The following is a 487,587-nucleotide window of genomic DNA, read 5'->3' on the forward strand; positions in this document are numbered from 1 at the left end:
AGATCAGGGCAGTTTTTGTCTACGGTTCTTGCAAGTCGACACCGATATTAGCAGACGCCTTGATCGAAGTGTACCGAGAGTGGTACGACGCATGACTCGAATGAGAGAGCTTGTGTACGTTGCGATTATGGACATTGTAATTTCGAATAGTTTCAACTTCGATTTGGGTTGTTCGACTCCGCGTATGCACACAATGGCCAATTTGACGGAAGTAGGGGACAGACGAATTTTGATAGTTAAGGGGAGATAGTCTCGAGTGATGATGCGGAGCTAAGTCTGGAATTGTCATATCGTGTCTTTTCAATATAACCTACGTTACAGTGGTACTCGTGGCATTCGACCCCGAAATTTTGTTGGAATCGACAACTTCAAAGGAAGGGGAAGGAGGACACCTGATACCCAGGATAAGAAGATACCTACTGTTAAACTGTTCTTTTAATGTTCTGTTAATGTTATTCTGCTTGGTAGGCCGCTAATTTCCCCAGGTTTTTAAACCGTGGTTTTCCCTGGGGCAAGAAGGGCTTCCTTCTGACGTCCTTTTTGGGCAAATGCCAAATTAGTCGTGGTGCTGACGGGTCCACGGTTTTCGTTTCTTTGTGTTTATTCCCGCGGTACCATTGGCCTTGTTGATAGAGAGAGTTTTCTCCATTATTGTATTCACCTGTTGTCGAGGAGGAGGGGGGAAGTGTTACGAGTATCGATATGCTTCGATATCGAGACATTGCGCCGAATGGTCTTCGTTGCCGCGTCGTCTTAGTGACGACGATACAACGGAGACATGACTGAGTCGGTTGAGGAACGTCCCTGGGGGAAGTCGCAAAGCTAAGTACCCCTCCTCTATTTAATAAAGGTCTCTTTGGTATTTCACTCGTTTTATTCTTTAAAGATGCCCCGAACCTGTAACAATATGTATCAATATACCATTCCTTTTCTTGAGACTGTCTCTACTTTCTCAATCCTACATGTATTGCAATTTTTTAATAAATATTTTAAATGCATAAAATGGTACTGTTATGCCGTGAAGAAAGAAGGATGGGATTCTCTCAAGAAATAGTCCTTGTCTTCTTGATAACCTGAGGTTTTTATTGAGTAGGCCACACACACGCCAACAGATTGCTTACAAGAAACTCGCGGTTACAGAAATTATGCATCCGTGCAATAGAAGTGTTAACTCGGAGGTGGAGGTCGTTCGATGAGAAAGCTCCTTGTATGGCCCATTTTCCAAAGACCTTTGGAACCCTAATATGTGTCACCGGACACGTGACTCCGCCGTTCCTAGTCCAGTCAAATAGGTGAATCCGCCGGGCAAAAAGGGCGAAGATAAGGTTGGAGGATGATGCGGCATAACACCTCCTCCCTTATAAATAAGAAAATTCTTAATCAGTTTAAGGTTAAGAATTTTCGTCTAAACTATCGGTTTAAGTAAACGAAATACATCATGAGGACTCCTGTGAGAAATCTAGAACAGAATACATGTTAGCGTTACATTTATTAGATATTATACATTTTAACCTATTTAAATGTATTTTATAATCCTTATTTCTAATGTTTATTGTTGCGTTTACCATGGCATTGTTAACCCGGCTAGTCTATCGCGTCCCTGGTTCTTTACCCATACCCAATCACCAGGTTCTAATGACAAAGGTTTTAAGTGTTTATCATAGGAAATTTTTTCATGTTCCTTTATCTTAATTAGGTTTTCTTCTGCATGTTTCCAAAGTTTATTTAAATGAACTTCTATCGTCGTTACTAAATCACAATAATTAGTCTCAGGTGTCTCATTATGCTGAAGTTGATCTAGACTGGGTGGCTTTTGTCCATATACTAATTCCTATGGTTTAAAATTAATGCTAGTATGTTTCGTAGTATTATAGGTGAATATTGCGGCTTGTAAATAATATCATCCCAAGTTTCACAAGTTTCATCTAATAAAACATAGGTTTTTAAAAAGTCTTTAATTACGGCATGCGCTCTTTCTAAGGATCCATTTGGTTCCGGTCTGAATGCAGTGGTATGTACTAACTCTATTTTGAAAAGTTTAGTTAATTCTTGCAATATTCTACTGGTAAAGTTAGCTCCTCTATGGGTTAAAATTGTTTTTGGAAAACCGTATCTTAACAACCAAGTATTAGTGAGTACTGTTGCGCTTGATTCTGCTCTTTGGTCTACCAATGGTATTGCTTGTATGTATTTACTCAGTTGGTCTTGAATTGTTAAAATATACTTGTTACCTCTTAGACTTTCAGCTATAATGGACCTACTATGTCTAAAGCTATCTTATCATTAAACCGTTTAGGAGTGTCCGTTATGGTTAATGGCATTCGTGTAGGATGTCGAACTATTTTTGCTCTTTGACAATTCTCACAAGAATTAATGAAGTTAGTTACATCTAAATATATACCTTTCCATACATAATTCTCTAATATCTTGTGTTGAGCGATGCCGCGACTTTCGTTTCGCGTTGCTCTTGTTCGTTTTCGAATTAACGAAAAACTGAACTCTTTGAAATAAATGGAAGCGTTGTTGATTTTACCCGTTTTATTCTTCGCGTTTACAAACGGATACGGCGTTACAAACGGTATTACTGGTCGTACAGCGACAGCCCCGGTGTTAGAGTTATGATACGATGTTCGATACGATTTCAGTTGGTGTTCGCGATTTCTGGTGTTCTGATCTGCTCTATGTTAGTGCTTGGCTATACTTATACCTACGCTCGCTGCGATTCCCTCCCTTCGTCATTTTTGGGAGGAGTTTTCAAAGCGGCCTAGGGGCTGTAATTGGCGGAATTGAATTCGGAGGATGACCGTAGCAGACAATAAACCAAGGAAGCGCTTCGGACCTGGCAAGACATATTGAAGTTAAAAACGCGATGAATAGGATAGCGCGAGCTGGCAAACAGATGGCCCGGAAACGAAATCTGTAGTTAAAAATCGGACGCTAAATAGTTATGTCCCATGGCTTCGAGGATTTATTGTAGCTATGTCATAAATGGTAATTTATTGAGATTTGCAAGGGTTGTAAACGGACCCGTCTCGGTAGTGGCGTTAAAGACGTTTTTTCGGTAGGCACGTGGCGGACAGACGGCTCGCCTAGGCCATTGTTAAGGAAGGTGAGGGCGCAGGTAGCCCAAGGACAGTCCGAAAACCGTTGAGTGATTTGTTGGTCGGTACGCGTCGCAACATGCCGCCCCCCTTGAACGATATGTTCAACGTTGATACAATGCGAAATGACTACGATAAGATTATGAGGTGGTTGATACAGATGAATGGTAAGATACGGTGTGATACAAGGGATGATGAAGATTTACATTTGTGAATGAAATGGGAGTGATGAAAGTTTAATCCACTGGCAGTGGCGCGAAGCGCTTCACGGAGCGTTTGTATTCACCGCGTGATGTCCGTACGGTTACTACACGAATGACGCCGTCTTCGCCAGGATGGATTGCGGTGACTCGTCCCAAAGGCCACTGCATGGGTGGTGTATTGTCCTCCTGGACCAGAACCATTGTCCCAATCGGAAGGTCGGCTGCTTCGTTGGTGTGCCATTTTTTGCGGACTGTCAGCTCCTGTAAATACTCGTTTCTCCATCGTTTCCAGAAGTGGGCCTTAATTTTCTGTATATGTTGCCACGACGAGAGTCTACCATCGGGCAGGCTCGTATAATCATGATCAGGCACGCTGGTCAGTGATTCGCCAATTAGGAAATGACTGGGTGTGATGGCGGTTAGATCGTTTGGATCAGAGGATACTGAGGTTAAGGGACGCGTGTTTAGAATTGCTTCTACTTGCGCTGTAAGGGTTAGGAGACCTTCGAAGGATAGTAATGTGTCACCCATTACGCGTGTTAAGTGGTGTTTTGTTGACTTGACGGCGGCTTCCCACAAGCCGCCAAAATGTGGTGATCGAGGGGGAATGAAATGCCAGTTGATTTGTTGATTTGATAGCCGTTCAATGATGTTTCGTTTTGTTTTCGGATCTTCAAGGAATTCGTAAAGTTCCTTGAGTTCGCGATTTGCGCCTATGAAATTGGTGGCGTTATCTGAATACAGATCGCTCGCTTTTCCTCGGCGAGAGAAAAATCTGCGCAACGCTGCTAAAAAGGCTTCGGTCGACAAATCGGACACGACTTCGATATGGACTGCTCTGGTTGCGAAGCACGTGAAGATGGCTAGATAGACCTTGACCTTTCCACGATTACGATGGGTTTTTTCCTTTATGAAAAAGGGTCCGCAGTAGTCGATCCCGCTCCGCGAAAATGGACGCGAATGGGTGATCCGGCTTGCCGGAAGATCGCCCATAGGGTAATTAACCATTGCGGGTTTGGCGCGTCGGCAGGTGACACAGTCGTGTATCACTTGGCGAATCAAGCTTTTGCCGTGAGGTATCCAGTACGCTTTACGGGTTGCATTTAACGTTAATTGTATGCCGGCGTGCATATTTTTTACATGCTCCTCTCGGACGATGAGCTTGGTCAGATGGTGACATTTGGGTAATAGTATGGGATGTTTTTCTCCGTACGATAGCTGTGATTTAGATAATCGTCCGCCTACTCTCAACATTCCGTCGGCGTCCAGAAACGGAGATAACGATGATAAGTTAGAGCTAGAGGGCCGATTCGTCGATTTGATTGCGCTTATTTCTCTTCGATACGCTTGCTGTTGGACGAGCATTACTACGCGTTGTTGGCTCTTACGGAGCTCGATTGTCGTTAATGGTCCGGATAGCGAAGCCCGTTTTGAGCTATTTTGCTTGAACCGGAGCATGTAGGCGACGACGCGCTTGAGACGATGGAAGGATGAAAAACGTTCGATAAACCCGAGATCATGGAGTTGTAGTGATAATGAAATGACCGGTCTGAGCTCTGGAATTTCGACGATAGCGAGTTTAGAGGTAGGCCAGTCCTGTTCCTCACGCGACAGCCATGTTGGCCCGCGGTGCCAGAGATCGCTAACGATGAATTGTTCCGTGTGCATGCCACGCGATATCAAATCCGCCGGATTGTCAATGGACGAGACATGCCGCCACTCGTCGTGAGCGGTCGAGGCTTGAATCTCACTGACTCGATGTGATACAAAGGTTTTTAATGTGCGCGGGGCGGTGTTAATCCAATGAAGGGTTATCGTAGAGTCGGACCAGAGTATCGTTTTATCAAATGTGATATTCCGTAAAGCCCTCTTTGTTGAATGGCACAATTTTGTAAGGAGTTGGGCGGCACAGAGCTCTAAGCGCGGTAACGTTATGGATTTCAAGGGAGCCACGCGGGACTTTGAGGCGATCAAACGTGTAACGATATTGCCCTGATTGTTGATGCTGCGTAAGTACAGACAAGCTCCGTAGGCGCGTTCACTCGCATCACAAAATCCGTGAAGTTGTATTGACGTGCAGTTTGGTTGTAGAATGTGTCGATCGAATTTGAAATTATGGATTAGCTGGAGTTCTTGCCAGAAGATGGTCCACTCCGTGTGAATGTCAGTGGGCACCGATTCGTCCCAATCTAATTGCAGCCTCCACAAGGATTGCATAAGCAGTTTTGCTCGTACTATGACTGGCCCCAAGATTCCGAGGGGATCGAAGAGTGTCGCTATTTTTGATAGAATATTGCGTTTCGTTGGCCGATTCGTTGCACCGACCTCCTTTACTACATACGACAGAGTGTCCTTTCTCGCGTCCCAGTGCACGCCCAGTGTTTTGATAGTTTTGTCTAGGTCTAAGGTCATGTGGGTGGCGTCTATTCGGTCGTCCAATGTGGTAATTAAAGACTGATCGTTACTGGCCCACTTTCTGAGTTGAAGCCCTCCCCTTGCACAAAGGGCTTGAATTTCGTCACGGATCGCGGCGGCCTCATTGTAGTTGTCGGCGCCGGTCAACATATCGTCGACGTAGAAATCCTCCCGTAATACCCGTGATGCTCGGGAAAACTGTTCGCCTTCGTTCGCAGCTAACTGACTCAACGTGCGAGTGGCTAGAAAGGGTGCCGCGGATGTGCCGTATGTCACGGTGTTCAAGGTGTATGTTTCAATGGGCTGATCGAAGTTTTCGCGCCATAGGATCTTTTGGTAGATTCTGTCTTGTGAGTGGATTTCTACTTGACGATACATCTTCTCGATGTCGGCCGTGAGTACGTAACGGTGTGCGCGGAAACGAATTAGAAGTGAGTATAGTTCGTCTTGAATGGTAGGGCCTACTAGTAGCATGTCGTTTAGCGATTTCCCGTTTGACGATTTTGCTGATGCATCGAAGACTACCCGTAGTTTCGTTGTCAGACTGTCGAGTTTTGATATCGCGTGATGTGGCAAATAATAACCTTCCTGCGGTCGGGGGGATTCAGCCTTGGTCATATGACCTAGATCGCGATAATCATTTAAAAATTTCGTGTATTCGAATTTCAGTGATGGGTCCCTTGTGAATTTTCGTTCTAAGGCATGCAGTCGGCGAAGCGCCGCGTTATACGATTCGCCTAATGCTGGGGGAGAAGATTTGAAAGGAAGCTTGACTATGTATTTCCCGGTGGCAAGGTCGCGAGTTGTGTTTTGCGTGTAATGAGCCTCACACGCACGTTCTTCGTGAGACCAAATAGTTTCTTGCGGTACTTCTTCGATCTCCCAGAATTTTGAGACCCGATCGTCTAATGAATTGCGCGCTACATGACAACGCGTTGTGCCACGGGATTTCGTGTCAGGTAAGGTTCCTGCGAGCACCCAACCTAATTTCGTCTTCTGTGCCGTTATGGAACTGTTTGCGATGGTGATCTGGCCGACGCAAAGGAGCTTGAAGAAGATTTCTGCGCCGATCAATGCGTCAATTTCGGCAGGAGTGTTAAAGTTGGGATCTGCGAGAGGGATGTTGGATGGAATCTGGAGTAGGGTTTTAGGAATTGCATGCGATGGTAGGATTTCCGTTATGTTGGGTAAGATTAGGAACGTAAGATCGGCGGAGAAATTACACTGTCCAACACCAAAAAAATTTTGCAATACCTGTTGGCTGATTCTTATACACTTTGTCATCCTAAAACCGAATCTGAAAGTAGAATTGCTCCATCACGCAACGTTTTCGAAAAATTTTGGTTTTTGTAAAAATGCCCGATTTTGATACGAAACGACGTGTTACGCAAAAACTAAACACGCGAGAAAGTTTAAATTTGAGTCAAGAGATAGAGGGGACTCTCCTCTACATATTCATATGGTCAATTATATTTTTATGTACTTCCTAATAGTTGTAAATGGTTGTTAAAGTTTGAAAATGTGCCGACGCGGGTACTTTGTACGCTCTATTTTTGTATTTATGTGAAAAATCCTTTATCTAGCAGGAATTTACTATACAGGAATGCATTCTACAGACATTTCTGGTAAAGAAACCATTCACGAAAAGTATTTGGTTTCCTTAATGTACGAGAAGGATCAGAAAATGTTAATTGATAGCGTGTGCCCGACGCGTTCGCGCCAGACGGCCATTGCAGCCTTTTCGCGACTCGCCAGGGCCGTCGCTATGCGTAGTCGACTTTGGTACCACTCATGTATGTCTTTGCTTACTATGCTTAATTAAATACATTTTTTTGTCTTTTTGGGTGCCAATCATTACAAAAGATTATAAAAATACGAGTTATATTCACATTTCATTGTGGAAATGCTTAATAAAGAAAATTGACCGCAGCAATGCGGTGACTGGAAAATTTTATTTTCAGTAATTGTTGTCTTATCTTTATAATTGTAATACCAATGGACATTCAAGATTCTTCCGATTAAAATAAGTCCAAACACTATGTAAATGGGACTATTTTTATCGATTTTATTGATCGAAGTACATAATTCAGACATAGATCGCTCTATATTAAATTGATAAAATCTCGCGGAAGTGTATAAATCAGCCGGACTGTTTTTGTTATATTCATGACGAAATTATTTTAAAATCAAAACAAGGAATACAATTCCAGCATTAATCTTTCATCAAGATATTTCAACAATGGAAAAACGTTACAAAGGAAAAGACTTATGTGCGGATGCTTGCTGATTACTGCTGGACACTTATTATTGAAAATCGGGATACCAGGAACAAACGTCAAGCAAGGCGAAAACATTTTAAATTTGTTTACATCAAAAATAGGTAAGTTTTTGTATTCAATTTTCTTTCTTAAGCATTTCCACAATGAAATGTGAATATAACTCGTATTTTTATAATCTTTTGTAATGATTGGCACCCAAAAAGACAAAAAAAAATGTATGTAAATAGTAAGCAAAGACATACATGAGTGGTACCAACGTCGACTACGCATAGCGACGGCCCTGGCGAGTCGCGAAAAGGCTGCAATGGCCGTCTGGCGCGAACGCGTCGCGCACACGCTGTCAATTAACATTTTCTGATCCTTCTCGTACATTAAGGAAACCAAATACTTTTCGTGAATGGTTTCTTTACCAGAAATGTCTGTAGAATGCATTCCTGTATAGTAAATTCCTGCTAGATAAAGGATTTTTCACATAAATACAAAAATAGAGCGTACAAAGTACCCGCGTCGGCACATTTTCAAACTTTAACAACCATTTACAACTATTAGGAAGTACATAAAAATATAATTGACTATATGAATATGTAGAGGAGAGTCCCCTCTATCTCTTGACTCAAATTTAAACTTTCTCGCGTGTTTAGTTTTTGCGTAACACGTCGTTTCGTATCAAAATCGGGCATTTTTACAAAAACCAAAATTTTTCGAAAACGTTGCGTGATGGAGCAATTCTACTTTCAGATTCGGTTTTAGGATGACAAAGTGTATAAGAATCACCCAACAGGTATTGCAAAACTCGAAAAAAGTTTAATTTTGTTGGACAGTGTTATTGATGCGTGATCGGATAGTTGCCCGCGTGGTGTTCATTGTTTGCGTAATGCTGTGATTAATTCCCACGACCGGAATGTTGCCTTTACATTGTGGTAACGCTATTTTCGTAGCAAAACGCTTTGTCATGAAGTGAGACTGTGAACCCGAATCCAGTAGGACGCGGCACGGATGTAGCAGCCCCTTCCTATCCTGCACGTGCACGATTGCGGTTGAGAGTAGCGTTTCGTTACCGATATTTGCGTTTAGGGACGATACAGCCGATTGTACCGGCGACGATTCCTTGTGCAGCAAGGTGTGATGTCTTCCATCGCATCGTTTACAAGATCCCGCGGTGCATGCATTGATGTCGTGGTTTGACCGTAAACAATTAAAGCATAAACCCGCGTTCCGAACCATCTCTGCTCGTTGGTCGATACTCGCGTTTGTTAGGTTCTCGCAATACTGGGTAAAATGATTTCCCTTGCACATAAAGCAACGAGCTTGTTGTGAAGGGTGAGCGAGTGCGCGAATGTTAGAATTGGATGTTTGGCGATTAAACATGTTCGTATTCGTTTGGGAACGGGTTACTGATCTGGTCGGTTCGATTTTTGATGTTTCCAGAACTCTGCATCGGTTATGTAGGAAATCTAACAATTGTTCCATGGTCGGAGGACTGGAACCTTGTGTCTTTTCCTTCCACCGCAGCCGCGTTTGTTCATCTAGTTTGCTCGTTATCGCGTAAATCGGGAATGCCTCTAAAAATGGCTTGTTGAGAGCCTTTAACGCGTTATAGTGTTTCATCGCTTCGTCGGTCAGTTCGCAAAGCGCTGAGGAGTTGAGTCGCGAGCATGTCGGTAGCTCGAAAAAGGCCTGAATGCGATTATTGATAACGATGCTTGGATCGTTGTAATGCCTTTCTAAAATATTCCAGGCTACAGAATAGTTTACTGAAGTGGTCTCTAATGATTCCAGATAGAATGATAGATAGGCCTTCTCCGCGGCCTTTCCGGTTAAGCAAGATTTTAAGTAAATTAGTTTCTGGACGTCGCGGAAGTTGGGATTATCATGAATCGCAGCTCTAAATGTATCAGAAAAACTCGGCCAAGCTTCGTAGGAGCCGCTGAATCTCGGCAGATGCATGTTTGGTAATTTCACTTGAAGTTCGGATGCAATGGTGAACGGAGATTGTAGTGCAAAAGGCCTATCGTTCGAAACCGAAGGGTGTGGACCGTAAGGAAATTGATTGTCTGTAAAAGTCGATGGATCTACCTGACCTCTTGCTTTGTCATGCTCGCGTTCAATACGTTTCGCGGTAGCTAGCAATTCATAATAATTGGATTCAAATGTTTCTCGTTCGCTTAGTCGTGCTTCGAAACTGTTATCGTCTGCGTTTAATTCTAGAGCTTCTTGGATCGAGTTAAATGTTGTGAAGTCGTGTTCGATTTGCGCGATGCGTAACTTTAGCTGATCCATTGGGATCTCTTCCGACTCGTGGATTGCCGATACGAATTTTTTGAAGGTCGATAACTTCGTTTTTATCGTGGCGCGTTTACGAATAAGATCGCGATCTACACTTAGAAAGAAAGGAAAATTAGCGAATGTGACGAATGCTTGACTCACGAATTAAGATGATGGTGTCTCGAAGGAGCGGTGGACCCCACCGGTGGACTCGTTCTCGTGTCGTTGCCGAATCCTTTGATGATGAACCAGTGGACGTTGACTCGCTCCTGGTTGACGATTTGGATGTTATCTAGAATGCTGGAGCTCTCGATGGATCTCGAACTCGTTGGGTTGGTGGTTCAAGGTGGAAATCCCTGCTGCAACGTTGTTCGATGCCGTCTGCCGATTTCCCCTTGATCGTCTATCCTTGGTTGGGCTGTGCCGCGCTGAGTTGATGGTGGGAGTTAGCAGCAGTACTTGTATGCTGCCTTCCGATGATGGATACAGTGAATCAGCTGATTACACGTTGTCACACTGTCACTGGTATCCGGTTCGAAGGACCAAAATGTTGCGCGATGCCGCGACTTTCGTTTCGCGTTGCTCTTGTTCGTTTTCGAATTAACGAAAAACTGAACTCTTTGAAATAAATGGAAGCGTTGTTGATTTTACCCGTTTTATTCTTCGCGTTTACAAACGGATACGGCGTTACAAACGGTATTACTGGTCGTACAGCGACAGCCCCGGTGTTAGAGTTATGATACGATGTTCGATACGATTTCAGTTGGTGTTCGCGATTTCTGGTGTTCTGATCTGCTCTATGTTAGTGCTTGGCTATACTTATACCTACGCTCGCTGCGATTCCCTCCCTTCGTCATTTTTGGGAGGAGTTTTCAAAGCGGCCTAGGGGCTGTAATTGGCGGAATTGAATTCGGAGGATGACCGTAGCAGACAATAAACCAAGGAAGCGCTTCGGACCTGGCAAGACATATTGAAGTTAAAAACGCGATGAATAGGATAGCGCGGGCTGGCAAACAGATGGCCCGGAAACGAAATCTGTAGTTAAAAATCGGACGCTAAATAGTTATGTCCCATGGCTTCGAGGATTTATTGTAGCTATGTCATAAACGGTAATTTATTGAGATTTGCAAGGGTTGTAAACGGACCCGTCTCGGTAGTGGCGTTAAAAACGTTTTTTCGGTAGGCACGTGGCGGACAGACGGCTCGCCTAGGCCATTGTTAAGGAAGGTGAGGGCGCAGGTAGCCCAAGGACAGTCCGAAAACCGTTGAGTGATTTGTTGGTCGGTACGCGTCGCAACATCTTGTCTACTGTGGCTTTTATACCAATGTGACCAGATGATAATGAACCGTGAGAATTAGATATTATTTGTCGTTTTTCACTTTCAGTCGCTGGTGTCTTTAATGGCTTAGATATTAAAATAATAGTCTGATCTGTCTCTCTAAAAGTGTTTATTAACAGTGATTTTAATTCTTTTTGTGATAACCTAGATATACTTATTAAATTATCAAAGTCAAAGGAAAAGTTATCCTGTATATTTTCTGCAATCATGTAGTCACAAAGTCGCTCGAAATGTTTAGTTAGTTCTAAATTAGTAAAGGCTGCATCTTGTATTTCTATGATTTTGTTTTCTAACATAAAGGGCCTAGCCGATTAAGATTGTCAAAACTGCCCTTAGAGGGTTTTTCAATGATTAATGAACCATTCGAAAGCTGACCCAGAAAAACCCCTCTGAGCAAAATTTCAACCCCCTATCTTGCCCGTGAGGGTAGTTACAGGGTAAATTAGATTTCGCGCTTTTCCGCGCATTTCCCACACTCTGATGCTTCCTAAAATTCTGAAAAAAATGTGGCATATTTTGGATTCTAAGACAGATTTTTGAGAATTTTTTCAGATTTTTTTCTTGCAAACTGTGGGCGTAAAAAATGAAAAATCTCAAAAAAATGTACATTTCTCAAAAATATGAAAACATGCTATTTTGCTGTTTAGTGCCCCGATAAAGTACCATAACAGGCAGTGTCGTCAATTTTTGTTAGATTTTTTCTTGTGGGAAGTCCTTGTCAAAAACAAGACAAACCGAATTTTTTCACCGTTTCTGCTATTAGGAGGGAAGTTACACTTGTTGGTTTTACCGCAGGTATATATTAAGTCATTTTAAACATTATTACATTGAAACAAGTAAGTGTTTGACCTAAGAAATGTTTTAAGAGAAAAAATTAATTGTATTTTGTGCGTTATATACCAGAATGTTCGTAACGTTTACAACATGGCCGGTTGGCACATCGGTCACCACTCGCCCTCGAACCCTCGAAGAGGTAAGACGTGCCCTTGTGCAGCCTTCCGACTCAGGCACCCGCGCGGTAACGAGTTTCCAAAAGCGTCCATAGTGACATCGCAGTGTGCAAATCCTGTGCCCATATAGTGCAGTGCTTTCACAAAAGTGAGTGACCCCCAGGGGGGTAAAGTCCAAGTGAATCATAGGATCACACCCAAATTACAGTGCAACGCGTCAGTGAGTGCTAAAACATCATACAAGCCTCACAATAGAGCGTGAGTGCCAGGACAACGTGAGGGCAGGAGCCCCTTCAAATGTGGAGGGCACCGAGCCTGTGATTGCGGACCCAAGCACGTCATCAAATGCGAGCAGCACACAGGAATCGAACAAGATTGTTCACCAGGACTCGACACAATCACTATTAACGAAATGCAGCTTCCCAGCGAGCATTCTGGAAGATCCGCAGGCATCCGGACTCTTAAGACACTTAATCAAGAATAATAAAATAACAAGGAGGCTCAACCCCACGCCCAACTTCACGAAAAGGAAAACAATTCATCCCAACTCAACATTAGCAAACCAAGAGATGGGCAAAATAAAAAAGCCGCCCACCCCCACACTGCCGTCGAACACCGAAGAGAAGGAAACGAACACCAGCAACAAGTTGGATGACTTGCTAAAGCTCATTGCAAACTTAAACGCAACTATTGAAAACCTCTCCAAACAATTGGAAATAGAACGTAGTAAAAACAAAGCAGGAAGCCAGAGTAGGTTTGCTAATACAAATTTTCATGTATTGTATATTTTTTTTTCTAGTGTTAAAATATTCCTATAAGTCGAGTATTGTATTCGATGTAATACTTTTTTTAAATTGTTCCATTTCAATATTCAAATTGTAACGTAAAGGATTGCAGTGGTTGCGGAATGACAGGAGTCGGAATATCTGTAGACATAGGATATATTTTCCAAAATGTTAGTACAAAGGATGGGAGATAGGTTTATTTATAAAAAATAGATTCTTTCAAGAGAGTGAGAGAAAGCTAGCAATTTAAGAAAGGGTTTTATATAATATACGCGATACCACCATCGGGCGTCCGGTTTATTTCAACCGTACTCTCCCTCTGGGGATACAACGACGATGCGGTTTCGCCGGTTTTCTCATGTCCGATCGGCGGCCGGCCTTCATGGCCGTCCTCTCCGAAACGTACAGAGGAACCAGGCGTCCCTACTCTCATGCGGCCAGGAAGCTACGCTGTTCTTTCCTCTCGGCGGGCGGCCGGCCTTCATATGGCCGTCCTCTCCCATGTATCCAGAAAGGCGTCCAGGTGCAACCCCTGTCCTCTCCTGGGCTGCTGGGCGTCCGATAGCATTGCTTCGTACTCTCCTATCCTGTGGGTGGCCGTGGTCTTACCTCGTCCTCTCCCACAGGTGCAGCAAGAGTGCTCGCTCCGCGGTAATCTACCGATATTTATATGGATTCGTTGCTATCTGTATCAATAACGCGTTACTAGGGGTCTAGAAGGTTCCAGACCCCGCGGTTCTCCTTGAACCGCCGGCCACGCTGCCTTGGCGCAATTCTTCTGTTACAGCGGGGGGGGGGGGGTGACGAGGGGTCTTGACGCTTTATTGTTCCTGGTCGCGTTACAAAATAAATATTTTAAATTGCTGCAAATATCTGTACTGTAGATAGATTAGCCTTTTTGAACATTGCATATGATGTCGATGCATGCATATTGTATGGCCAGCACGAATTTCAGTTTAGGAGTGCGGTTCACTGTAGACGATGACATTTTTAAGAATCTTTCTAATGGCTCTTTGACGAATTTATTGGTTTACATGTTTAGTATTCCCAGAATGTATCAGCTGACTTGTTTGGGAAAGTTAGCCTAGCTGTAACGCTCTCAATCTCAATGGCACTTGACTTGACGTAGCATAGGCCCACACATAGCGCTAAAGGCCCGATAATTTATTGATCCCTCCAAAAAAAAAAAATACAAGGGAGTCAGTGTCATCCCCAGATTTTACGTATTTTGTTTGTGGGCGTTGCGTCATTTTAAAAACCGCCCTAAAATGTAATTATTGGCTAAAACCTCACCATTCTACATTTTGGTGGAGGAAATGTTCACCCCCGCGAGGTTTAGTTTTTCTTGTGACTTCGTTGGAAGATCAGTTGGAAATCAAAGTTCGAGCAATCAGTATTACTTCAGAATCTAGTCCAGAATCTAGACAATCTAGTCGATCCAAAAGTGATGTCTGGCAGCATTTTTTAAAAATTGGTCATGGAGAAGCACAATGGAATATTTGTGATAAGACATTTAAATTAAAATACGGCAATACAAGCTCACTACTGCGCCATTTGAAAGCTGTGCATGGTAGTGTAATTCATTTGCCCACGACCACGCAAATCGAAGCTGAATCTGTTAAAGATAAAAATATTGCATACTTCGACAAAAATTCAAGTAGATCGAAGCAACTTACAGAAGGAATTGCACAAATTATTGCATTGGATTTGCAACCGTACTCCATAGTGGACGACATTGGATTTCGGTCTTTTATTAATATCGTAGAACCGAGGTATGAAATTCCTTCACGGACCACGTTTTCACGGAGGATCATACCCAAAATGTATGAAGATTTACAATCAAAAATAAAAAACGAAATATCGATAGGTATATATTACATTTAATTTTTTAATATTTTTTCGTGATTGTCGTTCAAATTTGAATATGTTGTAGTCTTCAGTAAATGAATGAACGAATCTCATAAGATTTTTCGACATTTTAAAAATTGTTGACTTTACAGACGAGGAAAAAGCCCTTTTTTTATTAGATAATAACACGGCAACGAAATTGAAGTTTTAGAAGCTCATAGAGAACACATAAGAGTATCTACTAAAATGTTGTCATTTGAAAAAATGTTTTATAATTGACGAAATTAAAATTATTTGAAGTGAACACTGCACCGCAATATACAGCCTCGGCCGGCCGCACACAATGGGATGGACCGAGAAAGGTTGATAGGTCACTAAAGATTACAATATATTCAAATTTCAACAATATCCGAAACAGTACTTCAGAAAGTGTCCGATTTTTCGTGGTTGGACCCACGTTTTTATTTTTCAATACTATATTTTGTTAAATTTATATTAGCAATGACAGGCAACACGGTGTTTGCATTCACTACGGACGGCTGGACATCGCGGGGAGTGGAAAGTTTTTTATCATTAACAATTCACTATATAACTCCAGATTTTCAATTTAAACATTATATGCTGAACCTGCATCATGTGCCTGAAAAGCATACGTACAAATATATTCAAAACAGCATTTTAAAATGTATGCAAATATGGAGTATAGATATAGACAAACCGGCCTTTTTTACCACCGATAATGGGCGAAATATTGCAAAAGCAATAAATAGTTATAAGAATTGGACCAGGATACCATGCTTTGGACACTGTCTTCAGTTAGTCATAAAATCTGGAATGAAACACTTTCAAGAATACGAAGAAGTTAGAAAAAAATGTAGAGCAATTGTAACTTATTTTTCAAAATCGACAACAGCAAGAGAAAAATTTACGCAAATCCAAAAATCACTAGATCCCATCTCAACATCACTCCAATTAATACAGGAAATAGACATAAGATGGAATTCTACATATGGAATGTTTAAGAGGTTAATCTTATTTCGTACACCGCTGAACATGATACTCTCCGAGGAACATATGCTCCATAATTTAAATATAAGAACATAGGGAGCAGAACAAAAATTTGATTTTTGGGCTGAAACTGATATAGGAGGTAGGGAAGGATTAGAGTAGAGTAGAATAAAACAAGTAGGGAAATATTTAAGTGGAGTTTCCGAACAAAAAATCGGAAATTTAGGATTTAAGTAAAATTAGAGATAGGGAACCGAACAAGAAGGTAGGGAAGGGTTCGAGGAAGGTATAACAAAACAAGTAGGGAAATATGTAAGCGGAATATCGGAACAAAAAGGCTGAAATTTAGTATCTAAAGTAAATTCGAGATAGGGGACCGAGCTAGGAGGTAGTAAGGAAAGGTTTAAGCTGCGGAAAAGTGTAGGCTGAGAATAGAATAAAGAGAATAAACTGCGTGGAGTGGGGGGTAAACGAAGCGGATTGGGATAGGATAGATAGAAATAAGGTAGATTAAGTAAAATTATGTATAGATGCGAGCGGTAGATATAAGTGAATTTGTGCGTAGAGTAAAATAAAAAGCGAAATAATTACTGCGGAGCGAAATATAAAATTGCGATTCGAAAGTGTGAAATAAACGAAGGAAAATTACAGTTAAAAAAAAAAGGAAGGGTCGGGGCGTGCCGAATCGCGCCTCCGACGGCCCTTCCTTCCGGTGGCGGCGTCTTCTTGCCTCGGCCCGGGCTGGTTCCTTCGGGACACCAGCCCTGAGCGGGGCACGAAGACTCCGGGAGCTGTGGGTGGACCGAGCTGGGGCTCGGGAAGCCCAATCCGAAGGCTCCAGGGATGGGGACACCGGGCGGGTCCCTCCGCCCGGGGTCTTATAGCGTAGGCAATGGGGGAGGCTAACCCCTCCCCCGGGGTGTGATGATAGCTGGGAGGTGTCCTGTTGTGTACTCGCGTGATCCAGGCACCTCCCCTTTAGCTTAGGTGCGCCTCGGTTTTTAGTGGGTAGCCTCTGGGGATTTTCCCCAAGGGTAGTCCTACATAACCCCGGCTCCCCCCAGGGGGCCGGGGTATGCGTAAAGACATTTTCCCACAAAAAAAAAAGGGTTCGCCAAGGCCACACATCCTTGGCGACCGAACCCTGGGTTTTTCCAGACATCTGCAAACCATTCGAGCTGTAGTCTCAAGCACCCGAACGCGTTGAGTCTAAGACACGAACGAATTTTAGTGTTTTATGACACGGAACTGCATCGAAGGGACCCAGGCACGGACGGCAACACTATTAAACCAAGTGGCGATGATAGGCCATCGCCGTAGCCAAACTACGAAAAGTCACGTACTGGGACTGCTGCAGAACATCAAGATCCCTGCCATAAAACATCGCCCAACGTGAGCCCCTACAAAATCAAATACAATATTTGACTTACAGGAACGTATGGAACCCATTATAGAAAATGATTCTATACAGGGTGAATTCGATAAAGCAGGACACCTAAATATCTCCGTTACTTTTCGTTGTACAAAAAAACTTCGTAGGACAAAGTTACACTGTTTGAAGGGCCACATATAACGGTGTAAGGGAAAAAAAATTCAAGGTAATTTTTATGAGATTTCAAGGTTATCGATGTTTTTTTAAATGGAATGATATATTTTCGTTAACGTAATGTTGTAGCTGACAAAATAACGAATTCATGCATGTAACACAATATGACCTCCAAATGACGTTCAACCCAGAAAAATGGTATAAATAAAATTCAACGTGTAAGACTCATTTGATGTATTTCTGTTACGCCAAATGTTCAAAAATACATCCCTTGAGCTGCTATACATTCAAATGTATCGCAATACATAACATAATAACAGATTCGGTATTGACAGGAGGACAATTATGATATACCTTCACCTATACGTTCGTACAGAATCGTGTTTATCCACTACTAATTACTCAGAAGACCTTCTTGCTATCAGATTTCCACAGTTTCTAAGATTTCTCGATCAGTTTATCGATGAACGTTTCACAATGCGTTACTCGAAGGAAGATAAGATTGATATGATTTTCATTTATGGAGAAAGTCGACAGTGTTTAAGAGAAGCCGTGCAGTTGTACAAGAACCGATTTTCTAATCGTAATTGTCCATCAGTTTCCGTTTACTCCGATTTGATAAATAAATTCGAAAATAAAAAACGTACAAAGGTGAGGACTGTAAGGAATGAAGCAAACACAATTAATGTTCTGGCAGCAGTGAATACAAACCCTCATGCTAGTACAAGGCAAATGGCACGAGGAAGTGGCATTAGTCAAAAATGTGTAGTGCAAATACTCCAGGAACACAAATTTCACCCCTTTCACCTATCAATTCATCAAGAACTTCATGGTAGAGACTTTGTAAATCGTGTAAACTTTTGCCAGTGGGGATTGAGACAATTGATAAACGATAGAGCATTTTTTAATCAAGTATTATTTACCGATGAAGCTTCGTTTACAAATCACGGGCAAATAAATTTAAAAAACCTGCATTATTGGTCATCTGAAAATCCGCGGTGGTTACGGACAGTCGACAAACAAGAAACATGGTCCGTCAATGTTTGGTGCGGAATTTTAGATAACCAAATAATTGGGCCTCACTTTATTACCGGAAGATTAAATGCAGAAAAATACATTGCATTTTTACGAGAATCGTTACCAATTCTCCTGGAAAATACACCCTTGAACATTCGTGAAAATATGTGGTATCAACATGACGGATGTCCGGAACAGAACCGGGCCACCGACGAGATATACAGGGTGGCCCACATAACTCTGAACAGCTCAATATCTCGAAAACTATGCCATCGATTTTAAAGTTCTTAGTCTTAAATTGCATGGAACTGAAGGGCCTTTCTGACTACATAAACGTGAAGTGGCCCCCCTTCCCCTTTAACGGGGGAGGGGAGGTACCTTTGTAATTTTAAATAGAACCCCCTATAAAATGTTACATATTTAGATTCTACCGGAAAAAACAAGTCAATTTTGTCTGAAACATTTTTTTGTCAGATACTTCCATGATGAGATATAACAGTTTGAAGTTTCGAGTTGCAGGTACTTGAAGCGCTCGGAAATAGCGTTATGGAATTATACGCGCTTGAGTCCTTTGCTTATTCATGAAGAACCCAAACAATAATATTTACAATTCTTGAGTTTGACTCACTTATCTATGAAAACGTTTTCAGTTTAGAGCTGTTATTCAAGCAGTAACATTGTGATTATGGCTACTTTTGACACAGAAGTGAATATGTTGAAGGAACAGGATTATGTAAGGCGGGTGCCTTACAATAAATGCTCAAAATCAGGCGTACGTGACTGAGTCGTTTATTTACCAATTGAATGATGTCGCGAGAGCGTCCGAGGTGGTTCAATTAAAACCGGCGATTCGCTTCGACTCGCGGTTGAACTGATATTGCAACTTAGCAACGACCGGACTAGACTCTAAGTAACTCGGCGGAGAATCGGCTGTGACTTTTTCGTGAATCTCTCCTCGTCGGTAGTCTCTGCCTTATATTCTCGAAAATGCTTGTCGGCTGATTGGTGGAAGTCCTTGCGAGGAACTTCCACCAATCCGTGCATTTTGCATAACACGCCCACGTTCCACGCCTCTCGTGCGTGAGAAGGGTGTGCGTGTCGTGCTGTTAAAAATCTAATTTTGGTGATGCAGCGGGGTGTCTTCCGGGCCCCGTGCTAAGTGCGGTACGTGACTGCTGGCTTACGTCAACGGGCCCAGCTTTCCCGGGTGATAGAAACCAGGCACGCGTCGCTGGGACACTCTAGGCTGGAGACCCTTAGACTACCCAAAATTTATGGCGTCCACTTGCGCTATTGAGTTCGTCGCTAGGAACTACAAGGACACATCTGTCCGCTAAGTGGCCAAAAACGTTAAAGACGTTTTCTCACAAATAGCGTCTTATGCTGTGCAAACCATAAATCTTTCTTGGTGCTGGTGCGCTGAAGATTTCTCTTCCGGCGCCCCGCTAGCCGCTACAATGTTATTAACGTTAGGTGAATGCCAAAAAAATTATCGGCGTGCAGCAGTGATGTTTTTTGAACGTTATGGGATCAAAAAATGTCATGCAACATTTAATAATTTAGAAAAGCGGCTTAGTAAAGCTGTCACTAATGAAAATAATAGTGCCAGTATTCTTGCTGCAATTACATTAAATCCTCATATTAGTCAACGTACACTTGCACAAACATCACATATTAGTCGTTCATCAATTCAACGAATTTTGAAACGGCAAAAGTATCATCCATATCACATGGTTTTATCACAAGAGCTTTCGATAGCAGATTACGATCACCGCGTAAGATTTTGTGAGTGGCTGCAGGGTGTTGTGGAAAACGACTTTTTGTGCAAAATACTTTTTTCCGATGAGGCCACAAAGGACAAAGTTATGTTTGAACCACCGACGACAAAAGAGGATATGAAACAAAGAATACGTAACGCTTGCGCTTCAGTGACTCCCGAAATGTTAAAGAATGTTAGAACAACTTTGATGTTTCGAGTAAATAAATGTTTACAAGCCCGTGGTGGACATTTTGAACATTTAATTTAAAGTACATTTTATTTCTTCACGAATAAGCAAAGGACTCAAGCGCGTATAATTCCATAACGCTATTTCCGAGCGCTTCAAGTACCTGCAACTCGAAACTTCAAACTGTTATATCTCATCATGGAAGTATCTGACAAAAAAATGTTTCAGACAAAATTGACTTGTTTTTTCCGGTAGAATCTAAATATGTAACATTTTATAGGGGGTTCTATTTAAAATTACAAAGGTACCTCCCCTCCCCCGTTAAAGGGGAAGGGGGGCCACTTCACGTTTATGTAGTCAGAAAGGCCCTTCAGTTCCATGCAATTTAAGACTAAGAACTTTAAAATCGATGGCATAGTTTTCGAGATATTGAGCTGTTCAGAGTTATGTGGGCCACCCTGTATATAAAGACTGCCGCCGTGCGGGAGAATGTGTCGCTCGAAAAATGCGGTGTAGGTTTACGGTCCGAGGAATTTCCAGACTGCGGCCTACTACCGCCGGGAAACCGGAAACTGGATGGAAGGCACTGTTGCGTGTTGTAGTACGGAGAACTTTTATTATGTCTTTTCTCGACGATGGTTGTTACACGAGAGAGCTTACGAATCTCGACGGCGGCAAATCCGCCTTGGGTCGTTGGACACGCAGAGTCGAGAGCGGCGACTCGCTCTTGCCGCTTGCACGCGGCTGATGCCGGCGACGCTAGCGCTGCGGCAAGGTGCGGCAACATACGTAGCCCCTACAGCGGTGTAGGTTTACGGTCTGGGGAATTTCCAGACTGCGGCCTACTACCGCCGGGAAACCGGAAACTGGATGGAAGGCACTGTTGCGTGTTGTAGTACAGACAGAGAGGAATGAGAGTGCTCACGCCCGGGTTTTCGGCGTTCCCGATATAGTGCTGACATCTGCTCAGCCTTAGCATGGCACAGAACCGGTCAGTCTTTCCTGGAACAGAACCGGTCAGTCTTTTAGCATGGCACAGAACCGGTCAGTCTTTTAGCATAAAACCGAACGCACATTATTTTTTTAACCAGGATTAGAACGTACAGCTTAATTGTTTTATATGAAATATCTAACTAACATGTAAATCTTGTGTACAAAATCTCTAATTAATATAAATTAAGAATAATATTAATTGTAATGATACGTATTTTATTTTTTTTCCAAGTTTGTAGTTGCAAACTTTAGTTGTAAAAAATGGAAAATACGGAAAAATTCGAACAAATACAGATCTCATATCGAAGTTTAAAAGCGACCAACCTGAATATTAATCTAATAATGAGCTATTGTCATCAACACTATCTTAAATTTTTTCATATATTTAGCTACTGTTATTATTAATTAAAAAAAATTTTCTTTCATGAATAAATATTTTTTCCACCTCAGCACCATAAGATTTTTACTAGATGACTTTAAAAACACATTAGAACTATTTTTAAATAATTTTACTCGAAAACATTCTAGTTTACTCTTTATTTCACCGTTCTACTAATTTTTTATGGGCTCCATTGCAGCTCTGTTTAACACCCCTTTACAACCCAATACCATGGTACCATCCATATTCAAGGAAGAACAATTTTTTGCGACGATCATTGAAAAAATAAAAGTGTTTCCTTCATTTCAGTCCTTTAGTGCGTTGGTGACGTAGCGCCCAGCACACCTACCTGTGTTCTGTGTCACATCTGGAGTTTTATGGTACGCTTGAGTCGCAAGCCAGACCATACAAACGAATGCATCCACAACATCCAGAGACCTGCCTCCAAAACTAATTAAAGGAAGGCTAGACATGCAGTGTGTACTAAACTCCTCAAAAGAGGTGGATTCCAGTCGCTCGTGTCATAAACCGCATTCGATACTTCATCGACAGGGTGATCTTACATATTTCTGTAACAGTTCCTGAACACATTATCATTCATCTGAAACTGCTTTGTACGACATTACACACGCCACATAATTTTTATTTTCTAATTTTGTCAAAGTAGTATATATAACAGAATCATACAAGTTTCTACAATTACTTGAAATCCAAAATACAGAGCGTTTCTTCCTCTGCGACTGTAAAAAAAGGACTTTAAAAGAATGTTTAGATAACAGGTGGGCTGTCCTTCCAAAAGGCACCTGTGGCCAGAGTTGGGCATTATTTAGATAGAAAATTATTTAAATAACGATCCGAATAAAAGATACTTTATCTCTATTCGTTATTCCAAGGTTCGAATAAAAAAAGTATCTTTATTTGACGAGTATCAGATAAATAATTTTCTTCGACGAGAATTTATCCGACGAATAAAGATAATTTTTTTTATTCGAAGCGGATTTATTCGAACTTTGTATAATTTTTTCCTCTTTTATCTGTATCTTTTATTCGAAGGCTTTGAATAAATCTTCGAATAACTTTTGCCGAGCGCCGAGCATCAAAGACTCAGCGACGACAGAAGACATACAATGTAAGCGGATGGAGAATCGCGCACGAATGAAAGTTTAAGCTTTTAGATTTTTCAACATATCCTCATAAAATTGTGACGAGCGAATGGAGGGGATTTTCCTGATGAAAATGAGGTCAAATTCGAGTGTAATCGAACAAGTTTCACTGATACCTAATTTTACGATAAAAATTACAGTCTCATTAAAGACAGTCCAAATGATGTCGTGTTTGGACTCATTTCGATCGGAACAAGCTCTACAACTCGTTCGTCTTAACAATATTGTTCTGATTAAAAACATACAAGCATACATTGCCAATAATGCACGATTCTCCGTCTGCTTACATTGTGTGCCGTTTGGCAGTCGCTGGGTCTTCGACATTCGGCGCTCGTCGGTCCTCGTCGGCCGTCGTCGCCGTTTATTCGTCGAGCTGGCAAAAGTTATAGCAAAAATTATCGAAGCCTTCGAATAAATCTACGGATAAAAATGCTAAATACAGTCCAATTTGTACCGTGTTTAGTGTCATTTTAATCAGAAGAATGCCACGAATTAGTTGACGCAAGTCCCATAAAAAAATCATGAAAAATAATGAAGTTTTGCAATTGGATTGGTAGTTGTTTCACACCGATATCTCGCGACTCTGCGAGCTCGGAACTTCAAAGACCAGCGACCGACCAACAGCCTACAATGTAAGCAGATGGGGAATCGAGCATTACTGCCAATTTATGCTTGTATGTTTTTAATCAGAACAATATTGTTAAGACGAATGAGTTGTAGAGCTTGTTCCGATCGAAATGAGTCCAAACACGACATCATTTGGACTGTCTTTAATGAGATTGTAATTTTTATCGTAACATTACGTATCAGTGAAACTTGTTCGATTACACTCGAATTTGACCTCATTTTCATCAGGAAAATCACCTCCATTCGCTCGTCACAATTTCATGAGGATATATTGAAAAATCTAAAAGTTTAAACTTTCATACGTGCGCGATTCTCCATTCGCTTACATTGTATGTCGTCCGTCGTTGCTGGGTCTTTGAAGCCCGGCGCTCGGCAAAAGTTATTCCAAGATTTATTCGAAGCCTTCGAATAAAAGATACAGATAAAAGATGAAAAAATTATTCGAAGTTCGAATAAATCCGCTTCGAATAGAAAAAATTATCTTTATTCGTCGGATAAATTCTCGACGAATAAAATTATTTATCCGATACTCGTCCAATAAAGATGCCTTTTTTTATTCGAACCTTCAAATAACAAATAAAGATAAAGTATCTTTTATTCAAATTTTCATTTAAATAATTTTTTATCCCAAATAATGCCCATCTCTGCGAGGGCCGTTAGCACCGTGAAAGATTTACTTAATATTTAATTGAATTTAATAATTACAAAGAGGGTATCATGAACAAAGTGCATGCACTTGGAACTGTTACAGAAATATGTAAGATCACCCTTTCGATGAAGTATCGAATGAGGTTTATAACACGAGCGACTGGAATCCGCCTCTTTTGAGGAGTATAGTACACACTGCATGTCTAGCCTTCCTTTAATTAGTTTTGGAGGCAGGTCTCTGGAAGTTGTGGATGCATTCGCTTGTACGGTCTGGCTTGCGAGTCAATAGCAATTGTTAGCGTACCATAAAACTCCAGATGTTACACAGAACACAGGTAGGTGTGCTGGGCGCTACGTCACCAACGCACTAAAGGACTGAAATGAAGGAAACACTTTTGTTTTTTCAATGGTCGTCGCAAAAAATTGTTCTTCCTTGAATATGGATGGTACCATGGTATTGAGTTGTAAAGGGGTGTTAAACAGAGCTGCAATGCAGCCCATAAATAATTAGTAGAACGGTGAAATAAAGAGTAAACTAGAATGTTTTCGAGTAAAATTATTTAAAAATAGTTCTAATGTGTTTTTAAAGTCATCTAGTAAAAATCTTATGGTGCTGAGGTGGAAAAAATATTTATTCATGAAAGAAAAATTTTTTTAATTAATAATAACAGTAGCTAAATATATGAAAAAATTTAAGATAGTGTTGATGACAATAGCTCATTATTAAATTAATATTCAGGTTGGTCGCTTTTAAACTTCGATATGAGATCTTTATTTGTTCGAATTTTTCCGGATTTTCCATTTTTTACAACTAAAGTTTGCAACTACAAACTTGGAAAAAAAATAAAATACGTATCATTACAATTAATATTAGAGATTTTGTACACAAGATTTACATGTTAGTTACATATTTCATATAAAACAATTAAGCTGTACGTTCTAATCCTGGTTAAAAAAATAATGTGCGTTCAGTTTTATGCTAAAAGACTGACCGGTTCTGTGCCATGCTAAAAGACTGACCGGTTCTGTTCCAGGAAAGACTGACCGGTTCTGTGCCATGCTGAAGCGGCGATGTCACGAAAGTGGGAACGCCGAAACCCCGGGCGTGAGCACTCTCATTCCTCTCTGGTACAGAGAACTTTATTATGTCTTATCTCGACGAAGGTTGTTACACGAGAGAGCGATGGTGTAATCTCGGCGGCGGCAAATCCGCCTTGGGTCGTCGGACACGTAGAGTCGAGAACGGCGACTCGCTCTTGCCGCTTGCACGCGGCTGATGCCGGCGATGCTAGCGCTGCGGCAAGGTACGGCAGCATACGTAGCCCCTACACACTCCCCCCCAAGGAAAAGCGGCAGCGAACAACAGATACTTTGCTTAAAGGCTACATAGAATTACAAACGACTCTTATAAACTACGACTTACATGCTACGCGTATATTTACAAAACCTTAACCTAATGTACGGAGTCCGCAAAAGTGACTCTTTTACGCGAGTAGGTGCGCACAGGCACGCTCGGCAGCGACGGGGCACCGCTCGATACTGGGACTGCAAGTCCCTCACAAACGCTATGCGCGGGTTTCAACAGCTCTACGGAGACGTTGCGCGGTAAACCGTTGACCTCGATTGAATACACTTGTTCGGAAATACGCTGGAGCACCCGATGGGGTCCCGTGTAAGGCCGTTCCAACGGTCTACGCACGGATTTAACAGGCATAAATACATGCGAACATGATCCGAGATCTTTGTGTACAAAGGCTTTAACGCTACGCTTGTGCGCTACGGGCACATGCTTGACGGCACGCATATACTGTCGGAATTCCTCGAGGAATGGCTGCGGATCAGGGCTAAAATTATCTAATAGGAAAAATTCGCCCGGCAGACGCAACGAGGTTCCGTAAACGTAATCGGCAGGAGAAGCGTTAGTATCGAGACGGATATGAGTACGCAACCCTAACAGTACAATAGGTAAGACGCGCGACCATTGCTGATTGGCGTGACACATAATTGCTGCCTTCAAGACGCGGTGCCAGCGCTCAACCATGCCGTTAGACGCGGGGTGATACGCGGTGGTTCTTTTCCTCCGGCAGCCAACGAGAGCCAGGAGGGCTGAGAAAAGCTGTGACTCGAATTGCGGACCTTGATCACTCGTCAAAAATGCAGGAGCGGCGAAACGTGACACCCAATGCTCAAAAAAGGCGCGGCCGACCGTCTGAGCGGACGTCTCCTTCAGGGGAACGGCCTCAGCCCAGCGAGAGAATCTGTCGATCATGGTAAGGCAGTATTGAAAGCCTTCGCTGACCGGCAGCGGACCGACAAGGTCGATGTGTACGTGAGTAAAACGTCCGTCGGGCGCGACGAACTGGGACGGAGTCAGCTTGACGTGTCGAGAAATTTTGGATTGCTGGCAATCAACACACGACTTACACTGGCGAGCTATGTCGCGGTGCATGTCGGGCCAGACATATCGCTGTCGTATGAGTCGGTCAGTGACTTTCGCGCTCGGATGTGCGGGAGAATGAAAGAGCTTGAACAACCGCTCGCGCATGTGGAGGCGGGGATATACGGACGGATGCACTCCTCAGATACGCTGCAATACACAGAAGAGTGATCTGTGCCCCACGTGAGCCTCTTAAGGGCGAGAGAGTGGTCTGGCGATGCGAGAATTTCTCTGAGCTCGGGGTCGTTTTCCTGCTCGCGAGAGAGCTCATTCAAATCGAATTGCGTCGGCAGACGGATTGCCTCGGTACGCGAGAGCGAATCGGCAACGACGTTTTCATTTCCGGGCAAGAAGAGAATCTTCGATGTAAATTGCGCTATATAGCACAACTGCCGAGTCTGCCGAGGAGACGCACGCTCAGAGTTCTGCGCAAAGGCGTAGATGAGCGGTTTGTGGTCGGTGTAGATATTGAATTCGCGACCTTCTACGAAGTGGCGAAAGTGGCGCACAGCTTCGTAAGCTGCGGTAAGCTCACGGTCGTATGTGCTGTATTTGCACTGAGCCGGGGAAAACTTTCGCGAGAAAAAGGCGAGCGGTCTCCAACTATCGCCACACAGCTGCTCGAGAACTGCACCCATGGCCACGTCGGGAGCGTCTGAGACAAGGCGCACGGTGGCCGATTCGCAGGGGTGCGTTATAAGGGCAGCGTTCGCAAGATCATCCTTGCATTTAACGAAAGCCGCTTCGGCTTCGGGCGTCCATACGATGGGTCGCTTATCACGTTTACGCGCGTCCTGCATGTACGCGTTCAACGGAGCTTGAGTGGCGGCAGCGTGAGGAATACAGCGCCGGTACAAATTTACCATTCCTAGAAAACGACGCAGGTCGTCGATCGTACGCGGTTTGGGGAAACGACTAATAGCCTCGACCTTCTCTGGAGTGGGTTTAAACCCCTCAGAGTTAACTAGGTGTCCCAAAAAAACTAACTCGGATACGCCGAAACGGCATTTATCCAGGTTCACGCGCAGATGAAAGTCACGTAAACGCTCTAGGACGATCGCCAGATGGGTGTCATGCTCTTCCGGAGAGGAAGAGGCGATGAGGATGTCATCGAGAAACGTGAAAACGAAATCGAGATCGCCGAGAGCACGGTTTATATATCTCTGAAAAGTTTGCCCCGCGTTGCGGAGGCCAAAGGTCATTGCACAGTATTCAAAAAGGCCGAAAGGAGTGATGACGGCAGTTTTTTGAATATCTTCGGCAGCTACGGGTATCTGATGATACGCTTTGTACAGGTCTAGCGCCGTGAAAATGGTCTTGCCGTGAAGGTTAGCCGGGAAGTCGTGCAGGTGAGGCACGGGGTAACGATCGGGTATCGTCACGCTATTCAAACGGCGGTAATCTCCGCATACCCGCCATTCACCGGACTTCTTTTTGACTAAGTGGATCGGACTAGCCCAAGGGCTGCTAGAAGGCCTGCAAATTCCTGCCTCGATCAGGTGTTTAAACTCGGCCTTCGCGGCCTTGAGTTTTTCAGGCGATAGACGCCGAGCACGCTCCGCGACGGGGGGACCGGTGGTGGAAATGTGATGATACACACCGCGCGACTCGAGAGGAGTCGGTTGCTCGAGTCCGATGACTTGCGGAAAACGAGCTAATATACTAGAGTACTTGAACGACGGTCCAAGGACGTTCACGCATGAAGAGGGAGAGCTCGCGATACCGGCCAAAACAAACAAACCGGTAGCAGAATCTATCAGGCGACGCCTCTTCAAATCTACCGTGAGACCATGATGCGTAAGCAGGTCGGCTCCTATGATGGGATACGGGACTGCTGCTACGCAAAAATTCCACTCGATCGGGCGACGCAATCCGAAATCGAGGGCAACGCGAATATCGCCATACGTATCGATACGGGTGTCGTTCGCGGCAAACAATTTAAACGCGCTGGGACGCGCACGCGACGCAGCTGAAACCGGCAGCAAAGACAAATCCGAACCTGTGTCTACGAGAAAGGTACGGCCTGACTTACGGTCGCGTATGTGGAGACGTTTCGAGGACGCATAACACTCTCCAACAGTCTCCGAGGAGGAGGGTGGCCTCAGTTTTCCGACGCTCTAGGAGGACTGGGCCACGCGCACGGCTTAATGCAACGAAACGCGCGTTCGCCGAACTTCGCATGCAGACGGCAGAGACCGGAAGGGTCACGACTCTGGGACCTATTCCGCGTTCTCGAAGCGACATTTCTCCCGGGGCTACGCTGGCGTGTCCGCGAGACACGCTCGATCGCGGTATTCAATCTAGCTACCTCACGGAAGAGTTTGTCCAACTGCTCTTACATGGAGCCCGGCCGTGATACGTCGGCAGCTGCTGCGAGGACAGAAGCGCTCGCTGGCTGTATCGTCTCGACGATCTTATCGGCCAGAAGGGCCATCTCCTGCAGGTCGTCATGCTTGGACGCGACTAGGATTGCGCGGCACTGCTCGGGCAGCAGGTCGAAAAAAATCGATTTAAGCACATTATCTGCGCAAGCACCATTGTTTAAATTACGCATAAGTGACAAGATATGCGAAGGTTTGCCATGTGACGCTACCTGCCCCTTGAGGAGCTGCCGGAGTTTCGTTTCGGCCGAAGTGGAGAGAGTGGAAATAATGCGCTCTTTGATTCGATTATACGGCGCGACGGGATCCGGCGACAATATGAGATCGGATATAACCGACGCGGTATCCGCATCCAGGCCGGCAATTACGGTGTCGGCCATTGTAGTCTGGCTCGTAATTCGTGCGTTTCGAAACGACGCCTCGACCTGTCCGCACCATAGCGCAGGGTCGTTCTTGAAAAATGCGGGGAGTTTCGGCGCACGATAACTATCTACGCGGTTCGCGAACGCGTCGGCATCCGATGCAGAACGGGCGTTTAAAAGTTCACGCGCGGCCTCGAGCTCCGCCTCTAACCGTGCGATTCTATCTTCCGGCGTGGGTTGCGACATTTTTCACACGCGAGACTAGAATTAAAACGGAACAAAAACGACTTAAAAAAATACGCTCACTTCACCACGATGGCAGCTTTTCACGGCTTCGGCAGCGGCGTCAGCAACGGTACCCACGTGGCGGCAGCAACGGCAGCGATAATGGTACCCTCGTAGCGGCAGCAATGGCGGCGACGGTGGTACCCACGTGGCGTCGATGGCTTCACGCTCGGCGGCTGCAGCGTGCAGCGAGCGGCCTGCTCGCCGCCTGGAAACAGGAACGGCGGATTGCAGCGAGCGGATTGCTCGCCGCCAGGAAACCTCTTCTTCGTCGGATCTCCGAACAACGTGCACGGTTTCCGAGCACATGCAGCCAGGCTTTTCGGTACGAAAAGCACGTCGGCGGAGGTACAACGGCAACAACAGGCAATGTCCGTTCCACGAGGCGTCCAATGCCTCGTCACAGTTTCGAAAATTTTCCGAAAACACGACTATCAGTCGGCAGCGATCACGTCGGGGTCACCAGATGTAGGTTTACGGTCTGGGGAATTTCCAGACTGCGGCCTACTACCGCCGGGAAACCGGAAACTGGATGGAAGGCACTGTTGCGTGTTGTAGTACAGAGAACTTTATTATGTCTTATCTCGACGAAGGTTGTTACACAAGAGAGCGATGGTGTAATCTCGGCGGCGGCAAATCCGCCTTGGGTCGTCGGACAAGTACAGTCGAGAACGGCGACTCGCTCTTGCCGCTTGCACGCGGCTGATGCCGGCGATGCTAGCGCTGCGGCAAGGTACGGCAGCATACGTAGCCCCTACAGCGGTGGTCTTCTACCGCCCTCTAGGATAGATTTTGGCTGGAGTAAGAAACAGAAGGCCAACGACGGTATTTCGTCGGTGCAGAAGACCACTAAGGAAATTCTCGTCGGTGAGAAGGTGAATCATCACGGACCCATATCGATTATCAAATGTTACATTCTCCGACCAGAGTTGGGCAAAATATTTATCTAAATAAAAATTTCGAATAACGAATAAAAGATAAAAAAAATTTTATTTCCTTATTCGAAGGTTCGAATAAAAAAAGTATCTTTATTCGAAGGTTCGAATAAAAAAAGTATCTTTATTCGACGAGTATCGAATAAATAATTTTATTCGACGAGAATTTATCCGACGAAAAAAGATAATTTTTTTTATTCGAAGCGGATTTATTCGAACTTCGAATAATTTTTTCATCTTTTATCAGCCAAAATCTATCCTAGAGGGCAGTAGAAAACACCGTATTTTTCGAGCGACACATTCTCCCGTAAGGCTGGCAGTCTTTATATATATCTCGTCGGTGCTATCACTGATCTCAAATACCAACACAGAGAGGATAGGAGAGTGCTCACGCCCGGGGTTTCGGCGTTCCCACTTTCGTGACATCGCCGCTTTAGCATGGCACAGAACCGTGTCGTCTTTCCTGGAACAGAACCGTGTCGTCTTTTAGCATGACACAGAACCGTGTCGTCTTTCCTGGAACAGAACCGTGTCGTCTTTTAGCATAAAACCGGACGCACATTATTTTTTTAACCAGGATTAGAACGTACAGCTTAATTGTTGTATATGAAATATGTAACTAACATGTAAATCTTGGGTACAAAATCTCTAATTAATATAAATTAAGAATAATATTAATTGTAATGATACGTATTTTATTTCTTTCCAATTTTGTAGTTGCAAACTCTAGTTGTAAAAAATGGAAAACCCGGAAAAAATCGAACAAATACAGATTTCATATCGAAGTTTAAAAGCGACCACCCTGAAAATTAATTTAATAATGAGCTATTGTCATCAACACTATCTTAAATTTTTTCATATATTTAGCTACTGTTATTATTAATTGAAAAAAAATTTTTTTCATGAATAAATATTTTTCCCACCTCAGCACCATAAGATTTTTACTAGATTACTTTAAAAACATATTAGAACTATTTTTAAATAATTTTAGTCGAAAACATTCTAGTTTACTCTTTATTTCACCGTTCTACTAATTTTTTATGGGCTGCATTGCAGCTCTGTTTAACACTCATTTACAACTCGATACCATAGTACCATCCATATTCAAGGAAGAACAATTTTTTGCGACGATCATTGAAAAAACAAAATAGTTTCCACAATTGCAGTACTTTAGTGCGTTTGTGACTTAGCGCCCAGAACACCTACCTGTGTTCTGTGTCCCATCTGGAGTTTTATGGTACGCTAACAATCGCTATTGAGTCGCAAGCCAGACCGTACAAGCGAATGCATCCACAACTTCCAGAGACCTGCCTCCAAACCTAATTAAAGGAAGGTTAAACATGCAGTGTGCACGAAACTCCTCAAAAGAGGTGGATTCCAGTCGCTCGTGTCATAAACTGCATTCGATACTTCATCGATAGGGTGATCTTACATATTGCCGTAACAGTTCCTGAACACATTATCATTCATCTGAAACTGCTTTGTACGGTATTACACACGCCACATAATTTTTATTTTCTAATTTTGTCAAAGTAGTATATATAACAGAATCATACAAGTGTCTACAATTACTTGAATTCCAAAATACAGAGCGTTTCTTCCTCTGCGACTGTGAAAAAGGACTTTAAAAGAATGTTTAGATAACAGGTGGGCTGTCCTTCCAAAAGGCACCTGTGGCCGATCGAGATGAAACTTGGTGAGTATGTAAAACTCAACATTCTGAATAATTTTTTCCTATACATGTAACCGCGGCTCAGCCATAGTTTCGGAGATATTCGCGGAAAACTGCAGCTACTACTACATTGAATTTTGCCTATACGTGTACGTCCGAGACGTGCGTATTGTGTTTCCCCGGTGCTTTTCGGAAGTACAGCCGGAGGTATAATTCAAGTTTGTTGGGGTTAGGCCGTTGAGGGGACGGAATCGACACAATGATCTGTTTATGTTTTTTCCGCTAGAAATGTGATACGCACGCCTCGGACGTGCACGTATAGGAATATCTCCGAAACTATGGCCGAGCCGCGGTTACATGTATAGGAAAAAGTTGTTCAGAATGTTGAGTTTTACATACCCACCAAGTTTCATCTCGATCGGCCATCGGTGCCTTTCGGAATAATATCCAAAAATTGTTTAATACAAAGCGGGATATAATCCGGTGTAAGTTAAGAAGTAATATCATTGATCTTCTAATAAGTAATATCACTGAATAAGTTAAGAAATAATATCATTGATGGAAAAGCAAAAAATCATTTATTACATAGGAATGCAGATATCGATAGAAATACAGATACAGTAAATATGTTCCAGTGTTCAAATCCTGACGACTAACGCATTTTTTAAAAATTTTATTATGTTTTATCATTGTATATTTATATTATCAATTTAAATCGATTAAATTTCAATATAATGATAAGTACCGATTTCATTTTGATAAAACATAGCAGGCCGCCGAAAATGATCGGAAAGTAGTAAAATATATCACCTAGCAAAATTCCATTTAAATTATATAATCAACATGGATCAGACAGGACGTCAGTATCAATCAACGTTCGAAATTACGATAACATAAAAGGGGGAAAAGACCGCACTGGTTCAAGTAAAGGTAGATGAACTTATGTCACATCACACAAACGTAACAGTAACTTGTTCGGAAACCGAAAAATGAACACAGGATATTTATAAAGACTTCTTAAAATTTAATATATATATTTGATATATAAATAATAATATATAATAATAGTAAATAATTCTGTTGTTAGTAAATAAATACATGTTATTTATAATTCAAAATGCAATTTTATGCGTGAAATTTAATCGATTGAAATTAATAATATAAGTAGCAATGATAAAACATAATAAAAAAACTGCATTAGTCGGCAAGATTTGAACCCTGGTCGTTCGGCTGAAAACTTGGTACGCTACCGTCTTGCCACACCGATTCCTGCAATCTAGGAAAAATACGGCATTATATAAGAAATAATGAAACTTTAATCGTCAATATCTCGAAAACTATTGAGTATCTGCCCCTATAATGGTATATATTCGTGAACAGGAGAACGAGATCTATAAGTGTGCAAAATTTCAACAGCATCGGTGACCCGAAGGTCGTGGCCTCTCCTTTTAGCCTTGAAATCAGGCCTCTGGAAGTTGCGAATGCGTTTGCTTGTACGGTCTGATTTGCAACTCAATGTCGATTGTTAGCATGCCATAAAACTCCAGATGTGACACAGTAGGGATGTGCGGGCCGGCTCGTGAATCGGGCACTCGAATCGGGACACGTCGAGCGGTCCGAGCCTTTCGGACGGCCCATGACCCGACTTCATCGAGCGCGTTCGAAAAGAATCGGGCAAGTTCGGGCGAGCGAGTTATCGCAATATCCAAGATTCAACTCTGCGTTCTTTTTGAAATAGATAATGGTGATAATAGTATTTCTTTTGTAACTTATAACGTGATTTTTAATATATTTGATTTTTTTAATAACTACATTAGGTATATTCGGCAAGTATGTGCGTAACCTTCATTTGTATTAATATTTGAAATAATGCACGTTTCACGTGAAAAACTTAAAAGACAATATTTCCGGCATTTTGACGAATTTGTTTCGAATGAACTTACTTATATAAATATGGTAAATTATAAAAATTTTTTGGAGAGTGATGTTATTATTAACTTCTATATGGCTTGCTTAATATCGTGTTATTTAACTTACTGAACTATCATTAACCTTACGTAAATTGTGCAACGCCTACTGACTCCGTGAATTCATTTTCTCACGTAAGCCTCGCAGGATACTGCACAAAGATCCCTTGTTCAAGGATCTTTCCCCGAAATTTGTATCGCCTTTCTCCTGAGTGTCTGCCTGCAATGTGTGAATTGTCATTGAGTGGAGTACGGCTGGTCTGTCTTCCCGCTTCTAGACCCGTACCCAAGCCCGTAACGAATTCTTAGGGCCAAGCATGCCAATAAATAACTAAAAAATGACAGTGTCTCACTCGATCGTAAAACAGATCCAGACATGATGTCTGAGCATGGGCAATCACGATGTCTAGACAATTCTAGAAAAATATAATATTAAATTCCCTACATTTCAATTTAAATAAGATAAGCTAATTTTTAAAGTAAGTGAAATTACAATCAAAGTAAATACTTTTGTCTACACGTATAACTCCACACAATCAAATTGTACAAAAATTTTAACAGCTTATAGCTGGCAAAGATTATTCGAAGAAAATTATTGGAATCGTTTGAATAGCAATACAGATCAAATTATATCGTGTTTAGTGTCATTTTAATCAGAAAAACTCCACAAATAGGTTGATGGAAGTGCTATAAAAAAATAATGAAAAATAAAGAAGTTTTGTAATTTGATTAGTAGTAGTTTCACACCGATATACCTGCTCTCGCCTCGGATCGCGCGGCTGCCGTTTATTGCACCGCTGGGCGACCGTGGTGGCACGAGCTTCTGGGCCTGGGCCGACGGGGCTCGAAGCCGCTTATTCAAGCTGACGAAAATTATTCGAAATTCGGAAGAATTAGTCGTAGCCTCCGAATAACAGTACAGATAAAAAATGAAAATTTAATTTGAAGCATCGAATATAAAAAAGTATTTTTATTCGTCGGATAAATTCTCATCTAATAAAATTATTTATTCGACACTCGTCCAATAAAGATGCTTTTTTTATTCGAACCTTCAAATAACAAATAAAGATAAAGTATCTTTTATTCGAATTTTTATTTAAATAATTTTTTATCCCAAATAATGCCCATCTCTGCGAGGGCCGTTAGCACCGTGAAAGATTTACTTAATATTTAATTGAATTTAATAATTACAAAGAGTGTATCATGAACAAAGTGCATGCACTTGGAACTGTTACAGAAATATGTAAGATCACCCTTTCGATGAAGTATCGAATGAGGTTTATAACACGAGCGACTGGAATCCGCCCCTTTTGAGGAGTTTAGTACACACACTGCATGTCTAGCCTTCCTTTAATTAGTTTTGGAGGCAGGTCTCTGGAAGTTGTGGATGCATTCGCTTGTATGGTCTGGCTTGCGAGTTAGCGTACCATAAAACTCCAGATGTGACACAGAACACAAGTAGGTGTGCTGAGCGCTACGTCACCAACGCACTAAAGGACTGAAATGAAGGAAACACTTTTGTTTTTTCAATGATCGTCGCAAAAAATTGTTCTTCCTTGAATATGGATGGTACCATGGTATTGAGATGTAAAAGAGTGCAATGGAGCCCATAAAAAATTAGTAGAACGGTGAAATAAAGAGCAAACTAGAATGTTTTCGAGTAAAATTATTTAAAAATAGTTCTAATGTGTTTTTAAAGTCATCTAGTAAAAATCTTACGGTGCTGAGGAGGAAAAAATATTTATTCATGAAAGAAAATTTTTTTTAATTAATAATAACAGTAGCTAAATATATGAACAAATTTAAGATAGTGTTGATGACAATAGCTCATTATTAGATTAATATTCAGGTTGGTCGCTTTTAAACTTCGATATGAGATCTGTATTTGTTCGAATTTTTCCGGGTTTTCCATTTTTTACAACTAGGGTTTGCAACTACAAAATTGGAAAGAAATAAAATACGTATCATTACAATTAATATTATTCTTAATTTATATTAATCAAGATTTACATGTTAGTTACATATTTCATATACAACAATTAAGCTGTACGTTCTAATCCTGGTTAAAAAAATAATGTGCGTTCGGTTTTATGCTAAAAGACGACACGATTCTCTCCCAGGAAAGACGACACGGTTCTGTTCCAGGAAAGACGACACGGTTCTGTTCCAGGAAAGACGACACGGTTCTGTGTCATGCTAAAAGACGACACGGTTCTGTTCTAGGAAAGACGACACGGTTCTGTGCCATGCTAAGGCTGAGCAGATGTCAGCACTATATCGGGAACGCCGAAAACCCGGGCGTGAGCACTCTCCTATCCTCTCTGACCAACATCGCTAAACATGCCGCGCTCGCTACCTAACTAGAACTGTTGCGTCGCAGTGTGGTGAAATAAGGATTTTGGTAGTGGGTTCGAGTGCCCGTGGAGCGCTGAAGCGCTCTGCTCGTGGAAATTAAGGAATAAACCTTGTACACAGAGTTAAAGGCGAAAAACTGTTGTAGATTTATTTAGAAGTTCTTGGAGATGTAACTCCCTCAGTTCAACAATGAGTTCTGTCTCATCCTGAAGCTTCAAATCCTTTCCCAGCTTCTTCCTTCTCGTCTCGCTTCCTTAGCCAATAGGAAAATTAGAATCTTCTGGCTAGGCGTTGATTCATCGGATGACTCGTCTTCCGGTTGCTGCTTGATGGCGATTGGTAGTGGATGGATCTTAATCCTTAACGGGAGTGGGGTACGCATGAGGGTGAAGCCCCGCCAAAACGAGGGACGTGGGGCCATGTAGGACCGAACAAGAGAGAGGTCCGAGGGAGTTCCAAGAGGTCCTTGACTGAGAATTTATGACCTCTTGTCCTTAACTGATTCCGGACTTCGACTATCCCTAATTTGTGTAGAATTGGAGAAGCTACTCTAAGAGGCTGCGTGACTTTCTCTAAATTCCGCAATTAGTCTCGCCGACTCCAATTTCGTCAAGGATCTCTATGGAACTCTCCCGGTCTTTCTTTACTTACTCTAAACTATCGCGCTCAAATAAAATACGTATGTATGAAATACGCGATTACATCTTATATTTAAATTTGCCTCTCCGCGCCATTAATCGATACTATATATATCTAGCTATGTTCGCGTGGTCAACTGGCCACGATACACCGTCGTTGGCCTTCTGTTTCTTACTCCAGCCAAAATCTATCCTAGAGGGCGGTAGATAACACCGCATTTTTCGAGCGACACATTCTCCCGTAAGGCTGGCAGTCTTTATAAATATCTCTTCGGTGGCCTACTTTTATTCCCTGTGTCTGTCGTTTTACATAACTTTCAGACTTTCATGTAACAAAAGAAGGAACAAGTAATACCATCATTGCAAAGTAATTTATATACTACACTATGGGTTTAATCCGGTTAGTACGCGAACTAAAATTTAAGGATGCTGAGCGTTTACGGTACTTTATGATCCTTTTTACACACAACAAAACAGAAACTTAATTTAAAATGATGTCTTCAGGTTCACGGTAAAAGCTACCATTGTCGGTGGTGTTATGTACTACACTTGTCAAGAAGGATTATGGTCAAAATCGGAAGAAACAGCTAAATTATACGGAAAATTATATAACAATATTGCTCCATATGTGAAACACAATATTTCACAGGAAATAATTTATGAGGTAATGTACTACTTATTTCATGATTGTATGTCATATTTATAAAACTACTTTTGATTACATACTTTCTGTGATGAATTTCGGATATAATGTATATCATACATAATTTTATTTAGTAAATATTTCTTATTTAGGTCAATCGTCTACCAAGTGTTGACTGCATGGTAAATTGTACAAAATCATATTGGAACAGAGGTGTTATGACTTCAATGAGATTCATTTCTAACCTACCTAATCATGTATGTGATGGAGCAACCAATCTTTCCAAAACTATACAAAAATATTTGAAAGAACAAAGTCAATAGATTAAAAATTAAATTTTTCCTGATAGTCAGCTTTTATTTAAATTGTATAGTGAGTTTTTTTGTATATACCAATACTTTTACAATATTTAGATTAATTTCTCTGTATACATGTTTAGCTGCTCCAACATAAAATGCTCTGAATAAGAGTAGATGTGCTCATATGTTACTTATGAAGGTATTTGAAGAAGATTAAACTTTCATGCATTTATTTATAGATCTATATACCGTGATCACAAGCAACACAAGGAAATTAATTTAAGAGTATTATGGTTTAAAGTAAAAGGACATACTGTACTAGACCTTAACTATTATAATAGTTGTGTATACATTTTTTTACTATTCTTTGTTCAACTTTCACAAGAGCAAGTGAAAATCCCACTAGTTCACGATTCGTTTTCATTGGCTTTGACAGTTCGACCAATGGCAAAATTATGTGTGCCTAACAACCAATCAGGCCCGCATCCCTTCCAGGTGACTTTTATTCTCTTTGAGTATAATCATAGATGAGGTATAGGATAGACCTATCATCCAATGTATTTTTGTCGCTCCCTTTTTTGGGATAACGTAATCCAGTGAGGGCAATCTCCTATGTATAATCACAGACTAGGTATAGGCAGAGAGGATAGGAGAGTGCTCACGCCCGGGTTTTCGGCGTTCCCGATATAGTGCTGACATCTGCTCAGCCTTAGCATGGCACAGAACCGGGCCGTCTTTTAGCATAAAACCACAGACGAGGTATAGGAGTAGACCAATCACCCAATGTATTTTTCTGTCTCACGCTCGGGGGGCTCTAAAGCCCCCGTCACCGACGAGATATATATAAAGACTGCCAGCCCCCGTGTTAAACTGCGAGTCTCAAAGTGGGTCCCAGGTGGGTACTGGGAGCGGTCGGTAACGGACCCAATGTCGAGATACTCTCGTCGGTTGTGGAACTAAGAACGTGGAACTATCACTGATCTCAAATACCAACATCGCTAAACATGCCGCGCTCGCTACCTAAATAGAACATTTGCTCGTGAATTACGGAAGAAACGTCAGTGACATAGGCAATAAATAAACGGATAATGCGTAGAATGAAAATAATTATTTTTTATTGTATAATTTCATTACACTGTTATTGCCTTCTTATTTTCCATATTATTCACCATTGTAATCATTATTTTATAATCGATAGTTTATAGGTGTAATTAATTAATTTGGAACTTATTGCGATATTTATAAAATAATGATTATTCAACAAAATATATTCTGTAATAGTTATAGAATAAAAAAAAAAGAATAAATACAATATTCAAGTAATGACAAAATGCAATCGTTCTTATTGTGATCCGTAGTAAAAAACAGAAAATTAATTTTTTTACTTATTTAACCGATAATACCACTTCTAATGCTGGACTGCAATTATTCAAGTAAAGGTAGTAACGAAATAAAAGTGTTATGTAATGAAACTAACTTTCGACGGCTCTTATCCATATAAAGCTATTTGGTGGCAGTATTATTGCTATTTGTACAAACACACAGATACACAGATTCTTATATCTTGCAATGCACGTTGTTTTTTTCTCCGTCAACCGATTTCGATGAAATTTTCAGGTTGTGTATCACTAACATAGAGGTAGAGATAAAAGTTTTGAAAAGTGTCTGTCATTTTAAGTTTTAATTATAATTCTATTGTTTGCTATTTTTTATACCTTATAGAATTGTTTCTTTACATTTAATATTCTTTATATTTTATAAGCAATAAACTTTATGTATAATCATTAATTGTATTGTTAAATTTAACTTTCTGTGAGTAATTGTCAATACATATATATTAGTAACCACATCTATTTGTCCGCGGCGAAAACCAAGCTGTCGAACTCGAGACGGGAGGGACTCGCCGCGTCTCTTTCTTTTCATATGCTGTCCTTCTTTGCGTCCGAAACTTTCGTCGTTCATTACACAAGTAAATATCATCGGAATTTTGTCATATTTGGTACCGTTTTCCTTAGAAAAATGCCACGAGTATGTTGGTGAAAGTCCAATAGAAAAATAATTAATAATGAAAAAGTTTATTTTTTTATTTAAAGGCCTGAGCTCACGCCAGTCTTTCATCTTTTCCGAACGCTTCGACTCTCCGCGGCTCTTTCTTTCCCATACGCTGTCCTTCTTCGCGTCCGAAACATCAATCTTTCATTACACAAGTAATTATCATCGGAATTATATCATATTTGGTTTCATTTTAATCAGAAAAATGTCACGAATATGTTGGTAAAAGTTAAAAAAAAATAACGAAAAATAAAGAAGTTTTGTGATTGGATTAGTAGTGGTCTTCTGGTCTCACACCGATATAGGTGTGCGGCCCACTCCTCGGGGACGACGGTTCTCTAGTTTCGCTGTCCGCTTCTCCGTGCAACATTATATCGTAGACGGATATTCTCTCCTTTTGAATGCCAGTCATTTTGGTGTGCCCAGAGTTGGGCATTATTAGATAAAAATTATTTAAATAACGATTCGAATAAAAGATACTTCATCCTTATTCGTTATTCGAAGGTTCGAATAAAAAAGGTATCTTTATTCGACGAGTATCGAATAAATAATTTTATTCGACGAGAATTTATCCGACGAATAAAGATACTTTTTTTTATTCGAAGCGGATTTATTCAAACTACGAGAAATTTTTTCATCTTTCATCTGTATCTTTTATTCGAAGGCTTCAAATAAATGCTCGAATAACTTTTGCCGAGTGCGGAGCTTCAAAGACCCAGCGACGACAGACGACATACAATGTAAGCGGATGGAGAATCGCGCACGTATGAAAGTTTAAACTTTTAGATTTTTCAATATATCCTCATAAAATTGTGACGAGTGAATGGAGGGGATTTTAATGATGAAAATGAGGTGAAATTCGAGTATAATCGTACAAGTTTCACTGATACGTAATGTTACGATAAAAATTACAATCTCATTAAAGACAGTCCAAATGATGTCGTGTTTGGGCTCATTTTAATCGGGATAAGCTCTACAACTCATTCGTATTAACAATATTGTTCTGATGAAAACCAAAAAAAAACATAAATTGCCAATAATTCTCGATTCTCCATCTGCTTATATTGTAGGCTGTTGGTCGGTCGCTGGTCTTTGAAGTTCGGAGCTCGTAGAGTCGCGAGATATCGGTGTGAAACAACTACCAATGCAAAACTTAATTGTTTCTCTTTATTTTTTTATGGGACTTGCGCCAACTAATTCGTGGCATTCTTCTGATTAAAATGACACTAAACACGGTACAAATTGGACTGTATTTAGCAGTTTTATCCGTAGATTTATTCGAAGGTTTCGAATAAATCTTCGGATAACTTTTGCCAGCACGACGAATAAACGGCGACGACGCCCGACGAGGACCGACGAGCGCCGAACGTCGAAGACCCAGCGACTGCCAAACGGCATACAATGTAAACGGACGGAGAATCGAACATTATTGGCAATTTATGCTTTTATGTTTTTAATCGGCACAATATTGTTAATACGAATGAGTTGTAGAGCTTATCCCGATCAAAATGAGTCCAAACACGACATCATTTGGACTGTCTTTAATGAGATTGTAATTTTTATCGTAACATTACGTATCAGTGAAACTTGTTCGATTACACACGAATTTGACCTCATTTTCATCAGGAAAATCCCCTCCATTCGCTCGTCACAATTTGATGAGGATATATTGAAAAATCTAAAAGTTTAAACTTTCATTCGTGCGCGATTCTCCATCCGCTTACATTGTATGTCGTCTGTCGTCGCTGGGTCTTTGATGCTCGGCGCTCGGCAAAAGTTATTCGAAGCCTTCGAATAAAAGATACAGATAAAAGATGAAAAAATTATTCGAAGTTCGAATAAATCCGCTTCGAACAAAAAAAATTATCTTTATTCGTCGGATAAATTCTCGACGATAAAATTATTTATCCGATCCTCGTCGAATAAAGATACTTTCTTTATTCGAACCTTCTAATAACGAATAAAAATTTTTTTATCTTTTATTCGTTATTCGAAATTTTTATTTAGATAAATATTTTGCCCAACTCTGCTCGAAGCCGCTTATTCGAGCTCACGAAAATTATTCGAAATTCGGAAGAATTACTCGTAGCCTCCGAATAACAGTACAGATAAAAAAATGAAAATTTAATTTGAAGCTTCGAATATAAAAAAGTATTTTTATTCGTCGGATAAATTCTCATCTAATAAAATTATTTATTCGACACTCGTCCAACAAAGATGCTTTTTTTTATTCGAACCTTCAAATAACAAATAAAGATAAAGTATCTTTTATTCAAATTTTTATTTAAATAATTTTTTATCCCAAATAATGCCCATCTCTGCGAGGGCCGTTAGCACCGTGAAAGATTTACTTAATATTTAATTGAATTTAATAATTACAAAGAGTGTATCATGAACAAAGTGCATGCACTTGGAACTGTTACAGAAATATGTAAGATCACCCTTTCGATGAAGTATCGAATGAGGTTTATAACACGAGCGACTGGAATCCGCCTCTTTCGAGGAGTTTAGTACACACTGCGTGTCTAGCCTTCCTTTAATTAGTTTTGGAGGCAGGTCTCTGGAAGTTGTGGATGCATTCGCTTGTATGGTCTGGCTTGCGAGTTAGCGTACCATAAAACTCCAGATGTGACACAGAACACAAGTAGGTGTGCTGGGCGCTACGTCACCAACGCACTAAAGGACTGAAATGAAGGAAACACTTTTGTTTTTTCAATGATCGTCGCAAAAAATTGTTCTTCCTTGAATATGGATGGTACCATGGTATTGGCTTGTAAAGGGGTGTTAAACAGAGCTGCAATGCAGCCCATAAAAAATTAGTAGAACGGTGAAATAAAGAGTAAACTAGAATGTTTTCGAGTAAAATTATTTAAAAATAGTTCTAATGTGTTTTTAAAGTCATGTAGTAAAAATCTTATGGTGCTGAGGTGGAAAAAATATTTATTCATGAAAGAAAATTTTTTTTAATTAACAATAACAGTAGCTAAATATATGAAAAAATTTAAGATAGTGTTGATGACAATAGCTCATTATTACATTAATATTCAGGTTGGTCGCTTTTAAACTTCGATATGAGATCTGTATTTGTTCGAATTTTTCCGGGTTTTCCATTTTTTACAACTAGGGTTTGCAACTACAAAATTGGAAAAAAATAAAATACGTATCATTACAATTAATATTATTCTTAATTTATATTAATTAGAGATTTTGTACACAAGATTTACATGTTAGTTACATATTTCATATAAAACAATTAAGCTGTACGTTCTAATCCTGGTTAAAAAAATAATGTGCGTTCAGTTTTATGCTAAAAGACTGACCGGTTCTGTGCCATTCTAAAAGACTGACCGGTTCTGTTCCAGGAAAGACTGACCGGTTCTGTGCCATGCTAAAGCGGCGATGTTACGAAAGTGGGAACGCCGAAAACCCGGGCGTGAGCACTCTCGTTCCTCTCTGGTCTAGGCCCCTATGGCGTCTATGGTTGTGATTTGTGATGCGTTCATTGAGTTTTGCGTGCATGATCAGTTATGAAAAACAGAGAAAATTATTGTGAAAATTAAGCAAATGAAAGATTACTAACATGCCTGCCCAAGAAGTTGCAGTGGTGCAGTTACCGGTGACCGAGGTTGAAGAAAACAATGCACCTTCATCACAACCGATCGTGGGGATTATTTACCCTCCACCGGAGGTTAGGAGTATCCTTTGACAAACTGTTACATGGATATTAACATTAATACAATTTTTATTTTCAGATAACTTATTAGTAACACTTATAATGTTAGAGTAGTTTTCACCGACAAATACATACTTAAATTCTTATAATTATCAACTGTGTATAAAACATGTTTTTAGACTTTTATCAAATCATTTTTAAGACTAGAATAAATGTGAAATTTTTGTAAAGAAAAATAAATCGTGTGTAATATAATATCTTTGCATAAAAGAGTTTTAAATGAAATAATACTTACAAGGACACTTTACCATAAGATACCAACTGATTTTATTCATTTTCATGTACATTGTAGTTCCAGATGTCCAATGTAAAATATCTTCTTTTAATCATGGGCCTGCATGCTGGTATTCATATTGTTTTCCTTATATAAAAATTTAGATATTGTTGACAAGACAGCAAGTTTTGTGGCCAGAAATGGACCAGAATTTGAGTCGAGGATCAGACAAAATGAACTTGGAAATCCAAAGTTTAACTTCTTGAATTTTGGTGATCCATATCACGCATATTATCAGCACAAAGTAAAAGAGTTTAAAGAAGGAAAGGGTCAAGAACCAGCTATAGGACAAGGACTTGGGAAAGCTGTTAATCTTGCAGCTCATCAGAAGCAGCAAGAAATTTTAAAACAAGTGGAACAACCGTTTGTTCCAAAAGATCCTCCTACTGAATTTGAATTTATTGCTGATCCTCCTTCCATCTCTGCATTAGATTTGTAAGTTACTAGATTATATATTCACTATGTTATTAATTAATTTATTTAAAGTTACATCAGCTTTTATGCTATTAGGGACCACTGATGTACTACATTGTGTCACATATATGTATTAGGTCATGACAAATGTTACTTAGACTTAGTAGTGCTTAACTCTAAAGGTAGAACAATGTAATATAGAACTAATTACTTATTTCCTAATACCAACAGTGTTGTAACTGTTTTAAGGCAAACATTTTTTAGAATTTTCTTAATCTATTATAATTACAAATTACTATTTTATATTTCTTTTATTATACCAAGTTGTTCAAGATAGAAGATTACATTATTCTATGTAAGGGGGGATTTTCACTTTTTTTCTTAATTCTTTGAATATCGGACAGTCTATTATGTTTTATCAATAGTTTAGTATCACAGTTGGTACAGGACGTTTGATCCGTTTTTGTTATTAACCCTTTGCACGCCAGAATTTTGTAAACACCTGTTAAATTTCTCCGTAGTGGAGCCACCGGAGTGCTAAGGGTTAAGTATTGATGAGAATATATAGTACATCCAATTTACAACCTCGTTATAATATTGACTTTTCTTGGTTCAGAAAGAGCAGGATTGAGAAAGTAGATATTTTACCATATTTTGTGGAGCTTTGTACATGTAATAGTAGTCTAATCACGATTTCATTTGTCTAAGATTTTTTTATTTTCAAATTTCTTTATATCTTTAAATGAAATTTCTAGATTCTATGTCATTGCATTCAATTTTATTATTATCGCTTGGATTATGCTATTAAGTAGTACTGTATTTTGTATATAGTAGTACTGTATTTTGTATATAGTAGTACTATATTTTGCATCATTATTTCAGAGATATTGTAAAACTGACAGCACAATTTGTAGCCCGTAACGGTCGTCAATTTTTAACGAATTTGATGAATAGAGAACAAAGGAACTTTCAATTTGACTTCTTACGACCACAACATTCATTGTTCCAATATTTTACTAAACTCTTGGAACAATATACAAAGGTAAAATGAGAATTCTTTTAAGTAATCTGTACATACTCTTCTAGTATCTCTTTAAACAAATCTTAATTTGTAGGTATTAATTCCACCTAAAGATCTATTACCTCGCCTTCGTAATGAAGCAGCAAATATGGATAAAATATTGGAACAAGTTAAATATCGTGCTGAATGGTTAAAGTACCAAGAAGCTCAGAGACGTAAGGAAGAAGAGGAGTTAGAACGCGAAAGAGTTGCTTATGCTCAAATCGATTGGCACGACTTTGTTGTAGTGGAAACTGTTGATTATCAACAGTTTGAAGTTGGCAATTTTCCGGCACCTACAACACCGGACGAAGTTGGTGCTCGAGTACTCATGCAGGTAATAAAGTGTGACTACATTTTAGTAAAGTGGAACCCCGTTTATCCAACTCAAACGAAAATCTGGAAAATTTCGTTAACATAAATAACACAAATACATTTTATGCATTTTATTTATTGCACATTTTATATGTATATTTTACAACAATATTGTTAGTATGAAGCAAAAGACATATACACATACTCTATAAGTTTAATTTAATTGGGATGTTGTCAAGAAGTCCCTGAGTTTCTTTTGTATTAGATTTGAGTGACATTTACGTGCTGCACAACCTCGTAGACGCTTTGCCATCATGATCTCAGTCGGTTTTGAGTCAAGTTCCTCTAAGTATATTAACACATTTTCGAACATCGTTGTCGCTTCATTGTGACTAAAACTAGGGTTTAGCAGTACTAGCTGCCTCATCATGAGAATGATCATGAATCTCCACATTGTCATTAGTTGAACAAATCGCAATTATGTCATCGTCTGTCAATTGAAAGTCCCCATCAATGTTAAATCGCAAACATGATTTGACTTCATCGATCTCTACATCTGCACACCCTACTATAGTTCTGAACATGCCAACAAAATCTAAAAGGCTAACATCATTGTCAGTATCAAGTAGTTCCTCGGACAATTGTTCAGTTTCAGGCCAGATATTTTTCTATGACTTTATAATTGCCAATTCAATCACTTGATCCCAGGATAAAGCAGCCATATAAATTACGTCCTTGATGTTTATTGATTTCAAAATGGAGACTACATATCTTTCTTCATTTTCTTCAGCTTGCTGTTCAATAAGTTTTTTGAGCAACTGATTTCTGTAACGTTTCTTTAAAGTTTCAAGAACTCCCTGATTCATGGGTTACATTAAGCAGAAAAAATTTAACTTTGATATCCCCACTAACTAGTTTTTCTTTCAAAATCTTTCCTCCGTTTCCGTCTTTGTATGACTTTGAAGATCATTATGTCGTATACGAATGAATTTGTCTTGACACGCGCTTTCGTATGATATAAAAAAAATGTACATAATATATGTAACATTCCATTTAAAAAATTGAAAAAGCATTACATTGCTTGCAAAAAATAGTATTACTTTTTTCTCTTACAGTTTTTTCTAATATTTATTATTTGCAAGAAAAACGCAGGCTAGTAATAGCGTGAACACTCTGTATAGTACTTGTGTAATTTGATCTTTTGTTATATCATTGTTTTCTTAAATTTTTAGGAAAGAATAGAAGAAGGTGAAGATGTAGAAATGCAGATCGACAGTGAAGGAGATGATGAAATGCAAAACCGTACGGAAGGTGAAAAGGACCGCGCGAAAGATAATAATCAAGTAAATATACTGGTTTGCTTTGTCTGCCGTCAAAAACAAATAAGAATCAATGATCGTTACTATTTTAATTTTAAGGTACAAGATATGGAAGAAGATTCTAGCGATGAAGATGATGTATCACCTCCAGGCGATACTCATAAATCTAAAGAATCGAAACCACGCGACAGTAATAATATGCAGCCTCCGCCGCTGCCTCCTACTCCAGGCAATGTTGTCGTGAAGAAAGGCTATGATCCTAAACAGCATGGTAAGTAATAGATAACATATATCATGGTTAGACAGCAGATTTTATGCATTTAAGACGAAAATGAGTAGGTGTAATTTTTAAATTACAGTAAAAACATTACAAGAATTTAGAAATACTGTTATATTATTTTCGACCTATTAAACATATTAAGAAAAAAAATAAATATCTATTTTTTTCCAGTTTGTTGCAATTCAGGTAGAACATTCTTATTTTGCATAAAGACCCGCTTTCTAATTATGATATACACGTATTATAATTTACATTGTATAATAAACATGTCAATTTCCGTAGCAACTAAAACTGCGCGTCCTGTTGCTCCTGATGAATACTTGATATCTCCAATTACTGGAGAACGTATACCAGCAAGTAAAGTTCAAGAACATATGCGTATTGGATTATTGGATCCACGATGGGTGGAACAACGAGATAAACATATCGATAAGTTGGCACAAGAAACAGTATTCGCTCCTGGTACTGCAATCGAAGCCAGTTTGAAACAACTAGCCGAAAGACGTACCGATATTTTTGGTGTCGGTGACGAAGAAACTGCTATCGGTAAGAAAATTGGAGAAGAAGACAAAAAGAAGGATGACAAAGTTACATGGGATGGACACACGTCGAGTGTGGAAGCAGCAACCAGAGCTGCCAGAGCAAATATTACTCTGGAGGATCAGATTCATCAAATACATAAAGTTAAAGGGCTTCTTCCGGACGAAGAAAAAGAGAAAATCGGACCGAAACCAGCTAACCGCGCAGCAGAATTATCACATATGGCAGCAGCTGCTTCGAAACCTCAGGCTACGTTGAAGGCACCCCCTAAACCACCAGCACCGAAACCAGTACCGGTTCCAACGCAACCACCTCCACCGCCAACAATGAGTATGCCTACTATGGGTATTCCTCAGCCGATGATGGCGCAAGCACCGATGATGATGATGGCCCCAATGCCGCCTATACGGCCACCGCCACTTATGAGTAAGTAAAATTTCGAATAATAAATGCACGTTTATTTTTGTTTCTATACGACGTCTGCTTGTACGTTTTAAGATTTTGAAGGTTACATGAAATTTATTAATAAAATAATAAGGGCTCAACATGGAACATATTCAGAATGTTATGCTCAAACAGTAAAAAATATTTCATTCTATGTTATATTTCTCACTTCTCTTTTATTCGTTCCTAGCACCTGCAATGTCACCATTTATGCCAACTCCACCACCTATGCAACCACCAATGGCATCCGCTGTAAGTATATGTATTGTAAAATACTATTTAGTGGAGGTATGCGAGAACTCGAATGTGCTCGGGAATCCCGATATTTCCGAAAACCCGTTCCGATCCTGAATAAAATTCCCGACACGACATTTTCGGATTCTTGCACCCCTCTTCTACTTAGCTATTGCATGGAAATTATCATATTTTGTCATCTTTCAGATGGGATTAAAACATCCTGCTGAACCTATGGAGGAAGAGCCTCAAACAAAGAAATTGAGAACAGAAGATTCTTTGATACCTGAACAGCAATTCTTAGCTAGGAATAAGGTATTTTATTGCCCATTAAATAACAACAGGTATTAGAATTTTTCTACAAATTTTCTCTAAAATTATATATTTCAATATTACAGGGCCCTGTTCAGTTGAACATAGCTGTACCAATGATGACAGAGAAAGCAGAATGGAAGTTGAACGGACAGACATTAAACATTACTTTGCAAGTGAGCGATACTGTGGCAACAATGAAAGCTCTTATACATGAGCAAACAGGCATGCCTCCTGGTAAACAAAAGTTGCAATATGAGGTAAGATGAGTTACATTATATATTTTTTGGATTTCTGCTTATCTTACTGTATTCAATAATAATTATCTCATTTTTTAGGGAATGTTTTTCAAAGACAACAATAGCCTTGCATATTATAACTTAACATCTGGTAATGTAATTAATCTTTTACCAAAGGAAAGAGGTGGTAGGAAGAAGTAAAACCAAACAGTGTGAATTTCATTCTCTACTATTTTATGTTACTGCTGGGTATGAAAATTAATTTAGCCTGTACTACACCTATTAAAACGGTATATTGTAGCCTTGTATTAGGCACTATATTCATTCAAGATACATAAATAAACACACCATTAATTCAATTAATTCCACTTTTTATTATATTTTTCATCGTATTTTATAATTGTAATAAATTACAATTTAATAAATTAATAAAATACAATAATATCCATAAATATATATAAAAGTAATTTTTCATAAGCTCAGCTCAGTTTTTCATTGAAAAAATTGCAGTTATAGTTTAATCTTGTACTTTTATTTATAAGGCATTAGCGATTTAGAATTAATTAGATAATGCAGTGAGACATGAAAAGTGCATTTGCAAAATATAGTCTGTACATTTCTATCGCAATTATTTCTAGTAACTTTTTTAAGACACCCTTTTGTATTCGAAGTATTTGTTATATAATACTTCCAACAACTTGACGTATAAATATTTCTAATATATTAAGATATTAGCTTATTACAACTGATTGAAACATCAGCACTTTTAATTGTAAAAGCCAGCTTCTAAAAATCGTTTAAAAAATGTCGTAAAAAGACTCGTATGTCAGTTAAAACATATATTAAATGCATAATTAATTTCTTATCTTCTACTAAGTATTATGCAAGATGACGGCCCCTTAAAACAATTGCTTTCTATGTAGTGTATGTACAAGTGTATACATACACTAATTTGTACTTGATTTCTTTATGATTTGTTCCACTATCTTTCGATAACGGGCAACCATAGATCTGTATATCTAAGAAGAAACATACAACCAAAGGTAAGTAGTTCGATACTATACTGAATGTATTAATTGAATTGTGAGTGTAATCTTTAGAGGTTTGTAGGTTTTACAAACAACAACGGAAATCTTCATCATTTGGAAACTAATTCACACAAAGAATGCTCAAGTTATTAACCCTTAACTGGTATACTGGAGTCACTCATGACCCCAACCAAATTTCTGTATACTAACTGCTGTATTGTACGATAATTGCAAATATCAAGTTTCTTTAACTTCTTTAGAACTGTTAGAGTTATATACTTAAATATATACCTAAAGATTCTATTATCTTTTTAACCCCTAAAGAATAGCGCTTCAATTTTTCTTAGCTTCTGTTACTTACTGAATCTGCATCGTCATAAGGACGACATACACATGTGGGCTCAGGCAGGCAGCGTGTTATTTCATCAAAATTACTTTCGTTTTGTAATAGAGCATACTTTGCCAGGTAAGCTGCACCCATCATAGCTGAATTAGCTACGTCCTATACATTTCAATTACAATTTAAGAATACAAAAAGGTAAAATAAAGGTTTGTTTTGATAATAGTGTGTAATATAAAATTAAAAAAGCTATTACCAATATGTACACTGGCGAATTGAAAACGTCAGAAAGTACTTGCAAAATAGTTTTGTTTGCCGAGGCACCTCCTGTTGCAATAATTCGTGTGTTTGGACCTAGAAATCATTGGTAACATGTGATACTTAAAAGTTTCAAAAAGAATTACAATTCGTTGTGTCTTTCCGGAAAGAGCTTGAATTCGAATTAAGTTGGCTGGACAAAGATATCTTTACAAGATACGACTCAAACTAACATCACTTTAATCCCGAATTAAAATTAGAATTATTTCATTCAAATCCTCATGATTTAAGGGGATATTTTAGTCTAAAACGGGTTGTTACAATTTTTTTCAATGTTGGACTTTTGTATACACTGTTATTTATATTTCATCAAAATGCACAAATTTTTAGAAACAAACCCAAACTTCCCATAATTGATCAACTGCATTAGTGGAAAAGTAGACATTTGGCTGCCATGATATCAACATTTTTGTTTATTTGATACAAAAATTATTGACTGTAGTCGGTATAATCGAATAAAAATTATTCTATAATTGAACAAAAATTAGATTATACATTTATAAGCAATAAAATTAGGGAATAAGCAATAAAGCAATAGCAATTATTTATTAAGCAATAAATTATTTTTTTCTTTTTTTTTTTATTATTATTATATTATAGTCATTCGACTATAATATATTTTTAAAAAATGGATTCTTTCGAATTTCTAGTTTGAAATATCCCTTTAAGTCACAGTTTGGAACTATATGAAAAGTATCGAATCTAATGTCTAAACAAACTTTACGACGCTGCGTAATAATTAACATAATTTTCCAGAACAACGCAGTTCACTGAAGTAAAAGATCTTCTTTGAGAAACTAAAAATTTGTATTGTATCGTTCTTACCAATAACGAAACCAAAATCCTCCGCATGCGCTCTTTTCGCAACAAATTGACCCTCGATCAAAGCTCTTACTTCGACCTCTTTCGAGCTGTATCGTGATATCTCGTCATTGGCTTTATTGAATCTATGGTCACCGATGATGAAAGGCAAAATTTCTTGTGCGTCAAAATATACACCTAAATTTCCAAAATTACCGCGGGGAGTACTCTCCAGTAACTCGTTAAAAATTTTCCAAGAACCTTGTGCCGCACTATCGCGTATTCTTTCACGCGTCAGAGATCCATTTTTAAAACTAAAAATTTCCAATTACATTATCTTTGAACCAGGATTGGGCATTATCGAAATAAATGATTTGAAAAATAATCGTCAAAACAATATATTATCTTGAGATTTGAGACTTTCACGGCCCGGCATCATACAGTTGTGTCTGTTGAGGCTTTCGGGTGTAAGCCGTGTCCTAAAGGAAGAGATTTCCCAACGTTTCGCCAGCATTGCAGCTAGCTTCATCAGGGGGTCAGAAGACACACCGATACAGTATCAGTGTGTCTTCTGACCCCCTGATGAAGCTAGTTGCAATGCTGGCGAAACGTTGGGAAATCTCTTCCTTTAGGACACGGCTTACACTCGAAAGCCTCAACAGACACAACTGTAATATATTATCTTATTTGGCTACATGTCATTTGAAATAATCATGAGTTGGTTTATTTGAACAGCCAAATAATGTTTTCAAAATTATTTCATTGTTTGAATTTCAAATGAAATTCAAATCATGTTTCATTTCATCTTTCATTCGATCAAATACATTGTACTCTCCAAAATTCTATTTATTTCGTGTCAACATCGTCAACTGCGTTAACAATTTTAAAAGCGAATGCAGCTAAACCTTAATCACTAAACTACCAAAATTAGTGTATGTAAATTTAATAACTAATTTAATTGCATCAATAACCTCTTCTTGAAGCGAAACTATTTATTATTTTATACGAACAATGTAATTGAAGTAAAAAATTATTCTAGATTTATTATTATTACTAGATTTATTTATTATTATTATAGATTTAAACGCCAAATGAAAATCAATATTTTGTCATTTGTAAAATAAGAATAATAAAGTATTTCAAATAATTAATTATTTCAAATGATTATTTGTTATCTTATTTCAAATAAAATCTGCCCAACCCTGCTTTGAAAATCATTTACGCATTCGTCGTATCTATTTAGTTTTTTATTTGTCTTTTCTTTTTCTTAAATAAAATTCTATTTCATACTTATTTATTTATACCATATTGATTTCTTCGGTACAATTAATCGTTCATTTGATGTCCATTTATCCGATAACTCGATAAATGATCTTTTGAATATAAATAGTTATAGGAAACATTTATGTCGATCCTTTCTATTGTTACATTACAAAACATAAAGAAATAAAGAAGTATGAAATTCGACTTACCACAGCAGCGCCATAAAAGCATTGTCATCAATGGGATTACAAAATACATGGCCCTCCAACACGGTTTTCGGTTTGTTCAACCACAAAAACAAAGTATCGCTTGTACCTAAGCTACAGGCGATATCTCCTTCATTTAGTCTCATCCCTATAAGTTATTAAATAAGCGTAGTACTTGTTGAACTCCATAAAAACTCGTTAATAAGTAAAGAATATAAGCCAATGCTGCATAATTAAGTAAATGTAACAATATCATATACTAACTGAAATGAAAGCAGTGCAAATCCTGTATAACGAGTTCAATAAAGATTTAATTAGTCAAGGATGTATATGAACAGAAAAGGTAATATTTAATTCGTGCTCAAAGTTGTAAACCATTTTCTACATATGTTATTAAAATCTCTTATAAAACAAATGTACTGACTCGTAAGTAGCATGAAACCTTACTGGCAGTAAATTATATGTAGTAAAATGAAAATTCTCATTAATCATTTTACATGAAAGCGAAAGTTCTGCAATTGGATACGTATCTCGATGTTGGCGTGAATATTCATGAGCGACTAAACACATGGACTCGAAGCTTGTCGCCAGATGTAGAAGTAATACATATAAATTAATGCTGTCAGTTGGACAAAATAGGAGAGTATTCATGCGAAAACTGTGGAATTACCTCTCTGTTGAGCGTGTGCTTACCAATTAGAGAACTAGAATTGTCCCCCGTGAAAGCAATTATCCTGCATGCCTCATCGAAGCCGAATCTCTCTACGAAATAATTTGAAATCGGACCAATGTTGCTACTCGAGGGAACAGGTTTTCCGAGTTTCTCTCTTATGTTTGAACCGCAAGTCTGAAAAAATAACAATTTACTTTCAATAAATCGCCAACTCTTGAGAGTGACACGATTGCTTATACAGATTGAAAAATTAATTTTTCTTGCAATAGATTTCAACAACCCGATTTTCAATTGGATTTATACGATGCAAAAAAAGTCAAAGGAACAATAACTATGATAAACTTTAATTTTCCAGTTTCAATTTCATTTATTGCAATTGTTTCACTTTATCGATAGTGATACTTTTTAGAATAAATTTCCTTACCAACTTTTACTTCAGATCATGAACCTCATTTTTTTAAAATTTGTTCGATGTAAGAGTATTAATAGTTGAAAGAAAATGAACGCACTTTCTGAATAATATGGTGCGGTGGAACGTATTTATTTCTAATTTGAAATTAATATCTTTATATACGGTTACTGAATATTTCGTTCCCCATTTTTAATAGTTGAAAACTCTCATTTGACAGCGCGTAAGAAAATAAGACATCGATAATTTACCTCTAACAGTACATCATCCCAGTCTTTCGTGTGAATGTTCAATAAGTTCATTCCAGATCCATCAGACCAATCGATAGGTGCGAAATCGCCCAAAAACAAGGACGCAAGAAAACTACTAATTAATGAGATTCTCTGAAAGTTATAGGAAAAACGGTTAGATATAGAGCATATTAAACGCATACTTAATGGTAAAGGATGCAGATTAGTAATAAAATCCGGTACGATTATATAGACACGTGTAATATTGTTGTAAAGATGTTTTCATAAATAGAAATTAGAACTGTGTCTAAGAAATTGTTTTTGCTGCAACGCAGCTGTTATTAAAAAAAATTGAATTAGTATCTAATAAAGTAATTAACATTAGTTATGTTCCTATTATGCGTTATTATTCCGTATCGTTAATTAGTTTCAGTGACACAACTCCAAGCAGTATGAAATTACTAATGCAATGTATCCATGCAGACTTGTGTTCCTCTGAAAGTAAATTTCTATGGATTATACTCGCGATAATCATAACAGGAGTTTATTTGAAAATAACATTCGGGAGTCATTTTTTTCCTATGATATGAAATAGTAAGTGTTTAAATCATTCCATAAGTCGTGTCGATAAGTTATCACATTTCATGTATTATACATGAAACGCCCATATTTCCTTTCGGCAATATTTTTTTGAGAAATTTCTCCTAATAATTTTTGAAAAGTATCCTGCTTACTATACTATACCATACCATACCATACCATACCATACCATACCATACCATACCATACCATACCATACCATACCATACCATACCATACCATAAATAAGAAAATGTGAAATTGAACACTTTTATTCGTACTGTAATTAAAGGTTCAACAAATTAATTAAATACAAAGAAGTTTGGTAATGTGGAAATTATTTTTGATTATGGTATGATAATTTTTAGTGACTCGCCCGAGTTGCCACTCGAATTCTGGAGATTAAAAAAAGTCACTGAACGAGTATTCCCGAAATTCAAAATAATAAGTTTAAAAAGTATAATGCGGATAAATACGCCGTTAAAAATATTTGCAACGCACATAGAAGACATGTTTTGAGTGCAGAGTGGCAGAGATAATTTTCCAAATTTTCAAATGAAACTTCTTAAGTTACTGATGTATCCAAATCGGGTTGACCAATAACATTGTATACCGAAGAATTAAAAGCTTGAATTTAATTTAAAGCCCTAAAAATTTGTTGAAAACGGAATGAAAAGGACGATTGATAGAAGGACACGATTGAGAGCTATGAGCAATATGCCGATGTGATTAAAAGTAAATCTAAAAAATTGTTTATATGTAGCATCAAAAAACGACACGATTTATAGGATGACCTAATAAAAGCTGTTGGAGAGTTCATTTTAAATCAATGATCAGTAATGACTAGAACTAAATAAAAATTTATTTTTTTCACTAATAGTTTTAATGTAGTGAAAATAATATATTAATACTCTTAAAGTGTTTTAAATTGCACCTACTCGCTTTTGTTATAAATGCATAAAATCCGGAGTCTACTTAATGTCTTTTACTCTCGAGAATAATATAGAACTCTCCAATAGACACGAGATACAATGGCACATTTAAGAGAAAGGCTCGATTACTCGTGTTAATGTAGCAATTGTCGGAAGCCACGTAAAATTCATACAAATCTGAACCAACATATCCACACATATCTCGAATACCTCGATCGATTGTCGTTCTCATTTTTTCAATGAAGCCAGGAGTGTTTTAGTAGATATACCTCAGTGTTACTGTAGGCTTCGGGCCTCCTGCGTGCTATTTTTGCTATTTGAGGTCCTGAGAATCTCTCGTACGCCCGAGATCCCGTTATCTCCGCTAATTTCTGCAACCACGTTCGGCGATACCGTAATCAGAATAATTGATTACCCCATTAATTAATTATGAATCTGTTTCACTAATTCCTGCCGTTTGTATGTGTCACACGTCACGCTAAATTACAATGTACATGATTCCGTGTGATTTTACCTAAATACTCTCTAGCCGAAAGATTTTATTGGAACTGAACAAACTGTATAAATATCTGACGAAAGAACTGTATAAATATCTGACGAGATGTGATGACTATAAATATCGATCATTGAAATTCGATTAATTCTCTATTTATTCTGGCAAAAAGTATTTCACCGTGAATCGACTAAATTACACCATAAATTGTTTATACAAAAACTAACAATGCTGATAGCTAATGTTATTACACGTATGTGTGAAAAAAATAAAATATGGAACATTAGTATATTTGACTAAACGTTTAGAGAAATGAATAGTTTTTTCTTACACAAAATATTAAGAATTTATATTCATTTACTTTTATGAAGTAAAGAAATGTCAAGATATGCAGTCGCATTACAGAACTTACAACGTATTAATGCAATATTATTGAATTAGTTCATTTAATATTTTGATTGTAGTCCATTATAGATATAATGATTATGATTTATAGAAAAGTTAACCCGGTTATAAGTGTATTTTTAGATTTATGAATGTATACGTACAACTATCAAAAATTAGTTTAATAGCTTTGTAAATATCTGATATATAAATATAAAAGGACCAATTGTAGCTGTGACAATGCAATATGCATAAATAATTTATTTCTGTAAAATACGTTGATGTAGTGTTTACGACAAAAAGTTATTAACACTAAAAGAATTAAGCAACCAAAGTAACCAAATTGGGTTTTAATATTATATAAATTATAAAAATGCATTTATTGAGATTTCAATTCATTTTTTTTTCGCTATGCGCATAAATGAATCAGTGAAGCACTTTCATGTCTTTAATAATTGTGAAACTAAAAATCTGAAATGTGGTATTTTGACTCCTCTGGTAGCTGTACTGCTCAACATTAACCCTCAGACGACGGACAGTTCTTGTAACTAAACTGCGGATTTTTATGCAAAATAAAAATTGTCTGGATTTGGAATATTTCCACTGTTTTGAATTTCGTCTACTCATTTTTGTCATAAATGCATAAAATCCACAGTCTACTTATAACTATATAATTGATGATGTTTAGGAACGTTCACTGCTTTATTTATAAATTTTTTAAAACATATATTTGGAGGTACTTGTAGACATCATTCATTTAATTAATTCGCCAGAAATTGGAGTAGTTGAATGACGATTTTGATACTTCGGGTCGAAATAGACCCGGACTTCAGCGTCGCATCAGAGAGTTAAGGTTTCATTTTAGATTTGGCGTAAGCAAACGCTTTTTGCCAAAATGTACCAGAAGGGTCGAAAACGAAAGTTGCATTTTAATAATTTAATTACTTTTAATGGCGAGACGATAATGTGATGTTCATTTGGAAAAACGGCCCAGCTGAACTTTACAATCCCCCCCCCCCCCCAAGAAGCTTTTGATAGCTATTATACGTCAATCTGTTCGTTTCGATGTGCTGAACATGAATATAAATTTTGTTTTCGATGGAAACTACTAGCTCCCGAGATGTTTGTAGAAATTTTCTTACTAACACATCGAATTCTGCCCATAAGTGTGCGTCTACCACAGTGGTCTATTTCAAGCAGATAGGTGAAATTAATTCGATAATTTTCATGTCATGCAATGCTTTAATATTAATAAATAAAGTCGATGCACTCTGTGAAACGGAAATCAACCGGACTCTGTTACACGAGGGGTGAAAATATCGGTGTAGTCGCGCTCTGATTGGTCCGCGTTTTTCATTGATAACTTTTTAACAAAGCCACGGAGAACATTTTCGCACAGGAAAATGTCACTTCAAATGACCTCAAGAATCACCCCCTTCAAGGAAGCAGAATATTTTTGGGACACTCTGTATGTATACATCCTGAAAATTTCATCGAAATTGATTACAGTAAATTATCGTTGTATGTCAGTACCACCGTTCTTTTTACTGACACTCATACGAAATCGGTGGTTCTCGCCGAGCGTCCCATTTGCAATACACAGGGCACGCTGGAAACCTAAGAGTCATCCCGCGTGAAAGTCATGACATACAAACATGACTGACGTTCAAACGGAAAGAATATCCGTCTCCTATATAATGTTGCACGGAGAAGCGGACAGCGAAACTCGAGAGCCGTCGTCGCCGAGGAGTGGGCCACACATTGTCGCAGAGTTGGGCATTATTTAGATAAAAAATTATTTAAATAACGATTCGAATAAAAGATACTTTATCTTTATTCGTTATTCGAAGGTTCGAATAAAAAAAGTATCTTTAAGCGACGAGTATCGAATAAATAGTTTTATTCGACGAGAATTTATCCGACGTATAAAGATAATTTTTTTTTATTCGAAGCGGATTTATTCGAACTTCGAATAATTTTTCATCTTTTATCTGTATCTTTTATTCGAAGGCTTCGAATAAATCTTCGAATAACTTTCGCCGAGCGCCGAGCTTCAAAGACCCAGCGACGACAGACGACATACAATGTAAGCGGATGGAGAATCGCGCACGAATGAAAGTTTAAACTTTTAGATTTTTCAATATATCCTCATAAAATTGTGACGAGCGAATGGAGGGGATTTTCCTGATGAAAATGAGGTCAAATTCGAGTGTAATCGAACAAGTTTCACTGATACGTAATGTTACGATAAAAATTACAATCTCATTAAAGACAGTCCAAATGATGCGTGTTTGGACTCATTTTGATCGGGATAAGCTCTACAACTCATTCGTATTAACAATATTGTTCTGATTAAAAACATAAAAGCATAAATTGCCAATAATGCGCGATTCTCCATCTGATTCTATAAAATTATTTATTCGATACTCGTCGAATAAAGATACTTTTTTTATTCGAACCTTCGAATAACGAATAAAAATTTTTTTATCTATTCTTCGTTATTCGAAATTTTAAACCAAATAACAAAACTCCTTTGTTTTTTTATAAAACTTTTACCAACATATTGGTGGCATTCTTCTGATTAAAATGAAACCAAATATGATATAATTCTGATAATATTTACTTGTGTAACAAGCGATAAAAGGTTCGAACACAGAGAAAGACAGCGTATGGGAAGGAAAGACCCGCGAAGAGTCGCGGCCGCCGGCACATATCAAAGCCCGCGTGAGCGCAGGCCTTTAAATGAAAAATTTAACTTCTTTATTATTAATTATTTTTTTATGAGACTTTCAACAATATATTTGTGGCAATATTTTGATTAAAATGTTATCAAACGCGATATAATTCGGATCACATTTACACTAATTTTCCGTTAATGTAATTGTAATGGGAAGTAACTTTCATCGTTCATTGCACACGCAAATATCATCGGAATTATATCGTATTTGGTTTCATTTTAATCAGAAAAATGCCAGGAATATGTTGGTAAAAGTTTCATAAAAAATAACGAAAAATAAAGAAGTTTTGTAATTCGATTAGTAGTGATCTTCTGGTCTCACACCGATATAGCCGACAATGTTGTGGCCGCGACGGCTCTCGAGATTCGGCCTCTCACCGCGGTGGTGTAAGGTGTTCCACTGACTTGGAAAGGTGAGGTTGACACTGACGTACAACGATAATTTACTGTAATTCGTTTATGAGTTACAAACGATTATTAAAATGGTGAAAAAGAAAAGTTTTTCACTATTTTTAGTCGTTTATAACTTATTAACCAATTGGCCAATTTCGTTGAAATTTTCAGAATGTATATAACTTATATGGATCTATAAGACTTTAGTATTTTCGTTACAAGTCCAAATGAAAAAACTGTAAAAAACAACTTTTACCATTTTATTAAGTAAAATCTAAACTTTTACTACATTTTATCAATTTTTTTACATGTCAAGTGAACTAATCAATCTAGCTTGACAGAAAAACTGAAGTCGTTACGTCCACTTATAAATAATTTATTCTAGTTTAAAATTACAATAATAAAGAAACATCTGTACGGAAGATTACGCGTTGTATCCGTTTTTAAGAAATATTATGAAGAGAGGTGTAAACATTGCAGTCCTCAAGTGGGACAAAATTATTGGACACGCTATTTCTGCTAAACAAATTGCCGAAGACACTGGTGTTAAAACACGTGTAAAAAATCTATGACGAGTTTTACGAAAGTGTAAGTACTTAAACCGAAGAAAATTGCGGAGGAGACCCGTATTGACGGAATGGCACAGAAGTGTTGGATTGCTATTTTCAGAGAAACATATTCAACTTAAGAGAAAGTGACGGTAAATAATATTAACAGATGAAAAAAAATGCAATACCGACGGGCCGGACGGTTTTAACTATTATTACCATGATTTATGGAAAGAAACTCAATTATTAAGTTGCCATCGAATGGGTGGTGGCGGAGTTATGATTTGGGGCGGTATAGGGTAAGGGACCCACTTACAAAAAAGACATGTATAACATATGTATATATATATCAATTGCTTTAATGAACAAATTTAATATCTCTTTTTTAATATTCATTATGCTTTAAAAATAAGAATAATTAATATAAGAACAGTAATTGGGTCCCTTACCTTAGGCTTAGTGGCAAAATGAATAATCAGAAATATTTAGATATTATTAAGGAGCGAAAAAACAAACATCCCTCAAGGATTGCTGGTACTAATTTCATATTTCAACATAAAAATTAGGTTTTGTGGGAAAGGGCTGCAGGTGCCCGACCGACCGTATGCCTATGACCGTATCATAGATGAACACTTATAGACAGAATTCAATGCGCTAGTGAGAATCTGTTTGCAACTGTCTCGGTAACTTGTAATTACAAAACGAATAAAATGATGCATAACAAGTGCCAAAAACTTGGGGGGGGGGGCAATTAGAAAGTCTTACCAAATAAAATACTCACCTGAGGACCACCCACGATCTCTTCCAAGATTTTGCATTCCTGAGTGGTGCTGGAATCTATCCATACAGGTGACGGCGTCACCGAAAATGACGTGACGAGCTGCTCGTGTAAGAATTTCGCGGGATCCAGTTGCCGCAAGTGATTTCGACTGCCCTTGCCCCAGTAAACTGTGCCATGTTGCTGTGCAATTACGAGCGAAGATAACATTATCGTCGAGTCTTTTAAACTTTGGCTAAATCTTTTTTTATAGAGGTTGAGAATTGCGAAATTTCCGTCGATACTGACCCGAACGATGCAGTCAGCATCAACAAAAACTTATGTCTCGTAATATTTCAATAACGATTAATGACTCGACAAATTAACGTGAAGTGATATTAAAATTGCGAGTAAGTTCTTGACATAGCATGAAAACTGTTATGATAATGATTTTGGTTCTTGAAACAGTTATGAATAGACTGCGGATTTTATGCATTTATTTTCTTTTATTTAAGTTATTTACAACTTAATAAAATTATTAAGAGGAGAGATGAATTTCCGTTTAACTACTGTGTCTTGCAATTGATATGGACAAGTTTTATTTTGCATAAACATTCGCAGTCTAGTTTCGCAGAGTAATTCGAATATGATAATTGTTATAATACTTTATAGTAACAAAAGTATAAGAATACCTCCCCTGGCAGAAAATAATTGATCGAAATCGTGAATATGATTGTTGAACGAATTGTTTGGAGGTGTATTAAATATGAATAATAGTATGGTAGATAATATATTAGACAAATATGGTTTAATAGATTTAATATATTTTTAAAAAATATTAATAAGATGGTACATTCTTTTGCGTTTTGCCAAATATAAAATGATAAACTCTATATATCTATGAGATAATTATTGTAGAACACTTTTTAATATTTGTCACGCTGACGATGACAAAAGACATTGTCACAAAAATGTTCTAAATGCTTGGTTATGATTAAACATTCCCTTAACAAACCTTCATTTTTATATTAATATTTTCATTATAAATGATAGGTTTTATCATTGCATTTAATTTGATCGTTAATGGAAATATTTTCCACATTAAAAGTATGAATAATTACAACAATAGACTCTTGATTTGTTTGATCGAATAATTCTTGGCCAGGGGTAGTATAAGTCTAAAAAGGGGGAAAAACAATGATTGATTAGTGACATTCATTTTTTAGAGTGTTTTACCTGTGCGCATCCGGAAATAGCGGCCACTTTGCTGAAATCAACGCCGCAGACACGTAATTTATCAAGGATCATGTCCAAAGCCTTAACCCACATCAAAGTAGGAACGACCACCACGTGTGGCTCTTCTTTTTTTTGAATAACCCCTCCATATGTTCTAAAAATGATGGAACTTACTTGAGAAAAGTTATATATACAGAACACGCCTTTTGTTTATTCTTGACAATTAACAATAGGCGACCACAGAAACGCCTTTGGCTTAGAACATGCCATTTTTATTACGACATGAATTAATGATTACACTACTAAACTTACAATACTTAACGATTAGACTAGACAAATCCTTATGCAATATAAAAAGTTTCTATCTCAACTGCAAGAGACCGAACTTAACTCTTAAGTAAACTATGTATTGGGACCGATGCGACTGCATTCGATGCTAATAGTACAACTACTTGTGGACTTAGATGAATTAAATTTGACCACCTCACTACGTTTCTATTTACCATTTCCATGGAGATGGCTATTAAATATAATTTAATTGAGTCATTGCATGCTTAAGGGCCCGGGATAGTCACGTGACTTTTTTAATTAATAATTTCCATTCATAGCCTTCAGACACAGACTTAAGATCCGTCTTGGTCTTGATCCGTGACTAAACTTGTCACATTGTTTGCTCTGTATTATCGATATTAAGAATTCTAACGCCAGAAACGCGCTTCAAGTTTTTGGCTTTATTTCGCAGAGAATCAACACAAAATATACCTCAATTCATGGCTGGAGATATTTTCTAATGTGCGCTGCTCTCGATTTCATCCAGAAAACTCATCCAATGGCATAAAAATGCTTGGATTCCACGGCATGCACATCGTCAATTTTTGGCCTACTTCCAACGGTTATATGTATTACCAAATATCTGCATAATCTCGGCAGCTCCTGACCAGCGAGCACTAGATTGAATCTTCCTCTTTCGAATGAGCCCTTTACCAGCGACAAAATAAGGACGAAAACTTGAGCCACGTAAAACCATTTTTTGACGGTAATGTAGTCACTCTACAAAGACCGGGCCCTTAAAGTACATTTTGAAGGTCCATTTAAGGATTAAATCGAAATTCATTACTTCTTTTAAAAATTTTGATAAATCCATCGAAATCTGACAGATTTCTTAAACTAATTTTTGTTATAAAGCATAAAATCTCTAGTTGAATAATAATTCTTTCAGGCATGTGTTGATTGTTAAATAAATGGTCCATGCATTTTTAAACATTTCATTTCAGAGTTTTAAAATACTATAAACTTGAAATTGTATTGATGTATCAATGAAATTGTTGATTTACAACAGCTAATTTAATATAAAAAAAAAATCGTTAAGCTCTTCCTTATAAGCGAAATAAAAGAGGTAAATGCAATTTTCTAACAATTAGTGTAACCGGCGAAACGATCATATTTTATACGTTTAACCCTTAACCGGTATACTGGGGTCTCGACCCCAGCAAAATTTCTGTACACTAACTTTCGCTACTGTATTGTACGGTAATTGCAAATATCAAGTTTCTTTATCACTAAACCTACCGACACTTCTTGTATACCTATTCCTATCGTGCGCGGTCAAAATGACCGGTCCTTAAAAAAAGTTATTGCTAATATATTTAAAAATAGATAATAGTCAATTTGTTGCTGAATGAATTAGTAGATGAACAACTTTCATAAAATGACGATACAAATTTATTTTTATATAATTTCAATTACATAAAAAATACTGCGATGCTCTCTCCTCGATTTACAAAATTGTACTGTGTCGGCCATCTTTGCGGTTTGGATGTACTTGCCATGAAACAATATTATCAACCAGGCACGTGCGTAACTTGATATCGTCTCATTCAATAAGGCACTCATTTCTTTTTTTTTAACTCAAAAGTTGGCCATCCCACATTGAGAATAGCCTGTCTGTTATACTGATTGTTTAGGTTTAGAAGAGTAAATATCATATTATCTCGTGCGATCAAATTGACCGGCTGCGGTAGGTAGGACAGGCTATATACAGGGTGAGTCACCAAACGTTAGCACCTCAAATATCTTTGTTGTTTCTAAAGATACGTAAAATATGGTAAGGACAAAGTTGAATGGTACAATGGGGCTGACACGATGCAAAAAAAAAATTTTGTTTTTATGTCATTTTTTTGGAGATATCAAGGTCACCTTGACTTTTTTAAATGGAACCACCCTTTTTTAAACACCTACAATGATAGTCCCTTTCATTAGGAATTCAGTGACTATAATTAGTCCAAGGTCATTCAAGGTCAAGGACAGAAAAAACGTATAAAACTAAAATATGGAAGCAGAATACCTGTATTTTATAAATGTTCTAAATGATGGCCGTCTGCGTCGATACATTGTTGTAAACGAGCTCTGAAGGAATGTTGAACTCTGATAAGTGTATCCGACGTGATATTCGTACATGCTGTGATGATACGCTGACGCATATCTTCAACTGTTGTTGGAGCATCCGTGTACACGGTCTCTTTTAGCAGACCCCATAAAAAGAAATCCAGTGGATTTAAATCAGGCGAACGTGCTGGCCATGAAACTGTTCCGCCTCGTCCAATCCATCGGTTTGGATAACGAGAATCCAACGTTTCTCTTGCTACTCGTGCATAATGAGCAGGAGAACCGTCATGTTGGTACCACATATCGTAGCGATTTTGTAAAGGGACATCTTCTAACAAAATTGGCAGATCTTCTTGCAAAAATTGAGCGTATTTCTGTCCCGTCATCATTCCGTTAACGAAATATGGTCCAATTACTTTGTCGTTCAAAATACCACACCACACGTTTACGATCCATTGTCTTTGATGATCAGTTTCTCGCAGCCAGTGCGGATTATCCACAGACCAATAATGGGCGTTCCGTAGATTAATTGAGCCATGATTAGTAAATGTTGCTTCGTCCGTAAACAAGACATTAGAAAAAAATGAACGATTTTGAAACAATCCCCATTGACAAAAGTTAATTCTATTTTGAAAATCATTCCCGTGCAATTCTTGATGGAGCGATATGTGGAGCGGATGAAATTTATGTCGGGCCAGAATTCGTATTACGCTACTTTGACTTATGCCTGCTTCCCGGGCAATTTTTCTCGTACTCGCGTGAGGATCGACAGCTATAGCTGCTAAAATATTAATTTCATTGTCTTCATCAGTCGTGGGATTCTTCCGTTTGTACTGTCTTGCATGTACACTTCCAGTACTTCGAAACAACCTGTACATATTAGTGAAAGTATGTCTAGAAGGAGTGTTTCGCGAGGGGTACCTTTCTTCATAAAGTAGTCGGGCCTGCACTGCATTTTGTCTACATTCACAGTAAATCGTGATCATATCACACTTTTCAGTCATCGAATATAACATAGCGGAATCGCGTTTGGAAACATACTGATAGTAAATAAGAATGCTGAATAACATTGAAGGACCTTAGTATGTTTACTTTAACTACGACCATAGTATGTTTACTACAATATTTCCTACAAGTCTCAACCGTGATAAACGTATTCTGCTTCCATATTTTAGTTTTATACGTTTTTTCTGTCCTCGACCTTGAATGACCTTGGACTAATTATAGTCACTGAATTCCTAATGAAAGGGACTATCATTGTAAGTGTTTAAAAAAGGGTGGTTCCATTTAAAAAAGTCAAGGTGACCTTGATATCTCCAAAAAATGACATAAAAACAAAATTTTTTTTTGCATCGTGTCAGCCCCATTGTACCATTCAACTTTGTCCTTACCATATTTTACGTATCTTTAGAAACAACAAAGATATTTGAGGTGCTAACGTTTGGTGACTCACCCTGTATATTTCTTGAAAAAAAAAAAACGAGAAATAAATACTGGAAAATACATTGTATACATACTTTAAGAAAAGTTTGAAAAGGTCAATTTGACCGGCCGTAGTAGGTTTAGTGTTAACTTCTTTAGAACATTTGATACAGATATTTCGGAAGGTCCTAGTATGTTACTTCGTAATATGAGTAGACATTGTATCACTAAAAGGTTTACATACAAAAACGTATTGGGAGATATTAGGTTTTTGCATATGAAATGTCCGATTTTAGAATGCAAATGTTATAAAATGTTTTAATAAAGAAATACTATTACGGTGTACAGCAATGCTGGGCACGGTTGAGGCCCCTTAAACGCTTGCTTCCCTCAACAACTTTTCTTCCGTGTAGCGTGCACCTTCGTCGCGTTCGCTGGTATCTCGTGTCTTCGTTGCTCCACCGTACGTACCTTCGTAACAATACATACGAGACGGGCGAAACGCGTCCTTTCTCGATGGTAACAGCGCTTACTGAAAAGGAACAGTGGGCGCTACGGTGGGGACGGTTTTGCCTTAATTCAGGCAAATATGTCCAGCACTGGTGTACAGTTTTATTGCATATCATTTTGAGGTACAAACCTGATCCTTAAGGTCCAACGCTCAATTTTAATTTAGATACATTATTTTATTTTTAAATAAATTTTATTTGAACGTCAATCAATGCAGTTGCCGTGCATTCTTTTTATACGATTGGAAAAACAACATTTGACGATAGCATCAACATTTGACTATTCGTTGACAGTAAAAAAGAACTACAAAATGAAGATGACAATCTTGTAAATAAACCAATTGAATGGCCAAAAAATTCAATTTCTACCGTAATGCAATCAAGAAACTTGTAATTAATTGACAGTATACATTGATTACAATGATGCTTACTGTGGATCAATAGGTTTATTTCGAGAAAAGTTGTGGTTGTTCAACGTTACTGATAAAATCGTACGTTTCATATGCAACAATCCAGTAATAGTAAACGTACCTAAATTCCGGCAGATCATTGTCGAATTGTACGCTGGTTTGACAGAGAATGGTGAGATCGTTATTGACGACTACTGCTTTCAACTACAACGATTAAAAATATCTGTTAATCCCTGTTTGCGTCATTATGTTCGTTCAACAGGATATCTTTGATTTATTAGCCTCCGGTCAAATAAATTACATGCAACGAAGGCGGCTCGACGAGAAAAAACAAATCTGCCTATGATGGTCGATCGAACCGGCTACCTGTACAACATTCTAAATTTAATACAAAATTTGAAATTCGGAACGTTGCTTTCGAGACCACAGAATGAATATGCAAACAAGACCGTAATTCTGAGCATGCAGTTCCTCACACGCCGCTACATATGCAATCGTTTATATTTAATCAAATAAGAAACATGAAATATGCCGATGTTCGTAATCTTCGACGTTATGGTAAACCATTGATACTTTTTAATCGACGAGTTATGCTCGCCTCAACAGAATTTTAATGGTTAAACGAAAACCGTGTCCTACGGGAATCGATTATTTCCTAGTTTAATTATTCGAGCACCTCTCACCTCATAGATATGCACTAATAGTTTTTCGTTTTGGCTTTCGAATGGCATATGAACGGTCCACTTGTAAACGCGACTGTGTTTTGGTATTGAACTTTTCAAGGATTCTTTTACTCTTTTTCATCTTTATACAATTTATGCTGCGTAGAACCAGAGTTGGGCAAAATATTTATCTAAATAAAAATTTCGAATAACGAATAAAAGATAAAAAAATTTTTATTCGTTATTAGAAGGTTCGAATAAAGAAAGTATCTTTATTCGACGAGGATAGGATAAATAATTTTATTCGTCGAGAATTTATCCGACGAATAAAGATAATTTTTTTTATTAGAAGCGGATTTATTCGAACTTCGAATAATTTTTTCATCTTTTATCTGTATCTTTTATTCGAAGGCTTCGAATAAATCTTCAAATAACTTTTGCCGAGCGCCGAGCTTCAAAGACCCAGCGATGACAGACGACATACAATGTAAGCGAATGGAGAATCGCGCACGTATGAAAGTTTAAACTTTTAGATTTTTCAATATATCCTCATGAAATTGCGACGAGCGAATGGAGGTGATTTTCCTGATGAAAATGAGGTCAAATTCGAGTGTAATTGAACAAGTTTCACTGATACGTAATGTTACGATAAAAATTACAATCTCATTAAAGACAGTCCAAATGATGTCGCGTTTGGACTCATTTTGATCGGAACAAGCTCTACAACTCATTCGTCTTAACAATATTGTTCTGATTAAAAACATACAAGCATAAATTGCCAATAATGCTCGATTCTCCATCTGCTTACATTGTAGGCTGTTGGTCGGTCGCTGGTCTTTGAAGTTCCGAGCTCGCAGAGTCGCGAGATATCGGTGTGAAACAACTACCAATCCAATTGCAAAACTTCATTATTTTTCATGATTTTTTTATGGGACTTGCGCCAACTAATTCGTGGCATTGTTCTGATTAAAATGACACTAAACACGGTACAAATTGGACTGTATTTAGCATTTTTATCCGTAGATTTATTCGAAGGTTTCGAATAAATCTTCGGATAACTTTTGCCAGCTCGACGAATAAACGGCGACGACGGCTGACGAGGACCGACGAGCGCTAAACGTCGAAGACCCAGCGACTGCCAAACGGTATACAATGTAAGCGGATGGAGAATCGCGCATTATTGGCAATTTATGTTTGTATGTTTTTAATCAGAACAATATTGTTAAGACGAATGAGTTGTAGAGCTTGTTCCGATCGAAATGAGTCCAAACACGACATCATTTGGACTGTCTTTAATGAGATTGTAATTTTTATCGTACCATTACGTATCAGTGAAACTTGTTCGATTACACTCGAATTGGACCTCATTTTCATCAGGAAAATCTCCTCCATTCGCTCGTCACAATTTGATGAGGATATATTGAAAAATCTAAAAGTTTAAACTTTCATTCGTGCGCGATTCTCCATCCGCTTACATTGTATGTCGTCTGTCGTCGCTGGGTCTTTGATGCTCGGCGCTCGGCAAAAGTTATTCGAAGATTTATTCGAAGCCTTCGAATAAAAGATACAGATAAAAGATGAAAAAATTATTCGAAGTTCGAATAAATCCGCTCCGAATAAAAAAAATTATCTTTATTCGTCGGATAAAAGTATTTATCCAATACTCGTCGGATAAAGATACTTTTTTTATTCGAACCTTCGAATAACGAATAAAGATAAAGTATCTTTTATTCGAATCGTTATTTAAATAATTTTTTATCTAAGTAATGCCCAACTCTGGAAGAAGTTGATGTCAGGAAACGTTTATATTAATCGTCAGCGATATGTTTCCGTTTATCGAAGATATATAGGATCACACGTTACAATCAATATTTTGAAATTAATTTCAGGAACAGTAATCCTTCAGCGTCTTCCTTAAATTTCAAGTGTAATACTCATTTAACATACTGAAGTCAATCAAGGATATTATTAAGAAAATAATTACATGCAAATCAGTTTGTCCAATTATTTCAAGTTCAATTAAAATTGTGATTATGCATAGCTAAAAAAGTACATTTTTAAAAATACATGCAAAAGCAGGGGACTAGACAATAAATTAAGCTCGGTGCACGCAATAAAGTTAAAGCAAACCATTGTTACTGTTTTCTAATATACATAAGACAGCACGTTCCGTAGCACACATTTGAACTTCACGAAGATAAACTAATTTGAAAAGCTGATTTCCCTATTTTCGGGAAATCAATGTTCATAAACGTGTTATCACTCGACTGCAGATTTTCATGCAGTAAATAAAAATTGTTCATACGAATTTACGAGTTTAATTGCAAGAAATAGGAGCTACGTAGACATCTATTTCTTTTTTTTTAACCATATTATTCAGTTGAAGATAATACAATAGGATTTTTGAATTCTTTAAACGTATTTACTGTTTCACATTTGATCTACTCATTTTTGTTACGAATGCATAAAAGCTACACAAAGTTGTCACACAAATTCGAATGAAAGTCCCGCTGAATTCGGGATGCCTCGATTATCATGTTCTCCGTCGCAAAAGGATTCTCTGCGAAAAGAAATTTTGTGGTTTAAAAGGAACGCGCGTTAAGCGGCGCACATGCGTGATGGCCGATGCGTGGTGGCCGATGTGCGGCCCAACCAGTGACTGAACGTTGTTGAACGCTAAAGGATAAACTACTGCCTGGAAAAACGAATGTCAACTTCCTTCGCGTTGCTGCTGTAGAACCCCGCGAACTATTTCCTGGCAATAAGTAAAGCTGGGCGAAGCGGATGATACAGAGTCAGAAATAGAAATAAATAGTGGGAGAAGAAGGAGGAACAAGGGAAATGAGGCTTGACTGGCTGAGATTGTCATCCATGACACACGTCAACCATAAAGCTTTTTTGTTCGATAAGAAATCGTGTCGTAGACTATGTTCCTTCGAAAAAAAAGCGTTGGATAGACACGATGAAATGCAGGCCGACGACGATGCGATTTGTTTTCAGAGAGATTTACCTGCTGCGTGCTCAGATCGAGCCCCAAGTATGTCGCGTTCGAAGCTGCGCCCATATTTCAGTCGTCGACCGACACACAATGCGACGAAATCGAGAAACGAGTAGGCTGCCTGGCGAAGATGCAACGGCACCGACAGGTTTGAATAACATGTACACTTCACCGCGTGACCGTGGGCCGGTTCGATAGTCGGGAAACTAACTAGCCCGTGTGTAGCCTACGTTCATCCTCACCGCGATCCGAGACATCGTTACGCGCTGTTTCGCCTACGTTACGGCACAACCAGACTAAGCGGGAGTAATCTTATCGTTATTATTAATATGTAACGCGGCACATTGCGTAAAGCAGATTGATCCGCGGAGTCAAAGTTACTGTCGGGTTTACATGGTAAGCCCGATATAAGTTACGATAAGTTCACGATATTTCCATGATATTTCTGTACGATGGAATCGCGCTTGCCTCGCGACATAGAGGTTAAGTTCCCGTCGATACTAATTTTTACAGGCTGTTCTTGGGTTTCTTTACCGGCCGATACCGCGGCATTCTTGTTCCTCGAGGACACGTTAGCTTACGTTGCACCTGATTCGCGTTTTGGTCACCGGATATTTACTATACTACACTCCGCGACAACAGTAGACAACTGAGACGCTATTTATAAAACCATACAAAATTCTATGTTACAAAAGGAAATTTCTTTTTATTGTGTACTATCTGTTATTTATTACTATTTATTTATTATCGCCTTGCCTCTTGGCTATGGCGAGGGCTCCGCTCTTCGCTCTTATACAATTTTATATATCACAATACAGTATAATACGCAATCTTACATAATATACGTGCTATGTGTTATGATTTAGTAAAGTAGACTTTCCTCTTAATGACGTCTGTTTTACGCCCATTTTAGGTCTGAAAGTCTTACGAAAAGTGCGATTTTTAGTCGAAAATCGTGAAAAATGGCAATTTTCCCACTTTTAATCTTTATAACTCGTAAACGAAGTAACCAATACCCACGAAATTTTCAGCATGAATATAATTTATTCGAGTCAATAGAACACATTTTTTATATTTTCAATACAGGCTCAGGTAAAAAATCTGAAAAAACCAACTTTTACTATTTCTTTTGCGATTCCGACCAATTCAAATTTTTTTCAAAAATTTTTTACACCTCGTCTAATAAACTAATCCTTCTAACTTCTCAAAAACACTAAAATTATTTGGACTAATTTGAAAAAAGTTATGCTGTTTCAAATAGTGTGTAATCAGTTTTTGCTCCTTACTGTATATATTGACTCCTGCTTCGAAGGTGAGGGGTCTTTTCTATGGCCTATATGTAGCTAACTAAGATTGTGCCTCTCTCAAAAGAATAAGGACCACATGTTCTTAAGGGACCTGGTCACAGAGTGGGGGAAGATTTCTCGTCAGTTACCCTAGAACCGTTCAGGGCCGTGTTTCGTTTAACTTTCGAGCGATTTCGTTAGGTCTAGTTCAGACACAGCGGAAACTGTGCGGACCAACCTAGCGGTGTTTATTTACATTAATGTGTTCATATTCGTTCAAATGCGCTGTTTCCGCCGTGTCTGAACTATCCCTTATTGTGGTGAGTGGCCCAGTTCACTGGGGACTTTGGATAGCGTTATTCCACATCGTTATTGCACGTCGTTACTTACATATTATTTAGACAAGTAAGTATTTTCAGTGCTATTATGTATCTTATGTACCGTTGTTGTTTTTGCTTATACCATTCTGCTATATTTATTTCAGTGTTGTTTTATAACTTTTCTTAATTTTCGTTCATTTTTTTTAGGTTACAATTTGTCTGATTGCTACTCGAAGTGTTGCTGTAAGCTAAAGTGCCTAAAGTGCACAAGAGGCGGAAACGATTGAAAGCCAAAAGGACACCTAGGCAGCTATATAGATGTGGCTGAAGAGGGCGGCCGATTGTATTAATTATTAATTATTAATTGTTAACAACATATTTTAGAATTATTAACAATATTGTATTAACACATCTTGCCGGGAAGCGACTAAAGTCGTTTTGTGCGGATTTCACATCTTGAGCGGGAAGCGACTAAAGTCGTTTTTCACGAATTATTGATGGATTATTGTTATCGATGGGTTTTTGTGATCGATGTGTTTTTACAATAAAATCGGATAGACATGCGTTGCAAAAATACATAACGTGCGTTACAAGAATGAATGCAACACGGTAAGACTTTGGCGGCAAAGTGCCCGCGCAAGATGTGTTAATATTTAGGTACCCATAGTTACGATAATTTTAATTGTAATGTTTAATGTTTAATTTTAATGTTAATGGTTAATGTTTAATTTTTATTTTAAGGCATACTTTGAATATTATAATAAAGAGTAACAATAACAATAAAATATTGCTTTATCCATTCAAATTTATTTATTAATTTATTTATTAATTAAAATTTATGAACGTCTCTAAGACATCTTAAAGTCGTCTTTAAGACGTCTCTGTGCTATCTGGGAGGCCAAATACAATCAGTGTCATAATTGATGCCCCAAGTTAGGTTAGTTTACTAGATACTAGTCGGAATTACGAAAAAAATAATAAAAGTTACTTCTTACGACTTTTTCTTTTGGGCGTGTTACGAAAATTTAAGAATGGTGTTTTGTAGGTTCATATAAGTTATACATATATGTACATTTCATCGAAACTGATTGATTCGTTTATGAGCTACAAGCGATTAAAAATGGTGGAAATTGCAGTTTTTTTATAATGATTTTCAGCCTGTTTTTGCCGTTTTACTCAATTATTCGGGAATTGTCACCATTTTTAATCGTTTATAACTCGTAAACCAATTGAACAATTTCGCAGAAATTTTCGGGATGTGTCTAACTTATACGAATTTACACAGACATTCTTTATATTTTCGTTGTAAGCCCAAATAAAAGAGTTGTCGAAAGTAAGTTTTACTATTTTTTTCGTAATTGAGGCTAAGCACAATTCTTCCAAAATTTTCATTGCATGTCGTTTAATAAAGGAATCTATTTAACTTGGTAGATAAACCGAAGTCGTTTGGTCCAATCGTATATTAGTTATTCTGAGTTAAAGTATATTTATTTAACGGTTCATTTTAGAGGGTTTTTCGAAACGTAGTGCTCTTTATAAGACCTTTACCCTTGATAAAGTTAAACCTGCAAATTTTTTAGACTTCTAATAAAGGAAATATATGCAATTTCCTGCAAAATAATGTGCAATTAAAAAAGTTTCGCATGTTCAGAAAAAATTCACATGTTTCGTTAATGTTTATATAAAACACACTTTAATTTTCAGATTTTGGAAAAATTATTTTGATTTTGTTTCGATATTTTTCTCAATTTTTTCGAAAACCGTTTTGTTTTATGAAAAAAATTAATAGGACATAAAAGACGCAGCCTGTTCAGATTTACAAGTTTTGTTAAACATATTTTTCGATACAGTCAATAATTTAGAAGATATTCGAGAAAAACTATTTTATGATCATTTAATTATTTTAATGTTTAAGGGCCAAAGGACACGTTTCCCCGTTAACCAAGGGTGCTAGAACTTTGCACAGATTTTTATTTAATAATTGGAACAATCCTGGGGGTGCCGTTAAGAAATGTCGAAAAAAATGTCTTCAAGAGTAAATAAGAGAATGTACGCTAATTACATACATATGTATGTAATGTATATGTATGTAGTGTGCATACATATATTTTGAGTAATATATATCACATATCTAATTACAGCAGTATTACTCTTACATTTAATAAGTAATTTTATAACTATTCGATTATCCAAACAATTCGATTTTCTGAACCACCTCGGTCCCAATTAGTTCGGATAATTGTTACTCGAAAATGTCTTATACCCAGTGGTCGTAACGAGCCAGGAGGCATCGGATTGAGACGAGTCCGGCTTAAATATATCGAGATCCCTGAGAATTTTTGGGATTTTCGAAAATAATCTTGAAAATTGTCAAGAATACCGATTCATTCACGAACTCGAATGTGCTCGGGAATCCCGAAAATTCTCGGAAATTCTCCTTTATTCGAAAATTCCGAAATTTTCGACAATCCGTCCGGATCTTTCGGGTTCTCGCATACCCCTTGAAAGTACCTTTTCATTTAGCTTTAGTTTCTTACAATTGACTTGGACAATTTTTATTTTGCATAATGATCCGCAGTCTATCGATAACACTTCCTATTAACTACAACAAAACTCACAACCTCTATTAAGACAACCTCTATTAAGTAGACAAACTGGACGGTATCAGAAGAGAATGTTAATTGAAGGAGTTAATGGTATCGTGTTTAGTATTTTGTTTCTACAAAATTCTGCAAGAAAAAAAGTTAAAGTAAACCGAAGTGAACGGGATATACAAGATGTCCTGCGTACCGTGGACAATCGATTGGGAAGTGAGTTGAAAGGAAAGAATAAAATTTTTCATTTGACGCTTCGTTTTAGACAGGAAACGACTGATGTGCGCCTGATCATGACCTACCTATTCAAGAAGCCACCTATTTAAGACCTATAAGAACCTATTTAAGAAGTATCTTACATTTACTAAACCACGCGAACCCGACGGATCTTTAAACTGGTTTTTCTAAAAAACGAGGTGTCAAACAAAAAAAAAATGTTGTTCTTTATCTTTGACTCGCTTTTACGTGCAGAATGACCTCCCAATCGGTTGTCCATGGTACGCGGAACACCCGGTATATATTTTGAAGGGCAAATTTCATTCTTAGAGAAAAGTTTCCAAAATATTAGGCGGAAATCGTTATGTTCTGTTGAATTAATTAAAAAGATACCTCGCAGTTCGTTTAAAAAATGGGAGTGGTCGTCTAAAAACACTAATTATATGGAGAACACGAGCCATCTTAATGCACGCATTGAGTTTTCTGTTGATAGCGTGATAGATAACAGTAGAAATCGGTGTACAAACAGATCGCAGAACAGTTTAGAGAACAATAAATTAATTATTCATGCTTTGAAAGATCGTAAACTGTTTTAACAAACCAGCAGTAATCAGTCGTTACAAGGAAGCGCGATTTGGCTTAAATTGTACTTAAAAGCATGGATCCAAGCTCCAATTGCTACAGAAGCTCCAAGACAAGACCATGAGTTTTTAAAAAAATCTAAGCGCGTATAGTGCCATCAATGACGATGTAAGTTGCGTAGCACTACGAAAATTTTGGTGATCATTTGTGGTATCTAACACCCGAAACTGTAGCGGTAGCCTTTTTTCCCCCAATATTCCGCATCACATAAAACAACAAATGGTCATAGCTTTAAATACCGTTAGCGACAATGATATAAAAAGATTGGTAGTTAATTCAAATGATGTAAATGAGTACGTTGGTAGCAATATTGCAGCCTTTATTTCTGAAAGAACTTTAAATTTTTTCAAAAGATTTTCAATTTCCCTAGATTTTATAAATAAGGAACGCTCAGAATGGGAAAGGGATCCCAGTTATAACGTAGGCTTAAATATAGTAAACACTTTAGCTGTAGTTAATGATTCGGCAGAACGAGGAGTCAAACTTATGCAAGAATTTAACAATGTACTATCGCGAAATGAAGAAGAAAAACAATTTATAATGCAAACTGAATCAGACTACAGAAAGCGTCTTCCTGACGAAAAAAGACTACATTAATAAATTCGTATAAGAATACAACTAAAAGAATTCGTACTTTCAATAAAATATGTAAAATGTAACATATATATATTTACAAAAATATGATAATTAGTTAATTCTTATGTTGAAAATATTACATTTTGGTACTATTATTGTATAATCAATATTTTTATACAAGAAGAACGTTTAGTCATAATCGAAGGTCTTTCCTTCAAATATTCCCATTCCTATAAAATTTCATGTTTTTCGCAACTTCAACGTCAATGTGTCACGTCTTCCCTTTTTCCGATCAACTTCATCTTTTACAGGAATTATTTTCTTACCCAATGTCACAATTTTAGGAGGAGGCGTGAAAAAAATCCCGCAAAAAATTTCACCATGTATAGCTAAGATCCACCATGGTGTACATCATGATATAGACGGTAATAGGTACCATTTTAAAACAATTACAAAATTTATTGGTATGAATTGAATAATAGAAAAGGCAACTGGTAAAATATGAACATAATACAGTTACATCAAAGTTTATTTTCCCGGACGATCTCAGCTTCACATTTATAAAATAAAGATAGTAAAGCTCCTTTTAAATAAAAAACATAGGTATTTTAGCATGTCCCGTAATATCCGCCGACCTAAATGTTATACATGAAAATCTATTGCGAGATGCCAGCTAAAAAATTATACTCTATGCAGGAAAGAAGTCTCAATATACAAAAAAATTAATTTGTGTTAAAGAGAAGTGGAAGCGCTTAAATCAGAAAACGATTAAAAACCAGTATTAATATTTATCAAAAAGACTGTTGGAGATTATATAAAATAAAGGTGGCTGTACATGCTATTAATGAAAAATCAAAATAAAGTATTCGTATTCAATTTTGACAAAAAACATTATATACTTAAAGTTTTGTCACGGATAAAATTAGATGTGTTTAGTTTTATTAATTTTATTGTTATAGTTTTTACAGGCATAGGTTATAATTTACCGAAAAATATTTCTCAGGAAATAAACAATAACAGTATCTACAGTGAAATCTCGTTGTATGTCAGTGCCAACCTCTCGTTTCCAAGTCAGTGGAACACCTCACACCACCGCGGTGAGTGGCCGAATCCCGAGAGCCGTCGCGGCCACAACATTGTCGGCTATATCGGTGTGAGACCAGAAGATCACTACTAATCCAATTACAAAACTTCTTTATTTTTCGTTATTTTTTTATGAAACTTTTACCAACATATTCGTGGCATTTTCCTGATTACAATGAAACCAAATATGATCGAACTCCGATGATATTTGCGTGTGCAATGAACGATGAAAGTTACTTCCCATTACAATTACATTAAAGGAAAATTAGTGTAAATGTGATCCGAATTATATCGCGTTTGATAACATTTTAATCAAAATATTGCCACAAATATATTGTTGAAAGTCTCATAAAAAAATAATTAATAATAAAGAAGTTAAATTTTTCATTTAAAGGCCTGCGCTCACGCGGGCTTTGATATGTGCCGGCGGCCGCGACTCTTCGCGGGTCTTTCCTTCCCATACGCTGTCTTTCTCTGTGTTCGAACCTTTTATCGCTTGTTACACAAGTAAATATTATCAGAATTATATCATATTTGGTTTCATTTTAATCAGAAGAATGCCACCAATATGTTGGTAAAAGTTTTATAAAAAAACAAAGGAGTTTTGTAATTGGATTAAAAATTTCGAATAACGAAGAAAAGATAAAAAAATTTTTATTCGTTATTCGAAGGTTCGAATAAAAAAAGTATCTTTATTCGACGAGTATCGAATAAATAATTTTATTCGACGAGAATTTATTCGACGAAAAAAGAATTTTTTTTATTCGAAGCGGATTTATTCGAACTTCGAATAATTTTTTCATCTTTTATCTGTATCTTTTATTCGAAGGCTTCGAATAAATCTTCGAATAACTTTTGCCGAGCGCCGAGCTTCAAAGTTTCAGTTCTTCTGGTCTCACACCGATATAGCTGACAATGTGTGGCCCACTCCTCGGCGACGATGGCTCTCGAGCTTCGTTGTCCGCTTCTCCGTGCAACATTATATCGGAGACGGATATTCCTTCCGTTTGAACGTCAGTCACGTTTGTATGTCATAGGTTTTTTATGACTTTCCCGCAGGATGACTCTTAGGTTTCCAGCTTGCCCTGTGTATTTCAAATGGGACGCTCGGCGAGAACCACCGATTTCGTATGAGTGTCAGTAAAAAGAACGGCGGTACTGACATACAACGAGATTTCACTGTATATGGGAGGAATAAATTATTTTTCATAACACAGATTTGTATGGTTTTGTATAGTGTCTTATAGCAGGGTGTTCTAACTTGTTCCCCTCCGAGAACGGCAAGCTCCCCACCATTAGTCAAACCTCTTCCCACTGTTACGTACAGCCGTAGAATTGGCAGCGGCGGCACGGGAACAAGGACCAAATTCTACGCACTACTACTATGAAGTCTAATAGTGGGGGAAGTACCTAAGCGGGGAAGGTACCGTGCGTGGTCTTATCAGAGTTGCCAGATCAAGACTTGTTCCCCCACTGTAATTTCCCCTCGTACCGCGCTATTCCCCCATGCTTTCGCCACGGCCCCGTCATGTGTCGCGTTTCGTCCCTGTCGTGCATGCTCTATTGGCAGAGAGAAGGTAATATTTTCCCCTCTCTATTTTTTCCCCTATCGTCGCGGAGTGTACTCAACGCTTCGCTACGAACATATTAGGTTGTCCCAAAAGTTCGCTTCGTTTTTTGAGAGATCGAATTAAGAGATCAAATAAGCGCACAACGTGTAAATTACATGTTAACTTTTTTTTTGTTTATTGAAATACGTTGCAATATACCATATCCATGATAACATAACGGCAATTATGTTTAAGGGCGCATTTCCATTTCTTTAAAAATTTTAATATGACTCTTCATATTAATAATATATATTATAAATATGTTACAATATACAATATTAAATTAATTATATTATATTATAAATTATTTAACTATACTATATGTAATTTCATTAAAAATTAAAAAATTAAGTTGAATTAAATTAAATGGAATCTAATTAAATTACAATTAAATTAAACAAGAAAAGGTAAAATTGAGGACATTTACTCGTACAACACTTAAATTTTTAGAAATTTACAGACAATTTTAGTAATGTGGAAATTGTTCCTCATTATGCTATATGAACTTTTAATGGCTCAAAGGGTAGGATCGTTTTAAAAATTGTACGTCCCGGTTACACTTGTGTATCCGATTTTTAGCAAGGTCCCCTCTATACCTCTATAAACCATATGCAGAAAGTACGTGTCAAAAGCGGCATGAAGCAACAGCGATCCAGAGACCGAAAGCGTCGTTGAAATAAAACGTTCGAGCAACCGGTCAATTGTACGGTCCAGACTAAATTCGAGCCGAAAAACAATTATCGAAAACTTCTACAAAACTATAATAATTTATAAGAAATATCGTTTCTATAATGTATGTTGCCGTTTTCTGCGAAAGACAAAAACGAAGATCCCGAAGGTAGGCGTATAGTGATGCGGTCCGTTGGTAGCTAGTAGCCTGGTACATCATGATGCACAATCGGTCGTATGGCAACGGAAGATTTTTAAGATTCTTAGTATTTTATATGTATAGGGTGTCCCACCTGACTCTGCCACCCCTAATAACTTGTGTGGGTGAAGGTAATCTCAAGGTCATATTTTCCGAGATTTTACGAAGAGAATATCAATATAAACCTACTACCTGGAAGCTACGTAGGAGGTGCTCGAACTGATGTCCCTCAACTTGAATATGGTAAGTACATATGTATGAAAAATTATTTCGATAATATCTCGTTTCACTAAGCTGTGTTTTCTGATTAGAAGAACTCCACTCGTATGATATCCTCAACAGGTATCAATCCCATCACTAATGTTCATTGAGTTATTGGTCCCCCTTGTATATCGAGGCATTACCGTACTTCGAATTTCTGTCTGAAACTTTCGGGATGTAATCTCTATGCGTGCTACTATTGGTGGAAGTAAGAAAAGGAATGGATTTTTTGAAGTTGGTAAACCGGATTCCCCCTCGAGTGAAGTTAGTCGGTGCATGGATTTGTTTGCGTAGTCGATGACGACGCTCGTCGTGTCTGGACGAAAGATGAAGCCAGAAAGAGGGAAAGGAGGTTGCGAAGAGGGTGCCAGGGGGTCTGGCCCAAGCCTGTTTGTCGGTCCCGTTGCTCTGTAATCGTGGTATACGGATAATGGTCTGAGTTAAACGACGCCAGGATGGACCGACGCTGGCGTGCCCGCGTCGGGAAGATGAGGAAAGCGATCAGAGGGAACCACGCACAGGAGCTGCCAGCAACGGCGTCGAGACGGAGCAGTTTCGGACGCCCCCGGCTCTCTTCTTCGACGAAAAGGACCGGCCCGACACAACCAATCGAGCGGAACTTTCGCTGGCTCGACTCCGCCGTTTGGCAAAGCTTTTCTTTCAATCTCTCTTTCGTGACCCTATCCCACCGAACCGCACAATGATTTCTGACTCCGCAGAGCCTGAAATATAATTACCTAAAAAGCCGGCCGACTAAAACGTCCCCGCGCAGCGGATAACTCCGGGATCGAGGGGTTGAAAAGTAACGATGTTGTTGTTTGTCGACTATCCCTGTTAACGTTCCCAAGAGGAAATTTAATATCCGCCCTTTTTCCCGGTATAATATTTTAATATAAACAAATGGAGTCAGCTTGTGACACCCCCCCCCCCCGTTCGTCCGTCCGTCCGTTCAAGAGAACCACTTGCCAAGAGAGGATTCTCCTTTAGGTTATAGGTGCCAAAGAAAGCTTTTGGTTGTCCTCTCGTTGGGCGGGTTACTTTTTTTAACGTGACAGATCTCGAAATTCTTTGCTCGTTGTGTGGATTTGAATTAGATCCATCTAGAAAACAGCGTCTGTAGAGGCTTGGTTTAGGGAAGCTTCCGTTTGATAAAAAAAGCAATGAAGAATGAAGCACATTTCGCTTTTAATTGCATCAACGACCCTACTATCAGCAGATTATTGAACAATCGAAATATTAGAATAACGAACGCAGCTTGTTAGACACATCCACAAAATTATACTAAATTCGTGGTGGTCACGGTTTAGGTAGGATAATAAAATGCTAGTGCCCCGGGGCCAAATTCGGAGAGCGCGAGCGTAGGGTTAATATATTCAGTAGGAAAAATTCATGGAATGTTCCAGTAACATCGAACTACCGTCATAAGATGTGGCAGAAAACTGTGAACTCAACAATGACTCACTGTGGTTGGACAACCGGTGTGTACATGTCGACGACTCAATTTTATGGGCACGGAAAAAAGACGAGAAACGTCTTTCTATTAGAAGATAATTTGAAAACGTAGGTACTGTTTCAAGTGTGACGCGGGAACCTTTACAAGTATGGTACTTGTTCCAATTACTGTACCATTAAGTTAACTTGTGAATTCATGAATGAATTAATGAATTATCTGCTTTTGATTTGACCTGTTCAAAAATATTGATTCTCAAACTCCTTCTTCCTATTAGAATATTGTTTTCAAGTTAAAAATATTAATATTTCCAAATAATGTAATTAAAATAAAAAGAACTGTTTTTGCCCCAAGTGTGCTTTTAAACATACTTTGAACACATTAGTGCTCCCCCACTTAATGTGCTTGTCCATTTTTAGATAAAAACTGTTATGTTCATGTTCATTTTGTTCTCATTTGTACAAAACTCATGTTTTCTCTAAAATCCCCATGCTACACGATAGGTATTTTATCAGTGAACAATAAAATTATAGACTTTCTAATTTTACATAATCTTGGGCTTCACAATTTGTTACATCGTTTCTGGGCGTATCGTTGGAGGAGCATCGCGCAACAACTGACAATACGGCTATTTTTTAATATTTTTGTAGTCACATCTATATAATATATTCCTCGATGTATTGTACCCTAAACATAAATATCAAGGAAACAACTGTTCTTTCCACAGTTTCATAAAAAGAAATTCCGTAAAGTTTGACGTTATTCGAGCGTCTGAAAGTGGCGTAAAGGTGCGTGTCCATTTGAGAGTAAAACTGTCGCGAGCTACTCTCGAGAGTGAAATTCGTCAGTGTAGACGCAATAGCTCTCTTAACAAAGAATGCTATCGGAGAGTGCTATTTCTTTCGTGCAAAATGAAACACTGACGAATTTGACTCTCGAGAGTAACTCGCGACAGTTTTACTCTCAAATGGACACGCACCTTTACAGAATCAAGTCTCATAACTGAACTCCGGATCTCATAACTAAACTCCGGCAATAGAGGGAGACAATAGTAAACGTGTCGATGAATCAACGGCCGATTTGCATTTACGGAGTCAAGAGAGCGGTATCATCGTTTACCTGTGACAGTGAGTTGAACGCGTGTTTAACGGGCGGCGGCGGTGTTACATGTCAATGGCCAATGTTTTCAACATCGACAAACAAGGGGGTGGAGAGATCGCCGAGCGACAGTCGGATTGGAAATTTTTTGGGGCGAATGGAGTTTCATTATCTAAACACATCGTCGTAAAATATATCGATATGGCGGTGGCGACGGCGGCGGCGACGGCAAGAGGGAAAAAAAAGAGCGAGGAAGGGTGGCAGTGGTGCAGGAGCGACGGATGGCGTCGGCGACAGGGAGCAGAGCCATGTCGTCGCCGTCGAACGGACGACGTAACGACGGCCGCTCTCCCGTGCAGACGGACGACGGAACGTGGAGTGAGATGGAAAGGGAAAAAGAGACAGCCGGGCGCCGATTCTAGCGACCGGCCGGCGCTAACCTCGACGCCAACCGTGGAGCGTCGCCGACACCGTCGCCGCCACTGGCGACCGACGACACGGTGAAGACGACGACGCCGACGATGCCGACGACGACGACGACGACCACGACCACGACGTCGGACCAATGCAAGAATACTTCTTCTGTTGGCATCGTGGCACCGTCACGGCGGGGGTGGGACATTGCTCATCGGTCGCCAAGCCGGAGGGCGCCCCGCCCTAGCCTCACTCATCCTTCTTACACCAACACACGTTCGCCTTGGTACTGCCAGTTGAAATTCGCGATCTAGGATACATCGATAGCATCGTGTTTTGTCCACAAATAATTATTAATCCAAGCTGACTACAGTTTGCTGCCACTCTGACTTACCACAACCTTCCAAAACCGATGCACTTCTGATTGGTCCCGAGAAGTTTCCTGGGAAAAACGCGTCTCTTTTTTTGAGGGGGGGGGGGGGTGAGGTTCTGGCTAAAAGAGGATTTGAAAAATGATTATTTCTTTAACTGTGTTATGATGATTGAGTTAAATTGATTGATATTGCAGGGCTCGGGTGCCGATCGGTGTAATAACCTGAGCACGAAAACTGAGATAATTAAGTATCTTAAAACTTGGTTGTAAAAAATACCAGTGCATATAAAGGATTCTAAGAAACTTTAAGGTCACTTGACTTCCCCACATTTGAATATTTTGCTTTAAATTTTTTTTTTCATGCACAAATTGGCATCTCTGTCTCTCGCTATTTTTTAATTGTTATTTGAGCTTATGTCTCACATAGCTTCATCGTGATTTTATTTGTAGTGTCTGAGATTTCAAAAGTTACATGAAATATTGTTTATCTTATTTGCATCTCCATTACATCTTTTTAAAAAATGCTACAATAATTTAAGTAAGAGGCAAATAAAAATGTATAAATGTAAATTTATATGTATAATACATAAAAATATTAGGAGTACCCATAAGTAATCAATTATTTGCAAAGAATTTGTTTTGCCTTTAGTTCTGTACCGATCGTTGAAGAGGAAACATGTATCCTTTTGCAATTTTCGGTAAAGCAGCCTGTGTTCAAAATATTCTAAAAAGTATAATTTTTTTTACAACCCTGTAATAAAATGGCGGCGTCCGTACCTTCCGAGGATCGTATTCGTCATTGCATACTTTTTCATTTTCATGCGGCATTTAATGCAACGGTAACAACAATGAAAATTTGCGATGTTTATGGAGATGTATTGAAGGTCAACAAGTGTGAACGTTGGTTCAGAAAGTTTGCTGCTGGTGATTATGATCTCTCTGACAGGCCTCGAAGTGGACGACCAGTTGAATTTGACAATGACACCCAAAAATCTCTAGTCGAAGCTGATCCAAAATTAAGTATACAAGAATTCTCGAGAAGCCTTGGGTCCACATGGTCAACTATACAAAGGCACCTACCCGAAATGGGAAAGGCATATAGGCAAGGAATATGTGTACCGCATCAATTGTCTGAGATCAACAAGAATATTCGTCGATCAATTTGCACTTCATTGCTATCCAGATTTCGTAGAGATCCATTTCTTATCAGAATCATTACCGGAGATGAAAAAATGGCTTCTTTATGATAACATAAAGCGTTCCAAGCAATGGCTTTCTGCAAATCAAACCGCAATATCAACCCCTAAACCTAGCTTATCACTTAGAAAGGTGTTACTGTGCATTTGGTGGGACTGTTGTGACATAATTCACTTTGAGTTGTTGAAACCTTGAGAAACAGTTACTGCTGAGTTGTATTGTCAGCAATTACAACGGCTGTATTCAGAACTATTGAAAAAGAGGGCATCTTTAGTCCACGGAAAAGGTGTAGTACTGCAAATTGACAATGCCCGGCCCCATACAGCGAAACTCACTCAGGAAAAAATCAAAGAATTGCAATCGGAAGTTTTACCGCACCCCCCGTATTCACCGAATATTACTCCCTCTGACTATCATCTTTTCAGATCTCTGGAGCATTATTTAAGAAATAAAACGTTCACTTCTGTAGACGATGTAAGGAGGCACCTTGAGTCATATTTTGCTTCACGAACCCTGGATTTCTATAAGAAGGGGATTGAAAATTTGCAGGAAGATGGCAAACTGTCCTTGATAATGATGAAGATTATATAATAAATTAAGAAATAAAAACCTGAATTTACTACAAAGTTTGTTTTAGATTTCAAAATAATTGATTACTTATGGGTCCCCCTAATACATGTGCGTTAAGTTACACCTAAATGAAAATTTGTTTTTACAATTCCGACATGAAATGGTTTTCTGAATAGCTTCATGAGTAGGTATTACAACTAAATTGTGTTATGATATGTAAAAACTTGGGTCACGAGAGACCCTGCATCCGCTGGTGGAGGCTTAAGAAAGTTCTTGCATCGGTGACAATGAGTTAATGAAAAAGTTCTTCAATGCAAAATATTATACATTAGGCGTACAAATTAATTCGAAAACTTTTTTTATAAATTTGGAAATAATGTCCACCATTTTCTGTTTATTTGCTTCATTTTATAGGTAACTAAAGAACTCCTTTTAAAAAAATGGCGATTTTGATACAATGTGTCAATGCATTTTTTTACCTTTCGGGCGTTTTAAAGTATGTATTGACAATGTCCAGTATGGCAGATAAAAAATTTGAACCCAAATCAGTACTTGTTACAGTTGATTGAGTCTGAGCACTTCAAATTAATTTGTATACATAATAGCACGTCAAAACAGTAACAAAATAGATTCGTATAATTTTGAAGAAGACGGTATAATGGTCTTAATTGGACTAAAATGTATACTTAATAAAATATGTTTGCTTTTGTGTACCGTGAACAAGAAGACATGAACGAAGGATTGTATTTGTGTGGACAATTTCGAAGAACAAGGCAAATATGAAGAATAATATATTGCTTGAAATTAATTAAATACCCCTCGTCCGGTGCCACCGTGTCTGTAGCTCGTCCCCCCTTCATTACAAAACCAGTACGCTCTCGATTGATCAGAAGACGTTTGTTCTGGAGAATGGTGCTTGGTTTTATGGTTCTATAAGACTGCTATAATATCACTTCAATCGAGAAATGTTTTTCAAATCAATTCATGAACTTCGAAACAACTTCGCAGAGGATGCTTGAAGAGTAATCACAGATCGGTGAGCTTTTACGATTGGATACAATATCGCGACTATCGCAACTTGTTGTGCAATACATTTATACTTCTTTTTATTTCGTAATATCTGAAGATAGCAGTTGCAATGAAACAATTTACTTCAAAATGTCACAAGTAAATTAGGGGGAAGTTCTTTTCTAGAGACAACTTGGCAAAGAAGTCAATTGGCATTTGCTTTAACATGTAACATAATGTGTGCTTTGAAGAAGGTATTATGAAAACACTACAGTTGAATTTTTTGTTATTACTTATCTGAAAAGAAGGCATTGTTCTTATTTATTAACTAATTACAAAACAGTTGACATAAGATCTTTATTTAAGCATGTTCTAAATATATATATAGACATGTTAGCCCAATGCAGTGCGATGAAGAATTATTATTTTTATGGATTAACATACAGTTTTTGCTGGTTTAGTAACGTGCGTTTTATAGTGAACGATGTAGATAACAAATGAAGTATGTCGATTTGACAGTAATACATGTAGAGGCAGAGTAAGAATAATAATCGCAAAGTGTACATATACGTACGTGAGCGTGATTATAATATTTAAGAGAAGAAGCAGAATTGACTTTGACAGTAATTGATTACAATAAATTCATTTTTCATATAAACCCTGCAAATGTATTAAATGTTCCTCCAAACTACCTTACTTCAACGTATACAATGTTCAATGGCCGTAAACGAATACATTTTACAAGTTGTTATTCACGCGTCTTCGTGAACATCGCGCGTTCACCATGAGCGAATTGATTGAGCGTTGAAAAAATTCCGGCGTTGTCTTGACGGCGATTTGGATCATGGCGTCGCCGAGCCTTCAGATTCCCAACGATAACTCATTTTTTGGCGGCTAGAAACGACGGTTGTGTGTGTATGTGCGCGCGCGCGTGTGTGTATAGACATCCTCCCTCTCGGTATCCACGTTTTAACCCATGCCAGCGCCTACCCTCGCATATCCACGAAAAGTAGAAGCGACCATTGGGGCGGAAGATGACTACGACGGCTCCAGCGTGGGGCGCCAAGTGTTTTGATGCTTGTTATGCGAAGGGGAACTTGATAAACAATGGGTTGGAGAACGAAGCCGGACTTGGATCGTCACAATCACCTCTCACCCACACTTAAAACCGACATCCGACCGACTGACTACGATTGTGTCATTACATGAGAATTGATATCCCGATGCTATAACATCCCTTTTTCTTTCGCTTGGTGTACCGTCGCATTGGCTCAAGAGCGCTCATAAAATAGAATCGCTAACTCATATTGATTGCCCGACGACAAATTGAAACCAACGGCACCGTTGCGAACGCAATAACCTGAAAAATCGGAAAACACGCACCGCATATTGCCGAGGATATGCTGTCGTTAAAATTTTAAGAAGTGTTTACCAGTCATGAATCACTCGCGCATTGTAACTTTGAACAAATCCTGTTCGATTCAATTATATGTTCTCTCAGTTTAATAATATGCGATGGAGAGTTGAAATATGACAAATGAATAGTAACGTTCGCCGTGCCGGTACTAACAAATGATGGAGTCTGGCCGTCATTTTACATCAAGAAAGCAAATAATATTAAAGATCCCCTCGTATTTCGGATGATTAAGACTCGTTGGATAATTTATAATGTTGCATACCGCTGAGACGGAATTAGGTACACTAATGATCCTTCTCATCCCGTTTCAGCCCATCACTATCATTATCCGCGCTCCGTTCTTGCGGACCGCCAAAAGGACGACATTTAAATGCATGTGTCCGACAGAAATAGTGTTCAACTTTTAACGAAACGAGCCAAACATACGTCCAATATTTATCCACGTGTTTACCGAGAGCACGAAGGCAAACGAAATTAGATCGCGTCGACTGTGATTAGAAAAAATCAGAGTTTGAAAGACATTGGACTGCAAATGACTCGGTATCTTTAGTTTCTTGTCATCGTCCCCGTAAATTAAATAAATAATATAAGAAATGCTCAATATGCACTTAGGCAAAATTATAAGATATCGTGGGTGAAAATAGTGTTCAGACAATACACATGACAGAATTATTGATAACGTTTAATACTATTAAGGGGTAAAAGTTTTTTTATTTCGTACTTACTCTTCAAATGTATCGGATGGAAAATGTATAAAAAAGACGTCATATCTCTTTTTTATGATAAACAAATTTTGTAAAATTGTTTATTGCGACCGTTGCTTTCACGATTACCACTAAATTACTCGTTTTCGTTTAACAAAAATATTACTGAAAATATAGATAGAGTACGCATATATGTTCGCTGGACGTTTCAGGGCCATTGCAAGATCAAATAAATGAGATTTCGATCATTTTATATTGGCATCTTACAATTTTTGCCTGAAACATATTTTTGAAGATACTTTTATTTCTATCCATATTTTTAATAATATCTTTGTTACAACAACACCAGTAATTTTATGAAATTTTTTGGAATAACAGAATAGCGTTTTTTCAACAGTTTCCATCCAGAAAAAAATTGTTTCGTTGATGAAAATTTTGTAACATTCGAGTATATTGTACGTTACAAGCAAAATAGTACGTTTTTGCTTGGAAATTAAATTTATTAATATGCATTTGTTAGTACAATCGTAAAAAGTATACCTACGTAAAATTAATTTGAATTTTATCCTTTTGATTCTACTGATTCTTCCGATGATAAACAAGATAGACAAATTATAATATTTACTGAGTGCTTTCTACATATATGACGGCAAAAGTATAAATGCGCCACTATATGAATTCTTCTTGTGACACTGGTGTCCGTAGGGGTGAGTGTATGAGTATATCACCGAGCACCAGTGAGTGACGGCTGTTTGTTACATATAAATCGATCACATCTACAACATGTTAAGGTAGTACTGATATTTTTACATAATTTACATCTACCTCGCTTGTGATTAGTTATTATTAGGTTGCGGATCTTTATGCATTTCTAGCCAAATTGAGTAGATGAAATTCAAAATGGTTGAAAAATTAAAAAAATTGGAGATCAATTTATGATCTCTCCTGTATTAAAATCAATTTAGTTTCTATTTCTTGCGATCGACAATGTGTAATGGCGTGGCGGCGCGGCGCGCCGCGGCGTAGTATCGGCGTCGGTCTGGTTTGTCAGCCATTTTCAAATTATCTTAAGAATTATCTTGTGACGTCACAAATTCAGAGATCTTTGCATCACTGTATTCTCGGCTTTCCTATACACATACTATACCTATGCTAGGTCTAAAATATCAGTGGTAGCAGTCATTTTGTTGTACGTTTGATGAACTAGTCTGTGCTGACCTGTTGAAAGGTATTGACGTGTCGTTAGGGTTAGGATTAGGATTACAAATTATATAATTTGTTACAGACTTATCTACTAACGATACGTCAATATCTCTCAACGGGTCAGCACAGATTAACTTCTAATTGAAAGTAGAAGTAAAATGATATACGAGAAAGAAGTTGCAAGATAAGTCTAAGAATTGTTATTTATTTAATTATACCAGAAGACAACAAGATATAAACAATCGTAGCATGATCTTACTCTTAACTGGTTACTTACTGGTACATTCACTCCAGTCAATGAAGACAATTTCTATTTTGCATACAGATCCGCAGTCTAGCGATGAACGTGTTAATAATAATCAACAAAATTTGTCTTTCGCCCTAAGATCGTAAAGAATTCGTTTCTCTCTCCAATACTCAGTGCACATTGTGTTCGAAGTCCGTTGATTCGAACTCGAACGTCGAAGAACCGTAACGGGTATCTCGGTCGATATGCGAATTCGTAATCGGTCCGATACCGTCCGAATTTCCCGTCGATGGCGAACGGCATAAACAGTTCGGTGAAGGAAATTCCGGCGTGTTTACGGCAATGACGACCGTCGATTATACCGTGCTTTACATCGACTGGGAAAGGATCGGCGGGGGATTCGGCGTGGATGGAGCCGCATAGCATAAATGGAATTGTTTATCCCCGGGTTGGGAGCAAGAAAAGTTCCCGGTATACGGTTAGTCGTTCGGCTTGACTCGGTCAAGCACCTTGGTGTGTACCATTCCGGGCGTATTCTCCTCGTGGCCATGCATGAGCATACACATACGTCTCCTCACCATTTTCGTTCTTTCTCTTACGGCCGGTGCCGCGCCGGCACCCTTTCTGGTGCACCGGCGGCACCGGCACACGAGCCAGTGGCGCGCACGCACACGCGCATCCACGGCTAGAGCCACACAGGCACACGAACAGGACACGCGACACATGGAAACGGGGGCCGAGCCAAGGGGGTAGCCACACGTACACACGGGGGACATGCACACAGGCTCCGCGGAATGGCGTCAAGATCCGCGTCGCCACGTTACTGGCGCGCCGCTGCCGTGTCGCCGCGAATTCGCGCCGGACGAGGCCGCCCTTAGGCAACAGCCAACCACAGGGGTGAGCAGACAGGCTCCAGTCGTCCTCTCTATACGACAGTACATATTGCGTGATTGTCGGGCTCGCGGCCAGTCGACGCTCGACGATCGACGCAGTCGGTCTACGATTGTTTATTCCAATTCCTCCTTGCCTTTTGGCTCGAACGATCCCCTCGAACCGTTACACCACCACCGCTTCCACTTTCGACCCCGAAATCCGACGGTCGTCAACACGCACTGATCGATCTCGCAGATTCGCACGACTCGTTTAAATTTCCCGCGCAACTTCACAACACCGGAGCATTGGACAGTGGTTTGATCACTCTTGGCGCTAGCTGGACGAAATTATTTTTTCACCGTTCTGAGCTCTTTGAAGTTTTAACTGTTGGAACACAAGTCGGCTACATATTACAGTTTATAATTTCACTAAAAATGTTAACAAAGAACCGGGATATTTGAAATCTGTTTTTGCAGATCCATTCTTTATAAAAAATTGCACTTTGTCCTGCAAACTAATCCTCTAGCTATAGTCTTCAAGATATTCGATAAAATATGTCTTTCGAATGTCGTTTTTCAAACATTAATTTCGGTGTAATTTTTAACGTTATGCAGGTTTAGACTGCGACTAAACGAAAGTAGAAAGTCTTAATTTTTCAGCTCTCATCACGTGGAGCGACGCGGAAGATGTAATTTTTTATTGACAAACTTTTATTAAAATCTAACTAATTAACTGTTCGACTGATTTACAAATATACAAAAAGGTTATTGATAATTTTGGGGTATTCAAATTTAAACCTGTACAGGGTGAGTCACCTCAAATATCTTTGTTGTTTTTAAAAATACGTCAAATGTCTTAAGAACAAGGTGAATGGTTCAGTAAAGCTCGCACGATGCCGTAAAAATATTGGTTTTTGTTATTCTTGCTTAGAAATCTTGAGGTCACCTTCATTTTTATAGACAGGACCATGCATTTTTGAACATTTATGAGGATAGTCCCTTTCGTTAGGAATTCAGTGACTAAATTTAGGAAAATTACTTTTGCTAAAAGATAGTGTACAAATGAGTGCTCCAACAACAATTGAAGATATGCATCAGCGTATCAGCACGGCATGTACGCATACCATCTCAGATGTATTTGTCAACGTTCTACATTCCTTCAGAGCCCGTTTATATATAAATTTTTATAAAAATATATCGGTGTAAACGGCCAACATTTCAAACATTTATTATATTAACTATCCTAGTGGCTCCCCAATTCCGCATTGGGTTCGCCCGCGCTGTTATACAACCTCCTGGCAGCTTCCCGGTTTCGCACTGGGTTCGTCTGTCCGTCTTTCCCAGTGACTCACCCAAGGTATTTCGCATTGGGTTCGCTCACAAAGTTTCACCCTCCTAGCAGCTCCCCGGTTTCGCACCAGGTTTGTCTGCGTTTGACTCCATTCCTAGGGGCTCCCTGATTTCGCATCAGGTTCGTCCTCGACGTCTATAATCCTAGAGGCTCCCATCAGGTTCGACCGCGTACCTAACTAAAAAATTGAAACCATATTCCTGGGGTGATAACCCTTCGCCGGTCTCTCGCGCTGCTCGCAGCCCTGGCTCCGTAACATCGAACAATTTATCGCACTTTTGTGGGTATAATTTCGTCTTTGATCGAATGATATTCTTCCTTTTATTCAATTCATTGTCCGAGACTGGTTTATTTGGAAAGTATAGAGCCATTGATACACCTTGAAATAATTTATTAGGGTACATTGACATTAACTTTTTCAGGGATACTGAAACATAGTATGTACGTTTATTTTCGTTTTAGTTTAAAACTATTCTAGGGATGGAAGCACTGATAATATTTTACTCAAACAAGGAATTATTCTACCTCTCCTTTTTACGTTAAAAAATTCGTCCCTGACGGGGTTAAATCTACCACCGCCGGACCAATTACTGGATTCCGATTTTGTATTCTATAAAGATACTTTCGTGAGGAATGGTTCTTTATTCGAGCACATAAAGGGTGTCTCACCTAACTCGAGCATCTAGAATATCTCCCTTCTTTTTCATGATAGAAAAAAATTTCAGAGGAAAACATTAGTTGGTTCAGAGGGATATACCACAAATATTACGATAGCCAAAAAAATTGGTTACAGGTTACATTTTTGGGACTTCAAGATCATCGAAGTTTCTTTAAATCGAAAGATATATTTTCAATGTCGCTATATGATAGCTGAGGTCAAGACGAATCCAACGACCTGTAATATAATGACCTTCACGTGACCTTGAGTATGAAAAATTCATAAGAGTAGGACACTTGATGTAAACAGTGAAATAACGATGACATGATTCCCCTAGGGTTTCAAGAAATGTTCTTAAACCTTGGCTAATGACTGTAAACACTGATATAAAGTCTTCTCCTTTCGGTAACTCTAATCAGTACGTTTAAGAAATTGATCGGAATATATTCGATTGTGAAAGATAACGTTACTGTTACGGGCAATGTGTATAATGTGGGCATTCTGCAGAATGACCGGGCATTGTATAGAATGCCTGCTCGACAAGGCACTATAAAGAATGCCCGTAACAAGTTTTGGTCAATCTATAAAATGTCCAGTCATTATACAGAATGTCTAGAGGATGCTGGTCAATGTATTGAATCGCTCTGACAAGGAAATTAAAAGATGTGTTTTTAATTGAGACAATAAATTCCTTAATCAAAATCAACATACAGTCATTATAATCATAGTTAATCATAAGAATCAAAAAATCCGTCAGGTTCGCGTGCTGTAGTGTACGGAGGAAGTAAAATTGGTTGATCCTGCATTGCCGTACGCGTGGTAGGGCCGGTCTAACGGCCGAACCTCTCCGCCTCCACCACGACCTAACACCAATTCACTCTCACTTTTTTGACCTAACACCAACCAATTTTACCTCCTGCGTACACTATACACGCGAACCCGAGGAATCCTTAAACTCGATTTTCTTGTAGTGTACGCAAGAAGTAAAACTGATTGGTGTTAGGTCAAAAAAGTGAGAGTGAGTTGGTGTTACGTCGTGGTGGGGGCGGAGAGGGCCCCAGAGCCACTACCTGGGGTACCGAGGGTAGCGATTCCAGAAATTAAAAACCTTTATTTCCGCACAAGATTTAACAGTGCAATTAACTCAAAAGGCCTATAGATTTGGTTCCGCATAGGAAAGTTCAATAATTAAAAGATTAGGCCTAGTGCCAAATTTGCAAAATATAAAGGAATTATTTTAGACTACATCTGCTGGCCTTATGAGGATATCAAGTTTAGGTCGCAACTATGAATTTGTTACGTACGGAGACTTTGTTTACGTGAGTCTCTTACTCCCTTCTTGAAACCACATGTTTTTCCCTGCAGGAGGTCTGGGCCATATGCCACGATTAAACAATTACGCCATTGGGGGAAAGTACACGCATATGGAAAAGTTTGGGGGGATGCCTTCCAGATTTTTCCATATCTCCACTGGCTTCTTTTTAAACAAAATTGGACTATATAAAAGGTCCAAGTTTGCTCATGAACGGGTTAGTCTGAAACTGAAAACCGAGCGATACGCGTCGTGAGATCAGGTTCATAGTCCCTTTCGAATCAATTCTATAACCGCTACCTCCGTTGTTCAAGGTAGGTTAGTTAACATAACCCCCGCATTTCTCAGTGCGTCAAAACCGAGAGTAACGAAACTTAGTATCCGCGATAATACTTCACACTACACAATTGAAGACCCCTATTACTTTTACATTATATTATTGTCGAACATACGAGTCTTCAATTCATTTCTACATCCTTTTGATTTCCAGCAACTAGTATTTCCCACATAGATACACCTTTACCGCTCGAGGTGTATCAATAATATTTAAACGTTACGAGGGCCGACTTTCCATACCTTCCGCTTACCTATCCTATAGTAGTGAGCAAATCGGTGATGAAACAGGCATCGACTAGTTCACTACTCCTATTTTAGTGGGCAAATAGGTGATGAAACAGGCAACGACTAGTCCACGACAACCTATCCCTGTATAAGCTACAAACCTAGGTCTACGCGTTAACTGTCCTGGCCCTCGGCTCGCAACAAATTCAACACACTGCCCAACGAACCGTAGGCATTACATAAAAGGTCCGGGCCATTTGCGAAATACTTTCCCATTATATACATTGCCCCAAAAATTGGGCATTCTACAAAATGCCTGGTCATTTTACAGAATGCCCACGTTATACACATTGCCCGTAACATTACTTTTCTGAAACGATGGTGTACAGTGATGCAGAAAAGATAGAATTGATTTTAGATTATGTTGAGGCGAAATATAATTCACTACAAGTATCTCAACTGTAAGCAGAAAGATACCCTGAGAGAAATCATCCTTCTCGAAAAAGTTTTGACCGCATAGTTCAATTGTTTTGTAGAACAGAGAGTATTAAATCACTGAAAAGAAAACGATCAAAGCCAGCTACTGGAGAAGATGCCAAAGCTTTTGTATTGGCTACAGTCAATATTGATCCTACTACAAGTTATCGAAAAATTGGACGTTCTTTACGCATTCCTAAAGCAAGTGCGTGCCGAACATTGCAACGTCATAATATTTCCGTACATCAGGAGCTTCATGGCAACGACTTTGAGATGGCTTCGACAAATTGTACACCAGTGTCCATGGAGTGTGAATGTATGGTGTGGATTCATTGGAGATAACATATGAATTTTTCGTACTCAAGGTCACGTGAAGGTGATAATATGACAGATCGTTGGATTCGACTTGACCTCGGCTATCATATAGCGATATTAAAAATATATCATTCCATTTAAAAAAACTTCGATGATCTTGAAGTCTCAAAAAATATAACCTTTAACTAATTTTCTTTGGCTATTGTAATATTTTCCCCTCTGATCTAACTAATGTTTTCCTCTGAAGTTTTCTTCTATCATAAAAAACAAGCGATATACAGGGTGGCCCACATAACTCTGAACAGCTCAATATCTCGAAAACTATGCCATCGATTTTAATGTTCTTAGTCTTAAATTGCATGGAACTGAAGGGCCTTTCTGACTACTTAAACGTGGAGTGGCCTCCTTTCCCTTTTAACGGGGGAGGTGAGGTACCTTTATAATTTTAAATGGAACCCCCTATAAAATGTTACATATTTAGATTTTACAGGAAAAAGCAAGTCAATTTTGTCTGAAACATTTTTTTGTCAGATACTTCCATGATGAGATATAACAGTTTGAAGTTTCGAGTTGTAGGTACTTGAAGCGCTCGGAAATAGCGTTATGGAATTATACGCGCTTGAGTCCTTTGCTTATTCATGAAGAAACACAAACAATAATATTTACAATTCTTGAGTTTGACTCACTTATCTATGAAAACGTTTTCAGTTTAGAGCTGTTATTCAAGCAGTAACATTGTGATTATGGCTACTTTTGACACAGAAGTGAATATGTTATTAACGTTAGGTGAATGCCAAAAAAATTATCGGCGTGCAGCAGTGATGTTTTTTGAACGTTATGGGATCAAAAAATGTCATGCAACATTTCATAATTTAGAAAAGCGACTTCGCGAGCACGGTAAATTGTGTAAAAAAACTCGCAATAAACCTAAAGCTGTCACTAATGAAAATAATAGTGCCAGTATTCTTGCTGCAATTACATTAAATCCTGATATTAGTCAACGTACACTTGCACAAACAAATTCAACGAATTTTGAAACGGCAAAAGTATCATCCATATCACATGGTTTTATCACAAGAGCTTTCGATAGCAGATTACGATCACCGCGTAAGATTTTGTGAGTGGCTGCAGGGAGTTGTGGAAAATGACTTTTTGTGCAAAATACTTTTTTCCGATGAGGCCACTTTTATGAATTCAGGGCATGTAAATAGACATAATCTGCATTATTGGGCCGTGAAAAAACCCAAATTGGATGCGATGTGTTCCCTTTCAACATCGATGGTCTTTAAATGTTTGGTGTGGCCTAATAGGAGATTTTGTGATTGGACCTTATTTTTTTCAAGAAACTGTAACATCTGCAAGTTATTGTGATTTCTTAAAAAATCATTTGCCTGCGCTTTTGGAAGATGTGCCACTGCACGTTAGAAAAGAAATGTGGTTCCAACAAGACGGCGCTCCTCCACATTTTGCAATCATCACCAGGCAATTTTTGAACGAAAAATTTGGGAACAAATGGATAAGTCGTGGGGGACCTCGTCAATGGCCTCCTCGATCCCTCGATCTAACACCATTAGATTTTTTCTTATGGGGATATGTAAAGGACAAAATTATGTTTGAACCACCGACGACAAAAGAGGATATGAAACAAAGAATACGTGACGCTTGCGCTTCAGTGACTCCCGAAATGTTAAAAAATGTTAGAACTTTGATGTTTCGAATAAATAAATGTTTACAAGCCCGTGGTGGACATTTTGAACATTTAATTTAAAGTACATTTTATTTCTTCACGAATAAGCAAAGGACTCAAGCGCGTATAATTCCATAACGCTATTTCCGAGCGCTTCAAGTACCTACAACTCGAAACTTCAAACTGTTATATCTCATCATGGAAGTATCTGACAAAAAAATGTTTCAGACAAAATTGACTTGCTTTTTCCTGTAGAATCTAAATATGTAACATTTTATAGGGGGTTCCATTTAAAATTATAAAGGTACCTCCCCTCCCCCGTTAAAAGGGAAAGGAGGCCACTTCACGTTTATGTAGTCAGAAAGGCCCTTCAGTTCCATGCAATTTAAGACTAAGAACATTAAAATCGATGGCATAGTTTTCGAGATATTGAGCTGTTCAGAGTTATGTGGGCCACCCTGTATTTTAGATGGTCCAGTTAGGTGAGACATTGTATAATAAAAACTATCCCAAATCTAAAGAAATCCAATATTGTCAATTTTAATGTTTGGTAGATATAGTATTAATTGTAAAGTATGGCATTTTGTGATTACATTAAAATCGTTAATGTGCCCAAGTCTTTAATTTGATTTTACCGTAAAACTGAGTTAAGCTTATTATTGACTTTGTGACAATAAAAGATATAAAATATGTGACTCATGCTAGTAAACGTTATGTTTCTTAAATATTATATGTACGTATATTATGTATATGTATACAACACATCATATGCTATAATGTATAATGTATAATACATATAATAATGCGTATACATCATGTATACACATTATACGCATTATTTTGCAGTTAATAGAAAAACAGCTTGTGGAGGAGATTATGTCAACTTGCTCGTTAATCTGTAAATTATTTCTAAAAGTTCTCTCAAGCTCCATTATAGAATTCAATATGAAATTTAATTAGCATTGCTATAATTATAAAACTATATTAAATGGAGTTTGTGTTCTTCGTAGAAACAAAAATACTGTATTGTCTACAATCTACAAATTCAAATCAGAATGATAATAATCTATACTATAAAAGACGATAACTTTTTAAATATTGGACCATACGACTTGCATTTTTTGGAGAAGTTAGAACAATTAGTTTACTACATGACGTAAAAAAAAGTTTTGAGAAAATTGCAACTGACCGAAATTACAGAGAAAATTGCTATTTTCATGATTTTCGGCCTGTAACTGTAATAGACCTAAGGATTCTTACATCTTTCAATGCTCGTCCTTTTTTCCAGCATCAACAGATACTTCTGAAATTTTCAAAACATGTATAATTGATACAAATCTACAAAATATATTTTTTAAATTTTCGATATAGGTTCTATAAAAAAATTGTAAACAACAACGTTTAGTATTTTCTCTGTAATTCCGACCAATTACAAATTTTTCAAAAACTTTTTTTGTATGGTCCAATATTGAACATGTTTTCGTCGTTTTAAGAGTGTCCGAATATTAATAAGAGTCACTGTATATATTTCTGTGTTTTCATTTATCACATTTCGTCACGTTCTGCATTTGATGTATTTGACTATAGATTGCGGAGAACATTGTATTCTACCTCATGCTCGGATACAGCGCATGTGCGACAATTGACCAATAACAGAATGTCGGCGCTGCAACAGGTAAGAAATGATGAGAGTTAAGTGATATCATGCAAATAGCAAATCACGTGGACAAAAGGCAGACGTGTGAAGTATCGTTGCGGGCCTGCGGAGCTGGATTGGAAAATTAAATAAGTCGAGTAAAATTTTTTTCAATCCAAAATTAATTATTTTCGTATCGATATTTGTTTACTCTATCGTTTTTCCATCCAAAAAAACATTAAACAATTTCGTCCCATTTCGCGGTTCGTAAAACTCTGTTTGCAAAGGTTAGTTCAAAAAGGTTAACAAAATAATAAAAATTCGTTTCTTTTTACTGGAAAAATGATATAACACGACGAAATTTGAAAGTGATAATTACAGCGACAAACGTTGGATTATTGGGAGAATTTTAAAATACCATCATGCTATCTCGTTTAAGTGACCTTAATTGTCTCTTTAGTTAGAGTGACTCACGATGGGCACACGGTGGGTGGTTTGTATAAAATAGGTAGAATTAAATAAAAATTTTCATGTTATGAAATAGGTTAAAATTAAATCTTTTCGTAAGCTAGTACTTGACTGAGATAGACTGAACAGGGCACAGACTTATATCTGATCTTATTTGTTAAATAAATAATAGTCACATTCAAGTCTCTTGAAGCAATGTATCAATCGGAGTTTTCTTCACGTCTCGAGCAGTGTCACCAGATCAAGACTTGTTGTCCCACTCTAATTTCCCCTTCTACCGCGCTATTCCCCCATGCTTCCGCCACTGCCTGGTCACGTGACGCGTTTCGTCTCTGTCGTGCATACTCCGGTACTGGCAGACAGAGAGGGTAACTTTTTCCCCTCAATTCTTGCTTCCTCCCTCATCTGGCGACACTGGTCTCGAGTGTTAATGTCACGATCGGTTTCGAAGCGAATATCTTTTTGCCAATTAAAAATTCCTTAAATTCTTTTGCCAATTAAAGATTTCCTTTGGGAAACACTACTGTCGAGACTTCAAAAATTAGTTGCAGCAACTTGCAGCTGTAACCATGAGACAATTTTTATTTTAGGAAATAATTTCGTGATAAATGGAAGAGAATTGTTGAACAAGTTGAGAGAAGGTGCCATGCAACTAATAATAATTTAATAACAATTTATGATATCTTTTGATAGCTTTTTCAGATATTTAATTTAAATTACATTACAACTAGACACAGCCTAGAAGGAGTGCCAGCGATAATGCCAGCGATACGTCAAGTGATCGCGAGATGTGAAGACTTTCATGCTTTGTAAGTAACTCGAAACGCTCAAATACTTCATTATGTTTCTTTTGATTGTGTTCCATATATAGGAATACAATATAGTTTCAAACGATTTCATTAGTTTTTTTCGTATAAATCGATTTTTTCTAAAATCCTGAGAAGGTAGAAAAATTTTGCAACCGGATTTGAAATCAGCGCGATAAAATCTACGGGAAATGATGTATAGCATGCCAAGAAAAAATTCTAACCGTGCATAGTATTGGATGAATCACAATTTTGTTGAAATATTCCAAGTTTAACACAGGTTTTCAAAGTTAAAAAACGCTCGTACCATAATCTCTCTATTTTTCCCTCATTCTGCAATATTTCAACTTTAATTTAAAAAAAAAATCATCAATATATATATCATCGATATATATATATCTCATTTCTATCAAAAGTTCTTCGATTTTGCCACAAACTTCGTCACTTTCTTCCACTGTGCGGCATCCCGCCTCTCCTCAACTAGCCAGTGTGTATGAATAAAAATGATGCTGGTTTTGTTGGCAACATCATGCGATCGTTCGAGAAGCAGCAGTGAACACGCATAAGAACGTACGCATGGGCGAAATACTGTGATAGCAAGTGAATGTTGGTATGTACTTGAATATGACAATAATATACTAAAGCTTATTTAAAAAATTAATAAAAAAACATCCGCATGACGATGGAAATTCTATTTCCACAGCCCTAGATAATGAAACGTGCAAACCAGACTTGGGCAGTAATTGATTATTTTCCGATTGCTTTTGTAGCTGATTACGAAAAGTGGTCATGGTAATCGTAATTGTTGCGGAGTACTTCGCGACCGTTTCGCGATGACTTTCGCTGCGTATAGGACGTGATGTGCGCCGAGTTTCTTCTCGAAGGACCACCCACACCGATGTGGGGAAAAATGGTGTTGTTGGTTGGTGACCACAGAGTTTATTCGAACTAACTGTACAAAGGTGTTTCCTAGCACGTCCCTTGAGCCCGTGAGACCCCGTTGGTCTTGCGCTTGTCGAAATGAACGAGAAAGCTCCCAAAGCTGTTCTGCCTCGCAAACCGATTCCAAGTCACAGAAGGCCCGATTCTTCCTCCCTTGCACCCTTATCTGCGTGAAGGGTGGGAGTAAGGAAAGTCTTCCCCTTCGCAGGAAGTGGACAGCAAATTCGACAGCCGTGCCGAGTGACGCCATGTCAGAGGTTCGTCGGTACCCGTAAAAAAACCATTACCTTCACCCTGGCCATCACCGGTCGAGGCTACAATTTATGGCACGTCGAAATTACCGGAAAACCCCTTGAAATTGCTGCAGGATTCCCAGACATCTGCAAATCAACTGTCGACTGGTTCGACAAACCCAAAAAGTAAATCCGCGCCCGTGTCATAAATTGCTCTTTACTGCTAGCCTCAACAGTAATCATTAATTAATTAACCGTTACTAGAATAAATCAGAAATCATGATTACATTTGGTAATCCCTAATCATTAATCAGTAATCTGTAATCGCGAAGTGAATGACTAACTTATCTTTTACTAAAATCAACGTTGCGAGTAATTTAAACCTCTTCAGGTTATTGTGATGCAAAAAATATTTGTTACGTAATGTGCATGGTGGCAATGGACCAAACATCTGGCAAGAATATTTTTTTCGGAGTTATCGAGGTCATCGGTGTTTTTTTTTAATGCATAACTACATTTTTTTTATTGCATCGTGTAACTGATCGAAAAATAAATCCATATATGTATAATAACATGACCTTGAAATGACCTTGATCTTCCGAAATTAAAGTTTTACCTAGATCTGATGTCTATCGAGATCGGCTTTGACCAAGAGCGTGAATGTAAATAAGCATGTTTACTGTCGCAATACTGACGATACCTAACGGTTTGAAATCCCGATCAGTTTCAATTTATCTATCAGTGTATCGACGTACTGTTTGAAATGAATTATTCAATGCAAGAGGGAGTTGATATGGTATTCATGTACGGTAAAGCTGATCATTATTTAAGGGAAGCGGTTCGAATGTACAAAGATAAATTTCCAGACCGTAATTGTTCATCTCGTTGTACTTATGCAAAGGTGATCAACAATTTCCGTGAAACTGGTAGTGTAGTGAGAAAAAGTGTAAGAACCAGATCTGGTAGGAACGAAAGAAGCAAAATAACGATTGTAGATAAAGTTAACGAATATCCACATTTAAGTTTAACACAACTTGAGCGTGAAACTGACGTTTTTGAAACAAGCATAATACGGATACTTCAAGAAGAAAAATTTCATCCCTATCATTTATCGTTACATCGAGACCTTCATGGATCAGATTTTGTAAATCGTATGAATTTTTCTCTGTGGGGTTTGCAGCAATACGAAAATGACGAATTATTTTTTAAAAGAGAAGTATTTACTGATGCATTATTGGTCAACTGACAATCCACAGTGGCTGAGATCAGTGGATAAACAAAGACCGTCGAGTGTAAAAATCTGGTGTGGCATTTTAAATAATCAAATAATTGGTCCTTATTACATAAGTGGTACTTTAAATGGAAAAAAGTGTGCAACATTCTTGCAAAATGAGCTACAAATGCTTATACATGATGCACCACTAGATATCCGTTTAAGAATGTGGTATCAGCATGATGGTTGTCCGGTTCATTCTACGTCTTGTCAATTTTGGATTTAAAATTTCCAAATCGATGATTTGGTCGTACTGGAGTTGCAGGATGGCCACCGCGTTCACCAGACCTCACACCAGTGGACTTTTTTTGTGGGGAAAATTAAAACAAACAGTTTATAATGTACAACCAACTACGCCAGAGGACATGAAGAACCGAATAGTTAGAGCTTGTGCTGATATTAATTCCGAAACAATTGAAAGATCTGTACAGGCGGTCATTGCACGTTTCAGGAAATGTATTACCGTAGAAGGACACCATTTTCAACATCTCTGATGATAACTTAAGAGAGAGTGGGTGTTGTTTTAACAGTTAACACCCACACACCCACACACACACACACACACACACACACACACACCTGCTGATCGATATTTTTAGTGTGATAAAAAATATTTTCTTCGCATTCACAGGTTCAGGAGTCGTGGCCGAAAATATTCGACATCAGTTCTAGGTAAAACTAATTTTCGAAGATCGAGGTTATTTCAAGCTCATGTTATTATACATATCTGGATGTATTTTTCGATTAGTTACACGATGCAATAAAAAAAAATGTAGTTGTGTATCAAAAAACACCGATGACCTTGATAACTCCGAAAAAAATGACCTTCGGGAAAAATATTCTTGCCAGATATATGGTCCATTGACACCATGCACATTACATAACAAATATTTTTGCATCACAATAACCTGAAGAGATATTTAGGTGGCCTTACTTAAAAGAACCATCCTGTATATAGTATTGAATTAGAATTACTGTAAAAACCATAATATCAAATTATTCAGTTAACCATAATAAAAAAAGTAATCATTTCATGATTAATGATTATTGAGTTAATCATGATCAATGATTAAATTTGCTTTGATTACTTATGTTATTCATAAATCATGATCATTGGATTACTTAGAAATCGTAATCATTAATCGTGAACAGGATTTTGCGTTAGTTATAGTTGTTAATCATTAATCAGATTACTTTTTTCCCAACTCTGACGTATACTACTCACTATATCTAGCCTGTTTTGTGCAAGAAAATTTCCGATATATACTAACAATCATAATTAGACAGCGCATTTTATACATTTATGATAAAAAAGAGTAGATGTAATTTAAAACAGTAAAAGCATTAGAAGAATTAATAAATACTGTTATACTGTGATAAATATATTAAGAAAGAAAATAAATTTTCATTTCACTCCAGTTCGTTGCAATTCAGGTAGAAAATTTTTCTTTTGCATAAAGGTCCACTGTCTAATCATAATATTCATCCACCCTATAATCTTGCTACTTGCTTTACGTTCAAATAATTGGAGTAGAGGGAATTGTTATTATGGTGATCGATTATGGGGTGGTTCAGATTTCTTGTGGGAGTGGCAATTACTGTGCCTGTATTCATTATACTTATTTTTAAAGCATAATGAATATTAAAAAAGAGATATTAATTTTTTTCAACAAATTCAGGTAATATGTATGTTATATATCTCTTTTTTTAATATTGCTTACGTTTTAAAAATAAGTATAATTATTATAAGCAGAGTAATTGGTACCCCTACAGTAATTGGGTCCCTTACTCTAGGTAGTTGAATACTACATTTCAGATCTTCATATAAAAGTACCGTCATCTTTACACGACTGAACTTGTGTCACATTTTTGTCTCGAAAAAAAAACGGCCAAAACCATTGTACATCAAGTTTTAGATGGTCATCGTAAAAAAGATATTTTAATGTTCAAATCTATGGTAGGTTCAGTTACAGAAATAATTGTTCACTGTTCTTAGAGTCGTTTCAACAAAATCGAACAAGTGATATACAGGACGTTCACGCTATTACTAGCCAGCGTTTTTCTTGTAAATAGTAAATATTAGAAAAAAAACTAAAGAGGAAAAAGTAGTACTGTTTTATATACGCAACACAATGGCGTATGTAATTTTTTTATGTTTATACTATTTTGTTAGATATGAAGGTGACCTTCAATTTTTTAAATGGAATGCTGTATATTTTTTTATACCACATGAAAGCGTGTGTCTAGACGAATTCATCCATATACTGCTCAGTGACCTTCAAAATCATGCAAGGTCAGAAATGGAAGAAACATTTTTAATATTTCATACCAATGTGTTTACAAGTAGGGGGAGTTCCCCTAGTACCGGACACTTAAGGTTTTTCTTAAATAAATAAAAGAATAAAATATTTCGTGTCTTCTATACCATGTTATTTATAACTTAACAGCATTATCAATCAGTAGAAACCAAGAAAAGAAATAATTTTATTCTAACAATTAATTAAAACTTTGATTGAAGTTTGGTATAGAATTTGCACAGTTCGTAAAGTGTCCCCTACCCAGATAGAACACAGACGTCTTAAAGACGTCCGTCGGTGGACATTCGGACGTCTTTAAGACGACTTAGAGATGTTCATAAATGTTAATTAAAATAAAATAAATTTAAATGAATAAAGCAATATTTTATTGTTATTGTTAATATTTATTATAACATTCAAAGTATACATTAAAATTAAAATTAAACATTACAATTAAAACTAAACATTTAACTTAGACATTAAACATTACAATTAAAACTAAACATTCAAATTAGACATTAAACATTAAACATTAAACATTAAAATTAAAATTAGACATTAAACATTAAAATTAAACATTAAACATTAAAATTAGACATTAAACATTAAAATTAAAATTAGACATTAAACTTTAAAATTAAACTTTGAACATTAAAATTAGACATTAAGCATTACAATTAAACATTAAACATTAAACATTAAAATTAGACATTAAACATTCAAATTAAACATTAAATATTCAAATTAGACATTAAATATTAAACATTAAGCATTAAAATTAAATATTAACTATTAACATTGAAATTAAACATTAGAATTAGAATTAAACAATACAATTAAAATTTGTGATTCTTTTAACACAAGCAGCACAATACCATCGATATTGCTTTTGATAAACAAAAAATGTTCCATGTGTATTTGTTATGTGTATGTTGTTAACAAATAATAATTAATAATTAATAATAACTAATACAATCGGCCGCCCTCTTCAGCTACATCTGTTGGTTGCCTAGGTGTCCTTTTGGCTTCCAAGCATATATTCGCCTCTTGTGAACTTTAGGCACTTTATACTGCAACACTCCGAGTAGCAATTAGACAAACTGTATCCTAAACAAAATGAACGAAAATTAATAAAATTTATAACACAACACTGAAATAAATATAGCAGAAGGGCACAAGCAAAAATAACAACGGTACAAATAATAGCAATGAAAATACTTACTTGTCTAAATAATATGTAAATAACGACGTGCAATAACGATGTGGAATAACGCTGTCCAAAGTCCCCAGTTCACAACGTTCGAAGAATCACAACACTAAAGGATAGTTCAGACACGGCGGAAACAGCGCAGTTGAACGTGTCCCGTCCGATACGGAACACCGTACTTGGGGGTTCCCTGTGAGGGTGCATGGGGCACCGTACAGAGGTTTACTGCTTCCGCATGTCCGAGGGGTACCGCAATAAACCGCCGCTACGGGCCGAATTGGGGTAATTGTAAGTTATAGTTAAGGCCTGCAAAATCATATTTCGAATCGTCCCTTTTTTTTTTTTTATTTTTTTTTTTTATCGTGAGGAAATGTTTTATACATACCCCGACTCCCTGGGGGAAGCCGGGGTTATGTGGGATTCTCTCCGGGGGCGGAGCCCCCGGAGACTACCCACTAAAACCTCACGCCCACCTAAGCTACATGGGAGGTGCCTGGATCACGCGAGTACTCAACAGGACACCTCCCAGCTATCATCATGCCCCGGGGGAGGGGTTAACCTCCCCCACTGCCTACGCTATAAGACCCCGGGCGGAGGGACCCGCCCGGTGTCCCCATCCCTGGAGCCTTCGGATTGGGCTTCCCGAGCCCCAGCTCGGTCCACCCACAGCCCCCGGAGTCTTCGTGTCCCGCTCGGGGCCGGTGTCCCGAAGGAACCAGCCCGGCCGAGACAAGAAGACGCCGCCACCGGAAGGAAGGGCCGTCGGAGGCGTGATCCGGCACGCCCCGACCCTTCCTCACCCAATACCCCCCACGGATCCCCCTCCCCAATCGGGGAGGGACGGACCGACACCCCCCTACACCGGGAAACTAACCCGGGGGGTGTCGGCCTATCACGGGGGGAGCTATGCTCCCCCCCGGGGGCCCGGGTCAGCTCACACCCCGGGCCCCCGAGTTCACCGCCCCCAGTTGTGGGGGCGTAACAGGGCGCGGGGAGACTCCCCGCGCCAGCCCCACTCCGCCCCCCACAACCGGGGGCACACGTTGGCGCGGGGGAGACCCCCGCGCCCTCCCTACCCTCTCCGCCCCCCTCCGGGGGGGCACACGTCGGCGCGGGGGTCGTCCCCGCGCCCACACCCTCCTCGCGGAGCCCGGGTCCCGTTCCCGGGCCCGCTCGGCGGCCTCCTTCTGGGTCATTACTACCTCACAGAAGGAGGCCACCGCATTCCACGACCCCACGCTGTCGACCATGTGGTCGACCACGGTCGACAGCGCGAGGTCCCACCCGCCCACTGCGGCTCGCAGGACACGACGCGGCCCGGCCCAAGCAGGGCACTCCTCCAGAGTGTGCCGCGCCGTGTCGACATCTTCGCCGCAGTGGTGGCACTGCGCCGTCGGCTCCCGCCCCATTCTGTGCAGGTACTCTCCAAAACAGCCATGGCCGGAGAGCACCTGCGTGAGGCGGAAGGTCAACCTTCCCCGCCTCCCGCACCATATATAAAATATGGGCAGGAGGGCCCGGACAATCGGACGTGTGGAGGGCGTTAGCAGCGCCCTCCACTCCGATAAACTTTCCGTCCGGGCCTGGCGATTCTGGCCCTCGAGCTCCTCCTCCTCCTCGCGCGTGAGTTCCACCCCCGGCGGGCGGCGGAAGGAGCGGGCGATGTGGCATAGCTTCGCCCGCTCCGCCGCCACCACAGTGAAGGGTGGAATCACGGCGAGGAGTCCCGCCGCCTCGGTGGAGATGGTGCGGTACCCCCGTATGACCCGCAAGGCCAGCCGCCGCCGCACTCTTTCTAAGAGTTTGCGGCTGGGCGTGCTGGCCTCGAGCGAGCGGTGCCATACGGGGTTTCGAACCGTCCCTAGAACTCTCCCAAGGCCAACATGTGCAAACCATATTTCCTTTACCTGCTGACTGCCCCTATACACCCCGCTTCTCCTTTCCAACCCTATATATTTGTCTCCACTTTCCTTAAAGACGAGAGAAACACACTAACCGTGACGCTGAAAACAACGAAACTGTATCTCGCTGCTTCTGTAAAAATACATCAATCAAACCTCCATCGACTCGTTCCATTCAAGTTCTTACAGTCCACTTAACATACAATTCGATAGGATTTCTACCGTAGAAATTCCTCCGCGTCGTTTGATCGTCGCTAAATTAATTGTCGACGCCGCGACGTACATACAGAACGAATGTGAAGATGTTAATGTAAATAAGCACCGTGCGTTTGATCCGCGCAGTTTCCGCCGTATCTGAACTAGACGTAACGAAATCGCTCGAAAGTTAAACGAAACGCGGCCCTGAACGGTTCTAGGGTAACTGACGAGAAGTCTTCCCCCACTCTCTGACCAGGTCCCTTAAGAACATGTGGTCCTTATTCTTCTGAGAGCGGCACAACCTTAGGTATAGGCCATAAAAAAGATCCCTAACCTTCGAAGCAGGAGTCAACGAATGCTTGAAAAAGACGTCTTTAAGACGTCTTAAAGACGTGTCTGAAAGAAGACGTCGATTTTACGTCTGAAATGGGACGTCTTAAAGACGTCTTTTTCAGACGTAAGACTTTCAGACGTAAGACTTTCAGACGTAAAATGGACGTAAAACGGACGTCTTTAAGACGTCGCGTGCTATCTGGGTAGTACCGGATATCACATACATTGAGAATGTAGCTTAAAAATAGTTTCAAAATAAAATGTACAGCGATCACAAACATAGTGATCTGCACATTCCGGGATATCGGCACAAGCTTCAGGTGCCCATTTTTTGCATCTAAAACACTGAATCCAGTCTTCTTCATTGTTTTCTAAACAAACCACGCAAATGGTTTTCAAGTTTGACTCTCGTAGTTTTAATGTTCTGGTTGTCTTACGCTTATTTCCCGAATTTTTTATTTGTTCTGTCATCCTCTTTTTGTTTTCTTTCTCCTCGGTCATTTATTTATTATTTTTATTTTTCTTTTATTTCTTTTTTTAAGTGATTTTTAACCACTGAAAACAAAATAATAATAATTACTTCCCGAATAATCATTATTAATACGTATATGAATAAGTAAAATTCAGATTTGTATTGTCCGGTGATAGGGGACAATGATCTGTCCGGAACCAGGGGACACCGAAGCCATAAAAAAAATTATTTTTTGTATCAACCAGTGCACTGTACATACAAAATACAGAGGTAATTAAAAAAACTACTTACCAAAAGACATAATAATGCCACTCATAAGTTTTTCTACTAATCAAAATTGATAGATGTAACACTTTATAATTTGTATGATACACTAGCTTGTACTTAAACGCAACAATGGACTGATATTCCCAGCTATGCACATGCGACTGGAACGTGTCGAAACCTGATTGTGCTTGGATCTATCCCCACTACTGCTCACGTGAAATGACGATCGCATTGCGTTTCAAATCTTAAAGATATCGCTACTGTCCGGTTCTAGGTGCCGTCCGGTTTTAGGGGAACTCCCCCTATTCCTTATTCATACGAATCAGATGATGTTGTCATACACTATCGGAGTGTTTACTTCTAGTTTCTACTATGATGAGACAATAGTGTTACGTCCGAAACCGAGGTTGTCGGATTTTCTTCAAAATGTAAGAGGACTTCCAACTTTTTATTTTCAAAAAGAAGAAATTTTCAATTGTGACATTTACTTTGCAAAGACCACGTTTCCTTCAAACGCTTGGCAATCAAAACAAACTGATTTTCATATCGTTGCATTCTGTCCAGATATTCTTCTAGGTATTTCAATTTACTTCCTTCTTTATTTCCATTGTACTGGTAATAAATACGTACCATATCCGCCTTCTTGTTCACCGAATAACGATACATAACTATGCGATATTACTAATCAGTTTCGGAAGTAATATTGAAATTGTTTCGTCATAGTCGAAACTAGAAATAGACACTCTGAATGGGAATGACAACATCATCTGATTCGTATGAATAAGGAATACTAGTAAACACATTGGTATGAAATATTCAAAGTGTTTCTTCCATTTCTGACCTTGCATGATTTTGAAGGTCACTGAGCAGTATATGGATGAATTCGTCTAGACACACGCTTTCACGTGGTATAAAAAAATATACAGCATTCCATTTCAAAAATTGAAGGTCACCTTCATATCTAACAAAATAGTATAAACACAAAAAAATTACATACGCCATTGTGGGTGCGTATAAAAAACAGTACTACCTTTTCCTATTTAATTTTTTTCTGATATTTTCTATTTACAAGAAGAAAGCTGGCTAGTAATAGCGTGAACACCCTGTATATAAAACAGTAGAAGGACTAAAAGAAATTAAGAGTTCCAATGTACTGTGGCCAATTTATGAAGATTATTGAAAAAACAAATTTTGATTTGGTTCCACTATCTTTCAACCGATGCGAAAAATTCGAATTCTGGTTGCAGAAAACAATCTTTCGAGCAGAAATATAAAACATTCGCATTAACTGGTGCCTAGACTAATTCATCTAACATTTAAAAAAAAAAGCTTAAGGCATCTAAATCCAATTAAAAAAAGTTCTACTGTATTTCGAAGGGTGTACAAAGACTTCTCTGATTGACTGCAGACGTAAACCTATGTCCAGAGAGAAAGGGGGAAGAGAGAGAAGGAGAGAGAGAGGGAAAGGGGGAAGGGAGAGAAGGAGAGAGAGAGAGAGAGAGAGAGAGAGAGAGAGAGAGAGAGAGAGAGAGAGAGAGAAGAACGCTGACGAGCAAATCGCATAATGCAGCAAACATGACCAATGAGAAATGATGGGCGCGTGAGAGAGAGAGAGAGAGAGAGAGAGAGAGAGAGAGAGAGAGAGAGAGGGAGTGAGAGAGAGAGAGAGAGGGAGTGAGAAAGAGGAAAAGAAACGAAGAGAGGGTGCACGAGTGATGAGGCGGGAGAGGGGAACGGGACGGACAGGCGCCTACGGCGTGGATCCGAGTGGCGCCACCGCTAACGTAAGCGTCAGCGTTAGCGCCGGTCGTGCGTCCGGACCGGCCGATATTATCCAGGAAGTTACGAGCCGCACCTGTCCCATCATACCTCTCCCACCCATCGGGCCACGTCGTCCTCGTCGCTGCTTTTACACAGGGCCGTCGCAACGAGTGGCTGCAGGTGCTCGAAGCAGACACGCCACGCCGATTATCAGCAACGTTCTCGCGCCATCCCGAAGTAGAGTCTTCCGGTCGTCGCGATCTCACGTCCAGCCCGTAAAAAATCCCGGATACAAGGTCGAGAGAAAATTATGATATGGAGACTGCGAATCTTAATACATCTATGGCAAAAGTCAGTAGATGCAACTTAAAATAGTAGAAGATGTGTACAATAACTGAAGAATATCGACACACTATTTTTAACTTGTTGAAACGATTAGCGGAAAAATGAAATGTCCATGTGGCTTCCGTTTCTTGCAATTTATACAAATTATCTTTATTTTGCATAAAGATTACAAAAACCATGAGATACTCGAGTAAACGACAATTATCCGAGTACCCATGGTATGTCATGAGATAGTCAGCTACTCGAGTACCCAGATATCTCATAAGATAGTTACTTGTGGGATGGCGTAATAATTGTTTGAAACGAGAGTAGAAAAGAATAATTGGTCTAGCGAAAGTGTAAAACTCTGAGTTTTCTTCGATTTAGGTGCGAATCATAGTCATTGCATGGTTATCGTTCGACCGGGTTTCGTCGTGGACACGCGGAAGATCGAAAGTAGGTGCAGGTTTGCGGTTCCATTCGGGGATGTAAAAGTTTCTAAAAGCGGTCCCAACCGGAAAAATAAATGTCCCACCTTGTTTTACGACAAAGAATTAAGTAGGGATAGGCGCCAGCGATGTAGACGATTACGCACGGTCCGGTGGGCATGGCTAACGTGTCTACCACAGGGGACAACCGGGTTTTCCATTCGCAAACGGATGTCGTCAAGACTTTCGAATTTCTATAAATGTGTGAAAAGGCGGCGACACGACAGGTGACTAGGACTCGTATAAGAAACTAGACACGGAAAACGAATCGATATATTAATTATGCTTTTGAATTATTCAGCCTGGCCCAGATTGCCCATTGTCATTCGATACCGGGGATTCAAAACTTCCTTCGTTGACTTTAGATTCGTACTTGTATCAGGTTGGTAAGTTTAGATAACATACATATAGGACAGACAACACGATCATCTGTTGGTTAATAATTTATTTTCCTAAGCTTCCTCTTACATAGCACCGCGTTTGTTTTCTTAAAAAATTACTCTGAAGAGGGTATATAATACTGTAAGCCTAATAAAATGGAATAAATCTAACATTTTTTTCGCATATGAAGATACTGTGAAAAGAAAAGATTTTCTGGGAAACATTAAGCAACGGTTTAGCTTTATTTTAACATTATTTTTATCGTATAAAATTACAATATCGTGGAGTTGTATAACACTATCTAACTCCATGTCCAGCAAAACTTTGGTAGTCTGCATCCAGCGGTAAAAGTGACGGGAATATAAAAAATAACAAATTGTTGTATCAACTTAAACAAAAATGGATTATCTTCAATGTAGTTTACAATTTCTTTGATATCTTAATTTGCTGTATTTTTATCAATATTTGAAGTTGACTTGTTTCAGCGACAAAGATACATATTTTTGTTTTTAACAGTCGCCATTTTTTCATTTTAATGCGTCTTGATACTTGACGCCGAGATTGAATGTATTTTGAAAGAAGAATACGAAAAGTTGGAAAAATTCTACGGTTGAAGTTGCTTAGTTGAATTTATATTGTTGAAGAAAACATTATAAATCGAACATCGAATATACATTTTAGATTCAAACGTTCAAGAAATATGCAAAGAATCGAATGAGCTTCGTCTGAAGTTGATTCAGTTGTTGCTTCACTAGTTTTTTTAGTAATCGTGCATACCAGTTTAAAAGACATGGCTTCGAGAAACATGCGTATACAGGGTGAGTCACCTAACGTTTGCACCTCAAATATCTTTGTTGTTTCTAAAGATACGTAAAATATGGCAAAGACAAAGTTGAATGGTACAATGGGGCTGACACGATTCCATAAAAAAATGTTGTTTTTATGTCATTTTTTTTAGAGATATCAAGGTCACCTTGATTTTTTTAAATGGAACCACCCCTTTTTAAACACCTACAATGATAGTCCCTTTCATTAGGAATGCAGTGACTATATTATTCCAAGGTCATTCAAGGTCAAGGACAGAAAAAACGTATGAAACTAAAATATGGAGGCAGAATACCTGTATTTTATAAATGTATAATTGGGCCATGATTAGTGAATGTTGCTTCGTCCGTAAACAAGACATTAGAAAAAAATGAACGATTTTGAAACAATCCCCATTGACAAAAGTTAATTCTATTTTGAAAATCATTCCCGTGCAATTCTTGATGGAGCGATATGTGGAACGGATGAAATTTATGTCGGGCCAGAATTCGTATTACGCTACTTTGACTTATGCCTGCTTTCCGGGAAATTTTTCTCGTACTCACGTGAGGATCGACAGCTATAGCTGCTAAAATATTAATTTCATTGTCTTCATTAGTCGTGGGATTCTTTCGTTTGTGCTGTCTTGCATGTACACTTCCAGTACTTCGAAACAACCTGTACGTATTAATGAAAGTCTGTCTACAAGGAGTGTTTCGCTCGGGGTACCTTTCTTCATAAAGTAATAGGACCTGCACTGCATTTTGTCTACATTCACAGTAAATCGTGATCATATCACACTTTTCAGTCATTGAATAAGACGGAATCGCATTTGGAAACATACTGATAGTAAATAAGAATGCTGAATAACATTGAAGGACCTTAGTATGTGTGCTTTAACTACGACCATAGTATGTTTACTATTTACTACAAGTCTCAACCGTGATAAACGTATTCTGCTTTCATATTCTAAATCTTATACGTTTTCTCTGTCTGTGACCTTGAATAACCTTGGAATAATTATTGTCACTGAATTCCTAATGAAAGGGACTATCATTGTAGGTGTTTAAAAAGGGGTGGTTCCATTTAAAAAAGTGAAGGTCAACTTGATATCTCTAAAAAAATGACATAAAAACAAAATTTTTTTTGCATCGTGTCAGCCCCATTGTACCATTCAACTTTGTCCTTACCATATTTTACGTATCTTTAGAAACAACAAAGATATTTAGGGTGCAAACGTTAGGTGACTCACCCTGTATATTATACTATATTATTATACTCATAATATGAAGAATTGAATTAAAAAAAAAATACTTGTACTGCAAGATTATCTGTTTATACTCTAAAAAGGCCCATCTATCCAATAGTAATTTCAAAAAAATCTTAAAAATCACTTGTTTTCGCTGCCGTTACACGAGAAGCAATCTTCAACTAGACGAACGTCTGTTTTCACAGTCACAAACGGACTTACACTACTTAAAAAATAAGTGATTATGCAATTCCATTTATCATCAAATTTCATTCGGTTAAACCGAACGAATCCTCTAATATTTAATCTATAATGTTCATAAATAAAAGGTTCGCATGAAAGTATACATAAATGTTTCATCTTCTGAATGTGTTAAAAAAACGGAGTTAGACCAGCTTCAAGTCGAGCGGTCCACTTGAATGTACTCAAAGCGCGTAAAGATTCGCAGTCGTGTTATAATAGTTGCAGCCTCGGGTATGAACCAGTTCCTATAACATTCTAGCGGACGTGCAGAAATTTCGATGATCGGTCGTTGCGACTGGCATTTCAAAGCCAACGTCCTGGTTCATCGGCTGGTCCATCGGTAGACGGTCACCGCTGGACCAAGAATAGTATGAAATGCCTGCGGACTTCGCGGAAGATGAATTATAGCGGAATCGCGTGAGTAGCCGCTTCGAAGAACGACGGTGATCGCTCTCGTCGTCGTGGTTGGAATTTGGAGCGTTGACAGCGGCGCCGTCGGAGATTCGAGCGTTGTTCAAAGAAGAGTATCGCGTCTTTACATTGCACGATATGATAAACAAGAAAAAGAGGAGAAGGAGGAGGAAGAAGAAGAAGAAGAAGAAGAAGAAGAAGAAGAAGAAGGAGAAGAAGACCGGCAAGCATTCCGCTTCGGACGCGTCTATTGCGAATACCTCGACTATTCGCGTTCGTCTCTTTACGCATTGTCTCTGTGACACATCGATCCCCGGTGTCGCGAATGTTGTAATAATCGAATGTTGGATAATGAGCATTGTACAATAAGCGGGGAAGCGTGGAATGAATTGTTCCGAATGTTTCTCGTGTAACGTTCACGGTCCGATCCGGTGACTACCGGTGCCATTAGCACGATATGTTAAGACTGGCGCCATGCTCCGGCACCGTAGCGCATGGAACGCGAATAATTTTCGTGTTTGAAAATAGAACAAAGCAAAAGCGCGATGCGTGTCCGCACCGACCTGTCCTGGTCCCTATGCTCTCATGCAAGCCGTTACGGAATGGGCATTCGCCACGGGCTCATAATATTGAGAATTTCCTCCGAAGAACCCGTATAATCTGCGAAGCGCCGAACGAAGGCCCGGGCACCTCGGATTCCCGCCGGCGCGTTTCTGTTTGTTTAGGTATGTTAATTATATCGTAAAACGCGGCGAGCATCCACGTGCACCGTACTACACCGACACTTACAGCGAGCAACGCCTATGTTTCTGCATTTACACATATTCTTCGGACCCCTTTATATGGCGGGAGAACACGTGTAAACTGCCAGCTTGATATTTCTATGGGACATTAAATTCGATGAAAGTAATTGCCATTTAATGCTGCTTTTTTAAGATCACGATTTTCCGACGGCTTCGACGGATTAATGGTTGTGAGTGGACGGCGGATGTTTATGCAAATTCATATTTTTATGGGAAGCGGATGAAGCAATCAAGCCTGGCTAGAAATATGCTTTATGATTTCAGGATTCCAAGAATATATTTTTTACGCGCTGCGTATACAGCAGATCCAAAACGCGTTAATACACTACATTTCCGGTTATCGAATAATTGTCGATATTTAAATTGTGATAAGTTTGTAAAATTAAAATATTACAACCATAAGCCTGGACTCATTTTAGAGCTTGAAGTTTTTACTTTCGCACAACATTATTCACTTTCCTCTAAGATATTTTTACGTAATGTAGCAGATGAGTAACTGAAGACACATTTTTCCTTAAAAATGCTATAAATTGAAACCTCTGTAAAACCATTACAAGTTTTTTTTTCAAATAAATCTTCCACAGAATTAAAAATTGAAGCCCCCCCTCCCCCCCTTGCAACAGTGCTTGTAAATGTATGTTCGATTTTTTGTCACTCTTTTATGAATCAAAAACGATCACCAAGTTCAGTGGTTTATGGTTTACCTTATGTCGGCTGTAATGTTGGCTGTACACCTTTTGCTCAAGAGACGCTTCGTTAGTAAAAGTACAAGCTTTAAGCTTTAAACTGAGACTAAGTTTATTGTTGCGCTATTTATTTTAACGAAATCATTATTTGGATCCACTCTGTACAAGGTTTGTCCGGAAATTATCCTGTTTTGGATACATTTGTGTGCCTGTGTATACTAGTGTAAAAAATGGGTATTCATCATTTAGGGGGAACCTTTACGAGTGACTGATCTTCAGTCAACAAGATACGCATTGGTTTTAACAGTCCAAACTCTTGAGAATCACCTGTCCGTTCATCGCAAGTTATCCAGCGATTCGTGGTGAAACACGGCATAGTGTAACTTTGTCAGCCTCTGTACAGTCCTGCCGCGGCTCCCTGTGATTTGTGGCTGTTCCCGAAATTTAAAAATCCTCTGAAAGGACAAAGATTTGAGGACGTAGAAGATATTAAACGAAACACGACGAGACAATTGTTGGCAATTCCCAAAGATGAATTTTAGAAGTGCTTCCGGTAGTAGGAATGTCGCTGAAAGAAGATTGTGGCTTCCCAAGGGGAGCTGATAGAAGAGAACATCGTCGTTATTGATCAAGATTAGCCATTAGCTCTCTCTTGCTATAACACAAAAAAGAATAGTTTCTGGACAGACCTCGTATGCATATACATACGCATTTTGTTTTTTTTTTTTTTTTCTTAAGCGTGATATTTAAAAATCGTGCAGAAAACACAGTGTAAAAAAGAGTTGGGTGTATACCAACCGCCGTATACCTTTGGCCGCTACTGTGAGTGGCCTGTCGGTCCCGAAGTTTTCACATGTATCGAGGCATTGCTGTATTTACTACAGGCAAGAAAAGGGAAGAGCGCAAGGTAGACTTGTTTGAAGTCGAGGAGATTGACGGCAACGCCTTTGAGTAGCGCCAGGCCAGCGACAGTCACCGGCAAGTACTCCACTCGGAGGGTCAACATTCCAAAATGAATTTCAGTCGTGATAACTCCGGCAAGAGAAGTGCTCAACTTCCGTGTCGTTATCGGTGGACCCTGGTGTATAGGATTTAAAAAATCAATTTTTTTTGCTTCAACCAGCAATAGTACATCTGTAGGGATCTTTGGTGCATAGGGATCAAAGACGAAAATCAAAGCAACAACATTTAATGATACAGAATATACAGGGTGGCCCACATAACTCTGAACAGCTCAATATCTCGAAAACTATGCCATCGATTTTAAAGTTCTTAGTCTTAAATTGCATGGAACTGAAGGGCCTTCCTGACTACATAAACGTGAAGTGGCCTCCCTTCCCTTTTAACGGGGGAGGGGAGGTACCTTTATAATTTTAAATGGAACCCCCTATAAAATGTTACATATTTAGATTCTACAGGAAAAAACAAGTCAATTTTGTCGGAAACATTTTTTTGTCAGATACTTCCATGATGAGATATAACAGTTTGAAGTTTCGAGTTGTAGGTACTTGAAGCGCTCGGAAATAGCGTTATTTTTGTTTTTCATAACCATATATATATATATATATATATATATATATATGGTTATGAAAAACAAAAATTAAACAACATGAACTCGCTCGATCGCTTTCTCACTCTAAAACTCGCTCTCTCTCTAAACTCGCTTCTCGACCTCTCGCACGACTCTTCACGCCTTCATTCATACCGATAACATAGACATGCACTCCGATCTACAATTCGTAGGACCCACGAGTCAAGGATCCCACACTCGGCCATCCTGCACGATATCTGTCCCCAGATATGTTTATTTATTCTTCGGCTGATGAGATGTCGCTAGCCTCATCAATCCAGGGCTTCATATATTCTGCCGAAGTTGACGTCTGCTGCGGACCCTCGTGCTCGCCTACTTTATGTACAACGAAACGATCGTTCCTTAGAACTTTTGTCACACGATACGGACCTAAATATTTGGGCGCAAACTTCAAGCCCGGGCCGTATTGGGTTCTCTTTATGGCCACCAATTCGCCTTCTTTGTATTGCCGAGCCTTCTTCCTATGTTTATCGTAGCCACGACGATTCTCACGCTGAACTTTTAAAATACATTCCTTAGCTTGATTCCGCTGCTCTTCTCTGTTGCTTTGGAACATATCAATTCATTCCCTCTCTATCAATTCACGAATATCTGTGTTATTCTTCATTCTTGGTTGTGTCCCAAACAATAATCTAAATGGCGTTGTACCGATGCTTCTATGAGCTGTTGCATTTAAAAATTTCTGAGTAATATCCAAATAGCGATACCACTCATCCGGTTTGGGCGCAGACAACTTTGTTACTATTGGTATAAGTGTCCTATTCACACGCTCTACCTGTCCATTAGCTCTTGGCATTCCTGTCGTTATCAGACTGTGTTCTATTGCTTCTGATTTGCAATATTCCCGAAAATCATTTGAAGTAAAAGCAGTGCAACGATCAGAGATAATTTTCCGAGGATTTCCAAAAATCGCTGATTGTTTCTTTAAACGTTCTACTACTTTGGAGGTAGCTGTAGTTTTTGTGGCATACAACCACACAAACTTCGAAAATGCATCCACGACCACGAAAATATGCTTGTAACTCTTTCGTGTGGATGGCAGTGGCCCGAGATGGTCAATGTGATACACATCTAATGGAATATTCCCTTTGTCAATAGAATGTAAAAATCCTTCCTGTCTCCCATGTTTCTTTTCAGCTAGAATGCACGGAACACAATTGCGCACCACTTTCTCAACTTTTGATTTTAAGTCTGTGAACCAATAATCTTTTCTAACTAGAGTCTCTGTTTTTGAACTCCCGAAATGACCGTTCTCGTGTACGCGTCGAATAATTTGCGATTGCATAGTACGCGGCACTATTAGTTTCACGTCACCCTCAATTTCCTTAAACAACAGTCTATTCCGCATTACGAACCCACTTAATCGTTTTTCATTCACTGCTTCGAAAATCGGTTTCAAAGTCTCATCCTCACACTGCGCTTTACGAATTCTCGCAATTATGCTATCCTCGCATTCGTTCATTAACATACACTCCGGTAACGGATTTCGGCTTAACGCATCTACGTGTCTTAAACTATTTCCCGCACGATGTTCTATTTTATAATTAAATTCCTCTAATATAAGAGCCCACCTCGCAACTCGAACACATAAATCTCTCTTACGCATCGTTAATGTAAACGCTTGACAATCTGTGATTATCTTAAATGGTATACCCAACAAGTATATTCTAAATTTTCGTAGGGCTTTAACTACTGCCAAAACTTACAGCTCGTAACTAATATATTTCGATTCTGCTGGTGTCGTTTTTCCACTTGCAAAGTATACCGGATAAAACTTATTATCAATATTATTACGCTGCAAAAGAATTGCACCATAGCCATGCATCGAAGCATCCGTATGTAGTTCAGTCTCCGCTTCTACATAATCTATATAATTTTAAAACTGGACTATTGCTCAATATAGTTTTTAACTTCGCAAATGCAAATTTTTCTTCCTCCCCAAAGTGAAAATTGACGTTCGATTTCAATAAGTTTGTTAACGGTCGTGCGATCACAGAATAGTTTGCGATAAACTTTCGAAAGTAACCAGCCAAACCTAAAAATTTTGTGGTTGTGGAAATTTCATAACCGTTTTTCCTTTCTGATGGATGAACACTTCCGTCTTCAATTATGTGCCCTAGAAACTCTACTTTAGTCTGCAAAAAGCTGCATTTCTTCCAATTGATCTTTAGACCAAATCCCTCCGCAACACGCAATACCATCTTTAGATTTTCTATACCAGTTTCAAAATCCGTTGAGGGAACAATTAGGTTGTCCATATAAGTCAAAACCTTTTTCTCGTTAATCAAATCTTTGAAAACAGCATTTATAAATTTCTGGAATACTGCGGGTGAATTACATAAACCAAATGGAACATGAGAAAATTCATACTGGCCATCCGGTACTATAAAAGCAGTATACATCCTACTAACTTTATCTATAGGCACGTGAAAGAATCCATTCTTCAAATCTAATGTAGTAAAAATTCGTGAACCTTGCAAAGCGTCCAATTGGTCATCGATCAACGGCAACGGGTATCGATCTTTAATTATTTTCGTATTCAGTTTTCTATAATCTACACAAAGCCTGGTTGTACCATCTTTCTTTTTAACGAGTACCACTGGGCTAGCGTAATCAGAAAGAGAAGGCTGCACGACATCGTCGGAAAGCCACTGCTGTATATGTTCATCTACTTCTCCTTTCTCAAAAGGGGACAAACGTCTAGCCTTCTGATAAACTGGTTCGTCATCCTTAAGTATTATGGACATTTTCACACCCGTTTCCCGTGTTTTAAGTGGTTTATAATCTCTAACCAGATCGTTAATGATGCTTCTATGCTTGGTATTCGAAATTTCTGATAAATCAATCTTGTTTGCTTCGTCTATACAATCAATTTTGTAAATTTCGGGTATATTACCTTGAGACTGGTGTTCTTTTTCAACGCTACGGATAGAAATTACGCCCCCCTTGATATTTATCTCCACAGTGTTCAAAAAATCTGTGCCAATTATTAAATCATGCTGCATTAATGTATCAGATATTACCCAGATATTGATTGGATATTCACTAGCATCGATCTCTATTCGTGCGTTGAACTGTCCTATCGTCTTATTAGCTTGGGATCCAATTCCGCAAAATTTAATTTCTCGTCGTACTAATGCTGGCGACCCTATTCTCACGTACTGTTATGCACGCATTACCGACAAATCGCTACCGGTATCAACTAATGCCGCTAAACTCTCTCCATTCATCCTTACATTCTTGTAGTATTTTTCGCGCGTATACTCTGAAATATTACAAATGGCATTCACATCATCTTTCTTCGGACAATTTGCTGCCACGTGGCCAAACATCTGACATTTAAAACACTTCGCGCCGCGATTTTTTAAAGGACAGTTCGTGCTGTAATGATTTTCCATACCGCAATTAAAGCAACGATTGACATTTCTGGGTACTTCCCTTCTCTCGCCTCTCGGTGACGTAAACCTCTCGTTCTCCCTCGGTGGTCGCAACGGTCTCTCTTCCACTCGCATCGGTCCATACGCTCTGTCATCGAATCTGGGTTGACGGTACATCCTTTCTTCTTCCCTCGGTGGTTGAAGCGTCTTCTCCTCCGTCCTCCATGGTCGGAATGTCTTCTCCTCTGCTCTCCGTGGTTGAAACGAATTTTCCTTGGCCCTCGCATATGATGCATACGTCGTCGGCAAGAACTTCCCATACAACGACACCCCCTCGAACGCCTCCAACAATGATGTCTTCGTCTCCAGTTTTTGAGCGCGGGCAATGTTTCTTAATGTGAAATCTGGGATTCCCTCGATAACGTACTCCACAACGTCTCTGTCACTCATGTTAAGACGATTTGCCATAATCACTTTCTCATGCATATATTGGCTAAATGCTTCCTCTCGTCTCCAAATACGCCGTTCAAACTCCTGCCGCAACCGGATCCTGTTTGGTTCGCGTGTTCCTGTTTGTTATCTCGTCTTGTATTGTCGGACGAAATGTATTAGCTGCCGGCCCATCGCCGCCGATTCTTAGCTGTTGCATATTTTTCAGAAATTCGATCTCTCTGCGTGCCAGGTTAAGTTCGTCTTCCTTCAATCTCTTCTCTCTTCGACAAAGTTCAATTTCTCACTGCATGTCAGCCCACTCCATCTCACTCACACGATGGGTACCTGCCTCTCCTAACTGCCGATCTTCCTCGCGGCCTGACGATTCGGTTTCACTGTCCTTCGCCCAGTTACCCGATGGATCAGCTTCCATTAGTCGGTGTATTAATTCGGCTTTTACACCCGTTGTACCCAGTCCCATAGCCCGCAGCTTTTCTTTCAACTCTGATACGGAAAAGTCACTGGCAGATCTCATCGGTAAACTCATTGCGCAAACAAAAATAACCCACAATAAATCGCACTAATTAATTATACCAGTCACAAACTCTTATCGTCACAATTACGACTGTCACTCTTGCTTTCAATCCCCATTGAGCACTTTGATCCCTAATAATTGTCACTTTTCACACGAACGAATATCCCAACTCACGGATTTTCGTAGACACGGACGAGCCCCCAAGATTGTAGGGATCTTTGGTGCATAGGGATCAAAGACGAAAATCAAAGCAACAACATTTAATGATACAGAATATATATATATGGTTATGAAAAACAAAAATTAAACAACATGAACTCGCTCGATCGCTTTCTCACTCTAAAACTCGCTCTCTCTCTAAACTCGCTTCTCGACCTCTCACACGACTCTTCACGCCTTCATTCATACCGATAACATAGACATGCACTCCGATCTACAATTCGTAGGACCCACGAGTCAAGGATCCCACACATCTATAGAATATATTCCCAAAGTTACAATTCGAAATTCGACATTTTAACGGAAATAGCTGTAAGTACCCAAAAACTATCTTTATCTCCACATTTCTAAACAAAAAACTTTAAACGTGTTTTTCTGGAAACTACTTTTTTAGAGTTAGCGGGCAGGAAAACTCAAAAACTATTGGACCAATCGAGCTGAAGTTTTACACACATATAGTTTAAACTATATGAGACAACAAAGTAACTAGCTTATTCACCAAAACAGCTTCTTTTTTATAGATAAAGGTAAATTTTTTTGTTGAAAATCGCATTTTTTTTCAAAATCGTCAATTTATAACTTTTTTCCATTTTTGGAGGTTTATCGACGAACGGCATTCATAAAGAATAACAATATTTTTTAGTTTATCGTTTCAGACCAATACGAACGGAGATAGAGCGCCCGCCGATGAACGCTTTTGATGCCTAGGTACCATCCGCATACTAAACTTTATTGTACTATTTGTTTGTACTAAAAAAAATATGTGTAAACTGTTTAATCAGCCAATAAATGTCGGTTAACGCGCAGCCATGGAATATTAATTCTAAACATTTCCACAAAATCAACGTAATTTAATATAGGCGAGGACCAATAAAGTTGTGGCGGCCTTGGCGACGCCTGTACGCCTTATGCCGCGGAAATCCCCGAAAGCTTTCCAAACTCTCTCTGTCCCTTTCCCATTGTTTTGTATTTCCGCTCTGTGCGGGTCTAGGCAGTCCTCATCCACATCTGACGACCAGACCCACGCGGGCCTAACCGTACGACTTTATGATCCCTGGGTCTCGCTGGGGTCTCTGTTCAAGATCTAAGAGCAGACCCTGGCGAACCTTCCCGTTTTCTCCTTATTTATGACTGCCTTCTCCTATTGCCTTTTTCCGCACGTGCGGACTTTCCTCTCCTTAATTTCCTCTCCTTAACTTCCTCCCCCACGAAGTTTCCACTACCATTCCGCCTAGGTTTTGGGCAGTCTGACGAAGTCTGTCAACGGGAAAGGACACAGAGGGAGAGAGCGAGTCGCGAACGTTTGAGAGACAACAAGTCTCCCGCACGAGGACACGTATAAATATATTTACGTGAGGAAACCACCACGGAGTCATTCCTTTCACCTTTCTTCCGTTACCCACAAAGTATTTCTGTGATACTTACGAAACACTTGATATTCGTACATTATAATCAGACTGGTGATTCGATGCACTTACCTATAAGCAAATAAGTAAATCAAATGCAAAACAGTAAAATCATTTCACACATTTACAAATACTCTTATATTGTCTCCAAGCCATTCAAATTATTCAGAAAAGAAATAACTAACGCAGACAACCTTTATTTTACGTAAAAATCCTCAGTCTAATTATGATTTTTACATAATTTTCTGTACGAATACAATACAAGTACAGGAGCTATAGAAAAATAAAATAACATGTTATTGGAAATAATATTTTAAATAATGTAACTTCAAAAGTGCCCAGACCTGTAATGAATGATACTTTAACTTTCCTGCATTCTAAAAGTCTTAATAAAATTTAGTTTATTCGAATATATTACAACAGAAATAAATTTCAAAACCTGGTCAAACAGTATTGTCATTGGTATGCGCTCAACGCACAGTAGGCCAGATCGACGCGCTAGCTGTTTATGGGCTCAAAAATCAAACTCCTCATATCGATTTTTAACGAATGTATAATGTTTCTTAAATGTCCATTACATTCGGAAACGATACTATTAATAAAAGTTATTAAAAACTCTCGTTAACATAAGCGTCCGAAAACCTATTGAACATTATGTGTCCAATTTTTTTTATGAATAATATATATCTATGTTGAGAACGCACCCGAAATAAAAAATTATTGTCCATAATTTATTATTAAAAAAAATATTCAGTGAACTAAAGAAAATCGTCAATGTTTTCACCTTTGACGAAGGATAAGTTTAGAAGTGCGTGAAAGTGCGTGCTCATCTCAACATCTCCTCTAAAAGCTACTGCAAAGATCACGTCCTCCATCGTCCTACCCCGGAAGTTCTGATGGTTGAAAGCGTCGCGTGACACGCAATTCCGCGGCGAGTCGCGTCGCACGAGACACGTTGACGACCACCCAGCGGATCTTGACATTGCATAGGCTTATGTTACAAATTGTTTAAATTATATAATCATTCATAAGCATTTGAATTTTCTAGTAGCTCTTACACGGGAAAAATCCAGGTGAAAAAAGAGTTCCTCAAAAGTAAGGGTAGAAAACAATTTCCACGAATATCTTGGAAACTATTAAAGATAGATGAATGGTATACATGGCAAAGTTGTGTGTCTTTTTATAGAGAATACACTTACAAAGACAAATGTAAAATGTCACCATTTGTTTAAATGATATATTAAAAAATATCATTTTTTTTCGCTTTTCTACTTATAATATTAATGTATTCTCTTGAACATTTGTATGCTGGTAATGTATACCCAAATATGAAATACGAACAAGCTGAAATTCAGTTTCTTACGTTCCAAAATTATTGTAATTTAAATTTTTCGGGCATTTTCTCTTAATAAGAATTATTCATTCTAATTACTTATAACTAGAATTATACGCCACAAATCCGCATGGTTGATTGATTGTAGTCAGTAACTTTCTAAAATATAATACTTATCTTTGTTTGAATATTTTTAATTTTTTAAATAAGACGGTAATAACACATTTCTGTTATTTTATCATATGTAATAAACTTCATTGATTGAAAAATTATGAATTTCTGTTCTTGTTTGAAAGCCTGAACAGCCACTTTTAAATTATTATTCATTACTCACACGATTTTTGAGACATTTCCGATGGTATGACAAAAAAATGTTTCTTACGAAAATTAATCGGTACACTTCCAAAAATTTCAATATAAACAATTTGATCAATTTTTTTTTATAAAAAATTGAGGTCACTTTGATTATGTATTTATCACTGTATATTTTTATTCGATAAAGTTATAGCTGACACCAAGACGAGTACAACGACGTATATATGTAATGTGGTATTTAAGTCTTGAAGTAATGCTAAAATAGGTATGAACCCACTGTGCAACGTGGTAGCTAACGTGTTAAACTCGAAAGGAGCTTTGTCAGCACTGAATTTTCCTTCCCCGTTCTTGTTAGCTTGAGCTTGTCTTTCCGATTCGTAAACGTTTTTCAGTTTTCACCAAAGAAAGAATGTCCATCTAGATTACCGACACGCGTCTCTGCCTCAACACTAACTTTCTTAAGGTCTCGGTTATTCTTCTTCTTCCTCGAAAAAATGTGCTTGAAATATTGGTGAAATATTGTTTAGTCTTGCTTCTAAAAATGAAATAAATACAGGTAATAAATTGGCACGATCGAGGCGTGAGCACATAAAATGTGTGACTTTTATCTGTTTCTTGCGAAAGAAAAATCAACATGCATTTGAATCGAACCACACACCTTCGAAAAGGAGGTATAAATAGCAAAGGTATTCGAAAGACTAGAAGGAATCTGGAATAGCACAGTGCAACATAAATTCTATATATATAATCTCATATAAGAGATTCAATAGTGAGTCTCTTCCCCCACGAATCAAAATTCTTCGTATATTTTTCTTTGATCAGATATCGCCGCTTTCGCTGCAAATTAATGGTCAAAATCTTACGTAGTAAAGCAAATGAAAAGGAAAAATATGTACCTCCGCTTTGAGAAGGAGATTTCATTGGTACGAACCTATTTGTACATTCTTTATTTGTTTCTGTATAGATAAGACGATTGGAATCGATATCATGCTCTGGAAGCTCGTATACATGTATAAATCAGTATCTCGACGCATTAAAGCACGCTTTTTTCTGTCGGCGTCGCGTTCGTTTTCTTTTGCAACGTCTAGACACGTTATTTCACCGTCAGAACCCTCTCCGAAATGATATAGAATTTAGGAAGTTATTTAGTTATGTATGTCTGGCGTCCTGAGCTGGCTAGTAATCAGGCGCTTGGCCTCCGCAAACTGTCCGTTGTTCTCTCTCTATCTATCTATCTATCTATCTCTCTCTCTCTCTCTCTCTCTCTCTCTTCCTCGCCCTTTCTCTATCCTTCTCTTCGCGGCGCCTCCTTTCTCTCTTTCTCTCCTTTTCGCTTACTCTGATTTCGTCTCGTTCCATCGTTCGTTCATTCGGTAAAGCCCGATAAATTCTTCAGGGCCGTCCACGTCCTCGGTGCCTCGCTGTCTTGGTCCAATTAAGTATTCATCAGGATGCCCTTCGCTCAACTTATATATTTCAATTTATAGGGTGTCCCACAAGAAATACAGCGAAGATTAGGGGGAGTTCCACTAGTGCCGGACGCTAAAGGTTTCTCTTAAATAAATTGAAAGATTGTATAGGTACTTTATTTTGTGTAAAATGTACATTATACTTCAGTCATACTATTTTAAAACATTATGAAGTGTCCCGTACAACCAGACACTAAATATGACTAATAATAATTTTCAACGATCGCAAATATAATGGTCAAAACATTCTGGAATATCGATTTTTGGCAGCCTGAACATTAAATCCAATCTCATTCACTATTTTCTAAATAAACTAACAAATTAAAAATTTTCGTTACAAGCCTAAATAAAAAGGTTTCAAAAGCGACTTTTACCATTTTTTTTTCCTAATTCAAACTAAACACAATTTTTCCATAATTTTCATTGCGTATCATCTAGTGCACTAATCCGTCTAGCCTGACAGAAAAATTTAAGTCGTATGATCTATTTATAAAAAAGTTGTTCCGATTTAAAGTGTGTGCCGCGACTTATGAGACTGACTGTATAATATTAAGATAACATTGGTTATTTTTTTACTTTGGTTTGATTTTGATGGTTCTGAACATCTAATTAATGCAGAATAGGAGAAAATAAACTAGCATGTTTCGTATGTCAGAGCTCAGTTTCGGTTTGAAATTTGTCGAAGTCAGTCGTGTTAAGCATTTTAAATCTGCATTTCTACGCGATAAAACATCATAAAAAACTTTATAGTTTTATAGCATTTTAGTGTTTGTGCATATAATATATGTATTTTAGTAGTGTACTTTAGTAGTGTATTTTAATAGTGTAGCGTGCGTGTGTGTATTTTATATATATATATTTATTTATTTATTTATTTACAAAGGAAAAGACTTATGTGTGATGCTTGCTGATTACTGTTGGACACTTATTATTGAAAATCGGGATGCCAGGAACAAGCGTCAACAAGGCGGAAATATTTTTAAATTTGTTTACATCAGAAATAGGTAAGTTTTTCTATTCAATTTTCTTTATTAAGCATTTCCACAATGAAATATGAATATAACTTGTATTTTTATAAATTTTTGTCATGATTGGCACCCAAAAAGACAAAAAAAATGTATGTAATTAAGCATAGTAAGCAAAGACATACTTGAGTGGTACCAACGTCGACTACGTATAGCGACGGCCCTGGCGAGTCGAGAAAAGGCTGCAATGGCCGTCTGGCGCGAACGCGTCGCGCACATGCTGTCAATGAATATTTTCTGAACCTTCCCGTATATTAAGGGAACCAAATACTTTTCGTGAATGGTTTCTTTACCAGAAATGTCTGTAGAATGCATTCCTGTATAGTAAATTCCTGCTAGATAAAGGATTTTTTGCATAAATACAAAGATAGAGCGTACAAAGTACCCGCGTCGGCACATTTTCAAACTTTAACAACCATTTACAACTATAAGGAAGTACATAAAAATATAATTGGCTATATGGATGTGTAGTGGAGAGCCCCCTCTATCTCTTGACTCAAACTTGAACTTTCTGGCGTGTTTAGTTTTTGCGTAACACGTCATTTTTCATCAAAATCATGCAGTTTTACAAAAACCAATATTTTGCGAAAACGTTGCGTGATAAAGCAATTCTGCTTTCGGATTTGGTTTTAGAATGACAAAGTGTATAAGAATCACCCAACAGGTATTACAAAATAATTTCGGTGTTGGACAGTGTTATCGGCCGTGGTATTCAGTGCACAAAGAAGTAGAATCGGTAGGTCATGATCAGACGCATCAGCCGATTCCTATCTAACAGCACGCGCATTCACAGAATTTTGAAACTCGATTGATACTCGAAAACGAGCGTCAAAAGAAAAAATTTGATTATTTCTTTTTCGGATGATCTTTTCCGTGTAACATTACTTTTCAACTGCTTGTCTAAGATACGCCGGACACACTTTATATGCGTGCTGTTCTCTTTTTTCCGGAGTCCAGTTCTGGAAAATCTAACCGTGAAAATGCGGGAAAGATTCCTATGGTTGAGGACGCTGAATGGAAAAGTTTTCCACGTTTCTAGGTGTTGCAACGAATCAAGTCAATTACTCCGACTCGAGTGTACATTTCTGATAGTATTATATTCTGGTTGACAAGTTTTAAAACATCGATTCTTTTGTAAGGTCTTGCAGAATAGAGTCCCGAAAATAAGTTCTTATAGCCACAGTATGCATACAGTGTCATTGTTTACTGCATGAGAAGTATTTTTCGGTAAATTATAATTTATAGCTATAAAAATTATAACTATAAAACTAAAAACATCTATTTTTACCCGCGACAAAACTCTAAGCATCTAATGCTTTTTGTAAAAACAGCATACAAATACTTTAATTTTATTGCTTATTGACAACATATACAGCCACTTTTATTTTTTGTAACCTCCAACAGTCTTTTTGATATATATTTATGCTGTTTTTTAATTGTCTTCTGATTTAAACACTTCCACTTTTCTTCTACACAAATTTTTAATTTTTTTGTATATTAGGACTTCTTTCCTGTGTAGATTATAGTTTTTTAGCTAGCATCTCGCAATAGTTTTGTATGTAGAACATTTAGGACGGCGGATATTAGCTATATTTACGGCGGTATAATACCTATACCTTAGACTTAAAAGGAGCATTACAATCTTTACTTTATGTGAAGTTGAGTTATCGTCTTGAAAAATAAACTGTGATATGACTGTACTATGTTCACATTTTACTAGCTCCTTGTTGGCGATGTCTATGTCTATTGTTATTCAATTTATAGGAATAAATATAATTGTTTTTATATGGTACCCTATTACCGTCCATATCACGATACCATTGCCACCTATTTACAAATTCGAATTGTGACTTTCTCTCTCTTTAAATATGCAAACAAAAAAATATCATGTTTTTTTTTAATATCATTTTTTGTAATATTGCATTTTCGCTATTAACTATTTCAATAAAAATTCTCCTCTATACCGTCCAATTTGCTTATTTAATAAAGGTTGTCTTATTGTTTTATCGTGATTAATAGAAAAAGTTTTCAGCTATTCTTATCTAGCTGCATAACTCTTAGAAATATTAATTATAATATCGTGTTGAAGGCAACCTTCTCAAGTAAATTATAACACATAGTACGTAAGAAAAAGAAATTCCTTTTTGTAACACAGATTTGTATGGCTTTATGTCGTGTATTATAGTAATGTCGCAGAGTGTAGGTGTGCAAAATAATTTGTTTGAATTCGTAAAATTAACGTAGTTATAGGCGTTTGAAGAATGTAACTCGAATATATTATCGAGAAGTTCGATCAAGAATTTCTGGATCAAGTCATATAACTGTTATTAATATTGGGACACTCTTCAAAAAATGTTAACTTTTTTAATATTGGACTACACCACTTGGATTTTATGAAAAGTTAGAAGAATTAATTTACTATATGACGTGGACGAAATTTTGAAAAAATACAATAGTAAGCGGTCGGAATTGCAAGAAAAATACTAAAAGTTGCCTTTTATAACTTTGTGATGGGGGCCTATATTAAAAATTTAAACAATACGTTTTGTAGATTTGTGTCAATTATACATATTTTAAATCGATCAACGTTGCAATGAGCTATATACAAACGTTTAAAAATGGTGAAAATTGCTGTATTTAACCATTTTCGACCTATACTTATATCTTTCAATGTGATAAAATTTTCAGAAAATGTGTGTAATTGACACAGATCAACAAAACATATTTTTAAAAATTTCAATATAAGCCCTCATAACAAAGTTGTAAAAAGCAACTTTTAGTGTTTCCTATGCAATTCCGACGGCTTGCTATTTTTTCAAAATTCGTTTCATGTTATGTAGTAATTAATATAATTGTTCTAACTTCTCAAAAAAAGTCCAAGTCGTATGGTTCAATATTTAAAAAGTTATCGTCTCTTTAGAAGTGTGCGAATATTAATAAGAGTCGGTGTACCTGCATCAAAGGCGATCCGAACAAACTCGGGAGTCATGGTCTCGCTATGTCGCTATTCAACAAACGACGAATAAGGAATGAACGAATGAATTATTTGACACGAATGAACAAATAAGAAATAAAAGTTTTTTTCGTTATTCGAATAAACTTTTATTCGAATAATGTCCAACTCTGCGCTGCGGATTGTCGGCGAGCGGCGCGGCGCGGCGCGACGCACAGTGCGGACAAATCGCCTGTTTTCGGCACTTCTCGTAGTTCGGTTATTAATGCATATATAGAGGAAATTTTTTACAGACAATTATATTTACCAATATAGTTTATAATTTTAACAAAAAAAAAAAAATTTTTAGAAAAAAAAATTTTTTATTAAAAATTAACAAATTTATTTTTAAAAACTAACAAGTTTAGAACAAAATTAATAATAAATGAACCATATGTAAAATTAACAATAATACACTTAAACAAATTATAATACTAGTGAATAAAATGAATAAACTCAACAAAATGCTATCCGAGCATGCTGCTGCTGCTTCGCTATCCGAGTCATTCTCAGTACTTTGATTGCGACTCAAAACCATTGACTCTCGTGATCTTGCACATTTCGATCTATCCTTACATTCTTATTACTTTTTCAATAGTTATAAAACATATATTAAAAACAAATTAAAAATACATAAAAATGATTGATATAATATAATTATTGCAAAATTGTATTATACATAAAAATGGTTATTATATGATTATTATTAACAATTTCCATCCTAATACGCATGTTTTGCAAAAGAAATGTATTTCATATCGTGATATACACGAATATTGAACTTTCCCAGTAAATTCCCCACTGTAACTGTGGCGAACAAATGGCAAAATTTTTTACAACCAAATTTGTTTAGAAATGTATACTTATTGTTAATTATTCACAGAAAATGAAATTTAACAATATAACTAATATATTTAAAAAGAAAATAACAAATTTTCCACGATAGATCCTAAAGGAAAGGTATGGACACTTCTTAAAAAGTTTATAAAATTGAGAGTCGCAAAAAGTGGCAGCTAAAACTATAAAATTCTTAAAGTATAATAAGTAATGTATCCGAATATGCATAAATCTCAGGACATCTTTTGTCGTTCTTGTTTTATGTTAATTTTAAGTTTTATACGCAATTATCAAATAACACTACCGTTGAAAATTTGTACAAAAAATAAATCTACTTTATTAAATGTATAACGAATGCATATTTCTTGGTAAGAACTTTCCATTCCACAGAATTATTATTGCACACTCATTTATAGTTAACATAACATTTTTCGATTTTTGGCACTTTAGAGAGTGCCTCCATGGCTAAATTTTTTCACAAAAATCTAAATTTGGTTACTAATGCATATGCAATGGTAATTAGTCACAAGAAATTAAATTTAACAATAAAATTAACAAGTTGAAAAAAAAATTATTTTTATGCATAACAAAAATTGTTAAATGATGTTTAAATGAATAATAATATGCATTTCCCGCTAATAAAGAGTTCTGCCAAAGAAAATTTTCGTGCATCGTCAAATAAAAATGTAGTGAGATGTGCCGACTTGTCCGCACTGTGCGGCGCGGCGCCAGCGGATCCGATGGCGCCTCTCGCGGCGATCACAGAAGACAACGGGTTGGCGGCGACGGCCATGTTTAACAATCTCCCTTGTGTGTTTAGTATGCTGCGGTCGGTGTATCGGCGCGCCGAGACGAGACGGACGGGACGAGACGAGCGACGGCGGCGGCGGAACGAGGAGGTGGAAGAAGAGGCGGTGGAAATCGGTGTGTGCGCTCATGACGGAGACCTCGTGCGTACCAGTCGCGTCGTCAAGCGGAGCCAAGCCGAGTCGAGTCGTGTTACGGCCGTAATCGCAGTTGTTCTTCGCAACAGTTTGCCCCGTGACGACGTCAGTATATCTGCGCGCGCGTGGAGACGAGTACGAGACCAGTATACGAGCAGAGGAGAGAGTTCATCAAAACAGTCGAAAAGATCGGAGCGAACGGGACCGATCGCCCGGCCACGCGCCACGAACTTTTTCATCCGTTGTCGGAGAATTTATTAAACAAACCGAAGGCGCTACGCTTGTTCGACCTCTCTCGCCCTCCGCGAGTTATATATCCGTGCGCGCCGCTCCTCTCCTACTCTCTTCTTCTGCTTCTTCTTTTTTTCCCCTCTTGTCGTGTGTATTTTGCTGCTTCTCTCGCACGCCAATTCGCAAGGCCTCTCTCGCACCCATACACGCGCACACTCTATCTCTCTCTTTATCTTTTGTCTATCTATCTGTCTGTTGGTTTCGCGTTTTATCCCTCCTACCCGTTAGTGTCTCCTACGCGTTCTCGCTCGCTCTCCGGGCAGCGATTTCAAGAATGTGACAGTGCGCGTCCTCGCGGTCGCCTCGCGCGAATAAGCCCGCAGGCCGGCGACGGCGACGGCGATGGGTGGCGAGCGACAAGTGTGTTACGGTGTATAGTGAGAAAACAGTGAGCCAGAAAGAAAGAAAGAAAGAGAGAGAGAGAGAGAGAGAGAGAGAAAGAAAGAAAGAGAATAAGACAGACGATGCAAGCGGAAAATGTCACTCGGTGATACGCGCATACGGATGACGGGGAGTGATCGACGCGACAATCTCGGATTTGAGGTTAAAGTGTCGTCGTCGTCTTCGTCGTCGTTGTTATTGTTGTTACTGTTGTTGTTATGCGGTGCCGGCGCGCCGGCATTGGCCACCGCTCGGGCAAAGGAGTACCAAGAACGAGACCGGCACCATCCTCGTGTCCTGCGGGGCCTAGACGTGCGAGATTCGAAAGACACTGATCAAGCCGTGTGGTACACCGTGGCCGACAGAGTAATCTCTTAAGGAAAGATACACATACGCGCACTCCCACCGACGAGACAGTGCTACTTTGATTCCCGAAACCACTCAGGGATCGTGTGTATTCTCTGTGGTAATATAAAAGCGCGCGACCGCGTGTGTGCGCGCGCGCGTGCGTTTGTAAGCTTGTTTGCGTGTGGCGGGTCGCGAGGTTAAGGCGCCGCCTGTCGATACAGAACGTCGGAGAAAAGTCAAGAACCGGTGTTGTGTGAGCGCCACCGATCCGTGCTGCTGGTACATCCGGAGCGGATAAGTGTATCGTGATACCATTAGTGCGCGAGTTTGGAACCTTGCGGTTCGTCCGTTCACATCTATGGACGAGATCGAAGCCTTCGTGCCTTTTCACTGGGGTTCTTTTATGCGTTCTACTTGAACGTAGTCGTGGAGCATATTTTCTGCCGGTGCTTTGACGACTGCCTCGTTCGACGAATGGTGTTCATCGATTCGAAAAACGGTTCTCTCGGTTGTCACGGTGGTGCCGTGTGCACGCGCGAGGTTCGAAAAACCTTCTCGACACGGAACAATATCTACATTCGAGGATCATCTCGTGATAAAAGCGAGTGGATTCAACGAGACATCGGACGCGGTCGGTGACTGAATCCCGTACGGTTTGTTCTACGCGGACCAACGCGCGCACGCTACCGACGTCGACCAATCGACTGGCCAGTTTCTGTGTACGGCGGCACGTAGGTAAATAAGAGTTCAAGGTTACGAGACGGAACCGACCTAGCCTCGTTTACGCGTTTGAAAAAGATATCGGCGCGAACTACGCCACGAGGGTAGAAGTTATCCCGTTAGTCCACATTAATCCGGTGTCTCTTGCCAAGCGGCTCGTAATTTCGGATTATTCTCGTTTCCGAGAGAGGAGGAGGAGGAGAAGGAGGAAAAAGGGAACGACGAGAAAACACGACGGTGTTCCACTACTGGTGATCGTTCGAAAAGACTTGCAGCGTGAAGCCGGAGACCGTCCGCGATAGGGAACTGTCACACTATTTCGAGACCGTGATCCAAAGTGCGCGAGCTACACGGAGCGTGCAAATAAATATACGGCGCTGGCCCCGTCAGAAGCTTGCGGGGAGACCGTCTTGTGGTTCGGTCTGTGATTTGGATCGGTTCGGTTCGGTTCGGTTCGGTCGTCGTATGTGTGTTTGTTTCCTCGTTGACAGTGTATACAAGACGACGGTGTATGTAAAACATTTTTCTCGCGGTAAACGCCACCCTCTCGGGGTTGGCGAAACGGTTACGGGGGAGGAAAACTTAGGGAACCAAAGGCGGAGGGGGAGGTAGATCAGCGGTGTTCGCGGTCTTGTGTCGCGGCGGTGCACGTTTGCAACCACACTGATTCCTCCGATTATTTTTGATTATTTTTCGCGCGGCTACGTTAAAAAGTACTGGCCCCCAAATGCACGTACCGCAAATCCTGTTTCATGTTCATGTTCTGGAGCAAACGGACGGCGCTCACTAGACGTCTCCTAAAGGCCAAGGTCCGTGGAGAGCATGAAACCGAGTGTGAAGCTCAAGAGGATTCGTCACGTATTCATCGCGCAAGCAACACGAGCAGCACCGACAACGACACGAGCAACGTGACGGCAACGACGGGCCAAACAACCAGAGGAGCGCGTGGAGCGTCGTCAAGAGGTGCAGTCGGCGACGGTGGTGGAGGAAGGGGCGGTGGAGGCGGCGGAGGAGGAGGAGGAGGTGGTGGTCGTATCTCGACGAGTAGACTGCACCAAGGTTGTTGCGGCGGAGATCAGAGTCAGGACGATGACGAGGATCCCGTACGTTTATTAAGGTGCAAGGAGCTCCTCAAATCGCTCAAGGAAAATCAGCTAGAGATGTTGCTCACGGCCGTCGAGAGCTGCGGCGCCGATCTTGGCTCGTGCGTTCTCGTGCCCCGCCAGCATCCGGAGGATGCCTACGATCATCCGGACCAACAGCAACAATACTATCGTTCCCATCGGTTCAATTACAGCCATCGTCACCACCATTATCATCACGCCAATCATCACCACCACTACCATTCGCGGCATCATCGTAGACATCATCGTTCGTCCTCGTTGGAGAACGACCACGACGACGATGAAGACGACGACGACGATCAGAACTCGGGCTCGGAGGACTCGAGCACCTCGCCGATCAGGCCGGAAAGGTGCAGGATGCCCGTTCGAGGCTCGCTCGATAACGCACCGATCGATCCTCACCTGCTCTGCTGCCAGATTTGGCGGTGGCCAGATCTCACACACTCGTCCGAGCTCAAGAGACTTCCTGTCTGTCATTCCGCTAAAGACCCTGTATACATATGCTGCAATCCTTACCATTGGGGCAGGCTCTGCAAACCCGGTGAGTACTCTTTCTCATACCAATCCCTTGTAAATGATCTCGCGTGCCTTTACACGTAGCAAGCGGATGCCTTCAACGCGACGTTCCCACAATGGGCCGAATGCCCGATCAAGGTGGGAAAAAGTCATGTCAGAAAATAGATTTACCACCCATTTATGCCTTTTCCGGAATGTTTGCTGAGACCGATGATATCCATAATAATTTATTTATTACGATGCAAGTATAGAAATCAATACATAGGTGGAAATTGCGAACCGTAATACGTGGAAATCATACATTTCTTTTTGTTATAAAGAATATTTTATTTTTGTTATCAAAACGATTAATTCTTTAAGCTTTTATGCACCAATCAATTAACATAATTAAATGTTTACATTCATGTTCGCGAAGTTGCCTTTTACAATACTTGAAGATTCTTTTTAAGTGCCATTTTCTAGTTGACTTTAACAATGCAGAACTAGAAAGTCCCAAAGATTTGAGATCTTCAAATTTTTATTGTATTAAGTTCAAACTGTATAGAATGGATTCTGAAAAAAAAATCAACTGCTGATACCTGATAGGCTGCCTCTCGCAACACCGCCGCGGATGCGCGAGAACACATCGAAACTCGTTCTCATTATGCGTAGAAAGAGAAAAGTGTTCCGTTTCTCAGAAAGGGTTTCGTTGTCCATATCCGTGTCATCGAAACGATTTCTGAATTCGCCGCATAAAACTGATCGATTCGTAACAACCATCCGCATCCGTGCAGTGTAAGCGAGGCAATCGGGTTCTGTAGACGACCCCATCTGTCTTGGTCATTCACAAATTATGATTTAATGGCAATACTATTAATTGCTTCCGATCCTATTATAAATAATTATAGAGGGTACCAAGAAAAAGATACAAATTCTTTGCTAAGAGAGTGCTAGTTTTAATTAATCAACCAGAACTTTCATGCAATCCTATGAATAACGAAACTTCGTCGTCTGAATTGTTTGATAACCATGCTAGTGGTTATACATTATACTACAGTGAATATTCGCTGTAATTCCCTACAAGCCTCACATTTTCCGTTCCCTGGAACTACCCACACCACTGCGGGTTATACCCCGTGAGGGGCCACGAAGCTCGAGAGCCGCCGCCGCCGCCGAGGAGTGTAACATAACACGGCCGGGTATATCGGTGTGAGACCACAAGACCACTACAAATTCAATAACAAAACAAACTTTATTTTTCATTATTTCTTTATGAGATGATACCAAATTTGATATAATTCCCATGATATTTACTTGTGTAATGAGCGATGAAAGTTTCGGACGCAAAGAAGGACAGCGTATGGGAAAGAAAGAGACGCGGAGAGTCGAAGCGTTCGGGAAAGATGAAAGACTGGCGTGAGCTCAGGCCTTTAAATCAAAACTTGAACTTTTTTATTATGAATTAATTCTTTACCAGACTTTCACTAACATATTTGTGGAATTTTTCTGATTAAAATGATACCAAACACAATATCATTCGGATCATATGTACACTAATTTTTCGTTACTATAATTGTAATGGAAAGTAACATTCCTCGCTCATTACACAAGTAAATATCATCGGAGTTCGATCATATTTGGTTTCATTGTAATCAGACAAATGCCACGAATATGTTGGTGAAAGTCTCATTAAAAAAAAAAAACAAAATAATGAAAAATAAAGAAGTTTTGTAATTGGATTAGTAGTTACCGATATACCCAATCGTGTTATGTTACACTCCTCGGAGGCGACGGCTCTCGAGCTTCGCTGTCCGTTTCTACATGCATCATTGTATCAGAGAAAGACATTTTCTCAGCCTTCTTGTCCCTATCCGATTGTGTGTCCCTGGTTTTGGCCATACAGACGTGAGGATCACTTACATTTCCACCGCGCATTGTGTACATATTTCAAAGGCAACGATCGGCGAGAACCACAGATTTCATTTGAATGTCCCTCACCAGAACCGCGCAATGGAATTACAGCGGATATTTACTGTATTAGATAGTTATATGTAGTTTTATTATTTTTTGCTTTATATATTGTTTTGTTATTTGTTCTGTATATATTTTAGAAATAGATGTATTACGCATATATAAATTAAATATAACATCATTTGTTCAATTTGTTTGTATTGCGTTTTACCTCGTAAACTCTATAATAACATGTAAAACTATTAAAACGGTCCTATATTTGTAAAAACCCCGTCACAAGCCTTAAAGTGATATTCCATTCATCTGTGAAACTCTGAGGTAGTATGTAATGATTTTGCTTCGTATCATTACTTCATTATTTTTATAAATCTTAGTAATATCTAATCATTAAAGAGCCTCCCTCGTACTGTTACTCATGTGTTTCTCTTATATCAGAGAACATACTACATATTTGATAGTGTCGATATAACGTACGGATAAAGCAAGATTGACAAATATTTGAAGGAGAAAACAATAGGATATAATGCATGATTGATAAATGCATCTCGGGCTACAGAAGTTGCCATAATTCGATCTTCTAGTATCTAATTAATAACGCGAAATATGATGAAGCGGAACGAAACATGATTTTCTTTCACTAGTTGATTTGGTGCTACCGATAATATGTCGAATTCAGTGACGGAATGTTAGACAGAGCTAACATGTAGCAGCGATAGCAGCAGATAAATTTTAATTCGATTGCGTGAAAGTTTCAACTGTTCCGGTTATGTTACTCTATTTTCATTCTACATTATTCGTAAACTAACATTTCGAATCTCGTTTTAGTAACTTTGTCAATGAAAACATACATATGCCAAAACTATCAACCCTTATTTATTGCTTACCGAGAACGTAAATTAATTTAAGCTTTTTACTCTCCTAGAAACAAGGGTAGTGCAACATGTTTGAATACTAACTAATATAATTTAGCACTAGAACTATCAATCACTAAACGTGACAAGAGTTATTCGGCTATTAGACGATTATTATTACAATGAGGTTGTAGATGGTTAGGAAAATTTGTATTTCCATTGGTCACTTTATAAAAATTAAAATGAAACAACCAGTTTTCTTATATTTTACAAATTTATGGATATCATAATTGCAACCTTCAAAGCGTACTTTAAAAATGCAATCAAATTAGTAGAATCAATTAAATTATAATTATATTTAATATTCGTCCCTGTCCAAGTGGTACAGCATTGTTCGCTTAAGTGTCGCGTATTTTTGTATTTTGAATAGTGTCGTCTATTTTTTTCCCGCTTGAAATTCGCCGAATGATAGAATAAAAAGACAAAAGTAGGTTAAAAATCACGAAATCAAAGTTTTTCACCATTTTTAATAATCTATAACTTGCAAACCAATTGACCAATTTCAATGAAATCTTTAGCATGTATATAACGAATCTACAAAACACATGTTTTAAATTTTCGTTACAAGCCCAAATAAAACAATTGCACAAAGCAACTTCCACTATTTTTTTCGTAATTCAGACTAAACGCAATTTTTTGACATTTTCATTATATATAATCTAGTAAACTAATATATCTGATCGTGAGTTGATAATAAAATAAAAAAGCGCCAACAGCATGTTGTATTCCTAGGTGGTCATCCATTCAAGTACTGACCACGCTCAACGCTGTTTAACTTCGATGATCGGACGAGAATCGGATCTTTGCAACGTGATGTGGCCGTTGGCATTAAACTAATATACCTAGCTTGGCAAAACAACTGAAGTCGTTTGGTCCATTTATAGAAAAAAGTTATTGTGATATAAAGTGTGTTCCATTAATTATGAGACCTACTATCTAGTACCTATCCGGATAAGTGTCGCAACACGGACCCGAACCTGTGACACTTAACCTGTGATAATACCGTACCTGTCACCAGCAGGGCCACCATTTGAGATGACAGTGCATCAGGTGTCGCCTTTGTAAATTCCGGGGACAACCGATCCACAATGTCGCGTAAATTACCTGGCGAACGCACCGTAAATATCGAATTCCAATAAAGCAAACCTCAGGTTCATAAAACAATAATAGGTTATTGTCAGCGGCGGGGGTATTGTTCGAGATTACATCGTAAATTGCCACCAGGCACAGTGCACTGAAAAACCCCTTTTCCGGACAAAATTTCGTTACTCGTAAAATGTACATGATATGAAATAATGTATCAGAAGAAATTTGTGGGATATAGAAGAGATTACACGATAATTGTACTTGTTTGACATTGCAGTAATCTTGAAATGCTCTACAGAAATTACAATTGAAATTTTTGGTGGAAACCTGTATTTTTGATTACGTATCCTCGGAGGTGACACCAAGACGTTTTCAAAATACTAGAATACTTTTGTTCTTGCATAATCAAAGCTGTTCAATTGGACTTTGCACGGCACTATTCTCCTGTGTGCCTTGTAACTTTCAAGTAAGCATCATTGTAACCGTTATATTCTGTCATAAAATTACAAGTTTTTCGATTAAGTTATTTTCATGATTTTTGTCGATTGTCAACGCACTGTGCCAGATAGCAAGTCAAATTCCTCGCTATCAGGCAGACCGAAACCGTACGCGGATTCGGAGAAACACGTGGGACAAACTGTACACAGTGTTGTCCCGGGTGAGAGAGGAGAGGGTCCGGTTAAATCACAGCGGTCGTTTACTCCTCGAGGTGTCGAACCTTCGGCGTCGATCCGGTGGCGAGGGAATAATTTAGCGACGTGAAAGGCCGGGATATTGTAACGGCAGCGTGCCGGCGACCAAATGCTAATCGTCACCTGCACACACCTCGCTAACGAGCCCAAACGCTTGGGTCACTGTAGAACCGTAATTTATTACCGATAGGCTAGGAGGATTAGCTGTGGTGTCCAGCTGGTCAGGCTCCTACGTAAATGGGCAGTACACAGGCCCGTAGACTGAATAATGTCGGCGCGGATGGCGTTTCCAATGCGGCCCGCATACTCTTTCCGCGCGAAACGCACGCTTTTGTTTTCTGCAACAAATGGAACAAGAGCGGAATAGTGAATGGTATCGGTACGTGTGAACGTTCCTGATTACTTTCGGTAGCAGTACACCGAATGTGCCTGCTGTGATCAATTTGGCCGAATCCTGACGTTTCACAGTGCTGCGAATATTTAGAAACTCGAGCACATTTTTTGTATCATTTTTGGGACATGTTCAACAAAACCACTGATCATGCCTGTTAGCGTGCAAAAGTTCTCTTCTATTTGGTCCTCATCACCGATTTCGATGACCTTGAAATAAGTTGTCAAGGTCATTCTGAACAACTTTTCCATATACATGTTACCGCCGCTCGGCCTTAGTGTTTTAATGTTCGCAAAAAACTACGGACACCCACTACAGCAAATTCCTAATTGACTAATTGATTGAACATGTGTTTTAGGGCGGAGGTTACTTCTTGGTGTGGCGGTGCAGAGGGAGGGGTGCCTCCTCCGCCCTAGAGGATGGACTTAGTTATTAGGAAAGGCGGAGTTTGTTATAGTCAAACAGTTTTTGAGTATGCTTGTTGTCATTTACAAAATGTAAATTTCTAGTATAATGTAAATGGCCTGAGACTTTTATACGTTTACTTCTTCTTAATGTTCTTAAATAACGTTCCTTAAGACTTTAGAAACTATGTAATACCTAAGCTACATGTAACAATATTTTGCTAAATAAACCATTCGGTTTAAGCATTAATAAAAATATAAATATTCAATGGAAACGTAACAAAATTAATATCGAGTTTTTAATTCATAGCTGAAAGCATAATTTCGATAGAAAATTGAATGTTTTTCAAAGTTCAAAAGAAAAAGCTTTTCGTTTGTTGCATCTTCAGTTGAGTTTTACATTATAGTATGAAATTGTATAAACGATTTCGCCGATTTTCGTTTAACTATTCTGAAAAATCTAAGAATAGGATCCAGTTTATAATTATTGGCCGCACTGTACTGTGCCCAGGGAATTGAGACAGATCTCCGTGGTCACGGTGCGGCTCCAGAATCGTGTCCAACGATGAAATCGTAAATTTCCTTTGCTTAGGGAAACGGGAGTTCAAATGATTCGGGAAAATTCTATTATTAGTTAATACAGTAATGTATTGATACGTGTACCTCACTATTAACTCTAGCACTCCGAAGGGAGGTGGGGGGCTTCCCGAGCTCACAGGTTGGAAAACGTTAAATTAGGACTATTTTTCTTAGGTGAAAAATTCTCAAAAAATTATTTATTGTCGTTTGTACATTTAAGTTTAGTGTTCCGAAGTCCCGTTGTTCTAGGGAAAAAATGACAGTGTATAGAAAGGAAAAATCAGACTATACGCATCGCGGCGTCAGTCCAGGGGCAATAACGCGAAGCGGACCCCAACCCTCCTTTTATCTCCGAACAATAATAAATAATCCCACAACTAAGAATCGAATCACCGAACCGATTGGGAAGGAACGATGCAGCATTTTCAGTTACAGTCGGGCATTCAATGCAGTCAGAAGTGAATATTTATTCTGAGAGAAGAGACTTGTATGTATATCTACTTTCTATTTGTTCGGTATCAAGCAGACCGAACGTGAGATGTAAACACGGTCGACTGCAACAGCTCGAGATACTAGACGCGACGCGACGGTCTCAAAATGATTGGGTGTCATCGGATATCACTTCGAGACCTCCGTCAGTGAACCCATTGACAGGAAGATCTTATACAAAGACTTAGAGAGAGTTTTCCATATCGTTCTCTTTTATCTTTCGCACCCAATTCATCTTATAGCCTAAACATAGTTTTACCAAAGCGCATCCCTACTCCGACGTCCAAAATGCACCACCCACTCACCAATTAGGAATCTTTTAGTCACCCCATACAGTTTAAAGATAGACAATAGGAAAAGACCAGAGCTGACATAATACACAACACGACACCGAAAATCAGATCTCGAAAATCACTCGCACCGAACACAACTAGCTAACCATGTGGAACCGAAACCTTGTACGTTGTTAAGTTTGTTGAAGATATATATTGAAATGTGTTTTAAATTCGAAATGTCAAGCTTCATTTTAACTAGGCGTTGTTGCATACTTCGTAACCTCGTAAAAGCCTCGAGTATCGTCGCGAGCAAGCGAAACGGGACCTACGACCCCGCGAAATTCAGACGCTCACTATTTTACAAATATACATCTAAATACAATGTAAAATGTTCATAAAGTATCGCACGCTTAAATACTATAAAACTTCATTTAAGAAACAATTTTTTTAGGAGAAATGAGTAAAGAAGAGTATAGGGCTCGGGAAGCCGTCCCTGGGGACTCCGCGTGACGGCTCGAGGATTGGGAGTGCTAGGTTTAACTGACGGTTTTACTACGCGGCTAACAAGGTTTGAAGCAAATTTGCGAGGAAATTGTGAACTAACAATAGAGTTGTCAAATTAGAATTTAAATATATCAGACAGAATATACCTCTATTTACCTTTTGAAATGGAGTCGAGGGTTAACAGGTAAACTATCTATCGTTCTATCATGACAGTGACACCTTTTACAGCTTCGGATGGTCTTCCATAGAAACCCGTAGCAGGTACTATGTATTATCTTTCAAATCGAAGATATCTTCCATCGTTCCGATTTCTTTCCAGGAGATATAGTATCTCATTCAGGGAAATGTTCTTGTTTCGTTTCGACCTTTTCAGAATATTGTACAACACAGATTTAGACGTCTAACTTTGAGCAAGCATTTCTGATCGATTTTCGTGAGCTGAAAACAAACCTGAAAATTTCTTTAGTTTTCGAAAAAATCGGTTTCCAAAGGTTACACACCTTGACAGTAACAATGAAATAGTTCTATCTTGCATGAAACTTTTCTATAGACTCTCCCGAACAAGGTGACACAGTTTAAACTTACTTTACGAATACGGAAATACGTTCAAGCAACAGTTAAAGTACAAAAGGATATTTTAAAATTTATTTTAAGAATTCTACATGTAAGCAAAAATCTAATTAGACGATAGTTTGCGATAGAGCAAACCTTCAACATACGAAAGACGTCGGCAAAGTTACAAATCATGTTTCGTTTTCGAAACGCAAACGAAATAGTTTCGCAAGTCGCGTCGCGCTGGCAGTGGTACTCAACGTTGGCGTGACGATCGTCTCTAGTGTTAATCTTAATTCATTATTTTACTATCAAATAGTTTACAAATGAAAAATATGATACTATAAATTAATATTTTCTGTTTCACTTTTCGCAGTGAATCTTTCACGATTGTTTTACAAACACAGTTGCACTAATATTCCCACCGAATAAATTCATCAAGGCTTCTCAAATTACTCCACAAGTCGTTAATCATTCCATAAAATTTTTCAAAATTACTGAAATGTAGTTACGACTATTTTTAACAAATATTTCGTTTTCGAGTAATTGTTATTCATTGATGACAATAATTTAGCAGTACGTTGCAATGTCATACAACCGGTACTGAATAAAGCTTTCTTATCGAGTCAATTATAAGAAGGGAATCGTACGTAGATTTAGATTAGACTCCTATACGAATTCAATTTACAAACATCTGAATAATTATTAATAACTAGTCGGAGTTGCACTGAGCGACCCCGGTCCTCGCACTCTCTTACAATCAGCCAGTTCATTTGGCGACATGCATTCCACCACAAAAAAAACTATCGCGTCCTAACGACTGCGGGAGAGAAAGAGAGACCGAATGAGAGACGCCAGCAAAATGCGTCTTTACGTAACCCCGACGATCATTTAACAATTTAACCCAATGCTGCCCAACGTGAGTGGAGTACAGGTCGTGCAAAAAACGAGGCGAAGTTAACGTTCATGAATCATCGCGGCGCCGAAGTAACGAGCATGAATTTTAATCGCCGACAAGCCTGATTTATTTCACGGGAAACCAATCGATTCGGTTTTGAGAATGTTACGGGCACGCTACGTAGAGGAAGTACCCTTACTCCAGGACACTTGAGGTTTTTCTTAAACAAACAAAAAAATGTAATACTTTATTTTGTTTATTTTGCGTCATTTATACATTGATAATATTAGTAACCAAAATAAATATTGTAACATAACCATATATTGTATAGTTTCTAATGTATATGCTATATAAACCTTATATGGTTTAATTCAAGAAATAATAATAATAATAATAAAGTGAGAAATAATCAACATTTCCGTAATAATTAATTCAAATCAACATTGTACTTTAAGTATATAATTTTAAGAAATCTACTGTACCATTGTAATTGTAAACATTGCAAATAGAATTTGCAACGATCGCAAATATAATGGTCAAAAACAATCAATTCATTGAAGGACCACTAATGTCAATTCATCTTTGAAATATCTGACAAAACATTAATTTTCTTGACATAGTGTTCGAACACTTTTCCGTTCAGAATGGCACGAGGAGTCAATTAATATAAAAGGATGTGTAGGGCTACATTCAAAAAGTCAGTGCAATTGCACTTTGCAATTGTTAAAACTTGCACAACTCCACAATCTTTTTCTGCGAAAGGGCTAAAGTTATAATGCAGCCTAGTTACCAGTTCCACCCTGTACGTAGGTATTGTATAGCATCAAAAATTGATATCCAATAAATAAAAATTCCGGACAAACGTGATCGAATTCGACGTTGTCGTTCCCGGAAAAGGGAAGCGAAACCGGCAGGAGCTTGCGTGTCGCGTTACCATACTCATGCGTACGTTGCTGGCATAATACGAGAAATCTGTTTGTCTCTTATCGGATATAAATCGACGTAGGTTGATATATGCAGTGGCATACCCGACCGGATAAAAAGAAGAGGGGAAAAAATAGGAGAGAACGCTCTGAAAAAGATTGTCGTGACATTTAGGCGTGAAGCAATAGAAAAGATATTGACGCAGCGGAGGCGATAAATCGAGTTCACGAGATTGGACAAATATGATCGTGAAAGCATTACTCTAATCGGTTTTATGGGCACCGGTTGGCGCGGACGCGGTGTTGTGCCCGCGAGGAAACTCTCGATATCTCGGAATACCGTTCAGCAAAATTTTACGCGGCGCCCAATCTCCCGGCGACGGGGATTCGTCACAGGCCGACGCGCCGCAATGATCGATAATCTCGATCGTCGGCAATCTCGTGGGACGTAAACATCGGTGCGCGATTCAGATTCTTGGAAAACTTTGTATAAGGTTCAAGAAATTTCGCATACAGTCGGCGTCAAAAAGATAGAACATCCTATTGATTCATTAATCTTTATTTATTAGGTTGTTGCATGAAAAATGCCCGATTCTAGAATGCAAATGTTATAAAGCGTTTCGATCAAGAAATATTATCACAGTCTTACAGGTTTATCACTCTGAGGTGTGAAGCTGATTTTTCGGGTTCTATCTGCAATTTTAATTTAGATACATAATTTCATTTTTAAATAAATTTAATTTTAACGTCAATCGATGCGATTATCGTGTATTCTTTTTATACGAGTGGAAAAACAACATATTGTCGATAACGTTATCGGGTATTTGGTGAAAATGTGGTGAACAATCAACGCAATATTCATTGATAGTAAAAATTACTACAAAATGGAGATGTAAATCTTATAAATGAAGCACGTGTATGACCAAAAATTCTACCAAATGACCTAATTGTACCATAATACAATCTAGAAAATTGTAATCTTTCGATAGTACACGTTCATTACAAGGCTGCTTTCTTCGGACACTAAGCTTATTTAGAACAAATGTTGCGACGATTAATGTTACTGTTAAAAATCGGACATTTCATATGCAACCACTTAATACAGGTTACAGGTTTGTTATACCCTCATCATTTTAAGGTAGAAACTTGATTTTCAGAATCTTACCTTCAATTTTTATTTCGACTGCTAACTTTTAAGCAGACCTTCAAATTGTTCGGACCTTCAATTATACTTAATATCTATCGAAATGGTAAATAGCAACATAGTGGGATAATAAATTTTCATCTAAATCTATAAATAATCTATAATCTATATTATTAACCCTTGAACTGTGACGGGGGGTCATTCGTGTCCGGACTATTTCGAACAGTTTCTAAAATTCACGTATTTTGCTTCATGTTATTTACAATATAAAATATTTCAACAAATTATCTGTTAAAATCATTGTGATAATCTCAATTTAGGATGTTCGAAGGTATAATATGAATATTACTAGATTTTCTTGATAACTATTCACCCTTTGCACTCGGATGTCCCCTCTGAGGGAACATTATGAGTCTAGAATCGATGGCTAAAATTAAAAACTGCATCAGAAATTGAAGACGTACCTTCACCGTTTGAGGGTACCGTAAAAACGTTTACAGTCTGCGGGTGAATAGTTATTAGTATTTAAAAAGAAATCATTGTCCTAGACCCTCTAGTTCCCGAGATATTAGTGAAAATAGGGTTTTCACCCCCAACTTTGAGGACAATTTCACCCCCTAGATATAGATCATTGCAGGTAAAAAAAACGTGTCAAATATTTGTCAACAAACTATTTCCCGTATAAATTTCATTAAAATCGGCGTGTTACACGTGGACAATGTCCCTTGTAAGAAGGGGAAATGGGAGTGTGTGTCTTATCATTTTGTCCCTCTTGATAACGTTTACGACATTCTACATAGCATTTCTTAGAACCGAATTGTACGCCTAATCTCCCATAAAGATATTTGTGTGCATAATATAATTGATTTGTTCAAAATGTAAATTTTCTTCCGGTATCATATCGAAAAAGAAAGAAACGTAGGGCGTTCTTTCTTTTTTATCTGTAAATGCATGTACACTGTTGTACACCGACCGTGCAGGGCAAGATTGACAGTGCGTGCCAACTAATTATGATATACCTGGTGACTTATCAGAATAAATGAGACAAGTTTAGAACGCACGACTCTAAAAATATTTTTTCTCCGTTCGAAAATAAGCACTATTGTGGCGCTAATCCGAGCGCGTCTCTCGGAACAGCTATAACCATCATTCTAAATAAAACTTACGAGAACTCGAAAACAAATGATATATTTATACATTTCAACGCTCCCACCGACTTATGTAAAGTTATACTCGAATTGATGCGTCGTTATCGGTTCGTGTGGGTGCGAATAACTCGGTTAATTGCGTGTTTCGTTGCCTTGTAAAATATCCCCTAAATTGACACGCGGCCATGCCAAATTAGGGAATGTACCCGAACCCGATATGTTTATTTAACCCTTTGCACTCCAGAATTTTGTAAACACCTGTTAAATGTCGTCTCAGCCTCGACATAGGAGTGCCTGAGTGTGGGTGCTGGGTTAAGTGTTTCGACAAAATGATTCAAGGATATATAGAAACGTCTGGTGATACGACAGAAATTTTATATAAGAACATTCCTAAACTGCCACGAAAGCAATATACAGCAAAAGCGAGTTCAAATAATTCACAAACGAATGTGAATAGATTTATGCGTGCAGTTACATGGTGCAAACATTTTTTGAAAGGTTACTTAGCAGGGCGACGTGGACGAAAATATGTAGTGCACAAAATAACGCGGTTTGAAAAGAATGTACAAAAAATTGAATTTCCACATACTACTTCCGAAGGAGATAGAACTCGATTTCTTTTTATTTCCATCGTACAGGGTGACCCAGAAGTCACTAGACCATTTAAAATTTGAATTTGTTTCTAGAAGAATAATTGTGAATTTTTGGAAAATGGACTTGCACTTCCAAAAATCATTGCACTTTAAAGTGATCTAGTCACTTTTGGGCCACCCTGTACGTATATATGAAAATGTCAATTTACATCAAATTCCGCTGTCCAATGGTCTTGTTTACTACTTGAATATCTACGTTCAAGTTTGGAGTGGCCAGTGTCATTTTATTAATTTGAAATGTTATCGAAAGGAGGGTGATTTCTTACTTAACCTTTGTGCCAATAGCCGACTAGCTATTTTCAATTTATCTTTAACCTAATGTGTACGTTTATTTTCGTTTTAAATTACAATCAAGTAAAGCAAATTTTGTTTTTAGGTAAAACAAAATCAGAATTTATTGGCGATCACTACAGAATCTCTCCACGATAAAAACAAAAAATTCGAATAAGAAATTATTAATCTCTTCTTCCTACTTTAGAAAATTCGTCTCAGAAGAGGTTAAAATTTGTTGCGTATTCTTCTAGATAAGTATATAAATTCTTGGATAATTATAAATTAAATTTACGTGTGTAGTATAAAACTATGCGCCGAAACTACGAGGTCTAACGAGTACAATGTTATTGAGTGTCGTAGAAAATGTGGGTGTTTGACAGAAGGGATAAAAAATCATCACTAACCTGCAGCTTTTTAAGCAAAATAAAAATTGTCCGTGTCAATTGCAAGATACAAAGGCTAGACAGACATTTATATCTTATCTTAATAATTTGATACAGTTAACAACAATGCAACAGTATTTTCAAATTGTTCAAATGTTTTTTCTGTTTTACATTTGATCTACTCATTTTCTGTGATAAATCACGGACTGTGAGTAGGATCGCAGACGCGTCGGTTACCAACATTTTTCTCCGATTCGTGGAACGAGATGCAATCGGGCACATACAATTAGAAAACCCCAGTCACCTTGTGACCGGAGGAAGTTTAAATTACCCCCTTGAAACTATCCAAGGTCGGGTGAGCCGCGTGACACGATCGGCACCTAGATCAGGACGCCAGATTCACGGATGGAATTCAACTGGCCAAAAAATCTCCATATAGGAAAATCATGAGCTCCTTCGAATTCCACGCTGAGGTTTCCATGTCTAATAATAGCGTGGGGCTGGTCGTGCCAGCCCGCCGATGCATCCGCGCAGAGGTGGCCGGAGACACATTTGGGGAAACAGAATGAGAAATAACGCGAGAAGAATGTCGTCTGTGGAACGAATGAATAGACGACGCGTTAAGAAAGAGAATCAACAGAACGAGAGCGGTGCACGGTCGTCAGTGGAGCCGCCGTCGCCGTCGCCGTCTCCGTCTCTCCGTCTCTCCGTCTCTCCGTCTCCCCGGTCTCCATCCCTGTCGCCGTCGTTGCCGTCGACGCGACGTCGGGGATCCGTGCGAGCGAGAAAGAAAGAAAGAAAGAAAGAGACTGCGAGAGAAGTATGCATACATAGGAGAAAAGAACGACAAAAGTGGATCGAAAAGCAGAAAGAATCGTCGACACGCGGGGTGGTTGTTCGATCCGACGGGGGAAGGAAAATGCCGGTCGTCGGCGGCATTTACCAATAGTGGCGCGATCAAAGTTATGGTCAGAAGGAAATGAACCTAAAAATAAAGCGTATATTGGGCGAGACGCGGCCTGCCAAGGAGAAGGAAAGAGAGCAAGAGACGATGGAGACCGAAGAGGCGAAATAGAAGAGAAAGAGGCGCACCAGCAGAAATCGGCGAGCGAGAGAGGGAGAGAGAGAGAGAGAGAGAGACCGAGCCGAATATTACGGGTAGGGAAACGGCAGCGGGGTGGGGGAGGGACACGGTCTGAGGACGGGGCGCCGTGAAACATGTGCGGTTCGGCTGGGTCGAGGGGCAAGAGGAGCCAACGGTGCGCATTGGCGCGGGAGAGACCGGACTGACGAGCGTCGATGGCGGGATAGGATGCCAAGGGGTAGGGTGGAGACCGGCGAGCTGACAGGGAGACGGGGGAACGGCCCGGCGCCGCTGCATGTCATTGCTGGCGCCAGCTAATTGTCGAGGCCAGTCGGCATTAGCCGACGAGCTGACCGAACCGAGTCGACCCGAGGCGAGTCGAACTGAACACGCAAAGGCACCAGCTTTCCTGCCCGCGTCGAGTGTCCGCCAAGCAGCGCACCGCACAGTGCGTTGAAAGGTCCGTTTTTTGGACAAAATTCCGTTACTCGAAATTTATAGGTGATGCAAAACAATGTTTCAGACGAAAGTTGTAGGATACAGATGGGAGTATATGATTATTGTATTTGTTTCACATTGCAGTAGCCTTGAAAATCTTTGTAGAGACTACAATTGACATGTTGCGTGGAAACCTATAGTTTTGATTACGTATTCTTGAACGTGACACCAAAACATTTTCGAAACACTAGAATATTTTTGTTTTCGTATAATCTATTATCGAGATATAAGCGTTCGAACTATTCTCCCGGATGCCTTGAAACTTTCTTTTGTAAACAGTTAACGAAATTTCTCTAAATAATAGTTGTTGATTAAAGTAAGCATCATTGTAATTCGTTATATTTTGTAAAAAAAACTGACGTTTTTCGATGTTGAAGAGAACTTTATTTAAAAGTAAAATTGGAGTGTGGTTAGTCAATAATTTGTGCTCGAATTATAGATGATATATTTATTAGAAAAGTATAGGTAATCAATCACTTGATAGAAATAATATAGAACAATTTGGAATCTCTATGCAGCATGTGCTCACTCTCTCGACAATGGTATATGTATCTCGCAATTTCTCACTCTCTCATACGTTGGTAATCTCTCGTGGTCTGTAACGGACTCACTCGTATTCCCCACTCTCGCGTTCACCTCAATCAGTTATTGAATATTATGATTCTTAGAATGTCTTCTAATAGTCGAAATAAACATACCGACGATCACGCCATCATCCATACCATAGCATATACCTGAAACCAATATACCACAGATGGGCCTTGAAAGATTAACTTTGTGCCTTTAAATGTTATACAATAATAAACCTGTGATTATAATCGTACTTCTTGGTTAAAACAATACAATAAAATTCACAGACTGAAATATGCAACAACCTAATACAAGATTTGAAAGAATTTTCGAGTTTTTCGTTTTTGAACATCATATATCGATTTATCCGTAATATGTCGTCCCTGGCATAAAAAAGTGGTTAAAAATTAACCGGCAGATAGGGGATAATTTTTTGCAGCATGTATCTAGACATATTTCTGCGAAAAACCACAAAGGAGTTTTGAGAAGTATTTTTTAAAAGGTTAAATAAAGTTTAAAATTTACGTTACTCATTTGATCTCAAGAACGATATGGAAAAGTAACAAGTACATACCTCCAGTAACACACTCTGTGTGGAGATAATGAAAAATTCTCACTTTTATAAAACGAACAGGCTAGCACTATTGGTAAATCGATTTGAAGTAGAATCTTTTCACTTGCCGGCGAAGTATCCATGCATAGTTGATACTTGTTTGTTGGTTTTAATATCATTAGATTACTTATCTTTGTAATAGATATCTAGAAACACTATGAAGGTTTTAAATGCCAACGTTGACTTTTTGATTTTTGGCCACGCACTGCGAGCCGTTACCAGTGCTGCGTCCACGATCACGCGCTCTGAATCAACGCCGTTGCGTTTTAAGTTTCTCCTTCGTTACGACGTTTTCCTCCCCGGAATTTTGGGTCCCGAGAATAGAGCATGTTTCTTAGAAATGACGGGGATCTGGCCGAACCCGTCGCATCCACAGGTAGTTTTCAGGAAGCGACTCGGCGGTATTTTCGTCGGTTCTATTGTCTACCCGACTGCCTCGAAATCAAGATAACCAGCCTCCCGGCATTTTTCGCCGAAACGCCGTGGAATGCGTCTTGGAAAAGGGTTCCTAGACTCTTTTTCAGGAATCCAGTGATGTGAATATGCTGTGATTCACAGTACCTAATTTCTGCAATGTTTAAAAAAAGCCGGCTACACCCAAAAATTGATATTTGAAAACCGTACGAAAAAAGTAATGAAAACTTAACTGTACAAGTTCTGAGATATGCACAATGGATCCAAAAAGTATTTGAACATAATTGCCGATTTTCCAAAAATTTACGATATTTAACGTGCTGTAATTTCGTAAAAGAACAATCGTATAGCAATAAACTTGGATTCATTCTAAAGCTTGGAGATTTTACACTGGCATGCAAAATTAGAAGATCATTAAATATCCGTTAACAGATTGCTCATGTTCAAAGTGTTGTGACTTCGTTAAAAAAACGTTGTAGAATATTTGTTTCTCTATTGTTAGTTTTTCACAACAAAGTATTTTCACATTATGCAACGGGTAAAGAAAGTGCATATAGTTTTTTGTTTCAAAAAAATTTGCAAACTCAACCGCAAGTATAGACGTTAGAAAAATGTTCTCTGTACCATTTTTTTTCGCCAAGTTATTGAATCCAGTAGATGTGTGTCAGACATATGAACCATTCACAAGGCAAATCAATTAACCAATCTCTAGAGTTCTCTAATTAAATAGATTTTTTCATTTAAAATAAGTTTCCTTAATAATTATACAATATTATTGAACGACTGAATTTGAGGTAACTTTTAAAAACCGATATACACTATTGTATTGATTTTCTACATCCTTTGTAATGTGGAGTTAATTGATTTGGGAAGCAAGCAGCTCATATAAAAAATTTCGCATTTTATAAAAAATTCAAATTTTTCAAAATGTAAGCTAATGATTCTAACGGTTCCGCTTTTGAAAAAGTTATTCCGTCTTACATAGTGTCTGTATATTGCTGTGAGTCACTGTATGTTTCGCCTGGCAACATAATCGTTTGTACAGTAGCTTAAATTCTTATAATTCCGTAAAAAAGAATCATATAACGATAAACCAGGACGCATTTTAAAGCTCGAAGCATCTACTTTCGCGATTTATGTATTTACTATTTCCTCCAATTTATTAAAACCGTTAAGAGAAGAAATAAGTTCTTGTAACAGGTGCAGAACAGTTTTACATTACGTAAAGGTTACAGCGAATGCCATCGTGGTACAAATACTTTTGCTTTTCACCGTGTATCCGCGAGTATGGAAGGTAATACAAAATTAATGCTAAATGAATGGCGAAATTGATTTGGATAGGATTTGAAACGATCTGTCTCCGGCGCCAGCAAGTTTTTACACCTTCTCAGAGGTTTATGAGCGTGATTGAAGCAGTCGAATGCGATTTTCTATCGGGAACTTTATCACCGGGCATTGTACAACCGCAGAAAACGCGGCTGTGTGGCATTCGTCGGCATTTATCGAAGGTGAATCGCATATTCGCGGTGGCGCCTTGTTTTCGCAACGCGACACAGACGCGTGTTGTCTTTATCTGTTTTCGTGTTTGTCAGTATTCGGATATTGCGAAGCTGTTAATATTTTGCGCCGATAAGTCGATTACCATCGGACAGACAATATCGTTATGCAAATTTACCTGCTCGCATTACGTTTTTCGCCGTGGTCAGTTCATCTGTAGTTATTACAATTTTTGATACAGCTTTATCAACTTTTGATAAAGTTGTATGATTTTCATAGTAGCATACCGTGTAATAATTAATTTTTTCTGTTTTGCTCCTTGTATCGAAATAGGAAGGTCACCTTGACTTTTTTAATTGTAAAATGTAAATTTTTAATTTTGTGGTTGAAGAGAGAATGAAGTCTTCAATAAAAAAAAACTATACGGGTACACTAGGTCAAAAACTAATAGGTAATCGGATATTCCTTATATGATTTTTAGTGCAAGTAATGCTGAAAGTTTTCCCCATTGCAATTAATACATTTAATCGATCGATAAGTGCGTGGTACACATATTGAAATATTTTTCGAGTTACAGTATTACTTGCATTCAACATCATGTACAGAATATTTCAGTGCCTATTTTTACAATAAAAGAAACTCTAGGTGACCTTCGTATCGCGATAAAAAAGCAGAACAGAAAAAAATTAATTGTTACACAGTATTTTTGAAACCATACAACTGCCGTTTGAATCATTTTTCCATATACCAAATGGTTTGCAAAGTAATTTAGGTGGCATACTTAGCTGAAACACCTTGTATATCAGTTTCCTTAATATCGCAAAAATCCGGTCGAGCATGGCTCTGCCGGTTTATTTTCCTTTTTCAATCCTCGCAAACTGACCGGCCATAGGGTACACACAACGACATGGTTGAAAACTTGATCTTAAAATAGATATGACGCTCCCACCCCTAAAAATAATTTACGAATTTATTATCGAAAATGGCAATGTTATTTTCGACAAGAAAGTCCGTTTAAATGTGATATACATTGTGTGTGTATATATATATCGCACAGTTCCTATTAATACCTGAAAGGACTACGACGCCTTGGCACACTGGTAATTCTTCATGCCGATGTGAAAATTCAATGGAGGTGGGACTTTATTTCTGAGCCTATATTAATTATACATGTTTTTGAAGCATAATGAATATTTAAAAAGAGATATATTATAACATATATATTAACTGATTTTAATGAAAAAAATTTAATATCTTTTTTTTTAATATCCACTATGCTTCAAAAATAAGTATAATTAACATAGTAATAGCACAGTAATTGGGACCCTTACCCTATTTGTATTTTGTCGCCGTATGTATAAGTTTCGTTTAATTTTGATGGAGAAATGAATGGACTATGTATTTTGTGTACTATTTCATTCGTAATCAATCACGTCTAAGAATTATTATATAAAATAGATTTTATTAATTCAGAACTGTATTGGCATGTATCGAATATCGAATAACGAATTCAATTCACTGTTATTTTTTCCACAAAATAGCAGTAACATTTCTCGACGTTTCGCTGAATCGTTTATGGTTGCATGCGTGCAGTAGTCACGAATCTTTGTAGGTCTCTGCACTTCATATCTGTTTTGCAAACACAAATAAAACTTGAAGTTTCACTTCAAACACACTGGGGACTGTGAAGTTCAAACCTGAAAGCGAAGATGCAGAAATATGTAAATTATCTTTAGCGGGTTCTACAAATGATGGACCATGACTAATAGTATTATCTTTGCAGTTATTTTGAAGCATCGGTAAACAAATACTTAGAGCCATTTCTAACCGTTAACAAATACGCAATTTTTCTCTTGAATTTTGTTTTCTTTCGGACGATTGCTTAATTGTTTTAAAGAATGAATATGTCCTTTTTTTGATCACAAAATAATTCAATAAATTTGAGTAGGTAACTGTCTGAGTCGAGCAGTCTGGCAAAGGTAAAAAGTATTAAAAGTTTCTTCCAAAAAATTCAAGAGTTATTGCATTTGTTGGTCAAGATTTAATGGGAAATACAATCGTTTTGACTGTGAAAAGTAAATTTCAAATTCAGTAATGTTTGTTTTACCATTTCAAATGTGGCACCTGTGGATTATTGAGATTCTCCCGATTAAAACGAGTCCAAACATGACACAAATCCGTCTACTTTTACAAAATTCATATATAGTAATCAAACAATCATCCTCAATTTCGTTGTTTACATTAAGTCTGACTTACGTTGTGTTTGGACTCATTTTAATCAGAAGAATCTCAACCATCCACTGGTACTATTGTAGAAAAAATAAGAGAAATATTGAATCTTAAATTTTTTTTACTGCACGATTACCTTTTATGTTCGCGGCACCTCTTTGAAGTATGTAAGTCTGCCTCCTTCCCTCTAGTCGTTTTGTTCTCTTTCTTCGTCTACTGAGATAAGGCTCTGCTGAGCTCGCAGAACTAAGTGGTAGGAGAAGAGTAGGGATGGGTCGTGTAAATTTAAGTGTAACAGATTTTCGAAATTTAAGTGGGTACTCTGGTTTTCGAGGCCGTGTTTGTTCAAATATTTAGGAATTTTTTCAGAAGAACTGTCGAACCTTTTGCATGGGGATTTTGCACATATACTTATTGTTATTTGAAGTACATGCGTGAGTTTTTTTATTAATCAGTATGAATGTACAGTGAATCCTGGATATACGTCGCCAAGGCTACTGAGTTAGTCGTCGCGAAATTATACCTACCGCGAGTTATACTCCGCCAAGGGCCAAGAAGCTCGAGAGCCGCTGCCGCCGCCGCCGCCGCCGCCGCCGCCGCCGCCGAGGAGTGTGAACATAATACGGGCCCGGTATATCGGTGTGAGTCCAAGAGACCACTACTAATCCAATAAGAAAACTTCTTTATTTTTCATTATTTTTTTATGAGACTATTACCAACATATTCGTGGCATATTTCTAATGAAAACGATACCAGATATGATATAATTCCGATGATATTTATTTGTGTAATTAACGACTAAAGTTATTTTCCATTACAATTATATTAACGGAAAATTAGTGTAAACATGATCCGAACTGCATCGTGTTTGATATCATTTTAATCAGAAAAATTCAACAAATATATTGGTCAAAGTGTCGTAAAAAAATAGTGCATAATAAAAAAGTGTCAAATTTGATTTAAAGGCCTGAGCTCACGCCAGTCTTTCATCTTTCCCGAACACTTCGACTCTCCGCATCTTTCTTTGCGTCCGAAACTTTAATCGTTCATTACACGAGTAAATGTCATCGGAATCATATCATATCTGGTTTTACTTTAATCAGAAAAATGCCACGAATATGTTGATGAAAGTCCCATAAAAAAATAATGAAAAACGAAGAAGTTCTCCAGCTTCGCTGTCCTTTTCTACATTCGGCACTGCATGAAAGAATAGGTACGGTCTCTTCGGCAGCATTTCCCCGCTCTTGACTTTGACAGATAACGTATAGAACACACTAATTACGACGTGTTTACAGACCGCGGCGAATTGTAATCGGCGGTGATTATCGCTGTCCTAACTACGTTCGACACTGCATCAGAGAATAGTGTCCCGTCGACGACAAGATACGGGCTGCTGCCATAAAACGCGGATACGCTGTAGTTTTGGCCGGAATAAAAATAAAATTGAAAAGGCTCCGCTGATCTGAAGGCACTAATAAGTGACAGAGGACGGGTCGTGGAAATTTAAGTGTAACAGATTCAGAAAATTTAAATGAACGCTACGGTATTTCAGAAATTAGCAAATGCCATAAATGCGTAAAGATATCCGCAGTTTAGCGATGTCCCTCGTTAGACCACCATTCATACCTCCCGCGACTGTGCAACCTGCGGCGATGGTGGACAAGGTCACCATGTTTTGACAAATTGGAGGAGCGCCGGCGCGCACGGTGCAGAATTTCAAACGGACTGTGAGTCAGAAACTTAATTTTAATTGATACGTCGCCGCGACGCGACGTTGTCGCGTACAAACGGTGGCTAAAGCTCTTTTGCTACGTAATATTATACGTTGCTAGAGCCGGCGACGAGTTTCAGTGAAACGCAAACGCAAACTTTCTCGCGAGTATAAATAAATATATTAAAAGCACTATTTCGAGGATTGTCCTCGTTCTTACGTAATTTACTTGGGCACGCGACACGTATTTCCTCGCGTTTCACCTCTTTTTTTCTCATGGTGAAACGTTATTTCGAATAGAATTTTAAGTTACCTTATGGGCGTACTCTCATTCAGAAATCTTAAACAATCTGTGAGATAAGAAAAGGGTAAATGGCCAAGTGTTCTAAAATTTCGTATACATGTTTGGCTGTATTTGAAGATAACAACGTTTAATTTTTAGGCAGTTACCTTTATTATTACTTAAATTATTGTATGATTCCTGCAGCGTGCCACTTCTCATGGCTGCCGTGGTATCTTATTAATGAATTGATCAATCTTCTTCAAATTGTTCAAATTAATGTAGTGTCAAATGAGTTAGAAAAAGAATTAGATCTCTTCAGCGAGATATCTGTGAATTCACAATACAATTACTGTATAAATTTCAACATGAAAAAGGCGTCATAAATATTATCTTTTCGTTTAATACGAATTATGTTCATTCACTGGACCTTGCCACACACTGTCTTGCAATTGGTGCGAACAGTTTTTATTTTGCATACAAAATCGCAGTCTACGGTTTTCTTTCGATATAAAACGATGGTTCGGAACTGCTTTCGACGTATTGCCTATTCGGCTTGATATTTGACAGAGTTTATGGATTCCATAAAGTTGTCCGGCAGACCGTAAAGCGGCTGGCTGTGCAACAACATCTTTCTTTGAAAAAGGATAGAATATGACATACGAGGTTAAGAGACCTATGAGGTGTTACATTATTTGTAATGTGTCGAACGCAGAGAAGGATAGCGATTGAAAAAGAAAGAGGGATTGAGGTTCGACGATGCGACTCTGCTTCTCTTTCTTTTCCGTTCGCCGACTTCTTTCACGTCTGAAAGTTGAATCACTTATTACATGTAATTATCACAGTAATTGTAATCGTAATTATATCGAGTTTGCAGTCATTTTAATTAGGAAAACTAGAGGAGTACGATGGTAGAGCTTTCATGAAAAAAAAACCAAAAAAAAAAAAACAAAACAAAAAAAAGTTAGAGAAGTTGCAGTCTTTTAATGCAAGCGAAGCAGTGCGAGTCTCATCGATACTCGACCCTCGCTAGTTCGGTCGTCGAGCGTATTTACCGCTTGACTGGTTCCAAGGGGGATCTCCCCCAGTGGTGGGTATAAAATGTTGACAGTTAAGGTAGACACATTTACGACAGTCACGGAGATAATACTGTATTTGCGAGTCGCGGAAGATCTACACCGTGACTACAATAGGTTCTCGTGTTCCTAAGCGCCGCATCGTGTTACCTTGACGTCCGCGATATTCACGCCACAATTTGTCGCCTATGGTTTCAGTGCGACACGTAAAAGGACGTAAAACGACATACCGGTTTCGCGGGGCGCGCCAATAATAGAATCCTCCGCTTTTGGATTAGGGCTCCTAACGGGGCACCGTTCGTCGTCTACATATGTTTCGTTGCCCGCCTCGATTCCCATTAATGCCGCTTAATCGAAAACAGAGCCTTGAGTCGGAATTCTCGTTCGTTCTCGGACCGTCACCGAGTCCGTTTCGGATTAAATTGGAATCGGAACGCGAGGCAGAACGGCTATCCCCGCTAAAATAGATTTATCGTGCCCTCGCTGGCGCCGTTAATGAATGTCTTCGTCTCGTTTTAATGTTGCGTTTACTGTCGCCTTGAGGTCGGCCGGGAGTGCGTGCATATCCGCTCGTGGATCGACCGTACAGGTATTAATGGCTTTGCTAAGTGTAAAATGGTGTAAGAGTCGCTTCTTCGAAGTCCGATTTTGACGCTCGATACACAACCGGGGATTTCGCGTGAACGACGAACCACTTCGGACACTGACGTATGAATTCACGCAGAAAATACTTGTTCGCCGGATTATTTACCATACACTCGGGGACAAAATTAAGTGGATATCCTTTAAAAACTAATAACTTTTTTTAAATTGGACCAAACGACGAGTTTTTTTTCTTAGATGTCAGAAGGATTAGTAGTATAATACAAAAAATTAATGAATAATTACTATTGGTCGAATTTGCTATGAAAAAAGTAATGATTGCACGATTTTTAACTTTTTTATCTCTGTCTATAATAAAAATTTAATATACGCCTTTTGTTGATTTAAGTAATTTATATGTGTACATGTATAAAGTTGTATCAAAATCGATGAAGGTTGCTATGAGCAATAGGTAATTAAACGTGGCAAAGATTGTGAGAAACTGCGATTTAGATCAATCGTAAGCTCAAAATTCAAAAATTCTTACATCTTTTATTGATTATCGCATTTTATGAACACGGATAATTTCTTACTGTTTAGTAATTTATTATCAAAATAAAAATGCTTCTAATTTTGGCGCATATATTTATAATTCTTTGTAGTCGATTAGGTCGTGTTGGGATATAAATATTAATTAGAATACGTTCGTTTTTGGGGTCTTGAAATTTAACATTATATAGGTTAAGTGGAGTAATAATATTTTTTATATTAATTTCCATAATTACTAAGAGAGCTCAAACACCTTTTACTGCTTGATTACCTCACGGTTGATTATGTGTCTTTTTCACTTTACCTAGTAAACTAATAACATGTCAAGCAACATGACAAGTTGACATTTCTAACATGTCAAAAGATCTGAATTCATTTGGTTCAAGTTTAAGAAAATTATGCGATTTTTAAATGTGATCGAATCATTTTTACCAGGGATTATATATTGAAATTGTTACAAGTTTAAGAAATTTTATGTAGTTTTCGGCAGTAGCGGTCGAAGATGATTAAAAAATAAAATTGATATCATGTTCATTGGAAATAAATGAATCTCAACTGGAATAGCATTGCTGATTTATTTTTCTTTATCTTGTTTCAGAGTCGCCGCCACCCCCATACTGCCTTATTGCCGACAGACTGAGACCCGAAGGTTAGTACATTTTGTTGTCTATCTGTTTACACTGTTACACTATCGAGTAGTATAGCCTCTCTCCGAAGGTTCGCTGGTGTGTTTGTGAGCGAAACTCTCGAAATATTTTAGTCTCATAAAGTCTTCTTAATTGAATATAACTTTGCGCTTTTTTATATCGTTTGCGAAGCATTAAGATTTATTAGAAAATTCATCTGCAAAATATAAAACGAAAGAATTTGGACATTGTGATGGAATGGATCACAGATTTGGACATTCTTTGCCTTAAGTGACAAAAATGTTTTCACAATCCCGAAAATGCAAATTTTTCAGGACTAGATAAATGAATTTTTCGGATTCATGCTGAGCAGATTATGTTTTTCGGCATTCACGATCAACTCGTTTTCCATGTATCATCTTAGTTAGAACTACAACGGACATGTTGTAAGTCGATCTTACTGATTGCGACGAGAGCCATATGGAGATAGGTTTCAGGGTATCGCCGTTTCCGTGGTTAACGTCGACCCGCTGACAAACATTGCTCCGCTTTGATGGAAGTCGATCGCTCTTATTGTGCATCGTGAGAATGCCAAGACTGTGCTGTAATTCACGCGTGTCGATCTAATAAATAGTTGTAGAGTTTAAATAGTTTCCAGAAATGCACATGTTGTTCATTCATAAGAAAAGTGACACAACTCAATGATTTTAAAAATTATTTTTATCGGTTCACAGCTTTGAAATCACTAACTTTTCACAGTAAAAAAGTCACAACTTTAATTCAACTTTTCAACCTTTTCCGCTTATTTGCACGAAAAACGACATAACTCAAAATATATTTATAAAAGGAATTATAATAATAAATATATAAATTTTGGGGTACTTTATAACTAATGTATATAACAATTCACCCAGTAATTATAAATTATGTAGGGTTATGAATGAGACACTGTATTAGAATGATTGTTTAGAGTGACTGTGGACGCGACATCGTGGCGCCAACGTGTTTGGGTATGACGTGAAAGGGAGTCTGTTTGGGCCGAAGTGTGAAAGAAGAGTGTTTGGGTCTCGGTGACAAGAGTAAAGTGTTTAGGGGCGCCAAGCGCTGGGCGTACGTGACTGTTTGGGTTTTCCGAATGGATATGAAACTGATAGAGAGAGAATGAGAGTGCAAGAGAGGAAGAATGAAAGTGGGACTTGGATAAAAGGGACGAATGCGAGGGATGTTGTGTCAGTCAGTAGAGAGAGAGTGTCAGTCGGTAGAGAGTCAGTCGGTAGAGAGTTAGTCAGTAGAGAGTTAGTCAGTAGAGAGAGAGAGAGTGTGTGTCAGTCGGTAGAGAGTCAGTCAGTAGAGCGAGAGTCGCGTGCGAGTGAGTTGATGAGATATTGAATATTGAATTGTCGTTTGAGAGTCAATTTGTTGAAGTAGAATAAAGTACTTTAGCGAAATCGGTGTGAGATCGCTCCACCCGGTACGTCACATCTAAGACGTAGGAGTTTCCTTTAAAATATTCCTACAATTATTTTATATTTTTAAATTGGAAATTTTAGGTAATTTTCAAATGGTTATCCTGTAAAATTCCCTTTTTTGACTTACAGTGACTCAAACAAGTGATCAAATGTTTAATTTTGTTTCAATTTTTATTTAATTGAACACATGTTAATAAGATATGTAACAAAATATTTTATTATAATACATACATAGTTTTCGTAGTTCGTATAATACAGAATCAACTTAAATATGTTACATTTTTTAAACAAAATTAAATGAAATTAAAAAATTATGTAATGATCAAATTTTTGAGTTTGAAAAAATGAAATATTAGTTGTACTTCGTATACCCTCCTTTCGCTTTCAGTACGGCTTCTATGCGTCTTGGCATACTATCTACTAAACTTTTACACTGTTCAGCCTTAATATTTTCCCAAGCGGTTTTAAGTTTTGACCATAATTCAATAACACTTCTTGAATTGTGATCGAAGTTGGCAACTGTTCTTTTTAGTAAACCTCATAGGTGTTCTATTGGGTTCAGATCGGGAGTCTGTGGGGGCCAGTCTAAAACAGTAAAACCATGAGCTGTTAACCATTCTTTGGTGATATTTGCCTTATGTTTAGGGTCGTTATCGTGCTGAAAAATGACTTTTTCTGCGTTCTTATTCCATTTTGCTAAACTTCCAATTAAACTTTTCTGCAGGATGGATGTGTACGATGTTGCTGTCATTCGACCTTCAATTTTTTCAACGCATCCGATGCCCTCACTGGTCATACAACCCCAAACCATGATATGGCCTCCTCCAAATTTCAGTGTTGGATGAACGTGATGCGACCGTACTTATTCTTTATTTCCTCGCCATGTCCATTCGCGTCCATCGCACCCAAAACGATTAATTTTCGTCTCGTCTGACCATATTACTCGTGCCCAATCGAAATCTGTATAATTTTTATATTTTTCGGCAAACTGCAGTCGAAGCTTCTTGTGCCGCTTTGTAAGAAGAGGTTTCTTTATTTTTGCACGTCCTCTTAAATTCACTTCTCGCAGCGCATTACGCACTGTTTCAGCGCTTACGTTAATATTATGGTGTCTGACTAAATTTTGTTGCATCTGTACAGCATTATCACCGCTACCATTACGGATTGATCGTATGATTAATCGCTTTGTGGTAGTGGATAACTTTGATTTTCGTCCTGCTTTATTTTTTAGTATGTTTTCTTTTAAAGTTTTACGTACTGAAGACACAGTACCAACAGAGCACAGTACCTTCTTAGAAATCTGAGATGAGAAAGCCTAGATATTAATAGTTTTTTAATTTCTGATATTTTACTTGCTTTTATTGGTCTCATTATGAAATATGACTAAAAATATTTTTTGTATTCATTATTTTATCACAAATGTATTCTCGAATGTTTAAATATAACGTTATGAGTCACCAGTATATTTGTGGTAAGGAATGCCAAAAATATAAGAATTTTTCACAATTGAACTTAACACAAATAATTGATCAAATAATGCACAGAATATACAAATTCGTAATACACGTCCGCTTTGTACGATTACAGGGCTTAAACTGTCGTGAAGTACCGACGCAATGTTTACATTTTTCGTATATATATCAACAGTCTTAAGCAAGATTCTGAGAAAGGTGTACTGTGACTTGTTTTCGTTTTGTTCGAACATTTGATCAATTGTTTGAGTCACTGTATGTCACTTTTCTTATGAATGCACATTTATCAAAGAAAATAATTTTGTGCAATAAGAATACTTGACATGAAAGTTCAATAGTCTTTTCGATTTACTGTTATTACTATTATTAATTTAATGTTATTATATTTTACTATTATTCTTTATTTTTGTTGGTGTGCAACGAATGCCACTTCCATGACCTTAGGTTTAAGGGGCGGTTTACAGCCCTTAGGTATAAGCGACCCTTGCAGTAAAGGAAAAGCGAGGACTACAGTCGGTCACTAACAGTCAGTCGCTAACAGTAAACCAAACCTGCGCGTCGTCAACCCACATTGTAACACCAAGTTTTTTAGTCATACAGTTATATGTACACAACCGTTAACATCTTCGACACTGTACACGCGATATAGGAACATTCCATTGCTTTAATAAACGCTAACAATTTTGACTATTTACTATTATTTACTATTATTAATTTTTCTAATGTTTTGGTAGCTAGGAAAAGCTATCGTACAATTTTCTTACAAATTGTATATATGTATATATGTAGAATATGTATTCTACCTTATTTCCTGTTGGGTCACCGAAAGGAATTGAGGTTGCAGTTTCTGATATTTTAATGGATCCTTCTCAAGGCTCAGTTTCCTCTGGCTGATTTTGACTGACTACTCCCAATCCCATTCTTTTCTCTTTTTATGACTCATTCTAAACTGGTTCTCGGCATTAAGAGCTCAGCTGGAGATCCTTCGGTTATCGATAGATCCATCGTGTGTTCACCGTGCACCAATGACTCGTGCCGTTTGGATCGTATGTATTTTAAGCTGCGAGAGCGGTAAAAATGATTCGAGCAAGAACATGACTGTATTCATTCGTAGACAAGTTTGATGTTTCATGCGCCGGTTGTATAATAATTGCGAATGTAGTCAAGTAAGTGATCTCCATCGTGTTTGCTGCAGATCATCGGTAACTTAGCTCCGCTGATCCTTTTTTTTTTTTATTAAATCCCACAAATGGTGCTGACAAAATTTAAAAAAGCTTCTATTCCACTGCATCCACCGAAATTCGTTTAAACGCACGTACAAGTTTTCGAATTTTCCTGTGTATTAGTCACCATTATATATTTTGTGTACTCGACTTCCACTGCCAACGTACCCTCACTGCAGTCGTTGGCATTGGGTCGAACAAGGTAAGGGAAGAATCCAAAGTACTACAACTCTGTACACAAGTGAGAAATTCATTTAATCGCAGTGCTCTTCTTTCTTTGATATTTAAAGATACCATAAGAGTAAATGATCTGTATCGTTTTATATTGTTGTCTCTGCTTTAAAATTGAATAATATATTTGTAATTTCGGCTTTAACCTGTTAAGCACGGCGCGTTCGTCTGCAACTCTGTCTCCCAGGGACAGCGAGCCTGGCCGCGGATGGCATAAAAGCCGATATAGTGGCGTACCGTTCAAACTGATGCTTTCCACAGAAGCCGCTATTGTGCCGTACAATGCTTAAGAGATTAAAGACCAGAGGGATGTCTGACAGGAAAATTCCTAAGAAATTCATCGCTAATAACATGAACTCAGAAAAGTATACCGATATGCTTGATGGGGCATTAACTCCATTTTTCGAAGATGGAATTGGTGAAAGGGATTTTTTATTCCAGCAAGATAATGCAGCGTATAACCCTATAATGGAATGGCCTGCACACAGCCCTGGTATAAACCCCATAGAAAACCTATGGAGTATAATCGCCAGAAATATATATGTCAAAGGCCACCAATATCCAAATATTAATGGCCTGAAGGAAGAAATTAGAAGACGCTGGGGGGAAATACTGAATAGTTTAATAAACAACCTTATAGAGTCAATGACTAATCGAATTTTTGCTTTAATACAAAATAATGGTGGCCATACTTTGCTGATGAGTGGTTTCCTCCTCGCAACTCTGCTGGTATATTCTCCCCGATGTAGTACTCTTCGTACTGTTTTCGGTTGAACTTCTTGTGCATATATTCTTGAAGGTGTGTCACGATTTCCGATGCACTGGTATCTGGTTTTTTTTTTAATAATTCGGACGATTTTACGCTCCTCTCTCACAGTTAGCTTCCGGAGTCTGCCGGCTCTTTCTTTATTCTGCAATGTTCTCTCTTTTTATATTTACTTATTATATTCTGTACAGTTTATCGACTTCTTTTTAGTATTTCTGATATATTTCTATATGATTTGCCCTCTTCGTATAACTGTATAATAATTTTTCGTTCTTCCAACGCAGTTTCATTGCGTTTTTTCCCCATATTGCAAATATTCACTAATAACGTGTACTCGCCACGACTAGAATAGCTGCTGTGTTTATCAACAGAAATGGTGGTGTACGAATACTTTTATCCTGGCAATTTCTTACGGTAGTGTGAATTTTTAATTCATTTCAAGTTACTAAGTGATGTTATTGCCTTTGTTTTTTGCTCATTTGTTGTTAGAAGTGTAATGTATAATATACAGATACGTATATTTGAATATACTTAATAATATAGAAAACATTGTTGCTTTTATTTCTATATTCCAAGTGTACGAATACTTTTGTCCCCCACTGTATATACGTCTTTGTTTGAATGTAGAACATTTTTCACCCAAAGCCCTTAATTTTTTAAGCGCGTTTAAACGAATTTCGGTGACTGTACTACAGTGAACAGCAATTTTTCATTATTTGAATAAAAATATAAAGAACACAGAAATATATATTAATTGATTTCTAAATTCCTTTAAATTGAAACTAGGCCAAGGACAGATTCTTTTTTACTTCAGTCGAACAACAAAGTGAAACTCTTTTACACTGGCTTTCAAGTTTACAATGAAGTTGTGCCATTGTCTGAAAAAGACCGTCTCATGTTTCGCGCGTCTATCGAATTTTTGCCAACTCGGATCGCCTACATGCACAGCGGGTGATCAAATTATGTTCCTGCCTTTGTGAATATCATTGTGTTATAATAGTATAAAATATTATAGTATATTTCTGAATACTTTATACTCTGTATAGTAATCACTAAAATAAATTATATTTTATTTTAAATCTTTTTACCGGATGATTTGCTTCTACTTTGGTACAAACGTAGATTCGAGCAGCTCAAATATTTAAATTGCATTAATTGGAGCAGCAAAGAAGGTATAGGTCTTGTATGCAATGTAAAAATTTATCAACATAAACTCATAGCACGTAACTACTATTGCAGAGTTTCAAATACAACTACTATAAAAAATAATACTTCTGTAGTTTCGCGTATGACAAAAAATAATGAAATAAGAAAGCACCCAATTCACAGTTTCTCACGTAATTCGCCATGTCGGAATAACATTTTTAAGTTTGAACACTTTAAAATTATAGTTTTCACAATTTCCGACCTTTAATTGCGATTCTGAAAACATATTTTTTAAATTTTCATTACAAACGCGATTTTGACCAAATGCAATTTCTTAAAAATTTTCATTACGGGTCATTTATTAGACTAATCTTTCTAGCTTCGTAGAAAATGTGAAGTCGTTTGGTCACTTTTAAGAAAGTTGTTTCAATTTAAAGAGCATTTGAATGATTACGTGAGTCACTGTGAGAACGGTCGGTAAACAATTTCTGAATATAATTTAACATTATTTGAACACTTTTATTCGTCATTCCAACCATAAGCTGTATTTCGTCACGATAGTGACCCAATATCGTAGTACAAGAAAAATAAACTATGCGGTGTGGACTGCGGACTTTATGCATTTGTGACAAAAATGAGTAGATGAATCAAGAAACAGTAGAAATTCAAGTTAAAAAATATTAAATATTCTCAAAAAATTGTCAATACTTGGACTATGGTAATTTCGTAAAAAAACATAGTTAATAATTGACTCAGTTTATTACTCGAAGCCTCTACTTTCGCAGACCACCGTTCATTTTCTTCTAGGATATTTTTATACAATATAGCAAGTGAAAAACTGTGGACACGTATTTGGTCGAAAATGCCACCAAATTGAATCGTCTGTAAAAGCATCATTTTTTTCTGGATGAGTCCATTATAGATTTGAGGATTTCCTCTGTGCAAACACTGTTTTGAAATTGGTCTACGATTTTTTGGCTGTTTTACGGAACAAGTTCGGTCTTGTACTATAAAGCCTTCGCGGTGTACACTTTATATTGTTTCAAATTTGGGAGCATACCTTTTATTGAAACATCTTTTAGACCAAGTTTTATGCATTCGTTGTAAAGGGGAATATTCGTTGTCAATATTTTTACATACGTTTTAGAGGTTTCAAGCTGTAAAGTGAGTCCAAGTTTATTGTAATCAAATATTAATGAAGGAAATCAATATTTATTTGATTTCAATACTAATATGGTTCCAAATCTAATGGTCTAATGATAACACTAAATTGTTAGGCGGTGTCCGCATTTCATGCAAAACGCTGCGAAATATTTGGGGGGAGGTGAGTCCTGGAAGGAAGAAATTCATTACGAGAGTTCGTCTCTCAGGATCCAGCAGACGCAGCCGCAGCCGCAGCCGCGTAGATTTATGTTTGATGAAGGAAACTGGGCCACCGCGATGGAGCAGAATAGATAAAATACTGTGCATCGCCACTTGTTGCATTCACCCGGGAAATAGGAGAGATTTTTTCATTCATGAAACCTGAACCAGCACTTTGTGAACCGGCGGACTTGTGAACCGATGATGAGCAATTAACAAGGCGAATAGCCGACGCGTTCAGAAAATGGAGAATGAAAATTCTTGTAGGAGCTTCGCAATCTTTCCCCTAGACCGTTGCCTATTCATTTGCGAATTAATGTTTTGAGCATTACCAAATGTAGGACACATATTTTTATTAGCGGTCTCCGACGTTTAGTGTTCGCACCTACGAATTCTTTCGAGTTTATCACTTTCCTTCAGTTACTCATCTTCCAACATGTATTCATCGTTAATTACACAACTGTATAAATGGTCAAGTGTCCGTTCGTATTTTTTCGTTAGAGAAGCAAAGATCATTCCTCACTCGAGCGGTAATTAAATATTGACGTTAGAATCTATCCGGATGAAGATTGTTTAAAGTAACTCCATTTACGAAAATTAATCCGATGACCCGATGTTGAATGTTAACTTCGCGCAGGTTTTTTTTTATAAATCAATGAACAAGATATCTGAAAATCTCGTTAAAAATGAATTCGTTTGAAATTTCTCCGCTGATTATATCTAAAATTTTTAAATAACATGATAATATTTTCAGTCTACTTACACATCTCTAGAGAACACTACAGCTCTGCCAATTTAACATACTCTTTTTGAAATGTATAATTCTAGCACAAACTATCTACCTTCTAAAAACTCGTCCACTTCTTTCATTCAGTTAATTGTGACAGGTGTTACTCTGTCCGCCAGCAACAGCTGCATTGCCAGAAGGGTCGACGAATGTGTGCATTGCTTCGTAAACACAACGAAAATAAAATACGAGATTGTTGCATTGCAATTTAGAAAGATCTTTTCGGAGCCAAAAATAATATAGACGATCTACGAAGCGAGAGGTGCGCTCCCTTGTTAATATTTACCAATACTGATAAACACACACAATAGCTGATAAAATTCTTATTCGCGTGACGAAAAATATTACCTGCAGTATTGCTGAATGTATATTCGGAATTTGCAAGGATTGATGCTCCATAAATGGATAAATATCAACTAATAAATTAATTCTTCTAACATTTGTAGAAAACTTAAACGGTTTGGTCCAATTTTAAAAAAGTTATTCGTTTTTAAAGGGTGTACGAATACTTTCTACACCAGTGATAGGCACGGTAGGGGCCCCTCAAACGCCTGCTTCTCCCACCAACCTCTCTTTCATGTAGCGCGCCCCTTCGTCACGTTCGCTGGTGTCTCTCGTCTTCGTTGCCCCACGGTGCCCCACGGTAACAGCGCCTAGGAAGGGGACAGTGGGCGCTATGGTGGGGACGGTCTTGTCTCAATTCCTGTTCTACACCGACTGTATATTCTCACTGAGAAATTAAAGGTAGCACACAGGTGTTATCCTTCTGTCTGAGAATATAAGTAGCTCTAACGATTCTATCAGTCAGTACTTTTTCCAAGAGTAGTTCATACGAATGAATGAGTTTTTCGAGCTGTTGTGCGAGAATCTCCTGTTGCGGGTTCATTCGCCATTGCAAAGCACTTGGGCTTGGTGTTGGCTGCGCTTGTGTCTACAAACAGTTTCGCAAAAAAAGGAAAGGGACAAGAGACGAAGCAAACGAAGAATTTCTGCGGCGATACGATTTATTTCCGCACGTGCTGTGTGCACACTGCCCGCGACAGAGCTCGACCGGCGATTGCGCAAATTTCAACGAATACGACGAAGGACATGGCACAACACTCTGCGCGCAGTCCCTTTCGAACGCACGAGGACAAATCTTGTTCGTATTGCGTTACGCCGGCTGCGTTTTTAAGCTTCCCGCTCTCGATTCAACCCGTCCTGAATCACCGCATTACATATTCCGACTAAGGAACGTCACGACGATGACATTTTGTTGTTTCTTGGGTTCGAATTCAATCATTTCCTCAGCGCCGCGTTCCCTAAAATTCGTAGTATATTTAGCGCTCAGGGGATGTTCTCGTTTTTCACGTTCAAAAGATCGATTGTTTCTTCTTTTGTATGTTCCTTAAGTGTAAAAATGATATCAAACGGGATATAATTCGGATCACATTTACACTAATTTTCCATTAGTGTAATTGTTATGGGAAGACTTTCATCGTTCGTTACACACGAAAATATCATTGGAATTATATCATATTGGTTTCACTTTCATGTCATGTTGGTAAAAGTTTCATAAAAAAATAACGAAAAATAAAGAAGTTTTGTAATTGGATTAGTAGTGGTCTTCTGGTTTCACACCGATATAGCCGACAATGTTGTGGCGCGACGGCTCTTGAGCTTCGGCCACTCACCGCGGTGATGTGAGTTTTTCCACTGACTTGGAAACGTAAAGTTGGCACTGTCATACAACGAGAATTCACTGTATATAGCGGCAAAAATGAAATTTAAATAATCTCGTTATTCTATTGCTCTGAATATATATTAATACATTTTCACTAAAATATAAATATTTTCCTTTCTATACTTGATATAAAAATGTTGAGTCCACAGTTTCTCTTCGTATGAAAGATAGCTTGGACCTGGTGGGAAGTAATCTTGAAATACTTCCGGATCGTTAAGGGTGAATATATATGTTATATATCTCTTTTTAAATATTGATTATGCTTTAAAAATACGTATAATTAATATAGACAAAATAATTGGTAGCCCACAGTAATTGGGTCCCTTACCCTACGCAAAGGTATTGTTTACTTCATGAGAAGTAATTTTCGGTAAACTATAATCTATACCGACAAAAATTATAACAATAAAATAAATAATATAATGTTCTTTGTAAAAATTCAGCACGAATACTTTATTTTTATTGTTCATTGATAGTATGTATAGCCATCTTTATTTTTTGCAATCTCCAACAGTCGTTTTGGTATAGATTTCCTAACACTTTCCTTGGATGCTTAATTTCTCTATATTGAGAATACTTTCCTATAAAGTAGAGGAGAGGGTAGACTATGAGATACCTATTTTATTTTTTTATCTAGAAATTCTCAGAATAGATATAAATGGAAAAATCCAATGTAGAAATTTAAGGAATTTAATATGGAATGTGCTGCATAAAATTGTGAATCTTATAGAGCTTTTGATTTTCTTACTGTTTTATACGAAGACAAATCCGACCTAGTAGAAAATCGGGTGGAAATATGAGACGGTGTTACTTTTCAGAGAAATAGAGTTATAAAACTAAGTTGAAGCATTAATAGTGATGTGTAAGCACAACAGAACGTCAAGTACACTAAGAACGTCAACTACAAACTACAACTAGAAGGAAAATTAATTTTATTTTGCAATAACCGTAAATAGTGCTTCTTGGACGACCCGCACAATCGCGATAAGCCATGTATCCACAATTGAAGAGCACAGGGCAACAAACGGTCACAGCTCGATTTCGACGTGACTGCCCACTTAGAGTTTTTAATCGTTCGGGACAACAAACAGTCACAAACGTCTCATGATATGACCGTTTGTTGCATCGAACTATCGAAAAAATTTGTTCTTTTACAATCACGTCGAAATCGAGCTAAACGTTTGTTGCCCTGAGCTTTTCAATTCACCTTCGGAATCTCCAGAAAATTTCATATAGCAAAATATGGGTATTGTACCATTCAATTCTGCTTGTTAATTCGAGTGTCTCGTATTGCTACCAATTTAGGATACCCGCTATTCTTCTTTATTGTATATCATAATTAAGATACAAACACATCAAATATTCTTTAATATTCTTCGCCGAGCATTGTTCGAGTCCATTCCGCGAAGAGAAACGCTAATCTGTAACACAAGAATTTAACTGTCGGATTCCAAACTTTGCTAATTTATCTAATTTGCTAATTTGTTCTTGTTTCGACGGGTTTATTATCGCGATGCTGGTTGGGGTGACTGAAGCTTGCATAGTGTGCAAAATGTTGCCAATGCATGTTTCGCAGATATATGTACTATGTACTATGTCTAGTCTCCACTTCGGTGCATTTTATCGTGTAGCCAGGCATATTCCACTGTATTGCCAGACACATTCCTGATCTTAAGATGCGTTAGCATATAGGTGTTGAAACTAACCTATCGTACTAAAAGTATCATACTTTTTGAACCGTCAAAGTGACGGGTTCTAAATTTTTCAATTTACTATTATTGGAATTGTAAAGTTTTATTTATAGGCAATTTATTCGACACATTTATTCCTTGAAACATATATTATGGTAAAAACCGTTGAAAGTCTGACTAAATATATTCTTGTTATTTTTATAAAATAATCCAAAATGGTCACTTTTAGTTATCCGTAAGTGTTAAAGTTGAAGGTCTGCACTTTAAAACGTACTTTAATTGTACACCTAATAACATTGATTTGATTCCATAAATTGGAAACATTTGCCGACATTTGACATTTTTGCCAATGTTGTCCAGGTTTTCGGACAAGAATTAAGCACTGCGCGAAGTTGCTTGCGGAGCACGGTGTAGCGTGTCGAGGAGCCAAAGCGTGTTCCAGGTCACGTGTCAGCGACCGAAACGTGTGCGCAACCTTGAAAGAAGGGAAGAGTCGTATAGTGTAGAAACAACGCGTCAGAAGTTGAGACGCGGTTAAGGGCAAGTACGCACAGGGCGCCAAGCGCCAGCCGAAGGGAGGGGCCCCCGGTACTAGTAATACGAGGTTCCGGCATACAAGCGAACGTGGTAGGCGCCTGTCGCCTCGGTTGTATGCTTCTCTGCTCGTTTCACCGTCCTTGATATGCTTCTTTCCCTCTCTCCCACTCCTCTCTCTCTCTCTCTCTCTCTCTCTCTCTCTCTCTCTCTCTCTTCCTCTCCTTCTTCCCTTCTCCCTTCTCTTTTTCTTGCTCGCTCCCTTCCTATCTCTCGCCCTGCTCTTTGCCTGTTTCTTTATTCATTCTTAAACTCACTCTTTCGTCCGCTTTCCCCTCCCCTCCACTCCCCCTTTCGCAGAGTCAAGTACTCTCTTCCTTCCTTGCTCTCGGCGTTTCCTCTTTCTCCTTCGCATATTCTAACTTTCCGCCTCTTATGCTCGCGTACAATATCCTTTTTGCATCTCGAATCTGCCGGTTGGAACTTGTTTATGAATTGTACGTAGATCATCTTACGAGGAAGAGTCGAAAAATACCGCTCGTATTTAAAAAAAAAAATGCCGTGTGTATTCAGTATTTCAAGTTATGTTTCTTTGTTTATCGAGACATTTCTCATATCGCGGTAAGTACCAGCTTTTTTGCTGCTACCAACAACCATTTTTGCGTCGCATTTTGGTGTTCTTTAAGACAACCAATTTGTCTGCGATATCGTCTACTGTGACTCACCTGTTCGCATTAACACTTTAATAATAAATGCAGTCTTGTAATTATTGTAAAACAACGTATACCCCCCAGTCACATTTTGGGCTCGGTACGGTTAGAGTTAACCCTTGGCACTCGAGTGGTGACTCTGAAGCACCACTAGAAATTGTTGTGGAATTATTTCAAAGAAATTTCGAAAAATATTACAAAATATTTGTTGCATTACAAAATTTCTATTGAATAGATTACTAAACATTTAAACATTATATATGGAAATCGGATCAGCTTCGTATGAATAAAATGAAAATATTCCAAGACGGAAGAAAAATTGAGTTTTAGAATGAAAATAGCGCCGAGTGCAAAGGGTTAATAAATGTCCAAGGTTTGAAATGGCCCACTAGGGGAATGGGAGAACGGCAACATAAAAGGGGTAAGGTAGAATGGGAGCCAGGTTTTATTCTGGCGACACTGCATAGTAGTTGCAACCAGGCATGTCAGAGTACAGTCCGTACGCTTCCCCCTCCACCAATAGATTCCCCTTTTGGGACTCTCTGCACGAAAGAGAGGACGTCACGCATCCCATCGTGCAGAGAGTCGTCAGAGGAGAATTGAGCCACATTTAGTGGTAGAGGGAGAAGCAGTTTGAGGGGAATAAAAGCCCGTCTGACAAGCCTGGTTGTATGTACCTATTCAGCGAATAGCGAGAATTCGTGTGACTCAACTGTATCAGTGTGTGTGCCTAATTCGCATTCCTTCCGAGTCTCTTCTCGTGAGACATGGACTATACATGAGAAAGAATTTATAACAATCTCTGGTATTATTGGGCGCTAAAAAGAAGTAACTAGGAAGGAATGCGGGAAGGGCACGCCCCAAGCCACACGTATTTTCGGCTCTAGTGAAGTACATATTGGCAAATTGGTCACACATACTACGTATGGGGTGAGATCCCCCTTCCCTCTGTGTTGTCGCAAGTGACTACTTTTCAGCTCCACATAATACCAGGACGAAAAATGTGGTCAGGCGCGTAACATAGTAGACCATATTTTCCCTAACGTATTCTATCGTTCCCTCTCCAAGTTCCTGCTCGTACTCCGCCTTCTCCCTCTTCGTTTTTCGCGTACTCTGCTCAGCCTCTCCTTTCCCTGCTCGTCGACGAACGTCTCACCTGGTTCGGCCAAATGAACGAACTCGAAAACACGCACTCTTGCACTGTCTCTGTCTCGCAGCCGTTTTCTTTCTTTCACGATACGTCCATCTCGGTCGTTCCTGTTCACCGGCTCACTCACTCCTCCTTCGGTCTCTCTGTTCGCGCCACTCGACCAACCCGAGGCTCGCCGATAGGCGGGAGTGGCTGTGCCTCGCATTCCGCTGCCTCCTTCACCGGCTCGATTGCGCTGCGACCATACCGAAAATTCCTACACGGTTTCCGGATTAACAGAAACCGATGTGCTGAGCCTGGTCCCGAAGCCAAACGACCCGACACCAAGCAGAATCCTCAGATTCTCCGTCGCAATCGACCGATTCTCGGCTGCCTCCTCTTCTTCGAACGAAAGTCGAGAGTCTTCTTCGCAATACTCGATTAAGGGGGCTAGGATAAATTCAAATAATGAAATATGTTTGAAAATATTATTCCGCTGTCAAAATAAACTAACATATGATTATTTCAAAGGATATGTAACCAAATAAGATAATATTGTATCTTAACGATTATTTCTCAAATAATTAATTTCGATATTGTCCAATCCGGTTATGTAGTAATAATATTGCCAAGTATTTATGTGCATGTGTGTGAGAGTGGAAAGAATTAGAAGTGTATAACTTATATGAATCTACAAAACACATTTGTTAAATTTTTGTTACTGGTCTCAATAGAAAAATGGTAAAAAGCAACTTTTATTGTTTTCTTTTTTTTTTTCGTAATTCCAACAAAACGTAAATTTTTCCAAAATTTTCATTACACGTCGTCCAGTAAACTAATCCTTCTAGCTTGGCAGAAAAGCTGTAGCCGGATGGCCCAGTTATAAAGAAGTTATTCTGAGTTAAAGTACGTGCCTACAATTATGTGACTGATGGTAGCTACAAATATATGTACGGAAGATAATGCGTGGTATCCGTTTCTAAGAAATGTTATAAAGAGAGACGTAAACATTGCAGTCCTGAAGTGAAACAGAATGAAACGCGACGTATTTTCCCCTCTCGGTTGTACATCTGCACAGGAAGCGTTAACATTACATGTCGTGAGCAGTGTCGCCAGATGAGGGGAGAGAGCTCGAATTGTGGAGGGGAAAAAGTTACCCTCTCTCTGCACGACAAAGACGAAACGCGTCACGTGATCGGGCCATGGCGGAAGCATGGGGGAATAGCGCACGGTAGAAGGGGAAATTAGAGTGGGAGCACTAGTCTTGATCTGACGATTCTGGTCGTGAGAAGTCTCCAGCACATAGTATTTAATATAAATAGTTCAGTTTGTTCGGTTCAAAGAATGGATCGTCCATTTCAGAATTGGCCAGACTTCGCGTAATGCAGAAAAGGTTTATTCAACCTCTAAAGTAGGAAAAGCAAAAGTATTTCATGAAAATAAGAAGACAAAGGGGAAGCATGGGGTAAAATGTCGTTCCTCGAATCATTTCGATATGAAATTTTGTGCATGCCAAAACGTAACTGGATCGAACATTTCGTAAATACCTGAAGAAACGTGTTTAATCGTGACCAACGGCGGTAATGGGTTGCCAAGTTTATGTGTCAATTTGGTCCTTATCGATGCACATTTCCTTTCACGCCATCATCATTTTTCTTAAGTTTTTTTTTTAGAAATAAAACGTGCCTCCTATTTTATTCTCCTTTATAACTCACGAATGAAGGACAGCTGTAACTACACTGTGGATTTTATGCATTTATGACAAAAATGAATGCACGTATTACGACACTATGTGGACATTACTGGAATTGAAGAATGCCGTTGTACTATGATCTACTTATTAAAATGATTAATAGAAGGAATAGGTTAAGGGACCCAATTACTGCGGGGGTACCAATATTAATATACAGTATAGTCTATATTAATTTTACGTATTTTGAAAACATTAATGCTTATTAAACAAGAGATATATAGCATATGTATTAACTAATTTTAATGAAAAAAATGTAATAATCTTTTGTAATATTCATTATGCTTTGAAAATAAGTATAATTCATATAGGTACAGCAATTGAAACCCCCACGGTAATTGGGTTCCTTATTCTACATTGTTAACAACATCAATTTAGAAAATTTTGATTTTGCATAGAGACCCGCACAGTCTACTTATTATAATCTGTCGTGATACAGTTTCGTGATTCATTTTGAAGATCAGCTTAAGTAAACAAAGCAAACAAATTGTATCTTCGCTGATTCTTAAGATTATAAAAATAGAGTACCTCGGTCATTAGATTTGTTTGTCACATGGTACATCGAAGCTGCAAGTTTTCTGATTGCTCTTTAAAAACAAAGTGTATTACACAAATATGCCGGTGATTGTGAAAGTCAATTAATTCGTGCCTTCTTTTTTCGATGTATTTAGTCTTTTGCATTTGACTTGATAAAAAAATATTTTCATGTTTTCACTTTACTATATATATATCTCAATTTTTTCAAAAATATCACTCAACATGTTTATCCACTAAGCTCTTCATTTGTACCTAAGTCAAAATTCCAAGCAAACACATCTTTTTGCTTATATATATAAAATTAAGATTTCCGGGTGGAAGAACATGGTTATGGTATGCTTTAAACACAGAACGTAAGATGAAACAAATGTTACACATTATCTACCGGCGATTATTTTATAATTTTTGGAAGTCTATGGTGCATGGCTGAAGATTTTTTAATGGATCCTTCAAAAGCAACAGAAATTTCGATCGTGAACCACAAGAACTAACCCTCAACAACGTAATCTAATACTTTCATTTGGTATTATTGTTTAGAAGAGGATTTTTAAGCTTGCATTTGGTATAGCACAATTATTGAAAAAGCCTATTAATAGGCTTCCGGTAGGTGAAGTGTTAACATGTTCATCCACTAAGCTCTTCAAATGTTCTTATACCGAAGAGTGGCCATAATATTGTACGAATATTTAAGAATCGCAGTGCTCTCTCAATTTTCCCGTTGTACATTTCGCCTGTCAGCACTTGGGAACAGAAATTTCGCGAAGTTACAGGACAACAAAAAATGTTTAAAAAATCAAAAAAGAAGGTTCGCCTGGAATTCATCGTGAAAGGATTAGCCATACGTCTATTTCGTGGTTCTGGCGCGCATTGGGACTGCGGACACTTCCATGAAATCCCTCCTAAAAATACTTGACGAGAGCGTCGGATCTCATGGCAGCGTTTCTCCTTTTGCTACTGTTGCCCGCCTTTTAGCGGTGTTCGGTTTAGCAGCAGGAAATGCTCCTCTCCCATTGGAACGAGCCGCTGGAATTCAGAAAGAATGCGACCCCCGTTTCGTCCGACTTGTTGTCCTCTGACGTCATCTTCTCTTTTAGTCAATGAATCCCGCCTTCCATGCTTGACGAGCCCTAAAACGATTATTCCACCGGCAATTCTTGAGACAGGAATCGGCCCAGAAAACCGGCCTCCTGGTCGAAATCGCTGCTCGTCGATGCCTTAGCCGCTGCTAACCGACCACCAGACTTCGTTTCTCACTCCCTCCATCCCCCCACCTTTCTCTCTCTCTCTCTCTCTCTCTCTCTCTCTCTCTCTATCTCTATCTCTAGCTCGCTTGCTCGCTTGCTCGCGTTGCTTTCGTTTTCCAACCGAGAGCAAAAACTAGTCGCGTGATCTGGTTCATTCCGCCGATATAGAATTATGCGGTATTAAAACCCGTTCCCGATAATGTTATAACGATGTTTCGGTGCCGTCGACCGGTACACGACGAGTAGAAAATTCGCCGGTATCGTTGTCGCGCGAATCCACGTGTGCGATCCAATTCTTTTTTACGATCCGCCATTATCGACTAAAAAAGATGAAATTAGGGGCGCGGCGCCGCGCTGCACAGCATGCAGTAATGCCCAAAAGCTGGCCAAGCATTAAAAATACTAGAAGAACATTAAAAACCTTTCTAAAAATACCGTGTAAACCGTTAACATTTTAATTAACCGTTCGTGAAGAAAAAATGAAATCTTTTTAAAAAAAGTTGTTTTATATATTCATACAAGAAGGTAAATGTTTTTCTATCTATGAACATTTGTTTAAACATAAAATTGAACAAATTAATAAAATAATAAATACTTGTTTTAATTATTTAAATTATTTCTAGTATGTTTCATCCTGAGAATCAGAATCAATACATTGATTTTCTACTGATGCATCCGTTAGTAGTTGTAAAACTAAAACTAAAACTTCAGGTGGTATTTTTTTCTTAGATATTTTATGTTAAATACAGTGAATCCGCGTTAGACAGTGTATCCCACGAACTCTGTTCACTTGAATATCTTGGTTATTTCAAATAAGACGAGAAAATGTTGCGTACAGAAGTTGTAGCGTTTAAGAAACTACATAATATGGTATAAACGATATTCTTGGAAGCGGAGGCGTAGAGAAGGTATAGAGGTCGTCTTTGTTTTTTTATATGGAATGTCCAATTTTTATGCTCGATTTCGATAGATTGGTGTATTCTGGGTATAAAAGTACTAAAGTGTATTTGTCCTAAAACTTACCGTTGCTGAGATATTTGACTGTTTTCATTACAGAACGTATTCAGGGATATGCTCACTACGTCAAGTGTAAACATTGGTAGGCTTTTCATGAAGAACATTCTTCATTTTTTATTTATTTTGATTCGGACCCTACTTGCATTCATACTGATTAAGAGGTTTTCTCGTTTTTTTTTTGTTTTTTCAGTGTTTTTAAAAACATGTTATACGAAAGAATGTTATATGTGTGCTATATGTATAACTCACGTAATTTTTATTGTTCCAACTTTAAAAACATAATGCATATACTTCAAATACCCATGTATATGTGTGCAAAATGCTGATGCAACATGCCTAATAGTACTTCTGAAAAAATTTCCAAAAATTAGTAAAAAAATCTATTTTAAACGCCTTCGGCGAATCATTATTTTAGACGATTCTGTCACCTCATTTGTGGTCCTTGTACAAGGCGGGTGTGCCTTCCAGAAGAACTATGATTCACCTGGCCACTAATTGAAATGCTTCTTTGCCGTTTCCGCCTATTGAAAATCATTAATCGTTCCGGCGTGTCGTATTCTCGATCGTCGAATTCTTGGAAATTGTCTGGTAGTGCCTCGGCATCCATATCGCGTTGCGGTTAATAAAGTCGTTTTTCGTAATACATAATCGACCCTGTTTTTTCGCTCCCCAATGACTGTGTTTTTCGAATGGTCTTTTCAAAGACCCTGTTTTTCGAGTTGTCCCACCTCCTGAACGCTTTTTCGCTCGGATCATCGGCAACACTTTCGTCGGTGAAACTGCAGAACAACTATTTGTCCTCCGATTTCGATGATTTTTGGATATGTTGTACAAATCGATATTTCGAATAACTTTTTCCTTTGCACATTAGCTGCGGTCTCGCTTAGTTTCCGAGATATTCGCGAAAAACGATCGGTACAATATTATTTCCGTAACTGTCGCAAAGGTCTCTATCGTAATCGTCAAAATTTAATCCCCTCCACTTGAGGGTTCCCCTGGAACCAGTCAAGCGGTAAACACGCTCGACGTACGAGCCAGCGAAGGGTGCAGTATCGGTGAGCTCGCACCAATGAAAGCGAAGCAAAATATTGTAACTTTTCTAATTTTTTATTCTCTCTCTTTTTTATGAAACTTTTACAATCGCGTTCGTGTCGTTTTTCTAATTAAAATCACACCAAACACAATATAACTACGATTATAATTACTTGTTGTACCTTTAACGCATATCTCAAGTCTATTATTACACAAGTAACCATGATTGTAACTATACCGTGTTCGGTATAATTTTAATCAGAAAAACTGGACGAATACGATAGTAAAAGTTCCATTGACGAAAATCCAAAAAAATAAGAAATTCTGATTTATGATTTTAAAAGGCTGAGCTGGCTCGAGTCCTTTGTTGTTTGCCGAATACCCGAACCTCAGTCCCTCTTTACTCTTTCAATCGCTATCCTTCTCTACGTTCGGCGCGCTACAAAGAATGTAGCACCTCTACGAGAACTGTCGCTCGACAGACCCGACGATACGACAGCTACGGAGTGTATTACTTTACTATGGAACGTTGTATCTTGTCTGCCGTGGGTTACCGGGATCCACGAACTATTACTGGGCAAGCTAATGTAGTACTTTCACCGTTCAAACGCGCAGTGTCAAGAATCATTAACTATTAGATAATTATCGTACCGAGTGGACGCCAACATAGTTAGTCACACAGTGACCCACAAAAAAATGTTGTTTTGTTCGTACTTCTTGATGTCTGTAAAAAATATGGGAATAAATTATTTTGTTATTAAAAGACATCTTCTTATGTCATACTAAAAATGTGTCTTCATTTTCATTTTTGCATTGCTTATTGAACGATGCACCATAGTTTATCGACCTTTCGTGCGAAGCATCTTCTTCCTCGGAAAAGTATGAGAAATTGAAAAGGTTCTATTGCTGTGGTGAAAAGCGAATATGTGTTAACGGATACATTGATTTTATAGGAATGAATGAACATTTTTAGATAATCTTTGGTAAAACTTGTGAGAAATTGAATACATTTTTCACCTCTATCTTGATATTTTCGTTGCTAAAGGATACAATAGAATTGTGTAACAACTGATGCGCTAGATTCATCCACAAGAAATCATGCTTTTGCATAATTCAAACAATAAGAATACTGGCAGTTTCCTTGTAAACGTGTTCCTTGAGGGGATTAATTACACAGTTCTCCAGTTCAACTTGAAGAGTCGTAGGTCTGGCTCATGCGAGGAATAAGTAAAATCGTAATTAAGGCTTTCGATGATGCAGTCATGCGTATGATTCTTTATAAACAGAAACGAAGTATGAATCCAATTTTATCTAAAGAAAATATTCAGCGATTAGTTTGGTTCTACGATTTATCCATTGGTTAACGATAAATAAGATTAAGAGGAAACTGATGTATAGTTTCTTGATCTACTATTGAGCTGCGCATAAAAATTTAAAAAGATTTTCCGTGTGGAAAAAATAATAGTAGCACAGAGTCTAATAAAATTCATCAGAGTCTAAAACAGATAAAGAAAACAAGCGGTAAAACAAATGCAGGTTTTAACACGTTGACTGTCACGGTACCTTTCAGGATTCCGTTGTAAAAATCCAATTTAATTTAATCATCATCGCAAAAGACTGTTCTTCTTAAATAATTTATCATTTTACACGCAAATATAATTTCTTAATGCAAAAATCTTATTAATCGTATTATGGCAAGTAAACAAACTACGAGATAACTCGTAGTTGGCGTCCTAGGCAATAACACAGACTACGAGTTATCTCGTAATTGACAGTCAACGTGTTGAAAGCTATTAAAAACTAAACCATCCCACGGGATGCTGCCGCTATTGAAACTACATACGTAATTCAATTACAAGATGATGGTAAATGTTCATCATTTGTTCCAAAATCTAGCGGGACAAAACGATAACACTCCTGTACAGAAATTTAAAATATTAACAAACGTGTGAGTGATATTTTGAATATAGTGGTGGGCTTTCTTTACATTGAACAAGAGCAGTGGTTCTGTTGGGCGAAGGTTTATATCATTTTTTAATACTAAGTCCATTTTTTTTAACGTGATTAATCAATACAACATTTGTTGGAATGTTCTAAAATTATACACCCATTACTTACGATTAATAAAAAATATTAACCTAATATTGTAAAAAAAGAACCTAACTGTATGCCCTAGTAATTATATTACTTAGTATAATATATGTGATATAATGACTTCAAATCTATGCAAATATAAATGTTTTCCATTCTTGTATGGCTTTTAAATGTTAATTTAATTTTTTTCTTACCGGGTATAAACTAGAGGTTTCCATTTGACGTGTTCGTAAATCAACGTGTAGTGAAGAAATCCGGAACAATCCGTTTCCACGAATGTTCTTTTTTTTTTTAAGAACAAAAACCGCAATTATTTCTGCACCAACGTGACATAATTTTGTCGCACGGTGTAACTGGAATAACAAAAAAAGAAAACGCAAAGCAATCGAATAGCAAAGAGTTTCACTCTCGCTAGGACTCGGTTAAGCCGAGACCAGGCTAACAGATCCTGGGGATTCATGGAGAAAAATGTGGCGTGGATTTTCTCCCGAAGCGAGCACGGGAAGAAGGGTTATCCGGGCACAGGGAGAAATAAACGAAAACGAGGAAAGGAGAGAGGAGGCGCATTTCACGAGGGAAATTTCTAAAGGGGTTGCCGTTTATTTTCAGATCGCGCGCCCAGCGAAGGGGATCAACGTCGGTGCAAAAACAGCACACCCCTGCCACTTCCCGGCTCCCTTACCACCAACGGAGAAGGTAACTATGTGTTCAAGGTTATACATACTCGTTCTCGCTTCTATCATCGTCGTCCGAGAACGTGAAACGACGCGCGAACGAAAACGCGGGCTGCATAGAAAAGGAACCTGACAAACGTCACACTTCGTATCCAACCCGTTGGCCGCAGTCCTCTGCGTCTCTGAGTCCTTTAGTCCGGGTCGTGTTCCACTCGATAGATGTCCCTCTGCCATGATTTCGCGACAATTATCGCCCTAATTACCGATAACCTTCTCCTTGGACGTTCTTAACACATTATGGTCCGGGATTCATTACAGATTGAGTTGTTGCGAATGACAATGTTCATTAATCGGCCATTTAGTCCATTTTTCAGTCCACCCGGGAAATTACATAACAATTTGCGAATACTAATTTTAACAGACATGCAGCTTAAGTGTTCTATTCACAGGTCACCCTATATGTCTCTAGCATTTCATGAGCAACCGACAGAAACATATTTTTATTTTAAAAACCCGCCGAACGTTGGAAAAGTGAATTCATTCAGGTTTATTCAGATTTTGTATGGTTCTTATCGTAACACACGCTTGAATAATGAAACTTATTTAATCGTTTCCTTTGATATTGTCTTTCTAATATCAATAATGATAAAGTAAAAAATACCAGTCGTTTCACCGTGGTAAGTTTAGCGTTAAACGAGGATCCAGCGTTCTTTCTGGTGTCGAGTCAAACTCGCGAAGCTTGGATCGCACGAACGATAGAATCGATCAGTGATTGATAGCGTCACTCGGTGTAAAGGGATTAGTTACGGTGAAAGCCAAATTCGGTAATGAGGAGAGCAGCTTTTAAAGGACCAACGAGCCAGGACGTTTCGCGCGGGGGAACATTTATAGATCGCGATGAGGGAGTTGATATTTTGGGGCCTCAGGTTTTGTTAGGCTCGTTTTTGTTACGGTAGCAGAAGGCAAGTCCAACTAAGTTAGCAAATCCAATTTTCGCTCGTGCTTTCGTCCTTTGGTTATAATTTTATTCCCGATTATCGTTGTGTTTCAGACTTGATCACCGCACTAGGTACATTTTAGCCGTTCGGATAACGTCTATTTTTTAAATTAAATTCCATCGATTCTTGTTCTAGCTACTTGAGATTAGATAATACATTTTATAGTGGAAGAGGCGTGTACTGATTGTTAGTACTAGAAAATACATATATAATGATATCAAATAACTTTGGCAGAAAGAATTGTATACATCTACTGCGCGGATTTTATGTGGACAAAATCGGTAGATCTAAATCATGGTTTATTTTATTAACATCATTAAGAGAACAAGTTTATTCTCATCCAAACCGAGGGATTTAATATCGGTATTATTCTGATACCGATATTGTGCCAGTAAACCTATACCAAAACCGATAACAGTATTGCACCGATACCGGTATTTCACCGATGCCGGCATTGTACCCATACCGGTATTACACAGACACTGGTATTATACCGAAAACCGAAATAAATACCGGTATTTAAGCTTCGTGGCCATAAACGAGATATTCCGCAACTCGTAATGCTAGAACCAAAAAATACCGGTATAATATCGGTATTTCGTATACCGGTATGAGTCCGTGCGTGTAACTGGCGAAGATCATTTTTATTTCGTATGAGGATTTGCAGTTTCTTCGGAAGAAAATGTTGGTCGGCGACAATTCTTCAAATAAAAGATGACGATAAGGACATTGAAAACAGCGTTCGCCGACGACTTCTATTTTAAATGGCTGGAAAAAAATGGCAAAGACAAAAACTTCAATGCCATTAAACGCATCGTCCCGAAAAAAGACGTTTCCCATGTATTTACACGTCATTATTGATCGCCGATAAGAAACGGTCCCTGTTCGTCGGCACTGTTAATGATTACAAAAGATCACGATTAGCGTCAATCACTCGGTGATTTTATGGATCGTTTCTCCCAACACGTTTTACCGTTTCGAATATGCAAACAGCCGGTTAATGCGATCGCGGACGATTCAACGTTTAAACAGAGACCGGACGACCCGCTAATAGTTGACCGACGCGAAAGCAAAAAAAGATAAGAAAAAAAAAAGAAAAAAAAAGAAAAAAAAAAGAAAAAAGGAGGAAGACAGAAACAAGAGAAGAGAAAAAGAAAAAAAGGAATCTGTACACCGTGTAAATTCCGTTCATTAGGCTTAACGGTTGTTCCCCGTGTAGATCGATCCTCCGGCTACGCCATTGGTCAGTGCCTACGCCTATATCCACGTGGTTAACCTTGAACGATGCTACGAGCGATTTCTTCTCTTCGTCTTTCGCCGCGTTTTTCACTTCCGTGTCCAAGAGAACAGAGACCATCGGAAAGGTTCCCGGCTGAACTGGTTTGCAGGTCCGTCAGGACTTTCCGAGAGATCTTTAAAGAATTATTGACCGGGACACCGCAAAAATTTATCCCTGGACGGTCCTCGGATACTCGGGTCCTCGGTTTAACCAAGACCCGTTCACCAGTCCGAAAGACGGTCGTCCCAGTGGTTCTAATGTTGCTGCAGAACGAGGATATTCGGATTTTTGCTCTTGTTCTTCCACGATCGCATTCGCAATGTCAGATGAGAGAGTGTCTCCGTTAACGGGGTATACAACCCTGTGAGCCTAATAAAGTGGAGTAACTCGAACATTTTTTTTTCGCATATAAAGATACTGTAAAAAAAAAGATTTTTTTATAGTGAACATTAAGCAATATTTTAGCTTTATTTTTATTTTATTTTTTTTATATGTCCAGCAAAACCTTAGTGGCTTGAACCCAGCGGTAAAAGTGACTGAAATATAAAAATCAAAGGGAAAAAAAGCAAAGGGTTAACTTAAACGAAAATATCTTTAATGTAGCGTACGACTTTTTTTGATATCTTAATTTGCCGAATTTTATAAATATTTAGTTGATTTTGTAGTTTTTTTGCTATCGTCAAATAATGTGTTGATCAATTACCATATTTTGAACAAATATCACATAATACTATCGTCAATGTGTTGTATTTTCATTCATATAAGAAGAATGCACGATACCCGCATTGATTGACGTTGAAATAAAATTGATGTAATAGTAAAATGAGATATCCTAATAAAAACTGAAGATAGTACCATAAAGATCAGCTTCATGCCTAAAAATAATGTACATTATACTTGACGATTGTAATAGTATATTTCTGCAACTGTACGCTATTGCATATAGTTTTATTTTCAAACTCCAAATTCGTGTAAAAGATCGTAAAGACTAAATTTAGTAAATTGTCTTTAATGGCTTTAAAATTAATTGGTTTTAAAATTGAATGGGAACCTCGAATAAGAGTCTCCGTTATACGCATAATACATGCAATGGGACGGGTGTTTTAGTGGTCCTTTGATCAATTTTTTCAAGAAAGGCTTATCGTAGAAATAAGTATTGTTTTTTTTTAATTTTTAAAGTTGCATCAACCTCACAAGGGTCTTTAGCAACTGTAAGTTTGTACATGAGTGGTTGCTTTGTAGATTAGATTAATTAATTTCGTGTGTTTCAATAAATTGATTAGCAGGACTTCTGGGAGTCTGGTAAGAATAAGTATGTATATCTATTAAAGTTTTGAAAGATATTGTTTTTTCAATTCGTACTAGGATTCGTACAATGTTTCGTGTGTACATCACCTGCCATTTACCATTCTGCTGGTATCGAATTTGGAGGATACTTTCCAACGTAGCGCTGAAAGCTTTCTAAAATGAAAACGAAATTTTCCCAAAATCATGTTGCCGTTTCAATGCTGCGGCCACAAGAGCGAAGAACAATTTAATGTTTGAAAGGGGACGCGTGTTTAAGCGGTGTACAACGCAACGCAGTGCTACGATCGCGAAGAGCGTCGTCATCTTCCAATTTCTCTGCTCCTCCCGGCATCAGCGACGTCGCGGATCTCGCGCAGCGATGCAGAATCTTGATTACGCCGAACGAAGGAGAGCAAGGTCAAAGATCGAGATTCTTGGTGAAGAATTAATGCCCGCAGCGGCTGCATAATTCCAAGCAATATCACCGTTCTAAAAATACGGTCTATCTCGCTTAGAAAGCCTCGTCGGACAAGGTGGATGCGCGGCGTTAAATACGAGGCACGAACACGGACGAAAGTGTTCCTTCGAAGACGAAGAAATTTCCTCGGTCACGCGCGTTCCAGCGGGCTGACGTGCACGCAGGTTTTCACGCATGACGCAGTCGCGCGATTCGCGAACTCTTCGTTTTTCGTCACTTTGTTTCTCTCTCTCTCCCTCTCTTTTTCTCTTTCTCTCTCTCTCTCTCTCTCTCTCTCTCTCTTTCTCTCTCCCTACCTCTACCGCAATTTCCTTTTCCCTCTCCCTCCCTCACTCGCGGTCTTCATCTTTCTCTGTCGCTCCCTTGCGTCGCGTTCTTCGTCTCTCTATCTTTCTTCCTTCTTGCTTGTTGGTTCGTGGAATGCCAGAAACACTTTTGGCCGCGACTAGAACGAGGAAAGCAGTGCACTCGCCCGCCGCGACAGCTCCATTCCGCTTCCACGCATTGCAACCGCCCTTAAAATCGGTTCTCGATTTTACACTCCGCGGCAAAAAGATAGCACTTCTTACATTTTTCAAAGTTCTCTGGCAAATCCAGTAAAAATATAGTTTTCATGTCGCAACTATTTTTGGGTCGCGTATAATAGTCAAGAGTTAAGATTCTCCAAGAAAGATAGATATACAAATAGTATGAACCATTTTAATATACACTCTGAGCCAAAAAGATAGCACACATTATATTTTTCAGTTTCCTAGTAAAAAAACTGGTAGAAGTACATTTTTCATGTCGTTACTAGTTTTGGGCACGCCTGTATGTACAACATGCTCATTATTGTTCACAATATTCACTTGGACGAAATTCTACGACTGTAAACGTGTAGTACGCAAACGGGACAAATGATAGCACGAAGAACGAAATCTACGCTTCTCAGTTGTACATGAGCTACTGATTGTGAGTAACAAGTATCGAACGTGAAACATAGTTAATAAGAGTTTAACATAGTTTTTGTGATTTACATTTGCAAAAAAATAGACAATAGATTAATCAAAATGGGCCGTGGAAAGTAATGAAGTGCTCGTGATATGTGTACCACATCGACACTAAAAATTGAACAATATCCGATGGCACAAATATCAAAAGTCACAAACAGAATTCGTAAGGTTACAATTAGACAACGGGTCTTTATGCACAATAAACATTTTCTATCTGAATTGCTACAAACTGGAGTAAAATAGAAAATTATTTTCCTTCTTAATATGTTTAATAGGCTGAAAGTAATATAACGGTATTATTAAATTCGTCTAATGTTTTTACTGTTTTAAGTTACGCCTACTTATGTCATAGTCGCATAAAATCTACTGTTTAGTTATAACGGAGTTACTGAAAGATCCAGAAAATTATGGGCACGAGAGTTCTGGACGTCCGCAGAGCCTATCTGCTTGCTAACGATGGGCGGCGATGAAAACGTCATTAAATTCGAAGGTGACTGCGAGACAAATTGCACACAATATTGATGCAGACACTACATGAAGAACGTGAGACGCATTTTAAAAAGTGTAAACACTTAGCAAGCAGAAAATTCCAGAAGAATTCGTATTTGAATGAGCAACATAAAGTCAAACGTCTGCCATTTTCAGAGAAGGATATAACTGTGAAGGAAAAAATACTGAAGAGTCATATTTACGAACGAGAAGAGATTCGATTTACAACTTGGCAGATAAACCTGATAGTCACAATTATTATTATCACGATTTGAAACACGAGCAACAAATTTTGCACCATCGTCAAGTGGAAGGTAGTGGCGCAATAATTTGTTCCAGTACAGTGAATTCCTGACATAAATCCCTTGCGCTGTTCTGGCGAGGGACATGTAGACGAAATCTGTGGTTCTCGCCGAACGTTTTGGTATCGTTGATCGTGTTGCTATGATCGTGTATGGTATCCCATTGGTCGTGTTTGGCATCATTTTAATCAGAAAATTCAACAAATATATTGGTGAAAGTCTTGTCAAAAAATAATTCGTAATAAAAAAGTTTAAGTTTTGATTTATAGGCCTGAGCTCACGTCAGTCTTTCATCTTTCCAGAACGCTTCGACTCTCCGCGTCTCTTTCTTTCCCATACGCTGTCCTTCTTTGCGTCGGAAACTTTAATCGTTCATTACACAAGTAAATATCATCGGAATTATATCAAATTTAGTATCCTTTTCGTTAGACAAATCCCACGAATATGTTAGTGAAAGTCTCATAAAAAATAATGAAATATAAAGAAGTTTTGTAATTGGATTAGTAGTGGTCTTCTGGTCTCACATCGATATACGCGACCCTATTATGTTACACTCCTCGGCGGTGACGGCTCTCGAGCTTCGGCCCCACCTTCGGACCTTTAAACACGAGGCTTGTAGTGACTTATATCGGGAATTCACTGTATTGACTAGTATGGGAAAATTGGCATCACATTTATTGCTGGAAAAATGAATAGCACAAAGTATTTAGAAATTATTGGTGAACAAATAAACGCGCATGCTACAAGTATTGCTGAAAAGAAATTAATTTTCGAACACGGAAATGCTGTGGTTCGTACTGCAAAGGTTGTGAAGGAATACCTCTCGCTCAGAAAAATTCAAATTTTAGATTCTCCAATAAGATCTCCCGATCTCAAAATTATTAAAAATAGATGAGGGATCTTGTCACAGTAGTGTACAAACTAGCAGGCAATTTGAAACTGTTGAATGATTTTAAACAAAGAGAAGTGGGAAAAATTGAAAAGTATGAAGAAATGATTGTTAAGGAATCCACCCGTTACAAATCTCCGATGAGCGAGCGCGAGTCCGTCGATTAGTAATAGCGAGCGCGAAACACACGGACGCGGCGCTAAGCGAACATACATTCGCAAACACGGATCGGCTACGCACTGATCTACGCATCGATCACGCACATCGATCAGTAGCAGCGCCCCGCTGATCCGTTATAATTACAAAATGATCCTGTTGTCGGACCTCGATCTTCGAATTTGTTAACCTACGGATTCGGTAATCATCGCTCCCGTGCTTCTCCCGGGATTCTCGTGTACGACGTGCACATAATTCGTGAGCGGCATTCGTCGAAACGTACGTTACTTGACCAGTGAGCCTGCACCTTTTCACTAAAACTATCACTGTATATCCTCGTCAGGATAGTTCCACCTATCCACCTTCATCATCGCCACGCGCAAACAATGATATAAATCTTCATCCAACAGAATCACTGCTCTTATTCAATGTAAAGAAGGTGCACCGAAATATAATTTTCAAATTTGTTGATATCTTGAGTTTCTATACACATGTGCTAATATTTTGTCCCGTTAGATTTTGGTGCTATGTAGCTATTATGTTATTTTTATTAAATGAAACTAAATACATACAAAATATCAGTATGATTGCTTCCTCCAGCCTTTTTGCAAAAGAAACGTGAATTCACATAAACATCTGTAAGCCACCGAGCGTTTTGAACTTCATACTCGCACATTTTGCATAAAATAGCTTTGCTCACGCCTTCCGTTCGCGCGATAAAAGTTTCACCCTGAAAAGAAAATTGTTCGTCGGTAATCTTCGAATCAGACTCGACAAATTGGCGAGTCGACTCAAAAAGATTACGCGGGGAGGCGAGTCATAAATTAATAGCTACGTCAGAGGCGTACGCATGCATCTGCATCGCAAAACAATGCTGTTTGCGACGCGCGGACGCACGCTAAGAGGGGGGGGGGGGGAGGGAGAGAGAAACGAGAAGTACGTGTAATACCAACAACGCGCGATGCGATTGTAAATTGCTCAATACTCGAGACGCTCGGTGAGATAATTTTTAACCGCCTCCTTCGATTGCACTTATCCGACGATGTCGCATACATTATATTTATCGCCGCGTGAGAAGACAAGCACAAATTTTTTACGTGTCATTCGAATCGTGTGTATTTTCCTCGGCCGGTGCAACGTGCACTGTACACGATCGAGTCAACCGCTCGGCGTTCGCGAACAAATTTCGGAAACTCGACACGGGCCATGTCACGGGTCCGCGACGATGAGCAATCGAAATTTCTCGAAGATGTGAGTTTTCCTCGTTCGTCGAAGACCTTTACATTTGCTATCTGCCTTTGCCAATGCAAAGGCCACTGAGTAGTGGCGACGTCAGAAGTCCCCAAGCCAGCTTCAAGTTGCGTTCGCGACGAATGCACTCTTTAATGATCTGTGGAACACAGCGGCGAGAACGAGATTGAAATTCTGCCGTTTTATTTGTCACCCCTTTTCGAAATTATTCTTCACCGGTGACAGTTCTCTGATCCAGACCGTGGCATTAACCCTTGCTGACACCCTATGTCTCGACGGTCTCGACGTTGGCCTTTGCATATATAATTATTTATTTCACTGATTTACATTTTTTCATGCCACAATCACATGATATATGAGAACAATTGCTAATAATAATAATTCTGCAATAAAAGATAACAACACTTCGAACCGTAGAAGGTTAGTCCTTAAATGGCACTGTGCTTCTAAAAGTCTGCATAAATGTTCTCAGATATCTTTGAGTATGTAATTTAAAACTATATGATCCAAATGTATTAAATAAGTTAAAGAAACTTGATATTTGCAATTATCGTGCAATGAAGTAACGTTAGTTACTGTACAGAAATTTTGTTGGGGTCATGAGAAACCCCAGTATACCAATTAAGTGTTAACAAACGTCGACACAAAATTAGAAAATGTTTGCCTTTAATTCGTAAAGAGTATTCAAATAAGAATTGCGAACATTATAGAGAACCGATTGTAGTTCAACAAAAAATTGCATATTAAATCAATTGACGCAAAAAATATGCATCCATGGTATACTACTCCGAAGCTGAAGAGGACACGTGGAGCGCAAACTCCTTTAGAACATATTAACGCAATTTGATATTTTTAGTGTTGCCATTAATACTACCGTGTGTGGTTTGTAAATCGAATTGGCAGATACTTGTTAGGAAGTAACAATGCGACCGCTCGTGTACCCGTACACGCAGAGTCAACAATATTATTCTTGAAGCAAAAACAAAAAATAAATTCCGCGGTTGTAGACTAGAACATAAACGTATCTGCATGTGTCACCGTTAAACTAGAATACTTTCGTTACTCGATATTTTCTATCATACAATTTCCAAAACGGCAAATGATAAGCTTCTCATCAAATTCTCGAATCGGAAGCCACACCTGTGGTTTCATCGACGACGTTCACCCGATCCCGAAAAACCATTCCGCTCCTTCACGCTCGCAGATTACACGACGTTGCGTAAGACAAAAGGAGTTTTCGATCCTAAAGAATCGATATATCGGAGACCACAGCCACAATCACCAATCTCCCGAGGCACTCGTTGAGGCCTTTGGCAATCTTTCAAACAACATTCCATAAACAAAAGATCACATGACTAACATACCGACGAAGCCCGACCGCGCCCGCGCATACCGGCCCATCCGCGTCTGCCCGAAAATCCGTTTTCCCCAGGAAACACGCGGACTGGTTCGCCACCGGCTAAAAACCTCGGATGCGAGCCATCTGTCGATGCATTAGAAAGATAGAAAACGGTCCGATGAAGCCGGGAAGACCGGCGTGGATCGCCGATGTAAAACAAAGAACATTAATAATAAATAATGACGTCAAATCTCTGTCATAAGTGGAGGAGAAAAAGAGGAGCAAGACGATGAAGAAGTAGAAGAAGTAGAAGAGGAGGACGAAAAAGAAGAAAAGGAAGAAGAGGTTCGCCACGGCACGGCACGGCACGGCACGGCGCAGCACGGAGCGGCGTCCTGAATCAGGACGAACAGGTCGCGCGAGCAGGAAAGAGAGGGAAAGCCAGCCAAGCTCCCGGGATGCAGGTTTCAGAATGGCACAATAGGTCGGCTAAGGTGGGTGGCATTCGGCGCGACTGTTTGAGGGAACAGGGGGACCCTGGCGCCAGACAGCTGCCGCGTGTCTCGACCTCGCTCGCTCGCTCGCTAGCTAGCTCGCTCACTCGCTCGTCCGTTTCTCGTCTCGTTTCGTCTTGTCTCGTCTTGTCCCGTCTCGTCTCGTCTCGTTTCCGCCCCTCTCACCCCCGATCTATGCTCGGCCCTCTTCGCTGCCCGCAGCCCCCGCCCCATCGCCGTCGCTGCTCGGTCTTCTCGGCCCACCATAGCCCGTATATTCGCGCTATGTATATGTGTCTTCGCTACGCCAGCGTACAGCGCGTATCATAACCTGCGTCCTCGTCGACGCAACGACGCACAGTGGGCTAGAATCGTAAAAATTCGGACTAAATTTTAAACTACCAAAATGTATGAAATTTTGGTTACAGTTTCTTAAATGTATATATTATGTTATAGTATGAGTCGCAGCAAATTTGCTAAGAACACTTTGAAATCGAAAAAGACGCTCTAGAACAATCATCACATTTCCTTTTGATGCGCGATATTTAACTACAGACGAGGGTTATCTCAAATCTAATTAACTTAGTCTTGAATAATACCCTTTCGATTATATGTACATGTAAAAGAAATAAAGTTGTTCAAGCACCCATAAAACTACCCTTTCGTAAATATCAATTTGCGCGAAACTATTTGTTAGTACCTACTTGAAATACGTGTATACAATTTTCTTCCTAAGTTTGCCTAAACAGAAGTTATAGTAATATATCTGTAACAATGCAGGGTCATTTCATTTCCTTTAACCAGCTCAGTGCATCTTTCCAGCCTGTATTGTTAAAATTTTTTTTCATGAAATCAAGACCGAAAAAGTTATTTTCAAAATGACTACTAAAGAAAATAAAAAAATAAAAAATTAAATAGAAAAAATCATTTAAATAATAATTTTGAATTGAATTATTTACACTGTTTTTCCATTGGTTAGAATCTGAAATATCTGAATTGATAAAATCTGAAATTGAACTGTCATCATCTGATACTGATACTGGTATTACGGTAATGTAATACCATTAATGACGTCTTTTTATTTAGTAATAATTTTATTAATTTTTGTGTTAATCTTTTCTCCGGAAGACAAAACAAGGTTTTTGTAATTTCAAGAAATCCCTTAGTCATTTGGAATTCGTTTAGAACGAGCAGATATATCAAACTAGGCGAAAATCTTAACTTCTGTTTATAATAAATTGTTAAATATTGAATTTTGAGGCCAAGTTTATACGACATTAATTGCTTAAAATTACATTCTAAACCAACTAGCAAAGCCTTGTTTCGATTGCATGAAACATCCCTTGTAAGGGTAGTTTTTTTAAGGGTAGTTTCTTGCCCCAATGAAAAAATAATGCTAGAAATGTAATCTGCGATCCCAAAATCCCTTAGAACTGTCCTGTTTATAAATAAAGGTGTATCGTTAAGGGATTTATGAATTTATTCCGGGTTTTTACGATTCCGGTCCACTGTGCGACGACCAACTTTTTCTCGCCCCACGTTACTCCATCTTCGAAAGCATTTTCATCGATATGAAATATTGATTTTCAAATAGTAAGACATCTATCTCGAACGTTGCTGGATTAGCCTAACAATGATTCCTCGAACTCCTCCCCGGATGGGAAAAATTTTATAAGACCATTTATCGCCCCTTATGCCCTAGAGCACTTCGAAATTACTGATTTTGGTTCAAAAGGTCATTACAAGGACAAATAAGTTATTCGAGCGTTTCGAGGCAAACCGGGCACACCGTACATACTTCTTTTATCCATAATTTTAATAATATAGCAATCTGAAAGGTATAAGCGGCAATAAATAATTTGATGACATTTTTTAAATATGAGAAATAATAGGTTCAAAGAACATTCTTCACTCCCAATCATTCACGTAACGGCCTTGGGGCTCACGAGTTTTAGAGTCATGGGAGCATTCCTACTCGGAGCATCCGATTGTCGATGATTTATGAGATGAAGAACTTTTAGATTATTATAGATCAAGATTTTGAAGTTTTATATGAAATTGGGAACAGCAATTCTAGCGGACAGATTTTAATCGTTGTTATATACCTATCTGGTTCTTAATGAATTTGAGGACCCGGCATTTTCAAAAACAGTCGTCAGTGAACTTTGTATCATTACGTATCATTCGCTACACGACGACGATTTGAAATTCTCCCGACTTTTCAAAGATTGTCAAAGTAGTGTATCCAGCCAATAGGCCATAAAAATTCAGTTTCTTCTTATCAATAAAGAGCCCTTAACAGCAGGCTTCCTTATAGAGAAAGTTTGAAATTAACTTCACACGAGATCCAATGGGGCATGCTGATTTCTTGCAATTGACTGGGAAATAAATTTAGAATTATGCTAGTAGAATGATCGAAAAAATTTTTGTATTTCACGAAAATATTTTCAAACTGATACCACAACTTTAGGTTGTTCAATATGACTTCAAGACTACAACAAATCTATTGTAAAAAATGTGTAGGATTAGCTCAATAAAACTATCAGTAAAATATTAATATTAATTACGAGAAATATTCAATTTGATATTTCCAGATAAATTTGGTCGATAGTGTAAAAATTTAGTTTATCGAATAACTGAGGTAGTACCAAATAAAAGAAAGTTTAGCCATTGCTTGTATCAAACATTTTTAATATTTTTGTTTAATTACATCATGTTGATGAAAAGTGTTAGGATACTGTATTGAACAAATTAATTTTCCGTGACATATTTCAAATTTTATTCAACGTTAATGTATCTTTTGAATAAAATTGGAAATAACTCACGAAATATTAATTTTTTAAACATAGTGTCCTAACACTTTTTTCTTTAGAATGGAACGAGAAATTAATTAATGTAACAAAATTTGTAGGGTTCCATTTAGAGAACAGGTAGTACAGTTGCACTTTATAACTGCACCGATGTACTCCTGTAAAAACTCACAGTACTTGATGACAGAGCTTGTTAAACAATGCAAAATTATCCTCTACAATTTTGTTTCTATCTGCAAAAGGAACAAAGTTATATAGTTCAATTACTAGATCCACCCCGTATGTACACTGTACTATTATTCATATTTAATACACGGCCACATAATTCAACGATCATATTCATGATTTTGATCGAATATTTTCTGCCGGGGGGAGTATTATGGTGTAACTTAGTTTCGAGAGACGAAATTATTGAAATTGTAAGGCATCGCATCGGTGTATTTATGATACGCACTGTACGTGTACGTGCATACATACGCGACATGCTTGTATGGTATGTACATATGTACATAGCACATACATATTCGCAGCCGACTCGACTCAACTCGCTATTTTATTGATTTATTTTGGTGCTAGGCCTTTGTCGCGCTCACACGCGTGCTCTCGGTCGGCGCACAGTATTAAGAATCGCCAATCTAGCTAGACAAAATTCAAAATGGCCAATTTTACAAATGAAAATAATAATCACATTTTCATAGACGTTCCTTTATTTTTGTCCCTACAATTGACTCGGAATGTTTTTATTTTGCAAAAAGGCCTGTCAACTTTGGGAGTTTATTTTTCGGCCTACGATAAAATTACGTTCGGATAATGTTTCGAAAACTCCTCGATGTCAGCAATAATAATATATAATAAAAAAAATATAGGTTACAATTTAACAATATAACGTTGATCTTTAAAGGCCTCTTCAAGGTCCTCTCAAGGTCGAAGAAATATCAGTTTAACGTGTGTGTGTGTGTGTGTGTGTGTCCCCGAAACCATACAACTTTTATCTGAAATATTTTTTTATATAATTTATATATTTTGGAGATATTTGCCCTAGGAATTTCAAATTGATCACCCTGTATACTACAGTGGTGAATTCGAAAATTATTTTGTCTTCCTGTATTTGTGGCAAAATTGGACAGTAATTACTTTTGTAATCGAGTACGAAAAGTAATCGTGGTAATCATAATCATTAATCCAGTAATGCGTACTAGAATAAATTAGTAATCATGATTTTATTTGGCGATCTATAATCATGAATCAGTAATCGGTAATCGGTAATCGGTAATAGCGGAATGAATGATTAATTTACCTTTTTTTTTGTAATTAACGTTACATGTAATTATTTATTTTGTGATTAGACTGCGGATTTTTTAATTTATGACAAAAATGGGTGGGTGCAATTTAAAATAGTGAAAATATTAAGAGAATTTAGAAACATCAACATACTATTCTCAACTCATTAAAATTATCATACAGAGGAAAAACTTTTTGGCACCTGCTTCTCATCATTGATGTCCAAAATTTTTATTTTGACCCGCAGTCGGTGTCAGCATTATGAATTGAATATTGAGTACATAATTGAATTGAAATTATTATTATAGGCATAATATCGAATTTGTTAGTTAATCATAAAAAAAGTAATTATTTCATGATTAATGATTGCTAAGTTAATTATGTCCAATACTTACATTTCGTTTCATCGCTTAAAAGTCTCAAGTTATTCATGAATCGTGATCACTGGATTACTTAGTAATCGTAATCGTGATCATTAATCACGAACACGATTTCACGTTAGTTATAATCGTTAACAGGACTACATAGTAGGTTTACAGGACCCGTCAAAATGACGTTAATTATTAATCAGATTACTCTTTGCCCAACTCTGATTTGTGGCATTCGTAAAAATCGACTGGTGTGGGAGTCCGCAGAAAATCAATAACTAATCCGCTTTCGACCTAAGACTTCTAATACTTTTTTAAATATGACAAGGAGGTGCATCGATTGATGGAGAAAAAAAAATAGAATTTTGTTAAAAAAAAATTAAAGTTATCTTTATGTGTTATTAAATACAAAACTTTTTGATAACTTCTTTATTGCTATTTATTATCGTATAATTACTGGTGAAACTTTCGTTTGAAAATTTTATTTGTCAGATTATCGGAAATGAGTGAAAAATCGAAATGAAAATATAAGAAAACGGATCTCTCCGATTCGGGCAAAGGCGGGCGAATAAAATCGAATACTATTTAGAGTACGATGTATCCAGAAGTGGTGTGTAATAAATCAGAGAGGTACTTCTTTATGCTTTTTTTAAAACTCGAATCAAAGCTGATAAACACTTAACGAGAAAAATTAGGAGAAATTGTTAACATTTGAAAAAAAATTGTGTGTGGTGTGGAAGGGCTTATAACACTAAACACAAGTTATAAACATCAAATTAATCGAGTAAAAATTCAGCAAATAGCACGCGTTTCAGGAAACGTATCAAGTTGTATATTCAGGTTTCGCAATAAATTCATATAATATTTAAAAATTGTGAGCACTATTACGAATTACATTATATTACTAATACTTCGAAAATTGGACATTTCAGCATTGTCTTGGACACTGCGCGACGACTCGATCGATCGAAACATGGCCGTTCCGCTCGCAACGGACAAGGCAAAGGAATCGCGTTTGAGTCAACTACGCGAGAAAAGGGTCGATTCATGGGCTCTCACTCGCGGACGTGTCGTCACCGTGAAAGAAACGCTCGACGAGATTACCGGCTCGCGATGGGAAAATTGTGATACTGAGCGGTCCAGTCCGGGAGTAGAAGCGATCCGATGGGAAATTCAGCCTCGACGGTCTCTCGGCACACGGAAAGCATTCTTCGGTTTCACGGAAATCGTGGGAGCCCGACGAGAGACCCCGGCGCTCTCAGACCGGGTCGAGAGATTGTCCGCTTTTTATACGGTAATCAGGGATTTCCGCGAATTCGTAGGCGTTCGACGGTCGGTTTTTGTTTTCGATGAAATTTGATCATCCGGGCTTGCAAAAGTTCTGTGGAAATGATCGGAGACAGTATATAATACAATTACACTTTATTTGTCCAACTATAAAACGTGTGAAACGGAGGTATAAGCCTTTACAATAGATCGCGTGAATGTCCCGATAATCTTGCGAATGCTCGGTAATCTGTGTCGCGTTGACAGTTGCGTGGTATTATATTTTCGCTTGCGGTGTAGCGGGGAGAGACGTGGGACCTTTGTCTACGCGGCTTGGGTTCGATAACCTGTCGACTTTTATCCGCATTGCGTTTATGTTTTGGGCTAGCAGCTGACCCGGTGACAAGGAGAAAGACGCGGTGTGTTCTCCTTCTTGCCCGCTGCTGAGGAAAAAACGCTGGCTTTTTTTCCGCCGCTGTTTAGCTGCTACAGTTCTTTCGTTGTCGCTGAGAACGTGACGGAGCAACCGAATCGACTCGACGTTGGTCCGCAGAAAGATATGAATCAGTGTTGCGCATCGTACGAATAAATCAGAGATCGAAAGAGTTCTAGAAATGTTCGCTTTGTTTCTCTATTTAAAACATGAACCATCGAACATTTTTTGAAAAAATGTTCTAACATTAAAAGTGTTAATGAAAACAGATAAAGACTCGAAAGTAAAAGTTTTATTATAAATTTTAAATATCAAAATAAACACTTTTCTACAATATTTATTCGTTTAATCAATATTAAAAGAATTCTCAATCATTCCTCAAATACTGAACACTATTTAATGAACAGCACTGCAATAATCATAAATAATCATTACAATTAAATTGATATTCTAAATACGTTATTTCTTTCTAATATTTATGATAAATAATTTAGAGCTCAAAGATTGTTTGTGGTTATCTTATCGAAGATCTTTTGGGAAATATTCTAAATAAATTGTTTCCGTGAAATTTTTATTATACAGATTCTAAAATATCGGAAATTCCCAGAACTAGGAAATTTCCAGTTAGAACAGAATTTTTTGGAAACAAAAGATTGTTTTGATCTCTAAAATAATATATTATTTAAATAAGACTGAGTAATAAATAATTACTCGTTACTAGTTTGGAAAAGCACTTATTCGTTATTTTTTATTCATCAGTTCTCATTTGCGGTTACATCTGGATTAACGTGGTCTGTATTAAGTAGACTGAATCTGGATCTTTATGCAAAATATAAATTTTCTGCATCAGGAACCCGATGCATATTTAATCGCGTTATAACACGTTGAGAATAGTATATCTTTATTCTTCAATTATCCTTTATTCTTCAATTAAAAGAAAGTAGTATCGAAAGTAAGCTCAAAGGAATCAACTTAATTAATTATCTTACATACATTCTAATAATACATTTTATGCTTTATCCGTATTACATTGATATTACATCTCTTTAGTCTTTTATTTCGTGTTTCTATTTACTTCAATTGTATGATAATGTGATAACGAAATTATAAGTTACGTTGCAAACAATATAAATAACAATGTTAGATGTTCCTATAAATACACTTAGGATATACACAGTTAAAATAAAATTTTAAATAACGAATAATTGAATTTATTATTTATTATAATACGGAGATAACAGTGCAATTTTCAATTTCTCTATGATTGGGTTGTAGTTCGATGTATGTATTTGTTTAATTCAATCACGGATCTTTTGTGCAACTATTTTGAGGAACGTATGGGGATCAAAGAATAGTAATTAGACTCCGGATTTTAGTATAAAGATTAAGACTAAAATATTATTATTATTGTTGTTGTTGTTGTTGTTGTTATTATTATTATTATTTATTGCTTTAAACCATATAAGGTTCATATAGCAAGACTTTAAAGTACTAATACATTATTTTCACTACATTAAAATTATTAGTGAAGAATATAAATTTATACCTAGTTCCTGTATCTTGCTATTAATGCACAAACTTTTTATTTGACATAAAGATCCGGGGTCTAGTAATGATGGCGGAGTTTATGCATTTATGACAAACTTCACTTGATGAAATTTAAAATAGTGAACAAAAAGAGGTCGTCAACGTATTATTTTCAGCCTATTAAAATTATTAAGGAAAGAACAAACTTCCTATTCAGTTCCTATTTCTTGTAATTGATGTAGAATTTATTTGGTAAATTTTTTATTTGACGCAATTTATGATGTAGAGCTGGGACGGACATTTTTGTCTGAATTGAGACAAGACCGTCTCCACCGTAGCGCCCATCGTCCCCTTCCAGTAAGCGTCGTTACCGTGGGACACCGTGGGACACCGTGGGACACCGTGGGACAACGAAGACGCGTCACACCAGCGAACGCGACGAAGGTGCGCGTCTGTATCCGGATCATAAACAATATTTTGGTCGACGAAATAAACTTTTCCGTTATTTTGGTTTCTGCAAAACAGTCTAGTCGATCAATAAGGGTTATCCATCAATTTCTCTTTTTATAAATTAGTCCTCGAAAATTGATATCTAAAAATCTGCGTTTTTATAACAAATATAATAAAAGTATTATTGGTTTAAGAAATCTTTTGAAATTTTCAAGATAATACTTAAAACTAGTTTACAGGGTGATCTATTATTGTTTTTTTTTTTTTAATCGGAGCATCGTTTATCTTTTTATTATTAGCTTACTTAAAAGGCAAAGTGATTCTAAGAATTTAAATTGTTATACCTACTTAGTAAAATTGTCTACAGAAATAGATGAGTAAGAATCGAAGTTTATTTTTTATCGTAGGTGCATATTAGCAAAATAGAATTTCCAATATTTACCATCGATGATAGAAAGTGAATTGTCGTAAGAACCCATAGAGGGCGTCTAACGAAGACTGATCTATCACCGTTCTACGCTAACCCCGATTTCTCTGGTCAGAGAAGAAAAAATGCCGAGCTCTGTTGAGAATTTCTATCGAGATAAAACCGATCAAAGGTGTCCTCTTTGTGATTCCGAGCGGCGTAACGGCGTTACCTTGAAAATCATGATTAAAGCCGATCAAAAGGCCCATCACGTTTGAGAATCTCGCTTGCATTCGTCTCTTTTGGCGATCTCGGCTAACGCGGTGTCTACGAAAATAGCTGCATTTATTTTCTCACCGGATCGTGGGATATGAATCGAACGTTCTTGCGAGTGGCGCCTGTGGCCGATCTTCTTCTCGCTATGCCCGATGCTTTTCAGCGGAGATGGAGTGTCCGGCAAAAATAGAATCGCGTTGCATACAAATTATATTCTCGTTCGTTCGATCGCACTCGTTTTACAAACGCCTCGCTCGATCGACAACCCGGATGTCTAAAATTTTCGAACGATTGTTAGAACAATCGAGATTCCATTCTATACAGCACAAGTGCATCTTTTATTCATTTTCACCGCGGAAAGGTACGAAAATCGTGCGCCTACCTCTTGCGTAGCTCATCTTGAGTAGATTCAAATACATTCTACACTCCAGGACATAGCAACATCTTACATTTCTTAAAGTTCTGTAATAGAAATTAGTAAAAATACATTTTTCATGTCGTTACTAGTTTTGGGCATGCCTGTATGTACACATCTCAATATTCCCCACAATATGCACTTGGACAAAATTCTACAATGCAAATGTAAATTTTGTGGGACACAAACGGGACAAATGACAGCACGAAGCACGAAGCGTGAAATCTACGCTTCTCAGTTGCACATGAGCCACTGAATAACAAGTATCAAACGTGAAATATAGTTAATAAAATATGTGATAACTTTTTATGATTTACATTGGTTAGGAAAGACAACAGATTAATCAAAATGGGCCGTGGAAAGTAATGAAGTGCTCATGATATGTGTACCTAATCGACACTAAAAAATGAACAATATCCGATGACACAAATATCAAAAGTCACAAACAGAATTCGTAAGGTTACAATTAGACAGCGGGTCTTTATGCAAAATAAACCTTTTCTACCTGAATTGCTACAAACTGGAGTAAAATAGAAAATTATTTTCCTTCTTGATATGTTTAATAGGCTGAAAATAATATAACGGTATTATTAAATTCGTCTAATGTTTTTACTGTTTTAAATTACGCCTACTTATGTCATAGTCGCATAAAGTCTACTGTTTAGTTATAACGGAGTTACTGAAAGATCCAGAAAATTATGGGCACGAGAGTTCTGGACGTCCGCAGAGCCTATCTGCTTGCTAACGATGGGCGGCGATGAAAACGTCATTAAATTCGAAGGTGACTGCGAGACAAATTGCACACAATATTGGTGCAGACACTACATGAAGAACGTGAGACGCATTTTAAAAAGTGTAAACACTTAGCAAGCAGAAAATTCCAGAAGAATTCGTATTTGAATGAGCAACATAAAGTCAAACGTCTGCCATTTTCAGAGAAGGATATAACTGTGAAGGAAAAAATACTGAAGAGTCATATTTACGAACGAGAAGAGATTCGATTTACAACTTGGCAGATGAACCTGATAGTCACAATTATTATTATCACGATTTGAAACACGAGCAACAAATTTTGCACCATCGTCAAGTGGAAGGTAGTGGCGCAATAATTTGTTCCAGTACAGTGAATTCCTGACATAAATCCATTGCGCTGTTCTGGCGAGGGACATATAGACGAAATCTGTGGTTCTCGCCGAACGTTTTGTTATCAATGGTCGTGTTGGTATGATCGTGTATGGTATCATCATATCATGGTATCCATTTTAATCAGAAAAATTCAACAAATATATTGGTGAAAGTCTAGTCAAAAAATGATTCCGAACAAAAAAGTTTAAGTTTTGATTTAAAAATTTGATTTAATTAATAGAAATTATTGATGAACAAATAAACGCGCATGCTACAAGTATTGCTGAAAATAAATTAATTTTTCAACACGGAAATGCTGTGGTTCGTACTGAAAAGATAGTGAAGTAATACTCCTCCATATTTTAAATTTTGTGTATACTAGTGTTATCAATTTGTCCCGCAAAAATGTTATTCTTGTCAAATATAACTAAATAGGTTGGTAAAACCAAGGTGATTTTACTTACAGTGAATCCAAAATGTATTTGATCACTAAAGTTCCCATTCTCGAGTAATTGTCGATATTTAAAATTCCGTAGAAAAAGACTTAATGATGGTTTGTGCAAGTAGAGGCTTTGAGCTTTAAAATCAGTCCAAATATAAATTTATGAACATAAATATAAATTATTATTGTACTACCTTTTTTAACGAAATTACCATAATTCAAATATTGACAATTTCTCGAGCATCGAAAATTCAGTGTTCAAATAATTTTATTACTAGACTGCGGATTTTTATGCAATATAAAAATGTTCCACATTGGTTCGAATAAGTAGGAATTGTATATAATCGTATTTCTGTGTTTAATAGTTTCAAATAGTACAACAGTTTTTTATCGTTTCGTATTTCACCTAACTCATTTTTCTCATAAATGCATAAAATCTACAGCCTAGTTGTTGCACGTATCCTGAAATGGCGTATAGTAACAAATTTCAGTTGCAATATTAAAATGGATTGAAATCATGTAAATCTTAATCAGTGCTATCTTTTTCCCCGGAGTGTATGCTCGGACCGTGGACTCAATTTTTCTCTAAAAAAAAACTGTTTAATTCGAAAATACAAGAACGCATATTCGAGTGCGATTTCAAACCCTCGTTGCGTAATTGGGAAGTCATGAATCACTCTCCACCGAGCGACCCACTAGGATCTCGTTAAACGACACCGCGAGACGCGATCGACGATAAATCGAGGAACGGCGATCCTCCCAGCCGTTTGTTATCCAAGGATCATTTACTAAAAGAACTGCGACATCCCGCTTAGCAATTAAGCATATTTACAACGCTGTTTACGTCACAGCTCGCGCGGAATTCTGGCCTCCGCCAAATATCTTGCTAGCCGAGATCGTTTCTCTTCGGGTCTTTGCGCGCGTACACACATTCCCCTCGGAAACGATATAGCACGATTGTAAATTAGACGCTATTACTGGCAATTGCCGGTGCCTTTTGCTGGTCGAACTGTACGATTTAATCACAAGGAACCATTAATTCGAAAAATTTCAGTCTATCATTTCGAATCATTTCAAATAATGCGATTTTCCCATACTTTCAGAAGGCAACACAGAGAAACTGAATCGCAAGCGTTAACGTTCCACTTATGTATATATTTTCTTCGGTTGACTGCAACGCATGGAATTAAGTGAGGAACAGAATTGAAGCAACGAAACCATTCTTAAAACAGCATCACAAAAATCGGAAGGGTTTTTATTCAAATACGTTTGACGATACAGTGAAAGCGATACGTTTTATGTCAGATAGTCACCGCCATCTACAGTCTGTCGCGGTCTGCAAACACGCCGTAATTCGTGTGTCTTACACGTTATCTGTCAAAGTTACAGCGGGGAAACGCTGCCGACGAAATCCGACTATTCTTTGATGAAGTGCCGAACGTAGAAAAGGACAGCGAAGCTTGAGAACCTTTATTTTTCATTATTTTTTTATGGAACTTTCACCAACATATTCGTGGCATTTGTCTAACGAAAATGATACTAAATTTGATATAATTCCGATGATATTTACTTGTGTAATGAACGATTAAAGTTTCGGTCGCAAAGAAGGACAGCGTATGGGAATGAAAGCGACGCGGAGAGTCGAAGCGTTCGAGAAAGATGAAAGACTAGCGTGCGCTCAGGCCTAAATCAAAACTTAAACTTTTTTATTATGAATTATTTTTTAACGAGACTTTTACCAATACATTTGTTGAATTTTTCTGTTTAAAATGATACCAAACACGATACAATTCGGATCATATTTATATTAGGTTTCCGTTAATATGATTGTAATGCGAAGTAACGTTCATCGTTCATTACACAAGTAAATATCATCGGAAGTATATCATATTTGATATCATTTTCATTAGAAAAATGCCACGAATATGTTGGTGAAAGTTCCATAGAAAAATAATGAAAAATAAAAAAGTTTTGTAATTCGATTAGGAATGGTCTCTCCTGGTCTCACACCGATATACCCGACCCGTGTTGTGTTCATACTCCTCGGCGGCGGAGATGCTTTCGTCCTTCTTGGCCCTTCGCGGGGTATACCCCGCGGTGGTAGGGATATTTCAACGTCGGCTAACTTAGAAGTCTGGGCGCCTTATAGCCCGGTTTCACTGCATTTCCAAAATAATGAAACACGATTGTGCTCGAATATGACGTGAAATGATTAAAATTAAAAAATTCAAATGCGGCACCGGTTCGTGCTACTACTTTCAAATTTAGCACGCATTTTCTAACCAAGCGTCAGAATTCAAAGTCCAGAAAAATTTTAAAAACCATTTCTAAGCCCTGTAGCTAAAGACCACCCTAACGGACACCTATTACGCGAACGATTACAGAAACTGCATGTCCATCGACGCGACTGGTTCGTACAAATGGCGTTCCTGAGTGGTTCAGTCTCCGGATGATTTTACGGTTATATTTATATTTTACTATGAAATGGTCCGGGCAGATCGCGTGCGATGCGATGGAACTCCCGCGTCCTGCCAGGACGATAAATCTCAGGGATTATCTGATGTAAGTCGCGGCATAATATTTCGCAGAAATTCTTCTAAACGGAAGTAGAATCGCGGCCGCTGGTCGGAGGGAGGGATCGCAACGTGTTGCACAGCGTGAAACCACTGAATGGAGACAGATATCCCGACATTGTAGCGCAACAGGTTGCTCGTGTCAGCTCTTTTCTTCCGCGCGAGATCCCCGATCCGGGACACCCTCATCCCTTCGTTAGGAAAATCGTCACTCGACTGATCGGCCTCTCCCTGGTTTTCACGAGCCAGCGATTCAGCCTCTATCGTCTTCTCTTTCGCTCCCGTGATCCCCCTTTTTTTCCACATGGTTTCCTTCTGTCGGCCCTCTCCGGCTCCCTCTCTTTCTCTCTCCCCCCCCCCCCTATCTATCTATCTATCTATCTATCTATCTCTCTATCTCTCTTTTCAATCGCTGCAAATCGCTCCACTCAGTCCCACCCTTGTCCCGCCTTTCCCTCTGGCTTCTGTTCAATTTACTTTGTCAGGTACCATGATAATAAGGCGTGATTCACATTCACCACAACCGACCGGAGAAAATGTAATTGTTAAATGAACGATGCTTCAGCGAGTTGTGGCTAATTGCAGGGGTGGCAAACAGTTCTTCGTTGCGTTAGGTCACAACTCTGCGGCTGGGGGAATGTTGTTCCGGTCAGAGGAAGGGTTTCATTAACCCTCATACATTCCGGACCAAAATGATAGCAAAAATTGTTTACACGTGTGTCATTCATGTTCACATTATATACTGAAATTTGTTTCTAGACACCATTTCAGGATACGTTTAACCTACTGCGTAGCTCGTTTTGTTGTGCGGAGTGCGTTCCTCAGTGGCGAGTTTTTTTTTCGCCGCTAGCGTATACAGTAAGGAGTAAAACAGATTACACACTATCTGAAACAGTATAACTTTCTTAAAATTAGACTAAATGACTTGAGTGTTTTTGAGAAGTTACAAGTTTAATTTATTAGACGAGGTGTACAAAATTTTTTAAGAAAATTTGAATTGGTAAAAGTTGTTTTCTCAACTTTTTTTATCTGAGCCTGTATTGAAAATTTAAAAAAAGGCGTTGATTCACTCGAATAAATTATATTCATGCTAAAAATTTGACTGATTAGGTTAATTCGTTTACGCGTTATAAACGATTAAAACTATACGTATTCGATGCTATTTGAAAAAACGTTCTATTTGAAAAACGTGTGGCCCTCCCGAAACCAGTCACTTCACTTCCTGTCTGAACTATTTTTTAAATGTAATACATAGTGTACAACTAATTTGCATTTATACATAGATTAAAACCGGTCTGTATACTTCTCTGCAAATTGCTGGCGTTTAATTTTATGTTGCCCATTCAGATTACGAATTCTTCTGCAATTTCGTGCATTATTAAGTGCTTACACTTTTTTAAAATGCATCTCAACTTTGTTTCATGTTCGATACACTGTATGCACATACGCCTTAAGAATTATAGAAATATTTATGCCTCACCGACAGGTTATCGAAATGAAAATAGCAGTAAAAGATAAAAAGGATGTCATTAAAGACGCTAAGGACCGATAGATGATTGTATAATTGGTATATATTAGTCGATAAGTATTAGATAATTGGTAGTAATAAACAATTGCGAAACACAGACAGACTTTATCGAGTCTTCTCCGATACCTATCGCCGCGCTGATCTTGATTCCGATTTCGTTTCGGAGCTTTCTCGGTGCAATATCTTCGCAAGAGGGTCAAAAACACTGCAATGTACCTCGATCGAAGTCTTTAACCCCTTGCACTACTATTTATTTTGTGATTATAATGATTAGAAATTCTTCATCGTTCAGAATTTCATAGAAAAAAAAGATAGTTTATATTTATTGTAGGGGGAGTTCCCCTAAAACCGGACGGCACCTAGAACCGGACAATAGCGATATCTTTAAGATTTGAAACGCAATGCGATCGTCATTTCACGTGAGCAGTAGTGGGGATAGATCCAAGCACAATCAGGTTTCGACACGTTCCAGTCGCATGTGCATAGCTGGGAATATCAGTCCATTGTTGCGTTTAAGTACAAGCTAGTGTATCATACAAATTATAAAGTGTTACATCTATCAATTTTGATTAGTAGAAAAACTTATGAGTGGCATTATTATGTCTTTTGGTAAGTAGTTTTTTTAATTACCTCTGTATTTTGTATGTACAGTGCACTGGTTGATACAAAAAATAATTTTTTTTATGGCTTCGGTGTCCCCTGGTTCCGGACAGATCATTGTCCCCTATCACCGGACAATACAAATCTGAATTTTACTTATTCATATACGCATTAATAATAATTATTCGGGAAGTAATTATTATTATTTTGTTTTCAGTGGTTAAAAATCACTAAAAAAAATTTTTAAAAATAAATAAACAAATGACCGAGGAGGAAGAAACCAAAAAGAGGATGACAGAACAAATAAAAAATTCGGGAAATAAGCGTAAGACAACCAGAACATTAAAACTACGAGAGTCAAACTTGAAAACCAGTTGCGTGGTTTGTTTAGAAAACAATGAAGAAGACTGGATTCAGTGTTTTAGCTGCAAAAAATGGGCACATGGAGCTTGTGCCGATATCCCGGAATGTGCAGACAACTATGTTTGTGATCGCTGTACATTATTTTGAAACTATTTTTAAGCTACATTCTCAATGTATGTAATGTCCGGTACTAGGGGACACTTTACGAACCGTGCAAATTCTATACCAAACTTCAATCAAAGTTTTAATTAATTGTTAGAATAAAATTATTTCTTTTTTGGTTTCTACTGATTGATAATGCTGTTAAGTTATAAATAAAATGGTATAGAAGACATGAAATATTTTATTCTTTTATTTATTTAAGAAAAACCTTAAGTGTCCGGTACTAGGGGAACTCCCCCTATGCCTATGTTTTCTCCGAAGGATATATACCAACTACGACAAAATAGAATTTTATTTCGGTTTAAAGGAAATTAATAACATACATATTTATTAGACTCTGTTCAGAATCTTCATCACGAGTCTGACTCGAGATCATAGGGCAAGGGGTTAAAGGGGAAAGATATACGCAATATACGTATATGAACTTGCAAGGGTCAAAATCTTGACAAATTGACGCTTCAATATTGCAATGAGCAGTTTAAAAATGGTCACTTGTGTTTTCTAAAAGTCCAATCTACGTCCGTCCAGAGCCCAAATTGCAAATTTCTACCTCATCGTGGAGTAATTTGTAATATTCGGCAGAAAACTCGCTTTCTGAAGCAAGTATGACGTCACAAGATCGCTACCGCAGAGAGATTCTCTTAATTTCGAGAGATTTAGTGTTCGTATCGAAAAAAAAGGCTCTGGACAGACGTAGCAAAAACATGTACAAACACGGTGGTATGCATTTTTAATTGATTACTTACTTATTTAAGACGTAATATGTCTAGAAAAAAAGGCACAGCGTAACATAGCGTGACAGTCAAGGCCAAATGCCTGCCGGCCCCCTTAATTCTGTGTCTACCGGATCATCAAAAGAGATTTTTTCTTAAATAAATTTGATCAACGGAGTCCTAATCACCGCAATAATCATTTGAAACAAGCTTAAACATTCTCTTCGTGCACACAATTCTTTAACAGATCCTCTGTCGGCTCTCATAAATAGACAGCGGATTTTATGCATTTAGGAAAAAAATGAGTAGGTGTCATTTGAAACAGTAAAAACATTAGAAGAATTTAAAAATGCAATTTTTAATGAAAATGGAATTTACAGTTTATCAAATATATTAAGAAAGCAAATAAATTTTTATTTCACTTCAGTTTGTTGGAATTCAGGTAGAAAATCTTTATTTTGCATAAAGATCCGATGTATACTCATAAGGAAGTATTCTGGTTTTCGAAGCCATTTTTCAATGAATTTATTGGAATTTTTCAGAGAAACTACTGAAACTTTTGCATTGGGAGCTTGCACACATATTCATTGCTATTTAAAATACATGTGTGATTTTTGTTAAGTAACAGTATTCAAAATTACATGACTTAATTGTTGTGGAGTATGTTCTGAAACACTTGGGACGACGTTTGTCATGATACCGGTTTTTTCTGAAAATTCTGAAAAATTGAGTTCATTTTACTCGTGCACTGGAGGGTTACAGAAACTGAAGAAATATCAATTTTTTTGAGAATGAGGAACCAGAATGCCCTCTTGAGAAGTTAACCCTTAGAGCTCCGCTGCGGAGACATCTAACGTTCGTTTAAAAAATAGCCGGAAAGTTAATCAACAAATTTTAGTTGGTTAAACAAATGTTAGATGTTTTGGTTATATTTGACTTTTTCACGCGCCTTGAATCAATTTCTCTGGAGCAAGTAGATGTTTCTTCCGTTTCTGTAATTAGTTGCTACAAAGCGTCGAATTCGAACAATCCAGCCATTTCAAGGAAAAAACGTGTTTCGCAAAGCATGCCAAGCGATACCGTGCATCGTCACGCTAATAATTCTATTCGAAACTCGAGTGCCAAGTTTCGACGAACGAATTGTCCCTAGAGAGCAATGCAAAAGAAGTTTTCTTAATTACGAAATGAAAGTATTGGTTGCGTCTTCGGTCTGCCTCTGTTTTCCTCGATCGGTGCGCCGCGCCGTTGCGAAACACGCGAACAATTCCTTTCCAGGTCGGCAGAAAAAAAAATGAGCAGATCGTTAAACGTAGAAACAACTGGAAGTTAAAGCGGCTGCAATTAGTCCCCGCGGATCTCTCGCACGGTTTATCATTTCTGGCGTCTGCCGTTCCCGTGATTCATCTAATTCCACAAATCGTCGAGTCGGCCGTTTGTTATTTCGATAATTATAGATTTCCTATGAAAATTCGCGTCTAATGGCTGTCAGCTGCTCCCACTTTCACCGATGACCTTCTCAATTAATGTGCTAACAAGCTAAACACAAGCCCAACAAAATCGTGTAATGAGACGCTACAGTAATGTCTTTGGTGTACGTGAAAGTCCGTGATATGAAAAATTGGTCCCACTATCGCGACTACATCACCCATTCGAGAGACCCAGTATCTCGGTCGCTGAGAAGACAGATTAAAACAATTTAAAAATATAAACGTTATAGTACCAATTTATCAAAATCAATAACAGAAAAGAGAAATTAACAGTTAGCTCTTTTTTCTTGAAATTAATACAATCTTCATTTAGCATAAAGATCCGCAGTCTATTAATTAGAAATAGAACGGTTTTGGGGTCGTAGAATGTAATTCTGGTATTACTTATTTGCTCGAATGAGAAACTGTATTTATAAAACTACCCTTATAAGGGGTGTTGCAATCTGCAAATTTGAAACTTTGCTAGTTGATTTCGAATGTCATTTTAAGCAATTAATATATTTATAATGTAATACGTTTATTAATACATTTATAGACGTACTCTCGGAAGTAAACAGTTAGAGTTAATGTTCACGAATATTTCGATTTTTTACTGATCGTGAGTTTTACACGTCTAAACGAATTTTAAATGAACAGAAACTTAAGAACTTAAAATTACAAAGAGAAAAGTGTTTTGAACAAAAGATGGCATTGGCATTATTATGAGTTGCATCACACCTGCCTCACGGTTGCAGCTCTGCAAGTCGCTACAGCTAAATTTTGAATTCATCTCAGCAGTAGCGTTTCCGAATCGTAATAATGGAAGAATTTTGATATTCCTAACCATACCAAAAAAGATGTAACATTCCTATCCTAGCCCAACATCGAATATTATTTTTAGTGTAAAATTGTGAAGTACGACTTTAATAGAAAGTAAACATATAAAAGTTTTTTTCTAGTAGAAACAGATAAATGCCCGTACTATAAAAATCCATTCTTAATTGGCAAGAAAGGATTCGCTTAGAAGAAAAAAGTGACATTAACACGAATGTTAATCTCGAAAGACGCGAAGAAAACTGACTGATACATGACTTGGAAGGACTTGAACTGGACTATTATTTATTTAACAAGTGTGATAAGATATAGCGTGAGAGACCCAATTACTGTGGAGGTACCAATTACTGTGCCTATATTAATTATACTTATTTTTAAAGCATAATTTAACTAAATTAATATTTAAATATTTAATATTTAATATTAATATTTACATCAATATTAACTGATTTTAATGAAAGAAATGTAATATCTCTTTTTTAATATTCGTTGTGCTTTAAAAACAAATATAATTAATATAGGCACAGTAATTGGTACCCCCACAGTAATCGGGTCTCTTACCCTAGGTCTTAATAGATATAGTTTCATAATCAGATATAGTTTAACACGTTGACTGCCGAGCGTGTTTTATTGGTTTTCCCTCCAGTGCCGGAGAAAATGGGAAATTGCCCACGTTATAATCTCATCATATATTTATATATTTCAATTTATAATACTAAAGATAAAAATATTGATACGTTTACGTGTACGCTTATTATTTTAAAGCACTATTTTAGTAATAATTGTATTTACAAAATAATAAACGTTGCTGCTTGCGACTTTTACGCATTTTTGTCAAAGTTGGAAAGTTCTGTGGCCGGTCAGCAGAGTTGGGCATTATTTAGATAAAAAATTATTTAAATAACGATTCGAATACAAGATACTTTATCTTTATTCGTTATTCGAAGGTTCGAATAAAGAAAGTATCTTTATTCGACGAGTATCGGATAAATAATTTTATTCGACGAGAATTTATCCGACGAATAAAGATAATTTTTTTATTCGAAGCGGATTTATTCAAACTTCGAATAATTTTTCATCTTTTATTCGAAGGCTTCGAATAAATCTTCGAATAACTTTTGCCGAGCGCCGAGCTTCAAAGACCCAGCGACGACAGACGACATACAATGTAAGCGGATGGAGAATCGCGCACGAATGAAAGTTTAAACTTTTAGATTTTTCAATATATCCTCATAAAATTGAGACGAGCGAATGGAGAGGATTTTCCTGACGAAAATGAGGTCAAATTCGAGTGTAATCGAACAAGTTTCACTGATACGTAATGTTACGATAAAAATTACAATCTCATTAAAGACAGTCCAAATGATGTCGTGTTTGGACTCATTTTGATCGGGATAAGCTCTACAACTCATTCGTATTAACAATAATTGTTCTGGTTAAAAACATAAAAGCATAAATTGCCAATAATGCACGATTCCGCTTCCATCCGCTTACATTGTATGCCGTTTGGCAGTCACTGGGTCTTCGACGTTCGGCGCTCGTCGGTGCTCGTCGGCCGTCGTCGCCGTTTATCGTCGAGCTGGCAAAAGTTATCCGAAGATTTATTCGAAGCCTTCGAATAAAAGATACAGATAAAAGATGAAAAAATTATTCGAAGTTCGAATAAATCCGCTTCGAATAAAAAAAATTATCTTTATTCGTCGGATAAATTCTCGTCGAATAAAATTATTTATCCGATACTCGTCGAATAAAGATACTTTTTTTATTCGAACCTTCGAATAACGAATAAAAATTTTTTTATCTTTTATTCGTTATTCGAAATTTTTATTTAGATAAATATTTGGCCCAACTCTGCCGGTCAGTAGTAATCACTCGCAACAGTCAACGTGTTAACCTATCTCATGGCATGAAAATTTAGGAATTAATTCCACCTATTTCACAGAAACGGCCCACTGTGCGGCGAGAAAAATCGATTTCGTTTCGATAGGCCGGGGAATGCGACGACCAACTGTGCCCGAGCTGCTCGTCAATGGAAAAGAGCAGAGGCACGCAAAGAGGGGGCGCCATGAAATCGAATTGGATCAGCCCACTTCAGCCGGAATGAAATCGCGGCGCCAATAAGCTTCTTAATAAAATGAAGGATTGATTACTCGTCGCTGGTCGTAGCGACGTCGCGCGTCGTCGTTGTGTCCCCGTTGCTTCCAACGCCGTTCGACTCCGATCGATGAGAATATTGATCGAACATGGCTGAAGTCGATTCTCATTTTACAAACATCTTCTTCACGGTCTCGAATCGACTCTATACACCCAAATAAATGATAGACATCTCCCCTTATCGTCCCATCGAATGTTTTCGTTGCTCTTTTTCTCATTCTTCCGCATCGATTTTCTTCAAGCCTTCCCTTTCATCTTTCATCCTTCCTTACTTCTCTTCCTTCACGCTTCTTTCTACCCTCTTCTCCTTCTCTGAATCTTTCGTCTCGTGATTTTTCATCATCTTCTTCTTCTTCTTCTCTCTCTCTCTCTCTCTCTCTCTCTCTCTCTCGTGCTTCCTCCCTCGTTATCTCTTTCGTTTTGGTGTCTCTCTTCGTCTCGAGAGGAATGGTTTCTCTTCGTTGGAACAAACTCTAGGCGAGTTTGTTCCAACAGCTACCGACTTTCTCTCTCGCTCTCCTCGCTTCGAGAGATCCGTTTAGGTCGACGGCCTCAATCTTTCGATCGAGCGAAAATAGATCCACAAGTGCTCTTCGTCAACTGTATATCGCCACGAGATCGGTACTCGCTCCTTCGCCACGGATAAACGCGAAAAAGTTGCAGCCGGTTGCGAGCCACGTCGCATTTCCGACCTCTCCGTTGCGATCCAGAGCGATCGATTCCGTAAATCTTTCATTTTGCGAAATACCGTTTACGTCCTGTTTCCTGGAGACGCGTGGACAATTGATAGTTCCGATTAATGTTCAAACGATCTATTTCCACTTAATCGAGAAGAGAATTTTTTCCGTTTATAGTAACTACGACGGACACGAATAAAACGAAATAGAAGTTAAACTTTCATACTAATTTTATTTTCAAAAACTATTGCAAAAAGAAATAATCCTCCAGTAAATTCTTTTTTGGCATGGATTGCTTTACGATATATTAGCTTCTTACACAATAAAAGTTGTATTAAATCTCAACGAAAACACTTTCGTCATTTTTATAAAAAATTAAAAATAACACGATATGTGTCCGTGTATATTGGTAATACACATATGTACACATTATTTTTAATTATGTTAATATTTCATCTACCGGAGCCTATTACCTAATAGGATTTTCAATATAGGATCCTCCTAGAAATAAGGATCAAATTTTAACAGTTACGGTAAAGATCTTTTTCACAGTTACGGAAAGAATCCAGGAATAGGATTTTCAATAATTATGTTGTACCAAATGGAAGCATAAAAGTCATATTTTATATAATAATCCTAAACAAAATTATTAGATTACAGTTACTGAGTATGACTTACTTATTCACGATTCAAACTGCTATTGCTGTTAAAGGATCTACTAAAAAATCCTTAACCACAGACCATAGACTTTTAAAAATTGCTTTTCAAGTTTTCTGAAATTTTCTGATCGCGTTTAAACTGAATTTCCTGAATGGCTTAATATCATTGAATGACGAACATCGAAAGAACGTTTGAAAATGAATATATATTATTTCATCGATTTTCTCTACTTTTCAACTTTCGAGGGCGATCATTAATGTGGAGTTGAAGCACTATTTTCGAGATATCTAAATTTCGTCGGCAAAGCGCGCGTTTATTTTTCCCCGATCCTTTCGGTTTAATCGAGCAAAATGAGCGATCGGATAACGTTAGCGAAGTTGCAACAAATCGTTCATTCCTGGAAGCATCAGAAGCGAGAGATACACGAGGCCATCTGTCAAAGTTTGTACGCTCTTCCGAGAAGTTCACTCTCACGCCTCCTCCGTATCGAACGGCTCTCTCGAGTGTTTCAATCGGCGCCCGATAGAACGCGGCGCCAATCGGCTCTGCATAATTGCCGTAAAACTCGGTGATCGTTCCACTTGGATTCAGCGCGATAAACCCGCGCGGCGTTGCGCGTAAACGGCTGCGACTCGTTGGAAAATTTTTTAATTATGGGCCCGTGCGCGCGACTCGCTTGATCGATCCGACTCGCTAATATCAGATTCTCCTTTCGTCGACAAATTCCTCGCTGCCCTCGGTAATTCATAATCTCATTTTCCACACCGTGGAAGCTTCAGAGCCACCCCGACAAGCATCGCGACGAGAAATCTGACGAAATAACAACGGTGGCATTGTAACCGCGACGAACGCGTACAGTAGTGCTTACAAAACACATTATCTATCGGTGATTATTTTCCAATTTTTAAAAGTCTATGGTATGTACATGCCTCAGGATTTTTTAATAGCTCCTTCAACAGCTACAGCTATTTGAATCGTGAATGAACCTCGAGTACCATCCTCACTAACTTAACTAAAAACTAAAAATTTAGTCATTTTCTTTAAGATTATTATATAAAATATTATTGTTAAGCTTCCTTTTGGTACAGCAGAGTTATTGAAAATCCTATTATTGTATTCTCTCCGTAACTGTGAAAAAGATCTCTACCGTAACTGTTAAAATTGTATTCTACTAGGGGGATCCTCCTTGGAACCAATTACCGAACCAGGTGTCGAGAATCGGCGAGGCTCACACTACTGCATGCGAAGCAAAAGATTGCAACTTTTCTAATTTTTTTTTTATGAAACTATTCGTCTCGTTTTTCCGATCAGAATGGCATCCAACACCACATCATTACGATTATAATTTCTTGTGTCACAAGCGATTGAAGTTTCGGACTTCACATTTATGGCAGACACAAGTTCTGTAAATGTGAAGTCCGAAACATTAATCACTTGTTAGATAAATCATTATGATTGCAATTATATCGTGTTTGGTGTGATTTTAATCAGAAGAACAAGACGAATACGACGGTAAAAGTTTTATTGACGAAAAACAAAAAATTAGGAATTTTGATTTTTGAATTTAAAAGGTTGAGCTTGCATGGATCCTTTAATGTTTGCCGCACGTTTAGAACCTCAGTCCCGCTTTCTTTTTCAATTCGTATTCTTCTTTAAGTTCGGAACACTACAAAGAATGTAGTACCTCTTCTATAACTGTGACTGTGAAGAAAATATCAAATTCAGTAATGTTTGTCTTAATCTTCTCAGATGTGGTACCAGTGGATTGTTGAGATTCTTCTGGTTAAAATGAGCACAAACATGACATAAATCGGTCTAAGTTTGTAGACTTTATATATTGCAATCATATGTATGTCCTTAATTTGGCATTTACATTAAGTCGATAAACCTAGTCCGAGTTACGTCGTGTCTGGGCTCTCTCTCTCTCTCTCTCTCTCTCTCTCTCCTTGTCTACTGAGATGAGCCTTCGCCGAGCTCGATTGGGCGTGCAAATTCAAGTGTAACAGATTTTACTAATTTATGGGGGTATTCTGGTTTTCGCGACTGTTTTTACACGAATTTTTAGATAAACTATTAAACCGTTTGCATTGAGATTTTGTCTATATATATTTATTAGTATTTGAAGTACATGTGATTTTTTTAAAGCAAAAATAATCAAAATTACAATGAATTATATATTTTTTTATATAGTATGTTTTTGAAAAAACATGGGTCGATGGTCACCATCGTTCCGGTCTTCCTATTGATCGGAAACAAAAAGCTGAAGTTGTTTATCAACCAGTATGAACGTAATTATGGTCTGAACAAAAAGAAATTAAAAATTGAGATCACGTACGAAATGGCGACACTTTGAAGCAAAATTACCGATTTTCAAAATATTTTTCGGCCTTCAGCACGATAAGAAAATAAGAAAAAATTAACGGATTTGAAAAGTTTTTTATTCGTGCGAGAACAGAGGGGTATAGGTAAAATAGGGGAGAGACAGGATGTTAAGATTTATTTTTCTAGACAGGGCTACCTATAGATAAAATTGTATATGGATAAAATATAGGCGAAAAAGATTGTTTAGATTTATTTTTCTATTTCCGTCCTAGAAAGTATATTCGAGTTTAAAATATTCCGATTGTTTTCCTTCGCGCTGATGTGAAACGCATGTAATTGAATTTCCAAGAGCGGTTTACGCTCATAGAACTCAGTTCGCTAGAAATTACTCGATCTGATAAGTGCAATGTAAGTTCGTCGGAAATGCAACGGAATCGATGACAAAATTGGATTGTGACGAGTACAGTTAATTGATCCGTGGAAACTCGGTACGATCGTTTTGAAATATCTAATCGAGTAGCATGAAATTGTTGATAAGAATATAGAAGCAAAATAAAACGTCGTCTACACACTCTCATCGTAATGAATAAATTTACATTTTACAGGAAAAATTAATTCGCTCGATATACATCATTTGCATTTCTAATGAAAACAGTCAGTACGAAAGATAGTAAATAAATATTGTCCTGATAGATGCAAAAATATAAAATATTTCCAAAAACACTTGTATTTTGTAATCGTACGTATTCCTTACAGATTTATCTTCGCTTTGACGGATAACCGAAACTTTAGAAGTAGTTAGAATATTCTTGTCTTTTCCTGTTTAAATCTTATTTATTGTGATTCGCGAACGACTAGTAGTTTATACAAAATGAGGTGGTCTCGCATTACAACGAATATTTGCGTAAACCTGATTAAGAACCACTAGAAACGGGCACAAAATTGAAAAGTCGTATTGTTAATCGAACAAAAACTGGCTTCCCTGATTTCTCCAAGTTACCTAGCCGAAACGAAACGAAAGCTAAAGACCGTTTCAGTAAATATATTATGTATTACAAATCCACGAACTTTTCTCAGATAAACATCGTCCTCCATCTACTTGTCAACTCGCACCGGATTGCAAAGGGTTGAGAAATTCCTGTACGAAATTTTCTTCTTCTTTAGTTTTCTTCTTTAGCCGAAGTATGCGGCACGAGCAGCCGGCGTGTGAGCGCGCGATCGTGGAAAATGTGGAATGCACGGTAAAATTGCCGCGGCAATTAGCACGCATAAGCATATATGAGGTTGTCGTTACGTGTGCGCGGCTTAATTCTCCAAGTCTTTTTACCTACAGCCTCTATCTAATCTTCCCCTCGGCTCCCCTTCCGCTCCTGTCCCCGTATCCCCACCCCTGAGACACGCGTTCACTACTGTTGTCTGTTTTACAGTCGTTCTGTCAAATACTCCCACTTGTTCTCCCTATCTCTGCATGCTTCTGCCCCACACACTGGCCGAGCATAAACACGATACGTAATGTCTGCCTACCAGAGTCCAAATACGCGGCGCAGGCTCCCACGCGATTCCCGTCGCTATAGGCATCTTATTTAAAGGAAGCGAGCCATCCCGTTTCTACTGTGTTCATTCGGGGTGCCCGTGCGTTTCCTTCGTTCGATGGTGCACCCACAGTCACGATATTCAGTCTGCTTCAACTTCGCGCGATCCGCCCGTGGCCCTGGAAATCGCACGCGACGATGCGATGGCGCCTCGTTCCATCTACAGTGACTCGATTGATCGGGCACCCTTTAAGGGGACAAGCCCCCGTAAACGGTTTCTCTTTTCTATCAATGCTTAGGAATTTGTTACGAACTGATCAAATCCTTAAATCCTTTCGGTTCTTTAAGGGTAGATTATAGAAACTAAAAATATTTCTGATAATAAAATTATGGTGAACACAAAAGAAATAAATCACTGTCGCGTATAAGTTATTTTCGAGGTGTAGCGTCCTTTTCAGTTATTTAAAACAGACCAATACAATTTGTTTTCAATTTATTTGACAAGCGTAAGAATATGAACCTAAAATGGTGTAAAAAATTGCATATTTTGAAAATGCTTTATAGCGACGCTTCAAACAATTCAGTGTGATTCTCGCAAGATGTTTACGATTTATTTGTTTTAAAAGTGGTTAAAATTAACAACTTAGTTAAACGAGTATTATCGTCTTCTGAGGAATATTATGAAATAGTTTGAAATCGATCGGTCAAGTAATTTTTTAGTTATCCCCGGCGCCAATTTCGCCAACAGCGAATTGACATTCTGAATACGTTATTTATTTGCAATATTTACATAAATAATTGAGAGCTCAAAGATTTTTTGTGTTTCCCTTACGGAAGCTCTTTCAATAAACGTTCGGAATAAATCTCATGGATAAATATGTAAATATTTCATGGAAAACTTCCATTTTATGTCTATAAAATTTATTCATTGTTCGTATATTTTATTTGAGTTCCTTTTATTATACAGATTCTAAAATACAGATACTGTTCCACGAGAACGGTGTTTAGAAGAATTCGTGAGGGTGGCACTTCTTTCCATAAGAATTCCGCAGGAACAGATGTTTTTCTAAACGAGGCATACAAGTTCGAGCAGTATTTTTTCGAAACAAACGATAACTGTTTGCTTTGATCTCTGGTTGAAATCACTGCGGGACGAGAATACTGTGCGAACGTTAACGTGCACGTTGGTTACCACGTGTGTTCGATTATTGTCGGGACAACGAGTTCGAGCGAATCTGCGAGGCGCCACGCGAAACGCGAAACTTCGACGGACCCGTGTGCGTGGGCAGCGTCGATCGCCAAACGCGCATGCCAATATACAGCGAACCAGTGCAGATCGGTCGTTCGGACGGATTAATTCGCGATAACAATCTAAGTGTCCGGTCGTGTATAATAAAATAATGAAAGTTCACGGGTCAATAAGGAGCAGGAATAATACTAGCAGATCGAGATAACGATCGGGGCATAATTTACACAGGCACACCATCGTATGAAGCTTTTATGACTTATCATACCGCGATAATATCTCGCTACCATCCGACGCGGCGCCTATTTTTATTGCGACAATTAATACGGCTCCTTTTTCTTTCAATACGGACATGCATCGTGAGATCGTGAGCCTCGGTTAACAGTGGCGCGCGGCGCGGCGCTGCGCGGCGATAAGCCATGGGAGACTGGAATAAAAAGTGTAACGTACGCGACGTGTTAAATTGCAAATTGTATTTATATTACGGTAATCGTAACCGATTTTGGGATCTACCTGATGGAGTTGTTGGTAGATCCTCTTTTTGCACAAAGCATCTCTAAGTCTTCGGAGAAGTTAATTAGCCATACTTTGAAATCTAAAATAGTTTACCTAGAAGGTTTTTAATTCTGGAGTTAGCATAAGGAAAAAGATTTGTTGAAAAAAATATGACACGACGTCCACATGTCATTTAAGTGTCAAGATTTTTGAATCTACAAAACGCATTTGTGAATTTTTCGTTACGAGACCAAATGAAAAAGTTGTGAAAGCAACTGTTAATTTCTTTTTCGTAATTTAGAAATTGTTTGGTTATTTCGCAATTTCTTGGTTAGCGATTTTTCCGCACGAGGTGATCCGATTATTGTCGCCCTTCGCTGGTATTCTCGGTACGTGGCCGACATTTTCCCAATTGTTCACTGATTGGTGGCTTGTATAGTGAGTTACCTAGTCAACAATTGCTTTATTTATACAGGGTGTCCCAAAAATGTTATACTTCCTTGAGTGGGGTGATTTTCGAGGTTATTTGAAGTAACTTTTTTCTTTGCGAAAAGGTTCCCCGCGACTTTGTTAAGGAGTTATTAACGAAAAACACGGACCAATCGGAGCGTGGCTAGGCTGATTCCCGTTGAACGTAGCGCTGGCAGAGCCGGAATCCGTTGTCCGCTATAGCCTCGCTCTGATTGGTCCGTGTTTTATCGTTGATAACTCCCTAACAAAGCCATCGAGAACGGTTTCGCAAAGGAAAAAGTTACTTCGAATCACCTCAAGGATCACCTCTATCAAGGAAGCACATTTTTCGGACATCCTATTTGCCATACCTACATTTGTGGAACTACCGGAAACAAATTCCCGATATATCTTGACGGCCCTGTACAAATTGTCCCACCGCATAGATGGCGAGGCGTACATGCGACAAGTTAGAACGGTGTTCGCCCTGGCCTCCGTACATTGTATCATAAACGACGCGCGGTTAGAAAGCAAGGTTCAGAATTCGCAATCACATCGACGTGATACGGTTCTTTTTTCGCTCGACGAAAATAGACGAGAGAATTCCTATCGACCTCGCGGCGATACGCGATGCACGATCATAACGCGCATACCGTGCACTACGCGATACGCGTGTTGCACGCGAATAACGCGCGAAAAGAATAAAAAATATGAAGGTCGTACGCTGGAATTCCAACGGTGCAATGACACTCCCGCGAGAGACCGAGGCGAGGATCAATAGCTTTGTTTTCAAAACTGCTGGCTCGCCGCGTGCTGCGACTAAACTGCAACCCGCTGACAATCTTCGACTTCAGCCAGCTTGTTAACCCGAGTTTATGTTCCGTGCGGAACAATACACCCTTCCAGGTTCCGTCCCGAAAAAATGACTTTTCGCCGTAGCGGCGAAGCTTTACACAGGCGACACCACACTGGTCCATGTTCAGAAAAAACCTAATTGGACATTTAATTTATTAATTCGCATTTTTAACCCACCGCGGACAGCCTGGATCGTATATGTCCGGAGCAAAAATCTTGAATTTCTTTTTTTCCAATATTTATTTTTTCCCATTAATGCTTTCAACATTTAACGTTCCAACATTTATAAATCAACATAGCAACTTCAATGCGTATTGTAGGATTTTTAAAAAATTTTTGAAAGCCTGGAGTTTTAATTTAAAATCGCTTAATTTAAAGAACTTTGGTTCCAACCCAATACTATACTGAAACACATATGTATTCCTTGCAAACATGAGTTTACAAAATTTTAGAGCTTCGGCCAGGTTTTTTCCTTACTATGTGGGCCATTATAGCACGTCGCCATCATGCGCAGCCTTCGACTTGAATGCAGCAAATTGAAGCTCTAGACTGTAAACGCTCGATGTCGAATACTAGTTCTATGTATATGAATGTTTTACTCGTCTAGGCTCGCACATGTTGGGCTTCCACAATTACTTTTGATCAAAAGAGAAAACCCGACAGGTTTCAACTTGTTAGATTCAATTATTCATGGTTGAAGCACTTTGAAGTTTACGATAACGGTAATTACAATTTGAATTTCATTTGTTTTATCTAATGTTAGCTATTATGTTTATATTACTATTGCTAGAAGACTGAATAGCACAAAGTGTTTAGAAATTACTGATGGACAAGTCGGACACACATGCTATAAGCGTTGCTGAAGATAAATTCACTTTCCAACACGAACACGCTGCAATTCATACTGCAAAGGTAGCGGTTTTTTAGGAATACTTTTCCTATAAATACAAGTGATACAAAAAAATTTACTAAAAATACGTATCTATAAGACTTAAATTTTCATTACGGGCTCAAATAACAAAGTTTCAAAAAGTGATTTTTTTTCACGTAATTCCTGCCAATTTTTTTCTTAGATCTTTTCGGCACATAATTTCGTAAATAAATGGTTGTAATTTCTAAAAATAAAAGTCGTGTCGTCTGGTCGAATTTTGAAAAAGTTATCCTGATTTAAAGGGCGTTCGAATACTTTCGTGATTAATAAACGTGTCCTGGAATAGCGTATCAAAACAACAGTTGTGACCCGAGAGAAAATTAAAATCATGTAAATCTTGATGTGTGCTGCTATCTTTGTGTCCTGGAGTGTAGGAAATTCTGAAGAGAGACGCGGGTAATTACCGCTAAAAGCTCGAGCCGAAAGTTTCGGAGAAATTGAATCGGCAAAGAAGTGTGACGACGAATTAATTTAATCGGCCGGTTCTAAATCACCGGGGCCAGAAACTCGGGATACGTTCGCTTCTTCCGAAGTGGACTGTCGCTGCCTCGAAAGTCGTTATGAGTTAACATTCCTTTTCTGATAAGTCTGCGCCCAGTCCGGCGTCAATGGTACGCTATACCGTAAAGTGCACCTTGCGAGAGAACGAACTTGTTATATATTCTAACGTAATACCCATGCGGTAGGTTGCAGAAACCGGCGAAATTAGCCGGTTAAATTTATACCCCATAATTCATTCGGAAATAACGAAACGCATTTTCCGTGGCAACGATTTTTGAAACCGGTGCCGGTCCCTCGAAAGTCGATAAATACCGGGCAATATTAATTACCGACTTTTTTCGTTCCGTTACACATTTATTGATTGCCACCATTAGTCACATACCTCGCAGCTATTTATACACGAAAATTAGACTCGATTAAAAAGAAAAATATTTTTATACAATTCCAGCTAACTCGTTATCCGTTCACTCGATCAGTTCGAGTTTTAGTTTAACATTGTTACTATAAAACGTAAAACTTCAAACTTACACAATACATATTGTAAACAAATTTTGATTATTAATATAATCGTCAATTAACAACGCGAATTGTAGATTTGAAAATGACAGAGCCAATCGACATTCATTTTGATCAAACTAGCAAGTGTTCATCAAAAATAGATCTTGATTTACTTTTTATTCGCAAACCTACAATTCTACGAGAAGCTCGTGCAATGTCTGGGGAATTTTTAGTCATGAAATAATATGCACATATTTGTAAACGTGCCATTCAGAGACTCATAAACCTCTTTTTTAACACACCTAATACAGACAATCGTGAACGACCGAAAATTAAGAAATTGGATGAAGCTTATAACTAAACTGTGGATCTTTATGCAAAATCAGAATTTTTTTCATCACTTAGAAGACACAGGAACCATACAAAAATTTCGTTCCATCTTTAAAAATTTCTCTAAATCGAAAATAACATACATTGACGTACTTAAATTGTCTTAAAGTTTTTACTGTTTTAAATTACATCCACACATTTTTGTCATAAACGCATAAAATCCACAGACCTATTTAAAAAACGCAAGATTGATTATTTCAATACACAAATAAAACATAACCAGTAATCTTGCGTGTTTAAAATATTTCCGTTCGGACTTGCACGTTATGTTTTTAGAAAATGTCTGTCTCTATGGAGTTCTTATAGAAAGGAACGTTATCCTTAAAATCTTTTTTAGAATGTGTTCTCGTGGATTACATATTTTCGAATCGGCAAAAATTTCAATCCTCGAATAAAACCTTTAAAATGACGGTGTGGTTGGGAACAGAATTGAAAAAAAGATTCGAAGCGCACAAGTGCCGGAGAAGCGTCGTCAGCGACGAGGAAGACCCACTGAGCGCGCCACCCTAATCGGAAACATCAGACGATCGGATCTGTGCCGGGACACGAACGGACCTGGACCTTGTTTCACCCGGTGGCAAAGGGCAAACAGTCGCAGTCCTGGGGTTTCGAGTGCGCAAGCAACTGCGTGTGCTCTCGAACAGGGGTTCAGGGAGGGATTGGAAGCCGGTTAGGGAAGCCAAGCGGATACACACACGGCGGTCGTAGAAGATAGAGCATAAAATAAAGCGGGGAAGAGTGGAAAGGTAGCTTTAGGTGGGAGTCGTTCGAGTAGCTGTGAGGAGAAACAGAGCTAGAGCGAGATAGCAGAGATAGATAGACAGATAGAGACCGAGGGTGAGAGAGAGAGAGGGAGAGAGAGAGAGAGAGAGAGAGAGAGAGAGAGAGAGAGAAGAGAGAGAAGGAGGATGCAGACTGCCGTGGCAGCCGACTGAACAAGGAAAGGGAGACGGATAGAGCGGAGCATGACGAGGCGAGAGAGACAGAGGGTAAAGAGAGGTTAGGCGGCGCCTGGTATGTGGCGCCTTCACTGGCGTCGGGCCATCTTTTATTCTACCATTACAAAGCGTCAACACGTATTTTATATAGGCAAGACACGATTGGAGAACCTCAGAAACATTCGTGTGCGCCGGCGAACGCTCGCGCGCGCGCCTCCCTATCTGCGTGTGCGTTTCACGCACGCCTCCGCACACGCGCTATCTCTCGCCGTTCCATGGGCGTCCGCGACGTGCGTGTCAATCCGTTGCACACAATACATACCTGTGTGCCCATTGTCGTCCTGGAGCGCACACGCACACCTTCCCCATTCCTCGTTTCCTGAAGATGCTGACAGCGGGGCTGATTGCAGTTAAGCACATTCGCGTGTTCCCCGATCGTTCGGACGTTTTCACCCCCGTTTCCGTAGGCGAGTTTGTACGAATCCAACGTCCCACCGTAGGGACGTATCTGACCTCGTAACTGGCCAAAATGATTCTATTCGTTTTTATCGGGCCTAATATACTTGGGAATCCGATACGGTTTTCTTTCGGTATAAGACGACGATTCTTTGTCTCGCAACAAGAAAATCTCTATTCCCTCTTCTTCTTTTAAAGTTGTTCGCTCCACACCGCATAGTGCTAGAAGGAGAGGGTATGTCATATTCTATCCTTTTCCAATAAAAGATGTCGCTGCACGGCCGGCCATTTTATGGTCTGCCGGACAAATCTATGGGACCCATAAATCCTCGGCATATTATTAACTCTTTGCTCTCGAATAGCAAAACCATTTTCACCCTGTTAAATCTGGTTATATTTAATAAATTTCGAAATATTTAAGCGGGGCATTTCGCTCTTTTTTATTTATATTCTATATTCTGGATTGAATGATATTTCTATGTTTTATGAAATTTAGTTTTCTACAAAGAGTGATTAGATTATTATGAATGCTTCGAAACTTAATAGCACGATAACGACGATAATTTTATATTATTTGCGAGTGAAAAAACTGCTGTATTGGAGACAGCTCCATTTTCAGATAATTTAAGTGAATCAACAAAACGTTATTACATATTGAATCCTGTTTCAAACGCGCTGTGAATTTATGGTCAATTAATATTCGTTTTAATACATTTTCACATTGGTTGTGAAAGTTACATCTTCTTTACTGTTCCCATTCATGTTATTTAAATATTGGAACTGCTTTTATGCCCAAGTAGCAAAAATAGTAATCACTAGGCTGCGGATTTTTATGCGAAATAAAAATTGTTTGCATCAATTACAATGAACGCTAGTCAAACAGAAATTTCTGACTTTATATGTATAATAATTTTGATAAGCTTAGACTAATACATTGAAGCTTTCAAATTTGTTTACCCTACTTGTTGCATTAAAAATTACACCTACTCATTTTCACCGTAAATGCATAAAATCCACAGTCTGCTCATTAAAAAGATTTAAAAGATTATATATATTTTCTTTTAATCATTACTATAAAGAGTAATGTATTTCGAAATGTACTATAATATTTTACACTATTATTGTACAATAATATTCATAAAGGCAGGAGTTACCTTTGTGCCATTTTTCCATCAGTTCATAATAACTTGATTACCCACTGTAAATTAATTTAGCCCATTACTCTCAACGATTTCTTTTTGTTGCTGCTTTTTCCAAAGGAATTCTTGTAATTCCTTGTACGGGGTCTGATCGTCTATGATTCTTCTGATTGTCTTTCGATCTTGCGACAGAGAACGTTTCTTCTGATTCCGATTCACTTCCTCAAATCTAAGATTATCCTTCTACCCTCGATTCGCGCGTAGTCCATTCTCCGAAGTGAACCTCTTGCGAGCACCTGTTGCGAATTCATCTCGAACACATTAAACTCAACCCAAGCGAATTAACAGCCATTTCCGTCGTGCATCTCATCTTAGCGACGCTCGTTTCCCAGGAAACTCTGGCCGATGATTGTACATTTCACCGGACACCGGCTATATATGGATCACTTCGAGCAGTTTTGTAACATCGCGTAGGTGTTTCTAATTCAAACACAATCGAGGGGAGGATCTTTAATTCTCGAAGCGACTCGCCGGCTCCCCCCATTACTTTCTTTTCAGCCACCGCTTCATCTATTTCTTACGTTTGACGTACTACGTTATTATTGTCATTATTATTACTTCTACTTTATTAGAGTGTGATGGCTAAAAAGAAGTTTTGCATAGAATATTCATTTTGATCAACATAATCGACAAGCTCTCTGAAGTTTTCTAAACAGTGCAAAATGTCATACAGATACAATCACAGTCATTAATTAGTCTTCTGTATATTATATTATAGATGTTCTACCCTACAGTAAAAAATTCGAGAAAATGTATGGAATAAACTTCACTTCAGGAAACCAGAAATTTTTAACTTTCTTTTATGTAATGCTGTAGATTTTGTCGGGAAAATGTCGAAAGTCCAAGTTTTAATCCTAGGAGATCAGTAGTTCAAAAGTTATTCGTGTAAAGATGTACGATTTTCAGCGTTTTTGACAGGCGAGGGTGCCGCTATATTGGTCTGTATTCAGATCTCGTCCATTGAGCAGAGCCGCGAGAATGTTGACCGTGGTTAGGTTTGTGGAGGGCGGAGTGGGAGGCCGGCTCGACTACGCTTGCAAATCTACGGTATCGACATCACCGCGTGCTTGTGCTGCCACCTAGCAACTCCGCTCATTAGACGACCTGCGACGCTGAGTATATACATACCAACATGGCGGCGCCCTTACATGTCAAAAATGTTTAAAATGGCTCAACTTTGAACACGCATAACTTTTGAACCAGTGAATTCCTCGCGTTAAATCTTAGATTTTCGGTACTATCTTGCCAAAAGCTACTTAAATACATAAAAAAAGATAAAAATTTCTGGTTTCCTCAGATGAAGTTTAATCAATGTATAGATCACTGATGGTAATAATTATGTTTATTTTATTTTTTAAAACTATTACGTTTATCATAAAGTCTGGATTTTTCTCATCAGTCGGAGTCCAGAAGGAACAGAAACTCGCGAAAAAATTCGTCGTTAAGTTGACGAAGGCAAGTTGCGTTACGCAACATACAAACGAGACCACTTCCTCTTCCGCGTTTATTTCAATACTAATCATATTAAGCACGATGGCTCCACGAATGCAGCGAATGACCATCATTGAACGGTTTGCACTGCTGAAGTCGTCCACATAGACACGTGATCATTATTTTTCTCATCCTTAAGGTGGGTCTTCCTAAGCGCGTCTGGACGCAGCATTTTGCAATCCAAACTCCGTTCGTCGTATCTTCCTGCTGTGCATCTGGACGCACAAATTTGCGCGTTCGTACGATGCGATTTGATACGTCTTTCCTTCTTTTTCGCTTGAGAAGGAAGAGGCATGGTACCCCAGAAGCAGACGCACGCGTTTGCGGCCCACTGCTTCAGAATACTTTTCGGACTACTGTTTCGGATTTTGTTTGAATTTGGATAATCGTTTGGATATGTTGTAATTTTACAGACGTGTAAAATAAAGTGTCAACATTTTTTCCATTAAATTATATTGGCTGAACTAACATAAAAATGAGTTTTTACGATAACTACCTTTACAAAACAATTTATATCACTGTTATCATTAAGAAGAGAAACATTTTTGTTATTTGAATCGTCATCGAGAATGACTGTTCTTTTTGAATAATTTATTAATTATCATGCAAATTAGCATTTTTATAGAAATATTTTGACTTTTGGAAAAATGTCACCACACTCTACAATTGTTTCTTTGTGTAAAAATTTTTGGTCAGCTACGGCCACAATTGGCCGCAATTTAAGTTTAAATATCAACTTTCAGAATTTCCAAGACGTTACGGTTATTTGATGTTTTAGGTGAAATTTTTAAAGGATATATCATAAATGATAAAGAAAAATGTGAAATGCATATGATTTATTAATTATTTAAATAAAAAAATGTAATAACAAGTTCTTTTAGGTTGCTTAAATTATTTTAATAGCGCTCATTGAACCACTGTCAGAAAAATGCCTGTTGTGTTTTTATAACAGTGGTTCAGTGAACGAAAACTTTCTTTATTTAACATAAAAAAATGATTATGAAATATTTTTTTATACATATTAATTTCACATTTTTCTTTAAGATATATCTCCCAAGATATATTTAAGATGTATCGTTTTGGCGTTACAGCACGCGAACCCGACGAATCTTTAAATTCGATTTTCTTTTAGTGTACGCAGGAAGTCAAATTGGTTGGTCTTAGGTCAAAGAAGTGAGAGTGAGTTGGTGGTGCTAGTTCGTGGTGGGGGCAGAGAGCATACCGGGATACACATACAAGGATACGAGACCAACCAATTATACTTCCTGCGTATATTACAGCACGCGACTTGACCTCGGCTATCATATAGTGATAATAAAAATATATCATTCCATTTAAAAAGACTTTGATGACCTTGAAATCTCAAAAAATATAACCTTGAACAAATTTTTTTGCCTATCATAATATTTGCACCCCTGAACCAACTAATGTTTTCCTCTGACATTTTTTCTATTATAAAAAACAAGCGAGATATTTTAGATGCTCGAGTTAGGTGAAACACCCTGCTTAAAAGGTACGGGCCATTTTTGAAATACCTGCCCATTATATACATTGCCCAAAAAATTACTTTATACACATTGCCCGTAACATATACATACAATACCATTAAATTCTGTTAAAAGCTTAGGAAAACGAGTTCTGTCACAAGCAAATAAAACTATATTGTTTTTAATGTATTTACGAACAGATGCTTTGATTTCATAGGCACTCAAGTAACATGAAAATAAAACACAATTGAAGCGTTTTTCTCTCCCCATTCAGAAGATGCAACAAATGTGGCGTCTCTTCTACGTTTACCCTATTAATTGCACCAGAAAGACACTAGGGTAAGGGACCCATTTACTCTGGGAGAGCCAATTACTGTACCTATATTAATTATAGTTATTTTTAAAGCATGAAGAATATTAAAAAAGAGATATTAAATTTTTTTGTTTAAAATCGATTAATATAATATCTGCTTTTTAATATTGATTATGCTTTAAAAGTAAATATAATTAACATAGGCACAGTAATTGATACCCCCATACTATTTGGGTCCCTTACCCTATTCTTTTTGAAGTCCTAGCTCCACTGTCGAGCGGGAGTGTATCTCTCGCGTCTTGGGGGAGGGGTCCTGATGTATTTCTGGAGCTTCAATGTTCAAGGGTTGGACAGTTCGGCTGCTCTAATCGAATTCCTGTGAAAGTCGTAGCATGAACGGCTATCCTTTCCCGCGATTCGCGTTTAAGGCGTTCGTCCTCGACTCGGCGACTCGTCGACGCGGTCACCTGTCGCCTGTGACGCGTGTCCACGCGATTGCCTCGCGATCTACACAAACTTTTTTGCCTGCACAGCTGTACCCATCGATTTGTACAAGCTTTTTTTTATCGATCTCCGCGTCGTCACCGTCGTCGCCATCGTCTCCGTGAGACAGCGGCTGGGAAACACAATGCACCGCAGGCATTTTCACGGACCGTGAATCATTGCGCACCGTGACTCGCGTGGTATCGGCTCGGAACCGGCACGTGAGAAACCATTTTTGTCACGTCGATCGATAATTTAATTCAACTAGGAGCAAAATTCCATCATGGCCGCCCGGTCGCTCTCGGAGGAAAAGGAACGCGAGATCACGGCTCTTGGGAAACGACTAACCAATAATATTGCAGGTGGCAGACAAAAGAAAGTGTAAAATTGGTATTTCTGTATATACGAATATTAATAACTTTAGCGCTAGATGGTTTACCAAATGTTGATACCATTTTGCTAATTGACTTTACTCTGAACGACATCATACTGCTTTTGTTAATTTCTCTGTGTTCACACAATGCGTTGATAATCTACTTCGTTCAATACGTGCAGCGAACAAAAGAAAGTTTAAAGTCTTTTATATTGTAATAATACAACATAGTACACATTTGTCGACATTTCCCCTTCACTTTTATGAACACATTGAGTTTAACTAACATTTGCATCGTTAATTACACAGACGAATAAGGATAATATATTCGGGTCTTTCATCTTTCAGCAAGATATCGACGACGAGTACACTTCAAAGATGACATCCAATATTTTTTTTAGGAAAAAAGAATTTAGAAATTCGAGTGACCAACACAACCTCCAAATCTCAATCCTATTGGAAATCTGTGGGCAATTTTAGACGAGTCCCTTAAGTGCTCGTGTTAACAAATAAAGTAGGGTAAGGGACCTAATTACTGCAGGGGTACCAATTACTGTGCCTATATTAATTTAACTTATTTTTAAAGCATAATGAATATTGTTCAGTGTTAAATAGACTATTAATTTTCTATCCCTTTTTGTAGTTTCGTCACATTCATTATTTTATACGATGTACATATTTCTAAAAAATTCATTGCTGCTTTGAAGTAAAATATCTGTTTGTCAAAATTTCGGTAGTTATCGTGTACATTACTATTTAAACTTTCTTTTGTCCGACACTGTAGACTGCAGACCTTCTGTATACATATACAAAATAGATGCAAGAATCCGTTCATGGCAAATATTACATAGTGTCGTTTGTAATTGATTTTTCTTTTTAATTTTTTCTGCTGAAAAATTAATAGATTCTAAATTGCAAAAAAAAAAATGCAAAATAATAAGGGACCTAATTACATACAAATTATCTAATTACATACATACTGCTAACATACATACTGTTTGTTGTTATCTCAAGTCTGATATTAACAAATTGTATGCCGGCTATTTCTGACTAGTTGACTGCTATGCAAAGGGATTTTTAAAAATCGTTCTAAATATTAATAAACGTGTCCCCGTATAAATAGTCCTGTATTAAAAACAAATTATGTTTACTGCTGTTCAGTGAAAAATACTGAACTGAATGCTGTATATTAGGAAGTAATTTGATTTGAAGCATAAGCACATCAATTTCCCGATCGAAAGGGTTGGAAATGATTAAGAAGTATAACTTCACAAAACGAGCCATGATAAACGATCGCTATATAAATTGTTTTCTGCTAAAAAAATTATATAGACCATAATAACTTCATTAAAGTTACATATCCCAGACGAATTTCCAGAATTTTGGCTTCTCCCGCCAATAAATTGAAATACTGGATTGTAACATACATATGTTTTAATTTTAACGATTTATTTGTCACACCGTTTGAAATGCAGATAACTGCGATTAAATGAAAAACTATTTATTGTCAACGATTCTAATTTCCTACTTTGTTAACAAACGAAAAGGACATGTCGAAGGTAATCGAACGAATTTATGTTACGATCCAGCATTTTCATTTTGTAAATGTCATTTGACAACAAGTAACTGCGAATACCTGCAAAAAGGTAATGTTTCCAAGCGTTGCGCACAAGCTATTCGAACTTTCTAACGACAGAAAGAAATTGTGTATTACTGATAAATCGGCGGGAGATGCGGCGATGACCAAAATGACCTTTTAGTGGAAATTCCAAGAGTCTCATACGTAAGATGATACATTAAGAATAGACGGTCTGTTGCAAATATACCGGCGAAATGATGAAAAATTGCCCGAACTATCGTATTTCGGCTCTCTAAAATAACTGCAGTGATTGCGAGCGGACATTAAAAATATCCGATATTCATCTAGTTGAAAACGTAGAAAATTTGATTATGTAACTGTCAAATAGATAACGCGAAACTTGAATAGATTTTGCTGAAAGCGATACAAGATTTCGAAGCAGTCGAGGTGTTTTTAATTTCTTCTGATCGGTGTATAGTGTCACGTCCCGCGGTGTAGTCACCAATGATAATTAATCGCTAAATGAATTTTTCCGAGAATGTTACGCGGGAAATATGAACGAATAAAATGTTAACCAATATTTTAAGAAAATTGTAATTTTAAACTATAATTATTATATAAGCCACGGGACGTGACAATAGTATGTTTAACGCAGTTTTTGTGTATTTAATAACGTCCCATGCAACTCGACGGGCAATTTGGATGTTATGATATCAATTCTCTGAAGCTGAGACAAGTATTTTTCTGATAACACGTTATTACCAATCAATAACATTCGCGATCAATATTGTATAAGGTAATTGAAGTGTACTTTCACATGAAAATGATAAATTATTCGAAAATCTGATCCAGTTTACGTCTGGTGATCTTGATAACAGAATTCAAACCTTCAGGAATGCGTCCTGGAAAATAACATTAATGCAAAGTAAAATCATTCATGGTCAGAGATCTTGGTCCCTTGAGGACTAGCCTCAAGGTAAGCTACTAGTTTCATGTTTTACTCTACACCGTCATCTAGTTTCGCCAAGTTTCCGATTACACGTAAGATCACGTTGAAAATGATGCTTGGTTTACCTGCAGGCCGATGTAGCAGAGACTGATTGATGTGTGAATTGAAAACAAGAATGTCACTTGCTCTTTTGTCATCGCCATTATCAACTGTACGAAGCGTTTTATAATTTTGTTCGAAATTGGCTCTAGTAAATTGATAATATTTTACAGTAGAAATTTAATGTGCTGACGGAAACATCGATGTGGTAGCGAACCAAGGTAATTAACAATAAAATTCACTTTGACAATTAGGACAATGGCTAATTTTCTTTTCTGATTTCGGAATATTTTTAATTGACAGTGTAGAATTGTACGCGTTAGAAGTTAATTGCGCAAACTTACGCTTTTTTACAAAAAGGGTCAGTATCAATCGACGAACTCTCATCAAAACTTTCTCGGAATGCAGAAGAATCCGACGATTCGAATTTTGTCGTATTCTGGTTATCCGACTGCAGAAAGAAGCAATTTAACAATCACGTTGGATACACGCCCCGCTTCCAGCGTTGGCTCGATCGAAGAGCTATACACGGAAGGTGATACCTATACATTTTATGCAATCCGATCGCATCATTCCGCTGGTTATGAATCATTTAGGAATCTCAATTATGTTATTATTCCATGCATGTTGTTCGTTAAACTGGTCCATTAAGATCGATTTTATGTTTATAACGATGTATTAAACTGTGGGATGATTGCAATCTTCGAGGATGAAGGTGTTTTCAAATCGTTTTATTAATGTCATAAAACGCATTAAAGACGATATTAGAAGCTGTTTCGAAATGGGAGAAAATATTCTATTTGAATTTTCGCTTAATGGTTATTCGAAAATTGTTATTGCTACTTTCAATTGTTTAAAAATTTCTCTATGACAGTCATTACAATTTTGTTGCACGAAGCTCTTTCAAAATGAAATTTTTTCCACTTGAGCTTTTTACTTTTAGCGTGTTGTTAATTTGTATTCCACTGACTTTTACGGCAGTATTGTTGCTCGAGTAATTATGATCGCAATTACATCGGGTTTGTTGTCATTCTAATCAGGAAAACGAGCCGAATACCATGGTAAAAGTTTCATCGGCGAAAAACCAAAAATAAGGAATTTTGAATTTAAAAAAATAAGCTTGCACTCGGCTTGCTTTCGGGCGTGTAAGAGGATAGGGCGGCGAAGGGGAGAGAAAGAGAAGCAGAGAGTCGAAGCGTTGAACCTCAGTCCCTCTTTCTTTTTCAATCGCTATCCTTCTCTACGTTCGGCACACTACAAAGTATGTAGCGTCTCTGCTAGAACAGTTGCTCCGCGGACCCGACGATACGACAGTTACGAAGAGACTACTGTAAACTTTCTACCGAGAGTTCCATGTTCGCGCGAACCCGTCGCAGTCTGTCTTTTATTATTTTCGATTTCGAATGGATACCGAGAATCTTGGTCCGGGATAGACTTCGTGGGGATGTTCGATGTTCGACGAAATCATTGCTCCCGGTGCGGCGTTCGCAGAAGCGTATTCCGCTCGATCCCGAAACTCTACTCGGAAACAAGTCGCATATATCCGCTGCTGTTTCTGCTGTAAGATTCCTGCCGGATAGTATATTACCGCAGTGTTCTTATTTCCCCTGGCTATCTTACATCGGCAACGACAGACAGGATCGGTCGAACGAACGTGGTGCGCGCTGCACTCTCGGCTCTCTCGGCTACGCTCTCTCAGCTCTCGTAATTGTACGCAGCAACAACGTCCCGCGAGAATGTTAATTTTAGAAACCCGCGGCCAAACAAACCAGGAATGGTGTTGCATGGCAGCGTGCCCTCTTTGATCCGTCATTGGCTGCAACATAGGCGCCACTGGCCGCATACATCTCCGTTATCGCGGTCGAACGCCGCTCGGCTAAACCTCTCCTCGTGGTTCCTATCGCTCGGCCTCGACTTGGCTGTTCAATTAAATGTATCTACACATGGGAATGGCTCGTACGTGTGCAGCCTTCGACGTGGAAACGGATCGGCTCGGGAACGAGCTTGCAACACGGCCTCTCCCGTTTTCTTTTTCGGCCAGGGTGTTTGCACGAAAATTCCATCGGTCACTACGGCGCACAGTGGTCCAAAATCGTAATCACCCGGACCAGAGTCAAAGGGTCTAGCTGAATTAAGGTAGTCAAAAATACCCTTCAGCCAATTTTTACCGGAAATAGCTTACCAAGAAAGAATCCTTTCTACCAAGATTCAGCCCTATACCTCGTCCTTAAGGGGTAGTTACGGGGAGAAAAGGAAAATCCAGTTTTTGCCCTATTTTCCCTACTTAATCGCATCTAAAAATTCTAAAAAAATATCGACATATTTAGCATATCAAACCATATACTGCAGAAGTAAGTTTCTGGTTGTAAAGAAATGAAAGCCCTGGAAAAATACAGATTTCATATTGAAGCTTAAAAGCGGCCACCCTGGAAATTAGTTTAATAATAAGGTATTGTCATATCAACAGTATCTCCAATTTTTTCATATTTTTGTCTAGGGTGCGTTATAATTAAAAGAGATAGAAACCAATTTTTCTGACGTTTTTCCTATGAGAACCTAAGTTACACCTGATTTTGATGTTAGTAACAGTGATGTGAATACCAATTTTATGCCGTTCTCTTTGCTTTAGTTATGATTACAAAAAGGAATTCACTCGGAGTTACAATGAATTTCGTTTGTCTTCTCATTATGTTAATTTGTTACCATCGTGCGAATTTGACACTATAAGGGATAATTGAGTTGAGTCGATTGGAGGAGGATGAGAGTTGAGTTCAGTCTTTTAGCATTGAACATGAGCATTTCATTTAAATTTAATACTTTCGCTTAATGGTCGCGATAAAGTCATTCACAAGGTCTCCTAATTGCTTTGAGCAGCGTAGTACCGTAGACGTAGACCATTGTGCCTGTCTGTTATAAGTAGAAACAGTGAACAGTGCGCAGACATAGCCAGTGATTCGAGTTTACAAATTCCATTAGGAAGAAATTTTGTTTATTTAGACACATTAACGGACGTACGGTGGCAACAGTGGACTAAAGAAAAGTTCTTTGGTTCTCAGTACCATTAACGCGATGGACACGATCTGTCATGCAATGAAATTCTAGATACTTATTGCATTTTCTGTGTCTGCCGTTTACATATAATTGTTAAACATTTCTGAAATAATTAAGTTGTTATTGCATAGTTGCATTCGTGGCATTAGTGTCCACTAGCGTATAGATTAAACCTAATTTACAACTCGTAGTCAATTAATCAATTAATATTCCTGTTCTTCAAGACACATAATTAAATGAAACTCGAAACAAAATTCATGGTAGATTAGTACCACGAACGACACCAGAAGAAATTATCTTGCCCATGATACATGGTGATTCAACATAGAAGTTAATGCAAATTAAGCTACCCTCATAACTGACATGAGTCTATAAAAATATTTTAAAAAATTTAATTAGAGGCACGGATTTTCTCCACAATTTTTTCAAAATGTTCGTTTCCAACTTCACAGAGAAACTGAAGTCATTTGGTCCACTTCTGAACAAATAATTCTGATCTAAAGGGTGTTTGAAGGGTGATTATTAGGTTGGTGCAAAAGTAATTGCCATTTTTATCCTTCAATTGTAAACCTTAGTTAATATTTCGATTACACAACTAGCATCATGGGGTCATTTACGATCCACTCATGTTTTGTATGTATACTGACGAGTAGTCTACGGATCTTTATGCAAAATAAAAATTGTCTATGTTAATTGTAAGGAACGCAAGCTAATAATATAACGCAAGTCGATAATAATATAACAGCATTCTTAAAATCGTGCAGTGTCTGTACAATTTCGTATCGCACGCAGTCACTTTATCATACAATGTCGTTTCGGGAAAATCTCTGAACTGACGAGCACCTCGATTTTTTTTTTGCATCAATCTAAGGCATGCACCGACTAACATGAAGAGATCCAACAAACTCGAGGCATGCAAGAGATAAAGGAACACGACAGTAACGAGAGTTTTCCGGCGGCAACTCGTGGAAACGGTGAAATCGAGTGGCTTTTAACGTGGTCTGTACAAGCACGGAGTTACCGAGCAAACACGTACATACATACATACACCGAAACGCAAACAATCAGAAGTTTATCGGCGATGGCCGGCTTTCTCGTGCGGGCTACGCATGTCGTTAGGTATGCGACACGTATGGTATACCTACACACGGAGCCGTACGGTCGTAGAAAGGCCGTTTGAAGGACAAGGGTCATGTCTGACGCCGGTATATACAGGGTGACTTGAAATCACAGGACCATTTGGTTCATGCGTACTCTTTGGTTAAGATGCAGAGTGGATCTTAGGTTTAACCTTCTCAGCATCTTATTTGTACGTTTCATAAATCTAATAATGAATGTCTGCCGATTCCATGATTCTTACGCTCAATAGACGGACAACAACTTGCATTTCGCAGAGGGCACGATTTTTTAATGCTTTCCGTGCACGTGGATCGCCATTAAACTTTCTATTTAGGCCAGAGCTGCTCAACGTGCTTATTAGCGGGCAAGGGCGCCCGCTGATGGCCGTGGGCACAGCCAGTGTCGCCAGATCAAGACTTGTTCCCCAACTCTAAGTTCCCCTTCTACCGCGTTATTTCCCACGCTTCCGTCGCGGCCCGGTCACGTGACGCGTTCCGTCTCTATCGTTCATTTTTCCCCTCAATTCGTGCTCCCTCTCCTTATCTGACGATACTGGGCACAACGACGGGCAACGCTACGGGCAAGTGACTCAGCGAAGTGGGGGTAGGCCGTAGCATAGACGTAACTGGCTACGTAACTGTGACAACGCGTGTGACAAATCCATGCGGCCTTGTCCGGAGGGGTGTGGTTTCGTACCCGGAGGGTCGTGACTTCGTGCTCGCATGGACGTGGCTTCGTGCCCGCCGTTCTGTATTAGGCCCAGGGCAAGAAAATTACTGCCCGTACGGCAGACGATGAACATCTCTGATTTAGGTCATGTGTGCTATACGTGACACACGCTGGTATATTTACTCACATACATTTAGAACGTACATATATTTTATAACTAGTTTGAGACTAAGACATGATGTGGAAAATACTATGTACAAGCTAATTATTTTAGGTGTACAAATTAATTCGTGGCCCTCGCAATTATTATTTGTAACTATGTGTTATATCCAAATTTTTTGCTGGGAACTCTATGGAAACTGATGGGGATTATTTTCAAGACGTGAATATGTATTGGTTGTTTGTAAATGAACACTGAATATATGATGGAAATGGAAATTTTAAATGGAAACACCTACCTTTTGTATCACGAATCGATATAGTATCAAGTTCTGCGCAAAAGTGTATTATTCATGTTTCCCAGATCCGATGTTTAACGAGATATTATCGAAATAAGCCAAACCTATATGTACGATACGAACCACTTCGTGGCATTTACCACTGAACCGAAAAATATCGGTATTTATTTCGGTTTCAGTATTCGGACAATTCGGTAATATATCGGTTTTAGTATAGCTTCGCTGGTATAATACCGGTTTGAAATCTCTGGTTTCACTTATTGTTAGTCCGATTGCCGAGTTGGTTAATGATCCGGCCTAGCAGAACCAGCCAATGATGGGTTCCGCGGTCTGAGACGCTTCCGAAGTGAGGTTGTCTCGCGGCGAGAATAAATTAAAATGTTATAAAAAGCACTGTTCGCGCGTGGAGTCGCAGAAACCCTCGTCGGTAAATCATTCCTGTATGAGCGGACGATTCTTGGGGAGTAAATAACGGCTGCTAATAAATTCTTCGACGGTGAAGAAAGGAGCGAGAGGGGGACCGAGAAGAAACATGTGGAGGGATTGGAATTAGTCCGATCTCCCAGAAATCGTTGCCAGGACCGTCGAAAGCCGCCTAATAAATCGAATGCGTTTACTTACCGATGCGGAGGACCATCTCCGATTCCTCCATTTTCAACGGAAAATTCGATAACTAACATCGGGCAGCGTTCCAATCACGGCTTATTACCGGTAATAGTTCTTTCAATATTTCAAGCTCAAGCTTGACGATAATGCTCAACCAGCTCGGAGACGGTCGAATTATATTACAGCCACTTGTATAAATTAACTATTGAAACTACTACCTTCCAATAAATTTTTTAATGAAAATCTGGCTGCACTGAACACTTATTATTAAATTGCCTTGTGTACAATAAAAACTGTCTAAGTTGATTGTACGGGACAGTAGCTGAAGTGTATTTCTTCTCTAGATGAAGACTAAGTCCAGGCTTATGGTTGTACTATTTTTTAACGAAATTATCGTAGTTGAGATATTGACAATTTTTCCCAGAATCGGAAATGTAGTGATTAAATGCTTTTTGGATCCACTGTAAATTATACAATATTGTTACCAGTATTGGTCGAAAGTATCGATATCGAAAGATATCGATACAGCGAGTGATCCCAGTTTCAGCATCGTTTTGGAAACGACGATATTTTATAACAAAGCCCTTTTTATAGTAGTGCCTAAAGCACGAGGTCGCCCATGTAACAATATATGTTTAATATTAAAACGACTGTTTTCTGAACACGTTTCTTGATAAGCTATCGATCATTTTTTACAGAAATTGTTATTTTATATGAATTCGTAGTCACAGAGAACGAGATTGACGAGCAAATAATACTGCACACAACAGTCTGTGTGTACTGCAAGTAGGAGCAGCAATTATTACTATTGCTCGCTGACTGTAGAGATACACAGGGTGCCCCAAAAATATTGTACTTCCTTGAAACGAGTGATTCCTGAGGTCATTTGAAGTCATTTTTTTTCTTTGCGAAAATGTTCTCCGTGGCTTTGGTAAGGAGTTATTAACGAAAAACACGGAACAATCAGGGCGCGGATACAGCAGACGGATTCCAGCTCGGCGACAGGTTCCGCTGAGCGTGGCGTTGGAATTGGTCGAGCCGGAATCCCTCCGCTGTATCCGCGCTCTGATTGGTCCGTGTTTTTCATTAATAACTCCTTAACAAAGCCGCGGACAACATTTTCGCAAATAAAAAGTTACTTCAAATGACATCAGGAATCACCTTTTTCTAGGAAATAGGACATTTGTGGGACACTCTGTAGTTAGACCTGCGAATTTGCAAGTTCGATAAGGATGATCAACGAGACTCGACGGTAGATAACGTTTCAGCTGTCATAGCCGGAACTCCTAGAAAACGTCTCGACCGCGGTACATTAGGAAACAATCGGCGAATTAAGCAGAAGTTTTTAGCGAACAAGTTTTCTGCGATTGTTTAACGGTTATCTGTTTGTATAGGCCGGCATCCTTCTGATTGAGAGATCACAGATTTCCAGATGATGCTTTTAGACGATAAGACCGACTCGCTGCTGCCAAAGATAGTGCATCACCGTGTTATCAATGGAATATTTTCATATTCACACGACCTACAGGAACAGTCGATGATTTAATCGACAATTAAATTCACAATTTAATCGTGTTAACGTCCGCACGGAATGATTTTCCCAATTCTTCCGAAACAATTTTCGGAAGGAAGGTAACACGGGGTGTTACATCGGAAGCTATCCTTTTTATTCTCATCCGATAGTTCACAGTTCTAAGTCTAATATTTTATTAGTCTGAATTGCAAACTCTCGCTATTTCATTGTCAAATAATTCAATCAACGAAAAAATAAAAATTTTCAATTGCTTGTTTTCTCAAAATGATATTTTCGAGACTGGTAGAGTAGATATCTTTTACAAGTTTTATCCGAATGATTTCAAATTTTGACATGATCTTCCTCTTTGCATAATCTAGCAAAATCTGTACAAGTTTTGCGAAATATTTAAAGCTTGTTTGCTAGACACACTTTTATCAATTTTACATGAAAATTGAAACTCTTTATTCAACAGTGTACAATTGCCACAAAAATCTACATTTGTTTTCAAACACTTACTGTTTTACTAGTAAATGTTATGCAGATTGTATAAATATGTTTGGTCTTTTTTTTAAGCTTGAGATTGTAATCACCTCCATTTTGTAGTTCCTTTTTACTGTCAACGAATAGAGCGTTGTCAAATGTTAATGCTATCATCAAATGTTGTTTTTCCATTCATACAAAAAGAATGCACGATAATCACATTGATTGACGTTTGAAAAAAAATGTATTTAAAAGTAAAATTACATATTTGAATTAAAACAGAAGACAGAACCTTAAGAATCAGATTTGTACCTGAAAGTGATCTATAAGAAACGTGTAATAATTACACTGACTGCGGATTTTTATGCGCGTATTGCACGAACGAGTTAGCGTGATTTAAAACAGTAGAAACATTGGTATAATTTTAGGATGTCTGGCTACTGCTTCTGGCAATTGATGCAGACAATTTTTATTTTCATATGCGACACCTAATAAGTGCTACTAGCGAACGTCACAGTTCCACGTATCAGAGTGCGTGCTTTTTATGTATTCAACGGAACCGTTGTATATCATTAATGATGTCTAGACTGATTGACGAGCGGCGAAAGTTCAAAAGAAATTATAAAAAAATTAAAAATAACCGATCTGGAAACCGGGAAGAATAAGGACCGTGACCGAAACGGGCAATAATTGTAAACTTCGGTGGTTCGGAGCAGTTGTTCGACATAAAGGTAGTTCATAACTGTTCGAATCGGAACCTTTATACAGATAACGGTTTTAAACAGTTATTTTCCGGAACCGTTTCAAGCCCTGTCCGCGAGCCTGTATTAGATGCAGTGCATTCTATCAGCGGGAGGAGAGCGACTGTGGTTAACTTTCGGAAGTACCATTGTTTCTCGTCTGAAAATACCTAGTGTATCTACAGTTCCCTCACGGTCTAAGCAAAAAAAAAAAAAAAAGAAAAGAAAGAAACCGCGTGTGAACGGAGCTTTATGCGAATCGGTCGAGCAAACGTGACGACGCAAAGTGCCGAGAGTGCCAATGTCTTTTCCCAGTTGGGTCAAACACCCTGAGGCTTAGATAAGATTCCCAACCTTGGCACGGTCGAGTCGGCTAACTATAATACGTAACGTAGGTGCACTTACAGTACACAGACACGCACCGCGGACGCTGCGCGTGTAATCAAAACGCGCTCGGCGTGTGCACGCGTTCCTATCGGGATCGAAACAATTCCATGAATGCCCAGAAAATACTAGCTCTCCGGATATGTGGTGGTCTGTCGCTAATGGTAACGTATTTGTTTCGCACGATAATGGAACAAGCAGTGAAATACATTCGTTCCTTTTTCCCGATTCGGTTTTCATCTTACAGTGCCGTACAAAATGATAGGACGTTTGATATATTTGTCTTTTTCATATGACATAACTGAATATGTACACATTTTATTCACCCTGCATATTATATGTGTCCTACAAAGTATGCATATAGAATTGCAAGTTAGTATCTCGTACATGAAAGAAATTAAAGAATTGTATTGATTTTAGTCGGACAAAATGATACAACATTATCAAAAAAATACAATTATTTGAACAGAAATATTTTTTTGAATTTCAAATTAATATTTAACAATATTCGGTCCATTTCAATTTGATCTTATTGTTTTCCTCAACCCATTTTAACATTAATGGCACAAATGTTCTAGATAAATGAAAAATTTACACGTCTACTTCTAGTCACTGCTGATAGAGTACTGCCAGAATACATAATAATAGAAAATATTAAGTAAGGTCAGCTCATGTTTACATTTCTTTCTTCAACTTCTTTTGTGTATAAAATGCAAACTTGCAGTTCTATATGAATACTTTGGAGGATGTATCTGATATATAGGGTGCGTAAAATGTAGATATATTTTATTATGTTATATGAAATATACAAATACATCGATCGTCTTATCATTTTGTCCGGCACTGTAATTGTATTTTCTCCGTGCTTAACCCTTCGGCATGCATGGAACATTTGAAAAAATGGGACCATAGTCGCCAGATCAAGATTCGTTCCCCCACTCTAATTTCCCCCACTACCGCCCTATTTCCCCGCGCTACCACTACGGCACGGTCACGTGACGCATTCCGTCTCTGTCCTGTCTGTGTTACAATGTCATTTGATTAACCCGGTACTGGCAGAGAAAGAGGGTAACTTTTTTCCCCTCAATGTGTGCTCCCTCGCCTCATCTGGCGACACTGGGCATGGGTGACAGTAATAGCGTAAGGCTAGCGAAATGTTTATGTTAATTGCTATCACCCAAATATTAAATTAAAATACTTAACGAATCGTTAAATTACGATCGATATTGTTTTCTATAATCTCTATGTCATCCAAAACATAACCATTATATGTAACCATTACGTGACCGGGCCGCGACGGGAGCGTGTGGAATAGCGCGGTAGAAGGGGAAGTTAGAGTGGGGATACAAGTCTTGATCTAGCGACACTACCCATACCGTCTGCAGTTACGAGTAACATAGCCTATTTTATCTTACGCGACGGTCTCCATAAGTAGGTGGACAACAGTTACAATGAGTACAACAAGGAAAAGATTCCAATATTCTAAAGAGGACGTACAAAATGCTGTAACGTGTATCAAATACGAAATAAATAAGATGTACAGAATTCAAATACAGAGTAACAGAACGAAAATATTAGTCGTCTCTTAATACTAGGTTTATAGAGTACTAACAAAAACTATTTTGTATATGCCCAAAGAAATAAATTTGTTGAATATTTCTTCATGCATACATCTTTACAATCTCAATATTCGTAAATTAAAAATGTTAGAACGTGTCATTTTGACGGGTAATTGATTGTTTCAATAGACAAACGAATAACAATGACTTTCTGGGAAAATGGTTTCAGCGGTTCATTTTTGTTCCTCGCTGTACAGGCTACGCATCTCTGAATATTCGGTGGAAAGAAATTGGCACTGCGTGGAGAAGGATCTGGACCTCCGAGTAAAATCGCTAGACATATAATCAGCTGTGGAAACGTAAAATAATACACCGCGGGTACGTAAACGAGGACGGTTAACTGACGAGCTGTGGCTAATTCCACAATTGCTTCTTTATCATGATGCTCGCAGTACCGACGGAATTGCTTTATTACAGGGTTCAATTTGCTTTCAATTTTCCAGAGTCGCTCGCTCGCGGGGGCAGATACTCGTGCGTTGATTCACAGCGAGATTGTTGTTCCACGAATATTTATTCATTTTTCTTCGTTTGTTACTATCGCTGGCTGAAAATATTCTATCAACCCTTAAACGCTCCTTAAAAATAGTGCCATGAAAGAGCCTAAAATTATAGCTCTTCTGTTTTCGTTTTACACTTTAAATCGACAAATTATGTTTCATTCGTGACGTCACACTTCAAAGAAATACAGTGTGTCTCACGAACTCTGTCCACCTGAAATATATTTGTCATTTTAAAGAATACGCGAAAATATTTCAAATGAAAGTTATAGGATTTAAAGCAACTAATAATGTAGTAATTATTATTATTTATGTATTGCGTTAAACCATACTAGGTTTATATGGCATATACAATACAAACTACATATACAATATATGGTTATGTTACCATATGGCTTACAAGGGAACATATTCAAGTGCGAATTTCCGATTTTGATGAAACTTATGTGACATATAGTTCTTTGAAAAATATTTGACACGTATTTTTTTTTATCGGCAACCATCCACTTTGAAGGGGTGAAAACAGCCCTCAAAGTTGGGGGTCAAAACCATATTTTTTGAAATACCTCGGAAACCAGAGGTCGAAAAAATTTGAATTTTTTTTTAAATTGTGTGTTTTTCAATGAGAAATGTAGTCGCGCAAGAAAAATTTAACAAAAGTCTTTTGTTTAAACAATATATTGAAAATTTGATTTTTTTTGCAGTTTCTCTTATTTATTGTTAGTTCATTTTAATGTAAACTTGGGTGTGTGATCTTTGATCAAAATTAGGGTTTACATGTTTCAGGATTTTTTTTTTTTTTGCCATTTAACAATAATTATGCATTATGGAAGATAGTCTTGCATCTGCCGTGCGTAGGAAGGAATTGTGGCTTGTTTTATCGAAATATAAGTATTTACTATAAACGTGTATAGTATTTTAAACAATACCACTGGGTTATGTGTCGTTTATTGTTTTATTAGTAGCTAAAGAAGGTGGCGCAGGTAGCAGCGTGACGCGGTGCTAATTACCGCGGCGGAGTAAGGGTACCGACTTTTATAGCCAATTCGCCTGTGAATTTCTGCAATCGTTGGGCCTTCGGTCAAAATATCCCTGCAGCCTTTTTAAACTGTGAATCCTCGAACCTGGAGTTTCCCTCGTCATTTATAGTAGCTCTAAAAAGAGCTGATTTTGAAAGAAGTGCTGTCCACAAAGATTATTCTACATAATTCTGGCAATATTGATGTCCTGTGATTGTTGGGCCTTCGGTCAAAATATCCCTGCAGCCTTTTTAAACTATGAATCCTCGAACCTGGAGTTTCCCTCGTCATTTATGGTAGCTCTGAAAAGAGCTGATTTTGAAAGAAGTGGTGTCCACAAAGATTATTCTACATAATTCTGGCAATAATGATACTCGATGATAAAATGAGAAAAACATAAATGTTCTTTGCACCAAGAACATTTCAGTACGACTACATTTGAACAATGGAAACACGTTAAACCATCTAATTTTGTAAAGCAGAACTCTACGGGATTTTCAAATTCTCCTGGCCGTTCTTCTATATATCCACTGCGGAACCAAGCATATTGAAACAGCCGTTTATAACGCGCAGCTGATAATTGGTTGTGGATTAATGACTGTAATTTAATAATATTATTTCTTGCGTGTAGATTAAAATCAATATTTAACAATATTGCAAGATCGGAAAGTTTTCTTGCAAAATTCTTCCAAATGCGGAATCCATACACGTCAAGTGGTTGGATTAATGGCGTCGTATTTTTTGGTATCGTCAATACCTCTAATTGTTTGTCTTCTGGCAGGGCGTTACGTATGATCTCGTCGTTGTATCCATTCCACGAGTCAAGAAGTAAAACAGAATTTTCTGGAGCAGATGGGAGAAATACTTCAATCAACCACGTTCTAAATAACTCCTTCGTTAGTTTTCCCGATGTGGAAGCTTCAATATGTACATTAGGTGCCGTGAACACACTTCTTCGTACACGAGGTCCTAACTGCCCTTTGACTTCTTTCAAAACAATATATAATGGCGATAGCAACTGTCCGTCAGCTGAAATTGTGGGCTGGATAGTGTAGCTGTGCGTTGTTGAAGATATCGATTGGACAAGAGCACCCGTTTCTTTTTCACCTTTGTGTGAAAGTGTTCGACCAGAGTGCAATTCCAACTGGAACCCACTTTGATCACTGTTGAAAATATTGCTTGCGCCATAATTTTCAAAATACCCTTTCACATGATGCACAAAATCTTCTGCTGCTGCGGTCAAATCTGTTAAATGGTTAGTATGATGGCGGGTAACGAGTTTCGTCGTTTTTCTCGATACTATATTATAGTTTTCTTTAAACTTCCACAACCAAAAGGACGATGCCTGGAATCCTTCTAAATTTATTGATAAATTTTCGTGCATTGCCCACCGTCTCAAATCTACGTCGTGTACCAAAATTTTATTATTTCTCGCTACAATAAATTTTTCAAGTGTAGCATGTGCAATTGCTGTAAGTTTATCGTAACGAGATCCGCCTGTATTAATTTGCTCTTCCCATCTGTATAAATCTGATTTTCTCTTCAATTTCTTGTATTTGTTCTTCACAGTTTCGAAGTTTAGTGGTCTTTTTCTTCCACTCTTCCAAAAATCTACAGCTTTCTTCTTATAATCTAAATCAATGCCTCCAAATTCTATTTCTTCTGGACTCTCGTCTGGAGAACTTGAAGACGACGGTTTAGATGTTGACGCTGATTCCAAATCTTCTTCATCTTCGGGAACATTAAATGAAGTCGGTTCGTCTGTTAGGTCATCGAATATTAATTCCTGTTGCGTTTCGAAATTCATGTACCCTGCTTCTCTGTAGCTATTAATCAGGTCTATAATTATGTTTGCCAGTTCAATTTCCTTTCCATTCGTGGGTGTTCCCTCGTTATTGTTACTGCTATATGTTGCCATCAAAATATTTATAACGTTCACCGGATTGACCTTCATGTTTGTAAAAACGAATCTAACAATACAAATAAACAATAAGCAAAAGCAAAATTAATATAATGTTCGAACTTTATTATTGCCAGAAATTATTTGATATATGTGGCACCGTTTTAAAAATCCGAAAGAAGTAGCCTTAACTTCTTGATATGTACGTTGCTTTACAAACCGTAATGCAGAAAGACTAATAGCACATACAGCAAAGTGCCCATATTTATACATTCTGAAGACTGTTTTACGTTTCCCCCTCTCTCACTCTAACAACCAATGGAATTGTTTGAAAATATTTGGGTCCTTCTTAAATGCTGTATATAACCGAGGTAAAACTGATGTGCGGCATTGGCACCAGCTCTTTTCAGAGCTACCATAAATGACGAGGGAAACTCCAGGTTCGAGGATTCATAGTTTAAAAAGGCTGCAGGGATATTTTGACCGAAGGCCCAACAATCACAGGACATCAATATTGCCAGAATTATGTAGAATAATCTTTGTGGACAGCACTTCTTTCAAAATCAGCTCTTTTTAGAGCTACCATAAATGACGAGGGAAACTCCAGGTTCGAGGATTCACAGTTTAAAAAGGCTGCAGGGATATTTTGACCGAAGGCCCAACGATTGCAGAAATTCACAGGCGAATTGGCTATAAAAGTCGGTACCCTTACTCCGCCGCGGTAATTAGCACCGCGTCACGCTGCTACCTGCGCCACCTTCTTTAGCTACTAATAAAACAATAAACGACACATAACCCAGTGGTATTGTTTAAAATACTATACACGTTTATAGTAAATACTTATATTTCGATAAAACAAGCCACAATTCCTTCCTACGCACGGCAGATGCAAGACTATCTTCCATAATGCATAATTATTGTTAAATGGCAAAAAAAAAAAAAATCCTGAAACATGTAAACCCTAATTTTGATCAAAGATCACACACCCAAGTTTACATTAAAATGAACTAACAATAAATAAGAGAAACTGCAAAAAAAAATCAAATTTTCAATATATTGTTTAAACAAAAGACTTTTGTTAAATTTTTCTTGCGCGACTACATTTCTCATTGAAAAACACACAATTTAAAAAAAAATTCAAATTTTTTCGACCTCTGGTTTCCGAGGTATTTCAAAAAATATGGTTTTGACCCCCAACTTTGAGGGCTGTTTTCACCCCTTCAAAGTGGATGGTTGCCGATAAAAAAAAATACGTGTCAAATATTTTTCAAAGAACTATATGTCACATAAGTTTCATCAAAATCGGAAATTCGCACTTGAATATGTTCCCTTGTTAGTGTGTAACTTACAATTAGTTTACAGTCAGGTTACAGTTACCTCATTGAAATCAAATTTGAATTGAGCATAGCTTAATGAAATCAAAAATAATTTTCAGACCTTTGATATCTGGGCCGCATAGGAATAATAATGTAGTAATAGAAATTTTTTGAGAAGTGGACCCGCAAAGCGGATACGAAGGCCAATTTCGTTTTTTAAAATGGAATGATTTGTTTTTTATGCTCGATCTCGATAGAATGGTAAATTTGGAATAAAAGAGTACTAAGGTACATTTGTACTAAAACTTACCGTTCCTGAAACAATTTAAATAAAATTTTAAACAGCGGGAAGATTAAATTTAAGAATGTCGATACATTAAAATTAATGAAGGAAGAACGAACTTTTTAAATTTTGCAATTGATGATCTTGCATGAAGATCCACAGTCTAGTCATAATACTCACTTATTCACATTGTCGCACCTCGTGGGGCCTAATCAGAGTTGCTTCATTCGCTAGATTGTAGTAAAAATTGATTTTCAAGTTTGATAAAGAAATTGTGTGGGTCATGTATGATCGACGAAGTGTTAATGGGACCAGAGAGGAACTGTCGTTCAGTGTCGCTGGAAGCTGGGTTGTTGACAAAGTGTCTTTGCGGGCTGGCAGGATTAAGTGTCGTGCCATTACCTAGAGGGATACAGCTTTATAGCGAATGCATCAAAACAGTTCGAAGGGGTCGCAGTGGTTTACTGGTGGGTTATCGTGCAACTGGATCAACGCGTAGCTGGAACCATTGTGATTATTACGATCCCGTGGCCATTATTTATGGCCAATGGCCCCCGATAGAGTGATACCGAATCAATCGACTTTCCCGTTTCACAGGCGTACTTCTGCGTACGGATCTTTTCTTTTCGCTAAAACCTATGCTTCATTGACGAGCAATAAAACCATGGATAAGCTTATAATTGCGAACTGCTTTGAAATCTTTATTACCGAGCTATTCTGTCACTTAATTCCGCGACGAGAAAAAAATCTCTACTGTCTTACGGAGCCAGTGAATATTGTCCGGCTAAAGAGATTCGGAAGATTAAAAGCGACCGTTTCTTAATTCAGTCATTCTGTCGTTGATCTGTGTAAAAATCCAGCCGAACGGCATGCAATATCGTACGCACACCTTATCTTGTTCAAAAGTAATTTATAAGCAATGGAAATATTTCACGTCAGTGAAATTGGATATTTATATAACGTTCGGAGTCTGGTTCTTGACCTTTAATTAATGGTTCTACCAAAGAGAGTTCATGTGTTTCGATTCTGTGTAAGCGTGTCGTGGTGTATATAAGCGTCAAACGAAAATTAAATATCAAACTGATCGCAGCTAATTAACAGTTACGGTGAATTTTTACGATGTTACCTTCAGAAACCATTTATCATCTATACACGTCTACAGTATAACTGGTAACTGGTTGATATTTATAGATATATATATTTTCCTAGTTGATATCATGGTTAGACGTGGCAACTCACTTTCTCAAAAATTGATAAGAATAGGATTTTTTATTGTTCCACTTCATTGTATTTTAAAAACTCTTGCGAGCCATAAACTCGTTCAACTCACCACAGACTTTAACCATTCAAAATCTCGAACCGTTTGTCACATTCTGAAAATCGACTATTTTCGAAAATCGTAAATGCAGTGTTCAAATATTTCTTGGAGCCACTGAACATAAATTGTAATTATGCACTAACTGTATATAATAACTAGACCCGGATTTTGTGCACTTATGACAAGAACGAGTAGTTCAAATGCAAAACAGTACAAATAAAGAAATTAATAATAGTGTTGTATTACCATCAACTCACTGACATTATTGAGAAAAGAAATAAATGTCTATGTAGCTCATGTGCCTTGCAATTAACGCGGACAATTTATATTCTTAATCATTCCAAGTTCACTTTTAGAAACTAAAACCGTTTATTGTTATAATTATATTTACGCATGAGTTATAGTAACATTGAGATGTACAGCAGTTTTAAGAAACATGGTATTTTAAAGTTCATTCGGTTGCAGTCTTGTTCACAGCAGCTACCACTATGTAACATGCATTCCTCAACACCATTTCTAAATTTTTCGTTAATAAATATCCATAAATATGCTACTCTTTGCAGCAGCGTTTGAAATAAACTACTGCTCGTGGCAAAATGTGAATTGTGCTGGTTATCGTGGCATATTCGAAACGTGTTTGTCATCGGCAGGAATGTCGAAACGTGCTACGTCTCGCGATATATTGAAACATGCTATTCCTCGAGAGACACACAAAATGTGCTATTTTTCGTAACGCACTATGGTCTCTGCAGCGCACAGTGCGTCAGAATCCCAAAATGCTGAACAAAATTCACATTTCTATTAACACGTTCCTTACCAGCGTCACACATATGTGACGATCACGATTTTATATTTTACATAAAGAAAATGAAATGAATTGTATATACATATGTTGTTATTTAAAATTGTAATGCGTGCATGATATTTGGAAAATTTAACTTGCCTGTGACAATTTTTATGTTTATATTCTATAAGAGAACATAACGGTTTTAGGCATGTTTAGGCTCGCGAAATTTAATTCTGGTATTACTTATTTGCTAGAATGAGAAACTGTCTTTATAAAACTACCCTTATAGGGGATGCTTCAACTTAAGAAATTGAAACTTTGCTAGTTGGTTTCGAATGTGACATTCTCTCTAAAGTAAATAGTTTAAAAGTTAGACTTTGTATAGACTACCGGTCCGCTCAGTATATCGATTTTACCATCGAATGACGCTAAATTGAAATAGTTAACTGAAGCAATGACTAGAGATTGCGAACCGATGAAATATTGATTTACAGAACACTCGTGATAACGATATAAAAAAGGTACGCATGTGCTGGGCGCGAACACCGACCAAAAAGTATGCAACATCTCCATAGTTGAGGACCTAACGCGGTCCGCCAAACGATCTGTTGTAAACTAACTGTCTAATACACAAATGTAAATACTTTAATTTCACATTAGTTTTTCGCGGGATAAACGTCGAAAAAAGCGGTTTTTACATTTTTTTTTACCACGGCACACCTCACCATAAAAATCTGAAAAAATTCATGAACAATAGTTATACTTATACACTGATACTGTAAAGATATAAATGATCTTGCTCTTAAACTTCTATTGCGAAATCTGCATTTGCAATTTTTTTTTAGGTTTTTCATTTTTTATAACCAGGGTTTTTTTACTTAAAAATCTGAAATAATTACAGTATATAGATCTAAATATTTGACGTCTGTTAGATTTTTTTCAGAATTTTCGCATGTAACTAAATAGGGAAAATAGGCCAGAAACTAATTTTTTCCATTTTCCATCTTCTCCATAACTTCCTTCCCGATCGAGATGTAGGGTAAAAATCTTTCACGACATGGTTTTGCTTGATGCCCTATCGAATGGTCCATTAGCCTTTTAATTTGGTCCAAAGGCATTTTTGTCTTGTAGATTCATATAAGTTATGTACATGTTGCAAATTTCAACGAAATTGATCAGTTGATTTTCAGCCTATTTTTGCAGTTTCATTCTATTACTCGGCTATCCTCACCATTTTTAATTATTCATTACTCGTAATGCGTATATAACATATGTGAATCTACAAAATACATTTCTTAAATTTTCGTTACGGACTCAAATAAAAAAGCCGTAAAAACAACTTTCACTATTTCTTTCGTAATTCGGAATAAACGTAATTTTTCCAAAATTTTCATTCCGTATGAATCTAGCAAACTAATTCATTTAGCTTGACAGAAAAATTGAAGTCGTTTGGCCAATTTAGAAAAAAGTTATACTGATTTGAAGTGTGTACCATCAATTATGAGACTGACAGTATATCACAGTTGTTTTTAATGTCAGTTTTTGTTGTTAGGTTCTATTATGATTTATGATCGAGGTATTTCATTACTGTTATATGTTAAAATGACGTTTCCATAGTAAACGAATTATTGCCACGTTTTGCCGATTTTGCACCGTTGTGGCGGCGGAACGCAGAGATTTGTCAAAGGCGGCTGTCGGGCCGGCTGCGTATGGTCATAGATAGACACGAAAATTCGTGGTGACGAACGGGCACGACGCGACGCGACGGGCACGACGGCGGCGACGGCGGCGACGGCGGCGACGGCGGCGGCCGACGCGACAAGCGTCCTTGCTCCAACCACTCGCGCTACTACCGATGACGTAATCGTCGCGATACCCCGCAATCTTGGCGCCTCGGTAAACTCGTAATATCTATTTTTATCTGGTGGAAGCAGGGGTTCCGCCCCGGCCCGCCCCGTCCCTGCTCGCACACAACCAAGTCACGGCGTCGTACACTTCGACACACCCGTGTTGTGTTCCACCGTCTCTCCGTTCTCTTCTTCTTCCTCTACCTCTGTCCCTCCACCTTCTCTTTCTTCTTCTTCTTCGTCTTCTTCCTGATTCTTAATCTCTAAATTCAGCCTCCGCTCGAAATGACCAATCTTGAACCAGGCAGAGTTTTTCACGCGGCGCTTTTCGTTCAGCTTACAAGGTACTCTTATCCCAATTACTGTGCCATTAAGCTAACTTGTTAATTCACGAATGATTTTAATTTGATCTGTTCAAAATATATATTGATTTCACACTCTTTCTTTTTATTAGAATATTAATTTCAAGTTACAAAATGAAATAGTAATACCTCATAATACCAGTGGTCTCTCCGTAACTGTCGTTATCGTCCGGTCTGCCGAGCAACAGTTGCAGTAGAGGTGCTACATTCTTTGAAAGAAAGATGGACTGAGGTGCGACGCTTCGACTCCCTGCCTCACTTTCTTTTCCGTTCGTTGCCCGCTTTCACGCCTGAAACTTTAATTGCTTATTACACGAGTAATTATAATCTTAATTATATCGTGTTTGGTGTCATTTTAATTAGATAAACAAGACGAGTGCGATGGTAAAAATTTCATTAAAAAAAAAATCAAAACTGGCTAAGTTGCAATCTTTTTACTTTGCTTGGTGGCGATAAAATCTTGACATTTACGGTGGAGACCTTTGCGACAGTTACGGAAAGAATACTGTAATGTTATTGAAATAAAAAGAACCGGTTTTGTCCCAATCGATGTGCCTTTAAAAATGCTTTGAACACAATAGTGTGCCTCACTAATACATAGTGGTTCACAGTTAGTGATAGGCAGCGTCGTAAAATACTGAATACTTCTATTGAATACTTGTATTGAATCACTAGACTGTGATTATTTATGCAAAATAAAAATTGTGTACACCAATTGCAACGAACTGATAACTAGCATAAATTACTTTCCTTTTTTCAAAAGTGTGGAAACAATACATCGAAGCTTTTAAATTCTTTCAATCTTTGCACTCGTCCGAGTTGCACCTATTTGTGGATGTTGTAACAAAGAAATTAATTATTGGACTTGAAAAAAGTTTATAATCCAACTGAAAACACGAATCACTTTAAATAAACGATATTTTAAACTAATCATTTATGCTGTCTTTCTCAGTTCCAAATTTGTATCATCCATACCTCAATTATCCTATGATCAGATTAATCGTACGATATACATACATCCATTCACACAACTCAAATATCGTACATACGGGATGTCCGTTTTAAGTGTCTACACGTGATTATTTCTATAAGTATCAGAGATATAGAAACATATTTCTGATGAAAGTAGTGGGTATCTTCTTAGAGGACATATCGTGATGATAATTGTTTGACCTTGAAATAGTGTTAGGGCGTTCTCTGAAGGTCTTATTTAAATTTTTAAAGTGAACCTTATATTTTTTATTGCAGTTTCTTGTAGCTAGTATTGAGACGTTTTCAAAACGTTATTTAAACATGTATTTTGCATAAATCATTGTCGAGTTATTAACCTTCAAAGTTTACGGCGCCGGCATTAGCGTTACCTAATATACACTGCGAAGATGTTGCTCGGTCGGACATTGTACATCATGGTGGCTCTAAAAAGAACCGATTCTGTATGTTATGTGTGCGTTTTAGTACTTAGTGTAATCTAAGGTGACTACCCTTCAATATATCCTCCTCCATCGTTCAGAATACATTTCTGTGATCTCTATTGGAACTGCTTTTCTACATTTATTAGCATTTCAGGTACTACTTTTGCACATGCACTACTTATTCGTTGACGTGATTCCAATACACTTTGAATTGATGTCCGATAGAATATTGTTTCAGCTAAACACACACACACACGCACGCACACACACACACGAAATAGCGATACTACAACGCCTAATGTCAGTGGCACGAAAAGTCTTAAAGTTAGTGACTCGACAACGACTTGTGCAAAATACATGTTTAGATAGTGTTTTGAAAACATCTCAATATTAGCTACAAGAATGTGCAATGCAAAATACAGTGCTCCTTCACAGGACGCGCCAACATTATCTCAAGGTCAAACAATTATCATTACGATATGTCCCCCTCGATACCATACAACTTTCATCTGAAACATTTTTCTATATCTCTCATTCATAATATTAGACACTAAATATTGTAAAAATATCTACCAAATCCACTTAATTTCTTAAGGATTATATTCTGTAAGATTTCTCGAGAATTTATCGTAACTAATAAGGTAATTTATCGTAACTAATACAATTTTTCCAAGTTTTAGAGCAATTTTTCTACGCTATTAAAGTCTAATTAAATGAGCCGTAATTTTTGAAAGTGATACAAGTCCACTTTTTCATACATCGAGATATTTAAGGGTTTGCGTTTGAATTAATTTAAAAATATTGGCAAACGTTAGTCAATTCGGGTGATGTTTTTAACACTATAAACCTGTTAAATTTTATTATGCAATAATAATTATTAAAACTTAATTATTAAAAATAAATAAAAACAAAGGGGAAATGAAGTCCATGTAATAAAGACATTGGCTTTACTGAAAAGGATTTTTTAATGTAAAAAATAATAATTAAAATGAAGACACGTAAATACACGAATAATCAAGTTTATTAAAAATTAATTTCAGTTATATTAAAAAAGAAGATATAAATAAACAAGTGTAAAATGTAATTACTTCGTTAAGATTACTAAAAATAAAAAGAAATTTATATTTTAAACTTATTTCCCGTTTACAGTTAGCATAGTGAAGTATTCATGGTAAATAGGTCATATCGTTGTATTTCTCTCTTGTTATAGGTCCTGGCGTTTTTACAGTGGCAACATAGTAGTTTTGCTCAGATGTTCGGGTCTTCCTTGTTTTCCAAATAAAAAATTACTTTAAATGGAGCATTTCCTTCCATACTAGTTTTGTAAAAAATTTTGAGTGGTTCATCCCTTTTAAACCACATCCAGCATATTTTACACTGAAGTCGCAATAATCAATAATAATTGTAATTAGAAAGTTGTTTTAACTATGATCATTAGAAATAGACTTATTCCACTTTCAAAAAAAAATATTTTTGCGACAACATTTTATTGCTAAAATTCTTTTGATTAATTTATTAAGAAATCGTGCTCCATTGAATGTATGATTATAAATATATAAAAAGAGGTTATCTATATCTTACTAAAATTACCATTGACTCATTTTTTCCCAAAAGTGGACTTATACCACTTTAAAAAGAAACAGCTCAAATATTTTTTTAGTCAGACCATGAGCGCCACATTATGAATAAACATGTAAACATATCTAACGATACTTTTATTAAATTTTTTTTGGTAACTCTCCTGATTACTGGGTCTCACAATGTAATTTTAAATCGTGAATAATAGAAATAATAATAGTGATGCTGCCATAAATATGACTAAAGAACAGTAGTGTTTGGCTTCAGATTGAGAAAATTTCAATAATTCAGAGGCTATAGTTTCGTGAAGATGTATAACGATATACAAAGACTACGATAAGTTGTTTGGCTCTTTTTTGAAGTCCCGAGATCCATCCAATGAAGCTGTCGCTAGTATTTCATCTCGCTTGCTCTCGATGCGTCTAATTTTCTATCTTTGTCGAATGGCGAGCGCATGACTATGTCTGAGCCAACAATAAAAAGAGGTAATTACCTGCCCGGAAACGATCCACAGCTAAATTGATGCTTTATAAGACTTTCACAAAAGTGTGAAAGATAATAAATAGAATTCCAAGTCGTCGTCCAAACGAAATGTATATAACTACAGTGGTCGGTATTAATATTCGGGCATTCTTTGCAATAGAACAACTTCTCCAAAATTGAATCGAACGACTTGAGTGTTTTTTAAAAAGTCAGAAGTATCAGTTAGTAAACATCTAGTAAGATGACATGTAAGTAAACTAATCTTACTAACTCTTTCAAAAAACAAAGGTTATTTTAATGAAACGAATGCTTAGATACTACATGTACAGCAGGCTTGGCCAACTGGTAGCTCGCGAGCTACATGCGAGTCCTGTTCCCACTCCTGAGACCCCCCACTATGCTCCTGTGGAGTGCGGGAAAAGGGGGGTGGGGGGCTAGGAACCTATACAGGGTGTCCCAAAAATGTTGTACTTCCTGGAAAGGGATAATCCTTGAGATCATTCGAAGAAACTTTATTAAGGAGTTATTAATGAGAAACGCGGACCAATCGGAGCGCGGCTATATCAGAGAAATCCCGGCTCGGCGACAGCGCCCGCTGAGCGTGGCGTTGGCATTGGCTGACTGAGTCAGAATGCGCCTGCTGTATCCGCGCTCTGATTGGTCTGTGTTGTTCGTTAATAATTCCTTGACGAAGCCGCGGAGAACATTTTTCGCAAAGGAAAAAGTTACTACAAATGGCGTCAGAAAGCACACCATCCAAGGAAATACAATATTTTCGGGACACCCTGTATAGGAGGTTGTTGCCAGGAGAGATAAAAGCACGGTAATGTGAAGTGGCCAGTGTTGAGAGAACCTGTACACTGGAAGTGAGGGTCGTGAAGCGACAGCGGAGAAGAAGTTACTCAGGCCTGATATACAGGGTGACAAGGTCAGGAAGGTCGTGGCAGCTACTGGATGTTACATCGAGTAATTCCATCCTTTGTAGCATTACTATATCGACCTTCTCCTGGAATTTGAACTGCTTTTCTTTGTCCGATTACAAAGAAAATCTTTTTCGGATCTACCTCGACGACCCTGCAGACGAGGCACTAAATTCTTTTCGTTGCATAGTTTACGGTCAATGCTTCCATCTCCGTCTGGTCTCTTGTCTACTCTCGAATCTGGCGCCGTCATTGTCTCCACGACAGTTGGCGAGACGCGTGGGACTTCTCGGCGACGAGCCGAGTCCTTTATGATACCGCAAGTACGTCCGCAGCCTCTCACCGAGCGCTTTCGACAGGATTGAAAGACCTCTCGTTAATGACGTATCTCATCTTATTTCGAGCCATGCTCGTATCGTGCTTCGTGGTTCTCCGGAGAAATAAAAGACTACAGCGGCTCTGAGAACTATCGACGCACTAAATTCAACCTATCATGCACTGAATCAGGCTGACACGTTTCACCTTATGAAACTATCAAAACTGAATTCATTTAAATTTCGTGCGATCTTCATTACGATATGTGCTCGAATAAATAAATTTATCGAATGATTTCCCATGGAAGCATTTTCGTAATTACGATAATTGTGGAGGGGTGGTTAACAAGTGGAGCTAACAAGGAGAGGCCACGTCCTTCGGGTCACCGATTCGGTTGAAACTTTGCACACTTATAGATCTCGTTCTCCTCTTTACGAATATATACCATTATAGGGGCAGATACCCAATACTTTTCGAGATATTGATGATTGAAGTTTCATTATTTCCCATGTAATTCCGTATTTTTTCTAGCCTACACCAAGAGTCGATGTGGCGCAACGGTAGCGTGCCATGTTTTCAGCCGGACGACCAGGGTTCAAATTCTGCCGACTAACGCATTTTTTTATTAATTTCATTATGTTTTATCATTGCATATTTATATTATTAATTTCAAACGATTAAATTTGACGCATAAGGGAGTAAAGACCGCACTTGTTTAAAAAAAGGTAGATGAACTTATGTCACATCACACAAACGTAATAGTAACTTGTTCGAAATCCGGAAAGTTAACACAAGATATTTATAAAAAGTTCTTAAAATTTAATATATATATTTAATATATAAATTACTATTACTATTTAATTACTATTAATTATTATTTAATATATAACAATAATAAATAATCCTGTTGTTAGTAAATAAATACATGTTATTTGTAATTCAAAATGCAATTTTATGGGTGAAATTTATTCGTTTGAAATTAATAATATAAATGTGCAATGATAAAACATAATGAAATTTAAAAAAAATGCGTTAGTCGGCAGGATTTGAACGCTGGTCGTCCGGCTGAAAACATGGCTCTTGGTGTAAGCTAGAAAAAATACGGAATTACAGGGGAAATAATGAAACATCAATCATCAATATCTCGAAAAGTATTGGGTATCTGCCCCTATAATGGTATATATTCGTAAAGAGGAGAACGAGATCTATAAGTGTGCAAAGTTTCAACCGAATCGGTGACCCGAAGGACGTGGCCTCTCCTTGTAAGTACCGATGAGACAATAGTAATCCTGTGACGAAACGATTTTCTTTGAAATTGTATATTTAAAAAACTTTTGTCCAGGTATTCGTGACATTTTTCCTATTAACACGACACCAAACGCAATCTGGATTGCGTTTACATGTTTGTAATTATTCGAATTCTTCACCGATGACCTTAATAACATATTTCAAGGTCATTGAAATCGGCGAAGTATCCCCTATTCCGAATAATTGTTTAATTCACAATATTATAGAGCCTCGATTATACTTACTAATCAGTAGAATATAGGTGTTCGAATAATAGAACAGTTACCTAGATACAGTGCTAGATTAAATTGTTACTGATCCGCGTGCACATTGAATCGTCTATATGGATCGTTTTAAACTTTATTTTGAAACACGCAGGTGCATGGATAATAGAAAATTCAGATATCAGTTCGGAGAATCGAGGTTCTACTGAATTGTCAATTGAACAAACAAATATGTTGCGAATTATGTCATGTTTGATCTCATTTTAATAAGAGAAATGTCACAAATATATTCGTAAAAGTTTTATGAAAAACTTATTAAAACCGATCATCGGTGGGACGCGAGTAGAATAAATCATATTTTATATGAATAGCCTTAGATTGAACGGTTTACATGTGGAACATGTCGTTCATTAATAAAAAGAGTGACACAACTCAAAAAATTTTTTAAATTATTTTTATTCGTTCATTAGCTTTGAAGTCACAGTCTGAGTCACAACTTTTCACAGTATAAACGTTACAACTCTAATCGAACCTTTCAACAGTTATTTGCAGAAAAAACAACACATAACTCAAAATATATTTATAAAAAAAATTATTATAATAAATATATAAATTGTGGTGTACTTTATAACTAATGTACATGACAATTAATCCAGTATCTAAATAACAACAAATTATTTTACATTTCTAAGGTGGTTCTATACAATAAAAAAAATTGGCAATTTTATTAGTAGGCAACGTTCAAATGGCTCGCCTGTAAAATTTCTGTTTTTTGACTTATGTCAATTATCTTATGAATGAACGATGTATTCGTATAATTGAGAATTCAAGTAGGATGACTTGTCCAGTGAATGAACACTTAAGCAACATGCCTGTTGAAATGAGTATTCGTAAATCGTATTCGTTAAAAGGTTAATTGTTGTTCGAACCGCAGAACCGTAATCTAATCAGATTAAATTAGTTTTTACGCGGTATCGCACAAATAATGCAAGTTATGCAACACAGCTATGTGGAAGTCAGAATAAGTAATTTTTTTTCTTTATTACAGGTGAGACTGGACAGAAGGAATGGTGTACATTAGCATATTGGGAACTAGGTGGTCGAGTGGGTCGTCTTTACCCTGTGGAGCCTTCGACGGTGAATGTGTTCGATTCCCTCCACGATGGTGATGGCCTTTGCTTAGCGAAGCTAGCTGAGAACCATATTGCACCACCTGCGGTCCAAAAAACAAGGAGCAAAATTGGTCTTGGTAAGAATTCCTTTTATCTTTTGTACATTTCTCTTGGAGCGTTGCTTAAGAGTGAATCCGGTTCAGAACGCTGAAAACTAAATACTAATAAAAATCATAATTTACGTCGTATTCGAGAAATATGAGCGTACAAATTTTTTCTTAAAAAAAAAAAAGATAAAAAAGATATAAATCTATAGAGTTTCATTATTGAAAGCGCAAACCTACGGGAATTGCGAAGCCCTTCATTTTTCCTATATGAAACATGAGAACTAAATTATATTCTTATATCCTTAAATTCTTATATTCGTAACAATAATCCCGTACGGCTGCATTATTTTTGAAAATAGCAAAACAGCATTCATTGAAAATACCAGCAGCAATTGTATGAATATCAATGGTTTCTACATAGTTTTTGAAATTTTAAGAATATATTCTATGGCGTGTGCTGCTCTTGATTTAAAAAAAAAACTAAAGTGATCGATATGCTGAAGTTAAAAAACCGGGTTTTGTCAATGGAAACAGTTCTTTATTTGTAATGATTATTTACTTAAAATTCATAGTTCGAAGCTTGTTTGTGTTTCTTTCATAGAAACTCTTTTTAGTAAACGTTCTACGATACGTTGTTTCCATTATTATACAGATTCTATTCGTCATTTTCGTTCTTTTCCTCGTCGCGAGACGAAGCTAAGAACGATAAATATTTATTATTCTTAAGAAAATATTTAGCGAAGTTAATTATTTATCGTTTCGTTTCATTTGATGTTTCACTATTGTGTTAATTTGACACACGAGGGACATGTTAAGGGATGGATCCTGGTGTAAACTACTAAAATTCATGCAAACTTTAGAAATTTTTTATTAAAAAAGCATTCAATATTCACTTTGGAAACTTCAGGACTATTTTATTGGTTCATTAAACGAAAACATTTTTGTAATAGAAAAAAAAATAGTATAATAAAGTTATGAGAGTATGCGGATGAGATCTCGGGACCAAAAGCGTTTATCGGCGGGCGCTCTAGCTCCTTTTGTATTGGCCTGAAACGATAAACAAAAAAACATAAAATGCGATTTTCAAAACATATAGCTTCTATCTATACAAAAGAAGCTTTTTTGTTAATTAATATAGTTATTTTGTTAGTTCGTCGACTGGAGAATATAAGAAACTATAGATGCGTAAAAATTACAGCTCGATTGGTCCAATAGTTTTGAAGTTATCCTGCCTGCCGACTCTAAAAAAGTATTTTCGAGAAAAACGCGTTTAAAGTTTTTGTTTAGAAAGACAGAGATGAAGGTACTTTTTGGGTACTTACAGCTAATATATACTGTATAGATATGCTGTTGTTAATCAAAGCAGAACAATATTCCTACACCCAGAATCTCCCCTTAAGTTGCAAAAATTGGGAACGGATGAGGGTTAATGGAACAAATTGAAAGTTTGAGAAGACTAATTGCATTGTGTTTGCAGGTGTAATGCTTAGTCAAGAAGCAGACGGTGTGTGGGCATACAACAGATCTGAGAGCCCGATTTTCGTGAACTCGCCTACTCTGGATGATCCGGAGTCTAGAACGCTGCTCGTCTATCGTGTGCCTCCAGGGTTCTGTCTGAACATCTTCGACCGAACCAAAATACTACAGCTTCCATATGGCAGTGGTACCGTAAGGACGACCAGTCAGGCTGCAGGTTTCGCCTCTGGTCCTGTCGATATCAACTCCGTCCGTATCAGCTTCGCCAAAGGCTGGGGACCGAAGTACGCGAGACAGGAAGTCACGTCTTGTCCATGTTGGCTCGAAGTTCTCCTAGCGCCATGCAGGTGATCCCTACGACTCGTCGCGAAGGTATTCAGTCTCATCCATTTGCGCATCTTCCTCCTCCTCGTCGTCCTCGAGGAGGACCAATCTGTGAAAACCGACGCAGCAGCAAACGACGATGCTCCGTCCCCCGAAAGGCTGCCAACGGATACTCGAACGACGTGGATCGCCGCCAGCAGTCTTACCAAAGTACGCCGCCATACATCCGAGAACAGCGTTGTTTTGTTAACAGAGAAAAACCGAGAGATCGCTCGACTAAGAGTGTTTTTATATTTTATATCCTTGTGCCTACGAACGGTGGACGCACAGTCTCGCGTGGTACTCGATTATTCGTAGCATCGGAACTCGTTCAATTTCGTTTTGTCGATAAAAATATCCTTTTCGATCGGTCGATAAACACTGTTGCACTTTCTTGATAATGTTAAATGAGATTTCACGAAGAAAACTGTAATAATAAAAAGAGAAAAAAAAAGAAGAAAAAAGAGCAAAGCGGAATGTCATCCGTCAGGGTCTAGTCAGTGGGGTGGTTATTTAACGTTTGTAAGCGTGACGTTTTTCTTTTTGTATGTCTCGCGCTAGGACTAACAGAAAACGAGATCAACGCTGTCTGAAATCACGGGAAGTGCGAGAATACGATTGACATGACCGATACACCGGGATCATTCTCTTCGCGGTATCGACTACATTGTCTAGCCATGTCCTCGTTTACGATTAATCATTGCACTGCGAGGAAGCAGGAATTATGGGCTTCCGATGAGGTCTAGTCAATGGCGTTTCAGAGCACCGCGACTTGTGTTGCTCGCATGGATTCGGAATCTATTTAAATTATCAAGAAATGAGAACACCGCCAACAGAATCGAGGGAAGTGCTTAGGCATTCTACGCGATCCCTTATTCGGAAATACTTTTCGATCGTTGACGCGAACGATATATAGTTCGTAGTAAAAATTTCCATGGAACATTGTCGAGTTCAATGTAATCTACTAGACTTAACGAAATATCATCGTCGACTAATCGAACGATCCGATCGGACCGATCCGGCGTCGGTGGATGGTCGTCACGAATTCTACTCGTAGCGTTCGCGGTTCGACGTGGGATCAGCGTGCTCGATCGTAAACTATGTTGAGTTTACGTTTGAAATTATCGTGTACCACTAGTGCTGCAATTGTCCCCGGATCGTCGTTCGGTGCTGTACGCACAATAACGTGTACATACACTGTGCCTTCCCAGCTTCCTCCGTGGTGCAATGCGTGCGAAAGAAAAAGCAATGTGCGTGCGGAGTGAGTGTATGCGTGTGTCCAAGAGAACGCGAGAGTGAGTGATCGAGAACTTCGTGTGCCAGCTAACGGTTCGCACCAAAACGCCCGAGAGCTTCGTACCTACAGTAATGTGATACTGTGATAAAAGTTCAACCCAGGTCTCTTCTTCTTTCTCCTCCTCCTCCTCCTTTTCCTCCCCAGTCCCTTCCCTGTCAAGTTTTACGGACGCGTTTGAACGATGCATCGACAAAGAAATCAATCGACCTTTAAACGTGTAACATTGTACGCAAAGAAAACGAAAACGAACTTGACGCTTGAATAAAACGAAACAGGCGAAAAGCGCAAAAAAGAAAAACCAAATCTAAAGAGAACGATCCGTAGGTAGACGTTGACATTTATAAGAATTGTACTGTTTTTTCTCGGACTAATTTTGCTATGAATTTTGAACAACGCGAAAGATTAGCGCGTGCGAGTGATACGTTTTACAACATTTTAATGCGCGCGTGCGAGAGAGAGAGAGAGAGAGAGAGAGAGAGAGAGAGAGAGAGAGAGAGAGAGAGAGAGAGAGAGAGAGAGAGAGAGACGGAATTCGTCATCACGGGTCAGCGATTTCTGAATACCGGAAATGACACATGACTGCAAGGAAAGCGAGGGTGTACAGAGGAGCTCGGAACGGTGATGTTGAACAGCAAACGTAGATACGGTGTGACATGTACCACCACCAGTCATACGTATTCATTCATACGCGAAACAACACAAATACACAGACGCATGCGCACACACAGTCACATACACGTACACATGAGGCATGTATAGAACGCAATCGACTGATCGAATAGTTTTCTTTTCTCGTTCGAGCCGGTTAGTTACTTTTCGTACAACCGCTTTTGTCGGTATCCAAAACGGACGTCTGATTACGTATGGATTATACGGTGTCCGTTTGCGGGACACGATTTAGCGTATGACACGCCGAACGATATATTGTGATGCATATATTGTCGCTTAAATGTTATGTATTGATTATGTATACGTACGTATACAGAAATGTTCATAGGTAGCTAGCTATATCTACTGAAACGGTTGTGGGTCCCGGAGGCCCGTACGCGAGGCTCCCGAAAGCACGGTTCGGAAAGCAACGGCGTTCAGTTGCGCCTAACGGCGATGTCAGGTCAATTCTACGGATTACTGGAGAGCAATGTCGCCAGATGAGGGGAGGGAGCAGGAATTGAGGGGAAAAGTTACTCTCTCTCTCTCTGCCAGTACCGGTGTACATGACAGTAGTAGGGGAAATTAGACTGGGGGAACGAGTCTTGATCTGGCGACACTGCTGGAGAGAAAGCAGAAAGAAATTAAGAAAAGCGACGCTTTGGGCTTGCGAATCGCCTCGCGTACAGACCTACGAGGAACCGTCGACGAGAAAGAATTATTCTGTCGGAGACAGTCGTCCAGCCCGTGGACAGCTACGTTGCTTTTTATAGTCCTATTTTCACGGCTCTAACCTGCTACTATAGTCGAGGTTGGCTCACCATTGAAATCGAACCAAAACTGCGTGCGATCGTTTTCGAAGAAGCGAGCTCTCCTCGCGAAAGAGAGAAAGAAAGAGATAGATAGATAGATAGATAGATAGATAAATAGAGAGAGAAAGAGAGAGAGAGAGAGAGAGAGAGAGAGAGAGAGAGAGAGAGAGAGAGAGAGAGAGAAAGAAAGAGAGGGAGATATGATCATTCTTGGAGTGAACGCGGAGCGCAACACCCGACGACCCATATAATTTGTACAAAATATTTTATTTTCTTTCGTAAAGATTCGATTAAAAATAAGTTTACTTATTCTGTGAATTATATCACCCCTATTCGCAGTCGGACGCAACAGGTCGAGGCGGTTCCTACGCGGGTCACTGAAGTTATCCTCGACCGTAGAGCAATTTACAACACGCAGAAGCTATTCAGCATTACGCCGAACCGGATGTACAGTCCACGGTGTACTTAACAATATTTTATAATTTAACGTGCACGAAACGAAATTCCTCTATACCCCGACCACCGTATTCGTAGTCTCGTTTCAAGATTAGACTGCAATTATTCAAGATATATATACAGGGTGTTCCAAAATTGTTGTCATTCCTTGAAAGGACTGATATTTGAGGTCATTCGAAGAAACTTTTTCCTTTGCGAAAATGTTTTCCGTGGCTTCTTGAAGGAATTATTAACGAAAAACATGGATCAATCAGAGCGCGGCTACAACTGCGCGCGGCGTTGCCATTGGTCGAGCCGGAATCCGTCCCTTCTAGCCGCGCTCCGACTGGTCCCTGTTTTTCGTTAATAACTCGAAAACAAAGCGTTTTGGCGCGAATTAGCAACAGAAAAAGATGCTCAGAATAATCTCAGGGATCATCCCTTGCATGGAAGTGCAACATTTTTCGGACCCTCCGTATATATCGAAATGGACGAAAAATATTTATTCGTATTCTTTATTGCAGAATAAAAATGACTAGTTTGTATAGAAAAAGAACCCTGCATTGAAAAGAAGATCTCATTCGATCTTATTAGTGTCGATATATTATAACGTATTGTTAAGATGATTTACTGTAAAATACTCTCTGAAAGAAGTTTAAACAACGTCAGAACTTCCATTGCCGTTTCTATTATTTTTATACAGTAATTTCTCGACGGAAATGTTAAAAGGTTTCCCTAGTTTGACAGTTTGCGAAAATCACTCTTTTGTCTCCATTTTCTTGCAGTTTAATATCTCGGGAACATATTCTCGAATCATTGTAGCTGAATTTTATAAACGAATGGTAAAGTCTGTCCATTACATCAAAATGTGCATCGAGCATAGTGTGTATTACCATTCGTGGTTCTGGAATAGCCGATTAATCGCAATTATTTATTATTGAACTGCGGATCTTCATGGAAAATAAAAATTTTCTATATTAATTACAAAAAAAAACAGGTTTCAAATATAAATTTATTTTGTCTCCTATTAGTTTAAATAAATTGAAAATAATACTGTGACACTCGTAAACTCTTCTGATGTATTTACAGTTGTATATTTCACTAGACACCTTCGTTACACTTTACTTGCGCTTTTCTTAAAATACCTTTTTCAAATTTGGCAAACGTGCTATCGCAAAAATCAATCAATCTAACAACTCGACTGAATCAATAAATTGTATGAACTAGAATAAAGTTAATATTTGCAAAATTCGAATTTTATAACACAGAAAACCAACAAATTGTTGATCGAAAAATGAAAATTTATTTTCAAAACGATGCCATTTCTTTGTCTTGCAATATTCGTAATTTATTCTAGTTTGTGGAGGAAATGTTATTTTTTGTGTCAGATAACTGACAATTAGAGAAAACTACTTTTACCACTACTGCTGTAACATTGAACAAAACTATTGTTATAGCTTAGAAAATTTCGAATACTTGAATGGTGCCAAGCTTTGAACCATTGCATTGCAGTCGAAACGTCGAACTAGGGAGATTCCTTAACTTTCGAATAACGATGTTCTTCGAGTGAGACTGCACACCTTATATCTCACGCATAGACGGATCCCATAAGTTCAATGGCGATGTACCAAAAGAGACAGAAGTGATCTGTCGAAGTTATTTATTAATTCATTCAGAAGGAACCATGGAATTCTTGGCCATATTAACAGGGGAGGGGTGAATGACGTAGGTCTGATTGTCCTAAAATACCCTGCCATTACCGTAACGGCCTTTCAAGGTGCAACGACAATTTGAAAATGGCTCCGCAAGTGAGAATTTTTCTTTTTAAATACACTACCTCGTTGTTTCTCGTTCACTATGTTGTGTTTTATATTTAAAGGAGTTATCCTTCCGTGTACCCTCTTGCCGAATAAAAACGGAAACATGAAACGGAACCGTGTAGTAGCACACGAGATTTTTCGTTCACCAGTAGACTATTAATGCAGCAATAATGTTGCAAGTTGTGTTCGGTCTGTATCACCATCCGGTTCTATCGAACGAGCTGCGTTCATTCACTTCGTAAGTATCATTATGAGATTTTTCATTGCGCACAAGCGGAAACTGGAAAACTTTACACCTCTAGATACCTTTTTGACGGTATGCATATACGAAGCAATTTGAGTTTGCTCTTTTCGTTATAGTCGGATAAAAATGAAAATACTCGATGTTTACAACTTGTTGTTTTTAAATATAATCTTCTGCTGTGCACGTCCGTTTCATTTATGCGTACAACAGAAATTTGTAAATTATTACTTTGTTCCTCCTTCTTGACTACAAGTTTGAATTCCTTGGATCCGTGAGCCTTAAATTGTTTAATTGAAGCGGTTCAACGTTAGCAATAACGATCCAATGATAAATATTTTAAATAACGTTGTAAACTTTAAGTGTTTGAGAGCAACCTAGATGATTGATCGTTAATACAACTTAGTATTTGGAAGTTATTTGATCGGTTAATATTACAAGATACGTACAGTGTTTACTCGATAATCAGGGACAATTATCGGCTAGAAGATACTATTCTTTGATCCACTGCCGGACATAGAAAATGACAGCGAAGCTCGAGAGGCCTCGGTCGCTGAGAAGTGTAAACATAATACGGATCGGGTGTATCGGTGTGAGACCACTATACTAATCCAATAACAAAACTTCGTTATTTTTCATTATTTTTTTATGGGACTTTCACCAATACATTTGTAGATTTTTTCTTATTAAAATGATACCAAACACGGTATAATTCGGATCATATTTACACTCATTTTCCGTTAATATAATTGTAATGGGAAGTAACTTTCATCGTTCATTATACAAGTAAATAATATCAGAATTATATTATGTTTGGGATCATTAGTAGTGGTCTCCTGGTCTCACACTGGTATACCCGCCCCCTATATGTTTACACTCCTCTGCGACCGAGGCCTCTCGAGCTTCGTGACTCCTCACGGGGTATATACCACGGTAGTGAGGGTAGTCCTGGGACAATTATAGGCTAGATATTTGGGACATTTATCGAGTAGCGACTGTATTTGGCCACGTATAACGATGCATACACAGTCAGTGACTTCTCAAAGGAAAAAGGAAGTACATAGTGAACATATATGTGTAAAAATTGTTTAAAAGCTGTCAACATCTAAATAAAAATCAGATATGTATATTGTAGATTGATAGTCAACATATAGCAATATATGGTTTTAAATATAATACGATTTCTATACGTACCGAAGTTTCGCTAGTTCGAAAATACTTTACCGATATTGAAGCAACAGTCTCAAATATCGATGTCAATCTTTTCGAAATACGTTCGCAGTCATCGAGCGTCGAGAAGTTGAACTATTCCGATGACTTTGTCTTTCGTTTTGATAAAAGCATGCTTTCTTCAATACATATTTACTTAAGCTTCTTGAGCGTAAGTAGCAAAGTGCCTAAGATTGTTGCATCATTAGAAGGAGTACGATCTGTTCTCATAAAAATAAGATCGTTCTTTCTTCCTTAAAAATACACTTTTGGAAAGAGAAACTCTGAAAGACGAAGTAAATTTGTATAAGAGATTAGAAAGATGGTACTTAGAAGATTAGAAGTTGGTACTTTCATATATGTATATAAAGACGAAATGACAGAAGAAACTGCACGTTATAAGTCAAACATTTTCTTACAAAACGTTGCTTGAGTTATTACTAGTCTGCGGATCTTTATGCGAAGCAAAATGTTTATACATCATTTACAAGAAAAAGGAGCCAATTAGATGTTTATTTCTTTGTTTTATTGCTTTAAGTTTTATTCGTTCATTTCTGCCATAAATGTGTAAAATCCGCTGTCTAATTATTACCTATGGTCAATATTTTTAATGCATTAGATAAATCTTGTAAAAAACAGAATCATATTTTCCCTAATTGTGCCACGATTTTCGAACGGCTTTTCTGATAGAAAGGAATGAAGCAAATTTTTCTACAGGAATTCAATGCCTGTGAAACATAGTGCCTTTATAGCTATTTAGAACGAAATGTAGTTAATAGACTACCACATCTAGCCCAATGATCATTCTGTACAAATATCTTTTGCCTTGTTGACGTTATTGTAGCACTGTTTTCTTTTAATTGAGAATCAGACACGAGTTCTGTAATAGTGGAAACGATTTTAATTATTAACACGAACCTCGTAAAAGAGTTTTCTAATATTTTATTCGTTACTCGATGTTGTTTATTCGAATAAGAATGTTTGCCTCGTTTACTGTATAAAACGTACATCGATTCACTATATCGATAGAAGGTGAAGCTCTGATTATAATCGAAATTTTGATATTATTAGGTTGATGCATATGAAATGTCTGATTTTTGAAGTAACATTTAAAAAACATGACTTTTTCCTAAATAAATATTGTTCGCCACGCAAGCACCATTGTCAACGAACTACAACTTTTTTTATTGAATTCGTTGACCACACACCTACCTCATTCGCAAAATTATCATTTCCATTCTCTATCATCAACGAACAGATAAATTAGTTTTTCGATTTTATTATAGTTCATTCACTACCATATTTTGATCAAACACAATGCAGTCGTCAATATATTTATTTTTCCACTCATATAAAAAGCATACAGGACAACCACATCGATTGAAATAAATATTATTTAAAAGTAAATTATATGTTGGAATTAAAATTGAAGGCTTTAAGGATCAGCTTCGTACCTAAAAATGGTAGCTAATAAACCTGCTATAGGCTATGAATAATATTTCTTGAGTAAAACGCTTCGTAACATATGCACTCTAAAATCGGGCATTTCATATGCAGCAACCTAATAGAATATAAATGTCACAAGCCTTATGTAACTTCTGCATTTTTCCTGAAGTATACAGAGATGGTAAATATTGTTCAAACAAATAACATTTCTAGTCAAGCACAGTCGATCGAGAACGACACGCCGATCGATGATCGATGCGGGCCAACGCAGCGCGACTTGAATTTAATCGAACGAATTTATTACCTGCATGATTTCTACGGAACATTTGTACATAAGTGTATGGTGTGGAGAATGTAAAGTGCTTCGTAAATTTGCATTTAATCCTAGAGTCTATTCAATAATCGTAAAGATGGGTAAATATTCTGTGGTCTCGTACCTAAGCGTCGCCTTCTTTTCTCAAGTTGAAACGAATTAACCCTGAAGTGGTATACTGTCTCTTCAGTAGCACACTGGGATTTTCATAAAAATTTAGTTAAAATTTACGAAAATACTCGCAGGCATACGGTTTAAGATTACAAAATCCAAACGTTCAAGTGAACTTAATGTGTACCATTGTCTTGCAATACGAAAATCAGTGTACAGTAAATTTTACTGGGGTCATCGGCTTACCATTACAGGGTTAAGAATTCGAAGTTTTTTAAGAACTTTTCCATGATTGATATTATAGGCTGGTTGTTGTTAAAAATCTAATCGATTAGGAGCAGTCGTTGAAAATTAGATTACTCTCAGAGAACAGTGGTCTATTTGTAAAGACAGTAAATATATTGATCGTTATAATTCTAACGAAAGATTTCAGATGGAAATTTGAATTTAATAGTGTCGTTACGTTTAATGTAATTCGGTGTGTTGTGTAAGCGTATAAGATCCATAGTCTAATAAGAACAGACCTGAAAACATATTTTTAGCAATTAATAATGTTTCTACTCGTATACAATGTGTATTGGTACTATCGGTCCGAGATAGTTTTCTGAGACATTTTCAATTCCGCATTAATAGCCGTTAGATTAGTCATTAAAAAGTACGATGACTCTGATAAAATCGAGAAGTTAACAATAGTTAGGAATCTTTGACTGCCAGTGCATTACGGAAATTTTTTTAACGATTTTCTAAATATGTACGAAGCATGATGGAATTATATAAGCAAGTTTAAGTAATTCGTATAAGTGGATACTTGAACAGTGTCCAATTTCTAAAACAATTGACATTAACCAGTGTTCACCGAATCTGTGCTATTCGAGACAGTAGATTAGACATTTTAAGATCGATTGTGTCTTATGTAACGATACTATGTGAAGGTATAGTGTATATATTTGTTATTTATATAAAAGATATTTAAATGAAATCCACTCGGGACACTAGATTGGAAAACCCGTGTACATTTACGAAATTATTAGTTGTGCCAATGATTAATCTATTAGTGGTATTATAATATTTTCTAATAGTGCGTGTAATACCGTTCTTGCGATTAAAAAAAATCGTGTAAGACGTTTGATGACAAGGGTTATTCAGAAAAAGTTCTTTGTTTAAATTTGGTGAACAAAATACGAGATTACTCTCTGGCACATCTAATATTTAATTAATTCACTTCTCGAAGACAACACTGCACGAACCGAAGAGATATACTTGTGGACATGTGTCGAAACTTTCAGGTTTACTAGTCCTATTTTTAATAGGAATTTACCCATCTTTTATTACTCATAATTTTTCGTTCAAATAACCAGAGTTTACGTGTAAATGGCTATATTCGAACTACTAATCGTTATTTTGCTTACTAAAATCTGTGTAACAAAAACTAGCGTAACGTCGTTTGACGATCGTTTAACTCTTTGGGGCTAGGTGGGTTAAAAACTATCCCACTCTTTGCTTAGCCTTTTATGCATGGTGGGATATGTTTTAACCCACCTCGAAAAGTTGAAGTTACTCATGGTCATACAGTTTAATATTTTATTTAAAGTTTTTCATTCAGTTGGCAATGCTATGCACCAATGGTGAATGCGTAAATAAGTGAAAAAAATGTATGCAAATCAAAACGCATCAGTAAGTTATGTGTGCTGCTGTGATTGACGCATTGTATGACGCAGTCGATTCGCAAAATTCTGTGCAACTGTTTTTATTTTCTTTAAAAGCGTGTGCCTCAAAGAGTTAAATGGTACGGACTCAGCAAAAGTTCGTCGAATCAGACATTGCGTGAAACTTCGTTCCGACAAATACAGTTCTGCTATAAGTCGTAATAATATAGGGTAAGGAACCCAATTACTGTGTGTGTATCAGTCACTGTGCCTATATTAATTATATGTACTTATTTTTAAAGTATAATAAATATTAAAAATATAACATATATTAACTGATTTTAATGAAAAAAATTCAATATCTCTTTTTTTAATATTCATTATCCGTTAAAAATAAGCATAATTAATATAGGCACAGTAATTAGCACGCCACAGTAATTGGGTCCCTTAGTCTAGTGAAAAGTGTACGCAATAAATGTTCAGGGTGTACATAGTGTATATAAAGTGAATGGTGAGGATGATACCAGCAATGTTAATATTACGAATATTTAATATGCTAGTAAACAAACGATAGCAACGATAATACAAGTAAACAAACGATAGCAACGGCGACAGTTGTTATTAGAATAATGTATAGTAATGAATATTAAACGGCGTATCGTTTAAACAGCGATAGTGTAATGAGATTACGATATTATTATTATTAGATACCTCCTCGAGTACTCGTATTATTATTTTCAATATAATTGTACTCAATAATATACAAGTACCTAAAGGACGATTATGTATCGAACTGCAAGGAACTCTTGTCCTTTCATTTTTACGAAAGAAAGAAATATATGAAGCTGGAAATTTGTACGAGATTTTGTTGTTCACCTTTCACCCCAACTACCAGATAATCATTTCATAGTAAACATCAATTAATCCTGTACACTTCACCTAACAGCAAACATCTGCTTTTACAGATGGTGATCCAATTATTATGACCATCTTGGAACTACTACTTATTTGAAGTTTGGCAACAAATGGAATTAATATTGTACTTATAATAATATACACTGGAGAGCAAGACTGAGTCCACACTATTTGAAACAACATAACTTTTTTAAAATTAGATCAAATGACGAATGTTATTGAGAAGTTAGAAGGATTAGTTTATTAGATGAGGCGAAAACAATTTTTGAAAAAAAATTTGAATTAGTCGGAATCGCGAAAGAAATAGTAAAAATTGATTTTTCCAACTTTTTTATCTAAGCCTGTATTGAAAATTTAAAAAATGTGTTTTATTCGTTCGAATAAATTATATCCATGCTAAAAATTTCACAAATTTTGGATAATTTGTTTACGAGTTATAAACGATTAAAAGTGCGATTATAAGTCGAAAATCGAAAAAATGGCAATTTTTCTCACTTTTAATCGTTTATAACTCGTAAACGAATTAACCAATATCGGTGAAATTTTCAGCATGGGTGTAATTTATCCGAGTGAATAAAACACATTTTTAAAATTTTTAATACTGGCTCAGATAAAGAGGTGTAAAAAAGAACTTTTACTGTTTCTCCCGCGATTCCGACCAATTCAAATTTTTTTTAATTTTTTACACCTCGTCTAATTAACTAATCCTTTTAACTTCTCAAAAACACTGAAGTCATGTGATCAAATTTTAAAAAAGTTATGCTGATTCAAATAGTGTGGATTCAGTTTTACTCTTCACTGTACTTTTATTAACAGAACTTATTATTATTTTTCCATAGGATATGCCGATGATTTTACATTGAGAGTGAAAAAAACTCCTGCAATAAAGAGGCAGGTCCATTTTCGGGTAATTTGAGGAAACCAACAAAAAATAAGTATAAATTTTAGTTCTGTTTCAAATGTGCTATGAATTTATGGTCAATTGACATTCGTGTTAATACATTTTTCCATTCTATATAAAAGTTACAGCTTTTCAAACACACATAATTTTTGAACCAGTGAATTTCTCGCATTGAACAGGAATACAGGACAATATTTAAAAAAGTTAAACAATTCCAGAAAGTGAAGTTTAGCCAAAATATGTATACTTTACTTTAAATATAAAGTATGTACACTTTACTTTAATCATTTCTGTAATGTATTTAGAAATACACTATAATATTTTATGCTATTATAATGTGCAATAATATTCATAAAGGCAGGAGCTATTTTGTGCATTATTTCATCTGTTCATAATAATTTGAATTCCCACTATAGTTGTAATTTTTCTTGAAGAAATACATAGATTAATTTGACATCAGTACACATTGCACACGAGTTAAGAACTAATAGACAATTTCCAGAATTGAATGTCAACTGTGATAAAAAAATTCTTCATATAGGGGAAGAAATTGAATTTAGAATTTGAAAGGACGAAAACACTTATTCTAGCAAAAATCAACTACTTATTGCTTAAACAAATTGCGACCGAGATGCATTAAAAACGCAAAAAAGTAGAACGTTTGTTTGAAAAATTTATTTTCTATAACATTCGTGCAACGCGCGTTTATTCGTTTACACACTTGCACAATAATAGTATCATTAGCATGGTTCATTTTTATAGATACAGAATATCGTATTCGCATACATGTAAAAGTAACATCCCACACTCGAATCGCTAGACAGGCACATATTTAAATACGTAGTATGAGGCTATTGTCTAATAATGCATAAATTCAAATACTAGTTCTCCAAATCTAAAAGTTTTTACTGGTAATGATGACTGTTGTTCAATAAATAACGAATTTGAAGTTCGGGGAAAGCCTCTGTAGATTAAAAGATCTTACACTGTAAAGGAAATGATGCAAATATTAAAGAAATATGAGATCGATTTGCGAGGTTTATCACTTATATAAAAAAAATCGAGGTTTTCGTGGAAGCTTAAAATACTAGAAATTTCGTAAGATACTGAATAGACGATTAAAATCTAAATACAGAAAAGAAAAATATAATGTAAACGCAAGTTTTCGTAGGAAGACAAAATTTAGTGGCAATGCTTGTGTTTCTCTGTTCGTTCATTTCATAGAGACGCTCTTATAGTGATAGAGAACTATGTACCACCATTTGTCAAAGTAACACTTCAAAGAAGTGACTCGAAACAAACGATTCGAAAAAGTTTCTTGAATATTCAGAAACCACCTCAAATTATCGTTATGTGGATAAACTATACTTTATATGTAAAAAAATATAGCTATAGATATTATTTACATAAAATTGTATAAAGAACGATATAAATTGTTTTCGTCGTAGTAAAGGTTATCGTTCTATCGAATGATTTATAAAGTGAAAGATATCGGTGATATGTATGAAAATGACATGGAATGGTCGATCATTAAATTGTGATGACACATTGCAATTAGCACAGTAACTTTTCTCTATTCCTTTGACGTCGTTCAGCTATTTTTCCTTGGTAACATGAGTGCTAGCAGACCTCCAACTGAAAGTAATTAAATAAATACGTAATTAATAATCTAAAACTACTAAATAATAGTAGTATATATAATTAATAATCAAAAACTGGTTCCTTAACGGTAATGAGATAGTAAAATATCATCTAAATGCACAAATAGTTATATTAGTAATAGTTACACATGAAATAATTATTAGCATAAATTTGAGTTGGGCCGCATCGGCCCTAATAGTTCACTTAAGGGTTAACGACTTTAAAAGCGCAAATTTTGTAAATATCAACAGCCTAGTAATATCAGTCGCTTGATGAAACATAATTATATAGCAGAAAAATCCTAGAATACAAGTGAAATATAATTGAAGCCACACTTACGAATCACTAGACTGCCGACCAAGAAAATTGGTATTTCGCAGCTAATGTCGAGCAACATTCCGAAAGCCAAATTGCTGGCGATCGCCCCGATTCTGCCGAAGAAGGTCATCATACAGATGGCAACGGCGCCCACGTGCGTCGGAAATATGTCAACCACGATACTCCCGATGACGAAATTCGCGGTGACTATTGTCAATGAGAACACGCAGGTCACCATAAGTATCTGCAGGGAGGACTGGACGAAGTAGATCGCGAAGCCGAATATGCCTGCCAGTAACATGGTTGTCACTGAAAAATAAAATATTAGGTTGTTACACATGGCATGACCGACTTTTAATAGTAACGTTAAAGAAACACAACTTTTTTTCTAAATAAAACTTATTGATCGAGGTAAGCACCGTTACAATAAACATAGTCTGTCAACGAATTACAAGTTTCTTAATTGTTTATGATGGAAATCAAATTTTTTGGTCGTTCATAAATCTGTCACCTTCATTTTTGAGTTTTCTAGCATCGACGTGCGTTTCTTTGTCATCACAATTAAACTAAAAATCATATAATACTATGGTCGATATGTTTACTTCTTTGCTTATATAAAAATAATAGATTACAATCACATCGATTAACATTGAAGAAAATTATATTTAAAATTAAAATTAAATGTCTAAATAAAACCTGGGGATAGGGTGTTAAAGATCAGCTGTGTAATAATAGTACTTCTAGATCAAAAAGCTTCATTAGATTTGCATTCTAAAAATTCATATATACCAACCTAATAGAATCAGCATTTACAAATCCTTCAATGAGATACTGAACATCTCAGATGATTTTTTTATCAAATCAAGTCGAATAGATCATTAACACTAAAACTACGTCAAAATGACGGGTTCGAAATTTTGTAATTTACTATGCGTTTTTAGGCAATTTATTCAATAAAATTGCTTTCGACAGACAGGGTGATTTAGTTGTGTGCCAGCTAAATTATTTGGTATATGAAAGAATGGTTGAAACGAAAGTTGTATGGTTTTAATAGCAGCATATCATGTAATAATTAATTTTTTTCTGTTTTGCTTTTCTATCGAGATGTAAAGGTCACCTTGAGACTTTCTTGATTGTAAAGGGTAAAATTTAATTTTGCGGCTGAAGGGAGAATTGAACCCTGGGTTAAGAACTATAGGGATACGTGGGGTAAAAAAGTAATAGTATACAAATATTTGTTTGTTGGCATTATTGGTTAAGTGCCATTATTGAATTTAGCATCATAACTTTAATCAAGTTATCACGCATAAGTTTGATCAGTATTTATGTTAACAAATAATACGTTTATTCTAATTATTTCACATCAATATGATACTTACGATCGTTAATATAAATTAATGCAAAGAAGAACACTAAAAAAACACGTATACTAGTAGATATTTTTGAAAAGTTTTATATGTTCGATAGCAGAACTTTTCCCACATCCAAAAAAAAAAACCATACCAAAATGTAACGAACTTTCTGTCTATCCCTATATTATTGTAATTAGTCCATAAAAATTGATCTATAAGGTGTACTTTGCATATTTGTTCGCATACCTGGAATTGTTCGTCGACCAACACGATTGGCCAGATAACCAGACGCGACATTGCCAAGCAAGCAAAACGCATTGATAGTCAGTGAATTAATAAAAACCATTTCATCCATGTGAGGCTTGCATTCGTTCGTGGTAGCCGGCAAATCGACTATGATATTTTCTAAGGCAACTTTCGAGTCGTTTTCGTCGATCAATCTACACACGCTCACTGTCTGGTTTGGATGAAGAGTTTGGTAGTTCTCGAAACGATTGAAGAGCTCTGGCAACCATAGACCGAAACCATAATATCTAAAATGTAATTCGAGAACAAAAATTGAAGTATTACACTGAAAGATCGAGATTGGAAATGTCAGGATATCAATTTACACGATGAGTTCTATAGAACAATTTTTTACAAATGAGAGGATATCTTTATGCGTGAATGGATATTTATGTAAAATAAAAATTATTTACATCGAATCAGAAATTTCTTCAGGGATTAATACATCGAAGCTCTTAATTTTTTTAATCTATCTGTTGCGCTAAATTGCAGCTCATTTTTACTATAAATGCATGAAATCCGCAGCCTAATTATATACATTATAAATTTTAAATGACAAGAAAAGGAACATCTGTTTGTGAAAAAACTTACCCAAACATATTCGTGAAATAAATGGTCCAAATGAGAAGCGCGTAATTCAAAAGCGGCGGTGATGCGAGGCAACGCAGTTGTTGCCAAATTGTTTTCAGTAACTCCGTTAACACTCCAGATTTCGAGTAATTGGACATGTTACTATTAATATTTACCGTCTCGTCGGGTAATAAAATTTTTACCTACATAAGAAATGTGTAAATATTTAATTTTTTTTTTACTTACTTCATAAGCCTAATGTTTTGTTGTGCTTCATATTCGTGAACCTTAATTACTTGTTATTCCGACAAAATTTTAACATACAAGGTGGACCAGTAACTAGGACATGTGGAGGTGAATAAATTTTGATGTAAAATTTGATACTCTGACGATTCGCGATACAAATGGTAAGTCGTTCCATTTAAAAAAATCGCCTTCATCCATACTAAAATATTTGCTGTATTTCCCTGTGTATACCATAGAAGTTTTGTATATATCATTTTTTTCAAATTATTACAGATAGCGGAAACATTCGATGCGATCAAAGTTATTGGTCCACCCTGTAGTGTTTGTTGCCTTATAACTTTGTTAGGTTGCTGTTCTAAAAATCGCAAATAATACTTACAGAGTAATCGTTCTCGTTATTTCCCGTATTTATCGCGTAAATTTTTCTCAAAATCGTTAAGGCCTCTTCGGTTCTACCTTGGGAGACCAAGAATTTTGGACTTTCCGGGTACCGTGTAGCTATCAGAGTTACCATTAACGTTGGAACTCCAACAATGGCTAAGAAAAGCCTCCAGGAATTGTACACGATTCCGTGGAATTGAAAAGATATCGGCAACGGTATGATTAGCCAAGCTAAACCTATATAGAAGACAAGAACAATTATTTCTACGCTCACCGATGTTGTAAAAAGACGTATCTCACACTCCGACGCTAATAGCTTACGTAAATACATAACTGTTACCGAGTTTTAGCAAACCTGTATTTTAGAATTGCAACGTTTTTATCACGAAAAACTTTATTTGATGATAATTATGATTAAAATTATTTTGTGTTCTGTGTGTCCACTCTTCAGCGTAAATAGATCATTAACTCTTCAAATATGTACCTAAGATAGTTAAATACTTGTTCCCTTCAATATTCTTATGATTTTATAAATCATCACATTTTGTCGTTAATTGTGTAAAATCTGCGACCTACTTTTCAATATAATGAGTCAGCCTGCACGTTTCCTACTTTTTAAAAAAGTTTAAAGACAACCATATTGAGTTGAGTAGAAGTTTTTTGTTTTAGTTTAAATTAAAATCGGAAATTTACAATCGATAGAAGAGAAAACGTTCGTGCTAATTTGTTCTGCAATGTACATACAATGAAACAAGTCTGGAGCTACTTTAATCAAATTCGCTTAATTACTACTCTTGAAAAATGGAACCATTATCTCGTGATATGAGATGGACCGAGATTTCCACTCAAATCTTGATTTCCGTGTCATGCGTACATGCGTGACGCATTATAAATACTAATTTTTATGAATATGAAAGAATGTAGAGGAATATTGGATCAAATAAATTTAAATGAGAGCCATTAGGAGAAAAAAACACTGGGTTATATAGGGATGGAGCGAAAGTTCTTAGCGTTTTTAGATTAAAATTCATAGATAAAATTAGGATATTTAATCACAGGTTTATTCAATACCATAATACCTCAAAAATAGCAAAAAGTAATGGAACAGAATGGAAAATATGAATATCTTAATTTTATCTTTGAAATTTAATTTAAAAAAGCTACGAACTTTCGTTCCAGTCCAATAGAATTTTTATTTTATAAAAAACAACCACAACTACTTGTACCTAGTAACAATACTTGAAGAGATAATCGGATATTTACATATTTAATTGTGAACACACTGTACGTGTTATATGTACTATTTTACTAACGTTTTTTATGTTACAAAAAATGATAGGGTCTTCACAAATTCAAATTGGAAATGTCACGTATTAAGGTCTGCAAACTAATTACTGCACGAATGCAAAACTATGTAACCCGCGTGCTTGAACGTCAGATTTAATTAAAAAAGAAATTATTCAAGTTACCTGGCAGTATTAACCACGATAGTGTCCAAAAGAAGCCGACGTAACAGATGGCTTTCACCCTTTGTTTCTCTGCGTGGAATTCGCCGAGATACGAATAAACTAATGAACCAGGAGCTCCAATGCTGAAAAATAAACAACGAAATTATGTATAAAAATATGTAGTTTCTTTTCTAGTTCGAAATCGGAAGACAGTGGTCCAACGTTTCGATTGTACTGTGGTCCATCGATAGTTCTTATTAAAAAACTAAAATTTCGAAGGATTCTTTTTTTTTTGGTTTCATACCCGTTTCAGAAAGAGACGATTAATGACCCTTTTGAGGTTGATGCAATTTTCAAAATAAAAAAAAATTAATAGTTTGAAGCTTTGTCCACAGTGAAGCAACAATGAGCAACTTTCGGTTGACGTTGCATGTGTCTCGAAAGAATCGCCGCTTTTACCAAATAAAGGAAGAAGAAAGGCGGCAGAGAGTTGCTCGACGTTGCTGCATTGTAGACACAGCTTTAGATTTTAACGTGACAACTCGGATCACTTACAAAAATCCACTGAGAGCTCTAAAAATCAACAGCACTTCGAAGCTTTGAGACAGGCTTCCTCCGATCGCCAAGATGCTGTCACACATCATTGTTAAGAGAAGAATATATCTCCTGCCATAAGCGTCGGCGAATACTCCCCAGAAAAGAGCACTGAAAACTCCGCCTAACGGAAAAGAATTTCTAATGAGAATTCCTTAAACATCTCTTCGATTAATATCAAGCACGATAAAATGAATATTTATTGATTTATTTTTATTACTCTTATAGTAAGGCTGTCGCCTAGCATAGTCTTTGTGATACGTAATATAATGTACCTTACGCTTATACCTTAATTTATATTAGAACTTATCCTAATGTAATCTAATGGATTAAATTATTCCTTTTAAATAAAATACTTAATCGTGATTACTAACTATTAAATATTCGAAAACATCACAACGTTTAGTTACCAAATGTTTTATTACTGATGCTTATAATCGATAAGATGTATATAATAATAATAATAAAATCTGGTTGATTACAATTTTTAATCAGATGTAAATATACTTTTTAATTAGATTTTTGAAGAACAATTCAATAGTATTATTTAATGCAAACCTATAATGTTTCATTGGGGGCGGGGGGGTCATTTGGGTTGAGTGAGAACTATATTTAAACAAATGTAATTAGTCTCATTTTGTTAAATATCATTAGATGACTCAATCTATTGTACATTACAGAAAAAGTCCGAACAAATATTTTTGTCTATCGTTCATTAGATATTTATTCAAACAGAAGAACCTTCTGCTCAAACCAATATTTTATGCAATAAGTGGAATTTATGGAAATTGTATTTGATTGAAGAGGGATATGATTTAGCAACACGAACACAATCCCCCCCCCCTCACACACACACACACGCGCGCGCGCGCGCGCAAGCACGCACGCACACTCTCTCTCTCTCCTCTCTCTCCTCTCTCTCTCTCTCTCTCTCTCTCTCTCTCTCTCTCTCTCTCTCTCTCTCTCTCTCACTCGCTCACGAATTATGGCGCCTATCTCTCCTAGACAATAATCTTAGCCACAATATTAATCGACTGTAATAGCGCGAACAGCGAGTGGGATGTTATATAAAAACTGTTCTTCAATTTTGCTAATGAAATAAGTGCTATCGAATGGGTGTAGTACGCTGCAATTAATGCGTACCGATCGAAGGAACTCGTTTTCCTATGATCCTATGAAACTGACCTGACCATACTCGAAATTTATTTTCTATGATATTTTTAGATACGGTTTATTTGTAAATTAGCATCGTTCATGAATGACTTTGTTGAAATAAAGAGAACGATCACGTAAAACTGAGAGAACGCGAATACACAAAAGGGTAAATACTATAATATAAAATTGAACCAGTTTATCATTCTCTTAGGTGTGGTGCAAAAGTAATCGCGGTTCTCATCAGTTTAAATTTCAGCGATTTTTCTAAATCGACATTTTGTCTCACTACTAGACTGCGGATTTTTATTCATTTATGAAAAAAAGTGGGTACGTAAAATCAAAATAAATAAAAATTCAAGAGAATTTGGAGGCATCGATGTATTATTTTCTACTCCCTAAAATTAGTGAAGAAATAAAGAACCTTTTACTTGTCTCTTATTTCTTATAATGGATGTACAACATTTTTATTTTGCATAAAGAGCCGCTAGTGTTGAGCCAAGGGCTATTATAGAAGCAGATCATCGAACAACGTCACGAGTGGTTGCAGAAGAACTAAAAGTCGATTGTACAACAGTCATTCGACTTTTAGCTCAAACTGACAAATAAAGCAAAATAGGGTAAAGGACCTAATTACTGTGTGGGGACCAATTATACTTATTTTTAAAGCATAATGAATATTAAAAAAGTGATATATAACATATGTATTAACTGATTTTAATGAAAAAAATGTAATATCTCTTTTTTAATATTTATTATGCTTTAAAACTAAGTGTAATTAATATAGGCACAGTATTTCGTACCCCCATAGTAATTGGGTTCCTTACCCTATATAGGATTCAAATTCAAGATCAATAACCAGAATTATTTTTGCACGAACCTAATACTACACATAGGGCCGGCGCGAGGCGTGTTCACCGGCCCGACCCCGCGCTTTATATAGCCTTACGTTACAACTTATATTGAATTTTGATGACGTAATTGAAGACTTTGCAACGAAACAGGCCAGAAAAATGATATAATACTCTACCATCCTATATAATATGTAATCAATTATTACATATTATTATTATTATTACTAATAATGTGTTTATAATAAATAATTTATTTAACAATGTTTTTTTTTGGCCCGCACAATTTCTGAACTCGGCCCCGCAAAAATGTACGTCGGCCCTGATTACGTAATGCGTTCTTATTCCGACTTGGCAAAAATGATCAAGGAGAGCAGTGCACCCGGAAATTTTGTGACGTCTGATGACACTCGCAGCAAAAGCCAAATTTTACCGGTTTGCCCGCGTTATTGAATTTATATTAGATCGCAAACATTGTCTTACCCACGAGGAACGCCACGTTCAGAAGACCTTTCTGTTCGGACGATAGTTTCAAGTCGCACTCGGCGGAAGGAAGAATATACGCGTTAATGCCGTTTTGACATCCAACGCAGAGAAACATGGCGCCGCAAAGTAGCAGAAAACCATAGTGAAACCTTCCATACCCTGAAATTGTAAATTAAATTCAGTATTATCTTCACGCCATTGTGAAGTAATTTTATCGTAAATTAATCAAAGGTACTCTAGTATAATACATTTTTTTCCCTAATGTCAAACATTTGTACCATGTCCTTCCACAAACATCATTTATCTACAATATCTATAATATTTATCTATAATTATCATCGTTTATCTATACATCGTTCCTTTAAGCCTAATTTATAAAGTCAAAATAAATCAAAATAAATAAACTACTATAAAATAATCTTTAATATAAAAATACAATAAAATACTTCTTAATCATAACTACTATATTTGAATTGTAAGCAAAACTAAACCTAAGTATTGCACTTTGTATGCATTTGTACATTTAATCGGCCAAAGATACTCTGGTATTTATGTAGTTAATTGTTGATTAAACTTCCCATACCCTGAAAATTGTAAACAAAATTAAATTGATATACAATATCACTATTAATATATAATATCAACAAACCTACTGTAGTGTTTATAAAATTAATTCTAATTTATTGTAATACGTATGAAAAAGAATTATAGAAATTTTAAGTTTTTAATAAGATTATTAAATTTTAATTTATCACTGTCCATTAAAGAAAATCGATTTAATTAAATATGCAGATTCCTTACCGCAAAGTTTAATAGCTTTTTCAAAGTCCGCAGTTCCTTCTTTGTGTCCCCGGTTATTTTCTGAAAATAAAAATCGATTTTACAGTAAATTATATTTATTTCGTTGATAATTCGTTTTCCTAATTTTATTCTTTTCGAATATAATTTATCGGTGACTTTTCGTAAATAAATCGATGCAACGAAATACATGTATGAAAAATGTCGATATTGTTTAGAAATTTTCCACACACTGAGTGGAACATTATGATTTAGGATTCTTAGTGCTCGATCGAGTCGTTTTTAATCATTATTAGCACAATGAAGATAGTGACGCGAGCAATTGATGGTAAATGCACGATGCGTTGAAGTCGATTTTGTCTTTACGAAAATCGAGATAATATCAATTTGAAACCCATTTTTTTTTAGAAAGAATGGTTTAACCAGCTGCAACAACGTGAAAGATGTTAGGAGTCTACAGATATGAACAGCCGTCATGGAAAATAAGATAACGGGTCTCCTCCTAGCACACGTGGGTCTATTACTAAAATTTCAGAACTTTCATTTATAGTCCTAAATTAATCAATGTCCGAGCTTTTATTGATATGTTCATATAAACACCTAAATGCCTACAACAGCCTAAAAATAACAGAGCTACAAATAATATTTATATTCAAACAAACACCAATGTTTTTAGGTTTATGTTCTCCGCATTGTGGGTTCAATTATGTTGTGTGAGACCAAATTTCATGCTAACCATACCACGACCAGTCAAATGGCCGATTTCGGCCATGAAAAAAGGAAAGAAAGAAATGTCTTCCTTCATGATTATTGAAATTGCAAAGATGCTTCCATTAGGAATTGTTAAATAAATTATTTTGTTCAAGCTCATGTTGCTATAAAAATTACGAGAAATCTAAGTAAATTCAGACTTGTTTTTACTATACATACCGACACTTATGCAATAGCTCATTCCACGTAACAACACATATGTATGTATAATCTGCAGTCTAATAAATAGACTGTCTATTTTTATGCAAAATAAAAATTTTCCATCTGAATTGCAACGAACTGAAGTGAACTAAAAATTCATTTTCCTTCTTAATATGTTTAATAGATCGATAATAGTGTAATAGTATGTTTTAATTATTCTAATGTTTTTACTGTTTTAAATTACAGCTACTTATTTTGTATATAAGCATAAAATCCGCAGTCTACTGATATAGTTAGAACGTCCACAATTAAAGGTTTTGGTTTTTTTTATGAATGTCGGAAAAATGCTAGGGTAAGGGGCCCAATTACTGTAGGGGTACCAATTCCTGTGCCTATATTAATTATACTTATTTTTAGAACGTAAGGAGTATTAAGAAAGAGATACTAAATTTCTCTCATTAAAATTAGTTAATGTATATGTTATATATCTCTCTTTTAATATTCATTATGCTTTAAAAATAAGTATAACTAATATAGGCACAGGAATTGATATCACCACAGTAATTGAGTCCCTTACCCTACTGTGGAAATTTCTTCGCTGGATTGTTTTATTTATACTAGCCTGCTACAGTAAAACGACAATTGAAAATAAAATATTCAACATGCTATGAATTTATGGCCAATTAATGTTCGTGTTTTTTACCGTTATAATTAATGCAATTTAAATATTGGAGTTGCTTGGAGCTAGTTTTGTACCACAGTAGAAAAAACAGTAAATGTGTGTATTATCCATTTAAAAAATTTAAAAGAGATATAAGGAAGAGAATAAATACTTTATTTTAATTATTAATAGAAAGAGTAATGAATTTAGAAATATACTATTTTTAATATTTTACAATAAAATAAATAAAAATAATAAAATGATGATCGGTCAGTAGTTCTGGTGATAAGAGATAAGAGAGGTAAAAATCCACGAGAGAGGAAAGTTTGAGACAGTAAAATGGCTGATCGAATTTTCAGAGGCCAAGCTTTGGGCGTGTCAGGCGACAATATCGCGTGCTTTTCCATTCTTCTGAATTGAAAACAGCGTACCGCCTAAACAATCGGTCGCAACGATGAATAGTGCAACCGCGTTTACACATTACGGAACTTCGTTGATCCCTTAATCACACAATTTGATAACCATAGTTCAGTCACGTTGCAAAAGCCACTCTCGTGCGTAATACACGCGCATACTGTACTCCCCCCCCCCCCCAGCAGAAATTACGAGAGAGTGTGTCTTAAACGTCTTAAATCTGTTTGGAAAGGTATTAAAGGGCAAACAAACGTTTCGGGGGTACAGCTCAATAGCTTCGCATAATTTCAACTGAATTTTCGGGGTGTCTAACTTAAATTAATGTTATATTTGGGTATACAGTACTGTACAGAAATTGTGGGACACATTTTGTGGCTTGTTCGTGCTACAAACAAAATGTAATTTATACAAATATTGTGGTTATTAGTAATAAATTGTTACTAAACTGCTGATCTTTATACAGAAGAAAAATTTTCTAAGTCCATCGTAAGGAACACAGGCTAAATGTATTTCTTCGTTTAATAATTATAGTATAATGATGAAAAGAAAAGTTACCAAAGCAAAAAGGGGCCATACAATGGATTAAGACTTTTTCTTGAATGCATAATTCCCTTTTATAATTTGTAACGATGAACGGTATACCAATATAGTTAAAATTAAATAAACTTATTTTGAATCAAAATTTCATAACTTTGATTTTTGAATATGTATTAGACGAAGACTTAATTTAAAAATGTCTATACTTAAAAAATTTGCTGAAAAAATTTGATGAAATATAACTTTGTTTCCATTGTTGTAAGATAGAAAATAATTTTGTCTTATTTTGGATTGTCTAATTAAAAAATTATTAACTATTACTTGTAAAAATTGCAAAATGTAGAAAAGCTTTCTCCTCGAAATGATAATTTATATCTTTCTTCCACAGTTCCACACCGTTATTTGTTTGTTGTAATAAGTGCTTAACCTATCCAAAAAAGTAAATCAAAATATTGTTAGAAGATTTAACGCCAAGCTTTCTACTAACAATTGCGTCATTTTTATGAGTGGTGCAACCGTCAAGATGTTATTGGAGTCATAACTAATTTGTCGGGAAGTAGTGAAGTAGTGGGGTGATTAAAAGAACACTTGCATTTTGACATTTTAACAGGTTCCATTGTGTATTTGCATATGCATTCAGATGCGCACACCTGCAGATCGGTTTGCACATTCTTCTTTCAGCGAGCAAACAAGGATCAAAGCGACAAACGAAAACTGTCACGATCATAATAGAAGGAAGTAATTATGGCGAGTTCGGTAATAATTATCTCGATGATGTTTCGCTTGATCTTTGATCTACAAAGGCGTGCAGCAACCGTCACCGAGTTCCGTGAGAGAAAGAATGAATTTCTTTCGATTCGGGAACAGCGTCCGCTAATATTTTAGTTGTCGTTATATGTAATCGAATGTAATTGCTTGAATTCGCTGGAGTTTAATACGTAACTGAACGTGAACAACGCATCCGAATATCGTTGAATATTATCAGTTGGTACGAAGTCAGAAAAGCACATTCGAATTTCGTCGAACTGCAGGTAACAACGTAGAAAGATGTACATACATAGGTATATATGTTTCAATCGGTCGAAATTAAAACGCAAATGAACACGTTTGGTGTTCATCATTGACGTACAGTATCTGGTATCGCCCATTTCTGCACACCGATAATGCAACAATCCAAATACGATTAATACGTGTTTGTTTGAATAACGTACGCAATTGCCATCAATGACACAATAACAAGTCTGGCGAAGCACGTTTTCGTTTATCTTTCCTTATTGTTACTAAATACTTTAGCATAACATTTCCCGTTTTCCTTTGTACAAAATTTGGAACACTCAAGGCCACTTTCATGAATTGGTCAATCGTTAAGACAACTAATTATGCAACAAAGAATTTTTAATGAATGTATGCAAATACTATATAACTTGTTAAGTAATACTGTCCAACAAATTTTAACTTTTCTTGTGCTTTGAGAACGCAAACCTAAACACCGTTACCAACATTACAAAATTTGTTATGGTTTAACTATAAAGACTGTATAAATGATCCTATAAGCTCTGCCAAATGCAATAATATGTATTTTTATTACATTGTGATCGTTGAAACATGTGTAAATCACATTTTATTTATATGTAAAATGTCACTATTATTATACAAATATTAATAACATTCCCTACTAATGGTTGCCATTTAAAAAATAGTAATAATAACAATCATCGTCATCTCCATTTCGTTCATTTTTTATCATTAATCTATGAAACTTTCGACTGTGTATAGAACTCTAGTATAATAGTTAATAACAAAAATTTATAACTCTTCAATTTTAATTAATTATTCGTGATTATGGTACTGAATAAAAGTAGCTTTGTCCTAAATGTCCTAATCCTATAGTGAACATTTTACACCTGTGTAAAGTTGACAAATTATACAATACATCTGTATGCAATACTTTAAACCTACTCTCCACAGTAGTAACCGAAAGATTAAAATAAATTAAAGATACTCATTAGCAATTTCGGAATTTATTCTTAAATTCTATATTTAGTAACAATGAATTTAACATAGTGAATGTTTCTGCTGTTCCTTTTAGCAAACTCAAGTAGATTTATAATCCTAATGGTATTAAATATTTGAAAAATCCAATAAAGACACAGAAATGAGGTATTCGCTAATTAATGCCGAAGTAATTAGAGAACCACCTGCTCAAGTGTTCCTATACCTTAACTTAAAAGTGTCTTCGATAATTCAAAAATTTCATTGTGCTATATAATTTAAGGTAGTAGTATTAAGTCCAAAAAACATTTCCACGACAATAATAACCACATCGATTTATCATTTAGTCCATTTAGTTTTATTAACAAAGGTGCCCCTATTCGCCCTTTAAAAGTTAGTGAATAATGTGAATTAAATATTTATTTAAAATTATAATACCTAAAAAATAATATAAATACTAAAAAATAAAATAATATAATATGTATAAATTTATAATTTAATTAAAAAAGCATCTTCGTAACTTAATTTACTGATTAAGCAATATTTTACCATTACATTTATAATCGTACTTCTCCTTAGTATTGTGAAAGATTTTCTAAATTTTTTTTGCAAACAACTAAAATTGTGCAATGTTATCGCAACATTGAACGTTCAACATTAATTTATTATACTTTTAAATGCTTAACTGAATTCAATTATCTGTAAGCTAGCACAACCATTCTTGTTATATTAGTATTAAAAACCATGAACATTATAAGTACAATAAAAATATCATAATGATAAATTAAAACGAAACCGTGAAACTCCAATGAAAAGTTCCATTGTCAAGTATACTCTATTACGATTTTCAGATGATCTCTTATCATCATTTTGCAACAAAACTTAATTTCGGCGTGATGAAAAAGCAGAAACACGAAAAAGAAAGTACCCGAAGGGTATCGGCAAGCTGTGTAGCACATTCCGAAGAGATTGAATAAATAAATGAAGGTACTAACCGACCGAAAACGAAAGAGAGGCGATTCGATTCACCATTGTAGTTCGAGCATTCACCGATGTCTTCTGTCTGTCGAAGCCTGAGTGAAGACTGTTGGAAAGCGGGCAGAATCCACCGTTTCCTTCACGTGTGGCGATCAAGATGAAAAACGTCTACGCGATCCACGGCTGCGTCGCTTTAAATATTGTCACGCGCTTGCACGATCAGCCAGCTACGGGTGGGAACACGATTCGCGGGGCCGAAAACCCTCTCTACCAAATTCTTCCTTTGAAATCCACGTGCTAAATAATTCGGTACTCAAAGATTGTTTGTGTGTTCTCTTAAGGAAGCTTATCAAACAAACATTCCAAATGAATTGTTTTACTATACAGACTTTAAAATATCTGTTCTATCAGGTTTAAAGAAAACTTTGAGGGTTTCTTTTCATAAAAATTCCACAGGAACAGATATTTTCCTAAGCAAAGCATATATGTTTGAACAGAATTTTTTTAGAAATAAAAGATAACTATTTGTTGTGCAAGTTCTAAAAAAATGGATTTTTTTTTCTTTTTTTAAATGAACTTTAGAAGTGTTAATGAGAACAGGTAAAGACACAGTGCTTGGAAGTAAAAGTTTTAATTTGAATAGAACCTGGTCAATATCAAAATAAACACTTTTCTACAATAGGAACACCTATTTTGTTCGTCAATATTAAAAGAGTTCGCAATCATTCTTACAAATACTGAATGCTATTTAATGAACTGTGCTCCAATAATATTAAATAATTATTAGAGTTAAATTGATATCCTGAGTACGTTATTTATTTATAATATTTATGTAAACAATTCAGAGCTCAAAGACTGTTTGTGTTTCCCTTTTAGTAAACGTTCTAAATAAATTGTTTTCATGGAACTTTTATTATACAGATTCTAAAATATCTGTTCCATAAGAACACATTTCAACCCTTAAGTGGGCTTTATAAATGTACTTTAAAAATGCAATGTTCAATTAAATTATATTTGATATTATATTCATAGTTAATATTCAACTCCATCAGAATGGTATATGGAAACGTAGTGAAACAATCAAATTTCATCTAAATCGACAAGTTGTTATATTATTAATAGTTACAGGTTAAATAATTATTACCATTTGAGTAGATCTGCGTCGTCCCTGATAACTTAAGTTCCTAGAAGTAGCATTTCTTTTCATAAAAATTCCACAGGAACAGATGTTTTCCTAAACGAGGCACATTAGTTCGAACAGCATTTTTTTAGTAACAAAAGATAACTGTTTGCTTCGATCTCAGTGTTAAACTGAGTTTTCGTACGCATTACCCTAGCACCGCCGCACAGTGGGAACGTTTCTATAAAAGAGGTAGCACTAATTACAAAATTTTCATGTGATGAAACAGTATGATAGACTGAACAGGACACAGACTTATGTCTGTCACCTGATAAATAAATAAATGTGAAGTTCATGTCTCTCGAAGTCACGTATCCAGTCAGTTAATGGCACATTTTGTTAGCTACAGCAACTTGTAACTGTAACCGTGAAACAATTTTCTATTTTAGGGAGTAATTTCATAATAAATAGAAAAGAGTTGTTTAACAAGTTTACAGAAGAGAGCGCGATGCAACTGATAATGATTTAATAGCAATTTCAATACTAACTTGTGTTCAAATTAAGTGTTTTTTTTTAAATTTTAAGTCTCTATTTATTTAAAATTCGTTTAGAAGTGTCAAACTCGCAATCAATAAAAATCATAACTTTCCTTAACATTAACTCTTTAACTATTTACTTTAACTATTTACTCACTTTCTCCTTCAAATTTGACAAACGATACTTTTTAGCTGTCCTATGGAAAACTAAATGAGGTACAGGTTCGATCGTATAAAGCTCTCGTAATATGCCTCGTACTATTATAAAGTTGACAGGATATCTATTATTTAAAACTCAATAAAACCAATAGGAAAATCATACATCAACCTTTAGGTAGAGGAAAAATTTAATTTTCAAACTTACGGTAGATTTAGTCATGGACAAATTTTCCAATTTTTTGAGAAGAAAATTATGCACGATCGATTATAAAAGTAGAAGCTGTAAAATTCAAAATAAGCCGAGATTTATTATAAGTTTAATTTACTAAATATGTACATTTTTCAAAAATTGAAATTATCAATGTTCAAATACTTTTTGGAGCCATAACTTTTGAACCAGTGAATTTCTAACATTGAAGTTTCGATTTTTGGCATTTTCTCGTCAAAATTTACAGGATTATATAAAGAAAGTTTAAAGGAAAGTTTTAAAGGAAATTTCTGGGTTTCCAAGGTGAAGTTTAACCAAAACAATGATTAATTGGATAATTAAGTATCGCTCTTAGCCGCTATGTTATGACAAAGAGTAGACTTGGTCAAGAATAACAATCACTTTACAAAATAATCATTTCACAAAAAAAAACCGACCGACTACGAAGCAAGAAACGAGATATGAATAGTAAACTAATAACGCAACATGTACACATAAAGGATGCAGGTTAAAATGGCTGAAGTGCATTTTTATCATCCCAATGTTTTCAATAGCGAGAACTATAATAGTCAATGCACTGAATAGAAAATAAAAGAGACTTTATGCACTCTTTTGTTTCATTATTTGCTTTATTGGATTTCACAATATGCTTAATCGCATCGAATGCGTATTATTCAAAATCAAAATTTTCTGCATCATTTTCACGGTACTGAAACCAAATATAAATTTATTTCTGCCTTTAATCATTTTAGTAAGTAGATAATAATATATCGATACTTTTAAATTCCGTTTATCCTTTTATTTTTTCCTTTCTTAACTTTTATATGTCGCTTGGTGTCATTTTGGTAAATACGAAACAACTTTGAACAAAGAGAAAACAATTTTAAAGAACAATTTTATGTCTGAGAGATAGACAAAGCTTTCTTTGTAGACTGAATATGCATATCCTTACATCTTTTTTCAATTATAAATAGTATATAGTACGACGGTGGCGAACTTGCAGGCAGTGATAGAAGTCTATTTTAGCATCACTGTGCCGTTGTACTAATTTGAAAAGCAAATCAGCTTTTCCTCAAGAGTCGAAGACTTTGTGTTAAAATTTTGATAGCATTCACATAAAAATTGATTAGATACAGTAAAACCCAAAAGCGAGAAAAGCAAAACGGTATAATACAAAGATAATCATGATATTACTTAGTACCCAATCGAAAAAAAATCGAAATACAACGAAAGAATTCTACACAGATTACTTCTACCAGCGCTCGCAAGTTCACCAGTTGAATGCTCAAATATAAAATTAATTATTAGACTGCGAATTGTTAGACTGCGAAAAATGAGTAGATCAAATGCAAAACAGTAAAAGCTATTAAAGAATTAAAAAATACTGTTCTATTGTTTTCAATTCTATAAATGTTTTATTTAAACTCTATTATCAAGAACAAAAATAAATGCAGATGTAGATCCTGTACCTTCCAATTAATACAGACAATTTTTATTTTGCATAAAAGTCCGCAGTCTATTGATTATACTTCCAATCAAAGTTAACCTAACGAAATTGTATTTTATATTATCTTCTACAAAAGGTTTTCTTGTGCTTTACGTTTTATAATATTTATGGCGTGCAATATTCTTTTTTATGCAAAACTCGAACAATTCTGATTGCATTATAGTGCATGAACATTATTTTCACCCTATTAAACATATTAAGAAAGAAAATAAACTTCCATTTCACTACAGTTTGTTGCAATTCAGGTAGAAAATTTTTATTTTAAATAAGGATTCGCTGTCTAATCATAAGTATTAACATGATTATTAAAAACGGTGAAAAGAACATTCATTCGGTTCTTGTTACTGGAATAGTTGAAGGTGTGACAGCTGAACAGAGCATCGATACCATTCCTAATTCTTCAGGTCAACGAGCCTAATTACAAAGGACCGCGCCTAGGACAAATACTATTATCGATACTCTCATTTTCGCCAAACACGCGCTAGTATGAATGGTAAAATTCTGAAATTTATAATACGAATAGAATAGTTGTTTTTCCGCTTACTTGTCAACTTTATTTTTTTTCTGTTTATTGTATAGGCCCAATTTCTGTCAATACTTCTTGTTGTTAATTTCAACTTTTGACATTGTTGATTGATAAACAAGTTTGTTTTAATAAAGTAATACGCAGAGATTATAAGCATATTAGCATTAATACATATTTTATATCTTGGAGTTAATTGTAATAGTTATTTTACATAAAAAATATAGACATGTACTGTTTTCGAAACTTAAATAGTGATTATGTAAAAATTATCGATTATCCTTTATGCGTTTATATTACATCCTTATTTACGTCATAGTTATGTATGACGCATAAGTCTTGGATAACATGATATTTGCTATGTAAATGTGTATTTAATTTAAACGAAAGGGGCTCGTTGTGTACTAATATTTATCATAATGTTTTTCTTTTTCTTAACTGCAAAATATTCCGAGAGTACGAATTAGAATTATGTATAAATGTCTCAAGAGAGTCGATAAATACATTTTGAATTACATTATAATGTAAATTTGTTGTTTACGTCAGAGAGGAATGAGAGTGCTCACGCCCGGGGTTTCGGCGTTCCCACTTTCGTGACATCGCCGCTTTAGCATGGCACAGAACCGGTCAGTCTTTCCTGGAACAGAACCGGTCAGTCTTTTAGCATGGCACAGAACCGGTCAGTCTTTTAGCATAAAACTGAACGCACATTATTTTTTTAACCAGGATTAGAACGTACAGCTTAATTGTTTTATATGAAATATGTAACTAACATGTAAATCTTGTGTACAAAATCTCTAATATTAATTGTAATGATACGTATTTTATTTTTTTTTCCAAGTTTGTAGTTGCAAACTTTAGTTGTAAAAAATGGAAAATCCGGAAAAATTCGAACAAATAAAGATCTCATATCGAAGTTTAAAAGCGACCAACCTGAATATTAATTTAATAATGAGCTATTGTCATCAACACTATCTTAAATTTTTTCATATATTTAGCTACTGTTATTATTAATTTAAAAAATTTTTCTTTCATGAATAAATATTTTTCCACCTCAGCACCATAAGATTTTTACTAGATGACTTTAAAAACACATTAGAACTATTTTTAAATAATTTTACTCGAAAACATTCTAGTTTACTCTTTATTTCACCGTTCTACTAATTTTTTATGGGCTGCATTGCAGCTCTGTTTAACACTCCTTTACAACTCAATACCATGGTACCATCCATATTCAAGGAAGAACAATTTTTTGCGACGACCATTGAAAAAACAAAAGTGTTTCCTTCATTTCAGTCCTTTAGTGCGTTGGTGACGTAGCGCCCAGCACACCTACCTGTGTTCTGTGTAACATCTGGAGTTTTATGGTACGCTAACAATTGCTATTGACTCGCAAGCCAGACCGTACAAGCGAATGCATCCACAACTTCCAGAGACCTGCCTCCAAAACTAATTAAAGGAAGGCTAGACATGCAGTGTGTACTAAACTCCTCAAAAGAGGCGGATTCCAGTCGCTCGTGTTATAAACCTCATTCGATACTTCATCGAAAGGGTGATCTTACATATATCTGTAACAGTTCCAAGTGCATGCACTTTGTTCATGATACACTCTTTGTAATTATTAAATTCAATTAAATATTAAGTAAATCTTTCACGGTGCTAACGGCCCTCGCAGAGATGGGCATTATTTGGGATAAAAAATTATTTAAATGAAAATTTGAATAAAAGATACTTTATCTTTATTTGTTATTTGAAGGTTCGAATAAAAAAAAGCATCTTTATTGGACGAGTATCGGATAAATAATTTTATTCGTCGAGAATTTATCCGACGAATAAAGATAATTTTTTCTATTCGAAGCGGATTTATTCGAACTTCGAATAATTTTTTCATCTTTTATCTGTATCTTTTATTCGAAGGCTTCGAATAAATCTTGGAATAACTTTTGCCGAGCGCCGAGTTTCAAAGACCCAGCAACGACGGACGACATACAATGTAAGCGAATGGAGAATCCCGCACGTATGAAAGTTTAAACTTTTAGATTTTTCAATATATCCTCATGAAATTGTGACGAGCGAATGGAGGTGATTTTCCTGATGAAAATGAGGTCAAATTCGAGTGTAATCGAACAAGTTTCACTGATATGTAATGTTACGATAAGAATTACAATCTCATTAAACACAGTCCAAATGACGTCGTGTTTGAACTCATTTCGATCGGAACAAGCTGTACAACTCATTCCTCTTAAAATATTGTTCTGATTAAAAACATACAACCATAAATTGCCAATAATGTGCGATTCTCCATCCGCTTACATTGTATACCGTTTGGCAGTCGCTGGGTCTTCGACGTTCAGCGCTCGTCGGTCCTCGTCAGCCGCCGTCGCCGTTTATTCGTCGAGCTGGCAAAAGTTATCCGTAGATTTATTCGAAGCCTTCGAATAAAAGATACAGATAAAAGATGAAAAAATTATTCGAAGTTCGAATAAATCCGCTTCGAATAAAAAAAATTATCTTTATTCGTCGGATAAATTCTCGTCGAATAAAATTATTTATCTGATACTCGTCGAATAAAGATACTTTTTTTATTCGAACCTTCGAATAACGAATAAAGATAAAGTATCTTTTATTCGAATCGTTATTTAAATAATTTTTTATCTAAATAATGCCCAACTCTGGCCACAGGTGCCTTTTGGAAGGACAGCCCACCTGTTATCTTAACATTCTTTTAAAGTCCTTTTTTTACAGTCGCAGAGGAAGAAACGCTCTGTATTTTGGATTTCAAGTAATTGTAGACACTTGTATGATTCTGTTATATATACTACTTTGACAAAATTAGAAAATAAAAATTATGTGGCGTGTGTAATGTCGTACAAAGCAGTTTCAGATGAATGATAATGTGTTCAGGAACTGTTACAGAAATATGTAAGATCACCCTGTCGATGAAGTATCGAATGCGGTTTATGACACGAGCGACTGGAATCCACCTCTTTTGAGGAGTTTAGTACACACTGCATGTCTAGCCTTCCTTTAATTAGTTTTGGAGGCAGGTCTCTGGAAGTTGTGGATGCATTCGTTTGTATGGTCTGGCTTGCAACTCAATAGGGATTGTTAGCGTACCATAAAACTCCAGATGTGACACAGAACACAGGTAGGTGTGCTGGGCGCTACGTCACCAACGCACTAAAGGACTGAAATGAAGGAAACACTTTTGTTTTTTCAATGATCGTCGCAAAAAATTGTTCTTCCTTGAATATGGAATTGTTCTTCCTTGGATTGTTCTTCCATGGTATTGGGTTGTGAAGGGGTGTTAAACAGAGCTGCAATGCAGCCCATAAAAAATTAGTAGAACGGTGAAATAAAGAGTAAACTAGAATGTTTTCGAGTAAAATTATTTAAAAATAGTTCTAATGTGTTTTTAAAGTCATCTAGTAAAAATCTTATGGTGCTGAGGTGGAAAAAATATTTATTCATGAAAGAAAATTTTTTTTAATTAATAATAACAGTAGCTATATATATGAAAATATTTAAGATATTGTTGATGACAATAGCTCATTATTAAATTAATATTCAGTTTGGTCGCTTTTAAACTTCGATATGAGATCTGTATTTGTTCGAATTTTTCCGGATTTTCCATTTTTTACAACTAAAGTTTGCAACTACAAACTTGGAAAAAAAATAAAATACGTATCATTACAATTAATATTATTCTTAATTTATATTAATTAGAGATTTTGTACACAAGATTTACATGTTAGTTACATATTTCATATACAACAATTAAGCTGTACGTTCTAATCCTGGTTAAAAAAATAATGTGCGTTCAGTTTTATGCTAAAAGACTGACCGGTTCTGTCCCAGGAAAGACTGACCGGTTCTGTGCCATGCTAAAAGACTGACCGGTTCTGTTCCAGGAAAGACTGACCGGTTCTGTGCCATGCTAAGGCTGAGCAGATGTCAGCACTATATCGGGAACGCCGAAAACCCGGGCGTGAGCACTCTCATTCCTCTCTGTTTACGTAACATAAAAGAACGTTTCCAATAGTCTCGAAATGTTCGGTAGCGTTGCTTATGTCACAAAGCAAAAAAAATTCGAAAAAATTTCATATGTAAATGTTTTGAAATAAACAGAACGCATCATGGTAATGTCTGTAATTGGAATTGTAATTAAAAAACAATTGAGAATTTAGTGATTTAGAAATAGAGAAAGAAGTGGCAACAATGTAGAATTACATAAATCGTACCGTTTGGCATTGGACGTGTTTCGAACAGTTGGAAGTCGATCTAAGTTAACTTCTATCTATGACTATAACCACGGTACATACATAACCTAACATTATCATGGATCTATTTTTGATTATTTAGGAACATTAGATAAAATAATATTTCTAACTGATTATTATTAGTTGTATAGCGAGTAAGTTTAATAATATGTGTATCATAAATGATGAAATGACAATAACATTTGACCGCATAAATGTTAATAGAAGTTGTCGATATTATCGCTATAACCACTCCTGATTGTATAAATAATGTTCTAGGTCAACAAAGATGCTACAATTTAATACAACCATTTGTACTATAAATGCAAGATTTGCACCCCGATTATGTTGGCGAATTACAGCATTGTTTACATCAAGCTCAACATCAGTTGCACAAGAACCTGGCACTGTTTTCAAGGTAAATGCTGTTTGTGATTATTAATTCTGAACTACTGATACATAAAAAGCACTACTTTGTTTCATTATTGAATAAAAGTTTATTTGTTGAAGGAAAATCATGAGCCAGCACCAAACACAATAAATGCAGAACAAAGGGAAAATTTTAGTAAACTTAAACTATCAGTATATAATTCATTAAAGGAGAATACACTGATCGCATCTAAAATTCAAAGATCTAACAACATAAATGACTTGTTGGATATGATAAAGTTACCAAATTTGTCACAAAATGAAATTATAAAAGTAATGGACTCCATTATAAAGTGGGTAAATGAGAACAATATAAATACTGTTGATAGTCAGACTGATAGTTCAAATTTTAAAAAGGAAATTAAACAAGTAGAATTAAAGGACAAATCAAACATGAAGAAAGATGACATTGTGGCTAAGTATTCTGACCTTTCTACATCTTCAATGATCCAAGTGAGTAAGCGAATGATATACTTTCTTTATCTAACTCAAAATTATATATACACGTTTCATTTATTATAGGAAGTATTAAAGTTAGCACAGACAAAAAGGAGAAACCCAAGGGAATTAAAATTTTTATTTGATAATATTAATCAGTACAATGAAAAATTGTCTGTAGGACAATGTTCAACCCTAATGTACAGTATGGCAGCTTTATCTTATATTGATGAGGTAAGTTAATGATATATTTATGCGAAACTAATCAATGTTGTTAAAGGATACATATTCAAAATAAATTGTATTGTAGGCCTTCCTTGATAGTATGAGTTCCAAACTTATAACAACTATCAATAATGTAAAATCCAGTGGAGTGAATTCTATAATAAAATCTATGTCGATACTTAAGTATAAAAATACAGAATTTTTAAGTCATATATGTCAACTACTTATTAAAACTGATGACGACATACAAAGTAATTATTTATTAAATTTCATACGATCAGTATCATTATTGGGCTTCAACACAGAAGAAGTAAATATGGTCATAGAGGTATGTACAAACATAAGATAATTTATAAAAAATAGCAAGTATGGCAAGACATTAATTGATTTTATTATGAAACAAATTGTTATTTATGTACATTAATGGGCATTTTATTAAACAAGTACAGGTGTGTTAGTGTCAACTAATATTATACTCTTTTAGAAATCAAGAAAGAGTTATATGAAATATAAATTTTTATTATCAAAACTAGCAAGTTAGCAGTAACATAGTTTAAGATAACCAAAACCATGGATAATTATTTGAGGTGCGTGAGAACCCGAAAATGTCGGGTACCCGATGGTCGGGACAGGTCGGGACGAGCCGATTCTCGAAAATCCCGATATACAGGGTGAGTCACCAAACGTTAGCACCTCAAATATCTTTGTTGTTTCTAAAGATACGTAAAATATGGTAAGGACAAAGTTGAATAGTACAATGGGGCTGACACGATGCAAAAAAAAATTTTGTTTTTATGTAATTTTTTTGGAGATATCAAGGTCACCTTGACTTTTTTAAATGGAACCACCCTTTTTTAAACACCTACAATGATAGTCCCTTTCATTAGGAATTCAGTGACTATAATTAGTCCAAGGTCATTCAAGGTCAAGGACAGAAAAAACGTATAAAACGCAAATATAGGAAAATATAGGAAAATATAGGTCAAGAATCCGTCCCGATCCCGAATAACATTCTCAACCCATCCTAACCCGACATTTTCGGGTTCTCGCACGCCTCTAATAATTATACTTCTTTTATATCAATTTATAATTATGCATATAATGTTCACTCACGTGCAATAAATGATTAAATTATTTTCAAGGTTTAAAAAGTTAAAAATACGAGGAACGTGGTTAGAAAACGTTATTACATTTAAACATGTTTTATGCAAATTTCAGATAAATCTATGAATTAGTAGTTGAGGAATAACATTTTGGATAACTATGAGAGATGAAAAACAAATGTAAATCTAGATAGTGTTAATCAAGTATTATAATTATATTTTTAATTATTTTCCTAAACTTTTAAAGATACATGTACTATGTGCTTACAACTTAAGGGAAATATATAAAAATAAAAGTGCATTTTTTTACTTTTTAATAGTTTAAATTATACATGGACTGTGATAACTGGGAATAATTCTTAGTTTCTATATATAACATTGTGTACGTGTATGTACAAACAATTTCATTAACTTTTTAAACTGTAGAAGTAATTTAATTAGATCAATATATATAAAACTTACTACAAAGGACTTTTTATTTTCTTATCAATAGAAATACAAGCCACAATTAACAATAGACTTGTTAGGAGTTGATAATTGGTTAAACTATGTTTGGTACTTAGTTTTACTAAACTATGTACCAAACTCACATGTTGAATCTGTATTAAATGAAAAATTTATCACAACAATATTTTCTGCAGGTAAGTATCCTTCATTATAGTATGTCATTATTGACATATTAGTAACAGACTAATATTTAACGTTTATTGTAGCAACTGAGAAAAATTCCACACAAGAAACAAAATTGTTAAACATCAATGGCACTGCAAAATACATCCTGAAAAATTATCATGGTAGATTAATTCGTATTATGATACATAACTTCATAAAACAAAATCAAAATAGTTTTCATATATTTATATAAAATATTACTCTAGGGCCACTACTAAAGAAGAATGTTGTAAGCTGTGAGACAAGACCACATACTGCAGACAAAATTTTATATATTGAAGCATTAAAAGAGACATTACAGTCCATATCACCTTCACCAAATTGTTTTAATATGAATGTAAATACGGAAATGGGCTTCCTTTTGGGTATGTAATATAGTTGATTGTGTAAATGATTTAAAAGGAACGTAATTATGGTTAGATAATATTTCAGATGCCGAATGTTATGTAGATTCTAAATTTAATCTTACCAATCTAAATGACGCAGCAGAACAAAAACCAAATAAGTGAGTGTTAGACGACAGTTACCAACAGCTATTGAATAATATTCTCATTTCAAAGTAATTTTATATCATGTAAAAAGTAACGTGTAGAATAATTATCCCTAATTTCAGATTAGCCATATTGATACACGACTATCACTCCTACTGTCACGGAAGTGAAGATATTCACGGAATAATGAAATTACATGAGAGATTATTAGAGCATAGTGGGTATAAAGTGGTACCGATTTCGTATAAACAGTTTGGTATAGACGATAAACTTACTAAACGTGAAAAGTTTTTAAAACATCGTATTCAGAAATTATCATGAATATGTTTTAATATTATGTAATGCGTAATAAATAAATAATTAACACAATGTAATTGTATTTTTACTTTATATTAATTTTATTTCTATTTATAGGATTTGTAAAATCTTAGTAAATTATAATTAAATAAATTATTATTTTTTGAAGGTACCTGTCTCTTTAAACAAATGTTTCTATTTTAACAGGTATAATATCGTAATAGACACAAAGCTGAGTCTAATTAGACGATAAAAATATAATAGTAATTTCAAGATTTATTTATAATAATTGTGCGTATATAAGTAATTTCTATAAATATTGTATCAGAGATATCCTCCCTATATTCTTCAACGAAAAGACCCAATTGTATGCAACGTATACTGTATATTAGCGCCATCTTCAATACTTGAAACGTCGCCAAAGTCGAAGTCGACTCACGTATTGTGATTTAGTGAAAGGTGTTGTGTTTAATTTTGTGGTTATTTTATCAAAAGAAGTTTACTTAATAATGGTAAATATTCATTGTTTATTCTCCACATGATTAGATTCATATGGTAACTTTAACGTTAACGATACATTAAAAACATGTAAATCGATTTTTATGTAAGTGAACAAATCCTTTTAGATGCGATTTATGTTATTGTTCAGTCGCCAAGGAAAGTTGCGTCTACAAAAATGGTATGTGGCATATCCTGATAAGAAAAAGAAAAAAATTACGAGGGAATTGATTACAACAATACTAGCGCGAAAGCCAAAAATGTCCAGTTTCCTAGAATGGAAAGATGTTAAAGTTGTCTATAAAAGGTACACTCTAATTATCATTTTATTTCATGATTTGCAATTCTTTTTGTAACCGAATTTTCCATTAAATGTATTACCATAATAAAAACCATGAGTGATTTTGTTTTAGATACGCAAGTTTATATTTTTGTTGTGCAATTGAACAAAACGAAAATGAATTGCTCACCTTAGAAATTATACATCGTTACGTTGAATTATTGGATAAATATTTTGGAAGTGTAAGTACAACTTCACATACATTAGACATGTTTCGGACAGGTTAGGCTGACCTTACCAACAATCGTTTCATTGACGAGTATATCACTGACACGATTTCATCACACATCGAATTTAGCATCTACTCATTGACACCAGAGATCATCAACAATGTTTTCATTAACACCAACTTTCATTGGCAGTATTTTCTCACCGACACATTTAAATCGCCGACAATTATTTCATTGACACTGAGTTTTGTCAACAATGTTATCATTCATGTGGGATGGTCGACTTCTACTGCGTATAATGAACAATATTCTTTCTATCATTGTACAAAAATTATTTGGGAACATTATCGGTGAAATGATTGTCGGCAATTTAAATATATCGGTGAGTAAGTACTGTTGATAAAAGCATTGACAGTAATCTCAAGGTATCGATGAGTTGATACTCCCAGTGAAATGATTGTTGGCGAGGTCAGGGTAACCCATTTGGGATGAAGTACATAGTTAATTTAAATTTTAGAATGGTAGTCTTCTTTAAAATTACCAGCTAGATTATAGCCTTTATACTTACATAAGAATTGTTCAGAATAGTAATATCATTTTCTGTTTTACTAGGTATGCGAGTTAGATATAATATTCAACTTTGAAAAAGCATACTTTATCTTAGATGAACTATTGCTTGGCGGTGAAATTCAAGAGACTAGCAAAAAAAATGTGTTAAAAGCCATTGCATCTCAGGATTTACTACAGGAGGTTAGTTATGGGGATGTACCCATTGAGTTGTGACTTGTTTTCTTTTTTAACGACATTATAACTCTTATTTGTTATTTTATAGTGATATACTTGAATCGTTTTAACTTTTAACACAATTATTTCTTCAACTTTCAGTTATACGAGAGTTGATACTATTTTTGTTATTCTGATAGCATTCTCATAGTTCTTATCTGTTTCTGCAAAATTGTTAAAACGGTTCGCAAAATATGTTTTACTTTTATTAGTTGGTGTGTTACGTACTTTTCAAAGTAATTTAATCAACACTGAGTAAGAGGTATACACAAAAAATACCAAAACCTCTTGTATGATTTATATATGTAGCATGTTTTTAAAGCCTGTTTATTCTGGGTAAAATAATGTGGTGTTAAGGTATAACAAAATGTCTCTTAAACATAATGATGCTGTACATGTTATACATATAACGTATATATAGGTATGTTATTACAATAAAAGTTAAAGGTACATATTATTTATGTAAAAAACGAGTATAAGTGGAACACTTACAACAGCATTTATCAAGATATTAAAAAAAAAATAGTATTTAAAGAGACATAATTGTATTACAAATATTATTATTTTGAATAATATAGCAGCCACTGCATTATTTCAATGCCTAGTAAAAATGGGTTGTCATGACACTTTGTTTATTAACAGTGTAATTATCTAAATTGCATGATGGAATGTGACCCTTTTAAGTTGAAATTTTGTAAGAGGAATGTGTTATTGTCCTTTTCAGTTTTGTGTATTATATGTACATTATTACATTTTGAAACCTCTTGTGGTTTATTATCTACTTTTGTTTTAACTTGTCCAAAATTTTTCTCAGTATTTAACATTTATACGCACAATGATTACTGTCATAATGCTTGATTTAAAAATGTTATACATATTAGAAAAACCTTGTTATGAATAATATGTATATAGTGTGATTGGTAACACCTTTTTATTACTACTAATTATAAATATGGTTTAGATTTTTTTTTAAACCAATTAGATTTTGAAAGCATTATTAATATATACTTAGATAAAATATTGTGTGGTCAGGAAAGCATGAAAAGTGACTGCTCATTCTTTCCAGTGATATTAAATGTAATGTCTACGCAAACAGTAATATGTAGATATAATTTATGTTCAAAACACTGTAAATTGTAATTTTTAATAGCTATTGCTGTGCGCATAGAATGCTTACATGCTTTTTCATTTATTGATGTAAGTGGGCTTATATGTGTTGTAAATTTTTATTCATAATGTACGCAACAGCATATCTGTAGTAACAAAGTTAAATTTATATAAATCTGTTGCCATATTACATTGACATTGAATACTGTTATGTAATACCATGTTCAATATCGTGTTTTAGTACATAAATGCAATGAGAACATGAAACTATTTTCACTTTAAAGTTCCTTCATATTTTAGGTATTTCTGATAAAGTAATTAATTATGACCACTTATTTTTCTAAAAATCCAGTTTGTGAAGTTAACTTGTAATATTCTGTACCCATTTAAGAGATAGTAATCTTTTCAAAATTTAATTACAAAACCAACATAGTATTACCGATTAAATTAACATTACATAACATCTGAAATAAAGTTATTTAAGAATTATAAACTGTTCTTTACTACAATAAATAGGACAAGTTTGAAAGTTTTTATACTATCCTTTGTGGGCACATTAAAACATTTCTATGTAGTATAAAGTACAAACTGAATAACCTATAAAATAAGTCTGTCACATTATCAATTCCTTTGACAATCCTGTGAACATTTAAAACTTTTCTATTAGTATACTTATGTCTACACTTGCCATTATATTTACTATCATTTTTATTATTGTATTCCCATAAAATAAATCTGTGTAAAGTATAAAAATTTTTTATCTTTTTATTGTATAGAAAATTTTTCAAAAATATAAATGATTTGTAAATTTCAAATATTATTAGAAATGTTATATCTACATATGCACATATGAGTATCATAATGAAGTATTTGTAATAATACTCTTAAAAACAAACAACAAATAATAATAACAATCATTTCTTACAATAGATTTTATACTATTTACAGTATTTGTACTTACACTTTTATTTACTGGATTACTAATATATTATTGGATTTAAAGATTTATTTTTGAAACTCAAATGTATAATTAGGTACTCTATTTATATTTACAGCTTGCGTAAGTAATTGTTAAGTAGCTTGGTGTGTATGTTCACTATATTTACTTTCTATATAACATAGTTGGATAGATTGATAGCAGTATTCCTGTAATGTTTACAATTAACTATCTAGTCTCTGAAGATTTTTATTTCTTTCTGTTCATGGTATCAGAGTGTAATAACATTTTTTGATACTGAAAAATATCTGAATATCTGTTTTTTAATGAAATGAGTTAAACAGGAAAGTAGATTAAATACATATTCACTTGCAGTGATATTATTACACACTATTGAAATTTATGTTAAAACTTCATTATGCTATGGAAATGCTGTTGTTCATAGCTAGTTGTTGAAATGTATGTACATATTCTCAAGTTATAATAAATATTAATCATTACCAATTGTATTGATGGTATAATTTTATATAATGTTATTAATCATGATCCATACATTAATCTTGAACAATATTTATAAGATGTTATGATTCAGAAGATCGCTTTTAAGTTTTCTTTTTCTTGCATAATTTCATAGCATGGAAGTCATCTTCTTGTAAACTATCAAAAGTTACTTGTTTTACTTCTAAGAAATTATTATATAAGAGCCTAAAGAAGCAAAAAATAGATTTAGTCATAAGTATTTTTATAGGGAATTAATTTTTTAATTATGCCATATTTTGTAAATGTATCATATTATTATATACATTTAATCATATTACAATTTTATCTAAATACCGTTTAAAGTTCTTTAGAATGGCTAGTCATATCTATGGATTTGTATTAATTATACTATATAATACATTCCTAATTAAATAATTGATTCACTTTCATTAATTAATACAAATTTTCTGATTATTGTTAACTATATACATTCATAAGGCTATATTTTATATTGAAGTTATAAAATTACCGACTTTATTTGTTTATTTATGAATGGCGACTTTAACTTTTTTTTAATCATAAGTTAGACTTGTAAACATACAGGTTTAGTTAACTGCTTGGTATTTAATGAAACACTGTATAATTACTTGTTCTTTTCTTATAGAAGTATATGTGTAAAGAAACGATTATAATTACTATTCGTTAAGGAGAAAATATGTTTTGTTTTATACGTGTAAGCACGATATCACTGTAACTGCTTTTATTGGTTTAATTTTGTTTTAACATGAGTTGACGCAGAATGACAAGGTATTTTATATAATAAATTTTTAATGGAATTGTTTAATTCACCGAAGTGTAACAATTTTTTTGCAATTGTATTCAATTCTGTAAAATTAATGATAATCTTTAGCGCAACATTATTGTTCCATAACTAAGGACGCAACCAGAAATACACTAAAGATTAGCTAGAATATTTGTTTGTTTGTGGAAGGACGAAGCTGTGGAAGGTGCCCTGCGGGAGATAGGGCTTTTGTAGGTGCTGCGTTCTTGCATGCCCTTCATGGCCAACGTGACAACCCACATGAATCAAGACTTGGAGCAGGCTCACCCGCTGCATGATGCCATCATACATCTCTACTTTTTCTATAGTTATTGAGCATCAGTTTTTTACTTAACATTGAGAACCCCTACGAACCTAGCATATAAACCCATATATTTTTATATAGGTAACAAAGAAGAGTAATATACATATATATATGTATATGTATATCAGCTCATAGAAAGTCATGTTAGTGACAAAATTGCTTCTCATTTGATTACTTAGTGGATAATAGTTCTAGTATAGTTTAGTCCCGTACTATGGCAATAAAGTTAATTGTATTTAGATGGCCATAATTTACAACACACGAGAAAAAATGTTTAAGTAGTGTTTACATAGTTTCTTAATTGTTTAAGAAGTTATTTTTGTATAGCCCTCTTTATACTTCTGTACTTGAAAAATATTTATTCTAGTATGTCGTGTATATGTACGTGTATATACATAAGCAGTGTCAATTTTTAATGTTACGATTCTAACACAGAATAAACTAATACCCGTAATAAATGTATACAATGGAATTTTGACATAATTGTACACGGAATTATATATTACCTTTCCATGTAATTAATCCAGTTTCTATATTTACATTGTATAATAATCTGTACTTTCAGGTTTTTACTAAGGTATTTTTGTTTAACTGTTTTTATTTCCAATAAAAATGCTCCTAGGATTCTTATTTATTTATTTATTGTTTGTTAGGAAGGTATTTTATTAAAATTGCTCAAGTTTATGGTATGCACACCCATTTAACCATAAGTGCAAAAAACATTCTGTGCGTAGCATGCAACACAGACATTTCTTTGATTGATGCTTAAGCATTTCAAATAAGGCGATAAATAAATATGTGCTTTGTGCAGCTTTGTGTATCCATACAAGTATATACTGTTATATGAAAAGGGTTCAGTTCACCATTTGAAGCTGCATCAAGGAGATTACTTAATTGCAAAGTAGGTATGTGTACACTTATATATTTTCATTACTGTATTTTTGCGTTATACGATAAAGTGCAGCATCAAAGAAATTGATCCCTCTTCATATACTTAGATGTATATCTTTCTGAAATAAATTTTAATTTAACGATTCTGATCATCTGTTTCAGGATGAAACTCCTCAGGGATTCTTCGAGGACCATGGTTTGGGATAATATTTCGTAGACAATTTGTCGAATTTAATGTAAGTGGATTTATAATGATGCTCCGAACATTCCAAAATTGTATTTACCATATGCTACGAATCCTAATTAATTAAAAGTCCTTTTTTCAAATTGAATTAATGCCGATAATAAAAGAGTACAGTTTTATTATGGGTAATTATAACTGATTCTTCAATACTATTTTCTTGTTAAAGTAATAGCAGTTTTTTATTGCATACATTATGTAAAGATTACATTATTTAATCCTCTGCAGTTCATCATACCAATGAATTTATTGTCATTAATTTTACTATTTATTTCTCATTCTTATTCAAATTTTTTATTCTTATATTCAAAACTTTATATGCATACATCAATAATTCATCAATATATCAATAACTTCTAACATAGAGGGTTAAATAATGAATTTCAAACATTCTGTATCTACGTACACATATTTTTTATGAGGCGCTTACAGGATATTCACTTACATGTAATTACTTTGTGAAACCAAACTATGCATAAGTATTATAAAATTTGTTGCGCCTTATTAATTTTTAATCGAAAACTATATTTTTGTGCGTTATGTAGAGAAAGTAATGAATAACTTCAACTTAAACATTTTTAATGTAGCAGCAGCTCCAACAGTCAAGTACTAAAAAACAACAGCAATTATCACTAAAAGCAACTGAAATATTACCGAATGAATTAGGACATTAGATACATAATTTTTCGCATAAGTAATTATGTTAAATTGTCAAACTATAAAAACGCAGCAAAAAGAATGTTTGCTAGAAAAGAAATTAGTTGTTAAAAGATATACAATTTCTCGTTCGATTTTATAAGCGTTTAATTAAGTATATATGACAAGCAAAAAGATTGACATTTGCAGGATTACAATTATGAGTTTATAGTTAATAAAATATTTACATAATTGTCTTAATATTATAATAATACCAATTTTCAATTAGTAAGTACTTGTATTATCTTATAATGTTTTCTATATACATATAGTAATTATATCAATCTTAGCAGGCTGTCATCGACATATTAATTATACACATTCCTAACAAGTTTCCGAAATGTTTAAAGCACTACTGCAATTAAATGTTTCAATTTTTAATGATTGACTATATTGTTTTATATTTATGTGCACAATTTAAATGTTATTGAAAGCAACATAGTTATTGTTACATACATTACTGTTTATTCTTTGACTTGATAGTAGTTCAACTAGAAAGAGGCAAGAAAATATTTTAATTCAACCGACTTATTTTAACTTTATCAATTGAATTCTCAGGATAATTTTCAGAATTCAATTACTTTAATTCAATCAAAATGTATCCATTAACTATTGATTTGTAAGTAATATTTTTTTCATAATTGCACGCAATACAGAATGATTGACATCTCGAAGAGATCATGGCAACAATACCTATTAAAGGATCTTAAAGTAGTCTCGTACAAATATTTTAGTATTCATTGTGGTTTGATTATCTTACAAATTAATGCGTCAAAAGCACTGAAATTATTAATTACATTTCCATTAGCTCTTACTACGTTATACATATAGCAATTTGCTTACCACATAGACTATAGATTTATTTAAACTTGGATATTGATATTTAAACTTTGAATGTACACCGTAACTATAGTTTGATAAAGAGACTGGTGCAAATTAATTTTTTTTGTTAAACAAGTATTCTTATTGTTTAGACTTGAGGCATTCTTATTCCCAAAGTGTCAGTAATAAAAGCATTTATCAAGCGATTGCGCGAACGTTTCATTCAATCGTTTTCTCGGTAATTGTTCAAAAAAAGATCGCCCTCTGATCTCAATAATTTCTTAATCTGTTATCAAATCCATCAGTCTGAGCAGTGTTATAAAGATTTTATTTGGCGATCGTTGTTTGTTAAAAAGTTACTAAGAACAGAATTGATAATTAGATAAGGATCTATTTCACCTATTTCAATGATTTTTGGACTTTCCGAACTCGGCTTTAGTTTCCGAGATTAAATGTCTTAAATTTGAAATAGATTTAGGATATGTTTGAGACCGCGATGTAGAACCGAGAGATGTTGATTTCAATCATTATTTAGTTGAATTTATTTTTGATGAAACATCAGATGCTTTCTCCAAAATAATGTCAGACATATACTTGGTAGCAGAAAATACAAATGAACAAGCAGAGTTGAATAAAGTTTTTCATTGCACTGCTCAGGGGCGTTGACCTCGACAACATATTAAAAAATAATCGAGATCCGAGTTGTTTATGGAAATGTCCATGTTCCTGTTAATTGTCATTACCATAGCGATGTATTTTTGCAAGTTTTGATCGCGTTGATCCTTCGTCGACGTAATAGCAAAAATAACGAGATAATTATTGAAAGAAATTGTCCCATGGAAAATAAGTTTATAAAGAATATTGTTCGTTGACTGTTTATTCGTAGCATTGGTGCAAGCGGACATGAGATTACATATCACACACACACACACACACACACACACACACACACACACACACACACACACACACACACACACACACACACACACACACACACACACACACACACACACACACACACACACACACACACACACACACACACACACACATGCACGCACACACGCACGCACGCGCGCGCGCGCACACACACGCACACACACACACACACGCGCGCGCGCGCCGTCAGTTAGTGTTAGACTGTTCTGAAAAGTATTCGCTTTCCTCAATCGATAAAACTTGCGTTTCCATACCACTGAACAACCTTAATCTGGCCTTTCAGTGCGACAAAGGTACTTTATACATAAGATCACTCTTTTAAAAAATGATTACGAGATTCAAGCGTGAATTGTCGAACCCTATAATCAACGATTAGAGTGTTCCGTTTCAATGAATTTTTAGAGTTATGGGTTTTCAAGTCTGACACAAATTTTCAGTGTTGCGTGAAATATCCAGGGACACTAAATTCCTTCGAAATTCAAATATACCTATATTTGTGAACATTCCAATATATTTAGAGGTGTACTAGACTAACAGAAAACGAATAACCAATTTTATAAGAATGTTTTGAAATTTACAATACAGTATATTGTCTGGACACGTTATGTATTTCATTTTTAACTTTAATTGTAAGGCACGAACGTTGGCATACGATTTCATCAAACGGTTTGTGTAGTTTTAGACGAAGAAAACGATGGCTATGTTAGTTAATGTGTGTCAGGTAATTTGCGTTTATACCTGTACTACTGGCGTGCGCGATACAAAACTATCGCATTAATTTCTGTACTTTAAATACTTTTGTATACGGCATAGTTTTCGGTACACATGTTAGGTATACATATACTATTCCCGTTTGTTCAGCGTACTATTGTACACGGTACCGTTGAAGTTTCTCTCGGATGATGTTACACGCAGTTCTTTCATGCAATCAAAAGTAGCGATTAAGAGCGTGAATTTGTTAGAACGTGCGGTATAGCTGGTTATTAAACAGAATTATGAACACTACCAATGTTAAGCGTATGAACGTGTAATACGATAAGTATATGAATGTTGTATTGAAAAGACGATGCTTTGTGCTCCGTCCATAATAAACCCTGTAATGCAAAAGTATATCAGCAATTCTGTTGAATTTTAATGTCTTGTTGCGGAATCGACGTAAGTACAATTTCATTTATATTCCCAGTGCTCGTTTGGGGGGAGGGGGGGGGGCTATAAGGACTGTAGCCCAGGGCGGCAAATTTTTGGAAAAATACCAAAGGCACAATAATAAAGACAAATAAATGAAAATGTTAACTAATTTGAAAATAAAAACATGTTTGAATGACGTGGAAAGGGAACTGCAGAAAGGGAATGTAAAATGCAGATACCTAACTCACCCCATATCTGAAAAATAGATTGAACAAAATTAGGGTAGTACTAATAATTTTGTGCTTTGTGCTACTGATAAACCTTTGGGGGGAAAGCATAAAGGGGGACGAGTGAGGAGGGAGTTGGCCCTTTAAGGAGAGTTTAGGTATGGAGGTAGCCCTAAGGCAGGAGAAGTATAAATCCGCCACTGCATATACCCCTACCTCTTTGTATTATAGCTGTCGATGCGCTTTCATCTCCTTCATATTAGATTGGAAATAAAACACAAGCGGTTACATTTTCAAATAACAGTTATTATATAGTAACAATCATTTTCTGTAATTGTCTTCCAACGTTTCACAAATCGGTGGATTCCTTTCTCGTAAAAGCTACGCGACTTTTCTTCAAAAGACTTGAGATCTCTGAAAATCGGATACCAACTTTTGTATTCATTCAACATAAAATTGTACATTTTTCTATTAACAATTTTATTTAGATAATGTTTAAAAACTGTCCATTTATTGTAGAACAGACTCGGGCATTGTCGAAATAAATTATTTGAAAAATAATCGTTAAGATAATATATTATCTTATTTGGCTATATGTCGTTTGAAGTATATTTCTTTGAACAACCAAACGACTTTCAACAACAACAACGAAATTCAACATCGTGTCAACATCTGCAACTGCATAAGATTTTAATAACAATTTTTAAAGCGAATGCAGCTAATCTTTAATCATTAAACTACAAAAATTAGTTTAGTAACATCAGTAATTCGTTTAGTTGCATCAATAACCTCTTCTTGAGGTGAAATTGTTTATTATTTTATCTGAACGATGTAATTGAAATGAAAAATTATTCAAATAATATATTATTTGAAAACAATTTATTTGATTTAAACGTTAAGTAGAAATGAATTCTTTCTGTTATTTGTAAGATAATAATAATACAGTCTTTCAAACGATCATTCGTTATCTTATTTCAAATGAAATGTGCCCAACTCTGTTGCAGAATATCTCTTCGATGTGAGAGAATGATGAACATAGTGCGTCACATCTGAATGTTGCTTTCTGGTGTTATTAGCTTTAGTTATTAGAAGGTCAATTTTTACTTTTTAAATGGAATCCATATCTTTTTTAATGTTTAATATTTCAATTTTAATATTTCAACTTGAATATTGCATCGCTTTCTAGTACCTTTTGTGGGGAACGACGGACTGCATCGATTAGCGCATTGGAAAATATATGATTCTATTTAAAAAGTCAAAGTGTGTATTTCACGCATCCTCCCACAAAAGAACTAATATTAGAACACGCATCTCTCGAAACCATTCAAGTTTCATTCAAACGTTCCTCGCTATGATTAGTAATGACTAGACTGCAGATTTGATGGATTTATGACAAAAATGAATATGTACGATTTGAAGCAATAGACAAATTAAAAAATTCAAGTATATTAATGTATTAGTTTTAGCCTAATGAAATCAGTGAAAGGAGAAAGAATTCTCTATTTGGCTTCGTTTCTTGTAATTGTTTCTTGTACTTGACAATTTTAAGTGAGACGCCCTGTATACGAGAAAACTTAATTCGAATGGAATATTTTCTGTAAGATTTGTTGTTTTATGAAAATCTATTTAAAAACTCCGATTAAAAATATATGCGCTGTTATTCTATTATACCCTATTGACGATGAAAGATCAAAGTTGTTTTAATAATAATCTCAAGTTTCCTTTCAGAGCTTCTTTTCACAAAGAAAGCATAGTCTCCTCGTTCACCGTGAACATCAATTTAATTCACTTATCGATAATACGATTGTCTCTCGAATAGAATAATGTAAATCTTATATTCGGGTTTTTCTACATTTATACTTTCTCTATCTTTTTTTCAGAGACATCTCGAGTTCCCTCGTATTGTGCGAATACCTGTTTTCAAAATTTTCCTTTTTGTCAGCAGCGAACTGTAAGTTTAGTAAATCGATATGAACGTTCTATATATTTAATTTTATACATCAAATTCCTGTCTGGGCGTGCATTAAACTCTTGAATGAAGAGAATAAAGTCAACACGAACACAACACACATCCGGCATTGAAGAAGATTATACACACCTGCTGCTGTCGAGATTGTCGTCATAAACGTCTGCAGAACGTATTGTGAATTACGTATTTCAAGGTTTTCCGCAATAGTAGATGAGTAACAATGGCGTCCCGTACAACAATGTTACGTTATTTAGCAAAGTACGGTCGACGAGAAAGTTAGCAGAAGTCGTTGTTGCCACCATTTGTTAGTCAAGGGGTGAACAAAGCTTTTATTTGATAAGCACCGTAACAAAGATGAATGAACGTAGGTATTTTCGGGTTTGAGCATTATGCTCTGAAATGTAAATACTAAAATAATTTATTTATATTTTTCTTTCTGCGTGCACTCTTGAGGATTAGACGAGATACCGATGGCAATGCTTATAGTTAGACTCATTTAGACAATTGTTTTTAAAGTTTTTAAAACATATTTTTAAAGGTAGATACTTTGCCTAAACTCTTCGATTTTCTTATTACACACAGTCTCCAATGATGTTTTTGAAACGTTGAGTCAAATGTAGTCGGGCACAGTCATCCAAAAGTTAATCTAAATTCGTAATGCACATGTCAAATGCAAGACAAAATGTTAATTGAATTACTGATGCTACTGAAATTTAAGTTTGGACAGTTGTGACACTATTTATAACTTTAATTGCGTTCACATAATGTTTCTATTAACCACCCATATAGCACAGAGACGCCTTAAAGACGTCCCGAAGGTCCTACGAGTGTCTTCCGAACGTCTCCTGAACGTCTTGTGTTGTCTTAAAGACGTCTTTAAGACGCCCGTTTGACGTCTTTTAGACGTCTTAGAGACGTTCATAAATTTTAATTAGTAAATAAATTAATAAATAAATTTAAATGAATAAAGCAATATTTCATTGTTATTGTTACTATTTATTATAATATTCAAAGTATAAATTAAAATTAAAATTAAAATTAAAATTAAAATTAAAATTAAAATTAAAATTAAAATTAAAATTAAAATTAAAATTAAAATTAAAATTAAAATTAAAATTAAAATTAAAATTAAAATTAAAATTAAAATTAAAATTAAAATTAAAATTAAAATTAAAATTAAAATTAAAATTAAAATTAAAATTAAAATTAAAATTAAAATTAAAATTAAAATTAAAATTAAAATTAAAATTAAAATTAAAATTAAAATTAAAATTAAAATTAAAATTAAAATTAAAATTAAAATTAAAATTAAAATTAAAATTAAAATTAAAATTAAAATTAAAATTAAAATTAAAATTAAAACTATCCTAACTATGGGTACCTAAATATTAATACAATGTTGTTAATAATTCTAAGATATGTTGTTAACAATTAATAATTAATAATTAATAATTAATACAATCGGCCGCCCTCTTCAGCCACATCTGTATAGCTGCCTATGTGTCCTTTTGGCTTCCAATCATTATCGCCTCTTGTGCACTTTAGGTACTTTAGCTTACAGCAATACTTCGAGTAGAAATCAGACAAATTGTAACCTAAAAAAAATGTACGAAAATTAAGAAAAGTTATAAAACAACACTGAAATAAATATAGCAGAATGGCATAAGTAAAAACAACAACAACACAAATAATAGTAATGAAAATACTTACTTGTCTAAATAATATTTAAGTAACGACGTGCAATAACGATGTTGAACAACGCTGTCCAAAGTCCCCAGTTCACAACACTGGACCACTCACAACAATAAGGGATAGTTCAGACATGGCGGAAACAGCGCATTTGAACGAATATGAACACATTAATGTAAATAAACACCGCTAGGTTGGTCCGCACAGTTTCCGCTGTGTCTGAACTAGACCTAACGAAATCGCTCGAAAGTTAAACGAAACACGGCCCTGAACGGTTCTAGGGTAACTGACGAGAAATCGAGGCACAATCTTAGCTACATATAGGCCACAGAAAAGACCCCTCACCTTCGAAGCAGGAGTCATTATACATATACATATACATACATTCAGCACATTTTCAGCACAAATATAATTTATACATATTATACTATATACAGGGTGAGTCACTAAACGTTAGCACCTCAAATATCTTTGTTGTTTCTAAAGATACGTAAAATATGGTAAGGACAAAGTTGAATGGTACAATGGGGCTGACACGATGCAAAAAAAATTTTGTTTTTATGTCATTTTTTTGGAGATATCAAGGTCACCTTGACTTTTTTAAATGGAACCACCCTTTTTTAAACACCTACAATGATAGTCCCTTTCATTAGGAATTCAGTGACTATAATTAGTCCAAGGTCATTCAAGGTCAAGGACAGAAAAAACGTATAAAACTAAAATATGGAAGCAGAATACCTGTATTTTATAAACGTTCGAAATGATGGCCGTCTGCGTCGATACATTGTTGTAAACGAGCTCTGAAGGAATGTTGAACTCTGATAAGTGTATCCGACGTGATATTCGTACATGATGTGATGATACGCTGACGCATATCTTCAACTGTTGTTGAAGCATCCGTGTGCACGGTCTCTTTTAGCAGACCCCATAAAAAGAAATCCAGTGGATTTAAATCAGGCGAACGTGCTGGCCATGAAACTAGAAGAGGACGTAAGACTTTCAGACCTAAAATGGACGTAAAAAAGACGTTTTTAAGACGTCACGTGCTATCTGGGCAGTTAACTGTGGAGTTTAATTTGAAAAATCACTCACGGCGCGGAATTAAAATCAAACAATGAGGAATATATACGTCGAACGCAGCCCAAATGCCGCTATTATATATTTTACGAAAACAGTAAAACAAAATGAGAAAGAATTACGTTTTTATTCGAGAAGAAATTAACAATTCATTAACGTTAACCGCACCGCAATAGAGTTTCGGATTGACGTGTATACACGTCGAACGCGCTTAACTGGTTAAGATAAAGGTGAAAAGGTTCAAAATTGTTCTATAACAAAGCAGTAGTGTGTATTATTGCATAAAATATTATTATTTAATCATTGCGAATCATAAAATTAATAATTTACATATAATATTTGAACTTATTTTCTGTTTAAAAAAAAACAGTATCCGAAAAATTCGAATAGCTTTTTAATCGTGCGCAAAACGGTAAAGCTATTGTTGCCTGGGGTCGCAAATAACTTACAGCGCAGGCACTTAAAAATTATTGAGCGAGTATGAATTAGCACTAATAATGAGAAACGTCAAATAGAGTACCAATTATTCGCCTAATTTTAATTATTAAATATTCTGCACCAACAGAACCAATGCAATTTGCAGTTTTTACAAACACTGGCAATTTGATATTTACGTGGTCTCGGTATCAACAATAAATTTGATGTAAACAACAGGTTTTGATAGTTTAAAATATCCACGATTTATAAAATAAGTTGTAAAAATGTTACAATCGATATTTTTTGACGGTCTAAAATATTCATGATTATGTTACGAAACAAAACATCTGATATCTTCAAATCCTCAATAAGAAATCAAAAATAGTAAAAATATTGTAATTGATGCATTCAGACAATGTTAAATTTTCACGATTTTAGAATCAAGTAAAATATTTGACATTTTTCAAATCCTCGAGGAGTATCCTAAAATAGTGAAAATACTATATCGTTGGTATACATTAGGTGGACAAATTAATTCGTAGCCTCTTATTTCGTAAATTCATTAATTCGTTACACACAATTAAAATACTATTCTACTCTCCAAAATAAGATTCATTATTTTCTATACGTTTACTCCACTTAGAAGCAGTTGATCAATCTCCAATACGATAGTTGGAAGATTTGTATTCAAGAGAAAGTTACAATTGACTAATTGTAAGATCCACGAATTACTTTGTACACCTAATAGATTTTTGATGTGAAACAAGAAACCAGAATTTCTCAAATGTCCCAGAAGGACGCAAAAATAGAGAAATACTATAACAACAGATCAACAGATTCTGGGAATATCAAATTTTCATGGTTTTAATATTAAGTCAAATATTTTCAATTTTTTAAATCTTCGAAGAAAATGCACCAATCACCGAGATTGACTAAAAAGCCAAAAGAATGCGGTTAGTGCGGTTGTTCTTGCATTTCTCAAATCAATATAATTGGTAACCACATGTACATGGACTTAAAATACTGTAATTAGATTGTATAATGTGGTCGCTAATGACCTAGATTTTGATGGGACCCTTATAAATAAACAGAATATTAAAAAAGTAGTGAAACGTTCTTTTGATATGAAGGAAGAAACCAGACGTTTCTCGAATTATTGAGGAGGGCCCAAAAATAGTAAAAACACTTAGACTTTAACAGTTTAAAATATCCACGAGTTGGATGTCAAGCAAGAAATTTCCCCTTTCTTCCGCAGGTGAAACCGAAGCAACTATAATAGACGAATTCCAAAAATTAAAAATTCCTCGATTTACATATAATTGATCGCACACACTTTGATTAGAATAACTTTTTGTACAAATGGATCATACGACTTCAATTTTCCTGTAAAGCTAGAAGGATTCATTTAGTAGATGACATGCAATAAAAATTTTGGAAAAGTTGCATTTTAGTACAGATTGCTTTTTACGACTTTCTTATCCGGACTTGTAATGAAAATTTGAAGCATGCGTTTTGAAAATTTCATCGAAATTGACTAATTGGTTTATACGTCAAATGTAGTGAAAATCGTAGTTGCAGGTCAAAAATCGTAAGAAATTGTTATTTCCACCACTTTTGATCGTTTCTATCTAGACTGCCAATTTTTATGCAAAATAAAAATGGTCTAGATTAATTTCAAGTTACAGAAGATACATATGGTAGACATGTATTTCTTTTCTTAATAATTATAATAAGTTGAAAATAATGCAACAGTATATTTAAATTCTTTAACCGTTTTCACTCTTCTGCATTTCATCTATTAATTTTTGTTACAAATGCATTTATAACTTACAAACCAATTATCCAATTTTGATGAAATTTTCAGATTATATAAAACTTATATGAGTCTACAAAACACATTTTCAGAAATTCATTGTAGGCTCGAATAAAAAAAGGTCGTATAAAGACCTTTAGTTTTCTCGCAATTCCGGCCAATTGCAATTCTTTCAAAATTTTCATTTTACAACCCGAAGCAACATTATTGTGGCAAGAAAGATCTTCTTACTGGCGCAGACGACGGTACTGATGTGTTATATCAAAGAAATATTTTTCGTATTACCTACTAGCTTATTATACATAGACCAGAGTTGAACATATTTTATTTGAAATAAGATAACGAACGATCATTTCAAATACTTTATTATTTTCATTTGAAAAATATTATAAAAGAAGTTTTTTATGTCGTGGTCAATTCAAATGAATTATTTGCAAATAATTTTACATTTTAAACATTTTGTCTCAAATAAAATAACAAATAATTTTACAAAAAATGTTGAACTAAATTAATTAATTACTTGACTCGTATAGTAGTAACTTTAACTGACAATGAGTTACATGCGTGAGACATTAATATAGAAATCAATATTTCGACGATGCTGATATGATAGAATTAAGGAGTATTTGAGATTTTATTTAAAATAATATTTAATCAAATAAAAAATAAAATGACAAAATAATTTCAAATAAATTTGAAATAACGAGATAATCTGAAGAAAAATGATCTGTCTCTTGACATAAGACAATACGTGATTATTTCGAATAACATGTCGCCAAATAAACAGTAATATATTATCTTAACTATTAGTTTTTAAATGATTTGTTTGGATAATACCCCAGTCTGTTGTAGACCACATTAGCCCAGATGTAACTGCAATTGAGAAAAGGTGAAAGGCAAATAAATAAAATTATTATATCATAGTAAAACATAATGTAATTGCCACATAATAAGTGAATATACAGTGACTCCCATAATTGATCAAACAAACTTTAATTCAGAATAACTATTTTATAAATGGATCAAACGACTTCAGTTTTTCTCTAAAGTTAAAGGGATTAGTTTAGTAGAAGATGTGTAATGAAATTTTTGGAAAAATTGCATTTGGTTGGAAGCGGGAAAAAATAGAAAAAATAGATTTTACATCATTTTGTTTTGTCTGTGTCTGATGATTTGCTGAAAATTTCATCGAAATTGGTTAACTGGTTTATGAGTTATAAATGATTAAAAGTAGGGAAAATTTCAGATTTTTATGATTTTCGATTTATAATTACGATTTTTACCACTTTTAATTGTTCATAATTATATAATAATAACGATAAACTAGACACAGATACATCCGTTTGTTTATATTTATTTTGTAAATTTGTTCTATATATTTTCAACCTAATGCCATAAGATTCTCTGAGTGGAACTCCGTGAAACTTTTTAGTTTTATGCTGTTAAAGTGAATTAAACGGCATAAAAAATGGCATTCAAGAAACCTCCAAAAATGGTTGTAGAAGCCATTATTAAAAAAATTTGTATATCGGTAAGTGAACATTTGTCTATGCAAATATACTCCATGATACATAGAAGTTTACAGAAAGTTTCTAATTGTTGTGACATAATTTTCTTTATAACGCTTATAAGAGTACAATTTCGTCACGTTACGGTTCAGACTTTTCATGTATTGATTTCTATGGTCATATGGTTATTAAATTAATTATTATGTTTATCATTAGTCTAAATTAACATACCTAAAGAACAATTAGTGAAAAATATATCTGTTTTTGACATTAATTTTTCCATCTAGATTAGGAATTTGCAAGAGAAAGGGTCGCGCAAGAGAAAGGGCCTGGCTGGTTAAGGGGGTCAAAAATGCCTTTCAGTCGATTTTGGCCAGAAATGGCTAGAATCTATTATATGCTCGCTCGTTCAATAGGCTTCCAAGAAAATACATTTCCTGCCAAGTTTCAGCCCTATACCTTGTCTTTAAGGGAAAATACAAAGAAAAACCAAAAACCAGTTTTTGTCTCATTTCCCGAATTGAAGCGCATTTAAGGATTCTAAAAAAATCCGGCACATTTAACATATCAATCCATATATTTGAAAATTATTTCCGGTTTTTCAGTTGCAAACTCTGGTTGTGAAAAATGAAAAACACGAAAAAACACAGATTTCACAATGAAGTTTAAAAGTGACCCTTCTGGAAATTAATTCAATAATAAGGTATTGTTACCAAAACTATCTCTGATTATTTTCATAGTTTGGTTAGGTTACTTCGTAGTTAAAAAAAAAATAGATATAATTTTTGTGACGTTTTTTCGAAGTCATACCTGTTTTTTTTTTAATTCTTGAAATATATTATGCAATCCGTTAACCGGCTAGACCCTTTGTGATTTCTGTTCTGGATTGATAGTGAAATTTCGCGAAACGTCGAGCATGCGGAAGGCTACGGTAAGGCTGGGTTGCCTGTCGAGCGATTCGTCGCGAAATGGCTGGTGCACGCATGGGACGGGAGCGCGTTGCGGAGCCGCGTCGATGCGCGCGAGTAGACGGCGTCGACGGCTGGTCGTCGCTTTGACGTCGTCGAGGCGAGTCGAGTCGAGAGCGACCTCGAAGCGGTTGCTGGTGTGTGTTCCCGAGTGCGAGTGGCTTGCACCGTCGTCGGCTTTGGGCCGACGAATCTCCGCTGGGCCGCGAGGCAGCTGGTATCGCGGGCCGGGTATTCGATATTTCGGAGCGTGTACGAAAGCGGAAACGGAGGAACCAGTGCGGCGCGGAACGGAACGGAGCTGAGCGGAGCGGAGCAGAGCAGAGGCCTCAGTGGGGTGGAGCGGCGCCGCGCCGTCGTTACGCTCGAACTGGGCGCTCCAAGACTACGGGACGTCGCGTCGCCTCGCGACGCGCACCATCCCGACGTTGCCTCCGTCAGCAACGACACCGAACTACGACGCCGCGGTGCCCTGGTCTTCTCTCTGACGTAAACGTGAAACGCGGAACGATGTAATTCAGGATCATCTCGGTGATCGAGTCGTCGCGCGTCCCGATCAGGAACATTCGGAACCATGTTATCCGGTGGGACGAGCAAACTGGAACAATCGTGCGCGCAGTCGACTGCGAAGTTTCGAGTAACTTGACCTGGAGCGAGAGACGAGTTTCGTTTCGCATGTAGAGAGACGGGTTCCGTGTGTATCACTCTGTGAGAAAAATCGAACGGTTTTCCGGGGGTGGGAGAGGATCATCCCACAAGAAAGGAGATACTACTTGAAGGAGACGGCGGATATACGGGGGGTGGGGTGTGGAGGTTAGAAGACAACGGGAAAGAGGGGGTGAAGCGGGATCCCCGGAGAGTACGGGGGCTCCCTCGTGTAAAACCCCAGCGTGGGCCACGGTTGATTCCGGCACTGGACGTCGGTGGTGACGAAGGGGCTGATGTCAGTGCGGCCACTCGGCGCCCGCTCCGTGGCTCGGATGCGCGAACGCGACATCCGCATCGCCGTCGTACCGCGAGTAAAGCTCCCGAAGGAGGCGGCAGCAGTAGCAGCGGCCGATCACGGTGATGGTCAGCCGCGACGACACAGTGGTGACTGGTGACTGGCGTACGATCAAACGCGACCACGGTGTTACGCTAGACGGTGCCGTGCCGGTCGGTCGGTCGGTCGGTCGTCGGTCGTCGGTCGTCGGTCGTCGGTCGTCGGTCCTGGGGGCGCAGTTTCGGGAATAATGCGTGTTAGGCACGTCACACGGCGACGAGGACGACGGTACGACGCGAGGGACCCGAGCAGCCAGCCGCGGGTGCAGCTGCAGCTACGCAATTATGTACGCGTACGGTTTCGAGATCACGTAGTGGCTGCCGTGTAATTATGTTGTCATCGACGCGCGGCACACCCTGTGTAGCTTCACGGTGAAATTCTGGCGTGAGCGGTGCCGCGGTGGAACGGGGAACATGGCGTCGGTCTCAGCTGAGACTCCAGCCAGCCATGGGCACAGCTTCAGCAAGAAGACGTTTCACAAGCCGACGTACTGCCATAGCTGCACCGACATGCTGTGGGGCCTCATACAGCAGGGGTACATCTGCGAAGGTAGGTACCACCCCACCCTGATTCGTAGCCCTGATGTTATAGGCCCCATGTATACTCCTCCTAGGTACGGGAAAGGGTGTCGCTATGGATCATCCGGTGGCTGAACCACGACGATTTCGAATCGCGATATATGTGGTCGTCGGGCGCCAAGATCGGGTTCACCCAAATCCTGCGCATTGATTCTTCGAATTCCATCAACGATCGAGCTAGGGGTTTTGCGATAGTTCTTGAATCGGGACTATCTTTGCGGTCGAATTACGAGAGTCCTCTTTCGTCAATCTCCTCCGAACGCAAGGCTAGATTTTCTAGGGAAAACCACAAGGCTGAGAGAGCCGATCGATATTAGCGCGTTCGGTAACGAAATCGAATACGCGACGCGTTGCCATCGGAGTACGCTCGTCCCGCCTTTTCACGGATTCCGAAACCTTGGTCGGCGTGCAAAGTTGAAACTGGCTGACCTCCAGGAATGATGAATGGCAAGTGCCCATTCACCGTATGTGTAGAGGGTGGTATGTTCATGCAGAAGCCGCTAAGTTCTAATTCCTTCTGACCCCGATAGAACGGCCGTCGGAGCTCTCATTCTGAAACGGCCCCCGACAGACCCAAACGTCTACGAAACCACCAACCTAGATATGTTCGCTGTAAATCGACAGCCGCGATAACATTCCGAGAAAAAGGGCGTTCTGTGTTGCGTGACTTGGCGCCAACTCGACTCAGCAACGTCGCCTTCGCGTTGCGTGCATTTGCAGTTTGCGTACACGCGACTGTTACTCGCATATGTTGCTTCTTTCGCGGGGTTGCTATTACAAAATTGGGTCAATCGAAATTTCCTTCTTCTCCGTTTATGTTTCGCGCGGCATCGGGGGAAGGGAGTGGAGAGTGCGAATTTGAACGATTCACGTTCCCTCGCGTCCGCCTGTCCAAATTCGAATCATTTTCTCGGCACAGCATTATTGATTATCGCTCTTCAAGCAAATATCGATCGTTAACGCTCGATACAACATCGAACCATTAACAAACATCGAATTGTCGATCGAACGATACTTCAATCAAATCTGTCATGCACACGGTGGGTGACGTTCGGCGCTCACGGAGCTCCCCTAATTATTCCACCTCGGTCCGTGAAGATTCTCGCTTGGTCCAAGTCCACCATCTTTGGAATCCGATAACGGGGCGCCACATTTCCCACCCCGCCGCGATTTGCGCACACTCCTGCTCAAGTGTTTACCCCTTGCAACACGGAGCGAAGCGAATATGAAGAAAACAATACCGGAGAAACCGTGTCCCCGTTGTCAGCTCTCTTACCTGTTGGTCGTTCTTAAGGCATCGGGGGTTGAACGGTGTCCAAAAGGGTTTCAATCGGGGGAGGGAGCGCCAGCTAGGAAATTCCGCTAGACTCAACAGTTGAGGGAAATCGAACAGATATTAGGCGGTTCGAGGCGAGGGCGCGCGCATCGGCTCTTTTCACAAGCATTGATCGTGGCGGGGGTGGAGGAGGGGGTGTAGAAGGGAGGGCTGGACGGTGTGGAGTAGTAGCTAGCAGCTATCTGTATATGTATATAGTGGATTCCGGAGAGAGAAAGAGGACGAGCACACGGCGAGAGGGTTGGCGTGAGGCGCAAGGAGGGGGTGTGTACGGGACAAGGAGCTCGTTGACGAGCGGACTTCGTAAAGGATAAGCATCCGTGGACACTTCGGAACTTTGTATCGTTTAATCGAACAATCAGCTCAATTCATGAGCTCGGTTGTTATGGGAGCGTCCAGGCGATAATACGAACTTCTAGGTCACTCTTGCGGATTTCGAATTCGGACCGAACGATTCGGGGAACGACATGATCGATCTTTGTGTCCAACGAATCCTCGTGTTGATCGATAAGATAAGGAATTGGTAGATCAAGAAATGTAACTGTCGTTCCTGGGGGCAGTCTGGTCGGGCGAGTCTCGTGATCAGCTTTCAGAATTTTTTTGTGGCCAACCAGAGCAGTTTTTCTAACGACTTAATTGTACTTTAGCAAATATTTATATATTTGTTTATCGCGAAAAATTAAATTTAAGATGTCTGTGCCGAAGGTATAAAAATTGAGCGTTCTTCCAACTGGCTACCATGATTGCGATTTTTATGAGTGTCTGAAACGATCTTCCATTGAAATTGATTTTTAACAAAATGGCGCCATGTTAAAGAGGAAAGTCCTTGTTTTTGTCTTCAATCCTGACACTAATTTGTTGATTATAGAAACAATTTCGCATATATATATTAATCATTTTTGTACAAACGAGAATCACATCTTTCAGGAATATCCACGCAAATTTTCATCGATAGCAAAAATAAAATAAAATATCAAAGCAAAATGAAAATTGTACAAGTCAATTGAAAGTCTGAAATTAAATAAAAATGTATTTTCTTCTCTTTTAATCATCTTAAAAAGTCGAAATTAATATACATACTTGAATTCGTCTAATGTATTTTCATTTTTGTATTCGATGTATTCATTTTTGACATAAATCCATAAAATACGCATTCTAGTTATGGTTGTTCACGGCAACCATTTCGAGAAACGTGGACCTGGCAAAGGAGCGTTTGAAGTTTCATTTTAAGTGTAGATACAACAACAATAATAATAATAAATACTTGGAGCACACACATAGTGATACTTACAGGTCACAAACATTCGAAAACTGCAATAAACCAAATATCAATTTTTTGACATTTCTAAACCAGAATACCTACAACGTGACATTTCTGAATAACTTTGGTGGGTTTTACAATTTTACAATATCTGTTCAACTATACAAGGTGTTCAGTAACTGATGGTACAACCGAAAAGGGGGTGATTCTACATGAAAAAATAAGTCGAAAATATAGAACAAAATTTTTTCATGTGAGGCTTTGTTTTCGAAAAAATTGACTTTGAATTTTCGCCGGGTACTCGCATGAAAAAATGTTGTTCTATACTTTTGACTTATTTTTTCATCTAGAATCATTCCCTATTCGCTTGTACCACCAGTTACTGAACACCCTGTATATTGAATTTTACCAAGTCCCCATGAACAATGCAGATTTTGTTTTTTATAGAAGGTAAAATACAAAAATATGATTGCACCGATCAGTTGCACACAATGAGTCAACTGAACCTGACATTCGTAGAATTTAGGTAAATATTACTATTTAATCATTGGTATCTTTACTCCCTCTACTTGGAGCGACGTGAAATGACGTGTGTTCGGTGTTTGAGCAGCTCGTCAAATGAAATTTTTGGGACCAGCACCGATTTCTGATTTACTATTTCAGTACAGGAGCGTACCTTTGCGCCCGACGGATTTTACGGTCGCTTCGAATTTCGAAGCTCGGCCGCCATGATGGTTTAAACCATTGCCAGGACCGAATGCGTTCGCCTGGCAATTAGCATGTGACGGCCGAGAATAAAATGAACGGGTTCGTTGAGTTTTCTTGAGGTTACAATATTCGCTGTGTTCGACGCATTCGGATACATTGTAAACGTATAAAATCGGATCGAACGATTCTCTGAGGCGTTTGGAAACCTTGAGTACCGCACAGTGGGCCAGAATCGAAGAAACATGGGCAACATTCATGTCTTGATTTTTGGGGTCGTAGCATCTAATTCTGGCATTACTTATTTGATAGGACGAAGAACCGTCTTGATAAAACTACCCTTATAGATGGTTTCTCATTAAGGGGGTATTCCCATTCAGAGCCGTCAATTTAGACAATTTGTGAGATTAAAAACTAATTGTATTATTAATGTCTTCAAATTGCGGGTACATGTTTGACTATATTTCAAAATGATGCAGTGTAACTTCTATGCAATTTTCTTGATTATTACCTCAATTCAAATTTTACACTTTAATACAGAGATCTCTTTGTCTTGTGAACTAGAATTATGCCAATATCGACGACAGTTTTGTTCTAATTGCTTGAAAAAATTTCACTTTTAATAAATTTCTGCTTCATATGACAGCCATGTTGTTAAAAATTTTGATTTGCATTATCTCAGTTCACAAGATAAAGAGATAGTATTAACGATAATTGCATAAAAATTTCACTGCGTGATTTTGAAATATCACTAAACATGTTTACAAAATTTTAAAACATTTGATTTATACCTAATCAATTTTTATCTCTCAAATTGTCTAAAATTGCTGACTCTAAATGGGAATACATACTCCCTTAACACTCGGGACGCGAAGAAAGCTGACTGATGCATTGCTTCACGAGACTTGAACTTGACTATTATTTATTTAATAAATGAGATCAGATACACAATGGATCCAAAAAGTATTTAAACACTACATTTTCAATTCTCGAAAAATTGTTGATATTTAAATTGTGAACATTTTGTAAAAACGGTAGTACAACCATAAGTCTGGACTCATTTGAAAGCTTGAAGCCTCTACTTTTGCAAAGCAGTGCAAATGTTCCTTTAAGATATTTGTATACGAAGGTTTGGAAAGACCCTTTTTTATTTTCTCATGTAATTCATAGAAATTGCTATTCTTTCAAAATTTTTTTTACGTCATTTGGTAAACCAATTCTTCTAATTGTCCAAAGAAAGTCAGGTCGTTGGCTCCGATTTCGAAAAAGTTATAATGTTTTAAAGGGTGTTCGAACGCTTTTGTGCGCCAGTGTACGTCAATCAAGTAATCGCCTACGAAAAGATCTAGTTTTAACCAGTTAGCTGTTGCGACCTCTTTGAAAAATGTGTACCTAAGTTGCGTCGCAAACATTAACCGCTGTTTGAATTATAGCTGTTTTGACAAGTATACTCGTCATGACACAAAATATTGCCATTTCTTCATGACGAGTATACTCGTCAAACACAGTTAACTGGTTAACCTGCTCGATGCATGAACATTTTTTAATGAATTCCATTTATTTTGTGGAACCAACCCTCTGTGGTGCCGGAACATTTAGGCCGCACGAAACCATATTGAAACGTTACCGTTCTGATACTGTCATACAAATGCCATCGGAGTTCTCGGTTTCCTAGAATACACACGTGTGCATCAAAAAGGCAGTGCTATGCCGCGATGAAACGAGCTATTCTGCGGGCTGATGCTGTTTTCCTGGATCTTCTCGTTTCGCCGCGGCACGCGGCATGCGGCATGCCGTGGTGCCAAGGCGGCAAAAAGGCCATTTTATACATTTTCGTGTAGCCTAATAGTGAGTGCATAATGTTCCAAAGTTTGATTTAAAAAAAATTTTTTACGGAGATATACGCATGGTAAATAACCCTTTTTTCTCTCCTGGAAATTCATCAGTTTTCAGTGCGATAGTTATGTAATTATTCCGCCTATAATTGAATACTTAGGGACCTACAAGTCATATGGGTTATTGCAAATAGCTTAAACTATTAACTGGCAAAAAAAAATTTTTCGAAAAAAGTTCTTTAACATTAAATAATATGGACTACCTGAAGCCTCTTTGCGGTACCTTAATTTTTTATTTATGGAGGAATACAAAAAATCTTTTGAAAGACTTCGATCTGGCTCTACTAATCGTTTTGGCAAGGTGTAATATTGACCTAACTTTGTGTAAATAATCTCGAGGCCCTTCGTGACCCCTTCGCCGCAATTTATGTTTAAATATCAACTTTCAGAATTTCCAAGAATGAATCGCGCGGAAGTTACGGTTATTTGATGTTTCGGGTGAAATTTTTTAAGGATATATCATAAACAATAAAGAAAAATGTGAAATAGTTAGTTAGAATTAATTCTTTAAATAAAAAAATTTTTGTGTGTAATGTGTGGTTAGTGTCGTTTGTGTGTTTTTAGTGGTGTAATCCGTTTTCATAACATTATCCGATAATAAAGTGCAACAATAGAATGTCTGGATTTTTGCATCTATCAGTTCAAGATGTTACATACCTTCAGTGGAGGTGAAAATTGATGTTTTAAGTGAAATTTTTAAGGGATATATCTTAAGTAATAAAGAAACATATAAAATTCATATGTATAAAAAATATTTAATAACAATTTTTTATGTTAAATAAACAAAGTTTTCTATCAGTGGACTACTGTCGCAAAAATGCAACAGATATTTTTTGACAGTGGTCCAATGAGCGCTATAAAAATAATTTATGTAAGATAAAAAAATTGTTATTGAATATTTTTTATACATAAAGAATTAATAAATCACATGCATATCACATTTTTCTTTATTATTTAGCAATATTCCTAAAAAAATTCACGTAAAACATCAAATAACCGTAATTTCCGTACGATTCATTCTTGGAAATTCTGAAAGTTGATATTTAAATTTAAACTGTGGTCAAGGGGTATCGAAGGGTGTCGAGATTTTTTACACAAAGTTAATTGAATATTATACCTTGCCAAAACGATCAGGCCTAAATCTGTTAAAGGATTTGTTGTATGCTTTCATAAATAAAAAATGAGCAGAAACAGATATTTCCGACTAGATCATCTTACTTAATGTTTAACAACTTTAAACAAAATTTTTTTTTTCCAAATAAGCGTTGTACATGTGGCAATTTTTCCACAAATTTTCAAACTAATTCGTTGTATAACTTCGCTTTTACACATTTTTTGCCGCATTTTGACCATTTGGCACGGCGACGCGCGGCGGGGCGACAAAAAGTTGATTGACCATGTGCTTCAAGTAAATTCGCAAATAGACACGGACGAACCCATTGGCCGTTCCGTTACGACGGGATTGCACGAATATTCGGAATATTTCTAGACTAGATATCTTAATTTTAGCATTCGCGGGATATCGAGGCGCGATCGATCTGAAGCGACGATTCCACAGATCCCAATAGATCCTCGGATCCCCGACGACGACCAAGTTGCAATCTGATCTGCCACGGTGTGTTGTTCGACTCCCGTTTCGCTGTAACATTAAGCCCAGTAATTTCCGTTTGGCACAAAAGATTTTGCCAACCCTTCTCGGTTACGCTTCTCTGAAATAGTTGCGCGAAAGATTAGATCACACTGCACCGAATTATACTTTACATTTCAAATCAGAAAGTTTGTCATTCGTAATTCCACGGTATGAAGAAATAGATGTTACAATAAATAAAAGATGGCTGAATGTCCACGGTGAGAAACGTGTGTACGATGATTCATACGAATATCATGAGTTATACCAGAAGATTTTTTGTTTAATTTATGTTTAGATATCGAATGTGCAAAAATTTCATCAGTAGATTTTATGCGTTTATGAGAAAAAATGAGCTGGTGAAACGCAAAAAAAGGGATTTATGTATTTTACCGGTACATTATTTAGAGCCTATTCAAATTATTAAGAGAAGAAATCAATATTTGTGTACCTTCCCTTTCGTGTAATTGATGCAGACTTTTTTTTATTTTACATAAAAATCCGCAGTCCGGCCATTAAATATATTAATTTTTTACACAAAATTAGTTGAGTAATTAGTAGGCTGCGGATTTTATGCAAGTCAAAATATTTTTGCATTATTTTATATTATTAAAACTATTAAGCAAAGCAATAGATTTTTACTTAACTCCTATTGTTTACAATTGATGCAGAAAATTTTTATTTTCCATGAAAATCCACAGTCCAGCGATTAGTAAACTGAGGATCTTTATGCAAAATATATAGGTGTAATTTAAATAAACGAAAGTTAAATAGAAGGAATTAAACAAAAAGAATTCATTTCTCGTGTTATCTACATATATATGTATTGTGCGAACTATATATTTTCTTGTATTTCTCATGTTTATATTTGATGCAAATGTATAAGTACAGTCTGGTGATTAGCAAGAATTATCACGACAATATTGTATAATTTGAATAGGCTGAAGTTAAATAAAAGTTGTAATAACATAACTTTCTTAAGGAAAAGCTTCCACGAAAACTGTGCCATTATTAGACAGCGGATCTTTATGCAAAATAAAAATTTTCTGCATTATTTACGAGGTACTGACATCAAATGAAAATTTCTTTATACCTTTAATAATTTTAATACGTTATAATTTTAATAGTTTATCGGTAATATATTGTATATACTCTTAAATTCCGTTCATGCTTCTACTGTTTCATGTTTCACTTATCATTTTAGTCTACTTGTTGATGATAATAGTAATTAAATGAAATCGATCCTACATTTTGCTAAACTGTACAGTATTAATTACTGTAAAATTGTAAACAATGTCATGCGGTGTTTGTATGAAAACTAAGAGAAAGTTGAAAATTGAGAGAAAGCAAATCACTCGAAAATTAAGAAGAAGAAGAACTAGAGAAATTGCTCGATGCAAAATAATTTTATTTCTGACTAATATTCAAACCGAAACAAGTTAATAACTTATAATTCTACAATTAATAAATAACTTTTAATTCAATAATCGCCATCTTAATTCTAATTTAATCTATTATTCTATTCGTTGAAAAATCCTCCTTTGGCATTCATTACAGCTTTCGTTAATGTTGGCATTCGTCGTATTAATTTTTTTATTTTTTCATAAACGATTTATTTAGATCTTAAGAAAATTAAACATTAGTGACTTATTATTTGGTAAATGAGTAGAGAGATGGCAATATACACGCATTTAATACCATGATTATTTATAAAAAAACTTTTTAACAAAGTGTCCGTAGTTCAATGAGATACATTGTTCCAAGAAAAGAAGGATTGTTGTTTGCAGGGTTAGTCATTGGAATTTTGTTTTCGATAGTCCTCCTTTCTCTTCCTATTCCTATTCTTCCTTTTAAATATATATGTTTGAACATACAGGTTGGTCCGATTAAGTAAGGCCACCTAAATATCTCTTCAGGTTATTGTGATGCAACAAATATTTGTTACACAATGTGCATGGTGTCAATGGACCAAATATCTGGTAAGAATATTTTTTTCAGAAGGTCATTGTTTCGGAAATATCAAGGTCATCGGTGTTTTTTGATTCATAACTACATTTTTTTATTGTATCGTGTAACTGAACGAAAAATATATTCAAATATGTATAATAACATGACCTTGATCTTCAGCCACGACTCCTGAACCTGTGAATGCGAAGAAAATATTTTTCATCACACTAAAAATATAGATCGGCAGATGTGTGTGTGTCTGTTAACTGTTAAAAGAACACTCACTTTCTCTTAATTTATCATCAGAGATGTTAAAAATGGTATCCTTCTACGGTGACACATTTCATGAAACGTGTAATGACCGACTGTACAGATCTTTCAATTGTTTCGGAATTAATATCAGTACAAGCTCTAACTATTAGGTTCTTTATGTGTCTGGTGAATACGGGGGCCATCTTACAACTCTAATGCGACCAATCCATCGATTTGGAAATTTTACATCCAAAATTTGTTTGACAAGATGTGTCGAATGAGCCGGACAACCGTCATGCTGATACCAAATTCTTAAACGGATGTTTAGTGGTAAATCTTGTACAAGTATTTGTGGCTCATTTTTCAAGAATGTTGCATACTTTTTTCCATTTAAAGTGCCGTTTATGAAACAAGGACCAATTATTTGATTATTTAAAATGTCACACCAGACGTTTACACTCTACATGTTTATTTACATTCACGCTCTCGATTGTAGAGTCTTGGTCAAAGCCTACGTTCTCGATGGACATCAGTTCTAGGTAAAACTTTAATTTTCGAAGATCAAGGTCATTTCAAGGTCATGTTATTATATATATCTGGATGTACTTTTCGATCAGTTACACTTTACACGACGCAATAAAAAAGAAATGTAGTTATGTATTAAAAAAGCCCGATGACCTTGATAACTCCGAAAAAAAAGACTTTCGGAAGACAATATTCTTGCCAGATATTTGGTCCACTGACCGTGCACGTTACATAACAAATATTTTTTGCATCACAATAACCTGAAGAGATATTTAGGTGGCCTTACTTAAACGGACCACCCTGTATATACGAATATTCAAAGTCGAATTTCGGGAACTTGGAGCAAGGTCGTTCAACTTATTAATAGTCGTTCTCCTCGCACCGCCAAAAAGAAATTTATGAAAAAAGCTTATGATGAAAACTGTAGAATAACAGAGCCCGCTTTCAAGGCTAACTGTATTTTTAGTAACCCGGAAATATAGGATACGAATTGGGGTCTTGTGTTTCTCTAACTGTTTCGATAATTGCTGAAATCGGTGACACGAAAAAAATCGATGGAGTTCCATTCTATCGGCGAAAGCTATGCGTTAAACGTTAATCATATAAACGTAACGATCCAGTATATTCAATGATACCGTTGCTGATAAAGCGAGGTGCTGCGAACGTATTGTCACATTTTGCATCGTTAACTTTTTAAATATATTCGAATTGCCTCGTTCTTTTTGATCAAATAATAAATACCTTTCTCTTTTTTTTACAAAAAAATGGCACATCTTTCATACGAGCTAAAACATTATAATACGCACAAAAATATTCCTTTCCACAGCATTTTAACGAATAATATTCTTTCAGTTGTGTATACAACAAACGATACTGAAATCTTTTACCCGTTTCATTTAACTTTCATTTTACTTGCAACGGAAAGTATCGGTAGCCTCCGCGTCATCGCGTTGCGTCGTCGTGTCTTATGCGTTTACAGTCTCTTCCAGTGTGTTAAACATACTAAAATGGTAACTTCGTTAAACCTCTCATAGTCGAGAAAGTTCATTAAAGCTTTTGTATTATTTTTAACTGGTTGAAATACTTAACGCAAAGTACAAATATCGATTTGACCTTGTGAATTAGTGCGTAAAAATCTGGATTTATATGCAGATTCAGTCTGCTCGCCGGTGAACTGGATTTCACGCATTTAAATCGCGTTGGGAATAAAGGACGCAATAAAGTGAAAATTTACCAAAACAGCGACCAAATGAAATTATCAGTTTTAGTTGGCTGGGTGACCGACGGGAACGAGTCCACGAGTAATAACTCGGCTCCGGTTTTTTTCTGAAATTATCTAGCGGCTTGCGTCGTTAAACAGCGCCAAAGTTTCAGTTGTCAATTATTTTCGTTCTCTCGATTTTGTCCCAAGTGTTGTATTATGAATAGTGTACGTATGGTACATTTCCCGCGTGCATTCGACGGGTCGTTATTGTCAGCGTAAGATAACAAACAGATCGTAAACTTTACAATTGAGTGCGAACTCTGAAAGCCAGGAATCGCCGTGCGAACTGATGCTGGACTTCCGTTGAAAACTTTGTGACTGACTGTCACACTACAATAGATCCCCCCTTCTCGATGCACTGAATAAATACACTGGCCACAAGTAAGTAGAAAATCCCATTCGTGGAAAGTGAACCATGTTACAATCATTTCTACGCGAACAATGAAACAGCACATTCGTTCGTACCTACTTACAGTGATATTCTCGTTTATCGTCCTGTCTTCTTACTGGACTGCAGGTTTTATGCATTTATAGCAAGTGAGTGTGATTTGAAACAGTAGAAAGATGAAAAACATTTACGAATGTCAATACATTTCTCACGACTTAATAAAACCACCGAAGAGAGAAATAAATTCATATTTGGTTCCTACGACTTGCAGTTAATGCAAACAATTTTTATTTTGCATCGAGAGCTTCTGTCCACTTATTACTAGATGACTTATTACTTGATTTTATGCATTTATAAGAAAATTACTTGGTCAAATACAAAGCTGAAAAGTCATCAGAAAAATTTAAGGATACTGTTATATTGTTTTCGAATTTTTAAGATGATTAAAAAAGAAAATACATTTTTCTTACTTTTTGATTTCTTACAATTAACGTACAATAATTTTATTTTGCATACAGATCCGCATCCAGCGGACAGAAAAAGCAAGCTTTGACCATTTTTCTCTTAAAACTGCTATTTTTGTCTCAACTGAGACTGATTAATACGTAAAAGTTAGAAGAATTTTTCTTTTAAAATTACATTTTTAAAGAGAAATAAACTCCTAGAATAACGGTAATTAGCAAAAGAATTAAAAATTAGAAATAAAATCTTAATAAAATGCTCGTGCTTACAGTAGTTATTGTGAAGAGTACTTCACAATTTGTTATATAGAAATGCTTATTAATTATGGAGTCGTCAGAAGTTTTTATTTATGACAAAAGTGAGTAGGCGTAATTTAAGATAGCAAAAACATTGGTAATTTAAAATAGCAAAAACAAAAATTCACCCATTTTCTATTTCCAGATATTGTAAAATCTTTCATATCTTTCGGTTTGTATTGTAAGACGCATTTCTTCGAAATGGTTGATTTAAAATACTGGAATCTTTCGTGCAACCATTTCTGAGGAACACGTGAAAGTTAACCCTAGAATGGCTGTTTGGGTCCATTTTGATCCAGAGTATCAAAATCGTAATTCAATTTCTCAGTTTTTGGCGAATTAATTAGCAGTAGGAACAATAGGAAGATTAACATGCCCACAAGAAGTACCTACAAATGTTTTTAAACATTGATAAATAAAGCAGCGAATGTTATTTAGTTATAAGAATGGCCGTTGTTCGAGAGTTAATTGCTGACAATTTGTTTAACCGTAGAGCACTGAAGAAAATATTACGTTGTTAAAAACGTAACAACGTGAAGAAAGAGCTTCGTTTGTTCCTGAGCAACTTTTTTAACTTTATGTATCGTGTATTTTTACGTTTTCTATAAATACATGAAACAATCAATAATTTTCAGGATTGAGCTGCAAGAATATATTGTTCTTTAGAAGATTTTACTGACTTTATGCTACTAATAGCATCGGCGACGTGTATGAATTTCTCTGCCTATATAATGTCACTGTAATTTACAGAGACGAACGGCGATGCAACAACACATTACTTCACACGACGCGAAGCGTTCTTATTATAACGTTACATTTTCCGATCAACCCCGTGTAATAGTACGTTTAATGGAATATCGATACGAACCAATATATGTTCTAAAAGATTTTGCAACTCATATCTGCTATTAATATTAGTGGAAACTAAAGGGTTCGTAAATAACACGTTAAGCGTCAATAAATCGATAATTAGGTCGGAAATAACAAGAAAGACAAGCTAATGGTAAGAGTAATTATACGAGGAATTTTTCTCCGAACAAATAACGTTCATAGACGCGCGTTCAACGCAATTGTTATAATTTCTAATACAGAATTTTTAGTAATTCACCTCTTCATTTCTTTCTATCCCCATTAAAACTCTATTATCACAAATAATTACATACAGATCATATTTCGTTCACATAATACAGTGAATCCGGAATATACGTCGCCGAGAGTTCTGAATTAGACGTCGTCGAATTATCCCCACTACCGCGAGGTATACTCCATGAAGGGCGAGAGACGCCACCGCCCAGGAGTGTGAACATAACACGGGTCGGGTATATCGGTGTGAAACCAGGAGACCACTACTCATCCAATGAGAAAACTTCTTTATTTTTCATTATTTTTTTATGGTACTTTCATCAACAGATTCGTGGCATTTTTTTTAATGAAAATGATACTAAATATGACATAATTCCGATGATATTTACTTGTGTAATGAACGATGAAAGTTACTTCCCATTACAATCATATTAACGGAAAACTAATATAAATATGATCCGAATTGTATCGTGTTTGATATCATTTTAATCAGAAAAATTCAACAAATATATTGGTGAAAATCTCGTAAATAAATAATTCATAATAAAAAAGTTTAACTTTGATTTAAAGGTCTGAAGCTCACGCTAGTCTTTCATCTTTCTCTCCGCGTCTCTTCCTTTCCCATACGCTGCCCTTCTTTGACCGAAACTTTAATCGTTCGTTACATAAGTAATTATCATCGGAATCGTATCATATTTGGTTTCATTTTAATCAAAGAAATGCCACGAACATGTTGGTGAAAGTTCCATAAAAAAATAATAAAAAAATAATAAAAAATAAAGAAGTTCTCGAGCTTCGCTGTCCTTTTCTATGTTCGGCACTGCATCAAAGAATAACAGTCTTGTCGGCAGCATTTCCCCTCTGAGACTTCGACAGATAATTCGTAGGAAATACGAATAACGACGTGTTCACCGACCGCGGCGAGCTATAAATGGCGGTAGACTATCGCTGTCCTTTTTTACGTTCGGAACTTCATCAAAGAATAGTGTTCCGACCTCGACAAGACCCGGGCTGCTGACATATAACGCGGATTCACTGTAGTTCTATCTAATTACATTCTATTAAAATGTTAATCAAATATTTGTCACGATTATGCAATTAGCTGCAGTATAGTTTAAAAGCTGCACAGGGTTTCACGCTCTGATTAAAGGGGCTTAAAATAAATGAATCAAACTTTGTTTGAGTGTACCCAAATTAGCGTTCGCTCGAATAAGTATACTATACAATTTTTTCCACGTTCTTTCATTGATTGTTTTGCAACGAATCGATATTTGACAATTTGTACGTACAGTTTAGATTCTGAATTCTTCTTGAACCGTCAATCTTATTTGTTAGTCTCCAATAATCTTCTCAACTTTATATTCATTGCAATGTCACAATTTCTGAAAATTTTTTTCTCCAGCCAAAGAATCAAGGTTGTTTCTTGGAATTTAAATGATAATTGATATACCGACCTGGATCTACTGTTATGCCGCAGGAAGGGGTAGATGAAGAGTATCCTCGAATAAACTCCAAACTCTTCCAGCACAACTTAGGTTTATTTGGGAATAGGTCGCCAAGCAAGAATACAAGCGATTTTGTACACGACGAATAACTTTATAACAAACGAGTCGACTGACGGGCTACTTGTAGCTTCTTCTCTGTCTCTGTCTCTGTCTCTGTCCGCGCCCTTTCGCAGGGCCTTATATAAGAGTACAACTATAGAAGTTTGGTGGGGATGGATGACACTAGCCCTTAGAGATAGGGAATGACGTGGAGGTCGGAGTTTTCGCAGGGTTGGACTTTAACATGAAATCTCTGTACCGGTGAGTAATTTTGCCTTAGTCTAGTAGATGAGAAAGCCCGTGAGTTCTGACTCATCTATTTGTCTGACTTATCTATAGAGAATAGATAAGTCCGGTAGTCTCGCATAACATCCCCTTCCTTATTTTAAAAGAATATACCTTGGTAAGGTATGTTCTTTTTACAAGATTGGTTTGAGTACGGTTTTACGCTTTGACGGTTTTACATAAATTGGTACGGGTTCGTCGCTAACTTCCTCGACAGTGAATGCTTGCTCATTTTGAGGTTTTGATGTGAACCTGACAGAATACTGAGGTGACGGTGTCGTTACATTTTCGTTATAAACGTGGGTACCTCCTGTATTGAAACAGTTTACATACTGATTGCAAGGTTTGAAGCATAAACTTATGAGTTTCCAGACTTTTAATTTGCATAATACATATAATAGAGCTAGTAGGATTAAACTAACGTTGATAATTTTAAGTGTGGTCCAGATGGTTTCGGTTCGCGTCGCGCTTCTTACGTGCGTGGCTATGTTATTTGCGTCTCTAGATATTTCGTCCAATGATTTGGAATAAATTTGCAAGTGCTCTGGAGAGATTATAACATCAGAGATTAAAGGTATTTGTGCAAAATCCAGAATGGTGTTGTTTAATTTAGGAATCGTCATGTCGGTTGTACCTAAAGATATGTGATGAATTAAAATATCTTCTTCTTCTTTACACGTTTAGAGTAAAGTTGTATCCAGATGGGATTTAGAATTTTGATGATGGATATTTGATATTTCCTACTTTCTGGGAATATATGAATTGCTTGCGCTATACATTGGTCTTGAAATGATGAAGTGAGAACTGGAGTCGTTCTTTCACAAATTCGGATTTTCTCGAAGATTTTACATTTGTGAATATCCATAGACTCGACAGGGCTGTAGTATTTAGTTGTGCTGTCTAGTAGTATATATCGAACAGTTATGCTAACTACATACATTAGTTTGTCCCGAATAAGGGGGATTGGTACTAGTTGATAAAGGTTATATTGTTCTGGTTCAAGAATTGGAATTTTCATTTCAAAGCAAAGTTGTGTATCATGTAAGACAAAAATATTAACTTCGATGACTCGTTGATATAGGAAGGCTGATTCTTTCGTGGCAGGAAATAGCATCCTTTCAGCTCCAAATTTGGATTCAATGCTTTTTAGAATTGTTACTAAGTCTACTGAATTTAGCAATGTGGGGTCCAATTTTCCTTGGATTCCATTGTTGATTAAACTTCTGAGTTTGTGCGTTAATTCCCCGTATTCAGTTACAAGTTCAGATAATAAAGTTGCTGTACTGAGTTGAATTTGTCGCTGTTCTATCTTATCTATAACCTGATAGATTGCTTCAGTGGTTACATTTATGAATGATTGAATTCTATCACGATAATTGGAAAAGTCTTTAACAATGCCTTTTACAATGGTTGTTTCTTTATCTAGGTGTACGGCTAAACTTTTACTATCTGTATAAAGTTTATCAAGTTCCGAATCGTAATATTCGGCGTCCTTTTGACTAAGGGTTCCGAATAATACATTGGCTAAATCTCCAATGGGATTCAACCAACCACGTTTTACATGTTTACTTCTATTAGGTAAAGTTATGCCTATACTGTATAACATACGCCATTTTTCATTAATATCGCGGTTAAAACGTTCGTGTAGGAGACGATAAGTTTGATTAATTACCGGATTTCTACTAAGTGCATCAGCGTTAGAATTCAAACATCCCTTTTTGTATTGAATCTCGTAATCATACTCTTCTAAAATGATCCTCCATCGCGTCTGCATGGCAGTTGGGTCTTTCATGTTATTTAGCCATTTCAGTGGCTGATGATCAGTAATTATAACGAACTTTCGACCATATGAGTAGGGGCGGAAGTGCTTTACACTCCAAACCATGGCAAGCATTTCGCGATCCGTGGTTGAATATTTTTGCTCAGCTTCGTTTAGGGTCCGACTTGCAAAGCTGATTGGTTTTTCTTTTCCGCTCTCATATTTTTGTGCCAGTACCGCTCCTAAAGCTTCACCGGAGGCATCAGTAGACAAAATGAATTGTCTTTTAAAATCTGGGTACATGAGTACACGATCTCCGCAAAGTTCTGTCTTCAGATGTTGAAAAGATTCCTCTTGTTGTTGCTTCCACTCGAACTTCCTGTCCTTTCTCAGGAGCGTATTCATTGGTTTAGCTAACTGCGAGAAATTTGGGATAAATCTCCGGTAATATCCTGCCAGTCCTAGGAACTGCTTGATATTCTTTTTATCCTTAGGGGTTGGAAATTCGGCCACAGCTCGAATTTTTTCAGGGTTAGGCTTGACACCATCCTTTGTAATAAGATGTCCTAAATATTGGAGTTCTGGTTTCAGATACTCACACTTATCCGGTTGCAGTTTCAATTCGCTATCTCGAAAGCGTTGGAATAACGTCCTCAGGCGTTTCTCCAATTCTTCCAGATTCTCCGCAAAGACGATAACATCATCTAGGTAGACGAAACAGATGTTTCCGATCAGACCCCTCAGTGCCCGGTCCATCATTCTCTGGAACGTTGCTGGAGCATTTTTCAAACCAAACGGCATGCGATTGTACTCGAAATGTCCAGACGGTGTAGAGAACGCTGTTTTCGCCTTATCCTGTTCTTTCATTCCAATTTGATGAAAACCGCTCGCTAAGTCAAATGCACAGAACCAGCGGGCTCGCCCAAGCTGATCCAGGATCTCCTCTATATTGGGTAGAGGGTATGCATCATGCTTAGTTTTCTCGTTAAGCGCTCTGAAATCTACTACAACACGCCATTTCTTCTTTTCACTGGCGTCTTGTTTTTTTGGAACCACCCAAAGTGGCGAGTTGTAAGGAGAAGTTGAATTACGAATGATTCCTTTGTCTAACATGTCGGTAACCTGTTCATTTATTACATCGAGATGCCCTGGGGGATAACGAAATTGTTTGGTATGCACTGGAAGCTCATCGGTAACAGGTATCGCATGTTCGGTTAAATTAGTCATGGGCAGCGCGTCGCTTGGGAGAAAAAATATATCTGCAAATTCTCTTGAGACTCGTCTCACTAAATCAATAGCCTTTGGATCGGTTAAATGCTCAACCCTTGTGTTGGAATCTAGTGCTTTGATTCTTTCCTCTGGTATTTGTAAATGTAAAACCCTGTGCATAGTACCCGTTAATTCTATTATCCTGTTTTTGGTATCAATTTTTGCTTCTTCTCGTTCTAAAAAGGGCATCCCTAGCAATCCATCTTCTTCTATCGGAAAGGAGTCAGGTACTATTGCTAAAATATGTTCACGATTTCCTACTGTAAGTTTAGCTTCTCTGGTTGAGACGACTTCTCTATCATCGATTCCATAAAAACGATTGATTCGCGCTCGTGTAGGTAAAACAACTGCTGCTGCTGCTTTTATTAAATTTATTCTCGCTCCTGTGTCTAGGAGGAATACTCGACTTGACCTGCTTTGTCCCATTCGGAGAGCGATTGTAAGGTTTCCTCGATTTGTAATTCCTCGGTCAGATCCCGTGGGTTTGTTGACTGTATAAACCTGTCTTGATTCTTTCGTTCTCCTGAGCAAAACGCGTTGTTCGTCCGTTGGCCGAAAGGAGCTGTCACTTTCATCATCTCTGATTCTAACGTTTACAGGTTCTAGTGGTACTGAAGTTTCCCCATGTCGTAGTTCGTCGATTTCTTTCCGTTGCTCTTCGCAGAGAGTCATTAATTTAAGACATTTTCTCAGTAGTTCAGCCATTTGTTGTTCAAGGCTGCTTCTAACAGGGCTCGCGGGTCGACTCATTTTCTCGAGAGTTTTATGAATAAAACTATGTAACGACTCGCTGCTATCACTTTCGGTGTGAATTTCTGATTTCGGGTTCCAATATGTGTGAAAAGGCATTCACTTACCCGAATAGAATTTTCATAATCGTCTTATATCCTTCCAGATTTCGTCTTGTCGCCTTGTTGACCTCGGTCTTCTTGCTGAATTGCGGCCTATCCCACCGCTGCCACCAAAAATTAGTCCTCTGTTATGCCGCAGGAAGGGGTAGATGAAGAGTATCCTCGAATAAACTCCAAACTCTTCCAGCACAACTTAGGTTTATTTGGGAATAGGTCGCCAAGCAAGAATACAAGCGATTTTGTACACGACGAATAACTTTATAACAAACGAGTCGACTGACGGGCTACTTGTAGCTTCTTCTCTGTCTCTGTCTCTGTCTCTGTCCGCGCCCTTTCGCAGGGCCTTATATAAGAGTACAACTATAGAAGTTTGGTGGGGATGGATGACACTAGCCCTTAGAGATAGGGAATGACGTGGAGGTCGGAGTTTTCGCAGGGTTGGACTTTAACATGAAATCTCTGTACCGGTGAGTAATTTTGCCTTAGTCTAGTAGATGAGAAAGCCCGTGAGTTCTGACTCATCTATTTGTCTGACTTATCTATAGAGAATAGATAAGTCCGGTAGTCTCGCATAACACTACGACGATCCACTGAATTACAGAGGTCCTAGTGAAATTCCTATTTTTTTCTTACAGTTTGCAACTTCGTGGTGCACGACCGCTGTCTCAAGGCCGTCGTCTCTCCCTGCTCCAGCATCGCGGCAAGCCTCATTAAGGTAAGAATACCCTCTGTTTCTGTTCTTGCCCCTTTTGTGCGACCGGAGATGAGCGAATTCTTACCAGCGACCTATATTTACGCACCGCTGAAGAATACTCTGCTGCATAGTGTCGCGGCTCCGTGGAAAATTCTCCTTACAATGCAATTAACTTCATTGCGGAGCTTATGCATCGACAATTATATTATATTTCCATACATTTTTTATCTCGGCCCTTACCTGTCGTTCTACGGCTGAACGCGAGATAACGTTAGATGGCGTAATCATTTACGGCGCAGTGTTGCGTAGATACACCTTCAAATTTAATCCTCGAACAGCGGAGTCCATTTTGCCTCAAAGCAACAAGCGTTCCATCTGAATTCGAATTTTTTTAGAACACACAGTCTGGGTTGGGTTAATTGTTATTTTAACACATTATCTACCGGTGATTATTCTATAAATTTTTGAAGTCTAGGGCTGAGGACTTTTTAATAGACTCTTCAACAGAAACTTTAACACTAAAGCTACCAAGCACACAACGTATAAAAGTGAAACGTCTTATAGAAGGGAGAAGATTGAATTATTATAATGAAAATCGTTCAAAGTTTAATTAATGTGCTTAAATAAAGAAGTCAATACAATAATTTCTTATGGAAGTAAGTTTAATGTTAATCATAAACCAACAATTCACTCTCAATAACGTAATCTAATAATGTCGTTTTGTAGATTATTGTGTAAAAGAAGATTTTTAAGCTTTCATTTGGTAAAGCACAATTATTGAAAAAAATTATTTGACTTCCGGTAGATAGTGTTAAAAGTATGTAAAAGAAAATTGGTATAGGGTCTAACAATTTGCATAGGGATATAAGAATTGAATGACCTTAGGATTCGAGTAGATTTAGCCATAGCTACTATACGTTACAAAAGTTCCATCTAAATTATAATTTTTTTAGCGTCCAGATTAAATTATGAGCTAATAATATCAGATCCAATGAGAGGGTATATGTTGATATTAAATAAATCAAATTCCAAAATGTATAAGAGACACCTGGAACGTGGAAGTTTGAATGGATCTAGTCATGGCTGCCATGAATTCACCAATAGCAAGGATTAACTAATTGGAAATATTTCCATTGTGATTAGACGACAGATGAAAATTGAAATACTTTATGACTACTTGAGGAGAGCAGAAATTGTATGGTAGCTTACTATTATTATTTAACTTAATATAATATAATTTAATGTATATGGATAATTATAATATAATACAATTTTTAATTAATATTAAAATAATAATAAAATAGAACATTAAGATTGTAAAAGTTTCTATTTTGTTAAACTCTATACAGAAACATTTATAATAAATATACAAACATGCACGTTATGATTATGGTTCAAAGATTCGATAAACTATAGTGAATTCTCGTCATAAGTCAGTTGCGCGGTTCTGGCAACTGACAATTAGACGAAATCTGAGGTTCTCGTCGAACGTTACATTTGAAATACACAGTGCACGGTGGATACCCAAGAGTCATTATCCGTCTCTAAGTCATAAACCTATGATTACTGACGAATAGTGACAAGAAGACTGAGAAAATGTCTTTCTCCGATACAATGTTGCACGTAGAAACGAATAGCGAAGCTCGAGAGCGGGGTATACCCCGAAGTGGTGTGGGTAGTTGCAATGGCTCCCAACCGCGAAGCTGGCGCTGACTTGCAACGGGAATTCACTGTATTCCGAAAATACAGAACTGAAGATATTATATTACAACCCAATCGTTAAGTTATTACGAAATAGAAAGCAGACGTAGTCTAGTATTTTCGGAGTCATACTTTTATAACAATCGCCTACCTTTCTTTTGTAAGTTTATATTTGTTGCGATATCGAATCGTTATGTATCATATAAAATTTATATTTGCCGTGCATCCAAAAAGTATTTTGAGAAATTATCAATCTCTAAACTGTGATCATTTTATTAAAAAAAAAAACAATACAACAATATATTTGGAGTCATTTTAAAACTTGAAGCTTCTGCTTTTGCAATACATCATTAACTTTTGTCTAAGATATTTTTGCATGATACAGCGACTGAAAAACCGAAGACTCTTTTTGGTTGAAAATGTTACACATTGAAATTTCTGTAAAAATATTAGAGAATTTGGTAATTATTTACAAAAGGGTAGTCCTCTTCAATTTTTATGAAATTTAAATATGTTGTACAGCTCGGCATTTTGAGAAACTTTTTCCTTTGTAAAAAATATTATGTCGGTCTTCGTTTTGTTTAGATATTCGCAAAAAACTGTTAGGATGACTTTAGCAAACTCCGACTTTTCCCAATGATCGAATTCGTCCTTTAGCACCCCCTTCCCAAGAAATCTAATCCGAAACCTAACCAAAATTCCTTTAAAAGCTCTACAAACCTAACCCTCCTTAGGGTAACAATGTAGAAAATGTGGTCCTCGCCGATTTTGATGAGCTTCAACTATGTTGTCTGGAATGTGATTCTGAACAACTTTTCCCTATACATGTTACCGTCGCTCGAACTTATTTTCCGAGATATTTGTAAAAAACTGTTAGGTCCACTACAGCGAATTCCGCCATTTTAAACAAATTTTGGTTGGGTCTGGGTTAGGTTTTGTGGAAGGGGGTTAAGTACGAGTTTGGTGATTTACAAAGGTTATTTACTACTCCCTGTAGTTAGTGACTATTCGTAATTTTTTGCAATTACAGTTTTCTTTCGATATAAGACGGTGGCACGGGTAGGTTATCGACCGTCCTTGAGTGGACCGAGGGTTTATGGGTCCCATAATGTTGCCCGGCAGACCATAAAATGGCCGGCCGTGCAGCGATATTTTTCGTTGGAAAAGAATAGAATATGACATACCCTTTCGTTGTGGTACTAAGCAGCGTCGAGCGGACAACTTCAAAGGAAGCAAAGGGGATAGAGATTTTCTTGTTGCGAAAAAACATCGTTGTCTTGTAACGAAAGAAAACTGTCTCTCGAAAACTAAGACCGATCGACGGTAACATATATAGAGAAAAGTTGTTCAGAATCATGTCCCTGACAACATATTTCAAGGTCATCAAAATCGAAGAGGGGTACCCTTTTGTAAATAATTACCAAAAATTTTTCTCATCACTGAATCCACCATTGGTTTAAAGATTGAAGCTTCCCCTTTACAACGACTTCTGAAAATTTGATGGACGATTTTGTTTAGTCGATTTATCGAGCTTTGAATAGAAAGTGTACTGTCAACTTTACAATAATATAACGTAGTGAAGACCTTACATGATGAAACTCGTCCCTCATTTTTGTTTTATATGACAGCCAAAAAAATTGTAAATCAAGTATTAAGCAGTCGTTGTAAATTCACAATTCAAAACAAAATCCTTTGATGCTTTTACGAACTCAATTTGTAGCATTTTCGATCAGAAACGTGTCCTCATTTTTTCACCTGCTGTATCATGCAGAAAAATCTTGGGAAAAAATGAATAATGATCTGCAAACTTAGAGGCTCCGAACTTTTAAATGAGTCCTTTATTATGAGACTGTGGATCTTATGCAAAATAAAAATTGTCCAAGTCAGTTATGAGAAACCGAATTTAAATGAAAATGTGTTTTCTCTTTTAATCGTTATCAAAAATCGAAAATAATATAACAATGTCCTTAGATTCGTTTAATATCTTTTCCGTATTGTATTTGACCTCGTTTTTGTCATAAATGCATAAATTCCGCAGTCCATTTATTATTGTAATATTTTTTATAACGATATTACCATAGTCCAAACATTGATAATTTCTCGAGAATCGGAAATTTAATGTACACATACTTTTTGGAAAGTATTTGATTTTAATTTAGAAAAAAGTGAGTACGCACAATTTAAAGCAGTCGACAAATTAAAAGAATTTAAAAAGATCAATGTACTAGGTTCGGCTTATTAAAATTGTAAAAAGAAGAATAAAACTTCTTCTTACTTTGCTCTTATTTATAAACTTTTTATTTTGCATAATGATCCGCAGTCTAGTAATTACCAGCTAAATAAACCGATGTGTTAAATTGGCAATACTTTATAAGCTTTCGACTTTCTTATTATTAATATCATGTCTGTGACAAGCTGTTTTCGTAAACATCGTTAGATGACTGCGTCCTTTATGGTAAAGAATAGTGATTTTTTTGTTGCAGAACCCGGTTGCACACTGTTGGTCCGAACAGGAACAGGTCCGTAGAAGAAAATTCTGCAACGTCTGTCGTAAACGGCTCGATGATAGTTTATCCATACACTGTGAGAGTAAGTATGCATCCTCGATCGCGTAACACAGCCACGTTCTCGATATACTGTTTCGTTCATTCGTATCGAATCAATGAACATTTCATTTGAACTCGTTCCATGGTTTAGGGGATTCATGAAAAATTCCATAGACCGACGAATAAACTGATTGTATTTTTCGTTTCAGTATGCGAGTACTTCGTGCACACGGAGTGTCAGGATTTTGCCGTGGCAGACTGCAAAGAAAACGCCACGTTCTTACCTGGAAATGACTTGTCGCAGGTAAAACACACTCATCTCTGGCGAGAAGGCAATCTTCCCAGCAGTTCAAAATGCGCTGTCTGCAAGAAAAACTGTTTTTCTGCCGAATGCCTTTCCGGGTTCCGTTGCGAGTGGTGCGGCATGACGGTAAAATATTTCTCTTCAAATCATCATCCCTCTGGAAATTCACACGCTTCAATTTACGGTGGATCCAAAAAGTATTTGCACACTAAGTACTCGATTCTGGAAAAAATTGCCTATATATATCTACACGAGGACGACTCAACATGCCTCTTAGCAGGCAAGGGCGCCCGCCGATGCCCGTGACCACAGCTATGGACAAAGCTACGGGCAGGTGACCTAACGGAGTGGGGGTAGGCCATAGCAGAGCCGTAGCCGGCCCTGTAGCTGACCACGTGGCTGTAACAATGCGTGTAACAAATACATGCAGCCTTGCCCACAGGGGTGTGGCATCGTGCTCGCCGTTCTGTGTATGCCCAGGGCAAGAAAATCGCTGCCCGTACGGGCGGACGCTGAACAGTTGTGACCTACACTGTGATAATTTCGTATAAAACGATCGTACGACAACGAAGGACTCATTGTAAAGCTAGAAGCCTCTAGTTTCATAATTCATCGTTGTTATACAGAGGGGACTTTAATCTTCAAATCTATCGCAGTTTCAGTTACGAGAGAAATTTTTTTAAAGTTTTTAGAGACGTTTGAATTTGCAGCATTTGTTAGGAAAAATGGGTCTGCACTTTCTCACCTACTACATTATGTAAAAATATCTTAGAGGAAAATGAATAATGGTGTGCGAAAGTAGACTCTCCAAGCTTTAAAATGAGTCCAGGTTTATGGCTGTAATATTTGTTTTTACGATTTTATCACTATTTAAATAACGACAATTTTTTGATAATCGGAAATGTTCAAATACTTTCTGGATACACTGTACTTTGAAACATATTAGGCTGGTGCAAAAGTAATTGCGGTTTTCATCAGTTTAAACTTCGGTGATTTTTCTGAAGCGATTTCCTGTTTCATTACATTCGTACAGTAATGAAAAGTGCGAAGCTTCATCTGTCGATTTTTGTTCTGTCTTTTCTCGTAACTGTTCATCATTGGGTTTGTTTGCTGCGAAAGTGAAAATTGAGAGAAATTCGTGTGATCTTACTATACAAGTTCAGATAAGGACGTCCTTTTGCAATTGATAATGACAAGCTGTTATCGAAGCGGTGCAATATCTCGAGAGGTTACAAAACCACTAAAAGTTGGTCATATAAGAGTCATTCGACGTTGAGTTGAAATTGGCAAAGAAAGAAAAATATATGGCCGTAAAACTCAGGAACGAAAACCACAAATATTTTTGCACCAACTTAATACCATTTTAGTAATTAAGCTGACTCTAATAATATTTCAGACGTTTCTTAAATGAAATCTTTTTGCCATTAACCCCTTGCCGTGTAACAAATCAGGCTTGCGACGACCACTTCAAGTAGAATCCACACAATATTAATGGTATGTCTTTCTTTTAGAAGGCAATAAAACTCTATTCTTTTGTAAGGAATGTTTGAGTATAAAGTAAATGTGGACATAAATATTTTCCTTTTTTTTGGGGAGATATTATCAAAAACAAAAAGGTTCTAATTGTTTTTTGCTGCGAAGAAAATCGTATGTCAAGGGGTTAATGCATTGTCCACCCCTAAAAAATTAATTTTTGCTCTACCATATTCGTGGGAACCTTTGGATTTGCAGAACCTAGAAATCTAGCAAAACTAAAAGATATGAAAAAGTAATTATGGTATTGAAGTCTTGACTTTTAAGTGTCGGCATCAATTAAATCATCCAGTGTTATTTGAAGTACGTTCATTTTGTGTGTCTTATATATTGTTTTAGTTATATTGTTTTAGTGAAGCTTATTAAGCAAGAGCGTACAACAGAGAATTAACACACCTTAGCTAATAAAATCTCTTTGTCAAGAGTGTGACATTAAAAATTGAAATGTATTGAGTTTATGTAATAATACATCAATTACAGTATTTTCTCCTCCTAATAATATTATCGACCTCTTTATTATAACATCATCATCACCACTAACGTGCAGTCATTGTACATGCATGCACAAAATCAATAAGGGTTGAATATTACTGAAAACATTCGCACGCAAGATGTTTCAACGCAAAACACAACGCAACAACAATAATAATAATAATATATTGCTTTATTCAGTCTTACAGCCAAGAATTGGACTCGGTTTACAATATCCTATATTTACAAAAACTATCTTCTCTCTCTCTCCCTCTCTCTCTCTCTCTCTCTCTCTCTCTCTCTTGCCTTCTCATCTTTTCCAGCCCTGCTTGGTTCGATCCGTTTCTCTTTAAGAATTCCTCCCTTTCTGTCCCGCTTTCGCTCTGCACATTACCTGAATCCTTTTCCTTTAGACATTCCTTGACTACCTCCCTCCCTATGCTATTTCTTACTCTTCAGTTTTCTTGTTTATCACGGTTCTAAGGAACAGTTTAGGGAATTCTTTTAACATTCACGATTTATTCTATCATAACAGCTGCTATCAATATTTATGCTTCGTTGATGTACAGGTTGCTCGTGAACAATATATCAGAAACAAAAACTCGAAGATTTTCATCCTTTACGCCAGGAATGGGCATTTTTGTTTCAATTGAGATAAGACCGTTCCCACCATAGCGCTCACTGTCACCTTCAGGCTCGTACAGACCTGAACATTTCGACGAACATTCCGCCGAACAGCGACCGAAACGCAAAATCGCGCCGTTCGGATCGCCGAAATGAATGTCGATTTTGCGTTTCGTTCGCTGTTCGGCGCGCCGTTCGGCGCAATGTTCGTCGAAATGTTCAGGTCTGTACGAGCCTTGAGATTTCATCGTTATGTAGTAGGGTCATCCCATGCCAAATCAATCACTTTTTGACCTCACTATCGGCGATTTTGTTCTAATTGTAATATGTCGTAGTCCATGTGAATTTGCACATTACTAAAAACGGATAATCTGTTACGTCACTTGTAACGAACCTTTTCTAAAGTTCGTAATTAGACCTGACAATTTCATGAACTATTTTCGCGTGGCAACAAACCTACTGACACTAGACGTTCGTTTTGGTTGCTTTTTAAGTTTATTTTGTTGTTATAATCCTTCTTCTGTTGACTTTGCAGTAAATAGAAGGTATGGTGGGAGTTTCTATATATTTGGGCATCCTTTTCCGAATGTTCAGTTTCCGTGACATTTTCGTATCGTACACTTCAAATTACGAAAGATTCAGTGAATTTTCGGAAATGATCGTGCGATAATGATGGCTCTGTTTTGACCATAATAGCGGAGCGCATGATTCGCCTACCTAAAACGAGGGTACACCGCGTCCTTTCCCAGCTCATTGTGACATCAATTTTCAAGTCTTCATCTTTTTGAGGGACTCATTTTGATGGGAAAAACCTCAAGGAATCTGACCATATATTGTTCAAAATTTGAAAAACCTAGGCCCCCATCGAAAAAAACGCAAACAAAGAATTCGTTTAGGTTTTTGGACATTATAAAGTTAATTATCGAGGTTGAAAAAATTAATAAATTAATTTTTAAACAAATTCTAAACCGGCAAAATGATGACTTTAAACCCCCCCCCCTTAATTTCACATGAACTACAACATATTTCAATTAGAAGAGGTAGGAGGGAAGAGGTTCTACTAATCTAGCGGTTCTCGGAGGGGAACGAGTTAGAACTCCCTGCTGTACCATCATAATTTTCAGCCGTTCGAAATCGGTAAATTCTTTCTATTATCGCAACGGGTCTCGTTTCAGTTACACTCAGACTGTTACAAAAATATCCCGCAAGAATGCACCTTTGGGAACTTGAAACGAATCTACCTACCACCGCACGCAGTCAGTATTCCACGTACGGAGATTCGTATGGAGACGATCATTGGAGTGCAAGTACGTCGAAACGAAGTCCTGGCGCGTGAGTATTCCTGCCGTAAGTGTCTATTCTACAAATAAACCTCTAAAATATCGATTAGGGTATGCGTAACACGTGACCGAATATCCGAAGTAGTGGAATGAAGTTACGTTCATGCGCGTGTACATACATACGCTGTAAATAGAAAAGGGTGGGTCACCTAGAGTCCGGAGTCGCGTACACGCGTACCACCTTCACCGATACACATGGAATATGAGTATAATAGAAAACATGGGGGAGAGAGAGAGTACCTATTTATCTCGCGGCTACGATAGAACTCAGGCGACTCACTCTACGTGCAGGGTGTTCAATAAAATACAAGAGCATAACCGCGAGCGTTATACCTACTGGCTAATCGGCAACAGGTGGAACAATAATTCAACGAATGGAGTCCTTCGCGACGTTCCGAAATGGAAATCAACGGCCAACACAAAGACGAGGCCGTGACCGCAATTTTTTATTCTTGATTTCGGAAACTTTATGTAAAGTTGGGAAAAGAGGATGAAGTATTAAATTGTTCTTGATCTCGGTGCTTACACTGCTATGAAGAAACAACTCCTACATCCTAAATAATTGTTTTTACTAACCAGTTTCGCTGATTTCGGTATCATGCTGCGACTAAGAAACATAAATAATAACCTATATAAATCATTGTTTTTACTACCCAGTTCGAGCATGTCTTGTGCGATTTTTATTCCGAAGACGTCTACAAAATGTGAGAATTGTTTCATGTTTTTACAATTCGTTCGAAATTCTTCGTTTCGTGCTCATATTTTCTGGTACACCCTGTACACGTACCTTACGGTTTACTGTTGTACAGATGAATGTCGACAGATACTGACACAAACACTTCTAGCGTCTAATTCCGTGTACAAAGAAACAAAGAAACGAAAGAAATCGAAGTTATACTGAATTCGAGCAAGACCATCCACCTTTCGATGGATTCTTGTGGGAACGGGAACGGAAGTTATTTCGAATGGATCTTTCGCTAGGTTTCTACACTTGGCCACCGCACATTGCACATCCGTGTTCGCACGATTCTTTTAACGAATCGGAATATCCGCGAAAGTGTCGCGCGCGCGCGAACATTGGGCATCCATGATATTCGCATATTACGCTCAGATAACAAATAATGGCTCCATTGTTCCGTGTTTCACAGACAGGCGGTCGAATCTGTTTGTACATGTTTACCGAATGCACATACGTATTTTGAGTTAAACCGTTTCTCAAGCTGTTTCGATGGATGTCACCAGCGTTGTCATCTCGTTAATGCATTGCCCGTGAAGAAAAGAAGCAACACCGACCATGTTATAATCACCTACCGACTGGATGCATAAAACGCCTATAGTATAATTAGATCATAGCAGTGACACGTCATGCCAAGACATATTTTAGATTTAGATAGAGCGATTTCACGTTCTACATGTTTCTCGTCTGTCCGAAATAGAAGTTCTTCCCCGATCACATGCAATATTCGATACTTTTCCTTCTGTTTTTCGGAATCGATAGATTCCCGCGCGCGCACCCACACACGCACCCGAATCAGTGTCGCCAGATCAAGACTTGTTCCCCCATTCTAATCTCCCCTTCTACCGCGTTATTCCCCATGTTTGCGACGCGTTACATCTCTGACGTGCATACTCCGGTACTGGCAGAGAGAGAGGGTATCTTTCTCCCCTCGATTCGTGCTCCCTCCCCTCATCTGGCGACGCTGACCAGAATACGAGAACAGAAACGCCACGAAGAGGGACCCGTGAATGCGCTGCACCGGGGCACGATAATGTCGATTATCTTGTATCGCGAAGATATAAAGAGGAGGGAACGGAGGCGGATAGAAGATAATTTTCATTATCTGCGCCGGCATCACCGGCTGAACGATCGGAGTATCAACGATTCTTTTCGACACGAACATTTTGCATGATCTTTGATATTCGTTCCTTTCGTGTATACAATAATGCCACTCAACTTTGTAATATACAGCGTGCTGCAAAAGTAGTGTCGCAACCGAGAAGCTAGTGATAACCGCGTGCGTGTCAAAATGAACGAGAGATGTGCCAGAATTTTTAGACAGCGTCCAGAGAAAAATGTAACTTGAAGCTTGGACGTGCTCTAGGGTGCCGATGTACTTAATGAATCTTATATCTTCGCACAAAGATATAATAATTGCAAAATAATGTTTCGATGTATGTACAACAGATGCTCGCTATAGTTGAAAACTTATTCCGTCTGGAAATCCAGAACGGAAGTGTAGTATGATACGAGTCTAGATACATTGGCGAGGCAATACTAATTCAATGACAAAAATAGTTCGTTCCTAAATCATTTCTTCTGAAACTTTTGCCAATACATTTGCGCCACTTTTTCGATTGAAATGAGACCAAACATAACACAATTCGAAGCATATTTGCTTGTTTAATTCACGATTCAATAGGACTTCGATTATCCGAACCAGCGATATTCTTCATTATCAGATTTGTAAATGTAAAACGGTTCAATCTAAATTTCTAATCTGATACAGTATCTCGGTAATTTTAGCACGGATTAGTACGGATAATCGAGGTTCTATGAAATCGTCAATTAAACGAGCAAATGTGAGCCAAATTTCGTCGTGTTTGGTGTCATTTTTAATGAGCAAAATGTCACGAATATGTTGGTAAAAATTTTATGAACAGATCGTTAAGAACAAAAAGGTGTTATCACTGGATTAGTATTATCTCACCGATAAATGACTGATTCGGTCCTGAAGTTTTCCCATACATCCAGACGTTACTGTACTAATTAGCTCCACCAATGGGTTATCCACTTTTTGTTGTCGATCTTGGTTTTTCTTCTACAAACTTGACCACATATTTTCCATAATATTTCTAAGAATGTAGAAGATTGTTCGCGTATTGACTGCGGATGTTTATGTGCTTAAAATATGTTGAAATGTGCAAATAACATATGTGAAACATGATAAAATAGTACATACAAAAATACTATGCAAAGAAATATGTGAGATATGCGATTTGTATATTAAAAATATGTAGCAATAATAGCAATCTTATTTGTTATTGAGTACGATTGTAATTTGAATTGCAGTAAATGCTTGCCTTTTGTCTGTATTAGACAGCTGATAACTTCTGACTAACTCCATTTCCATGAAACTAATGATTAACGTAAAAATATGCGTTTACATAAAGATCCGCAGTTTACTCGCGAATATACTTAACACTATTTGTTTTTCGTAATCGTTTGATATAAATCTGTACATACGAAAATATAACAAGATCGATAGAAGAAGAGCGACTGCGTTTTACTCGTGTAAGTAGAAATAGCGTGCGATAGTCGGACATACAACTAATTATTCAAACATGCGCGATCCCGTCGTAATTTTCGCATTTGTTTAATGGTGCTAATTGCAAATACCCCCTGTTCAATATTCCCCTACATATTTTTGCACGTATAATCACCTTCTTCTCGGTTGTGCCATTGTGTACATAGTACATAGATGTCTCTTCTTTCAGTGCACACGATGATTGATCTACCGAATAAAACAAGAAATCCTATTCATGTTCTCAGCTCTCGAACTTAATGCTGTCACCAATCTTTGTGTGTCCCTCATGTCACCCGAGTATTCTATCGATATACAGTGCGAAACAAAAGTATTGGCACAGTCTGGATGTTCGTGCGAGATTCTTTGTAAAATATAACTTTTCATCTTCACGTTTAAGTACCTTTACCATGAAGAGGAAAATAATAAAATACATACAAAGGTCCGTTTTGAGCGGAACAAAAGTATTGACACACTTAAAAAATTTGTTACTACGTGTATTCTATCACGAGAAAATATTTGATCACGGGAAGGTCCCCCATCCAAACTGGACGTCATTGTTTGGAGTTAGTAAGAATATTTTGCAGGGAAAAGGAAAACCTGAATACATAATGGGAAATAAATGGAACGAAACAACAGTTGCTGAAAGAAAGATTGTATTAAATTTATATGAGCATTGAAAATTTTATTCGGGAACAGGAGAGATTATAAAAAGAAATTTTACCTTGAGAAATGTGATTAAACGATTTCTTGACGAAAACGATCTAATAAATGCCGCACGAAGCGGACGCCCGCAGACTCTTACAGACCGAAAAAAAGGAAGATGGTCAATATAATAAAAAATTTGCACCTAAAACTGCATTCTCTGAAATAGCAGCAATAGTAGAAAACGAATCCAACACGGAAATACATCCCAAACCCAGTGTCGCTAGATCAAGACTTGTGCACCCGCTCTAACTTCCCCTTCTACCGTGCTATTCTCCACGCTTCTGCAGCGGTCCGGTCGCGTGACGCGTTTCGCCCCTATCGTGCATGAGTCCCAATGCCACGTGACTAATCCGGTACTGGTAGAGAGACGGTAACTTTTTCCCTCGTCTGGCGACACTGCCCACAACAGTTCAAAGGATACTCGAAACTGCTGGGCATCAAGAGTTACAGTACGAAAGCCATGCATCCAAAATTAATAAAAAAAATTGAAGTTCGCAAGTATTAAGTTGTTAAGTATTAAATCAAATGTAATAAAATATTGCAAAGTCGTAAGTGTGCCAATACTTTTGTGACGCTGAAAAAGGATCTCAGTTTATGTGCATTTTGTTATTTTCCTCTATTACAACCGTCTTTAAAATTCATGATTCGTGGTATACTTAATCTTTAGAGTTGAGAGTTATATTTTACAAAAAAATTGAATAGGGAATCGTATTTTTTACAGATTCGCAGAGAATTTTATATGAAGATCCGGCCTGTACCGATACTTTTGTTCGACACTGTATATTTTCTGTAATTTCCTCCAGACACTCTGTATTTATGTCTTTAGCGATCACTATACCTCTGTTTTGCAGTTTCTCGCGCTCTCGGCGTTATACGGTACCAAATAGAAGGTCGCGGGGTTGGAAATAAAATCGGAAACATGTATTCTTGCGGTTTTCAGGGGAGTACTCTAAGGAGCACGGTATTTGTTCTCCGTTGTCTAAAAATTTAACAAAATCTCATGATCTCCGGTGCGTTACAACCGTAATGTTTTTCGTGAGAAATGTGTAAGTTGTATGATGAAGAAATTATTATTAATCGCAGGAATTTAAAAAAAGTTCGGTTTTTAAAATTCGAAGGGAAAGCTAAAGCGTCGAATGTAAACAGCTATATCTAATACGTGTATTATTCATTATTAGACAACGGTTCACGCGCAATACAGTGAAATTTCGTTGTATGTCAGTACCGCCGTTCTTTTTACTGACACTCATACGAAATAGGTGGTTCTCGCCGAGCGTCCCATTTGAAATACACAGGGCACGCTGGAAACCTAAGAGTCATCCCGCGTGAAAGTCATAAGAAACCTATGACATACAACGTGACTGACGTTCAAACGGAAGGAATATCCGTCTCCGATATAATGTTGCACGGAGAAGCGGACAGCGAAGTTCGAGAGCCGTTGTCGCCGAGGAGTGGGCCACACATTGTCGGCTATATCGGTGTGAGACCAGAAGACCCCTATTAATCCAATTACAAAACTTGTTTATTTTTCGTTATTTTTTAATGAAACTTTCACTAACATCTTCGTGGCATTTTTTTGTGTGATATTTGTGATATTTACTTGTGTAACGAGCAATGGAAGTCTTCCCATTACAATTACATTAACGGAAAATTAGTGTAAATGTGATCCGAATTATATCACGTTTCATATCATTTTAATCAGAATAATGCCACAAATATATTGGTAAAAGTCTCATAAAAATATAATTAATAATAAAGAAGTTAAATTTTTCATTTAAAGGCCTGCGCTCACGCGGGCTTTGATCTGTGCCGGCGGCCGCGACTCTCCGCGTCTTTTTCTTTCCCATACGCTGTCCTTCTCTGCGTTCGAAACTTTCATCGCTCGTTACACAAGTAAATATCATCGGAATTATATCATATTTGGTTTCATTTTAATCAGAAAAATGCCACGAATATGTTGGTAAAAGTATCATAAAAAAATAACGAAAAATAAAGAAGTTTTGTAATTGGATTAGTAGCGGTCTTCTGGTCTCACACCGATATAGCCGACAATGTTGTAGCCGTGACGGCTCTCGAGATTCTCGGCCACTCACCGCGGTGGTGTGAGGTTTTCCACTGACTTGGAAACGTGAGGTTGGCACTGGCATACAACGAGATTTCACTGTATTATATGTAAAGAGCATATGCACAACCAATGAGTAAATATGTACTAATTTACCTGAAACATATAGTATGACGAACAATATTTATACGTATACTTAACAATATCTTCTGGAATCATTTTAGTACATTGTAATTCGTGTTACAAAAATTATAAAAAATTTTTTTTTAATTTGATATAACTTGGTGGTCGTTGTGTCTCAACATTAATTTATTACAACCAACAACGTTTTGGCTTGCTGGCATATTTATTGTGGTTCCTTGTACGCTTTCTTTAGTCAAAATGCCTAAAATTATTAATAATTCAGAAAATTCAACGTTCTGTAACAAAATAATATTTACTTCTTTTTAAAATTATTTTAACGCTGTCTTAATTTATTGAGCTCTCGACATTTTTTAAAAAATTGAAAAATTTAAGAAACAGATATTCCACATGAGATCGGCATTTAATATATATTGTTACGAGTTCGGGGCATCTTCAATAAATAAAATGTATGAAATACCAATAGACCTTTTATCAAACAGAGGAGGAGTACTCAGCTTTGTGTCTTCCCACAACAGCGTTCATCAACCGACTCAGTCATGTCTCCGTTGTATCGTCGTCACTAAGACGACGCGGCAACGAAGACCATTCGACGCAATGTCTCGATATCGAAACATATCGATACTCGTAACACTTCCCCCCTCCTCCTCGACAACAGGTGAATACAATAATGGACAAACTCTCTCTATCAACAAGGCCAATGGTACCGCGGGAATAAACACAAAGTAACGAAAACCGTGGACCCGTCAGCACCACGACTAATTTGGCATTTGCCCAAAAAGGACGTCAGAAGGAAGCCCTTCTTGCCCCATGGAAAACCACGGTTTAAAAACCTGGGGAAATTAGCGGCCCACCAAGCAGAATAACATTAACAGAACATTAAAAGAACAGTTTAATAGTAGGTATCTTCTTATCCTGGGTATCAGGTGTCCTCCTTCCCCTTCCTTTGAAGTTGTCGATTTCAACAAAATTTCGGGGTCGAATGCCACGAGTACCACTGTAACGTAGGTTATATTGAAAAGACACGATATGACAATTCCAGACTTAGCTCCGCATCATCACTCGAGACTATCTCCCCTTAACTATCAAAATTCGTCTGTCCCCTACTTCCGTCAAAGTGGCCATTGTGTGCATACGCGGAGTCGAACAACCCAAATCGAAGTTGAAACTATTCGAAATTACAATGTCCATAATCGCAACGTACACAAGCTCTCTCATTCGAGTCATGCGTCGTACCACTCTCGGTACACTTCGATCAAGGCGTCTGCTAATATCGGTGTCGACTTGCAAGAACCGTAGACAAAAACTGCCCTGATCTTCCTCCCGTCCGCCGTTCCGTCTCTGGAGCATCAATGGCCCCAGATAGGATGCGGGGAGTAAGTGTAAGTAAGTGTAAGTGTACCATTCGCCTAAATTTCCACCTAACTCTATGGTACCCCTAAACCTTGGCGTACGTATGAAGCGGGGAATCCTGACTACCTGTAATCTTTTCTAGTTAACTGTTCTTTCTCTCCACCACAATCATATCACAATCTTCCCAAAGTCCAGAGCAAACAATACAATAAAAAAAGTGATCTAAGCAACACAGTCAACCCAGAATCTAACGTAAACAGAAACATCACCTCTCGTGGTACTTAACTAAGCGATCGACATGCACCACTTTATACCTACTCTTAGGATTCTTGTGAATTCTATATACTACCTCACTTAATTTTTTGACAACAACGTAAGGACCTTCCCAACTGGGCTGCGATTTAGGACATTTAACTTTAACCCTATATGGTTGATAAAGCCAGACCGATTCCCCTTTTCGGAAAGATTTTTCCACAATTCTGGAATCATGATGTCGTTTCATTTTTTGTGAAGAGATCTCTAACTGTGCGCGGACAAATTTATGAATAGAATCCATCTTATCTTTAAGATTAGCTGAGAACTCGTCTAGACCGCAAGTCCCTTCTAAAGGACTTCCTCTAATCAAATCCAAGGGTAAGTCTCGTGTTCTGCTGATCTATATGCTAAAAGGAACAAAGGAACTAACTCATCCCAGTCTCTCTGATGATCGGAAACGAACATTGAAAGGTATTGAAGAATTGTTCTATTCAACCTTTCTACTAAGCCATCCGACTGAGGATGTAGTGGGGTCGTCCTCGTCTTTTTGATACCTAGTAATGCTAAGATTTCTTTAAAAACATTCGACTCGAAAGTACGTCCCAGGTCAGAATGGACTTCTCGAGGGACACCGTGACGACTCACAACATGTGTAATAAAGGCCTCAGTAACCGTCCTTGACTGAAAGATGGACAAACATACCACTTCTGCCCAACGTGTAAAGTAATCAGAAACAACTAACATAAAGCGGTTCCCGGCAGCAGATTTAGGAAGGGGCCACTCGTTCGAAAGGAAAACCCATATTATAAATCTGTAGTAACCCTTTACCAAGATCACGTGGACCTTACCTCGACACACAAACATCGCAACAGCGATACCATTTCTCAAGATCCCTAATACAGTTAATCCAGTAAAACCTTTTCCTGATCCTACTCAATGTCTTATTCACTCTAAAATGACCACCAGAGACTGAATCATAGGCCTCTCGAAGAATCATCTCCCGTTTATTTTCTGGAACGATTAACTGCCAAATGATCTTACGACCACCCGTAGATTCCCACATTTTGGATAACAGGCCGTTCTTAATGTGAATACAATCCCAAATAAGAAAATAAAATTTAGCTCCTGGCAAAAAAGAAGATAAGGTTTCCTTTGAAAGTCTCTGTCCACTATTCTCTTAAAATCAATTCTAAATTGGGGTCGTTGTGCTGGGAACCGAACCAATCTTGTTTATCAAACAAATTACATCCTGTACGAAAAACAGGAATCTTGTCGTTCCGTAGACTCGCCTCTTTCTTTTCCAAACCAGTACAACGCTTGCAATCCTCTTCCAAACAAGGTCTCCTAGACAATGCATCAGCATTAGAATGTATCCTTCCAATCCGATGTACGATCTCAAAATCATATTGCTGAAGACGCTCGATTCATCTCGCCATTTGACCCTCTGGATTCTTAAATGATAACAACCAAATCAACACTGCGTGATCTAAACAACACTAATCAACGCTGTGTTCGTACCCTAAATTTTCTCTCGCACAAATAATGATGGAAATGTTCCATGCCCTTAATCATTGTTAATAGTTCCCTTCTAGTTATGCAATAATTTCTTTCCTCTTTGCTCAGAGATTTATTAAAATAAGCAATCACCCTTTCGGCACCATCCTGGATCTGAGACAAAACTGCCCCTATACCTACATTAGAAGCGTCGCATATCTAACATAAACGGTTCCTGTGGTAATGGAAATGCCAGAATTGGGGCCGAAAGTAAACAACGTTTCAGTTCCACACGAATGCTTCCTCGCAATCAGATGACCAAACAAAATCCTTTTTCTCGGTCAGATCAAAGAGAGGCCTTGCAATAGTAGTAAAATTTTCCACGAACCGTGAAAAATAAGTACACAAGCCTAAAAAGCTCTTAACACCAGACTTATTCTCTAGCCTAGGCCACCCTTCGATAGAAGCAGTCTTGTCTGGATTCCTCTTAATATCGTCTCTCGAGATAATATTCCCCAAATATTTCACTTGTTCCCTAAAGAACGAACCCTTTTCGGATTAACCAACAGATTCGCTTTCTGTAACCTGCTAAATACTAACCTCAAATTTTCTAATTCTTCCTCAAAAGTTCTCTCAAATATAATGATGTCATCCAAATAAACCAGGCATTTCTTCCAAGTCAACCCTACTAAAATACTATGCATCAGTCTCCCAAATGTAGCCGGAGCATTGCATAAACCAAACGGCATGACCTTAAATTGCCATAAGCCCTCGCCGACTGAGAAAGCCGTCTTCTCACGGTCCCTCTGTTCAACCTCTATCTGCTAATAACCGCTTTGCAAATCTAAAGTTGTAAACCAAGACGACCCCGCGACAGCATACAAGGTGTCGTCAATACGAGGTAATGGATCAGAATCCTTCTTTGTGACATTATTGAGTTGACGATAATCCACACAAAATCTCGTCGACCCATCTTTTTTTTTTTTACAAGCACTACTGGAGAAGACCAAGCACTATAAGACCTTTCAATAACTCCTTGGTTCTTCATTTCCGCAATCAATTGACGAACTTCATCCTTCCGTGTTAAATTATGGATACACGCACGACGCACGATGTTACCGCAACGCGATCACGAACGCAAGAGGAAGCTCAGATCAAGCGGTCCTCACGAGAATCGTTTCGGACAAAAGCCGATCGCTCGCCAGGCTCGCACAGCACGCCGACGGAACCTCGTCGCTATCGCTCGCCAGGCTCGTAGAGTACTACGACGGAACCCCGTCTTAACATTCCGGTTAACAGGAGTCCTGCGAGGGGCCTGCTTAATCGGAGGATGGTCTCCAGTGTCAATTCTGTGTTTAACGACCTTGTAGCTCCCTACCTGAGTTTTATCTTTGGCGAACACATGTTGAAATCAAATAAAAAATTCTCTAAACTTCTACCTATTTTTTTCATTCAAATTCATTGAATTGTCCTCAAATATCGGTTTAAAGTTCTCCTTGACTAGCCGAAGTTAATCCGTCAGGTTGCGAAAACTCCCACTTCAGACTTCTCAATTATCCCTCTGTCCTCTCTGACAGAGAGGACATGAACGATACTCAATGAAGGAACTACGTATTCATTTATAACCGCAGAATCGACTACGGCTATACTCGTTTCTTTCGGTCTTCTAAAACTACAGCCCACAAAATCAACGTTCTCTCCTCCATCAAAAGAAAAACAATTCTGCTTCAAATCTAACGAACAATTATGTTTCGTCAAGAAATCCAAGCCTAAAATACAATCGTCCGTAATATCGATAACATAGAATACATGTTTAGTATTAAATTTTACGATCCTGATTTGAGCTCCTTTGACTCCGAAAACTCGGACAAATTCCCCCGTAACTGATATCAAGTTCATGTCAGATCCTTTCGTGTCACCCTGTCACGTACCTCTCACAAGCGAAACCGCCGACCCGGTATCTATCCAAAACTTCTGTGCAACTTCGTTAAAAAAACCTTCTACAAAGATACCGTTAGAATTTACCGAGAACGGGAGATTTCCTTTATGTGTTATAACAGGAGTCTCCGCAACCCCCTTTACGCAGACCCCCTTTCGTTTCCCGAAAAAGGAACTTTATCCTTTTTAAAATTTTTACTCTGCAAATTTTGAAACTGTTGGCTTCCAGAATTTGAAACTAAGTTAGCATCGGAACAATTATAAGACGGATATCCGGGTTTTCCACAGTTCCAACAAACGATTCCGTTATTTCTGCGATCCACAATCTAGTTCTGAGGTCCATTATTGTGGATATTCTGAAAATTCTGGCGCCGAGACTGAAAACCAGACTGTGCCTTAGTATAAGGCTCATCACGACGATTACTCGAACAAACAGTTTCAAACCGATTTCTATCATAAATGGAATGATACAGGGCTTCTGTTCTCAACGATACATCCACCACCGCCCCCACCGAAGTGGCATTAATCGAAGCGAGGGTAACGTCCTTCCTCAAATTATTATCTCTTATTACTTCGACAAATTTCTCTCGCGCCTGTGTATCCTGACAATCGAGAGACAAATCTGCGAAGGCCGAGCGAGGAAGGAGGCAGCTCCTGCTCCTTGTTTATAATTATGAAATGTAACGAGCATTCAGACCAGCAACTAACGCGTGAAAATCATTCCGTTTGGATTGTTCCAAGCATGTCAGTACCGAGAGAGCTTCCCCTTCAAGCGAATCCATCAAAAAGCTATTACTTTCGTTCGTTCGTTCCAATTATTGGTCTTAGCCATACTCTCAAATTGTGTGAAGTACTGTGTCCACGAACACAACCCATTGAATTTCGCGGGTTTAGCGCGATAGGGGACAGAGGAAATACTATAAACATTACCGGTCTCACAATCCCCTGCACTGTCATACACGCGAACATCACTATTTCCATTATTTTCAATTCCCCCAAAGGGGAAACATCTCCGAGCGCTCTGCCAGTCGTTCGACCTGCCGTTCCAAGGCGGCAAACCGCTCCTCCATGCAAGCCTCCGAATTCAAAATCTGTCGGCTCCGGACATCGCTGGTTCCCTCATAACTCGCCGCCAGAGAAATCCCACTTCTGACACCAGTGTGACGAGTTCGGGGCATCTTCAATAAATAAAACGTATAAAATACCAATAAACCTTTATTAAACAGAGGAGGAGTACTCAGCTTTGTGTCTTCCCACAACGGCGTTCGTCAACCGATTCTCTCATGTCTCCGTTGTATCGTCGTCACTAAGACGACGCTGCAACGAAGACCATTCGGCGCGATGTCTCGATATCGTAACATATCGATACTCGTAACAATATGTATGTATTGTATATGCAAAGCATATGCATAAATAACAATGCAAAATGAAAGATATATCTATGGAATCTTGAGATCATAAAACACATTTCTGGTCAGATACCATTGCTTCATTTGCTCTCTGTAAAAATATGCATTTGCACAAACATCCGTTGTCTATTCATTATAATAGTTTTACAGTTATTATGGACTAGCTTGCTATAGATAGCTCTCGTAGATTCCACAGTGTCGAACATTTGTATGTATGCAACTTAGTTGATTCGATCAACAAAATTATGTTACGCATTTGATTGCTCGGGAAAGAAAAGTGAACAGTATAAAATTATTTGAAGTAAGCGCAACGCGACTCAACGTCATCGCACAATCTCGTTTTACTTCACATTTCGAGCCGAACCGTTCGTTGAAACGGTTATCAAATTTCTTCACGTAATATACCTTTGTATTTTAGCAGAATAGCAATCGAAACGATTACAATAGTTTGTGTACACTTGTAAAGTTTCTAGCTTTGTGGCTGTCGCTGTTATTAATCTATATCCTCGATGTGCATTTAATAAGCGTGGTTACATTTATGGTTATTATATCGATTCGTGTTGCTTTGCAGTTACAACTACGCAAATAGCAAGAAAGAAAACCGTTCGTTGTGTCCGCGAACATTCAGTGAATATTATTCCGAAATGGAGAATAAAGATATAATTAATTATACGGTTAAATATTATCTATCAGGTCTGTCGAAGCCGAAACAAAGCACGAAACCATCGCTCGGTTTACTTTATTTATTTTCATTAGAAACAGAATAGTTTTAGCAATTACTTTGCGTACAAAATAGTCAAAAGCAATTAGTGCACACGAGTGTTCGCGATTTAATCGTTAACACGCAAGTCTACACGTTTGTCGATCACACGGCAATGAAGTCCCGCTTTTTCTGTTAATTCCTATGTACTCTGTCGTTTATCTATATAAACTATAATCTATAATCTATATCCGAATTCTTTTAAAAGACGATCTTCCAAATAGTTGCAAGTACAAAATATTTTCTTACAAATATGTTTTCATAAAGTAATGTTCATTTAAACGTGAAAGTAGAAGCACAAAAGACGATAAAACATGACACTACAATGAATCATTTTACTGCATTATGTTGTAAGCGCGTCAGATAAATAGTCTGGAAAAATATTCTCCGAAAAACAATTTAATCGAATCACAAGGAAAACATTGATTCTGGAAATACAAACAAAGTGCAAATTAGGCGAAAGTTTGAATAATAACAAAATTATACAGAGCTAGCTAGGCTTAACACATTAGTTTCTGGAAGCCTACTAGCATGATTCTCCATGACTATTTTCTATCAAAGAGGAACTTCAAAATCTTTTTTTAAAAAATAATCCCGAAAAAGATAAGTGGATCGCGTTCTTGGGGGTTTATTGTCAGTTCGTATCTAAAATTGCTGTTGAATAATAATTTAAGAAATACTCAGCTACGAATCATAAACGTTCAAAATCTATTAATTCACCAGCAAGTGATGTGCTAAGATCAAGCTTAGCCCTGAGATGGCAATGTGGGGTCTGTTGTGACCCCAGCTATATTTTCTGTATTCAATTTTTGCTATTGTATTTGAGTTTCCTTAACTTCTTTTAAAGCACTTTGTAGCCATAAACTATTTTCCCCAAAGCGTATTAATATTCTTTGACAGTATTGTTAAGCCGTGGTACTTCGTAGTCTGAGTAAACACCAAGGGTTAAGCTGCAATATTGTTGAACAATACGAAAATTCAGACCAAGAAAGAAGAGTATCGAACGGTGCCACGGTAGATATATTCCTCAGAACTGTAAATAGGCAGTGCTTTATTTACATTGTTGTATTTGCACGCTTCTTGATTGAAGTCTCCAGACTGCACTGAAGTGTTTCGTATCAGCTTTCGTTTCACGTCCGCATATAGAAGACGTCTTCTTTCTGTCTGGAGTGCGGGAATTTGACCGCGGATTTCATGCATTTATGATGAAAACGATTAGGGGAGATTTCAAACAGTAGCAAGATTAAAACAATTTAAGAACGTCTACGAACTTTCTTCAATTCGCTACGATAATTAAAGGAAGAAATATGTATATTTCCATCTGGCTCCTGTTTGTTACAATTGATGAAGGCACATTTTATGTAGCATAAAGATCCGCCGTCTGGTGAAAACCTTTGGTCAAGTAGCTTTGTCGGTTGCATAAACCAACCCATGTTTCTCTTGCCGGGTACAGTCAAGAGGACACCTAGACGGTCCTTCTAGACATAGAACAGATCAGTTTGAGTCTTCTCACGCGGAGACACCCGAATCGCGATTCGCGCCTATGAAGTACACGAAAAAAAAAATTAATCAGGCAAGAACGTTGTCGGAGTAGAAACACTCTGCTACACGTTAACTTTGTAAGCTATGTCGTTACTCGCAGATCATGTTTAGGCAATAGTTCCTAATAGTCTCTAAACTTACGATAAAAAAGAATAACAAAAAAAAAAGAACATTTCATTACCGACCGTATATTTCATGTAACGTGAACGTAGCTCGCGTATCGCGATACGTATGCGACACGTGAATCGCGACTGCTGTGTCTCCGCCCGTGAAAAGGCTCTCCATGTGTCGAGAAACGCGACGTTCACGTGTCTACGATTAAATCGCTGGCACCGACACGTTCTGTGTTAGTTAACAGCAAGCGAGAGGAACATTGTGTAGAGATCAGACTTGTCATGGTAAACCGTATAAAAAAGCTCGGTATACCGTTTGCTTCTATTTGAAGATAACATCGGAGAGCAATTCGATTTCGCTGACAATGAGAGTGAACAAATTGGGGCTGCAGGCCGCCTAGCCGAAGCTTTGAGGCGCCTTTCACTAGTTTTGCCACGTAGCTGCCGTGGAAATTGTCATGCTTCCCCTCCTTATGTTCAAGGTATCTAGAATATTACCATCATATGACATTCGTCTCTGTGTGAGCATAATCGATGTTGAGATGTTAGCGCGAGTCGAACGGTACGAACAGATCTTGCCCGTAGTGACTATTGTACATATACTCTGCACATTGCGCTTTTTTCTTCTTCTCTTACTTTTCCGTCCACCCCCACCCCCCCCCTCTCTCTCTATCACACACACACACACACACACACACACACACACACACACACACACACACACACACACACACACACACACACACACACACACACACACACACACACACACACCTCTCTCTCTCTCTCTCTCTTTCTGTCTGTATTTATTTTCCTCTTGTATCTTCTTTGTTTGCAGTTGAGAATTTTTGATAGAACAATTTTAGCTAACAATCAAAAGATGGGCGGGGGAACTGTCACTATAGAGCTCTGTCTTACCTTTTTTAAATGTAGTACCGGAGTTGAGATTCTTTCGAGTAAAACACGACGTATTAAAAATTAATGACTAGTTTTATAGACTTCATATAAATAACAATGTTGAGGATAGACGCAGGCCTGGGCAAGCCGCTACTCCCACTACCACTGTCGCCAGATTAAGACTTGTCTCCCACTCTACCTTACCCCTTTAACGATGTCACTCCCCCATTCCCCCGGCAGCGAGCATCCCCACGCCTCCGCCACGGACCGGTCGCGTAACCTGATGCGCGCACCCAATTCGCGTCGCGTCTGCGTCTGCGTCGTGACTAATCCTGTAATGACAGAGAGAGGGTATTCTCCTCAAGGGAAACTGTGTCCCCTCAATTTTCCCTGTCTAGTGACACTGCCCACTACCGCACTCCTCGCACGAGCGAAGTAATGAGGATAGCAGCCCGTTTTCCTTACTAATAAAAGTACACTCAACTCTTTTTTTACACGTTTTTAAAATATCTCTATCCATAAAAAAGATACGTACGTATACAGAATGACCCACATAATTGGGCCAAGCCCAGATTGAAATCTTCGAAATCCGTCCACTTTCAGAGAAGACAGATATATCATGTAATGCAACACCTGAAACAATTTAATTTTTCTTAAGGATTTTTTTCCTATCTTCTACCGTTTTAATGCTACGGCTTGGTGAGTCCCAGCTGCGTGGTACACCTTGTATACAGTGGAACCAACAAGTATTTGAACCCTAAATTTCCCATTCTCGAAAAATTGTCGACAATTAATCTAAGATAACTTCGTTAAAAAAGTAATACAATAATCAACTTTTGCCATTCATCGTTCATTTTCGTTTAAAATATTTTCGCATGATGCAACGACTGGGGAACTCAGAACTCTGTTTTGGTCGAAAATGTTGCAAATTTAAACAATCTTCAAACCAATGGAAGATTCATTCACGAAAAAAAAATTTCTAACGTTTTCACAGAGGTTTCAGTTTATAGCATTTTTTAGGAAAAATGGGTCTTCGGTTTCTCATCTGCGACATCGTGTAAAAATATCTTAGAGGAAAATGAATAATAGTGTGCGAAAGTAGACTCTTCAAGCTTTAAAGCGAATCCAAGTTTATTGCTATACGATGGCTTTTTACGAAATTACAATCGATTAAATATCATTGATTTCTCGAGAATCAGAAATTTTATGTTTAAATACATTTGGATCCACTGTACATATCTGAGAACTTATACAATTCTGTTTTATTACTTTCTTGCACAGTTCTTTTCGGGAATATATCTACCGTACAAGAAAAGAGTTGTATGTATTAGGGGGAGCTTCTCGTGTAACAAATCCAAAATAAATGATTTTTAAGAATTTTTTCAGATAACGGGACATATGTCTTTTTTTATTGGACATATGAGATAGGCCTTTTGGGGATATAAACCGATATTCTTGAAGTATAAGAGGCTTTTTTTTAGTTAAATTCTTCTTATTATTTATTGTATAATACGCATGTTTCTCGAAACTATGTTTTTTAAATTGATGTGCATTTTTTTAGGGATTGGACCTAAAATATGTATTTAATTTTTTATTTACAATATTGTTTTGAACAATATAAATTTAACTAATCGGCCGAAAAGAATAAACCCTTTTCCGGATCTCCGGATTTCCGAAACTTTTCCAACTTTTCATGTTCTTGTTGCGTTTTGATCACTGACAGACGCTACATTGAACGCCAACAATGCTTACACTGCTGAAGATGTTAAGAAGTCATGTATACTATATTATAATAAATAATAAGAATTTAGCTAAAACAAAAACACTTGAACTTCAAGGCTATCTGTTTTTACATCCCAAAACGTCCTAGTTCCATATATCCAATAGTTATTCTAAAATAAAACTCTTAGAAACACTTTTTTTCAATTCGTTACATAAGAAGCCTCTCCCCCCCCCCTCCTTACTAGGCTACCTCGTATTGCCCTCTCGCGTTTCGCGAGTCGGAGCGCAGCAGTGGGGGCAGCGGCTCGAGCGTCGGCAGCTCACGAGCAATCAGTTGCTCAGGCTTGCTATCGAGGAAAGTTGCCAAATCGTATCGCTTGAGAAATTTTTCATCATCGAGAAAAATTCCAAGAAAGTAATCTATTTATAATGACTTATTCTTTGAACATTACCCTACACTTCAAACCAGAAAAAAGTGCGATTCTGATCACCGGTGTCATAAATCGGACCGATTTGTTTACAAAATCGCACCTATCCTTGAAACAGTGAGATTTGGTTTAATAATAAAACATTGAGGGTAATATTAGATCTTGTTTAATCAATGCGAAGGTCTTTTCACGGTAACTGGAAAGTGTCTTTTAACTTTCGGATGACGTAACCTCGGTCCATTTTGATCCATTTCAAATCGTCGACTATTTATATTATCCCAATAAAAAGAGAGTAACATTCATCTAAAAGAAGTGGACTCAAAAATATTAAATACTCTATTTAAATAAAATCAAATTGAATCTTCTGTATTTTATATTACTTATACATTCCTTGTACAGTTCGAGGTTAAATGAAACACTCGACAAGGTGCCACGCCGTAAAGTTTGGTAAATGGTACTAGGGTTATGGACCCAATTATTGTAGGGATACCAATTACTGTACGTATATTAATTGTACTTGTTTTTAAAGCGTAATGAATATTAAAAAAGAGATATTATAACATATATGTTAACTGATTTTGATGAAAAACATTTAATATCTCTTTTATTAATATTCATTATGCTTTAATACTAACAATAAGTATAATTAATATAGGCACAGTAATTGGCACCCCGACAGTAATTGGGTCCCTAACCCTAGTACCATTTACAAAAGTTACGGCGTGGCACCTTGTCGAATGTTTCATTTAACCTCGAAATGAATATTAATGTACTATGCAAGGAATGTATAAGTAATATAAAATACAGAAGATTCAATTTGATTTTATCTAAATCGGCGACACAGGTTTGACCGACGACAGCATACTATCGACTCTAGATTTGACCGACAGTAGTTTGCGTCGATAACAGCTTTAGCCGACGATTGTATAAACTGACAATGGCCTTGACCGGCAACACTAATTCATTAGCAATAGTGTACTATGGGTCGCATTGATTTCACACATTTTCCTTGCTACAGCGTATAGTAAGATAGATTGTCGGTAGTGGGAAAAGAGTACAATTAAAAATAACTGACCGGAATGCACCGATTTTATGCATTTATAACAAAAATGAGTGATTCAAATTAAAAACAATAAAGATATTTAAAGAATTTAAAAATACTGTTACATTATGTCGACTCATTAAAACTACCAAGCAAAGAAATAAATGTACTATGTAGCCCCCGTGTCGTTGCAATTAAAGCAGACAATTTTTATTTTGCATAAAAATCCGCAGTTTACTTACTAGTATACAAATGATAGGTCTAGCATATTACTTTTAAAATAATGGGATAAAAATACATACATTAATAAAACTGTTGTCAGTTAAAGACTTTGTCTGATTCAAATAGAACTTGATTTAATTGGTCCTTTGCACTCTAAGCTATTTGACTCCAAAATTTGGACAATTCATGTGATCGAGAATATTTGCTCGTACCACGCTGGGACGTTTAGCAATTTATTAAATATAAAAAAGTAAGTAACGTAGAAATAGTTTTGCACTTTAATATGGTAATTTTTAGTGGCGTCTCAGAAGGGACAATAAAGGGCAAAGAGTTAATAAATAAGGAAATATAATTCAGACATTTATAAAAACTAATATAGCGCAATACATACAGTCGGGGACGATATTAAGTGTACACTCTTAAAAATCGCATAACTTTTATAAAATTGGTCCAAATGACTTGAATTGTTTTTAGATGTTAGACCGTCTAGTTTACTAGACAACGAGTAAACAAAAATTTCTTCTGATTACAATTGGTTGAAATCATAAAAAAATAAAAAAATGATGATTTCTCAACTTTTTTATCTAAGCCTTAAACGATAATTTAAGAAATGTGTTTAGTAGATTCCGGTAACTTACATACATACTGAAAATTTCATTGATATCGGTCAACGTTGCAATGAGCTACAAACGTTTAAAGATGATCACATAAGGGCGAAATTTCCTGGCAAAGTCGAAAATCTGCGACTTTCACCCTTAAGCTCTCATCTTGAAACGTTTGTAGCTCATTGAAAAGTTGACCGATTTCGATGAAATTTTCATTATGCATATAAGTTACCGAAATCTACAAAACGCATTTTTTAAAATATCGTTATAGGCTCAGATAAAAAAGTTGAAAAATCATCATATTTTCATTTTTTTATCATTCCAACCAATTGCAATCTAAAATTCAACTCATTTGGACCAATTTTTAAAAAGTTATGCGATTTTTAAGAATGTCCACTTAATATCGTCCCCGATTGTATATCATTACATAATTGATCAAAGTTATATCAGTTGTGCGTAACTTTAATTCGAAAACTGCAAAAGGGAACAAGAAACTGTTGATATTTATCGCTAGACACTGCACACAGTGAGTAATAATGTATGAATTAATTAATTTGAATTGTTCACGAGGTACGATTTGGCAATATTCCTCTAACCAAAATGGCTAAACTTCAATTGAGCCGTGTCGAGGGTCAAGGGAGAAAATAATTGAAACCATACAAGCGTTTCAATTTTTCGATCAGTTCTAAGAGTTATCAATTAATTAATTTTCCAATCTATTTTTAGTCTCCGATCGATAGAATTCTAAGGGAACAAACGCATACGTGGAGCTGTTTACGATGAAACAAAAATTTGTCCATTGAAAATATTCATAGCTGTTAGAGACACGAAAATGTAGCAGTGCGTTTTGAGAATCTAGCTTTAGAAGTGTTACTTTCTGCTGTCTAGCTTTCTTTGTTTGCCTCGCTGACTTTCGCTTCAACCTCTGTTTTTCTCACTTTTCTGCCGATTGAAGGAACTTCCACTTCACTGTCTTCGTGGTATGAAGGAGATCTCACGTGTATGTATGTTGTTCAACGTATTGTTGACAAAGAAATGTTCCTCCTCGTGGGGGCTGTCAGAACAGCACTTTCTATACATCTTATTTTACTTTAAGAACGGACGATAGTTGTTCGAAGAAAGAAGAAGAAAGTCGAATGCTGTAACTTTATGTTTGGTACAGAATCGTATTAAAGTTACTGAATTGTCAGCGAAATTCACGTTCACACAACCGATGCCTGTTCAAGATTAATATTTTATGGATTTTTGTGCAAGAACCGTATTAAAGTTTTATGAAATAGTAATTTTAGACACTCGCCACTCGTGTAAACGTAAATTTCACTGCGAAATCGATGAATCGTATAACTCAATCAATTGAAACGAGAGACGATCGGAAATAGGATATTATTTCTCTGCAAAGGATTAAATATCCAATTATCCGAGTCAGTAGAAAGACATGTTTGTTTCCAAAAGAAATTGTTCAATAACGGAATCTTAGATTTTTTCAATTACCTTTATCATACTTCAAATAAATTATTGGTTAGCAATAAACAATATTCTTGAACATTTTTAATTGCATGATATTAAAATTTTTTCGTGCATGCCTCGAATTGTCACGCTATATTTCGAAATTTCAAGAATGCTTCGGATATCCTAATATGTTTTTACTAAAAATGATAGTATCTCTCTTAATATTTTATATTATTACTAATTTTACAATATCCTTGCACCTTAGTGTCGTATATGCCAATATTTCTACAGAACGGGGTTCAATAGAAATTATTAGAATCAAAACTAATTTCAACTTCTACGAGAAAATTTTATAGATAGGAAGCAAGCTTTTCCTAGTCCTCTCCTTCATACGCTTTTATTTGAAACGCGTTGTGATACCTTCTGAACGAAACGATATAATTTCAATGAATATGGTGAACCAAGTGAAATTTAGTATAACATTAAATGTATTTTTATTCAGGTGATAATATAACTGAATTTCACGAGAACGGTGTTTAAGTTCATGCTTTCATTAACGAAGACTATGAAATATATATTGTCAAAGCTTTGTGCAATGTCTACAATCAGTCACAAAAATTTGTGCATGCATAATGCATTTGACATATATGCGTTTAATGGTTTTACTCGCGTTTATGTTGTATGTATAAAAATCGAGTTTAATCATCTTTTGAAATTTTCGAAATGAATTAAAATATAAGGATTGTTTAATTTTGTACATTATCAATGCTTCGCGGATTATCTATGGGTTGCAACAATAGCTGAAATAATGTTTTGTGATTGATTGTACATTTTAAATCGTTGCTTACATACTGTATCCTCAGTCATTATCAATCTTAATAATTGTTGTTCAATTTAAATGTTCCTGTTAATAATATTATTATGGCACAATCTGACACCAACAATTACAAACTAGGAGCCAATTATGGTATAGTCATTATTTCCAGCAACATTTCTTAGGAATGTATAATTTATTAAACAACCTGAGCAATGCAATAGGAAACGTTTCTTCCAATTATCATTTACATAAACCAATAATAATTATCAAAAATTCCATTAATACACTTATAAGTTTATAATTTGTAAAATTGTTATTGAGATATCATAAATATTTTACTTCTTTGAAAATAGTTATAATCCTGTCAAGAAAAATGGATCACTCATTACTACATCTAATGCCTCAATTTTGTATCCTTGAGTATCATGTTTCGTGGTAGTCAGTATACAACCATCTGACAGGACCATGTACCACAAAAACACAACAAGAACACAGTATGCAACCAGAATAAGTAAACAATAGGCAGCCTAATGTTTAAACTTACTTTGCCTGTCATCATTTGTTCAGTATAAGTAAGTGTAAACGTTTGTTTATTTAACACTTTATCTACTGTTATATCAAAAATGAGTTTAAAAATCTTTGTTTAGAGAATCATCTCAAAGGAAATTGCCAAATTATCGGTGGTAATTCGTTAGTATACAGGATGTCCCAAGAAGAGTGTTGGAAAAAGGAGTGGTTCCTGGGGTGATTCTAAGCACCTTTTTCCTTTGCCAATTCGTGCCGAAACAAAAAAGTTACTTCAAATGACCCCATGAACCTTTCCTTTTCCTATATTGTTTCTGGGACACCCTGTACAATTCAAATTGTTATTGCCATTAAAAACTCAAATTGAGAACCCCTTAACTGTAAGTCACAGATTTTCAAAAAATGTTCAAACACCGGATAAAACATTTTGGTGGGTTAAAATCGTTGCTGTAACACCGGCCTGGTTACTTATTTTTGTTTCGTGCTGTGCTTGTGGAACGTAATAATGATGGATTTTCATTTCAGCGAGCGTAGGATTAAACAAAATACTATCACGATAATCGAAACCGCACCTCGCGCACCACGGTTCTTGACTGTCTCTATGAATGTTTGTCACTTTGTTAATATTTACGTTCTAGCATGCATTTATATGTGTTGCTTCGGTGCATGTACTGTCACACTCAGCCCGCTGGATGCTATTCGAGTTCCGTGACGCTTATCACACAACTATGCAGTGCGAACGAAGCGCAAGAATACTACTGACTAAATCTCTCCCTATCATGTGTGTTCTGCAAACCCATCGTGCCCGATGGTAAGAGGTGCCATTTATTTGCCAAAGTATTCGAAGCCGAAAAAAAGATTTTTAAAAAAGGATTGCGTTGTAGCGCCGGTACATGTCACATTTGTGCTCCTCCTCGTATACTTTACCAAGCTACGTGCAGCATTGCCTCGAAAAACTTGAAAACCTTCGTTTGGTTCGGTCGAGGGTTTCGAGGGTCGTCAAAATTCGCCAGTCTAGACACGTGTCTGTTATCTGATAACGACGAAATTGTCGGAATAATGTACATCGAGGGGAAGGAAGTTCGAAGCGGAATTGAACTGTAGTGTCAGCCACAAATCTATTATCAAATTTATTTGTTCCTTATTATTGCTAAAATTTTCATGATAATTCTTGCTTTATCCACTTTATAATTGAGTTCCCTAATGTAAGACCCATTTTTTCAAAAAATCATCACTCTCGACTGAGAAATCTTTTAATAAAGTTCCATGAACGTATCAAAGGTAAGATACAGTCCTTGATAAAAAAAATTAGGATCACTCACAATTATCAAGGTTTTTCGTATTTCTAGTAAAATGTAGGGACCCCGTTTTCGTGATCCTAAAACGTGCTAACAATAATGTCTCGATAATGTGAAAATTTTGGGACCGAAATGTCAACAACCTCGCGACAACACTATAGGAAAATGAATGAAAATTATAATCTAGTAAGAATTTTCTTCTTCCTTCATTCCAATGTTATCAGAATTGGGCACATTTTATTTGAAATAAGATAGCAAATAATCATTTAAATGATGTAGAGGCATAATGAATCATTTTAAATACTTTTTATTATGCAAGTAACATCAAAAATTAATTTTTTTCATAAATGCAAGCAGAATTTAAAACAAATAAATCTTTTCAAATAATTTTTTGTTTCAATCACATTGTTCAAATATAAATAGTTTTACCGCAAGAAGCGGTTATTGATGTAGCTAAATTAATGATTAAATTTGCATATGCTAATTATTGTAGTTTAATGATTAAGGTTTAGCTGCATTCGCTTTTAAAATTGTTCACGCAGTTGCCGATGTTGACACGAAATAAACAGAATTTTGGAGAGTACGAATTATTTGAGCAAATGAAAGATAAAATGAAAAATTATTTGAATTTCATTTGAGATTTTTCTTTTAGATGAAAATATGACATTTAAAAAAAAACATAAAACACGAAACGAATAAAAGTAGCGAATCAATTTTATGTGTGTATTGTCTTGTCTAAAACCAATTATCAAATTCATTGATAAATACTACATAAACAATAGTACAAAATGATGAGAAGTAATGAAAAATAATTACTGAAATTCCAACACTTCGTTCTACAATAGACCACCCAATTTTACAGTACACCATTCTATTTCTAAAAATTTTGTAAAAAGAAAATAATTGTATCTGTGGTTTATGCACATATGTGTAATCGTGTAACCACATTGTGGATATCCGATTGGCGTGCATGGGAATTATTCCTCGAAGTAAAACGAACTTGATAATCAAGATTTTCGAAACAATGCTGTACTATTTTCGCACAGATGTCGCACTTTACGAAATGTCTGAAATGTTTGATGCATAAGACGAAGTTGCTGGTTATTAATTGAAGTAATGCATGCATACGTTGTATCAGCGTTGAAATGACGTTTTATAATGAATAAGCATATTACCCATTTATGTGAAATTAAATGTTTCGCGAACCATAGAACATACGACATTTGTTGAATCAAATTGAAATCTTCTGGTTGCAATGTCAAAGATTCATTTCTATGAAATATAGATTCATTGTTTACGATATATCATAAAAGAAAAGCCCGTAGGATAAAAAATACTGAAGACTATGTACATCGTTAACCGAGAAGATTTAGTTGAATCATCTTTGGATACTCTAGATCAGGATCTTACAACCTAGCCCATCAAGTTTCGTAAAATGTCGACATATTATTTTTCAGCTGTTTAGTACCATCAGCCCAATTATGCATTAATCTTTCAGAACATCTCACACGTAACTTCCACCAACACCGTGCTCAATTCAACCATCACGAGCTCCCTCCGTTCAATATATTAGCCCTTTAACAATATAGTGCTCACTTAAATTAGCGAAGTTTCGGGTCCGGAACCAAATTCTTACGTTACAAGACACTCCTAAAGAGACGATAATTTTTTTAATATTAGACCATACGACTTGAATTTTTTTGAGAAGTCAGAATAATTAGTTTACTACGTGATGTGAAATTTGTTCAAAAACTTTTTTTTCACGTCATGTAGTAAACCATGATGACCGTCATGTTCTAACTTCTCAAAAAAATCCAAGCCCAATAAAAAGTCATCGTATTTTTAAGACTATCCAAATATTAATAAGGGTCACTGTATGAAAGCAAGATAGACGCAATCCGTCATAGGTCGAGGGTTGAGGTTCGACATTTCAAAAGGATTCCGTGAGCGTAAAAAATGGACGAGCAATAATCAAAATTTCAAATTGAGTAATGTTTGTCTTACTTTTTCAAATATGGTAGCAGTAGATTATTGAGATTCTTCCGATTAATTTAAGATTCTTCCGGTCTACTTTTATAGACTTCACACGTAACAATCACATATACGTCCAGGCATGGACAAGTGATTGCTTACGGGCTGCCAACGCTCGAGCCGTCTACCCCCACTAACGCGCTCCAACTTGCATGAGCGCCAGAGGGCAATACGAGCTCAGCCTACTTACTAACAGAAACAGTAACTTACTAGGCGAGCTCGTGGGGGTAGCGGCTCGAGCATCGGCACCTCGTGAACAACGAGTTGCTTATGTTGTTCATTTTGTTATTTACATTATGTCCATAAAACTAGTCCGATTTACGACGTGTCTGGACCTATTTTAATCGAAAGAATCTCAACAGTCCACTGATACTATATAGAAACTATATTTAAAAAGACAAGACAAAAATGACTGAATTTGACGTTTTCGTTATTACATAACTGCCTTTACGCTCACGTCATCTTTTTGAAGTACGTCTGTCTCTTTTCCGCTGGTAGTTTTATTCTCTTTCCTTGTCTACTCTCTAAAAGTTGCGCACTCTCCCTATATGCGGTAGGAAGAGAATACGGATAGGTCGTGGAAATGTAAGTGCAACAGATTTCGCACATTTAAGCGAGCACTACTATAGTATCATAGCGTATCATCGGTCAAAGGTTCAGCCAGTATTACACTAGAATCCAGTGATCCCGTAAAGAACTTGACTGGAGAAGTGTCTCTTGGCTGTTACATAGATGCTTTCATATCGTACACCATTAATGTTATCTGAGTAATGATTGCCAAGCGTATTAATATAATTGCATCGTTTTCTTTTTTTTTTCTCATTTTTGTTTGATAACGGTAGCTGAGGAATCGATGACGATTCATTGGTACTCAAGTTGTTTCTTTTCTGATGTGTTATTCCGAGCCTAGGGTGACCCGCGATCTGGAACAGCGACGATCGTTACAAAATCCGATATTCGGTCTCTTTTTCCAGCGCGAAGCATATCAGAAGAATTCAGCAGCGGGGACACAAGGTATCGGGACAATGGTGAACCGGGGCCGAGCGGCGGGCACAGCCGCGATCCTCGTTCACCAAAGGAGAAAGAAGACAAAGATAGAGGTGACGAAGGTATTTCAATACGTTTTATGCGGTCAACCCTTTATGGTCGACCTTTTACCGAGATCCCATTAATTTCTACAGAGATGATCAAGGTCTACGACGGCAACAATTCCCTCAGCCGACGGATATTTCGCGTGATCTCAGTGCCCCGGCAATCCAACACGGAACAGGTCCTGACGGCGGCGCTACGTGCATTTTACATTACTAAAGATCCCAGTACGTACAAAATCTCTCGTTCTTCGCCCATTTCAACGTCCAGGTCAACGTTTTGCGAGTTACACCGTTCAACTTTGAACTTTTTTTCCACGTACCCATAATCCGATAATCAATAGACGGTTCTCAGAAATTTCTGATGCGCTGAACGAGAATCTGGAAACTGCTTTCAGCCTGTCAATCATCGGGGAAATTTTCAACTTTAATCTTTCAATGACATTCTGTCATTTTTCGGTATCATAAACAATGTGGGATCGTAGAGGGCCGAAACTAAAATTACAATATGAGCCGTTGGTGAGACTTACAAAGTGCCCCACCCCCCCCCCCCAACTTTTGATACTTTACGTCATTCTATTCGTTTCAACATGCTAAATACGAATATGTCTTTCGTTTTTTGGCTAAAATTACAAGTTACCGAGATAGTTGCAAAAAGCTTTCTTACTATTTACTAGTGATGGGTTATGATACTATTCAAGCGATATCAATGTTTCAAAGTATCATGCAATCATAAGTACGTATAAATACGTAGGTATCATAAGGTATCGATACCTAAATGACTCAGAAGTGTCGATCCTTTGTAAGTACATCTTTGGTGGAATTGGTATCGATACATTCACAATTCTGTATATAACAGTTATTCTGTATATTACACTTCTGTTACAGTTTCCAACATGCAGCAAAATGTTTTTGTTTTTTCTGTCCTTCTTTCGCTGTCGCTTATACATGTACATCTTTTACGTGTCGAAGCACGTTTACTTAAGAATTTCGTCTTTTTTCTGTCGTCTTGAATGTTTGTAAATAGTACTTACAAAATGTATTTACTAAATACATTCATTCTTCCAGTAGCCATCAGTTGCGATACCGTAGTTACTCTGTGAGAACTCGACTAATTCACGTACAATTTTCAAGCAAAAATTCAAAAGATAATGTCTCATAAAAGATCATGGGTTTGGAATTACTTCAAACATAACGATGAAGATTATGAAGTGGAGTGTAATGTGTGTACGAAACGATTGAAATTTAGCAAATGTACAACTAATATGATTAAACATGCAGACTCGTGGTATATCTAAAGAATTCGTTGCAAAAGATACTACAGAAGAATATACTTCTTACGCAGGTAATAGTTTGCACTCTTTCTTATCGTCTAAATACCGATAATATCACGATAGAGATACAACAGTCATTATCTGTTCATTTTTCAGAAAATGATGTTACAAAAAAAAAGATTGATGAACTAATTTTAAATTTAATAACTGTAGATCTACAACCGTTTTCAATCGTCGAAGATATAGAATTTAAAAATTTTTTAAACTTTCTCGATCTTAAATATACAGGGTGAGTCACCTAACGTTTGCACCGCAAATATCTTTGTTGTTTCTAAAGATACGTACAATATGGTAAGGACAAAGTTGAATGGTACAATGGGGCTGACACGATACCATAAAAAATTTTGTTTTTATGTCATTTTTTAGAGATATCAAGGCCACCTTGACTTCTTTAAATGGAACCATTCTTTTTTAAACACCTACAATGATAGTCCCTTTCATTAGGAGTTCAGTGACAATAATTATTCCAAGGTCATTCAAGGTCATGGACAGAAAAGAATACCTGTATTTTATAAATGTTCGAAATGATGGCCGTCTACGTCGATACATTGATGTAAACGAGCTCTGAAGGAATGTTGTTTTCTCTGAAGGAATCTTAAGTGATATTCGTACATGCTGTGATGATACGCTGACGCATATCTTCAACTGTTGTTGGAGCATCCATGGACACGGTCTCTTTTAGCAGACCCCATAAAAAGAAATCCAGTGGATTTAAATCAGGCGAACGTGCTAGCCATGAAACAGTTCTGCCTCGTCCAATCCATCGGTTTGGAAATCGAGAATCCAACGTTTCTCTTGCTACTCGTGCATAATGAGCAGGACAACCGTCATGTTGGTACCACATATCGTAGCGATTTTGTATAGGAACATCTTCTAACAAAATTGGCAGATCTTCTTGCAAAAATTGAGCGTTTTTCTGTCCCGTTATCATTCCGTTAACGAAATATGGTCCAATTACTTTGTCGTTCAAAATACCACACCACACGTTTACGCTCCATTGTCTTTGATGATCAATTTCTCGCAGCCAGTGCGGATTATCCACAGACCAATAATGGGCGTTCCGTAGATTAATTGAGCCATGATTAGTGAATGTTGCTTCGTCCGTAAACAAGACATTAGAAAAAAATGAATGATTTTGAAGCAATCCCCATTGACAAAAGTTAATTCTATTTTGAAAATCATTCCCGTGCAATTCTTGATGGAGCGATATGTGGAACGGATGAAATTTATGTCGGGCCAGAATTCGTATTACGCTACTTTGACTTATGCCTGCTTCCCGGGAAATTTTTCTCGTACTCACGTGAGGAACGACAGCTATAGCTGCTAAAATATTAATTTCATTGTCTTCATTAGTCGTGGGATTCTTCCGTTTGTGCTGTCCTGCATGTACACTTCCAGTACTTCGAAACAACCAGGACGTATTAATGAAAGTCTGTCTAGAAGGAGTTGTGGCGGCCCGCGCAAAGAGCACGCCGACCACCGACAACATACAATGTATACGCGGCGGCGACCGTCCTCGGAAAGCCGCAGCGAAACACGTGAAGATCGGCTTCGGGGACGGTCGCCATCTGCTAAACAATCGACTGACGCGAGGGAGAATCGGTCGGTCGAAGGCATGTGATCGACACTCGCTCGCGAACGTCGGTATAGGACGGTTGAAGGTCCACCGACGAATAAAGACGTATACCCGCGAACACGGCCTCAGTCATTTCACCCGACTCCCACATAATTGGTGACCCCGACGTGATCTGTCGCGCAAAGGCAGAGCGAACCGCGGTAGTGTGCAGTTCGGGTGCATAAAAAAATTAATTACGGAACGCAGCGATGACTGACCCGCTAGCGCCCGGTAACGCCAACGTCGTACCCTTGGCGGGCGTAGCACGAGTGGCCATAAAAATCCCACCGTTCTGGGAAAAGAACCCGCGAATATGGTTCCAGCAATTGGAATCCCAGTTTGTCCTGTCTGGGATCACGCAGGACGTCACAAAGTACCACTACGTCACAGCGAACTTGGAGAACAGGTACGCTGACGTAGTGGTCGACATTATCGGCAGCCCGCCGGAGGGCAATATGTACGAAACGCTCAAGACGGAGCTCATACGGCGAATCGCGGATTCCAAGGAACAGGACATCCGAAACCTGCTGGAACACGAGGAAATCGGGGACCGGAAGCCTTCCGTCTTCCTGCGACGCCTGCAGGGCCTCGCCGCCGGTGCCGTGACAGACGAGTTCCTGAAGACGCTGTGGATGGCGCGGCTGCCAACGAACGTACAAACTGTGCTGGTGACGAGACGGAAGGACCCGCTGTCCGACCTCGCGGCCCTCGCCGATGCCGTCATCGAGGTGTCGTCTCGTCCGCAGGTCAACGCCGCATCGACGAGTCGAATGGACGAGACCCAGGCGTTGATAGCGGAACTCCGCCGCGAAATCGCGGCCCTTCGCGTCGGTATGGACACCCGCCGCGCGCGGTCCAAGTCGCGCGGTCCTCGCGAAAGAAGGGCGTCGAAGTCGCGAAGCCGAAGCGACGAGGTACCACCTGGTGACGGCAGATGCTGGTACCACTGGAAGCACGGTCCCGCCGCGAGGAAGTGCCGCGACCCGTGTTCCCAGGCGACGGAAAACCGGCGGGACGGTCGTTGATGGCGGCGAACGACTCTGCGCCGGCTACAAGCCGCCTGTTCGTGACGGATCGGACAACGAAAATCACCTTCATGGTGGACACAGGATCCGACCTGTGCGTTTTCCCGCGTTCGCGTGTGAGTGGTGCACGCGAAAGGACGGCATATGAACTTTACGCCGCGAACGGTTCAACGATCACGACGTACGGCTCCGTGAGGTTCGCGTTGAACTTCGGCCTGCGTCGGGACTTTTCGTGGCGGTTTGTGATCGCGGACGTTACAACCCCGATAATCGGCGCCGATTTTTTGAGCCATTACGGACTCCTAGTCGATATGCGCGCGAAAAAACTAATAGACGGTGTCACGACGCTGTCGGCGGCTGGTCGTATAGTGACGTGTTGTGCCGATAGCGTGAAGGCGATTTCCGGTGAGTCCACCTACCACAGGATCCTCGCGGGATTCCCGGACCTCACGCGGCCGTCGGGAGGACACCGCACGGCCAAACACGCGACGAAGCACCACATCCGGACGACGCCAGGCCCGCCGGTATCGTGCAAGCCCCGTCGGCTGGCCCCGGATAAACTCCGCATCGCTAAGGCGGAATTCGAGGCGATGGTGAGGGACGGAACAGCGCGCCGATCCGAAAGCTGTTGGTCATCGGCCCTACACCTGACACCGAAGAAAAGCGGCGAGTGGCGACCGTGCGGGGATTACCGCGCATTAAACGCGAGAACAATCGCGGACAAATATCCGGTGCCGCACATCGAAGATTTCGCGCAGCGCTTGGGGGGAAAAAGCGTGTTTTCTACGATAGACTTGGTGCGCGCATACAACCAGATACCGGTGAACCCGCAGGACATCGCGAAAACCGCGATCACGACCCCGTTTGGTCTGTTTGAATTCCCCTGGATGTCTTTCGGACTTCGAAACGCAGCGCAGACATTCCAGCGGTTTATGGACGAAGTGTTACGCGGCCTCGACTGGTGCTACGTTTACATAGACGATATTCTGGTCGCATCGAGCTCAGTCGAGGAACACGAAGAGCACCTACGCGAACTTTTTTCCCGCCTAAACGAGTACGGGGTGCTCGTCAATTGTGCGAAGTGTGTGTTCGGTGCGCCGGAGGTGACGTTTCTCGGCTACGCAGTGTCCGCGCACGGTACCCGACCGCTTCCAGAGAAAGTCGAAGCGATTCGAACTTTCCCGCGCCCGGAAACGGTGAAAGAGCTGCGACAGTTTCTGGGCGTAATAAACTTTTATCGACGATTCGTGCGAACGGCCGCCGAGATGCAGGCGCCACTCAACGCGGCCCTCCAGGGTGACGTGAAGGGACGAGCACCGGTGACATGGACTCCGGAGCGAATCGAGGCCTTCGAGAGGTGCAAGGAAAGCCTGGCGCACGCAGCTCTTCTGGCCCATCCCGACACCACGCTGCCCCTTGCGATCTTCAGCGACGCATCGGATTTCACGGTAGGCGCTGCGTTGCAGCAGCGGTCACGCGACGGATGGCAGCCGTTGGCTTTCTTTACAAAGAAGTTAACGGCGGCCGAGCGCAAATACAGTCCGTATGATCGGGAACTGCTCGCGATATACAAGGCTGTACGGTATTTTCGGCATATGGTCGAGGGTCGCGAATTCACGGTTTTTACCGACCATAAGCCCATAACTTTCGCGTTCGCGCAGCGCCCCGAAAAACATACGCCGCGACAGTTCCGCTATCTGGACCTCATCGGCCAATTCACAACCGACATTCGGCATGTGGCCGGTCGAGACAACGTGGTCGCCGATGCTCTATCCCGGATAGCGGAGATCTCTACCGCGATAGATTACGCGAAACTCGCGAAATCGCAGCGAGAGGACGAGGAGCTCCGAACGCTCCTGCGATCACCCGACTCCTCTCTTAAGATCAAGAAAGTAGAATTACCGAGCGACAACACCGAGTTGTACTGCGACGTTTCGACTTCCGCGTTACGACCATTCGTAACGAGGGAGTTCCGAGAACACGTGTTCACGTCGCTACACAATCTTGCGCACCCCGGTGCCAAGGCGACCGCGAAATTGGTCGCACAAAGATTCGTTTGGCCAGGTATGCAAAAAGATTGCAAAGCCTGGGCACGAGCGTGCGTACCATGCCAACGGGCGAAAACGGGTAGACACGTGTCTGCTCCGGTCGGTACTTTTCGAATTCCTTCGGCGCGTTTCGAACACGTCCACGTGGACATAGTAGGCCCGTTGCCGATGTCGAGGGGATATCGATACTGCGTGACGTGCGTCGATCGTTACACGCGCTGGCCGGAGGCGTTCCCCGTCGAAAACATCACCGCCGAGACGGTGGCGTACGCGTTATTTTCGGGGTGGATCGCCCGATACGGTACACCCCACCGAATCACTACCGATCAAGGGCGACAATTTGAATCTGCGTTGTTCAAGCAGTTGTCGCACCTTATCGGTACGAAACACCTCCGTACGACCGCGTACCACCCGGCGGCAAACGGCATGGTGGAGCGATTCCACCGCCAGCTGAAAGCGGCAATCGTTTGCCACGCGGACAGCTGGGCCGACGCGTTGCCGATCGTCCTTCTGGGCATTCGAGCCGCCTGGAAGGAGGACATTCAAGCGACCTCCGCCGAAATGGTTTACGGCGAACCGATTCGCCTACCGGGCGAGCTTCTTTTAGACCGGCGAGACGCGAACGTTAACGACGAGGCGTTCATCGCGAGATTACGCGAACATTTCCGTGGGTTGCGTCCGACGCCTGTAACGCGCCACGGAAAAAAGAAAACATTTGTATTCAAGGACCTCAATACGACGACGCAGGTGTTCGTGAGGCACGGCGCACTGAAAAGTGCTTTGCAGCCTGCGTACGACGGTCCTTACGAGGTGATGGAGCGGCACCCGAAACACTTTAACATTCGTGTTAAAGATCGAGTGGTTCCGGTGTCGTTAGATCGCCTCAAACCCGCGTACCTGCTAAACGACGACGAGCAGGGTACACCGGACAGGCCCTCGCCGCGGGGGGTCAACAGCGATGCTCCGGTCCCCAGTACGGGCGAGCGAATCGAACGCTCGACAAGATCGGGAAGGCGCGTTCATTTTCCCGACCGCTATGCGGCGACTCCTTAGATTTAGTCATTAGTGTAAGTAGTTTGTAAGCAACAATGTATATAGTATTGTAAATAGTAAACTTGTAGCGGTAAATAAAAGCGAGCGAACCCCTAATTTCACCAAGGGGGGTGATGTGGCGGCCCGCGCAAAGAGCACGCCGACCACCGACAACATACAATGTATACGCGGCGGCGACCGTCCTCGGAAAGCCGCAGCGAAACACGTGAAGATCGGCTTCGGGGACGGTCGCCATCTGCTAAACAATCGACTGACGCGAGGGAGAATCGGTCGGTCGAAGGCATGTGATCGACACTCGCTCGCGAACGTCGGTATAGGACGGTTGAAGGTCCACCGACGAATAAAGACGTATACCCGCGAACACGGCCTCAGTCATTTCACCCGACTCCCACAGAGTGTTTCGCTCGGGGTACCTTTCTTCATAAAGTAATCGGGCCTACACTGCATTTTGTCTACATTCACAGTAAATCGTGATCATATCACACTTTTCAGTCGTTGAATAAGACGGAATCGCATTTGGAAACATACTGATAGTAAATAAGAATGCTGAATAACAATAACATTGACGGACCTTAGTATGTTTACTTTAACTACGACCATAGTATGTTTACTATTTACTACAAGTCTCCACCGAGATAAACGTATTCTGCTTTCATATTCTATATCTTATAAGTTTTCTCTGTCCTTGACCTTGAATGACCTTGGAATAATTATTGTCACTGAATTTCTAATGAAAGGGACTATCATTGTAGGTGTTTAAAAAAGGATGGTTCCATTTAAAAAAGTCAAGGTGACCTTGATATCTCTAAAAAATGACATAAAAACAAAATTTTTTGGCATCATTTCAGCCCCATTGTACCATTCAACTTTGTCCTTACCATATCTTACGTATCTTTAGAAACAACAAAGATATTTGAGGTGCAAATGTTAGGTGACTCACCCTGTATATTACCTACTAGAAAAAAAGACGTTAGTGGATGAAAGATATGTTAAAGAAAAAGTACGAGTAATAAAAGAACTTCAAAGTGTTGATAAAGTTTGCCTTACGACAGATATATGGACCAGTATCAATACTGACAGTGTTCTCACAGTTACCTGTCATTTTATAAACCACAATTTCGAATTGAAGACATATGTTATAGAAACCAAGAAATTTACAGGAAATCATACAGCTTCTACAATTGCAAATCGTTTAGATGAAATAAAATTATTAAGTGGGATGTACAGAATAAAGGAACTGCAGTGGTAACCGATAATCCTGCAAATATGAGAGCTGCTATGAAACAACTTGCGTTCCTAGTGATCATATATTTTGTTTTGCGCACACATTAAACCTGATTATTAAACATTATTTGGATAAAATTAGTCGTCGATTAGTTTCGTTTTTTAAATCAAGTTGCGTAGCAACAGATAAATTCAATGAAGTACAAATTATGTTAGGTCTACCGCAATACAAATTAAAGTCAGAAGTATCGACAAAATGGAATGCAACATATGAAATGTTTGATAGATTACTTAAATTAAAATCATCAATTGTAATAGCTCTGTCATCATTAAAAATTAATTTTGAAAAGCTAACGGATAGAGAGTGGGATGCTTTGCCAAATAGTGTACAGTTATTGCAGAAATTTTTTTTATAACAGAAGAACTAAGGTCTGAAAAATATGTTAGTATTTCCAAACTTGTATCAATTAAAAAGCAATTATATATTTTCATCGATACTTACCAAGACGAAGGCAGTATTGCAGGAACACTTTGTACGGAATTAAGATTGCAACTAAATAAGTACTCAAAAAAAGATCCGCGATTTCGAGAATTATCTTTCGAAAATGTAACATTCGCTACACAAACATGTAATGAATTAATTAGTATAGCAACTCCATTGGAAACATCGATTACGGAATCTACAGCACATCGAAAGGAATTCCAAGAAACAGTAACGGGAGAAGGCCCCTCATTTTGGTCAATATTTGATATACAAGTACTTCAAAAAAATACAATCGCATGTAAAAGTGGTATATCTGCAGAATTAAATAATTATATGAAAAAACCATATTTATCCAGACATGAAAATCCATTGATGTTTTGGAAAGTTAATACATTAAAATATCCAATACTATCAAAGCTTGCAAAGGAGTATCTTTAAGTAATGGCAACATCTGTTCCTTCCGAAAGAATATTCACAAAGACTGGCGAAATAATTAGTAAAAAAAGAAATCGATTAAAAGACGTGGATAAAATATTGTTTCTAAATATGTAAAAAATAAATCCTTTACTATGTCCATTTCGTTTATTTTTGTTCTATCTACTTTTTTTTCTTGCCGAAATGTTCCAGTATTTCCACTCGCGGCAATTCTATATTATACTAATGTCAGGTCCGAACTCACAGTCAAAAAAGCATCGAGATATTTGAAGGAATCATTTGGAAATCGATACTTATCGATACTTTTCGATACCTACAGTATTCATTATTGTTTCGATACTTGTGTGTATATCACCCATATATGACCCAATGCCCATTTTGGCACTACTCATATCAGATGTCAATACCAAGCATTTACATTTTTGATATCTATCAAACATTTCAAATAATTACATGGGAATCGAATTGCTTGAAACTTATGAGAAATATTAGTTTCACGCCCATTATTACTATTTACATAGTACACTAAATTCTGTCTATAAGTATATATGTATCTGTGACGCAGCGCATGCATAGCCGACCGCGCCGCCGTTGTCAAACAGACAAGCTGCGTCGCCTCTTCCCCTTTACCCCCTCCCTATAAAACCTAATCCAAATAGATTTATGAGACCCATCAAAATGGCGGGTTTTAATATTTTTAATTTACGATTATTGAAATTTTGAAGTTGCATCCATGAGGATGCAACATTGTAACATTTCTTTGGGTAGATATTATTTAAAAAAAGGCTAAGAATTTTGATAGATAGATTCTTGATATTTTTATAAAGTAATATAAAATAGTCGCTTTTAGTGCTCCGTAAACCTAATGTTAAGGCGATATTCGAGGCCGTTCTTGTACGATTATTTAGGAATTTTTTTCAGAAAAACTATTCAATCTTGTGCATTGAGATTTTGCACACACATTTATCGGTATTCAAAGTACATGTGCGATTTTTTAAAAGAAAATAATCAAACTTACATGAGTCATATATTTTGTTGCAGAGTATGTTTTGAAAATCATGGGTCGGCGGTTGCCACGATTCTAGACTTTGTATTGAACAGAAACAAAAAATGAAGTTATTTATTAATCAGTATAAATATTGTTATGGCCCGAACCAAAAGGAATTAAAGACCATGATTTACAAAATAGTGGTATTTTAAAGCCAAATTGTCAACCTTTTTAATATTTTTCGGCATTTAGCACGATAACAAAATATGAAAAAATTGACAAATTTTTTAAATTATGGTTTGTGTGATAACGGAGTATGTGCTGAAGATTCTCCTATAACTTCAAGTCAATTGGTCAACTAGAACTTGAGATAGCGTGGCAACCGTTTAGAAAAGATTGATTTCGAGAAAAACGAGTTTAAAGATTCAACTATTAATACCTCGCAACGCGAGTTGCATACTTTAAATGCCTATAACTGTGTTATTTTTACGAATTCAAACAATTCCTTTTGCACACATATTCTACACGTATACTTAAAGAAAACGCAAAAAAGAAAAATCGCTTTTATGAAAACGAAAAACCAGAATCAGCAACGCGTCACAGACGAACTCTTATAGGCAGAATTCAATGCACTAGTAAGTATGTATGTCTTTTGCTAATACCTCGGAAACTTGTAATTTCTGCCAAAAATGAAAATCGTATTCGTATTCATACAATAGGTACCATGAGATGTGGGGGGGGGGGGGGGGGATGTAAAAGTTTCATCCAATCCTTGTCAAAGGGAACGCAATAAAAGCTTTTAGGTTGTTTTGATATTCTGGTGTTTATCTTCACATCTGTACATAAAATTAGAATTTTTTAGGGAAACGCTGGCAGTTTCAAAATGCCGTTCTCGAACTTACCGTCCTTTAACTGTGCAAGCTGTGTAAGTGCTTTTTGCACCAAACGATTCTATAATCATTGCCAAAAAGGACAGTACATAATTTTATAATATTAACGTTTACAATAAACATTGAAATATGTTTAACAATGTTTGAAACGAACGTGGCAAAAATGCTTAAAGTTGAATGTTTAATATTTTTTCAGAATTAAATTTCTTGGGAGCTGATTTTTAATTTGATGAATGAAGAACAAATATTACAAACAAAAAATAATTAAGACTTACTAACAGGACCAGGTTCAAATAATCATAATTCCAGCAGGAATCGCCACATTTGTATCGATAACATATCGTTTAAAAATGTAGAACCTTTCACAATCAACTTTGAAAATTATAGCCGTGTTAAAATATTGTGACCTTGAGTTCTAAAAATAAATAGTAGATACATTTAAGAAATAACAACGATAGATAAATCGATAAAGAAAATTAATTATAATATCGCTCGTTCATCTTCCCGTTTAAAAGAAGCTAGTGGACATCACTTTGAGTATCTACCAAAATAAATTATTACTTTAAGAGAATCACAAATAATCACATACTCAACTTGCATGCATTTTGAATAAGTTATTTATCAGTTATAAAGAACTGCGTACTTAGATCAACAATTTTGAAGAGCTAAACCACAATTAAATTAGCCAGTACATACATTCAAAGTTGGGCACATTTCTTTTGAAATAAGATAACAAATAATCATCTGAAATAATGAACTATTTCTATTGAACTAGAGGGCGCTCGAAAATGACCGGTTTTTGATTTTTTTAACTGTGTCTCCACTTTGAAAAATTTGAAAAAATTATGTGTTAATAATCATAACAATATGCTAAAATTGTAAAAATATAAACTTAGTATTTCGTAACTTCTACAAGAAATCAGAATTTCAAAAGTTTTTGTATTTCTTAAAATTCGGTTTTGAAGCTAAAAATTCTGAAAAAATTCATAGATGTGCATTCTAATAGCTCAAATATGCTTGATTTTTCTCAGAATTTTCAATTGAATAATACAAGAGAAATTACGGAAAAACCTAATTTTCTCTGAATAAGCTATCGAATGACCTCTTGCAAATTCAATTTGGTTTCGGGGCATTTTTGACCTCCTTATCCGGTCTTTACATATGCTAATTTTTGTAGTTTAATTACTAAAGTTTAGCTTTTTTGTTTTTTGAAGTAAATAGAATTTTGGAGCGTACGAATTATTTGCTCAAATGAGAAATGGAATAATAAATTATTTGTAATTAAAAAAAAATAATTTGGTTGATCAAATAAACCAACATAAGCTTATTTTAAATGGAATGTAGCCAAACAAGATAATAGATTCTCATAACGATTATTTTTCAAATAATTAATTTCGATAATGCCCAAGCCTGCATTCATATAGATCATTAATTGGTACATGTCTGGATGACTATAACGTGTCTGACTCCCTATTATAGTTTCACTTGAATTAATAGTAAGACATATAACGTTTCAGCAACATAAAAAACTGTTGAGTTATTAAACCCAATAAAGCGTCCTTTTCAAGTCTGCTGAATTGCACTGATACAAGTTGCGCATTCTCATGATGTTTTTATTCGATACAGACAACTTTTACCTCACCGACCTGTATGCTTCGGAGGAGACTGAATTATGCGATCCCACGCCAGTCCTAAACTTGAATCGCAAAGAGGGCAAACGTCCGGCTGTTTTCTTACGATTTAAGTAAGTGCCAATGACACAAATCTCTGGGATAGTTTAAACTAGTAGTGCACGGTTAAAATTTCATGAAATCTATGCGGTGAAATTTATTTGAGTCAGCCCTACCGTTTTCTCGCTATTCATTGTTAGTATTAGGTAGCATATGTGTTACGTATGGAGAATTTTCTCTACGTTTATTACGATTAGAATTTGTCTAATCTCTTTCCTGAGAACGAAAAACGTCCCAACCGACCCCTTTGTTTATAGTAGGGATAAGTATGTTCCGGCTGGACGCAGCCGGCACGAAACATGTTTCAGTAACAGTACCATACGATTTCCTAATATGGAAATCTCGAGAACATTCCCTTCTGGAATCTGTAAAGATAATCTTGCCTTACCCTTCGTTTAGCCCTATAAACAGAGATCGAGTTGCAAACCTTCAACTTATTGAAATAGACAAATACGAGTATGCGACCCTGGTTTAAAACAGACACCCTCTCTCATTTTTAGGGTATATAAACCCGTTCATTTTCATCCTCTTTGGTCAGTAACTGTGCAATGACGTGCAGAGTCACGGCGGGTCGCGTCTGTAAGAGTCAATTCTAGTGAGATCGGGTTAAAATTCCCTTCGAATCAAGTAAGTTAACTTTACAGATTCCGCTATTTCGGTTATACTTCTATTTGGCATTCAACGATTGCTCTTAGACCTCGCATTGCCAGTGCGTCAACACTGTGCACCTTAGGTAACAATACTTTTATTGTACACTTATATTCAATCCAATTGTGACACCAACACTTGTAACATACATTCAAATCAGAATATATTCGTGTCGTTTGGTAAATCGTACAATCTATAAACCCTTAATTACTGTCCAATATCCTGATCTAATGATTGAACGTTCCTACACGATACAATTTTACCGCTCGAATTGTATCAATTTAATTATACTAGTTACGAGACCTACTAACTATCCTAGCGACTCCCTGATTTCGCATCAGGTTCTTCCTCGACGTCAATAATCCGAGCGGCTGCCTGATTTCGCATCAGGTTTGTCCGCGTACCTAACTAAAAAATTAAAACCATATTCCTGGGGTAATAGCCCTTTGCCAGCCTCTTTCTCTACTCGCAGCCCTGGCTTGTAACATATGAAATGTCCAATTTTATAAAACATTTGGTAAAAAAATATGCTATTTTAACCGCGCACCACTGTACCGTGCCTCTTAATTATCCTTTGCGCGGGAGAAACTTTAATCTTGCGATTGCAGGGATAGCGATGCTGGCGAAGTACGCGTCTATCCAGGCAAGCTGCAGGTGTCAGACTCATTCTGCATAGTACCTGTCACTGAAAACACAACGGTGGCGAACCTAATCGAAGAAGCGCTCCAGAAGTTCGGTCTAGAAAATTTCAATTCCGAAGATTACAGATGTAGCGAAATTCTTCTAGATCGCGGTGGTAAGCCTCAGTTTTAAGCAATGACTCGATTCTCTTCTACTACTCATTCACACGTTGACTGCCACAGTGGTCCCGGGGGTATTGTTGATTTGCTTAAAAACGATTGTCAAATAAATTAGTAGCATCGAATATCAATTTATTAATTCTGAAATGAACTAAATGATTGTATCAGGTGCAAACTGGATTACCCAGTAACTAATAATAATTATTAATACCTCTGATTGTTTAAACCAGAGCTGCACGACAGGCCTGTTAGCAAGGACGCCCGCCGATGCCCGTGGGTACAGCCAGTATCGTCAGATCAAGACTTGTTTCCCCACTCTAATTTCCCTTTCTACCGCGCTGTTCCCCACGCTTTCGCCGCATCCCGATCACGTGACGCATTCCGCCTCTGACTCGTTTTTCCCCTAAATTCGTGCTCCCTCTCCTCATCTGGCGACACTGGGCATAGCTACGAGCAAAGGTACGGAAGCGAAGTGGGGGTAGGCCGTAGCACAGACGTAACTGGCTACGTAGCTATGATAATGCGTGTGACAAATACATGCAGCCTTGCCCTTGCCGTGGTTTCGTGCCCGCAGTTCTGTATATGCGCAGATACGACTGTACGGGCAGACGCTGAACACTTCTGGTTTATACGAATGAAATAGACAAGGCTTGCGAGTAACACACAAAATTTACGCTACAGTCAACGCGTTAATAATACAATACGACATTAACTTAAATCACTTTCTGACTGATTGCGAAACGAAAAAGATAATCTCAAATATTTCTGTTCATTCTGACTTAAGAATAAATCAACGTTTACGCTTTCTAGACCGCGGATTATCTAAATTGCGGATCTTTATGCAAATTATTATTTTCCTGCTAACACTTTATCTACCGGAAGCCTATAAATGGGATTTTTAATAATTATGCAATGTCAAATGGAAGCTTAAAATCCTTTTTTTTTTAATATAATAACCCCAAACGAAATTGTTAGATTACGTTATCGGTGTTTTATTGGTTCGTGATTGAAATTGCTATTGCTGCTGTAAAATTTATTAAAAAATCCTTAGCCACGGACAATGGACTTTTAAAAATTATGAAATAATCGCCGGTAGATAATGTGATCATTTTATGAAAACTAAAATAAGGGAAAAATTTCTTTGACTGATTAAGAGATTTTTTGTGTCAAAAAGAAGATCAAAATGTTATTCATTTTTATAAATACACGCGTTTTCTTGCAATTCAAAAATTTGCATATGACACAAATGCATAAAAATCCGCAGACTAATCAACACTTTGTACATTTATTTAACATTAACCCTACTGATCGAGTGACCAATTTCACATTTTTTATTTTATAATTATTGGAATTAAAAAGATGCTTCCAGTAGAAATGGTCATAAAGTATGTGATATAATCTCAATGGACGTTGATAATGTTTGAATAAAAAAAAATTGGGACAAGTCTATGTGAATTCAGTCTTATAATTTTTACAAAACAACGCATGCCAGTCTTATTTTGTGCTCGCTACGGTTAGTGTTCAGTAGTGAAGTTAAATAGAATCGTTTAATAGAATCTTGTTCCTGAGTTGGAAATAATAAAAGAAAGACTTTAATAACTTCAGTTTGTAAATGTAACACCTAATAATTTTATTACTGAGACCATTAAACTTCATCGAAATTGATTCTGCATTGGATGTACATATTGGTTTATACTTCATTCATTTTAGTATCAACAATTCAATATAGATTACAAAAACAAAAATGTTGCTTTTCTTTTATATTGTTCGATGTATGGAATAATATTACATGAAGTCAACCGAGTACCCCTGGACATGTTGGACCAGTTTTGAAAACAGTACATTTTATTATTGTAATTTCTCATTAGTTTATATTTGAGGTACTAAAAATTATGAATATTTCTACTCTCCCATTCCGACTACCTAGAGAAGTTAAATTTTAACATATTCACCTTATAAGAATAAATTTCCAAAAGGACAGCTAAAAATAAGCAAGCCAAGGTGAAACAAACATTAACAATTAGTTGAATCAAGGAACAAAATGCCTGGCTTTGAAAAATATTCGAAGAGGATTGCAACAAATGTAAAAATTGGTTCTTCAATTATTGTGATAAAAAGAGAAAAACTAAATAAAACAGCAAAGAAAATTATATCCAGAGCTCCACGCTTATTTCTGGGTGATAACGGCAGAGACTGTAGTATATTATCATTTTTTATTTTTATTGATAATGAATCAGGAAATTTTGGTATTTATATTATGAAGAAATATTTTTAAGAAATACTTCTTTTTGTGTTTCATTTAAATGTCCGAGGATGCCCGCCTTTCTCCTATTATGAATAAATTCACTTTTATTGCGACTTGCAGCTGGTAATAAACATATGCTTTTTTCCAGTGACTGAGAGGGTTTTGTCTCGAGAGGAAAAGCCATGGGAGATCGTGAAACAACTGGGCAAAGATTCGATAAGACAGATGGAGCTGATGCGGTTTTATCTGCAGCTGAAGGAAGATCCCCATGGACCCAATCTGGTTTTATACGTAGGAAACCTGCCATTGAACCTGCCGGAAAGGATTTATGAAAATATACTGACTGAACTTGTAGGCAGAGGTAACTAATATTGAAAAGGGAAAACAAAGCATTTTGGGAAGGAATTGCTTACAGCAATAATTTTTTTGTGTAATTAGAAAACAAATTTTCTTCAATTGGTGCGATATACTACGAACACGGCTCGATGATCATTATCTACGAGGATGCAAATAAGGCAGTCAGGGCATTGTACACATTGAAAGATTCAAAATACGAGGATAAACACCTTTCAGGTAATATTTTATATTATAATTCATTAACTTCGCAATAACTTGAATGCCAAACCACTATCTTGAAAAATTGCATTAAATCAAAGAAATTTAGTTAATGAGTCCGAGACTGCAGAGTTCAACTTTGCTATAGTTGGTTGTTCCTATAGCCCTTTCAGATTTTGTGACTGAATTTATTGAAAATAGAATGACTTACCGAAATTCGATTTACGCAAAATACGTTATGACTAGATTGCGGATTTTTATGCATTATTGTCATTATTTTTTATTGTCTACATTATTTGCAAGATACAGGAGCGACATAGACATTTATGCCTCCCCTTAATCATTTAAGTTAGTTCAAAATAATACAACAGTAATTTTAGATTCTATAAATGTTTTCATTGTTTTGCATTTCATTTACTCACTGTTGTCATGAATGCATAAAAACTGCGGTGTTGTTCTGCACTGCAGAAAGCAAATTCTATCGCTCTTATGTTACTGAAATGGCAGGGAATGTGTTGATTATCTGAATATTTACGCGAAATTCCATTTCCATAGAAATGCGATTAATCGATTCGATGATTATAGTAATGCCACTGCCGAGTATCGAGCCAAGCATGGTCCCGTCAGGGGTGCAGCCATTGTTAGTTTTCGTGAACGTAAAATCTGGAGGTTGCCAAGGCCTCCAATTGATCTCCAGCTTTCGTAAACTTTTAAATCCTTATCAAGTGTTCGATCTGGACAATGGAGGACCACTTCTTGGGTACGTAAAACAATCTATTCTGTAACTCCCAATGGCTATGCAACTTCGTCTTATGTAAAGATTTTAACATCTTAAATAGGGTGAGTCAGTAAGATCTACTATTTAAAATAATTTCATATCAATTAGTTGTATCAAAAAACTTTTTAATGAGTTACATATGTCGCATTTTAAGGGGCGCATCGAATAGGTACAATTTGATTTCTTTATATCTCATTTTTTCGGAGATGTCAAGGCGACTTTGAGTTTCTTCAAAGTCAACACACCTTTTTTTTTTAATACCGCGTTGTTGCCGATGGAAGGACGCATTCAGCAACCCATAATATTATCACCTTAAGTTGACCTTGAAAAAACCTTTGAAGAAAATTGAAGATGATATCCTAGAAAAAATGGGATATAAAAAATCAAATTGTACTCATTCAATGCGTACCTTAAAATGCTACATAATCCATTAAAATGTTTTTTTATACGACCGATAGATACCGAGTTTTTTTCATAGTACTTCTTACTGATTCGCCCTGTACTGTGCAACTCGAAAAATTCTGATTCTGCTCAAGAAATTAATTTTAAAATATCGAACCAAACGAACAATTTAAGCATATCGAAGTGTAAACTCCTCATGGTGTATCTCTTATATTACTGTAAAGTTGATGGTACACCTTCCATTCAAAGCTCAATAAAACAGCCAAAAATATCGTAGGAAGAGTTCTCCTAGTGCCTGACGTTGGAGGTTTTTTTTAAATGAATGAAAAAATATAATACTTTGTTTTGTTTTTACTTTGAGTTATTTATAAATCAACAATATTAGAAACCAAATATAGTAAAAATAACCAAAATTTCCGTAGTAATTAACTTAAATTATCATTGTTCTTTGGTTATATGATTTTAAAAATTGTATAATGGGATAGCGTTACAAGCCTCGTGGACCCATTTTTGGCAACTCGAACGTGATGAAACGTGATTATTGTCAAAGTTCTGAATGTTAAAGGTCTCCCAATTACTGTGGGGATCCTAATTACTGTGCCTATATTAATTATACTTATTTTTAAAGCATAATGAATATTAAAAATATATATATAAACTGATTTTAATAAAAAAAACTTAATATCTTTTTTAATATACATTATGATTTAAAAATAAGTATAATTAATATAGGCACAGTGATTGGTACCCACACAGTAATTGAATACTTTACCCTAGCTATTGTCGGATGGTAGGTGTTGTCCGGCGTTAGGGGAACCCTCCTATTACATACTAAAGAATTCGAATTTGTTGAAAATTGAAATCCTGCATTCTTCATTTCAGACTCTACGTTTTTCGCCATATAAGGGACTACAAGATTTTAGTTTGTGGTGGGGACGGAACTGTAGGATGGGTGCTGCAGTGTTTGGATAATGTGGGACAGGACAGCGAGTGTTCCTCGCCTGCCTGCGCCGTTCTTCCTTTGGGAACCGGAAACGATCTTGCGCGTGTCCTTTGCTGGGGTACCGGTTATACCGGTGACGAAGATCCCTTGAATCTGCTTCAAGATGTTATCGATGCAGAGGAATCTCAGTTGGATAGGTGGACAGTAATTTTTCCCACGGAAGAAAAAGAAGACAAACAGTTACTTAACAATCCAGGAGGTTTGTCAAATTACGCATAAATATTTGTACAAAAATAAGAATGTATCTTTGAAACCAACATCTTCTTAAAATATCTTTATATTAAAGAAAATTATATTATATTTATATTTTTCTTAAAAATAATTGTTGATAGCAGCTTTTGACAACATAATTATTAACAGTAAAACTACCGGACGAGTCAAAGTGGCAAAATTCCTTATTCTTCTTTACAATTATTAAAATGTTAAAACCGTTTTTATGAGAAATTCTGTTTCAGACCATCTTTATTGAAACATGTATTGTAATAAAAATTGTACGCAATATGAATAAATACAATCTTGCCATTGTTATAATTAGACTGCGGATCTTTATGCAAATTCCAATTTTCATAGATTATTTTACACAAATCAGGAACGAGCTAAATTTATTAACTAAAAAATTTCTTACGGTAAGCATAGAGTGGAGATGTCATTGATATTTGTTGCTATACATGTTTTCTTATATTTTGAAAATACGTGAACACTACAAATACATAAAGAGCCACAGTCTCGTTATAGTCGATAATTCTAGTGTTAATATCTATCACTTGTTTTTCCTTAACACTAGATCTACCGTTAAATTGCTTTATAAAATTAAGAAGAATGTGTTTATTAAATTTTCTGAGTGAACTCCACATAATTGTATTTTAATCGGGGACAGAATAGAAGTTGTTTCTGAGAATATATATTTTGCACAATGTGCAATGTTAGCCGCTTTCTTACCAGGAAAAATTGGATTTTTTTATTGTAGAGTTTATTTAGAGTACGTTCGATTAGATTTATCTCAGTAATATTCTTACTTACTCTTTCTGAAAAACTTAGGCTATAAAATTGTACATCGTTTCGCATTCGAATGTTACAGCCGGTGCTACCAGTGAGGACAATACGAAAATATACGTGATGAACAATTACTTTGGTATTGGTGTTGACGCGGAGCTGTGCCTGGCCTTCCATAAGGCCAGAGAAGAAAATCCGGACAAGTTCAAGAGCAGATTTCGTAACAAACAGATGTATGTAGCGATGGCAATTCGACAGATAATGAAAAAAACAGCTTGTAAAGATTTGCATACGAAAATTCGGTTGGAGGTGGACGGGAAGCTCGTCGAGCTACCCCAAGTCGAGGGGATAATTATCCTGAATATTTTAAGGTATTTTATATCTTCTCACTGCATGTACTATAATTACTTACAGATATACTTCAGTAAGTTGTAATTACAAATTTTCAATAAGAACGTTTATAAGAAGCGAGACCAAAGAAAATATTATTTACCCTATTAGAGGTTTTATCATATTCCAATAAAAATACAGAACCTTTTTTTCTAATAACTTTACATTTATTGCAAAAAGATAAACGTAAGATGCCTGTGTGAAGATACGAAGATTGAGCATTCTTTCAACTGATTGCTACGATTATGACTTTTGAAGGCATCTGAAACAAACAGTTACAGGAAAATATTGTTCAGTGAGGATATAGATATGGTCTATATCACAATCTTCCATTACGACTAATTTGTTAATTATAGAAGCAACTTTGCACATATTTTAATCATTTTAGTGTGGACGAAAATGACATCTTTTCGGAATATTCATAGAAAGTGTCATTGAAATCGGATGCACGGTCACGAAAATATCGTGGCAGTTATTTCGAAAAACATGGCTCTGAGAAAAAACCGTTTGAAGTTTTACTTTAAGTTTAGATACGATAAAAAGACATTAGGTGTACTTACAACCTACAGTACCTGCAAATTTTGAAGAAGTACCCGGAAACACATTTGTAGGAAACCAAAAATCGATTTTTTGACATTTATAGACCGGAATACCCCCATTTGAAATGAGTTCAAAGTGTCGTCAAAAATAAATACTGATAGTTTGTCATATCCAATTTTACTTTAATTATACAGTTGGGGCTCTGGGGCGAATCCCTGGGGACCAGACACCAAGGTAGACCAGTTTCATACGCCAAACCATTGGGACGGCATGTTGGAGGTGATTGGGGTCACAGGAGTGATGCATCTCGGACAAATTCAGTCTGGTCTTCGAGGAGGATTGAGGATAGCCCAGGTAAGATTTGTTTACAGTGTCATCATAGTTCCTCTTATACTTATGCTTTACTATTGACTTGAGAAATGTAAAGTATAGATCGTGTTTGACTTCTACCAGTTTGTCTGCGAGTATTTGTACAGATTTCTATTTTTATAAATCAATTCACTTTTTTAAGTGTTCTTAATTGTTTAGAGTATTAAGCAGACAGATGATTGACAAGAATAATTCGACGTGCGTTACGAAAAATATCGAGTGTCTCACGAAGAGTGGCACATTTCAATGTGTCATGGGAAGTAGCGCGTTTCGAAATTTCTGCCGATTTTTATTATTATCTCCGTAACTGTCGCAAGGATCTGAACTGTAACTGTCCAAATTTTATCCCTACCACTAGGGAGACCCCCCTTGGAACCAGTTAAGTTGTAAATACGCTCGACAACCGAGTCAGCGAGGGGTCGAGTATCGGTGATACTCACACTAATGCCAGCGAAGCAAAAGACTGCTTTTCTAATTTTTTATTTTTTTTTATGAAACTTTAACCATTGTATTCTTCTCGTTTTTTTTTTTTAATTAAGTGAGATGACGGTAATACAACAGTATTATTAATTTCTTTATTTTTTCTGTGTTGCATTTGAACTACTCGTTTCTGTTATAAATGCATAAAATCCGTAGTCTAGTTAGTACACAGTGTAAAAACACAGTCACAATTGATATAAGATGTCTCCAAGAAGTATTTGAACACTAACTTTCCGATTTTCGAAAGTAGTCGATATTTATACTGTTACAAATTGTTCAAGCTTTTGAACAAAATTATTTTCTCGCCGAAAAATTAGTTTTCGTTCATTTATGTTGGATTAAGTCTAACTTATTTTAATTAACAAACGTTTATTTCACTTAAAAATACCCTCACCGTTTTTATCTTTGCAATAGAATTCTGAGCTGTCTATGAAACATGATATTTTTTGTGGCTAAAGACAAACCTCTCTATTTTTCGTAGCAATATGCCGAATATGCTACCTATCATCGCGAAAAAGCACATGTTATTCTTCTTGACCATGAATGGAATTATAATACTTTTCGAGACCAAAATCGAAACATACTGTTTTTCGTGGTCAGAAAGGGCAATGTACTATATAATCTTCGTAAGACGAATAAAACGTGATATTTTTCGTAACGCACGTCTAGTAAAACACGAAATTGTATTTTTACCGTTTTAAATTAACCCTTGAGTGAACTATAGGTGCCGATGTGGCTCCACTCTTTGTCCTAATAATTATTTAAGGTGTAACTATTAATAATATAACTATTTTAAGAGTCAGATGAAATTTTATTATCTCACTGCATTTCTCATTTTGATCGACGTGAATATTAAATGTAATTTAATTGAAGTATTGCAATTTTAAAGCACAGTCTGAAAGTCCACTTAAGGGTTAAACGAATTACCAACACGTATACGTTGTTTTATAAAAGTTACAAGGCTCAATTTATTTAGATTTCTCGCAATTGTGCTCGTATGAAGAAATTTATTTAATAATTTCTGATAGAAGCATCTTTGTAATTTCAATAACTATAAAATAAGAAACGTGAAACTGGTCATTTTACCAGGTCGTGGTACTGTTAGTGTTAATAGTCATGGTGAAGCTCAGGCACGAGTTTATTTCTAGAGTTTTCTTTCGATATAAGACGATGACTCGGGGCGGTTTTCGAAGTATTGCAGGTGAGGGCATCTATTCGACTTGACATCGTTTTTGAATGGGCCGAGGGTTTATGGGTTCCATGAAGTTGTCAGGCAGACTATAAAGTGGTCGACAGAGCAGCGACATCTTTCGTTGAAAATTAAAGAAAAGAGGATAGAGGTTTTCTTGTAGCGGAAAAAACATCGTCATCTTATATCGAAAGAAAACTGCAGTACTTCAGCAACTAACTCCGAGATACTGAATGTCAATTTTGTACCTCTCGCAGGGAGGACACATAAAGATTCATTTGCAGTCCGATATTCCGGTACAAGTCGATGGAGAGCCATGGGTCCAGATTCCAGGGCATATCGCAGTTTTAAAATCAGCGTTGACGGTAATCTTGGTACAGACATCCGTAACAACCCCATAATTCCATTGAAATAGAGAACAGAGTGGGTGTAATGCACCGTAAGAGTTAATTTTCCTATTTTTGGCTCTGAAGTTCTCTCACCTGTCTCCTTTCTATTATAGCATCTACTTTGTGTTCTCCAATTAACCCTTTGCACTGCAACTTCCCTGTATAGTATTCCATTTTCATTCTCACTTATGTTAGTATTTGACAACCGTTTCGACGACAGTGCATTTAGGTATTGAAAACACTTGACACTCGAACAACCGATTAGGAAGATCTCCCTATTATAGAATATGGTGACTCGAGTAACTGCCCAAACACTCTTTAAGGCGATACACCATCATGTAAGTTTAAATCTATTGGTAAAATAAAGTTTTTTTTTTCAATAATTGTTATATAAAATGAAAATATTTTTTGTATTATTTATTATTTTGTATTATTTAAAATTACAAGAAGCGACGTTATATAATATTATCTATCAGCATGTTTGGCGGGCCCTTCTTAGATGGCACTCAGTACCAAAAGTTACTGGAACATAGCAAGCAAAAAGATTTTATGTGAATTCAATCAAGAACAAATACTTTTCAATGTAACGTGCGATTTTACTGATATCTTAATTTATTGAATTTTTGTAAATATTTGAACTTAATTATTCTTAGGAGAAAAAAGATTACATTCTTTAAGCAGCCGCCATTGTCGTACTGTTTTCATGCATTAAATAATTATTTAAATAAGAAGAAATTTTTAATATACCACGTTTTTAAGACGGACTAAAAAGTGGAAAATAATTTCTCTCTAGGGTCAGATTATACTAGGCAGATAAGACGCTGCTGGTATAAAAACGCTAGATACAAAAACAGGGTAATCAAATTCAGCCGATAGAAGCCTTTATAGACTCTCAGCGTCTTACCTGCCTAGTATAATCTGACCCTAGAGAGAAATTATTTTCTACTTTTTAGTCCGTCTTAAAAACGTGGTATATTAAAACTTTCTTTTTATTTAAATAATTATTCTCTGCGTTTGTGTCTTGTGAGTATGTTGTCATTCAGTTCTGAGCTATGTTTAAAGTTTCAAGTTTCTAGCGCATCGGGAAGTTAGTATAAAATCAGTTTCCAAATTTATACCAAACAGACAAACAGACAGACAAGAAAGCGAGCTAATAAAAACGTGGTAAAAATCGTACTCTTCATTGAAAAGTATTTATTCTTAAATAAGTTCGCATAAAAATTGTTTTGCCTTTTATGTTTCAGTAACTTCTCATTTTAATAAAAAAAATTTCACAAGGTATGACGGTCAAAGATTATCTTTTGTAGTTATTTATTGAACAAATAACGGTAAAGAGGCAGTGAGCTCACAATTTTATCCGACAGTGTATACAGCATGTCCCATGAATGTTGCACTTCCTTGAAACGGGTGATTCCTAAGGTCATTTGGAATAATTTTTTCCGTTGCGAAAATGTTCTCCACAGTTTCGTTAAGGAATTATCGAAGAAAAATACAGACTAATCAGAGCGCGGATACAGCGGACGGATTCCGCGCTCTAATAGATCCGTTTTTTTTTTTCATTAATAACTCCTCAGCAAAGCCGCGGAGAAAATTTGAAGAGCTCAGAGCAAGAAAAGGTCAGCTCGATTTAGACATGACTGCTCACATAGATTTTCTAATCGTTCGGAGCAACAAACAGTCAGAGCGACTGAAAACATTCGGGGCAACAAACGGTCACATGTAAGGTATTTGTGCGAAAATGCCCGGAATTTGTACGTTATTCGACATTCGCGCCAAGTAAAGATAGTCATACGAGTATAGCACACAGAAGCGATCGGACTGTGAAAAATGGAACACAACATTGAATGTAATATAAAAAATTTGATGATGTAAACAACTTAGTATCAAAATACATACCATCAGTATATCATGATTCGTTATAAAATAATATAATTTTTTTTCTATAATTACGTTAAGATTTGTGACGACAACTGAATCGTGGCTGTGAAGATGATAATAATAAATATAACTTCTTGTAAAAAAATTGCTAGTTATGAAATTATGTTAAATAAAATATATAATGAAAGTTTTTTAGTTAACCGTTTGTTGCACCGAACTATCGAAAAAATTTGTTCTTTTACAGTCACGTCGAAATCGATCGTTGCCCTGAGCTCTTCATTTTCGCAAAGGAAAAAGTTACTTCAAGTGACTTTAGAAATCACCCATTTCAAGGAAGTACAATATTTTTAGGACACCCTGTATATCGGGACATTACTGGTAATATGTGAAAACTTTTTCCGAAACATGCTGAGTTTATTATTGTACAGTCTCGTTAGCTCGAAATGTGCGACGCCATGGCGAAATACTCAAATACAGTAGACGTCAAGAGGACAGACTTCAAGTGCAAAGGGTTAACAGTCGTATAATGAAATTGCTATACCCGACACCCTGGAACCTTGTCGTCGATATTCACTCATGCTGTTCGATTTCATGTAGAATGATGGGGCTACCTACATATTTGTCGCACGTTGACTCTCTGCCGGAGCATCTGTATGTACTAGCCGCCTAAATCTTATTTATCATGATGCTCTTTGACGCAGTGCTCCATATGAAAGTGCTATTATCACCCGTAACTGCTGGTGTCCGGCAGCGCATGCAATCCTCCCCTAATCGCACTCGTTGACTAATTATCTCCTTGTTCCTTTGTTCGCTCCAGGCAACCATGTTGAAGAAAAATAAGATCAAGCGTCGGAATACCGAACCGTCGATTCCACCCGCTAACGGGGAGGAGGGCAAGAGCACGGACGAGTGTACCAACAAAACCGCAGCTTGCAACTAGTCGATGATTTACACAATTCGTGATTCAAGTTTCCGACCAGTGCTCCGCCTAGACTCCCCGACTGTTGTTCTTCCCAGATTCTGCAACAATAGAGGGGAGTTTCGGCGTGGCCACGCCATGCGAAATATAGAACACGTACATGTACTCTTCCTGTATAGTTGAAACTCCATTCGATGTTTCCGTCGCATGTAGCCCTCTGTGCCACTATTGTTGATGTATCCGAGTGATCGGCGAATTAGCTGGACAGCTTCCGGTGTCCGATCGGTTAACGGCTTCGCACCAGAGATCCAAAATAACAGTTATTGGTAAATATTAGGTCGCTGCATATGAAACCACCGATTGCAGAATGCAAATTTTATGAAGTGTTTCGATCAATAAATACATACTATTGTTGTTCTGCAGGTTTATTATACAGGGTGTCCCAAAAATGTCGGAAAACCTTGAAAGGGGCAGTTCCTGAGATCATTTGAAGCAACTTTTTCCTTAACGAAAATGTCCTCCTCGGTTTTGTTAAGGAGTCATTAATGGAAAATACGGACCAATCAGAGTGGTGTTACAGCGGTCGGATTTTGGCTCGGCCAATGGCGACGCTCCACTCAGCATAATCTATCGCTGTCCGTGTTTTTCGTTAATAACTCGTTAACTAATTGTATGCCGAGGTGGAAACTTTCGCAAAGAAAAAAGTTACTTCAAATCACCTCGGGAACCACACCTTTTAAGGTTTTCCGATATTTTTGGAACACCCTGTACATCATTTGAAGGTACAAAGCTTTCAAGTCCTATTTTCTGTTTCTATTTACATATCCTTCTTTACTTTTGAATAAAGTTTATTTCAATACCAGTCGACGTAATTGTCGTGTATTCTTTTCAGATGTGTGATGTTTAATCAAAATGTAGTAGCAAATGAACGTATTATTGGTCAATAATAAAAAAAAGCTCAAAAATGTAGATCACAATCTAATAAATAAACTGTGGTTTTTATGCATTTGTGATAAAAATTTAATACATTGATACATGATTATCAACTTATTTGAATTATCAAAAGGAGAATCGAATTTCTATTTGGCTCTCGTTTTTTGCAATTGATGACGTTTCTTATTCTGCATAAAAATCCGCAGTCTCCTAATAAATGTGGAAGCTGAACGACCAAAAAATTCAATTTTTACCGTAGTATAATCGAAAAACTCGTCATTTTTTAAAGAATATGACGATTACAATGATGCATACTTTAATCAATAAGTTTCGTTTAGAGAAAAGTTTTGTTTGTTTCAAGTTACCGTTATAAATCGGACATTTCATATGCAATGATCTAATGGCTAGAAAAGGGGAATCTTCACCGATTTCAGTGACCTTGAAATATGTTGTCAAGGTCTGGGTTAGGTCTGGATTAGATTAATAAAGGCTCGGTTAATAAATTCAACATACCGGAGTTTGTCCAGAAATTCATTGATTACTCTATAATTTGAATGCTCAACGCAATTCAAGCTTGTCGTAATAGCGTTGTGAAAAATTGCAGATCCAACTAAACTTTATTTCCACATAATCATGTTACGTGTACAGAAATTTTATTTACGAAACTGGAATTTTACAAAATTGTATGTAATATATGAATATTAGATATTATATGTTTATATGTTTGTATTATATGTTTAAAAGCAGGTTTTGTATATATTGATGACTGATATTTAATAATCGTTCGTGTAATATTTTTCGACTACTACAATTTTATCAAAAATGTGGGATAATTTCTTCTTATTCCAATATAGAACAATATTAAAATTACATGAAACACTTGAAAAATCATAGTGAGTTCGTTTGAATTATAACCTGTTGTTTTTCACAACACTGTATATGATCTAGTTGTTATGCATATTTTTTCAAATAGTATTTTTCAGCTTAATCGATTACCACTTGAAGGACATTCAAATATTTCAATATACAACGATTTCACGAAATTCAAAAATACACGATCATAATCATTCAATGATCACGTTCGGAAGTTATTTTCAATTTACGTTCGTTTCGCGTTCATTATTGTAAATTAAAAATGGATTCTTTTCCAAATTTTCTCGAACAGATGCAATTAACAGATACAATTAACAGATGCAGTTTTTTAGAAGGTTCCTCTAACAACTGTGTCCGGCGACAAATATCAGTTGTTAGTTACTTTTATTAGATTTAACGTAACTCTTGTACATAACTTTTGTACTAGTAGATTGAGTGTATCAAATATTAATATAATATATCTGAACTTCTACTTTTAAATTCTATTGTGATATTACTCTGGTATATCTAAAGATTTTTAGCTTTTCAATAGAAAGTTTCATGAAAAATACGTCAATAGGGGGTGTAACATTTTTAGTTTCTTAGGTCTCATAGGATACAGATTGTCATCCACGAGACTGCTCCATAATCTATAAATATTTTACGCATAAGTAAAAATGATCATTGAACATCCCATGTGATCACGAAGAAGAGAAAGATGTCCTGCAAGAGGTGATCGATCTTGTGTTATTACTAGACTGCGGATTTTATGCATTTCTGACAAAAGTGAGCATGTGGAATACAAAATAGTGTATATACGAAGAGAAATGAAACATACCGTTACATTATTTCCAACCTTCCAAAACTATTAAAAATGGAAACAAAGGGTTAGCCAAGCAAGGTAAGCATGGGTAATCGACGCCTGTGCCATTTTCATTTTTTGGCTGCTGAGCAATGCTCTTTATCTAAAACACTATTGCGTAAAAATTCAGATCTCTATCCCCTTGTTTAAGGGTAATACGAGGGTGAAAAGACGAAACTTTACTTTTTATTTTCTCAGTTATTACTTAAGATATTTAGATGAAATAAAAGCGAAAATGAAGCTTCAAATTAGGTTTATATGGGATATTGTTCAGAATTCTGAATCAGTTATTAAGGTTTGAAAAAAATTAATTTATTTTTCAGGGGCAGTTCTCGCAAATAACCCGTTGAGAGACCGCACCTTTAAAAAATCAGGAATAATGTTGTACAACGTAACTATAATTTGTAAAAGTTTTTAGATGGTCAAATGGGTGGAACACTGTGAAATAATTTTATAAAGTTATGGTGACACTGCAGCTATCTATCTTCCGACTTTGATGATTTTTGGATATGTTATAAATCTTAACATTTTGAATAACTTTTTTTTCAACGATAGATATATACTATTTTTATATACTATTTTAGGTAATGAAAAATAGCATGGGTACCGATTATCCTGCTAGACCCTTTCTAGTTAATTGCTGTGTGTGTTACAATTTAGGTGGAGAATTGTGCATAAAAATCCGCAAGTCTTAAGTATTACTTCTTTTCATCCACGAATATAATCTTCTTGTTGGTCTGTAAAAATCCTGGCTGTTAAGGAATTGCGAGATATTGTTGTTTACTTGGTCTGAATGGCATTGACTCTTTCTCAATTGCTGGTTTATGCGCCCCCTGTGACCCTGCCCCTTCCTAGGCGACGATGCTGAAGAAGACCAAGGGTAAAATGAAACGGCGTAATACAGAGTCCAGCATGCAGCTGGCCCTTCAGGCCGCGCCATCGGGCGAACCGGAACCGGAAGTCTTCTGAGTGTCCGAACGTTCCCCGTGCAGGCGGAACGAAAAATCCGCGCGGGGACAACACGCGGAAAACCGGCCGCGCCGCGACTCTGTCACACGCAAGAAACGGGATCGGCCACGGAAATCGTCTGTCTGAGTTGCGTCAAGGATGACGATGGCCGCCGTCGCTCGCAATTCGATCCCCCGGTGAAAACAAGAAAACTCGACGACTCAAGTCTCTCACCGACAACGACAGCAACAACAACAACAACAACAACAATAACGGACAAGAACCTACGCCACCAAATAAACACGCAACAGCTGCTCCAGGAATGCCAGGACAATGAACCATGAACACGACGACAAATCACGTTTCAAACGATATGAAACGATACCGAACAATGCCACCAGGGACAAACACGCTCGTATAAGAACACTTCGTTAACGAGCTCGCGAGTATAACTTTTAATGTCCTCCTTCCGAGTTGCTCGATGAAAAATGTAGATCTCATTTTTAAATGTTAATAACCATTATGTAGCCTCGTACCGTAGCCTCGAACGATATTTTTTTAGTGAAGAAGAACGACGAAGCGAACGACGACAAAGACAAACAATGTAGAGGGTTTGAGAAACGAACAATCATGGTACGACGAGATTCGTCGACTCGCGCACACGTGACATTACCAGGGAATAAGAGCAGTATTTGAGCAAGTACGTTTTTCCTCCTGTTTATTCGCTTTGACAGCCGCGTAAAACTATTTCGCATTTATCATTTCTGTTTTTCTAGTCCGTTTCACTTGCCCATCCACGTCCCCTTCTCTAAAACCCCAAACGTCCCTTACCCACGAACCTTGGATGAACAGGAAGTGAACCGTTGTACACGACGTTTCGTATGATATTTTACTGTTCCACCATAAGTATCGTGGTACGATAAAAATCAGTTCTTATTAATACAATACATAATATTTATGATTAAATATTAATATATTTACAAGAGAGTAATGTATTAGTATTACGGTTTTAAGTTGTGATAACTGTTGTGCGTCTGACTGCTGGGCAGTCTGGAATTTATAAGAAGCAAAAAAAAAGAACAAATACCAGTGGCAGTCAGTCATTTCATAGGATACGAAAAAAGCGAAAAAAAGTATATATATATATATATATATATATATATATATATATATATATATTATTATATATATATAACGAGCGAAAGTTATTGAGAGACAAGCATGTAGATGTAATCGCCTCCAGCGAGGGTGAATCGACGGCGAAGCGCTTTGTCAACTCGTCTCGACGAAATCTCGGGGTAGGAGGGGGGAAAGCGAGAGAGAGAGAGAGAGAGAGAGAGAGAGAAAACGATTAATTCCGGTCTCGACGAAGTCGTAGAATCTGAGGCGACTTGGCAATGTTCTTTTTACCGTCCGGCCGATTCTGGCGACGTACTTCCGGTCGAAGGGAAGCTTGCGAGAGCCAACGGTAGGCAAACACATTCCACTGGAAACGTGGTCGAGCACAAATGGGACATGTACATTTCTAAACCATGCCAAAAGAACTTCTAACGTGCTGTCACTTTCACGCTGTTTGGACACCTCTCCGTGGAACAGGTTCGTTACATGATCGAGCATGATGAACGTGGATGCTGACATAGCGAGTAGATAAGAGCGAAAAAGAGGGAGAGAGAGAGAGAGAGAGAGAGAGAGAGAGAGAGAGAGGAAGAGGAAGACATAGAAAGGGGGGAATGAGAGAGAGAGAGAAAGAGAGAGATGGTTGTTCGATCGGCTTAACGAAGAGTGATTAAACGCACTGACACGGCTTTCGAGCCTCGTGGATCGTGTTCATACCATGGACCTTTCGTTGGCATCATTCGATTAAGAGACAATTTCGGTGCCAAACAGTTGTACATAATACTGTAAATGTGGGAGATAAAAAAAGCGCGAGAGTGAGAGAGAGGGAGAGAGTGAGCGAGAGAATGAGAAAAATGTTATTTGACCGGCGAGAAGCGAACGATACGGTGTTACATGCCGAACATTAAACGATTGTCCCCGACGCATAGCGAAACGATGCGCGGGGTTTAGGCGAACGGATGAGAATGCGTGTGTTTACGTGTCGCGCGTATTTCAGTTGATCGGGGTGAGAAAGGGAGAGAGGGAGAAAGACAGAGAGAGAGAGAGAGAGAGAGAGAGAGAGACGAAGAGAGAGTGACAGAAACACAGACAGAGAGAGAGAGAGAGAGAGAGAGAGAGAGAGAGAGAGAGAACGAGAAAAGAGGAAGAGAGAGAGATAGAAGAATCGATGCCTTCGAACGCGTAGAAAAAAATATTACGTGAACGAGCGAAAAGGGAACAGCGGGAGAACGTGTCGAACGGGAGTGGGATTATCGTACGCGTCTTCTTTCGTTTTGTTTTGCGTTGCAGGGAACGCGCTTGTAGAGTATATAAAAAACCTCCTCCTGTGCACCCTCTAGATAACATTCGTAGATGTCGATAACGATAGCGTCTTTTCACGGGAAACGCGAACACAGGCGGAGGAGGCACGGATCCGTCGGTGAAGGAAAACCAATTCGAAGGGAGGCCATCGGTTCCCGGATGATCGAGACCAGGCCTCCCCGATTTTCTTATCACAACCTGCCAATGATGTATGGGCTCAGTCGTTCGTCCTCGACATCCGGCGATCCGCGAGTACGAATGACGCATCGGCGGCAGATTGGCGAGTGACCGAGTGTTCGGTTGTTCTATGTTCACACTTCTCTTCGTCGAGTTTGTCTCTTTCATTTCCGTTACTTCCGTTCCGTTCAATCCGGCCGGGAAAGCCTGTGTTGCACAGCGTTCTATTCGCGCTGTCGAAATTTGCTGCGAAACGAAACAATAACGGGGATCGGGACACCGCGATAAGCTAACGGAACAATTCGCGTATTGCGAATGAATGTGCTATAAACGGAACAACAAAAAATCGATCTGTTACACGACTGAATTCGTGTCCTGACCTGTCGACGACGGCAACACACACGCACGCGCGCGTGCGCGCACACACACATGCATACATACATATGCACTCTAGCCACAATGTAAACGTATACCCAGCCACAGGTAGAACTGCGAGTTCGATCTGCTTTGTTTTTCTACGACGGGCAACACTCGACAAACACTGTTTCTCATCAGTTTTCGCGCGTTCGCATCGTACCTTTGTAAGATATAGATTTTCCCCGGACGAAAACAATCAAATACACCGTTCCGTATTATTTCCTATCGATTCAAACGAACGCGCGCACGAGACGGAGAGTGTGGGAGAGAGAGAGAGAGAGAGAGAGAGAGAGAGAGAGAGAGAAAGGGAGAAGGTATTGTAATTATAGGACCGGATGTGACACGTTCTGAAATAATTTTCTTTTCTTCGAGTATCTTAATTTTAATGTCCAGATTATATATACGTATTATAACGACTGTACGAGAATAAATTTGTTGTATTATGTTGATACACAGTGGTAACACATCGTACAAATGAACTGCTTAGCGTAATGAACTTTCGTTCCGAGTTCACCTCTTCTACTTTTGACGCGCAGCACGTTATTGTACCGTGGACGGCGAGATTTTTCGTTGGAGTCATGTCTTGGCGTGTATTATGGAAAGATTGAAATATTACAGAAATTAATGTACACATTACCTCTGCAGTTTTCATGCTTTTTGATACGTGGTTCCATTAAGTAAGTATTATCCCCACTCCCGAACAGAAAGCATTTAACACGTTGTCTGCCATACCACCTATATACAGGGTGGCCCACATAACTCTGAACAGCTCAATATCTCGAAAACTATGCCATCGATTTTAAAGTTCTTAGTCTTAAATTGCATGGGACTGAAGGGCCTTTCTGACTACATAAACGTGAAGTGGCCTCCCTTCCCCTTTAACGGGGGAGGGGAGGTACCTTTGTAATTTTAAATGGAACCCCCTATAAAATGTTACATATTTAGATTCTACCGGAAAAAACAAGTCAATTTTGTCTGAAACATTTTTTTGTCAGATACTTCCATGATGAGATATAACAGTTTGAAGTTTCGAGTTGTAGGTACTTGAAGCGCTCGGAAATAGCGTTATGGAATTATACGCGCTTGAGTCCTTTGCTTATTCATGAAGAAACACAAACAATAATATTTACAATTCTTGAGTTTGACTCACTTATCTATGAAAACGTTTTCAGTTTAGAGCTGTTATTCAAGCAGTAACATTGTGATTATGGCTTCTTTTGACACAGAAGTGAATATGTTATTAACGTTAGGTGGATGCCAAAAAAATTATCGGCGTGCAGCAGTGTTGTTTTTTGAACGTTATGGGATCAAAAAATGTCATGCAACATTTCATAATTTAGAAAAGCGGCTTCGCGAGCACGGTGAATTGTGTAAAAAAAACTCGCAATAAACCTAAAGCTGTCACTAATGAAAATAATAGTGCCAGTATTCTTGCTGCAATTACATTAAATCCTCATATTAGTCAACGTACACTTGCACAAACATCACATATTAGTCGTTCATCAATTCAACGAATTTTGAAACGGCAAAAGTATCATCCATATCACATGGTTTTATCACAAGAGCTTTTGATAGCAGATTACGATCACCGCGTAAGATTTTGTGAGTGGCTGCAGGGTGTTGTGGAAAACGACTTTTTGTGCAAAATACTTTTTTCCGATGAGGCCACTTTTATGAATTCAGGGCATGTAAATAGACATAATCTGCATTATTGGGCCGTGGAAAACCCAAATTGGATGCGATGTGTTCCCTTTCAACATCGATGGTCTTTAAATGTTTGGTGTGGCCTAATAGGAGATTTTGTGATTGGACCTTATTTTTTTCAAGAAACTGTAACATCTGCAAGTTATTGTGATTTCTTAAAAAATCATTTGCCTGCGCTTTTGGAAGATGTGCCACTGCACGTTAGAAGAGAAATGTGGTTCCAACAAGACGGCGCTCCTCCACATTTTGCAATCATCCCCAGGCAATTTTTGAACGAAAAATTTGGGAACAAATGGATAGGTCGTGGGGGACCTCGTCAATGGCCTCCTCGATCCCCCGATCTAACACCATTAGATTTTTTCTTATGGGGATATGTAAAGGACAAAGTTATGTTTGAACCACCGACGACAAAAGAGGATATGAAACAAGGAATACGTGACGCTTGCGCTTCAGTGACTCCCGAAATGTTAAAAAGTGTTAGAACAACTTTGATGTTTCGAGTAAATAAATGTTTACAAGCCCGTGGTGGACATTTTGAACATTTAATTTAAAGTACATTTTATTTCTTCACGAATAAGCAAAGGACTCAAGCGCGTATAATTCCATAACGCTATTTCCGAGCGCTTCAAGTACCTACAACTCGAAACTTCAAACTGTTATATCTCATCATGGAAGTATCTGACAAAAAAATGTTTCAAACAAAATTGACTTGTTTTTTCCGGTAGAATCTAAATATGTAACATTTTATAGGGGGTTCCATTTAAAATTATAAAGGTACCTCCCCTCCCCCGTTAAAAGGGAAGGGAGGCCACTTCACGTTTATGTAGTCAGAAAGGCCTTTCAGTTCCATACAATTTAAGACTAAGAACTTTAAAATCGATGGCATAGTTTTCGAGATATTGAGCTGTTCAGAGTTATGTGGGCCACCCTGTATAAGTGACGGAATTATTTGTCCAAATTGAAAAATTAATTTTTACATCAATATATTCATTATACCACATTTGGTTAAGATCTAAGAAATGCAGGAAGACTCAAGGACTACTTACAAGTAGTACTGTACATTTTATCACGTTTTATTAACACTAGATTGCCGGATGAAAAACAAGGTATCTGGTCACTTAGTGATTCCCTCAGACAGATTGGTGGTATTGTATGATAATGAGGGTGATGAGATACCTATCTTCATAATTCTATTAAAAAACTAACATATGTTTTAAAAAAAATCAAAGTTTTTCTATACATATAGCAATAAAATCACAAATGAGTCAAATTGATTCGCTCCGGCAATCTAGTATTAAATACATTACTTTAATTTTATGGAATTTTTGAGGTTGCAGCTTAGACAGTCGAAAATCCGAAAATGCCAGGTACCCGATGGTCGGCAAGGCATCGCACAGCGGTTGGAAACCGTGAAAACGCGAACTAAATTCATAGCGATGTTATTTATACGCTACTTTTATGAACAGAACGTATTTAGGGGTTCCTTGGGACGTAGAATCTGATTTTAGAGTAATTTTTTTACTGCGATAAATAACAACAATTATAAACGACTGTTGTACTGGGTACAATCAAAGTTTTAAAGTGCCAAACTTTGTCAGTATATTCTATAGGCCTAAATAAGAAAAAAATCAGCTTCCTGGTTTCGCATCAGGTGCGTCTGTGAGTTATCCACCTTCCTTTCAAATCGGGTTCGCCGCGTGTGTCTCCTAGTGACTCCCCGATTTCGCATTGGGTGCGTTCGCGAAGTTTCATCCTCCTAGTAGCTCCTCGGTTTCGCATCGGGTGCGTCTGCGTTTGACTCCAACCTCCCAGAGGTTCCCTGATTTCGCATCAGGTGCGTCCTCGACGTCAACTACCCTAGCGGCTCCCCGATTTCGCATTGGGTGCGTCCGCGTACCTAACTAACAAATTGAAACCATATTCCTGGGGTAACAACCCCTCGCCGGCCTCTCGCGTTGCTCGCAGCCCTGGCTCGTAACATGTAATACACCTGTAGTTAGAAAAGGCTAAAAAGGTTTATAAAAAAACAAAGGAAAGGTTTATATTTGCATTCCAAAATCAAACATTTCATATGCACCGACTTGATCAGTGATTTCTTGAAAGAATTGTAAAAAGTAATACAAGAAATATCAATCAAATTAACTTGTACACATTTTAACAGTAAAAGTGTGTAGCGAAACAAATGATGGTAGCGAACATGTTAATTAGGGTTTGTCGATTTTTAAAAACCGGTTTAATCGGAATTTGCAAAGTTCGAAAACCGATTATTAAATTTGAAAACCGATTTTAAATATTGGAATTAGTATGCATTAGTGTGCATTTTATAGTTTTTAATGGACTAAATTCTAGTTTTCGAAAAATTTAATCTTGAGAAGCCAAATTTTTAATTCAAAAACTTCTATTTTGTAATTCTGAAACTATCTAAATGGTTCTTGTAAGACGGTAGTATTCAAAACAAAATTTTACATTCTTATAACATTATAAATATTTAAACTCGTTTACTACGAGATCTACGAAGTACCAAAAATGATTAGATCACAATACTAATTGTAAGTAAAAATAACTATCGTGTATTTATTGAGAATTTTAACAATTTTTATTATAATACATGTCCAAAACAATAAATTCATAATCTCACCTAATAGAAAATTAAAAGATTTGGACCAATTTTAGGACATTTTACATTTTATTTATGAAATTAAGCGACTACAAGATAAATATTACATCATAAGATAGAGCACACAGTTCTTTACACGGATACTGTTGAAATAATCTATAACGTAGATGTTGTCTTCGATTGGAAAAATATTTTGTCTGTTAACGAACCATTATACATGTATATTAAAAAAGCAATTTAAATTATGTATCTGCTTATTGCTGTCATTATTTCTAAAGGTGAGGTTAAATAATAGATATAAATATCTATAGATAATAATAGTATTATTTATAGACACAACATTTAAAAATTTTCTGGTTCATTTACAGGCTAAGTACTTTTTTATAATTACATATTTATATCACTGAGGTATAGTGAGACACCCACGTTTTCTTATAAAGTTACAGACTAAATTATTATATAGAAATAATTACAAACTTACGTAATGTTACGTTTGCATATCTTGTGTTCACATAGAAAGAAATTTTAAGCCAAATAGAAATTACAAGTTTCTTAGTTTAATACAACTGTGACTATAATAAAGACCCCCTTTTTTATTATTATTAATATAATGTTTTAGAGTGTTATGTTTTTATTCTTGCAAATAAGGCTACGTATTACTTTAAAGAAATGTACACTTTATAAATGTGAAAAATTGATTGGTTAAAAATTAAACGATAATTAAATAATTATCTTTCACAGTCCATGATTTTGAGTTGAATTCTCAATTATGTCCGGCATTATTCTTATTTTTACTTTTTAAGCGACATACTTTCATTTTTTCTTTTATGTGACAAAGAAAAGTAAACGGAATATACATGTATAAAGCAATAATGGTGAGCAATTTATATAATATATTAGAACAAAAAAGTATCTTTATTATTTTCACAGAAGGATATAAAATAAAAATAATTAATTTCATTAGATTACAATGGATTACAATTATTAATAGATTTTTTAATATTTCAATTTTATTCGGTCAATCTTGAAAAGTTTTCCGTACCATATCAAGTTCAAAAAATCACACTTGAAACCACGTTTGAAAGCAATACCATTCAAATTATCCAAAATTTCACATTACCAAAATCGGAAGACATATACATATGCAACGACATAGTCTTCGATGCTATCATCAATAGACCAATTTTAAAATTGAAATAAACGTATTATATTATACAAGGAAGGCCATAACTATTGATAACATTTAAATAATTAATGACACTTCACAGTCTGATGTAAAAACAGAATAAATACAAGTGATAAGCGAACAAAATGTCATTAATTTTTCAATGGTAGTGCATTTTATGGCCCGCTGAGCGTATGTACGTTGATTTATTTATACACTTATTTCTGTTTGAAATAAATTATTGATACACGTATGCAGAAACACTTTAAACCATATGCAACGAAACAGAAACTGTCAAATACATAAGAACCATCGAGCTGTCAGTTTCGTAGGGAATGCAACATTATTATACCGTATATAAGTGTTTACAATATTTCATGGCACGGAACAACGACATAATGAAATGCAAATTTTTGCTATTTCTTTTGCGAGGAAATCATGGTACCTGTTCTATCACGGCTGTTCTTCGCCAATTCTAAAGGTTTAACAATCGCGTTGTTCGCCCAGATTTTGTTTTCCTCGTAAATAGAATGGGCAGCTACAGTCTGTCCCACAAAAGCGGTGGTGTGTCTAGAAATATTAATATATCTGTATAAAATTTAATACGGACAAAAAGTACATCCAAACCACTAAAGCGGCTCTAAATAATGGTTCAAATTTCCTCCATTATCGATCGCAGTTTGGTAACTAGACAGCGGATTTTATGCACACATTTATCATAGAAATATGTAAGTGTAATGTAAAACTGTAAAAACATTAAACGAATTTAAAAATACTGTAATATTATTTTCAACCTGTTAAACATATTACGAAAGAAAATGTTCTATTTCACTCCAATTTGATGCAATTCAGAACATTTTTTTTTTTTTGGTATAAAGATCCGCTGTCTATATGATAAAATTTTCGCGAGCTTTCTAATTTTTTTACGAAACAAGTAGTGACCCCTATATTTTGCGAATGTGTTCATTTGAAATTCTCAATATTACCATAAATTTTCTTTCTAAATTTCATGTTTGCACCCCTTCGCTGTATAATAGGTACCAAAAGCAATGGGGGGAGGGAGGCAATTGTAAAGATCAGCCTAAGTTTTCATTCTTTCACAAAATTCATTTGCTTCCAGTTCAATTAATCCAGCATCAAAACGTATTGGTATTTTAAATGCATTTTCGATCGATGTTGAATTTTTCCCAAATTGCGTCACATTTTTATAATCACCACTATGCTCTTGAGGGATAGACTGTACGACGATCGATGTCATCACTTTGACGGCAAGGAGCCAGACTTGTTACATAGAAAACGTTTGGGTTCGATTACAATTGTCATATTTGTATGTAATTCGATACCTAGATAAGATAGAGTGTAAAAACTTCACTAAAAAGGACAACTAAACGTGACTATGCAACTAAAAGATCATCGTCACTATCTGTTTGACAATGTGTGGGGTCAACATCCAGTAATAGTCGAGCTTCCTCCGTAGTGTTGACCTAAAATGTAGAATATATCAATTAGCGAATGTTTAATAGCTGAAGTTCAGAATAGTTATACAAAATTAAAGATACATATTTTGTTATATAGCATAGTCTTAATCGATAGAAAACAAATGTACCGATATCTATTAACTCTGTGACAAGTATGAAATTATTGTTTTATTTTAGTCCCAATAGTAGATCAGTATGTTCATTTAGCGAAAACAAATTTTCACTTTTATTGTTTTGTGATGCCCGAAATTTCATAAGTAAGCTACACGGGCCCGGCAAAGCCGTGCTCACGAACGGTTGGAGTCAGCAACCCGTGCCCATTGTCGCCAGATGAGGGGAGGGTGCACGAATTGAGGTGAAATAGTTACCCTCTCTCTGCCAGTGCCGGAGTATGCATGATAGGGACGAAACGCGTCACGTGACCGGGCCGCGGCCGTAGCGTGAGGAGTAGAGCGATAGAAGGAGAAGATAGAGTGGGGGGCACAAGTCTTGATCTGGCGACACTGCACGTGCCTGACGTGTCGGGCCCATCAAATTTCGGAATCAGCAACACGTGTCGGGAGTGGCGGTTTCCTCCAATGTGAAAGCGAAGACAGAGCGAGGAGATAAAAACCCTAGGTATCACCGGGGACGAGACAGATGGCAGACCACAGAACAGTTGAGATCATTGGCACTTATATTCGCGGCTCGAAGCTAAAATAAAGTCTGCTCACCCCCTACCCTGGTGAATTCTTATTCAATTAAGCGCTCCCGCACCCGCGAGATTCCAGCTAAAGTATTGTTGAACCTATCCATGTTATTTATACAAAGTAATAGAAATTTTCTTTAAATAAGCGATTTTTTTTTACTAATCATCGTAATCTTCATCCTGTTTATAAATACAGGGAGACCCAAAAATCACTAGACCATTTAAAATTCGAATTTATTTATAAAACGATAAATGTGAATTTTTAAAAATAAAAAGGTTATTCCACTTTAAAATGGTCTAGTGAATAGACTATATTCACTAGACCAGGGGTCGGCAACCTTTTTTGGCCGCGGGTCAAAATCAACCAAAATGTGAGTATTGAAGAGACTTTTGGGTCAGAGATATTTTCGTATTAAAACGGTCTTTTAGTAAATAATAAGATATATTTTATTAAGAAAATAATTACAAACATAGTTGATGTTTCATGTTTATGTTTCATAATTTATTTTTATATATTATACTTTATTTTCGGAACTAAAGTGGGTCACTTGAAATTATGCACTAGACCATTTTAAAGTAGATTAACCTTTAGGGGTAGTCCCCTGTGCATTTATTCCAAGAAAGAAAAGTCTAATTAGAGAATGTCAAATTTTCCACCCATTAGAAAGAAATTGTGCAAGTTGTTTTAATGCAATATAACAAAACGATAGACTCTAAATACAAGGAATACCTTCAAATGATTTTTCATTGGTAGATTGCAAATTGTATGCATTTGCTATAAAAATGAATCGATGAAATTTAGAACAGTGAAGAAATTCAAAGAATTTAGTTTTGTTCTATTTCTACTTTGAAGAAAATGTTTATTTAACATAAAGATTTGCAATGTACTCATTAATGAGAAAATTAATGAAAGTTAATTCAAAAAGAACAGTTAATTCAAGGTATGCGTGAATATAAAGTACATAATGGCCATACTCTGCAGTATTGGACGCGTCCACTGCTTCTTCTTGAAGAAAATGGATGCCAACAAGAACGTAGCCACGTTCTCCAGTCCAGATGTAGGAAATAAAACAGCACTGCTACCAGAGCGATAACACTCAGCACGATGCTAGCTATCGTGCCAGCTAAACAAACAAAAAACATAATATTTCACAAACAGATTTATATGTATGTATGTATCATTAAGCAACATTCCGGAAGCGTGACAAAGATATGATGGACCTTGAAAACATATAAGGTGTCGAAAAAAATAATATTCAGCTTACTGAACATTGTTCAAGTTGAATGTCACGTTTCTATGGATATTACTTTTTAACGCTCACCATAACTAGGGGAGAACATTTTGACGCCTTCGTCTGCATCCACTGAAGTAGGAAGATGTTGTGTGCTCGATTTGCAAGCGCAAGTAACGTTCGTGTACCATTCGAACTCGACATTGCACTGTGATTCCTGTAATCAAAAAATAAAAGATTAAAAGTAATAGTGCAACAAGCTTATACAGTGTTAGAATACTATTTACATTACGAACTCTTAGTGTTATTTTTATGCACCCTTCATACTGAAAAAAATCCCATTTTCCAGTTTACATTTTTATATGACATACAAATACTTTAATATTTTTGAAAGGTAGTTTCATATTTTAATATTATCTCTTTTACTGTAAAAACGTGTGCATACAGTCAGTCAAAAAAATCTCCGTACACCCTTCTAAAATAGGATAACTTTTTGAAATGAATTTAAACATCTTAAGTTCTTTTTTGTAAGATGTCGAAAAAATTAGGTTACCAATTAATGTTTACAACAATTTTCGAAAAGATTACATTTAGTCAGAATCGCGTAGAAACTAGTAAAAGTCGGACATTTCTTTATCAGTGACTTTAATTAAAATGGAAAATATACTTTTTGCTTTATGTCAGTTAGATATATACATGTTGAAAATCTCATCGAAATCGAATGTTTAGATTTATTACAGTTATGATGGGCCGAAAACTGTATTTTTTCACTATTTTCAACCGTTTATAACTCATGGCAATAGTATCAAATTCCTGTGAAATTTTCAGCATAAATATATACATATAATATGTATGTCACATAAATCTAGAAAACCTATTTCATAAATTTCCATTACAAATTCAGATTAGAAAATTGCAAAATCAATATACAGGGTGTCCCACATAAATGGGAACACCTAAATATCTTTCGTATTTACAGTCCTATCAGAAAACTTCAGAGACAAAGTGACACTATTGCAGGGGGCAATATAATGGTGAAGAAAAAAATTTTTTATGTCGTGTTTTTTTAATGAAATTTCAAGGTCACCGATGTTTTTTTTAATGGATTAGTATATTTTTTTACGATAGCATGATAGACAATAAAAAACTGAATTTAGTGGGTACCACCTTTTTGAACTTGAAATGACCTTGAGCGAGAATAATCATGTTGAAGCGGATGAAATGTGGAAGTTTAAAACTTACGTGCTTCAGCAAAGATTGCGCGTTGTTTACGTCGGGTTGACCTTTACATATCATAATAAATGTTCGAAATAGTTTTCATAGTAAACAGCGTATGTTTATGTTGAGGGCCCGCTCTAGCGGTTACGACGCCCCGGGCAAAAAAACAATTTGCCGCCCCTTTTTAAGCACTAAGCACCGCGCTGAACAGAATGACCTTTTTTTAGCAAAATTGTCTGGCAAGGGTAGTCAGACATTTTCTATTAACTGAATATTTAAAACATCAATATTTTTCTTACACTTACAGCCAAAGCCAAAATGGCGCCCCTAAATTTTGGCGCTCCGGGCAAATGCCCGGGTTGTCCCCCCCCCCCCTAGAGCGGGCCCTGTAATGTTAGAATATGTATCATTGAGATCGATAACAGAAGGTTAATCGGTTAGAATAAGTACGTTGTTCCTTCTGCATTATTCGAGTTCGAAACGTGAAAGTGATAACAATGCGTTATATTGTACAGGAACGAATCGATATGGTTTTCACTTATGGCGAAAGCCACCAATCTTTGAGGCAAGCAGTACGTTTGTATCGTGAAAAATTTGTGAATCGTATTTGTCCTTCGTTACACGCATTTTCCGTCGTGGTAAAACAATTTAAAAATACCGGTAGTGTAAGTTCTAAAAATCGTAATAAACAAAGAATTGTAACTCACAAAGAAAATAGAATTAATATCCTAGCTGCAGTATCTAACGATCCACATGTAAGTTTGCGACAACTCGAACAAGAGTCCGGTACCAACCCACAACGCCAGAGGATATGCGGCAAAGGATTACTGCGGCATGTGCTTCAATTACGTCTCAGGAAATCGACAATGCCTACAGATCATTTATTAAAAGATTGCAACATTGCATAAATACGGATGGTCAACATTTCGAACATTTATTATGATATGTAAAGGTCAACCCGACATAAACAACGCGCAATCTTTGCTGAAACACGTAAGTTTTAAACTTCCACATTTCATCCGCTTCAACATGAATATTCTTGCTCAAGGTCATTTCAAATTCAAAAATGTGGTATCCACTAAATTCAGTTTTTTATTGTCTATCATGCTATCGTAAAAAAATATACTATTCCATTTAAAAAAACACGACATAAAAAATTTTTTTCTTCACCATTATATTGCCCCCTGCAATAGTGTCACTTTGTCCTCTGAATTCTGATAGGACTGTAAATACGAAAGATATTTAGGTGTTCCCATTTATGTGGAACACCCTGTATATTAACTTTTTCGCAATTCTTACCAATAACAATTTCCTCGAAACTTTTTTTACCCATCATGTAGTAAAGTAATTTTTCTAAGTTCTTGAAAAAACTAAAATCTTAAAAAAAAATTATTCCGCTTTAAAGAGTGTATAGACACTTTTTTGACTGACTGTATGTCCATTTTCATAATATGTTACCGTACTTATAGTTACATGATCCTTTTTCATCCTATTGAAGAGTAAACTACTGAAGATTGACCATCTATAGTCTTTTCTCGATATACATATGTCCACAAGACGGGTCTAACCAGAAACGTATATCGGCCAGGAGATCGCCGAGGAATGTAACATAATACGGGTCGGGTATATCGATGTGCGCCGAGAACGGCGAACATTTGGGTAGGGATACATTTTTGTGAAAACATATTTCAATAATCAAAAAACTGAATTTCACTACATTAAAACAATATTATTTATTTTTTTGAACCGAATTAGTATAAATATTACGAATTTAATATTAACGTAAATAATAAAGCCAAACTGTGTCGAGCGCCTATAGGCGCTCTCAGTGTCACAAACGCAAAATTTCTAAGCGCCTATAGGCGCCCACAGTAGCCAAGGGGTTAATAATAAAAAAAGTTCAATTTTTTATTTAAACGCCTGAGCTCACGCGGGCCTCCGCGTCTCTTTCTTTCCCATACGCTGTCCTTCTATGCATTCGAAACTTTCATCGTTCATTACACATGTAAATATCATCAGAATTATATCATATTTGGTATTATTTTTATTCGAAAAATGCCAGGAATTTGTTGGTGAAAGTCCGATAAAAAAATAATGAAAAAAGAAATTTAATGCGGCTATAGTCTGATTGTGAATTATCTCAGCCAGCCACAAAGATTGTAAGATGTTGATGGCATCAGTCAAAGTATTATTAAGACAATTACGCTTTCCTATTAAATTAAATAATTTTAGAAAATGTAATAGTTCATAAAGTGCACGACATATTTCGTTTAAAATAACAAGTTACCCTCTTTGATACAAGCGTCACCAGTGCACTTGTTAACCTAAAATTCTTGGAAAAATAACTTCTTCTTCTTTACTTGAAGTTACGTCAGCTTGCTAGATATTTGCGACAAACTCTCGGATCGAATTCACGAAACAAATACGGAAAATTTTCTACGTAATGCGTAGTTTCTGGTAATCTATAATTGTGTAAACATATTCGCGTACGACCTACATATCACAGCAACACGACTATATTGTGTGCATCGTGTTTTGTATCGTAAAACTATCTTATTAACTAACAAAATGCAAGTCCACGCGTGTAATTAAAATGTATTAAAAAAGTGGCGACAGCTGTGGAATTGATTTCTTCGCAAGTCATTGTTTCTGATGAAATTTCATTTAGAAACATTACACACGAATCCACCGATAATTAGCTACCCTTATCTTATCCAAGTCTACTAAACACCGCAAACTTTAATTCTAGGTTGTTGAGGGGGAATGCGTAATGGTAAAGCAATTATGCCATACTCGGCGCATTAAACCTATGCGCAAATGACCTTATTACGTTCGTTAAAGGGTTTTTCGGACATTTGTCATTAAGATTACGGAAACGATCATCAGATAAATATGAATAACATCGGTAATGCAAACATTAACGAATACTTCGCTTGATTGTGGTTATCTGCCAGTGCTAATCTACATTCCGATCATACGTAATTATATGATACATACATGAACGACACAATTCATACATTGCATACGAGATGATAAATCCTTTTTATCAATAATCAAGACGTATTGGAAGAAGAGGCATCGATTCGTTAACAATAAAACAGATATTACCAAATTGTGAATATCGTACATATGCATTGGGTTACTGCATACATTCTGTGCAGTTTTATCTTGAAAGTTGGTTTTTTGTTACACAATGGATCCAAAAAGTATTTGAACACTAAAGGTCCCATTCTCGAGAAATTTTCGATGTTTAAACATCGGTTGCTGATAGGTTGATGATAAAAAAATGTATCAGACGAAACTTGCGTGGTTTAGATGGTGGTTGATTCTATGTAAATACATTTTTTGTAGGTGGACGGGTAGAGGACATATGAAGGTCATCCGTTTTTTAAATTAGAATGATATACTTTTCTATGTACTATCTAATAAGACGTTCTAAGAGGCGTACAGTGACCTACGACTCAAGGTCATTGAAGATCGTTGAAGGTCAACTGCGATGGATTATACATGGAACATTTTCATGGACGTCGCGTCGCTCTTGTAATCTCTTATTAGGGGCCATTGAATGTAAGCAAACCCATTACCGCTCCACATAATAACTCATTAGTCAATTAATTAATTTTGATGAAATTTTCAGCATGTACATATGTGTCCATAACTATGAAAATGGTCTAAGTCAAAATTAAAAAAGAATGAGTTTATCAGTTATTTCACACCACATTATTTTAAACTAAATTTATTCAATGTAATTTTTACGATATCTTAAAAAATGGACCATTAGATAGTGGTTGTAATTTCAACATTATATGGAATTCATTTAGTGTTAATTATGAAAGTGGTCTAAGTCAAAAATTTAAAGAAATTATATAAACATAACTTGAAAATGGCGCGTGGCCCTCTGTGACGCGTTTCTGAACTACATAATAAGCCGATAAATGACAATCAAATAATAACAGAAACGACAATTCATTCCGGCTTATCTAACGATATAATTCAGTTGGGCTCTTCGGAACTAATTATTGGCGGCAAATAATTTATATATTTTACCACTATGTCAACAGATATGTTCAGGCCAAAATCGTAACATTAAAGTAGCATTGACATGGATGAAAATTGCTCAGTCATCAAGTAATAATATTGAAACGGTAGACCACAAATTTTTGGTTTTCTGGTCATTCCTTTCTACCGAATGATCGTGATTTTGGGTTGATAGAAATGAAAACAAAAAAAGCAAATTACTTATACTACCCTGAGCATTATTATGAATTGATAGAAAAGTGTAGAAGAAGAAATACATTTTCGATAAAACGAATGTCGCGGAAATCACTAGAAGAGTCAATAACAAGAAGAGTAAAAAATACCGCGGGCGAATCTGTCTCTTGGCTGCAAATTCAATGGATGAGATTCTTGAACAATGAACCTTATAAAATGTTCTATAAAACTTCTTTAGATGATTCTAAATTCCACGTTTTGGATCTTTCACCTAAAAGAGGAAGACCAAAAATATACGGAAATATTAAATTACTTCCATTATACACCACCACTAGACCAGTAACGGAAGAAAAACAAAGATATTATGTGTTTACTACCATACATCCCTCCAGTTTTTCAGGAACATTTTAAGAATCTTAAAAACTCGAAATGATAAAAATGGATTACTTTTTAAAAATAATTAATAAATGTTCATGAATTATTTCATTAAAGTTATTGTTTCAAATAAAACTCATAGTTCTTTATTGCTTTAAGTCATTTATAGGACATTCAGTTAATTTTGAAAATGGTCTAAGTCAGTTCAAACTTTAAAAACATTTTCGTATGAAATTCACACAAAATTTCATATTCATAATAAATTTCCATTAATCAAGACTAATAAAATTATAAACTAAAATGTCGCATAATATAAAAATATTTTTTAATTTATTCAAATGCAATTCATTAAATATCTCGAAACAAGAAATATATGACTTAGACCACTTTCATAATTATGGGAACATATATACAGTCGAGTCGGAAAGTAAGTTAACAATTGGAGTATGCCAACGAAACGCAAAATCGACATTCATTTCGGCGAACCGAACGGCTCGATTTTGCGTTTCGGTCGCTGTTCGGCGCCCCGTTCGGCGCAATGTTCGTCGAAATGTTCAGATTTGTACGAGGCTTTAGAATCACACGTTTTCGCTTCGTTGCCATTATGACACTGTACACAACATCCTTGTCCAACGCTGTTCGAAGAATAGAACGTTCAGATATTAGGGTACTCGCATACGGAAGGCTCTACTGTGGAACAGTATGGAACTTCAAAATTTCACAGAACAATAGAGACGCAGTTACAGAAATACGTTGCTTTTAAATTTATGACAGTCTTAAGTTGTGGGACTAATTGTCCCACATTATATGCGGCGGAAAAGTGCCTAAATTTTGCTATTAGAGGAATTCCCAGGTAACCGAGGTCATTACGCTACGATTACCCATGTCTCGGAAATCCCATAGCCAGGTTCTCGCCGAGCGTCCCATTTGAAATACACAGGGCACGCTGGAAACCTAAAGACTCGTACAAACCTGAACATTTCGACGAACACTGCGCCGAACAGCGAACGAAACGCAAAATCGACATTCATTTCGGCGAACCGAACGGCGCGATTTTGCGTTTCGGTCGCTGTTCGGCGCAATGTTCGTCGAAATGTTCGTCGAAATGTTCAGGTTTGTACGAGGCTTTTGATGTATGTCGAAAAACCGACAAGTGATGGATCGACCGCGCGCACGAACGCAAACGAGTAAGCCTCGCACAAAACTGAACATTTATATAATATATAACAATTTCGTTTATAATAAATAATTTATTTAGAAGTGTTTTTTTTTGGCCGCAAAATTTTTGAACTCGGTCCCGACAACATTTACACCGGCCCTGGCCATAAGCCATATGGAAAAAGGAATCGTACATAAAAGATCGTAGAAGACCTGTTCTGCCAAATGTCAATGAGCGAACAATTCGGTGTGTATCTAGCCAGTTTGTCATGACCACATTGATGCATAAAATTAAAAATACTGGACATGTAGGTATTATCAATTCACGATACCTTGATTCACAATTCTTGAAATTAAAAAAGTATTTTCACATGCAAACAAATATTCATGCGCTGATTATAATGAACATCACGTGAAATTTGAAGTATAATCTTCTAATACTATTAAATATAGTTTACAAATAAACCAGAAATTGGTTGAACACGTTGAACGGACCCCGGTAACTAGTGCTATTGAAATGTTAAAAATGATCATCATAAAATTAACTGAATCGTAGCGTAAAGTGAAGATTTAATCGTTACAAGTAACTAACAATTGTTATTATTAACGCTGATTGCTCCTGTAAATGAAACAAGTAAACCTCGTATGAAATGCACAAAATTCGTGCAGCATTTAACGTGTTAACATGAATTAATTCATTAACAACGAGTAAAGATCTTGAAAAATTAATGTTGTCTATAATAGAACACGTGTACGAGAACAATAAATTATTCTGATTTTTTGAACGCGAGTGGGACCCAATTAATATTTACACGACATGTGACCAACGTCGGTTTTATTATAAAAGAAAAATAAAGCTTTGCACGCGATCAAGTGTGAATAATGTTGCAGTTCAAAGTTGTTCTTTGTGTTCGCGAAGGAGCAAAGGAAATTAAACTTTTGTACCGAGGCATGTGACAAACGCCGGTGAAAAGAACGGAAACGGAAATAGAAATACAGACCGTAGTACTCACATCTGCTTACCCTTATGAAATGATCTTACAAGATTTTTCGAGGGTCACGCCATTCTAAATGGGGATACTATCCACGACAAAGCACTGCCATGGGAAAAAAAAACCGACTGCACGGAAGTATATTATTCTAGGCCATGTGGCGGCCAGAACTTTTCAAGATGGAGACTCTCCCGTCACATCTGGATACTTGAGCGTGTACTCTCCGAATCGCTTCTTCACCGGAAGGAAAATGGGAGAAACCCCCCAGGAGCATTTTCATTGTTTTGCACCAGTCTCGGCACACATTTGAAATCAGAATAACTCTTTTATAAATGAACCAAACGACTTCAGTGTTTCTGCCAAGCTAGATTGATTAATTTACTAGCTGATAGAGTAAGGGACCCAATTACTGTGAGGATATCAATTACTGTGCCCATATTAATTATACTTATCTTTAAAGCATAATGAATATTAAAAAAGAGATATTACATTTTTTTATTAAAATTAGTCAATTTACATGTTATATGTATAAATATTCATTATCCTTTAAAAACAAGTGTGATTAATATGGGCACAGTAATTACCACCTCCACAGTATTGGGTCCTTTACCCTATGTAACGAAAATTTAGAAAATGTGTTTTGTAAATTCATATAAATACATGCTGAAAATTTCAACGAAATTGATCAATCGGTTCATGAATTATAAACGATTGCACATGGTGTTAATTGCCGAATAATGGAATAAAACGGCAAAATTAGGCAGAATATCGTGGAAAACTGTAATTTTTACAATTTTTAATCGTTTATATCTCATAATCGAATTAATTAATTTCAATGAAATTTTCTGTTTGCATACATGTAACTTATGCGGATCTACAAACACATCTTTTTAATTTCCACTACAAGCCCAAACGAAAAAGTTGTAAGAAGCAATTTTTATCATTTTTTTTCATACTCTAGACGAAATTCAATTTTATAAAAATTTTCATAAATTATTCACGTATAATAAATAAATTGAATTGATTCGTTAATTTTCGAATTAAATAGTTATTTATATATCTCATAGTTATATTGTAATAGATTTAACTGAGTAGAGATATAAAGACATGCATTATTAAAATTTATATAAAATAATTGGATAAGTTGATCTCTTCAAACTTTGAACTGACTTTCAATACTACCCTCTTTTCGAAAAGATCATCTGTATGGTACCTTGAAGCATTCATTATTGTGACAAGTGGAAAGGGTCTTCCTACTGCTATGTACACATATGTACGTATAATTTATATGTGTACTAAATATTAATGATACCTTAATTACATAGTTTGTGTCGTAAAAAAAGTAATAAAAATCGAGATAAGAGTTATTATTCCCATTACTATGGAAGCCATTCCTAATTGATCACATTTACCATTTTAGAAACCGATGCAATTACGTAAACTGAACTATTATTGCATTGCACCATATCGTCACATATACGAATATTATCAGATACAATAGTGACGATCAAATATTCTGACAGAGCTATCTATCAATCTTGATTGAAATGATAATATAGTCGACACTCTTATCATTCGTGTAAAAAATTTCTTATAAGATTCTCTTAATAAACGAGAAAGAAAGTAGCACAACTAGTGACAACGATTTACGCATACTGAAATCATTTACATTACAGAGTCAAATAATTTATATTACTTCACAAAATTTGTATTTCTTAAATGATAAATCACGAAAACAGAAATAACATTTTCCAGAATATGAGTTATTATTTTCCATAAGTATCTTGGAACCTAATTCAGATCAGATAAACAAAACTTGAAAAAGGAATATTTCTGAATTATACACAGAGCTAGGTAAAATAGTATTTTAAATAGTAAAAAATAAATAATCCTATTTATTTTAAAGTATACATAGAACTTTGAAAATAAAATATTCTATTTCATGTAATAAAATTTCAAAATAATACTTGAAAATAGTATTTTAGTTGAAAAATATTGAAGATATTTGGATTTCGTCGTAATATATTTTATTTATTTTAATTTATTTTTTTTATTTTAAATATTTTTGCTGACATAGTGGTTCGTATTCAATACACTTGTAAGTATAAATTATTTCCAAACGGTAAGATACATATATATGTGTGTGTGTGTGTGTGTGTGTGTGTGTATTATTGTATTGTATATATTGTATGTTTATATTGTTCATCAACAAACCGCAGTAAGAACCTTCTGCGTATATTAGAGTGGTCATACGCAGATTAGTCATAAATAATACGGTTTTTGGAGCATTAAAACAAAGCAAGAAAACCCAGTCAATTTTATCAGAAATACAGTCTCTTAAGTTAAATAAATTCTCAATTATCTAAATAAATTCTCTTAATTTCGAGAGATTTAGTGTTCGTATCGAAAAAAAGGCTCTGGACAGACGTAGCAAAGCCATGTACAAACACGGTGGTATACATTTTTAATTGATTACTTACTTATTTAAGACGTAAAATGTCTAGAAAAAAGGCATAGCGTAACATAGTGTGACAGTCAAGGCCAAATGCCTGCCGGCCCCGTTGCCTGTCTGTATAGAGCCCTTTTTTCGATACGAACACTAAATCTCGCGAAATTAAGAGAATCTCTCAGCGGCAGCCATCTTGTGACGTCATACTTGCTTCAGAATTCGAATTTTCTGCCGAATATTACAAATTAGTCCACGATGAGGTAGAAATTCGCAATTTGGGCTCTATACAGACATAGATTGGACTTTTAGGAAACACAATTGACCACTTCTAAACTGCTCATTGCAATATTGAAGCGATACTTTGAAAAGGTTTTGACCCATGCATACGTATATGGATTTCAAACCCTGCCGGCCCCCTTAACGATAACTTAAGGGGGCCGGCAGGCATTTGGCCTTGACTGTCACGCCAATTCTCGAACGGTCCTCGAACGGTCAGTAGGGAAAACTCATTGTGGAATGGTTAAAATTTTTTTTGTGGAACTACGTCGCGTCTACGAGATATCGGTAAAAAAGAATATATGCAATGCCGACTTGAGTAGTAGCAGAAGAGAGAAACGAAAATTGAGAGAGAAAGCTTGCGACTAGACATGGTTGCCACATATCATCGTTCGCCTCACTGTTGCCATGTCGTCAAACCCGTAAATGTACAAGCGTTTCGTGAAACTGATTCCTGCCTCATGAGCCCAATTCAGCCGACCAACACATGCTAACACATACATTGCCACGGGCGCGTAGATATACGCAGGACTTGTTGTCACATTACCTCTGCAGTTTTTCGCTAATATCTCTGAAATGAAACTCGAATGGCGGTCAGTGTATGCAAAAGCTAAGGAAATCATTTGATTTATATTAAATTGAATCAGTTTATTCTTAACATTATAATAATTTTATACATATTACCAGGACTTCTTGAAAATGAGCCGGAATTTACTTCCTGTCAGAAAGAAAATTATATTCAAATCTCATTTAAATGAAATTTAAAGCAACTCTTTTTATGCCACGAAGCGCATAAATGTAATAATATATTTATATTATTATATATATGTATATATATATATATATATATATATATATGTCTCATATTACGATATTATAAATTGTATATATATATAAATGTATATATCTTCTATGTCATGCCGTATTTGTTCTAGACTTCAAAAATTGGTGTGGCGCGACGGTAGCGTGCCAAGCTTTCACCCCGACGACCAGGGTTCAAATCCTGCCTACTAACGCATTTTTTAAAAATTTTATTATGTTTTATCATTATGTATTTATATTTTCAATCGATTAACACGCATAAAATTGCATTCTGAATTATAAATAGCATGTATTTATTTACTAACAACAAGATTATTTACTATTATTATATATTATTTATATAATAATTATATATTAAATTTTATAAATTTCCTGTGATTTTCCGGATTTCGAACAAGTTACTATTACGTTTGTGTGATGTGACATAAGTTCATCTACCTTTTCTTGAACAAATGCGGTCTTTTCTCCCTTATATGATATTATCCTTTCGAACGTTGACTGATACTGACATCCTGTCTGATCCGTAATTAGAATTGCGAGGTGATATTTTTTACTACTTTCCGATAATTTTCGGCGGCCTGCTATATTTTATTCCGCGCTTCTTCATTATGGACTTCAAGCTTCATGCATCAGTCATTTGTGTACCGAGGTCATTCCACGCGAAATCGGGCACATTTTCGAGTACTACTGTGGGATTTTGTTCAAATTTGAATATGTTGTAGTCTTTGGCGACCTATGAACAAATGTCAAAGGATTTCTCGATATCTTAAAAATTGTTGATTTTAAATAGACGTGTTAAAAAAAGGATCACCCTTTCTTCATTACATTATAAAGTCAGAAAAGTAAAACCATAAAAGTATCTACTAAAAATGTTTCTCCTTCGTAATGACCCCTTTAGAAGGATGGAGAATTGAACATTGGCTTCACAATGAGCTGGAAAAGGACGCGGGGTGTCCCCGTTTCAGGTAGGTGAGTGGTGCGCTCCGCAATACCTGCAGACTTCGTTTACGACTAGACATGTGCGGGCCGCCCGGTATTCGGGTTCGGGTCGGGTCGCAGAAAGTCGGGCGGTCTCGATTCGGGCTACCCGAGAGTTTCGGGCTGCCTGCTCGACTTCGTCGGGCGGGTTCGGAATGAATCGGACAAGTTCGAGCGAGCGAGTTATCGCGATACCTGAGATTCAACTCTGCGTTCTTATGAAATACATAATGGCAATAATGATACTTCTTTCATAGCTTAATTAACGTAATTTTTAATATACTTGGTTTTTTTCATAATTACCGTAGGTATAATTGGCAAACATATGCATAATCTTTATTTGTATGAAAAATTTAAGAGACAATATTTCTGGCATTCTGACGAATTTGTTCCTCCGAATGAACTTGCATATGTATCGATAATGTCGTTAAAATATCCTTACGAAATTACATACAACTAGAACGTATGAGAATATGGTAAATTATGACAATTTTTTACATTTTGTGCTGTTTTCTCTTAAATTTTTCACGTGTAACGTGCATTATTTCGAAATCATATATCATTGTTACCATTATGTATTTCATAAGAACGCAGAGTTGAATCTCAGGTATCGCGATAACTCGCTCGCCCGAACTTGTCCGATTCATTCCGAACCCGCCCGACGAAGTCGAGCAGGCTTCCCGAAACTCTCGGGTAGCCCGAAACGCTCGGGCCGCTCGATGTGTCATGAAGTATCGCGCGCCCGACTTTCTGCGACCCGACCCGACGATTCGGGCGCCCGACAATCGGGCGGCCCGCACATCCCTATTTACGACTAAATGACCCTTTTTTTACCTCGAGAACTATGGGTCATCCCTGTTGTAGTAATGTTTCGGCTTTTATTCAAATTTTAATATATGTAGTGTTTAGTGACCGAATCTCAAAGTATTTTTCGATCTCTTATAAATTGTTGATTTTACAGACATTTCAAAAAACGTGTCACCCTTTTTCCATTAAATTCTAAGACTAGAACTCCCAAATCGACGATATGACCTTCCAATAACGAATAAAATTTTTTTTATCTTTTATTCGTTATTTGAAATTTTTATTTAAACATATATATTGCAGACAGTACCTTGCAGACTGCAAAGCCGACAACATAAAATTCTGGTTTTGAAGTATATTTTATGAAACCCTAATTGTCAAGTAAATAATCACCACGTTCTCGTGGTTTTCATTGAGAAATGACACCTTTCTTGTAGAACATATTCAAGTCACATACAAACTCACATCTATACATAATCAATCAGAATTCTCCATTCTTCTGAAGGGTTCATTTTGAAGGGGAAATTTCAGGGAATGTGACCACATTTTTTCCAACATGTGAATCACTGGCTCATCATCGAAAAAAAAACGTAAAAAAAAATTTGTTTACACTTTCCTACACTATAAAGTTACTTGTCATGGTCGAAAACATTATTTTACAACAGCCGTATCCTTTCTAAATTAAACAAAAAGGAGTGTAGCTGAAGTGGAGAAACAGTTCCGGTGATAATAATTCGCAAGCGAAGCCCGTTCATCGACAATGTACGCAGAAATTGCAAACTTCGCCTGTAATTTCTAAAAATAGTCCTCAAGCTGCAAAAAAGAAATTATTGCTAAACCTCTTCTACTGTCACATGGACAACAACATATTTCATTCTAGTTAGTTACTGGAATATAACGGATATTTCGAAGCAACCTGGCGTTACGAGACGCGTAGCGACACGTACAAGGGTCAGAAACCTTTCCAAATTGCCGCTTCAATGTTGCAACGAGCAGTTCATAAATGATCAATTGTCTTTGCCAAACGTTCAATACATGTCTGTACAGAGCCCAAATTTCGAATTTCCACCTCATCGGGGAGTAATTAACAATATTCGGCAGCATGCCGCCGGTCGCGAGGCGTACGAAACAAGCCTGACGTTACGAGCCGCGTAGCGGCAAGTGCAAGGGTCAGAAACCTTTTCAAACTATCGCTTCAATATTGCAATGAGCAGTTTATAAATGGTCGATTGTGATTCCCAAAGGTTCAATACATGTCTGTACAGAGCCCAAATTTCGAATTTCTACCTCATCGGGGAGTAATTAACAATATTCGGCAGCATGCCGCCGGTCGCGAGGCGTACGAAACAAGCCTGACGTTACGAGCCGCGTAGCGGCAAGTGCAAGGGTCAGAAACCTTTTCAAACTATCGCTTCAATATAGCAATGAGCAGTTTATAAATGGTCAATTGTGATTCCCAAAGGTTCAATACATGTCTGTACAGAGCCCAAATTTCGAATTTCCACCTCATCGGGGAGTAATTAACAATATTCGGCAGCATGATGCCGGTCGCGAGGCGTACGAAACAAGCCTGACGTTACGAGCCGCGTAGCGGCAAGTGCAAGGGTCAGAAACCTTTTCAAACTATCGCTTCAATATTGCAATGAGCAGTTTATAAATGGTCGATTGTGATTCCCAAAGGTTCAATACATGTCTGTACAGAGCCCAAATTTCGAATTTCCACCTCATCGGGGAGTAATTAACAATATTCGGCAGCATGATGCCGGTCGCGAGGCGTACGAAACAAGCCTGACGTTACGAGCCGCGTAGCGGCAAGTGCAAGGGTCAGAAACCTTTTCAAACTATCGCTTCAATATAGCAATGAGCAGTTTATAAATGGTCAATTGTGATTCCCAAAGGTTCAATACATGTCTGTACAGAGCCCAAATTTCGAATTTCCACCTCATCGGGGAGTAATTAACAATATTCGGCAGCATGATGCCGGTCGCGAGGCGTACGAAACAAGCCTGACGTTACGAGCCGCGTAGCGGCAAGTGCAAGGGTCAGAAACCTTTTCAAACTATCGCTTCAATATTGCAATGAGCAGTTTATAAATGGTCGATTGTGATTCCCAAAGGTTCAATACATGTCTGTACAGAGCCCAAATTTCGAATTTCCACCTCATCGGGGAGTAATTAACAATATTCGGCAGCATGATGCCGGTCGCGAGGCGTACGAAACAAGCCTGACGTTACGAGCCGCGTAGCGGCAAGTGCAAGGGTCAGAAACCTTTTCAAACTATCGCTTCAATATAGCAATGAGCAGTTTATAAATGGTCAATTGTGATTCCCAAAGGTTCAATACATGTCTGTACAGAGCCCAAATTTCGAATTTCCACCTCATCGGGGAGTAATTAACAATATTCGGCAGCATGATGCCGGTCGCGAGGCGTACGAAACAAGCCTGACGTTACGAGCCGCGTAGCGGCAAGTGCAAGGGTCAGAAACCTTTTCAAACTATCGCTTCAATATAGCAATGAGCAGTTTATAAATGGTCGATTGTGATTCCCAAAGGTTCAATACATGTCTGTACAGAGCCCAAATTTCGAATTTCCACCTCATCGGGGAGTAATTAACAATATTCGGCAGCATGATGCCGGTCGCGAGGCGTACGAAACAAGCCTGACGTTACGAGCCGCGTAGCGGCAAGTGCAAGGGTCAGAAACCTTTTCAAACTATCGCTTCAATATTGCAATGAGCAGTTTATAAATGGTCGATTGTGATTCCCAAAGGTTCAATACATGTCTGTACAGAGCCCAAATTTCGAATTTCCACCTCATCGGGGAGTAATTAACAATATTCGGCAGCATGATGCCGGTCGCGAGGCGTACGAAACAAGCCTGACGTTACGAGCCGCGCAGTGGCAAGTGCAAGGGTCAGAAACCTTTTCAAACTATCGCTTCAATATTGCAATGAGCAGTTTATAAATGGTCGATTGTGATTCCCAAAGGTTCAATACATGTCTGTACAGAGCCCAAATTTCGAATTTCCACCTCATCGGGGAGTAATTAACAATATTCGGCAGCATGATGCCGGTCGCGAGGCGTACGAAACAAGCCTGACGTTACGAGCCGCGTAGCGGCAAGTGCAAGGGTCAGAAACCTTTTCAAACTATCGCTTCAATATAGCAATGAGCAGTTTATAAATGGTCAATTGTGATTCCCAAAGGTTCAATACATGTCTGTACAGAGCCCAAATTTCGAATTTCCACCTCATCGGGGAGTAATTAACAATATTCGGCAGCATGATGCCGGTCGCGAGGCGTACGAAACAAGCCTGACGTTACGAGCCGCGTAGCGGCAAGTGCAAGGGTCAGAAACCTTTTCAAACTATCGCTTCAATATTGCAATGAGCAGTTTATAAATGGTCAATTGTGATTCCCAAAGGTTCAATACATGTCTGTACAGAGCCCAAATTTCGAATTTCCACCTCATCGGGGAGTAATTAACAATATTCGGCAGCATGATGCCGGTCGCGAGGCGTACGAAACAAGCCTGACGTTACGAGCCGCGTAGCGGCAAGTGCAAGGGTCAGAAACCTTTTCAAACTATCGCTTCAATATTGCAATGAGCAGTTTATAAATGGTCGATTGTGATTCCCAAAGGTTCAATACATGTCTGTACAGAGCCCAAATTTCGAATTTCCACCTCATCGGGGAGTAATTAACAATATTCGGCAGCATGATGCCGGTCGCGAGGCGTACGAAACAAGCCTGACGTTACGAGCCGCGTAGTGGCAAGTGCAAGGGTCAGAAACCTTTTCAAACTATCGCTTCAATATTGCAATGAGCAGTTTATAAATGGTCGATTGTGATTCCCAAAGGTTCAATACATGTCTGTACAGAGCCCAAATTTCGAATTTCCACCTCATCGGGGAGTAATTAACAATATTCGGCAGCATGATGCCGGTCGCGAGGCGTACGAAACAAGCCTGACGTTACGAGCCGCGTAGTGGCAAGTGCAAGGGTCAGAAACCTTTTCAAACTATCGCTTCAATATTGCAATGAGCAGTTTATAAATGGTCGATTGTGATTCCCAAAGGTTCAATACATGTCTGTACAGAGCCCAAATTTCGAATTTCCACCTCATCGGGGAGTAATTAACAATATTCGGCAGCATGATGCCGGTCGCGAGGCGTACGAAACAAGCCTGACGTTACGAGCCGCGTAGCGGCAAGTGCAAGGGTCAGAAACCTTTTCAAACTATCGCTTCAATATTGCAATGAGCAGTTTATAAATGGTCGATTGTGATTCCCAAAGGTTCAATACATGTCTGTACAGAGCCCAAATTTCGAATTTCTACCTCATCGGGGAGTAATTAACAATATTTGGCAGCATGATGCCGGTCGCGAGGCGTGCGAAACAAGCCCGACGTTACGAGCCGCGTAGCGGCAAGTGCAAGGGTCAGAAACCTTTTCAAACTATCGCTTCAATATTGCAATGAGCAGTTTATAAATGGTCGATTGTGATTCCCAAAGGTTCAATACATGTCTGTACAGAGCCCAAATTTCGAATTTCTACCTCATCGGGGAGTAATTAACAATATTCGGCAGCATGCCGCCGGTCGCGAGGCGTACGAAACAAGCCTGACGTTACGAGCCGCGTAGCGGCAAGTGCAAGGGTCAGAAACCTTTTCAAACTATCGCTTCAATATAGCAATGAGCAGTTTATAAATGGTCAATTGTGATTCCCAAAGGTTCAATACATGTCTGTACAGAGCCCAAATTTCGAATTTCCACCTCATCGGGGAGTAATTAACAATATTCGGCAGCATACATATCGTACATACGTAAACCTGTACTATCGATCTGCATTATCGACCGTATTCTATCGCAACGTACAGTGTTTGCCGCGGAGAGACCGTGGCGCTAGTAACCTGAACCGCAAAATTGTGCCTTTTTTTCTAGTCATTTTACGTCTTAAATAAGTAAGTAATCAATTAAAAATGCATACCACCGTGTTTGTACATGTCTTCGCTATGTCTGTATAGAGCCCTTTTTTCGATACGAACACTAAATCTCGCGAAATTAAGAGAATCTCTCAGCGGCAGCCATCTTGTGACGTCATACTTGCTTCAGAATTCGAATTTTCTGCCGAATATTGTTAATTACTCTGCGATGAGGTAGAAATTCGAAATTTGGGCTCTATACAGACATAAATTGGACTTTTAGGAAACACAAGTGACCACTTTTAAACTGCTCATTGCAATATTGAAGCGATAGTTTGAAAAGGTTTTGACCCATGCATAAGCATATGGATTTCAAACCCTGCCGGCCCCCTTAAGATTATCCCAATTCGGCCCGTAGCGGCGGTTTATTGCGGCACCCCTCGGACATGCGGAAGCAGTAAAACCTCTGTACGGTGCCCCATGCGCCCTCACAGAGAACCCCCAAGTACGGTGTTTCGTATCGGACGGAACAATAGTCTTACAGGAAGAAAAGGATAAAAGAAAAGGGGAGGGAAAGGAGACGAATAGCAAAAGAAGTAGAAACAAACAAAACACAAAAACGTGGCAATGTATAGGGAGAGATGGAACAGAATACAGGAAAAATTAAGAAAAATGGAAAGGCAAATAGGAAAATTGAAAAAGAAAAAAGCACCGGGAGGAGACGGGATCCCGAACGAAGTATGGACGTATAGTCAGGAAGGTACAAGGATGGAATTAAAAAGGGGTAATTAAGAAAGCATGGGATGACTGGAAGAAATCGGTAATAATCCCCCTATACATAAAGGAAGACGAGAACAACCCTGGAAACTACAGAGGGATAAGTTTACTATGCACTGCATATAAGATATCTTTCACTACTCAATGAAAGATTGATAAAGGACATAGAAGATAAAGGAATTTTACCAGATACGCAAGCCGGATTTAGAAGACACAGAGGGACAATAGATAACGCATACATCCTGCGGCACGTGGTGGAGAGGGAGCTTAAAAAGAGGGAAGGTAAAGTTTACGCCATGTTCGTGGACCTAAAAGCGACCTTCGACACGGTAAAAAGGAAAAAGATATGGGAAGCTATGGAGAAAAGCTATGGAGTGGAGTAAAGGTGGGTTTTCCTAGGTGCGTTTGGACGCAGCGTTTTGTGATCCTGAGGCCTTTTATACTCCATTCGTCAAACTTCGTCAGACGTGATCGCATTCGACTGCGTCTGGTTTTCCTAAGCGCGTTTTCCTATGCCCGTCTGGACGCATGCGTCTGCGCCTGGGCGCGTGCGTCCAAACGCATTTTTATGGTGGTCGTAGGTTCCTTTTCTTTTCTCTCCTGTTCTTTAGTACGTCGTTTACTATATCGAACGAAGAGTTTGTATTACTTTTGTTACTACTTAAAGAAGGAGCAGACGATGACGAGATTCTTCTAAGAATGTTGATGGAAAAACGACGAACGAAAATAAAAATTATATATAAAAAACGAAATGAGAAGGGTTATGGCAACGTATTAATACAAAAGCATTTACTGAATGATGGATATATATATTCGGTTATATTCTATTGTATTCTGCTATATTCTAGTTTAATCAAGTATATTCTGGTATATTCTAATGTATTCTGCTATATTTTGGTATATTCCAGTGTATTCTGCTATATTTTAGTATTTAGAGAATTTTTTAAATTGATTAAAGAATAAGTGAATTTTGTATTGTGCCATGTTGGCAATAATTTAAATAAACCAGCTTGTAGGGTCTGGCTTTCAACTCAATAACGATTATTAGCGTGTCATAAATCTTTAGATACGACACAGGCCACTGGTAGCTTCGGTAGGTGCGCGACCACCCCTGGACTCAATGCATCTTGAGGCCTCTTTCTTGGGGTTAGTTTCGGCTAATATATATTTTACAACTTAATTAGTACCATGCATAGTACAAGGGACATTGGTTTTTCCAAGCCTATCGGTGAATAGCGGCCGATCGGTCGGTACAATGACCTGAATCGCCGGATGCAGCACAGTGGCGCCGAGGCGGCACAAAATCCAGTTTATAAATTTTACATTTTTATAAAAAAGAATTATTTTTGTATTGCCTAATAGTGAGCCAAAATCCGATTAAACTATAATAGCCAAAAATAATTTTTCAAAAAAGTTATTTAACATTAAGTAATATAGACTAATCGGAAATCTTTGTTTTTCGCCTATTTTTTATTTATGAAAGCATATCGAAAATCTGTTAAGAGACTTTGGTCTGACACTGATCGTTTTGGCCAGGTGTACTGTATAACTTTGTGTAAAAGATCTCTGCCAGCTTCCTTTTTCAGGAAAAATCCTTTGAGATATGTTCATACATCATTACGGATTACAACATATCCAAATTTAAACAAAATCAAAGAAGAATTTAGGAAAGGACTGGTGGAAGGAATAACAGTAGGTACAGAAAGATTCTGGTCCCTAGCCTATGTAGACGATGTAGTGGCGGTGGCAGGTAAAGAGGAAGATCTAAAATGCATGATGAAGATGCTGGAAAAGTACTTCGACAAGAAGGAATTGGCGCTAAATACGGAGAAGACAAAAATAATAATATTTAAGGGAGGGAAAGGAAAAGAGAAGAAAGCTGCATGGAACTGGAACAGGGAAACGGTAGAGGAAGTCAAGGAATTCTGTTATTTAGGAATAAAGTTTGAAAGCAGCAGAAAGATAGCAGGTCATGTAAAGGAAAGGATAAAGAGAGCGAACGTAGTCCTAAATCAAGTATGGGAAATCTGCGAAAGGAAATTTCAAAGTGATTTTAAAATGAGAATGTTTGCTATACGGAGTAGAGTTATGGGGCTTCAAGGAGAGAACAGAAGTTGAAGGGATTCAGCTGAGATACATAAAGTGGACACTTGGTTTGGACGTGCGTACTCCAGAATATTTGGTACTGGAAGAGACAAAAAGAGCGAAGCTTAGAGTAAAGGCAGGGATTAGGGCCTGGAAATACACGGAAGGAGTAAGAAATAGCATAGGGAGGAAAGTAGCCAAGGAATGTCTAAAGGAAAAGGAATTAGGGAATGTGCAGGGCGAAAGCAGGAAAAAAAGGGAGGAATTCTTAAAGAGAAACGGATCGAGCCAAGCAGGGCTGGAAGAGATGAAAAGGCAAGAGAGAGAGAGAGGTAAAGGAGAGACTAAAAGAGAGAGACATCAAGATACAACGGCAAGAACAATATACAAGTATAGAGCAGTCAAAATACAACAAAAGGTACAAGCTTATAAGAGTGACAGAGTTACCAGAATACTTAAGGAAGGAGGGAAGAGGGGACAGTCAAAAGCTCTTATTGTTAGTCCAAGTACGATGTGGAAATGCAAAAAATTGGAATAAATACTGGCTGGAAGACGAAGCGAGAGAATGTGACCTATGTGGGGACAGGTATGGTAATCTGGAACACCTAACAAGGGAAATGGAGGGAAGGATCAGGATGGAGGACATAGTGAGTAGGAGGATGGATAAAAATGTCGAACATAAATTTAAATTTAGTCAAACTTAAACCAAAGGTAACAAAATAGGAAATGGTGCAATAATCAGGGTAAGAATTGGAGTAGGCAGAGTATAGGAAAATTGGTCAGAGTAGGGATGACTGAATCAGAGAGAGAGAGAGAGAGAGAGAGAGAGAGAGAGAGAGAGAGAGAGAGAGAGAGAGGAGAGAGAGAGAGAGAGAGAGAGAGAGAGAGAGAGAGAGAGAGAGAGAGAGAGAGAGAGAGAGAGAGAGAGAGAGAGAGAGAGAGAGAGAGAGAGAGAGAGAGAGAGAGAGAGAGAGAGAGAGAGAGAGAGAGAGAGAGAGAGAGAGAGAGAGAGAGAGAGAGAATGCGTGGATAAGATAGTTTTTGTAAATATAGGATATCGTAAACCGAGTCCAATTCTTGGCTGTAAGGCTGAATAAAGCAATATATTATATTATATATTTTGTATTTCAGATTCTTAACACAAATATTTTATTTCGTGATTCAGATTCTTGAAATAAAAATATTTTATTTTCGAAATTATATATCCTATTTAAAATACTATTTCTTTATAAATAAATTGTATTTGAAATATTTATTTCGCCAAGTATTGCCCACTATTTTATATTAAATAAAATAGGCCAAAAAACGCAACAAAGAAGTGGGAAAAAACGAAAACAGGAAAGATATTTGATAGTGATCACGAAACATGAGGATTCATAAGTCCTCTGCTTCAGGATGTAGGAAAAAACATAAGTTAAGTAAATATTTGCAGGAAAAAGTTATGGTTCTAGAAAGGGACATGTGCCGGCGGAAATCTTTGAAAGCCCTTTCGAGAGAGTTGGGCTTCTGGATGTCTGTTAAATATGAACCTCTTGATGTTCTGCCTCTTCCCAAGATTATGCTATCTTATTACAGTTATTTGTAACGGTGAATCCAGAAAAGTAAATCATCTTTTTTTATAGAAGACACACTAGCCTTAACCTAAGAGTTAATTTTTGGTTGAAGATTAGCTGGCATTCAACCTAATTTACGAAATCATCCGTTTATAATAGATTTTGTATTTCGAAAAAATAAACTCATGTTCGAAATAATACTAGATATAAGTTTATATAAAATCAAAAATTTATTAAAATTGTTTAATTAGAAAATTATTTTAACTAATTTATTAACTGCAGTTTAAAAAAAAATACAAGATCGATAACCTCGTTTTACTCAAGAACCAAATAAACTACTCCAAACTGTCTTCTGTTTATATTCTGTTCTTTGTTGTACTTTTTGTAGACGACATAAGAAATTTTGTTTTAAATTAAATACAATATGATATAGTGCTGGTATGTAAGAAACGGAAACTGACGGTCTTAAATCGCCATGTTGCTGATTTAAAAATTTATAAAACATGTTTCTCTGAATTATGGTAAATTAAGTTAATTCTTCTTTCGTTTTAACACGTTGAGTTTTCATGAAAATAGACAAACATACGACAATGAATAATCTCTATTTTATAAACAAATTCGAAACCACCAACATGATAGCCTACCCTAATTCTACACGCACTACATCATATTTTATTTTGAACAAAATCTTTGACGTCGACCGTAAAAAGTGATTGATTAGTATGATACGGTTTAGACAAACGGATTACGGAATTTTATCTATGTCGTCAAATCATGTTATCCCCCAGACACTCGACGCTTCTATTTGTATACAAAACTCTCATTTTTAAGAAAATAATGCGTAAGGTAAAAGTCTTCAAATATGTTGCGAAGAACAATGTCTTAAATAATTTGTATATTTATAACGGTTATTTACTTTAAAAAAATATGTATGCATACAAACATACTTTAGTATAGTACATTCCATTCGAGTTTCTTGTTACCAAGCCTAAATTCATATCTCATGAAATATATTAAACTAAATTAAATTTATTATTATTTATTAATTATTTAATACACATTTAAATTAAATTGTTTATATATTTATTGAGTGTCATGTTGTTACTATTTATCGTAAGTAATAAGTAATGATAAATGATAGAATGGAAAAATTGAATAAAGTTTTATTCAAATGCTTATTTGAATAGAATTTAATTTGTTATTTGGAATTTGAAATAACAAACAGAAATAAATTATTTATTACTTGAACAAGTCTAAATACATTATTTAAACAATGAAATTAATCGTTATTTACAAATAATTTTTTAGTTATTGATTGCTACTTAGTATTTGTTGTTTACTGAACAATTTATTTTGTATTGCCGTCAGCGATAGATCGTAATTTATTACCAACGATGTGCATAAGATTTTACTTTTTCATTGTGCATAGAAAAATATATGTTTCTATTTTAAAAAATGAAGGCAACCTTGAAATCTCCGAAACTCTTTCAACAAGAAAAAAACTATATTCCCATATTGTAGTCCTCTTTATATTAAAAAACCATTGGTCAACACTACGTTTACGGAGCACTAAAAACGAGTATTTTACATTACTTTATAAAAAGAAGAAGAATATGTCTATCCAAGTTTTAGCCATTTTTAAAATGATATATGTATACCTAAAGAAAGAAAGTTGAATAATTCCACATAGATGCATCTTTACAATATCGATAAACGAAAATTAAAAATGTTAGAAGAAATATTAAAAACAGCGGAGATAATGATGCGCTAATATGTATATTGGACCACCCTATATAATAAACCTGTAGATTATACATGGCAGTTCTTGATTGAAACGCTTTATGAAAGGTGCATTCTAAAATCGGTCATTTCATATGCAACAGCCATTTATCCTTGAAGTATCTAGGGAGCAGGAGTGTGATTCGATAAAATTTATCGAATAAACGTTCCATAAATTGAATCAGGGAAATGTCAATGGAATACCAGCGGGCTTCCCCCGCCAAGAATGTCTAGCGTTGGACCGTTCGACCATTTGAGTTGGGCCGATCGTAGAGGCGCTGCGTTCGCTCATTGGACCGGTGGTCACGTGGTCCGCTTAAGAAGCGCGGAGAGGGGGCTGGTAAAGGACCGAGCGCGGCAGACGCCATCAGTTCGTGTCGAACCGTTTTGTGCGTCGTGTTGTTTATGAATCTCAATCCGGCTAACCTGTACGATTCAAATTCCTGCCCTTTTCCCTTTCGTGAGGATGTGTTCGCGCGGTTTCTAATCGGTCTCGAATAAACCTCGTTGGGGGAGGGACGAGAAACGCGTCAGTGAAACAATGCACGGAGTATTTACATGATTCGCACCTTCATCGAGCGAGCAAACAAAAGCAAAACACAAAAGCGTGACGACACAGATGAACAGCTACACGTGATTGGTCTGCGTTAAACCTTGGTGAGTGAAATCCATCGCTTCCAAGGAGATCCGTAAAGTATATTTCTTCGCTTGTGTTTGATTGTGCGACATGTCAACCGTGTTCTGGTTGACGAAATCGATCCCTCCGCATCGATCGTAACACGAGCAATCGAACGTGATTGTTCTGAACACTGGCTCGCAGAAAAAGTCCGCGAACCAAGATAATTATTTGCGTAGAAAGCGAGGGTACGCAAATTATTATCGCGCGAAATTGTTCTACGTTTTTCGAAACATGTCAATCGATAACGAGAGAGAGAGAGAGTGAGAGTGAAAGCTCCACACGGCCAGATAATGATCAATGTTTGAATCGACGTGCGTGCCGATATTGAGGTTACGTACATGTATACGAGCGTCGACTAACTACATTTGTTTTTCCAAGAAGAACGTGTTCGAGTTGCCCGTGATGTGTTTTCCGGGAAACACTTAACCTCCAGTTTACATGCTTTATCGCGACAGCTTTGCGCGTTTCACGTGACCGAAATTTCCGCGGCAAGTTTGGAAACGGCTATATAGAAGTTAGTTGCTCGGTCGTACGTCATATCACAGCCTATTTTTCTTTGGCAGATAGTAAACATTACTCAAAAACGGATGTTTCGGCACGCGATACGTTTGTATCATGCGAATAAATCGTGCAAGATAACGTATCATAGTAATATAGTTTTCCTACAGTACGTAATGCACACAGTCGACGAGAGAGTTTACTTTCTTCTGTAGAATAAATCGGTATTCACGTGCTTCTTTTTTTAAACAATAGGTTTCGAACACCCTTCAAAATGACGGATTCTGATATTTTTAATTTATAAGTATTAAGGGCCCGGTCTTCGTAGATTCGCGATAAGGTAGTGTGACTACATTACCGTCAAAAAATGGTTTTACGTGCCTCAAGTTTTCGTTCTTATTTATTAAGAATATTTTGTCGCTGGTAAAGGGCTCATTCGACAGAGGAAGGTTCAATCTAGTGCGCGCTGGTCAGGAGCTGCCGAGATTGTGCAGATATATGATAATATAAGCGTTAGAAGTAGGCCAAAAATTGACGATGTGCCGTGGAATCCAAGCATTTTTATGCCATTGGATGAAATCGAGAGTAGCGCGCGCTAGAAAACATCTCCAGCTACAAATTGAGCTATATTTTGTCTTGATTCTCTGCGAAATAAAGCCAAAAACTTGAACCACGTTTTGGCGTCAGAATTCATAATATCGATAATACAGAGGAAAAAATGTGACAAGTTCAGCTTCTCTAAACTTTATTAAAGTTTACAGATCCATCCATGAGGATATCATCGGGATTATATCATATTTGGTATCATTATCATTAGAAGAATGCCAAGAATATATTGGTGAAACAACATGAAAAAATAATGAAAAATAAAGAAGTTTTCTGGAATAGTAGTGGTCTCCTGGTCTCACACCGATATACCAGACCCAAATTATGTTACACTCCTCTGCGATCTGGTCTCTCGAGTTTCATGGCCCATCACGGAGTATAACACGCGGCAGTGGGCAGTGGGGTTCTGGGACTTTTATCGGCTAGATATTTGGGACATATATCGAGTAAAGACTGTAGTTCAAAGCAATGCGTATGAGTGGATGCGTGGATGTAAGGAACGATGTGTGGGTTAAATATGAATTGTAAACCGAGTTCCTTTTTACGGTTGGAAGGCTGAAAATAACTCTATTCTATTCTGTTCTGTAAACAAAATTTTAATGGAGGGTTGTCACTGTGGTTGTCTCCATTACTTAATTTGTATAATATATTGGTAACAGTGTGTTTCATCTATCTTTATTTTTAGCAAATAGTAGGAGGGACAATACGCTAGTCACAGATTTTCTCTGCAAATTACGAATTAGTCTTCAGTAAGTGATATGACTCCTTTAACAGAAATACTATGTATTATTTCTTGTTTTTTTATAAAAGTTTCATATTGCACAAACTGAGCACTTTTTATTTACTCTTCGAATGATGATAACCTGTTCACCATGGTTAGATAATACTTCTGCAGTCTCTGTTGCCGGATAGTGTGTTTTTTAAGCATTATCTCTCAATTCGAATTTATAGTCTCCGGGGAACTTTATGCTGAATAACGTGTTATTACGTACGTGTTTTACCCACACCATTGCAAAAACTAGCGGAGTCTGTTATGATCACGATTCTCAGAAGAAACAATTCCAATATTACTGAATGGGGAAAATTGATAATGGGTGTAAGGAAATTACTTATCCTTATCATTCATATTAGTTTGTTTTTCGCACCAATTTGGTTATTTTCGTAATTATCTATAGAATTTTTATCTCTAGTCTATACATTTCTTCGTGAATAATTCATCACTGGAGGATAGGAATTTTAGCGATTCAAATGCAAATTCTGAACAGTGTCTAATAAATATGTATGTTATTCATTTCCTTTAAACAGAAATAAAATTCTATTTTAGTTTTGTTATTGTATAGCTATTGGAGAACATGTAGTCATACAATACATATATATTTTCTCCTTTTTTTTTTTTAGAAAAGTATGAACTACAAAAAAGTTCTAATCACTGAAACTGTGAAATAAATCGTTTATATATTTTATAGTGTTAATATTTTTTCATCCACTAAAAACGAATAACTTTTTACAAATTGGTCCAAACACCTTGAGCATCTTTTTGCGATGCTAGGAGCATTAATTTACTAAGTAATGTATAAATAATTTTTTTTTTAATCGCTATTGGTCGCAATTGCGAAGAAAGAAGTAAAGGTCGCAATCTTTAACTTTTTTATCTATGCATATAATGAAAATTTAAAATATGCCTGTTGTAGATCTGACATTAAGTAAATTATATACATACTAAGTAAATAATTAAAAATGGCATAAATTGTAATAAACTGTGCTTCAGATCAATAGTAAGCCCAAAAATTAAAGATTCTTAGATCGTTCAATGCCTGTGGCTTTTTTATGCGTCAACCGATTGCAATAATCTATAAAAGGCGTATTTTAAATTTTCATTATAGGCACAGATAGAAAACACAAAAATTGTGACCTTTACTTTTTTCGCAATTGCGATTCTTTAAAAATTGATTTATGCATTAACCAGTAAAATAATCTTTCTAAAATCTAAAAAAAAAACTCAAGCCGCTTGATCCTATTTTGTAAAAGTTATTCGTTTTTAAAGCGTGTACGAATACTTTTTACTCTGAGTTCATATATTTATTTTTATGAAAGTACGCTTTATATATACCGATATCTGGTTAAAAAGGAAATAATAAATATATTAAGATGTTGATACACCTAGAAGTAGGGGTACGCGAGAACCCGAAATATCGGGGCGGTTCGGGTACCCGAACATTTCGAAATTCTTGAATTTGTCGGGATTCTCGAAAAAGCCCGACAATTCCGAGAACCCACTTGCCATTTATATTTGTTTTAATTAATACATTCATGGTTAATTAATTATTATGAAATTATTATTTACATATCTTGTACGCTACTATACGGCACTGCAGAGTAGTTCGAGAAACGGTAGCGCGCGCGAAACGGTAATGATAGCGCGCATAAAAGAGAATGTCTAACGTCCTTGGCTTCTCTGAATTGTGTCTCGTACCTGTGCGAGTTAGATCCCGTACAAACGTACCCATAGCACGTGCAATTAACGCTACAATTAGCCGGTTAGAATTATCACAAATTTATCGTTTCAAAATATTCTATAATACTACAGACGCATCAAAAAGATTTATTTATGTCATATAGTAACCAATTATTGAAGTATTATTCACTGATTATTCAATCGACCCAGTAAATATTGTGTTTTTATAATAAACAACTATCGATAAAGATTGTAATATGTTTCGAAGTTGATGTTAGACATTCGCAAATATTTGCGTAATTTTTATTATACGAAGTATACAAAAAATAATAATTATAGTTTTAGCGGGATGTCTCTACACTGTCGAACTTGAATATCGACAAAAAGACGCGTGAATCTCTACATATACCTTGTCAATAATTTTTTTCTGTATCTAGGAATTCGTCTAGGAATAATTTTGAACATTTTTCTTCGCACAAATTGAGCTTCGTGCTGCAAGTATCGCAGGAAAATCGAATTGATTTCAAGAAAATCACGTAATTCCGAGTCTTAACACACACTGGCATGCTTAGCTACTATAATTGTGCATTCACTCGTTGTTTGCGATTGAACTTACAATTAGACGTTCCTTCCATGCTTGTGCCATGACATTGAACATTTTTTCACCACATTGTTTCTCCTTTTGTTTCTTCTTACAAAAATGTTTCGAGCCTTTTCAAGGAAGAAACTGTAACAGTTAAAATATCAACAGCTTTTCCAAAATCGGAAATGTAGTATTCAAACACTTTTTGGTGCCTCTGAATACAATTAGATCAGGCTTGAATAAAAGTGATAAGTTCAAGTGCTTCACTCTGTGTGCTCAAGGTACGTTTATCTCGGCCATATCTTCAAAATCGTCGAGTGGTCTTACACCTAATATTCTACATATAGCAGAGGCAAGGCAGATTGAGTTAGTAGATAGCAAGAGGCAACTGTTACAGTTTCATCCCACAAAAGTACACATTATGAAAAATGAGTTTTTATTTCGACGCGCGAAGAAACAAAGTCAGTCATTTCCAAATTATTTCTTTATAAAGATCTAGAACTACACGATTTATTAGAGATTTTTTATTTACATTTACTTTACATTTAGGTAGGTACAAACGTATTAATAGATTAGTGCTAATAGTATAACAAGAATCCATCAGTTTTATTTTACAATTACAATATTGTAATTCTGTGAGGAAATATACTCCAATCACGTAAACTGTTTGGCACTCCTAGTGTTAAAACTTTTATTTAATTCTGTGTCTATAGAGTTTTATATAAAAAATCATTTGTTGTATTTTAATGGAACAACAAACAAGCACAATATTTTCAGGTTTTGGTTTCGGTATCCCCCTCAAAGTCGATAAAATTCCACAAACGATGCTGTTGGCGTATAAAGTGACTTATTGTAATCAATTCTGCTTTTGTAATGTTATCTCGTCAGAAATCTAACATACCTATTAACAGATATTCAGTATATATGAGATTATATCATGTGAATATCAGAAGATGATGAAGTGGTTACGAATTGCGTTTCTATATTTGTTTTAAATACCATTTGTCTAGACATGTAATCTTAACACTTCTCAACTAAAAATCATAATAAGCGAGTTCTATAAGTATTGCTATAACAGTCCATAAATTACAACAATAAACATTATGAAGTTCTATAAAACTATTTCCCGAATGGATTCGAAAATCGGAAGCGGTTCCTAAATTCCTATTTGTCGATATGAACACATCATGGAATATTTTTAAACCGATGATAATTAGTAGACTGCGGATTTTAATGCAAAATAAAAAATATCTAATTTAATCGTAAGATACACAGGAGCTACATAGACATTGATGTACTTTCAAATGCTTTAAAGGTTTCTACTGTTTTGTTCTTTATCGAGGAATTTTTATTATAAATGCATAAAATCCGCAGTCTAATAATTTGACGATGTTTATTCAAAGAATGTTAATGTCGAATAGAGTGTCTAATCAAAACAGATTAAATATACAGGATCCACTGTAATATTTAAAAGTCAGAAATAACAAATCTGACAAATGTCTGTAGGAACATTACAATATCTTGTTGAACAAATTGAAGTTTGTTTCTACTTTTAAGCACTAATAGTAAATAGTGGATACTTCTTTATTGACATGTGTTGTGCGACAACATTTCACATAAGTTTACGGAACTTTTTAGTTAGTAACCGAGAGAATAAAAAATAAAAACGTGCATTATTTAAGAAAAACAAATGGATTGATAGGAAAAACATTATTTACATTCCCCTCGATGTCTTTTCGTAGGAATCACGTATTTTCCTCCGTGTGACGTGTGTCGCAGGCATTGGGAAGAGTTCAATGATCCCAATTAACGGAGATTAAGCTCGTTTAACAAAATAAAACAGTACGTAGTACTGAAAATCACTTTTGTGATCTCATTTCTGAATAATGTTCAAATATATCAAGCGCTAAATAATTTAGTTAGTTTTTTATGATACAAAGAAACATATATTAACAGGAACAAGTATTTTATTCAAAGCATGTTTATTTTCACTCCAAAAGATTTTCCAGTCGGCGAAATGAATTTTATCTTATTTCAATCCTCATAAAATGACCTATTAAAATGGAATTTTTTTTGTATGAAATCCCCACAGTCTGCTGATGACAACTTTATTAGCCATATTTTTGATCACAGACATTTTTTAGACCCATTTTTCTCTTAATAAATTTAACTTTACAGAAGAAGTAAATTGTTAAACGTTTCTTGTATAAAGCAAATCTGTAGACTTTTCGAAATGTACTGACGACTGCGGATCTTTGGTGCATGTCTTCTAAAAATATTTTAAAAAGTGCTAGAATATAAAATTCTACTGGATTTTGTACGATTTTTATTTATTTTAGGTCTACAACGTCTACTACCACTGAAAATAAGATTTTATATGATTCCACTTTCTTAACATTTGTCTAGAAAAACTGAAAAGTGCATAAACATCCGCAGTCTATTAATGACACATGTTTTTTTAAACATTATAACCATTTAAATCAGTTTGAAGCGAGCGAGGCGTGATTAACGTACGATTCTCTTCAATTCAATTCGTATTGAAGTCTGATGCTAGCTACGCTACATGATAAACCAGACCTCTTGCAAAAATCACCGATAGGTTATCGGAACGCGAAAGAAGAAATCTACATTGGTTGAACGAGTGTAATCGTCCGCAACAGTACGTATGTACTGTTCAATAAGTTTTGTATTTTTTTTCTTTTCGATAACAAGTAGGCCACCTTATAAATTTTGATGTGTTGCACACGAGTCCAAAAGTAGTTTCTCATCATTAGACTATGTTTTTTGACAAGTTTAATTCGTCGAAATTTAACCTCAAATTTGAGAAGTTTGTGGTTTAATGATAAAAACTTTTAAATGTTCGAGAAAATTGACGTGTTAAAGGCTTCTGAATCTGTTTTTAAACACATTATTGCAAACAAATTGTGGTATATAGGAAAGTACGGAATTGTTCTATGAAAGAATCATTCGTACAGATTTTACGGTTAAAGCAGAGGAAAATATTTACATTGAACAATGTGACTTGTCTTCTCAAAATTAAATTTCTCAAAAACAGAAGCAGGCGATAAATAAAGACTTTCGCATCCGTGATCAGCGCATTAAAGTCTACACTAGTCTCACGTGTAACGCGGCCAAAAAACTGTTTGATTATAGTTTTAATAGAAATGTTAAATAAAAAAAATCAATTTAATTTCACATAAAGCATTATCTAGATTTGCAGGATTTAAATTATTTTTATAATCGTTCAGTATAAACTTCAGTGTTGAAAAGGCGTGTTCAACGTTAACTTGCGAATCAGGTACGCCATGAATATGTACACTAGTGTTGCCTTGTAAAGATACGGAAATTTATATTTCAAATGTTAATCTGGAATTTAACCAGAGAATAATCTTTTAATGTTGTTGTAATATTATTCCTATATAATATTTAGTACTTGCTATACGTATGTTTCAGAACATTTTTTATGTTAGTTAAGAAAGTATCTGTTTCTGTTATCTAAAAACTTTCATTTTTAAATTTTATTAATTCCATTCATAACAAAAATTTTAATCTCGAGAATTCTTTTATATCGGTTCTCATTGGAACTTATAATATGAGAACTTTTAAAAAAAAGTATCAGATGTAATAAATTCCAATGTAGCTGATGAAAAAGTTCTGGAACTTTTTCGAATGCTGCTTTAATTAATAAGTTTGATTTACGGAAAAGTTATGTTTGTTTCAACAACCTAACGTAAAGAATCGTGTTTAGCGAGACACTTACTGTGCACTTACTGCAATTTTTGATCGCGTCATACGAGAGTCTACTGCACAAAAATTGTTCACTGTTTATCGAAACGCAAAATGGACGTTGGACAGTGCAGCTTGTTGGTCTGGCAATCCAGTAATCGTGTCAGCTTGAAAACCGAACGGTTTTCATTGTTTTCATTTCACGTTCGACCTACGCGAAAGCATGCTCTTGGAAATATCCGTACTTCTTGAGCAAATATGCGTGTAGGTCATTAGCCCGGATCTACGTCGTGCAAACAAGAATTGCGTACAGGATTCGATACGTGACAGGCATACTGGTTAATCTTACCGTCGCGGATCACATATTTCTCATTCTTTTGTTCACCTGCGAACGCAATTCTCGATCTTTGGTTCAACTATTATGTGGCGTGTATTGAAGTACAGTAATGTTTTGGTACAGAGCGGTGTATAATTATACTGCAGACCATTATGCAAATTAAACATTTTCTAAACTCATTTCGAGACATAGAAATCAGACAAAAGTGACTTTTGTTTTTTAACCATTTGAATGAGTGCAATAATACTGTTAGATTCGGTTAAATTTCACCTTGGCAATCCAGAAATTTTTAACTTTTTTCTATACAATCCTGTACATCTTGACGAGAAGATGCCAAAAATCGAAGTTTTAAAGCGAGCAATTCACTAGTTCTTCTAATGTCTCCACAGTTTCGCATTTCATCCGTTCATCTTTGTTATAAATACATAAAATCCGCAGTCTATATAGCGCCATTCATATTTTTAAGATTTTTTAACTTTGATAGAATAACTTAGGAAAATTAAGAGGATGATAAATAATGAACTTTACGTATAAAAAATATTGAAGTTGTCTGCTATACGCAGGTTATTTTCGAAATCGTGGTACAAACGGCTGGGTGTTGATACATGAAGAAACAAGTCGAAGAAAAGAATATAGATTTTTATAAAATGTTTGATTGATGCTTATACTTCATACTTTTTTTCAAAGCAATTTAAAAGGGATTAGAGCTGACGTTAACGCAGATAAGAAATTAGGAGCGGTACGTTTCCCGAGATAAATCAGTAAATAATTGTACATCTATCATCAACAATGTACATGTAGATATTTGAAAGCATCAAACTACTGATTAATTTGATTAACGAGTAATTGAAAACTAATTTCAGTGATTCTAAGCTCTATGAATATAGTGAATATAATCTTCAGACGTTATTCGTGAAAAGGGGGAAGTGATTACACAATTTTATCAACGTACAGATAACATACAGTGACTCCCATTAGTCCGAAAAAGACGATAACATTTTTAATGTTGGACCATACGACTTGAATTTTTTTTAGGAGTTAGAACAATTAGTTTACTGCATGATATGAAACAAATTTTTTCAAAACTTGAAATTGGTCGGATTTGCAGAGAAAATACTCAAAGTTGTATTTTACATATGTGGGCCTATATTGAAAATTTCATCGAAATCGGCTGATGCGGGAAAAAATGACAGACATTAAAAGATTCCTTAGATTTGTTACTTTTTTATTAAATTTTCAATATAGGCCCACATAAAAAAAGTTGTAAAACACAGCTTTCAGTAGTTTCTCTGAAATTCCGAACAATTGCAATTTTTTCAAATTTTTTCACGTTACGTAGTTAACCAATTATTCTGACTTCTCAAAAAAAAAAAAAAACAGTCTTTTTAAGAGTGTCCGATTATTAATGGGAGTCACTGTAGTCTGTACGATATGGAAGAAGATTTTATCAATATATAACTTCGAAGTTACGGGCTTCAGTTCTATTTCTTAAATCTGATGTAAACCTAATTAGTGAGTTAAAAGAACTACGATAAGAAACTGAATATGTACCGTTGTTTGATATATGTACTATCTACTCAATCAATATTAGCATACTAACAGAATGAATACATATAATCTTTTTATTCACCCTTTAGGAAACGAACATTTAACCTTTATGTTCTTCTCAAAAATAGTTGCAGAATTATTTCAGGATTCACATTATAATTTCACAATTTAAAGAAATTAGGAGTGTACGACATTTCGGATACCCGAGCCTCGAATCGAAGTTAAGTTGAAAAATTAGATTGGAAGACCATGAAAAAGCATCATACTCATCTGATTACAAATTTGTGGGACTCAAATTTACTTTACACTACTGCTGCCCCCCTCCCTCCCCCCAGATCTCTCCGATCCCTCTTAAAACTAGTCAAGCGGTAAATACGCTCGACAACCGAGGGTGAGGGTATCGGCGGAGGAGTATCGGTGAGACCCACACTAATGCAAACAAACCAAAATATTGCAAATTCTCTAATTTTTATTTATTCTTTAATTTTTTCTTCGGCGCTTCTCCACATTCGTATACCCCTAAATGAAATCTTACAACACAAACGGAGAGAAATCGGGCATTTCGAAATTCTAGAAACAGGAAATAGATGAATTTTGCGATGAACGCGTTGTAAAGAGTTCATGGTAACTCTATGAATACTTTCTTAATTTTTTTACTTTGTCGACACATCAACTACGTTATTGTACACAATGGCTTGATTTCCTCGATCATCCAATACGATTTTGCAACTTGAACATGCAACGTACACTCTAGGACCGATACAGAAATGTTAGTCACAGCGAAAATATAAAAAATTATGTACCTACAAAGAGATAGATCCATGAATCTCTTCTAAATGCTTGTCTTTGTAATGGTTCACTAAGAAGTGATCCAGTTGGAAGATCAGCACGATGACACACGAGTACACGAACAAAGAATTGGCGGATATGGTTTTTTTCTATGGCATGGCTCATGAAGACAGCGAAACTGCACACAACGCCTCTTTGCTGAAAGATTTCCGAAACGAAAGATTTCGCCAGCAACGTTATTTCCGCGTGTGGTGCAGAATATTCGAACATATGGCTGTGTGCGTCATTCCCACGAAATACTTGAAGAGAAACCTATGCGTACTCGCCCGCAAGCAGCGACCAGACGTAAAAAAACTGCCAGAAATGGTGCAGGGGCCAGTTCCAACCAAAAGATTTAGAACCACTCCGAGAAAAATTACGGTAGGACCATACTGAAGTTCGAGATCGTATTGTTTGAATGACGGAAGCAAGCCACTGATGGTACCAGAACGACAACATTGAATTTCGATAATAGTCCAGATGCATGAAGTCGCTTTACAAGTTCATTGTAGAATATCTGCTCCACTAGATAAAATTTTTCAATTTTCATAGAAACCTGAAGTACAGTAAATTCTCATTACAAGACAGTACAAACCTTACAATTTGCAGTCGAGTGGCCGAAGCTCGAGAGCCGTCGCCACCACAACATTGTCGACTATATCGGTGTGAGACTAGAAGACCCATTATTTTTCGTTATTTTTTTATGAAACTTTCACTAACATATTCGTGGCATTTTTTTTTATTAAAATGAAACCAAATATGATATAATTCCAGTGATATTTACTTGTGTAACGAGCGATGGAAGTCTTCCCATAACAATTACATTAACGGGAAATTAGTGTAAATGTGATCCGAATTATATCACGTTTGGTATCATTTTAATCAGAATAATGCCACAAATATATTGGTGGAAGCCTCATAAAGAAATAATTAATAATAAAGAAGTTAAATTTTTTATTTAAAGCCCTGCGCTCACGCGGGCTTTGATATGCGCCGGCAGCCGCGACTCTCCGCGGCTCTTTCTTTCCCATACGCTGTCCTTCTCTGCGTTCGAAACTTTCATCGCTCGTTACACAAGTAAACATCATCGGAATTGTATCATATTTGGTTTCATTTTAATCAGAAAACTGCCACGAATATGTTGATAAAAGTTTCATAAAAAAAATAACGAGAAATAAAGAAATTTTGTAATTCGATTCGATTCTTCTGGTCTCACACCGATATAGCCGACAATGTGTGGGACACTCCTCGGCGGTATTGGCTCTCGAGCTTCGCTGTCCGTTTCTCCGTGCAACATTGTATCGGAGACTGACATTTTCGCAGTCTTCTTGTCACTAGCGCTTACTGGTCATAGGTCATTTATGGCTTGTAGACGGATATGACTCTTAGATTTCCAGCGTGCCCTGTGTATTTTAAATGCGACGCTCGGCGAGAACTTCCGATTTCGTATAAGAGTCAGTAAAAAGAACGGCGGGACTGACTCGTAATGAGAATTTACCATTCAGGGTGGAAGGAAACTGTATGCCACGACTACCACAGCGGGATTCTACTCCTTGGTATCGGTGGAAATTTGTTCATACAAGGTTTCGCAAAACTGACACAATTAGCACAATTTTCAAGGTCAAAAGTATTCTTTATTCCATCGTATAGTACTCGTCAGAAGGAATAAAAGTTTCAATGGAACCATTTGAACAGATTTGCAAAGATGATTTTCTCGAATACAAAGCCTCGTGACGAATACTAAACGATGCGATAAAAAAATTAGTGTTGACTTTGAAAATTGTGCTCCAGGTCACTGTTGCGGAAACCCTTTTAAAGATAGTTTCCCTGAGGTCTCAGAAGCTAATCAGTGTAGGTTCCTGTGCTTGGAAACTAAGATAGTTAAATCTTTGAAGGTTTACTTTTAAACAAATACCCAGTGCATATAAAGGTTTAGAAGAATATGTTTACTAACAGATAACCTAGAATAAATGGATGACACAATTGGTCTTGCTCCGATTAAAAAGTAAATCGTAATCAATTGTTAATGAAATTAGTTTATGTCATATATAGACTATAATTAAAAAATATTTATAATTTATAAAAAATAGAGTTTGATTTACTTTTTACTTGCAATTATACAAGCGTACATGAAATTGATTCGTTTAATATCTAATGTGACTGAACAGCGTAAACACAACTATATATACAGGCTGTCCCAAAAATGTTGTACTTCCTTGAAAGGGATAATTCCAGAGATCATTTGAAGTAACTTTTTCCTGTGCGAAAATGTTCTCCGTGGCCTTGCTAAGGAGTTATTAACGAAAAAACACGGACCAATCAGAGCGCGGCTATAGCAGAGGGTTCCCGGCTCGTGGCATTGGGTGAGTCAAAATCCGCCTGCTGTATCCGCGCTCTGATTGGACTGTGTTTTTCGTTAATAACTCCTTAACAGCCGCGGAGAACATTTTCGCAAAGGAAAAAGTTACATCAAATGGCGTCAGGAATTGCCCCATCCTAGGAAGTACAACATTTTTGGGACACCCTGTATGTACACTATATTATTTACACCATTTATCCTTCGAACGGAACAGATGCGCCATAAATGTTTATTTTTTTTTATTTGCCATGATAAAGTAAATCATGATAAAGCTAATTGTAAGGCATGTTGAATATTTAGATTAATTAAAAATGAATGTCCAAATTTAAAAAAAAAAAGGCAAGTCTGCGTTTAATATTTTAATTAATCCGCAGTGAATGCCAAAATTTGAAAAAAAAGAGAAACGTCCTTGTATAATTTATTTCATCGGTAAATATAAGTTGTATTCTGGAAAACAGATTGTAACGATTAGGATATAACAATCTAGCGTACTTCATTTGCTATTATAGTGAATTCGCGTTTTATGTCAGCAGCACGGGTCTTGACGTCGCTTATTGTTCGAAGAGTCACTATTTTGTGATCCGCGCCGAATGTAGAAAAGGACAGCGAAGCTCGAGAACTTCTTTATTTTTTATTATTCTTTTATAGGACTTTGACCAACATATTCGTGGCAGTTTTCTAATAAAAATGGTACCAAATATGACATTTACATGTGTAATGAAAGATGAAGGTTTCGGACGCAAACAAGGACAGCGTATGGGAAAGAAAGAGTCGCGGCTGCCGGTACAGTTACCAATACAAGGCCCGCGTGAGCTCAGGCCTTTATCCAAACTTGAACTTTTTTATTATCAATTATTTTTTACGAGACTTTCACCAATATCAAAAATAAAATTATCAAAAATTATTATATTTTAATATAAAATTGTCATAAAATTTTTATTTATATTTTTTATAAATCAAATTTGTATTATTCAAATTTTTTTGTCATAAAGTTTCATTACCAATCAAATTTTAATGGGAATGTATCACGGAGTCAGGTACATCGGTCAGACAACAGTAATGCAGTGGGGACACTTCTTCATTTTTAATGATTCTTTGATGAAATTATTAAATAGGTTCACTAATAGTTATTAAAGGCTATAGCCGGTTTTGGGGGCCAAATCGGCCCTGGAAGGGATTTTATTCCAATTTGCGCCATTCGATAGCCTACCAAAAAAGATACCTTTCAGCCAAGTTTTAGCCCTATAGCTCATCTGTAAGGGTAGTTACAGAGGAAAAACGAAAATCCAGTTTTTGGCCCATTTTCCCCATTTAATGACAATTTAAAATTCTGAAAAAAATCTGACACATTTCGGACACCAAACCACATACTTTGAGTCGTTTTCAGATTTTTCCGTTGTAAACTCTGGCTGTAAAAATCGAAAAACACGAAAAAAATCGAAAAAATGCAGATTTCATATGGAAATCTAAGAGTGACCCAATCAGAATTAATTTAGCAATAAGATATTGTCCTAAGTATTATGCTCAATTTTTTTCAAATTCCTGCGATTGGTGCGTCATAGTAGGAAAAAATAAAAACCACTTTTTTCGGCGTTTTTTCCGTGAAAAACTAAGTTATAATTATCGTAAAAATATATTATGTAATATTAAACATCTCTAAGTTCAGGGAAACATCGTCCAGACTTTAAAAATTGCGTAATACAAAAAACGACAATTATACTACGAAGGATATATCCCAATATTTCAAAGGTATTTTCAACGGCGCCGGTTGGTGCAGTAGCTATGGTCTCCGACTGCGGAACCGCTGAAGACTTTTTGGACCAGGTTCGGATCTCGCCCCGGTCCAATTTTTTTTTTTCTTTAATCACATGTTTTTTCGATTTCTAACCGTATGATTGTTGTTACGCTGTTGTAAAAACATTTTTTAACTATGTTTAAACTATTTTTTAATAATTTTCCGGAAAAATATTTTTGGAGTACTTTCGGCCTTTAGTCATCTACGGGCTGTATTACTTATCTACTTAACATTTTTTTACATAGAATAAGTGCATCGACTTGTCTATTAAATCTTTTATCTTTAGTCGGTACTTTACTTATTGTTAATAATAAATCTAGTGTTATATTGGGGTCGGGAGGTATTGTTGTATCTGTTTCTGTCAAGTAAAAATATTATTAGAGATATTATGAAAACGATGTTTATGCTTCGGAAAACTATAACCACTGTTGTCTGGAAAAATTCCTGATGAAGGACATTTTCGATTCAGGACTTTGGGCATTTAACTGAAACAATCGAGCCGTGGACATTGCTTTATTGAGGTGTTCCAATAGTCTTTGCTGTTTTTTATTATATCTTTTACAAGCAACGAGCAGCTGTCGCAGAAAAACGCCGTTTAAAAACATATCTTCCACCGATATTTTTGATTTTCCGGAAATGACAGAAGACGATTTGAAGATACTTTTCACGGGATCATACCAATTATCTTAAGCTGTTTCGTATTTGGCCAAGATAATGGATGAACACGATAATAAAATTAATGTCCGTTATTTAATAGAAAATAATAATATTGTAAAATTGGAAGTAAAATCGCGACATATCAACCGCAAAACGTACAAATGCTACATAGATTATATACCAAACACAACTGGTCATTCCGGTATAAAACGGTATTGTTGTGAATGTGCCAATGGTAATCGCACTATTGGATGTTGCTCACATGTAGCTGCTATCATTTAATATTTATTTTCTGCTCGATACGACACAGACATAGTTCGGCCAGCAGAGTTGCTCACCAGAATTTTCAATAACGACCAAATAACACCGACATTTAACGAAGATAGCGACGAAGACTGAAAACGCCATACATGATTCCACTGCATACCAATCCACCTATAATTATTACAGATTATTCCTAATAATACTTCATGTATATATTTTCTGTCACAAAAATAATCAATCCCTTATTCCATGTAAAAAAATGTTAAGTAGATAAGTAATACAGCCCGTAGATGACTAAAGGCCGAAAGTACTCCAAAAATATTTTTCCGGAAAATTATTAAAAAATAGTTTAAACATAGTTAAAAAATGTTTTTACAACAGCGTAACAACAATCATACGGTTAGAAATCGAAAAAACATGTGATTAAAGAAAAAAAAAAATTGGACCGGGGCGAGATCCGAACCTGGTCCAAAAAGTCTTCAGCGGTTCCGCAGTCGGAGACCATAGCTACTGCACCAACCGGCGCCGTTGAAAATACCTTTGAAATATTGGGATATATCCTGCGTAGTATAATTGTCGTTTTTTGTATTACGCAATTTTTAAAGTCTGGACGATGTTTCCCTGAACTTAGAGATGTTTAATATTACATAATATATTTTTACGATAATTATAACTTAGTTTTTCACGGAAAAAACGCCGAAAAAAGTGGTTTTTATTTTTTCCTACTATGACGCACCAATCGCAGGAATTTGAAAAAAATTGAGCATAATACTTAGGACAATATCTTATTGCTAAATTAACTCTGATTGGGTCACTCTTAGATTTCCATATGAAATCTGCATTTTTTCGATTTTTTTCGTGTTTTTCGATTTTTACAGCCAGAGTTTACAACGGAAAAATCTGAAAACGACTCAAAGTATGTGGTTTGGTGTCCGAAATGTGTCAGATTTTTTTCAGAATTTTAAATTGTCATTAAATGGGGAAAATGGGCCAAAAACTGGATTTTCGTTTTTCCTCTGTAACTACCCTTACAGATGAGCTATAGGGCTAAAACTTGGCTGAAAGGTATCCTTTTTGGTAGGCTATCGAATGGCGCAAATTGGAATAAAATCCCTTCCAGGGCCGATTTGGCCCCCAAAACCGGCTATAGCCTTTATTTAAGTTTCTCATCATTTCTCATGAATTAGCGTTTCTTTTGATTTTGGCAACTATATCGAATGACTCCAGGTCGATGTCCGTTGGTATCGTAAACCTTGTGCAAGTACAGTTCCGCGCATACAGAAGATGGCCACTAGCATTACTCGGATTGCAGAGAATAAGGACCAGAGGGAACGCAAAAGGGTGAGGGGATCAGCATTTCCACAGTTAAAGCGACAATTATATTCATGGTTCGTTGAGAGAAGAAGTTTGGGAGACAAACTATCTGATGCGCTGCATTTGCAGAAAGTTCATCAAGTACAAGAGATAGTACAGCACCAAGTTGCAATCTGAGCGCCGGGTGACTTGCCAACTTTAAAAGATCGACAGTTGGCACGCAGATGTCCGGGCTATCCTGCAGTACATTTTAAGGGTTTTTCAGCTATTTTCGACGTGTCATAAATTTTAGCCTCGACGAGTGATTTCCAGAAAGAAGGTGTGGGGTTCACGGACATCAACGGACCTTCGACCTGGAGTCACTCGACATGATTTCCAATATAAACAGAAACGCTAATTCATGGGAAGTGACGAAAAACTTAAATAAATTTAATAATTATCAGAAAACCTATTTAAAAGTTTCATTAAAGAGTAATTAAAAATGAAAAAGTGTCCCCACTGCATTACTGTTGCCTCACCGATGTACCTGACCCCATGATACATTCCCATTAAAATTTTATTTAATGATATCGTGTTAGGTATCACTTTAATCGGAAAAATTCCACAAATATATTGGTGAAAGTCTCGTAAAAAAATAACTAATAATAAAAACTTTAAGTTTTGATTTAAAGGCCTGAGCACACGCGGGCCTTTAAACTGTACCGGCAGCCGCGTCTCTTTCTTTTCTATACGCTGTCCTTGTTGGCGTCCGAAACTTTCATCTTTCGTTACACATGTAAATGTCATATTTGGTGTCATTTTCATTAGAAAAATGCCACAAATACGTTGGTGAAAGTCCGATAAAAAAATAATGAAAAATAAAGAAGTTTTGTTGTTGGATTAGTAGTGGTATTCTGGCGTTACACCGATATCTCCGACTGGTGTTATGTTTAGCGTCGGCTCTCAAGGTTCGGGGTCCCTTATGGTATATACCCCGTGGTAGTGGGGGTAGTTCAGGGACCTTTATCCGTTAGGCTTCTAGGGACATATATGTATCGAGAATTCACTGTATTTCAAGTTTGAAGTACCCCTCCAATCAAAGTAGCTGGAACCTTGTTCAATTCTTACATCCTCTTGAAGGAAAAAGAATCTTCAAGGAATTTAATTAAATTTCATGCGATCTAGTTTATACAGTATTAGAGAATTTATTTGAATAATAATTCATTAGTAGGTTTTATGAATTTATGGCAAAAAACGAGTAGGTAGATGAAATTTAAAACAGTCCAAATTATTAAAGAATGTATAATTATATGTCCTCTTCGTGTACACTATTTATATAGTGGCATATGGTTGCAAATGGCCGAGAAACAGTGGATGCGTTACGGGGAGACACCCTATATTCTTCCCATAAGATTTAACAAGGAATATCGTCTAATAATAAATAGATTATAGTTCACAAATTTCAATGATGAGTGTCCACATCCTTTGGATGGGGGTGCAGGTAATAAAAATAGAGTGGATAGCTATTATGACTTCAGGTATATTCTTTCGAAAAACAGTCCATAAACTATTTGATATAAGGACGGAACATTATTCCTGATTTTTAAAAGGCGGTCGCTCAAAAAAGGGTTGTTTGCGAAAACCGCCTCTGAAAGTGATTTTTTTTATCCCTCAATAACGGATTTATAATTCTGACAAAATATCCAAGATAAAACTAAGTTTGTAGCTTTATTTTCGCTTCTATTTCATCTAAATATCTGAAGTAATAACTGAGAAAATAAAAGGTATGACTTTTCACTCCCATATTGCCCTGAAACGAAGGAGTAGATTTCTGAAATTTTACAGAGTAGTGTTTTAGGCAAAGAATGTTGTTTAGCCTAAAAAAATGTGAAAAACGACACGGGGGCTCAACGTCATTGACTCGTGCAAATGATTCTGACTAATCACTGAACGCGCGAATGCTTTCATTAATACGCGTGAACGTTATTTTTTTTCCAGCGGACGTGTTCGTGCTAGAGTTCGCAAAATGAGAGGTCAATGGTGGATCATATTGGCAATTATTATCGTCACGTGCAACGGTGACGATGTTCGATGTCCTGAACAGTATTGCACCTGCTATCCAAATCATAACAGCGGAACCGAGTTACGCTGCCCAACAGGGAACAACTCGATCTTCGTCGTAAACGTTGCACCAGCCAAGTATATACAGGTGAGCACGCGTGACTCATCGATACTCTCTGAAGAGGATCTGCGGAGTCATGGAGAAACAACAAGAAAAATCATAAGGCTCATCGATAGAATCATCGAAAGATAATAAAGTCCTTGTATTCGTAGGGGGGTGTAGCCTAAAGTCGGTCATTAACATTTTATTAAACAATTAAATCACAACAGAGATTTTAGCTGTTAAACAATGTGAAGAATAATAGCACACAGATCAATAAAACTGACGAGTCTCCAAATTGACCATTGAAGAAACGTTGTTATAAAAAGAAGAATCTCTGATTTCTTGAGCATATTTTGGTTACTTGACATAACCTTAAATAATTATTGTTTTCATTGAAGGTTTTTCTTTTAAATTCACCACTGTAAAGGACTGTATTTACGATTGTAGTCTCTAGCACAACCAGCTAACAATAATTTATTTATTTTTTTATTAATTATCAATTAGTATGTTGTGTGTGTGTCGTACATTTTTTATAAGCTAAACTAGTAAGCTGAGAAAAATTCATTTGCTAATTTTATTTCATTTAAGTTTATTCAAATACGTATATATTTGTGTGCTATTGTTACGATGGAATCGAATATTTCATTTATAATACTTTATTTAAGCGAAAAAATCCTTGTAACAATAAGTTTGAACCAATGAATAGTACAATTTGTCCTTCAGGATTGCAATTATTTTTATTTAATAAAAAATCGTATTTATTTTTTCCCGTTATTCTGGACTAAAAAATGGTATTTTTTGGCTCTGTTATATGTTTGCGTGAAATTTAATTAACTGCATAACAATGAAAGATTTTGTACAAGAACACACGTAAATATATGTTACATTTATATTTTCTTTATACCATATAATACTAAAATAAAATTGTTCACTTCAATTGTTCAAATTGTTGTTTGACTCGTTCATTTTCTGTAGTATGCATTATGAACCAGAACTTTCTATTTCTTTTACGTAACGTGCTAAGTAACAGAAAACCTGACTGCAATCGGTACTACGATGAAAAGAAGTTAACAATTCAAAGAATGGTGTATATTTAAATAAAGTCACGATTCTATTTTCTCCTTTTTAATTTTTCCTAATTTGATATTAACAAATATCATTTAATTGTACTGTGATTATTTCGTTAATAAAAATAGTACAACTATAAATCTGCACTGATTTTACAGCTTGAAAACTCTATTTTCACAATTCATCAAAGGCTACATTTTGAAACATCTGTAAAACCGACTGAAGAATTTTTTCGCATGACTGCATCCATCATAGATTTGAAAATTGAAGTTTCTCATTTACAACGACCCCCTCAAACTTAATGTGATTTTCTTTGGTCGTTTTATTGGGTTTGGAATGAAAGGTGTCCTGCCAATTTTACAATTATATATGGTATACCGTGAAGGCTATATATACACAACTAAATTCGTTCCTCATCTTTGTTCCATAAAACAGTAAAAAAAATATCGCACATATTTCAGAGGGTCGTTGGGAAGGTTCCTCCTTCAAATCTAGGCTAGATTTATTCACGAAATTTTTTAAAATGTTTTTACAAACGTTTGAACTTGTAGCATTTTGGAGAAAAAATGTATCCCCAGTTTTTCTGTCCAATTTTATTGTTGTACTACTATATTTGCGAAATGACCACAGTTTAAATATCAATAGTCTTTCGAGAATCGGAAATTTAGTGTTCAAATTCTTTTTGGATCCGCTGTAAATGTAAAAATTAACAAGAACGTATTTTTTAATGTACGTTTTAAACAAATGGAGGTATTTCATTAAATATGGCTGCACTCCGCGACAATACTGTAGGACATTGTACATAAAACCATACAAATCTACGTTACGAAGATTTTTTTCAACACCATATTGTAATTAATATTTCTAATAATTACGAAGCTAAATAAGAATAGCTGATATTACTTTCTACTAATCACAAAAAAAAACTATAACGCAACCTTCACTAAGTAAACAAACTGAACGGTGTCAGATAATTTCGATTGAAAGACTTAATAGTGTAAATATGCAACATTGCAAATAATAGTAAACTTGTCATATTTTTTGTTTGTACAAAATGCTGCAAGAAAAAAGTTCAATTAAACCGAAGTGGCCGCGATTTATATGTATGTTTTGAAGGGCAATCTTGTTTATAAAGACTAATTTCCAAGGCAATTAGGCAGAAATGGTCGTGTTCCGTTTAATTACTTAAAAGATAGCATACAGTAGAAATCGGCGTAAACAGTTAAGTAAACAATAAAGAGTTCATGTCATTTGCAAAACCATAAATTGTTTTAACAAAACACCAATAATCAGTCGTCACAAGGAGGCGTGATTATGCTTTGCAGAAGAAGGGACTCACTTGCATAAAAAACGGAAGAGTAATTTTTTCTGACGAATAACGTTTTAATTGAGATGTACATAATTTTTACTTTCATGATTTGAAGAAAGAGTACATCACAATTGAAATGTATAAATAGGTGGCGAAGGTATTATGATATAGACGGTAACAGAGAACCATATAAAAACAATTATAATGATATAATGATAATCATATTATGATCATATTAGATTCATCCCTTGATATAAGCTATCATTTGTCACGAAAAAGTTTCAAAATCAAGAGACCCCCAAAAGGGGCGGATTTTTGGGTTACTCTTTACATCTAACAAAAGTGGAAATGGTTAAATCAGATAACAATTAAAAAATAGCATAAATCTATATCAAAAAGACTGCTGGAGGGTATAAACAGTAAAGGTGACTGTATATGCTGTCAGTAAACAGTAAAAATAAAGTATTCTTATTCAGTTTTTACGAACACCATTATACGTCTTTTAATTTTGTCGCGGCGGTAAAAATAGGTGTTTTTAGTTTTATTGTTATTATTTTTATAGTTATAAATTATAGTTTACCGAAAATATCTTTTATGAAGCAAACAAGGCACGCACAAGGCACGCGTTTATGGTTTTGCATACTACCTTGCAATATTGTCGCGGAGTGTTTTAAATAAACGTGACTGAAACAATTGTGTATCGTGGCAAAACATATAGAAAGTTTCAGATAAGTTAATTTTATTTGATCATCATGAGTCGATATTTTTTATTAAAAATAAATTTTCCCTTTAACATATTATCTACCGGAAGTTTAAAAATCTTCTTGTATATAATGATCTCAAACAAAATAATTAAATTACGTTATTGAGGGTGTCTTGGTAATATAAGATTGAAATCGCTATTGTTGTTCAAAAATCCACTAACTAAAAAGTCCTTAACCATGGACCCCATAGACTCGTAAAAGTTTAATCGCCGGTAAATAATGTGGTAAGAGCCGTCAATGTCACGCCGGTATGTTTTGTTATCACCCACCGAAACACCATCTTTTTATACATAAACAAATTGCCATTTCAGATACAATGTGAAAACAATGCGGAATGGTCGGACTTCCGTGTCTCCAATTTGTTCCCTGCACGGAAAGTAGAGTCCATCTTGTTTCAATTGTGCAAAATGCCGACGGACGGAGGCCTCGCGAAAATCGCGCGCAAACTCGGCGCGGAGAGCGTGGACAGACTAATATTTCAATCGTACGGCAACGAGGCTACGAATCTGACCAAAAAAGACCTCGAGGGATTCCCAAAATTGCAACAATTGATCCTGTCGTCCAACAATGTCAGCAATCTCAGCAATGATTTATTCACGAGCATGCCGGAGCTGACGTGGCTCGACTTGCGAGAAAACAATGTTCGTCTACGGTTGGACACCTTCCAGAACTCCAATAATCTGACAGTACTCGAGTTGGGACAAAATGGAATAACAAGCATCGAACCGGGCGTGTTCGACAAATTGACGAAATTGAGTTTACTCAATCTATGGCAGAATAGACTGACGAAGATCGAGCCAGGCACGTTCGACAAGTTGGCTTCTCTGAAGTCCTTGGATATCAATTCGAACGAGTTGACCACTTTGTCCGAGAACGTCTTTCAGAATCTTAGTAACCTCGAGGTTTTGAACTTGTTCGGGAACAACTTTACGTCGTTGCCGGGGAACATCTTCCAACACAACAAGAAATTAATAAAGGTGTTTATGTATACAAACAAACGGAACATGACAACCTTACCCAGCGGATTGTTCGCGAATCTAACAAAATTGACGCTGGTAGAGCTCAGAAGCAACGGTTTAATCACGCTTCCAGAAGATTTGTTTCGTGGTTCCATCTCGATAAACAATATCAATTTGGAAAGAAATTATCTAGCGTCCCTTCCAAGGGATATATTCAAAGGACTGCACAATTTGACAGTACTAAAACTCCATTTCAATGAATTAGCATCGCTGCCCGATGGAATTTTTTCAGACACACTGTCCTTGACTGAAATTGACTTATCAAAAAATCATATTACTTCAATATCCAGGTAAAAATTTAGCAGCATAGCGCAATTACACCTACTTACAAAAGCAATGAAACTTAGCACACATGTACAGTATCTGCTAGATAAATGTCCCAAATATCTAGCCTATAATTGTTCCAGAATTATCCCCACTACCGCGGGGTATACTCCGCGAGGAGCCACGAAGCTCTAGAGGCCTTGGTCGCCGAGGAGTGTAAACATAATAAGAGTCGGGTATATTTTTCATTAGTTTCTTATGGGACTTTCACCAACATATTCGTGGCATTTTTCTAATGAAAATGATACCAAATACGATATAATTCCGATGATATTTATTTGTGTAATGAACGATGAAAGTTACTTCCCATTACAATTATATTAACGGAAAATTAGTGTAAATATGATCCGAATTATACCGTGTTTGGTATTATTTTAATCAGAAAAATTCCACAAATATGTTTGTGAAAGTCTCATAAAAAAATAATGAAAAATGAAGAAGCTTTGTTATTGGATTAGTAGTAGCCTCACGTCAATACACCCAATCCGTATTACATATGTTTACACTCCTCGGCGACCGAGGCCTCTCAAACTTCGCTGTCCTTTTCTATGGTCGGCAGTGGATCAAAGAATAGTATCTTCTAGCCGATAATTGTCCCTGGCCAGACCCGTATTTTGGATAATTATCGAGCAGACTCTAGATGTTTGTCAGTTGCAATATGCTTATGCACATAGCATGTTTTCTTAAGAAACTGTTTAAATCATTACAGGCACTTATTTGAAGACTTAGTATCACTGAACCTATTAGATATGTCAGAAAATCAGTTGCAAACAATAGAAGACGCAAGCTTCAAATCTTTGGAGAACCTAAAGATTGCAAAATTTTCTAACAATCTGCTCACGTTCAATAATTCATTATCTGCGTACCATGACGAGTTTGGAAAAAAATCACCATTCCATCATTGTCTATCCTTAGAAGAATTGTACCTCGATAAGAATAATATTTCTGAGATATTTGGTGATTGGATTATAATTAGCTTAAAATTGAAAATATTGGATTTAAAATACAATCAGATACCTTACATTTCGGTGAGTATACATCAGTCTTGGGCATTATCCAAATACATTATTTGAGAAGTAACAGTTATAATAATACACTATCTTATTTGGATACCTGTTACTTAAAATTATCACGTGTCATTTTATTCGTACAGGCAAATAGGTTTTCTTTAGACTATTTCGTTATTTGTTAAATAAAATATCGAATACTACCTCATCTTATCATGTTAGCATCGTCAATTGTATCTGAAATACAGATTTCTATACAATTAGTGTCTTGCGCATATGACTTAGTTGAACTTAATATTATACAACTCGGTTAATTAATTAATTTAGTCCAAATTTTATATAAAATCATTTCTTATTTTATTTGGGTAAAGTATTTGTAATAAACATATTATTTGAAGTGAGAATCATTAACAGAACTGCAGAATCATTATTTCAAATGATTATTTATTATCGTATTTCAAATAAAACTTGCCCAACCATGATACATTACCATGTCAGATCTGTATTACAGATCTGATTACTATCAGATTACTATCTGATTACTATAAGTTCTGTAGTATACTATAACGTTGAAATTTTGTATGAAATATTTCAGACCCAAGATCTGCAATTCACATCGAATGAAATTCGGGTGGACCTGAGGCACAACAATATAATTCACATTAACCTACGCAGTGCAGAAATTGTAGCGAAGTCTCAAACAAATAAACGTTCTGTAGTGATATTAGTGGAAGACAATCCAATAGCTTGTGACTGTAATTTGTTTGATTTTCTTCGTTATTTAGAGGGAAACATGCACCCCTACGTTCAAAACTATTTTCATATCATACCAGGAAACTTAAAGTGCCAAAGTCCAGAAGGGTCAATGAACATATCTGTGAGTGATCTAAAATCGGAATCCTTGAAATGTATAGTGACGAGTCCGTGTCCAAAAGGTTGCACATGTTGGCAGAAACCATTCAAACCATTCATGGCAACATTCTTAATTGATTGCTCCTACAGAAACTTAACAAGTATTCCACGCAATATTCAATGTCTGCCTCTTCATAAACTTGAATTAAATTTAGAGGGTAACAAGTTAACTCAACTAGTACCCCTAACTGACCTTGGCTTAAGCAATATATCAATGTCAAAGCTGCTTTTGTCAGATACGAATATCTCAAGTGTACCCTTGGATGTATTGCCATCCGATGTTGAGGTGAGTGATATAAGTGTCCCACATTTTATATTATTACAGAAGCAAATCTAACTCGACAAGTATCACAATTACACATCTTTAATTATATCACAATCTTGATTTTCACGTAAAGAATGTAGAGTTAATTTTAATACAACATTCAAGCTAAAAATACAACGATATGATAAACAATCAATAATACTGTAATATTACATCTAGATGATCAGTTATACTGCCAAGACTGCACGCATCAACGATACTGTTAAATATTAAAGTATTTACCGAAATGTCTTATTATCATTTCTAATCTTTTACACGATCAGTAAGAATGTCAGCATCTTTTAATACTGGCACTATTGTCGAATGCGAAAAATTTGCTTTCCATAAAGCTAAAATTGAAATTTTGAGGTCAATATACATATTCACCATCTTCTGTTAAAACATTTCAGGTTCTAGAACTGCACAACAACAACATTAATAAGTTGGATTCGGACGTTTTACAATTCATGAGTAATTCTACCAAGTTGAGCAGAATTACGCTTCATAAAAATCCGTGGACATGCGACTGTGATACCAGAGATCTTTTAAACTTCATCCAAACAGAAATACCTAGAATTTCGGTATCTTCGCTCATTACGTGCAAGGATACAACGATTTCAATGTTAAAAATGACTGCGACCGACTTTTGTCCTCCTGCAACCGCCATGATCGTAGGAATCAGTCTAACTGTAGCAGTCGTTGGACTGTTGATTGGCATATTAGCAGCATTGTACTACCGGTACCAACAAGAGATTAAGGTATGGCTATACGCGCATCAACTCTGCCTATGGTTCGTTACCGAAGACGAATTGGACAAGGACAAGTTATACGACGCTTTTATAAGTTATTCGCATAAAGACGAAGAGTTCGTTATAAACGAATTAGTGTCCAAGTTGGAAAGCGGTCCCAGACCGTTCAAACTGTGCATACACTTCAGAGACTGGTTAGCAGGAGAGTGGATACCGAATCAAATAGCTCATTCTGTTGATGATTCGAAGAGAACGATAGTCGTATTGTCGCCGAACTTCTTAGAAAGTGTTTGGGGACGAATGGAATTTAGGGCCGCCCACAAACAGGCTCTCAGCGAAGGTCGAGCAAGGGTCATACTTGTCCTGTACGGTGAGATTGGTGCCATTGATAATTTGGATCCGGAACTCAAAGCCTATTTGAGCATGAACACCTACGTAAAGTGGGGCGATCCTTGGTTCTGGGATAAACTGCGATACGCTTTACCACACCCGCCAGAGTTGACCAGAAGCGCAATTAGGAACAAAATTTTTGAAAAACATCAACCCACTATACAAATTAACGGTGACAAAAAGGAACTCATTTACCCAAACAGTGAACAGGTAACAGCATCTGCGGCGAGTACTCCTCCAGCCGATACCATTAAAGTCTTCAAATGCGACAACATCAACGAAGCTCAAAAACATACCGTTGAAAAGCTAAATATATCAAATAGCAACGGAACAGTTATCCTTTCGCCTGAACAATTAATACTGAATAATTCAATTAATAAGGTACACTGTACCACTGTGTAGAGTATAAGACATATGCATATCGTATAAGGACTGATGCAAACTATCGAGATCGAATTTATTTAAATCTAACATGTTATTTCACAGTAAGTACTTCTCTGTCAATTTCAATACGTGTAAATAGTGAAATTTTATTAGGTATCGTAGTATTTTTTACAACAAGCAACATTTAATCAGAATAGCATCGATATAGTTCTAAAATATCTCTAATTATTTTAAGATATTAGTTTTTATGTAAATTTGTATGTCTCGTACACTGTTTAAATAATTTCAATCTCGAAGTTATATTACACATTCTTTGAGTGAGTGATCTATCTATTAATACTTATTGGTATGTAGTGCAATGCTAAATATTTCTTGTTATATTTATTTTATGAAACGACTCACTTTCCGTGTATGTTTCTGGATTTATTGAATTAATGTATAAGTAATAGAGATGGACGATGAAGACAGTTAATACGTAAACATTTAAGACATTTGGATGTATAAAAGCTAGGTCATTGTAAATAGGTATTTTTTTGTAATTTTATATGCATTTGAGCTAAAATCGTGTTGTCACTATTTTTCACAGTCACAAAGTCATCGATATAGATAGGAGATTGCATTAAACATTTTCAGAAATAATTTTGCTAAATAGAATATTTTCACTTAACAATAAGAATAACGCTGAAATGAATATAAACGCATGTAAAAAGCTTCGCTAGATGAAGCATCATTACAAAATTCAAACCATTTCATATTGCCATTTTACCTACACATGTATATTACTAGGAAACACGTTTACTGTTACGAGTTTGTAAGTTCATTGCTCAATTCTATGAGCACATTTTTTTCAATAGTGTAATTCAGTCATGTGTGCAACAACATATTGTAATTATATCAATCATTATTCAATAACGTTGACTAGAAAGCTAAATAAAGAATCTCATTGTGAATTTTTAATTTTGCATTAAATACATTTAACTATATTGTATTTTACTTTCAAGATTAGTTTCTAAGAAGTACCTGAGAGATAATTGATGGATATTCTGCGGAATATTATGAAAATCATTACAAACGCATGTACTTAATATATTAGTTGTCATGAGTCATATATGGTAATGTCTTAATATACATGAAAAAAATGTCTATGATATTTGTAAAAAATTTATTCCTACTACCACTTTGTACGCACCGGTTTCTGTACAGGAAACCATTCCAGTTTTCTGTACAAACTTCAGAGTATATTATACAGGACAGAGATGGGCAAAAAATTATCTAAAATTCTCAAATAAAAAATAACCGAAAGTTATCTTTTATTCGAACTCATTTTTCTCAGATACATATTCACCAGTTTATCCGTAAGATACTTTTGACAATTTTCATTCGTCATCCGTGGTTTATCGAATCTCGAAGTAACGGCGTATGCGTATTCAACGCCTCTAGCGGTGAGAATTTATTTGAGAGGCGTTATTCAGATACAGCTGATGATTTTCAAAGTATCTTTAACGATTATTCGAGAGTCCAAGGCAGCGCTACCATTTATCTTACGGTGAATCCCGACAGATACTCGCTACGGAAATGTATCTTTGATTTTTCGACGTATGATTTTCAGCGTCACTTTGAGATTTATTCGAAGCTCGATGTAGGAAGATGATTTATTCAATTTTTTTATTCGGGACGAGTATTTGGAATAGATTAAAATCACGTGTATCTTTTATTCGTATTTTTATTCGATTCCGAATAACCGACCTCTTGATCCGACGTTGCCAAGTCGTAATACTTACGTCGTAATATGGAAGTACGTACTATGGTATAGTGACTCCCATTGATATTCGAACACTTTTTATTTATTAAACAATTGTTTAAACAAATGAATGTTTATTATTTAAATATATGTCTCAACTAATACATCTGTATTACCTAAACGATTGTTTAAACGAATATATTTTTATTACTTAAACGATTGTTTAAACACACATTATTATTACTTAAACAATTGTTTAAACAAATAAATTTGTATTATTTAAACAAATGTTTAAACCAATAAATTTGTATTATTTAAACAAATGTTTAAACCAATAAATTTTTATTATTGAAACAAATGTTCAAAACAATACATTTTTATTACTTAAACGATTGTTTAAACAAATAAATGTTTATTATTTAAACAAATGTCTCAACTAATACATCTTCATCGCTTAAACAATTGTTTAAACGAATACATTTTTATTACTTAAGCGATTGTTTAAACAAAGACATTTTTATTACATAAACAATTTACGTCACCTTTTGCAATGAGTAAAAATCTTTACAATAAAGGGAAATGTCATTGGGTCTCTCCATCGGTACTCTGCTGAATATTAAGTTATCAAGACAATTTTATGAGAAACTCTTTAGATTACGTACAGATACATGTATCATACAGATACGTGCACGTACATAAGCATTTCATGCAATGCATTTGTCTGTCTACGGTTCTGAATTACCGACTCTGTAGAAAATACAGAAATTTAGAATCAAAGACATCGATGATTTAAATTATCTGGAAAAGTACTAAATGAGTAACAAGTTAACCATTTACAATATTATTTTAAGACAATAAAATTGAAACAATGAATTAAAAAATTATTACTAAAAATATATATTTATTACGATAATTATCAGTACATAGGCATAATTTTTTAATGAATTTTACTGCAAATTTCATCCTGACATCTCCTATGGTTCAACAGTTATTGTAAAATGTCACGAAATTTCTCGACCCAGCACAGTGTCCGACCGTCCAAGGCTGTATATCGTGATGCAGCGTTTGCATCACATAATTTTAATTTCGTCAATTTTAAAATGTTCATCTTTTTAAAAACAGGTCTGTAAAGAGGACACTTGGGGCTATATCACCATTTTTTTTTTTAATTTTTAACCCTTTGCACTCGAAGCTATTTTAACTCCAAAACGAAACATTCCCTCCGACCTAGAATATTTCCCTTTTATATATATTTTTCATGTTATACATACGAAAATGGTACCATTTACTCGTACAAGACTGAAATGTTTAGTAATTTATTAAATGCAAACGAATTTAATAATGTAAAAAATATTTTGAATAATGATACAGCAATTTTTAGTGGTGCCTCACAGTCACCATTCGAGTGCTAAGGGTTAAAAAGTTCCCTTCAATGAAAAGATTGCATTTGTTTAAAACAACGCACACCTTCGTCCAAAAGAAAGTAGCAAATGTTTCATTCTTCTACTCTCGGAATCATTGCACATATATAGGTATATATTTGTGGCCGTTTTGACACCGGCGAACGTAGATAGAATAGGACAGCATGCAAACACGGCCGCGCGGCCGAAGGCGTAACAAAAAAGCAGTACAACCCGATGATATTATAATCCAATTTGCACCGTGTTTGGGCTTATTTTGTTCGAGAAAACATTTTCAATCGATAGGTAATGATATCATTATGATAACGTTAATAATAGTTGGTAAGCGCCGATACGCTACTCGTTGCAATGTTGCCTCCGATACTGAATCGCCGCCTGGAGACAACAATGTAAGCGTTTCACCATCACTTATTAATAACAATAAAATGTTTGTTACAATTCATAATTCTGCCATGGGAACATTATTAATCGACTGCAAATAGTTTGCTGATGAAAACAAGTCTAAACACGCCACAAATCCGGTAAGTTAGACGGTGCCAGTATTGAAACGTTTCCTTCGAAGTTCATCAACAAATTTTATTTCACTGGCTGACCGTTTCATGTCGGTAGAGTCTGCTACCTTACCACAGCATGTTCTACAGAGTCGGAAATTCAGAACCATAGACAGAAAAATGCATTGCATGCAATGTCTGTACATAATCTAAAGAGTTCTGTTGAGTCGTGACCCTCAACGGTATTTCCATGTACTTTATAAGGCACCCGGGCGAACAAAGACGGACCCTTACCGTAATTCCGCGACCTCTAGGGTACACGCAGGCCGACCATCGTACCACGAATTTTCTATCTTTTTAAGGAAAATAGTGTTTTACCACTAGGGACCCTCGAGTCCCGTTTATGACCACCATCAAGGCCCAGTCACCGTCTCCGACGACGGTCAGGTCAGCGAGGCAATCGCGGCCCTTAGCTTAAGCCCAAACAGATGCGGCCATTTGGGGTCTGTTTTCGCGCTGTCTCGAAGTACCGACATAAAATGGGAATTTCCATTGGGACTTGGAGGGGAGCCTTCCACCTCCACGTCAAGTTTTTCCTCACCAAGGGGGGTGGAACGAAGGGCACTTCGAGGCAGCGCACCTAGACCAAACCAGAACCAAAGACAACTTTGAACAAGACGGACTGTTCCGACCGCGATATACCATATAGTTGCTGTGCGTCACTCATGAATTAGTTGATAGTGTTTTTTTGTTGATTAAATAACCTTTTTACGGAACAACGGTATTATATTTTATCTCGACGAGGTCAAGATTCGTTAATGTCGAAATTGACCAGTTGAGCATCGACAAACCCTTGTGCGATCTCAACAAGTTCTTTTATAAAATTGTCTTAATAACTCCAGCAGAGTACCGATGGTGAAACCCAATGACATTTCCTTTTATTATAAAGACTTTTACTCACTGCAAAACGTGACGTATATTGTTTAAGTAATAAAAATGTGTTCGTTTAAACAATCCTTTAAGTAATAAAAATGTATTGGTTTAAACATTTGTTCCAATAATAAAAATTTATTTGTTTAAACAATCGGTTAAGTAATGAATATGTATCGGTTTAAAGATCTGTTTAAACAATCGTTTAAATAATAGACATTTAGGTGCTTAAACATCTGTTTAAATAATAAAAATTCATTTGTGTAAACAATCGTCCAAACAATAAAAAGTGTTCGATTATTTATGGCAGTCACTATACCGTGGTACGTATTTACGTATTACGACTTGGCAACGTCGGATAAAAAGGTCGGTTATTCGAGATCGAATAAAATTACGAATAAAAGATACATGTGATTTTTATCTATGCCAAATACTCGTCACGAATAAACGCGTCAAATAAATCGTCTGGCTAAATCGAGCTTCGAATAACGAATAAAAATCGATAAATACCAATAACCATATCGATGACCGATAAATCTCGCGCGACATCTGGGTTCGAAAGCCTCATTATTTTGTATCTATTCGACGACTAAAATCTGACGGATACTCGGTGTCGCCGATCAACTACAAATAAATCCGTAAGATAAATCGTGGTGCTGTATCCGACTCTCGAATAAAAGCTAAAGATACAGAGTATCTTTATCTGAAAGTTATTTGAATAATGTTTTATTTAGATACTGCCCATCTCTGATACAGGATGCCCCAAAACTGTTACAACTTCTTGAAATGGGTGATTCTTGAGGTGATTTGAAGTAACTTTTTCCTTTGCGAAAATATTCTCCGTGGATTCGATAAGGAGTTATTAACGAAAAACGCGGACGAATCAGGGCGCGACAAAAGCAGATGAAATTCGGCACGACAGCAGGTCCCGCTGAGTTTGACGTTGGCATTGGCCAAGCCGGAATCCGTCTATTGTAGTCGCGCCCTGATTGGTCCATGTTTTTTGTTAATACTCCTTAACAAAGCCGCGGAGAACATTTTCTCAAAGGAAAAAGTTTCTTCAAATGACCTGAAATTACCCCTTTCAAGGAAATATAACATTTTTGGGACGCCCTGTATACATAAGTCAAAATATGAGATGCGAAAAACTACGCATATAGTACAGAGTGTTCATGCATTGCTAAATAGTCATGTACTACCAGTGTTTTTCTCGTTAACTATAAATATGAGAAAAAAATCTCTTTTTGGAAACAAGTATTGGTGTATGCAAAATTGTGCTTGCACTATTTTCTGAAAAACGATGGTGAACTTTTACTAAGTTTTTAAATGGAATGCTACATGCTTTTTTGTATCGTATCAAAACTTATTAAACGATATTATATAGTCACAGGAGTACAAAAACGAAAGAAATTTTTCGGATATTTTTTGTCTGGAAAAAGCTTTTCGGTCGCAATATTTCTCATTTTTTACGGATGTCGTTTGAAACCTGTTTTGTTGTTCACAAACCATAGTACCACTCTTTCATAATGTCTTGGTACTTATCATTTTCGAGAAGAATGCTGGCTAGCAAATATTAACGTGTGAACGCATTTTATACTTATGCTTACATTCCATATGTTCATTATGACCTTCGAATGGAGCATTTAACTTTTCATTACACAACATTTACGTATTCTTTTACTTATGGAAAATTGTGGGACACACTGACAAAGCTATATAATATATGATATATATCAAACTTAGAAATTTCGCTAGCAAAATGTGACGTTCATTAAAATACAATGTGAAATATGACGTAATTTATTTAATTTTTAAAGACTTACCCATAACGGCTTTGGTTCTCCAATTCCCACAGACTCGACACATATAAATCTCACTCCAGATGTATAAGAAGCTAATATGAAAATAAAGGTAATCATTTCATTTTTTGTTACTAATAGTAGAGGAGCTAACTTATTGTATCCATTACTTACTATTTACACACTTATCACCATTTGAATATTGCAGTTTTATTACATCTCTGCCATAATCGAAAATGACATTGGCCAATGATCCATAACCATTGTTGCTTTGGCACACGGCAGAACCATTGCAAAACGTTCCTCCTCCGCATATATTTACGCTATAATCTTTCCCTTGTTTGTTTTTTACCTATAGTTCAATAGTTAATCATTTCATTGGCAGCGTTAATTGGCACATTTACCATTCCAATTATGTATACTACTCATACGAATGCAGAAAAACCCAAAAAGTAAACAAAATTTACGAAAAAAGGTCGTTTAAAGCCATTTTCGGAGCTACCCAGTTAGCTAAATGCTGTTTCGATCAAATTTTGCACAATATTTTGGCTTGTTCATTCGGTACCAAACCCTGCTTGGAGCAGAATTTGGTCCCCCATTTTGTAAGAATTTGGTACCAAAACTAGTCGAAAAATTCCGAGCCAAATGCGGAAACAGATTGTTTGCAGGCCAAATTCCATGCCAGATTGAGGCCAAACTTTGGCTTCGTTATAGAGGGCGGGGCGGTTCTTGCTCTAGGAGTACATATTGGAAAAAATCGGAGTAAACTTTGCTGTAGGAAGAAAAAAATAATTTTATTTAATCTTCTAAATTATATAATTTTAATTTTCATATATTTTCAATAATTTGATTCCGTTTTACCTTCTACAAGCAAGGTTTTCTCTTAGAACAAGGTTAGGTTCGCTCTTAATGCGACCGACCTGCCCTCTATAACGAAGCCAAGGTTTAGTCTTGATTTGGCATTGGAATTTTGGCTGAAAACTTTGCACTCAAATACCAAGCCTAATGCGGAAACAAATGAATTAGAATTTGTAGACAAATTTTGGTGGCAAATTCATAGCAAATTGTTTACTGGGTACTTATGGCGGACTTTGAATCTATTTTTCTAATGAATATCAAATTTTACGAGCGAATGGCACTCGTATTAGTTAATAGGAGGTGGGATATTATATCTTCTAATCGCTAGTTTTTAAAAACTAATTGGACATCTGAATAACTTCCTTTGTTAGACACAAAAGCGCATCGTTCGTAACAAGCAGTAGTTTCCGACGTAATAATAAATTATCCGACGCGGAAGTGCATTGCCTTATTGTTTAGTGACATAAATAATATAATTCCCTTAACGCGGGCTGTTCACAAATGTTTATGGTAGACTTTTCAGGACCGACGTAATAATATCAAATTACATGTTGCAATGAGTATTGGTAAACTTACGTGGTATATTGGTTGGCTTTTGTATAGCGGGGATAGGTCACATTCATGCGAAAGGTGATCTTGTATAATGCAAGGAGAAATCCAGGTTCCCATTGCAGCTCCACATGTTATACTTGTTTTCCATTCAAAAATATAAGTACAATCTTTATAATCCTTAAACTCGGGAAACCCCTGCAAAAGAACAACAGAGTAATTTCACATAACTATGCTACCGTTACATTTTAATAAAATTTGCGTATTCTCACCTTATCGCTATAAATGTTACATGGGAACGTAAAATTTGAAGAAATTAATGTAGTTGGGTCTTCAGGACAAGGTGATCCACCTACATAACGTAACACTGTATCACGATTTGCATCCAATACAGGACTTTCTTTTGGAAATCCTAAACTCTGACAATGAATAAACAAAATTTTATCCAACAATTATTTCACAAGTTTTCTGTCTTTTTTTATTACAGAAAATTTACTTTGAAATGATACATGTTGTTTTCAATAAGATAAATTCAATGTTAGGTATTAGCAATAAACAAATACATACTACTTAAAATTTGTTGTGATCCATGAAATTTAAAAGTTAAATGTATATTATACTAAGAAGTGAATCGACAACTATTATCACCAACAATATCTCCAATATTATTGATGTTATCCATTGTCACATACACGATAAACTATGTAGTACTAATAGGATAGATATCCAGAAATAGGAAAAAATAGAGGTAACACGGCCATCTCAAAAATTCCTTCATTTATGTGAACACGGCTCATTAAACGATAGCCCCCCTACACGATCAAACTATTACTTAAAAAGTTTTTCTCTAACGTCAACAACATTGGAGATGCTGGAGATAGTAATAACTGTATCTACTTACTTCATTTATATACTTCTTGCTTGAATTTAAAGTAGATTTGCAGACTGCACTGCCATGTGCGCACGTTAAACTCGGTTCAGGCACTAATGGTCTGCATATATTTATATGAAACTCCGTTTTGTTTACTTTTACAACATAGTTGCTACTAGATTTGATCAATGAACTTAAATTCATCTCGTCATCGTCTATTGCAACACACTTTATCTATAAAATATTGAACTCTATTATTCAAGTTTTCATAAAAAATGTACAGGTATAAAATATGTTAACAGAATTGGTAGTGATAGATGACCCTTTTCTCACAAACTAGATCAGTGTTCCAATGTATACTTAATTGGCAGGGCTTCTGTTCCATTACAAATGGTTCATTGGAAACTCCTTCTGCTCCGCACACAAATGCAATAGTTGTATAGTGACGTTGGCCATTTTCACAAAAATCTCCGTTCGTATAATTTAAATATGGCCCACCCTCTTGCCATATTAAATTTGTATTGTACTTTCCCATAGATGTGCCATTTTTCATGGAACATATTCCTAAATGTAAGAACATAATTAATAATATTGAATTACCGATGATGAAATTTATCAATGTCTCCATAATAAATTCATTGAATAACCTGTTTCTAATGAACATGTCATATTTGCAGGTGATTTACATACTCCAAATGTATATGTTATGCCATTTTGTGCTGTAGCATAATGTTCTTTCTTCATTAACGATTGTAGATTATACCTGTAATATCAATTGTTATTAAGTTGCAATTAGAGGTGTGCAAGAATCCAATGGTAGAGACAGGTCGGGTTCTCAACATTTTCGGAATTCAGTGGGGTACAGTGTGAGTCAGTAAGAACTACTATGTATTTCAAATAACTCTATATCTATTGTTGTGTCAAAAACTAATGGATTGAACAGAAACGCGTCGAATGAGTACAATTTGATTTTTCTGTATCTTATTTTTTCTGAGATATCAAGGTGACCTTGAATGTTGTTGAAGTCAATACAACTTTGTGTTAATACCATATTGCCACCGCTGAAAGGACGAATTCAGTGACCTATAATATGATGACCTTGAGTTGACCTTGGAAAAGACTGAAAATACTCAAGGTCACCTTGATGTTTAAAAGAAAATGCGATATAAAGAATCAAATTGTACTCATTCAATACGTCCCTCAAAATGCGACATAATTCATTAAAGAGTTAGCACTTCTTGCTAAGAAGAATTTAATTTTGGGAATCCCAAAATTTTCGAGAACCCGCCTGATCCTGAATAAGATTTTCGAGTTCTCACACACCTCTAGTTGTACTATATGAAACTCCAAATTTGTATACAAATGGAGTTAGTAAACTTTTAACTGGTTAGAAAATGTGTATCCATTGTAATGGAACTTATTTCAATGAAAAATATATAATATGGAAAAAGCTGAAACGAACTGAGCTGCTTAAATGAACTTATATGTTCATTTAAGTTACCGTTCAAAATCGAAGATTTCGTATATTATTACAATCTACGAGAAATTTTGTTTAAACTCAAGTAAATAAAAATTAATATACGGAATGTTTCAGTTAAGCTTACGTGAAATTTGTAAGGGGATTAGTCACTGTACATCTGCCAGCAGTTATTGCACTATGACTACGTAAAGATTCTGTGCTACAAGCAGCAACTGTTTTCCATATTATTTGATAGTGACATTTTTCACTTCCTCCTATATATTCTGGTCTCGTGTCCTAATGTGTGCAAACAAAACATTTATGGGGGATGTAAAAGTGTTCAAATGCATTGTATTATTTAGTGTTAAGCTTACCCTAGCTTCAAAATCGCATATAAAAGAAATAGTGGTTTGAATGTCTGGTGTTGTAATATTAGGTCTACATACGTCTCCATTCTTATATTTAATTTTTAATTTTCCATCTTCGAAAAATGGTGCTTCTGCCACATCTCCCAAGTTCATGTATCTGAAATAATAATATGATAAGTTAATATTTCAAAACGTATATAAAATTTATATTCTTTAAAGAAAAATATTCATACTCGACTTTCGAAGAATTTTGTTGTAAGCAGGCTCCCGATTTTATTTGACATAAAGCTTTGTATCCAAATATCACATTATGACAAACATTTAATATGATTTTTGGCAAGTTTCCATTACCCGTACGAATAACATAATTTTCTGTATAGTTTGTTAGTGAAGATAGGTCATAGTGTGATCCATTATTTGTTACTGTACAATTTTGTTGGGTTTGTGGACCACAAGCAAGCGCAGTCTTCCATAATAAAGAATACTCACAAACCTTTTCCTGAAATTACCAGTAATGGGTAATGTATTAGAAATATTGAATCTTGCACTATACCTTACTTTAAAATGAAGCAGTTATAATTGGATAATAATAAAAATATAAAGTTTAATACATTCTTATCTACATACATGTGTTAATAATTCAGGTATAGAATTATTTTCAACTTTATAATTACACTTCATAGTAATAGTTACACTATATTTATCTGTTAGTGTACAATTAGTGCCTGTAAACATAAATAATATCCTTCCATTGTCTAGTTCTACTACTGGAGGTGATTTTCCTGAAATAGTAATATATAATTGTATTAACAAACAGACATTAATATTGATTGTGATATTGTAAAAAATATGAGCAGACCTATTCCTATTTCTTGTTTGTCTTTTATCAAACAAATTCCATATCCATCTGTTCCATTGCATTTTTGTTTTAATGGAGTACATAACTGTACTCTCAAAGTTTCATTTAAATAGGCATTAGGTAGAATAATATCTTTTGTAGAATCCGAAAGACTTGAGAAATTATATTTGAAAATTTTTAGAACAGGTTCTTGAATTATGCAGAAGGAATTGTCATTAACTGTGGATGTGTCCTGCTTAAAAAATAAATAATAATTACATATATTTTTGCACGAGCATTTAGCTTCGTAAATTTATAAGCTTTATTTTATAATAGATTATGTGATTATCACACAAATAAAAAAATTGTTTGCATAAAGAGGAAGCAAATTTTAACTATCTACATACAAATTATATACGTACAGCAAATACAGCAATTACTGCAAACCAATAAAGAGATATTGAAACGATTAACTTGCACATTTCTTTTCGTTATCTGACTGTGGATTAATCACATTGTAAATATTTATGGTAGTTACAAGCATAACAATATCCGTTCGTTTTGGGATGTAGAAAACAAACGATCATTCAACAATAATGTTAATATAAAGATTGAAGCAGCTTTATTAACATAGGTTTAAATCGTATTTCGTTTCCTTCAATATATGCTTTGAATGAATGGCAATTAAAAAATAACAGTAACAGCTGCAAACTCCATTGATTCAGAATAAAGAAGTACGTAGAACAGCGCCGTTGCAGAAAGAGTTTGCGTGGCGCTAGTGAGGCTCACGCAGTACAGAACAGAGAGGATCCTCTCTGTACAGAATATTCTTGCAGTTTTTGATGTTCGTGACCAGGGGCGGCTTGTAAATAAATAACAATGATGGGCAATTTTTATCTAAAATTTTTAAGAAAAGATAATTTTCGGTTATCCTTTATTCGTACTTATTTTTCTTAAGAATATATTCGACATAGTTTATCTGTGATTTTCTTGCAGGAAGCAAACAGGATATCTCTGCAGGAAGTTTATTTGTCACCTATAACACAGACGAGGTATAGGAGTAGACCAATCACCATATGGGGTTTTGTGTCTCACACGTAAACAACTGGTTTTCTTACTCCCTCTACGTTGACGAATGATGGAACTAGATAAAAAAAATGATAAAATTTGGTCAAATACAAATGATTGACGAGTTATGTATCTGATGTTATGACTATA

At 36.9% G+C, this 487,587-nt stretch overlaps 11 protein-coding genes, 1 long non-coding RNA gene and 1 pseudogene across 33 annotated transcripts; 8 read left to right on the forward strand and 5 right to left on the reverse strand.

The window, feature by feature from the left end:
* The first annotated feature begins 37,813 nt into the window (after window positions 1-37,813).
* Window positions 37,814-38,660, forward strand: LOC143357467 (MICOS complex subunit MIC13 homolog QIL1). The gene is made up of 3 exons (XM_076793989.1): window positions 37,814-37,945; window positions 38,050-38,209; window positions 38,341-38,660. Exons 1-3 carry the CDS (start codon window positions 37,932-37,934, stop codon window positions 38,509-38,511), a joined length of 345 nt encoding a protein of 114 aa, XP_076650104.1. The 5' UTR covers window positions 37,814-37,931; the 3' UTR covers window positions 38,512-38,660.
* Window positions 38,661-43,977: 5,317 nt separating this feature from the next.
* On the forward strand, window positions 43,978-50,062 carry Sf3a1 (splicing factor 3A subunit 1). The gene is made up of 12 exons (XM_076793714.1): window positions 43,978-44,055; window positions 44,089-44,234; window positions 44,651-44,981; window positions 45,843-46,002; window positions 46,076-46,357; window positions 47,568-47,678; window positions 47,754-47,925; window positions 48,217-48,900; window positions 49,109-49,170; window positions 49,360-49,467; window positions 49,551-49,724; window positions 49,803-50,062. Exons 2-12 carry the CDS (start codon window positions 44,120-44,122, stop codon window positions 49,902-49,904), a joined length of 2,301 nt encoding a protein of 766 aa, XP_076649829.1. The 5' UTR covers window positions 43,978-44,055; window positions 44,089-44,119; the 3' UTR covers window positions 49,905-50,062.
* A 388-nt stretch (window positions 50,063-50,450) lies between these two features.
* LOC143357308 (xylulose kinase) lies at window positions 50,451-71,888 on the reverse strand. Of its 3 annotated transcripts, XM_076793720.1 has the most exons (12): window positions 71,429-71,884; window positions 67,878-67,960; window positions 63,031-63,184; window positions 61,819-61,998; window positions 56,752-56,853; window positions 54,993-55,124; window positions 54,353-54,506; window positions 53,663-53,807; window positions 52,215-52,504; window positions 51,328-51,425; window positions 51,093-51,233; window positions 50,452-50,722 (listed from the first exon to the last, which is right to left on the reverse strand). In XM_076793720.1, the coding sequence occupies exons 1-12, from the start codon at window positions 71,480-71,482 to the stop codon at window positions 50,651-50,653; spliced, it is 1,605 nt and encodes a 534-aa protein (XP_076649835.1). In that variant the 5' UTR covers window positions 71,483-71,884; the 3' UTR covers window positions 50,452-50,650. The 3 variants fall into 3 exon arrangements, with proteins under 3 accessions (XP_076649836.1, XP_076649835.1, XP_076649837.1); XM_076793721.1 differs by lacking the exon at window positions 56,752-56,853 and having other exon boundaries at window positions 50,451-50,722; window positions 71,429-71,888; XM_076793722.1 differs by lacking the exons at window positions 63,031-63,184; window positions 67,878-67,960 and having other exon boundaries at window positions 71,429-71,886.
* On the forward strand, window positions 61,402-275,556 carry LOC143357321 (uncharacterized). Its single transcript, XR_013082802.1, has 2 exons — window positions 61,402-61,477; window positions 275,121-275,556. It is a non-coding gene; the product is annotated as an uncharacterized LOC143357321 (long non-coding RNA).
* Window positions 135,931-264,845, forward strand: Dad (Daughters against dpp). The gene is made up of 5 exons (XM_076793723.1): window positions 135,931-136,849; window positions 161,781-161,831; window positions 184,335-184,421; window positions 262,708-262,908; window positions 264,356-264,845. Exons 1-5 carry the CDS (start codon window positions 135,937-135,939, stop codon window positions 264,703-264,705), a joined length of 1,602 nt encoding a protein of 533 aa, XP_076649838.1. The 5' UTR covers window positions 135,931-135,936; the 3' UTR covers window positions 264,706-264,845.
* LOC143357597 (5S ribosomal RNA) lies at window positions 140,393-140,512 on the reverse strand (annotated as a pseudogene).
* Window positions 275,557-277,171: 1,615 nt separating the features above from the next.
* Window positions 277,172-292,304, reverse strand: LOC143357080 (synaptic vesicle glycoprotein 2C). The gene is made up of 10 exons (XM_076793283.1): window positions 292,145-292,304; window positions 286,637-286,696; window positions 285,833-285,994; window positions 283,308-283,470; window positions 282,774-282,895; window positions 281,303-281,541; window positions 280,699-280,880; window positions 280,069-280,355; window positions 278,492-278,779; window positions 277,172-278,146 (listed from the first exon to the last, which is right to left on the reverse strand). The coding sequence occupies exons 1-10, from the start codon at window positions 292,179-292,181 to the stop codon at window positions 278,103-278,105; spliced, it is 1,584 nt and encodes a 527-aa protein (XP_076649398.1). The 5' UTR covers window positions 292,182-292,304; the 3' UTR covers window positions 277,172-278,102.
* Window positions 292,305-300,384: 8,080 nt separating this feature from the next.
* On the forward strand, window positions 300,385-304,166 carry LOC143357411 (FAST kinase domain-containing protein 4). 4 transcript variants are annotated; one of them, XM_076793887.1, is made up of 10 exons: window positions 300,385-300,494; window positions 300,719-300,857; window positions 300,936-301,321; window positions 301,391-301,540; window positions 301,617-301,859; window positions 303,128-303,275; window positions 303,348-303,428; window positions 303,513-303,671; window positions 303,739-303,811; window positions 303,920-304,166. In XM_076793887.1, the coding sequence occupies exons 2-10, from the start codon at window positions 300,785-300,787 to the stop codon at window positions 304,116-304,118; spliced, it is 1,512 nt and encodes a 503-aa protein (XP_076650002.1). In that variant the 5' UTR covers window positions 300,385-300,494; window positions 300,719-300,784; the 3' UTR covers window positions 304,119-304,166. The 4 variants fall into 4 exon arrangements, with proteins under 4 accessions (XP_076650002.1, XP_076650000.1, XP_076650001.1 ...); XM_076793885.1 differs by having other exon boundaries at window positions 300,386-300,494; window positions 300,950-301,321; XM_076793886.1 differs by having other exon boundaries at window positions 300,437-300,594.
* A 294-nt stretch (window positions 304,167-304,460) lies between these two features.
* Window positions 304,461-316,774, forward strand: Ap-1sigma (AP-1 complex subunit sigma-2). Of its 3 annotated transcripts, none has more exons than XR_013082810.1 (6): window positions 304,461-304,606; window positions 304,721-304,899; window positions 305,006-305,114; window positions 305,715-305,852; window positions 309,401-310,459; window positions 310,608-314,256. XR_013082810.1 is itself a non-coding variant. In XM_076793890.1 (6 exons), exons 1-5 carry the CDS (start codon window positions 304,604-304,606, stop codon window positions 310,650-310,652), a joined length of 474 nt encoding a protein of 157 aa, XP_076650005.1. In that variant the 5' UTR covers window positions 304,461-304,603; the 3' UTR covers window positions 310,653-310,681; window positions 316,382-316,774. The 3 variants fall into 3 exon arrangements, 2 of the variants coding, with proteins under 2 accessions (XP_076650005.1, XP_076650004.1); XM_076793890.1 differs by lacking the exon at window positions 309,401-310,459 and adding an exon at window positions 316,382-316,774 and having other exon boundaries at window positions 310,608-310,681; XM_076793889.1 differs by lacking the exon at window positions 309,401-310,459.
* A 6,609-nt stretch (window positions 316,775-323,383) lies between these two features.
* Window positions 323,384-414,187, forward strand: LOC143357303 (diacylglycerol kinase theta). Of its 15 annotated transcripts, none has more exons than XM_076793700.1 (19): window positions 323,387-325,533; window positions 344,947-345,026; window positions 349,190-349,295; window positions 349,462-349,682; window positions 353,360-353,531; window positions 368,934-369,083; window positions 380,612-380,737; window positions 380,819-380,953; window positions 393,448-393,565; window positions 394,808-394,995; window positions 397,393-397,605; window positions 397,683-397,817; window positions 398,385-398,559; window positions 399,862-400,181; window positions 401,061-401,346; window positions 402,100-402,259; window positions 404,201-404,317; window positions 407,028-412,914; window positions 413,004-414,187. In XM_076793700.1, exons 1-18 carry the CDS (start codon window positions 325,398-325,400, stop codon window positions 407,148-407,150), a joined length of 2,961 nt encoding a protein of 986 aa, XP_076649815.1. In that variant the 5' UTR covers window positions 323,387-325,397; the 3' UTR covers window positions 407,151-412,914; window positions 413,004-414,187. The 15 variants fall into 15 exon arrangements, with proteins under 15 accessions (XP_076649826.1, XP_076649815.1, XP_076649825.1 ...); XM_076793697.1 differs by having other exon boundaries at window positions 323,389-325,533; window positions 380,612-380,746; XM_076793699.1 differs by having other exon boundaries at window positions 323,389-325,533; window positions 380,612-380,746; window positions 410,632-412,914.
* Window positions 340,514-341,596, reverse strand: LOC143357313 (uncharacterized). Its single transcript, XM_076793731.1, has 2 exons — window positions 341,177-341,596; window positions 340,514-340,849 (listed from the first exon to the last, which is right to left on the reverse strand). The coding sequence occupies exons 1-2, from the start codon at window positions 341,209-341,211 to the stop codon at window positions 340,567-340,569; spliced, it is 318 nt and encodes a 105-aa protein (XP_076649846.1). The 5' UTR covers window positions 341,212-341,596; the 3' UTR covers window positions 340,514-340,566.
* Window positions 414,188-419,741: 5,554 nt separating the features above from the next.
* Window positions 419,742-487,109, reverse strand: Lerp (lysosomal enzyme receptor protein). Its single transcript, XM_076793713.1, has 16 exons — window positions 486,792-487,109; window positions 486,391-486,625; window positions 486,159-486,313; window positions 485,765-486,030; window positions 485,538-485,688; window positions 485,309-485,460; window positions 484,352-484,467; window positions 484,027-484,268; window positions 483,735-483,938; window positions 483,106-483,252; window positions 482,861-483,031; window positions 481,601-481,778; window positions 481,451-481,521; window positions 422,711-422,837; window positions 422,364-422,512; window positions 419,742-420,706 (listed from the first exon to the last, which is right to left on the reverse strand). Exons 1-16 carry the CDS (start codon window positions 486,849-486,851, stop codon window positions 420,617-420,619), a joined length of 2,514 nt encoding a protein of 837 aa, XP_076649828.1. The 5' UTR covers window positions 486,852-487,109; the 3' UTR covers window positions 419,742-420,616.
* Window positions 447,378-475,213, forward strand: Tl (toll like receptor). Its single transcript, XM_076793696.1, has 6 exons — window positions 447,378-447,679; window positions 466,649-466,859; window positions 470,267-471,264; window positions 472,008-472,326; window positions 472,901-473,503; window positions 473,932-475,213. The coding sequence occupies exons 2-6, from the start codon at window positions 466,677-466,679 to the stop codon at window positions 475,060-475,062; spliced, it is 3,234 nt and encodes a 1,077-aa protein (XP_076649811.1). The 5' UTR covers window positions 447,378-447,679; window positions 466,649-466,676; the 3' UTR covers window positions 475,063-475,213.
* Window positions 487,110-487,587: the final 478 nt, after the last annotated feature.

This window comes from Halictus rubicundus, chromosome 9, assembly GCF_050948215.1.
Source record: "Halictus rubicundus isolate RS-2024b chromosome 9, iyHalRubi1_principal, whole genome shotgun sequence".
NCBI classification, from domain to species: domain Eukaryota; kingdom Metazoa; phylum Arthropoda; class Insecta; order Hymenoptera; family Halictidae; genus Halictus; species Halictus rubicundus.

Coding starts and splice junctions, on each gene's coding strand:
- LOC143357313 (XM_076793731.1), bottom strand. CDS start 341,211: ATGTATAGCGCAAGCAATTCATATATTCCCAGAAA. Junction 340,850..341,176: donor AATTCATATATTCCCAGAAA/GTAGGAAATATC, acceptor TATCAACGTTAG/TTTAATCCTACTAGCTCTAT.
- LOC143357467 (XM_076793989.1), top strand. Junction 38,210..38,340: donor CACAGGAAATAATTTATGAG/GTAATGTACTAC, acceptor TTTCTTATTTAG/GTCAATCGTCTACCAAGTGT.
- LOC143357308 (XM_076793720.1), bottom strand. CDS start 71,482: ATGGGCGCAGCTTCGAACGCGACATACTTGGGGCTCGATCTGAGCACG. Junction 55,125..56,751: donor AAGCCTACAGTAACACTGAG/GTATATCTACTA, acceptor TATAACTTTCAG/AGAATCTCATTAATTAGTAG. Junction 51,234..51,327: donor ATTCGCCAGTGTACATATTG/GTAATAGCTTTT, acceptor TGAAATGTATAG/GACGTAGCTAATTCAGCTAT.
- Dad (XM_076793723.1), top strand. CDS start 135,937: ATGTTCATGTTCTGGAGCAAACGGACGGCGCTCACTAGACGTCTCCTA. Junction 136,850..161,780: donor GGGCAGGCTCTGCAAACCCG/GTGAGTACTCTT, acceptor ATCTTGTTTCAG/AGTCGCCGCCACCCCCATAC. Junction 262,909..264,355: donor AAGGAGCAAAATTGGTCTTG/GTAAGAATTCCT, acceptor TTGTGTTTGCAG/GTGTAATGCTTAGTCAAGAA.
- Sf3a1 (XM_076793714.1), top strand. CDS start 44,120: ATGCCTGCCCAAGAAGTTGCAGTGGTGCAGTTACCGGTGACCGAGGTT. Junction 48,901..49,108: donor ACGGCCACCGCCACTTATGA/GTAAGTAAAATT, acceptor ATTCGTTCCTAG/CACCTGCAATGTCACCATTT. Junction 49,468..49,550: donor AATTCTTAGCTAGGAATAAG/GTATTTTATTGC, acceptor TCAATATTACAG/GGCCCTGTTCAGTTGAACAT.
- LOC143357080 (XM_076793283.1), bottom strand. CDS start 292,181: ATGGTGAATCGAATCGCCTCTCTTTCGTTTTCGGTCG. Junction 285,995..286,636: donor AAAAGCTATTAAACTTTGCG/GTAAGGAATCTG, acceptor TTACAATTTCAG/GGTATGGAAGGTTTCACTAT. Junction 278,780..280,068: donor TGGTCGACGAACAATTCCAG/GTATGCGAACAA, acceptor TTTATTTTTCAG/TGACAACCATGTTACTGGCA.
- LOC143357411 (XM_076793885.1), top strand. CDS start 300,729: ATGCTACAATTTAATACAACCATTTGTACTATAAATGCAAGATTTGCA. Junction 301,860..303,127: donor AAGTAAATATGGTCATAGAG/GTATGTACAAAC, acceptor TCTTATCAATAG/AAATACAAGCCACAATTAAC. Junction 303,812..303,919: donor GCAGAACAAAAACCAAATAA/GTGAGTGTTAGA, acceptor CCCTAATTTCAG/ATTAGCCATATTGATACACG.
- Lerp (XM_076793713.1), bottom strand. CDS start 486,851: ATGTGCAAGTTAATCGTTTCAATATCTCTTTATTGGTTTGCAGTAATT. Junction 486,626..486,791: donor CAGTAATTGCTGTATTTGCT/GTACGTATATAA, acceptor TTATTTTTTAAG/CAGGACACATCCACAGTTAA. Junction 483,032..483,105: donor GTAACATTTATAGCGATAAG/GTGAGAATACGC, acceptor GTTCTTTTGCAG/GGGTTTCCCGAGTTTAAGGA.
- Tl (XM_076793696.1), top strand. CDS start 466,677: ATGAGAGGTCAATGGTGGATCATATTGGCAATTATTATCGTCACGTGC. Junction 472,327..472,900: donor ATCAGATACCTTACATTTCG/GTGAGTATACAT, acceptor GAAATATTTCAG/ACCCAAGATCTGCAATTCAC. Junction 473,504..473,931: donor TATTGCCATCCGATGTTGAG/GTGAGTGATATA, acceptor AAAACATTTCAG/GTTCTAGAACTGCACAACAA.
- LOC143357303 (XM_076793697.1), top strand. CDS start 325,398: ATGGCGTCGGTCTCAGCTGAGACTCCAGCCAGCCATGGGCACAGCTTC. Junction 369,084..380,611: donor TTCCCCTCCTTATGTTCAAG/GTATCTAGAATA, acceptor CTCTTTTTCCAG/CGCGAAGCATATCAGAAGAA. Junction 398,560..399,861: donor AATGGAGGACCACTTCTTGG/GTACGTAAAACA, acceptor TCTTCATTTCAG/ACTCTACGTTTTTCGCCATA.
- Ap-1sigma (XM_076793890.1), top strand. Junction 304,900..305,005: donor GTTAAAGTTGTCTATAAAAG/GTACACTCTAAT, acceptor ATTTTGTTTTAG/ATACGCAAGTTTATATTTTT. Junction 305,853..310,607: donor CTCAGGATTTACTACAGGAG/GTTAGTTATGGG, acceptor CATCTGTTTCAG/GATGAAACTCCTCAGGGATT.